Source organism: Saccopteryx leptura, chromosome 5 (genome assembly GCF_036850995.1).
Source record: "Saccopteryx leptura isolate mSacLep1 chromosome 5, mSacLep1_pri_phased_curated, whole genome shotgun sequence".
NCBI lineage: Eukaryota > Metazoa > Chordata > Mammalia > Chiroptera > Emballonuridae > Saccopteryx > Saccopteryx leptura.
Window position 1 is genome coordinate 121,171,549 of NC_089507.1, and position 576,716 is coordinate 121,748,264.

General features: G+C 41.7%; 5 protein-coding genes, 1 non-coding gene and 3 pseudogenes across 20 annotated transcripts in view; 3 read left to right on the forward strand and 6 right to left on the reverse strand.

Moving 5' to 3' along the window:
* Window positions 1–18,192: 18,192 nt before the first annotated feature.
* ABI1 (abl interactor 1) lies at window positions 18,193–142,488 on the forward strand. Of its 12 annotated transcripts, XM_066387253.1 has the most exons (12): window positions 18,196–18,448; window positions 69,057–69,224; window positions 108,843–109,019; window positions 119,123–119,137; window positions 119,856–119,956; window positions 120,840–120,980; window positions 125,117–125,217; window positions 126,329–126,409; window positions 130,567–130,743; window positions 134,597–134,683; window positions 139,611–139,796; window positions 141,557–142,488. In XM_066387253.1, the coding sequence occupies exons 1-12, from the start codon at window positions 18,332–18,334 to the stop codon at window positions 141,730–141,732; spliced, it is 1,527 nt and encodes a 508-aa protein (XP_066243350.1). In that variant the 5' UTR covers window positions 18,196–18,331; the 3' UTR covers window positions 141,733–142,488. The 12 variants fall into 12 exon arrangements, with proteins under 12 accessions (XP_066243356.1, XP_066243362.1, XP_066243350.1 ...); XM_066387259.1 differs by lacking the exon at window positions 69,057–69,224 and having other exon boundaries at window positions 18,193–18,448; XM_066387256.1 differs by lacking the exon at window positions 134,597–134,683.
* LOC136405611 (large ribosomal subunit protein uL1-like) lies at window positions 77,975–80,238 on the reverse strand (annotated as a pseudogene).
* PDSS1 (decaprenyl diphosphate synthase subunit 1) lies at window positions 142,165–179,474 on the reverse strand. 3 transcript variants are annotated; one of them, XM_066387267.1, is made up of 11 exons: window positions 179,289–179,474; window positions 172,112–172,176; window positions 171,161–171,281; window positions 168,360–168,490; window positions 163,645–163,786; window positions 160,560–160,671; window positions 160,359–160,468; window positions 152,613–152,693; window positions 152,400–152,513; window positions 146,993–147,073; window positions 142,165–143,879 (listed from the first exon to the last, which is right to left on the reverse strand). In XM_066387267.1, exons 1-11 carry the CDS (start codon window positions 179,418–179,420, stop codon window positions 143,739–143,741), a joined length of 1,230 nt encoding a protein of 409 aa, XP_066243364.1. In that variant the 5' UTR covers window positions 179,421–179,474; the 3' UTR covers window positions 142,165–143,738. The 3 variants fall into 3 exon arrangements, with proteins under 3 accessions (XP_066243364.1, XP_066243363.1, XP_066243365.1); XM_066387266.1 differs by lacking the exon at window positions 179,289–179,474 and adding an exon at window positions 179,070–179,278; XM_066387268.1 differs by lacking the exon at window positions 179,289–179,474 and adding an exon at window positions 175,944–176,475.
* TRNAA-AGC (transfer RNA alanine (anticodon AGC)) lies at window positions 164,463–164,538 on the reverse strand. The gene has a single exon. It is a non-coding gene; the product is annotated as a tRNA-Ala (tRNA).
* Window positions 179,475–179,850: 376 nt separating the features above from the next.
* LOC136406552 (protein adenylyltransferase SelO-like) lies at window positions 179,851–212,723 on the forward strand (annotated as a pseudogene).
* Window positions 212,724–216,680: 3,957 nt separating this feature from the next.
* APBB1IP (amyloid beta precursor protein binding family B member 1 interacting protein) lies at window positions 216,681–325,319 on the reverse strand. Of its 2 annotated transcripts, none has more exons than XM_066385537.1 (15): window positions 325,012–325,319; window positions 324,615–324,813; window positions 265,226–265,297; window positions 263,324–263,411; window positions 260,953–261,245; window positions 258,513–258,590; window positions 252,393–252,552; window positions 250,776–250,897; window positions 243,963–244,049; window positions 240,949–241,092; window positions 236,900–237,010; window positions 228,526–228,624; window positions 226,867–226,981; window positions 222,069–222,172; window positions 216,681–217,576 (listed from the first exon to the last, which is right to left on the reverse strand). In XM_066385537.1, exons 3-15 carry the CDS (start codon window positions 265,295–265,297, stop codon window positions 217,058–217,060), a joined length of 1,992 nt encoding a protein of 663 aa, XP_066241634.1. In that variant the 5' UTR covers window positions 324,615–324,813; window positions 325,012–325,319; the 3' UTR covers window positions 216,681–217,057. The 2 variants fall into 2 exon arrangements, with proteins under 2 accessions (XP_066241634.1, XP_066241633.1); XM_066385536.1 differs by having other exon boundaries at window positions 325,007–325,319.
* Window positions 325,320–432,396: 107,077 nt separating this feature from the next.
* Window positions 432,397–528,765, reverse strand: GAD2 (glutamate decarboxylase 2). The gene is made up of 16 exons (XM_066385614.1): window positions 528,318–528,765; window positions 527,570–527,629; window positions 527,254–527,403; window positions 526,045–526,278; window positions 521,373–521,463; window positions 520,709–520,821; window positions 516,329–516,444; window positions 504,779–504,858; window positions 470,705–470,759; window positions 469,157–469,273; window positions 465,375–465,439; window positions 458,737–458,815; window positions 447,861–448,010; window positions 440,857–440,964; window positions 440,432–440,521; window positions 432,397–434,287 (listed from the first exon to the last, which is right to left on the reverse strand). Exons 1-16 carry the CDS (start codon window positions 528,391–528,393, stop codon window positions 434,114–434,116), a joined length of 1,758 nt encoding a protein of 585 aa, XP_066241711.1. The 5' UTR covers window positions 528,394–528,765; the 3' UTR covers window positions 432,397–434,113.
* Window positions 478,166–480,566, forward strand: LOC136405953 (fidgetin-like protein 1; annotated as a pseudogene).
* Window positions 528,766–533,479: 4,714 nt separating the features above from the next.
* The window catches only part of MYO3A (myosin IIIA), a 250,823-nt gene continuing 207,586 nt past the window's right edge, over window positions 533,480–576,716 (reverse strand). Inside the window, exons 31-35 of the mRNA XM_066384881.1 lie at window positions 575,116–575,260; window positions 547,673–547,779; window positions 542,358–542,398; window positions 540,882–541,025; window positions 533,480–533,600 (exon numbers count right to left, since the gene is read on the reverse strand). Coding sequence (XP_066240978.1) covers window positions 533,480–533,600; window positions 540,882–541,025; window positions 542,358–542,398; window positions 547,673–547,779; window positions 575,116–575,260 — 558 coding nt within the window. The remainder of the gene's footprint in view (window positions 533,601–540,881; window positions 541,026–542,357; window positions 542,399–547,672; window positions 547,780–575,115; window positions 575,261–576,716) is intronic.

Genomic DNA, 576,716 nt, shown 5'->3' on the forward strand with positions numbered 1-576,716 from the left:
ATAAAACTCATGAAAGAAAAAATAAATATTTCATTATTTGCAGATGATATTTTATTCACATAGAAAATTTAAGAGAAGCTACAATCATTACAAATAAGAAAGCATTCAGCAGGTTGTTGAACATAAGATCAATCCTTTTTTATTTTTTTTTAATTTTTATTTTTTTAAAGATTTTATTTATTCATTATAGAGAGGGGAGAGAGAGAGAGAGAGAAAGAGAGAAGGGGGGAGGAGCAGAAATCATCAACTCCCATATGTGCCTTGACCAGGCAAGCCCAGGGTTTCGAACCGGCAACCTCAGCATTTCCAGGTTGGCGCGTTATCCACTGCACCACCACAGGTCAGGCAAGATCAATCCTTTAGCCTGACCTGTGGTGGCGCAGTGGATAAAGCGTCGACCTGGAATGCTGAGGTCGCCGGTTCAAAACTCTGGGCTTGCCTGGTCAAGGCACATATGGGAGTTGATGCTTCCTGCTCCTCCCTCCTCCTTCTCTCTCTCTCTCTCTCTCTCTCTCTCTCTCTCATTCTCTCTCCTTTCTAAAAATTAATAAAATAAAAAAAATTAAAGCAAAGAATTAAAAAAGATCAATCCTTTAAAGTAAAAGTACTAAATTAGATAATGTAATTGGAAAATCATATTCATAGGAGTGATCAATTCCAAAGTATTAACAGTAAATTTCACTAGAAACAAAAGATTTATAATACCTTAAAAGAGAAAAATCATACAATTAATCAATGGGTATAAAAGACCTGAATAAAAGGACATATAATAGTTATATCCAAAATCATAAAAATGAAAATTCTTCCCATATTGATCCACAAATACAATATAATTCCAATTATAATTCCCACAGGACTGTGATAAACTTTATAAACTGACTGAAAACCCCAAAGAAAGGCCCGGAACAGACAAGATGAATCAAACAAGAACATGCAGGAAAGTTAGAATTAGAAAGGCTAACTGCTACAATCAATACCTGCGGTAGCACAGAAGTTTAACCCAATAAAGTTCATTTTTCTCACGTGTCACACAGTGCAATCCTGGTTGGTGGAAAAAGAGCAAAAGGGAGGGTGGACTCTGCTCCATTTAGTCATCTGGGAATGCAGGATCTAGTGGCCCCATCACCCAGTAGGACCTCAGAGTCTTCCACTGGGTCTGCTGCATCCAGCCAGAAGGAGAGATTAGAGAGAGAAGGCATAGAGAATATCAAGGGATTTTTTTTTAGATTTTATTTATTCATTTTTAGAGAAAGGAGAGAAAGGAGAGGAGCAGGAAGTATCAACTCCCATATGTACCTTGACCAGGCAAGCCCAGGGTTTTGAACCACTGACCTCAGTGTTCCATATCAATGCTCTATCCACTGCACCACCACAGGTCAGGTTCAAGGGATATTTTTACATTTTGTTTTTGTTTTTGATAGAGACAGAGAGTCAGAGAGAGGGATAGATAGGGACAGACAGACAGGAAGGGAGAGAGATGAGAAGCATCAATTCTCTGTTGTGGCACCTTAGTTGTTCATTAATTGCTTTCTCATAAGTGCCTTAACCAAGTACTACAGTAGAGCGAGTGACCCCCTTACTCAAGCCAGTAACCTTGGGCTCAAGCCAGCAACCTTTGACTTCAAGCCATCAACCTTTGGGCTCCAGCCAGTGACCAAGGGGTCTTGTCTATAATCCAGTGCTCAAGCCAGATGAGCCTGTGCTCAAGCTGACAACCTTGGTGTTTTGAACCTGCGTTCTCTGCATCCCAGTCTAATGCTCTATCCACTGAGCCACTGCCTAGTCAGGCAAGGGATATTTTTAGATGCCAGGTCTGGAAGTGGTGAATAGCACTTTCCACCAGCATTCCATTGATCCCACTTAACTTCAAGCAATTCTGAAAATTTTTGGTCTATATAGATGTGTAGACAGAAAAAAAACAAAACCCTGGACTTGGTGAACAAATAACAATCTTTACCACAAAGAGTATAATCAGTGGTAAATAATAAAAGTGTGATAATGATTGTAGAAAAACTATTTGGAACCTCGCTGGGTAGCTCAGGTGGTTAGAGCATCATCCTGATACGCCAATGTTGCAAATTGGATTCCTGATCAGGGCACACACAGGAATCAACCAGTGGATGCATCAATAAGTGAAACTACAAATTGATGTTACTCCCTCTCTCCCTTCCTCTCTCTCTCTAAAATCAATCAATTAATCAAAAAAATTTTTAAGAAAATCAATCAGGCAGTGGCGCAGTGGATAGAGCGTCAAACTGGGATGTAGAGCAGTGATCTCCAACCCCCGGGCCATGGACCAGTACCAGTCCGCAGAGAAAGAATAAATAACTTACATTATTTCCTTTTTATTTATATTTAAGTCTGAACGATGTTTTATTTTTTAAAAATGACCAGATTCTCTGTTATATCCGTCTAAGACTTACTCTTGACGCTTGTCTTGGTCACATGATACATTTATACGTCCCACTCTAAAGGCCGGTCCGTGAAAATATTTTCTGACATTAAACCGATCCGTGGCCCAAAAATGGTTGGGGACCACTAACGCAGAGGACCCAGGTTTGAGACCCTGAGGTTGCCAGCTTTAGCACAGGTTCATCTGGTTTGAGCAAGGCTCACCAGCTTGGACCCAAGGTCACTTAAGCAAGGGGTCACTCGGTCTGCTGTAGCCCCCTGGTCAAGGCTTATATGAGAAAGCAATGAACAACTAAGGAGCTGTAATGAAAAATTGATGTTTCTCATCTCTCTCCCTTCCTGTCTGTATGTCCCTATCTGTCCTTCTCTCTGTCTCTCTGACTCTGTCACACACACAAAAAAGAATAATAACTGAATCTCAGAATAACAAGCTTTGTGTTATTTATTGTTAAACATTCTATTTATTGATGAGTTTAGAAAGACAGTGATGGGGGCGGGAGAGAAAGAAGGAAGCATTCCTTTGTTGCTCCACTTAGTTGTGCACTCACTGGTCACTTCCCGTAAGTGCCCTGACCAGGGATCAAAGCAGCAACTTTGATGTTGGGACAACACTCGAACAGACTGAGCTAACTGGCCAGGGCCAGACTTCACGATATTTTAACTTGCCCCATTTTCATCTCTCTTTCCCTAGTTCTACAATTGCCTTGAAAACATCTCTCTTTCCCTAGTTCTACAATAGCCTGGAAATGATGGTGCTACGAAAAGCAACAGCTAGCAGCCACTTGAGGGGGAAGATCAGGTGTGGAGTGTCCCTAAAGTTCTATCCCTAGAGAATTGTCACTATTTGACCTTGCTGGCAGTTCCGTGAAAAAGATCCATTTTCAGAGGGTTTTATTTTATTTTATTTTATTGGGGTGATAATTGGTTAATGACATTATATAAGTTACAGATGTACAATTCTATATTATTTGCATATTGCATTGTATGTTCACCACTCAAAAGTCTAGTCTCCAGCCCTGGCCGGTTGGCTCAGCGGTAGAGCGTCGGCCTAGCGTGCGGAGGACCCGGGTTCGATTCCTGGCCAGGGCACACAGGAGAAGCGCCCATTTGCTTCTCCACCCCTCCGCTGCGCTTTCCTCTCTCTCTCTCTTCCCCTCCCGCAGCCAAGGCTCCATTGGAGCAAAGATGGCCCGGGCGCTGGGGATGGCTCTGTGGCCTTTGCCTCAGGCGCTAGAGTGGCTCTGGTCGCAACATGGCAACGCCCAGGATGGGCAGAGCATCGCCCCTTGGTGGGCAGAGCGTCGCCCCATGGTGGGCGTGCCGGGTGGATCTCGGTCGGGAGCATGCGGGAATCTGACTGTCTCTCCCTGTTTCCAGCCTCAGAAAAATTAAAAGAAAAAAAAAAAAGTCTAGTCTCCTTTTATCACCATACTGTATATTTGACCTCCTTTACCCTCATGATCCTCCCTCTACTCCAGCTTCCCCTCTGGTAACCACCACACTGTTGTCTGTGTCTAGGACTTTGTTTCTGACTTGACTCAGAACTCACTCAGTGCCAATAGCTCTATCCTCAGAGCATTTATCAAAACCAATCAGTTGCAGTTGCTTACCATTACAATCGCTATAGCAGCAATAACTGTTGGGATAAGTAAAGGCTGAATCAAAAATTTAAAATGGCCCTGGCCGGTTGGCTCAGTGGTAGAGCATCGGCCTGGCGTGCAGGAGTCCAGGTTCGATTCCCGGCCAGGGCACACAGGAAAAGCGCCCATCTGCTTCTCCATCTCTCCCCCTCTCCTTCCTCTCTGTCTCTCTCTTCCCCTCCCGCAGCCAAGGCTCCATTGGAACAAAGTTGGCCCAGGCGCTGAGGATGGCTCCCTGGCCTCTGCCTCAGGCGCTAGAATGGCTCTGGTTGCAACAGAGCAATGCCCCAGATGGGCAGAGCATCGCCCCCTGGTAGGCACGCGGGTTGGGCGCATGCGGGAGTTTGTCTGACTGCCTCCCCGTTTCCAGCTTCAGAAAAATACAAAAAAAAACCCAACAAAACTTAAAAGGGCCTGAACAGGCGGAGGCGCAGTGGATAGAACGTCGGACTGGGATGCGGAGGACCCAGGTTCGAGACCCCGAGGTTGCCAGCTTGAGCACCAGCTCACCTGGTTTAAACAAATCTCACCAGCTTGGACCCGAGGTCGCTGGCTGGAGCAAGGGGTTATTCAGTCTGCTGAAGGCCCACGGTCAAGGCACATATGAGAAAGCAATCAATGAACAACTAAGGTGTCGCAACGAAAAACTGATGATTGATGCTTCTCATCTTTCTCTGTTCCTGTCTCTCTGTTCCTGTCTATCCTTTCTCTTTGTCTCTGTAATTAAATAAATAATTAATTAATTAAAAAAATAAAAAAAAAACTTAAAAGGAAAATCTGGAGAAAGCAGCAACATATTTTTGAAAATCTGGAAGGCCTCTCATATATGCAGGATTGTGCATATGCCAGCAGACACCAAGAAGGCTCTAATGGCTTACCTCTGGCTTAATTTGAGGCTCTACAGAAACAGGATGTAAAGGCTAAGGCAGAGTTAAACCTCCTGCTAGAGAATTGAAGGCATGGCCCAGTACACAAAGAGCTACTCCACAAAGGCTAGGACACTACTTTTTGATTGAAAGAATTAAAGGAAATCTCTGTTCCGATTATTTGCTGACCATTAAAGTAACCAGGAGATATTTTAGGGGTTACACATGACAAAGAATACAGATATTATAGAAACAGCACAGAAAGCTCTTATACAAACAAATGACCACAAACAAACAGCAACAGCAGTAAACTCTGAGGGAGGATAGGGAGAAATCTGATTTGCAGAGTCTTCACTTGTCTAGTATTAATTACAATGTTCTGTTTCCAATAACACCAACAAAAAATGAGACGTACAAAGAGACAGGAAAGTATGGATCATATTAAGAAAAAGAGAACAACCAATAGAAACTGTCCCTAATAAAATTCAGACATTGGCCTGACCAGGCGGTGGCGCAGTGGATAGAGCGTTGGACTGGGATGCCAAGGACCCAGGTTCGAGACCCTGAGGTCGCCAGCTTGAGCGCGGGCTCATCTGGCTTGAGCAAAATAAAAAATGCTCACCAGCTTGGACCCAAGGTTGCTGGCTCAAGTAGGGGGTTACTCGGTCTGCTGAAGGCCCACAGTCATGGCACATATGAGAAGGCAATCATGGAACAACTAAGGTGTTGCAACAAAAAACTGATGATTGATGCTTCTCATCTCTCTCTGTTCCTGTCTGTCTGTCCCTATCTATCCCTTTCTCTGACTCTCTCTCTGTCCCTGTAAAGAAGAAGAAGAAAAAAATCCAGACATTGGACTTGTGGGATTTTATCCCCTATTTAACCCTCAGCCACATGCTGGCACAATTGTACAAGATAGACCTGGACAGCACCCAATCCATGTGTATATGTATGGCAAAAATCTTCCCAGTTGTAGTGGAAACCTGCTACTTGCTTTCTTTGATTATCTACTCTTTCTGGAAAATTTCCACACCAGTCTCAACGTGGATCAAGCAGCTCTGCTACTTGCTGTTTGAACATGTCTCCACTATCAGAGCCATGCTTGGGAAGAAGAGAAATTCAAATTGGACTAATCAGATTTTCTTTGTGAGGAATTTGGATATAAAAATGAGCCTAGGCCCTGGCCGGTTGGCTCAGCGGTAGAGCGTCGGCCTAGCGTGCGGAGGACCCAGGTTCGATTCCCGGCCAGGGCACATAGGAGAAGCGCTCATTTGCTTCTCCACCCCTCCGCCGCGCCTTCCTCTCTGTCTCTCTCTTCCCCTCCCGCAGCCAGGCTCCATTGGAGCAAAGATGGCCCGGGCGCTGGGGATGGCTCTGTGGCCTCTGCCCCAGGCGCTAGAGTGGCTCTGGTCGCAATATGGCGACGCCCAGGATGGTCGCAACATGGCGACGCCCAGGATGGGCAGAGCATCGCCCCCTGGTGGGCAGAGCGTCGCCCCATGGTGGGCGTGCCGGGTGGATCCCGGTCGGGGCATGCGGGAGTCTGTCTGACTATCTCTCCCTGTTTCCAGCTTCAGAAAAAAGAAAATGAAAAAAAAAAAAAAAAAAAAATGAGCCTGCCCTGTGGTGGCGCAGTGGATAAAGTGTCAACCTGGAATGCTGAGGTTGCCAGTTTGGAAACCCTGGGCTTGCCTGGCCAAGGCACATATGGGAAGCAACTACTACAAGTTGATGCTTCCTGCTTCTCCCCACCGCCTTCTCTCTCTTCTATCTAAAAATAAATAAATAAATATTTTTAAAATGAGAGATTTTTGAACTCAGGATAGGGTTTTTGAATGGTAAAGATGAAAAACTTGGGAGCCAAATTTGCCATGCTATCTCCACCATTTAGCAAGGATAGCAAAACAAAAACAACAAAAAACCCCACTTTTTTCACCAAGAAACAAGACACTAAATGGGAATACTGGCTTAGTTCCTGCAAGTCTGCCAAATTATTTGTACTAGTCCTCTCTTGGGACTGAATGCATTTCTGTTTTTGAGTTTTAGGAGTAACACTGAATTATTATAATCATCTTCTTCTTCTTCTCATTCTTCTATTTTTCTTTTTTTTTTTTCTTTTTTTTTCTTTTTTTTAAGAGAGAGAGAGAGAGAGAAAGAGAGAGAGAGAAGGGAGGAGGAACAGGAAGCATCAACTCCCATATGTGCCTTGACCAGGCAAGCCCAGGGTTTTGAACCAGCGACCTCAGCGTTTCAAGTTGATCCTCTATCCACTGCGCCACCACAGGTCAGGCACATTCTTCTATTTTTCTTATGCTATCTTGAATTATTTTCTGTAATTTTGTGTGTGTGTCGGGGGGCAGACAGGAACAGATAGACAGGAAGGGAGAGAGATAAGAAGCATCAACTCATAGTTGTGGCACCTTAGATGTTCATTGATAGTTTTTTCATATGTGCCTTGACCATGGGGCTCCAGCTGAGCCAGTGACCCCTTGCTCAAGCCAGTAACCTTGGGCTTCAAGGCAGCGAACCATGAGGTCATATCTATGATCCCACACTCATACCAGTGAGCCGTGCTCCAGCTTGTGAGCCTGTGCTCAAGCCGGCAACCTTGGGGTTTTGAACCTGGGTCCTCAGCATCCCAGACCAACACTCTATCCAGTGCATCACCACCTGGTCAGGTTGCAACTTTTAACTGAAGAAATTCTAACTTTACATGGATTATCATTTGTCTTTAGAGCTTTTAAAAGTTATTCTGTTCAGTTGTTTAGTCAGGAAAAGAGAAATTACTATAGATATTGCCAACAGTAAGAAATTTATAAGTGTTGGAAGGCTCGGAGGGACAAAATTCAGGGAAAAACCATCTCTAGCTCCCAGCTTATCACTAGGCTGAAAGAAGGAGATATTTGTAATTGCTGGCAAGGTCAACTGCTCCAGAGATGCTCTGATTGTCATAGACACCTACTACATCTTACTGAAGTTGAGAAAGGGAAGTGGCCAAGGATGTGTTGACTCAGTAACTTTCAAAATTAACAAGTGATTAATTCACTCAAACCATAATGGAAATATTGCAGCTTCTGAAAAAGAATAAAAACACAGTATGAGATTTCACTTAAAGGTTGTATTTTTACCCCAGGACTCCAGGCACCTGGCATTTTTAGCCATTGCTAATTTTTAATTATTTCATGGTAACAGCTTGCTCTATGCTAAAACAACTCTGGCATTCTGCATTGGTTTAGCTTAATGTGTCTAAGAAAAGATATCCCCCACTGTGTTAAATAAAAAATAATCAGACCTGCCTGAAAAGAGGCCTTTGGATTTGCCATACAAATGTCATGACTCTCCACCATCAATTATAATAAAAATTGAAGGAAGGTTCACAATTCATTCCATCCTCTGAACTCCTCTTGTTATGTGCGGCTTGCTAAACTCTTGAAAAGAGTATTCCATTATCCCTCCTTTTTTTTTTTTTTACAGGAATCCCTGGCTGGTATTGTTAATTCAAAAAGGAGCAAGGGGAGGTAATAACAGAGGGTTGTAGAACCCTCGAGTGTCAGTTAACTCCATGTAATGGACTGAATTGTTTCCTCCACTCCTACTGCCCAAATTCATGTGTTGAAAGCCTAACCTTGTGTTCCTTAGAAAGTGAATATATTTGGAAATAAGGCCCTGAAAGATGTAATTAAGATTACCTGAGGTCATAGGGTATGACACTAACCCAATATGAATGATATCATATTATATGTATATCATAACCCAAAGAGAGATTAAGACACATAGACACCAGGAGTAAGGCCCTTGAGGATACAGTGAGAAGATAACCATCTTTGAGCCAAGGATTAGAGGCTTCAGCAGAAACCAAATCTGCTGACAACTTAATCTTGGACTTCCATCCTCCAGGACTGTGAGAAAATTAATTTCAGTTGTTTAAGCACCTGGTCTGGTCTGTAGAATTTTGTTATGGCAACCTGAGCATACTAATACACTATTCCTCCCTTTTTTCGATAAAGAATGTGATTATGTGATATAGTTCTGGTGGATGGGAACAGCACGGGTTGGGGGAAATCCTGGTTGCTTGTTTCCTGGTTTCTTTCCACTGTACCACATTAGTACTCCACTTTCTGGTTTGTTGATCACCTACTTCCAATTTAGTATCCTGGGATAGAATATAATTAATTAACTCTGCAGAAGTCTGAAGTTCATTTAGTGTACAGTATCACTCCTTGTGTTCTAGATAACAAAATAGCAATTATATACCAAGATAGTCTAAATTATGATTTGTCTAGCACATCTCTTAATTCCTCCGAAGTAAGATATTTATGATTGTCAGCAATCTTCTCTTTCCAAGTGGAATACATGAAATTTCACTTTTTTTTATTTTACAGAGACAGAGAGAGAGTCAGAGAGAGGGATAGATAGGGACAGACAGACAGGAATGGAGAGAGATGAGAAGCATCAATCATCAGTTTTTTGTTGCGACACTTTAGTTGTCCATTGATTGCTTTCTCATATGTGCCTTGACCGCAGGCCTTCAGCAGACTAAATAACCCCTTGCTCGAGCCAGCGACCTTGGGTCCAAGCTGGTGAGCTTTGCTCAAACCAGATGAGCCCGCGCTCAAGCTGGCGACCTTGGGGTCTCAAACCTGGGTTCTCGACATCCCAGTCCGATGCTCTATCCACTGTGCCACCGCCTGGTCAGGCAAAATTTCACTTTCTAATTTCACATGTGCAGGGTTTGGAGTTACAAACTGTTTTTCATGACCAAATTGATTAGCTTGACTAGACATCCATGAAGAGAACGTACAAGGTCTGATTTGCAGCTTGAGCCCAAGGAATACATCATTAAGTTTTATACACAAACACTGATATTATTTATTCTGTTGAGATTTCTTTGAAAAGCATTTCATTATAATTTATTTGAACAAAAGCCACAGGAATATACTAAACCAATAAACAGTATAAAAGTATACAATATGGGTGAAGAGTTGGACTCTGAAAAGTTAGTGGGCTTCAAGCCAGCTACCTTTGGGCTCAAGTCAGCAACCATGAGGTCAAGTCTATGATACCATGCTCATACTAGTGACCAAATGCTCAAGCCAGTGACCTCAGGGTTTTGAACCTGGGTCCTTTGCATCCCAGTCCAATGCTCTATCTACTGCACCACTGTGTGGTCAGGCCCATTTAGTCACTTTTATTACTTAGAAAATCATGTTGTCTCCTACGTCTTTGGATTGTATAATTTCTTTATATGTCAAAGAAATCAAAAATACATATATTTTCTGTTCTCTAATATTCAAATCAAAATAATTTTTTCCAGCCAGTATTTTTTTTTTTGGTCAACTTCAGTTAGATATAATTTAGTTACAATAAAATCCACAGATTTCAAATGTGCAATTCAAAGAGTTTTGTTTTTTGTTTTTTTTTTGTATTTTTCTGAAGCTGGAAACGGGGAGATACAGTCAGACAGACTCCCGCATGCGCCCGACCTGGATCCACCCGGCACGCCCACCAGGGGCGACGCTCTGCCCACCAGGGGGCGATGCTCTGCCCCTCCGGGGCGTCGCTCTGCCGGGACTGGGGCAGAGGCCAAGGAGCCATCCCCAGCGCCCGGGCCATCTTTGCTCCCATGGAGCCTCGGCTGCGGGAGGGGAAGAGAGAGACAGAGAGGAAGGGGGGGTGTGGAGAAGCAAAACGGCACTTCTCCTATGTGCCCTGGCCGGGAATCGAACCCGGGTCCCCCACACGCCAGGCCAACGCTCTACCGCTGAGCCAACCGTCCAGGGCCCAATTCAAAGAGTTTTAACAAATGTACATAGTCATATAATTCCGACAGTCATGATCCATAACATTTCCATTATCTCTAAAAGTTGACTTATGTCTCTTTGGTGTCACTTCCCATTCCCCATTCTGGCCTCTGATAAAGTCTGGTCTGATTTCTATTTAGTTTTGCCTTTTCTAAAGCTTTATATAAATGTAATCATACAATATGTAGTCTTTTGTGTGTTTGTCTTTCACTATGCACACTGCTTTTGCCATTCAGTCATTAGTTGCATGTATTGGTTTATTCCTTTTTAGTGCTCAGTAATTCCATTATACAGATATACTAAATTAGTTTATCCACAAGGACATTTGGTTCTTTGCAAGTTTTAACTGTTTCAGACATTTGTTTTTAAGTTTTTCTGTTGACATATGTTTTAATTTTTCTTGTGTAAATTCCTAAGAGTAAAATTGTGAGATCACAAGGTGTGTTTTACCTTTATGAGAAACTACATAAATGTGTTCTCAAGTAATCTTACCATTTTGCATTTTCATCAGTAGTGTATGAGAATTGCAGTTGCTCCATATTATTGACAGCACTTGCATTATCAATCTTTTAAATTTTAGTGATCCTGTTGGTTGTGTAATAGCTAATGTAATTGAGGCTCTTTTTGTGTTTATTTGTTGTCATAGATCTTCTTTAGTGAAGTGTCTGTACAAACCTTTTGGACCTTGGCTGGATAGCTTGCTTGTTTAGAGCATAGTGCTAAGGCGCAGAGGTTGCCAGTTTGAGTCCCAGTCAGGATATTTACAGGAACAGCTCAAAGTTCCTTTCTCTCTCCCTCTCCTTTTCTCACTGAAATCAATAAAAACCAAAACCAAAAAACAATATGCTGTTTAAAAAAAATCTCTTGGCCCTGGCTGGTTGGCTTAGTGGTAGAGCGTCGGCCTGGCATGCAGGAGTACCAGGTTCGATTCCCGGCCAGGGCACACAGGAGAAGTACCCATCTGCTTCTACACCCCTCCCCCTCTCCTTCCTCTCTGTCTCTCTCTTCCCCTCCCGCAGCCAAGGCTCCATTGGAGCAAAGTTGGCCTGGGCGCTGGGGATGGCTCTGTGGCCTCTGCCTCAGGCGCTAGAATGGCTCTGGTTGCAACAGAGCAACGCCCCAGATGGGCAGAGCATCGCCCCCTGGTGGGCATGCCGGGTGGATCCCGGTCGGGCGCATGCGGGAGTCTGTCTGACTGCCTCCCTGTTTCCAACTTTAGAAAAATACAAAAAAAAAAAAAAAATCTCTTAGTTTTTTAAGAAATTGGTTTGTCATCTTTGATCAAGTGCCTATTCAAATCTTTTGGTCATTTTAAGGAATCGATTGTCATCCTATTATTGAGGTGTAACAGTTCTTTATACTATAGATACAACTCTCATATTAGATATTTCTTTTGCAAATATTTTCTCACAGCCTGTGGTTTGCCTTTTCATTTTTACAGGGTGTCTTTTTTCCCTTGATTTTATTTATTGATTTGAGGGAGAGAGAGAGAGAGAAAGAAAGAGAAAGGCGGGGTGTGGGGAAGGAGTGGGAAGCATCAACTTGTAGTTGCTTCCTGTATGGGCCTTGACTGGGCAAGCCCAGGGTTTCAAACTGGCGACCTCAGCATCCCAGGTGGATGCTCTATCCACTGCGCCACCACAGGTCAGACAAATGGTATCTTTTGAAGGGCAAATATATATATATATATATTTTTTTACAGAGACAGAGGAATAGACAGGGACAGACAGACAGGAACGGATAGATGAGAAGCATCAATCATAGTTTTTTGTTGCGCATTGTGACACCTTAGTTGTTCATTGATTGTTTTCTCATATGTGCCTTGACTGTGTGGCTACAGGAGACCGAGTAACCCCTTGCTCGAGCCAGTGACCTTGGGCCCAAGCTGGTGAGCCTTGCTCAAACCAGAAGAGTCCGTGCTCAAGCTGGTGACCTTGGGGTCTTGAACCTGGATCCTCGGCATCGCTGTCCAACGCTCTATCCACTGTGCCACTGCCTGGTCAGGCTGAAGGGCAAATGTTTTAAATTTTTATGAAATCTAATTCATTATTTTTTATTTCAAGTTTAAATGCATTTTTTAGTTTTTGGTTAATCCAAGCGCACTAAGGTTTTTCTCTTTTTTTATTATGGAAATTTTGTAGTTTTATCTCTTTCATTTAGATCTATGACTCCTTTTAATTAAACAAGGGATTTTTGAATCTCAAATTAAAATGTCTTCTATAATAGAGGTTGAAACTGATACCATTGCACAAAGAACCGTAACTGGTGCACAAACTTGTCTCTACCCTCTTCCTCCAAACTGGTTACCCTAAAGGAGATACAGGTAGATATTTATTTATTTATTTATTTATTGAAACTGTAGATTTGATTTTTGGCAATAAAGTGATAGAGAAGTCTCATTAATATAGAATTGCTATTCATTGTTCAATCAAGTCTCTCCTGGAAGTCTGAAAATTTCTTAGTTTTTAAAAAAAAAATTTTATTTACTTTTTTAGATTTTATTTATTCATTTTTATTAGAGAGAGAGGGGAGAGAGAGAGAGAGGGAGAGGTAGAGAGAGAACAGGGGGAGGAGCAGGAAGCATCAACTCCCATATGTGCCTTGACCAGGCAAGCCCAGGGTTTTGAACCGGCGACCTCAGCATTCCAGGTCGACGCTTTATCCACTGTGCCACCACAGGTCAGGCTGAAAATTTCTTAGTTTTAATTATTGTAATTTGTGTTATGCTCTTGTTTTCATTTCTAATATTGGTTATTTGTGCTTTTGTTAATTTTATTGTTCAATTATTTTATATCAACTTTTCTGTTTGCTTCTTTGGTCTTTGGTGGAGAAGTGTTAAAATCTTTCATTTATGAGCCCTGGCCGGTTGGCTCAGCGGTAGAGCGTCGGCCTAGCGTGCGGAGGACCCGGGTTCGATTCCCGGCCAGGGCACACAGGAGAAGCGCCCATTTGCTTCTCCACCCCTCCGCCGCGCCTTCCTCTCTGTCTCTCTCTTCCCCTCCCGCAGCCAAGGCTCCATTGGAGCAAAGATGGCCCGGGCGCTGGGGATGGCCCTGTGGCCTCTGCCTCAGGCGCTAGAGTGGCTCTGGTCGCAACATGGCAACGCCCAGGATGGGCAGAGCATCGCCCCATGGTAGGCGTGCCGGGTGGATCCTGGTCGGGCGCACGCGGGAGTCTGTCTGACTGTCTCTCCCTGTTTCCAGCTTCAGAAAAATGAAAAAAAAAATAAATCTTTCATTTATGAAAAAATAGCCCTGGCTGGATGGCTCAGTTGGTTAGAGCAGTGGTCCCCAACCCCCGGGCCACGGACTGGTACCGGTCCGTGGGCCATTTGGTACCGGTCCGCAGAGAAAGAATAAATAACTTACATTATTTGTTTTATTTATATTTAAGTCTGAACAATGTTTTATTTTTAAAAAATGACCAGATTCCCCCTATTACATCCGTCTAAGACTCACTCTTGATGCTTGTCTTGGTCACGTGATACATTTATCCATCCCACCCTAAAGGCCGGTCCGTGAAAATATTTTCTAACATTAAACCAGTCCGTGGTCCAAAAAAGGTTGGGGACTACTGGGTTAGAACATTGTCCTGAAGCACAGAGGTTGCCTGTTAGATCCCCCTGTGGGGCACATACAGGAGCAGATAAATGTTCCTGTCTCTCTCCTGCTCTCTCACTTTCTCTCTCTAAAATCAATAAAATAAACACTTTAAAAAAGCCTTATAAAAAAAGAAAGAAAATAAAAATAAATCTTCCACTTATGATTGTTGATATGTTAGTTTTTCTTTGTAAAGGTTTTGCTTTATGTGTTAGTAGGCTGTGATGTTGGCTGCTAAGAAGTTATGATTAATACATCTTCTTAACGAGTCACTCCTTTTATTATTATCTATGTCTTCCTTATCTGTTGTAATTTTATTTTGGCCTTGATGTAATTACTTGGACATTATTACTGCTGTAACAGTGTTGATCATAAATAAATGCCAGATATTTCTCCAGCAAAACGGGTTTATTTGAGAACAACAAAGAACTGCAATTTGGAACATGTGAGCTAATAGTGAACCACCTGCAAGTCCCCAGATACAAAGGGAGGAAACACTTTTTAAAAAAATATTTTCATTTATTTATTTATTTATTTTACAGAGACAGAGAGAGAGAGAGAGTAAGAGGGAGGGATAGACAGGGACAGACAGACAGGAACAGAGAGATGAGACGCATCAATCATTAGTTTTTCGTTGTGGCACCTTAGTTGTTCATTGATTGCTTTCTCATATGTGCCTTGACCGCGGGTCTTCAGAAGACCGAGTAACCCCTTGCTCAAGCCAGCAACCTTGGGTCGAAGCTGGTGAGCTTTTGCTCAAACCAAAGGCGTCCACGAAAAAGCTGGCGACCTCGGGGTCTTGAACCTGGGTCCTTCTGCATCCCAATCTGATGCTCTATCCACTGAACCACTGCCTGGTCAGGCCAAAGGGAGGAAACTCTTTTAAGAGGAAAAGAGGAAGTGAGGGGAGCTATTATAAAGAGAACCCAGGACTTCTGCACGCCAGGCCAATGCTCTACTTTTTTTTTTTTTACAGACAGAGAGAGAGTCAGAGAGAGGGACAGACAGGGACAGACAGACAGGAACAGAGAGATGAGAAGCATCAATCATTAGTTTTTCGTTGCGCATTGCGACACCTTAGTTGTTTATTGATTTCTTTCTCATATGTGCCTTGACCGCGGGCCTTCAGCAGACCGAGTAACCCCTTGCTCCAGCCAGCGACCTTGGGTCCAAGCTGGTGAGCTTTTGCTCAAACTAGATGAGCCCACGCTCAAGCTGGCGACCTCGGGGTCTCGAACCTGGGCCCTCGGTATCCCAGTCCGACGCCCTATCTACTGTGCAACCGCCTGGTCAGGGTCGTGACTTCATTTTAAATAAGGTTTCTGTTTCTTAATATTTACAAGTTTTTTTTGTTTTTGTTTTTTTTGACTGAGATAGAGTCAGAGAGAGGGACAGACAGAGAGGAAGGTAGACAGATGAGAAGTATCAATTCTTTGTTGGGGCTCCTTAGTTGTTCGTTGATTATGTTCTCATCTGTGCCCTGATGGGGGTGGGGTAGGGGAGCTACAGCAGAGCAAGCGACCCCTTGCTAAAGCCAGCAACCTTTGGGTTCAAGCCAGTGACTATGAGGTCATGTCTACACAAGCCAGCGACCCTGCGCTCAAGCTGGTGAGCCTGTGTTCAATCTGGATGAGCCCGTGCTAAAGCCAGCAACCTTGGGGTTTTGAATCTGTGTCCTCTGCATCCTAGTCCGACGCTCTATCCACTGTACCACCGCCTGGTTAGGCTATAAGTTTCTTTAGGTTAATATTGGCTTGTTAAATATGTATTTACCCATCCCTTTATTTCAATACAGCTTTGTTTTACAGGTGTCTCTTGTAAGCACTACATAGCTGGATTTTTCCTTTTAAAATACCATATGAAAAATCTCAGATATTTATTACTTTTTTTAAATTCATCACCCATTTATTTTTTTATTTTTATTTTTTGTGACAGAGATAGATACAGAGAGAGGGATAGATAGGGACAGATAGGAAGGGAGAAAGATGAGAAGCATCAATTATTTGTTGCAGCTCTTTAGTTGTTCATTGATTGCTTTCTCACATGTGCCTTGATGAGGGTGGGTGGGTGGGGTCCCTACAGCAGAGCAAGTAACCCCTTGCTCAAGTCAGTGACCTTGGGCTCAAGCCAGCGACCTTTGGACTTGAGCCAGTAACCATGGGGTCATGTCTATGATTGCATGCTCAAGCCAGCTACCCTGCACTCAAGCTGTTGAGCCAGCGCTCAAGCCAGTGACCTCAGGGTTTTGAACCTGGTTCCTCTGTGTCCCAGTCCGACTCTCTATTCACTGAGCCACCGCCTGGTCAGGCTCAGATATTTACTACTTGAAAAAAAATTATTTTGTTAGCCATTGGTAATTGAATTCACCAGTGCATTTCATTTTCATTGTTTCTTTTATTCAACCCTTTTCTTTTGCTTGCTTTCGTTCTTTCTTTCTTTTTTAAAAAGATTTTATTGATTTTTCATTCTATCCTTGATTATAATAACCAGTTATTTTATTAATCGAATTCAGACTTTGATGTTTAATTATATTTAACTTTACATTTAGATCTTTTCATCTTCCACACTAAATAATCAGAGTCTCATTAATTTCATTTCAGTATTTTATAAGCATTCCATTGTTTCTTGACCTCTGTTGCAGAGGAAAAGGTCTGCCTGGTATTTTTTCTATTGAAAGTAACCTGTTTTTTCTATAGAAGATGCCTTTAATTTTATCTTTAAAGTTCAATAAATTTGCTAATATATGTAGTTTTATTTTTGATTTTTAAAAGAGACTTTATATTTTAGAGAGAGGAGAGAGAGAAAGATGGGTTGGTGGGAGCAGGAAGCGTCAACTCCTAGTTGTTTCTTGTACCTTATCTGCCCTGACCTGGAACGTCCTCCTGGATTCTAGGCTGACCCTTTATCCACTGCATCACCATAGGTCAAGTATATCTTTACATTTTATTAAAAAGCAATTTATCAGTGTGTCTTTTTTCATGTGCACTTATAATATTCTATAGTTAAGAAACTTTGGGGCCCTGGCTGGTTGGCTCAGAGGTCCAGTGTTGGACTGGCATGTGGAAGTCCTGGGTTTGATTCCCGGGCCAAGGCACACAGGAGAGGCACACATCTGCTTCTCCACCTCTCCCCCTCTCCTTCCTCTCTGTCTCTCTCTTCCCCTCCTGCAGCCAAGGCTCCATTGAAGCAAAGCTGGCCCGGGCGCTGAGGATGGCTCCATGGCCTCAGCCTCAGGTGCTAGAATGGCAATGACCCAGATGAGCAGAGCATCCCCCCCCCTGGTGGGCATGCAGGGTGAATCAAGGTCCCGAGTATATGGGAGTCTGTCTCTCTGCCTGCCCGCTTCTCACTTCAGAAAAATACAAAAAGAAAAAAAAGAAAAGAAAGAAACTGACTACTCCAAGACTGTAGAATTACTGTATTTTCGTGCAGAAAGTTTTTCGCGTTACCTTTTTCTTTTAGATATATGAAGAAATATCCTGAATAAAGTTTGGAGTATGCTGTGAGGTCGGTTCCATGTGTTAAGTTCTGCCAAGTTTCACAGCCTTGTCCGAACGGTTTCATTCTTGGAATATCCCTGCCGCACCTTCTGGAGCTTTTGGGAAATTCCACACTCCACTTCCGCCCCTCAAATCCATCGTCTTTGATTATGCTCCTCTCGGTTCGCTTTCTGAGTCTTCCTAGACGCATGCGCTTTTGATAGGAAGCCTGGCTTGTTGAGAAACTACAATTCCCAGAAGACCATGTCAAAAAAAAAAAAAGATCCCGTGTGGTGGTGGGGAGCGGAGGGCCGGGCTGAAGGCTCGCGAGATAAGGCGGTTGAGGCGGCTGCGTGAAGTGGGTGGAGAGGGGTGGGGAGAGCGAGGAGGAAGAGGAGGAGGTGCCGTCCCACAATACCAGGCGGGAGGGCGGGTAGGCGGTTTGTATCCGGGCTGTGAGGTGCTCGGAACCTCCGCGGACCTTGCTGCCTCTGTCTCTTTAACGCGAGAGGAAGCGATGCGGAGGGGGGGAAAATGGCAGAGCTGCAGATGTTACTAGAGGAGGAGATTCCATCTGGCAAGAGGGCGCTGATAGAGAGTTACCAGAACCTGACCCGGGTGGCGGACTACTGTGAGAACAACTACATACAGGTGAGGAGCGCGGGCGGGCCGAAGACCCGCGCTGGCCGCCCGGTGACCAGCTCGCCGGGCGGGGTGGGGAGCTGCCCGCACCTAAGCGGCCGCCTCGCTCCCAGCCCCGAGCCCCGAGCGCCAGCCGGGGACAGAGCGAGTGGCCGGGCTCGGAGAGTCGTGCTGCGATACAGGAAGTGGAGAGAAAATGGGCGAGGGAGCCGGGAACCCGTCGCGGCCCGGAGCCCCCCGCAGGTTCGGCCCCCGGATGGCGCTGCCCGCCGGCAGCCCCCGTCCGCCGGGCTTCTGCCCGGAGAGCCGGCTGCCCCCGTGCCTCCGCGCGGAGAAGGTCCGGGACGGGAGGGAGAGGAAGGGGCAGGGACGAGGCGCAGGGAGGAGCAGCCGCTGGGGCGAGAGGAAAAGCGGGGTGTATGTCGGGGGAGGGGAGAGTGGGGGCGATTATGTCAGTTCTACCCAGAGGGTGTGTCTCTTATTTATTTATTTAAAAAAATTTTGTCATGAGTCACATTACACAGACCTCCCCGAGGACAGGAGGAAGCGAGTGGGGAGGAGGGGAGGGCATCTAAAACAAGTTAAGCTCAAGATTCCTTTAATTGGAGGTTTGTGTATCTGCCTGCCCGTCCGTGTTCAGGTTGGGTGTTTTCCCTCGTCGTTCTCACTTCCGCCCCACCGTAATGTATGTAATGGGTGTGTATAGGTGCTTAGGGCTATCGTTACGACAAAAGCACAAATGACTTTTAACTACTTGGAAAAATGTCTTAAATACGCTCTTTCCCCGAAGTTCTTGAACTATTGGGCTTCCATAAGTAACTTAAAATAGAATAGTGGAATCGCCGGTTGTTGCTTTTCTGAACGTTTCCGTCTTTCCAGCTGAAGTAAAGGTATAGAATAGGACTCCAGATCGATTACTGAACATGTTTACTCAGAACTGTACGTAAAATATGTTCTTGTAGATTTATTAGAAAATTTTTGAGGCCTTAACTCTGATGGACACTTGTTTGTTTTTATTTTAAGGATTGAAAGTGAATTATGGTGTGGTAGCTTGGTTTGTAGATCTTTGCGTAAACCAAAAGTTTGCGATAGAAGAAAGAAAAAAAAAAAAGCAGTAGTCCTTTGTATCAATAGAATGGCTCCAAAAATTTGCTTGTTTGTATAAGGCATGATCAAAACATGCTTTGAAAGATTAGGGTTATTGCAATTCAGAACTACAGTATTTATAGAAAGCCTCCCATGTGATTATCATTTTTAAGAACTAATAGTTTCTGTGTTGGCAAATGCTTTACCTCCTTATTTTTAGAAGGAGATTCTGTTTTCAGAATATTTGGAATATTTCTCAATTTCCATCTTAGTAACATTGTATCTTCAGTAGCACTACCAGGAATTTATCTCAAATTATTTCAAGCTTTTACTTTAGGAATTTTATTGATAAACTTGTTGAATGTCTGCCACATCTACTGTATTTCTTGTTTTTGCAAACTTTAGATTTAGCCTTTTAAAAATATTCTGAAATAGAAGTGTGAATATAGTTTTCAAATAGAAAAGTGATCTTATAGTTAATTGATATTACATATATACAACTTTTATTCAACTTAACATGAAAAGCCTTAAAATTGAGGTGAATCTCAATTTGCTGAAGGTTTTAAGGGTTTCGAAAGTCAAAGGGAGAGTGTAGTAAGTTAAATTGCCCCCATTTCAGAAAGGTGGCTTCTTTTTGTTTTGCATGTTGGGAAATCTGACTAATACATGGTGTGGTAACTACTAAGTATTGGCAAATGGAAACATGTTTTAACCTGTCTGGTGACTTTCTTTTTCAGGTAGTTGTCTGCTGTAAAGCTTTTTTTTTTTGTTTTTTTTTCCCTCCCTTCCCTGACCCCTTTCCTTTTTCCCTTCTGCTACCATTGTGGAGCTTTGAAGCACTTTTAGATTTACTGGTACCCTTATTAAGTCTTGTTATTTCTCATGTACGTAGTCTCTTTTAATTTTAAACATATTAGAACCGCTAGTACGGTGCCAAGAGCCACCATCAGTGGCTCCAATTATTTTATTCTTTATTTTCTTTTGGTGGTCTTAAACTTGACACCAGTGAAATATTCTGATCTCACTGGGGGGGAATAGATGTTTATCTTAGTAACCTTTAAACTTTGGACTGCGTGATGCACTAGGTGTCTTCCTGAAGCTTACGCAAGTGTAGAAGATGATGAAGACTGTGGAAGTTGATGTGGTAGCTGACTTTGTTGTGAGTTGTGCTGCTAACTTACTTGGGTACAGTGAATAGGGAACCTAGAGTACTAGCAATACCCGTTTGAAGGTCTTAAGAGGCCCTCTGTATCCCTTCTATGGCCCTGATTGGGTTATAAGCAACACCTTACTTAAATGTATCTCCTCTCAGGGAAATTATGTAGTTACTTGTGTTTTGAGAATTTTTTTTATTCCCAAGGTTGATTTTTATCCTGAGAATTCAATTTTCATTTTATTGTTTTCCTACAGTTTGGAAATACAGTCTGGTTAGGCTAAGGTGTTCAGTTGACAAGTTCTTTTGGCTGTAGTGCATTAGGATCCTCAAGTACTTCATTAGCTCTTTGGGTCCTATAGACTTTAATTACTAAATTGTATTTTTTTTTTTGTTTGTTTTAAATTTATTTATTTTTTACAGAGACAGAGTGAGTCAGAGAGAGGGATAGACAGGACTGACAGACAGGAACAGAGAGTGATGAGAAGCATCAATCATTAGTTTTTCGTTGCGCGTTGCAACACCTTAGTTGTTCATTGATTGCTTTCTCATACGTGCCTTGACCGTGGGCCTTCAGCAGACCAAGTGACCCCTTGCTGGAGCCAGCGATCTTGGGTTCAAGCTGGTGGGCCTCTGCTCAAACCAGATGAGCCCGTGCTCAAGCTGGCGACCTCAGGGTCTCGAACCTGGGTCCTCTGCATCCCAGTCCGACGCTCTATCCACTGCGCCACTGCCTGGTCTGGCTAAATTGTATTATTAATTGCAGAACTTCTCCAGAAAAGTACTCTCTTAATAGGACAGGGTTTTTGAAATCATTATGGGGAAATAATATTTAAAATAGAAAGTTATTTTAAAAAAATTTTATTTATTAATTTTAGAGAGGGGAGAGAGAGAGAGAGAACAGAAGAGAAGAGAAGAGAGGAGGAGCAGGAGGCATCAACTCCCATATGTGTTTTGACCAGGCGAGCCCAGGATTTCGAACCAGAGACCTAGTGTTCTAGGTCGATGCTTTATCCACTGCACCACCATGGGTCAGGCTGATAAGTGTTTTTTATATAACAAAAAATCTTTGTGCCGGACCAGCCGGTGGCGCAGTGGATAGAGCATCAACCTGGGACACTGAGGACCCAGGTACGAAACTCAGTGGTCCCTGGCTTTAGCTTGGGCTCATCTAGCTTAAGTGTAGGCTCACTAGCTTGAGCGTGGGATCGCCGGCTTGAATGTGGGATTTTAGACATGACCCATGGTCGCTGGCTTGAGCAAGGGGTCACTGGCTCAGCTGGGGCTCCCTAGTCTCAGCATGTATGAGAAATCAATCAGTGAACAACTAAAGTGCCACAACGACGAGCTTCTCATCTTTTTCCCTCCCTGTCTGTTCCTCTCTCTGTCTCTGTCTCTCAGTATTAAAAAAAAAAATTTGCCTTCTTCTATCTTTTGGTTGATATGACTAATTTGAAAAAAAAATTTTTTTTTTTAGTAGATTATGTCAAGGAAAGTCACTCCTCAACTTGAACATACTTATTCATCTAACCCAGTGGTAGTCAACCTGCTCCCTACCACCTATTGGTGGGCGTTCCAGCTTTCAGGGTGGGCGGTAGCGGAGCAACCGAAGTATAAATAAAAAGATAGATTTAACAATTGTAAGTTGTTTTATAAAGATTTATTCTGCCAAACTTAGCAAAAATTCAACATAAAGTACTTGATAAGTAATTATTATTGTATGCTTTAACTTGCTGTAACTCTGCTTTATAAATTTTATAAAGTAAAGTTACTTCCCTACTTTATAAATCACCATTACTGTGGAACTGGTGGGCAGTTAGAAAATTTTACTACTAACAGAGATACAAAAGTGGGTGGTAGGTATAAAAAGGTTGACTACCCCTGACAGTACTTTTTACTCTATTTTAGAGTCCACACTGCCTTTATCATAGGAACTATTTTGGGGAATAGGAAGTGAGCTAAGCTAAAAAAAGTAGAAACTGCTTAAGAAAGGTTTCTCAGCATGCAAATTGCTAGGTTGGGTAAGGACAGAAACGTTTTCCATACAGCTAAACTTTTAAATTTAATTTAAAGTTTTGGCCTGGAATTTCTCCATTAAGAGCATATTTGGGTTAGCAAGTATATTCTAAAGTTTAACGAGTATAAAGGGGATCTAACCAGTGAGCTACTTAGTTTATTTAGCTTGTTTTCTTCTGTGATGCTAGCTTATGTGCATTTGCTCATTGGAGGGCAGGTAATTTTTGAGCAGGAGCCCTTTGGAATAGGTAAAAGCTAACATTTCTTGTACTATACAATTTATGCCAATTTATAAATTAAGTCAATTATTAGAATTCTTGTTTTATTTATAAACTTATTCATTTATTTAACATGAGCAATTTAGAGTTTAGAGACATTAAATTTCTAGGTTAAAGTTTCATATCTTATAAGATAATGCCTGGAGTCAAATTCAGTTTTTCTGATTCTATATTCGAAGTTTTATTTAATGAATAATGAGTAGAATGTTCGCTGCAGGATAGGCAATTAAAAAGATGGTACAAAGGGTAATAGACAAGGTTAAGAGGGTAATATATGTAATTACTACTATTTATTGATTATCTATTTTGTCACATTCTCTGCTGGTTGATTGTATTATATTTAATCCTTACCGAAACTCTCCATGAGAGGCAAGATTCTCTTACAGATCAGAAAGATAGGTTTCAGAAAAGAATGAATTTTGTTTGATCATATAGTTAGTAATTGGCGCTCAGAATTTCTGCCCAACTCTGATAGGTTCCAGAGCTATGCTATTATTTCCTTGCCACACTGTCTGCAGCAGCGCATGAATCTAGAACTTAGACTAGTTTAGAAATGTCGTGAAATAAATATACTCTTGTTGAGCATGTCTGGGAACCTAACAACTATTTTATCGTTTCTTCTTCTGAGCCCTAAGTTACAAACATGATATAAGAACAGTTCTGCTCTGTCATTTGAAGTGTTGAATTATAGGAATCAGAGGCTAGTTTTTCATTGAGCTCAGTAGATCCTTTTCCTTTCTGTGCATCCTTGCCTGTTTTTTGTGTTCTGACTCATCTTTGCAATTGTGATAATAAAATTTATAAAAGAATTAGTAGATGTTAACAAGACAAAATGTTTTGCTACATTTTGATTTCTACACAAACTAGATTCAGGAAAAGATAGTCAAAATGATTGAGGAGATTAAAATAGTATGAAAATGGTAGGATTTTTAAAAAAATTTTAATTTTATTGATTTTAGAGAGAGAGGAAAGGAAACAGAGACGACAAGAACATTGGTCTGTGCCTGTATCTGCCCTGACCGGGGATCGAACTGCCAACCTCTGCCAACCTAGCTAACCAAGCTAGCCAGTCAGGGCAGAATTTCTTTTTTTTAAAAAAGATTTTATTTATTCATTTTAGAGATGAGAGAGAGAAAAGCAGGTGAGGAGTGGGAAGCATCAACCCGCAGTTTTGGAATTTCAAACTGGTGACCTCAGCATTCCTGGTAAACACTATCCACTGTACCATCACAGGTCAGGCTGAAAATTGTAGTATACTACTCACAAAAATTAGGAGATATTTTATCACTTCATATTCATTTTGAAATATCTCCTAATTTTTGTGAGTAGTATTTTTAATTGTACTTTGAAGTGAGTAAAACAATGGCTAGCAAAATTAGAGATATAGATTGGAAATCTAATGAATTAAGCAGTGTTATACAGTGTGTCCATAAAGTCATGGTGCACTTTTGACCAGTCACAGGAAAACAACAAAAGATGATAGAAATGTGAAATCTGCACCAAATAAAAAGAAAACTCTCCCAGTTTCATACCTATTCAGTGCAGTTCAATGTGGGCTCACGCACAGATTTTTTAGGGCTCCTTAGGTAGCTATCCCGTATAGCCTCTACAGACTCATCACTGACTGATGGCCTACCAGAACGCGGTTTCTCCACCAAACTGCCGGTTTCCTTCAACTGCTTATCCCACCGAGTAATGTTATTCCTATGTGGTGGCGCTTCTTTATAAATGCGCTGATATTCACGTTGCACTTTGGTCACGGATTCGAATTTAGCGAGCCATAGAACACACTGTGGTATTTTCCTCTGTACCGTCCACATCTCGACTGGCATGGCTGTGGGCTGCTCTGCTGTATATAAGGTGTTACATTATCATCTGCGCATGCGCATATGCTGCCACATCATCCTACAGAAACTGGGAGGGTTTTCCTTTTATTTGGTGCAGATTTCACATTTCTGTCGTCTTTTGTTGCTTTCCTGTGACCAGTCAAAAGTGCACCATGACTTTACAGACACACTGTAGTAATGTATAGCATGGTGACTATCGTTAATGATACCATAGAAAAAAATGTAACTGTGTTGTGATAGCTGTTAAGTTAGACTTACTGTGATCATTTTGCAATATATACAAATATCAAATCATTATGTTGTATACCTTAAACATCTGAGATATAGCATGTCAAGACAAAAAAAAACAAGACAGGGCTTAAGATAATTTTTTGGAAGGTCTTAGGTAGTTGTTAGATTGACCCCATACCATGTTGCAACTGCCTTATTAATGCTGCTTTCAGGCAGGATCTGACTTTGCATACATATATATATATATATATTTTTGTATTTTTTTCTGAAGTTGGAAACGGAGGCAGACAGACTCCCTCATGCGCCTGACCGGGATCCACCTGGCATGCCCACAAAGGGGCGACGCTCTGCCCATCTGGGGTGTTGCTCTGTTGCACCCAGAGCCATTCTAGCGCTTGAGGCAGAGGCCATAGAGCCATCCTCAGCGCCCAGGCCAACTTTGCTCCAATGGAGCCTTGGCTGCTGGAGGGGAAGAGAGAAACAGAGAGGAAGGAGAGGGGGAGGGGTAGAGAAGCAGATGGGCGCTTCTACTGTGTGCCCTGGCTGGGAATCGAACCCGGGACTCCTGTACGCCAGGCCTACGCTCTACCACTGAGCCAACTGGCCAGGGCTTTTGCATACATATTAAATCTTATGAAAGTCCATTCGTAAAGATGGAATATTATGTCAGTTCTTACTAATAATACTCTCAAGATTGTCTAATATTCCTCTGACCAGGTAGTTCATTTGATTTGAGCATCATCCTGACATGATGAAGTTGTGGGTTGGATCCTTGGTCAAGGCACATACAAGAATCAACCAGTAATGGTGTGAATGAGTGGAGCAACAGGTTAATGTTTTTTTCTCTCTTTTTTTTTTTGGTATTTTTTCTAAAGTGAGAAATGGGGAGGAAGACATGCAGATTCCTGCATGCTCCCTACTGGGATGACCCTGTATGCCCACCAGGGGGCGATGCTCTGTTGCAGCTGGAGCCATTTCAGCACCTGAGTCGGAGGCCATGGAGCCATCCTCAGCGCCTGGGCCAGCACTGCTTTGGAACCTTGGGTGCGGGAGGGGAAGAGAAAGATAGAGAGAAAGAAGAGAGTGAAGGGTATAGAAGCAGATGAGCACATCTCATGTGTGCCCTGGCCGGTAATCGAACCTTGGACTTCCAATCACTGGGCCAACACTCTACCACTGAGCCAACTGGTCAGGGCCTCTCTGTCTCTCTACCTTCCTCTCTCTAAAAATCAACTTTAAAAAGTACTGAATATTCTTTAGGATTGTGTGTCATTTGGAAATTTGTTTTAAAACTAATTAAACCTGGCTAGTGGTGGCACCGTGGATAAAGCATGGACTTGGAATGCTGAGGTCGCAGGTTTGAAACCCTGGGCTTGCCTGGCCAAAGCACATACGACAATCAGTGAACAACTAAAGTAAACCAACTATGAGTTGTTACTTCTCACTTCACCTCCTTTTTTCTCTCCCCTCTCTGAAAACTCAATAAAATCTTAAACACTTAATTAAAACTCTCTTTTTTTTGTACCTTTAATCTTAATAAGAGCTTTATATGTGGTACTTCAATCCAGTCCTAGTATGTTTAGAGCCTCAATTACAGCAAGTTTGTCTTTTGGAGGGGTTCTTTTTAGAAAATTGTTGAAATAATCTCTTAGAGTAAGTACACTTTCCTTATTCCGCTTATATTATGCTTTCTGTAGCTGGTTCTGTTAACTGAAGAAAGCTAACATGCCTTGTAGTAGAAAAGAGGTGTTGGCACTGGGTGTCTGATCTATGGCCATTTAGAAGAACCTATTTATTTCGGGTGAAATTTTGTTATAGGAATTAGATATTTGTGCGTTAACAGACAGGAATATATTAGCTAGAAAGGAAGAGTGCTAATATTGGAAGAGGTTGAATCAAGTATTAGCAGATTATGTAGATGTAACTTTATGAAAATAGTGTTGGTATGAAAAGTAATTTAACAATGACTAAATGCTAATTTGGGGGCATTTAAAACTTTGAATTTGGAGGAGCTGTATATATATATATATTTTTTTTTATTCATTTTTAGAGAGGAGAGGGAGAGACAGAGAGAGAGAGAGAGAGAGAGAGGAGAGACAGAGAGAGAGAAGGGGGAGGAGCAGGAAGCATCAACTCCCATATGTGCCTTGACCGGGCAAGCCCAGGGTTTCAAACCAGCGATCTCAGCATTTCCAGGTCGACGCTTTATCCACTGCGCCACCACAGGTCAGGCGAAATTATGATTTTATTTTATTTTATTTATTTTTTTGTATTTTTCTGAAGCTGGAAACGGGGAGAGACAGTCAGACAGACTCCCCCGCATGCGCCCGACCGGGATCCACAGGCACGCCCACCAGGGGGCGATGCTCTGCCCCTCTGGGGCTTCGCTCTGCTGCGACCAGAGCCACTCTAGCGCCTGGGGCAGAGGCCAAGGAGCCATCCCCAGCGCCCAGGCCATCTTTGCTCCAATGGAGCCTCACTGCGGGAGGGGAAGAGAGAGACAGAGAGGAAGGAGAGGGGGAGGGGTGGAGAGGCAGATGGGCGCCTCTCCTGTGTGCCCTGGCCGAGAATCGAACCCAGGACCTTTGCACGCCAGGCTGACGCTCTACCACTGAGCCAACCGGCGAGGGCCGAAGTTATGTTTTTAGAAGACATAGTCAAACCCCAGAAGATCAAACTTTATAGATTTTAACATTTGATAGGACACTATACTAAAACAAATGGAATTTTTATTTATTTTTATTTTATTTTATTTTATTTACATTTTTCTGAAGCTGGAAATGAGGAGGCAGTCAGACAGACTCCCACATGCGCCCAACCGGGATCCACCGGCATGCCCACCAGGGGGCGATGCTTTACCCCTCTGGGGCGTCGCTCTGTTGCGTCCAGAGCCATTCTAGCGCCTGAGGCAGAGGCCACAGAGCCATCCCCAGCGCCCCGGCCATCTTTGCTCCAATGGAGCCTTGGCTGCCGGAGGAGAAGAGAGAGACAGAGAGGAAGGAGAGGGGGAGGGGTGGAGAAGCAGATGGGCGCTTTTCCTGTGTGCCCTGGCCGGGAATCGAACCCGGGACTCCTGCACGCCAGCCCGAAGCTTTACCACTGAGCCAACCGGCCAGGGCCTGTTCGATGATTTTAAAGGAAACATTGATTGTTTAGAAAGGAGTCTGAACTTTTTAATATTACTATTGCTTGTCAACCCAAATAACTGTAGTTAACCTTGGATCTGCTAACTTACTCCATTTACAACATAAAATTTTCTCATAAATACCTGGTAGTGAATTAATGTTTGTGAAGAAAATCTGAATGCAAAACAAAACATCCTAAGGAAAAGAATATGTATTTGTTATCAAGTAGATTCTAATTTAATATGCATTTGTCCTCAGGAAGTTCAACAAATGTTTGTGCAATTGTAATTTATGTCAACTAAAAAATATTGTTAGGTCCTTCGCAAGTATAGTTTGAAGTATAAGGAAACTAACTTTAAGTCTTATTTTACTAATTGTTATCATGATGATTCATAACTTGTTATGGAAAATTTCCAAACACATTCAGAACTGGAGAGAATAATATAATGAATCCCCATATGTTTATCACCTAGCTTTAGCAATTGTCTACTTAGGGCTAATCTGCTTTCACCGATATTTCTCTCCTCCCTGCCATTATTGTAAAGTTCATCTTTGACATATCATTTCATCCATAAATATTTTAATACATATCTCTAAAAGATGAAGGCTTATTAAATCCATTGCATAATTTCTATATGTGGGGAAAAAAGAGATAATGTTACTATAATTGTGACCAAAAAGGGTAGAAAGCTTTAAAAGTTAATATATTTTTAATTTATAGTAATTTTATTAGTGATTCTTGCAACAGGTTGATAAGAATATAGCTGTATTATTTGCTTCATAGTGGAATTTTTTAAATTGAGTTATAATTCATATAATATAAAACCAACCATTAAAGAGTTAATAGTCCAATGGTATTTAGTATATTCACAGTGCTTTGTGACCACCTTGGTCTAGTTCTAAAACATTTTTATCACTCCTCAGAAAATCCCTACCCATTAATTTAGCAGTTTGTCTCCATCCCTACCAACCAGCACCTGACATCCACCAGGTTGCTTTCATATACAATATATGGCCTTTCTGTCTGGTGATTTTCACTTACATTAAGCATATTCTACTGATGTATATGACACATTTTATTTATCAATTCATTTATTGATGGACATGTGGGTTGTTTCTACCTTTTGGCTATTGTAAGTAGTACAGCTGTGAATAATTCACGTTTAACACGTTTGCCTATTTTCAGTTGTTTTGTGTATATACATATAGGAGTGGTTCGTGATGGTATTTTGTTGTGAAACGTATAATTATGTAAGTTTGCACTTAGATAATTTTGAATTTCTGTCACTGTACTGTACTGTACTGTAAGTAATCCCCAAAATGGACAGACTCAGAATTTCAGTGTAGATTTTAATTTTTCACTTTATTTATTTAGTGACAGAGACAGAGACAGAGATGCAGAGAGAGGGTCAGATAGGGAGAGACAGACAGGAAAGGAGAGAGATGAGAAGCATCAATTCTTGTGGCACCTTAGTTGTTCATTGACTGCTTTCTCATATGTGCCTTGACCGGGGGGCTACAGCAGACCAAGTGACCCCTTGCTCAAGCCAGTGACCTTGGGCTCAAGCTGGTGAGCCTTGCTCAAACCAGATGAGTCCATGCTCAAGCCGGCGACATCAGGATTTCAAATCTGGGTCCTTCTGCATCCCAGTTGAACACTCTGTCCACTGTGCCACCACCTTGTTAGGCTTAATTTTTCATTTTATATATGTACAAACCTTAATTTTCCCCGATTACTAGAGTAGTATAAAATATGATAGCATAGCATAAATTTTAAACTTCTTAGAAGCTTATATTTCTTAGGGCAAGTCCCTTGTAATATCACAACCACATACAGCCTTTAAAGAATGTTTTCGGACTTTAATGCTGTATAGTTGGTAAGCTCATACTATTTATTCTAAGGCAGAAAGTGTTTCAGTCTTAGCATATTTAAAAAAAAACTAACAGTTTTATGAGATTATCTAATTACTAAATCAAATGTGAACTATATTCTTAGAGTTTAAATGAAGCATAATATGCAAGTTTTGGCATTGAATCTTCCACCCCCTCCCTTTTTTTTGTATTTTTTCTAAAGCGAGAAGCTGGGAGGCAGAGAGACAGACTCCCGCATGCGCCCAACTGGGATCCACCTGCAAGACTGGAAGGGGGCGATGCTCTGCCCATTTGGGGCGTTGATCTGTTGCAACTTGAACCATTCTAGTGCCTGAGGCAGAGGCCATGGAGCCATCCTCAGTGCCTGGGCTAACTTTGCTCCAGTGGAGCCTTGGCTGCGGGAGGGGAAGAGAGAGACAGAGAGGAAGGAGAGGAGGGGGAGGGGTGGAGAAGCAGATGAGCACTTCTCCTGTGTGCCCTGACTGGGAATTGAACCCTGGACTTCCACACGCTGGACTGACGCTCTACCACCAGCCAGGGCCCTTTCTTTTAATGGGAGTAAGCTTTTTCTTTCTTTTTTTTTTTTTTTAAGAGACTCTACTTTTTTTTTTTAATTTTAAGATTTAATTTATTGATTTGAGAGAGAGAAGAGCAGGTATGTGCCTTGACAGGGCAAGCCCAGGGTTTCAAACTGGCAACCTCAGCATTCCAGGTCAATGCTTTATCCAGAGTGCCACCACAGGCCAGGCTGGAGTAAACTTTTATTATTTATTCCCTTGAAACTTAAAAGGGAACAAAATACTATGTTGATGAAAAAGTTTGTTACTGGAAAACTTCAATTTATCATTAAAGTCATTCATTTCCTGAATGCTTTATATTTAATTCCTATTAGTAATTTCTACATGCTATGATAAATTGCATTTGGTAAATATGTCTTTTTTTTTTTTTTTTTCTTGTATTTTTCTGAAGTTGGAAATGGGGAGGCATTCAGACAGACTCCCACATGCTGCAGACCGGGATCCACCCGGCATGCCCACCAGGGGGCGATGCTCTGCCCATCTTGGGGCGTGGCTCTGCTGCAATCAGAGCCATTCTAGCGCCTGAGGCAGAGGCCACAAAGCCATCCTCAGCGCCTTGCTCCATGGAGCCTTGGCTGCAGGAGGGGAAGAGAGAGACAGAGAAGAAGGAGAGAGGGAGGGGTGGAGAAGCAGATGGGCGCTTCTCCTGTGTGCCCTGGCCGGGAATCGAACCCGGGACTCCTGCACGCCAGGCCAACGCTCTACCACTGAGCCAAACGGCTGGTAAATATTTTATTTTGTGGAAAGGCAAGTATGGCACTTTTTGAGAAATCTTTCGTTTGGGCCATGTTAATTGATAACTTCTACCTAAGCACCAGAAATGTATATAATGTATCATATGGAAGAAGATACTTCTTACTTCAAATATTGACAATCTAAGACTTACAGTAACAAATATATATTTTTTTAGATTTTATTGATTTTACAGAGATGGAGGACTGAAGGAGGGAATGATGAGAATGTTGGTTGATGACAGTAATAAGGAGGTTACTTCTCTGGAGACCGCTACCCTATCCCACTAGGTCAGTTTATACCCTCTTAAAGGCTCCCATGGAATCCTGTATATTTCTGTGGAATACTCATTATAGCTGTTTGATATTTGATGCTGGTCTCCAAGAATGCAGGTGTACATTTGTCTCTTTTATTCCTGTATCCCCAGTGCCTGCCTGATGCCTGGTGCATAAAGCTCTCAATTACATGAACCTGGCTTGTGGTGGCACAGTGGATAGAGCATTGACCTGGACCACTGAGGTCGCTGTTTTGAAACCCTGGGCTGGCCTGGTCAAGAACATAGAACAAGCAACTAGCAAGTAATGAACAACTATTTGAACTAAATTATGTATATCCAAGTTGACAATTTTAATGGGTTCAGTAGAGTTTGTTTCTAGCCTTGCAATTCTGATGTTTTTATTAGTTAGTTCTTCAATTTCCTTTAAATAATCTGACTTACTTTTACCTATTCCTTTCATTTTGTTAGCAAATATTACGTTTAAATATTAACTTTGTTGTAATTAAGAAATCAAGACACTGAATTAGTAGGTTGTTTAGGAAATGATTTAATTCAAATTGTTATGAACCATGATTCCTCCTAAATATTTAAAAAATTTTTATTTTACTTTTCCAAGTGAGAGGAGGAGAGATAGACAGACTCAAGTATGTGCCCCAATGAAATCTACCTGGCAACCCCCATCTGGACTTGATGCTCTGCCCATCTGGGACCATGTCCCAACCAAGCTGTTTTTAGTGCCTGAGGCGGAGGCTCCTGGAAGCCATCCTCAGCGCCTGGGGCCTACGTGCTCAAACCAATTGAGCCATGGGTGCTGGAAGAGAAGAAAGAGAGAAGAGAGAGAGAGAGAGAGAGAGAGAGAGAGAGAAGCGGGAGAGGAGGGGTGGAGAAGCAGATGGTTACTTCTCCTCAGTGTCCTGACTGGGAATCGTACCCAGGACATCCACACTCCAGGTTGATGATCTACCACTGAGCCAACTGGCTAGGGCCTAAAATCTTTATATTAAAATAAACTTTTCTAAGTTTTACTTAGAGAAGATATAGGTGAGGGTATGTTAAACTGGAATGTTTGTGTCTTTATCCCTTGAGTAATTTTCTGCAGTATATAGATCAATGGTACTGAAGCTTATGGTCTCAGGAATCTTGCATACCCTTAAACAGAATTGAAGATGCCAGATAATTTTTCTTTAGGTGGGTTATATCTATAAGGATTAACTGTATCAAAAGTTAAAATGGGGAAGTTTAAAACATGTATTAGTTCATTTAAAGTAACATGTAATGGGTTTATTGTTAACAAAAATGATATATTTTTTGAGAAATAACCATAGTTTTCCAAAACAAAGTTTAATGAGAAGAGTGGCATTGTTTTACATTATTGTAAATTTCTTTTGTGACTGGCTAGAAAGAAAGCTAGATTCTCATATCTGCTTCTGCATTTAACCTCTTGTGATACAGTATTTTGGATGAGGTATTTGAGAAAATTTGGTTTCATACAGTTAGGTTTTTAGAAAGGAAGGAATATTTTCATAGCCGTGCCTTAAATTGTGGATAATTTTCTTTGACACTACAACAAAACTCAGCAGATAGTAATTTTTTTAAGATCGGTTGCATTGTGAACTCTGAAACCATATCAATGAACATTTTATGTTCCGGTATATTAAAAGTTGTTGCATGGGCCATTCAGAAAGTATTTGTTCACTGAGTGATACCGATCTTTTGAATGTCGGCACATTTCATTATACGATATGAAAAAAATCATTCATTAACCCTTGGAGTAGTGGTTTTTGTTTTCATGCTTGCTAACCCCTGGGAGTGAGTTTTTTTTTCTCAAAAAAATGAAATTAGTGGCCTGACCTGTGGTGGCGCAGTGATAAAGTGTCGACCTGAAATGCTGAGGTTGCTGATTTGAAACCCTGCACTTGTCTGGTCAAGGCACATATGGGAGTTGATGCTTTCTGCTCCCCCTCCCCCTCTCACTCTCTTGCCCCTCTAAAATAAATTTTTAAAAAAAGGAAATTAGTTCCAGTTACAGTTTTATTAACTTAAAATCATGTTTATTTGATAACCAAATTTTGGAAACAAGAAGAACATACATTTGCCTTTTTTTAATGTTGCCTTACACTTTTTTAAAATAAATCGATCGTACTCTGGATGGTCAGGTGGCACGAGGATGTACATAAACGTTCGTACTACTCAAAGAGTTAGTATCACCACAGATCTTCTGAGATGAGTTTTAAAAGTGTTGTACTCATTTTATTAAAAATTTTTTTATTGAATTTATTGGAGTGACATTGGTTAATAAAATTATACAGGTTTCAGGTGCACAGTTCTAGGGTACATCATCTATATATTGTATTGTGTGCTCACCACCCCAAGTTAAACCTCCTTTCATCACCGTCTAGTCTTTCCCTACCCTCTTTCCTTCCTGCAGTCCCCACACTGTTGTCTGTATCTATGTTGTTTTTCTTTAAAAAAAAAGTGATTTTACTTACTGATTTTAGAGAGAGGAGAGAGAGAGAAAGGGATGGAGGAGGAGCAGGAAACATTAACTAGTTTAGTAGCTTCTCATATGTGCCTTGACCAGGCAAGCCAAGGGTTTTGAACCGGCCACCTCAGCATTCCAGGTCGATGCTTTACCCACTGCACCACCACAGGTTAGGCTCTGTAAGTTATTTTTCTATGCTCAATCCCTTCACTGTTTTCACCCAGTCTTCCAACCCCTGTCCTCTCTGACAGCTGTCAGTCTGTTCTCTGACTGTGAGTCTGTGTCTATTTTGTTGGTTTATTTTGTTCATTAAATTCCACATATAAGTGAAATCATATGGTACTTGTCTTTCTCTGACTGGCTTATTTCATTTAGCATAATAATTCCAGGTCCATTCATGCTGTTGGAAAAGATAAGATTTTTTTCTTTTTAGTGGTCAAGTAGTATTCTATTGTGTTAATGTACAGTACCACACTTTTTTTATTCACTCATCTACGGATGGGCACTTGGGCTGCTTCCAAATCTTGGCTATCGTAAATAATACTGCGATGAACATAGGGGTGCAATACAGTCTTTTGAATTAGTGTTTCAAGTTTCTTTGGACATTCCCAAAAGTGGAATTGCTGGGTCATAAGAGTCATTTTAAGAAAAAAATTTTTATTGATTAATTTTAGAGAAAGAGAGGAAAACACCAAGTTGTTGTTCCATTCATTGGTTGATTCCTGTATATGCCCTCACTGGGATTGAACCCGCAAACTTGTCGTATCAGGACAATGCTCCTCTAACAAATAAAGCTGCCTAGCCAGGCCTGAGATGAGCCTTTAAGTATTGAAAAGCTTCGAAGTTTGTGTTGATGAATACAAGTTTTTCAAAGTTCTAATTTTTCTTGAAAGTGCAAACTTTGCCCTGGCCGGTTGGCTCAGCGGTAGAGCGTCGGCCTGGCGTGCGGGGGACCCGGGTTCGATTCCCGGCCAGGGCACATAGGAGAAGCGCCCATTTGCTTCTCCACCCCCCCTCCTTCCTCTCTGTCTCTCTCTTCCCCTCCCGCAGCTGAGGCTCCATTGGAGCAAAGATGGCCCGGGCGCTGGGGATGGCTCCTTGGCCTTGGCCCCAGGCGCTAGAGTGGCTCTGGTCTCGGCAGAGCGACGCCCCGGAGGGGCAGAGCATCGCCCCCTGGTGGGCAGAGCGTCGCCCCTGGTGGGCGTGCCGGGTGGATCCCAGTCGGGTGCATGCGGGAGTCTGTCTGACTGTCTCTCCCCGTTTCCAGCTTCAGAAAAATAATAAAAAAAAAAAAAAAAAAAAAGAAAGTGCAAACTTTAGTCTTGGCAACAAATACTTCCAATTATATATATATATATATATATATATATATATTTTTTTTTTTTTTTTTTTTTCCTTGAAGTGATAGGCTCACTTTGTTACACTTTGTTAATTTTTAGGAAAATGTCTGCCAAATACCCAATCTGAATAATAATAGTTTGTCATTTGTTTCTTAAAAGTATCAGTGAAGTCTTTTTTTTTTTTGTAGCAGAGACAGAGAGAGTCAGAGAGAGGGACAGATAGGGACAGACAGACAGGAAGGAAGAGAGATGAGGAACATCAGTTCTTCGTTGTAGCTCCTTAGTTGTTCATTGATTGATTTCTCATGTGCCTTGACATGGGGGGGGGGGCTATAGCAGACCGAGTGACCTTTTGCTCGAGCCAGAGATCTTGGGCTTAAGCTGGTGAGCCTTGCTCAAACCAGATGAGCTTGCGCTCAAGCTGGGGACCTCGGGGTCTTGAACCTGGGTCCTCCACATCCCAGTCCAGTGCTCTATCCACTGCGCCACTGCCTGGTCAGCGCCACCGCCTGGTCAGGCTCAATGAAGTCAGTTTTTGAAATTCCTTGGTAAAGTGGCTTATTTTGTTTTCAAATAAATTGTACAAGTGGTGGGATAAATGGTGATGGAAAAACACTACTGGTGTTGAACACACAATATACAATATACAGATGATGTCTTACAGAATTGTATGCCTGAAAGCTATATAATTTTATTAACCAATATTACCCCAGTAGAATTCAATAGGAAAAAAATGTAATGTTGGCCAGCAGCAAAAGGTGCTAGTGTACCATCCAGCGATGCTGATCATCAGTACAGTAGGTGCATGGACTAGATCGTAGCAGAGGAGTGGCTGTGGCTGTCCTGAGAAGGTAATGCCCCTCTGTGTCATGTGTCTCTTCATACTGATTGGTTTTTATGAATGTTAGAAACCCTCCTGGGGAATGATGTTCATGATTGGGGCTCAGAAGTACACTGACATGTCATCTGTGCAGTGATACCAGGTCAGAGGATGTAGAGTAGGGCTAGAGATAGAGACAGAAAGATACAGATATAGTATCTGGATATATAGAGATACAAACAAATATACAGATTCATATCAAAAAGACTCAACATGAAGAGCAGTCTTGATCTAGTGGATGTAGAGAAAAACAGAGACTATACTTCTCATACAGACATATAGAACATTTATCAAAATTTATCATTCACTAGGTCAGTGGTTGGCAAACTGTGGCTCATGAGCCACATGTGGCTCTTTGGCCCCTTGACTGTGGCTCTTCCACAAAATACCACGTGCGGGTGCTACCTCAATAAGGAATGTACCTACCTATATAGTTTAAGTTTAAAAAATATGGCTCTCAAAAGAAATTTCAATCATTGTACTGTTGATATTTGGCTCTGTTGACTAATGAGTTTGCCGAGCACTGCACTAGATCATAAAACAAGATGCAAAAAAACTGGAAAAGAATCAGTATCACATGGACCATGTTCTTTGACCAGAATGCAGTTGCATATGTCAGTAACAAAATGATAAATAAAACATTCCTATACAGTTGATAAAACTACACTTCATGAGCCAAAGTTGAGATGAATACAGGTGTTTAAAAATAATTAGAAATGTTAAATATACAACATATGGGAGACTATGAAAGCATAGTTAAAGATAAATTTAAAGTCTTAAAAGTTCTTTTTTTAAAAAAAATTTTAATTTTTTTCTGAAGTTGGAAACGGGGAGGCAGTTAGACTCCTGCATGCACCCGACTGGGATCCACCCGGCATGCCCACCATGGGGCGATGCTCTGCCCATCTGGGGCATTGCTCTGTTGCAACCAGAGCCATTCTAGCGCCTGAGGCAGAGGCCATAGAGCCATCCTCAGTGCCCAATGGAGCCCCAGCTGCAGGAGGGGAAGAGAGAGACAGAGGAAGGAGAGGAGGAGGGGTAGTGAAGCAGATGGGCGCTTCTCCTGTGTGCCCTGGCTGGGAATCGAACCCGGGACTCCTGCACGCCAGGCTGACGCTCTACCACTGAGCCAACCGGCCAGGGCAAAGTCTTAAGTTCTTATATTAGTAAATAACAAGGCAGGAAATTAAGGAAGTAGATAAATATTAGAGAAAAAATAAACAAAATAGAAAACAAAGCTCCAGTAGAAAGAAATACACACATCAGTAGTCAATAAAGTCAAAAGCATTTTTTGGAAGAAGTTAATGAAATTGATAATATTTGGCCAGAGTAGTTAAAGATAAGGAGAGAAGGCACTTTTTCAGTGTCTGAAAAAGTTATATATCTATCATATAACCCAGCCATCCCACTTGTAGGTATTTGTCCAAGAAAATGACTACAAAAGGCTTACATAAATTTCCATAGCAGCTTTAGTTGCAATAACTAAAAATAGAAAACAGCCATATGTCCATGAAGAGATGAATAAACAAATTGTGGTATATTTGTATAATGGGATACTACTCAATAATAGTAAGGAATTTTGTAAATAGCCAGACAAAACAAAAATACCTGTTGTACAGTTTCACTTATGTAAACTGCTGTGTAAATCTGTAGTTACAGGGAAAATAGAGCACAGGTACGCTTTCCTAAAGGAAACCATCCTACTTAGAATGCAATGGAAGTACTTTATGAAGACTTCCCATTCTGTCCTACAGAACATTAAAAGGCATCTTAAGAGTCAAGATTTAATAAAATTAGTACTTTTTTCTTCTGCTTCATTAAGACCCCTTTTTTAAAAATTGATTTGAGAGAGAGAGAAGCATCAATTTGGGGTTTCACTTAGTTGTGCATTCATTGGTTGCTTCTTGTAAGTGCTTTATCTGGGGATCAACCCTGTACTCTTGGCATGTTAGGACGATACTCTAACCGTCTGAGGTACCCGGCCAGGGCCAAGAACATTTTTAAGGGAATCTGGCTTTTTTTCCATGAGTGATTGGCAGTAAAGAACACAATGATTATTAGTTCAGTTGGTGATTCTGCCTTAATTTATGCTAAGAGGCTAGTAGTTTAGTCAACTTTGCTTTGCATTATTAACGCAAATGTCAACACAGAAAAGAAGACAAATGCAAGGCAGGATATAGTAGAAAAGTTAAAAAAAGAAGTATTTTTACAAACACATAGAGCATCTATCCACTGCGCCACCACCGGTCACACAGTTGTACACATAGAGCATCTAAAGGAAGCTCAGAGCAGTTTGTGCCTGACCAGGTGGCGGCACAGTGGATAGAGCGTCGGCCTGAGACACTGAGGATCCAGGTTGAAACCCTGAGGTCATTGGCTTAAGTATGGACTCACCTGGCATGAGTGTGGTATCATAGACATGACCCAGTGGTTACTGGCTTGAAGTCCAAGGTTGCTGGGTTGAGCAAGGGGGCCACTGGATCTGTTGGAGCTCCAGGTCAAGACTCATATGAGAAAAAGCAATCAATGACCAACTAAGGTGCTACAGCTATGAGTTGATGCTTCTCATCTCTCTCACCCTTCCTGTCTCTCTGTCCTTGTTTTCTGTCTTTGTCTCTCGCTTAAAACCGGTAGAAGAAGAAGAAGAAGAAGAAAAGATGACTCATGTTTAGAGTAGAGAACAGATTGGAAGTAAGTAGGCTTTAGTGTGGATTGGAAGGAGCTCAAGAAGGCCATGGCTGATTCGCTCAGTGGTAGATTGTCGGCCCTGTGTATAGATGTCCTGGGTTTGATTCCCAGTCAGGGCACACAGGAAAAGCGACCGTCTGCTTCTCCACTCCTCCCCTTCTCTCTCTCTCTTTCTCTCTCTTTCTCTCTCTCCCCCCCCCCCCCCCTTCTTCCTGCAGTCATGGCTCAATTGGAGCAAGGTGGCCCTGGGCACTGAGGATGGCTCCATGGCCTCCACCTCAGATGCTAAGAAGAGCTGGGTAGCTAAGCAACAGAGCAACACCCCAGATGGGCAGAGCATCGCCCCCTAGGGGGTTTGCTGGGTGAATCCCAGTTGGGCGCATGCAGGAATCTGTCTCTGCCTTCCCTCCTCTCACTGAATTTAAAAAATAAAGAAGGAGCTCAAGAAGAGATTGAGGCGAAGCTAGTCTGGAGGTGATGGTGCTGAATGGTGGTGAATTATCTAAAATCCTTGGTGCCTGGAATTATCATGGGGTAGGCTCCATGGAATAGGCTGTGATTACCTTTACCTGTTTTTGTTTTCTGGAAAGAGGAGTGTTTGAGGATATAGGGATGTTAGAAGTAGTTCAACAAATAGCTATTTTATATTCAACAGTTATTAATTACCTGCTATGTGAAAGACTGTTCTAGGTACTGTGATGTGATGTGATGTTATGACATTGGTATTATATAATATAGTTATGTATAAATCATTGAATGAGAGATGATTATAAAGCCTTAAATTTAGGAAAGAGAAGATCAATCTATAATACTTACTTAACTGAGGAAATGTTCTGTATTGTAGAAAATAATTGTTATTTTTGAAAGGTTTTTAATTTAGTTTTGGCAGTCAGTAGAATTTTGCTTTAGGGAAAGGAAAAACTGTCAAGCAGCATTTTTTAAAAAAGATCAGTGGCCCTGGCCGGTTGGCTCAGCGGTAGAGCGTCGGCCTGGCGTGTGGGGGACCCGGGTTCGATTCCCGGCCAGGGCACATAGGAGAAGCGCCCATTTGCTTCTCCACCCCTCCCCCTCTCCTTCCTCTCTGTCTCTCTCTTCCCCTCCCGCAGCCAAGGCTCCATTGGAGCAGGGATGGCCCGGGTGCTGGGGATGGCTCCTTGGCCTCTGCTCCAGGCGCTAGAGTGGCTCTGGTCGCGGCAGAGCGACGCCCCGGAGGGGCAGAGCATCGCCCCTGGTGGGCATGCCGGGTGGATCCCGGTCGGGCGCATGCGGGAGTCTGTCTGACTGTCTCTCCCTGTTTCCAGCTTCAGAAAAATACAAAAAAAAAAAAAAATCAGTTAAGGGGAAAAAAGAGCATTTAGATAATGCAATCCTATAAAAAGACTCAAATAATACAGTTGTATTAAAAGCAAAACCTATGGTACTCTGCTGTTCACTCTCTAATCCTACTCCTACCTTACCCAAAACTATTTTCAAGTTTCTTTCATATCTTTTTACTTTTTGTCCAAAGGATGAGTGTTTTAGGAAGGTTCATCTGACATTCGTTCTAGAGGACTATATTGTATCTCCTAGATATAAAGAGTATTTTCTTCAGTTGACAAAGCTGCAGTTAAGATTAAAAAAGGAAGGAATAGGTGCAAGTGTAGTACATAGTTGGTTCTGACACTTTTCAGCTTGTACTCCTCTGCAATTGAATTGATTGGCAGAGCAGTGGGTTGGAAAAGAGGAATAGGCTTGACTGTTAGCTGGCTGTGTGGGCAGAAGCAGGGAGAGGGAGGAGAAGAAAGGGACTCCAAGGTCTCTGACTGCAGATATACTATTGGGGCGTGAAGTCGGGAAGGGAATTTCCTCCTTCTAATATTAATATTGATGTTCTGTTATAATCTTCTATATTATAGGCCTTGGCATTTTTATTTTTGTTGATTTTTAGAAGAGGGGAGAGAGAAAGAAAGAGAAAGGATGGGGGAGGGGAGGAACAGGATGCGTCACTACATGCCTTGTTACTACGTGCCTTGATGGGGCAAGCCCAGGGTCTTGAACCGGCAATCTTAGCACCTTGGCATTTTTAGATGCTTAGAATCTCTCTTTCTCTTTTTTTTTTTTTACAGGGATAGAGAGAGAGTCAGAGAGAGGGACAGATAGGGACAGACAGACAGGAATGGAGAGAGATGAGAAGCATCAATCATCAGTTTTTCATTGCAACACCTTAATTGTTCATTGATTGCTTTCTCATATGTGCCTTGACCGTGGGGCTACAGCAGACCAAGTAACCCCTTGCTCAACCCAGCGACCTTGGGTCCAAGCTGGTGAGCTTTGCTCAAACCAGATGAGCCCGCACTCAAGCTGGTGACCTCGGGGTCTCGAACCTGGGTCCTCCGCATCCCAGTGTGATGCTCTATCCACTGCGCCACTGCCTGGTCAGGCATAGAATCTCTTCCTAAATACTTCTGTGTGATGATAGCTCGGTTAGTGGGAGCACTGTTCTGATGTGCAGAGGTTGCACATCTGCAAGACAGACATAGATTGATGTTTTGTCAGTCTGTCTCTTTAAAGTAAATCAATCAATAAAAAATACTTTTATGTATGACATATGTGGGTTGAGAACTGTTCCTTTTAAAAAGGTACTTTTAGAGATTTTTAAAAAAAATTTATTCATTTTAGAGAGGAGAGTGAGAGAAGGGGCAGGAAGCATCAACTCCCATATGTGCCTTGACCAGGCAAGCCTAAGGGTTTCGAACAGGCAACCTCAGTGTTCCAGGCTGACACTTTATCTACTATGCCACCACAGGCCAGGCGAGATATTTCTAAGGAACAGTGCCCTATTTGGGATTTTCAGGGAAAGTTTCTCAAGCTAAGTTATGAGTTCAGAGTTAAGAGGAGCCCTGGCTGGGTTAGCTTAGTTAGAGCGTTGTCCTGATATACTAAGGTTGCAGTTTGATCTCCCAAACCGCACATTTGCCTCCCAAACACAGGTCGGGGCACATACAAGAAGAAACCAATGAATGCACGACTAAGTGGAACAACAAATTGATGTTTTTCTCATTCTCTCTCCCTCCCCCTTTTTTTCCCTCTCTTTCTAAAAGAAAATAAAAGAAAAAAGTTGAGAGGGAATTGGGGTTAGAAGGGAAGAAGAGATATAGGTAATAGGAACAGCATGTGTACCGAGGCATGCCTGAGAGAGCTACAAGTAGTTTCCTTTTGACAGTGTCAGATGGCAAGGGAGAGAGTAGTGAATGAGATGATGTCTCAGTAAAAAATACCGGGTGGGACAAAAGTAGGTGTACAGTCTTCATATGGAAAATAAATATTTTCCATAAACAATAAATAAACATCGTTTAAAATAATTTCAAATATGTACACATTCATAAAAATTTAGGGAATTTTTAACAATATATGTAATTATTATTCACTGAGAAACAATAAAACATTACTGAAAAAAATAAAGGATACTTAAATGAATAAAGAGATATACCATGGTAACGGGGCAGATGCTTCAAGTTATTAATTATTACTCCATTCAAATTGCAAGCATGTTTATTTTCCAATAGACAAGCCTTTTCTAAAATATATTAAAATGTAAAGGTCCTAGAAAAGTCAAAATACTTTTTAAAAAGAAAAACTTAGAAGACTTGAACTACTTGATTTTAAGATGACAGTGTTACAGTAATCAAAACAGTATAAAATGATGCAAGAATGACATTAAAAACAAATGCAAAACAAGAGAGTTCAGAAATGCATCCACACCTGTATCATCAGTTAATTTTCAGCAACGGTATGAAGGTAAATGTGTAAAACAATTGTTTTCAACAAATGATAATGGACTAAGTGGGTTTCCAAATGACAAATATTGAACCACAACCCTTATCTGAAACTATATACAAAAATGTGTACTGAGTAGATTACAGACCTATACATTGAAACATAAATATAAAAATTATTTTAGGAATTCATAGAATATCTTTGCAACTTCAGTGTTGGCAAAAACTTGTAAAATTAGATAAGCCCTTAGCATATGACTGAGCAATTTCATTTCTAGATTTTTATTTAAAAGAATAGGAGATCCTGTATTTTACACAGGATTTGAACCCAGATGTTTATAAAAGCTTTTTTTTTTTTTTTTTTTTTTAAACTTTATTTATTCATTTTAAAGAGGAGAGAGAGAGAGAGAGAGAGAGAGAGAAGGGAGGAGCAGAAGCATCAACTCCCATATGTGCCTTGACCAGGCAAGCCCAGGGTTTTGAACCAACGACCTCAGCATTCCAGGTCGAAGCTTTATCCACTACCACCACAGGTCAGGCCCTATAAAAGCTTTTATAATAGAAATGAATAGATTTAAAAAGTGTAATACGCCAATAAAATGAAATATATTTACCAATATTGAAGAATTAACTTCTGATAGACAACATGGCTGAGACACAGTAATGTTACGCTGAGTGAAAGAAGTCAGACACAACAATGTGATTCCATTCATGTGAAACTCAAGGAAAGAAAAACCAAATTCAGAGTAGCAGAAAGTAGATCGGTGTTTACCTGGGGAAAGGATGGAGATATATATATATATATATATATATATATATATATATATATATATATTTTAGTGTAGAAATCCAAACCTTTAATCCAATATACAAAATAGGGAAGTCTCTAATACAAAGTCACTTATCTGGGGCATGATAGGATTGTACCACCCCACATCAAAAAGGGTGGGATAGCCTTAGTCCTAAAACCAAGCCCCAGGCTTCAAGGATCCTGCCTGCTCACAGCCCGCCCCCAACACACATTAATATCACCTGGGCGAAGGCTTCTCTGTGGGCAGCACCATCTTTAACAAAGTGAGCATAATATATTTTATCTGCCCAACAATCCACCCCTATGCTCACTTTACTACCCACAATCTACATCACCGGCATCCCTGTGCAAGGAAATTAGGCACATTACACAAATTACAACAACACAAATCATACAGTTTCAACAATCACAAAGGTACACTTAACGAGTCTCTGAGCACTTTGCCAAAAGTGCAAAATGTCCTCTGCCTTCTTTCTAGCCATGTGAAAAACTTCCCGGGGCAGGGGAGTGCTTCCAGCAAAACCACCCCCCACCGCCATCAGAGTATTTTACATTGTCCAAAATCCGTAATCCGTAAGTCCATCCAACAAAGGAGCCAATGCCCACTCCGATTGTAGTCCAGGAAATCAGTCCACGCACATAGGGCGTCAGCCACCCCCCTCATCCCTGCCATCCTGGCAGGTCTTACACTGTCCCAAAGAGGAGCACATGGCAATGGCAGTCAGCATTTCCATCTCTGCTCCGGAGAGTATGTCCAGCCCTATGTCCCAAAATCGCAGACCTACCAGGGCCGTAGTAGGTGCTCCTTCCAGCTGGGCTCTCATCTTTTGGAGACTGCAGATTGCAACTCCAGCCCAATTCTCCTCATCCTCCAAAGAGGAACTGAAAACACCAGCTCCCGTTGCCTGTCTTGAGCCCTGGGATGCTGCAGCCTTCTGCTCCGCAGACCTTGCAGGTCCGGACCCAGCCTCAGCCTCAGCCCCGGCCTCCCGCCGCTGCTGGCTCTCCACAACGTCCAGGGCAGTCTGCAACTCACGAACCTTTGAGTCCTCCTCCAGCAGCTGCTCCTTTTCCAGGCGAATCTCGCAAACCTGGTCAGGCTTCTCCTCCTCCAGCACTTCCTTCAGCTCCAGGGTCAGCATCTCTTTCTCTCCCACGTTTGCTCCAGCTCCTTCCACTGCTCGGTTTGCAGGTCCCGGGCAGCCTCTTCCACAGAGCTCTTGGTTTCCTCACTCATGGCTGTAAAAGTCAGCCAGCCTACGGTCCCCAAAAGGACAGCCATGGGGAACCATGACAGCAGCCAGTCCTCTACTATGCACATCAAAGGTGGCAGCTCCATACCTATCTCCGAATCCTGCCACAGACTACGCCAAATGTAAAGCCAGTAGCCAGGGCTACTATCACAGCAGCCTGGCCCATGTAGGTTCGCATTGGATTCGGACAGTCGGTAAAGAAACAATGGAGCCAAAAACTGATGGGCCATCTTCTTTAATCCTAGCTTGCTCCCGGCGGGCAAGTAAAACACACACTGGGCTCCAAGTTTCCCAGAATCAAAGGTTTCTAGCTCACCAGACTTATTCACCTCTGTTCCCCATCTCCTTTCTTCTCCCTGCACAAACTCTGCACAGCACAAACTCTGCACAAACTGGCTTCTCACTCAACACTCCACCATCTTTGCTGCTTCTCCTGACCTACTGCACGTGGCCTCCTTCTGCTCTCTCGAAAGGATGGATATTAAAGAATGACCATTGAACCTGACCAGGTGGTGGTGCAGTGGATTTGAGAGTGTCAACATGGGACGTGGAGGACCCAGTTTCGAAGTCCTGAGGTCGACTGCTAGAGCGCGGGCTCACCAGCTTGAGCGCAGGGTCATCAGCTTGAGCGTGGGGATTGTAGACATGACCCCAGGATCACTGGTTTGAAGCCCAAAGTTGCTGGCTGGAGCAAGGAGGCCCCCTCATCAAGTCATATATGGAAAAGCAATCTGAACAACTAAGTGCTGCAGCTACAAGTTGTTGCTTCTCATCTCTCTCCCTTTCTGTCTCTCCTCCAACCCCCTCCACCCCCCTCCCCCACAAAAGGAAAGCTAAAAGAATAACTTGATTAGAAAGGAGCAAAAGGAAAACTTCTATTGATGGAAATATCCTATATCTTTTTTTTTTATTTATTCATTTTTAGAGAAGAGAGAGAGGGCGAGAGAGAGACAGAGAGGAGAGAGAGACAGAGAGAGAAGTGGGGAGGAGCTGGAAGCATCAACTCCCATATGTGCCTTGACCAGGCAAGCCCAGGGTTTCGAACCGGTGACCTCAGCATTTCCAGGTCGACGCTTTATCCACTGCGCCACCACAGGTCAGGCAGAAAATATCCTATATCTTGATTGTGGTGGTTATATGGATTTATATATTTGTTAAAACTTATTAAATATATACTTTATTTTATTGTATCTAATTATGTATCAGTACATTTTAATTAAAAATGTTACTAGAAAAAAGAAAAGGTATAATAGCTAATAAGTAATAATACAAGAATAAACTCTGTTTTGTGTACTCACAACTGTAAATGTACTTTTGCTTCACCCTGTATGTACCCAAACTGCTTCATTAAACCAGAATGAAGAAAACCAGTTCAGTGTTTCTCCCACATTTGAAAACAAACAATGTTTTAAATTTAACACCGGTAAGATATGCTTCTGCTATGTCCTGAAATATATTTTGTTCATTTGTCTGGATATTTTTGGCATAATCACAGAGACCATTGAATAAGTGGGTAAATGCAGGAGAAATTAATTATAGGTCTGAATAAATCACATTTGTATGAACTAAGTGTCATAACGTGGGAACTGTTTGCATTAGTGGATTTATTATTAATGTTTATTAATAGTTTCTGCAATACAGGGTTATTTGTCTCAAAAACAGTTGTGCATTTCTTCTACCCATCATTATGTCCTCCAAAAATAAGAGGTGGGAAGGCAGCGTGTACCATCTACGTATATGAAAATCTTGCCATTTTGGGGGTATTTATTTTGTTTTGTGTTTGAGGAAGTAAGATGTTGTGAGAGGAGTAAATGATAATTTTTATCACTGAGAAGAATTAGACTAAAACATTCCCTTTACAGTCAGAAGTTTTAGAAAAATGTTTGCTTCCACCAAAAAGTTTTGACCTGGGGAGAAGGGGGGAGGGGAGGGGCACAAAGAAAACCAGATATAAGGTGACGGAAGACAATTTGACTTTGAGTGATGGGTATGCAACATAATCAAATGTCAAAATAACCTGGAGATGTTTTCTCTGAACATATGTACGCTGATTTATCAATGTCACCCATTGAAATTAATAAAAAAAAGTTTTGACCTCACAGATACTATAAATTATATAATGACCTTGGTTTTATTTTTGTTTTATTTTTTTTAATCTTTGTGGATTCATGGAGATCAGAGCGAAACTTATGGCTTCAATTAATTATATAGTACTTTGTGGTTTCTGTGATGGACTGTGTATTAACATCTTGCCTTTATCTTTAATATTACTGGATCCTGATTTTTATCTTTTTTTTTTTTTTTTTCCTTTCATTTTTTCTGAAGCTGGAAACAGGGAGAGACAGTCAGACAGACTCCTGCATGCGCCCGACCGGGATCCACCCAGCACGCCCACCAGGGGCGATGCTCTGCCCACCAGGGGCGATGCTCTGCCCATCCTGGGCGTCGCCATGTTGCGACCAGAGCCACTCTAGCGCCTGAGGCAGAGGCCACAGAGCCATCCTCAGCGCCCGGGCCATCTTTGCTCCAATGGAGCCTTGGCTGCGGGAGGGGAAGAGAGAGACAGAGAGGAAAGCGCGGCGGAAGGGTGGAGAAGCAAATGGGCGCTTCTCCTGTGTGCCCTGGCCGGGAATTGAACCCGGGTCCTCCGCATGCTAGGCCGACGCTCTACCGCTGAGCCAACCGGCCAGGGCGATTTTTATTTTATTTATTTTCCAGTTTTATAGTAGATTTTTGTACTGATAAATAATGGCCCTATCCTAGACCAATGTAATTATAATATTTTTAGGGGGAGCTGACAGGTCTGGTCCAGGGCTCTGGATTCTTTTTAAAGCTCAAGTGGGTTGGGGGCACCTAGGGTTGGGAATCACTGTTCTAAACATGAGTAGGCAGATGTTTCCAGCAAAGGGCTAGATTTGTAATTATTTTAGGCTTTGCAGGCGATGGTCTGTCACTACTATTCAGCTTTGCCACTGTAGTCAGGAAGCCATAGATGACTTATAAATTAATAGGTGTGACTGTGTTTTAATAAAACTTTGTTTGCAATAACAGGAAGTTTTTGGCCTGAGGGTCATAGTTTTTAAGATTTTTTTTTTTTTTTTTTTTTTTTTACAGGGACAGAGAGAGAGAGAGAGAGTCAAAGAGAGGGATAGCTAGGGACAGACAGGAACGGAGAGAGATGAGAAGCATCAATCATCAGTTTTTCGTGGCGACACCTTAGTTGTTCATTGATTGCTTTTTCATATGTGCCGTGATTGCGGGCCTTCAGCAGATCGAGTAACCCCTTGCTCGAGCCAGCGACCTTGGGTCCAAGCTGGTGAGCTTTTTGCTTAAACCAGATGAGCATGCGCTCAAACTGGCAACCTCGGGGTCTCGAACCTGGGTCCTTCCGCATCCCAGTCCAATGCTCTATCCACTGCGCCACTGCCTGGTCAGGCCTGAGGGTCATAGTTTGTTGATCCCTGTCCCACAGTCTGAACTGATGGACCAAAACTTTGTTATTTGGATGTGGGAATGCAGATATATCTGAGACCCTGATTTCATTTCTGTTAGCTATATACCCAGAAATGGGATTTCTGGATTGTATGGTAGTTTTATGAGGAACCTCCATATTGTTTTTTTTTAGTGGGTGTACTAATACACATCCACCAATAGGACACAAATATTCCCATTTCTCCATATCCTTGCCATTGTTTATTTAACAGTTGTGAAGTTTTTTGGTGTTTTTTTTTTTGCTTTATTTTATGTATTTTTCCAAAGTTGGAAACAGACTCCCGCATGCGCCCAACCGGGGTCTGCCCGACATGCCCACCAGGGAGCGATGCTCCACCCATCTGGGGCGTCGCTCTGCCGCAACCAGAGCCATTCTAGCGCCTGAGGCAGAGGCCACAGAGCCATCCTCAGCACCCAGGCCAACCTTGCTCCAATGGAGCCTTGGCTGTGGGAGGGGAAGAGAGAGACAGAGAGAAAGGAGAGGGGGAGGGGTGGAGAAGCAGATGGACACTTCTCCTATGTGCCCTGGCCGGGAATCAAACCCGGGACTCCTGCACGCCAGGCCGAAGCTCTACCACCAAGCCAACCGGCCAGGGCCCAAAACGCCTTTATTAAACAACTAAAAACATGTAAATGAAAGGAAATAATTATTCAGTGTGTAGATCATTCAAGATACAGATTATTGTGCAGAGAATGACAGGAATTCCATTTAGAATCATTGATGTCTGCTTCTTCTAAAATATGCAGACATGGCAAACATAATATAACACCACTCAATATAACACCATCTACACCCCTCATCATGCCCTCTGCCTGTGCAGTCATTTTCCACTCTCATTTCTCCCCCTTTGCCTCCCTACCTCCACTGCCTTCTTAATTCTGGCTTTTGATTGCTGCCATGTTGTCTATCTATGTGTTATGTATATGTGTTTTTTGGCTAATCCCTTCACCTTCTTTGATCCCATCCCCCTTTCCCATTCCCTCTGAGAGCTTTTTGTCTGTTCTTTGTGACCCTACCTCTGTTTCTGTTTTGTTCCTCAGTTTATTGTGCTCAATAGAATCCACATGTAAGTGAGATCATATGGTATTTGTATTTTTCTGCCTAGCTTATTTCAGTTAGCATAATAATCTCCAGATCCATCTATGCTGTTGCAGAAGGCAATATTTCCTTCTTTTTCATGGCAATGTAGTATTCCATTGTGTATATGTACCACTGCTTTTTAATCCACTCGTCCATTGATGGACACTGGGCTGTTTCCAGATCTTGGCTATTGTAGACAATGCTGCAGTGAACATGGGGGTGCATATTTTCTTTTGAATTGGTATTTTGGGATTCTTAGGATATATTCCTAAAAGTGGGATAGCTGGGTCATAAGGCAATTGTATTTTTAATTTTTTGAGGAAATGCCACACTGTTTTACATAGTGGCTGCATGAGTCTGCATTCCCACCAGCAGTGCAGGAAGGTTCCTTTTTCTCCACAGTTTCGCCAGCACTTATGTGTTGTTTTGTTGATGAGTGCCATTCTGACAAGTGTGAGGTGATATCTCCTTGTGGTTTTAATTTGCATTTCTCTGATGATTAGTGATGCTGAGCATTTTTTCATATGCCTGTTGGCCATTTGTATGTCCTCTTTGGAGAAGTGTCTGTTCAGGTCCTTGCCCATTTTAGTAATTGGAATGTTTGTTTTCCTAGTGTTGAGGGCTTTTAAAAATATATTTTTAAAGACTCTATTCAGTTTCGAGGGGGAGAGAGAGAGAGAGAGAGAAGAGGAGGAGCAGGAAGCATCAACTCCCATATGTGCCTTGATTGGGCAAGCCCAGGGTTTCAAACCATCGACCTCAGCATGCTAGGTTGATGCTTTTATTCACTGTGTCACCAGAGGTCAGGCGGGTATTTATTTATTTATCTTTTTTTAAGTGAGAGAAGAGATAGTGAGGCAGATTTCCTGCATGTGCCCCAACCAGGATCCAGCTCGCAACCTCTGTCTGTGGCCGATGCTTGAATCAACCGAGCCATCCTCAGTGCCTGAGGCTGACTCACTAGGACCAACTAACTATCTTTAGTGCCTGGGCATATGCTCAAACCAGTCCAGCGCCACTGGCTGCAGGAGGGGAAGAGAGTGAGAAGGAGGAGAGGGATAGAGAAGCAGATGGTCACTTCTCTTGTGTGTCCTGATTGGGGATTGAACCTAGAATGTCCATATGCTGGGCCCATGCTCTATCCACTGAACCAACTGGCTAGGATTTTATCTAGTCGTTGTTGTGTTTTTTTTTTAGTGAGAGAAAAGGAGGCAGAGACTGACACCAGCATGCACCCCAACCGAGATTCACTGGGCATGCCCATCAGGGGCCCTTGCTCAGTTGCAACTGGAGCCATTTTAGCGTCTGAGGTGGAGGCCATGGAGCCATCCTGAGTGCACAGGCTAACTCTAATTCAGCTTTGGCTGCAGGAGGGGAAGAAGAGAGAGGGGGAGAGAGAGAGAGAGAGAGAAGCAAGAGGGGGAGGGGTGAAGAAGCAGATGGGTGCTTCTCCTTTGTGCCCGGACCAGGAATCAAACCTAGGACATCCACACGCCGGGCTGATGCTCTACCCTGCAACCAACTGCCCAGGGCTCATTTAGTGTTGAGTTGATTTTCCAGGGTGGTTTTTTTTTTAATTTTAGTGAGAGGGGAGACTCCCGCATGTGCCTCAACCAGGTTCAACCCGGCAAGCCCACTTGGGGTATGCTCTGCCCATCTGGGGCCCTTGCTCTGTTACATCTGGAGTCATTTATTAGCATCTGAGGTGGGGGGCTATGAAGCCATCTTTAGCACTCAGGGCCAGCTCGCTATAATGGAGCCATGGCTGCAGGAGGAGAGGAGGAGAGAGAGACAGACAGACAGACAGACAGGCGAGAGGGAGTAGTGATGGAGAAGGGATGGAGAAGTAGATGGGTGTTTCTCTTGTGTGCCCTGACCGGAATTGAACCCAGGGCTTCTACACCCAGGCTGAGGTTCTACCACTGAGCCAAACAGCCTGGGCTCAGGATGATTGTTTTTAAATTTAGTTACAATTCCAGTTTGGTCCTGGGAGGAGGCAAGTGGAACATCTGCCTACTCCGTTGGCATCTTGGACCTTCTCAGAGTCTTAATGTTAGAGAAATTACAACAAGGAGAATGGGCAACTAACAGTTACTGCCATAATTATTAAGCTATTAAAAATTGCTTTAAAAAAATATGCTAGGGAAGAACAGCACATGCTTATTATTCAAGAAAAGAAACGGCATATAGCTGTGGCACTGTGATGTCAGTTTTTTCATTCATTCATTTTTTTGTTGTGTGTGTGAGAGAAACAGAGAGACAGGAAGGGAGAGAGATGAGAAGCATCAACTCATAATTGTGGCACCTTAGTTCATTGCTTGCTTCTCATGCATTCCTTGACATGGGGGGTGGTGTGCGGGGGCTCCAGCTGAGCCAGTGACCTCTTGCTCAAAGCAGCAACCTTTGGGCTCAAGCCAGGGACCATCGGGTCATGTCGATGATCCCATACTCAATCTGATGACCCCTTGTTCAAGCTGGTGAACCTGCTTTCAAGCCAGATGAGCCCATGCTCAATCTGGCAACCTCAGGGCTTTGAACCTGGGACCTCAGCATCCCAGGTTGACACTGTATCCACTGTGCCACCACCAGTCAGGTAATGTTTATATTCTTGTATACTTACATATACTAAAGAGACTTGGAGAAAATACACTATAATGTTAACATGGTCTATTTAAATGATAGGTCCATAATGAATAATTTTTTTTCATTTTTTCTCTCTCTTTCTGTTAAAAAGTTCTACTTAAGTGAGAAAGAAAGTAAATACTTTGCCTGTATAGTGTGACCTTGAGGGATAAGAAAAGGACTTATAGGAGTTGATATTATTTGAAAATTCTTGACTCCATCACTCCTGACAGCAGGTCCTGGCTCACTCAGTAAAGCTTGGTTTCCCCAGGTAGATAAGAGAGGAAGAAGAGAGTTGATTTTATGTATGCGCTTTTCATAAAATTGAATTATCTATGGAATTTCCTGTTTAGTTCTTGGCTAGATTGTTTGTTTTGAGTGTAGTTCCTTTAAATAGTTAACAATTTTCTTTTAAAGCTGAGTATGTTTATTTACATTATAAGCAAACTTCATCAGTGGCATAAGACACGGCTGGCAAATGGGTTTCATATCACATATCACCTCCTAGAGTGATTAAAGAATATTTAGACTTTGCTGGGAAGACTGCTATAGTTGATTAACAATATCTGTTTTAGCTGCTTGGACAAATTCTGGCTATTTGTCTTCTAGTTCATAATCTATTTTGTATAATTCTTGGACCATACTAAGGCTGGTTGGTAGTTTATCCAGTAAAAGTATTAAAGAGTGAAGGGGACCGAGTATTGGATACTAAACTTAACCTGAAATAAGTGACCACAAACATTTCTATGCAGAATAATTTTTTAGAAAATCATTGTTTATTTTCAATTACATTTGATACACAATATTTTATTAATTTTACATTTACAACTCAGTGATTAGACATTAAATCTTGTATTTGACATCATACATAGTTATTACAGTATTACTGACTTTTCCATATACTGTACTTTATATCCCTGTAACCAACTATTCTATAACTAATAATCTGTACTTCTTAATCCCGTCATGTGACTTTTTCACCCATGACCACAACTCTCCCTCTTATCTGGCAGCTGTCAAAATGTTCTCTGTATCTCTGAGTCTGTTTCTGTTCTGCTTGTTTATTTTGTTCTTTAGATTCAATTGTAGATAGCTATGTATTTATTGCCATTTTATGTTCATATTTTCTATCTTTATTTTTTTTCTTCTTAAGGAAGACCCTTTAATATTTCATATAATACTTGTTTGGTGGTGGTGAACTCCTTTGGCTTTTTCTTGTCTGGGAAGCTCTTTATCTGTTCTTTAATTCTAAATAATCGCTTTTCTGGGTAATGTTGGTTGTAGATCCTTGCTCTTCATCACTTTGAATAATAATTTTTGCCAGTCCCTTGATGACCTGCAAAGTTTCTGTTGAGAAATTAGCTGACAGTCTTATGGAACTTCCCTTGTAGGGTAACTAACTGCTTTTCTTTTGTTGCTTTTAAGATTTTTTTGTCTTTAACCTTTTGCATTTTAATTATAATGTGTGTTGGTGTGGGCCTCTTTGGGTTCATCTTGTTTGGGACTCTGTGCTTCCTGGACTTGTATGTCTGTTTCCTTCACCAGGTTAGGGAAGTTTTCTGTCATTTTTTCAAGTAGGTTTTCAATTTCTTGCTCTATTCTCCTTCTGGCACCCCCATGATGTTCATGTCAGTATGCCTAAAGTTATTCCAGAGGATCCTTACACTGTCTTCCTTTTTTTGGATTCTTTTCTCTTTTTTTTTTCTGTTCTGATTGGGTGTTTTTTGCTTCCTTTTACTCCAAATGGCTGGTTGGCTTCTCGGCTTGATGCTCTGTGCTGTTGGTTCCCTGTATGTTATTCTTCATTTCAGTTAGTGTGCTCTTCTTTTCTGACTGGCTCTTTTTAATGCTTTCTGTGTCCTTTTTTAAGCTTATTAATTCCTTGTTGAAGTTTTTACTAAGTGCCTTGAGCATCCTTATAACCATTATTTTGAACTCTGTAACTAGTAGCTGGTTTGCTTCCATTTTGTTTAGTTCTTTTCTGGAGATTTCTCCTGTTCTTTCATTTGGAACATGTTTCTTTGTCTCTGCTTTTAGGCACTTTCCTGTGTTTGTTTCTGTGTATTAGGTAGAGCTGCTATGTCTTCCAGACTTGGTAGGGTGGCCTTGTGTAGTAGGTGTCCTGTGTGGCCCAGTGGCACAGCCTCCCCAGTCACCCTAGCTGGATGCTCCAGGTGTGCTCCTATGTGGGCTGTGTGCACTGTCCTGTCATAGTTGAGCCTTGAGTGCTGTTGGTGGCACTGGTAGGGATTGACCTCCAGGCCGATCGGCTACAAGGACCAGCTGCAGCTACAGCAGAAGTTCTTCCATGCAGGAATTGAATTGACCCTGCGGAACTGGTAGGGTTGTACTCTGGTGTCATCTGAAGCTGTCCAATAGGTGTACTGGCTCTGGGACTCCTGGGAGGTGCAAGGTCAACCACTGCCTGTGCCCTGCCTGAGGCCACCCAGCAGGATCTACAGAGCAGTGTGCAAATGACTGCTACTTGTGCTGGGCTTGAAGGTGCCCAGGAGAGGCCAGCTGTGAACCAAGGCTGGCAGCTACTAGAGTGAGGCCTGAGGCCACTAAGGAAGAAGTATGGGGTATGCAGGGCCAGATGCTGCTTGTTGAGAGATTTTAAGAAGGTACAAAGTATGAGCCAAGACAGGTCATTTGTATCGAAAAGCCACTGAAAATGACTTGGGTGGGCCCCTGCAAGCTGGGTGGGACAGGGTATCGGAATTACCTGGGCGGGGTAAAAGTGTGAGCCAAGTTGATGGAGACTCAGATATAGCACCTGCTTGCCAGCTCTGTAAGGCGAGGGTATCTCAGAAAAGGAACAAGGGCCCCTGCCAGCACTTTTGTCTGACAGAAAGCTGCCCCTCCTGCTGTTGCTCTGATGCCCAGCAATCCAGTTTCTCCATGTCTGTCCCTGGTTCCTTTTATGCTGCTGCTCCATGGCTGGAGATCAGAAGGAGTGAGTCCAAGTAAGTCTGTGCGTGGACTCTCGAAGACAGGGGTCGGGAACCTATGGCTTGTGAGCCAGATGTGGCTCTTTTGATGGCTGCATCTGGCTCGCAGACAAATCTTTAATAAAAAAAATAATAACATTAAAAATATAAAACATTCTCATGTATTAAAATCCATTCATTTCCTACCACTCATGTTCTTGGTTGCGGATGGCTGGAGCCAATCACAGCTGTCCTCTGGGACAACATCAAATTTCTATTGGATAATGTGTAATGTACAGGGGTCATTGTATGGCTCTCATAGAATTACATTTTAAAATATGTGGCGTTCATGGCTCTCTCAGCCAAAAAGGTTCCCGACCCCTGCTCTAAGAGGAACACCTGGGTCTCCACCCCCTTGTTTCACTCAGCCACAATCCTCTCTGGTGTTTAGAGTCACAAGTTATGGGAACTTCTCTTCCTGACACTGGAGCCCTGTTTATTTTTTTCCTTTTTATTGAACTTATTATTATTATTTTTTTGTATTTTTCTGAAGCTGGAAACGGGGAGGCAGTCCGACAGACTCCCGCATGCGCCCGACTGGGATCCACCCAGCACGCCCACCAGGGGGCGATGTTGTGCCCATCTGGGGCATCGCTCTGTTGCAACCAGAGCCATTCTAGCGCCTGAGGCAGAGGCCATGAAGCCATCCCCAGCGCCTGGGCAAACTTTGCTCCAATGGAGCCTTGGCTGCGGGAGGGGAAGAGAGAGACAGAGAGGAAGGAGAGGGGGAGGGGTGGAGAAGCAGATGGGCGCTTTTCCTATGTGCCCTGGTTGGGAATCGAACCCGGGACTTCCGCACGCAAGGCCAACGCTCTACCACTGAGCCAACCAGCCAGGGCTTTATTGAACTTATTGGGTTGACATTAGTTAATGAGCTGGTTTGGGGCTACGATCCTTTGCTCTTCAGGGGGACCCTCTGCAGCTAAGATATCCCTCCCAGTTTTAAACTGCCACATGTAGGTGTGGGACCAGCCTGTGTCTGTCCCGCCTACCACTCTTTTATTTATTTTGGCAGAGACAGAGAGAGTCAGAGAGAGGGACAGACAGGAATGGAAAGAGATGAGAAGCATCAATCATTAGTTTTTCATTGCACATTGCAACACCTTAGTTGTTCATTGATTGCTTTCTCATATGTGCCTTGACCGTGTGCCTTCAGCAGACCGAGTTACCCCTTGCTGGAGCCAGCAACCTTGGGTTCAAGCTGGTGGGCTTTTTGCTCAAACCAGATGAGCCCGTGCTCAATCTGGTGACCTCGGGGTCTTGAACCTGGGTCCTCTGCATCCCAGTCCAGTGCTCTATCCACTGCGCCACCGCCTGGTCAGGCTATTTCTTTCTTTTTTGAGAGAGAGAGTTAGAGAGATAGATAGATATAGGAAGGGAGAGAGATGAGAAGCATCAACTCATAATACATCACTTTAGTTGTTCAGTGATTGCTTCTCGTATATGCCTTGACCTGAGGCTCTAGCCGAGCCAGTGATCTTTGCCTAAGCCAGCAACCCTGAGATCATGTTGATGACCCTTTGCGCAAGCCGGATGAGTCCATGCTCAAGCTGGTGACCTCGCGGTTTTGGACTTGAGACCTCAGTGTACCAGTTTGATGCTCTATCCACTATACCACGACTGGTCAGGTGGGACGTTTTTATTTCTAGGCCTGGAAGTAGCACCTATTTTTGCTATTATTGCATTGACATTCTTTACAAATTTTATTTTATATTATTTCTTTTTATTGAACTTAGTGGGTTGATACTAGTTAACAAGATTATACAGGTTTCTAGTGCACACAATTCTACAACACATCATCTGTAAACTGTATTGTGTGTTCACCACCTCAAGTCAAGTCTCTGTTCTTCACCACTTATTATTCCCATACCCCCACCTGTGCTGTCACCCCCACTTGCTGGTAGTCACCACACTACCACACTAGTGTCTGTGTCCATTGACAATACTTAGTTATATGACCAAGCACTTAAGGAAACTGGGAGATAAAGTGTAATTTTATGTTGTGGAGGAAGAGAGAATATATTTTGATATAAATCTACCAGTCTCTCCTCCTCTCATGAAAGCAAAAAAGTATGCAGTGTGCTGCCTGTACACTGCAGACAAGAAAGAGACCAGCCTGACTGGGCGGTGGCGCAGTGGATAGAACGTTGGACTGGGATGCGGAAGATCCAGGTTCGAGACCCTGAGGTCGCCAGCTTGAGCACGGGCTCATCTGGTTTGAGCAAAAGCTCACCAGCTTGAGCCCAAGGTCGCTGGCTCCAGCAAGGGGTTACTCGGTCTGCTGAAGGCCCACGGTCAAGGCACGTATGAGAAAGCAATCAATGAACAATTAAGGTGTCGCAATGCACAACAAAAAACTAATGATTGATGCTTCTCATCTCTCTGTCCCTGTCTATCCCTCTCCCTGACTCTCTCTCTGTAAAAAAAAAAAAAAAAAAGAGACCAGTGAAACTCTAGAATACAGTGGATGACTGAAAATAACCAAGTCTCACTCAACATTAAATCTGTCTATTTTGCTAAACAAACACTAGATGGTAGTTTCTTAGCCTCATAAACGGCATCTGCAGAAAAACCTGCTTATATTTTTTAATGATAAAAGATTGAATGTATCCCTTCTAATGTTAGGAACAACTACTTCTATTCAGTATTGAACTGGAGTTTCTAGGCAGTGTGACAGAAAGAAAAAGAAACAGACCTACAGATTGAAAAGGCAGAAGTAAAATTAAAATTGTCTTTATTTACAAAGAGCATGACTTTTTAATTTTTAATTTTTTTTTTTTTACAGGGACATTGAGTCAGAGAGAGGGATAGATAGGGACAGATAGACAGGAACACAGAGAGAGATGAGAAGCATCAATCATCAGTTTTTCGTTGCGACACCTCAGTTGTTCATTGATTGCTTTCTCATATGTGCCTTGACCGTGGGGCTACAGCAGACCGAGTAACCCCTTGCTTGAGCCAGTGACCTTGGGTCCAAGCTGGTGAGCTTTGCTCAAACCAGATGAGCCCGCGCTCAAGCTGGCGACCTCAGGGTCACGAACCTGGGTCTTCTTGCATCCCAGTCCGACGCTTTTTCCACTGCGCCACCGCCTGGTCAGGCAAGCATGACTTTTTAGAGAAGACTGCTATAATAGATTTAACTACTAATTGTCTATGTAGACTATCCTAAGGAACCTACAAAAAAAGCAACTGCAGTCATAAATGATTTTAGCAGTCTTGTAGGATTGAAAGGTCAATATTCAAACATTAATAATTGGCAATTGATATAAAAAACAATTCCTTTCATGGTACAATCTAAAAATCTGAAATATAGGGATAACATTTATTTATTTATTTATTTATTTAAAGTGAGATGCAGGGAGGCCATGAGACAGGCTCCTGCATGTGCTCCGACCAGGATCCACATGGCAAGTCCCTACCAGGGGATGCTCTGCCCATCTGGGGGCAGTTGCTCTGTTGCTTGGCAACCAAGCTGTTTTAGCTCCTGAGGAGAGGCCATGGAGCCATCCCCAGCATTCGGGGCCAAATTGCTCTAACCATTTGAGCCTTGGCTGCAGGAGAGGAAGAGAGAGAGAGAGAGAGAAGGGGGAAGGGGAGGTGTGGAGAAGCAGATGGTTGCTTTTCCTGTGTGCCCTGACCAGTAATCGAACCTGGGACTTCTACACACCAGGCTGATGCTCTACCTCTGAGCCAATTGGCCAGGGCTGGGATTAATTTGTCAATATGTCTGTAGCTGGTACATGAAAACTAAAAAGCTTGTACTAAGAAAATTTAAAAGACTATGAAAATCATGAAAAGACAGGCTACAGACTCAGAAATATTTGCAAAACCTCTGACAAAAGATTTTTGTAAGGAACTCAATAAGAAGGCAAACAACTTTAAAAAATCGGCAGAAGATTCGAACATTTTATAGAAGAAGCATTTGGATGATACTTATGCCCTTGAAAAGATGCTCAAAGTAATGATTTGATGGGAAAGGGAAATGAAAACCACAATAGGATATCACTGTATACCTAATAGAATAGTTAAAATGAAAAAGACTGACCAGGTGTTACCAAGGATGTGGAGAAGCTAGAACTTGCATACATTGCTGGTGGGAATGCCAAATGGTACCACTATTTTGGAAAATAGTTTGGCCGTTTCTTACAGTGTTAAAACATGCACAGTAAGTACTTGATTTACCATGGATGTAGCAGCTCTACTCCTAGATAATTACCTAGATTATTATCAAGAGAAATGAAAACATATTCCCAACAAAGACTTGGACTCAAATATTCATAGTAGCTTTATTTGTAGTAGCACTAGCTAACTTGGAAGCAGCTCAGATGTTTTATCAGCTGATGAGTGGATGAACAGATTATGGTAAACTCATACAGTGGAATAGCGCTCAGCCATAACAAGGATGAATTTCAAGAGCAGTACGCTAAGTGAAAGAAGCCAGACACAGAAGACTATACTTTTAATTCCATTTAGGTGAACCTCTAGAAAAGGCAAAACTGTAGTGTGGAAAGGAACTCAGTGGTTTTCCCAGGGTTCAGAGAATGGGGAGGGAGTTGACTGTAAAGGACATGAAGGAAAAGTTTTTTATGATGCTTATGCTAGTGGTTACACTACTTGATATATTTATTAAATTGAATGCATACTTAAATTTTCTTTTTAAGTATTAAGTATATATTTTTGTATAAATCTCCTACTTCTATAGTACATGTGGGTGAAGTTATTTTTCCCAAGTAATCAATACTTCATGTCTTTGTTTAGAACATTTAAATAATAAATATGAAGTCACTTACTATAGAAATGATTTAATGTGCAAATAATATATAGACATTCTACCTATAAATTAGCTTTTCCAAAAACAATTAGCTTTTTAAAAGAAAAACACACCACAAATTTTAAAAGGCTTTGGATTCCTCTGCTTTTAAATCATTGTTGAACTGGAAAAATAAAGCTTGTTCTACCAGGAATCTCAAGTTAGCATTTTCTTCAAATGAAATATGGCACCATTTCAGTAACAAACTGTTCTGCTCTCAACCCCAACATCCACAACTGCTTATCCAGTTAAACCAGGTCACAATAGTCCAATAGAATTAGTAATCTTCAGTATATGAGGTCATGATGTTCTTCTAAGATGTTAATAAACCAGAATATGAAATACTAAAATCAAAACAAAGGATATTAGTACCTAAGGCTGATTATCATACAAACAGTTAGTTCCTTGTATCACTTCTTCTCTACATTAGTAAAGGGAATTCTTTTACTGCCGAGAAAATTTTATATACAGGCAGTCCCCAGGTTACAAATGAGATAAGTTCTATAGGTTTGTTCTTAAGTTGGATTAGTAAGAAAGTTGGGACACGTCATTGACCTTTTAAATGCAACTTAGATGTCTGTCTTAACATACTATTTATTCTTTTTTCTTTCTGTGCATATAAACAGTTTTAAGTACAACCTTAAACAATCTTGGATGATGCAGAAGGTGATGGACTTGATGGAAAACATGAGATTGGTGCTACAGAGTCAGAGTTTGATTCTGCTGCTGGAGTCAGTTTCTTGAAGTAGGCACCAGGAAAATTTGTACAGAGGTTTTCCGTTTCTCATCACAAATGACCCTGTAGCATCTCAGGCCTTTGGTAACTGTACAGTAAACTTTGATGAACCTTTCTGTATCAGGATATTGCTCCTTTAACTTTGCCATTCCTGCTTCAATGAGATGAAAAGCATCATCTCACTTTTTTGTAGAAAACTTTTTCAGTTCTGGAGTTTCTAGGTCCCTATTTTCTTCCCTAAATGCTGTCATCTGCTGCTCTAGTTCCCATAAGGCAGCAGTTCTCAACCTGTGGGTCGCGACCCACAGGTTGAGAACTGCTGCCATAAGGTCCTCATTGGTAAGTTCTTTGCCAGAGAGTTGAGTAACTCTGTGATATCATTTTTACTGATGTCCAGCTACAGTTGATTACCAGTAGCTCTTTGGGCATTTTATTTGTAAGCGTGAGTTGTATGTAATTGGGGTGTTTGTAATTTGTAGACTTACTGAATTACTAGCCATAGCTTTCATCATTAGTTATTACATAAGTGATATCTAGTGCCATTATTCAAGTGGCATAATTATTTTATGTCCACAATTCACTTCCTATTTATAGAAATTTCATGATTTACATAAGTATATATATGAGTGAAGGTTTAACATTGAGATACAATTTAGCATCTGTTTTTTTTGTTTGTTTGTTTTGTTTTTTGTATTTTTCTGAAGCTGGAAACAGGGAGAGACAGTCAGACTCCCGCATGCGCCCGACCGGGATCCACCCGGCACGCCCACCAGGGGCGATGCTCTGCCCCTCCAGGGCGTCGCTCTGCCGCGACCAGAGCCACTCTAGCGCCTGGGGCAGAGGCCAAGGAGCCATCCCCAGCGCCCGGGCCATCTTTGCTCCAATGGAGCCTTGGCTGCGGGAGGGGAAGAGAGAGAGAGGAAGGAGGGGGTGGGGGTGGCGAAGCAAATGGGCGCTTCTCCTATGTGCCCTGGCCGGGGATCGAACCCGGGTCCCCCGCACACCAGGCCAACGCTCTACCGCTGAGCCAACCAGCCAGGGCCTAGCATCTGTTTTATCTGATGTTTTGCAGATAGGAGTATAGAAGAGGAGATGTATTTTTTTTTCTGTATATTTCTGAATTGAGAAGCAGGGAGGCAGAGAGACAGACTCCTGCATGTGCCCGACCGGGATCCACCTGGCAAGCCCACTAGGGGGCGGTGCTCTTCCCACCTGGGGTGTTGCTGTGTTGCAACCTGAGCCATTCCAGTGCCTGAGGTGGAGGTCATGGAGCCATTTTCAGTCCCAGGCCAACCTTGCTCTAATAGATTATTGGCTGCAGGAGGGGAAGAGAGACTGAGAGAAAGGAGAGGGAAAGGGGTGGAGAAACCGATTGGCACCTCTTTTGTGTGCTCTGGCTGGGAATCAAACCTGGGACTTCCATATGCTGGGCCGATGCTCTACCACTGAGCCAACCGGCCAGGGCCTAGAAGAGATGTATTTTTAATCATCTTTCCATTTGAGTCACCATATGTAAAAAAATATCAATAATTTAGATGTTCTAAGTCTCTAAGGAAGATTTTCCAATATGCTTATAGAACTGGTTAGATAATAAGATGATCAGAAACAACTTCCAAGTCCACATCCTCTTGTAATTTCTATGTCATTTCGTCTTTCAGAGTTGCTTTCCTTGTAGACAAAAGGGATTTGGATGAGACAAATGTTTTGCTTGACTTCTTTGATGTCTAGAACTTTCTGTAGTTCTTTATTTTTCTTCAGCCTGTTATAAGTTTAGTTTGTTATCTCTGATCTCTTCAACTCTTTCTTGTTAGAGAGAGAAAGAGAAAATTTAAGAGAGAGCCTGAGAGAGGGAGAGAGATGAGAAGCATCAACTTGTAGTTCCATCACGTTAGTTGTTCATTGATTGCTTCTCATATGTACCTTGTTGGGTGGGATGGATTGCTGAAGCCAGCAACTTTGGGGTTATGTAGACCAGTGGTCCCCAACCACCCCCCCGGGCTGTGGACCGGTACCGGTCCGTGGGCCATTTGGTACCGGTCTGCAGAGAAAGAATAACTAACTTACATTATTTCCATTTTATTTATATTTAAGTCTGAACGATGTTTTATTTTAAAAAAATGACCAGATTCCCTCTGTTACAATCCGTCTAAGACTCACTCTTGACGCTTGTCTTGGTCACGTGATACATTTATCCGTCCCACCCTAAAGGCCGGGTTGTGAAAATATTTTCTGACATTAAACAGTGGCCCCAAAAAAGTTGGGGACCACTGATGTAGAAAATCCGGTGCTCAACCCAGTTAACCTGCGCTCAAGCCGATCAGCCTGCGCTGGCAACCCCAGGGTTTAGAATCAGGGACCTCAGCGTCCCAGGTCAATGCTCTAACCACTGCGTGACCACTGGTCAGACGTCAGTTATTTCATTCCACAGATCTCAGTGGTATTTGACAGGTTTATTTCTACGTTTTTCAAATTCAAATGAATTATTCACTGTAAGCTCTTTACCAGCTGCTTTATGGAATGCTTCAGTTGAACTGACCTTTTGAGGCTTGTGCTTCCTTTGTCAAGTTTTTATGACATTTGGATTTATAAACCTGAACACCTGCCTGACCTGTGGTGGCGCAGTGGATAAAGCGTTGACCTGGAACGCTGAGGTCACCGGTTCGAAACCCTGGGCTTGTCCGGTCAAGGCACATATGGGAGTTGATGCTTTCTGCTCCTCCCCCACTTCTCTCTCTCCCTCTCCCTCTCCCTCTCCCTCTCCCTCTCCCTCTCCCTCTCTCTCTCTCCTCTAAAATGAATAAATAAATAAATAGATAATTAAACAAAACAAAACAAAACCCTGAACACCTTGCAGTAATTGTGGATCAACATTATTCCATGGACCCTGAACAGAGGTATACACTTTTTTTTTTTTTTTTGTATTTTTCTGAAGCTGGAAACAGGGAGGCAGTCAGACAGCCTCCCGCAAGCACCCCACCAGGATCCACCCGGCACGCCCACCAAGGGGCGATGCTCTGCACATCCGGGGCATCGCTCTGTTGCGACCAGAGCTACTCTAGCGCCTGAGGCAGAGGCCAAGGAGCCATCCCCAGTGCCCGGGCCATCTTTTGCTTCAATGGAGCCTCGGCTGCGGGAGGGGAAGAGAGAGACAGAGAGGAAAGAGAAGGGGAGGGGTGGAGAAGCAGATGGGCGCCTCTCCTGTGTGCCCTGGCCGGGAATCGAACCCAGGACTTCCGCACGCCAGGCCGACGCTCTACCACTGAGCCAACCGGCCAGGGCCCGGAAGTATACACTTCTTAATGCACATGTTGAACTCACATGGATACCCATCACCTAAATGCCTAGCTTGAAAAGAAGCTAAAGTTAAATTTTTTGTATTGTATGTATTTTATACTTTAATAAAGCTGTCCCTTTCCTTCCCCAAATGAGATGGTTCCTAGCATCCTCCAAAACTGGCCAGTGATACATATTTTTCATATATTGTTACAAATTCTTAGAAATATTTTATGTATTATCCCATTACAGTATACCCATTGATGTTTGCATTGCCCGGTCTTTGGACTGTAGCAGCTTATTCTAGTTGATACCTGAGTCCTTGTTACATGACCCTTTATAGAGTAAGTAGCCCTTGGTCCTTTCACATTCTTTGTGATATTCATGTTCCATGTGCAGCTTCTACATTTTCTGTCCTAGACCTGTAATTGTCTAGAAGTCCTGGTTCCTTGCTTTGGAAAGTGGTATGAAAAATCACAATTTGAATAATGAGTGGTGCTACATGGCTGCTTAACAGTAATTGTTACTAGGCCTTTTTTTTTCTCCCCTCCCTCCAGCTTTACTGAGGTATAAATGACAAAATTGTAAGACATTTAAAGTCTACATCGTGATAATTTGATAATTTGTGGAAGATTTCTCCCATCTAGTTAATTAATACTGCCCTGGCCGGTTGGCTCAGTGGTAGAGTGTTGGCCTGGCGTACAGAAGTCCCAGGTTCGATTCCCAGCCAGGGCACACAGGAGAAGCGCCCATCTGCTTCTCCACCCCTCCCCCTTTCCTTCCTCTCTGTCTCTTACTTCCCCTCCCGCAGCCGAGGCTCCATTGGAGCAAAAATGGCCTGGGCGCTGGGGATGGCTCCTTGGCCTCTGCCCCAGGCGCTAAAGTGGCTGTGGTAGCAGCAGAGCGTCGCCCCCTGGTGGGCAGACCTTCACCCCCTGGTGGGCGTGCTGGGTGGATCCCTGTTGGGCGCATGCTGGAGTCTGTCTGACTGTCTCTCCCCGTGTCTAGCTTCAGAAAAATACAAATAAATAAATAAATAAATAAATAAATAAATAAATAAATAGAAAAAGTCATGCTTTCTGTTCCATTTAAAAAAAAATTAATACTATATATTTGTCACTACACATATTTATCTTTTGTGTGACAACAGTTAAGTTCTACTCTCTTAGAAAATTTCAGTTTTATAATACAGTGTTATTAACTATAGTCCTCATGTTTTATATGTTTAGGCCTTTTCATTGGATAGAGCTAGGATATTGATATATATGATATGATATGATAAAATAGAGTTCAAACCGATGTATTCAGTTTAAATCTACAGCTACAGGTTTTTTCATTTTTTTTTTTAACCGGGTTTTTCTTTTTTTTTTTTTCTTTTTTGTATTTTTTTTCCGAAGCTGGAAACGGGGAGAGACAGTCAGACAGACTCCCACATGCGCCCGACTGGGATCCACCCGGCACGCTCACCAGGGGCGAAGCTCTGCCCACCAGGGGGCGATGCTCTGCCCCTCCGGGGCCTCGCTCTGCCGCGACCAGAGCCACTCTAGCGCCTGGTAGCGCCTGGGGCAGAGGCCAAGGAGCCATCCCTAGCGCCCGGGCCATCTTTGCTCCAATGGAGCCTTGGCTGCGGGAGGGGAAGAGAGAGACAGAGAGGAAGGAGGGTGGGGGTGGAGAAGCAAATGGGCGCCTCTCCTATGTGCCCTGGCCGGGAATCGAACCCGGGTCCCCCGCACACCAGGCCGACGCTCTACCGCTGAGCCAACCGGCCAGGGCATAACCAGGTTTTTCTTAAGTTTGTCATACATCAAAACTTCTTTTGATCCATGCCAAAAATCTCAGTGCTCAATGACAAACATAACTAATGACTTCCTTTATCCCACATTACACAAACAGTCTCAGGATAATAATTCCAAGACTACAATCAGTAATAAGGTGATTGAAAACAGTTTGTTTTTTTTCTCTTTCAGTTATTTTTATCCTAGGGATAAATCCAATTAAGATTATACAATCAAATTACTGTACTTTGAAGTCACTTTTAGGATATTTCCTCTCTGGTTTAGCCACTAATTAGATGCAAAATTAGTCATGTTGATTAATTTTGCATTTAATTTTGTGGCATTCCTTTTTAAAATTTAACTTTGTTTCATAATTGTGTAAATTATTTACATAGTTCCTAAAACAAATGTATAAAACAAGGTAATATTTAAAGAATTTTATTCATGTTTCAACTTACATGCCCTCCTTCATATGTAATTAAAAAAAAAATTATAGCTTGACTAGGCGGTGGCGCATTGGATAGAGTGTCGGACTGGGACTCATAGGACCCACATTCGAAACCCCGAGGTTGCTGATTTGAGCGCTGGCTCATCTGGTTTGAGCAGAGCTCACCAGCTTGGACCCAACGTCGCTGGCTTGAGCAAGGGGTCTCTCGTCTGCTATAGCCCCCCAGTCAAGGCACATATGAGAAAGCAATCAAGGAACAACTAAGGTACCACAACGAAGAATTGATTTTTCTCATCTCTCTCCCTTCCTGTCTGTCTGTCCCTATCTGTCTCTCTCTCTGTCTCTCTGTCTCTGTCACAGACAAAACAAAACAAAACAAAAAAATAACATAAAAACATTCTGGTTTCTTTTTCTTCTTCAAAAATATAACCTTATATTTTTCTCTCTTTTTCCTTTTTAGTTATATAGTAGCCTTCTATAAACATTTTTTTCATCATCTTTTTTCACCTTAGCAATATTCTAAAGATTATGGTGTAGTAGTAATAACAGTATTCCTCAACATTACTTATTATAGTAGCCTCCCCTTAACTATGGGAGATACGCTCCACCATCCCCAGTGGCTACCCGAAACTGGGATAGTACCAAACCCTGTGTATACTGTGTTTTTTCCTATTCTACATTTATACCTATGATAACGTTTAATTTATAAATTAGTTATGAGATTAACAATAACTAATAAAACAATATAACAATATACTGTAAAAAAAGTTATGTCAGTATGATCTTTGTTCATGTCTTCCACCCACAAATTTAATGCCTTTTCCATCTTAACTAAGCACTTATGTAGTGTGGCCATAAATTTTACATTTTGAAGTGCTATAGCAAAACTAACAATTTATTTTTTCTTCTTTACAATTTTACGGATAGAAAATTCATTCTTACCATAGATCTGGCAGCCTTAGCATGCAATTTTTTTTCTTAAGTCACAAACTTTGACGTTTTCACTTATAGGAAGCACTTTACTACTTTGGCCTATCAATTGACAGCATCACTGTTGCGTTTTGGGGCCCTTATTAAGTAAAAATAGGATTGTAGGCTTACTTGAATACAAGCATTGCTTGTGTAGATCTGTGTTCCTTTTTTCTTTTCTATTGATGCTTGGCATTTCTTTATATTTAGATTATATATTAATGATATTTACCGTTTGTGTTGTAAGTTGCTGCCTCCCACTCCCACATTTTTTCACTTGTCTTTGAACTTCACTCTCCTTTTGCTTTGAATGTTGCTCACCACCTTACTCTAAGTTAAGTATAGGAGTTTGGGAAGAACAGGTGGGTAGAGGATTGGGTGATAAGATAGTTTTTGTGGTGATTAGAGGCTTGAATCATAGTGGATAACAGGAAGGATAGATTTCTGATGGTGATTAATGTGAACAGAGATATAAGGTAGAGTGGATTTAGTCCATATCATTGTTAGTGGGTGTCCTGATTTTAAAAAAATGGATTGATTTTAGAGAGAGGAGAGAAAGGGGTCAAGGAGGAGCATAAAGCATCAACTCATAATAGTTGTTTCTCGTATGTGCCTTGACCCGGTGTAAGGGCGGGAGCCACAGTCATGCAGGTTCACATAGGATTCTGGCAGAAGGTAAAGGAACTATGGAGCCAGAAAATGGTGGGCCATTCCGTTTATTAGTCTCGTAACGGCGGATGAGCAAACAGGCAGGGAAGACTGCTTCCCTCTCAGTCAGGGCTCCCAAGCCCTGACTCATTCTCCATCTTTACCCAGTCATAGCCCCCCCCCCCCCCCCCCCAAGCCTCAGCAGGGCTCCCAAACCCCTCAGAACTCTCCAGCAAAACAGTCAGGTAGAAATACTCCTCTGGCAAACAATTTGCAGTCTTCCACCCTGAGGGCAAGCACCTACAGCCTTCCACAGACTACACACACATGGTGCTGCCCCACCCTAATGCAAAATATAAGCAAGCAAACACTTGAAACACATTGGTTTGCCCAACACTGGGCAAGCCCCACCAAGTTTCGAACCAGCGACCTCAGCATTCCACAGGTCAGGCAGTGTTGTAATTTTTTGTTAATGTTTGATAAGTAACCAGATAGGTGGTGAGCCAAGATTCAGCAAAGGACTGAAGAGAGAGTGAAATAGAGAAGTTGATTACTCATAGATCCTGGAGGAGATAGATACACAGTATGCTTTGAGGATACACATGGGTGGGGGGTCAATGCAAGGCGTGCCTAGAGAGTGAGCAGCAGGACCTGGGGTAGATGCCTTTATTGGGGTCTGTGGGTGCAGTGCTTTGGAGTTCCTGGGCTAAGTCTGGATTGGTCATTTAAAACCCCAAACAGCAGGTTTTTGATAATCTCCAATGGCTGGTTTTATCTAAGAGGAACAAAAGGGAAAGGTAGTGAGAGGCAGGAGAGACTGTTTATTGCAAGGGGCCTTGGGGGAGTCTTATCAGGAACATATATTTACTTGTGATCCTTGAGAGCTGTTATCTAGGGCATATGCTTGCTGGAAGAGCTAGTGTCGGTTCAAGAACCCTGCAGGCCACTTAGCTATCAAAATAGATGGCAAGGCAGCAATATTACCAAATAGTTTAGCTAAATTCTCAACAGTGGATTAGGAGCTTGGGTTGACATAAGGTTCTAAAGATGTAATGCTATAAATTGGTGGTTGAGGGACTTTAACTTAGTACCAACTATTACAATTTGCTTCTGATGTCACTTGCTTGGTGGCTCTTTTACTGGATATCTTAGTGGATGGACTACTCAGAAGGGAGTAGTTTACATCTGGCTGACAGGAAATTCTGCCATGCCTTTATAGGTGTCTCAGGTGTATTTAGATTAGTCTGATAAGATTTTTTTATTCAGTTGGGTTTTCTGTTTAAAAATATAATTATAACTCTGCCTTTCTATAAAATATATGTTTAATGAACGTTAACCTAAATATTGGTTGTTTTTGTTCTTATCTCAGGCTACAGACAAGAGAAAAGCTTTAGAAGAGACCAAAGCCTATACAACCCAATCCCTAGCTAGTGTTGCTTATCAAATAAATGCATTGGCCAACAATGTACTCCAGTTGTTGGACATCCAAGCCTCTCAGCTTCGGAGAATGGAGTCTTCCATCAATCACATCTCACAGGTAACAGCTTGTAAATGACTTTAAATTCACATCTTAGCAATTGGTAGCATATGTCAGAGGAGTAGGAGATAGCTTGATCTATGAATTCCTTACTCATTTTCTTACTGACTGACTATAGTTTATTATCACTTTCAGCTTTAGCTTTGAGTTTAGTAAACTTACTCTTTTTTTTAAAGTTTTTTATGATAAATATACTCACTATAAAATTTACCATTTTAACCATTTTTAAATGTGTAGTTCATTGGCATTAAATATATTTACATTGTTATGCAACCATCACCACTATCTTATTCCTCTTTTAAGATCTTTATTGAGCCTGACCAGGCAGTGGCACAGTGGATAGAGCATCGGACTGAGATGCAAAGGACCCAGATTTAAAACTTAGAGGTCGCCAGCTTGAGCTTGGGGTTGCTGGCTTAAGCGTGGGATCATAGCCATGACCTCATGGTCGCTGGCTTGAGCCCAAAGGTCACTGGTTTGAAGCCTAAGGTCGCTGGCTTGAGCAAGTGGTAACTTGCTCTGCTGTAGTCGCCCTCTCAGTCAAAGCACATATGAAAAAACAATCAATGAACAACTAAGGTGCTGCAACGAAGAATTGATGGTTCTAATCTCTCTTCCTTCCTGTCTTTCCCTCTCTCTGACACTTTTTTTTTTTTCTCTGACACTTTTGATTAATTCAGATTAATGAAGACTTCTTGCTTAAATAATAATGATTAAAAAGATAAGTGAGCCCTGGCTGGTTGGTTCAGTGGTAGAGCGTCGGCCTGGCGTGCAGAAGTCCTGGGTTCGATTCCCGGCCAGGGCACACAGGAGAAGTGCCCATTTGCTTCTCCACCCCCCCCCCTTCCTCTCTGTCTCTCTCTTCCCCTCCCGCATCGAGGCTTCATTGGAGCAAAGATGGCCGGGGCGCTGGGGATGGCTCCTTGACCTCTGCCCCAGGCACTGGAGTGGTTCTGGTCACAACAGAGCAACACCCCGGAGGGGCAGAGCATCGCCCCCTGGTAGGCAGAGCGTCGCCCCTTGGTGGGCGTGCTGGGTGGATCCCAGTCGGGTGCATGCGGGAGTCTGTCTGACTGTCTCTCCCCGTTTCTAGCTTCAGAAAAAATACAAAAAATATATATATTTAAGTGATAGAGGAACAAGTATTAGTAAAGGTGTACTAATACAGAATATAGATTTTTCCTGGATTTAAATACATGCTACAGAACATATAAATGTTTATTTGGGGAGCTGAGGAATTAAACCTTGTCTTGACACTAAACCATATCTGTTATTATCTAAAAGAAACTTCTGTAGCTGTATAGCTAAACACTTGTTTCATCATTAGTTATTCTGCCAGAAGCTCACAGCACCTAGCACGGTTCCTGGTGTTTTCATGTTAGCTGAGGGAAGTTTTAAATTTTAATGTTTTAAACATCGGAAAATTTTGAAGATAGATGAAAATACTCTAAAGTATAACTAGATTTTTGGTGTAGCTTTGGTTCTCTCTTTTCCTGTTTTCTTCCTATAATTGAAATATACATATATTAGCTAATATATAATGTATATCATTTAAAAATATGTATTAGCTAACATAAACTGTGTATCATTAAAAATATATTGACTGGCCCTGGCCGGTTGGCTCAGTGGTAGAGCGTCGGCCCGGCGTGCAGAGGTCCTGGGTTCGTATTCCCGGCCAGGGCACACAGGAGAAGCGCCCATCGCTTCTCCACCCCTCCCCCTCTCCTTCCTCTCTGTCTCTCTCTTCCCCTCCCGCAGCTGAGGCTCCATTAGAGCAGTGATGGCCGGGCGCTGGGGATGGCTCCTTGGCCTCTGCCCCAGGTGCTGGGATGGCTCTGGTCGCAATGGGGCGACGCCCCGGAGGGGCAGAGCATCGCCCCCTGGTGGGCAGAGAGTCGCCCCCTGGTGGGCGTTTTGGGTGGATCCCGGTTGGGCGCATGCGGGAGTCTGACTGTCTCTCCGTTTCCAGCTTCAGAAAAATACAAAAATACAAAAAAAAAAAAAATATATATATATATATATATATATATTGACTAACATGATTTGTCTCATTAAAATATGTATCAGTTAACATGATTTGGACCATTAAAATATACATATATATATTTACTTTAAATTCAGTTTTTTAAAAATATTAATCTTGTCTGTAAGGCTTTTAGTTATTAGTATGTTCATAGCATCAGATGACTTACATAGTTTATGTTTATTTGAATAATTAATCTTGTGCAGGGCCCAGTGAACTGTGGTTTGGGTGGGTTAAACGCAGTTCCCTCTTCCCCATTTTTGCAAAACAATTTTGACTGGACTAGAGCACGGTTCCTTTGTTTCCATAGCGCTGTTGCTGCTTTCTCCACTGCAGTGATCTAGTTCAGTTATGACAGAGACCATATGGTCTGCAAAGCCTAAAAGATTTTACTCTCTGGCTCTGTCCAGAACAAGTTTGCCAGCACTTCATGTAGTGTTTTACAAACATTTATTTCAAAAAAATAAGTTGGGATTTAATACCAACTTATCCAATTACTTGTAGTAAATAACTTTTTTTTTTTTTGAAGATAATTTTGTGGAGCTTGATCAGCTACATTTCTGAAGAAGCCAGAAATTGTGAGGAATGGAGCATGTGTAGATTGTGTGATGATCCAAATTCTGCAAGTTTATGGCTTTATTCCTTCTGTATCCTCAGCAGATAGAGGTTAGCATGTGTAAGGAATGATGAAGAAGCTCCACTGGTGGTTTGGTGTGCTGCAGTCCTGTTTTGGCACTAACCACCTGCAGTTAAGACTGCCTTCACTTCAGATGATGGTGGCTAGTTGGGTTCTTGTTCTCACTCACTCATCTGGGGTGTCCCCATATCCTCCTCATACTTGATAATTTATTGGAATGACACAATTCAGGGAAACACTGTCCTTATGATTATAGTTTCATTTTAAAGGATACAGATCTGGACCAGCCAAATGAAGAGATGCATTGGGTAAAGTCTATGATGGACCTGAGCACAGAAGTTTTTGTGCCTTCTTTCTGTGAAATCAGGGCACATCACCCTCCCAGCACATCACTATGTTCACCAACCAGGAAGCATCACTGAACTTGGGTGTCCAGACTTTATCAGTTATAGGCATGACTGATCAAGTCATTGGCCACTTCATTAAACTCCGTGTCTATAGCCCTCCTCCCTCATCCAGAGGTTGTGCCGACTCAAAGCCTGGGCTCTTTATTACATGGTTGGTCTTTCTGGTGACCAGCTCCCATCCTGAGCCATCTTATTAGCATAAAAGACACCCCTGTTACTGGAGAAATTCCAAAGGTTGAAAGCTTTCTCCTAAGAACCAGGGACAGAGTTCAGTCAATTTTTTTTTAGTATACAACAGATACCAATTTTGAGGTTTCTATGGCATGAAAGAAAGAAAAACCAAGGGAGTCCTTGGCTGGGTAGCTCAGTTGGTTAGTGTCATCTGATACACCAGGGATGCGGGTTCAAGGAATCTGCAAGTCAACCAGTGAATGCATAAATAAATAGAAAACAAAGAGATGTTTCTCTCTCTCTCTCTCCTGTTTCCCCCCTCCTCCTTCCCTTCTTTCCTTTCTCTCTCTCTCTCTAAAATAAATTAAAGAAAAAAAAAAAAAGAGATAATGTATATATTTTGTGGTTGAGTCTGCGATTTAATTCTGTTTATATTGAAGTTTGTATAAAAGTCATAATGGAGAATTACTTTGTCAGCTTGTTTTATAAGCAGTTTTGACGCCGTAGAACACTAGATCAAAGATGTAGTTTCTGGAAAGTTTTAAATTGCTTTTCTTATACTGATACTTGAAGTGCTATGTATTTATATAAATAGATTTCTCAAATTGATAATTCCGAAGAAGACTATTTAGTGTTTTAGATAACTGAAATTTTCTATTTTAATCATATTAATAGAAATCTAACATATGTGCCTTGTTTTATGTTTATCGTTAGATTGTAGGCAATCCCATTTCTCCTCGCTCCCACCCCATGACAGAATTTGCAGGTTTTCTATTCATAAAAGAATCTCTGGGATCTGCAGATCTGGGTTAGTAAGAGAGGTGAATAACCTCAAAATATGTTTTCTGCTCATAGTTCTATTCTTACTTTTTAGGGCTGATTAGATTGGAGTCTACAGTAATAGAATGATTTGGGAAAGATGAGTATTAAATCTTTGAAGTTTTTTTTTTTTTAATTTTGAATTTAAATTTAATGGGGTGACTTTGATCAATAAGAGTACATAGGTTTCAGGTAAATATCTTCATAGCATTTGAACTGTTGATTGTGTTGTATGCCCATCACCCAAAGTAAAATCATTTTTCATCACCATATATTTGTCCCTCTTTACTCATCTCCCCAATCCCCCAAGTAACTATAATACTTCACTTCACTTTTATCTATGTCCATGACTTGACTTTCAGTTTTATATCCCACCTATGTGTGAAATCATACAGTTCCTAGTTTTTTTTTTGTTTTGTTTTTAATTTATTCATTTTTAGAGAGGAGAGTGAGAGGTAGGGGGAGGAGCAGGAAGCATCAACTCCTATATGTTCCTTGACCAGGCAAGCCCAGGGTTTCGAACCAGTGACCTCAGTGTTCCAGGTCAACGCTTTATCCACTGTGCCACCATAGATCAGGCCCTAGTTTTTTTTTGATTTACTTATTTCACTAAGTATAATGTTATCAAGGGTCCATCCATGTTGTTGTAAATGATCCGATGTCATCATTTCTTATGGCTGAGTAGTATTCCATAGTGTATATGTACCACATCTTCTTTATCCAATCCTCTGTCGGGGGGCACTTTGAAATCTTGGAGGTTTCTATATTCCATTTTTCTTTCTTTCTGCATCTAGCACCGCTTATACTCCAGAATGGTTTTATTTGTAGATTACTTTAGTCTAGATGTAGTTCCAAGACCAGTACTGTTTTTTCACAATTGTTTCTGGTTTGTAAAGAAATAAAAGATAAATCTAGGGTTCATGTATATTATGCAAGATGATGAAATATTGTCAGGTAGGTTTATATTGATTCTCTGATTTCCTTTTTATTTTTTAAATGATAGTCGATGGTAGTATTTTTTTCTTTTTTTTTTGAGAGAGAGAGAAAGACAGATAGGAAGGGAGAGAGATGAGAAGAAGCATCAACCCATAGTTGCAGCACCTTAGTTGTTCAGTGATTGCTTTCCCACATGTGCCTTGCTTGACCTGAGGTGGTGGGGGGCTTCAGCCAATCCAGTGACCCCATGCTCAAGCCAACCACCTTGGGCTCAAGCCAGCGACCTTGAGTTTCAAGCCAGTGACCATGGGATCATGTCTATGATTCCATGCTCTAAGTGGTGACTCTGTGCTCAAGCTGGTGACCTCAGGGGCTTGATCTTGGGTCTTCAGTGTCCCAGGCTGACGATCTATATCCTGTGCCACTGCCTGGTCAGGCTGTTTTTTTTTTTAAATGTTGTCACTGGCCAGTAACATCGATAACAGTACTTCTTCTCCCTCTTAACCTGTCTTTTTATCTTTTTTTATCTTTAATTCTCTATTTTCCCCTCCCCTCCTCTCCCCCCATTCCCCAGTATTTACTGATCTGTGAAATTCACAGTTAATGAATAATCTATGCTGTTTTATATCCCAGTAATCTTCTTTTGAGCACATTCATACAACCAACTCCCATTCTCCTCTGATTGAACAAAGAATGAAAGAGACTTGGACCATTGACCTTAGAGGACCAGAAAAATTATCAATTTTTTAAGGCTAATAAGAATAGGGATAAAACTTTGTATTTATTTTTATTCCAGAGTAAACCAACTAAGCATTCTTCCTCTGGTAATGGTATAGAGTATTTTCTATCAAGCCAACGTTCCTAGAGATAATTTAAACTCTGAACAAAGAAAAGTAAAAGACAAAAAATAAAAGACAAAGACTATTTCAAGAGCAACTAATAGGCACAAGTTTCAAGGAACTGGGTGTTTAGTCTATGCTTGGAAAAAGGAACCAGGCAGTTGTGGGCTTGCCATTTCTATAGCCAGCTGACACCATGCTGGGCATCTAAAGCTCAGACAGAAAAGTACATACTGCATGATGAACCAGAGGGCAGATTTCATGGTGACCACAGCAGTTAGAAAATGAGAGGATGGATGGCCTGGAGAGAGAGAGTCCACCCTTTTGCAGGTAATGGTGAGTGACTGGGATCCCAGGCTGACTCTGAACTATGCACATGGGAATAGACTGCAAGCAAAGCAGCCTAGTGAAGGGATTCTAGCTGCCGCCCATCTTACAGGAGACAGTTTGGAGTTCACGTTTAGCTTTGTTTACTTTCAGCACTTTTCAGAGGACTAGAACAAGATTTAGAGTTTCTGGAGGGTATCATTCACATGTACAGGATATTTATAATTACCAGACCTATGAAGAAGTGGAAAGACATGACCAAAATTTAAAATAAAAGGCAGTCAGTAGAGATCAACCTTCAGATGATGTACATGTTAGACACATAACTGTTTCTTTTTTTGACCAATCCTGAATTCAGCAACTTAAAACTTTATGGTTAAAGGACATATCAAGATACTGATTCTAGTTCATTCTTCAGTACTTTTTCTCATATGTGCAGAGGTCTAACCCCACACTAAACAGTTTGCTGGTCTCTTGCACTAGTACCTCTCACTTTCCCTCCTTCCTGGTTGGTGTGCTTCCTCCCCTGGAAGGCATTCCTTGTTCACATATGGATCAAGATCAAGGAAACAGAAACTACTCTTGGTATTTTAGGTAGAAATTTGGTCTCCATGGATAACTCCCAGAACTGACTCACTAGGGAGCTGTAATTTCTGATGATAGCATTGGAATTATTGAGTTTAAAAACCTGGGTTAGAAAGCTGCTGCCGCTGTTGCTGCCTCAGCTGCCTGTTGACACTGCACAGCAGATGAATGGGCATTGAAACTTGGGGTCCAGCTGTTGTGTCCACTGCAGTTGCCTCCCAATCACCAAAGAATTAGAGAATGGATACTGGAATACCACTTTGTTGGGGAGGACTTATTTCTCAACCTGCTTACCAGCAGAAAGTAATGTAAAGGGCTAGTAAGTGATCTTTACTTCACTTTCAATTTTCATATCCCATGAAAGTGCATTTCACTGGCAGATCTGAAATTGTATCCAGGAGCCCAGCTGTAAGAACAATTGGGCAGTGGTGTTTTAGCTTCTGCTGAGCAAGAAGGTAATCTTGGGGTTGAAGCGGGAAGGGTGAAACGAAGATTGAGTGAGCTAGGTTCACAGCAGTGATCCACATTATCTCTGCTGTTGTGGCACTTTAAACACTTAGTAAATGCTGCATTAACTGTGTAACGTTATGTTTTCATTGTAGTTGGGGAGCTTTTGGAAGGCAGCAGGTTGTATTATTATTCAATTTTTAAAATGCTAGAATCTAGCCCTAAACCTGCCATGGACTAAGCATTCATTGTTAAAAAAAATTTTCATTTGGGATGTTTTCATATGTATACTAAAATACAATAAGTAGAAGTATTTAATAAACACTTTATACAAAGCAAAAAGTTCTGTGGGCATACAGTTTGAGTGACATTGAAGGACTGACATTGCAGTTGGGATCTGAGGGAAGCCTGTACATGTATCATGTTAATGTGGAGTGAAATGAGTTCCAGTCAGGTGGTGGCATTAGACAAAGATACAGGTGGCTTGTTCAGGGTGAGTAGGATTTTGGGTGTCATGTTTGGAATGGAGAATGTGTCTGGAGGTTAGTTTGGAAAAATAAATCTAAAGTTTTAAGTTACAATTTATTTCCCCTTGATTTGGTTTCACTGATAAGGATGAATGATGGCTTGTGTTGTGTTAGGGGGAGTAGATGGTTATTCTTTTGCTTTCTCTCTGCCTCTGATATCTGCGTGGTGTTGGAACTATACAGCTCCTGAATAGAGCACAGACTTAGAAGAAATATCATCAGTCTTTCTAAACTGTCGTCAGATGGCAAGGTGACACTGACACGGTTAAACCCTGAGGCAAAGGAAGGAGTATTTTTTGGGGGGAATTGGAGGCTTTGTTCTCTTCTTTCAAAGTACTGTAAACAACATGCCTGACCAGGAGGTGGCACAGTGCATAGAGCGTAGGTCTGGGACACGGAGGACCCAGGTTTGAAACCCTGAGGTCGCCAGCTTGAGTGTTGGCTCACTGGCTTGAGTGCAGGCTCACTGGCTTCAATGTGGGATCATAGACATGACCCCATGGTCGCTGCCTTAAGCCCCAAAATTGCTGGCTTGAAGCCCAAGGTCACTGGCTTAAGCAAGGGGTCACTTGCTCTGCTGAAGCCCTCCCACCACCCAACCCTGCCACCCTTTGAAGGCACATATGAGAAAGCAATGGACAACTAAGGTGCGCAGGGAAGGATTGATGATTCTCTTTTCTCTCCCTCCCTCTCTGTCCGTTTCTGTCCCTCTCTCTGTCTCTCTGTCAAAATAAAATAAAATAAAATAAAACAAATAACAGGCTATCCTGCCTCTGTTTAAATACACTTTTTGGAGAAAAAAATCACCCAAGTGCACACTCTGCCTCAAATAGTCCAATTATGGTGTGGAGGAAGCAAACCCATTCTTCCTGTTATTCACAAAGTCTGGGCTAAACCAGTTTTTAGTTCTATCCCAATTAATAGTATAATATGGAACTGTTCTCATCTTACTTAAAGACTGCCTTTTCCAGAAGGGGACTATGGACCTCCCCATTTTTTAATGGTAGCGCCCTGGTTTATTAAAGCTTTGCCTTAGTACAGACGCTGGGGTTTGCCCATGATGCTCTTGATGTACAGAGCCTGGATATTCTGCCAATTCTTTTTTTCTTTTTTGTATTTTTCTGAAGTGAGAAGCGGGGGTAGGGGGGTGGGGGGAGTTAGACAGATTCCTGCGTGTGCCTGACCAGGACCCACCCAGTATGCCCACCAGGGGGCGATGCTCAGCCCCTCTGGGGCGTGGCTTATTTGCAATCGGAGCCATTCTAGCACCTAAGGCTTAGCCTTGGCTGCAGGAGGGGAAGAGAGAGAGAGAAAGGAGAGGGGGAGGGGCGGAGGAGTAGATGGGCACTTCTCCTGTGTGCCCTGACTGGGACTCGAACCTGGGACTTCCATATACCAGGCTGACGCCCAACTGCTGAGCCAACCGGCCAGGGCCTGCCAGTTCTTTTTGAGCAGTGACACCAGAGAATTAACAGCCAAGTGGATGTTATACACAAGCTCATCATCTGTCATCTTCACATGGCCAACAGCCAGAGCCAGACACAGCAACTTCTTCATCTGGAACTTGATTGTGGATTTCACTTCATCAACTTTGGCCACCATGTTCTCATTGTGGGTCAGCAAGGAGGGGAACTTGCCAGCCTTATTCAAGCCTGGACCCAGGATTCTCAGCATCTGCTTGATCAAATACTCTGAAGCCAAAACGGTGCCATACTTCTTGGCCAGCTTCTTGATCAGTTTCTTATTCTTGTTGAGTTTCTTCAGCGCCTTGATGTCCATGTGGTGGATGTCCATGGCCTTGGCCTCATCACAGTGCTGCTGGTCCCCCAGAACACACATGGGGAACTTGGGGCGGGGAGTGGACTTAAGCCTGATGGTGCCTGAGAAGCATTTGTCCTTCTGAAGATCATAGTTCTTCAGACTGATCTGCAGCTCCACCGTCTCCAAAAACTTAAGGTGCTTGCTCTGGTTCCCATGCAGAACTTCCCGCACCGCCTTGTGTCGTGGGAGACTTTGCTGCTCGTAATTCCTCACGCTGCAAAAATGAGAAAAGAGCAGGACCCCCTCCCCCCCCATAGCTTCATTGTATAAAGAGCTAGTTTGGGACTCTCTCAGATTGTGTGTTTGAATCTCTGTAAGCCATTCACCAGCCTACAGCTTGAAGCTCCTAATCAGTTTCTGAATCTTTACAGTAGGCTAATTTTGTTTGAAAACCTGGAAGTGGTTTTTTACTTTCTATAGTTTAAACCTCAGATTCCTTAGTATATCATAAAAAGCTCTTTGACCTCATTTCTTCCAGCTCTTATTGCATTCCTGCCATGCCCAAAATGCCTAACTTCTCGAAGGTTCCAAACTTAGTATGTAAATCTGTGCCTCTTTGCTTTTGCATTATCTCTTTGTCTTGGAATTGATTTTGTCTGGTCTCTGTTCTGCTTAGCATCAGGGCCATCTGAAATCTTCACTGATTAACTCAGGGTAGAATTACTGTCTCTCTCTGTGCTCTGCCATCTGACTTGTTTCTACTTTTATCAGTGACTTGAGGTATGTGTTTGTTTCTCCTTCCTCACTCTTTAAAGGTAAAGAATATGTTTAATCTCTGTATCCTCAAAACAGTAACTGGCACTTAAGAAGTAGTTTGAAAGGTATTTGTTTAATAAGTAAGGCAGTGTGGCCTGGTGTGATTTAGAGTCATAAATACCTGGGTTTGAATTCCAGTTATGCCTCCATGTGATTTGCTCACGTTATACCTAACTTCTTATTTTTTTTTGTGTGTGACAGATACAGAGAGAGAGACTTGATAGGACAGACAGACAGAAAGGGAGAAAGATGAGAAGCATCAATTCTTCATTGTGGCACCTTAGTTGTCCATTGATTGCCTTCTTATATGTGCTTTGGGGGGCTACAGCAGAGTGAGTGATCCTTTGCTCAAGCCAGTGACAATGGGGTCATGTTTATGATCCCACACTCAAGCCAGTGACACCATGGTCAAGCTGGTGAGCCAGCGCTCAAGCTGGCAACCTCGGGATTTTGAACCTGGGTCCTCTGTGTCCCAGTCTGATGCTCTATCCACTGTGTCACCACCTGGTCAGGCACTAACTTCTTTGAGTTTAGTTTTCTCAGGTACAAGATAGGGACATTAGTGGTAAGCTTAGAGATAAAATAAAGAATTACAAATAAAACATTTAGCCTAACACCTGAAAATAAGATGTTGGCATTATTAGTTATTGAATCTATCACCTGTTCTTTCTCTTACATTCAACCCCTTTTGCCTTCCTCTTCCAGTTGACATGAAGCATGATTGTTTTTTCATTTTAAAAAAAGCTTTCTTTACCATACCCTTTGAGATACTATCTTTTTTTTGTTGACATTTCACAACCTAAGTTGTTGAATCTCATCTCTTAGCGTCTTCTTCCTTCAAACATCTGTACACTTCTCATTGTGATTTGATTTTGTCTCTTCTACACCATGGATGTTGCTTTTGCAAAGATTTGTTCTGAATCTAGTAGCATATTTTTTTCCACCTTATCCATGTTGCTTTTAATTGTAGCATATAACAAACTTGTAATTGTTTATTTGTATGTTTACTTCCTTAATGCCAGTTTCTTCTTCAATTAGAGGTAAATTAAATGATGATGGGGCCTCTTCTGTTTTGTGCATCATTGTATCCCTGTCCTGTAAGGCCTAGCAAGGAGTAGATTCTGAATCTTTCTATTATCATTGTGGTACTATTGAAAATCTGTGTTCCTTTGCAAATAGGACAGAGGTGTCAATGTTGTTTTGAGGAAGTTCTCCATTTCAAAGCAAAATCAGCCTGGCCTGTGGTGGCGCAGTGAATAAAGCATCAACCTGGAATGCTGAGGTTTCATATTTGAGACCCTGGGCTTGCCTGGTCAAGGTACATATGAGAAGCAAGTTGATGCTTCCTGTTCCCTATTCCATCCTTTCTCTATCACACACACTCTCTCTCTCTCTCTCCTCTCTAAAATCAGTAAGAAAATTAAAGTAAAATAAATGTGCCCAGGTGTAAATTTTATATTATTGGTGATTTGTTTCAGAATCTTAAATAGATTACTTAATGTGGTCACTGACAATATCTTTGCTTGCTTTTACTTGAAAAAGTCTAACTGTGAACATTTTTTTTTAAAGGCTGAAGTGGATTAAAACTTGTAATTAGGTTTTTTTGTGTTTTTTTTTGTATGTGACAGAAACAGAGGGAGACAGAAAGAGGGACAGATAGGGATAGGTAGACAGGAAGGGGGGAGAGATGAGAAGCATCCGTTCTTGTGGCACCTTAGTTGTTCAGTGATTGCTTTCTCATATGTGCCTTGACCAGGGGACTACAGCAGAATGAGTGACCCCTTGCTCGAGCCAGTGACCTTGCGCTCAAGTTGGTGAACCTTGCTCAAACCAGATGGGCCCGCGCTCAAGCTGGCAACCTTGGGGTTTTGAACCTGGGTCCTCTGTGTCCCAGTTTAATATTCTATCTATTGCGCCACCTAGTCAGGCTGAAATTAGGTTATTAATTAGTATTTGCATTCTTCTCTGTACTCCCACTCTGCCATGCAGTTTTTGTAAAATGACCAAGCAAGAAATAAGAGAATTGACTCCTTACACATTAAAAAAATCCCCCAAAATCTGTGTCCATTACTTTGATTAAAAATCCACACCTACTTCTATCAGATAATATCATATCAGTCCTTAAATTAAACTTTGGGATAAAGGCTAGATTGTTAGTGTGGTACTGATATAAGCATGCATCTTGTCTAAGTTTTGCCTCTCTAGCTTCATTCCATTTCCTCCCTCCCTCCTTTCTTTCTTTCATTCCTCCCTTTCTCTCTTTCTTAAAATTTATGGATTGATTTTAGAGACACACACATACACACAAAGAGAAAGAGAGAGAGAAAACATCAGTTTGTTGTTTCACTTAGTTGTGCATTCATTGGTTGTTCCCTGTATGTGCCCTGACTGGAAATTGAACCAGTTTTTTGGGATGATGCTCTTAACCAACTAAGGTACCTGGCCAGGATTCCATTCCTTTTCTTGCTTCATATTCTGTACTTCAAATATCCTAATTCACTTACTGTTCTAAAAGTATACCTTTGTAGTGGCTAGTCCCATTGTTTAGACCAGGGGTCGGGAACCTATGGTTCGCAAGCCAGATATGGCTCTTTTGATGGCTGCATCTGGCTCGCAGACAAATCTTTAATTAAAAAAAATAATAACGTTAAAAATATAAAACATTCTCATGTATTACAATCCATTCATTTCCTACCGCTCATGTTCATGGTTGCAGGTGGCTGGAGCCAATCACAGCTGTCCTCTGGGACAACACCAAAGTTTTATTGGATAATGCGTAATGTACACGGGTTGTTGTATGGCTCTCACGGAATTACATTTTAAAATATGTGGCATTCATGGCTCTCTCAGCCAAAGAGGTTCCTGACCCTTGGTTTAGACTTTGTCTACCCTCTTTTCTCTGCCTGGGTAACTCATGCTCATTTTTAGGTTTCAGTTTAAGTGTACCCGCTCAGTGAAACCTTTTCCTTGGTCCCAGAAGTTCATGTTTGATCTCTCCTAGTATTTCTGTGCATACTTCTACTACATGTCAGGCAACTTCTGTTTGATCCTGATCCACTGTCTCACACCTGGTCTCTTCTGTGGGAAGCTTATCTGTATGGATTATGTCAGTGGTCACCTGTGACTTTTGGCTTCAGATAGCGTGCAGCCATTGTGGAACACAGGCAGATCAACACAGTGAGGAAGGTAAGCTTAGAATATTTACTTCCCTGGTTTCTTTCTTGTGGCTTGGCTGTTATTTTTTTTTTTTTCCCCTGAAGCTGGAAACAGGGAGAGACAGTCAGACAGACTCCCGCATGCGCCCGACCGGGATCCACCCGGCACGCCCACCATGGGGCGATGCTCTGCCCATCCTGGGCGTTGCCATGTTGCGACCAGAGCCACTCTAGCGCCTGAGGCAGAGGCCACAGAGTCATCCCCAGCGCCCGGGCCATCTTTGCTCCAATGGAGCCTTGGCTGCGGGAGGGGAAGAGAGAGACAGAGAGGAAAGTGCGGCGGAGGGGTGGAGAAGCAAATGGGCGCTTCTCCTGTGTGCCCTGGCCGGGAATCGAACCCGGGTCCTCTGCACGCTAGGGCTTGGCTGTTATTTATTTATTTTTTTTTTTTTCATTTTTCTGAAGCTGGAAACGGGGATAGACAGTCAGACAGACTCCCGCATGCGCCCGACCGGGATCCACCCGGCACGCCCACCAGGGGCGGTGCTCTGCCCACCAGGGGGCGATGCTCTGCCCATCCTGGGCGTCGCCATATTGCGACCAGAGCCACTCTAGCTCCTGAGGCAGAGGCCACAGAGCCATCCCCAGCGCCCGGGCCATCTTTGCTCCAATGGAGCCTTGGCTGCGGGAGGGGAAGAGAGAGACAGAGAGGAAAGCGCGGCGGAGGGGTGGAGAAGCAAATGGGCGCTTCTCCTATGTGCCCTGGCCGGGAATCGAACCCGGGTCCTCCGCACGCTAGGCCGACGCTCTACCACTGAGCCAACCGGCCAGGGCGGCTTGGCTGTTATTAACACCCCTCAAGGTAGCCTTTTCTGTGACTTTCTCGTCTAAGTTTCGGTAATCTCTCCCGCCCCATATCATTTTTGGGTTTACTGCTTCTGCTGCTAATACTAGAGTCTGTACCTTTCATTGTGTCCCCTCTCACCATTCCTTTGGGGTTAGTTCCTTTTATATAAATGCTGTTTGAATTATTCTAATTAGACTATTTTATCACTTTCTGATTAGAAGTCTGGCTAATAGGATCCTCCATACATTATTTCTGGTAGTGCCTTCTCTCTTTTCAGTAGTTGCCTGTGTTTGCTTTTGCCCTCACCTAGGGAAATAGGCTTCAGTTGAAGTTCTAAAGCACCTTCCTTCCACTTGAGGCAGGACAGTGCTATTTTTGTTTATACTTTATATTGAGATTCTGTGTAAGAGCTGCTAGAAATTAGGATTGAACAAGTAAAAAAGGTTTGAAAATCAGTGACCATAAGGGAAACAAAATCTTAAAGTCTTTTTTACTGGCACTTAAGGCTCTTAAAAGGCCTGGTATCTACTTTTATTTTTAGTCTCATCCTTTAAGTATTAACCCTCTTGGACTTTTACACTCAAGGATTTAATCAGTGCTCTCTGCTATGTTAGTGTCCTGGCCTGTATAGTTATAGACATGCTTCACCCAGCCGACTCCCCATTCATCCTTGAGGTCTTCCATAGACTGTATGTTTTTTTGATGTATTTTATTTTATTTTTATTTATTTATTCATTTTAGAGAGGAGGGAGGGAGAGAGAGAGAGAAAGGGGGGGAGGAGTAGGAAGCATCAACTCCCATATATGCCTTGACCAGACAAGTGCAGGGTTTTGAACTGGCAACCTCAGTGTTTCCAGGTCGACGCTTTATCCACTGCGCCACCAGAAGTCAGGCCATAGAGTGTATTTTAAGGGAGGGTTTCCCTAATGTTCTTTTCTGTCCTTCCTTTCACCTACACACATACTATTACGATTCTCTATTAACTGCTTTTATAGCATCTTATACTTTCCCTTTATGGCAGTTATTATTGGACTTACATAGTTATTTGTCCTTTCATTTAATATCTGCCTTCCACAGGGGTCTGTTGTGATCATTGCTATATTTCCAGTGCCTAGTAGTGTGCATGCGTCCATTTATTCAACATATAATACAGGAAAGAAACTTAGAGTGTAAAGTCAAGAAGCTCTTTAGAAGAGTGTGATTCAGAAAATTTAGGGCCATTTGAATTTATAACTTTTTTTTTTTTCTCCTGAAGTGAGTAGCAGGGAGGCAGAGAGACAGATTCCCGCATGCGCCTGACCGGGATCCACCCGGCATTCCCACCAGGGGGCGATGCTCTGCCCATCTGGGCCATTGTTCCCTTGCATCTGGAGCCATTTTAGTGCCTGAGGCAGAGGCTATGGAGCCATCCTCAGTGCCGGGGCCAGCTTTTCTCCAGTGGAGCCTTGGCTGCAGGAGGGAAAGAGAGAGATAGAGAGAAAGGAAAGGGGGAAGGGTAGAAAAGCAGATAGGTGCTTCTCCTGTGTGCCCTGGCTGGGAATCGAACCCAGGACTTCCACACACTGGGCCAATGCTCTACCGCTGAGCCAACTGGCTAGGGCCTGTCACTATTTGTTTTGAATGGGACCATCCCTTTTTGATTTCACTTGATGAAAACATCAGTATATTCTCTTTTTAGAGAAATTTTATTATATTGTGTTCTTCTGTAGAACACTGATCACTTCCTCTGAAGCAGTGGACTAAAAGTCCTATTCCATTTTTATGACTAAGTAATAAAGATGACCTAAAACATTTTTGGGTGAACAGTTTAAAACTTACAGAAAAGTTGCAGAACAGGACACAGAACTTGCCATTACGATGCCTTGTTATTCCTGAATACTTTGATGTGTATTTTCTAGACACAAGTGTGTTATACTGCATAACCATAACAGTCATCAAAATCAGGCAATTAATATTTATACATTGTGACCATTCAGTCTTAAAATTTCATTTATATTTGACAGTTGTTACAAAAGCTTTAGGAGTAAAGGGTGCAGTTCAGAAGCACTTAACTACTATTAGGTCTCCTTAGTGTTCTTCAATCTGGAGCAGATCCTTAGTCTTTCCTTGACTTTACCTGACCTTGCCACTTTTGAGAATTATAGGCCGGTTAATTTGTAGAATGTCACCATAAGCATGTTTAATGTTTGGCCATGATTATATTAGGTGATAGAGATGACTTTGGAGGTAATAATAGATTTCCATTTAAAAGCTACTCCATTGTCTTATTTTTTGAAAGCTACTTTTTTGTTATTTACACTTTAAGTCTTTTTCTAAATATTTTTAGTCTTGGGCTTGTAAATCCACAATAATCTTTAAATACATATTGAGGAAATCTATAAAGAACCTGATATGTACATCAAGACACAGAATCCCTAAAAGTATTTTGTTAAGAGAACAAAAATTTTTGTCATCTTGTCATAGCAATTTTTATTTTGACAGAGGAATAATTTACAGGTGTGTGCAAAAGTAGGTTTACAGTTCATATGGAAAATAATACAATAATTAATAAATAGTAATACAAGAGTAAACTGTGTCATATACTCACAACTGTCAACCTACTTTTGCCCACCTCTCCTTATATTTTGTTATTAAGATTATTTATGATTTAAAAATTCTTTGGTTTCCCCTGGCCGGTTGGCTCAGCAGTAGAGCGTCGGCCTAGCGTGCGGAGAACCCAGGTTCGATTCCTGGCCAGGGCACACAGGAGAAGCGCCCATTTGCTTCTCCACCCCTCCGCCGCGCTTTCCTCTCTGTCTCTCCCCCTCCCGCAGCCAAGACTCCATTGGAGCAGAGATGGCCCAGGCTCTGGGGATGGCTCTGTGGCCTCTGCCTCAGGCGCTAGAGTGGCTCTGGTCTCAACATGGCGACGCCCAGGATGGACAGAGCATCGCCCCCTGGTGGGCAGAGCTTCGCTCCATGGCGGGCGTGCCGGGTGGATCCCGGTCGGGCGCATGCGGGAGTCTGTCTGACTGTCTCTCCCTGTTTCCAGCTTCAGAAAAAATGGGGGAAAAAAAAAAATTCTTTGGTTTCTGAATTACAAGTGGTACTTGAGAACTCATGACATAAGTATATTTAATTATGGCAGAATTTCTAAAATAATCTGCTTGGTTAAAAACAAATTGTACACATTTTAACTTTTTTTAGCTATGAAATAATTTGAAAATCCAGTTGAAGGCAGGCAGAATCACTGTTCTAAGCCTATTTTTAGATTTTTTCCCCCCTTTTTGTTGGTTTCCTTTCTATCCACCTGTTGGTGTTCCTATTTATTTAGTTAGTTAGTTAGTTTTCTGAAGCTGGAAACAGGGAGAGACAGTCAGACAGGCTCCCGCATGCGCCCGACCGGGATCCACCACCATGGGGCGATGCTCTGCCCCTCCGGGGCGTCGCCATGTTGCAACGAGAGCCACTCTAGCGCCTGAGGCAGAGGCCACAGAGCCATCCCCAGCGCCTGGGCCATCTTTGCTCCAATGGAGCCTTGGCTGCAGGAGGGGAAGAGAGAGACAGAGAGGAAGGAGAGGGGGAGGGGTGGAGAAGCAGATGGGCGCTTCTCCTGTGTGCCCTGGCCGGGAATCGAACCCGGGACTTCTGCACGCCAGGCCAACGCTCTACCACTGAGCCAACCGGCCAGGGCCTGAACCACCTGCAGTTTTACGTTTAGTCACATGAGTTTATTTTTTCAATAACTGTCCCCTGTGCCCAGCTTGGCATGTAAGTTGCTTCTTTAATGCTTTTGCTTTGTTCTTTTTAAAGATTGAAGTGAAATTATAAAACCTTCATTGAGTATTTAAGTTTATTTAAAAATACTTTAAATACGCACACTATATACTACATATTTATATATAGAATATATCTTTTATATTTTTTTACTTTCAGCTTTTTCTGTTTTTAACAATTAGTCTCTTTTAGGGATAATTGGATTTAAAAACAGTTTGATAGTTCTCTTAATTGGGATATTTATTGCATTTACACTTAATATAATTAATAATATATTTGGATTCAAATGATCCACCATTATATAGGGTGGGGCAAAAGTAGGTTTACAGTTGTGAATACATTCACAAAACAGTTTATTCTTGAATTATTATTTAATTATTGCATTTTTTTTGTTTGTTTGTTTTGTTTTTTTTCATTTTTCTGAAGCTGGAAACAGGGAGAGACAGTCAGACAGACTCCTGCATGCGCCCGACCGGGGTCCACCCGGCACGCCCACCAGGGGCCGATGCTCTGCCCATCCTGGGCGTCGCCATGTTGCGACCAGAGCCACTCTAGCGCATGGGGCAGAGGCCACAGAGCCATCCCCAGCGCCCGGGCCATCTTTGCTCCAATGGAGCCTTGGCTGCGCAGGGGAAGAGAGAGACAGAGAGGAAAGTGCGGCGGAGGGGTGGAGAAGCAAATGGGCGCTTCTCCTGTGTGCCCTGGCCGGAATCGAACCCGGGTCCTCCGCACGCTAGGCCGACACTCTACCACTGAGCCAACCGGCCAGGGCAATTATTGCATTTTTTATACAAACAACTGTAAACCTATTTTTGCTTCACCCTGTATTGTACCTTTTTTTTTTATGTCATCTATTTCTTTTATCTTCTTTCTTTGTTCTGAATTAATTTTCTGTTTTGAATTAACATTCTTGGAGGCCTCATTGTGTTTGTGTGTGTGTGTTCATGTGTATGTGCACTACCTTTTGCTTATGGTGAATTCTTTCCTTATGCATTTTGTATACTTTGTGAGCTCATCTTAAGACCTCATCTTTGAGATCTCTGTGCAACTTAAGTGGAATACTATTGATAAGATAAACTGAGGGCATATTCCCTGACAGTTTTATTCTGCCAAAGGCACTAGGGATAACCATAAGTCCAGGGCTATTTAGAGGTTTTTTAATTTTTCATTTTTTTTTTCTTAAGTGAGAAACCAAGAGGCTGAGAGACTCCCGTGTGCGCCCAACTAGGATCCACCTGGCAAGCCCAATAGGGGGCGATGCTCTGCCCATCTGGGGCATTGCTTGGTTGCAAGCAGAGCCGTTCTAGCGCCTGAGGTGAGGCCATAGAGCCATCCTCAGCGCTCAGGCCAACTTGCTTCAATGTAGCCTTGGCTGTGGGGGAGAGAGAGAGATAGAAAGAAGGGAGGGGGGAAGGGTGGAGAAGTAGATGGGCGTTTCTCCTGTGTGCCCTGACTGGGGAATTAGACCTGGGACTTCCACATGCTGGGCCGTCACTCTACTGCTGAACCAACCAGCCGGTGCCTAGAGTTTTGAATCTGAAAGCTTCATGGTAACATGTTACACTTTTTAGAACAAATGCTGCTCCCCCCTGACCCCCCCATGTGTGTGTGTGCGCGCGTGCCTGTGCACATGTGTGTGTATTAATTTCCTATAGCTGCTGTAACAAGTTACCATAAATTTAGTGGCTGAAAAACCACAACTGTAGTTCCAAAGGTCAGAAGTGTGATAAGGGTTTCACTGATCCAAAATTAAGATGTGGCAGGGCTGTGTTTCTTTTGGGACATTCTATGGAAAAATCTATTCTTACTTTTTTTCACTTCTAGAGGCCTGCATTTCTTGGCTGGTGGCCTCTTCCTTCATTCTCAGGCTGGCAGTGGCATACCTCTGATGAGCACTAACTGCTGCCTTATTCTTTCCCTTACAAAGACTGAGCTCACCTCAATAACCTCAGATAACCCTTCGCCTCAAGATACTTAATTTCATCACCTGTTGTTTTTTTCTTTCTTAATGATAATTGATTGTTGAGAAAGAGAAAGAGAGCTATGAAGGGGATGGGGAGAGATCAGTTTGTTGTTCCATTTATTCATGCCCTCATTGGTTGATTCTTGTTATCTTTTTTTTTTTTTTTTTTGTATTTTTCTGAAGCTGGAAACGGGGAGAGACAGTCAGACAGACTCCCACATGCGCCGACCAGGATCCACCCGGCACGCCCACCAGGGGGCGACGCTCTGCCCACCAGGGGGCGATGCTCTGCCCCTCTGGGGCGTCGCTCTGCCGCGACCAGAGCCACTCTAGCGCCTGGGGCAGAGGCCAAGGAGCCATCCCCAGCGCCCGGGCCATCTCTGCTCCAATGGAGCCTTGGCTGCGGGAGGGGAAGAGAGAGGCAGAGAGGAAGGAGGGGGTGGGGGTGGAGAAGCAAATGGGAGCTTCTCCTATGTGCCCTGACCGGGAATTGAACCCGGGTCCCCCGCACGCCAGGCCGACGCTCTACCGCTGAGCCAACCGGCCAGGGCCTCTTGTTATGTTTTGACCGGGGGTTGAACCTGCAACCTTTGCATATCGGAATGATGCTCTAACCAACTAGTTTCTTGTGCCGTGTCAGTTCCTTTCCCACCTTCAGCAAACTTTTTTTTTTTTTTAATTATTATTATTTTTATTTTTGTATTTTTCCGAAGCTGGAAACGGGGAGGCAGTCAGACTCCCATATGTGCCCGACCAGGATCCACCCGGTACGCCCACCAGGGGGCGATGTTGTGCCATTCCGGGGCGTCACTCTGTTGCAACCAGAGCCACTGTAGCGCCTGAGGCAAAGGCCATGAAGCCATCCCCAGTGCCCAGGCAAACTTTGCTCCAATGGAGCTTCGGCTGTGGGAGGGGAAGAGAGAGACAGAGAGGAAGGAGAGGGGGAGGGGTGGAGAAGCAGATGGGCACTTCTCCTGTGTGCCCTGGCTGGGAATCGAACCCAGGACTTCCACACGCCAGGCCAACACTCTACCACTGAGCAAACCGGCCAGGGCCAGCAAACCAAACTAAGTTCTTATATTTTGTTCTTATTTGGGATAAAGGACCAGCCAGCTTTTTTGTTAGTGGCCAGCAAGTTCCTCGAGAGTGCTTCTTTCATATTTTGTTTTCTGGGTTTTTTTTTTTTTTTTCTGTATTTTTCTGAAGCCGGAAATGGGGAGAGACAGTCAGACAGACTCCTGCATGCGCCCGACCGGGATTCACCTGGCACGCCCACCAGGGGGCGACACTCTGCCCACCAGGGGGCGACGCTCTGCCCCTCCGGGGCGTTGCTCTGTTGCGACCAGAGCCACTCTAGTGCCTGGGGCAGAGGCCGAAGAGCCATCCCCAGCTGCGGGAGGGGAAGAGAGAGACAGAGAGGAAGGAGAGGGGGAGGGGTGGAGAAGCAGATGGGCGCTTCTCCTGTGTGCCATGGCCAGGAATTGAACCCGGGACTTCTGCACGCCAGGCCGACGCTCTACCACTGAGCCAACCGGCCAGGGCCTGTTTTCTGTTTTTTGTTTTGTTTGTTTGTTTGTTTGTTTTTACATAGGCAGAGATAGACAGGAACGGAGAGAGAGATGAGAAGCATCAATCATTAGTTTTTTGTTGCACGTTGCTATTTCTTAGTTGTTCATTGATTGCTTTCTCACATGTGCCTTGATCGCGGGCCTTCAGCAGACCGAGTAACCCCTTGCTGGAGCCAGCGACCTTGGGTCCAAGCTGGTGAGCTTTTTGCTCAAGCCAGATGAGCCCGCGCTCAAGCTGGCGACCTCGGGGTCTCGAACCTGGGTCCTTCCGCATCCCAATCCGACGCTCTATCCACTGTGCCACCACCTGGTCAGGCTGTTTTCTGGGTTTTGATTGTCCCTGCTGCCTACTCCAGATGGATTTTCTTTATACTTTTAATATTGGACTATAAATTGTATGTGTATGAGACAGAGAGACAGAGAGAAGGACAGACAGACAAGAAGGGAGAGAGATGAGATGCTTCAGTGATTGCTCTCTCATATGTGCCTTAATGGGGAGGGGGAGCTACTGCAGAGCAAATGACCCCTTACTCAAATCAGCGACCTTTGTGTTCAAGCCAGTGACCATGGGGTCATGTCTATGATCTCACGCTCAAGCTGGTGAGCATGTGCTCAAACTGGATGAGCCCGCGCTCAATCCGGCACCTTCGGGATTTCGTACCTGGTTCCTTTGCATTCCAGTTCGACTATCCACTGCGCCATTGCCAGGTCAGGCTGGACTGTAAATTTTAAAAAGATGCTATCACAGTCTACCAAACATGTTTAGATAGTTTGTAGTGGGAGAGTTTTCAGGTTATCTAATCTGCCATATTTTCCAAGTTGGCATTCCTTGCATTAGCAAAGTGTTAATGAGTTTTAATAAGACATTTTTATTTTCCTATTATACTTTAATTTAAAGTGCTTTTAATTAGCTTCAATCAAAAAGCATACCTCAGTGAATCTCATCTTTCAGAAAGTTTGTCAGTTAGCTGTGATTAAAATCTTTTTCTCTATTTGAACACTATTACTCTTAATAAACTGTATCTTTTTTCTTTAATCTGATCCAGCCTGTCCCGGTTTACTCTGATTCTGCTACGCAACCAGACCATGAATCTCTCTTACCACATCCTGCCTTCCTTCTTGACTATCTGGTCAGGTGGTTCTCTTTTAATTAAAATGTTTATTTTCTGTTTTTCTGTCTGCCTTATTTGAGCTAAAGGCACATAGTAGATATTATTCTGTACCCAGCTCTTAGCATTGATCTTCATTTCACAATTTCCTTCCTCCCTTCATTAATATGAGAATGTGGTTAAAAATCAGTCCGATACTGCCTGGACTGTGGTGGCGTAGCGGATAAAGTCTCAATGTGGAACGCTGAGGTCGCCAGTTTGAAACCTTGTGCTTGCCTGGTCAAGGCATATATGGGAGTTGATTCTTCCTCCTCCTCCCTCCTCCTTTCTCCCTCTCTTCTAAAAAAAAATGAATAAATAAGATTAATTTTTTTGCCTTATCTAGATGTTTTATTCAGATATTAGACCTTTTGTATTAATATTTTAGTACTGTTTTTCTCAGTTTCTGCCTCTTCGGGAGACTTCTTGTTATTTTCTTTTTTAGACACTGAATTCTTACTTGTGAATAGGTTATCTTATTCTTCTGCATATACTGTAAATTTTTAAAAATTGTAGTTTTCTAGTCTCTGCAAAATCCTTTTTTCTTTATGTTTTTATCTGTTTTATTTGTTTTAGGTGCCATCCCACCCCTATGAATTGTTCTCAAATAATGTGGTGATCCTTGACTGTGTGCTTCTATTTAGGGGACTAAAATGCTTAAGTAGAAACTATAAATATGTGACAGAGATGTCACTGGTAGGGTGATTGGGCTGTGAGCAGGGATACCCCAACTTTTTAATAGGTAGAAGTCTTTTCTTGTGCTATTCTATTTCTGCATTGGAGAATTTTGTGATTTCTTTCATGGGAACTGTATTTCTGAGGGAATGCTGGCATTCTGAGAACATGGTAAATGGAAAGGCTGGGAACACTGCTGTTCATATGTAGACAATAATTCTCCAACTGTGAGATCTGTTCTTCACTTAACAAAAACAGCAGTTTTAAAGGGATAAATACACATATCATACAGTTTACCCACTTAAAGTGTACAATATTTATGAAGTTATGCATCTGCCACCACAAGCAATTTTAGAGCATTATTTTTACCCCAAAAAGAAACCTTATGTACACCTTTGCTATTAATCCCCAGTCCATTAATATAATGTATGGTCCTTAATGATGGCTTCTTTTACTTAGCATAATGTTTTCCAGGTTCATCCATGATGTGTAGCAGTACTTAAACCTTTTTATTGCCAAACCTGTTCTGTGGATCTGTCATGTTGTACTTATCCATTTATCAATTAGTAAACATTTGGGTTGTTTTCACTTTGTGGCTATTAGGAATAATGATGCAGTGAACATTAGTGTACAAGTTTCTGTGTGGACATATCTTTTCAGTTAAATTGGTTCTGTACTTAGGAGTGAAATTGCTGGATCACATGGTTGCTCTATGTTAACTATTGAAGGAGCTGCCCACTGTTTTCCAACGTGGCTGCACCATTTTGCATTTCCAGCAGTAGTCTATGAAGGTTTCAATTTTTCCATATCTTCGCAAACCATTCATTCATTCATTCTTATTGCCATCTTACCAGGTGTCAAGTGGTATTTCATTGTGATATTGAATCTTTTCCTACCTTTTGTAGTCTGTAGAACCTGTCACTTTGAAATTCTGAACCTCTCAAGGTTTTTTTTTTACTTAAATTTTGTTGAGGTTCTGGTCGGTTGGCTCAGTGGTAGAGCATCGACCCGGCGTTTGGATGTCCCAGATTTGATTCCTGGCCAGGGCACACAGGAGAAGCACTCTGCTTCTCCACTCCTTCCCCTCTCCTTTCTCTATCTCTCTCTTCCCCTCCTGCAGCCAAGGCTCCAGGAGTAGTGTTTGCCCAGGCGCTGAGGATGGCTCCATGGCCTCCACCTCAGGTGCTAGAATGGCTCCAGTTGCAATGGAGTAATGCCCCAGATGGGCAGAGCAGCGCGCCCCCTAGTGGACATGCTGGGTGGATCCCAGTCTGGCGCATGTGGGAATCTGCCTACCTGCTTCTCACTTCAGAAAAATACGAAAAAAAATTATTGAAATACAGTTTATAATACTATTTTAGTTTCAGTTGTACAATGTAGTAATTTTTTTTTTCCTGTAAAACTTGAATGTATTGGCCTGACCTGTGGTGGCGCAGTGGATAAAGCATCGACCTGGAAATGCTGAGGTTGCTGGTTCAAAACCCTGGGCTTGCCTGGTCAAGGCACATATGGGAGTTGATGCTTCCAGCTCCTCCCCCCTTCTCTCTTTCTGTCTCTCTCTCTCCCTCTCTCTCTCCTCTCTAAAAACGAATAAATAAAAATGAATAAATAAAATAAAAAAAATTAAACAAAAAAGAACAAAAAAAAAACCAATGTGTAAAAAAAAACAAAAAAACTTGAATATATTAGGATGAGATTGGTTTGCAAAACCACACAGGTTTCAAGTGTACAACTCAAATACACCATCTGCACACTGCGTTGTGCACCTTTTGCCCCAGGCAGTCTCTTTCCACCCTCATTTTTACCCCCAATATAGTAATTTGTTATTTACATCCATTGTGAAATGTTTATCACAGTAGATCTAGTAACTATCTGTCACCATACAAAATTACTAGAAGTTTCTCAATTATGTTTCTTGTGCTGTAGATTACATCTTGACTTACTTATTTTATAACTGGAGGTTTGTACCTCTTAATCTCCTTTACCTATTTTGCCCACCCTCCACCTACTTTATTTATTTATTTATTATTTTTTCTGAAGTGAGAAGGGGGAGGCAGAGAGACAGGCTCCCGCATGAGCCTGACCGGGATCCACCCAGCAAACCTACCAGGGGGCGATGCTCCATTGCAACCAAAGCCATTCTAATGCCTGAGGCAGAAGCCATGGAGCTATCCTCAGCGCCCGGGCCAACTTTGCTCCAGTGGAGCCTTGGCTGCTAGAGGGGAAGAGAGAGACTAAAAGGAGAGGAGAAGGGTGAAGAAGCAGATGGTCACTTCTCCTGTATGCCTTTACTGGGACTCAAACCTGGGACATCCACACACTGGGCCGACACTCTATCACTGAGCCAACCAGCTAGGACCAGTAAATGATAGTCTTAAATTTCTGCAGTCTGGATCCTAAGCCGGTGCTCTTTGTTATTAGATTATAATGCCTGACATTTCTACAGAATGTTTAATATATTATCTTTTTAAGAAGGGAGAGACATGGGCTGACCTGTGGTGGCACAGTGGATAAAGCATCGACCTGGAACACTGAGGTTGCTGGTTCAAGACCCTGGGCTTGCCTGGTCAAGGCACATATGGGAGTTGATGCTTCTTGCTCCTCCTCCCTTTTCTGTCTCTCTCTGTCTTCCCACACTCTAAAATGAGGAAATTAATAAATTATTTTAAAATAAAAAGAAAATAGATGAGAAAGACTTTTGTGAAGTATTAGAACAAAAGTTAATTCCTAGTGAGGAGTAGGATACTTGGGACCAAATACAAATTTATGACTTGATATTTAGAAAATAAATTGTGGTTTAATGTTCTCTCTCTCTCTCTCTCTCTCTCTCTTTTTTTTTTTTACAGAGTCAGAGAGAGGGCTAGATAGGGACAGACAGACAGGAACAGAGAGAGATGAGAATCATCAATCATTAGTTTTTCGTTGCGACACCTTAGTTGTTCATTGATTGCTTTCTCATATGTGCCCTGTGGGCCTTCAGCAGACTGAGTAACGCCTTGCTCCAGCCAGTGACCTTGGGTCCAAGCTGGTGAGCTTTTGCTCAAACCAGATGAGCTCACGCTCAAGCTGGCAACCTCGGGGTCTTGAACCTGGGTCCTCTGCATCCCAGTCTGATGCTCTATCCACTGCGCCACCACCTGGTCAGGCTGGTTTAATGTTCTCTTAAAAGTTCTTATTTACCTTAGATCCTAGTTTGGATCAAAAGTGGCTATCATTAAATTAAGTACAAAACATTTTTGAGGGGCTATATATAAAGTTCACAAAAATTAGGGGATATTTTATAGCTTCATATTCATTTTGTAATATCCCCTAAATTTTGTGAGCGGTGTAGTTACTATGTGGAGTGTTATATAGTAAGAAGAGAGGAAAATGTCATTGGGTGGTACTGAAAAATTGTGTATGGGCCACAGTGTTAATGACAGATCCAGTTTGTCCCAGGTTTAAATATTTCATAATAATTCTGATGCAAGTGTTTTATATTTTGTTTTCTACCAGAGTCTTATTTTGTAGCTCATCTTTTCTAAATAGAACTATTTTATAGTGTGTATGTAGGTCATGCTGAATCAAGTTAACTTCACAATTGATTGGGACCTTGTTTCAAGCTTATTAAACAAAGCTCTGTAACTCAGAATTTTGGGCCGAGGGCCATTTCCAGAGCCTGGTCCAATTAAGCAGTAACAGACAAAGGTTGTCTCTTTCTTGGCAGAAGGATTTCTCTGTTTGGCTTGTCTCAGAACTCTTACACTTTCTCTACCCCTTTCATACTCTTCTTTTTCTATTCAGGGCAGAAGTGTTTCAATTTTTATTCTGTAGTTATTCTTTAAGCAAAAATTCATTGTGCTTTGTAACTTACGTGTACAAGGTTCTTTGCTTGAAACTTATAGTTCCCTCCCTGTATTGTTGGAGGCAGTTGTGAGGCTAGTCAGTCTTTATTGTGATATAATAGAAAATATGTGAAATATTAAGTAGTTCTTGCTATGGCATACTTCTTTCCTGCCTGCCTTTCTGTCTTTTGATAATTAGAAAGAATTTCACTGGAGGATCTTTAAAAGAAGAATGTTTTCTTCCCCCCGTCCCCCAAATTGGTAAAGAAAGGAAAGAGAATATAATTAAAATAACATTTCTGTACAATAGGTTTAAATAATCATATCTTAAGAGCTAACTTGAAAATCTTTTCTATGAATTTAACCTTTTATTTTAACATTAGTTTAAAATTCTTTTCCCCTTCTAAGTACAATCGCTTGGAATGTTTTAATCATTCCTAGAACCTTTGCTTTCCACAAAATTTATTTTGTCTATTCATTTTCTAATCTCGTATCATGAAGGGCTGCTTGGTCCTTAGAGAACTTTGTGAGATATGGTTTTTCATTTTTCTTAATCTTTCTTTAATACCTTGTTTCTTTTTTTATTTATTGATTTTACAGAGAGAAGACAGGGGGAAATGAAAAGAATCAACTCATTGTTGCTTCACTTGAATTGTTTATTGATTTTTTGTCATATGAGCGTTGACTGGGCAAGCCCAGGGTTTTGAACCGTCAACCTCGGTGTTCAGGTCAATGGTCTATCCACTGTGCCAGGCTCTTTAGTTCTCAAGAGCAGAGTTCAGCTTATTTTATTCAGGCTATTTTAAATTTTCTCTCATCTCTAAGCAGTTGTTGTATTTTCATGCCTCTTTGACTTTGCTTATGCTATTCCCTCTGCTTGAATTTTCCTCTGCCCCCTTCTTCCTTTCTTTTATTTTGATATATCTACTACAGCTGGTTAACGTGAGGTTTCGTCTTGGAGTCTTTTGATGTTATGCCAGGGATATTAATTAGTTTTTCAAAAGGCTTCTTTTTAAAAAGTTTTATTTATTTATTTATTTATTTATTTGTGGCAGAAAGAGTCAGAGAGAAGGACAGGCAGGAAGGGAGAGAGATGAGAAGCATTAATTCTTCATTGTGGCATCTTAGTTGTTCATTGATTGCTTTCTCATATGTACCTTGACCAGGGGGCTACAGCAGACTGAGTGACCCTTTCGCTTGAGCCAGCGACCTTGGGTTCAGGCTGGTGAGTGAGCCTTGCTCAAACCAGATGAGCCCGCGCTCAAGCTGGTGACCTTGGGGTCTCGAACCTGGGTCCTCTGTATCCTAGTCCGACGCTCTATCCACTGCGCCACCACCTGGTCAGGCTTAATTAGTTTTTTTCTCTGTGCTCTGTTTGTACTTTGTGTATAATTAAAGACTTTTGAAAAATTATTCTTGATACATTCAAAAGAAGAAATATAATGTGTTATAAAATTTGTAATAAAACTGTTATCTGTGAATCTACTACCAAAATTAACTAGAAAATGATCAGTTTTGTTTCTTCTACCTATGTGTTTAAATCATAAATGCCCATGGAAGTGTTTATTTTAAATATTTAAAAAGTGTTTATTACATATATATGTGTCCCTAAATAATTGTTGTTTAATCTTGTCTGTGTTGGGTTTAATAAAAATAGTTTCATGCTTTGTATAGCCTAGAATGGTTGGTTTTTTTTCTCTCATTCAGTGATTCAGTGTTATGTAGGATTTTTCTGTATTTCATATATAGTTCATTCGTTTTCATTAATGTGTAATATTTCAGTTATAAATGTCACTTATTTGCATTTACATTTAATGGATCTGAAGTTGTTTTTTCCCCCTGTGGTGTGAGGTGTGGATTCATATCTCGAGTGCAGCCTTTATCACCCGATTTGAATAATGCATTCTTTTGTGGCGTCATGATAAGATCAAGTTTGTTTTTGAGTCCTCTTTTCTGTTGAATTGGTCCATTTATTTTACTCTGAGAACCCTGCTGTCTCATTTACTATGGCTTTATAATAGATGTCAATGAGCAAGACCTGCGCTCCCTTTCTAATTTGTTTATTCATGTATGGGTCATTCTTTCCCAATTGCCCTTCCATGTATATTTTGAAACTGAAAAATCCTGTTGAAGGTTTTATTGGGAGGCATTGAGATCAGTTTGGGAAAATTTGGCATCAGTAATACTACATTGGATGGGAGTGGTGCAATGAGAGATGTATGGTAGTGAGTAGGTGGGAGTGTTATACCTCGCTTTGAAGGCCACAGAATTTTTTTTTTTAGGTTAATCTTTCAAACTCATTTGTTTCCATATTTCTTTTATTTTTAACTGGGTGGGGATAGAGCTTTTTAAAAATTTCAGTTTAAAAAAAATTATTTTATTTATTTATGTATTATTTAGAGAAGAGAGAAAGAGAGAGAGAAAGAGAAGGGGGAACAGCAGGAAGCATCAACTCCCATATGTGCCTTGACCAGGCAAGCCCAGGGTTTTGAACCGGCAACCTCAGCATTCCAGGTCGATGCTTGATCCACTGTGCCACCACAGGTCAGGCTAATTTTTTTTTATTTGCAGAGACAGAGAGAGAGAGTCAGAGAGAGGGATAGACAGGGACAGACAGACAGGAACGGAGAGAGATGAGAAACATCAATCATTAGTTTTTCGTTGTGACACGTTAGTTGTTCATTGATTGCTTTCTCACATGTGCCTTGACCACAGGCCTTCAGCAGAGTGAGTAACCCCTTGCTCGAGCCAGCAACCTTGGGTCCAAGCTGGTGAGCTCTGCTCAAACCAGATGAGCCCGCGCTCTAGCTGGTGACCTCAGAGTCTCGAACCTGGGTCCTACGCATCCCAGTCCAGTGCTCTATCCACTGCGCCACCGCCTGGTCAGGCTAAAAATTTCAGTTTTGCCTTTACTTTCTTTTGTTTTAAGAGAGAAGAGAGAGAGAGAGACAGAGAGAAAGAAAAAGTGGGGGTAGGGGGAGAAGTGGGAAGCATCAACTCGTAGTAGTTGCTTCTTGTATGGGCCTTGACCAGGCAAGCCCAGGGTTTCAAACTGTGACCTCAGCATTCCAGGTTGACGCTTTATTCACTGTACCATCGCTTTTATATTTTATTTTTTCCTTTTTATTGAGTTTCTTGGTGTGATACCTGTTAGCATTATACAGATTTCAGGTGCACATTTCTGCAATACATCATCTATATACTGTATTGTGTGTTCACTATCCATCCCAAGTCAGGTCTCTGTCCATTATCATTTATCCCCCCATTACTCTCAGACACACACACGCACACACATACGCACACACGTGATTTTATTCAGAGTTGTTTTTTTTTAGCGAGAGAGAGAAAGGGACAGACAGACAGAAAGGGAGAGAGATGAGAAGCATCAGTTCTTTGTTGCAGCTCCTTAGTTGTTCATTGATTGCTTTCTCAAATATGCCATGACCGAGGGGCTCCAACCAAGCCAGTGACCCCTTGCTCAAGCAGTCGACCTTTGCTTCAAGCCAGCAACCTTGGGGTTTTGAACCTGGGTCCCAGTCTAATGCTCTATCCACTGCACCACCGCCTGGTCAGGCTAAACTTTTTTAGATTTCCTATTTCCCCCACCTCTCCACTGCTGGTAACCACCTTTTACTCTCCTTCTGTGTATTTTGCTTCTTTAGATTCCATGTAAGTGTGGGATTATGAAGGTTTTTTTTTCTTTTCTTTTTTTTTCTTTCTCTGTATTTTTCTGAAGTTGGAAACGGGGAGGCAGTCAGACTCCTGCATGCGTCCGACCGGGATCCACCCGGCATGCCCACCAGGGGGCGATGCTCTGCCCATCTGGGGGCAATGCTCTGCCCATCTGGGGCGTCGCTCTGTTGCGACCAGAACCACTCTAGCGCCTGGGGCAGAGGCCATAGAGCCATCCCCAGTGCCCAGGCCAACTTTGCTCCAATGGAGCCTTGGCTGCGGGAGGGGAAGAGAGAGACAGAAAGGAAGGAGAGGAGGAGGGGTGGAGAAGCAAATGGGCGCTTCTCCTGTGTGCCCTGGCCGGGAATCGAACCTGGGACTCCTGCACGCCAGGCCGATGCTCTACCACTGAGCCATCTGGCCAGGGCCTTTTTTTTCTTTTTGTGTCTGGCTTTGTTCACTTAGCAAAATGCCCTCCAGATTCAACATTCATTATATTTTTCTTTCCTTCTTCTTCCTTCTTCTTCCTTCCTCCTTTCTCCTTCCTCCTTGTTCCTCTTTCCTCCTTTCTTCTTCTTCCTCCTTCCTCCTGCATCCTCCTCCTCCTTTCTCCTTGCTCCTCTTTCCTCCTTCTCTTCCTTTCTCCTCCTTCCTCCTCCTCCCTCCTCCTTCCTTCTTCTTCTTCTAAAATTTATTTATTTTAGAGAGGAGAGACAAAGAGAGAGAAGGGGGAGAAGAGCAGGAAGCATCAACTCCCATATGGGCCTTGACCAGGCAAGCCCAGGGTTTTAAACTGGAGACCTCAGCATTCCAGGTTGATGCTTTATCCCCTGCTCCATCACACATTATACTTTAATACATAATGTGTTATGTCTGTGCTTCCATATTAACATTGAGAAATACTTTACCTTAATTGCCTGTTGGAGATTGATAGTTTGAAATAAGATTTAGACTTGGTTAATTTTTTTAGTATTTTTTTAATCAAACAATATTACAGTTTTTAATAGTCTTCTATCCTCATGGGCAAAATGGGATATTAGTGAGTTTAAAAGCTTGTGTAGGCCCTGGCTGGTTGGCTCAATGGTAGAGCGTCAGTCCGGTGTGTGGGAGTCCCAGGTTTGATTCCCAGCCAGGGCACACAGGAGAAGCACCAATCTGCTTCTCCACCCTTCCCCTTCTCCTAACTTGCTATCTCTCTCTTCTCCTCCAGCAGCCCAGGCTCCAGGAGCAAAGTTGGCTCGGGGACTGAGGATGGCTCCATGGTCTCCTCCTCAGGTGCTAGAATGCCTCTAGTTGCAATGGGAGCAATGCCCCAGATGGGCAGAGCATCACCCCCTAGTGGGCATGCCAGGTGGATCCTGGTCGGCTGCATGTGGGAGTCTGTCGCTTTGCCTACCCACTTTTTACTTCAGAAAAATACCAAAAAAAAAAAAAAAAAAGAAAGAAAGCTAGTATAAAATTTCACAACTAGTAAGTGAAAGAGCCTAGGTTTTCTGATTTCACATTTGTGCACTACTTTGTTTTTTTATTTTTTACTATCAGTTTTCAGCTGTTCTTCATAGGTTCAGGCGTTGCTACAGGATGATCACCTGGGTCTTCTAGTCCCTTTTAACTAGGGTAACTCTTAAATTATACGTCCAGTATATTAGAATTGAAAACTAATTTTCTTTATATTAAACTGCTTCTTTTGCTACCTAAAGATGAAGAAAAACATGTGAAAGTAAGGGATTTCAAGTATGTGAAAGAATCATCTCCCTGAGAAAGCTAACTTTATTTTGGTGAACATATGCATGCTGTTATACAAATGTTCCAAGCCTGTCCCCTCCTCCTACCTGCTTTATTCACTCACTCTGCCATATGGAGGGTTGTACTTAGCTGGATGGATTGTGATTTGGACTTTCATGATTCCTAATTGGGAGACTGGAGAGAGAGTAGACTTAGAAAAATTTTGAAGTAATTTGAAGTAGTGTGCTGAATAGCTCTATAATGTGTGAAGGAGGTAGGAAGGATGAAAAAAGATGATTTTAAGGAGATACAATGATGTATGAGAAAAATACAGAACAAACTTGAGCCATTTTGAATTTGTATTTCCCATGAAGACTGGGAAATATGTGGGATATTATTTTAATAGGATTTAACAGGTGAGATATCTTTCAGGTTTTTTTTTTCATTTTGTTTTCTCAAGTTTACTTTTTTTTTTTTAAATTAAATTTGTTGGGATGACTTGGTTAGTAAGATCATATAGGTTTCAAGTGTACATTTTTGTGATACGTAGTCTGTATATTGCATTGTGTGCCCACCACCCAGAGTCAAATCTTCTTTCATCACCATATATTTGACCTCCTTCACTACCCCTCACCCCCTTTTCTCTGGTAACCACCCTACTCTTTTCTGTTTTTTCTTGTTTTTTTTCTTGTTGTTTTCAGTTTTATATCCCACATGTAAGTGAGATCATATGGTTCTTAACTTTTTCTGTCTGACTTATTTTGCTTAGCATGATATACTCAAGGCCCAACCATATTGTTGTAAATGGCAATATTTCTTTTTTTTTGGTATTTCACTGAAGCTTTGAGAAGTGGGGAGGCAGAGAGACAGACTCCCACATGCGCCTAACCGGGATCCACCCAGCAAACCCACTAGGGGGCGATGCTCTTCCCACCTGGGGCGTTGCTTTGTTGCAACTGGAGCCATTTTAGCGCCCGAGGCGGAGACCATGGAACCATCCTAAGCACCCTGGCCAACTTTGCCCCAATGGAGCTTTGGCTGTGGAAGGGGAAGAGAGAGATAAGAGAGAAAGGAGAGGGGGAGGGGTGGAGAAACAGATGGGCACTTCTCTTGTGTGCCCTGGCCGGAAATCAAACCCAGGACATCTACACACTGGGCCAACACTCTACCACTGAGCCAACTGGCTAGGGCTGGCAGTATTTCTTTTTTGAAAAAAAATTTATTTATTAATTTTAGAGAGGAAGGAAAGGAGAGAGAGAGACAGGACATTGATCTGTTCCTGTATGTGCCCTGACTAGGGACTGAACTGGCAACCTCTACACTTCAGGATGAAGTTCTAACCAACAGAACTTTCCAGCTAGGGCATAAATGGCAGTGTTTTATCTTTTCTTATGGCTGAGTAGTATTCCATTGTGAATATGTGCTATATCTTTATCCAGTCATCTACTCAAGGACATCTAGGTTTCCATTTCTTGTCCACCTTGAATAACATAGGGGTGCATATATCTTTGGGAACTGTTTTTGTAAAGATCACCATGGATACACCATGGAGAACAGATTGGAAAGAGGTTATATTGGATACAACTGAATCAGAATGCTATTGCAACAGCCAGGTTCAGTGCTGGTAGTGAATTGGACTGAGATTAAAGTGTTGGAAGCAGAAAGAAAGACATTTCTGTTAATTTATGTATGTATATTTTTATATAGAGGTATAATAGACATAAATGATGTTAGTTTCAGGTGTGCAACATGATAATTTAATATTTGTATATATTGTGAAGTGATCACCATCATAAGTCTAGTTAATATCTGTCCCATATATAATTATAAAATTTCTTTTTTTTGTGATGACAACTCTTAGGATTTACTCTCTTAGCAACTTTCAAATATGTAATACAGTATTATTAAATAATAGTTGTTATGTTATACATTATATTCTAATGACTTACTTATTTTATAACAACTTATTTTATAACTTGTTCCTTTTGACCTCCTTAACCCGTTTTGACCACCTCCTCCCTTCTGGCAACCACCAGCCTTGTCTATTTATGAGCCTATATTTGTTCTTGTTTGTTTTTTAAATTCCAGGTATAACTGAGATCTTATAGTATTTGTCTTCCTCTGTCTGACTTATTTCATTTAGCATAATGTCCTCAAGGTCCCTGTATGGTATTACGAATGACATGATTTCATTCTTTACTATGGCTGAATAGTATTCCATCGTGCATATATTTATACACACCCACCCACACACCCACCCACCACAGTTTCTTTATCAGTTCATCCATTGATGGACAGTTAGGTTTTTTCTATATCCTGGGTATTGTAAATAGTGCTGCAGAAAACATGGGTGTATGGCTAGGGCCCGCCATCGTGGCCATTCTTATACAGGTTCTCATTGAATTCGAGCAAGACGGTAAAGAAATGGCAGTCAGAGGATCGTGGGCCATTCTGTTTATTGGTGTCTCGCCAAGACCAGGTAAGCCACCAGAAAAGCTAAGGGAAAAGCAGAAAACCTACTTTTCCCATAGAGGACAAGAGGTCAGGGAGGCCTCTGCAGTGCTGATAGCAGGATGAGAGAGCGAGAGCCCCTGGTCTGCTTCATTTGATAGTGTAGTAGAAAATTAAAGCCTTTAAGCCAATATACAAATAAGGAAGTCTCTGATACAACGCCACTTATCTGAGGCATAAAGGGGATTCCTCGTAAGAGTGTACCACCCCACATCATGCAACAGTCAAGGGTGTGGGGAAAAGCTTAGTTTTGAGAAGACCTTAGTATTAGAAGGGAGGGAAAGGCTTAGTCTGAAAACTAAGCCTTAGGCTATAATGACTTTGCCAGCTCACAGCCTGTCCCCCACACCCAAAGCGAGCAAACATATACATCATATTTACAAACTTATTTGACCAACAGTGGGCGTGCATTTATATATTTTGTATATTTTTGAATTAGTGTTTTCATTCTTTTCTGATAAATACCCAGAGATGGGTATCTTACAGAGGTCCTGGATTCTGCTTGAGACTGAGAGAGCTCGACCCAACTCTTATCCATCTTTCTTTTAAAAGCAGCAGAGGTTGGGGTGTAGGGAATGGTTGGCAGAGAGCTGTTTTACACCAGCAAATGAGGTTCATTGACTTTCATGCTGTGTGGTGCTGTGGCCACATGCTGATAAATCAATAACCTGTGTTGTTTTTGGTCTGCCCAAAGCCCTGTAATGTGCAGCAGGTCATCATTACTGATGTCATTCATTTATTCAACATCTGCAGCCACATTGCTTTCTGGTGGGGTCATGAGTTTGTATCCTTTGCCTGACTTGGCCTTGCTCAGCAGTAGCATCATTGTTTTTAGGAACTCACCTAATTTGGGCTCTTTGCTGCTCCATTGTCAAGATAACATCTCTTGAATTCTTACTTGATTTCAGCATAAGGATTAGGGAAGTTTTCTAAGGCTTGCATGGCTGATAGCAAGAATTTATCTAGATTTCTTTGGGTGAGTTTCTCATTCTATAGTGAAACACTTGCATCATCATTTTCAACCGAAATCAGTACAGGAAGTGTGTCCCTGGGAAATTTCTTTAAGGAGGCCAAAACTCTTCTATAGCAGACAAGACTCACTGCCAGAAAATGCTAAGGCCTTTTGCTCATCCAATGGATCCAGTGTTGACACAATAGACTGCAGGAGGGGCTGAGCAATAAGATAAGCAGAGGTTACCATTCTTCATTAACAAGCATTATGTGCCCTGCCCCAGTTCTCCCAAACAGTTGTTCTAAAGATTCTGTGATTCTGATCACAGTGGTTGCAGTTGACCTCCTTTTGCAGCCAATGTGGACATGTTTCTCTGTACAGGGGGTAGAACCTTATGTTCCCTTCTCCCCCCACCAGACAAATCTTAGTACTAGTTGTTCATAGGGCAAATCTGCTGAGGCTTATTGTTGGCTTGGTGTAGAGAGTTGTCAGTAAGTGGGGCATTATTCATACTGCTGCCTATGAACCTACTATTTACTGGTCCTCAGCCTGAAACTACCGTATTTAACCATGTGTAAGATACACCTTTTTCCAAAAAATTTGGGATCTAAAAAACCAGATGCGTCTTATACATATAGTGGCTGTAAGTTCCTTTATTTTCTGCTTTTTTGTGCTTGTTTTTGTGCTCATTGTTGAAGACAGTGATTTGTCATCAGACACAGATGAGGACAAGCTAATGGATGGTAGTTTTGACAGTGATGAGTGTATGAATTTTATGATGAATAAAACTTGAGTTCAATAACTTTATGTAATACTTTTTTCTTCTTCAAATTTCAGGCCCCTAAAATTAAGGTGCGTGTTGTACATGGGGAAATACGGTACTTCCTCTATTCAGCCCCATTAATAGGCAATAAAGTGGAGGATCATTCATTGCTTGATTGACCATACAGTTTGATCAAAGCGTTGACTCACAATCATGGACTTCTCTTAATTCCTACTATTAACTAGACCCTCATTGCCAAAACTACAGAAAACTATGAAGGATTTGAGATTTCACCCTTCCTTCAAGCTATCCAGTATCATGGCTTACTATTGGAAGACATGAGACTCTTGGGTTACAAAAGGAGGTCATTATTCATGTCAGTAGCAGTAGCCAAAGTGTCGTCATATGTGCCAGATTGCCAGCCCCAATTTTTATAGAATTCTGCAAAGAGAGCTGAGTGATGCCTGCACTCTGAATTGGGTGTATTAAAAGAAAGGAACTCCCAGCTTGGAGCAGATCTTTTATAACAGGCAGTAAGCCTTCTTTACCTTTGCCTTGGAAGGGTGACATAATCTTTATTATACTGAACAGTAAATAAACCTGCATTTTGCTTTATAAGGAGACACTATGCCCTCTAAGCCTATTTACTATATATAAATACCCAGAGCAAAGGGAATCAAGTGGCTTTTCTTGCAATATGTGCAGAAGTGCTGGACACCCAAGGAGAATTGTCTCCCTGTACCTTGTTTTGAAATTGGGAAAACATCTTTTTGTTACAGGTTTTTTCCCAATCGGTTTTTATAATTCTGGTGAAATAGAATCTTAAACAAGCATTAATATTAAATTTATCTTTTTCTCACAAAACCCCCAGCCCACTTTCTTCAGTTTAGTTCTCAGCCTTGCCTTTTCTCACCCAGACTACCATAATTACCAATCTAGTCTCCCTGCCAGTAATCTTGTTCTATATACCCCCAACACCTCAGCCACAGGGATTTTTTTTAAACAAGTAAATGTTTATTTAGAAAGTTACAGAGGTAGAAGAAGTGAGCTATGAAAGAATGAGCCAGCTGGGCTGTGTGGGCTCAGGAACAACGTTACAGAGGCAGAGGGGCCCTAGGAGCTTGGGAGAGAAATAGACACACCTAAAGGAAGGAAGGCAGGCATGGGCCTCTAGAGGGAGGCCCAGATCTTTTAAAATGCAAATCTGATGATGTCATCATTTACATTTGTTATTGATTCCCCATTACTATTGGGATAAAGTTTAAATTGTTGGGCAGTTGTGTAATTATTTCTCTGTGCTAACTACTAGCTCATTTTTAAATGTTGACAAGTAAATTAAAAAACAACAATGTTTTTAAGCCATGAAGACCAGTATTAGGTAGGCTGTGACCTTTGCTCTTATGTTTTCTCTTACACTGTTGTCTGCAACGTGCAGCTCTCTCTGCCTTGAATAATTTTATATTTGCCTTTTCTATTCATACTTAAAAACCTACCTACTCTATAAAGCCTTTAGGTGAAGCCTTCTCAACTCAGTTTGGTATCTTGCTCTGAACACCTTTCTAATAAACTGTGCATGTGTCACCAATACACTTACCTTACTGTTTTATTTATTTCTTTGCTGGTTTTTATGCTCACTACATAAAGTGTAAGCTGCTCAGAGTATGACCTCCCCCCCCCCCCCCCGTCTTCCCACAAACACCAGATCTTTAGTAAATAAAATTACAAAATATTTTCATGGACAGGCCTTTAGGGTGGGATGGATAAATGTATCACATGACCAAGACAAGCGTCAAGAGTGAGTCTTAGACGGATGTAACAGGGAATCTGGTCATTTTTCAAAAATAAAACGTTCAGACTTAAATATAAATAAAATGGAAATAATGTAAGTTATTTATTCTTTCTCTGTGGACCGGTACCAAATGGCCCATGGACCGGACCGGTCCAGTCTGCGGCCCGGGGATTGGGGACCACTGCTTTAAGGTATTCCCTGTTTTGAACCTTAAGGATATTAATTTGCTTAATTTTGAAGGGAAAGAGTATTCACTGGGAAACAGACATGTGATACAGTTGTATGGTCCAACCTATGTATAGATGATCCAATATATATGGACATCATGTACGGTGTGTCTGTAAAGTCATGGTGCACTTTTGACCGGTCACAGGAAAGCAACAAAAGACGACAGAAATGTGAAATCTGCACCAAATAAAAGGAAAACTCTCCCAGTTTCATACCTATTCAGTGCAGTTCGATGTGGGCTCACGCACAGATTTTTTAGGGCTCCTTAGGTAGCTATCCTGTATAGCCTCTACAGACTCGTCACTGACCGATAGCCTACCAGAACGCGGTTTCTCCACCAAACTGCCGGTTTCCTTCAACTGCTTATCCCACCGAGTAATGTTATTCCTATGTGGTGGCGCTTCTGTATAAATGCGCCGATATTCACGTTGCACTTTGGTCACGGATTCGAATTTAGCAAGCCACAGAACACTGAATTTTCCTCTGTACCGTCCACATCTTGACTGGCATGGCCGTGGGCTGCTCTGCTGTATACACAGTGTTGCGTCATCTGCGCATGCGCACATGCTGCCACATCATCCTACAGAAACTGGGAGGGTTTTCCTTTTATTTGGTGCAGATTTCACATTTCTATCGTCTTTTGTTGCTTTCCTGTGACCAGTCAAAAGTGCACCATGACTTTACGGACACACTGTATTATTGACTATGCCTGATAATATTTTTTGTATTGTTTATATTAAAATATAGACCGTGGACATCCATAAAGAGAAAGTGGCTCGAAGAGAGATCGGTATTTTAACAACAAATAAGAATACATCAAGAAGTCACAAAATAATAGCACCAGCAAACATGGAGCGACCTGTAAGGTATATTCGAAAACCTATTGACTATACAGTTTTGGATGATGTGGGCCATGGTGTCAAGGTAAGCGTTTTTATGTTACATTAACTTAAAATGACTTATTTATCTGGTAAATATTTTGGATAGCAAAATGCTGATAAAAATAATTTTCTTCAAGAATTAATAGATTTTCTTAGCTAGTAACTTGAATACAATTTTCATAAAATATTTATTTAATATTAGTTATACATTATACCAAAATGGAACAGAATTTTACCTGTGGAAAAGGCTATATTCAAGAAGCTATTAAAACTTGAAATGGCTATTCATTAATTGAGCCATTTGAATCCTAGACTAACATTATAAATTTGTGTTTTGAATACCATGTCTTGCTTTAACTACTGAATGAATATTTAAAAATAAAAAAATTACAAGCTTTTTATAATTGACTTAGAAAGTACTTTATAAATACTTTAAACTTTTATTCCTATATATGTATATATATCATATTAGTGCATCTATGTGGATGTAATTCTAGCACTCTAGGAAAAATAAAATTTATGTAATTTTGTTCTGTATACTCTCCCCCACTCCCCACCCCCCACCCTAATAAGCTTTTTGGGAAGAGATTATTTGCTGCCCATGTACATTTCTTGCATAGCAGAATTGCTTTTGGTGGATGTGTGTAGCCTACTATTTTAGTATTTATGGGTCATTTTGCAAGCATCTGGAATGACTTGAATTCTCTAGTCATATCTGCTCAGGATAAACTATTCTTCTGAAATTTTACAGTCCCTTTTTTAGAGGACCATTATTTGATCTTGTTTCTGGTGTTTAGAATATTTATAATCATTTTTAGGAGTCTGCCAGAATCTTGAAGCTTTTCTTAGCTGGTTGATCTGACTGGTTCTTTGCTGGATCTGTTGCATTTTGAATTATCTGGGGTTCCTGATCAAGAGGGGAGTTCAAGCTAATGACATTGACCTTTAACCCTTCTCTGAGAATAGTAGACTTTCCCCTTTGCTGTTTTGCTTGTTAGTTATATGTAAAGTTGGAACACTTTACAAATGTAGAGGAGGCTACTTGTTTGTTTCTTGTATTTTTAGCCAAGGATGTGGCTAGGGTTGTGTAAGAACTTAAATAAAATTTTAAGATATTTTAGACTAGATTGATCTATATGATTTGAATTTAGAGAGTCTGGAAGAACTTATTTTTGTAATATTATGTGTCTTTGGATTAAAAATGATATGTATACTTTACTCATGTATATGCCCATATATACGCATATTCACTTAACTCTTACTTCTTTCATGTTTGTCTACTCTTGATTTTTCTTCCTACCAAAGCAATATGTACCCATGAAAAAAATTACGTCACTATCCTAGAAGTGAATATTCTCTATTGTGCCTTCACTAGTAATTGTTTAATACATAGTACTTAAGGTATACAATGAAACCACATTTTACAAGGAAATTTTGGGTGGGAGTATTCAACTACTCATTATATTATATATATGTATAAATGGGAAGTGTAAATACAGCATGATATATACTGAAAAGTATACAGATGTTAGTTTTGACAATCTACTTTTTTTTTTCTTCTCTTTTTTTTTCTTTTTAATTTTTTTTTTGTTTTTACAGAGACAGAGAGAGGGATAGAGAGACAGGAACGGAGAGATGAGAAGCATCAATCATTAGTTTTTCATTGCGCATTGCGACACCTTAGTTGTTCATTGATTGCTTTCTCATATGTGCCTTGACCGCGGGCCTTCAGCAGACCGAGTAACCCCTTACTTGAGCCAGCAACCTTGGGTCCAAGCTGGTGAACTTTTGCTCAAACCATATGAGCCCGTGCTCAAGCTGGAGACCTTGGGGTCTTGAACCTGGGTCCTTCCGCATCCCAGTCCGATGCTCTATCCACTGCGCCACCGCCTGGTCAGGCGGCAATCTATTTTTTGTATGGATATTAGACTTGTTTTTTTTATTTTTTAACTTTAAAAATTGTGGTAAAATATAACCATGTAAAATTTAATATTTAATCATTTTAAATGAACAGTTCTGTAGCATTAAGTACATTCATGTTGTTATATAGGCTGTTTTAAAGTGTATTTTAAGAATTTTTTCAATTGCAGTTAACATACAACATTATATTAGTTTTAACTGTATATTATATACTTTACTATATATTATATCAGTGGTCTCCAACCCCTAGGCTGCGGACCAGTACCAGTCCATGGGCCATTTGGTACCGGTCCACAGAGAAAGAATAAATAACTTACATTATTTCCATTTTATTTATATTTAAGTCTGAATGATGTTTTATTTTTAAAAAATGACCAGATTCCCTCTGTTACATCCATCTAAGACTCACTCTTGACGCTTGTCTCGGTTACATGATACATTTATCCGTCCCACCCTAAAGGCCGGTCTGTGAAAATATTTTCTGACATTAAACCGGTCCGTGGCCGAAAAAAGGTTGGGGACCACTGTATTATATAACTTACTAAGCAATCAGGCCAATAAATTTTGTACTCATCTGATACCATACATAGATACTAGAATATTATTTTATTTATTTATTTATTTTTTGACAGAGACAGAGAGTCAAAGAGGGACAGATAGGAACATATTGACAGGAAGGGAGAGAGATGAGAAGTATCAATTCTTCGTTGTGGCACCTTAGTTGTTTCATTGATTGCTTTCTTATATGTGCCTTGACAAGGGTATGGGGGGTTTATAGCAGGGCAAGCGACCCTTTGCTCAAGCCAGTGACCTTTGGGCTTGAACCAGCGACCATGGCATCATGTCTATGATCCCACGCTCAAGCCAGTGACCCTACGCTCAACCTGGTGAGCCCACACTCAAACCGGATGAGCACTTGCTCAAGCTGGTGACCTCGGGGTTTCAGACCTGGGTCCTCTGTGTCCCAGGCCGACGCTGTGTCCACTGTGTCCGCTGTGTCCACTATTCTAGCTTTGTCAGGCTAGAATATTATTGACTGTATTCCCTATATCAGGGGTCGGGAAACTTTTTGGCTGAGAGAGTCATGAACACCACATATTTTAAAATGTAATTCCATGAGAGCCATACAACGACCCCTGTACATTATGCATTGTCCAATAAAAATTTGGTGTTGTCCTGGAGGACAGCTGTGATTGGCTCCAGCCACCTGCAACCATGAACGTGAGCGGTAGGAAATGAATGGATTGTAATACATGAGAATGTTTTATATTTTTAACATTATTATTTTTTTATTAAAAATTTGCGAGCCAGATGCAGCCATCAAAAGAGCCACATCTGGCTTGCGAGCCATAGGTTCCCGACTCCTGCCCTATATTGTACTTTACATTCCCATGACTATTCTGTAATTACCAATCTGTACTTCTTAATCCCTTCATTTTTCTCACCCATCGCCCTAAACCCCCTCCCATCTGGCAACCGTCAAAATGTTATCTGTATCTATGAGTCTGTTTCTGTTCTCTTTGTTCATTTATTTTGACTTTTAGATTCAATTTTTGGTAGATACGTATTTATTGCCATTTAGTTCATATTTTTTATCTTTCTCCCCCTTCTTCCTCCTCCCCCTTTTCCTTCCCCTCTCTCTCCTCCCTCTCCTCCCCTTTTCTTCTTCCTCCTCTTTCTCCTCCTCCCCTTCCTTCTCCCCTTCCTTCTTTCCTTCCTTCTCCCTCCTTCTCCTCCCTTTTCTTTTTCTCTTCTTCCTATTCCTCCTCGTCCTTTTAAAGAAGATCCTTTAACAATTTCATATACAGGGGTTCATCGAGTTAGGACACAGTTCTGTTGCTATGACAGTGATGTAATCTGAATTTTGGTGTAATTCGAAACACACTGTGGCCTAAGTCACTTACCTATCCTAACACAGTTGTAAAATCATAATCTAGAACATAAAAACACAAGCCACAGGAAAAGGACATAAATATACTGTACCGTACACTGTACTGAGTATTCTTCCACCACATGCAACCAAACTAGTTCACCTATGTAGTCCATAGTATGATGCTGACAGTGTAAGCTGAAACACTCACGTCTCAATTATTTTGAGTTTTTATGGGAGTGTCACAAACTTGAAACATTGTATGTTGAGACTGTTGTAACCTGAGGACCCCCTGTAATACTGATTTGGTCTTGATGAACTCCTTTAGCATTTTCTTGTCTGGTAAGCTCCTTATTTCTCCTTCAGTTTTAAATGATAGCGCCTTGCTGGGTTGAATAATCTTGGTTGTAAGTCCTTGCTTTTCATCGCTTTGAATATTTCTTGCCAATCCCTTCTGGCCTTCAAAGTTTCTATTGAGAAATCAGCTGACAGCCTTACGGGAACTTCCTTGTAGATAACTACAAATATTGATCGACTTACGACCTATGCAACTTATGACTATTCGACTTTATAACCGCAGTCAGTAGCCACAACTGCTCCGCGTCTGGCAGCGCAAGTGTTGCCCAGCTGGGTGTACGACAGTGCGGACCAGCTTCCGGCAGCACTACCATCTCCGCCTGCACCATTTTAACTGTTATCCCAGACTCAGTACAGCAATTTGTGTTTTGTGTCTTGGATATTTTTCATCAAATCCCTCCCAAGATGTCTACCAAGAGGAAATAGTCTTTGGAAATATTAAACCAGTTGTACTAGTAATGCAGTGTTTTATTTAAACCTGACGAATGTAAAAATAAGAAACAAAATGGTGTAGATATAATAAATGGCATAAAATGAACAAAGAAAATTATGATATATAACAATAGTGAAAGAAAATTATGATAAAATATGACTTAAAGATTTTTATAACATCATTTCACAGTACTGTACATACAGCCTACTCAACTTACGACCAAATTGTGTTACGACCGGTCTGTTGGAACCAATCGTGGTCGTAAGTTAAGCACTAGCTGTAACTGCTTTTCTCTTGCTGCTTTTAAGATTCTCTGTCTTTAGCTGGACCAGTGGAGGCACGTTGGGATAGTGTTGACCTGGGATGCTGAGGTCCCTGGTTTGAAACCCTAAGGTCATCAGCTTGTATGTGGGCTCATCCAGCTTGAGTATGGGCTCACCAGGCTAAGCATGGGTCATTGGCTTGAGCGTGGAATCATCAACATGATCTCATGGTCACTGGCTTGAGCCCAAGGTTGCTGACTTGAGCAAGGGGTCACTCCGTCAGGGCATGTATAGAAACAATCAATGAACAAACTAAAGTGCCACAACTACAAGCTGCTGTTTCTCATCTCTCTCCTTTTATGTCTGTCTGTCTGTCTGCTTGCCTGTCTCTCCTGCAAGGAGCAAAAAAAAAAAAAAAAAAGATTCTCTGTCTTTAACCTTTTGTATTTAAATTATGATGTGTCTTGGTGTGGGCCTCTTTAGGTTCATCTTGTTTGAGACTCTGTGCTTCCTGGACTTGTATGTCTATTTTCTTCTCCAGGTTAGGGAAGGTTTCTGTCATTATTAGTTGAAATAGGTTTTTTTTTTTGGTATTTTTCTGAAGCTGGAAACAGGGAGAGACAGTCAGACAGACTCCCGCATGCGCCCGACCTGGATCCACCCGGCACGCCCACCAGGGGCAACGCTCTGCCTAGCAGGGGGCGATGCTCTGCCCCTCCGGGGCTTCGCTCTGCCGAGACCAGAGCCACTCTAGCGCCTGGGGCAGAGGCCAAGGAGCCATCCCCAGCGCCCGGGCCATCTTTGCTCCAATGGAGCCTTGGCTGCGGGAGGGGAAGAGAGAGACAGAGAGGAAGGAGGGGTAGGGGTGGAGAAGCAAATGGGCGCTTCTCCTGTGTGCCCTGGCCGGGAATCGAACCCGGGTCCCCCGCACGCTAGGCCGACGCTCTACCGCTGAGCCAACTGGCCAGGGCTGAAATAGGTTTTTAATTTCTTGCTCTCTCTCTTCTCTGGTACCATATAATCCGAATGTCGGTATGCCAAAAGTTGTCCCAGGCACTCCTTAAACTATCCTTTAATTTTTTATATTCTTTTCATCTTTTTGCTGTTTTGTTCAATTGATTTTTGTTTCCTTATATTCCAAATTGCTGTTTTGATTCTACTCAACTGTTGATTCCCTTTAAATTATTATTCATTTCAGTTAGTGTAGCCATCATTTCTGATTGATTTTTAAAATGGTTTTCCTGTCCTTTTGTTTGTTTGTTTGTTTTAATCTTATTTTTATTAATTTTAATGCAGTGACATTGATAAATCAGGGTACATATGTTCCGAGAAAACATCTCCAGATTATTTTGACCTTTGATTATGCTGCATACCCCTCACTCAAAGTCAAATCGTCCTCCATCACCTTCTATCTGGTTTTCTTTGTGCCCCTACCCTCCTCCCACCCCCTCCCTCTCTTTCCTCGCCCCCTCCCCACCCCTCCACCCCACTCCCTGTTACCATCATATCATGTCCAGTAGTTTTTCGACTGAGACTTTAGGATTTTCTATATACAATATCATATCATCTGCAAATAATGATAGCTTTACTTCTTCTTTTCCAACTTGAATGCCTTTTATTTCTTCTTCTTGTCTGATTGCTGTGGCTAGAACTTCCAGGACTATGTTGAATAAGAGTGGTGAAAGGGGGCACCCCTGCCTTGTTCCTGATCTTAAGGGGATTGCTTTTAATTTTTGCCCATTGAGTATGATGTTGGCTGTGGGTTTGTCATAGATGGCTTTTATCATGTTGAGGTATGTTCCCTGTATTCCCACTTTGCTGAGAGTTTTGATCATGAATGGGTGCTGGATTTTATCAAATGCTTTTTCTGCATCTATTGAAATTATCATGTGGTTTTTCTCCTTCTTTTTGTTTATGTGATGAATAACATTGATAGATTTGTAAATATTGTACCAGCCTTGCCTCCCCAGAATAAATCCCACTTGATCATTCTCTGTCCTTTTTTATGCTGTTGAAGTTCTAAGTTCACCTACTCTTCCCTTAAGTTCATTGACCATCCTTTTTTTTTAAAAAAGACTTTATTTACTGATTTTATAGGGAGTGGGGATGAGAAGTAGTTGCTTCACTCTAGCTGTTCATTGGTTGCTTGTAGTATGTGCCTTGACCTGGCAAGCCTGGCAAGCCCAGCATTCCAGGCTAGTGCTCTATCCACTGCGCCATCACAGGCAAGGCTCATTGACCAGTCTTATAATCATTGTTTTGAACTCTGCATCTAGTGGATTGCTTGTCTCCATTTTTTTTAGTTTTTGTTTGGAGTTTATTTCTGTTCTTTCATTTGGGATGTTTTTTTGTCTTATTTTGGTTGCCTCTTTGTTTGTTCTTGTGTATTAGGTAGAACTGCTCTGTTTTCCTGTCTTAGTAGAGCGCTATAGTGTAGTAAGTGTTCTGTCGGGTCCAGTAGTGTAGCCTCCCCATTCAACTAGCTGGGTGTATCCTTGGTGTGGGCTCTGTATACCCTCCTGTTGTAGTTGAGCCTTGATTACTGTTGGCATATCAATGGGAGGAAATACTGGCTGCAACCCCCAACCACCATGGAGGATCAGCTGTGCAGGGCCCACCCCATAGAGCAGGACTTACTTCAGTGGGGCTCTGGTGCCTGCTGAGTCTGCCCCTTGAATGTGTTGCTTGTGGAGATGGTTCCATGGTGCTTTGACATGTCTGAAGCTGTCTACTGAGTGTGTTGGCTTTGGGGCCTCCTAGGAGGTACAGGCCAAGGTCAGTTGCAGCCTGTGTTCTACCCAGAAACACCCGGCATGAGATACAAATCAATCTGCAGATGGCTCTACTTGTGTTGGGCTTGACAGTGCCCAAGTGTGAACAAAGGCCAGCTGCTGTTAATGTGGGGCTTGGTACAGGTCATGCTAAGGCCAGATGCTGCTTTTTTGAGGGATTTTAGGAAAGTCTGAAGCATGAGCCAAGATAGGCCATTTGTATGGAAATGCCTCTGGAAACAGCGTGGGTTGGCTGGCAAGTTAGATGGATCGGAGGTCTCAAGGAATCACCAGGGCATGGCATAGTTGTTAGCCAGGTTGATGGAGACTCAGATATGGTACCTACCTGATGGCTCTTGGGGATGAGGGAGGGGAGGGTTCAGCAAAGGAACAATAAATAGTTTCTGCTAGTACTTTTGTCTGGAAGAAAGTTGCAACCCCACCCAAGCTCTTACCCTGATGCCTGAGAGTTCACTTCCTCCCTTGAAGTCCCTGGTGCCTTTCAAGCCCCAGTGCTGGAGCTCAGAGGGTTGTAAGTTCCAGTAAGTCCACGTAGGGGCCCTTTAACAGGAGCTGCCTGGGATTCCAGTAGCCCTCCATTTCCCTCAGCCTCAATTCCAGCTGGTTTTTACAGTAAGAAGTCATGGGGACTTCTCTTCCTGGCACAGGAACCTTGGGACAGAGGCCTGGTGTGGGGCTGGGACCCCTCCCTCCTCCACAGCTAAGGTATCCCCTTCTAATTTTTAACTGCCACACGTGGATATGGGGCCAACCTGTTTCGTGTTTCCTACCAATCTCAATGTGGCTTCCATTTAGCTAGATTTTAGGCAATTCCAAATGATGGCTGTACTGTAGTTTAGTTTTAATTTTGATGTGATTGTGGGAAGATTCGAGTACTGCATTTACCTGCACTACCATCTTGATCAGAAGCTTTAAAATGTATTTTGACTGGTGTAGGAGGGAGGTTGGTCTGTCAGAATAGTGTATGTTAGAAGCTGTAATATGGCGTATTTCTCCATATTTTGTTTGTGTTATACAAATGCAAACACGATTGTTTTTTTCCTAATAGTCTCATTGCTGCTTTATTTCCCATTTTTCTGATTTTTTGTAAAGATCATTGCTGGTGTCCTGGTGGGTTGGCTCAGGTGGTTGGAGTGTTGTCCCAGTACACTGGGGCTGCAGGTTTGATTCCCAGTCAGAGCACATACAGCAATCAGCTGGTGAATGTGTGAATGCGTGGAACAACACATTGATGCTTTTCTCTCTCTAAAATCAATCAGCTAAAAAAAAAATTGCTGGCTTAATTATTTTTAGTATATCTTATTTCCAAGGATAAAAAATGGTATTTAATTTCTAAATCCAGGCATGAAATATAGTGGCTTGTCAGAATTCCAACATTGTTTCTAGATAAAAACAAGCAATCTTATTCTAAGCAGACATTAAAGAATACCAAACTTCTGGCAGTTTCTAAAAATGATATATCTAAGACAAAGTACATTCCTCCTTTGATTGATGTCCTTAATGTCTTTCCGATCACCTGAAAAATGATAGCTATATATTTAGAACAGTGCATAGGGAAAGAACTTGAAACCCAAAACATCTATAAAAAGTTAGATTCTATAACCTGACAATGTTTTTTCTTAAGTGGCATAGTACGAGTAGTGATGCTTTAGTACTGAACACTTTTCATATTACTCAAATATGTACTTGTATGTTTATATTATTTCATATGTACATGTTATTATATATACACTAGTCATATTTCATAAGAGTAGCCTTTACGATCAAAGCAGCTGCTTTTCAGTTTTGAATTTGGGCTAAGCAGTTTCAGAAGAAAACTTAGAACTAAACCTATAACTTTCTGTAAGTGTTGGTGTGCTCAGATTTGGATTCATAAGTTACAAATGAGGGTTTCCAGACTCTGTTTATTCTGTAGTTAAAATCTGCCTAAGCTATTACTATGCATAGTGGTTTTGTTTTTAAAATATTGAGGTGTTAGGTTATTTTCTGAATTTGAAGCAACCTGTTATTTTGAATTTAATTATTTGCAGTTTACCACTTTTAAAAATACTATATTACTGTTCAGATAATGAATACTTATACTCAGGTGTTTATTATCCAATCTTAGGTCTTGTACACTGATGTATTCCAGCTTTACATATCATTTGTTATGGTATTTGTTTTAAAATCAAAGTTTGTTTATCATCCGTGATTCAGTTGAATTAGTTCTATAGGATAAAAGATGAAATTAAGATATTATCGGGCCTGTCTGATATCAACAGAAATATAAGTGGCAGTTCCCTTTTGAATATATTCTATCGAAAAGTATGTGATACATGGGAACATTTCCTTACTGCTTATGGATCTTTTCTTTCTTCTTTTCTTTTTTTTAAATTACAAAATATTTGAAATAATGGCTGGGCAAAAACTCATTAACATGAATTCAATAACTGTAAATGTAAACCTGTCCTATTAGGTATAACATATAGAATTAATTTCTACTTTTTCCCCCCTTTTTTTGCCAACGTAAAGTGGCTAAAAGCCAAGGTAAGAGATACTACTTATCATTTGATCCACAGTTTTACCTCTATATTGATAGAGGCTGCAGAGCCACTAAAATTTGAAAACTCTTCCTCTGTCTGTCTGCTTTTTCCCCATAGGATTTATGTAGATTAAATATACTCAAACTCAGTACAAATCAGCTACATTTAACTTGGATGTGTTAATATATCAAAGATATATTGACATCTGCATTTATATAGGAACATTAATTTTGCTAACATATATTGCTTTGCTTATTTTTTGATAGTTGCCTTGCTTTTATTGACTTAGAGTTAGGTTTCCCAGACATCATATATGACTTTGTTGCTCAGTTGTTAGGAGAAAGATGATTTTTTTTCAGATGAATATTTTAGCAAATTGACACTGGGATCTGTAGTTTATTTTCAGTTGTGCACATGTTTCAAAATTTGGAAAACTTGGTGTTTGAATGCAGATAAGTTTTATCTCAGTGAACATATTTACCAATAAAATAACATAAAATTCAATAATTTTATCTGTATTTTGCCATACATTGGTATGAATAATAGGAAAAGCCAAGTGCAAGTGGTTTTTTGACTTTTTAAATTGTAGAAACAAAGTCTGTTGTTAAAACTGTCTGGGAATCCTTACTTCACATTCTGATATTAAAAAATAATAATACATGGTATCAAACACCAAGAGAACAATTTGATATAAAAATAAACGCATTCTTTCTACATTTTAGCATGGAAATAATCAGCCCGCAAGAACTGGCACACTGTCGAGAACAAATCCTCCTACTCAGAAACCGCCCAGTCCTCCCATGTCAGGCCGAGGGACGCTGGGGTAAGAACTCAGCTACATTTTACAAGGAAATTCATTTGCTAAAGGAAAAAATGATTCTGTGTACGGATCCTTGCTATGGGACCATCTCAATGTGATACTCACTACCTTTTACAAAATCATTTTCATTATTTCCTTTTTCTTTTTTTGAATTTTTCCATTGATTTGTGATAGAGGGGGGAAGGGAGGAGGGTGGGAGGAAGTATCAGCTTGTTGTTTACTTAGTTGTTCCATTTTATTGTGTACTCATTGATTGCTTCTTCTTAGTGCCCTGACTGGGGCTTGAACTCCCAACCTCGGTGTGCTAGGATAACACTTGATCCACTGAGCCACCCTGCCAGGGCCTGCTTTTATTTTTATTCTATAAACCTCTTGCCCCTACCAAAAATGTATATGAATTTATTAAATATAAAAGTTAAAAACTATTGGAAATTAATGACATTATATCTAGGATCAGAATGTACTATACTTGTCCATTGTCCATGTATTTTTATATTGAGGTAGGAATGAATTGCAGATGAGATGTTTAGCTTTCATAATGTACAAGGACAGCTACTTGGATTATTGAATTGGGAATAATGTGTATTTCAAAGTATGATATTTCTGAGCATTTCAAATATTATAACCATTATTTTTAGAAATAAAGTTAGAACTTTTAAATTACCTTTCCTATGGTTTTCCAAGAAAAGATAACAAATTTTAGTTTTTGCACAAAGTGACAAAATTTATATACTCTAATTTAAAAAAATTTTAAACTTTATTAAAAACTTTAAAAAAAAACTTGGGTTCTACCTGGTTACAAAGGGACAATCACAAATTTGGGGAAAGGGAGAAATATCTTTTTGCCTTTTCTTTTTCATTATTCCTTTCTCTAACGTTTCTTTAGACGAAATACTCCTTACAAAACTCTGGAACCTGTTAAACCCCCAACAGTTCCTAATGACTATATGACAAGCCCTGCTAGGCTTGGAAGTCAGCATAGCCCAGGAAGGACAGCTTCTTTGAATCAGAGGCCGAGGACACACAGGTAACCCTTCAGGCTGGGCCTTTGAACATTTGAGAGTGGGGTATTGATTGTTCTGTAGTTGCTGAGTCAAGTACTATAATTTAACACAGAGTATAAAAGTTGAGGTAATAATATTATATATGTTCATGTAAATCTGTTATAACTTCTGTTTTTTAGATTTTTAAATACATATATAAATAGATTGCTACTATATCTTCCCTTTATTTTGTGACAGAGAGGGACAGATAGGGACAGACAGACAGGAAAGAAGAGAGATGAGAAGTTTCAGTTCTTCATTGCGGCACCTTAGTTGTTCATTGATTGCTTTCTCATATGTGCCTTGACTGAGGGCTACAGCAGACTGAGTGACCCCTTGCTCAAGCCACCAACGTTGGGCTTAAGCTGGTGAGCCTTGCTGAAACCAGATGAGCCCATGCTCAAGCTGGCGACCTCGGGGTCTTGAACCTGGGTCCTCAGTATCCCAGTACAACGCTCTATCCACTGTGCCACCGCTTAGTCAGGCTATGTCTTCCTTTTGACAGAGATATTTGGATCTAGGCTAAAGAATTTTTTAAAACAGTCTTTAAAAAGATCAAGGTAACCACTCTGAAATATTTTTGGATAAAAGGTTAAATATCAGAAATTATACAACATGATTTAAACTGTAAGAGTTTGGAAGAAAGACCTGGCTTAGATCTGAAGAAGAATACCCTAGAATATGTTATGTATAAATTCTTTTAAGCATTCTAGAAATCAGCGACCGATTGGATTTTTAAAAACTTGGTTTTGGGGCATAACATACATACATACATACATTTATTTATTTTCAAAGTGAGAGTGGGGGAGATAGTGAGACAGACTCCCGCCTGTGCCCCGACCAGGATCCACCCAGCAACCCCTTTCTGGGGCTGATACTCGATTCAGTTAAGCTATTTTTAGCACCTGAGGCTGATGCTGGGACCAACTGGGCTAGTCTCAGCACCTGGGACAGATGCTCAAACCAGTTGAGCCACTGGCTGCAGGAGGAGAAGAGGGAGAGGGGGAGAGGAAGGAGGAAAGAAGCAGATGGTCACTTCTCTTGTATGCTCTGACTGGGAATTGAACCTCGGATGTCCATATCTGGGCCGGGGCTCTATCCACTGAGCAAACCAGGCAGGGATATAACACATTTAGAGAAGTATACATGTTATTAAATATATAACTTAATGGATTAATACAAATTAAACACACTCATGTAACTGTCACCCAGGTCAGAAAATGGATCATTACTAGCAACCCAGAAGTTCCCCTCAGGCCTTTTCTTAGTTGTTGTTGTTATTATTATTATTTTGACATAGACACAGAGTTAGAGACAGAGAGAGGTACAGATAGGGACAGATAGACAGGAAAGGAGAGAGATGAGAAACATCAATTCTTCGTTGTGGTTCCTTAGTTCATTGATTGCTTTCTCATATGTGCCTTGAAGGGGGGACGGCGGGCTCCAGCAGAGCAAGTGACCCCTTGCTCAAGCCAGTGACCTTGGGCTTCAAGCCAGCAACCGTGTGGTCATGTCTATAATCCCACACTCAAGCTGGTGACCTCGGGGTTTGAACCTGGGTCCTCTGCGTCCCAGTCCCACACTCTATTCACTGCACCACCACCTGGTCAGACCCTGTCCCAATTATTACCTCTACCTTTTCTCCCAAAGAGTCAACACTCCATTTGGGCATTTTTATAAAGCCAGACAAATTTATTGTATAACTTAATTTGTTTTTATTTTTCAGTTTTCTCTCTCATATAATAACTTGGGCAAGAACCTCTCCTTGTCTTGAATTTTGGGTTGGTTTATAAGAGATACAGCTTAGCAGAATGATTTTGACTTTCAACTAAATAATTAACAGGCCCTTAGTTGCTATGTAATTGGCACTTGTTATTGCTGCTGTTAGTAAATTCTTTTTTTTTTTTTTTTTTGTATTTTTCTGAAGTTGGAAACAGGGAGGCAGTCAGACTCCTGCATGCACCCGACCGGGATCCACCTGGCATGCCCACCAGGGGGCGATGCTCTGCCCATCCAGGGCATCGCTCTGTTGTAACCAGAGCCACTCTAGTGCCTGAGGCAGAGGCCACAGAGCCATCCCCAGCGGCCTGGGCCAACTTTGCTCCAGTGGAGCCTTGGCTGCGGGAGGGGAAGAGAGAGACAGGGAGGAAGGAAAGGGGGAGGGGTGGAGAGGCAGATGGGCGCTTCTCCTGTGTGTCCTGGCCAGGATAAAACCTTGGACTCCTGCACGCCAGGCTGACACTCTACCACTGAGCCAACTGGCCAGGGCAGTAAATTCTTATGTTGATATCTGCAGTTACTTTATCAGGTTAAGTACACTTAGGACCAAATTGTTCTTTTTTATGTTTGTTTTTAAATTATTATACTATTGAATTTCTTTATTATTTAATCTTATTGAACAACTAGTTATTAAGAGTTACTTCATAGCGCTGGCCGGATAGTTCGGTTGGTTAGACTTAGAGCATTGTCCTGAAGCACAGTGGTTGCTGGTTTGATCCACAGCCAAGGCACATACAGGAATAGATTGATGTTCCTGTCTCTCTCTTGCTCTTTTCCTTTCTATCTCTAAAATCAGTAAATTAAACATTAAAAAAAGAATTACTTTATTAGATACTTAGGGGTATACCAAAGATAGAGTTATTTTTTTTTAGGAGCCCATTCTGTTAGAACAGTGATCAATCACCTTTTATAAAGGGCCAGATTGTCAATATTTTAAGGATTTGTGGGCCATGTGGTCTCTGTTGCAATTACTCAGCTCCTCATCATAGAATGAATGCAGCCATGGACAATATGTAAATGATCAAGTGAGCCTGTGCTCCAGTAATATTTTATAAATGGTAGTTCAATTTGACTTTCATGTAATTTTAATGTGTCATAATAAAATATTCCTCTTTTGATTTTTTTTTAAGTACGTAAAGATGTAAAAAACGTTCTTAGCTCACAGGTCATAAAAAATCAAATTGAGTCAGATTGGACTTATGTGCTGTGGTTTCCCAACTCCCATGTTAGAAAAAAAGCCAATCATTGTGGAAGAGGATGATAATGCAGAAATATTCATGTGTGTGATGCATCGGTGGCACAAAGAATATTGATCACCTGGCTTCAAGAAATTAAGGGAGGCCTTCACATCGAAGCTATTTTTGTAACATAAACATCTTTGTTTTTCTTTCATTAACATGTGATTATGTAATTATAGAATGATCACTTTGGAGAAAAACTCTTTTAAATAAGCAATGCAAGTCTTTGTTTTGATTTTTTTCTGGGCCTACACATGTATTAAAAATAGAACATGGAGCCCAGGCTACACATGCACATAGGAACATTTGCATATGTGTACATGCACACAGTACTTGTTGAAAACAACTATATAGTGTGAATTCTTATTCCAATAGGGATAGTAAATCCATAGGAATTCCAACAGTATGGAATTGGTTCAAGTTGAACAATAATGACTATTCTGCAATGCTTCACACTGGACCTTTCTTGACTACTGCCTTTTCAGTTTTTTGTTTTGCTCATTTTGGAGGACATTTTCTGTTTTATCACCATTCTTTGATGAGTAGAGGTTTTTATACTAATTCTAGACTAAAATTGGTTAAACTTTTAGTTAATTTCCGTAGAATCTTGTACATTTTCTTTGGTGGCATCCATTACACTGTTGTTTTTTTTTAATGTCTATTTTTTCATTCTTGACTGGGAGCTCATGGTTCATGTCTGCCTCATTCCTTGCTGTTCATAGCAGGTTTTAAATAAACTTCAGTTTACTCATTGTACTATAAGATTTTATTGGTCATTCATTTCTCAGTAGGATGATCTCCTCTGATAGTTCAGAGTACTGTTAAGATTAGATTGATTTCCAATAGATTGAATAGAGTGAAACACAAGAACCACTTTAAGAATTAGGATTAAAATTTGTATTGAACAGATTTTAAAATTTCTTTGTGTGTATATATATATATATATATATATATATATATATTAGTAAATAAATTTCTTTATATATTTAATGTATAAATAAATATATAAACAGTAAAAAAGAGTTGTTTGTGCCTTTGAATTATAATTTTTTTGGATAAATTACTAGGATTGCTTTTTTCCGCATTGTTTTATTTCTTTGCAGTGGAAGTAGTGGTGGAAGTGGAAGTCGAGAAAACAGTGGCAGCAGCAGTATTGGCATTCCCATTGCCGTGCCTACGCCTTCACCACCCACCATTGGACCAGGTATATTACTTACTAATCTAGTTAATATGTGGTAGTATTAATGAGCTTGATTTTGGAAGCTTGATAATTTAGCTGTTAGATCAAATTATTTATTAAATTTATGTGGTTGTTGCTATAACATAAATGCTAACAACAAATTCAAAAACATTTTTAGGTTGGTTTTCAGTCTTGAAGGTTTTTTTCCTTTTTATTTTTTACCAGCTATTTCTTCTTAAGTATGAAGCATATTGAGTAACTTATTTATTTATTAAATAACTTTTGACCATTTGCTTTAGAAATATTTGCTTTAGGCATAGTCAAGAATGATTGTTTATTATTTTAAGAGCAAACCAATATTGCTGATACTCCAACCAAGGATTAGTGTCTGTGGTGTGAATTATGTATCAGTGAGTTTTGATGTTGCCCTATAGCAGCGGTTCTCAACCTGTGGGTCGCGACCCCGGTGGGGGTCGAACGACCAAAACACAGGGAAAATACATATTTATTATACAATAAAATATGTATTTCCGATGGCTTTAGGCGACCCCTGTGTTTTGGTCGTTCGACCCCCGCCAGGGTCGCGACCCACAGGTTGAGAACCGCTGCTCTATAGGCTAGTATCACAGCTTGTGTTTGTTTGTTCTGTGACTTGACTATATTTATGTATGATATTCAGTACTTATTTCAGTAAAATACCATGAATATAAAATGGAATTTAAAAAGGAAAAGTTCTTTTACTTTTTAGATTATATGAAAACTTATGAAGTTATTGCAGAGCATTAAATTAGTCCCTTGAGTTTTAATAAATGAGATGAAAACTTTGTAAGGTTAAAAATAATGCATTTTAAAAGTAAGAAGGATAATTAGTACTGTTAGGGGAAATTTATTAGCTGCTCAGGGATGTTGAAAAAAAGAAAAACCTACTTATAAAAACAGGCATTTTATAGTTAATGCAGGTATAATCTCAATGACCTCTCTACCTAGTAAAATTCTTATTTATTTGAACATGCTTTACATATGCGTGTCTCTCTCTCTCTTTTTCTTCTTTCCAAAACATTGTACTTTCTTACTGTTTCAGAATGTTTAGTTCTCTTTCTTGCACTCTGACCTGAATTATAAACTATTTTATTAGAAAACATTTCTGTCCCTCCTCCTTCTGGAGCTCCACCAGCACCACCTCCTCCACCACTTCTCCCAGTGAACACTGTGATAGGTGAGACTACATAACCATTGGAGTGATTTACCTTACTTTGCATAATTTATAGTAAACTCCTCTGTTAGACTGCTAGTTTTTATAGTTACTAGGTTGTAAGTGGTAATACAAAGGTTAAAGTGTTAAATCTAATTTACACTAATTTCTTCTGGTGAAAGGCCTCTGAAGTTACACAGAAAACGAATCTAAAGTGACTTTATAATATGAAATGTTTCTATGCTTAGTTTATAACCAATTTAATGTGATTTGTATTTGTTTAGATTTTTCTAGGAAAAATTATAGCAGTGATTGTTCAAACATTTTTTAAAAATTAGTAATGTAATCTTTTTAAAAAACGAAACTTGATTTGGAACTCCCTGGTATATACAACAGTCAAAATATTGGAGTGTAGGTTGGGGTCAGGGGTAGGAAACTGGGAAAGAAAACGGTGTGTGGTGTGGGGTGCTTGAGGCTCTCCTGTTGGTCACGATTTGAAAAACAGCAGTACGCAGTACTTAAGGCATCTGACAATGCCATGGAACATTTTTTTTTCTTCAGTAAAATGCATTTAAATTGTTTTCAAGGGAGGGTGACTGGATTGAGTATATTAAGCAATTCTAAATACAGACTCCATATAAAACTATTCAGACTAAAAATACATGATATCAATAATTTACATATAAATGATAATGAGGTATTTCAAATAAGGAAAGTGGGGTTTAATTATTGTGAAATGAAGCTGTCTAGCAACATCTTTTCTAAACACTTTTACTTGTACTCAAAGGAAAAGGGTCAAAAGGAGGTAATAAAAAGTTCCTAATAATAAAAATTGTTGACAGAAAGTCTGTGTGAAAAAAAAATTCCCTCAACCTAATTGGTAATCTGGAAAAAGAAAATAAAAAATCACAATGACAAATTAGATTTTATTCACCAGACAGTAAAAAATGAAAAAGTCTCCTAGTTTCAAATGTTGATGAGGATGTGCAGTAGTAACGGGAAAGTAATTGCTGGTCAGTGTTTATAAGTATACACTAACTTTGGAAAGTAATTTGTTATAGTCAAGTTGAATAGATTTTTACCATAGACTTATTAATTTGATATCTAGATATTTACCCTAGAATACTGATTCTCAAAATATGGTTATGGGACTTCTGGGAGTTGCCAAGATCTTTTCATGGAGTTTTTGAGGTCAGAACTATAGTCATAAATTTTTTTGCCTTTCCTGTTCTCATTCTGGTATCGTGGAATTTTCCGGAGGCTATATGACATATGATAAAGTCAATGCTTTGTTAGCTAATGGAATGCATATTTATGCATTCATGTGCTTTAAAGATACAGTCAGTTTTAAATTCTATTACCTATTATTATAATCTACCTCAACAAAATACTTTTGAGGTTCTCTAATTAAAAAAAAATTTTTGTTGATTGATTTTAGAGAGAGAGAGGAAGGGAGAAACATTTGTTTCCATTGAAACATTTATTGTTCCATTGAGGTTCTCCAATAAACTGAACCCTAAAACCACAAAGTTTAAAACCCAGTGTCCTAGAGTGGTGACTTTTGGAGTGTGACCCTCAAAACAATAACATCGTCATTGTGGGGGAATTAGTTAGAATTCTCAGGTCTCATTCTAGACTTACTCAGTTAGAGACCTCTGAGAAATGGAGCTTGGCAATCTGTTGAATTGCTCTCAAGGTGCAATTCTGATCAGAGCTGAAGTTTGAGAACCACTGTTCTAGAGAAACTCAAGAACCATATTTAGGAATGTTCATTTATAGTAGTAGTATTGATAATAGCAAAACTCTGGAGGTAACCGAAATGTCTAATAGAGTGGATAAATTTGTGGCATGTTTCCATGTAACTGTAGCAATAAAAATGAATGATCTACTGATATACTTATCAACATGGGTGAATCTTAAAAAATAAATAATACTAAAGGAAAAGCACAAGTCAACAGAATACATAATCATTATTATAAATATTTATAAATTTATAAAATCTCTGCATTAAGATTATATATATGTGATTTTTATAAAGCTATATATAGTAACGAAAGAAAATGTTTAACACATACCTTTTGGGGTTTGTGATCCAGAAGGAGGCATACAGGAAGCTTCAATGATACTGGTAATATTCTATTTCTTGGAGCAGGTATTTAGCTTATCTTATTTTTTAAAAATTATCTATATTTATATACATAAGTTATAATCATTACATACAGTTATATATTAGCATATATCCATGCACACACATATATGTATATGTATAATTTATATATATGTTACATGTATCAATTATATACTCTGGTATTATGGTTTATTTTATAATAAAATATTAAAATAAATTCTAAAATAGGCTTAGTTTGGAACTGCCAAATGATTGGTTGGTTATTTATTTATTAATTAATTAATTTATATTTTTGTGAAGTGAGAAGCAGGGAGGCAGAGAGACAGACTCCCACATGCGCCCTACCGGGATCCACCTGGCAAACACACTAGAGGGCGATGCTCTGTCCATCTGGGACGTTGCTTCGTTGCAACCAGAGCCATTTTTAGCAGCTGAGGCAGAGGCCATGAAGCCATCCTCAGCACCCGGGCCAACTTTGCTCCAGTGGAGCCTTAGCTGCAGGAGGGGAAATGAGAGAGAAAAGAAGAGGGGGAGGGGTGGAAAAGCAGATGGGCGCTTCTTCTGTGTGCCTTGGCCGGGAATCAAACCCAGGACATCCACATGCTGGGTTGACGCTCTACCACTGAACGAGGACCATTGGTTTTTTTATTTTAAATCACCAAGAAAAATAATTTGGATTTCATACACTTTTTATACAAGTCAGAGGAATATAAAAATTATTTGAGAGATTTCTGTTAAAAATGGTTATATAATTACTTCTTAGCTTTCTATCTAGAAAGCCTAGCTGTCTGAAGTTACTCATGAAAACTTCTCAGTAGACTATTAGTTTAAAAATGTGTTTCTATTTAGAAAATGAGTGTGTGGATGATTCAAATAATTAGTGACTGCCTATGGCTTGGGAGCTCCAAAATGTTAAATATTAGTACTTCTTTGAATGAACAACCTCTGCTGTATGCTTTATCTAATAACTTTTATGACCTCTAGGGGAAGTTATATTAAACAACTGAATGAAAATAAACTAGGATGCTGTCTTTTTATTGAGTCATGGTTAGATGTTTTGGTTGGGCAAAGATGATAATATTAATCCCAAAGTAACCATTGGAAAGTATAGTTAACTTTAGAGGCTTTGAACTTTATTAACCTTTTTAAGTATTAAACTTGTGAAATGTTGATAAAGATGACTTTGAATAAAGCTTTAAGTATTATGAATACTTCAGTCAGTGTATGATATGCATGATAGTTTTTTTTTAAAAGATTGCTTTGGGTATATACATAGTATGGGGGGAAATCCTCCAAGTATGGAGGAAGAAAATGAATTTTCTACACAAACTTGCCTGAAAATGTCCATATTTATCAGAATCTAAATTTTTTTCTAGTTTTGACAGTTATAGAAATTTAAGTGATGGGAAATGTTATTGGAGATACACAAAAAATTTGACATTATATATAAGAGCTTTGAAACTAGAAGTTGTACTCTCAAAGATGATTCTACTGTAGTATGTATTAATAACTGCTAATACAATAAACGTTCACATAAATATAGTACAATATGTGGAAAATATACTTGACTGTTTAAATTATGCTTGACTGGATAGATTCTTATACTGAGCTTCTGAAGATTTGGTGTTGGAAAAGGAAGAAGTTTGCAAGCCAGATATTAATACATTCACATTTAAACTGATGCTTTCCACTTCAGACTGTCTTTTGGTACTTGCTTTGTTGGAGAGATACAATTTACATATAAAAACTGTGTTCTGAAATGATAGGAAAAAATTTATACGTAATATTAGCAAAATACTTAGGATTATGCTGAACTAAAAGGCTTAAGAATTTTATTTACTTTTGCAGCTTTCCAAGGTATCAGTTTTTTCGTGTTTGTAACTTCAGAGATAGAGCTATTTGCATTTTACCTTTACTTTTCTCTTTATTTTGTTCTGTGGGCTTTAAAAAATATATACTTCTTACTGAGAGTCCTCCTCTCTTTGTTCTGCTGTTGGAGGTGATATTCGGTGCTCAAATTCTTTGTTGGTTGCCTTTAACTAATGCTTTTCAGCGGCCCCGGGCTCAGCTCCTGGTTCCCAGTATGGCACAATGACCAGGCAGATTTCTCGACACAACTCTACCACTTCCTCGACATCTTCTGGTGGATACAGACGAACTCCCTCTGTGACTGCTCAGTTTTCTGCTCAGCCTCATGTTAATGGAGGTCCACTTTATTCTCAGAATTCAAGTAAGCTTGTGCTTTGCAGGCGTACAACACCAGTGGAGCTCCTCTTGAAGGAAATTATTTGAAACTTATTTTTGCCAGTGATAGACAACAATTGAAACCATGTTATTTCATTCTTATTTTTGCTTTAGAAGTTGTTTCTTGAATCATACCATTTTAAAAATAATTGCTTATCACTTCTTAAATAATTCAGGCTTAGTGTACTTCTATACTGAAATTAAACTGATGCTTTAATATGATATTTTTATTACTGTAAACAGAACTAGAGAAGAGAAACACTGAAATTAATTAAACTGAATTTATTTTTATCAGCATATTAGAGGCTGTTCAATAACAGTAAAATTTAAAACACTGATGTTTTCATTTAAAATAACGTAAAATTGCTGGCTATCACTTTTAAGTTTGTTAACTTATACTGAAATGAGTTCAAAACCATTAAAACATTTGTGATATTACTTATTCTGTCTCTGAATAATTACAACAGTGGGGAGGATTTTCTTTTGATTTCTTCTTGTTCACCTCAATTGCACATCTTAACACTAACTGCATCAGTGTTTAAAAGCTGATAAGATTAGAAAATAGTTTGGACCATGTAGTGTCAGGAAATTTGAATTGCTATGGCAGTCATTCATTTCACTTTTCATATCAAGATGCTTACTCCAAAAAGGAAAAGCAGATAAAGAGATCTGAAATGAGCCTATCATCCAGAATCTGTTACTGGCTTGGATGGTGATCTCGAGGACTAGTCTGAAACATGCTTTTCCCACATAGCTTTTGTAGCTACTTCTAGAGCAAGAAGTTTTATTAGTTGGCTTAAAAGAACACTGAATAAAATTGATAGTTACAGAATAGTCATGTAAAGTACAGCATAGGGAATATAGTCAATATTTTTTATTTTTATTTTTTTAGGTGAGAGGAGGGCATACTACCACATGCGCCCCAACTGCTATCTACCTGGCCACCCCATCTGGGGCTGGAGCTGATGCTCTATTGAGCTATTTTTAGTGCCTGAGGCTAATGCACTCTAATGAGCTGTCCTCAGCACCCAGCCATACTTGAACCAATTGAGTCACTGGCTGTGGAAGAGGAAGAGGGTGAGAATGGGGAGAGGGAGGGAGAAGCAAATGTGTGTGCCCTGACCAGGAATCATTCATAGACTGGGCTGATGCTTTATCCATTGAGCCACTGTCCCCTTAAGTGAGAAGTGGGGAGGCAGAGAAACAGAAACAGACTCCTGCATGTAGCTGACTGGGATTTACCCAGCAAGCCCACTAGGGAGCAATGCTCTGCCCATCTGGGGTGTTGTTCTGTTACACCGGAGCCATTCTAGCACCTGAGGTGAGGCCATGGAGTCATCCTCAGTGCCCAGGCCAACTTTGCTCCAGTGGAGCCTTGGCTGCAGGAGGGGAAAGAGAGAGAGACAGAGAGGAAGGAGAGAGGAAAGGGTGGAGAAGCAGATGGTTGCTTCTCCTGTGTGCCCTGGCGGAGAATCAAACCCGGGACATCCATACGCCAGGCCAGTGCTCTACCACTGAGCCAACCAGCCAGGGCCTAGGGCCAGTAATATTTTAATAACTGTATGGTGCCAGGTGAGTACTAAATTTATCAGGGTAATTACTTCTTAAAAGTTATATAAATATGTAATTACGGGGTTGTAAACCTAAAACTAATATTATATGTCAATTGTAATTTCAAAATTAAAAAAAGTATTAAAACTAAAAAACACTGAACACTCCATGTTTACATTGGAAGTTGGTTTAAGTTGTTTTTATGTTCTGAACATATGTATATATTTTAAAGTAGAGCTGTGGGAAGTTACTTGTTTTTGTTTTTTTTTTAATTTTCAAGTTAAAGATTGTGTTATAGCAAAACAAACAAAAAACCTCCAAAGAATAGAAAACCGCATTAGCAGAAATGTCCAAATTCACAGATAATCCTAAAATTTATACAATTCTTTTTCCTCAACTAAAATTTTCTTCCAAACTACTAAGACACTTTACCAATTAGAATTTTACCTCACATTTTTTCTTGTCTCCTTTGGTTGTGAAAGGTAGCTAGCTAGGGTCTGAATATTCCAGATTATCTTATTATTAGGCTCACTAGTTTTATGAATTTTTTTCGTACTAGACTGTTTTTTAGATCCTATCTTTATGTTCATTTTTTCTTTCTTTTTCTCGCTTGGACATTTAATTTCCTCTGCAAATAGGGTTTTTGGTGACTCTTCACCTACCTAATTCATTGTATAGTGGTTTTTTTTTTTTTTAACATTACTTTGGTGGATTATTTAGAGACAAGACATTTTCATTACTAAATGTCTGTCTTTTGGATATTGTAAAACATTTAGCATCAAATTTTAAATATATTATTACGTGTTGTAAAATTATCCTTCAATCTGAGTTACTGTTGGTGTTGTAAATGTTTTTAGTGTTTTGATGTGCATATTTCCTCTTTTGTCTAAATGGTGGTAAAAATTATCTTCACAGTGAAGCTTTTTCATTATGTACTAACCAGCATGGCTAGTTACTAAGGGTTATTTCTAGAAAAAACTTTTGGGTTTGTGGGAGTTTTAAATATCTAAACTGTAACATTTTATTCATTTAAGAGCCTTCTATGTACAAAGTATCAGAATGAACAAGGACCAACTTCATAGGGAATTGAATGTTATTTTTAGCCATAAAATGAATATTAATTGCTTCAAGTTAGTGCTTCTTTGAATACTAAACCTCTTTCACATTTTTATGCATTCCAACAAAATTTGTTAATTGGAATAATTGAAGCAGTCTTTTGATTGCTTGACCCTTGGGAACCAATAAATTGTTTTTCTCTGTCAATTTCATGTCCCTTCTCGTGACTACCAGTAAACGGAATTTTGTGATCCATTCCTATTGACTTTTTTGAGCAATCTTTAGCAATTACTGTCTTGGTAAAGTGAGACAGAGTGGTAACCATATATATATTTGTTTTTAGTGGGTTAATCTTTTAATCCATATCCTGCCCACATAAATTATTGATATGTCCTCTCCAGAAAGAATTTGGAATATATTTCCATCTACTCAATGATTTGATAGAAATTACTTAAATGCAAGTAATTGCATATTTTAAACTATTGTTAGATCAGGTTTCCTTTATGAGAATAGTGATAAAAAGAAAGGTCACTTTTGAGATATCTTATTCCCTAAAACTCAACAATATTAACATGGTATGTGGAGCACTCTTATTCTCTAGTATATTTAGGAGTGATGTCTTTAAAATTATCAACTTTAAAGAGTAATAATAACCTTGTTTTACAAACAAAGTTTTTTCCTGGAGAACTGTGTGTAAATTTATATATAGAATTGTTTTTAAAGGAAACCTGTGATTAATGTAATTGTTTATATATGGAGTAAGTAGCTTTTTAAAAACATTTATTTATTTGGGTTCTAATTTACATTACCCTAAACTAGACCAACCTGTAAATAAGGCAAAGATACAATATCCTATAAACCTCTATCAGCATTTCACTGCTATTTTTTTAAAATCTTAGAATTTGAAATTTTCATTGCATAAAGGTCAACGTGAGGGTAAATTTAACTCTTTCCCAAACAACATAATATTTAGTATAAAATTAAATGTATTTTTTAATAAAATTAACTAGTTGGCTATGCACAACTCAGCTTTAGGTTTTCTAGTATGTAATGAACTTGAACTTTCTGCAGGGTTTTGTTTTGTTTTGTTTTTGTTTTGTTTTGTTTCATTTGCAGACTGTTCTTTGCATACTTATGTTTGTGGTCCTTGTAACTGACTTCTGCTTTTTTGTTTGTTTCCTTTTCTTTCCTTTATCTGTCGTACTTCCCCCATACTGTATTGTTGCTATCAGTTTCTATTGCTCCACCCCCTCCACCTATGCCTCAGTTGACTCCACAGATACCTCTCACAGGCTTCGTGGCCAGGGTGCAGGAAAACAGTAAGTTTGGAAAAACTGAGCTATCCAAGGGTAGAGGCTGTCTCCTTATATATAGCATGCATGGCTGATGAGTCATCATTTTCCTTACTCTTATTGAGAAGCTAATCTTATCTTGAAAGTAGGTGCAGATATGTTATTGAAACTGAAGAGCACGGTCTTCAGTTTTTTTCTCTTGTGTGCATGATTACTGACCTATATAAATTTCAAAACTGCAACTTTCTTATGTATTTACATGATATAAAACATGAAATCTGGATATTTGCGGATGTTAAAAAAGAATCAAACAAAAATTTTAATTAGGTGGAAACCACTAGCTTCAAATAATTATTAGGGGAATTAGAAGCATTTTGTATTCATTTGTCCCCAAATTCATCAAGATAATGATTGTTACACTGTAAGGCTAAATTTATTATGTAATTGGGACAGTTCCCCCCCTCCCTTTAGTTACAAAAAGTTTTTCAGAGAAAACTTTGTAGCCTTAGATTTTGATACATGAATAATTTTTAACCTAGATATTTATTGTTAGACTAACAATGATTCTGCAAGAATAAGTAAGTTACATCTATGATATACACTTGTATGAGTGATAATCATAGAGCCCACCTCATGGTTTGGCTAGCTACATGCAGACCCATGAGGATGGTTTAGGAGTATGCAAACCTGTTATATTTCTTAGGTCTGCTTGAAGGAAGATCAGAGAGTTTTTGAAATTCTTTCAAATAAGTGGATTTAATTAGGATAGCAAGTTTATATTGCTGCCTGATTAAGGTTCTAGATATATAATCCTAGTTACATGATCATAGTGAATGTTACTTGGCAAAATGAAGAATACCACTATCACAGAACTTTATTATGCCAAAGTAGTTGTTGAGATTAAGATGGTAAGGTGGTCTAGAAGTAATTTATTTGGGACCATCACCATCCAAATAAATCTCAGAATGGTTTGAACAAATGGGTAACCGCCTTGATCAACCAATCTTCCAGGAGAATACATTATGGCCAATTAATTCCATTTAGCTTTTGCTGACCCTTTTGTATTATTCTACCTGTTTCCTGCCTTCTTCCAAATATTTGTTCATTTAGTGTTATGTGCTAGTCTTTGGGAAGAATACAAATAGTCTAGGAGAAAGAAGTGCTACCTGTAAGAAGTGTATGATTTAACGGATTTTTTATAAAACATTATAGTTCCAAAATACTGAAATTTCTGAGTGTAAACCAGCCTTGAAATCTGTTTGAAAACTCTGTGTTTAAACATGTAAAAATAAATGAATCTTTTTAAAAATAAGAGTAAATTGCTGGTCTTTAATGTTGTAATTGTTTTAAAACTAAGCCAGTTAAACTTTTTGAACTACCGTACAACTAAGAATTTTTCGAAACTATTTAAAAATAACCTAAATGAACATCCATTTAGTGGGTCCAAAGCTCATTGAATAGTTCTTTGGTAACTTTAAATAGAAATTCATAATTAATGTCCATCATTTTAGGCATGCCTGATTTTTGCTAAAGATGCCCATAATACTATTTAGTTCTTTTCACCAAATAGATAAACTTGAGTCAGTTGTAATTATTCTGGTACTGCAGAATGTCCAGCTTTATTTGCTATGTATACTAGTCATAAAACTTAGGGGATATTTTATCGCTTCATATTCATTTTTGAAATATCCTCTAATTTTTGTGAGCAGTGTATTTTCTTTGAAAGCATATTAAGAAAATTGATGAGAAACTGTGTATCATCAGTATCTTAAATGTTTTATGAAGTACAAATTTTTTTGTGTTCTTCCCTTACTTAGTTTCTTAAATAGAGTTCCACCATCTCAAAGTTTATGATAATGAATGCATGTAGCAGTTAACTTACTAATAAATGTGTTTCAAGTTTAAGACATGAGCCTCTAAAAAAGTTACTTGTGTGTTTAGGATTAACATCAGAAAGCATTTTTGAAATCACACAGGGTACTAGATAAAGTATTACACATAGTTAAATTGAGCAGACTCCTGCCCCTGTGTGTATAGTTTGAAGATAAGCCAATGTAGATTCACAGTAGTGTGTCATAAAGACAATTGAATGAAAACATTAAACTAGTAAGTTATGTATAAATCTAGAGTATATGCAGTTTAGGGATTCAGGCAAACTATAATTTATACATTAAGCCAAATTAAGGATGGGAGCTATGGCTCTTGGACATTGGGATTGATTCCTACCCATTTTCTTTTCTCAATAATAATGGAAAGCTTTAAGAGTTACTTATAGGCAAAAATAAAATAGATCCCAGCATTCAAAGAAAAAATAAATTGCAAACCTATCAGAGTGAGCATCACTACAGGACTTTTTTTTTTTTTTTTCATTTTCCCGAAGCTGGAAACAGGGAGGCAGTCAGACAGACTCCCGCATGCGCCGGACCGGGATCCACCCGGCACGCCCACCAGGGGGTGATGCTTTGCCCCTCTGGGGCGTTGCTCTGTTGCGTCCAGAGCCATTCTAGCGCCTGAGGCAGAGGCCACAGACCCATCCCCAGCGCCCGGGCCATCTTTGCTCCAATGGAGCGTCGCTGCGGGAGGGGAAGAGAGAGACAGAGAGGAAGGAGAGGGGAAGGGGTGGAGAAGCAAATGGGCGCCTCTCCTGTGTGCCCTGGCCGGGAATCGAACCCGGGACTCCTGCACGCCAGGCCGACGCTCTACCGCTGAGCCAACCGGCCAGGGCTCAGGACTTTCTTTTATAATAGCCTTTTTTATTTCTCAGGAGGATAAAATAGAAATTCACAGAATTGAAGTGGAAATAGGGCTATTATCTGCAAATGTTTTAAATTTTGATCCCCTCCATCTATTCTCAGCCCAATATTCCAAATAGGTTGGGGAAAAGTTTGAAACGTGTATTACAGATTATGACTGCTTTTTAAAAAATTCTTTTTTTTTTTTTTTTGGTATTTTTCTGAAGCTAGAAACGGGGAGAGACAGACTCCCGCATGCGCCCGACCGGGATCCACCCGGCACGCCCACCAGGGGGCGTCGCTCTGTTGCGACCAGAGCCACTCTAGCGCCTGGGGCAGAGGCCAAGGAGCCATCCCCAGCACCCGGGCCATCTTTGCTCCAATGGAGCCTTGGCTGCGGGAGGGGAAGAGAGAGACAGAGAGGAAGGAGAGGGGGAGGGGTGGAGAAGCAGACGGGCGCTTCTCCTGTGTGCCCTGGCCGGGAATTGAACCCAGGACTTCTGCATGCCAGGCCGACACTCTACCACTGAGCCAACCGGCCAGGGCCAAAAAATTCTTATTTTTAAATTTTTATTTTTTTATTTACAGAGACAGAGAGAGAGAGTGGGATAGATAGGGACAGACAGACAGCAACGGAGAGAGATGAGAAGCATCAATCATCAGTTTTTTGTTGCGACACCTTTAGTTGTTCATTGATTGCTTTCTCATATGTGCCTTGACCACGGGCCTTTAGCAGACCAAATAACCCCTTGCTCGAGCCATTGACCTTGGGTCCAAGCTGGTGAGCTCTGTTCAAACCAGATGAGCCCGCGCTCAAGCTGGCGACCTCGGGGTCTTGAACCTGGGTCCTTCGTATTCCAGTCCGACGCTCTATCCACTGCGCCACCGCCTGGTCAGGCTAAAAATTTCTGGATTTGAGAGAAACATCATTAATTTGTTCTACTTTATTTATGCATTCATTGGTTGAGTCTTCCATGTGCCCTGACTTAGGATTGAACCCACTAGTACCTTGGTGTATTGAAATGACGCTCTAACCAAGTGAGCGTCTGGCCTGGGCCTTATGACTTATTTTTGTAATCACATAAAATTTGTCTTAGAAAGTGGCATTTGAGTTAGTATATCAGTGTTCTGAATTTCTAACCTGCACACATGATATAACTCCTGTATCAATTTGTATTAAAATTTTTTTCACATTTTTAACTTTTAAAGAAATTTAAATTAGTAGTGTTCCAGCTTTGACTTTCTTAATGTTTGGAGCATGTGTTACCTGGTGGCATAATAGTTCAGTGAACACAGTCCTAGCCTGACATTTTCCCATTGACACTTTTGATTATTTAAATCACACATAGACATGTAGCACAGCCACCTAGAATTGGAGGTATGAGTTGTTTTTATTGTTTTGCATGATATGAGTTACTTTCGGTGTATGTTTTTTTTTTTTCTTTTAATTACCACAATACTTTATTTTTAAATCTTTGTTGTGGATGTATTCTTAGAATGGATCTTTAGCATCTAGTCTTTCCCTCATCCCATACTAACAATAAGGCAAAGATTTTAGTTTGCTTTCCACATTAATACAGACATTGAAAAAAGTGTTCAGTGACAATTTTCTACTAGTTTGGAATTATTTAATTTTTAATTGAATTTTCTTTTGTTAAAATTTACATAGAATAGAAAACATATATATAGAAGCAGGCCTAAAACCACCACTTTTTTTTTTCTATATTAACTACAAAAATAAATGTCCATCTACTGGAGACTTATTTCTGGGGAACTAAAGATATTAAAAGCTAAAATCAGGGACATGAATGTGCACAGTGACTGGTAATCAAACCATTAATGTTATTCATAATGTTTACTGGAGTCCAAATGACAAAAGTGACATAAGGCTTATTTAAGGAGCTAAAGAGTGACATTTGTTCTGCCTGAGCCTTCGAATAAGGAAACTTCTTTACTCCTATAGTCCTTACAAAAAGAAATATTGTCTCCTAACCTCTTGCATTCATTAATTTGTCGTACTTATCTTTATTTTTACCTTATTATAGCAAAATTATTCTTAAGAGTAGTAGAAGCTTTAACACACCATGCTTTTATTTCTAACCATTGCATGCTTTATTATAGTGCATGCTGTATATGAATTAAAGCTTCCTTAAATTCTTTTAATTTATGAATTTCCATTTAGTCTAGTTTCTGATTCAAATTAATTATCTGAATTTTTTTAGTTGCTGATAGTCCAACTCCACCACCACCACCTCCACCAGATGACATGCCCATGTTTGACGACTCCCCACCTCCACCACCACCGCCTCCGGTGGATTATGAAGATGAGGAGGCTGCAGTAGTTCAGTATAATGACCCATATGCAGATGGGGATCCTGCTTGGGCCCCCAAGAATTATATTGAGAAAGGTAAGGTACACTCATCATTGAATTGGAATAAAAGAGCTATGAAGACCACCTAATCCAGTGTTTCTCAACTCTTTGAATAACTTTACCAGTCAAGATGATTTAGTTAAACCTGATTTCTTATACAGTCCCAGTATAAAGAGAGGATTCTTTATATTTTAAATTATGTTAGGTGTGTTTTTCAAATGATATAATGCTTCTTAGCTGGAGATTAACTTGCCTCTCTGCATTTTACAGATGAAACAACTAAAACACAAAAAGGAAGTGAAATGGTTTGCTAGTCATATAATTAGTAAAGATAGAAAACACAATTTGTAAACTCATAATAAAAATAGAAAGCTTTCATATCCAAATATTTTAAAATCTTGGGATTATCATGAGAAAAAAGCATCAGTTAAGGTTTTTAGTTGATCTTATAAAAGAGAAGATAATCACTAGATTTTATTTCATGAAATTATGTATAACTCTTCATGTCAAAATTTACCTAACTTACCTGACAACTGCTATAATTATTAAGAAACTCTGGGAACAAATCATGTATTTAGAGTTTGCTTTTTTCATCCTATTATATGCTATGTAAAAACCTGTATTTGTATAGAGTTCTGAAAAATGCTTGTAATTTGTTGATCACATTTGATTGTATTTGAAATATAATGTATTCCCTTCCATTGTTTTTCCTCAATTAACTGACCTTAAGCAGGTAACTGTAGCTCTTGAGACCTGTTCCATTCTCTCCTAAGATTTTAATACATGGCTAAAAGTAAATTTGCTATTTTCTTTTTATTATTTATTTATTTTTAATGACAGACAGAGATATAGAGAGAAGGATAGGGACATACAGTAAGGGAGAGAGATGACAAGCATCAGTTCTTTGTTGTGGCACTTTAGTTGTTCATTGACTGCTTTCTCATATGTGTCTTCACTGGGGAGGGCTACAGCAGAGCGAGTGACCCCTTTCTCAAGCCAGAGACCTTGGGCTTCAAGCCAGCAACAATGGGGTCATGTCTATGATCCCATGCTCAAGCTGGTGAGCCTGTTTTAATTTGGCAGATGATACTATGGATTAGTACATCAGGTCTCTTCCTTACTGTAATTCCTTAATTCAGAATAATTATGTTAAGTAGCCCTCTTTGTTAGGGGAAAAGCAAGTTCCAGAACATCTTAAGTGTCTTAAGAACTCTAGATTTTAAGAAGAACTACAGGATGGCAAATCAGTGAAAAAATAATCCCTATCACATACCACTTCACATTTACTAGAAAATTGCATATAAGTTCAGAATTTTTATGCTATGAAGGCAGAGTGAAGGAATAAGTAATTTACAAACCTTGGGTGAAGTAGGCTAAACTACCTCCAGGTATGTATATTTTCAAATTAGATAGCTGGTTAACTGATTGGCTGTGCAGCTTTGCCCAATAGTTATTTTGAAAAATGGTGCTTTACATATGGTTAGTACTTAGTAGATATTTGAACAAATTAATTGAAATATCTAATAAAACCTAAAATTCATAGATCTTTCCTAAATAGATCCGACTAGAGAAATCAATGGTTTCTACAAATCTAATTGTCAATTTGGCCCTAAGATCAAGCTCTTGATTTAGGTACATGGTTGGCTACAGTATACCTATAATTACAGATGGAAGAGCTAAGAATATTTACAAAAATAGTTGGTTTTGCTATGCTATAAATTTAATTGGCATTACATTTTAAAATTCAGTTAAATGTTGGGTATAGCTCACTCTTATTTCAACTCTTTTCTCCATAGTTGTGGCAATATATGATTATACAAAAGACAAGGATGACGAGCTATCATTTATGGAGGGTGCAATCATTTATGTGATAAAGAAGAATGACGACGGCTGGTATGAAGGAGTCTGCAATCGAGTGACTGGTCTGTTCCCTGGAAACTATGTTGAATCAATCATGCACTATACTGATTAACTTGTTTTGCTTTTAAAGTAGGTTCTTATTATTACTCAGTCATACTGTGGGACTATTAATGGTTAACAAAATTGTCTTAAAATATGCCCATATTTTCAGGACATGCGGTTTTATTGGTATAATTGAATGTCTACCTGTAAGCATAAATCTTTGAGGCAGTTTGTATATTGCTAAACAGCAATTTATACAAGAGCCTGTCCATAACTGATTATGCTTATATACTTACTTAACACAATGTTAACTTTATGACCAGCTTAAATATTCTCGGGGTATGGGGTATATTATTTAACAAATCATGATTCAGATTGTACCATTACATGTTTCAGTGCAGCATGGTTACTAATGCTATGTCAGATTAATATTAAAATCAGAAACTTAAATTCTGGTGCTGGTCATACATTTTGTTTAGACTCTCATTTTTGAAATATAGTGTAACTATTTGTTTAAAGCATGCATACAAATTTATGTATTGAAATATACTTTAAAAAATCCAAAATGCTTCCAATTTGTGTAATACTTTCTTGGAGCACTCGTTACTTAAATCTCTTGAAAATGAATTGAGTCTCTAAGGTTTCCATGTGCAAGAAAACAAACAAAAGGGTTATCTGTAATGTTGTAATTTGTACCTAAGTTTTTTAATGCGTGAATTTGCATTATAAATTTTTCCATTCATAAATACATAAGTGAACCAAAGGTTTTGTCCTTTACTTCACTGATTTGCTTTTAAAAAATAAAATATACTGATTTATTGCAGAATTATGGTTCTGTTTTCTTAGTATATTAACTTGGAAAAAAATTCTAGCCTTATCTCATCCTCTCCCAGGATCAAAAGTAACTGATTTTTGCAGATTAAAAATCTTAGATGGTTATTTACAAGTCAATGTACTTATTGCTTTTCTAAAATAATTTTTTTTTCAGAGCTAAGAAAATGTGTAAAAGTATACACATTATGTAGGTAAAATTCTTAAGGATTGCTGTTATCAGTCCTCCAGTTTTCCAGTGGACTGTTGTTCAATGAAAGGAAATTTAAGTATCTTTTACGTACTGTTTTGTAGATGTGGCTGCCATTGACTTTTGAATAGGTACTATTTAATCCATTACTTGGCACTAGCAACATAAAAAGATTTTTAAAATTGAGGAAAAGGTGGGTCACATATTAATCAGTGAACAGGGATATACCTGTATTGTCTTTTGACAAAATTGAAATGCAACACGTGCACTTTGTGTGTCTCTTAATTTAAGGGAGGTTTAAAGGGACGTTTTCTCTTGTATAGAATTCTGTATTGCCTAGCACATTAACGTAGAGCACTCAAGTGTGGGTTTCTTTGTATTGAGGAATTGTTTGGAATTTCAAGTAACAGTATATACTGGGCATTACAGACTTTTAACAGCATAGTAAATGGTAAGACAGACACTTATTTCTGAGAATTAAAGACCATTGCTACCATAGCAGTGTGACTGTTGCATATGCATATAGCCTTGTTAATTTTAAACATGATTTCAGTGTCACTAGTGATCAGCTTTCATTTCATTTTTTCAACTGGAATGTTCTGTATATAACTCGTCTAAATTTTATGTACAGTCTTTTATAATAAACCATTCTTCTATATGAAATTTTGGATACTGTTAAAATCTAGTGCTGATTGAAAATATAGACTTGACAATTCTGACATTTACTCCTACAGTGAAATAAGATAAACCCTTTGAATTTTAACATTATTTATTTGTGTAATGGCTTTACATGTAAATATTAACATTGTAAACAATACCACATAGAACCATCAAGATACCTCAATTAGAATTGACAGGACCAGAATGACAGTTTCAGATGATTTAATTATTTTACAACTTTTCTGAAAAATTTTGCCAATAAAAAGAACTGCCCATTATGAAGGTTGAAATGTTTTAAAGTGATTTTTGGTTATCTGCACATGAAGCAAAGTATATCCAACAAAATTCTTTAGGCACAGTCTGGTAAAATAGCTGCCAGATATAACAAAGACTTGTCATTTGTCTCTTGTGAGTACAATTTCTGAGAGATGTATGAGGGCATCTCTCTCTGGGGATGGTCGAAGCTTGCTGATCTCTCGGACTGCTTCCTGGCAGTATCGCTGGGCGAGGTAGGTTGTCTGTTGCACCCCATCACTCTGAGATACAAAACACAGATCAGATGCATGTTACCTACTGGGTCAGCTCGCAATTTTGTTACAATAACTAAAACATTTTTGAGATTAGTTAACAGCTAAGTCATGTTTCTAATGTTTCTCTAGCTTCCTCTACCAACTTATCTTTAGGCTACTTTTCATTGTTTAAAGATGCTATCCTGTTCTTGTTTTATGAGTGCAGTTAGCTTTGAATCCCCCTAATTATATTTTTCCTCTTTGTTTCTCTTTATCTTAGTTTCTTCCATTCCACAAACATTAATCAGCTATTTAATCAGCTTATTTAATCCTACTAAATAAGCCCTAGTTGTCCATTCATATTTAATGAGGGGCTAGTGATTAGGAGCTCTAGGGTAAAAAGGGAGCTAGAATTTAGAGGTCTTTGGATAAAATGTTTAGAGACAGTCCTGAGGATTTCTTTCTAAGTGTGTTTGTGCTGAGCTTGCTGGAACCTCAGTGTTTTGCATAAGAGCTACAATTGATTTCTCTCTTTGGTTCCACTACTCCAGGGGTCCCCAAACTACGGCCCGCGGGCCGCATGCGGCCCCGAGGCCATTTATCCGGCCCCCACGGCACTTCTGGAAGGGGCACCTCTTTCATTGGTGGTCGGTGAGAGGAGCATAGTTCCCATTGAAATACTGGTCAGTTTGTTGATTTAAATTTACTTGTTCTTTATTTTAAATATTGTATTTGTTCTCATTTTGTTTTACTTTAAAATAAGATATGTGCAGTGTGCATAGGGATTTGTTCATAGTTTTTTTTATAGTCCGGCCCTCCAACGGTCTAAGGGACAGTGAACTGGCCCCCTGTGTAAAAAGTTTGGGGACCCCTGCACTCAGTAGTACTGCTATTTCTGAAGCCAGAATCTCTCCCAGGCCTGGCAACTTCTTTATGGCTCCCTTTCATATGGAGTTTTTACTCCTACTGCCAAATTACCCCCCAAAAAGGTGGTAACCCATAGCAAACTGTGATGCTTAACAGAGAATCCTTTGGAGGGGTTTTGTTTTTTTTGGAAATTAAAAAAATATCTGAGCCCTGGCCAGTTGGCTCAGCGGTAGAGCGTTGGCCTAGCGTGAGGAGGACCCGGGTTCGATTCCCGGCCAGGGCACACAGGAGAAGCGCCCATTTGCTTCTCCACCCCTCCGCCGCGCCTTCCTCTCTGTCTCTCTCTTCCCCTCCCGCAGCCAGGCTCCATTGGAGCAAAGATGGCCCGGGCGCTGGGGATGGCTCTGTGGCCTCTGCCTCAGGCGCTAGAGTGGCTCTGGTCGCAACATGGCGACGCCCAGGATGGGCAGAGCGTTGCCCCCTGGTGGGCAGACCCGGTCGGGCGCATGCGGGAGTCTGTCTGACTGTCTCTCCCTGTTTCCAGCTTCAGAAAAATGAAAAAAAAAAAAAAATCTGAAAGGTAATTATTTGGAATTCTTTCAAGTACTGCACTGATTATAGATCTCGGATCATATATGCTTACTAAAAAATTGTTTGCTCGCTCCATGTCATTAACTAGGTCTATTGGTTCCAAATAACTGGATTTGGATCTTACAAACAGCTCATTCTCAAAAGATGCCCATCAAAACTGATAATATACAAAACAATCTGGCTTCAACAGGAAAGTTCTAAGGATATGTGGCAATATATTTGAAATAAGCTTATACTTCCAATGGTTAAACAGTTTAGTTTGCCTATGTTGGTTTAATTTTTTAAGTTAACATATCTTTAGTTACACTTTATGGCAGTTATATAAGATGGACTAGGAAAAAGACCAGTTCTGAGTAGATTGCTGTAATAGTCTATCCGTGTGGCAAGGGTGAGGGCCTGGACTAGGTTGGAGCAAGTCTGGGTGATTGGGAGAAGTGTCATGCTACTGAAGGATGTGGGGAGACTGAGACCAAATCAGTGGGTGTCAACCCTGTGTGCACATAGAATATTAATGTCCAGTCCCTATCCAAAGGCCAATTTAATTAGAATCAGTGGAAAGAATTCTAGAAGAAAAATTATATATACAAGTTTTTCTTTTTCAGTTTTTGTCAAATCAAGAATGCGCTAGCCCTAGCTGATTGGCTCAGTGGTAGAGCATCGGCTCAGCGTGTGGAGATCCCGGGTTCGATTCCCGGACAGGCTACACAGGAGAAGCATCCATCTGCTTCCCACCCCCTCCTCTTCTCCTTTCTCTCTATGTCTCTCTTCCCCCTCCCCTGCAGCAAGGCTCCAATGGAGCAAAGTTGGCCCGAGTGTTGAGGATGGCGCCATGGCCTCTGCCTCAGGCGCTAGAATGGCTCTGGTTGCAATGGAGCAATGCCCCAGAGGGGCAAAGCATCGTCCCCTGGTGGGCATGCTGGGTGTATCCTGGTCAGATGCATGCGGGAGTCTCTCTCTGCCTCCCCCACTTCTTACTTCAGAAAAATATGAAGAAAAAAAAAAAAAAAAAGAATGGGCTAAACTTGGTCTTGTAGTTGAAATTTACTGTTACTGTTATTTGTTTAGTTAAAAAAACCTTTCCCACATTGGACCTGCTGTTGCCTTTTTTCCTCCCCCCCCCCCTTTTTTTTAAGGTGAGGGGAAGACAGGCAGAATCCTGCATGTGCCCAACCAAGACCCATCTGTCAACCCCATCTGGGGCCAATGGTCGAGTACCAAACTATTTTTAGTGCCTGAGGTTGATGCTCTCCAACAGAGCTATCCTCAGCACCCTGGGCCACCTTTGAACCAACCAATCAACTACAGGGGGTTAGAAGTCCATGGCCACCTTTTTTCTTTTTAAAACAATCTCACTGGCCTTGGCTGGATGGCTCAGAGGTAGAGCATCAACCTGGCGTGTGGGAGTCCCAGGTTTGATTCCTGGTCAGGGTGCACAGGAGAAATGACCATTTGCTCCCCCCCAACTCCCCTCCTCCTGCAGCCATGGCTTGATTGATTCAAGCACATTGGCCTCAGGCACTGAGGATGGCTCTGTGGAGCGTGGGCCTCAGGTGCCAAAAATAGCTGGTTGCGAGCATGGCCCCAGCCAGTGGACCCCGGTCTGGGCACTTGTGTGGAAGTCTGTCTCTGTATCTCCCCTCCTCTCACTTAAAATAACCAAATAAATAATAAAACAATCTTACCTGTAGGACGTATTGCCGAGCTCTGTCCACGTCTCCTGGCAAACTGAACCGCCTCATTATCATAGCATTCATTTCTGGGAACTAACCGTAAAGACAGAAAATCTATTTATTGCTCCTAATACTAGTTTGTAAAACTAGGAAGCAATAGGAAAAACAAAAAGGTGATTAGATGATGTAGAGGCAGTAAATTGTAGCAATTAAGAAGCAGAGCTAGGACATGCATCTTCCATGCCCAGGGACTGGACTGCAGTGCTCACTCTGGTGTTCTGTCCTGTCCTTGCTCCAGTGCTGAGTAGGGGAGACGGAAGAGAGCATACCTCTGTACTCTCCTCCTCTATGGTTCTCTGAACTTGTGATTGCACCACGAGCTACAGTTTTTAGTTCAGTGTGTGGTGGGGGAGCGGGAAGGGGGGCTGAGCATGCATATATCTAACAAGTTCCCAGTGCTGCTGGTGTGCCTGGTGTCAGCTAGGACTCTGAGAACCACTGGCCCAGGCTGAGGGTGGGCATTGGGCATTCTACCTTTACTACTGAACTGAGGGACACTTCAGAGCCGTAGAGGTTTCTGCACAGCAGGTATTCTGAGCAGAGCTCCATCTCAGCTCGTGGGGTGGACGGCAGCAGAGCAGCGGTGGGTCTCGGTGCTGACTGCACACCAGATGGGGAGGTTTAGAACACAGTTGCCTGGATCTGCTCCCCAAATCTCTTGACTATATTGGCTTGGTTTGGGGTTTGGCCCCAGCATCAGGATTTTAAAACCTCTCCAGGTGTTTTTACTGTGCAGCCAAGGTTGAAAACCATTGAATTAGAGGAGAGACAGGTAAAAATACTAGTCAGTTTACTGTAGTAAATTACAAAGAAGACCCGAGTTGAGCTGATGGTAATACGTAAGAGGAAAAAAGAAAACGGGCACAAAAGGCATTGAAGAGAAAAATCTATTCTGAGATACTTGGGGATAATTAGGAAAATTGTCACCACTAACAGATTAAGGAAGCCAGGACACCCAATGACTTCATTTTCCAGACCAAGCTCTAGGGTGGGTGCTGCCACAGCTAGGTGAGTTCCTGTATCTCTGGGCCCAGCCAAGCCATGTGTCACGGAGGAGCTGAACTCCAGCGCCTGGGGTCCGGCATCTCTATTTATGGTGCCAGGAGGTAAGAGGAAGCTGATGTGTTTGGTTTTGCACATCTCAGTGCTGACAGCAGCTGCTAGTTTTCCCCTGGCAGTGAGCATGAAGGGTGAAATAAGTTGTTATCCTGTGACCACCACCAAGGCATTAGTAATCAAGAAGAAAAAACAGGACACATGGAAAAACCTCAACCAAATGATGGCAGATGAGGAATTAAGACGGCCGGTTTCAGAGCAGAATCTGTGTCAGAACAAAGTTCTCAACATAGAGGCTGCTAACATGCTCATAACATTTAAAGAGCCAGCAACTGGTTAGGTCTTAAATGAAAACCAGTGAGTTGCTTTAGTTACTGGTCTTTCTTTTAAGAATAAGTTTCACAGGAAACAAATCAGGAGAGCCCAAATAAATCAATTTTAGTGGTGGAAAAGTCAAATCAAGTAGGCATCTGCCTTAATACTGCATTCTAAAACTAGATTTTTAGAAGTTTGTATCCTCAAAGCTGGTGTGATACTGTCCTCGGCATCTGGTGAAATCCCCTTGTTTATGTTATATGAGCTTTTCCTGCAATACTAACCCGTGTGGTAAAATGCGCTCACTGGATGGGTTTTGATTCCTTTTAACTATAAAAAAGCACTGAGAAAGCAAAACTTCAAAAAAAATGTTTGCATTGAATGTGAATGCATCCCTCCTTTGAAACATGTACTGTGTGCAGCACTACTATGCAAATAGCAGTTTCTTCCCCTAGGCACTCCTCTGTCCCCTCCACGTGTCTGCAGAGAAGACAGGAGACACAGGGCAGGAAGAACAGTTGCCTGCCTGCAGATTTAAGGAAAGAGGAAAAGTTTTGTTGGCTCAGTCTGTTTTTAAGAGTAGGAGAACCAGCTGTAAATGAATCAGATTTTAAGTCTGTGAAATCTAAACCAGTGATTTTCAACTTTTTTTGCATGGCACACATATATTAATTACTAAAGTCAAAGAGGAGCACTGACCTCTTCTCCCTTAGTATTTGTGTGCCATGAGAAGGAAAAGGTTGAACACCTCCAATCTAAACTATACCATAAAGTAAACTACGAAGGTGGCCAATAAGTCTGAGTGGGCTTAAATAAACTTGGGCTCTCTTTAAGGTACCAACCAGTCACAATGGCAGAAGCCCGTGCAGCTGGTGCAGGGGCTGGTGATGGTGGTGGCAGTTGGAAGCACAGTCACAGGTTGACATTTAGGTCTGAAAACTTAGCAAGTAAGGAAGAGAAGCAGAAGAGGAAAGGAAAAGACCTCTTGAAGGTTATTTGAGAACTCACTACTGTAGTCTCACAAAACAACCCCCCCAACCCACTTTTATTTTGTTTCTAAAGATTTGAAAATCTGAGACCCATATCCTCTTTGAAGATTTAACAAGAGGTTCTGTTCTTGAAGAAAATATGTCCACACAGAATCCTGAGAGGGCTCTGTTATCACTGGGATGTCTCTAGAAATCCTAAAATTTTTATTAAACCCCTGTATCAACTGTTGTCAAGAAACCCTTTTAGACAGATGCCAAAAACAGTGAATTTCAGAAAGGAAGTTTCTATCAAGTTGCTGGGTTCAACCAAGGCCAAGTTGCCTGTGCTAAATTAAAAAGGAGCAGTTTCCCAGGGTCGACTGTCTTGGTCCAGTGGGACGCAGTGGTCACAGATGGAAAAGTTCAAACATGGATTTTTCTAATCTGCAAACCTCACCTGCCTGTGGAGAACAACACATCTTAAAACGAACGGCTCCACTAAAGGGGCAGGCCAGTCACAAACAGTGGAAGCTGTCACACCCATGCCTACTCTGAGGGAGACCTCCTGGGGACCAGTGTGCATGGCAGTGACACTGCAGGAAGATGAACTCTGGTTAGAAGGCTCAGTGGGTTATATTGCCCGCTGTGCTAGGTACTGCTTCATTTTGGCCAAGTCTGAGCATCACTTTCTTACTTGCAGAATGGATATACTACCTGCCACCGAAGAGGGTTTGTGAGATTAGATATAACATATAAAAGAATCCTTTGCACACTATGAAAACAATGGATTTTCATAAAGTAGAGATCCTGCACGTTCTGCGTCATTTTTGGAACTTGTTTTACCCCAAATTACTGGCAGAGTCCGCTTTTGACAGTAATCCTCAATAGAGCCTATGTGTGATGTTTTCTTTTGAAAACAACTTATAAATACATATTTGACTCACTTCTGGCCCATGTGCCACAAGACAGAACAATAAGTCTACTTAGGAAATGAGCCCTGAACAGTCACTTCCTGCCTGGCCTCATTCCGTGTTCCCTTTTCTGAGGCTTCAAAGTGCCCTTGAATGGCTCGCCCACTGCTCAATGGGCAGATGGGAAAGTGCTGTCTGCTGAGGGTGAGTGTGCGCCTCGTGACATGGGTTTCCCCGCGAGACACACAGAACATGGGTTTGGGGCACTGGGAGTTTTGTTCTTTTCTTTGCCACCCCCCTTTTATAAAACTAGCATTTTTTCAACCTCTTGTAGATCACTAATAAATCAGTGTGCAGGTGTCGCCCATTTTTCTGCTGCCTTCGCCCCACTAAACATGAAGGCAGGATTACTCATCACTCCTTTGTGTGACACATGTTCACAGTAAAATAGCAAGAAAAGGAGTCCCTTAGTCTCCTGAAGGTCTAGGTAGGACTTGGCTGTTAACACTATGGAGCCCATGACATTACTTGTAATTAAGATTACTTTTTAGTGGATGCTAGGGCGCTGTAGGGAAGGGCCTGTTCCTCAGCCCTGTGGGTGCCTCGGAGCCTGGCCGAATCAGCGTTGCTCAGGGGCAGGTCCTGGTGTGCTCTGTCCAGCTTGTCCTTTGCTCACATTGACTAGCGAGGCTCTGAGGAGCAGATTCGTTTCTTTAGTTGTATAAATAGTGGCCAGCGACTGATCTTTCTAACCTCAGCCATGCCTTTACATGGCCCATGAATCTAGTTTTGGGGGGTTAATGGTAAAGAAAATGTTCCTCACTTATGCTTTAAGGGGATTTTATACATTTTTGTCAGAACTTGGCATGTCTGTTGACATTCTTGAGTTCTGGGCTGGCGAGTTTGTCTCATTAGGGGAGGAGCCCTTTCACTTCTCCCTGCTGCCTCAGTGTCCAGAGGATGGAGGCTCGGTCCCCACAGGATGCTCCCACCTCTCAGCCTTGTTCCTCACCGACTGTGTCCCCTGGGTGCTGCCCAAGGTAACCTGGCCCAGCCCCTAAGTCATCAGCCTTCTCTGAGAAGAACTGCCCTGGTTACAGCTTGACTAGATACAGGAAAAAAGATGACCTCTCCTTTTCTGGTCAAAAGCAAGGTCACTGGTTTCTGTAATATCCAAATGGAACCAACCATTGAGTTCTATGGAAGGCATGACTTATCTTTGTAAATTTTTGAGAATGATAGAGGCAAAAATCTCTGAATTACTAAAATTTCAGATCAGAGAGCTAATTTTTAATTACATGGCATGGTGATGAACCATCTTCCTGCTTTGTTAAATAATGACTTAAATGCTAAAATGAAATTTATGAAAAAGGTGTCCAAATACCAGCCACTTAATTCCAAATGACAGTTGGCACGGCCAAAGCCGTGTGGCCAGGGTCCCGGGCAGGCTCCGAATGTCTGCCTTGCAAGTCACTGCAGTATCTTTGAAGCTTCCTAAGCTTCTCATCCATATTAAGAATATGAAGGCAGCTTTATTTACTTCCTTAATTTGACAGCCCCTCAGTCTGCAGAAAGAAGGAACTAGGAGCTCTGGCAGTGGGCTCCACTGACTTCTCGACAGTCTGAAGCAGTGGCTGAGACTCTCTGAGAGCAGCAAACAGTCCCATTAAACTTCTAGAACTGGAGAATTTCTCCAAATTCTTACGCTCGGAGGCCCTTCCTGTGCCTCTTGATCAGGCACACACAAAGTCTAGTCCTATAATCAACATGTGGAAACTGCCTTGTCAGCGCTTTGAATGCATGGACACAATCAATGCTACCATAAATGCACACGGCACTTAATTTACAAAGCATCTCCACGAATATTGAGTTCAATCTTCACAACCCTCTAGGAAAGTTGGTCTTCTCAACTGTACAGATCAAGAAACAGATAAAGCTTAGAGGTGAAATGCCTGGCCCTGATATCGCAGTCATGGAACAAGATCCAGACCTGAGTTCTTTGACCTAAATGCTTTCCTAACTACTTCTTATTTAAACATTCCCACCAGCTGTTCTGGAAGATACTGGCTCTGCAGGGCTGCACGCAGTGCGTCAAATTGTGAAACCTACCTGCTGACAAGCAAACAAGACAGGGCCAGTGGCTAACCCAAGCTTCAGATCAGCTGATGTTGGCTTGCCCAGTTGGTCAGAACATGACGTGAAGTCCAGTACGTCATCAATTAGCTAGTGAAAAGACAGGGATGTCGTAAGCACCAGCATCCCCACATCACAGCCACCATTCCCACTGTATGAAGAGGCCAGAGTCTTACGAAGCAGACCAACCTGAAAAGCTATCCCCACATTTTTTCCATACTGATAGGCAATCTCATGCACCATGGGGTCCGGGCATCCCAGGACAGAGACCTGAAAAAGAGAATTCGAAAATCAGTGGCTGTCACAGCCACTGCGTGCAAGGAGTCAGACATCTCCCTTTGGGTGACAGGCAGTGAGGCTGGATTACGTACAACCAGGAAATACTACTGTCAGGAGACCAAACACGACAAGTACAGCTGACCTTTGAACAATGTGGGGTTGAGGGTGCTGACCCCATGACAGTCAGAAATGCATATATAACTGTAAAAAAACCTTTTTTTTCTCCATTGATTTGAGTCAAGCATCAACTTGTTTCAATTAGTTCCATTTAGAGTTGTGCACTCATCAATTGCCTCTTGTATATGCCCTGACAGGGGTCGAACCTGTAACGTCTGGCATGTCGGGTCGACACTTGATCCACTTAGCCACCTGGCCAGGGCTGCAAGTACAACTTTTTTTTGTATTTTTCTGAAGCTGGAAACAGGGAGAGACAGTCAGACAGACTCCAGCATGCAGCCGACAGGGATCCACCCGGCACGCTCACCAGGGGGCGACGCTCTGCCCACCAGGGGGCGATGCTCTGCCCCTCTGGGGCGTCGCTCTGTTGCGACCAGAGCCACTCTAGCACCTGGGGCAGAGGCCAAGGAGCCATCCCTAGCGCCCGGGCCATCCTCGCTCCAATGGAGCCTCGGCTGCGGGAGGAGAAGAGAGAGACAGAGAGGAAGAAGGGGAGGGGTGGAGAAGCAAATGGGCGCTTCTCCTGTGTGCCCTGGCCGAGAATCGAACCTGGGACTTCTGCACGCCAGGCCGACGCTCCACCACTGAGCCAACTGGCCAGGGCCTGCAAGTACAACTTTTAACTCCCCAAAACTTAACTAATAGTCTACCGTTGACTGAAGCCTTGCCAATCACAGTCAATTAACACATATTTTGCATGTTATATGTATTATGTATATTATATATACTGTTTTCTTAGAATAGAGTCAACTAGAGAAAAGTGTTAAGACAGTCATAAGAATACATTTACAGTACTTCTTGGAAAAAATTCCCGTATAAGTGGACCCGCACTGTTCAAATCTGTGTTCAATGGTAAACTATACCTGTGCTTTTAATGAAAGATTTCAGTCTCAGATTGTTTCCTTAAGTTCTAAGAAAACAATCCCTTTCTCCCTTCTTTCACAGGATGAACCCTCTTTCCTGCTCAGGAAAAATCGATCTATTCCAGACCAGTTCTGCTGGTTAACCTTTTTGACATGCAAAAGAAACGGACCCAATCTGTGAAATGCTGGCTTCTAGCTCTAGGTAGTTGTCACAGATGTTGGCTTTGTTTGTATTTTTCTATTGATGTGGTTTTTGTTTTAGGGATAGGTATCTAATGTAATCATATACACAATGTTTCCATAAAACATCGTGTTGCTCACAAAAATTAGGAGATCAGGGAACGTGCAGATATTCCAGTACTTTCGGCCTTTTGCATAGTGCATTTTCACCAATGAAATAAAAGTTGGTTTTGCATCTTATTTGCATAATCAAACAACTTTCTTTGTAGTTTGCTTTTCTGATGTTTAATAAAAAAAAATCAAATGCTTCTTTTTTTATCACTTCATATTCATTTTGAAATATCCCCTAATTTTTGTGAGCAGTGTGTGTGTGTGTATTTCCCCATTTGCAGTCTTTTTTTTTTAGTAAGTTGTTAGTAATTTTACTGATTTCTAAAATGCGGTTATTTCTTTTTCTTTGTATATTTTTGAAGTGTGAAGCAGGGAGGCAGAAAGACAAACTCCCACATGTGCCCAATCAGGATCCTCCTGGAAAGCCCACGAGGGGGCAATGCTCTGCCCATCAGGGGCCTTGCTCCATTGCAACCGGAGCCATTCTAGCGCCTGAGGCTGAGGCCATGGAGCCATCCTCAGTTCCTGGGCCAACTTTGCTCCAGTGGAGCCTCGGCTGCGGGAGGGGAAGAGAGAGATAGAGAGAAAGGAGAGGGGGAAGGGTGGAGAAGCAGATGGGTGCTTCTCTTGTGTGCTATGTCCAGGAATCAATCCCAGAACTTCCACACACCAGGCCGACGTTCTATCGCTGAGCCAACTGGCCAGGGCCTAAAATGCAGTTATTTCTTGATAAGTCTGTGATATAGTCTCCAGTCTCCTGCTTTAGACACAGATATTGTTCTTTCATTATCAAAGGATCCTCTCTGGTCCTAAGTCTTCTGTTTTTTGCCATTTTCAGAGGGCAGCTTTGCCTCCCATCTTGGAAGGATGGTTTTTGCTCAGATTTTAACTACTGCGGTGCAGAGACCACTCCTCACCCAGTAAGGGCAGTCTGGATCTGCCAAACAGGATCAGGGAAGTTGGAGGCAATGCAAAACCAGGAGGGAGGTGTGCTGATGTCCGAGGGACGGGCTCATTCCTGGCACAAGAGGAGAGGTGCTGCACTCCTTTCTGGAAGTGGGTGGGATGAAGAAAGTGGAGCTCAGCAAACTGTTGTTTGAAGCAGGTCTGCAGCCAGGCTGTGGTGTGCACATGGTGTGCATGCGGGCACCTTTTTGGGGAAGGGCCACATCTCTCAGAAGGTGCTCCTGAGCCTGGTCTCACAGACTAGTGCTGTTTGCATTAGCAGGGCCACAGCCACAGATATTTCTCAAGCATCTCTATCTTTGAAGTGTTTAGGTTATGAGCTATATTCTGATAGATACATATATGTATTGTGGGCTTTTTAGAAATAGTGGAGATTATTGTAGCTCTATCATTGCATAAAAAAATACCAAAACAGGTTGTGAAAAACCAATGGAAAATATCGGGAGAAAACATATGCAATATAACATCACAGATAAAGAGCTTATATTCTTAATATATAAAGTACTCTTTAAACTGGGGTGGAGGGGGAAGACCAAACACACATCAGAAAATGGGCAAAAGGCATGAACTGACAATTCATAAAACTGAAGATGTAAAAATGGCCCTTAGACATCTGAAAAGGTTCAACTTCACCCAGAAATGAAAGATGCAAATTAAAACTCCACTGTAATACCATTTCTCATCTATCATCAGACTGACAAAAAATTAAGTCCTCTGACACATCTACTACCTGTAGGGAAATAGGCTAGGGGCTTTCTCGCCAACTGCTGGTAGAAACATGAAGGGATAGCCCTTATGGAGGGGACTTTTCTCTAACAAAACAACATCTACAATCACCTTAAAATATACCACCCTAAAGGGATACCTCCAATAACACAAAAACACGTTTACACAAGGTTTGTCATTGCAGTGTTATTTGTAATCGGAAACCTAAACGCCTGGTGGCTGAGTAAACCCTGCCATGTCCACACAATGGGAGGCATTATAGCTGTTTAAAAAATAAGGAAGAGTCTACAAGTCAGCATGGAATCATTTCCATAAGATATTGTTAACTGAAGAAAGCATGGTGCAAAAGCTAAACAAACCACCAAACAAGGGCTTGGCTGGTTGGCTCAGTGGTAGAGCATTGGCCTGGCATGTGGATGTCCTGGGTTCAATTCCCTGTCAGGGCACACAGGAGAAGTGACCATCTGCTTCTCCACCCCTCCCCCTCTTCTCTTTCTCTCTCTCTCTCCTCCTTCCACAGCCATGGCTCAACTGGAGTGAGTTGGCCCTGGGTGCTGAGGATGGCTCCATGGCCTCCACCTGCTGCAGAGCAATGGAGCAATGCCCCAGATGGGCAGAGCATAGTCTCTAGTGGGCTTGCCGGGTGGATCCCAGTTCAGGCACATGTGGGAGTCTGTCTCCCCTCCTCTCACTGAAAAAAAGGGGAATAAGAACAAAAGAAATTAAAACCACCTACCCACAGTACTACTTTCTGTTGTAAGAAAGAAGGGAAAAGAACATATGCTTGGGTACGTATTGTGTAAGAAAGAACCACAGCTAATGAGACGGGCTCCTCACAGGTGTGTAGGCGTGGTGGGGAGTGGGGACAGGACTTCAGGGATGAGAGGGCAGGGCACCTGTTGTACAGTTCTGACTTCTGGAGCTATGTTAATGTTCCACCCTCACAACAACGATAACCTTGATGCCAAAAAACAATATCAGTTAAGAATCTGGAGGGAACCTTTAACATGGAATAAAAGAAAGCACCTAGCTTACATTTCAAATAACATAACCACTGAAATGAGAGAAAGATAACTTTTAAACACAGAATTTTGACTATATTTTCCTCCAGCTAAAGACAGAAGACACTGAACAAATGCTGAACTTGAGCTACTCAGTTTGTTTTTCAGAGATGAGAGTTAATCTGTTTTTAAGTGCCTGTGGATATATTCTAGGAGAGAATGTGGATACGGTACTGTGGAATTGGAGCTGGGTTCCTCTCTGCGGGGGAAGGGAGTTACAGATATGGGAAGATGGACTGCTGGAATAAGTCATGAGCCCTGTGGTGTTCAGTGGATTTGGAGCAATCAATATGATTTTGAGTAAATGAACTCAGAAAGACAAATATCTACCTATCTACAGACATGTATTTTCTAGCTCTGCCCACTGGGAGTGCCTGGAAATAGCGACCTAGTACCCAGATCCTGGTTTCTAAATACCATTTTCCACCAGAAGCAACCAGGGCTCCCTGGAAATGATGGGTCAGGATGAGCTCCCAAAATTGAAGGAAAAGCTGAAGGAGTGATGGACATGTTAATCCCATACAAGGAGCCAGGTTAAAGGGCCTCCCCCAAGGCCAAATATGGGGCAATCAAGCATTCAAATAAATAACAATAAAGGGGTATAAGGTTATAATCCAAAGACTAAGAATCCAAGAGTCCATATACACAAAATCTTTAAAATAAAATACCAGCTCAACTGCAGAAACGTGATGTAGCAGAATAGTGGAATTAAAACGCCATGTGGCAATAAGCACAGTGGTAACTGCCTCAGGAAACAAGTATAAGGAGATGCTAAAATCAGAGAGTGGGAGTTTGAACTTGACAGTGAAGAAACTGGCAGACACGACCCTAATCGGGTGACCGAAGTCAACATCACTGGCAGCAGGATTAAAGAACTGTTCCAGAATACAAGAGACTGAAGATTCATGACAACTAAATACAACATGAAATCATGGGTTGGATCCTGGGCCAGAAAAAAATGGTTTCTATTTGTTTTAACAGTATTAGTACAATTGGTATAATCTGCACATTAGATAACAAGATCGTAACCAAACAGAGTGCTCTGCAAACTCGACCAACGTCAAGTTCTGTGCTGTCTTTGGAAACAAAGTAACAGGAAGTCAGCTTGCTGATTCCAGGCCACATGCACCTATATCAATTCAGGAAAAAACAAAACAAAAAAACAAAGAGGAAAACAAATGCAGAATTATCATATCCAGTTCTCAGTTCAAAGCCCAGCTTAGCCCCTGTCAGACTGAGTAGCACTAGATAGCAACCAGCCCTCTCAGGTCTCATTCCCATCAGTCTCTGGGAAACTAGTCCCAGCCTTCACTGGTAAGCTACAGAATGTACTCGGTTGACTATGTATATAAATAAACAGCCAACCATTTAAGATTACTTCTATTTAATATCAGTGTCACAAACAATGCGGGACAGCCCTCTCTTAGATTTCAATACTATATATCTCCACTAAAATACAATGAGTGATTACAAACGGGAACGGGGGAAGAAATGGTTCTGGCAGAATGAATTATGCTCAATTTCCTTCACACTGCATAACATCATAGAATTCCATTAGTTCTTCTGGAATAACCTGATGTTTAAATTCTCTTTGTCCCTGCTTGGCATCTCTAATCTGCCTTGCATGCATTCTTCTGTAGCTCGCATACACGTTAAAAACCAGGGCTATATAAAAACAGCATTTTGAAAACACCACCTCTGGAATATTTCTACCCGTAGGCACTTAGATATAAAAAAACTTTTATTTGGAGAGCTCACACTGATTTTGCTTTATTTTTGCAATAGCACTGGAGTTCAGGAATAAACCCCGCACAAGCGGGTAGTGCTGGGATGATGCCAGCATGCCCCCTAGTGGACAGCATAAAACATTTCCTTTGTCCATCAGGCTGAGCCATGTTCACGTTCACATCAACTGTTTACCTGCTAACCTGTGAAGAACAAGGTGCTCTTTATAAACCCCTACATGTGCCAGAATGTCTTTGGCTTCCTAAACAGAAGACGGTGACCATAATTAGGCCTTTCTCTGATGACTCATGCCGGCACCTTGGCTCCTTTATAGGACTTGATCACTGAGTGCATCAGTTCCTGTTCTGCCTACGAGTGGCGCCGCTGCCTGTGCCTATTGGGATGCCCGCTTTGTGTGGACAGCAATTCCAAGTGTTCTGGTTCCAAGAGCCGCTCTACCTGCGTGTGCTCCTCACCGCAGCCGCCAGCTGTGGAAATCCTCAGTGAGCTTCACTGAAAGCACGGGTGCCTTATGGACGCTTGACCTCGGATATTCTGGCCATCAAGGTTATGAGAACTTACAGCACCCATCTTAAACAGGTCATTCTTTTAGTTGGTTTTCTACCAGTGCTTACCATATTTTTACCCATCTCTCTTTTGAAAAAAAAATTGCAATTTCTTGGAAACAAACAAACAAAAAAATAGCCCCTTCAATAAAGACCAAAGTAGCTGAAACTTGCCAGCATGGTCTACATGATTCACACTCCTTAGGAATTCAATTAGGCTTTTTTTAGGAAGAAAATGTTCTCATTCTTTGCTGGCTCACCATTATCCATTTCTTAACACTTCTCAAAATAGAGACATTATTGGCGAGGGACGCCTGCACCTGAGAGGCTGGAGGAAAAGCTCTTTAACTGTAATTATGCTGAGTGTATCCTGAGAGCAGCCAGCTGACACCTGTCCCTTACTTACAGGTCGTCTTTCCTGTCGCTTTAATTACAGGAGCTGGTACTTGCCCAGCTTTCACCTGTCAGCCTGTTGGGCTGAGACACGGCACAGGGTCGCTCTATGGAAAGAGCTCATTGATGGGCCAGCACTGAACACCACACACTTCAGGCTACAGATTAAGGATAAGGCTGAGTTTTTTTAAAAAAAGAAAAGTACGTGAAGAGTAGAGGGAAGGCCAGGGAGAATGCTAAGGAAAGAAAAAGTTATGGTTAACAATTTATAACCTAAAGAAAAAAAAAATAGCTTGTTTATATTTCATGAAAAAAAAGGGGAAGATCTCCTATTCATAAACAAGGACACAGAACACCAGTATAATCTGATAATATATAAAATATATTTTCTGATGGCTTTAGGCGACCCCTGTGTTTTGGTCGTTCGACCCCCGCCGGGGTCGCAACCCACAGGTTGAGAACTGCTATATAGCTAAGACATTTCCTCCTGGGTAAATATTATATTTAATAAGACAGCAATGTCATAACTTTTTAAAGGTAAAATGTCAGAAATAGTGTGTGGGACAACAGTCAGGAGAAGAATTATTCATAAGTTGTCCAAAAGGTAACATGGTTTGGAAACTAGATGTAAACTAGACTTAGTGACTAATGCGTGTTCTGATTACACTCCTGGTGGGAAGGATGCAACGTGCACAGCAATGGCAGGGAGAGACGGGAAAGCCACGTCGTTCTCTGCTGTTTGGGGACTCATTCTTTTCTCAATGACTCTTGGGAGCTTGGTTACTAATTTAAGGTTCTCCAGTGACTTTTTTTTAGGAGAATTAGCTCCCAGGAAAGAGCTATCAGGCTTCTTTTTTTAAAACGTAAAAAAAGACAGAACGTACATACTGCTTTACAACTGTTGGCGATCAGACTTGCAGTCTTCTTGAAGGTCTTTTCCAGGTAGTGTGCGAATCTTTCATTCTCATTCTCTTTGGACCCTAGCTGAAGAAATTCACCTATAAAGAAGGAAAGGGGTCATTTGAGACATGTTTTTATTGCCTGGCTAGATATTAACATGGAAGAAAAAAGAAGTCAGAATTAACCTACCACGCACCAGATCTTCGATAACTTGGGTCAAAATAGATATAACAGTTGTATTTCCAATTCGTGCCAGAGCTATTGATGCTGCAGAAAGAATTAAATCTCCAGCAAGAACGGCCTAGAAAAGAAAAAAATAAGAATCCTTTCAGAGAGAAGAGTCAGAGCAATGGTGCCAATAACAAAGTCAATTTCTCAGAAGATACAAACAGAATGTGAGGGAGAGATCGTCATCTTGGATGTTAAGTTTTCTCCTTCCTCTTGCTCAGTAGGACTTTGTAAACACCAGTTGTAGCCTTGGGACACTGTTTGGACCAGAGGGGCTCTCAGAGCTCACCTAGTCCAGCTCCCCCCTTCTGAGCTGCAGCTATGAGGCCAATAGTCTTACCCTCTGGCTTCAGCCCCCTGCCCTGCCAAGAGCAGCAGCCTGTAGTTAGTTATGCTGGACCACTGGTGCTTCCCTCGCCATCTTCTTGGGCCTTTGCCCTTACTGTTTCTTCTGCCCTCAGTCCTTCCCTCTTCACCTAGCACTCACCTGCATAATTAGCTCAGATGCCACCTCCAGGAAGTCCACTCAGATGCCCCACCCCTCACACATGCTGTGTGTGCCTGGTCTTCCATATCAGTGATCTATCCCCCAGGCTCCCTGACAGCTCGGACTGGGGATTATCGCAGCTGGGACTCAGCCTGCCCTGATGTGGGGCACACCTGCTTTTCTCAATGGAACTAAAGCAAGGAACTGGGCTCCAAGTTCGGTGCTCTCTGCACTTTATAGTACGCTGCCCCTCATTCCTGCCCAAAATGTGTTTTCCACTGAATACTAGATAATCAATATTTTTCCAATCTTCTTCAGATGGATGTCTGTACTGTATTTGCAACTTCTTTAGATGTCTGTACTGTATTTACAACTAATTATAAATTAGACATAATTGAATTTTATGCTGTAATCAAATACACTAACTTTGCATACTGGAAGATGCACCTAAGTGTTATGTTATAGAGAGTGACTAGTTATAAATGCTAGCGTTCCTAGAAATTTTAATTCATAGACTTTTCAACAAACCACATATTTTTATTCTCTGTTGGCTCTCCAGTATCTATAATTAGTGATGTTCACTGTTGACCAGTTAACCACCATTTTATGTAACATATATCTTGACACAAATTTGGATTTATGAAGCCACTGTATAATTATGACACATGTACACAGAGACCCATCCATCCACACTACAACGTTAGCAGTGGAAGGCCCAGATCTCCAGACCGTTGCCTCTCTCCTCTCCTGGCCCCGGTCCGCGAGGCCAAGTTCCAGCGTATGGAGCTGGAGCTGGGGCTGCTGGCCGGGGCTGGCCGGGCTGGTAGCTGTGGCTGGGTGTTGGGGCTCATGGAAGAGGCATTGTGTGAATGTTTTTTTTGTGGGTTTTTTTATTGGTATCATAGTAGTTTTGATTGAGAGGCAGGAGAGCAGCCCAACAGCTGGCCCTGTGTGGGGCAGACCGGTTTCACAGCTCCAGGAGGCAGATGGCAGCGGGAAGCACGTTCTTTCACCTACACTCAGAAAGAGGCCCCCCAACAGCAGAGGCAGTCACTGGGGGGGCCTGGTCAAGGAGAAAGCCTGAATTTGTTTTCTTTATCCTCCTGCCTGACCAAGAGCTCAAATGAGGCTTTAGGACAGGCCCTCAACACAGACAGTTGTCTGTAGGGACACATCATGAAGTTACTCACTCATGACCTTTCCAAAGCAAAACACGAATCTCTCTTTAACAATGTCCTGATGTATGGAATTCCGTCAATGGGACACCAAACCTTTCTATCTAAAATTTGAAATAAAAACCTTACAAATGAAATTGCAGGACTAATCACACAACAAAGCCGGGGACGTTAGAGTAAAACCAGCATGTGAAGATAACGATCAGAGAAGAGCAGGACCCAGGCACCGTTGCTACGTGAGCGAGGGGAAAGCTTTCACATTCGGGTCTGGTTCGTGCTCACATGCCCAGGTGGCCAGCAGAGCTGCAGGAGCAGGTGCAGAGGAGACAGGTGCTCCCACCAGGCTGCCGTCTGCACCTGTATTTGTTCGGCTGTACCGCCATTCTTCAGCTCGTGATTTAAGCATCCTCAAACAAAACCCTCCATTCCGTACATCCCTGCCAAGAATTAATCAAGTAATATGAAAATATGTTTTAAAATATACATATCTAGCCTGATCAGGTAGGTGGTGGTGCAATGGATAAAGCGCCTGTCTGCCTGGGATGCTGAGGACCCAGGCTCAAAACCCTGAGGTTGCTGGCTTCTCATCTGGATTGAGTGCAGGGTCACCAGCTTGAGTGTGGGGTCACAGACATGACCCCATGGTTGCTGGCTAGAGCCCAAGGTCACTGGCTTGAAGTCCAAGATTGCTGGCTTGAAGCCCAAGGTCACTGGCTTGAGCCCCTCTGGTCAAGGCACATATGAGAGAGCAATCAGTGAACAACTAAGGTGCCGTAACTATGAGTTGATGCTTCTCATCTCTCTCCTTTCCTGTCTGTCTCTCTCTTCCTTAAAATCTCTCTCTCTCTCTCTCTCTCTCACACACACACACACACACACACACACACACACACACACACACACACGGACCAATCCCAATTATAGAGCCTGTTTCAAAAGGTAAAATTTTCATTGTAAAAGAATAACTTGGGTGTATATTTTTTAATTTTGCTATTCTTAAAGCTTTATTTTCTTAAGTTTTTAAAAAGTTTTGACATTCTTACAAAGGACAGTCAATAATGATTAAGGAATTAAACCCAATCTGAGTAATCTGAGTCCAAAAGTATAATGTATAATTCCTTATGAAATACGCTTTTTGGATAACTACGGAAATCCCTTTCCTTATAATCAAAAGGAATTCTATAAAAAAACTGAGAAATATTATTTTTCTATGGTATTATCTATCATCAAATATCTATATAAAGATAAGACATGAATATTACTCTGAAAGCTGAAAGACTACATTTGAGGAAACATTTTTTTCATGAAACAAATCTGGAAAATAGATATAATCTAAAGAGTATGTGATTTGATAAGATAAAAGACAAAAAGGAGAAGAACGTACCTTCTTTTCACCCCAGATCTTATTAACCGTGTGCTTTCCTCTCCGAGAACTTGCATCATCAATAACGTCGTCGTGAACCAGACTAGCAGTGTGGATCATTTCTGCAATTAAGGCTATGGCGCGCTGGCTGGCTTGCACATCTCTAGATAACAGAAAGTAATGCTTTTTAACAGGGATGCCACCTGTAACCTCCTCAGGTGTGCAACCTGGACACCAGATCTAGCACAAAGAATTTTACCTCTCTATGAAAAACTACAGAAAAACTTTGGCTTCTCTACAGAGACATTTCTATCACCTGAAGAACATTTCAAATATGCGTGAGATATTGTTGTATGCCATGATTCTGTTTTATGGACACTGTATTAAGAAGTAGAATTTGTATTAATTCACAACAAAAAGATGATAAACACGGCAGAAATCTGGTCATCAGCCTGCATCCTCTTTATGTCACACCGGTGAGGTTGTGGTGTGATTCACACCATCAGGACATTTATTTTTCCTTCATTAGATTTATTTTATTATTATTATTATTTTTTTTTTCATTTTTCTGAAGCTGGAAATAGGGAGAGACAGACAGACTCCCGCATGCGCCCGACCGGGATCCACCTGGCACGCCCACCAGGGGCGACGCTCTGCCCATCCTGGGCGTCGCCATGTTGCGACCAGAGCCACTCTAGCGCCTGAGGCAGAGGCCACAGAGCCATCCCCAGCGCCCGGGCCATCTTTACTCCAATGGAGCCTTGGCTGCGGGAGGGGAAGAGAGAGACAGAGGAAAGCGCGGCAGAAGGGTGGAGAAGCAAATGGGCGCTTCTCCTGTGTGCCCTGGCCGGGAATCGAACCCGGGTCCTCGGCACGCTAGGCCGACGCTCTACCGCTGAGCCAACCGGCCAGGGCTAGATTTATTTTTTTATTTTATTTTTTTGTGACAGAGACAGAGGAACAGATAGAGACACATAAACAGGAAGGGGGAGAGATGAGAAGCATTAATTTTTTGTTGCAGCACCTTAGTTGTTCACACTGACTGCCTTCTCATATGTGCCTTGACAGGGTGGGGGGGCTACCACAGAGGGAATGACCTCTTGCTCAAGCCAGCAACCATGGGGTCGTGTCTATGATCCCACACTCAAGCCAGATGAGCCCGCACTCAAGCTGGCGACCTTGGGATTTTGAACCTGGGTCCTCAGCATCCCAGTCCCATGCTCTATCCACTGTACCACCGCCTGGTCAGGCTTATGTTCCTTAGATTTAAAACAGAATTTTTATAATGAATAATTTTAAGCATAGACAGAAACAGATGTAATGATATAATGACCTCCCACATATACTTCATTCAGCTTTCATGTGATTAAAAAACAAACAATTTCTTTTTCTTTTCATACTCAGACATCTGAAATACATGGAAATCTGCTATGAGGACAAATTGTCTACAGAAAGAAAACCGAGTCTCAGCAATGTATTGTGTTGGTTCGGAACAAAGGAGGGAAGCAAATAAAATAGTAAATCTGGTTTCATTTTAACAGCAGATCGAGAAGCCTCTATCCCCATATCTAGAGATTATGTATGAACAGAGATCTCAGGTCATATAAGAGGCTCTATTTCTATTTAAAAATGTTCCTCTGTTTGTCTTTTCTGACAGTTCTAAACTAAGTGTTTCACTTTGCTTGTTAGCACTCTGACAAGCCCGGGGTTTCTTAAGCAGATATCCCGCGTCCACCATATCAGGATCAACACTCTCTAAGTGCAGACTGAGGCCTTGGCTCGCTGAATCCAAACCTCCACCGTGGGTCTCAGGAACCTGCGTCGTGAAGAAGCACACCAGGTGATCTTGATGCACAAAGTCTGGGGAACACAGCTCTGTCCAGTGAGAGTACTCATTTAATTTACTGTAAGTCAATGGAAGCTTTTCTTAAGGAGGGTTTTGGTCCAGGCTCAGCCTTCGGTGACCCACTGGCGCCCCACCTATATACCGCAGGAAAATGGAATGAGAGGCTGCTTGATCCGAAAGGGGCCCTGAAACTAGCGGCATCAGTTCAGAGGTCCTGTGCTAAGGACTCTCCCAAGTCTCTTCATAACGTAAGAACAGAGAGGCTCACCGGCTCTGAGTAACACAGCTATGGGAGGGAGACCTCTCTCCTCCTGTCCTCTGCATTGCTACGAGTTTTACAGAATGTGACTTAAGCCTGACCCATGGTGGCACAGTGGATAGAGCCTTGGCCTGGAATGTTGAGGTTGCCAGTTTGAAACCCTGGGCTTCCCCGGTCGAGGCATATGTGAGAAGCAACTACTATGAGTTTTTCTCTCTCTGCTTTCTAAAATCAATAAATAAAATATATTATTTTTTAGAAAAGAAAAAAAGTATGACTAGAACTGCATCAGGTTGATTGTGAAGAAACTTACGACTTAAAATGCAAATGAGGTCTCTTTGCCTTTATACAAGTCTCAAGAGGTGAGTTGCATTTCCTAATTGTTCCCTGACAAAGGTACACACATTCACATCTTCAGTGTGCTCAATGATGCATCCATATAGGTGAAGGTAGCTGTTATTGTTATCTGCCACTGAACTGACTTGCTACCGGTCTGGGTCCTTGTACTACTGAGCCCACAGAAGGTGATCTTCACCTGCCGGTCTGCTGTCCTGCTGTTGGAGCTGTGCTATCTCCGCCTCTCTCAGAAGCAAAATCATGCTCGGCCCAGCCCTCGGCTCCCCACCCGTCCTGCTTTCAGTGGCATGGAACTCACAGCTAGATATTTAGCTCTTTAAGAGCCTAATCCAAAGGGTTCCTTGGGAGAGATCTTAGGAAGGACCCCTACTCTCAAGAAATTGGGGCTTGGGGAGTAACATAGCTGGGACACTGCACCAGCCACACGCCTGCCCCCGTCAGGACTCACGCCGCGGCCGACACTGCGTCTGCAGCGTGGCTTCAGCAAGCCTTGCCGTGGGCACGCAGGGGAGAGTGGCACTGCAGCCGCCACCTTCCTGGAGAGGGCAGTCTTGAACTTACTGTTTGAACTAGCAGTGCCTTTTCTGTGTTATATTCTCCCATGTTTTCTGCAACCAACAGCTTATACAGTTCAGTATAAACTGAAAAAACTTTCACCTATGGGGATAACAGCTGACAGGAGTTAGAGCACGTTTACTCTGAGGACAAAAAATGTATTAAGGATTAATCTGAGAAATTAAAAATATAAACTCCAGCCTGACCTGTGGTGGCGCAGTGGATAAAGGGTCAACCTGCAACACTGATGTCGCCAGTTTGAGACCCTGGGCTTGCCTGGTCAAGGCACATATGGGAGTTGATGCTTCCTGCTCCTCCCCCCTTCTCTCTGTCTCTAAAATGAAAAAACAAAGTCTTAAAAAATAAAAATATTAACTCCATTCTCCTAAACATGTTGTTTTCAAGCAAGGACGATTGTGTTCCCCAGGAGACTCTTGGCAATGTCTGGAGACAGTTTTGGTTATCATTCATTGGGGTGGGGCACTACTGGCATACAGAGGGAGAGGCCGAGTGCCGCTACGTCCTACACCCTGTGTCAGTGCTTATGACAACCCACCCGCCACAAATAATGATGGGGCCCAAAATGTCAGTCGTGCCAGTGCTGAGAATCCCTGCTCTAGACCACATGAGCTGTACTTCAAGTTTGGCTCAGAGGCTGAGGGAGCATTTCTGTTGCTCTGCCTTCTATGTGAATTGAAAACGGGCCTGATGATGGTTAAATGGTCACTGCCAGAGATTTCCCAGCTTGTGCAGACTATACTGGGAGCTCTTTGCAAGTCGCAGGGTGCCTGGGAGGCAGCGCTGGGCACGGTGCGCTAGGCTGGGGCAGCAGTGTGTCAAGGGCGCAGCCACTACGAGGCAGTGTCTGACGCTCGCTCCTAGAGCATCTTTAAATCAGTGCTGATGAAGACATTCCTGAAACTATCGCCTGCTCAAAACATGGAATGCAGTACAAATGTTCGGGGCTGGGGGAATGTTTAGGTACATTATGGTCTATTGGAATTTCCATCAATAGATTACATGATGTAAAAGTAACAACTATGAAGACAAGAGAAATATGGCAATATGGCAAAGACTTTAAAGAATATTGGGAAGTAACGAAGCAGAACTAAGTTATTTACAGACTGTATGACTGAGCACAAGGGGGAATGACACAGATAGCTGCATGAGGCCACATAGGTGCATCCTTTCCTCTTAAGACTTCGTTTAATATGAAATGTTGCAGTTGTTTTTAATATTTAAATATTTCAAATATATTCAAAACACAAAAGTTGAGGACCCACAGTCAAAACACCTTCTTGAAAGATCTCGGTTCAGCATGTTTCCGGAAGCTACAGGAAGGCGGGACCTGCGGGGGGAGCGGTAACTAGAATCATGAAAAGTTTATCACTTTCTAACCGGCAACCTTTGCACTAACTAGCCGTGCAGAAAATGATTACGTGTATGCATACATCCTGGAAGTCTTTACTCCTGAAAAAGAAAACCAATTTGGCTTTCAGACTTCGTTCTGAAATGCTTATTTGCAGTTGAAGTTGTTCTTCCATGGACTGGACTTGAACCAGATTCCAGAGTGACTGAGTGACTCAAAGTCAGAGTCCACTCATCACAAAGTAAATTCTTAGATACATGCTACTCCCTAAACAGGACACTAAAAGGTAACCTTGGGAAGGAGGACCTGCCAAATACAAGATGACAGAGAAGCAAAAGAGAACGACTCACCGGGAGTTGTTATAATGAATATTACATGCTCGGGCCATCAGCACCACGATAATTGGTCGAAAGGCTTTTCCTTTTCCATCGAAATAGTATTCAGACATTTCCTTAAGTTCTGTTGGAGATATGAGTAGTTCCTGGAATGAAGTTTCTGTGTGTCAATATAGCATGATCATTGCATAAAAACTTAACAGGATTTCTTTTACAAAACTTGGGCCTGATTTCAGTGTATTTATTTTAATTGAGAAATTCAACACTCAGTTGGAAAAGGTTCTTACACGGTGTGGCCAAACACCTGGCTGCCGGGTGACGAGGCCACAAGCAAGGGCTGCCTCGACTCCAAGCGATGGCAGTGCCCAAGTAGGCGCCGTGGCCCCACTGACGCCAAAGGAGCCAGCCAGCTAGCAGCGTGGGGGGTGGAGGGAGGGAAGGGACTGGAGCCTGTGAAGCAGGAGGTCAGGCTGTCCGGGCGGGGGCGGGCAGAGCTGCACCCTGGGCTGGAGAGGGGACCTGGGCCATCTTAAATTCATAAAGGAAATGTAAGACGTGGCTTGTCTGATGGCCAGGAGCTTACAATTGAACTGGGGAGACAAAACTGTTCTAAAAACAAAATATTCGGTGAACAATGCAGTTGTAGTTTGCACAATGCTTTATGTTACATACATTGTAAGTTCAAAGAGGGGAGACGGCAGTGTGGGCAGAAAACCAAACATCTCCTGGAAGAGCTAAGCTCTGACCTGGGATTAAAGGAGAAGCAGGACTTTGATTTGTGAAGAGGAGGGGGGCCTTCCAGGTGGTGGAGGTGAGCCTGCTTTACCTGCCACGCATGGACTTGCTGGAGTGGACCAGAGCTAGTCCCTAGCAGTAGCGGCAGCCGAGAATGGACCCAGGGACCCCCATCCAGCGGGCTGGTCACTAACTCACTACATTATCGACTCAGTGCCAAGCACGGTAATAAATGCAGAGGTTACCAAGATGAATAAGACAGCCCCTTGCCCACCTGGAACTCAGAGTCTCGGCTGGGAGAAGCAATAATAGTGTGACTGGCACTGTCCTTGCCACAAGCACAGTTACCCCAGGATCAGACAGGAGGCACCTCTGGCTCAGGGTGAAAGAGGACAGGGGACAGCAAGGATGACAGCAACAGAAATGGAGTGGCCTAACCTAAGGCAGTGGGACCAGAGGCAAGACAGACTAGGGGATGTGGACAGGGAAGGGGGGTAAGTGGAGGAGCCTTCTGGGGTTGCTGGGAAAAACAGGAGAACAGACAATTAGTAGGGAGAAATTCAGATACGTTAAGTATGAGATAGTCATGGACACTTCATGGAGTGGCCAGTAAGCAGTTACATATATTGGTTTAGAAGCATGATTCAATCTGGAATAGAGAGATTATTTGGGAGTTGTAGGAATGGGAACGGACAAACTTGAGGACATAGAGGCAGGGTCAATAGAACCCCGGGGAATGGCAAAATTTAAAGGGGTGAGGTGGAAGGGTGAGGTGGAGGGGTGAAGAGGGAGCCAGAAAGCGGACTGAAGGACGGCCTCAGAACCAGGACAGGAGAGTGCAGAGCAGGCCAGGGAGTCATGAGACGGGAGACCCGTAGTCTCCAGTGTGCAGATACATCAAGGAGGACAGAAACGGAGGTGTCCACTGGGTTTGTTAGCAGGAAGCGATGGAAGACGAGGCAGAGGCAGGCCCAGAGCAGAGGCTGGAGGAAAGGAATGCTGTGCAAGAGCAACATGGAGGCACACGCAGAGACACTGTGATGGAGGGAAGGGGTGGGGCCCCGTTCAAAGGACCACCCTTTATAAGACAAATAGGAACAAACTGGAGCACCTAGAAGGGACAGGAGAGAGACATGAAGAGAGTCTGCAGATAAAGGATAGCCCGCTGTGGAAGTCTCCAAGGCCCCGGGGGTGGAGCTTAACTAGGACCGCCCTGGAGAGGGAGAGACACTTAAGGACTCCACGCAGGCGGGCACAGATGAGCTTGTACGCGAGACAGAGCAGGCCCTGAGGGTCGTCCTCCTTCCAGGCCTCTACCTGGTCTACCACACAGGAGGTGGGGCTGTGACAACAGCTCAGTGGGGGGAGTCCTGAGGAAGAAAGTGAGAACCTCGTAAGGGGGGGGGAAGCCAATGAGGGCCTGGGAGCATTTCTGGGCAGCATGCGAGATTCCACCGAGGCTGGGAACCACTGAAACTTTTTGGGAAAAAAGCCCTATTTAATGAAGAAAGCCCTATTCGGGGCAGTCTGGTGCTGACATTCAGAATTTGATCAGGAAGACAAAAGCAAGAGTCATGATGGCTTAGGTGTTCCTAAAGTTTCTAAAGTTATATAGAGTGGGTGATTAAATGGGAGAGAGAATGTTACATAAGCTACTGGACAGGTAGCTGCTGCTTGTACCATTTTTTTCAGTTGCCCAACTCCGCCACAACCTCCTTCTGGACGGTCATGTGTCCTGTATTCCACACTGCCCCATTGTTGTTGCTCAATAAGTTTCTCAAACTCGACATTCATGACTCCTGCTGCAGTGGTTCTGTACGTATCTGAAACCTGCACTGTGTTTTCATAAATTCTAAAAGCTCAACATTACTTCACAGCATCATCAAAACTATCTTACCTTCCTGTCTGACCTGTGGTGGCGCAGTGGGTAAAGCGTCGACCTGGAACACTGGGTTTACCAGTTCCAAACTCTGGGCTTGCCCGGTCAACTTACATATGGGAGTTGATGCTTCCTACTCCCCCCCTCTAAAAACGAATAAATAAAGTATTTAAAAAAGTTATAAAAAAAACCCCAATCTTACCTTCCTAATGTCCTCATACAGACCTTTCAAGTACCTCCTACCGAGTTGAAAAGGATCAGTATACTTCTCACCGCTCTGTGTTTTACTACAACAACATGTGGCCGATGTTGTGAGATGGAGCCTGGGACAAGCACAGATGCACAAAATGGGAGTTTGAGTGTTATTTCACAAGTAAGACTTATACACACATGAGTATACAGATACATATAGTAGACAGATGACAGAAAAATGAAGCCTAGATACTTGCTGGAAATTAAGCATTCATCCAAAAGGGCCATTATAATTTAGAAAAACCATACAGAATCCTGTTCCTGCTAAACAATAATTTACTATTCTAAAAATAAATATAAACAATTTATTTTAATAACCAGGACCTCAAGAACGCACCAAATCAAAGAAAGACTAAACTATGTTTATTATGTTCTGAGTTGAGTTTAAGTTTTATCATATTCCCATTTTTTATTTTTATTTTTAGAAAAGGTAGTTTGGCCCTGGCCAGTTGGCTCAGTGGTAGAGCACTGTCCCAGCATGTGGATGTCCTGGGTTCAATTTCCGGTCAGGGCACGTAGGAGAGACCATCTGCTTCTCTACTTGTCTTCCTCTCTCTCATAGTGATAGCTCAATTTATTTGAGAGTTGGACTGAGGATGGCTTCGTGGCTTCTGCCCCAGGTGCTAAAAGAATGGCTTCATTGCTAAGCAATGGCCCCAGATGGGCAGAGCATTGCCTCCTAGTGGGCTTGCTGAGTGAATCCCAGTTGGGGTGTATGCAGGAGTCTGTCTCTCCTCTCATTAAAAAAAAAAGAGAAAAGGTAGAGCTCATACAGAGCAGATATTGCAGCACTTACTTAACATATTCAATTTGCTGAACTAACCCACCACAGTTGAGAATAGAGACATACTGGCAGTACGGCTAACAATGTTGGTATTGGAGATACAGATTGTAAACTTACCGTGATATACTATACATTTTTGGACAGGCAGATGTTAAACTCTTCACAAGATGAAAGTAGGACATCTATAAAATAAAAATATGAATGAAAAAACGTGTAAGAATAGTCATGAAAAACCTGTTTATTACACTAAATAAAAACCCTTGTAGAAGAGACTGACGGTGGCCAGAGGGGAGTGGGGAGTGGACGGGATGAAGGAAGTGAGGGGACTGAGAAGTGCAAACTGGCAGTTACAGAGTAGTCAGGGATGTGAACTGCAGCATAGGGGATGTAGTCAATAATATTGCAATAACTAGGTATGGTGCCAGGTGGGTACTAGAAATATCAGGGGGGATACCTTGTAAAGTGTATGATTGTCTAACCATATGCTGTACACCTGAAACTAATACAGAATAATATTGAATGTAAACTGTAACTGAAAAAAATGTTTTATAAACCCATCAAAAAAATAAAAACTCCCATAATTTATAATAAATATAATCTTTATCTTTTAGTTGTCCATTTATAGAGTGCAAACTTTAGAAAAATGATGTTTCCCTTCCTTATTACATAGGCAATATTTGTCATTACAGAAAATATAAATAAGAAAAAAGCAGAAAATTTAAAAAATCTAAAATCTATCTTTTTCCCCAAAGAAAGCTACAGTTTCCAGCTTAATATCTATCTTTCCAGATCTGAAAAGTAGTTTTAAAACAATTTCTTTCCATTTAACTAAGGTTGGTTAGAGAATAGTAAAGACTAGTGTTATTTGCATTCTCTTAAAATCTTACATTGATTTAAAACAAAGAATAATCAAGATGCCAAAAGTATCAGCCCAGGTGGTGAAAAGGAATACAATTTCCACGTTAGGAAGAGAACTGACACTTGCCGAAACACTGCCTATGTTAAGTAACATTGCCTCTCATACACTTGGAAATGCTGCTTCTTGATAAGTAATGGTCTGACAAGCTCAGTAGCACATTCTAATCATGTTAACCTAATTAGAGATGAGGGACAACAGAACTTCTAGAAGATTCAGTGGTGGTGACAAATATTAGTTCTGACACTTAGTAAGCACAATTATGGGTCAGGAATTGTAACAGGCTGCCAATCTCAAAGAATTCAAGGACACAGGCATTTCAAAAATTACTAATCTAATGTGGTAAGGGCTCTTATAGAGGACCCGAAGAAAGCATTTTGACAAAAAGGACAAAATTAGTGCAAGACAAATAAAATGAATTCACTCTATTAGTAATAAAACTTTACAATGTGCTTTTACACTATTTGACCCCCCTCAATTACTTTTATATACAACTGGAGAACTTGAAGTTGAGAAGTGAAGTCTAAAAACTGGTATACAGATGCTCCTTGACTTATGATGGGTTATGTCTAAATAAATCCACCATAAGTTGAAAATATCGGAAGCTGGAGAGGCATTTACTACACCTAACCTATTGAGCATCACACTTTAGCCTAGCTGGTTTCTACTGCATGTGTATGACTTTGGCACCACTGTAAAGTTGAAAAATCTTAAGTTGAACCATCGTAATTCATCTATAATGATGTTTACAATAAGGATGGTCATGTGCCACATATCTGATGGTGGTCCTATAAGATTATAATGGAGCTGAAAAATTCCTATTACCATATGCTACCTAGCAAAACACATTACTCACATACTTGTGATACTGCTGGTATAAACAACACTACATTGTCAGTCATATAAAAACCTAGCATGGTTGCAGGGTATAGTATCTAGGTTTGTGTAAGTATACTCTGATGTTCATACAACAATATCATCTAGCAATGCATATCTAAGAACATACCCCAGTGGCACAGGCCTGCCTGCATATTAAAGGGAGCAGAGTTTGCTCAGCCCAAAATATGACTCTTTGGGATACGGATTATTATGAACATTTTTTAGAGAAAGAGAGAGACAGGCAGACAGACAGGAAGGGTGAGAGATGAGAAGCACCGACTCATAGTTGAGGAATTTGGTTGTTTATTGACTGCTTCCTATATGTGCCTTGACTGAGAGCTCAAGCCCAGCCAGTGACCTTTGGGCTCATGTTGATGAGCCTACGCTCAAGCTGGTAACCCAGCACTCAAGCTGGGAAGTCTGCGCTCTAGCCTGCGACCTTGGAGGTTTTGAACTGGGCCCCCAGTGGGTATCAATTATTTTTAAGAATCAAAGACCTGGGAAGAACCTTTGACCTTCCCCTAACTGCATAAAGAATTTAGACAGAGAAGTGCATCAGGAAGAGAGCAATCTTCATAGATAACGATAGTGTAATTCGAACTAGGTGTCACAGGGAGGCACCTAGCAAGACCCATTTGACCCAAGTCCTCCTGGTGTTCCACTGTTAAAGATGGCCCAGCAAACATTTGTTTGTCAAACAATTGCTTTTCCATCTCCATAGGAATTGCATTCATCCTCCTTGAAGTCCCAAACCACTCCCCTCCCTTTCTCCTTAGGTCTTCTGTCCCCTATTTTTATGGAATGCCTTATGTACATAAGTAATTAAATTGGGCTATCTTCTCCTCTTAATTTGTTTTATGTGATTTTAATTACTTGACCAGCTGAAAGAAATAAGAGGGGAAGTACCAAAAGAAAAAACACCTAGAGAACTGTGCACATTATGCAATTCCACTAGAAATTCACACACATACACAATACACAGAAGACAGGGTTTGAGAACATATACAACAGGGTATTAAAATAGTTATTTTGGAATAATTAGGGTTGGGTTTCTTTTTGCTTCATTCCTTTTGTTGTTTCTATTGTCTGATTTTTCTCTAGTAAACACACAATGCTTGAAACATATTAAAATGACAATGAACTTTGACTTTTGCCAGGCAGGCCTGGCCAAATAAGAGGACTGAGCTCCCCTCTGTCCACCATAGCACTACAGACTCACTGAACCGGTAAGAACATTTATGGTGTCCCAAGAAAATGAAGTGATAATCTTCCTTTCACTTTACCATTATATGAAACTTAACCTACTTTTGTCAGTCTTCATGGGTAATCATTCATATGAATTCAGTATTTTATCATATTTACTCAGTTCAAGACCTAAGTTTTACCTTGGGGTGAAGAGTTGAAAGGACACAGATAACAAAGAGTTCTCTTAACCAATAGGCAGTGTGACAGCTGTTAAAAGCTGGGTCTCCCTGACCGGGCGGTGGGGCAGTGGATAGAGTGTCAGACTGGGATGCCGAGGACCCAGGTTCGAGACCTCCAGGTCGCCAGCTTGAGCGTGGGCTCATCTGGTTTGAGCAAAGCTCACCAGCTTGGGACCCAAGGTCTGCTGTAGCCCCAGGGTCAAGGCACATATGAGAAAGCAATCAATGAACAACTAAAGTGCCACAACGAAAAACTGATGATTGATTCTTCTCATCTCTCTGCATTCCTGTCTGTCTGTCCCTATCTATCCCTTTTTCTGACTCTCGCTCTGTCTCTGTAAAAAACAACAACAAAAAATAAACCCAAAACAAAACAAAAAAAAGCTGGGTCTATGGAAGATGGACCTTGCTTCAAATCCCAGCATTTCCTGGTTGTGTTACCGTGTGATATCTTTCTGGTAATACCTACTACCTGGAGAGGTGCTGAGATTGAGAGGGTATATGTAAAGCTCTGAGCTCAGAGCTTAATACACTGTATACATTTAATATAGTGTCTATTTAATCAAGCTATTTTCTGCTTTAAGAGAATCTTAGGGCAATGATTTCCAAAGTAGGTTTAGATTATAGTAGCCCCTCTTTATCTGCAGGGGATACATCCAAGACCCCTAGTGGGTGCCTGAAACCGCAGATAACAAACCCTGTATGTGTCCCCCCCCTTTTATAGACATACCTTTTTGCATAAAGGAAGCACTTCACAGCTTCTCTCTGGCACACCTGAATTGCCAGCATAACTACTCCTGTATGTTGGGCTCATCATTAAGTAAAATAAAGATTACTGAACCCAATCACTGTGATACCATGACAGTCTGGTAACCGAGGGGTCTACTCAGAGGTGACTCAGGGGTGAGTAGTAAACACAGCGTGGATACTCTGCACAAAGGGACGGTTTACACCCTCGGAAGGACAGAGCAGGACCGTGAGATTTCATCCCACTACTCAGGGCAGTGTGCAATTTAAAACTTATAAATTGTTTATTCCTGGAATTTTCTACCTAATATTTTTGGAGCAGAGGTAACTGAGATTGGAAAGCAAAGTCACAGGTCGCTGGGCCTACTATAAGTAGCAAAAGAAAGTGTGAAACTAGAGCTGTGTTGCTGGGTGTGCCTAAGCTAGCACCAGCAATGATTTCCCTCTGACCTAGGAGTACATCACATACTGTCCCTGAAAACCTACCTTGCCTTCTATGAATTTACTTTATTAAAAAAGAAAAAATGTTGGGCCCTGGCCAGCTAGCTCAGCGATAGAGCTTTGGCCTGGTATGTGGAAGTCCCAGGTTCGATTCCCGGCCAGAGAACACAGAAGCGCCCATCTGCTTCTCCACCCCTCACCCTCTCCTTTCTCTGTCTCTCTCCCTCCCACAGCCAAGGCTCCATTGGAGCAAAGTTGGCCCCAGTGCTGAGGATGGCTCTATGGCCTCCAACTCAGGCGCTAGAATGGCTCCAGTTGCAACAGAGCAACGCCCCAGATGGGCAGAACATCACCACCTGTTGGGCATGCTGGGTGGGCCCTGGTTGGGCGCATGCAGGAGACTGTCTCTCTGTCTCCCGGCTTCTCACTTCAGAAAAATACAAAACATAAATAAATAAATAAGAAAAAATGTGCCCTGGCCAGATAGCTGAGGGTTAGAACTTCATCCCAAAGTGCAGAGGTTGCTGGTTCAATCTTGGGTCAGGTCACACACAGGCAACAGCTCGATGTTCCTCTCTCTCTAAAATCAATCAATAAAAAATTTTAAATAATAATAAAAAAATACACAAGAGAAAATGCTGAGTAAAAACGATACATTGACAAGTGATTTGGCTTGATCTAATGCACACTGGTTTTGTATGATTACAAGACTTTTTTTTTTTTTTTTAACAGACACAGAGAGAGCGAGTCAGAGAGAGGGATAGACAGACAGGAAGGGAGAGAGACCAGAAGCTTCATTCATCAGTTTTTCATTGCGACACCTTAGTTGTTCATTGATTGCTTTCTCATATGTGCATTGACCGTGGGGCTACAGCAGACCGAGTAACCCCTTGCTCAAGCCAGCGACCTTGGGTCCAAGCTGGTGAGCTTTGCTCAAACCAGATGAGCCTATGCTCAAGCTGGTGACCTCGGGGTCTCGAACCTGGGTCCTCCACATCCCAGTCCGATGCTCTATCCACTGCGCCACCGCCTGGTCAGGCTGATTACAAGGCTTGTTACCACACTGCCTGACCCATGGTGGCACAGTGGATAAAGCATTGCACTGGGAATGCTGAGGCCATAGGTGCCAGTTCAAAACCCTGAGCTTGCCTGGTTAAGGCACATATGAGAAGCAACTATGAGTTGACGCTTCCCGCTTCTCTTAACCCCTGTCTTTCTCTCTCTAGAATCAATAAATAAAATCTTTAAAAAAAAAAGACTTGTTACCACCACCAGTAGAGAAGTGGGGGGGGAGGGGGGGGAGGAATGTACGAACATCAGGAAGTAGCAGTGCTGTGTTGGAGAGCTGGGGGTGGTTTTATTATTGTTGCCCTTTGTCCCCAAGGACTATTAGCTCCTAGAAGACTTGAATTAACCAAAACACAAACCCAGGCAAACCAACCAGAAGGCTAATGAATTAATTTAGTGAAAAACACCACAGACATACAAATCAGAAACACACAGCATTGGCATCCTCAGTGCTGTCCGTCCACTAAAGCACAGCCTCTCCAGGAAAGCCTCCTTTCTGCTGCCAAGACAGTCACTTGGCAGGCACAGAATAAAAAAAAAGAGCATCAAAGAAAGGTATCCAGTGGCATCAGAGGGTGGGTGCATCCATCTCTCTAAATGATGTTCGCATCTGTGTAGTAGAGACATCTGAAGTCTGGCTAGAACAGTGTCAAAGTGGGTCCCAGCAGAGTCCTGAGGCTCTCTTCTCCCATGTTCTCCCCTTACTGTGGAGTCTATCTTCCAGCCCCGCTGCCATCCTCTCGTCAAATGTCCATCTTGGATAAGTTGTGATATGCATTCACTTTGGTACAAAGTAGACTACATTGATATATAACAGCTATTTCATATTGGTAAATGGTGTTTGATGGACAGATGGGAATATAAAGTGTACCAAATCTGACTTTAACATAAGAGTACTAAATTTAAATAAACTTAGAAAAATAAGCCTTGGGAATACGAGGTGAACACATACAATTACTACGTGACTAGTCTGTAAAAAGGACAGTGAGTCCACAGATCATCTGGGCAGTTATGTTAAACAGCATGGGCCTGCAGCAGGTTGAGAATCAATCACTACAAAGTGCAGAGAGGACTCAGAGCTGTAGAAACATATTCATTTACAAGGGCTAAACAGACCGAAGGGAGAAAAACGAGACTGGGTCCATAGGCATCAGGGGCAGAATCAAAGAACCATGGTTAGTGCTGAGATTCTCACTCTACTTCATGAAGTCACAAGTCAAGTTAAAGATGACCCTAAGGTGTCTCTACCTGACATTCTCAGGGCTTTTAACCTTTCAGTGCCCTTCCACCCCGTCCAGGTAAGCTCTTCCTCCGAAGCAATCACCATACCTACGGCTGAAATTCTGTCCACTCTTAGCATCAGCCTTATATCCTCCGCGAGATCTCCGCCTACCGTAAGACCACTGGGATTGCCCGGCTCTCAGAGGGCTCAGAGCACCTCCTGCTCTGAAATATCTTAAGATCTGTCCTCCCGAAGCTCTGGCTGTGTAACTAGAAAGGAAATAGCTGCACACCGTCTCCAGGTTTATATATAAATCTGACCGATGCTCCTGCGTTTCCCGAGGGACCCGGTTTCTCACCGCCCCTTCCCGATCCCCACCTTCTCTCGGGTCCCCCGGACGCTGTTCTGCAGTCCGGCGCGGGGCGCCCACCCCTTCGTCCCTCGGCGGCTGGCCCCATCCCGGGGGCCCCTCCCCGGCGGCCCCGCGCGCGGTGCCCCGCACGAAGCACGTGCCGCTCGCTCCCATTCATTCCGCCGCACCGCTGTCATTGCGCGGTGACCTCTGTGCCCGCCGTGGCGCGCTCTCCCCGGCCTCACCTGCGGACAGGCGGCGGCGGGGCGAGGCCCGCACGGTCCCACGCGGCCAGGGGAGCCGGGCCCGGGGCTCTGCGCCGCCGGCCTCCAGGAGCAGCCTGGCCGCCACCGCCACCGCCACCAGCACGAGCCCATGGTCCGAGTCTGAAAGTCGCGGCGGCGGCGGCTCCGCCTATGGACCGACGGCCCTCCTCCGGGACCCGGAGCCGGAAACCTGGCCCAGGAAGAGCTTCGCGGGCCCGCCCTCCTCCCGCCTCTCCGGGGCGGTGCCGCGGTCGCGCTGGTGCGGCGGCCCCTGGGCGCGGGAGCCCGGCTGGCGGGGAGGTGGCGCACCCACAGCGGCGGCGGCAGGCCCTTTCGCCCCTGCCTGTTGTCCGCCCGCCCGGGAGGCTCTAAGCGCGACCTCGCGCCCTGCGAACCCCCCTCCTGAGCCTTCCCTGCGCTTCGCGGGAAGCCCATAGCGCCATAGCATTGTGTGCCTTCGCGTGGCCAGCCGTCAGCAAGCAGTGCCACCGAGCGCCAGACTTGGTCACTTAACTTTTGTTCTGCACGTGCAGGCAGAAATATGTCTCAAAGAACCGGGTTTCCGTTTTGCTGCTTAGTCCGCAGGCAGCAGATTCCGCGGCTGCTTCTTCTGTGTGCGACCTGCCACGTTGTCCTCCGCTCTTTATTACCACCTGGCCTGAAAGAAGTGCCAACCTTTTCATCTTCTCAGGAAGGAGTCAAACCAGGGTCAGGGCTATTGTGAAAGAGAAGCTAGATTAGCCTGGTCTCTTGACTTTTGTACCCTCTCCTCTGAAAGTCTTGTGATAAAGTGCCAAGGAATTGTTAAAATTAGTATTTTATTTTTATTTATTTATTTTTTTATAGAGAGAATTAGAGGGATAGATAGGGACAGAGAGGAACAGAAAGAGATGAGAAGCATCAATTATTTTTCGTTGTGACACCTTAGTTGTTCATTGATTGCTTTCTCATATGTGCCTTGACCTCAGGCCTTCAGCAAACCGAGTAACCCCTTGCTGGAGCCAAGTGACCTTGGGTCCAAGCTGGTGAGCTTTTGCTCAAACCAGATGAGCCCGTGCTCAAGCTGGTGACCTCAGGGTCTCGAACCTGGGTCCTCCGCATCCCAGCCCGACGCTCCACTGCACCACCGCCTGGTCAGACTAAAATTAGTATTTTAAGAAGAAAAAGTCAGGCCCCCTTACCCTTCCTTTCTGTAGAGACTGGAAAGAATGTAGAAGCTTCTTGGCTTACAAGGACAACTGGGTCACCTAGCCATAGTTTAGCTAATTCCTAGAATTTTCTGAAAGGGTGCCTGGGGCCACTTGCCACACAGAGCAAAGAAGATGGAACTTATCTGAAAACCTTAGAAAACAATATTTATGTACCTTAATCAAGAATTCCTATACTGGACTCACCCTCCCATCCTAAAGTCATAAGAGTGACTTACACCTCTGGACAAAGGGATCACAAGTCCCTCCTTACCTACCCCAACCAGTACTTGATTTTGTATAAAAGCAGGCTCAGAGCTGTATGAGGCCTTACATGATTTGGGATTGTGCCCTGTGTAGCTAGCCGGCTAATTAATAAACTCCTCAAAAATTTCTTCTGTAACCTGCCTTGGTGTCTCTATGTAACCCGTGTATTAAAGTACACTACAACAGTCTTATAGGTAGATGGTGGCATAGTTGGGCTGTCTTCCTCACACCTGGATGCATGAGCTCCGCTCGTGGGCGTACTGCGCTGTGGGAGATTGTGGAATAATTAGTAATGTTGAACCTACCTGTAGCCAGCCCGGGGGATGCTGGAGAATCTCTTCCCATGGTCAGGAGAGAGCATATTTGTAATAAATCCATGATAGAATTAATCAATCAATGCATGCATACTAACACACAGAGTCAGACAGAAAGTGTAAGCTTTTGGAAAGAAACTTACTCTGTCCTGAAAAAATTCACTTTGAGGACAGGCAACTGCAGTCCTGGTATTTTTCCTTGTTCTCTGAACCATGCTTTTTGCACCAGAGTTTAAGTATCCGATTAGCTGAGCACATTATATTATATTTATCTTGAAAGTATTGTTTTTTTACTGAATAAAAGTGTAGGATAAAGAAATTTCTTAATCCGATTTTATGAGTTCTCCTCTCCCCCATCTCGAAGAATATTACGTAAAAAAAGGAAGGTCTCAGGTGCTTTACAAATGAAGGTGATTAATACATACCCGTGGCTGATCCTGATAAAGCTTTATGTTAAATACACTACAGGTAGAATTTGCCAGAGTAGAATGTAGCAATAAACACCTGTGCCTGCAACAATTTTATGACTTATATACTATCATTTGCCCTTTTATACAGATCAGGAAACTGAGCTACAGGGATTAAGTGTCTTACCCAAGCTCAGGTAGTTGACAGATATAGCACAACACAATTCTATCAGGTCAGTTTTATTTAGAAATTGTTTTTCCAGATTAAAACAAAATACTTGGTTCTTAAAAAGGTATAATATGGCAAGACTAAGTAGGGAGGGAAGATGAAATTCATGAGGGCTTCCAACATTATAATATTGCTAAACCCCTGGTGAACAGTAACCTACCAGTAGTACATGCAGAATACCAACTAATTGTTCTTTTGACCCAGTGAGGCCAAGCATGAGTCTAGGAAGCTGAAAACATAGACTGAGCTGGGCAAGTAACTGCCAAACAACTCCCTTTCCACATGCTCAAAACGACCTTTTTGACTGCACTGATACAAATGGAACAACCAATATTGACTGATAAAAATGGAATGAGTGTAATTGAAAACATTTTCAAAGTAGTTATTTCAATGTTGGGGGCTTGGCTACACAGTAAGACATTTACTTTCTGTAATGATGATACTGTTCAAAACATTATAGGTCCAGGTTTTACAGATTATATACATTTTACAGATTATATACATACTTATTAATAAGTCTCCATTCCTAGTATTGATCTCATCCTGTGGTTATAAGAAATAATCAATGAATTATCAAGGTAACTATGAGAAGAATGTTCAATGAGAGAAGAGGTTCAAGTATGGTTGCACTGAAAGATTGGCAGTTTGGGGGGATTTCCTATTCTTAAGCAAAACTGAATTCTAAAGAATTTTGGAATTACTGATTTCTCTGAGATGTCAAAGGGTAAACATACATTTGGAATTTTTGCCGGTGCTATTAGGCTATGACGATTGGTTGATTAAATCATAACAAGGGTGGGGATTGGGTCCTCTGAAGCAGTTAGCCTTTTTTTGTTCTGTGGCCAGTGATCACAGGTAGCGTGATCAACTACCTCGCCAAATGTGCATCTGTGTAAAATCATAAGTACTATGGGAAATTATATACTGCCATGTTCCGCTAAAATGTTAGAGCATCATGAAAGAAAACATGTTAATTCTATAACAGTCTCTTGCCACACAGAGGCTCTCCTAAAAGGAGAAAACATGCTGGTGGGTTTTCCAATTGTCGGGTTTTCTATGGTGGATACTAAAATTATCTGTTTTTTGTTTGACCGCTTTTCCCATGGTGCTGCTTTATTCACCCTGTACTTAGAAGAAAGTATAAAGGGTTGAAGGTGGCCCTCAGATGCCTGTTTTTTTTTGTGTGTTTTTTTTTCACAGATGCCTGTTTTTATACTAATATGGAAAGATACAAGATTACTCTTATTTCTGTTGTAACTGACATTTAGTTTACCTGGCCTTTGGTGGAATGAATTAGTTTAAATAGTTGAATAAATTGTCTTAATGTTACCTTTTGCTACTTATTAAAAAGGGAATTTTTATTATCTAGGGAATTCTTATATTATTTTGGGCAGTTTCTTTACTTTTTATTGAGTCCTATTGATCATTACATCTTTTGAGTAACAATATTTTTAATGTGATAAGGAAACTCATTTCTCTTACTTAAAAAAATATTAGTCTTTATTTTTCCAGATTTACACTTTAAGTTTATATGTTTCTTCAAAAAATTCTACTAGGTTTTTGATTGGATTTCCATTATGCTTATTAAATAACGGTGACACTGACATCTTGACAACATAATCTCTATTCAGTGACATAGGCTTTTCTGTCCCTTTATTTTGTAGTTTCAATAATACACCTACGCCTGACCTGTGGTGGCGCAGTGGATAAAGCGTCGACCTGGAAATGCTGAGGTTGCCGGTTCGAAACCCTGGGCTTGCCTGGTCAAGGCACATATGGGAGTTGATGCTTCTGGCTCCTCCCCCTTCTCTCTCTTCTCTCTCTCTCTTTCTCTCTCTCCTCTCTAAAATGAATAAATAAAATAAAATATAAAAAAAACCTTTAAAAAAATAATACACCTACATTTTCTATTTTTTTGATTGCTTTGAATTAGGAAAAGCCATTAATTTAATTAAGATTTTAAGAATTGTACTTAAAAGTAAGTATGTTTTGTGGATCTAAAGCATATGCAAAGCTCTTGCTCTCTTTTTCTCTACAACTTTTAAAATCAAGCACTTGTGCTTTAGTGCCTAGACTTCATGAAACATACTTCATCTCTCTAGAGGCAGTTACATGTCTAGCCTTGCGACAGGCATGTATCACGTGTTTTGAGTTTCTGATGGGATTGAAAGTGTTTTGGTACATTTAAAACAACTCTGTATGTAAAACAACTGTGTATGTACCTGTTTCCTTCAGTTAATTATGATTTTCTGAAAAGGCAGAAAGAATGTGATTAAGTGCCTAATATTTTTTGGTTGGATTCCATGGAATTGGCTAGTACTATAATTCTAATACTATAATGCAACTCCTACCATTTTATTTATACACTCTTATTTACAAATATGTTGCACATTCTATTGATCTGCCATGAGTGAAAATCTTTGAAGGCAGATATGTGTCTTGTTTTAAACTTTTTTCTTCTCCCATCTTCTTGGACAGTTCCATTGCACATATTCATATAGTGATAAATTCATATAGTGGTTGAAAGTGATAAAATAGCCTTTAAATAACAAAATATGAAGAAAGTAGTGTTTTAAGTTGATTTTCTTGAAGAACTATAGACTTTCTAAAAAATATTAATGCTGTAAATGCAACAAATGAGAACATTAAGGTTGTCCTTTTTTTCTTTTTTTTTTTTTTTTTTTTTTTTTTTTTTTTCTTTTTTTATTTTTTCCATTTTTCTGAAGCTGGAAACGGGGAGAGACAGTCAGACAGACTCCCGCATGCGCCCGACCGGGATCCACCCGGCACGCCCACCATGGGGCGACGCTCTGCCCACCAGGGGGCGATGCTCTGCCCATCCTGGGCGTCGCCATATTGCGACCAGAGCCACTCTAGCGCCTGGGGCAGAGGCCACAGAGCCATCCCCAGCGCCCGGGCCATCTTTGCTCCAATGGAGCCTTGGCTGCGGGAGGGGAAGAGAGAGACAGAGAGGAAAGTGCGGCGGAGGGGTGGAGAAGCAAATGGGCGCTTCTCCTGTGTGCCCTGGCCGGGAATCGAACCCGGGTCCTCCGCACGCTAGGCCGACGCTCTACCGCTGAGCCAACCGGCCAGGGCCCTTTTTTTCTTTTTAATCAGCTGTGTTGCCAATTGACCCTGTTAGAGAAAATTATGTTCGTAAAGTGAAAAACTGTATTTTCTCAATTGTCTTCCCTACTCCTTTTGAATCAAGAGTACATCTTGTAGCAGTTTCTAAGGTTAGGCTTTATTTTCTTACAACACAAATGCTTAACTCATTGTATAACTTTTGTCTAAAAAGATATTAATATTTTTTCAGGTTAAATTATTAGTCTGTTGATAAATAACCATCTTCATGTTTAAAATTTAGACACTTTGGAGAATGTCATTCTTGGAAAACACTTTTTGATACGTCTTCCTAGAACCCAGTACTCAGATTCATATGACATTTCTGTGACTTACTGCTAGAGAACTCATTCAGTGACATTTTGACAAGAGATTTAGGCAAAGTCAAGTAGCACAACGAGTCAATATAAAAGGCCTTGGAAGGACAATCGATTATCATTTTGCCAGGATACCTGTAGAGCAGAGTTTTAGAGTGGCTAGGAATTAAATCAGGATTAGTTGAGGGTGTTATATGTTTTGAAGCCATTAAGAAGGCATGTTCTAGAAATAAAGCAAGATATTGAAGTGAGTTCAGGTGTGGTATCTGACTAATTTAAAAGAAAAAAGGGAAAGAAACACAGGACCAATTGTTGATATTGCTGTGACCTTCCGACGAACTAGAGATTAATTAAACACTGGTTGTTAGGGGGCTAGTTTACTCAGGAATAGTTTTTAGGACAAGTAGCAAAGTATAATAGGATTGGAGTAAGGATTAAGTTAGGAAATATATAAAAAGTGCTTTCATGATAGCTGTTATTTGTTACATCTCGGCGAGACAGGCTACAGCAGACACAAAGTGAATTTTATAAGTTTTATTGCAGACCTGCACAGGGACTGCAGGCAACCCATGCAAGGGAGCACTGCAGCCCCCCAAACCTGCACAGGGATGCAGGTAACCCACACAAGGGAACACTGCAGCCCCCCAAACCTGCGCAGGGACTGCAGGCAACCCACGCCTCCGAAGAGACTGGAGCATTGCAGCCAACCAAACCTGCGCAGCCAACAAACTGCGCAGGGACTGCAGCCCCCCAAACCTGCACAGGGACTGCAGCTCCGAGCTTCTAAAATGGCTCCTTTTTATAGGGTGGCTGTCTAGGATGAGCAAGCATCATACAGAAGCTGATGTGGCTGTTAGTCATTGGCTAGGGAGGTCGTGCGCAGTTACGGGGGGGGGTATTACTCAGTGGAGAATTTCAAACATAAACTTCTGATAAGGGTCTCTGACTCAATGCAGAATGTTGCTGAACTCTTTGTTCTCAGCGTCACAGGGACCTTGTACACTCTTGGCAGCCCCAGCATATCAGTACTCCTTGAATCTAACATTCCCGCATCTCTTTTGGGCATAAATCAAATCCTTGATTCTTCATCAGTGGGGAGAATGGTATAAGGCTGGGGCTCATGAGAATTTTCTACTTTAGCTGTAGTTATAAGCTAATTGGGTCAGGGGTCCTCCCTAGTATGTGCTGGCACGCTGATAGTGTGCCCTTAGTACTACAAGCTTTACGGACTAATTTCTTTCTGCCTTGTATTTTTCTTCTCTGTACTAACTTCTTACAACTTGCACAAACCTTCTGCAACTTACACAAACCTTCTGCAACTTACACAAACCTTCTGCAACTTACATAAACCTTCAACTTTTATGCACTTTCTTATCCAGAAATAACTGGCCTTCATAACAACTTGCTTTTTCCTTTCCTTTTCAAAAGTACCTCTACACCTTATACCTTCTATTATCAAAACCATACAATTCCTTTCTAATTTATCAGAATTCTTAATTCCTCAAAACCTTAACCTTCAGCAAAGACTAAGTTAGTACTAAGTAATCCTCTTTTAAAGATTGCTTTTGGAGGTGTCCTTTTCATAAGCAGCCTATTGGACACATGACCAATATTCACAGATTATTCTATAGTGGTAGCTATGAGCACATATATAACTTTCATTTACCTTGTAGCTTCTCTCTCAGCCAAGGGACTTACACTCCCTTTCTGTATGACTCATAGCAGTGCATGCATCAAACCTTAAGATGACTTACTTGGCTTTCCTTTACCTTAGTTTCCCTCCCTCCCCAAAGTCTCCACGCGTGGACCAGTTAAATTCTGGTTTGTGGCTGAAGCAGGGCATGCGGTCCTTCTCAGGGTCAGCTTACAAGGGTTGGCAGGGTCAGTCTTCGCTGTCCACAAAGGTGTCTCTGCTGGGACTGCAAGCTTCAGCCGGCTGCGGTCGACCCAGGCGGGTATGCCTTCTATCTTGGCAGTAGTGGGAGTTGTCAGGATCATGGTGTCTGGACCCGTCTAGGTGGGAGTCAGTCCTTGGGTGGTGTACTGCTAGAAGTGCCTCTTGGACAGTCTTTGAACAGTTTGCTGAGTAACCTATAAAACCTTCTCATGTCCCTCTTTCCACAGCACAGACGTGTCCCTTGATGGGGCCGAGAAGCCTGGCAGGCTTCAGTTCAATGACCTTTCTTTCCACTCTGGAGCAGGGCCTTGATGAAAGCCCCTTAGGGCGCTGGAGCCAAAAGTTGGTATTTCCTGACTTCTTTTGGGCCTTATTTGCCTTTTCTGTTACTTCCTTGGTCATTATAGACCTTAAAAGCCATGCTCAGAAGATCTCACTGAGGGGCTTGACTAAGAGAGCAAAACTGGGTATCCTGTATTTAAAGAAGCCTAAAGCAGTGGGTTTAGATGGGGCCGTATTCCCTAAATCTTCTCCTCGGGTCTGGCTCCAGATAGGAGGCAGGGATTCCCCGGAGCCAAAGCAGAGGAGGGCAGGGGCTGTAGCAAGGTGATGATAACCTCTAGCTTACTGCACTGTTATCTTTTGCCTGACTAAGCAGTGGCTCAGCCCTTGAGCTGGTGCCCAAGGGGGAGAGGCAAGTGCCTGAAACTTTGAAGGGAGCCTGCCACTTCTCCTGCAGCCAGCTGTAGCCTGGCTGCCTTTTCTTTCTCTACCTCTGCTACTATGCTGGCTGCATACTGACCATGCCACCTGCCTGCAGGTGGGTGCTGGTGATAGTACGCTAGACTCTCTATGTTTTCTATGGATCTAGCAATCCTTGGTTTGGCCAGTCTGCTCTTAAGTTGGCCATTCTAGTAGCAGACAAACAAACCAAATATGCACACAAAACAAACAAAACTTCTAAACCAAAACCAAAGGGAGAAGGCAGCGTCCTGCGTTCCCCGACTGGGTGAGGAGAAATCAGGTGGCGTCCCGCCTGCTCCACTACACCCTTTTCTAACCAGAGCTCTGTTTCCAAATATTCAAAGAGGAAGCTTATTTACTAAACAGTCTCAAGACTCCAAAGATTTCAAATCAGCCAAATTCAGTTTCCAAATGGCAACTGCCGGAGGCTGGCCAGCTACCAACGTCTGCTGCAGCCCACTCCGTGAGGAGGGGTCTTACATGGCCTATCTCGCTGGGGCCTCCATCTGTTACATCCTGGTGAGACAGGCTACAGCAGACACAAAGTGAATTTTATAAGTTTTATTGCAGACCTGCACAGGGATTGCAGGCAACCCATGCAAGGGAGCACTGCAGCCCCCCAAACCTGCACAGGGATGCAGGTAACCCACACAAGGGAACACTGCAGCCCCCCAAACCTGCGCAGGGACTGCAGGCAACCCACGCCTCCGAAGAGACTGGAGCATTGCAGCCAACCAAACCTGCGCAGCCAACAAACTGCGCAGGGACTGCAGCCCCCCAAACCTGCACAGGGACTGCAGCTCCGAGCTTCTAAAATGGCTCCTTTTTATAGGGTGGCTGTCTAGGATGAGCAAGCATCATACAGAAGCTGATGTGGCTGTTAGTCATTGGCTAGGGAGGTCGTGCGCAGTTACGGGGGGTGGGTATTACTCAGTGGAGAATTTCAAACATAAACTTCTGATAAGGGTCTCTGACTCAATGCAGGATGTTGCTGAACTCTTTGTTCTCAGCGTCACAGGGACCTTGTACACTCTTGGCAGCCCCAGCATGTCAGTACTCCTTGAATCTAACATTATTATGATTAGTATCAAGCCCTGGTTGTTGTGGTAGTTCATGCTTTTTTTATTTTTACTGCTTGCATTTTTCGATTTCCTAAGAAGCGAAAGTAACAGAGAAGCTAAGAATCTAAACTAACATCAGTTAGGCCCTGGCCGGTTGGCTCAGCGGTAGAGCATCGGCCTGGCGTGCAGGCGACCCGGGTTCGATTCCCGGCCAGGGCACACAGGAGAAGCGCCCATTTGCTTCTCCACCCACCCCCTTCCTCTCTGTCTCTCTCTTCCCCTCCCGCAGCCGAGGCTCCATTGGAGCAAAGATGGCCCAGGCGCTGGGGATGGCTCCTTGGCCTCTGCCCCAGGCACTAGAGTGGCTCTGGTCGTTGCAGAGTGACCCCCCGGAGGGGCAGAGCTTCGCTCCTGGTGGGCGTGCTGGGTGGAGCCCGGTCGGGCGCATGCGGGAGTCTGTCTGACTGTCTCTCCCAGTTTCCAGCTTCAGAAAAATACAAAAAAAAAAAAAAGTGACGTGACCCTAAGAATTGAAAAGGACCCTATGGGTCGTCTGGGACAAACAGGAACCTTAGTGTCTTGATTTGTAATGTGTGAGTATTGACCAGGTTCACTCCAGCCTTGTGAGAAGTGCTGTGAGAAAGAAATCTGCTTAATTTTATATGACACACCATTTCCTTAACATATTTGACTACAGGGCTTTGTGGTGGTTTTGTTTTTAAGAAGTAACTAACTATTCATATTTTGTTGCACTATGTTTCTCAGTTTAGAAACTTGTAGACTAGATTATCTATTTTTTATTTCTAGCTCCTAAATACAGGACTCCATGGTTCAAAAAGCCATTCCCATATAGGATAAATTTATCAGCATTTTATGCTGGTACTTACATGTGTGTTAAAGTACAAATGCAACCTTAAGCCCTGATGACTTTTGTTAAGCTATTCTTTTTTATACTTTTTTTTGGGTAGTAAATTAGATTAAGCTTTTATCAATTTTACCTTTCTTTCTGATTCAAAATTACGTTATGAATATTTGTTTATAAGGATGGCTTTGCCCTTTTGAACTTACAGAGCAGTAAATGCTTTCTCTTTTATCCTGTTTTCTGGTTTCACTCCAAGCTCTGGATTCACCCTCCTTCCTACTTACCTTTCATGGTGTGGGATTTAGCTAATGTATCGTCAACTTTAGAACTTCGCAGAATATGCTGAGAGCACCTATCACACTTCTGCTTTTAGATGTAGTCCACAGCTAAAATTAATTAATAGTGGTCCATTTCTAGTTAAGATGAAAAATTAATATATTGAATAAATTTTTTTCAATTTCATGATTTTCTTCCAGAATTGTAAATATTGTTTAAATATTTACCCAGCGGTTTATAGAACTCCTTTTAAATGCCAGGAACTGTAATGATGAGACCTATCTCCTTCAATGAGATTGCTAATACTTTGGGGAGGGGATAGATAAATAAATTCAAATAACATTAGGTTGTAATAGGGATAAATAGAGAAGTTATGGAAATTTATAAGACCTTCCTTCTACTCCCAGAAATTTAGAGAAAGCTTTCTGGTAGAAGTAACATTTATGTGGAGTGATGTCTAAGTTAGCAAATAACTGTTGGCAATAATAATAATTACCATCTTTTGAGCACTTGATAATATCAGACATAGGACATGGCATTTTGCATATATGTGTTAGCATTCATTCTTACAACAACTTGGCAAGGGTTATACCATTTTACAGAAATGAAAGGTCAAGCTCAGTGAGATCAAACTCAAACAAATTTCCACAGTAAGTGGCATAACTGGGAGTTGAACAACCACAAACAAATTTTAACAGAAAAGTTTGAAAACAGTTATTCATGCAAGTTCAAAAGCAATTTTTTCAGGCACAAGTATTTTCCTGGTTTTATGTTGTGTGTGTATAATCAGAAAATTTTTCTAATAGTAAATTGTTCTTACTTCATATTCTGAAGTTAAATAGATCACTTCTAAGTTTTCTATACCTAAGAAACTTATGCTCAATTATAAGATAAGAAGAAATTAATTATGTGTCTTAAATTTATATTTTAAAAATGTATTGTACTTCTGTTTTTTATTGAACTTTATTTTCACCTTTATTAGAGTTGTTGATTATTACAGTCCCCAAAATGCAATACCTCATTCTCAATTTTGATAAAATAATCTTAGCTATAAAATTACTATAAAAGCTAATAAGCATGAATAAACATGACTAATTTTCTTTTTCTCTTTTAGTTTGGGATATGGGCAGATCAGCCTGGGGATGGTAGAGCCCATCTATTGGGAATTTACATGAACAGGTACCCCGTGTTTTCTTGTGGCATTCCTCTTCTGCTAAATATTCATATGCATCTCTAATACTTGGATATTTTTTGGAAGGTGGGGTGAAAAGTGTGAACTTCAGTTAAAAGGCTCAGGAAAGACCCTGTATGATTTTTTTTTAAGTTTTTAAAATGAAAACTCATGTTGTCTTTCCCCTTGAACATGTTTTCATCCTATTTCCGGCAGAAACGGTGCTGGCAGCTGCCTGCGTTCCTCAGTGAGAGAATTCTTCTGCAGTGAGGCTATGCACTTCCTTGGAGAGCTGCAAGGTGACCCCTTCTTTGGAGCTAACTTTCAAGGCTCAGTCCTGTTATCTCCAGAAACATGGCAGTAAATTGAGCAGACGCGCTTCAGCTTATCTTTTCTTACAAGTTTTAGGTGCTTCTTAACAGCTTGCTTGCAGTTACAGTGTAACTTTGATTCTCATGTTCCAGTCTGGTTGTAAGTGAGGATGAAGTGTGGAGAGATCAGTTCTACAATGGAAATACTGTGAAAGAACAAGGTAATAACAGTTTTTAGATTACCTACATAAAATGAGACTAAGTTTTAATATTTTACTTTTTTATTAAATTTATTGGGGTGACATTGGTTAATGAAATTATATAGATTTCAGTGTACACTTCTATAGTACATCATCTGTATAGTGTACAGGGTGTGTTCACCACCCAAAGTCAAGTGTCATTCCATCACCATTTATTTACCCTTTCCCTTCTAGTAATTATTGTATTATGCTGTTGTTTGTGTATATGAGTTTTGTTTTGCTAAATCTCTTCACCTTTTTTACAGCCTCCCAAACCTCCTCCCCCGACAGCTTCCACTCTGCTCTCTGTGTTTATGAGTCTGCTTCTATTCTGTTTATTTTATTCATTAGATTCCACATATGAGTGAAGTCATACAGTGCTTGTCTTCCTCTGATTGGCTTATTTCTCTTAGTGTAGTAATCTCCAGGTCCATCCATACTGTTGCAAAAGTTAAGAGTTCCTTCTTTATAATGGACAAGTAGTATTCCATTGTGTAAATGTACCACAGCTTTTCTATCCATTCTTCTGCCGATGAGCACTTTGGTTGCTTTTAGATCTTGGCTGTTGTAAATAAAACTGCAGTGACCATAGGGGTACAAGACTAAGTTCTTAAATAGCAACAGATAATCAACAAGTTTTAAATCCTGAAGAATGATCCGCGGTTTTTCTACATATTTCAGTGTTATGATATTATAATAGAATTTCCCTTCTATCTAGTTCTCTCCATGTCCCTCCCCTCCCCCTCCCCCTCTCTCCCTCCTTCGGGAGGAGGGAGGGAGGGAGAGGGGGAGGGGTGGGGGAGGGGCACAAAGAAAACTGGATGGAGGGTGACGGAGGACAATCTGACTTTGGGTGATGGGTATGCAACAGAATTGAATGACAGGATAAGCTGGACATGTTTTCTTTGAATATATATACCCTGATTTATTGATGTCACCCCATTAAAATAAAAATTTATTTATAATAAAAAAAAATGATCCCACCATTTTGTTGTAAATGATCCGATGTCATCATCTCTTATGGCTGAATAGTATACCATGGTGTATATGTGCCACATCTTCTTTATCCAGTCCTCCATTTTTTTACAGTGATTAAAGCCTTTAAGCAAACTCTTGGCCAATACAGCAAGAATCCATAAAAGAGTAGTGTCCTTAACATGTTCACCAAGTCCAAGTTGGCACCATCACCATTCCAAATCCCTGAAAATGCAACCCAACCCCAGTTCAGTCTGTTAGGAGCTGTCACAAGGAGCTGCCCAGATATCTTGTATTAGGCTGGTGTGTCCGTGGCTTCCTCTGACCTCGCATTCTACCCCCACCCATGAGCCCTCTCCTGGGAGAGCACTGCACACACTGCTAGTAGTCCGCAGCTCATTTTATGTCATGGAGGTACATGTCCATATTTTCATCTTCTCTTCTTTTCACAGCCTTTGAAAATTAATTTTATTCCTTTACCAGTCTCAACTCCATTAAAATAACATGTTTTAAACAAATGCTAGAAATTGAGGATAATAAGAGGAAGTTTCATTTCTTTGGGCTTTTGTTCCTTAAAGTATTTGAAATCTTTGGAGACAGGGCGAATATAAAACAAGAGGATGGTTTGATTTTAAAATATAGTTTTAATATATATTAAGCCATTTGTCTTTACTAGTTAAACTTTCAATTGATATTCTAATTTTGTTTAATTTATTTCATAAAACAAATGCATTTCCATGACCTTTTCTATTTTGGATAATTTTATACAGTTCAAATGCTTTATTATTATTATTATTAAAACTGTTTATTGTATTGATTTGAGAGAGAGAAAGAGAGGGAAGAAAGAAGAGAGACCGAAACAGTGACTGGGGATTGAACCAGCAACCTGTGTGCTCTGCAACTGAGCTATGCAGTCAAGCCTGCTTTATTATTTTATTATCATGTTCTTGGAATTTTTTGTTGTTTTAGGTGTATGCAATACTGATAACTTCAGTTTGTTATTCATTATAATTGACTATGGGCCATTTGGTTTTATGAAGGCCTATTACCCAGGTAGGTATGATTTATATGTATATACAAAAATGCCTTATTTCACAAATTTATTTTAGATAAACTGTTATGGTTAATACAGTGATAGGGTAGTAAAAGAACTGGGATCATTCATAGAACCACACTCATTTTTTGTGGTACTCAGTCTTCCAGGTGCCATAGGTGTACCAAGATGAGTTCTGTGCACCCTCTGCCCTCATGGACTTCGTATCAGAGAAGATGACATGAGGGCTCGAGGGAATATGTAGTCAGACAAACGTGGGTTTGACTCCTGCCATGGCTCTGTGCCCTAGGACAAGTTCTTGACCCTTTCCTTTCCTAACCTACCCAATGGAGTGAGCAGTGATGTAATTCTCAACACTGGAAGGCTCAGAGTGTATGAATGGGAGCATGTTCCTTGAGTTGGAGTTTGACTTGTGATGACCTGGAAATCCTTGCAGGTTAGAGGTGTCTTCTTCTCCTAGGCAAATACTCAAATATTCATATTGCAAAATATTTTCATGTGTATGGATATTAAAAGTATTTCTATTACTTTTGAGTTAAATGTTCAATGTCAGAAAAGTTTTTTTCTAGTAAATATAAATTTATTAATTTTAAATAGTAACTTAAAATGAGGAAACAAGCTATTTGTTCCAATTATCCTCACTGTATTAAGGATAGTGTTTTTGTGTTAAACAGATTTTGTATCAAACACATCTGATGATGAAAGAAGATATAAAATAGAAAATCAGGCCAATATTGGGATGTTTAATTTGAACAAGGTGTTACAAGCTCTAAGCCCATTACAGGGTTCAGGACAGAAGCAGCTGTGAGTACATCTTAAATCTGCTAATTAAGACTGTGTGAAAATATACAGTGTGTCCATAAAGTTATGGTGCACTTTTGACCGGTCACAGGAAACCAACAAAAGACGATAGAAATGTGAAATCTGCACCAAATAAAAGGAAAACTCTCCCAGTTCCATACCTATTCAGTGCAGTTCGATGTGGGCTCACGCACAGAGTTTTTAGGGCTCCTTAGGTAGCTATCCCATATAGCCTCTACAGACTCGTCCCTGACTGATGGCCTACCAGAATGGAGTTTCTCCACCAAACTGCCGGTTTCCTTCAACTGCTTATCCCACCGAGTAATGTTATTCCTATGTGGTGGCATTTCGTTATAAATGTGCCGATATTCACGTTGCACTTTGGTCATGGATTCGAATTTAGCAAGCCACAGAACACACTGAACTTTCCTCTGTACCGTCCACATCTCGACTGGCATGGCTGTGGGCTGCTCAGCTGTATATAAGGTGTTACATCATCATCTGCACATGCGCACATGCTGCCACATCATCCTACAGAAACTGGGAGGGTTTTCCTTTTATTTGGTGCAGATTTCACATTTCTAATGTCTTTTGTTGCTTTCCTGTTACTGGTCAAAAGTACGCCATGACTTTATGGACACACTGTATTTGTTTAACACTCATTTTTTGAAAATCAAGAGAGTGAGATGTTCTTTCCAGCTTATTATTGATACTTAGTCTTTCATAATGACAGCATTTTGAACTGTATGTATTTCTCTAGTGCAGTTTTAGCTTTTTCCCATAGTTATCAGGATAAGTTATGTTCCTATTTATTACTTTTCATGTGTGAAATTTTAGTTTGTTTCTTCTCTGATCCAAGGGTTATTTGTCACTGTTTCTTAATTTCTAGGTAGTTACACTTCTTATATTCACAGTTTTGTGATCAAGGAGTGTGTTTGGTAACATCTGCTACTCAGCTGTGTTAAGCTTCTTTGTGGGATAGCCATGCTTTCCCTCAAGTGCCTTGCGCTGACCCCTCGGTCCTTCCCGCATCCTCCACACCCCGGCAGCTATGAGGCCCAGCATTATGTTAAGATATTTATTGATCTAACCACTGGACACTGAACTTTTTGAGGGCATGGACCACATTTTATTCATTTCTTTGTCTCCAATGTATTTGTTAGGAGATAAAACATTTCTCTTCACACTCTTCTCCATCCTCTCCAACCTAAAATTTAACAGTTCCAGTCCAAGACCCCAAATGGAAGACAAGGCATATAGTCACTTTATTAATCCCAGGCAGCAAAAAAATTATTATAGTAAAGAAAAAGTTTTATATCCCATTTATGGTTTTCTTAATTAATTAATTTAAAGCTGTATTGGTAATACAGTCACATAGTTCAAAATCAAAATTATATAAAATATTCATTAAGCAGTTTTTATTCCACCCTTGTGTCCATTAATTTTACATCCCTTTTGTCCTGCAGAGTTCATTTATTCATTCAACAAATATTTATTGAGGTGCTCAGTATGTGCCAGACATTGTTCTAAGTGCTAAGGTGATAGCACCAAATAAAACAGCAATATAGCCTGACCTGTGGTGGCGCAGTGGATAAAGCGTCGACCTGGAAATGCTGAGGTTGCCGGTTCGAAACCCTGGCTTGCCTGGTCAAGGCACATATGGAAGTTGATGCTTCCAGCTCCTCCCCACCTTCTCTCTCTGTCTCTCTTTCTCCCTTTCTCTCTCCTCTCTAAAATGAATAAATAAAATAAAAAAAAAAACAACAAAACCCCCCAGCAATATAACTGTGCCCTCATAGTGCTAACTTCTTGTGGGAGAGACAGTCAATAAAAAGAATAAATAAGTTATATAACTTATTAGAAGGAGATAAGTATATGGAGAAAAAGCAATGGGTAGGGAGGGACGGAGGGCTTGCGGTTTTAAAAGCATGGTCGGCAAAGAACTTGAGCAAAGGCTTAAAGGAATCATAGGAGCAAACTATGCAGATATCTGGGTAAAGAGCACTATAGGCAAGGAAACAGCCTGTGCAAAGGTCCTGAGGTGGGAGTGTGTGTGGGTATTTAAGAAACATCAAGATAGTTGCAGCAGAATGAGCAAGAATAATTGTAGGAGGATGAGGTCAGGAAGGTAAAGGGAGTTGAGCTTTTTGTGTAAGTGAAAATACACTTAAGAATATTAAGAAATGAAACTGTATTTGTTTAAAAATTGGTTTAAGGTTAAAAACTTTAATTTTTATATTTTCATGAAATATTTCACTATATGGTCATACTTTCAGACAAGTAAAATATTGTGTTGGGTGAGCTACTTGCAATGCATTATTTTGGGTCTAAGATGATTTTTAAAATACACCAAAAAAACCCATTTATATAACTCTAGTATATCCACATTTATCTTATAAGCTAATTTATATACTAATGTCTCTGGAGTGACATGGTATGATTTGTACTGTATCCAAATCTTTGAGGCCTTGACAGTTGGCTCAGTGGACAGAGCATTGGCCCGTTGTGCGGACATCCTGGGTTCAATAACTGGTCAGGGCACACATGAGAAGTGACCATCTGATTCTCTCCCTCTACCCTCCCACTTCTTTTTTTTTTTCTCTCTCTCTTTTTTTTTTTTCTTCCATTTTTCTGAAGCTGGAAACGGGGAGAGACAGTCAGACAGACTCCCGCATGCGCCCGACCGGGATCCACCCGGCACGCCCACCAGGGGTGATGCTCTGCCCACCAGGGGGCGATGCTCTGCCCATCCTGGGCGTCGCCATGTTGCGACCAGAGCCACTCTAGCGCCTGAGGCAGAGGCCACAGAGCCATCCCCAGCGCCCGGGCCATCTTTGCTCCAATGGAGCCTCGGCTGCAGGAGGGGAAGAGAGAGACAGAGAGGAAAGCGCGGCGGAGGGGTGGAGAAGCAAATGGGCGCTTCTCCTGTGTGCCCTGGCCGGGAATCGAACCCGGGTCCTCCGCACGCTAGGCCGACGCTCTACCGCTGAGCCAACCGGCCAGGGCTCTACCCTCCCACTTCTTTCTCTCTTGCTGTCCTGCAGCCAGTGGCTTGTTTCTAGTATGGAGACTGGGCTCTGAGGGTAGTGTGGTTGGTCAGAGCGTTGGCCTCAGGTGCTGAGGGTAGCTCAGTACTTGAGCATCGCTCCAGACAGGGCTGCGGGGTGGATCCTTGTTGGGGCGCATCAGAGTCTGTCTCACTATCTCCCCTCCTCTCACTTAAGATAAAATCTTTGAGACAATAAATTTGTATTGATAATTTTCTCTAAGATATGCTATATAATTAAATCAATAAACCAGAATCAGCAGCACACAATCTAATGTTATTTAATACACTAGAAAGTTCACTTTGTTCTTGTAAACTGTAATTCAAGAATGTTGATTCTGAATCAAGGCTTAACTGTTCTTCCTTTTTTCTTCCAGCAGCGCTGCTCAGATCCTTGAAGCCTATCCTGTGCTTTATTACACAAGATTTGTTATTTTTGAATACAGATGTTAGAGTATTGTGGTTGGTTTGAGGATAATTCTTAAGATAGTGAGAATAATTATTATTATTTTTTGTATTTTTCTGAAGTGAGAAGTGGGAAAGCAGAGAGACAGACTCCCGCATGCACCCGACCAGGATCCACCCAGCATGCCCACCAGGGGACCAATGCTCTGCCCATCTGGGGCATTGCTCCATTGCAACTGGAGCCATTCAAGTGCCTGAGGCAGAGGCCATGGAGCCATCCTTAGCGCCGGGGCCAACTTTGCTCCTAATGGAGCAAAGGCCAATGGAGCCTTGGCTGTGGGAGGGGAAGAGAGAGATAGATAGGACGTAAAGGGGGAGGGGTGGAGAAGCAGATGGGCACTTTTCCTGTGTGCCCTGGCCGGGAATCGAACCCGGGACTTTCACATGCCAGGCCAACACTGTACCGCTGAGCCAACCTGCCAGGGCTGAGAATTTTAATAACAAATTAAATTGGCATTTCTTCTTTTAGATTTAGAGAATTGTTCAAAGCCAAATTGGGATTACTTGGAGAAAGGAAAGGTGATGATGATTTAATTGCATTTTTCTTACATGTGAGTTTATCATTTTATCTTTTTTCCTTTATTAGTATTTGAATTACTAATCATCATCTTCTCAAAGAACTGAGGTTGATAAACATACTTGTTTTCATTAGCTCATGGAAGAAACAGAAACCGATTTTATAGTGACCTTTTGGTAGCTCAGTGAGATCACTCCAAACCAGTTACAGGAACTCAGCATTCCTCAGTATTAATTTGTGACATTTGGCTTTTTTCTTAATTCTATTTTCTTTTTAATAGTTTTATTGAAGTATAATTTACATACAATAAAATCTCACTCTCCTTAAGTATACAATTTAGTGATTTTTTTTTTAATAATTTACAAATCCTGGCAGTTACCACAATTCTGTTTGAAACAATTCCATCACGTGCCTTTTGCAGACAATCTCTGTTTCTACTCCCAACCTCCAGCAGTGACTGATCGACTTCCCTCTCTCAAGCTTTTCATTCTCTAGGCAGGGGTCCCCAAACTTTTTACACAAGGGGCCAGTTCACTGTCCCTCAGATGGTTGGAGGGCCACCACATACAGTGCTCCTCTCACTGACCACCAATGAAAGAGGTGCCCTTCTGGAAGTGCGGCGGGGGGCCGGATAAATGGCCTCAGGGGGCCACATGCGGCCCACGGGCCTGTAGTTTGGGGATGCCTGCTAGAGTCTAGACATTCTCTGTAAATAGAATTACACGATCTGCGGCCTTGCAGGTCTGGCTTCTTCGCTTCTCCTGTGCTGTGTCTGTTCATGTCATAAGCTGCATCCGTAGTTCTTTCCTGTTTCCGAGTGGCACTCATTGTATGGCTGTACCACATTTTTCTGATCCGTTTACCAGTTTATGGACATTTGGGTCATTTCCACTTTTTGGCTATTGTGAATAAATACTGCTCTGAACATTTGTGTACAGGTTTTTGTGTGAACATATGTTTATTTCTTTTATGTGTCTCCTAGAAGTGGAATTACTGGATGGGTTAGTAAATTTAATTTTTTAAAGGAACTGCCAAACTGTTTCCAATGTGGCTGCACTTAATTCACTTTTAAGAATATGTGTTGCCTATTTATTTATTGAAGTGAAAGTGGTAGGGAGATAGAGGGACAGACTCCGGTGTGCACCCTGACCGGAATCCACTCAGCAACACTCGTCTGCGGCTGTGCTCAGACCAGCTTTCCCTTTGGTAGTCACTATACTGTTGTCTGTCTATGAGGGTTTTTATTATTTTTTGCTTAATCCCTTCACCTTTTCTACTCAGACCCCCAACCCCCTCTCCTTTGACAGCTGTCAGTCTGTTCTCTGTATCTATGAGTCAGCCTCTGTTTTGCTTGTTAATTTTGATCATTAGATTTCAATATAAGTGAGATCATATGAAATTTGTCTTTCTCTAACTGGCTTTTTTCACTTAACATAATGTTCTTCAGGTCCATCCAGCTGTTGCAAAGAGTAAGGTTTCCTTCTTTTTTATGGCCGTGTAGTTTTCCATTGTGTAAATGTACCACAGCTTTTATATCTGCTCATCAATTGTTGGGCACTTAGGCTACTTCCAAATCTTGGCTATTGTAAATAATACTAGAATGAACATGAGGTGTATATATTCTTTCAAATTAGTGTTTCAGGTTTCTTTGGATACATTCCCAGAAGTGGAATCACTTGGTCATAAGGTAGGTCCATTTTGAATTTTTTGATATTAACTCCATACTACTTTCTCCAGTGGCTGCACCAACCTGCATTCCCAGCACCAGTGCACAACAGTTCCCTTTTCTTCACAGCCTCATCAGCTCTTATTTTTTGTTGATTTATTGACAATAGCCACTCTGAAAGATGTGAGATGGTATCTCATTGTGGTTTTAATTTGCATGTCTCTGATGATTAGTGACGTTGAGCATCTTTTCTTATGTTTATTGGCTATCTCTATGTCTTCTTTGGAGAAATGTCTACTCAGGTCCTTTGCCATTTTTTAATTTGATTTCTTGTTTTTTGGTGATTTTTAGAATTGATTTAAATTTATTGTGTTTACATAGATTCTAGTGTTGCCCCGAATGCATGCCCCCTCCCCAATATTCCCTTCAACATCTCCTTTTCCCCCTCCCCATAGCGCCCTCCCCCCTTCCCTTCAGGTTTATCCCATCCTATCATCCCCTTTCCCTCTGTCCTCTTTTCCTCTGGTTCCTTTAATCCCTCCTCTGTCTCAATTCCATTCCTCGGTTCACATTGTTCATTGGATTCCTCAAATGAGTAAGCTCATACAATATTTTTCTTTTTCTGCCTGGCTTATTTCACTTAACATAATAGTTTCCATGTCCATCCATGTTGTCGCAAAAGGTAAGATTTCCGTCTTTTTTATGGCCCTGTAGTATTCCATTGTGTATATGTACCAAAGTTTTTTAATCCACTTGTCTACTGATGGACACTTGGGCTGTGTCCAGATCTTTGCTATTGTGAACAATGCTGCCATAAACATGGGGGTGCATTTCTTCTTTTGAAACAGTTCTATGGTGTTCTTGGGGTATATTCCTAAAAGTGGGATAGCTGGGTCAAAAGGCAGTTCAATTTTTAATTTGTTGAGGAATCTCCATACTGTTTTCCACAGTGGCTGCACCAGTCTGCATTCCCACCAGCAGTGCAGGAGGGTTCCCTTTTCTCCATATCCTCGCCAGCACTTATTCTGTGTTGTTTTGTTGATGAGCGCCATTCTGACTGGTGTGAGGTGATATCTCATTGTGGTTTTAATTTGCATTTCTCTAATGATTAGTGATGTTGAACATTTCTTCATATGCCTATTGGCCATCTGTATGTCCTCTTTGGAGAAGTGTCAATTCATTTCTTTTGCCCATTTTTGATTGGATTATTTATCTTCCTGGTATTGAGTTTTACAAGTTCTTTATAAATTTTGGTTATTAACCCCATATCAGACGTATTGTCAAATATGTTCTCCCATTGTTTAGTTTATCTTTTTATTCTGTTCTTATTGTCTTTGGCTGTGCAAAACCTTTTTAGTTTGATAGAGTCCCATTTGTTCATCCTGTCCTTTATTTCTCTTGCTCATGGAGATAAATCAGCAAATATATTGCTGCGACAGATATCGGAGAGCTTACTGCCTATGTTTTCTTCTAAGATGCTTATGGTTTCATGGCTTACATTTAAGTCTTTTATCCATTTTGAGTTTATATTTGTGAATGGTGTAAGTTGGTAGTCTAGTTTCATTTTTTTGTAGGGGTGTTGAGTTTTACAAGTTCTTTATAAATTTTGGATATTAAGCCCTTATCAGAGTTGTCATTGGCATATGTGTTCTCCCTTTCAGTGGGTTCTTTTTTCATTTTGTTGATGATTTCCTTTGCTGTGCAAAAACTTTTTCATCTAAATGTAGTTCCATTTATTTATTTTTTATTTTTTCCCCTTGCCTGAGGAGATATATAAGAACAAATATTGCTATGAGAAATGTCTGAGATTTTACTGCCTGTTTTCTAGAATTTTTATGGTTTTGAATCTAATATTTAAGTCTTTAATTCATTTTGAGTTTATTCTTATATATGGTGCAAAAATGTGGTCTAGTTTCATTATTTTGCATATTATCTGTCCAATTTTTCCAAAACCATTTATTGAATAGATTATCTTTACCCCATTTTATGTTCTTGCCTCATTAATTAGAATTTTAGAGTTGAATGTTATATAAAGAAAAGGAAAATGTTTCTTTTTACTCTTACTTCTACTTGAAATACTATACTTTAAAAAATCTGGCTATTATAACTTATTAAAGAATACTAGCTGTACTTGGCCAGGCATTGCTGTGGCTCAGACTGGTTAAATGGAAAAGAAAGTAAAGAGAAAGCACACGTTTCTAATATGTTTAATTTCACAATACTTGTGGGTATACAGTATTTTTTGTTGTTTCATTATCTGTGCAGATACAGAGATTGTCTGGTTTGCTGAGTCTAGAACACGCAACATATAATTGTTCATGTGAGAAGCAATTCGTGTGTAGATCTAATTCTAAAGATTGGCCCTGGCCCTGGCCGGTTGACTCAGCGGTAGAGCGTCAGCCTGGCGTGCGGGGGACCCGGGTTCGATTCCCGGCCAGGGCACATAGGAGAAGCACCCATTTACTTCTCCACCCCCTCCCCTCCTTCCTCTCTGTCTCTCTCTTCCCCTCCCGCAGCCGAGGCTCCATTGGAGCAAAGATGGCCCGGGCGCTGGGGATGGCTCCTTGGCCTCTGCCCCAGGCGCTAGAGAGGCTCTGGTCACAACAGAGCGACGCCCCGGAGGGGCAGAGCATCGCCCCCTGGTGGGCAGAGCGTCGCCCCTGGTGGGCGTGCCGGGTGGATCCCGGTCGGGCGCATGCGGGAGTCTATCTGACTGTCTCTCCCCGTTTCCAGCTTTCTAAGAAAAAAAAAAAAAAAAAAAAAAAAAGATTGGCCCTGAGCTTTGTTGATGGTGATTGCAAATGCCAATTGAATTGGGAATTGCAGTCTCTTAAATTGAAATGGTACATCCATTGGAATCATAGGAATGCAAGGAATGAGGACATCTTCACCTTTGAAAGGTCCTGTCAAGATTGTTGCTTCTATGACGTTGCTCATTAATTTTTTACAGTGCACAGACCCAAACATTTCATGTTTTACCATGAAATCCACCAGCGATTTCAGCTTCTGTCTGAAAACACGTGCTATGATGTCATGCTTATCCACCGGCCATTGGCCAGGAAGTAAGAGCTGTTGTATATCATCCCAAGCTGGATTGCATGTGAATGTAATGAATAGGTCTGGACGCCTGTACCATACGCAATTGCATCTTGAGCATACTCATGGATATGACATGGACTGCCTGTATATGAAGATGGAGAAATTGTTAGTCTTCCAACGTTAGTTGTATTACTGTCATTTACAACTGCATCTTGCAAATGAATGTATTCTTCAGAGTGAAGCTTGGTCTGATTCAAATAGATGAATATTAAACATTCCGTTTTGATTTTTGCATACATATCTACAATGTATTGGTGAAACAATTGACGGCATTTCAAAATGTGATTGTCTTCATTCTCTCGAATCATTAATTGGTATGAATAATAGTTCATTGCGCTGCATTTCATATTTGTTTCTTTGCCACTCACTGGATTTGTCATCTTAACGTTGAAGTGATATCCATCGGCACCACCCCCCAAAATGATTGGATATTGCAGGGCATTATAGCATTGATGAGTTTCTGCAATTTTTGTCAATTGATTGTTTCTCCGATGAAGAACAATATCTCTAGGTCGGAATTGATCTCCAACTATAACAATTGCCACTTTGTCTATAGTTGGAGCATTGAATCTTCGCACATGTTCTCCAGCAGCCATTTTGTCAGCATGAATAACAATCTTGTGTGTATCAGATGGCATCATGTCAATTGCTGTTTTGAACAAACACACTAAATTGTTTTTTTTTGTGAAGAAGCTCTTGCAGTTGGGAAACGATGGGACCTCTTTATGCAGGTAGAAATTCCGCAGCATGCATTCAGTTCATCATTGCCATCACTGATGAAATACATTCATAGGTATTTATGTTGACCATCCGGGAATGGAAGCAGGGAGCCGGCTTTATGATACATTTGTCCTTTCACTTTGAAAGTTGGCATGAATTGAGCTGTTACGATTTCTGCGCCGAACGACATCATTTGGAAGCATGAGTTCTACTTCCTGATGTTAGATAGGAAATGCTTTGATTCGGCGGTATATCCAGCAAGCAAAGTTTTTAATGGCTCTGTCGGTTCTCCAAGTTGAGGCAGTTTAATTTTTCCAGCGGCATAACACATTCCTTTTGTTTCTCTATTAAATTTCAGAGCCTTGCAATAAGGACATGCTTTAGTCATAGTGCTGATGAGAACATGCCAGCTCAAACTATAATCATCAGCTAGGTTATACTGGAATGCAAGGCGATTGTAATCGTGTGATTGCTGAGCATGGAGTCGTGTTTGACGCTGATCTGCTGTTTCTCGTTGACATCTTTCAGTCACTCTCAGCCTGTCACATTCATTCTGTTGAGAATGAAGCAGATCTGAAGCTGCAGAACGTGATCGCCATGCTTGCAACCCTACCGTCTCAAGTCTGGCTGCACATAAATGAATCATAAATCAGAAACATTGAAATGGAATCATAAAATATTTAGTATAGCATGTGTTGCTTTTATGTCCAACAGATGACGCTATTTTTCAAAAAAATGTTTTTACCTGTCACAGGTGTGACATCTATATCTATATAATAATAGGTATATAAAAAAGAGCATGTATTCGAATGCAACATTGTGTCAAAATTTCAAAGCAATTGATAAAGAACTTTCGGAGATTTAAGATTTTGAACAAACAAACATTTACATTTTTATTTATATAGATAAAGGAATGCTGAGTTAAATCAAACAAATATTAATAGAATAAGCAGTCTGTTAACTATAGTTTCATTTAGCAATTCTGGGCACTGAAGGTAATTTCAAAGCATAAACTCTTTCCTGCCTGGGTTTCCAGTACCTTTTGAGACTGAAGAGGTAAGGCAACCTAATCCTTTACAAAAAGTATGGGATGCATAACTTTAGCATAGCCAGTCCATCAGATCCTTCCTTTCTTCTTTATTTTTTACCATTCCCTTTTCACTCTTGGTTGCTTTGCCCTGGTGGAGGCATCTCAGGAACACCTCCCCCTGGAGAGAGTACTCACCTGCTCATCTCGACTCCCCCCAGTGCAGATCCCCAGGCTTCCCAAGCCCTGCAGTGGTGCAGGTTGGTCCTTGGCGCTCATCCAGTGTTTGCTTGGTGGAACATTTTGTTCAATTGTAGAAGTTACTTTGTTTCATAACTCAAAGTGAATTAAAAGCAACAAACATGAAAGAGTAAAGGAGTTGTGGGTGGAGGCAGCTGGGGGAGACACAGGAAGACCACAAGGCACACAGGCACCAATAGGCTTGCACAGCTTCAAGGCTGCTGAGGGCGGTTTGTACAGATGACCCTGAGCAAACAGAAAAAGATCAAAATAGTTTCAGAAAATTATGTTTAAGGTAAAGAAAACTGTTAAGCAGTAGAGACTATTTTTAGACAAAAATATTTTTCAATTTGCAAAAATAAAAAGAGGTTTGGTATTAGCTAAAATAACTAAACAAGGTAATATTTTACATTACTTAATTAACTCAATATTTCCTATATTCCTTTTTTTTTTTTAAAGTTAGAGGTGGGGAGATAAACTGACAGACTCCCACAGGCATCTCAGCCAGGATTCACCTGGCAAGCCCCTACTGCCCATCTAGGACCATTGCTCGGCAACTGAGCTATTTTTAGCTCCCGAGATGGAGGCACTAGGAGCCATCCTCAGCCCCTGGAGCTGACTCCCTCAAGCCAATCAAACCATGGCTGTGTGAGGGGAAGAAAGAGAGAGGGAGGGAGAGAGAGAGAGAGAGAGAGAGAGAGAGAGAGAGACAGAGAGAGAAGGGTAAGGGGTGGAGAAGCAGATGGTCGCTTCTCCTGTGTGTCCTGATCAGGAATCAAACCCAGGACATCCACACACTGAACTGATGTTCTACCACTGAGCCAACTGGCCAGGGCTTCTGTGTTCCTTTCAGATACTAATTCAATGTGATTTAAAGATATTTTGTCAATATTTGTATTGTGAAATAATTCTCACCCTTTTGAAAAAAAAAGATAATTTGGAGAGACAGCAGATAATTTTGTCTTCTGTTTTATTCACTTTTAGTAACAAAAATGATTCAGATACTGAAGAAGAAAAAGAATTACAAGTAAGTAATCATTTTGATTTTTAAAAATTTTAAATAATCACATAAAAGAAACATTTTGAAAACCAGAAGTAAGTACTTGAGGGAACTGAGTTTTTTTTTTAAACTAGAGAATTCTAGATGAATAAATTTTAGTTGAGTTGAAGTATCATACATAAACTTTTCTAATTTCAGTGGATGATTTTTAACTTAGAGTGTGATAGCCCTGTGTTCAGTAAATTTGCATACTGATGTTAAAGAAAAATAGTCTTTAAAGATGATGAAGAGACAGGAAGGTGGTTTGAGTTACGGTGGAAAGAACATGAGTTTTGTAATCTGGCAGATGAAGCACATCATGCCACTTTTTGGATGTCTACTCTGAAAGATACTTAACCCTCCAAGTTTTAAGGCCTTAGCTATGGTAAAATGGGGATATTTTGGAGAGATACTGTAATGCTGAGCAATAATATATGTAAAGTATCTTGTTACTTACAGTGCCTGGGATATAATACACATTTAATAAGTGATCACTCTAAAAATTAATCATCTTTATATACTGATTTCAATTTACTATATGACACTTGGCTTGGAGAAAGAAAAAAATAGTTCTTTTTTGCAATGTGAATTCCAGTAAGATGAAAGAAGTTGGGACAGAAGATCCTAAGTCCTTAAGAAGCCTTACGTACTTAGGGCTTATACAGATTGCTGCTGGTGACCCCAGTGCACCTGGTTCATCTTGATGGAAAAGAATGACACTGCTAAATGAGGTTACTCTAGATAGCTCCAGCATTATATGATTGGGTTTATATTACTAAGGAGATTTTTTTAAGCTCTAAAATTTCTGCATCGGCAATAAAAATGAGGTTGGTTGTAATTTAACAACTCATCAGTGTAATTCTGCTTTTCTTCATGTCCAGTAGTGAATTTGTGGCACATGCTCAGAAGAATCTTTGTGTTTTTGTTCAGCTGATTAGAACTCAGGTATAAGACCAACGAAGTTGAAATCCTGGGGTTTGAGCCTCATTATAGAATATAACCCCAGGCCTAGTCCACTGACCTCCCATCCGCCACCTGCAAATGGCATACCACTGATCACAGGGAAATGAACTGGCCCAAACTGGGGCTGGCTCAACACAAACTTACTGCTTTTGGAAGATAACACAAAGAGAATGCTGGAAGTCAGAGACATTTCCTGGTGTGCTGAGAGCCTGCAGTGGAGAAACTAAACAAGATAATTTGGGAATCATTGTGAAAGGGCTGTCAGTATACTGTCAGTTTAAATAGTGACCTCAAGTAGATTTTGCAGACCTAGCCTTTTGTAGGTAATAGAATAAAAGAGAAATTTTCTACTTAATTCCTCCTCTGGGGCATCAAAAAAAAAAAAAAAAAAAAAAAGAAAGGAAGAAAAAGTTGAATATGTTATATTTGAATAATTTTTCTATTATTTAATAACTAATATTTATGACTGGTTTATTTAATTTATACATATTTCATTGAGTTAAATAATAAATGATAAATAAACCACCATTCTTGCCCTGGCTGGTTGGCTCAGTGGTAGAGCGTCGGCCTGGCATGCAGAAGTCCTGGGTTCTATTCCCGGCCAGGGCACACAGGAGAAGTGCCCATCTGCTTCTCCACCCCTCCTCCTCTCCTTCCTCTCTGTCTCTCTCTTCCCCTCCCGCAGCGAGGCTCCATTGGAGCAAAGATGGCCCGGGCACTGGGGATGGCTCCTTGGCCTCTGCCCCAGGCGCTAAAGTGGCTCTGGTCGCAACAGAGCGATGCCCCGGAGGGGCAGAGCATCGCCCCCTGGTGGGCAGAGCGTCGCCCCCTGGTGGGCGTGCTGGGTGGATCCCAGTTGGGCGCATGAGGGAGTCTGTCTGACTGTCTCTCCCCGTTTTCAGCTTCAGAAAAATTAAAAAAAAAAAAAAAATAAACCACTATTCTTCAATTTCAGTTATTATTGAACCTAATAATTTGAAATGCTCAGCTTTTTTTTATGGTCATTGAGTCTGCTGAATTTCTGACATATTGATGATTTCCACTGGATGGTAGCATTGGCACATGTTAAGATTATGTTGTAGTCATAAAGCATAGTTTTATGCCTCTTTTCCCAGCACTAAATTTACATATTCAACACATATACTGAGTTTCCCCGAAAATAAGATCTTTGCTCTTAAAGACGCGCTAGGTCTTATTTTCAGGGGAGGCCTTATATTTCTAAGCTTGAAAAAAATTGCACCAGGTCTTATTTCCAGGGGATGTCTTATTTTCGGGGAAACAGGGTATTAGACCCCTACTATGTGCCCCCCCCTTTTTAGCACAGTCACATTGTTTAAAGCTGAAACTACAAAGATAAATTAGATACTTGCCCTTAAGTAGTTTGTATTCTGGTCAATCAGTGATTATCAAATTATATGGAACTCTGGTTGGGTTTTTAAAAAAAAAATATAATCCTCCTTACCCTGCTGCTTAAAATTTTAGTGCCTGAAGAAATAACTCACAAACAAAAAGTTATAAACCAGGAAAAATGTATGGAATTAGATAACTCCTCAAACAATCTTATAAACAAATCTATACTTTTCTTATTTTCGAGTAGTTTGTATATCTATAATATGGTGCAAAGTACTTAAAGCTGAAATTACTAATATATTTCACGTTATTTTGTTGGCAGGTTTCTAGAAAATGTTTGTCAAATTTGTCAAGCTTTTAATTGAATGACTCCATTCACCCTCTGCCTAAGCTGAGTGTTCCACAATTTTTATTGCATTTTATTTTTATTTTTGTTTAAAGATGATATATATATATATATATATATATATATATATATATATATATATATATATATATATATTTGTGTGTGTGTGTGTGTGTGTGTGTATACAAGGGTTTTTATTTTTTTCTTAAATGAGAAGTGGGGAGGCAGAGAGACAGACTCCTGCATGCGCCCAGACTGGGATCTACCTAGCAAACCCCCTACTTGGCAAAGCTCTGCCGATCTGGGCCATTGCTCCGTTGCTTGGCAATGGAACTATTTTAGCACCTGAGGCAAGGCCATGGGGCCATTTTCAGTGCCCAGGGCCAACTTGCTCCAACCGAGCCATGGGAGTGAAAAGGGAAGAGAGAGATAGAGAGAGAAGGGAGGGGAGGAGGGTGGAGAAGCAGATGGTTGCTTTTTCTGTGTTCCCTGACTGGAAATTAAACCCAGGATATTCACATGCGAGGCTGACGCTCTAGAGACAAGAAGGGAGAGAGATGAGAAGCATCAACTTGTAGTTGCTTCACTTTAGTTGTTCATTGATTGTTTCTCATATGTGCCTTGACCAGGGGGGCTCCAGCCAGGCCAGTGACCCCTTGCTCAAGCCAGCAACCTTGGACTCAAGCCAGAGACCTTTGGGTTCTAGCCGGTGACCTTGGGATCATATTGATGATCCCATGCTCGAGCTGGCGACTCCTCACTCAAGGCGGTGACTTCGGGGTTTCGAACCTGGGACCTCTATATCCCAGGCTGACATTCTATCCACTACACCAATACCAGTCAGGCAGAACTTGCATTAATTTTTATTTCAGTAGTTTAATTAGCCTGACAACTCTAGGCTTTCATTTTAGAAAATAAAATATTCTTAAATATGATCATTTTATAGTACTAAGGAAAAACAGAAGGGAGATAACCCAGCACTTATCTTTGGGTAAAGCAATCCAAGCTGCTTTGTTTAGTAAATTTGTTGGCTTGTTTCTCCTTTTCTTTCCTCCTTTTTGTTTCTTCCCTTTCTCAGAAGTATATTTGAGTAATGATGCAGTGCCCTCTCTGGGTGGGGGGGTGTCTTCCTAAGTTCAACTAAACATGCAGGCTCACAACACTATCACAGGCTGCTCTTGGCCCCACTCGACTCAGAAGGGTAGACAGAGACATGGCTTATGACCAGGGCAGCGTCAGGCTCCTCGTTGGCAGGAGCTCTGGCAGCAGTCCACACCAGCAGGAGGGCGTGGTGGTACAGCGCCGGCGTGAGGGATGAGAGCCACTCTGTGAAGATGCAGGGACAGCCCAGGTGTAAGAGGCTCATATTCCAAATCTTGGCTATTGTAAATAACACTGCAGTGAACATAGGGGTGCACATATTCTCTTGAATCAGTGTTTTGGGTTTCTTTGGATATATTCCCAAAGTGGAATTTCTGGGTCAAAAGGCAGTTTCATTTTTAATTTCTTGAGGAATCTCCATACTGTTTTCCACAGTGGCTGCACCAGTCTGCATTCCCACCAGCAGTGCACGAGTGTTCCCTTTTCTCCACATCCTCGCCAGCACTTGTTGATTTATTGATGACAGTCAAGATCTGGATACAGCCCAAGTGCCCATCAGTGGATGAGTGTATAAAAGAAGTTGTGGTACATATACACAATGGAATACTACTTGGCCTAAAAAGAAAGAAATCTAACCTGTTGCAACAGCATGGATGGATCTAGAGATTATTATGCTAAGTGAAGTAAGCCAGAGAAAGACAAGTACCATATGATCTTAGTTATGTATAGACTCTAACTGAGAAAAAAAAAGAAAAAAAGAAACAGATTCATAGAGACAGAACAGACTGACAGCTGTCAGAGTGCAGGGTGTTAGTGTCTGGGTGAAAAAAGTGAAGAGATTAAGAAAAATAAAAACAACTCATAGACACAGAACAATATGGTGATTACCAGAGGGAAATGGGATTTTGGGGAGGTAGAAGAGAGTAAAGGGGGATAAATGGTGGTGGAAGGAGACTTGACTTTGGATGAACACACAATCCAATATATAGATGATGTGTGATAGAACTGTACTCTTGAAAGCTATATAATTTTATGAACTAATGTCACCCCAATAAACTCAATAACGATTTAAAAAAAAGCTTCACGTTCCACAGAAACTAATACCTCTTGTAACAAGGCCATAGGTGTGGTTTCCAATGTCCCCACAAGAGACCTGCCTGGAGAGTCACCACCCTTAGGACAGCCCGAGTCATCTGTCAGGCATCTACAGGGCTCCCCGGGCCTGAGGCTGCTTCTCAGTCAGAAGCAGTGCTGTGTGGGGATACAGTTGACACACCATCTCATCAGGCTACCAGGGAAAAGACCTAGAATGTTACCTAAGGGCTTTGTTCTCAGGCAGGGAAGATTTTGTTGAACCTTTTACATGAAGCCCTTTACATATACAACTTGTGTTTACCTTCTTGCTTCAAAGGTTTCTTGAGAATCTACTGTATGTGAGGCACTGTGGAGAAGTATAAAAATTGGTTCAGGGAGCTTGTAAACTAGTAGGTGGGATTAGATAGGTCTAAAACTGACTTTAATAAAAGGATGTGTAAAGAAAGTGCCCGAGAAGGTAAGAGCGGTTCTAAGATTGATGATGGTGCAATCTTCTTATTTAGAGTATTGGTAATATAGTAATGTACTCTGTTTGATCTCTTGGCTTTACTCTCTTATTATAGATAATTATGTAATCTTTTATATCAGAACTAGGCATTTCCTAAATAATATCTAAGTAAGTGATAGAACCACTGGAAAAATGTTTTAATTGAAATAGAGTTGACATATAACAATATATTAGTTTCAAGTGTACAACATAATGATTTGACATTTATACATATCATAAACTGATCACTACAATAAGTCTAGTTAATATCTATCACCATACATGATTTCAAAAACCCATTTCTTTCTTGGGATGAGGACTTTTAAGATTTACTCTCTAACAACTTTCAAATTTGCAATACAGTATTATTAACTAGAGTCACCATTCTGTGAATTACATCCTCATGACTTAGTTCTTTTGTAACTGGATAAAAATAGACATTTTAATCCTGGAATTATTTATTAAAGAGGTGTGTTTTTTGATGTCTGAGTTTATTACCATGGGGCAAAATTGCAAATGAGGAGGCAGCATAAGCTGGAATCAATCCCCTTGATTTGGAAAGACTGCAAATTATTGACATTATTTTATTTTTTTGTAAATATTTTAGAAAATTACAATCCTCTTAATGCTGTGAATCTTAAAATTGTCAGATACATATGTAGTCTTTGTGACACATATTCACTCTCCTGTGTTAGCACAAAACTAGCACTTAAGAAACTTTCTGTGGAAGAATAGAAATTTTAAGTAACAGCTATAGTTGAAGTTTTAGTACAATGTAAAATGTGTGAACATTTTCAAGCAAATTTAAAACTTTCCTTGTTGTTTTAGAAAATTAGAAAAGTAATAATGATCCTGAGGAAGAAAGTCTGTATTTATCTACTGAAATCGTTCACCAGGTCCGTCTTCTCCAGCAATTCTGCGGCGTCCTTTCCAGAAGCATTCCGCTGTCGAGAAAGCAGGCTGTGCCTCTCCTACTCCTCCCTGGGCTAGAGAGCTCAGAGTGAGCTGCTCGTCTTAATTTGGAAAAAATACATGAAAGATTACTTCTCTCATTTAACTTGACATAAAATAATCAGTTTGATAAATTCTAAAGTTTCTGTAAATCTAGAGCTTGATTCAGGTCATCTACATTTTGATGACAACACTGAATCTCATAATAATGATTATATATAAAAATACCTTTAGCTAAATAAACTGGACCTATTCTTTAGAACATTGGTGTGATCATTTTTGTTCTAATTAATAACTTTAATAGAATAATAACATGTTTTTGGTAAACTATAAGTTATTCTCAAGAACTAAAAAATTTTTTTTTAAATTAAGTGAGAGGTAGGAAGGCAGAGACAGACTCCCACATGCACCCCAACCAGGATCCACCCGGCAAGCCCCTACCAGGCGATGCTCTGCCTGTCAAGCTGCTGCTCCGTTGCTCTGCAACCAAGCTATTTTAGAACCTGAGGCGAGACCATGGAGCCATCTTCAGGACCCAGGGTCAACTTTGCTTGAACCATTTGACCCATGGTTGTGGGAGGGAAAGAAAGAGAGAGATAGAGAGGTGGGAGGAGGGGTGGAGAAGCAGATGGTTGTTTCTTCTGTGTGCCCTGATCAGGAATCGAATCTGGGACTTCCACATGCCAGGCCAACACTCTACCACTGAGCCAATCAGCCAGGGTTTAAAAAATCTTGACAATGTTTTAATAACTTGTAATTCATCTTGTACTTACTATGTACCAAGTACCTTGGGGGCGCATCTAATAAGAATAATAATTTTGCCCTGGCCGGTTGGCTCAGCGGTAGAGCGTCGGCCTAGCGTGCGGAGGACCCGGGTTCGATTCCCGGCCAGGGCAAATAGGAGAAGCGCCCATTTGCTTCTCCACCCCTCCGCCGCGCTTTCCTCTCTGTCTCTCTCTTCCCCTCCCGCAGCCAAGGCTCCATTGGAGCAAAGATGGCCCGGGCGCTGGGCATGGCTCTGTGGCCTCTGCCTCAGGCGCTAGAGTGGCTCTGGTCGCAATATGGCGACGCCCAGGATGGGCAGAGCATCGCCCCCTGGGGGGCAGAGCACCGCCCCTGGTGGGCGTGCCGGGTGGATCCCGGTTGGGCGCATGCGGGAGTCTGTCTGACTGTCACTCCCTGTTTCCAGCTTCAGAAAAATGAAAAAGAAAAAAAAAGAAAAAAAAAAAAAAAAAAGAATAATAATTTAATTGTACTCCTACAGCTTTTTTGTGTATTATACTAATTCTTATTTACCAAAGAGCATATAGTTTAATGAATCTTGTTTATCATTCAACTAGCTTACTATCAATGCATGTCCAATCTTGCTTCATCTACACTCCTATACACTCCCCCCTTGTCCCTAGTTAGTTCTTTTTTTGTGTGATAGAGACAGAGAGAGAGACAGAAAGAGGGAGAGATAGGGACAGACAGACAGGAAGGGAGAGATATGAGAAGCATCAATTCTTCGTTGCGGCACCTTAGTTGTTCATTGATTGCTTTCTCATATGTGCCTTGACTAGGGGGGAGGGAGGAGCCCAGCCAAACCAGTGACCCCTTGCTCAAGCCAGCAACCTTAAGCTCAAGCTGGCGAGCCTTGCTCAAACCAGATGAGCCTGCGCTTAAGCTGGCGACCTCGGGGTTTCACACCTGGGTCCTTCGAGTCCCAGTCCGACGCTCTATCCACTGTGTTACTGCCTAGTCAGGTTTAGTTACTGTTTTAATTGAGGTATAATTTGTATATCTCAAAGTATTTTAAAATTCCCATCGTTTCATTTATATTTCTGTATGCATCTCCAAACATTAATGATTTAAAACACATGTACACAATACCATCATCACCTTAACAAAATTAACAACTAACTCCCTCATGCATGAAATGGAATAGCCAGTTTTTAAATTCTCCCTATTGTTTTATGTTATTGCCACCCTTATTGTTTTTTAGTTGTTTATTTGCATTGGGATCCAAATAAGTCTGTACATTAGAATTAGATGATAAAAATTACTTTTGATATCTGGCTACAGTCACCTATGTCTTCTTTTCTTGCAATTTTGTGATTTGTTTTGGTGAAAACCAGGTACTATATTTTGTGGTGTTCCCCAGTCTGCATCTTGCTGGTGACATCTCTGTGGTGTATCGTGTTGCTATGTCCCCAGTGTTTCTGCAAATCTAGAGCTTGATTCAGATTCAGATTTGATTTATTTGGTAGAAATATTTGGCATTAAGAAGCAAATGTTGTGCATCTCCACTAGGTCTCTTTTAGTAAAGTATCAATAGCCATTGGCAAGCAGCACCTTAACCCACTGACTCAATACAGTTGCAATTGATGATCATCTGATCCTATCAGTCAGTTATTAGGGAATCTAGAGAGGAACACTTTCTGTCGTTGGTTATTTGGTTATCCTGAGATACAGAAAGGCAAATGAGTGGGTTCCCAGGCAGGCCTCCCAAAGACAAGCGCTGGGCCTGATTGTTAGTGTCAGTATGAACTTTTGAGTTTCAGCATATTTTATATGTTATATAAGTGCATTTATTATCCTTACAGAGGTATAAAGTACCCCGTGTTTGGCCAGTGAGGTTCTATTCATATTGGCTGCTTTGGATATGCTTCTAGAAGTTTTTGCTAACTTCCTTGTTTTCCTGTGTGATAAGAGGTTCCAGGTTCATCCTATTTCTTACCTTATCCCTGGAATCAATGACTAGCAAAGTAAAACAAAAAAACTATTATTGATGTGCTAAAAAAGGAAAGAAAATAGAATCACATAAAATGTTCACTCAAAACCACTAAAGGCAGAAAAAGAGCAGAGGACAAATATAGGAACAAGGAACAAGGGCAAACTAGTAGAAAACAGTAACAAATACGGCAGATATTAATCCAGTGATACCAATGACCCCTTTAAACATCAGTGGTCTAAACACACTGTTGGGCAAATAAGTTTGTAAAATTTGTGTTATTTGGTTTTGCTCACTTTTGCTTTTAAAAATGGTGGCCACTGACCATGTGATTGTGTTGCCCAGGTGATACTGTTAATTACCTTCCTGCTTGGGAAGGGGCTTGGTTATGCTAATGTGTGCTGGAGGAGAGGTTTCCCACCAAAAGGTTTTAAGAAGAAGGAAGAGGGAGGAGCTAGGAGGTCAGTTTTTGAAGAGACCACATTGTTGCAGAGGAAGCAGCCATGATGGCCAGGTGCTGAAGGGGAACAGAGGTGAGGGGCTTTGTGAGCTCTGCTGAGAACTGCTGGGAGCCCTTGATTCCAGGAAAAACCGGAAAGATTCTCTTGGTTGTGGAACCAGAGAACATGTGAGTGGGTTTTGGTGCCCTGTGTATTTGTTTTTACTCGCCTGCCAGTTGCAAGGCTAGAATAAAAGCTATGACCCACCATATCTTGGCTCTGCAGTTTCATTACCATCTATCTGAATCAAATGAGAACCTGCACATGCCAGGTGGCGGCTGTGATAGCCGAGACTACTGGCCTTACACACACCGATTAAGAGACAAATGATCAGAATGGATCAAAACCCAATACTATTTCTAGTTTGTCCCCTGAAAAGGAAGGCTGTGTTGTGAAGAGAAGTTAGACGTGGCTGCCATCAGCTCTGTGGGGTCTAGGTCAAACACAGTCAGACACGATTTCTTCTCTAAGTTGGAAATATGTTTGAAGTGACACTTTTTGGGTCTTCGTGGAAGCCTGTGACAACCACCTGTCCCTCTCCCCATCCCAATGCTCAGGTCCTATTCCTCTTGAGTCTTCCTGATCCACAGGGAGGGTCCCAGTACCTCTTTTGTCAGGGTTCTGCGATGAAAGACTGGACAAGGAATGACCCTTTACTCACCAGGGGCCAATGTTCTCTTTTAGAGAATTTTCCTCTTTGCTTTTTCTGAAAATTCTGAAAGTCATGGAGTTTAAGATGGAAACTACATGCAAGACTTTAGAAGGCAGAGGGTTTTGAAAAGATCAAGTGTATTATAAAAAGTATGGACATTGCATTAGAATTGCACACTGATAGTTCTAGAAACAACATCTTCAGGAAACAATTTCAAATTTTTATTAATTTGATGCTTCTGAACATCATAAATGAACATAAAATGTCATTTTGGTTAACTTGGCAGGCCAGAGAAATTCCACTTAGTGGCAATCACAGGAAAGATATGTACATTTAGGCAGATACTCTAAATTCTGTTAGGTGTAATGGTTGTGAATGTACTTAAGCAGCAGTGAAACGTTTTTACATCACTCCCTGTCTGAATACTTCGGTATGTTATCCCAAATGACCCAGATGTTGCAGAAACAAAGTAGCAAAAATGCACCTGAGGTTAGGAAGGTTTCTACCTATCACATAAAGATGCCTGTGTGTCTCCCTCAGGACGCGTTGCCTCTCTTCTTCTGCAAAGCTTTCATGAGATCTGACATGAAATCCTGCTCCCCGCCCCCACCCCCTCCCCCGCTGGGTGGTCCTAGGTTCTCTTGCCTCTTTGGGGGAATGGGACGTCTTTTGACGGCAATGGGCGGTGGCCTTGCGCATTCGGATTCGGATTCTGGGGCAAGGGCAGGTGGGGGTGGAGGCGGGGGTGGCAAGTACCCCAAATCCCCAGCGACCGAAGGCGGAGGGGGAGGCACGAAGTCGGGCGGCTCTTCGTTAAAATCCAGGGGTGGTGGTGGGAGCTCTTCGTCCTCCAGAGGAGGGGGTGGCGGGGGTGGTGGCAGAAAGTCATCTGGTGGGGCTGGGAAGGCGGTGCCCTTGGCCTTGGGCGGGATCACTGGGCTGCCGCTAGTGTCTGAGGACCGCCGCACGGGTGGGGGTGGAGGCAGGCTGGACTTCGCAGGGTGATGGGCCCTGGGCGCTCCTGAGTCGTGGTTCACAAGGGCTGGCTTCCCGTCCTTCAACAGAGCCACAGCAGCATTATTTACACAGCCACATAGATGACATTCCCAATCCCACCTTGTGAGATCTGGCGGACTGAGGCACAGTCTGCCCCTATCTCCCCCCCTTCCCTACCCCCCCCCCCCCAGTCCCTGAGCCCCGGAGGTGGCTGACGAGCTCATAGCTGCTCTGGGATTGAAGAATGACTCCAAGAGGCCTTTGCCATTATTCCCCGGGGCACTAACATACCAGGACCCATGTAAATGGAAGACTGCACTATTCAAGGATTTGTATGGTATATTTAGACTCTATGCGAATCTCCTCAGGACCACTGTTACCTTTAAAAGCGCTTTAGTGGGACAGGGGTTACCTAGTAGAGAAGTTGCTTAAGGAACTCAGGATGGAAGCAAACCTGTTCTCCTGCAAGTCCCACTTATGCCTTGGTTTCCCAAAAAGCCCCCAGGTCGCCAGCATATGCACCCATAACATTTCTTTCCATCTGAATTGAGCTGGTTGTGCTCGGTAGTCAGGAGCAGGTGTCTATACAATTACACTGCTCACAAAAATTAGGGGATATTTAAAAATGAATATGAAGCAATAAAAAGAAGCATTTGATTTTTTTTAATTAAAGAAGAACATCAGAAAAGCAAACGACAAGTCAAAGAAAGTTATTTGATTATGCAAATGAGATGCAACCTTAGTTATCGTGATTGAGTAGCAAGTGACATATCGGTGGGGTGAACAGAAGCATGTCAGAATGGACCAGAGTGCCACATATTGACTGTTCAGTAGGGTGTATGGTCACCCAAGACTGCCAAAACACACTGACAGCCATGGGGCAGGACAGGATCAGACTGTCCAGCAGTTCCTGTGGGATCCTCTGCCACTCTTGCTCCAGCGCAACTTTCAGCTCAAGAAGTGTTGTGGGAGGCATTGGACGGTTTGCCAGACGTGTTCCCAGTGCCTCCCAGCACGTTCAATGGGATTCAGGTCTGGAGAACGTGAAGGCCAGTCCATGCGTTCGATTCCTGCCTCCTGAAGCACGTTGTTGACAAGATAAACACGGTGGGGTCTGGCATTATTGTCCATGAAAAGAAAGTTGTCTCCAACAGCTCCAGCACAGGGTACCACTATAGGGTGCAGGACCTCATCTCGATATCTGACAGCAGTCAGCAATCTGTTTCTGATGACGTGGTTGGTACGACCATCAGTGCTGATGCCAGCCCACACCATGATTTCACCACCACTGAAGCAGTCCCTTTATCGCGTGAAATGTAGATTCTCCCATGTTCCTTGTTCGCACCAGATCAGAACACGATGATTGTCAGGCTGCAGACTGAACCGTGACTCATCAGAGAAGAGGACAGTTGACCACTCATCACAGGTCCAACGACGATGCTCATCAGCCCACCCTCTGTGGGTTCTACGGTGTTCAGCAGATAACAGAATGCCTACCATTGGTCGCCCAGCCTGCAGTCCAACATGATGGAGCTGATTTCGGACTGTCTGGGTGCATATCCATCATCTAGTGGCAGCAAGAAACTGTCCCCGCAGCTCTGTTGCATTGCTGGGCCTGTTCCTTCTTGCCAATAAGGTCAAGTCTCAGTCATCTCTTGCTGTTGTGGCAGATGGGTGAACCTGCCCTTGTCTTCTTCGTACTGTGCCAGTCTCTTGAAAGCGATTCCACAGTTTGCTAATCACACTTTGGAATGTTCCAAGTGCTGTTGCCACTGTCTGTGTTTAATCAGCTTCAAGACATCCTATGACTCTCCAGGCTTTGCATTCAGGCAAATCGTGTTGCAGGGGCATTGCAAGGGCTGGGAAATGGCAGGATGTGCACTTTCAAGATCAGGGACATGCAGATACTCTGGTACTTTCAGCCTTTTGTACAGTGAAAGGCTGTATTCATTTTCACCAATGAAATAAAAGTTGGTTTTGCATCTCATCTGCATATTTGAACAACTTTCTTCAACTTGTCGTTTGCTTTTCTGATGTACTTGTTTAATAAAAAAAGTCAAATGCTTTTTTTAATCGCTTCATATTCATTTTGAAATATCCCCTAATTTTTGTGAGCAGTATATTTTGCCCTTGTACCCATACCTCAGTGGCAGAGAGGTGGTTAAGGAGCGTCCCGAAATCTTCCTCAAATCACAAATGTCCTATGTTGATAAGCACCAAGAAGGTGGACGGGGAAAAGAAAGGCTAGCTCTCTCTGGGCTGCAGTAACCTCTGCGTGAACCTCAGCAGAAAGCCTGTCTCTCCTGACAGAGAACGTTTCCTTCAGCACGTGTTTCCTTTCCCCAGGACTGGGTTTTGAGGGAGGAGACAATGAAATGCTTGTTCCCTCCTACAAAAGCTTCAGGAGATGTGGTGGTGGGTGGAGCAGGAATGTGCACACCTGTTCTATAGTTTCAAGAATTTACCTTTTCTTGGCTGTGTTGAAAGCCAGCTGGCTAATTAATATCCCTTATTATTAACTGTCTCATGGCTATGATGAGATCAGATGAAATAAATGTGACAGGTTCTGAACAGAAAAATCGGGATGCATGTGCCATTGGTAGGAACCAGAACATCACACTGGGCCAAAGGCTAAAAAAAGCATAGTCCTTCATCTGTCAATGGGTAGAATAAAAAATAATAAATTGTATTTATATAATGCAAATTTCCCGCAAATTTCAGGCAGCTGAACCGAATCCTTCTGCTTTAGGGACAATTATCATAGCAATTTACATTAAATCAGGCTTTCATTTTCTTTCTTTCTTTGCTTAATAACCTCTTACCACTAAAAAATTCATTTAGAAGGATTTTTGTTTTTCCCTAAGAAAGTGCCTTATGATAGAGTTTCTGCTTTATTTTCTTTATTTGCTTAATGTGATACGCTAATTGGTGATGTATTTTTTAAAAACTTGTGAACAAGCAGCTGGGCAAATCGGTGTGCCCACGTAGTTAAGTGATTCTATCCTGTGATCCTTTTTATTGCTTTCAGCATTTTAAAACGTGTGCTTCCAGCTGGCATCATAGGAACCATGAAAATAGTAGCTGAGAGCACACTGCATGGTGAGACTGTCAAAACAACTTTCAAGTCTACAATGGTTTGCAAAATTTATAAGAAGTTTAATAAATACAAGATTTAGTTGTTTCCTCCACTGGCTGATGGACAGAATAAAAGGCAGAAATGAAATGAAAACTTTCTGAAGGTGCAATTATTTGAGGTTGTTTTGAATCACACATGGCAGGTATTCAAGGAAATTTCTATAGTAAACTAACATGTGAGCAATTGGGCTAGTAACTAAATTCCAGCTTTTAGTTGTTTTTAGATAGATTTGAATGAATCTTCATTAGGCCCTGGCCAGTTGGCTCAGTGGTAGAGCATTGGCCCGGTGTTTGGATGTCCCAGGTTTGATTCCCAGTCAGTGCACACAGGAGAAGTGCCCATCTGCTTCTCCACCACCCCCCTTCTCTCTCTCTCTCTCTCTCTCTTTTTCTTCTCCTCCTGCAGCCATGGCTGGATTGGTTCCAGTCCCTCGGCTGGGTGCTGAGGATGGCTCCATGCAGAAGGATTCGGAAGCGTGCCTCAGCTGCTAAAAATAGCTCGGTTGTGAGCATGGTACCAGACAGGCAGAACATCGGCCCCAGATGGCGGTTGCTGGGCAGGTCCCGGTCAGGGCGCATGCGTGAGTCTGTCTATCTCCCCTCCTATCACTTGGAAAAGAATTTTAATGAATCTCTATAATCTTTTTTACCAAAAACAACAACAAAAAGAGTTATAGAGAATGTTACACCAATTTGGATATTATTTTTAAATGTGTTTTTTTCTCCACCACCCTGAGGATGTATGTAGAGCAGTAAGAGAAAAATAGAAAATGCACATTTTATAGTGAAATCCTTTCAGTAGTAGTCTTCCAATCTGGGTTTGGGGCTCTGTAAGCATTTAATCTAGGGCTTCTGACTAACTGGTTGCTCTAATTTGTCCAGAAAAAATAAGTAGAAAATTCCAAAGGCTAAAATTCAGGAGCCACTTAGAGAGTGCTAAAGGCACTTGTCTCAACCCAGAAAATCACTTCAGTCAAATAAATGTAGCCAAATTAAAAATAGTTACCAATTCTCAGCACTAAAATAAACATCTTATATTTTCCCAAAGCAGTATGGCAATAGTTGGTTTTAACTTCCTATTCTAGCCTGTATAATTTTAAGATAAAAAAAAAAGTAATAAGGCAATTACCTAAATGAAGTTATAGTGATGGAAAGTTAAATTTAACAGGGTGACGATGATCAACAAGAGTACACAGGTTTCAGATAAACATTTATATAGCATCTGAACAGTTGATTATGTTGTACAGTATACCCATCACCCAAAGACCAATCATTTTCTGTCACTGTATTTGTCTCTCTTCCCCCCACCCTGATTTTCTCTTTTTAAAAGAGCCATTGTGAGAACACCGCTGATGGTTTAGGACATGGGTTTCCAGGTGACTTTGGTAGAACTGTGCCAGTTACTTGCTGGCCTACCTTAGTTGTGTCACCGTGTCTCTGGGCCTCTCCGAGAACGGCACTCACGGAGCGTGCAGCTTGCGGGATCTGACCGTTGGCCTGGGCGGTGCCTGATGTAAGTCCTGAGAAGACAAGAAGAGTGGGGAAGACATTTCAACATTCTTGAAAGCTCATCTGAAACTATAGAGCAGTTTATATCTCCAGTGCAAAAGAGGGGTTCATGGGTATGGTCTGGTTAACTAGAGCCTTGCGCAAAATCTGAGGTTTTAGGTCAGCACTTTGTGAGATTCAGTGAATGGTTCAGGAAAGTGTAGCCAGGAGAACAAAAGTGTAGGTGGCCTGGGGACTCCTGAAGTATGGTTGGCATCTGAAGAAGGGCAGCCTTGGTGGGGACTGTGTCCTTAGCCTGTGGGGTCAGAGTTGTACCACAGTACACCTGTTGGTGTAAGAATAGGGGACCAGAGCATGCATGGAAGAGGTGGCCCTTGTCAGGAGGTGCCGTAACCAACACGGCAGGATCGGTGCAGGTGACTTGTTGGGGTTGGTGGTGGGAAGTTAAAGAAGTTCCCTTCTGATGGCTCCATTTCTTCTGATGAGACTAAAGGAGTTGGGGGTTGGGAGCTTGAGGAGAGTGAAGAACACCTAAAACAATTAGGAAAACTAAAACGCTATATATATATATATATATATTTTTTTTTTTTGTATTTTTCTGAAGCTGGAAACGGGGAGAGACAGACTCCCGCATGCGCCCGACCGGGATCCACCCGGCACGCCCACCAGGGGCGACGCTCTGTCCACCAGGGGGTGATGCTCTGCCCCCCCGGGGTGTCGCTCTGCTGCAACCAGAGCCACTCTAGCGCCTGGGGCAGAGGCCAAGGAGCCATCCCCAGCGCCCGGGCCATCTTTGCTCCAATGGAGCCTTGGCTGTGGGAGGGGAAGAGAGAGACAGAGAGGAAGGAGGGGGGGGGGGTGGAGAAGCAAATGGGCGCTTCTCCTATGTGCCCTGGCCGGGAATCGAACCCGGGTCCCCCCGCACACCAGGTCGACGCTCTACCGCTGAGCCAACCGGCCAGGGCCAACACTATATTGACTGGAACAGGATTCTTCAACATGATTGACATTTGGGACTAGAAAGCTCTTTGTGTATGTGGGCTGTCCCGTGCATTGTAGTAGAGGCAGCATCCCTACCCTCTCCACGTTAGATGACAAAGTATGACATCCAGAAATGCTATTAGATGTTGCCAGTGTTTTCTGGGAGTCACAGTCTAGAGAAACTGGTCTAGAGAAATGTAGTAAGATTGACAGGCAGTATTAGGGCCCATCTGTGGTTGATGGCCACTAATGTGTGGAATCAATGTCTACTGTGTGGACAGCCCTCTAGGAGGAAAAGATGTTCCAGCCCCTCTCCCCATCCTAGAGTCTCGTTCCTCCTTCCCTCTCCCCTCCTTCCCCTCCATATTTACTAGCGGGCAGCATCTCTGTGGGGTATGGGCAGCCACTTTTGTCCTCTTCCTTTCTCCCTTCATCCTATCCTCCTCCGTTACTCCCCTTTTTCTCTTCCTCTTCCTCTTTAAATGACTGGCATTGTAGTTGCCTTTGGCTGAGGCTGGTGTTAAGACTGAGACTTGGGAAAGAGGGATGTCCGTTTCAGGCTTTGTATTTAGAGCACGAGCTCTAGTTTATCCCACCAGAGAGACTTGAGTTAGGAATTATGTATGCTAGCCCAGCTAACCAAGAGGTAGAATTCTATTTTTGTGTTCCTGTGTATATAACTCTTTTTCTTGGGAACTCCCCAGAGGGATGCCTATAGCTGGATATGGGCTCTGTGGGTACCCTACTATAACAGCACCTCACAACATCCCCACCCCCCATGACCTCTGGCAAATACACAGAATGAAGGCCCTGGCAGGGAGAGTACAGTGTTCCATTTCCACCCCAAGTGGAACTTGGGTGAAATTCAAAAGTAGATGGAAATTCAATTCTGCAGGACCACCCAGAGTCAGCATCAGACGGCACAGGTCTGAGGGCTCAACCCTCACAAGATGTCCCTCATGTCAGTGTCTGTCACCCGAACTTGTTCTTTTTTTTAGTGTGTGCATGAAAAAAAGACAGACAGGAAGGGAGGTCAGACAGCAAAAGGTTTTAACCCTCTAATCAGGTGCTTTTTTTTTTCCAGTGACCAGCCCTCATTCTATAGCCCACCCTGAGTCACCTCTTAGCATAACAAAGACACCTCCATCACTCAGGAAATTCCACGGGCTACTGAAGCTGTGTCAGAAACTGAGGCTGGAGACCAGACACAGCCTTCATTGAACCACAGAAGATGGTTTGTGAGCTGAACGTATACAACTTATGCCAAAAGCAACTCTGCTGAGGCCGGACGTGAGTGTGGCTCTTCCTCGTGGACGGACCTGCACTTCCTGACAGAGCCACGGAACCTGTCTGGGCACCAGTATGGTTGAACAACACACTAGCGGCTTAATTCTGGGAAATGGCTGATATCCTCAAGGTGTCCCAATTGTTGTAAAGCAGCTCAGCACATAATTAAATAGGTGATGAATCAGCTTCATAAGAGGTAGAGTGATACTTGTGGGAGATAACTAGGAAAGTTACAAGACTTGGTAAGAAATACAACCGTTTACTAAAGCAAGTGATCCTAATTTCAGAGAAAAAGACTCAAGAGAAAAAGGGTTTTTTTTTGGCTGTCTGGGAAGGAAAGGGATCCTAGAGTTCCCTCAATGCCAAAGAACTTAGAATCTATGGCTCACCCTCAGTGAGTGTGAGTCCAGGCCAGTGGTGGGATTCAGCTGGTTTGCACCAGTTGAGCAGAACCGATACCTAATTTTTTGTTGACTTTGGCGAATCAGTTGTTAAAATGGCACTTGTAATCAGGGTTCTCTCTAAGGTGGGTGCCTGGGCAGTCGTCCAATGTGGAAACCACAAATTTACATTCCTTACTCTTTTTTTTTTTTTTTTTTTTTTTTTTAAATTTTATTTTATTTATTCATTTTAGAGAGGAGAGAGAGGGGAAGAGAGAGAGAGAGACAGAGAGACAGAGAGAGAGGAGAGAGAGACAGGGGGGAGGAGCTGGAAGCATCAACTCCCATATGCCCCTTGACCAGGCAAGCCCAGGGTTTCGAACCGGCGACCTCAGCATTTCCAGGTCGACGCTTTATCCACTGTGCCACCACAGGTCAGGCTCCTTACTCTTTTTTAATGTTCATCTGTGCGACAGCATATTCTAAGTGCCCGTAGTAATGCTCATTCCGTCCATCGGGGAGAAAATTTGCAAATGAGGACGCCGATCAAGGAGCAATATGGAAATATCTTAAATACAGTTTTATTGTTTTTTGTCAGGTATTATTTCATATTTTTTTAATATTTTAAACTCTTTCTCATAATCTAGTTTTGTGTACCTGTTGTTCTTATTTAAGTATTAAGTGTATGAAATAATTAACTACCTTTTGGTATATCTTTTTTTATACTAAGACAGTCATTAGGGCAGAGGATCAGTTAGTGAATTATTTGAAACCCTCCACTGTTTCAGGCTACAGTATCTGCCCTAGACAGGGACGGCAGTCTCCACTGGAAAGGGGGCCAGTGCCCTGAGAGAAATGCCCCAGGATACCTCACCCCAGAGAGTGACGCCATCTTGGGAAAGAGAAACTTGACAGTCATGTTTCACCCTCCACATCGAAGGTTGATAAAATTAGACTCCTTCTACGGTCACTGAAACCCAGAACCCAGTCAGTCTCAGCAACCTTTCACTCACTAACTCAACAAATACTTACTATATGCCAGGCTTGTAAACCCTGGGAACACAAAACAAAACAGCAGAAAATGTTTTTGTCCGTTTGAGACTGGCAGCCTGGTGGAGGACAGAGGCACGGAACACACGAATGACAACTGAGAATTGCAAACTGTGGTAAGTGCTCTGCAGAGAACAGCTTGGCATCAACACTTCTAGGAAACTCACCGTTCGTAGAGTGGCCAGATTGGACACTGCTAGTAAAAGTATCTTTAAATGTTGGGTCAAATTGACCTCCCCGCAACTTCCACATTCAAGCTGCTTTTAGCCTTTGAAGCAGCAAAGAACATAAATGTTGGCATTCAATATGACCACCTAAATGACCAGAACTCTACTGCCACGAATGGTTGGTTCCAGTTCTTTCAACCATTATTTTCTTATAAAGAGAAATGTGTTTGAATTACAGCTCAGCCAGGGAGAAGAGACTAGATACTAGTTTGTTCCAGCATCGGTTTTCTCCATGTGGTGTGGGGATAATAACTTATAGCTGCAGGGCTCTTGTGATGTGGCACATGGCACCTACCTACCTCATCCCTCAATGTCCTGTCCTCCTTAAACATGCAAACAAGTAGCCAAAATGCTACCCTTAAAATGTGATGTCTAGGATTGGGTACAAGCTATGATGTCACTAGCTATGATGTCACTGAGGCAAAACGTCAGAGAATGATCTTGTCCTCAGTGTGGGCAGTCTGTTGGGGACTAATGATGCTTGGACAAATATAACATTTGTACTCTGATGAGACACAGCTCCCTTCCAGCTCACCCTAGAGTGGTGATCACTGTCTTATCCACAAGCACATCATTAAAAAAGGGTCAAAATCTTGCAAAAAGTCACTTACAAAGGAACAGATACAGGTATGTATGTGTGTAGATCTTGGGTCCTGACCATCAGAAGAGAAATGCATTCTGTACTGTCTACCAAATTCTGTTTTTATAAAATGTGTTGGGTAAGTTGGAACAGGAGCTTGGAGCTTGAGCAGGTGTCAGAATTTCTGCTCTGCGTGGTACCTGTGGGAGGCGGAGCTGTGGGAGCCGCGTTGACAGAGCCCAGGTTCATCCACCGAGAGGCCAGCCTGGCCCTGGCCACAGCCCGCTGGTAGTTATCATAGAGAGTCTTTCCATACTAGGGAGGAAACACGACAGAAGCAACAAAGTCACCCATTTATCCCAAATTCTTCACTCCATTGCAATATATATATTCATGACTACTCTTTATTTTTTTCCCAAGTTTTTTTAATATAGTTGACCCTTGAACAAGGGTTTGAACTGCACAGGTTCACTTATATACAGATTTTTTTCTATAAATACTGTAAATGTATTTTTTCTTCCTTATGATTTTATTTTATATTTTTTCAGGTAAACATTTCTATAGCATTTGAACTATTGATTGCGTTGTGTGCTCATCACCTAAAGTCAAATCACTTTCCGTCACCACATATTTGTCCCCCTTTACTCCCCTCCCCTCTCCCCCTCCCTCCACACCACTTCAGTTTTATCTATGTCCATGAGTGGCAGTTTTAGATCCCACCTATATGTAAGGTCATATAGTTCTTAGTTTTTTCTCTTCTTTTTAGTGAGGGGAAGAGAAACAGAGAGAGACAGACAGCAAGGGAGAGAGATGAGAAGCATCAACTTGTAGTTGCAGCACTTTTGTTGTTCAATGATTGCATTCTCACATGTGCCTTAAATGGGGGGGCTCCAGCTGAGCCAGTGACCCCTTGATCAAGCCAGTGACCATGGGGTCACGTTTATGATCCCGCGCTCAAGCCAGCGACCTTGCGCTCAAGCTGGTGAGCCTGCACTGAAGCCAGAGGAGCCTGCGCTCAAGCCTGCGACCTTGGGGTTTCGAACCTGGGTCCTCAGCATCCAAGGCTGACACTTTATCCATTGTGCAACTGTCTGGTCAGGCAGCTTTTTCTGATTTACTTATTTCACTTAGCATAATGTTCTCCAGGTCCATCTATATTGTTGGAAGTGATTTTCTTAATACAGTACCATTTTTCTCTAGCTTTATGGTATGAATCAGTATATAATACATATAATATATAAAACACATGTTAATGGGTTGTTTATGTTAGTGATGATTCTGGTCACCAGGCAGGCTATTAGTAAAGTTTTGGTGAAGTCAAAATTTACACTCGAGGTTTTCAGCTGTGCTAGGGTTGGCTCTTCTAAGCCCTGGGTTTTTCCAGGGTCAATGGTATCAGTATTTTAATAACAAATTCACAAATTGTTTTTTCATGTGTTAAATAACTTTCCAGATTTGTAGAGACAGTTAATACCTCTACCTAGACATCAGAGGAGAGTGTTAGCCACTCACTTCTGATTACAGAGGTCTTTATGTAATTCTACACCTTGTGTATGTAATTACACCTCATGTTTCTTCATTACACATTACACTTGCAATGCTCTCCACGAGTAAATAAAGATCTGAAAAGTCTCATGTCAAAGTGAACCCTTGATTCTTCAGTCCCTGGAGAGGTCCATGTTTCTATCCTTCATGCCTATTTAAAAAACCCAACAGGCAAATAAATACAATAATGTCGGTGGCACTGACTCATTAATGGCATTGACCTATTAAGAAGGAGCACAAAGACTGGACCCGGGCCAGGAACCCAGCTGGCAAATTTAAATTCAAGGTAGGGTGGAGTCCAAATGCTCACTCACCTTTGCGATCCTTATTCCCGTGACCCACTGGTCTAGAGTTCTTTCGTCATCACAGCAGAGGTATTTGATGTACTGGGACTCCTTCTGAATTTGGGGATGCTAGAAAAAGGTCAAGTCAGAGACCATTTATAAATTCCTCATTCGTGAGTGCCTTTCCAAACCATTTTAAAAACATTTTTATTGAATTTATTGGAGTGACATTGGTTAATAAAATATAGGTTTCAGGTATACAGTTCTATAATATTTAAAAATATTTAAAACTCTAACTATGCATGTGATTTCCTGAGGTAGTTACAAAAATTACTGGGAACTATTTTAGGATTAGGAAAGAGGGATACTTATAAAATGTGCTAAATTTGGAAAGGGTTTATGAAATCTGGGACATTTCTCCATTTATCAGATTAGAGAACTTACCCAATGTAATTCTTACATCAGAGAATTAGTAATGTTTTTTTGACTTCCAGTCAATCCTAGCATTATTTCTGTTACTGGGAATTATCCTTTCTTAACTGTCATCTCCCACCTAAAATAAGCCCTTTGGCCTCTGGATGGATGGCCCAGAGAAGGGACAATTCTATTCTCAAATGGAGCGATGTTGGGTGTTGCACTAAGTCAGTGAGGACAATGACATGGGCAGGCATGAAGGGAGAGAGGGACACAGTCCCTGGTCACACAGATCACCTCATATTTGTGTTTCCAAATCTTCAGTGCTTTTGTAAGGACTGCCTTGTGTCTCTGTGTCTGGATCCATGTCTGTCATTCACTGCTGAAGACCACCCTCTGCCCGGCCAGTACTAACCCGAAGGCTGGTGCCTGGTCAGTATTCCAGTTCAGAGGTGGAAATAATTGTTAAAAAATAAACAAGTGCAAGAATTCCTGTTCAGCCAGAAGTCTTATGGCCATAAGGCAAGAGGCAGGCAATCAAATCTAGGTTCTACGATGTGTACCACGTGAATTTCCATGGGTCATTATAATTTTTCATAAGCTTTATGATGCAGAGGAATAATTTCCCACCGTAATCATTTTGTGTGTGCACACACATGCTACCACCTCCCCCCTCATTTCCCAGGTGAGTTCCTTAATCCTGCAAGGATAAGTACAGAACTCCTGGTGGCACTGAGTGCGACATGGAATGCCAGCAGAGCTGGCGGCCCCCTCAGAAGGTAGCAACAAGTGAAGCCAGCCCTGTCTCTCGGAGGGTATTGCACTGACCTCCCCGCTTCACTTGTGCTTCTGGCTTTATCACCGACCTTCAAAGAAATGGCTATTTTCAAAGTTGATCTAAGCCAAGGACATTGTACCTTGAACCTAAGTTCAAATCTGAGAAGCGCCATCTGGACCAGTCACCTTGCTGATCTTTCCAATGACCCAGCCGGCAAGAGTAGGTGGTGTTGGCTGTGCCCAGAACAGATAACAAGACCCATGGAGACTCTGAGAGCTGGGTGAGAGGTTAGTAATTTTTGGTTTCACAAATGAGAAAACTGAGCTCAGAGAAGTTACTATATATTTTACCCCATGATTCACTAGAACCTTGCAATCTCTTATCCCACCCAGAGAATTTATACATTTGTATCAAGTTATGAAGCCAAAATTCCAGACTCTAAAGATGCCTCAGAAAAATGCAGAAATTATAAAGAATTCCTCCTTTTGGCCTTTGAGCCAATTGAAGAAAGTCTACTTTTATATTTTTATCTTGATATAAACTGTTTCCTTTATTGAGGTCCCACAGCCCTCAGACTTGGAAGAACCATCAGTTCTTATTTATTTCAGTACCAAGGCTCCCCTCTCTGCTGAGCTCCATGTTAGGCTCCTGCATGTGACCTGTAGCTTTCCATGCTGGCCGGCAGATGGCAGCGCACACTTTTGAATGTGTTTTGACTGGGTAACAACATTGTGTTATTGGGGTATGGGGTCCAACGCTTCCTCATTAATTCTGAACGTTAGATTTTATTTTTGCAAATGTTACCCAAACTAAGTATCCTCTTTGGAGTCCCTAAAAATTGAAACTGTCTATCAACTCAGATATTGTGGCCCAAGAGCACAAAAGGATTTGTTATATTAATTAATCAGAAGGTCATATTTTGATGAAAAGTACACTAAGTGGAGGACTCATTCCCTAGATGGACTGTAACATTCCACAAACGCCTGAAGTACTCTCGTCAGTAATGAAGCTCACAAAGCCAAACCAAAGTCCTCTTTCAGCACCAGATACACAGCTCCTCAACTGACAACAACGTTTTTGCTCTGTCACGTAACAGGGTAAACATGGGTCTCTTCAGCAATTGCCTGTTCATAATTGTTCTTAGAAAGCAGCTATTATTATTATTATTATCTTTGAGGAATTAAAAAGTTCGACATATATTAAAAATTTGGGATTATTTGTGTGTTTATGTTTTTGGTGCCTGTCATGTGAGAGCCCAGGAGCAGACTGTAACTTGCGTTGTGTTTGCAATGAAATGTACGAAGAAACTATCTGTGTAGAGGTGGCCACGTAAACAGCACAATAAACAATTTCATCCAAACAGTGAAACGTGGTCATTCCCTTAAACATTTGGCTTTTGAGCATAAGTAAGGGGCAAGAACTCTTGAACTTGAGTTCTAACAGTGGCTCCTATGATGAGGCAACAATTATACAGGTCTTGGTTCATCCTCTCCAACATGAATGGGGTGGGTCTCACTGATTTCCTTACACCACGTGTACACTAGGAACAAATATTGCACAATTAAGCATCAGATGACCTTGAAAGTCTCTTGCAATCCTCAGATTTTATGTTCCTAATATGAGCTACCTTGTGCGCACCAGGCTCCTTCCTGGCTCCCTTGTTAACACAGAAAACCCCTTAGCTCCCAAGACACATATAGCAAGTCACTGTGCTGTTTCTCAAGTCATGTTATGGGGCCTTGCTAAGGGGTTTACTGCCTAGTGGAACCTTTTGTTGAAAACTTATTTGCAAAGCAGTTAAAGAAAAATGCTGGTTCAGTGCCACGGGCCAGATTCTGCCACAGTTATTTTGATTGTTTCTGACCATAAAAAGAGAGAAGCTCAGCACAGAACACGGGGTCGGGCAATTGCAGAACATGACTCTACAAGGGAACTCACAGATCCCCTAAACTGACACATGAGGAAAGCAAGTGCCAGAGAGGGTCAGCCATTTGTCCAAGTCTAAAGAGAGTGGCAGAACCAAGGCCCCACGATTCAACAAACACCTCTGGGTGCTAGGAAATCTACCAACCTCTAGGCAAATAAAGTGATGAGTAAGAGAGTCACACACCATAGTTAGGAAGGAGCGCCTGGGGTTGTTGCTGGGCAGACACATGGTTACTCTATGACATGGTAACTTTCATAGTAAAAGTTTGAAAACAAAGGCTGAGAAAAGCTCTTTGGAAGAAGTGATAGACTACTGAAATATATTTAATGATCATCTAGAAATTCTGAGTGGCTAAGACCTGGAGCCAAGGAAAGAAGAGGCAGAAAATAAATTGGATCGAAGTCAGAGTCCAGGGCTTTGCGGCAGCCTAGCATCTGGACGTGTCCTCTGGGCAGTGGGTCATCAGACACTATAAAATGGTAGAGTGACACAGGCTGGACTGGTGGCCACATGGAAGGTGGGCGTGGGAGCGGAGGAGGAACAAACAGGAGAGGGCGGGATGAGAGCTCTCTCTGAGGGGACGCCAGGACTCGGTGACAGGACTGGGCGGGGAAAGAGAAGGGGGCCTGCAGGGCCGATTTCTCTTCCTAGTTGGGAAAGCTGCTGGGCATTATGGGTTCATTTGTGTTCCCTCCAAAGATCTGTTGAGATTGAAACAGAATCTTTGTTGACTGGTGGCCTTGTAAGAAGAGGAGGCCAAACACAGGCACACGGAAAGAAAATGGCTCGGTGACGATGACGGCAGAGAGAGCACCGTGCAGCTGTCAGCCCGGGACACAAGGACGGCATCCGAGAGCGCCATGCAGCTGTCAGCCCGGGACACAAGGACGGCGTCCGAGTGCGTGTGCAGCTATCAGCCCGGGACACAAGGACGGCGTCCGAGTGCGTGTGCAGCTGTCAGCCCGGGACACAAGGACGGCGTCCGAGTGCGTGTGCAGCTATCAGCCCGGGACACAAGGACGGCGTCCGAGTGCGTGTGCAGCTGTCAGCCCAGGACACAAGGACGGCGTCCGAGTGCGTGTGCAGCTATCAGCCCGGGACACAAGGACGGCGTCCGAGAGCGCCGTGCAGCTATCAGCCCGGGACACAAGGACGGCCGCGAATGCCACAGCCAGGGGACAGGCACGGTCAGATCGCTCCCCCAGGAGGATCCCTTTCAGAAGGAACCAACCCTGCTGACATCTTGATTTTGAACTTGTGGCTTTCTGAACTGTGAGAGGAAACATTTCTGCTCTTTAAAAATCACTTAGTTTGTTGTACTTCATTAAGTCAACCCCTAGAGACTAATTCAGTGCTGAGGGTACCACTCACCTTGGGAGGGACTGCAGAAAGGAGGAGTTTGTGAGGGAAGAGAGGGGGTGACCACCTGACAGGTTATGGTCACAAGGTCAGACTCAAGTTCTAGTCTTTCTGAGAGCACCTCCGTGGACTGACACAATCATGAAGGTCATACTAAATAAAACCTTCTGGTGGGACTTATCTGTCAGTGCTGTCCACGAAGTCTGCAATCTCTTAGCATGCTTCTCCATATCTTCAATTCCCTTTGAAAGATATGTATGCATTTTCTGGATTCTGTAAACCACCCTGGCCAGTGGCTCAGTGGAGAGAGCATTGGCCCTGTGTATAGGTGTCCTGGGTTTGTTTCCCGGTCAGGGCACACAGGGGAAGCGACCATCTGTTTCTCTCCCCTTCCTTCCACCCATTCTCTTCTTCTTCCCCTCCCGCAGCCAGTGGCCCAATTGGTTTGAGCATGGCTCTGGGCACTGAGGATAGCTCAGTTAGAGTACATCAGCCTCAGGTGCTAAAAATAGCTTGGTACTTGAACATCGGCCAAGATGGGGTTGCTGCGTAGATCTTGGTCAGGGTGTATGTGGGAGTCTGTCTCACTGTCTCCCTTACTCTCACACACACAAAAAGAGAATTCTGTAAATCTGCGTATCTTAATTAAATATTTATTTATTTATTTATTTATTTATTTTAGAGATGAGAGGGAGGGAGGGGGAGAGAGAGAGAGAGAGAGAGAGAGAGAGAGAGAGGAGAGACAGAGAGAGAGAAGGGGGGGAGGAGCTGGAAGCATCAACTCCCATATGTGCCTTGACCAGGCAAGCCCAGGGTTTCGAACTGGCGACCTCAGCATTTCCAGGTCGACGCTTTATCCACTGTGCCACCATGGGTCAGGCTTAAATATTTCAATAGCAAGATTTTTTCCCCCATAGTGGACAGAAAGCAAAATAAGTGACCAAAGTGTTCATAAACAAGTTAAGTTCTCTAAACTGTGATAGAGCCTTATATTCAGCAAATTAATAAAAATTCCCAACACTTTTGGAAGGAACTGAGAAGCATACTTCAGAGCAGAACGAGCAGGGTGACTGTACAGGAAGAAGTTGGCTGGAGGACAGAACTGTCCGCCCTGAGAAAAAAGGAAATGCATGTTCTGCTAGGGTTGCTCCGGGAGGCTGGCTGCCTCTCCTCTGAGCTTTCTTCCCCATGGGGAGGCCCCAACTCTCTCCTAAAGGAAAGAGGCTTTGGGGAGGAGCGTGTTTAAAGTTCTAGCCCAGTGTGCTGGGTCTCAGCATTGCCGTGTGCAGTGAAGCCCAGGAAAACCTGTGTCCCGGTCTGATAATTCAACTCAAGCTATGACTCTAGGACCTGGTCCCAAATATGGGAGTCAGCTCCAGAAACTGAGTCTACTCACTGTGCCTAAAGTCCCATCTTGGGACATCTAGGTCTGCAATCTTGTCTTTCTCCTGCTGGACATCTGTGCCCTAGCCTCTGGCCCTGCCCTGGGGTTTGGACCCTGTGTCCTGTTTGTCTCTACTCAGAAGGGGATTTCATCATCAGCTAAGCCCTGACTGTCAATGTTTAGAGTTAGGACACTTTCTAATGCCCTGAGCACAAAACTTGACTGCACTTAGGAAAAACAGAGATTCCCAGGATCCATCCTTATACATTTTTGTTCACTGGGTCCCCAGCCCTGGAACCTGTATTTCTAAATAAGCCTCCCCTAACTGGGATTCAGCCAGTTTACTGACCAGCATTTCAAAGCCTCCCACCAGAACCTTCTCTCTACTTGAGAGAGGGGGGCAGTGCTTCAGAGCTGAAGTGCATAGAAATTTGGTGATTCTCAGAGTCTCAGGATTCCAAACAAGAGCCACGAGGTCAGACTGGATTGCAGTGAGGACAGGGTTCAAGGGCGCTGGCGCTGGGGGTAGAGTGGGTAAGAGAAGCTATTTCGTTTCCTAGCACACAGTGTCTGAGATGGTGGCGGCCGCTGAGCCCCCACCTGGCTTCGCATCCTGGCCCAGGTTCCACATCTGTAGACCAGGGAGAATCATGGCTCTCATGCCATAAAGTGGACAAAAGGATTAACCGAGTTAGTATATGTAACATGCTTAAAACACCACATTCTGGATGCACTGTACATGTTGGCCACCATCCTCATGGCTTTTTCCAGGCGGGGACAGAGAAGGAAGTGCAGGAGCCTGAGGCAGGCAGGGCATCCCCCCATCACTCTCTGCTCCACACCCACAGGCCCCACTTTGGGGCCTCAGCACTGGCTATTCTTGTCCCTGCAGTGGGCCCCTCCAGGCAATTCTTATTCACTTACTTCACTCACATCTTTTAGCCAAAGGTCACTGACCTGGAGAGCCATCCCCCATTACTTCGTTCAAAGAGTTCCATACCCTATTTCAGACCCACAGCCTTATCGTCTTCTGACATCACATCACATATTTTTTTGCTTACTGCCATTTCTCTCACACTAGATGTAAACTCCATGAGGATGCTGGGACTAGCACATGCTCCATTCACTTCTGTATTCCCAGCCCCTGGGGCGGGACCTGGCAGACAGCCAGCATTCAACAAATGCTGAGTTAGTGAAGGAATGAATGACTCTTGCTCTCTTTTCCCCCAGCCCCTTTACGGTCATTATCGGGGACTGCCCTGGGTCATTATCGGGGACTGCCCTGTCGAGAGCAGGTTTCTGCACAGCAGCACGACTGACATTTGTGGCCAGCCAATCCTTTGTTGTGGGGGTTGCCTTGCACATTGTAGGATACTTAGCAATGTCCCTGGACACGACCCATCCCATGTGAATAGTAAGAGCCCTTATCCCAAGTCACAACAAACAAAAATGTCTCTAGATCTTGCTAAAGTTCCTCTGGGGTGCAGAATGCCCCCTGGGTGAGCAATACTGTGCGAGTGTCAGGCTGACTGAGCTAGTCTCGTGGATGTCTACATGGAAACCACACATCACCCTGAGTCCTCAATGAAGCCAATCACTTCAACCAATTATTGATAATGATAATAATAAATAAGAGTAAATGGACAGGGAGGGGTCACTTAGAAGTCAAAATTATCAAATAAAATTAAGTTCAATTATTGTATTTGACTAAGAAAAAACCCAAAAATTATCCAGGAAAAATAGTTTTTGTATTTTCTGTATTTTTCTTGAGAAGTTCCTAATTTATAAAATCTTCTTATAATGGAGTAGGAACACAAGAAATAAAGAACTGAAAAATTTATTCAGTATTATCAATATAGATCATAAAATTCAAAATGCAGAGCTTTCATTTTTGTATGTGATGAAGAAACCTGGACAGATTCACTTTACTTCCCCTCCCCCTGTTTTTGAAATTGAATCTATTGGGGTGATATTGGTTAATAAAATCATGCAGGTTTCACAATTCTATAGCACATCATCTGTACTCTGTACTGTGTGGTCACCCCCAAGTCAGGTCTCCTTCTGTCACCACTGACCCCTCACTGTCCCCACCTCCCCCAGCCCTTCTCCCTCTGGTGATCACCATGCTGTCAGACAGAGTCACTTCAATGTTTTAGAGTCAGGAAATTATTCAGATTGGTAGAAATGTTTCCTCCTTTCCTATTTTGGTTTAAAATAAAATGCTTAATATATCATAGTTTTCGCTCCATAAGACACACTTGAACATAAGACACACCTAGGGTTTTAAGGAGGAAAATAAGGAAAAAAAATATTCTGAACCAAATAGTGTGTTAAAATATTTAATAAAATACTGTATTTTTCATTCCATAAGATGCACAGGCATTTTCCCCTCCACTTTTGGAAGAAAATGTGCGTCTTATGGAGCAAAAAATACGGTATTATACTTGTGGTTAACTATATAACATTTAACATTATTTTTCTTAAAAGGAAATATTAACTCAAATTGCTTACAGACATAAAGGAAGGACTTCTTACAACATACCTTAAAAACAAAGCAGTAGTCAGTAGGGGCTTTATATTTCATTTTACACTGAATCCCATAGTAAATGTTAACATTTTCAAACTGTATAAAACATGCCAGATCTCGAGATGTCTGAAAAAGAAGGAAAAATATAACCTTAATATGGTTGGCAGTTAATAGCTTTCCAAGGTGCCCTGACCTGAGATCAAATACACAACCACTGTCCATCATCAGTACGACGCTCTGACCAACTAAGCAACCCAGCCAGGGACCAAGGCTGTTCTTGATAGCACAACTAAGGATGATATTTCAGTAGAATAATATTGAATTTTAGGTAATTTGTTGAAGCACCTACTATGTTTATTTTTTTTTAATTTTTTTAATTTTTATTTATTTATTTATTTATTTATTTATTTTTTGTATTTTTTTGAAGCTGGAAACGGGAGACAGCCAGACAGACTCTTGCATGCGCCTGACCGGGATCCACCCGGCACGCCCACCAGGGGGCGACGCTCTGCCCACCAGGGGGCGATGCTCTGCCCCTCGGGGGCATCACTCTGTTGCAACCAGAGCCACTCCAGGGCCTGGGGCAGAGGCCAAGGAGCCATCCCCAGCGCCCGGGCCATCTTTGCTCCAATGGAGCCTCGGCTGCGGGAGGGGAAGAGAGAGACAGAGAGGAAGGAGAGGGGGAGGGGTGGAGAAGCAGATGGGTGCTTCTCCTGTGTGCCCTGGCCGGGAAATCAAACCCGGGACTTCTGCACGCCAGGCCGACGCTCTACCACTGAGCCAACCGGCCAGGGCCTACTATGTTTAGTTTTCTAAAGGCCAAAGCATGCCACAGCCCCAGAAGTGGAAGGAGAGATTCCACAACTGTGCTGGCACCTGCACACAGACTCCCAGGGTCAGAGCTGACTGGTTGACCTGAGGACATCATTATTGATTCAGTCAAGACACGGTGATCAGTCACCTTGTCAGAAATTTCATTTTGGCTTTCGCCATTCTAAGTAAGTGATGGATTTTGTGATTGAACATTTTTTAAAAAAGTGTCTTTCAGGAGGAACAGTGAGAGGTAATTTGATGCTCAGTAAATTAGCACACAACTCATGCACTTCCTCCTGAGGAAAAAAGATTCCGTTTATGCTTTCTCTTTAGGGCTGAGGGTGTTGCCATGGAAACAGAAACCTCTCCTCCATGTATAACAGGCATTGTGAAGACTGCAACCTCTAATCTGCATATTTGGTTACACTTCAATTACAAATTCGTTCTATTATTTTTCCCCATCACATTCTGTAATTCTTTACCTAGTTAGTGAATATAAAATGAAGGGCAAAATGGCGATGCCTCAGTGTACAATGATTCCTTTATTTCTGATTGTTCATTTTTTTGGTATATTTTCTTCCAGATTTACAAAGTTTTAATTTTTTAATTAGAAAACTAAAACATATTATAATTTCAAGAACAATGCATATATACAATATATATATAATAAAATGAAAATCTTCCCTCATCACTCCTTTTTCTAATTCTACTCTTTTCTCCATACGTACTATTGTTAATAGCTGAGTAGTATTTTTCCAAATGTTTTTGGGTAAGCATTTATATACATATCTATGTCTAGACAGATCCACATACATACATATGCTTACATGTATACAATTTTTTAAAGCATGAGTGAGATTTTACTGTAGTTTCATACCAATTTATATTCAAACCTTATGCAAGAGAGCACCCATTTTTCTTAACCGCTCCTGCTGCAATTTAGATATTATCAATATTAATTTTATCAATCTCATGGGAGGAAATATTTCACTATTTAATTTATATTTCCCTGATTTTAGTAAGATAGAGCAACTTTTTAATTATTCGGTGGCTACTGATATTTCTCTTTCTGCCAATTCTCACTAAATAAGCTTTACCTTTTTTATGAGTATGTTTATCTTTTTCATTTTGATTTGCTGAAGTCTTTATATTTTATGGATCTTTATACTTGGTTATACTTGCTGTACATGTACTCTCTGACTCTATAGATAGTCTTTAGTTTCTTGTTTGAATCTTTGGCCATGAGGAATTAAAAACCACTATATACAGTCAAATTTGTCAATTTTCTCCTTATAACTTTGAGTTTTTAGTCTTGTGCAAGAAGGCTTCCTTAATCCCAAATATATGGAAATTAATATGCATTGTCTTCTAAGATTTTATATTCTTTTTTCCCCCAACTATGTTTAATTAATCTAGGATTTAATTTGGAACATGGCACAGGGCAGGAAATTATTTTTTCCGAGTGGATATATCTTTATTTCAATGCTATTTATTGACTATCACATTCTTTTCCCACTGCTTTAAAATGCTTAGTTGAATTTTCTATATATTAGATGACTCTCTGTTCATTGGTCTCTACCTATCCCGTTTTTACCTAATGTTTTTGGAGGAGGAGTTAGTTCTATATCAACGTTCTTCACAATTTTGCTGGAGTATAATCTTTCTGATTAATTTTAGAATCAATCTGTGAACTTCAACTAAAAAGAATTCAATTGAAATTTTTCTTGGGATTGAATATGTAGAAAATCGGGGGGGGGGGGAATTGATGTTTTCATCTAGTAACACATTAATTTCTATTTATTCAGTTATTTCACTTCCTTTATCAAATTTTATACTTTACTCCATAGCAGTCTCCAACATTTCCTGTTGACTGTGAGGTGCTTTGTATATTTTGTTCCTGTGATGCATGAAACCTTTTTCATTATATTTTAATTTATATATTGTTTGTGCAAAGGAAAATGATTTCTTATTTGGCAAATTTATTTTGTCCTACTAGTGTTTCAGTTTAGTGTTGTATATTGCTTGGTAGACAGGCATGTCAACTGAGAAAAAAGAGAATTTCTGCCTCTTCTTTTCCAATAATTATATTTCTTATTCTTTTTTCTTGCCTTACTGGCTAATTCCTCCACTGTAGTGTTAATAGCAGCTGTGAGAGAACGTACCCTTGTCCTTTTCCAATGTGAACACGTCTAATTTTATCACTAAGGGTGTCGTTTGTGGCAGGTTTATGTATGTCTCATCTATATGTAAATGCCAAAGACATTTCTAAAATAAAACAAGTTATATGTGGGTCAACAGTTATGTGGGACTGGACTGCAGGTGGCACAGACAGAACCGTATCAGCGCCCTGGCTGAGACTAGCAGGAGCAGGAGCTGCCCTGAGCGAGCATTACCGCTAGTGCCTCTCTACTCTCCCACAGAGATGCAGAGTCTGCTTCCAGTTTCTGAGAGCACACCTGGGCGTTCACCATGACTTTGCCTGCATGGGGTTGTGGGTCCAGTCTGTGAGGAGAAAGAAGTCTGCAATTTGTAAATATGCCATTTGGTGGTGCCCTGGATTAGACAGCGACGGCAAAATGTTCTGGCTTAGTCTAGAGATAGATGAGAGAGATATTCTCAACTTTAAGAAAGGTAAACAAAGAAAGGAAATGCCCCAGACCTCTAAAAAGGTCTTTGAAAAAGCTAAGGGTCTGAATGAGAGTCAGAATTAAATTTCATAGAAGAATTTACTGCATGCTTGCAGATTTGAAGCACTAATCCTAAATCACCAAGACGTTAAATGATGTCTAAGGAACTCTGCTAAATTAGGACACTTCAGAGAATAACTTAAATGTTCAGAGTATAAGGGCTAAAATCTAAATGAAGATCTATCAAGACATCTAATGCCTCTATGGTTCCAGATAAAAGAAGTTTTACTATAATGACTATAGAACAAGAAGGTAAATACAGGGGAAAGAAGTCCTCAGGAATAGATACATAAAGTAACAAATTAACTGCCAGAAAAACACTTTGGCTCTCAATTTTGAAACCTGGCTTTAAAATAGTAAAATTCTTCACCTTCAACAGAGGGTTATGAGAAAGATTACAAAAGGATTTCTGTAGTCCACACAGGGTTCATATTTGTATAAACATTGTAATAACATTACTCCCACAGCAAAAGGGAGTGTATTTAAGTCGCCATCTGAGGATTTCTTTAGTTTCGCTTCCATGAAAACCTGTCTTTTGCTATCTATCCCCCCTCCTCTTCTGACCTTAGTTTTTCCTTTGGGTACATAATAAATTCCAGAAGCTCGTAAAAGAAAATAGCGTCTTTTCCAGGATTTCTTTCCATCTTCTTTCAAATAAAGAGCTCCTTCCAGTTCTGGCACAATGACAGATGTTCCGCAGAAACTTTCCTGAAATGGAGATTCCAATCACACACACACACACACACGAAAAGGTAAAACACATTTTGTTCACATTTAAACAAACTGTGGTAAACTAGCCTGTAAGCTACAAGTCCCTTTGTCTACAACTCAGATGGAGAGAGCATGTGTTTCTATTGCGTGTTATTTGCTGGAAAAAAGGGAGAATTCCACGGTGCTTTTGAGTCCCGGCTCCTGAGTTAAGACTGCAGGCTTCTTGACCACCTAGCTCTGTGACAGTGGGCAAGTCGCTAGACTTTAGTTTCTTTACCTGCAAAAATGGAGTGATAATAGCCCCGACTTCACAAGGAAGGTTGTGAGGACAATTTTGGTATATTGTAAAAGTAAGTGTTAGAAGGTATTACTGTTATAAGTTGGTAAATTAAAAAAATTATCTTTCCTGCAAGCAAAAAAGATTACTATTTCACTGCCAAGAAATAGAAAAATTACAACATATAATTCTATATATAAAATATGTGCAAGTTAATAACTTTTTCTTGGAATGGTTTTCTTACCCAAGAATAGAGGAGGGATTAATTAAAACTATTGTCTTTGAAAGGATGGTGCTTAAAGTACATTTTCTAGGTGAAGATTTTCCAATGTCAAAACCTGCACAGATTTAGAATTCTTAGTAAATTTCTTTTAAAAAGCAATGTAGTAACATTGCATATTATTCCATCTTCCACTCAGACTTAGTTTTTGCTTCCTATTTTATAACTTTCAACCTTTCATTCAGTCTCATAGAGGTAGAATAACTTTTAATTTTGCATCCTTCAAGTAAATTTATACCCGGCGCTGGGATGCATTTTTTGTCGTTGGTCACATTTCTCCCAATTTTCTCCAAATTTAGCTAGGATTAGTTGTCTTGTCAATCTTTTTAAAATGCAATCAGATTTTGGGGCCAAATAAAAAAGATGGACATTGCTGATTTTTCACAGCATAACATGCTTTGTATCAGTGTTCACATCTAAGCTTTTAAAACGTGGCTGAAGTCCCAGAACAAGAACTTCTTAGGCGATTATACCGACCGAGGCATAACCAGGCTCTGACTGACAGCAGCTGATGCTCAGTATTGACTGGTACCAGTGGCTGTGTGGCAACACGGCTCATAGCCCTGCCATGGCTGTTGGTCTCCACCACTACTAGGTGTGTATGCTCAGGACCTCAATGTCCTTGCTGCTGGGGACACCTGGTATCTTCCTTCTTCAACTCAACTTGGAGTCTGTTCGGCAAATGCAGAAAGAATGTCCCCATTCCCACTGTTGGACCTCCCTGGGAAATGCCCACTGTGATCTCGGTCTCAGGAACCAGACCTCGTTACGTGTTTCAGGGCCCTGGACATGGCAGTGGGTTCTGGTGCCCGAGGCACTGGTACAGAGCTGGGTGGGCCTGCAGGGAGCAGAAGCAGGTGCGGGAACCCGGGATAGACCCTGGCGACTGGGAGAAGGTGCTCCTTAGTGGCAGCAAACTGACACCAGGTGGGACTATGGGCCCCAACTCCTGCCCGCCCCCAGGTCTGCTGTTTTATCAAGAGAAACCCTGTTGGTCAAATAAGTTTGTAAATTGATATATATGTTTGCACGCTTATAGTTTGCATTGAGTGTGGGGGACAGGCTGTAAGCAGGCTGGGTCGTTATAGCCTGAGGCTTAGTTTTAAGACTAAGCTTTTCCCCACACCCTTGACTGTTGCATGATGTGGGGTGGTGCACTCCTATGAGGAATTCCATTATGCCTCAGATAAGTGACTTTGTATCAGAGACTTCCTTGTTTGTATATTGGATTAAAAGGTTTTGATTTCAATACTATAAAGTGGGGCAGACCGGGAGCTTGCTCTCTCTCAGTTCCTGCCATCACAACTGCAGGGGCTTCCCTGATCCCTTGCCCTTCATGGGAAAAGCAGGTTTTCTGCTTCTCCCTTGTTTTCTCCTGTGACTTGCCTGTCTTGGTGAGACATCAATAAACAGAATGGCCCACCATCCTCCGACTCCGCCATTTCTTTACCGTCTGCCCGAGTCCAATGGGAACCTGCATGTGAATGGCCACGATGGCAGCTCCTGGCCTTACAACTGGCGCAGTTGGCCATTCAAACCCCAACTCTGCTAACTCGGGAGAAAGTTATCAAGGGCAAAGAAAACCTGTGTGGCTCCAGTGTGCCTGCCCACTGGGGCCGAGCCCTGGCGTTCATCGATACTCCATGGTGAACAGAGCCTGGATCTGGGGCACAGCTACTACGTGAGAACTCATTAGGAGTTTCAAAAAATATCTACCATTTTCTGGAAGACACCCGGATGATGAGAATCACAGGCGTCTGCAGTAACCAACACACTGCTTCCACGGTCTCCCTGGTCTCCGTACTAATCCGGCAAGGTTCTGGAGCCAGGGTTTGTGGCCTTGCCCGGTAACACAGGGACATCAACAGGCAGAGCCAAGCTTGTCTCAGACGTCTAAGTTCAAGTCTCTGAGTGTTTAGCACACCTGGTTGTGCAAGGGCACCTGCCACCTCAGTGGGAAGCGGGCGTGGACAGCCTCGCGTCTGACTTCCGTGCAGCCCGAAGCCATGAGTCACAAGGAGTGTTAGGAGGTGAGTTTCTTGCAGATTCCTAACTCTCCCAGTTAAGAATTACTGCCCTATCTTCACAAAGAGTAACATATGTTGTCTAAAGCCATACTTTTAAACAACTGGCTCAAAGAACCAATTTAATGATCTAAATAGCTTACGTAATTTAGTAATAATGTAATTCTAACATCCCAAGTTAAAATTTCACCATGTCTCAGAATCACCCATTGGTCCAAGAATAATGTAAGAATAGATACAATTAACATTGGCTTATTTTCTTCTTTTCCACAAAATTAAAACTTACCTCAAGTAAGCATTCCTTATTCTTCGCATTCATTTTCTCATTGGTTTCCTTGCTTTCTTTTTTTCCTTTGTTATCCAAGTAAAAATTCTACGTAAAACATTAAAAGATGAGATCGGTTAGACTCCACCGCCACGCTAACTGCTGCAGGGGTGCACGGTCTGCGGGAGACGCACCTACAGGAAACAGGGCGGGAACTGCAGCGCATGCTGTCTGTCACCAACTGCTTCCCGAGGGGGTCATGAGTGCTGACGACCACACAACTGGGCAGAAGGAAAGTCTTCTTTTTCTCCCATAGTGCACCATCAATAGGAGGAAACAAACATGAGACCGAAAACACTAGCGAAGGATCCGACCTCATTGGACCGTTAGATTCCGTGATCTAGAACACGTGGCAACGGCTGGAAGTGGGGAAGCCCAATGCACTGGGGGGTGCCTAGGCTGGAGGGGAGAGGGGCATGCCCCAAAGGGAACCCCCTCCGGCTGGTGCTCGCCACGGAGCCTGAGGTTCTGACTTACCAAGAGAAGCTTGACATCTGTCTTTCTATAAATGTTGGCAAGTAATTTTAATTTTTAAAAAATGGTGTGTTGATGACAATGCAAAGTGGGCTGCCCAGCCATTCCTCAGGACACACAGAAGCAGAAAGGGTGTTTTACAGCAAGGTGGGGAAGTCCGTGGTCACAGAGCACCCCCAAACGGGCACTGTCTCTGTATATGTATGGGCCATATTGTGTTAATTCTGAACATCAATGAGGTGCATGAAACTAAATGTTAAATGTCTAAATTTCAAAAAAAAAAAAAAATCATGAGCATTGAAGGCCTAAATTTTACATCATCAGTCCAGCTGAAGTATCAATGCACAAAGTGATTATTATGAGTGACCACTGTCATGGGTGAGGACTTCTAGGTGAATTTTGTAAAATAATGAATGGAAAATGTATCGAAGGGGAACATACGCCTCTGGGGCACAGTGAATAAATGAGGGACCCTCCTGAATACAGACACAAATGTTTATTTGTACCATAGGAGTGCTTCTCCATGTGCACCCACCAGATCACATTGATGCCCAATAAAATTCATGGTCCTGGGTTCCCAACACACTGAAGTGAACCCCCTGAGTCAGAGCCTGGGAACCTGCATTCCAACGGTCTTCCTGGATGGCTTTTTATTCATACTGAATAAAGTTTAAAAACAGTATGCTGGACAGAGAGTTGGGAAGCATACTGCAAGCAAATAAAATTTGCAGAATTAGGGCATCTCCTAAAAACAATGCATTATTTAACACAGTGACTTGCTAACTTACACAAAGTGGGAAAGTCAAGTAGAATTCCTTCGATAATTCTTATTGAACTATCTTTTAATTATGTTTTCAAGGCTTTTAACTTTTACTTGTTGTTTGCAAGAATAGTTATCATATTGCAATTAGTGTGATTTTATATAAACTATTTTAATTTTACCTGATTGGCTGGAAGACTATGACAAGCCATGACAGCTAACATATATACACTGCCTGCCAGAACTCTGCATAGGAGCCTTGCATGTCCACTTTCCATTTGGTCCATTCGAGAACCCTAACACAGGTGTAACTGCTATTTCATCGGTCAGGAAACAGAAGGATCAAGTGATTGGCCCAAGGACAGTCTGTGCCAGAGCTTTGAGTTTTTCGTAATTTTTCTCAGTTCTAAATCCCACGGGAGAGAACCCAACGTGACCATGTGGATGTGTTGAATGCCACTGAACTGTACACTTAAAAATGATTTAAAATGGTAAATCCAATGTTATGTATATTTTACCACAATAAAAAGAAAATGAGATGACCTAGTCTTAAGGGGACGCAGAGAAGGCTGCAGCAAGCATACCTTGCTTGAGAGTCCCAGAAACATGAGTCACGAGGGAGTTGAAAGTATGAAAAGAACACAAGGAAGACTCCATGCACATGCTTTTCCTTTTTCCTTTTTTTTTTTTTTTTCAGGTGAGAGGGGGAGAGATAGGGAGATAGACTCCTGCATGTGCCCCAACCAGGATCTACCTGGTAACCCCTGTCTTGGGCCAGGGCTCGGATCAACCAAACTATTTTTAGTGCTTAAGGCCAATGCTAGAACCAGTCAAGCAACCAGCTGCAGGAGGGGAAGAGAAGAGAAGGGGGAGAGGAAAGAGAAGAGTAGCAGATGGGCATTTCTGTGTGCCCTGACCAGGGATTGAACCTGGGGTGTCCACATGCTGGGCTGGCACTCGATCCACTGAGCCAACTGGCCAGGGTCACATGTGCTTTACATTATCATCTGAAAAAAGTAGAGGATGGGTCCCCCAGGTAAGGGCCTTTTTATACTGTGAATGCCCCCATTTAATGAGGGTCCCTACAGGGTCAGGTTCTCAGCCATGTCTTTTTTCTCTGAGATCCGTCTTTTCAGCTTCTGAATAACTTTTTTTTTTTTTTGAGTGAAAATGCTTACACTGTGGTTTTGTTCTACTGAAAATGCAACAATATAAAGTAAGTCTGAGCTTCAGATGGGGGAGGGTGGTCCTTGGAAAGGACTGATCACCCTTGGGCCCGAACTTTCACCTGCCATGTGGTCAGCCAACTCACTTTGAGCTGCTGTGTAGCAATCAGCAGAAGTTAGAAGTTATTTCATTATCTGTGGCAAAAGCAACTGAGGACAATTTGAGCTGAATATGAGAACTTTAAAATAGGAAACGAGACTTTCAGTCACAGCTTGATCCCTTTTCTTATAGCTTCTGAAAATGCAAGATTTGGAGCTGTCGGACAGGAAAGAAACAGAGCAAGTACATTACTTATTTAATTATCACTTTCTTGGCCTTGGCCATGTACTCAGTTGGTTAGAGCATTGTCTTGATATGCCAAGGTTGTGGTTTCCATCCCCGGTCAGGGCACATACAAGAATCAACCAATAAAGGCGTAAACAAGTGGAACAACAAATCCATGTTTCCCCACCTCCACAGTCTCTCCCCACCTCCCCTCCTCTCCTCTCTAAAAAACTCACCTTCTTGGAATAAAGAGTAAATCGAGTAAACAGTTATCAGTCCAAAAATAAATATTTGTGAGTACCCTTTACATGTAAAATATGTCTGCTTTTAAGAAGCTTTCTGCCAGCCCTGGCCAGTTGGCTCAGTGGTAGAGTGTTGGCCTGGTGTGTGGAAGTCCGGGTTCAATTCCCAGCCAGGGCACACAGGAGAAGCACCCATCTGCTTCTCCACCCTTCCCCCTCTCCTTCCTCTCTGTCTCTCTCTTCCCCTCCTGCACCAAGGCTCCATTGGAGCAAAGTTGGCCTGGGTGCTGAGGATGGCTCCATGGCCTCCACCTCAAATGCTAGAATGGCTCTGTTGCAGCGGAGCAATGGCCCAGATGGGCCAAGCATCGCCCCCTAGCAGGCTTGCCAGGTGGATCCTGATTGGGCGCATGTGGAAGTCTCTCGGCTCCCCTGCTTCTCACTTCAGAAAAATATTAAAAAAAATAAATAAAAATAAAGAAAGAAGCTTTCTACCACATTGAGAAGATAAATACTAATAAATGACTGACAGATGACAGATGACTCATGCAGGGGTGGGCAAAGGAGGCTTACAGTCATGAGTATACAAAACACAAGAGTTTATTTTTGTATAATTATTTAGTAATTATGGTATTATTATTATTAACCTGCTGTTGCCCATCCTCTGCATATTTATATAGGGGGAGCTGTGGAAGATAGTGCTCTAATTCAAAAAGAGCTAGGTGCTACAGGTGCTCAGAGAGGAAGAAATCACTGTGGGCAAGGGTGGGTAAAGGAGACTTTAGAGAAGAGGTCAAAATCTGAACTAGGTCTCAAAAGATGTTCAATGCTCAACTAGGAGTAAAGGAATAAGGGAGCATGTGAGGCAAGAGAAGCATGGACAAAGGCCCAGAGGAAGTTAGGTGTCTGGACCACCTGTGCACAGCCGCCGGCTGGAGCTATGACTGACCCTGCACACCCGTGTAGACCAGACCAGGACTCCTGATGCTTCTCTTCCCTCCCTCTCCCAGAACAGCAGTGCTTAGTTCCCTGTCCCACTTAGGTTGGGTTTGGCCAATAGCATGTGGGGGGAAGGAACAGCGAATAGACAGTGAGCAGAGGACCTGAGAGGTGGTGGCATGTTTCCACTCACTCCCCTGCACCCCTGCCATTCACCATGTGAAGACTGTGTCACGAGTAGCTGCTGGGCTGAGGACAAAGAGATACATATGGAACCACCTGAATCTGACCCACAATCTGGAGCCAAGGACAGCTCACCTGCAGGCACAGGAGAGAGGAAGTATCTGCTGCCAGAAGCCACTGAGATTCTGAGGATGTCTGTGCACCAAACACTGACCACTACACACACCCACTCGGGCTGGTGGAAGGATCTGTGTACTGAAGCTGCGGGTAGACTCTCCTTAAAAACAGGAGCCCGTCCTGGGGACCGTAAATATGATTACTGACTTCCCGACCCTTCCAGCTGGGCCTGGGCCTGAGTGGTCAAGATGAATGTTGATGGGAGGGGAGGCCACATCTCTCACAGTGGCTGGCACCTCCTGGTCCTGAGAGGAAGGACGGAGTTGTGATTCTCCCTGTGCTCCTCACTTGAGCAGCCAGCAGTAAACCACAGCCACCACCAAATTCAGACAGTAAACTGAGCAACTGAAGGAATGGAAATTGCCTAAAATATCAATAGCGATGATTGTTGGAGGGTGGGGTTGTGGATGATTTAAATTTCCTCTCTCATCTTTCAACTTTTTATTTATTTTTTTTATTATTATTTTTTTCATTTTTCTGAAGCTGGAAACAGGGAGAGACAGTCAGACAGACTCCCGCATGCGCCCGACCGGGATCCACCCGGCACGCCCACCATGGGGCGACGCTCTGCTCACCAGGGGGCGATGCTCTGCCCATCCTGGGCGTCGCCATGTTGCGACCAGAGCCACTCTAGCGCCTGAGGCAGAGGCCACAGAGCCATCCCCAGCGCCCGGGCCATCTTTGCTCCAATGGAGCCTTGGCTGCGGGAGGGGAAGAGAGAGAGAGGAAAGCGTGGCGGAGGGGTGGAGAAGCAAATGGGCGCTTCTCCTGTGTGCCCTGGCCGGGAATCGAACCCGGGTCCTCCGCTCATCTTTCAACTTTTTAAAACAATAAATTGATATTATTTTTGAACTCAGAAAAAAAAAAGATGTTAAAAAGATAATAAGCAATACCGTGAGCAAGCAATCTTATGTTAACTGATTTTCCTAATACCTTCTCTGATCAAAAGGATTCTTCTGGCTTTGAGTAAGAAGATTGACCCTGTGAGTTCTGCAGTGCTTCTTCCTTTCCTGACACGCTCCTCAGAGCTCAGGACCCTTTTTGTTTTAGGCAGGCTCCTGGTCTTTGCGTAGTAGGGCTACAAGCTGGCATGACCCAGAGAACGAGGCCCTTGGGCCATAGCTGACTTCCCTTTGAACATCTGGCCCTTCCTGAGGAGGAGCACAACGCCTGTGGCTGCTCTCAACTGGGAAGAACTTTCCTAATGCCAGCAAGACTCAGAAACAAAGCCGCTTCATGAACAAAGTTGCTGTGATTAGGATAGCAAGGTCCTACCGCTCCAACACCCTTTACCCAGCAGAGGCAGTGCCACCGGTAAGAGGGGCGCCTCTTACTCACTATTCTTAGAGACTCGATGTGGAGGAAATGGGCAGTGGTGGTCCTGATTGTGACTTCCCAGTTTCAGCTGTGTGTGTGGTTGTTCAAATAGAGACCACATTTCTCAGCTTATCTTGTAGCATGAAATCCTCATGTAACTAAGCTCTCTGGCCAGCGGGACATAACAAGGTGAAAGGGCCACTTCCAGGTCTGTCCAGGAAGAAGCTGGGATGTGTACTCCCCTGGCTCTCGCCTCTCCTACTGCGACTGGCAAGTGGCCAGGTGGGAACTGCCGTGGACCCAGAGATGCAGGCTGCATGCCGAGGAGGGCAGGGCCATCCTACGAGATCTTCAACCTATGTCTGCACTGGTATGTGAGGGAGAGAGAGCTTCTAGCTCAGACAGCACCCTGATTAATATAGGGATTGAAGGTAGTTATTGTTTGAGAACTTTGTACTTTTATTATTTGGTATTTGTCACAAACAACAGCATTTAACTCCTTTGTTGTCAGACCTGCCACCATACAACCCAGAGAAGACTCTAGAGAAAACCACAGCACAGGGGAAAGAGCATTTTCTCATGAGGAAGGTGCTCCTTCTGACTCTAGTAAATCAGACTTCATGTCTGTGTTTAATATTCGTTGACTTTCCTAAAAAAAAACAAACAAACCCCAAAACCTGACTTAATGACCCCCATGTAATTACAGTTGTCTGGAGGCCACAGTGTAAAAAAGGCTCATACTTCTGTGACATCCTTTACACAAGACAGGAGGGAGCTTTTCGAACACGGGGAACGGTGCTGTGTATTATGTGGACTGCGGAACTGAAGCACAGTAGCCATGAACAACAAAGCAAAGAGCATCTTCAAAATATGAAGTGCTCATGGCTCAGAATGCATTGCGCTGCCCTGGGCTGATGCAGCCAGAGAGATAAGGATGCAAGAAGATTCGTCAGCAGACTGATATGCTTTGGCCAGTGAAACAAAAGAAAACAAAATGGATTTTTAATTTTCTTTCTGGATCTTTCAAGGGGTTTTTGTTTTCCATGTGGTCTAAGAGTTGAGCTTGTGTTTCTTTGAAAGGGATACATCTTTGGTATTTTATGAGATAATGAATGATGTGGTTAGTCCACATGTGACAATAAGAAAAGCCTCCACTCTTTACGTGGTTTAACAAGATACAATTTATCTTACCTGAGGGTCTTTAAATACAGCATATTTTCCCTTTTTCTGCAAAAATACCACTTTATTTTCAGTGTCCCTTGTCCAGTCTGATAAGACTTCAACAACATTTTCATGGTCTTCGAAAAACCTTTCTGAAAAAATAAGAAAACACGCTAGTCTTGAGTTAAGCACATGCCTACCTCTTCACACAGGTGTTTAGAGGCTCCTAACTCTTACGAGAGGTGACACGGGAACATCCCCGTCACTGATTTTCAGTGTCAGGTCTTCAACTTATTTTCCATAAAAAACACGGCCCATGAACTACACTATAGATATACACTCTAGCTATATCTACCAATATAGATAATGGTCAGCCACTGCCTTTCTCCATTTTAGCAGTTTTTTGTTTTTGTTTTTGTTTTTGTATTTTTCCGAAGCTGGAAACGGGAGAGACAGTCAGACAGACTCCCACATGCGCCCGACCGGGATCCACCCAGCACGCCCACCAGGGGGCAATGCTCTGCCCCTCCGGGGCGTCGCTCTGTAGCGACCAGAGCCACTCTAGTGCCTGGGGCAGAGGCCAAGGAGCTATCCCCAGCGCCCGGGCCATCTTTGCTCCAATGGAGCCTTGGTTGCAGGAGGGGAAGAGAGAGACAGAGAGGAAGGAGAGGGGGAGGGGTGCAGAAGCAGATGGGTGCTTCTCCTGTGTGCCCTGGCTGGGAATCGAACCCGGGACCCCTTGCACGCCAGGCCGACGCTCTACCACTGAGCCAACCGGCCAGGGTGATTTTAGCAGTTTTTACTGTAAATAGTTCCAGGTGGAGGTAAACATCTTATCTGTAAGGTGGTCCATGAGGCAATAATTGGTTTACACTGTGAATGAAATTGAGACATGCGATAAGCACACTAAAGACATTCCTCAAACTCTAACAAGTGAATGTCGGAACCAAGTCTAAACATAAATGAAGGCTTTCATTTTTCTATTTGACTTAGAATTGAAGAAAACTTCAAGAGGTTTGTTCAGTGTAGGGCACTTCCTCCAGAAAAACATTTCACCGAAAGCTTCTAAAATAGGCAATTCTACCAAGCTCTCCTGGGAGATCATTGTTCTGTGGGTGGTATTGAGAATGAGGAGTAACAGTACTTCTTGCTTTGTTTCTTTTTTTATTAGATCAGTTTCTATCAACAGAGAAGAAGAGGCTCTTTGAGGCAGAGCCTCTTCAGCTAGACAAAGCAGACCTCAGGTGATTGGGAGGGAGAAACTGGAAATGGACAGTGATGTGAGGCAGAGTTTAAAAAGTGAACTCTAAAAAGAGGCATTAGCTGAGGTATACCCTCCCACAATCTTCTCAGCTTGCTAAACTTGCAGTAAGAAGTATCACCTTGTCTCTTTCTTTCCCTTAGGAACCACTGGAGAAGTGACAATAATAACACTTGCATACCCCAAGGCCTGGCCACCTGCTATAACCTGAGTCTCCTCCCCACAAAGAAATGCAGAGGCATGAACTTAATCTGACAGAAGAGGAGTGATGTCTGGGAAGTCTTGATGGCCTTGGGCCAAACTTTTCTGAAAAATAGACCAAAACCCCAAATAAAGCAAACCCACAGCTTTTTAGAGTATAGCCTTTAGCTGAGGATGGAACTTACCAATTTGTAGCTCTGGGTATATTTCATAAAGACACCAGTCTACACTGCAGTCACAATGGGTTTTCTCAAAAAGGTTGTCTAGAACGTCTCGGGCCAACTGGCGCTCATCCAGCATCAGCGACTTCGTGCTGTTATCATTCATGTGCACCTTGACAACCAGCTGAGGATAAAGCCACAGAGCAACCACTAAATTATAGCAACTGAAGAAGGCCACCAAAATTTGGGGTTTCAAAGTTGCTATTGCTTTTGCTAATTTAAGTAAGAATGTGTCCCACGAACAAACTCAACATGAAGTCACACTCTGAACACTTATTTAAGGTGCTGGAAATATAAAGGTGGAGAAATCAGTTCACAAAAACAGAAAAATATACAATAAACAAAGTCCTTGCCTAGCTGTCAGAAACTAGGTGAGGGAGGCAGAAGACAAACAGAACCAAAGAAGCACTGACTTCCTGTTTTCCTTGTATCTATCTGTTACTTATTCAGGTTCACCCAGAGCCTAGAAGCATTTCTTGATTACAAGCCACACTTGTATCTTTGTAATCTATTCTTCTCTTTTGCTTAGCTGGAGTGGGGTCCCTTTTCATTGCTATCCAAGAGTTCTAAGACACTAGTAAGACTTTGTTGGTTAGAATACAATTATTATTATTATTATTATTATTATTTTTTTTGACAGAGACAGAGAGGGACAGATAGGGACAGACAGACAGGAAGGGAAGAGAGATGAGAAGCATCAATTCTTCGTTGTGGCACCTTAGTTGTTCACTGATTGCTTTCTTATATGTGCCTTGACCAAGGAGCTACAGCAGACCAAGTGATCCCTTGTTCAAGCCAGAGACCATGGGGTCAGGTCTATGATCTCATGCTCAAGCCAGCGACCCTGTGCTCATGCTAGTGAGTCCATGCTCAAGCTGGCGACCTTGGAGTTTTGAACCTGGGTTCCCGCGTCTCAGTCTGACACTCTATCCACTGCGCCACCGCCTGGTCAATCTAGCCTACAATTCTTTGCAGGCAGGCAGTGCACAGCAACAGGGAGTCTTCCTGAGAGCCAGGTTGTGTATCACAGCAGAACACGGTAGAGATTAGAGGTGAAATAAGGCGGACTGAGAAATAAGCGATGGCGGCTTATAGGCAGATCAGTGATCTAACTCAGTGGTCCCCAACCTTTTTTTGGCCATGGACAGGTTTAATGTCAGAAAATATTTTCATGGACCGGCCTTTAGGGTGGGACGGATAAATGTATCATGTGACTGAGACAAGCGTCAAGAGTGAGTCTTAGACGGATGTAACAGAGGGAATCTGGTCATTTTTTAAAAATAAAACATCGTTCAGACTTAAATATAAATAAAACGGAAATAATGTAAGTTATTTATTCTTTCTCTGTGGACTGGTACCAAATGGCCCACGGTACCAGTCTGCAGCCCAGGGGTTGGGGACCACTGATCTAATTGACTTTTCATTCTGTCTGTAAAAATTCTACTGCACTGAATTGGTAGCCAAGTTGGTAGTTATTTCACTCCAAATCAGGAGGGTTTTGTGGGAGCAGCATTTATTCAACTCCAATACAGACATAAAATTTTGATGGCTTTTCCCACACAACCTGTAAAAGTTATTAACATTTTTCATCCTCAAGAGAGACTATAATTCTGATGCAATACAACAAAATTAATTCATGAAGGAATGCAGCTAGGGTCTGGGTTTTCTTTGACACGTGTGTATTTGTAGCATATTTTTTAATTAGAGTAGTTTGTTATCTATGAGTGCTACAGGTTATAATAGTGGTATATATTCAGTCTTCAGAAGGAGCAGTGGAAATGTGCTTACTACACTGATCCTACCTAATTAAGTGGGAATTAGTCTAGCTGGTCAATCAGGTTAGGGTCTATCTTCGAGTGCGGAGGGGGAAGGAGAGGCTACTCTCTCCTTCCAGATAGTCACGGCACGGCGCGCACCTGCAGCCTGCGGTTGTGCCCCAATACTCCCACACAAAGGTGGTAGAGAAAACCTGGAAACATCATCAACCACAGCCATCTCTTACTTGCTTACATCTCCATCCTAACTTGAAAAGAGAAGTGTGAAATATAGCTCAGGACAAGTTCTGCCTGTTCTGTTTGCCTAGGGTGGGTCACGGTACTTCACAAATGAAACTTAACATTATTTGAAAAGTGATTATATGGAATGGAGAGAGAGGCCCAACAATTGGTAACATATCTTCCTCTCCACAAGTCTGGGTTAATTCTGAGCAGCTGGGAGACTGCTCCACCTAGTCTGATCGTCAGAACAGTATGTTGTTCACAGAGTGGAGGGGCAGTTCCTGTGGACTGTTATGCAGAGTTACTAATAGCAACCGAAGGCGTGGGTGGTGACAGAAGTCTGGGTTAGCCACAGTAAAGATCACAAGGTGAAGCTTCATGTAACGGTGCCCTCTCTTCCCAAGAGTCAAAATGTAGAGATCAGGCAGTAAAAGTGCATTTCCCATTCCTGGGACCATGCAAATGCAGGCTTGCCTGAGAACACTTTATTCCCCTTGAAAACCTGTAGCCCAGAAATCTCTAGTTGGATAGCTGCTTTTTTTCCACGTTTGTTTTTTGATGGATTTAAAATCATGGGTCCAGTGTCAAAGACACATTCACCGGACGTGAGAAGTGAGGCCTGGAGGGCTGCATGGAAAACCAGATATTCCTAAATCAGTGTTCTTTACGAGGATTTATTTTCGTGGAAGGCATACCTGCTGCTCTCTGCTGAGAATTATTGGTATAAAGCAGCGATTTTCAACTTTTTATCTCATAGCACACATAAACTAATTAACTAAAATTAATTTTCTTAAATTAATTTTTGGTGTGGTTGCAGCACAACAAAAATATATACAGTATTTTGCCAATCTGATGAAAAACTCGGTATAATTTTGATTCATTCATGCCCAATAGCTATTGTTTTGGCTGTTGTGATTTTCTTTTTTTAAATTGACAATTGAAGGGGAAAGAGGTTAGTGCCCTGACTAAACAGTTAGGGATTGCATGGTTTAAAATTTTTTGTGGCACACCACTTAAAAATTGCTGCAATGAAGTAGCTGCACGTCCTAGGAAATTCTGCCAATGTGAGGGCTGAGAAGCCACCATCTTCCCGATAGAAAAATGATGTTTGACCACATTTCATTCTTTTTTTTTTTTTTGTATTTTTCTGAAGCTGGAAACGGGGAGAGACAGTCAGACAGACTCCCGCATGCGCCTGACGGGGATCCACCCGGCATGCCCACCAGGGGTGATGCTCTGCCCACCAGGGGGCGTCGCTCTGCGGCGACCAGAGCCACTCTAACCCCTGGGGCAGAGGCCAAGGAGCCATCCCCAGCGCCCGGGCCATCTTTGCTCCAATGGAGCCTTGGCTGCGGGAGGGGAAGAGAGAGACAGAGAGGAAGGAGGGGGTGGGGGTGGAGAAGCAAATGGGCGCTTCTCCTATGTGCCCTGGCCGGGAATCGAACCCGGGTCCTCCGCACGCCAGGCTGACGCTCTACTGCTGAGCCAACCGGCCAGGGCCTGACTACATTTCATTCTTACTTGAGAAAATAAAACATGTTGGTGTTTTCTTTCACTTTTATATATACAGAAAAAATAAACAACATAATTTGATGACGAAAGGTTTTTTTTTGGCAGAAACTGCAAACTAAGTTTCATCCACATGTAGTTATGAATGTCCACAATAATAAAACTTAGAGAAAAAAGAATGAAGAGAAGGCTGGTGACTTTTAGCAAGAAGAATGACATTTATTATTTTTCACAGCTTCCACCTCATTTGCAAGCTGAAGTGTCTACACTAACACACAACACCGCTAAATCACAGTTACGTGACTTAACAAACTAAGTACATTTCATATTCACACCATGTGATAGAAGGTAAAATGATTTAAGAATGAAAAAGCTTCCCTTTTCTAATCCATTACAGCTGCCATTTTCAACTGGTGTGCCAAAAACAAGAATTTTTAAACATGCAATACCTGACTATTTAGTCAGGGGCACTGACCTCTTCTCCTTCTTCACTATGTGCGATGGGGCCACTGGAGGCCTTGGAGCAGGGGGACAGAAGATAGGGTGGGGATGGGAGCACACAAGGAGAGGCTGATTGCAGCAACAGGACAGTTCACCAGAGTCACAGGAAAGACCATGGACTCTATGTTACAGGTTCGTGCAGGCAGGCAGGGAAGTGCAATGGGCAGTAGTGCCACCAGGTGGGAGAACGTGGATGAGGAAGGAGGTATTGGTTTTAAAAGAGGACGAGGGAGACACAGTCTCCTGGGTGAGTGGAAGAGTGACTGGACTGGGGAAGCTCCAGCCACACTGAGGGCCCAGGCTGGGGGGGAGCCCAGGGGAGCTGGATGGAACCTCCGGTCACAGAATGAGTCCGAGGGGAGGGAGGGCCAGGCAGCCGAGGATGCAGATTTTCAGTTGATCATGGAATTTTAACCACAGGTAGAGAACAGGTAAGAATAATGGTAAGTTCATGCATGTTTGGAATGAATAGAAGCAGGTTGATGAGAGAAGACTCATAGATGAACTTTGAAAGACTGGATCCAGGGACAGTCATGGAACATTTATTGACTATCAATCAACATATATTAAACACCTTTACTTAAAAGACCATGAACGTAAAGTCTAACGCCCGACATGAAAAGCACCAATTCACCCAACTGCATGTGAAAAGCTCTTAGTGAGTCTCAGGGATGCCATATGCTTCAGAAGTTGAAATAAGACAAAGACTCTTTTATCTTTCTCTTAATTAGCTATTATTAACTTAAATTAGGTATATGCTTCTACTAAAGTTAAATAGAGGTGTTTCTATTATGATACAATGTACGTACTTTTGAAAAACCCAAGCTTTACAAAAATGCACAATACAATTGTAGGCTTATTGGAAAGTAGGTTAGGGACAGGTTTCTCAAACCTGGGCAGCTCTGAAACCAGAGCACTGGCAAATCATTATTTGGCACATGGGGAGGTATCTCAGGCATCCAGGGCAGGCAGCGAGGCTAGAGGCTGCTTCAGGGAACATGAAAAATGCACAAAAGCAATCACTGAAATGCTGAGATGGAGGCAAGGCCAACAGAAGCGGAACCTGAGTAAGGCAGGCCCGGAAGGTGGTGGGCCCGGAAGGTGGCGCCACCTACTGGTAGCGAGTGGCTGAGCAGAACCAGAGAGGGCTTCCTGGGGGTGAGGGTGCCCTGGGTCTAGAGACTTGAAAACTTCCACATTTATATTAAGATAAGTCTCCTATTTATCTATCACAAATGAGCTAACTGATGTCATAGAAAGATTATCTAAATTTATCTTTGTCCTTAAAGTTTTAAAAAATTACAATTATTTGGAAAACACCACTTGAAATTTAAGTATAATGACCCAGCGATTCCACTTTTAGAAATCTATTCAAAAAAACCAGAAACACTAATTTGAAAGAATATATTTACCCCTATGTTCACTGCAGTGTTGTCTGCAATAGGCAAGATCTGGAACTAGCCCCAGTGCCATCAGCAGACGAGTGGATAAGAAAGCTGTGGTGCATTCACACAAGGGAGTACTTACAGCCAGAAGAAGAAGGAACTCTTACCTTTTTCGACAGTATGGATGGCCCTAAACGGTATTATGCTAAGTGAAATATGCCAGTTAGAGGAAGACAAATACTATATGATGATTTCATGTATATGTGGATTGCAATAAACAAAATAAACTAACAAGCAAAATAGAAACAGGTTCATAGATAAAGAGCAGGCTGACGACAGTTCTTGGGTGGGGGGGGGGTGAAGGGATTGAGCAAAAAAGAAAAAAGTAGAAAGAACCCATGGACACAGACAACAGTGTGATACTTGATGGGAGTGGGTGTGAGGGAGGTGGAGGAGGGTAGAGGGGATCAGTGGTGGTGGAGAGAGACCTGACTTGCGGTGGTGACCACATAATACAGTGTAAAGATGATGTGTTCTGGAATTGTACACCTAAAATCCATATAATTTTGTTAACCAGTGTCACCCCAATAAATACAATGAAAAGGATAAATTGTTCAAAAATAAAATAAATAATTAAGTATAATAAAATGTCATCAATATAACTGCCCCATGCAAAAATGATTCAGATTTACCTTCTTGACCTTGGCCTCTTTCAGCTTTTCCAGCGCCAGCTTAATTTTATCAGCCTTCACCTGGGCTTCTTCTTCCTCCTGGAAAATGGCAGGACAGTCAACACAGTCCACTCAAGAGCAGCAGCGAGTAGATACCTGTGCCATCGCTAGTGTCTTGCTTACTATGTTATGAAAGGCTGTGTGATAGGCACCAAATTTTGCATGACCGATTTTCAGAATTAAGTGATTATGACAGCAACTTCCAGCCCAGAAACATAGAAGGCGGTCACCCTTTATATCAAGGAATATTGACTGAAAAGATGAAATAATAATGCTAACAGAACTTGACACATTTGGTTCACAAAAATTTCTGCCTGGCTCAAAGCTGGGGTCCAACTGAGGAATCTATAGGTGGAGTTCAAGGGATTTCAGCACTTTCAGAAATTTTATTTACACACACACACACACACCATTTTAGCCATTTTAAGTGTGCATTTCAGTGGCATTAAATAATTCATTGTTGTGCAATCATTAGCACCATTCATCTCCAAAACTCTTTCCATATGAGGTGCTTAGAGCAGTTACTTTCATAGAGTTAGAAGGTAGGCTAGTAATTGCCAAGGGCTTCAGGAACGGGAATCGGGAGTTATCATTTATAGTAGGTACAGAGTTTCAGTTTTGCAAGTTGAAATTATATGCATTCTTTTGGATCAATATGTACTTTCTAAAATTTCTAGTTTTCATTAGATTCCTAAAGGAGTCCTCGATTACCCCAAAGTTAAGACTTAGGTTCAAACTTAAACTTGTAATTCATCAAAAAACACTGACAACCACACATGAGCAGACAGAATTAAATATGTTATGAGTCCCTAACCCTTTGACTGTTGCAAGTTCATATTCTGAGAATAGGATTATTGATGCTCTCCTACTTGTATTTATAATGATGAAGAAATGAGCTGCTCTGGTTACATTCTAATTGCTTGAAAGTAGATATATATCTTTTTCCACTAGTGCAGCGGTTCTCAACCTTTGGCTTTAGGCGACCCCTGTGTTTTGGTCGTTCGACCCCTGCCAGGGTCGTGACCCACAGGTTGAGAACCGCTGCACTAGTGGCTCTTATTTATTTATTTATTTATTGAGCCACAAACCCCTTTTGAGAATATGTTGAAAAAGATGAAGTCCAAAAAGCTTCACATATGCATTCAACTTTGTATATACTTTTAGGGAATCATGGCCTCCCTGGCATCTTCACGAACCCTATATAGTAAGAGAATGCCTGTTAGGATGGCTATTATAAAAAGAACTAGCGAAAAGTGTTGGTGAGGATGTGGAGCAAAGGGACACTTGTGCACTGTTGGTTGGAATGTAAGTTAATGCAGCCACTGTGGAAACCAGGATGGAGGTTCTTCAAAAAATTAAAAATAGCTCTACCAGATGACCCACCAATTTCACTTCTGGTGTTTATCCAAAAGAAATAATATCACTGTTTTGAAGAGATTGGCACTCCCATGCTCATTGCAGCATTAGTTACAATAGCCAAAACTTGGAAACAACCTAAGTGTTCTTTAATGGATGAGTGCATAAAGAAAGCAGGTATATATTTATAAAAAGCTGTATATATAAGCACAATAGAATATTATTCAGCCATAAGAAAGAAGAAAATCCTGTCATTTATGACAGTATAGATGAACCTTGAAGGCATTACACTGAGCTACATCAGGCAGGAAAGACAAATACTGTATGATTTCACTTGTATGTGGAATCTAAAACAGCTGAACAATTAGAAACAGAGAGTACAGGGATGGCTGCTAGGGCACGGGGGGTGAGGGAAATAGTGAGATGTTGGTCAGAGGGTACAAACTTCCAGATATAAGGTAAATAAGTTTGGGCACCTAATGCACAGCATGGTGACTATAGCAAAAAATACTGTGTTACATACACAAAAAAGGTAACTATGGGAGGTGATGGGGGTGTTGACTAACTTTATTGTGGTGATCATTTCACAACATGATGTGTACACTTACAGACTATTATGTCAGTTATAGTTCAATAAAACTGAAAAAATAAGTCTCTATGTGGATCATTAACTTTTAAATAGCTTTTCTACAATAAATTCTACAAATAAATATAATAGAGAGAGAATATGATTTAATATTTGTTCATTCAAAAGGCATTGTAGGAGATTTCAGGGTTACGAGGGTCATATCATGCAGTTCAACAAATGGAGAAGTCAACCCATAATAATTCCCATTATGACCTCCATGTTCTTTCTAGACACTGATGCATCATATATACTTTTGGAGGGCTCTGCCTTTGCAATGAACATCTCAGTACCCTCGTGTCTTAGTATCTCAGGGCTTTCCGAGTACAAATGTATGACTGTAACCCTCACTTGAAAATAGTCAAAGGTGATTGGTCGCAGAGGTCAAGGGTTCTGCCTGCTCTGGACCCAGGCACTTACCCGAGAGAGAGGTTCGGGAGGCGGTGGCGGCAGAGGAAGGTCTAACATGGGGTCTGTTTGTGGAAGTGGTAAATCCTCATCATATTGGCTCAAATTAGTTGCAGCGACATTTGTTCCATGACCCAGAGAGGCTGCGCCACTGAAATCTGATGCTTCCAGAGGTGCTGAATGATGCTGATTCTGAGAAGACTCTTTCTGTGCCTGGATTGTCCTCTGTTCAGCCTCACTTATATCTGCTACCAGATCTGCCATGAGCGCATCTAAATCTTGGTCTTCCAGTGCATTTAAGGATTCTGATAGGGAAAATCACGTTAATAATTAGAACAAAGATTTGTGCTTGGAAAAACTGATAGACGGTCATTTTAAGAGTAACATTTGACCGGGTGCAGTAGACTGAGAATTGGCCCAGGATGCTGAGGGCCCTGGTTGGAAACCCTGAGGTTGCCAGCTAGAGCATAGGCTCCTCAACTTGAACGCAGAGTTGGGATCATCTACATAATCCCAAGGTCTCTGGTTAGAACCCAAAGGTTACTGGCTAGAGCACAAAGGTTGCTGACTTGAGCCCAAAGGTTGTTGGCTTGAGCAAGGGGTCACTGGCTCAGCATGAGACACCCTCCCCACCTCAAGGCACATATAAGAAGTAATCAATAAATAACTCAAATGAAGCAACTACAAGTTGATGCTTCTCATCTCTCTCCTCCCCCCTTCCTGTCTCACTCTCTCTCTAAAAAATAATAATAATTAAAATAAAGAGTAATATTTGAGTACTGGTTGTCAGGGGTTGAGGGTAGAGGTGAGGGGTGAGGAGAAAGGGAGAGGCTGTTAAAAGGGTACAACTTTCAGTTATAGGATGAATAAGGTCTGAGGATCAAATGGTGACCACAGCTGATAACACTGTACTATATAACTGAAATTTGCAGGGAGAGTAAAATGTTCTTCTAAAAAAACAGAAAAGGATACATATGTGAATGTAAAGGGACAAATCTCCATTGCTCATATGTGAATGTAAAGGGACAAATCTCCATTGCTCAAAAACAGAAAAGGATACATATGTGAATGTAAAGGGACAAATCTCCATTGCATTATATGCTATCTATTAATGTTATAATTTTAGAAAATTGTATTGCTCTTCTGAAACTTCATGACTGTTACCCATGCAAAAGTGATTCAGTTTACCTTCTTTCAGTCAATGTTATGATGGAAATGACAGACAGGAATAATAAATTTATATAGAAAATAGTAAAAAAGAGAATGGTAAAAAAAGAAAATTGGAAGAGCTATATTATAATTTATTAAAATACAAGCATTAGCATTTATCAAAAAATAACTGAAAATATCAGAAAGAAACCCAGTGAATGTCAAAAATAAAACTTGGAACTCTGACTTTATGTAACTGGATTTCTCTATTATTTTGCTTTTCATTATTTTGGTAGGTGCTGCCAGTCTTTAGAAAGTCTTTTAAGACTTGGAATAAATTCTCATTCTCTTGGAGGCAATTACTTCAAGATTCATTGTAATTTGAATAGTACATGCACTAAAGATTGTCTCTGCACTAAGTAAGAACAAAGATTTTTGTTAATAACATAACATGAGGATTTCAGGGAGAATTAAAACTGTCAAACAGAGAAAATATATCATATTATATATCAAATATAGAAATAAAAAAATATATTTGGAAGCATCCATTTCTATATTATCAATCATTATGAAACAAATAGTTCAACATTTTTTTTTTGACAGAGAGAGAGAGAGAGTCAGAGAGAGGGACACATAGGGACAGACAGGAATGGAGAGAGATGAGAAGCATCAAGTTTTCATTGTGGCTCCTTAGTTGTTCATTGATTGCTTTCTCATATGTGCCTTGACGGCAGGAGGCTACAGCAGAGTGAGTGACCCCTTGCTCAAGCCAGTGACCTTGGTCTTCAAGCCAGTGACCTTGGGCTTCAAACCTGGGTCCTCTATGTCCTAGTCTGATGCCCTATCCACTGCACTACCATCTGGTCAGGCTCAACATTATCCTTGAAGAAACATTTGCTTATTAGTATTTTCTTATACTACTGTACCTTATTACTCTAAAGGCTTAGAAATAAGAAATTCCCTTTACTCTTTTGAAAAAAATAAGATAGTTTTGAGACTGTATGCAAATGCAGGATAGCATTCTCATTCATTACAGGCAAAACTGTCTTCTTACCTTCTCAATTCAATGCATCAATGCAGACACACAAAAAATGCAATCTGAAATCCACAACTGTAAAAATTAGACTTATCATGATGTCCAGGTTCCTTAAATTTTGTTTTCAAATTGTAGTTTCACACAGATTTTAGTCCTTATGATTTCAAATTACTTAAGGAAAAAAATTACTTTGCTTACCATTTAAATCCTTAAAACCCACACTGTAGTTGAATTCAGCTCTGGGAGGTTTAGGGTCTGAAGGAGGAAGAGTGTCCACTCCTAAACTCTGTGGAAACAGATTCCCGCCCCTATGTCAATCATGATACTAACATTTTTGCAGCATATTTAATCATTAGGTCAAAAGTCATTTATTGTTTACACATTTTCTCTCTAAATATGTTCTTTAAAAATAGAGTACCTATTTGAAAATGTTACGTGATTTTTTTCTCCCCCTACATAAGATTACAACTTAAAAATCATTAGAAAGTAGATCTTGAAACAAAACAGGTCATCTGGGAATGATGATAGTTACTCTTTATAAACAACAGAAAAATTTTCCTGTAATGATTCATTTGTGACATATATACCATACAGCATTCTCAAAAAACATACACTACTCTTGGCCCTGGCCAGTTGGCTCAGCAGTGTGGAAGTCTCGGGTTCGATTCCCGGTCAGAGCACACAGGAGAAATGTCCATCTGCTTCTCCACCCCTCTTCCGCTCCTTCCTCTCTGTCTCTCTCTTCCTCTCCTGCAGCCAAGGCTCCATTGGAGCAAAGTTGGCCCCGGGCACTGAGGATGGCTCCATGGCCTCTGCCACAGAAAATAGAATGGCTCTGACCACAGCAGAGCAATGTCCCAGATGGGCAGAGCATCGCTCCCTGGTGGGTGTGCCGGGTGGATTCCGGTCGGGTGCTTGTGGGAGTCTGTCTGTCTGCCTCCCTGCTTCTAACTTTCGAAAAATAAAAGAAAGAAAGAAAGAAAAAAGAAACCTCCATACATTACTCTTCATATACTATGTAGAGAAATTTAAGATCCCCACCTTATTTAGGAATATTGGGTTATTTTTACTTCACTGTTTCATGCAGGGAGTGATGGGCTAACCATGCTCTGAATCTGTGAGAACATATAAGAGACACTAGCTCATGGGACTCTGTATTCTGGGCCAGTGGTTCTCGGGTCAGCAGCCTCTGGGCTCCAGTCTGCCTGACAGTGGCCAACCTCTCAGTTAGTCTGGGCTTTCTTAGGCCCTGGAGCCAACGGCTAAGTGGCTTTCATGCTACTTAGAGGGGATGAAGTTCTTACAGTGTAAGGAGGCACAGCAACTCCCTTTATTAATCTTTTAAAATGTAGCATTTCCTCAAAAATTTGTCAAGAATATTTACTAAAGATTGTGTAATTTTCTTAGCTAGTCATTCTATAAAGGTAAGTGCAGGGCAAATTCTTCGTGGGAGGGATTCATATGGAGAAATTCCTTGACTGGCTAAATGTTTGGCCATGATGAGCAGGAACTGCTGCCACAGAACGCATCTGTGACCAATGTACTCAATCAACTGAACTCAGCTGCATTCAGGAAAAAGCTTTATTTTTTCCCCAACACTGTCACAGTTATATCAGCAATATAAAATACCGTCAACCTGCAGTATTTTAAAAAAGATACTCTTGGCTCTGGCTGGTTGGCTCAGTGGTAGAGTGTTGGTCTGGTGTGTGGATGTCCTGGGTCCGATTCTTAAGGCACACAGGGTATGCAACCATCTGATTCTCCACCTCTCCCTCTCCCCCTTCTCTCTCTCTTCCTCTCCTGCAGCCATGGTTCGATTGGTTTGAGTGAATTGGCCCTAGGCACTGAGAACTGCTCCAATGAGCCTCTGCCTCAGGTGCTAAAAATAGTTGCGAGCATGGCCCTGGGTGGGCAGAACACTGGGCCCAGATGGGGCTTGCCGGGTGGGTCCCGGTTAAGGCACATGTGGGAATCTGTCTATCTCACCTCTTCTCAATTGGAAAAAGAAGAAGAAGAAAAAAGATACTCTCTTTTAATAATAAAATCAAATTCTGAAATCCTATTTTTTTCTAATTTAAAAGTTAAAAAAGGGTGGTTTACCTGAGTCAAAAGGTCCATCTCTCCCAGCAAATTGCTGAACATTTGGTCGATGTCATCATTTGACTCACCCATCTGAAACAGAAAGAAACCCAGAGATATGTAATCTAATTAAAAGCCTGATCTCTGGATAATTGTCCCATGTATTTTTTTTCCTCCCAGGTGCCCTGTCCATGGATTAATCAAGAAGAGAAGGGCATATGGACAGGAAGGTTCATTTCAGTCTGAATTCCATGACTGATTCTGTTCCAATTTGTTCGGTCCAAGATTGAACCATACCTTGGGAAACTGCCTCAAAGCAACAATCAGACTTTGTTTCTCCAGACTTAACCTAGTCTCTTGGGGCTAAGCAGACAAGGTGGACATTGTTTAGGAATTCACCTCACCACAGGACACCCTTATTAGAAGAGGAGACAGACTCATGCCACAAGTGGTTATGAAAGAGAAAGATGTGAAATTTCACCTCCATTTGTAAATTTACACAGAAATGTGCCAGGAGTGGGTAAGCACCTTTACCAAGTGACTCCCTCCTTTACAGAAGGCTGTCTGAAATACCAGCTTTTGGAACATTTATCTGCAAGTATTGGGATGATAAACACTGAGAACTAAAACGGTCATACAATCAAGTGATAAGAGACAGAAATAAATCACACTGTATCTTGCATCGGAACATTACTTTGCCTAAGACAAATGAAGCAATGGCCCACTAGAGGAAAAGTGTTTCCACACGATGGGGCGGGAACACCCTGTGGGTTGAAACTGCAGTGGCAGCTCGGCATGAGCAGAGCAGAACGATGGGCCAGGTGCAGAGGGTCTCCAGGGCCAAGAGCCCCAGCTGCCCAGCAACTGGCCAAACTACAAGCCCTTGCATGACCACTCCCTTAAGCGCTAACTCCCCCACCCCCACTCCCACCCCCACCCCAGACAACATCTATGCCTCAGCTGAGTTTCAGATCCAGGACCAGAGAAGCTGCAAATCAGGCAGGGCGCAGCAATGGCTGACTGACAGCTGATGGCTGACGTCAGGACCAGCTGCAATGACTAATGATCCCATGGTGCCCACCAATCAGTGGAGACCACGACCCTGCAACAATACATCCAGAAAGCTGATGAATATTCTATTGACTTTCTGAATACACTTTCTCTTATAATTTGAGCCTTGGCTCTTCTCTTAGCCAGAACTCAAGAACTGAGGGTAACAACTGGTGCCATTTTTCCGCTGCTAACAAAACTAGCTGCCCTCCTTTGAGCATTTTTGGTAAGTCTGGATTAGGAAATTAGGAGACATGATTACTAGGCCTCCTTCAGCTACTAATTAGTAGTATGCTGTTTGGCAAAGGAAATGAACTACCTCACCTGTAACATGAAGAGTTTGCTGGAGATAATTTCTCAGGTTCCTAAATGCTCTAAAACAGGGGTCCCCAAACTTTTTAGACAGGGGGCCAGTTCACTGTCCCTCAGACCATTGGAGGGCCAGACTATAAAAAAAACTATGAACAAATCCCTATGCACATTGCACATATCTTATTTTAAAGTAAAAAAACAAAAAGAGAACAAATACAATATTTAAAATAAAGAACAAGTAAATTTAAATCAACAAACTGACCAGTATTTCAATGGGAACTATGCTCCTCTCACTGACCACCAATGAAAGAGGTGCCCCTTCCAGAAGTGCAGCGGGGGGCCGGGTAAATGGCCTCAGGGGGCCGCATGTGGCCCGTGGGCCGTAGTTTGGGGACCCCTGCTCTAAAACATTAAAAGATTAATGCTGATTCCAGTTCAAACTCGGACGTCTGGTGAGAGTAGGGGATCAGCATGGATTATTTAAGCCAAACAAAACTGATGTGTGAGTAAGGGTGGGTTTATATTTTAATCATTTTGTGTGTTAACGTAAATGGATATAAAATAGAAAAAATAATATCATGATTTTCATATACCCAATGTCTAATTTTATCACAATTATCAACTCACGACTAATCTTTTAAATTTAAATATTGTCTCTATATCTTCTCCCAATAATTATTTTGAAGCAAATATTATTTTTGCAGAAACATTTCCATATGTAGCTCTAAAAGATTTTTTAAAAGCCGTAAATCATCCTGTTATCACCTCTGTGATGATTGCTAGATAGTTGTCCAGAGCGCCCTGTCTGCCTCCAGTGGAGGAGGTACCTTGTGGGAGCCTGGGCAGCCACCAAACTGGGCCGGCCCGGCATGGGCCGGGAAGAGCAGGGAAGGCCAGGAAGGGGGCTTCAGTTAAAACGAGAGAGGACCGTGATGCCAGGGGACAAGCATGTTCCTTAGGAGCAGTCACCTCTGAGAGTCAGGTGTGCACACACACAGGACAGGGAGGAATCCAAGGAGTCACTGAGTGCACGCTCAGGGCCGTCTCACACAAGTGGACAGGTGAGCACTCAGGCAGGGATGTGACAGGCAAGGCGGACACTGGGGGTGTGAGTCTGTGTGTGAAGGTCCAGGAGGTCAGGGAGGGCTCAGACAGTGCCAGCAAAGAGACATGGAAGATGTTCACGCAATTTTATGTAGGTCGTTGGGCTTAGGGTAATCGCCAGAGAGCTGCAGGTGGGGGGGGGGGGAGTCAAAGCTGGGTCCGTTCACCTGCTGTTTTATCCCCTCCCACTTGCTTACAAAGTTCCTGAATTGTGGCCCCCCTCTTCAAATTATCTCCAAAAGGGAGGAAAGGAAGTAATTCAGACAACAAAGTCCCCATGGTTTCACAACTGTCCCTTCAAAAATTAATCTGGTATTCAAAATCGTATCACGGATGACTCATTCATTATTTTAATAAGAAGAAATTAACAGAATAAACAATAAAATTTCAGAACTGCCCATTTATTTTCATTACAATGTTATGTAGCACAACAATGTGACAAAATAGAGGAATCCTTCAGATGAATTATTATTAACAGGAAAGGTGGACAGAGTTAACATATTTCAAATTTTTCACGAGAGAAAAGTAATCTATTCAAAGTGGAAAAAAACAGAGTTGTGTTCTGACCTCAAAACTGCCAGCCAGCATTACAACAAACTCAGAGGAACCAAAGATAATGCTATTAAGAATTCTGCTGTTGATGTTTTCTGTTAAATCATTAAATTGGGAAAAGCACTAAAATGATGAAGAATAAAATCTTGAAAGGAAACATGGCGTCCATGAATCAGAAAACCGCACTGAGCCTAAAGCCCTAGTCTCTCAGCCGGTACATACCACTGACACAGCGGGGTCAAGGACACGCCGGGGTGAGTCACACACCCGAGATGGAAATAACTCAAAGCAGCACATTCTCACGACTCCAGCTGAAACTCTTCCTATGTTCATTTGGTAAAAATCCCCCCCCCCCCCGCCCTTTTATTCCTTTCTCCCAGGATCTTGGTAGGAAATGAATAAAAGCAGTCAACATCAAAAATGCGCTATAAATCTAGTCATAAGTAAATCTGCTACTGAATGAGCCAGAGGTTAAAAATGTTGCATCTTTGGTGGAAGTACCAAGACATTCATTTGAGTTAAGGGCTATTAAAATAAATTCAACATGTGTCAGAAAATAGGGATGTGTCTATTTGTATGTGAGGTATTTTCCAAATCTCATAATCAAGATGTGTGTGTGTGTGTGTGTGTGTGTGTGTGTGTGTGTGAGAGAGAGAGAGAGAGAGAGAGAGAGAGAGAGAGAGAGAGGGAGAGAGAGGGAGAGAGAGGGAAGCCACCCAGCCCGAGAGCTGGAAGTGTTACTGGGGTTCACAGCAGGGTGGAGCAGACTTAGTGAAGTAATGGATTGCAAAACAAGCAATGTGCACATCCTGTTGGGTGCAATTAACATCTTTTTGTGAGTATGTCATTTCTGAGTTCCTTCTGTGTCCTGGGAAGGACAATAAACTGTTGAGTAAAAAAAAAAAACTAGAACAGTACTTTATCAGATTTTGTCAGATTTTTTTTTTTTTGATAGGAGAGAGGCTGAAATCCTGCCTTAGACTGAATTTCCAAGGGAATTTCCCCCAATGTTCAATGTTTCCCTAAGGCTCAAATATCTAAGCCTCAGTTTTCATCCTTAAATAGTTTCTCTTCTCCACATAGTATATCAATTTCATAGGTATATGCTTCATATATACATATTTTAAAAAGTCTATCCACACCACAAAATGATAACCATAACCATGTGAGGTGATGAGAGTGAGAGCTGAACCTCTTGTGGTGATCATTTCACAATATATACATGTATCACATCATTATACGGGACACTGGAAACTTATACAGTGTTATATTACAATTATATCTTAAGAAAGCAGGAAAAAATCTATCCTACGTACTCTGATATACGTGTGCAAGAGGACATATATTGTATTTATATCTACAGTAAAGTTAACCTCATATATTTAATTCAGTAAATGCAGGAGTCATTGCTATTGGGTTAGAATTTCAGACATGATTTTAAACCTTGATCAGGTCCCTTCCACGCTCTTATTTTATCTGTCAGGGTGGCTTTGCCCAAAATGAGCCCATTCAATATGTAACAGGCATTTTCATCTCCCTCTGGTGCCCTCTCCTCCCACACACCCTTATTTGGCAATGTTCATTATTCACTTATCCGTTCAGTCTAGAAACCTCATGTAATCCTTGGCTCCTCCCATTTTTCCATCTGCTGGTTTTTCCCGTTGTCTCCTCTCTGTCAAGCCATAGCTTAGACCCCTTCCAGCTCATCCAGCCTCCACCCTCCCAAGTCCCCCATCAGCCTCACCACCATCACTGGGAATTTGAAATACAAATCTGAACATGTGACTCTCCTGTTGAAAACACTTCCATGGCTGATCAAGGTGAAGGGGAGAGAGTTCAAGCCTTAGTATGTCTTTCAAGTCCTTTGTAATTTACCCCAACTTACTCGTCAGGGCCATTCAGGGCCCTTGAATTTAAAAAATTCTCTTTGCCTCTGTGTATACTATTCCCTATAAATAATACACCCCTCTGTCCACTTCTCCTTCATAAAATCCTATTCATCATTCAAAAGCCAGCTCCTGTTTTAATACTCCAAGGGTATTTTCATCAGCAGCATAGAGACTTGCCAGACATTACATCTGGGAACCACATCAGTAAATCCTGGTCCCTACTACAACCGCAATAAGGTATTGAACCTCCCTGGGCTTGTTTCTTTGTCTGTAACATGAGGAGAATAAGATTGTTGTGACATTTAAAGAAAATAGCATATGGCCCTTGGCATAAACAATAACAGCATGTACCATACTGAATCATGCTCTTTCGTTACCATGTTAGAACCTCTTTCCAGACTGCAAGCTGTTGTTAAGTAAGGATCAAATCTGGTTCATCTTTGTGTTAAAAGATGCTTTGCTGAGAGCCTAAGTAACCTCCTAGAGTCCTACACTAATAGGCTAGAGCCCAGGTCCCAGGTTGCATCAAGCTCTGTCATTGTCCCTCTGGCGCCTTAGACAGGGACCATGCTGACTGTACACAGAAGCATCACACTCACTGCATTCTAGGGCTGGACAGTTCTTAGAAGTCGCCAAATTCCATGTTTCCCATGACGATCAGGGCAATTAAACAAAGAGTCTGTTTCTAAGCTGCTGTGGCAGCTCTGGGTTTGCGGGATGTCACGGTCCCAGGAGTGGTTTCCTTTCTGCAGCGCTTTCCACGGGATAAACACTGATGTTGATACAGATATGTTTTGTTGGTAAATACAAAGGTTTCTTTGGAACTTACACCTATTTAGGCTTGAATCAGTTTTCAAACGTGAAATTGTTTAGCAAAATCTAATAGTTACCTGGCTTGAGTGACATAATCAATGGCTTTCCTTCTTAGCTAATTCCATCTAAAATCAGTGAATTTTCAAGTAGTAGTTTATTATTATTATTATTATTTATTTATTTCAGAGACAGAGGGAGAGTCAGAGAGAGGGATAGATAGGGACAGACAGACAGGAACAGAAAGAGCTGAGAAGCATCAATCATCAGTTTTTCGTTGCAACACCTTAATTGTTCATTGATTGCTTTCTCATATGTGCTTGATCGCGGGCCTTCAGCAGACTGAACAACCCCCTGCTCGCGACCTTAGGTCCAAGTTGGTGAGCTTTTTGCTCACACCAGGTGAGCCCTCGCTCAAGCTGGCAACCTCTGGGTCTCGAACCTGGGTCCTTCCGCATCCCAGTCCGACACTTTATCCACTGTGCCACCACCTGGTCAGGCAAGTAGTAGTTTAACCATTATTTAATACATAAAACAAGTTATATCTACCTTAATTATTCCTTTATTCACATCATATATCTAATTAATTTCAACCCCATAAACATAGATTTATACCTCACTTTAGAACACCTTAATTATACAGTAATATATCAGATTATTTGTGTCAGTTTAATATGTAATTTATAATATAGTTATGTTTTTTGGCTATTGACTTAGAATATATGCCTCTGCCTTGTATTGGGTTTCAAAACAGAGAATAAGTTATATGTGCATGTGTGTACTTGCTGATACCACATTTTGGTTTTTCATGTGCTTTTATGTATTTGTTTGTTTGTTTAGTTTTTGACAACTGTACTTTTCAAATTCTCTTCAAGGTGTAGATTTGACTATATAGTTAGGATGTTGTGAAAACCATTATTTATTAATATTTTTAATCTTTTTTACTTTTAAATGGATTTATTGGAGTTAGATTGGTTGATAAAATTATACAGGTTTCAAGTGTACAATTCTCTAATGTATCATCGGTACTTTGTATGGTGTGCTTGCTACTCAAAATCTAGTCTCCTTCAGTCACCATCTATCCCGTTATCCTCTTCTACCTCCCCTCACCTCCCCCTGCCCCTCTGGTCACCATACTGCTGTCTGTGTCTATGAGTTTTTTACTTTTGCTTAATATCTTCACCTATTTCACATACCCTTCAGCCCTCCTTCCCTCTGACAGCTGTCAGGCTGTTCTGTGTAACTATGAGTCTGTTTCTATTTTGTTTATTTGTTATATGTAGTTTCCACATATAAATGAAATCATATGGTATTTATCTTTCTCTGACTGGCATATTTCATTTAGCATAATTTCCTTGAGGTCCATCCATGCTGTCACAAAAGGTAAGGTTTCCTTTTTTTTTCTTTTTTATTTTCTTTTTATATTTTTCTGAAGTGAGAAGCGGGGAGGCAGAGAGATAGACTCCAGCATGCACCTGACTGGGATCCACCTGGAAAGCCCACTAGGGGCCAATGCTCTGCCCATCTGGGGTATTGCTCTGTTGCACCGAAGCCATTTTTAACGCCCGGGTCAACTTTGCGCCAGCGGAGACTTGGCTGTGGGAGGGGAAGAGAGAGAGAGAGAGAGGAAGGAGATAGGGAGGGGTGGAGAAGCAGATGGACGCTTCTTTTGTGTGCCCTGGCTGGGAATTGAACCCAGGACTTCCACACACCGGGCCGATGCTCTCCCACTGAGCCAGCCAACCAGGGCCTTCCTTTTCTTTTGAACAGCCGAGTGGTACTCCATTGTGTAAATGTACCACAGCTTTCTTTTTTTTTCCCCCCCACAGTTTTCTTATCTACTCATCTACTGATGAACACTGGGGTTGTTTCCAAATCTTGGCTATTGTAAATAAATCTTCAATGGAAATAGGGGTGCATATATTCTTCTGAATCAGTGTTTCAGGTTTCTTTGTATATATATATTCTCAGAAATGAAACTGCTGGGTTTCATTTCAGAAGGCAAGTTCTATTTTTAATTTTTTGAGGTAACTCCATACTGTTTTCCACAGTGGCTGCACCAGTCTGCATTCAGGACACTTGTTTGTTGATTTATTGATAATAGCTGTTCTGACAGTTGTGAAGTGGTATCTCATTGTGGTTTTAATTTGCATTTCTCTGATGATTAGTTATGTTGAGCATCTTTTCATAAGTCTATTGGCCATCTGAGTATCCTCTTTGAAGAAGTGTCTATTCAGGTCCATTTTTTAATTGGATTGTTCATCTTCCTGGCGTTGAGATTTATTAAGTTCTTTATAAATTTTGGATATTAAGCCCTTATCAGATGTGTCATTGGCGAATATGTTCTCCTATTCAGTGGGCTGTCCTTTCATTTTGTTGATGGTTTCCGTTGCTCTGCAAAAGCTTTTCAGTTTGTTGTAGTCCCAACTGTTTATCCTTTTTTCCTTTCCCTTGCCTGAGGAGATATATCAGAAAAAATACTGCTACGAGGAGTATCTGAGATTTTACTGCCTATGTTTTCTTCTAGGTTTTTATGTTTTCAAGTTTTACATTTAAGTCTTTAATCCATTTTGAGTTTATTCTTGTGTTTGGTGTAAGAAGGTAGTTTACATTCATTTTTTTGCATGTATCTGTCCAATTTTCCCCAACACTATTTATTGAATCATGTTTTTATATTTAAATTTGTCAATTTGTAAAAAAATGAACACACATGTGAACATGTTCAAATCTTGCTCTCATATATATGTTATACTTTCTTGCTATGAACTGAATTTTGAGCATAATAGTATGATATTAAGGGTTTAATGCATTTAAAACTAAAATATTTATTCATAAAACATACAAGTTTGTATATTTATAGGTAATAATAAAATTATAAGAATTTTTCATAATACAAAAACAATTAAGAAGACTACTCTTTTAGCCCTAGCCAGTTGGCTCAGTGGTAGAACATCTGCTCGGCATGTGGATGTTCTGGTTTCGATTCCTGGTCAGGCACACAGGTACCCATCAGCTTCTCTACCCCTCCCCCTCTTGCTTCTCTCTCTCTCTCTCTCTCTCCTTCTCCTATAACCATGACTCAATTGGAGTGAGTTGGCCCCAGGCACTCCATGGCCTCTGCCTCAGGTGCTAAAAAGAGCTCGGCTGCTGAGCAACAGATAAATACCCCAGATGGGCAGAGCATAGCCCCCTAGTGGGCTTGCTGGGTGGATCCTGGTTGAGGCTCATGCAGGAGTCTGTCTGTGTCTCCCCTCCTCTCACTGAATAAGAAAAAAAAGAAAAAAGGAAGAAAGGAGTCTACTTTTCATACAGATTTTATAGAGTGTGCCTAATAACTTCTGCATAAAATCAAAAGGTTAAATTTTTCTCTTGTGATTGTCAATTCTTGGCTTTACAAAAATGATACATTGAGTGGCAGCCAGCATCAATGCAATAAAGAGCCTCATGTTATTCAATTTTTATAAGGAGTTTATTTGTCAAAAGTCTACTTTATTGTGGTGCCTAATTAGATATAAGAAACTTATAGACGGTGTAATTTGAATGGCTGCAAAACTCACATTTTCAGCTATGCCCTTAGTTATGCATAATACTTACTTGGATTGAGGAACTGATACCAATGAACAGAATAAAAATTTTAGAGTTGTAAGAATTAAAGAAAAAGACAGGATACTTGTTAGTAAAAAAACAACAAAAAACAAGGGATATAAAGGCCCTGGCCGGTTGGCTCAGTGGTAGAGCATCGGCCTGGCGTGCAGGAGTCCTGCGTTCGATTCCCGGCCAGGGCACACAGGAGAAGCACCCATCTGCTTCTCCATCCCTCCCCCTCTCCTTCCTCTCTGTCTCTCTCTTCCCCTCCCGCAGCCAAGGCTCCATTGGAGCAAAGTTGGCCCCGGGCACTGAGGATGGCTCTGTGGCCTCTGCCTTAGGTGCTAGAATGGCTCTGATTGCGGCAGAGCAATGCCCCAGATGGGCAGAGCATTGCCCCCTGGTGGGCGTGCCGGGTGGATCCTGGTCGGGCGCATGCGGGAGTCTGTCTGACTGCCTCCCTGTTTCCAACTTCGGAAAAATACAAAAACAAACAAACAAACAAACAAACAAAACAAGGGATATATAAGAATGACTTTCTGATCAATAAAATGATCAATTAAGTTCAAACATATTAGAACTGATCTTCAAAATTCTAGCAGAACAGTTGTTATGTATCCACCAAAGAGAAAAAAGCTCTCTCTGTTGCTTGTGAACATGGATGTGGTTTGAGAGAGAGAGAATAAACTCTCTCACTCCCTCTTTCTGCCTGAGAATAAAAATAACTAATAACTAGGAGGTGTTCTCACTGTGTGCCAGGCCCTGTCCTTGTGCTATCCATGGACTGCTGGTGAAATCCATCCTCACAACCATCCTAGATAGGGCACTTATTTCCCCTATCTCCCAGAGGAGGACACTAAGACACTCAGAGATTGAGTAACTTGCCTAAAGTTACACAATTTAAGTCAGTCAACAAATGTTTATTAAGCCCAGATACTGTTCTTGCCCTAAACAAACCCTGGAAGTTTTCTCTCTGTGGGTCTTCCACAACTGTACTTCTTCATCAATGTGCCAAGGACTATCTAGCTATGAGACTTTATCTGCATACCATACACCTTTCCATCTGAAAGATTGATTAAATAAAAATGTTTGCATCCTTGCATTGAGACTGTTAATTTATGTTACCCTAAATCCTATTATGTACTTCTTAGTGCAGGTGAACAGTGTTTTCAGTCTATAGCTAGATTGCTAGAGCTAAAATACAGTGTGTTCGTAAAGTCATGGTGCACTTTTAACTGGTCACAGGAAAGCAACAAAAGACGATAGAAATGTGAAATCTGCACCAAATAAAAGGAAAACTCTCCCAGTTCCATACCTATTCAGTGCAGTTTGATGTGGGCTCACGCACAGATTTTTTTAGGGCTTCTTAGGTAGCTATCCCATATAATATCCTCTACAGACTCGTCACTGACTGATGGCCTACCAGAACAGGGTTTCTCCATTAAACTGCCGGTTTTCTTCAACTGCTTATCCCACCGAGTAATGTTATTTCTATGTGGTGGCGCTTTGTTATAAATGCACTGATATTCACGTTGCACTATGGTCACAGATTCAAATTTGGCGAGCCACAGAACACACTGAACTTTCCTCTGTACTGTCCACATCTCGATTGGCATGGCCGTGGGCTGCTCCGCTATATACATGGTGTTACGTCATCATCTGCGCATGCGCACATGCTGCCACATCATCCTACAGAAACTGGGAGGGTTTTCCTTTTATTTGGTGCAGATTTCACATTTCTATTGTCTTTGTTGCTTTCCTGTGACCAGTCAAAAGTGCACCATGACTTTATGGACACACTGTATAACTAAAATGAGGAAAAAAAGGTTGAAAACGCTAAGGTTCTGTCAGTATCAATTTGCTATTTTAATTATTTTTAAATGAAAAAAGTCATGTTTATTAAAAAGAAGTCAAACATCTGTGGGGAGTGACGTCAGAGAAATGGCACCGTGAGGAGTGCTCCTGATACCTCTCCCCAAAATTTCAACAAGTTCTACAACCAGTGACAGAAAAAAAATCTATCCTTGGAGTGTCTGGAAGTCCCACACACTGAACACAAAGGTATGATTGAGCGAAAAATTGACTAAATATATAATCAACCCTGTAGGATATAAGACAGAGAACGGACCACTCCGCCTTCCCCACTAACCTGAGCAAGGGCTGCTTTCACATGGAACTGAGAGAGAGTGGCAGCTGGGGGTGTGGAGGGAACCAGGCTGGGGCACAGACGTCCAAGCCAAGGAAAGAGTGTGCCTGTGGCGACTCAGCCCATGCGAGCTAATGCCTGCACTGACCCCGGCAAAGACTGGCGAGCAGTAGCCTCCATTATCCCCGATTTCCTGGTCAGAGAGCACGGATAGTGTGCGAGAGGTTCCTCTTAGTGCCCCAGGCGTGGGTGCCCATGTTCCCGGACAGAGGGGCAGGTTCAGAGGCCTCTGCATGGGCTGTGACCAGAGTCTTGGGGTGGTCCCTGATCCCCCAACAGTGCGCAGGGAGTGCACAAAAGCGAACTTCCCTACTCCCAAACTTCTCCAGGTGGGTAGGGCACCTCCGCCAGGCTAACAAAGCACATCCCCTGGGAAGAAAAAATACGGAAGCGCTAGGGGGCTGGGCATGCAAGCAGCTTGCAGTCTGTCTCTGGAGCAGATCTGCAGATCCAATTGCTGAAATTAGCTTAACCCACAGTCTGCTCACCTCCCAACTGACTTACGTGGCTCTAATTGACAAGGTCTCTCAGATCAGCGATCTAAGAGATGTGATATTTTTTAGTGCCTCTTGCTCTGCACGTAGTGGCTGGGGCAACTTCCTGTCAGTGGATACAGGGTGAAAAACACATTCCTATGGAGCAAACCTTAGAGAACACTGCAGAAGTTAGACAGGATAGGCTGTAGGCTTTTTTTTATTTTATTTTTATTTTATTTTTTTATTTTTCTGAAGCTGGAAACGGGGAGAGACAGTCAGACAGACTCCCGCATGCACCCGACTGGGATCCACCCGGCATGCCCACCATGGGGCGACGCTCTGCCCACCAGGGGGCGATGCTCTGCCCATCCTGGGCGTCGCCATATTGCGACCAGAGCCACTCTAGCGCCTGGGGCAGAGGCCACAGAGCCATCCCCAGTGCCCGGGCCATCTTTGCTCCAATGGAGCCTTGGCTGCGGGAGGGGAAGAGAGAGACAGAGGGGAAAGTGCGGCGGAGGGGTGGAGAAGCAAATGGGCGCTTCTCCTGTGTGCCCTGGCCGGGAATCGAACCCGGGTCCTCCGCACGCTAGGCCGACGCTCTACCGCTGAGCCAACCGGCCAGGGCAGGCTGTAGGCTTTTTAACAAGGGAGAAGCCTGCAGGAAACAATCCCATGGAACACTAAGGCAAATTTAACTAGATATACCTGGGGAACTGGGCAGAAGTCAACATGCCCCCCTACCTGCTTAAGCTGGTGGCTCAGATTGGCAGAGCTTTCATACTCAGGGCTGTGCATTAAAAAGAGGGGTTTGGCAGCTTTTAAGACCTCCTGTTCTGCAGGCAGCGACTAAGGCATCTTCTTCCCAGCCAAAACAGGTTACAAAGTGCAAAAAGCCAGGGGAGAGTGGTCCCACAGAGTGCTGAGGCATACTGGACACGTCTGGAGGCTCATAGAAAGGCACCTTTGAGAGCAATTGGCTCCCAGCCCTGCCTGATTACGCTGGCGGCTCTAACTGACAGAGCCTTACCCAGAGCCCTGCGTTGAGTGGGAACAGAGTGGGGATCTGCCAGCTCTTTGAGCCTCTTGCTCTCCAGGCAGAGGCAGGGGCAACCTCATAGCTGGATTATCAGGCTGCTAATAATGGAAGGAGAGACGAGGAGAGAGGCTCTGGGAAAATGGACTCTTCCATTGTTGGAGCCTGCAAATGCTAACAAGCCGCAATTACCAACGAGACTGAAGCTGAGTATATGAAATCGTCATAGAGACTCATCAACTGCAAATCTCTACCTAAGCATGCCACAGGGGCAGAGCCTGGGGTACAGAGTCACTGACCAGGAAGAGGGAGAGAAAAGAAAAAGGAAGAAGATAACCTTTCAAAATCAAGAAAAATCCAGACTTTATAACTTCTTCCACTTTTTTTTGTTTCCTCCATCTTCTTGTCTTTATTATTAATTTTTCTTCCACCTGAGTCCTTTTATTCTCTGCTCATCTTATTCTTTTCTCTTCATCTTGAACTATATTACCCATAAGTGTTACATTTCCCATTTTTTTTCTTTTCTTCTTTCTCTCTATGAGGGTTACACTCCAAAACCCTTAACTCTCTTTTCTTTTTTCTCTTCTTTTCCTTTTTCCCTTTTTCTCTTTTTTCTCCCTCTCTTAGTTTCTTCTTTTCTCCTTTACTTTTCCTCTCATTCAATTCTCATGAACAAATTATTTTATTTGGGACTCAAATTTTTTCTTTGCGGCATTTTGGGTGCTTTTTACTTCACTTTTTAACTCATTAGCATTCCCTTCAACCCCAGCTCTCCATTCTATCTAGTTTTTGTTCAATTTAATACAATAGTATTTTTTTCTTTTTCTTGTTTCCCTCTTATCCCTTTCATTATATCTCTCAGTTGACCATCATTTACAAGCAAATCATATTATTCTTGATCCAAATTTTTTTCTTTTTTGCATTTTGTGAGACCCTACCTTCTTTTTTGCCCCTTTATCACTTCTCCCCAACTCAGGCCCTCTGTTATAGATAGTTTTAGCTCCATTTAGCACAATATAATTCACAGTTTTTCATGGTATTTTCTCAAAGAGGTAGAGGAAAAAGGAAAAAAGAAATAAATTTTACTATATGTATTTTTTTACTTTTTATACTTTATTAATTCTCATTAGTGTTATTAACCATACCACCCTCATATGCCATTAAGGAAAAGAAAATTGAATATCATGGATACAAAAGACAATGTTATAGCACAGATAGATGAGGAAAAAAATCTATGGAAAAATATTTAATAGATTGGAAACCTTGGAGTTAAATGACAGAGAATTTAAAATAGAAATCCTAAAAATACTCAGAGATATACAAGAAAACACAGAAAGACAATTTAGGTAGCTCAAAAAACAACTCAACAAACACAAAGAATATATTACCAAGGAAGCTGAAATTATGAAAACAAATAAAAAACAGAAGAAAAACTCAATTCATGAACTGAAAAATGAGGTAACAAACTTAGCTAATAGAACAGGCCAGATAAAGATAGGATTAGTGACATAGAAGACAAGCAACTTGAGGCACAACAGAGAGAAGAAGAGAGAGACTAAAAAATTAAAAAAAATGAGAAAGCCCTACAGGAATTGTCTGACTCCATCAAAAAGATTAACATAAGAATAATAGGTATATCAGAAGGAGAAGAGAGAGAAAATGGAATGGAAAACACATTCAAACAAATAATAGATGAGAACTTCCCAAGCCTGCGGAAAGAACTAAGGCCTCAAATTCAAGAAGCAAACAGAACACCGAGTTTTCTTAACCCCAACAAACCTACTCCAAGGCACATCATAATGAAATTGGCACAAACCAATGACAAAGAAAAAATTCTCAAGGCAGCCAGGGAAAAGAAGGATACAACATATAAAGGAATGCTTATTATTGATTATCATCGAATTTCTCAGCAGAAACTCTACAAGCTAGAAGAGAGTAGACCCCAATATTCCCAATATTTAAAGTTTTGAAAGAGTAACTTCCAGCCAAGAATATTATACCCATCAAAGCTATCCTTCAAATACAATGGAGAAATAAAAACATTCACAGATACAGAAAAGATGAGGAAATTTATCATCAGAAAACTTTGGGAAATACTAAAGGGGGTTTTCCAACCAGATACAAAGAACAAAATGAAACAAAACCACAAGTAAAAGCTCTACCAAGGACACAAAACCAAATTTAAACTGTGACAACAACAACAACAAAAAAAAGGGGGGAGAGGACGGAGATTAACAGTAGCAAAGGACAATGGAGTACAGAAACACTCATAAGATAGGGTTCTACAATGAATATGGTAGGTACCCTTTTCATTACTTAATGGTAACCACCCCTGAAAAAACCACGACAGAAGCACATGACTTAAAAAAGATAGTAACAGAGGAAAGAAGTATGGATTAAAACCAAACAAAAACAAATGATAGAAAAACAAAAGAGAAGAATCAAACAAGATACAAAACTAACAGAAAGCAATTTATAAAATGGCAATAGGAAACTCTCGTGTCAATAATCACACTAAATGTAAATGGATTAAACTCACCAATAAAAAGACACAGAATAGCAGAATGGATTAAAAAAAATCCAACTGTATGCTGCCTACAAGAAACACATCTAAGCAACAAGGATAAAAACAAATTCAAAGTGAAAGGCTGGAAAACAATACTCCAAGCAAATAACATCCAAAAAAAGCAGGTGTAGCAATACTCATATCTAATAATGCTGAATACAAGGCAGCAAAAGTACTCAGAGACAAAAATGGTCATTTCATAATGATTAAGGGGACACTGAATCAAGAAGACATAACAATTCTTAATATATACGCAGTCAACCAAGGAGCACCAAAATATATAAGACAGCTACTGATTGACCTTAAAACAAAAACTGACAAAAATACAATCATACTTGGAGACCTCAATTACACCACTGATGGCTCTAGATTGTTCATCCAAACAGAAAATCAATAAACGAAACACTAGATCAATTGGATATGATAGACATCTACAGGACATTTCATCCCAAAGTGATAGAATATACATTTTTCTCTAGTGTACATGAAACATTCTCAAGAACTGACCATATGTTGGGCCATAAAAATAACATCAGCAAATTCAGAAAAATTGAAATTGTACCAAGCATATTTTCTGATCATAAAGCCTTGAAACTAAAATTCAACTGCAAAAAAGAGGGAAAAAACCCCAGAAAAATGTGGAAACTAAACAACATACTTTTAAAAAATGAGTGGGTCAAAGAAGAAATAAGCACAGAGATCAAAAGATATACACAGACAAATGAAAATGACAAGACGACATATCAGAATCTCTGGGATGCAGCAAAAGCAGTAATAAGAGGGAAGGTCATATCACTTCAGGCCTATATGAACATTCAAGAGATAGCCCAAGTAAACCACTTAACTTCACACCTTAAGGAACTAGAAAAAGAAGAACAAAGACAACCCAAAACCAGCCAACGAAAGGAAATAATAAAAATCAGAGCAGAAATAAATGAAATAGAGAACAGAAAGACTATAGAAAAAATTAATAAAACAAGGAGCTGGTTCTTTGAAAATATCAACAAAATTGACAGACCCTTGGCAAGACTCACCAAGGAAAAAAGAGAAAGGACTCATATAAACAAAATCCAAAATGAAAGAGGAGAGATCACCACAGACATCATAGATATACAAAGAATTATTGTAGAATACTATGAAAAACTATTCACCGAATTCAACAATCTAGAGGAAATGGATAAATTCCTAGAACAATACAACCTTCCTAGACTGAGTCATGGAGAAGCAGAAAGCCTAAACAGACCAATTAGCAGGGAGGAAATAGAAAAAACTATTAAAAACCTCCCCCAAAATAAAAGTCCAGGCAAGACAGTTATACTAGTGAATTCAATCAAACATTCAAAGACTTGGTTCCTATTCTACTCCAAGTCTTCCAAAAAATTGAAGAAGAAGCAATACTTCCAAACACATTTTATGAGGCCAACATAACCCTCATACCGAAACCTGGCAAGGACAACACAAAAAAAGAAAACTACAGACCAATATCTCTAATGAATACAGATGCTAAAATACTAAACAAAATACTATCAAATCGAATACAACAACATATTAAAAAAATAATATATTACGATCAAGTGGGATTTATCCCAGAATCTCAAGGATGGTTCAACATACATAAAATGGTTAACGTAATACACCGTATCAACAAAACAAAGAACAAAGACCACATGATCTTATCAATAGATGCAGAAAAGGCATTTGATGAAATAAAACACAACTTTATGTTTAAAACACTCAACAAAATGGGTATAGAAGGAAAATATTTCAACATGATGGAGGCCATATATATGATAAACAATCAGCTAACATCATATTCAATGGCATAAAACTGAGGACTTTCCCCCTTAAATCAGGAACAAGACAGAGTTGTCCACTCTCTCCACTCTTATTTAATGTGGTGCTAGAAGTTCTAGCCAGAGTAATCAGACAAGATAAAGAAATAAAAGGCATCCATATCAGAAAAGAAGAAGTAAAGGTATCACTTTTTGCAGATGATATGATCCTGTACATTGAAAACCCCAAAGACTCCACAAAAAGATTACTAGAAACAATAAACCAATACATTAAGGTCACAGGATACAAAATTAATATACAAAAGTCCATAGCCTTTCTATATGCCAACAACGAAACATTAGAAAATGAACTAAAAAAAATAATCCCCTTCACGATTGCAACAGAAAAATAAAATTCCTAGGAATAAGTATAACAAAGAATGTAAAGGACCTATATAATGAAAACTACAAAGCATTGTTAAGGGAAATCGAAGAAGATACAACGAAATGGAAAAATATTCCTTGTTCTTGGATAGGAAGAATAAATATAATCAAAATGACCATTACCCAAAGCAATATACAAATTTAATGCAATTCCTTTTCAAAATTCCAATGACATTTTTTTAAAGAAATGGAACAAAAAAACCATCAGATTTATATGGAACTATAAAAAATCCCGAATAGCCAAAGCAATCCTAAGGAAAAAGAACAAAGCTGGGGGCATTACAATACCTGACTTCAAATTATATTATAGAGCCATGACAATCAAAACAGCCTGGTATTGGCAGAAAAATAGACACTCAGACCAATGGAACAGAATAGAAAGTCCAGAAATAAAACCACATATATATGGTCAAATAATTTTCGATAAAGGAGCCAACAACACACAGTGGAGAAAAGAATGCCTCTTCAACAAATGGTGCTGGGAAAACTAGAAAGTCACATTCAAAAGAATGAAACTTGACTACAGTTTGTCCCCTTGTACTAAAATTAATGCAAAATGGATCAAAGACCTAAATATAAGACCTTAAACAATCAAGTACATAGAAGAAAACATAGGTACTAAACTCATGGACCTTGGTTTTAAGGAGCATTTTATGAATTTGACTCCAAAGGCAAGAGAAGTGAAGGCAAAGATAAATGAATGGGACTACATCAGACTAAGAAGTTTTTGCTCAGCAAGAGAAACTGACAACAAAACAAACAGCTAACTAAATGGGAAATGATATTTTCAAACAACAGCTCAGATAAGGGCCTAATATCCAAAATATACAAAGAACTCATAAATCTCAACAACAAACAAACAAACAATTTAATAAAAAATTGGGAAGAGGACATGAACAGACACTTCTCCCAGGAAGAAATACAAATGGCCAACAGATATATGAAAAGATGCTCATCTCCATTAGTTATTAGAGAAATGTAAATCAAAACTACAATGAGATACCACCTCATACCTGTTAGATTAGTTATTATCAACAAGACAGGTAATAGTAAGTGTTGGAGAGGTTGTGGAGAAAAAGGAACTCTCATCTACTATTGGTGGGAATGTAAAGTAGTACAACCATTATGGAAGAAAGTATGGTTGTTCCTCAAAAAACTGAAAATGGAACTACCATATGACCCAGCAATCCCTCTACTGGGTATGTACCCCCAAAACTCAGAAACACTGATACATAAAGACACATGTGAGCCCCATGTTCATTGCAGCATTGTTCACAGTGGCCAAGACATGGAAACAATCAAAAAGCCCTTCAATAGATGACTGGATAAAAAAGATGTGGCACATATACACTATGGAATACTACTCAGCCATAAGAAATGATGACATGGGATCATTTACAAGAAAATAGATGGATCTTGATTACATTATACGGAGTGAAATAAGTAAATCAGAAAAAAATAAGAACTGCATGATTCCATACATAGGTGAGACATAAAAATGAGACTAAGAGACATTGACAAGAGTGTGGTGGTTACGGGGGGTGGGGTGGAGGGGGAGGGAGAGGGGGAGGGGAAGGAGGAGGGGCACAAAGAAAACCAGATAGAAGGTGACGGAGGACAATCTGACTTTGGGTGATGGGTATGCAACATAATTGAATGACAAGATAACCTGGAGATGTTTTCTTTGAACGTACATACCCTGATTTATTGATGGCACCCCATTAATATTAATAAAACTTTATATTAAAAAAAAGAAGTCAACCCACACATTACAACTACAGATATAAAGGGAGAGAAAAATTTTAAAAATCTGTTCCTGATAGGGATCACACATACTGTAAAATATGTTGTGAAGAATCTGGTCAATCACAAATGCTGGTGGAAACTTGGAAACTATGAAGTAGCTAGAATACAGGACAATTGGAAAGTAACTGACATACTGGATTTTACCAGATTCCTTCCGTGCAGTTTTTTTTTTTTTTAATTACCAAGAGGAAGTGGTTCACAGAACAACTCAGCACATGGTTAAAGGTTCTTGCAATGCTTGGGGGAGGAGGGGAAGCCAGAGCTTTTGTGAACCATAAAACAGGAAATAGAAGCATCTCTGAAATTACACATAATATAAAATAATACTTAACAAAGAACTAAGATGAAGAAATCTCTTCGGCCAACTTAACTGACTTCGTCCAATACACCTTAGACCAGTGAAAAATTTTAAGAAATAAACAAACAGTTATTAAGGTAAAAGGATAATCACTATGGTCATATGAACTATTCAGACCAACACAAGAATCAGTCATAAAGGAAATCTGTGTGGACATGGTGGATATGTATGTGTATGGTCACGCCAAAGGAGTGGCCAACGCAATATGGCTCTTTGTTAAGCAATATTATGACAGCAAAAGTTATATGGAAAAACATTTTTACAATGATTAACCACAGAATGACATGATTTATTTCAATAATTTGAAAACCACTAAGGGGTGCTTTGAAGAGCCTTAGAATTTGTCTCAGTGTGAGAACAAACACACACACACACACACACACACACACACACACACACAGAATGTGAGATGGGCTACCAAATTTTTTAAAAGTCTGATGTGATTTTTAAATTCCCTTATTTCCAAATTGCTTTGCTTTTGAGTGAATGCAGGGTGGAGTGGGGCAGAGTCACACACTGACTTAAGCTCCAGGGCAGGTGAAAAGGCGTGTGGTGGTGGAAGATCCAAAAGTGTTCAATGGGACTCAGAAGTGAACAGCATGTAACACAGGGAAACAAAGGACAATGCATGCGAACATGGCATTCTCACTTCCATCTGTCCAGGTGCTTTTCTATGTCTCTGGGAGACACGTGTAGGCCAGTTTCATTTGGATATACATGGGCTGAAAAGAGACGAGATTTTAAGTTCCCTTTTTATTGTTTTGAGCATCTATATAAGAAATGGGGAACTGCTTTTGTATTTAGGATCTCCTGTGAGATGAAACCAAAGTGACAACATAATTTAGGGTTTTATTGAAAAGATGAAAATAGAAAAACAGTATTCAATAATTTGTAAATAAAAATTGCAGATGTTAATTTTTATAATGCAAATGCCTGGGAATAGTTATCTGTATTCATTGTTTCCTATTCGTCTCTATTTTCTCTTGAATTTACCCTGTTGTGGCTTATTGTTTGTGTCTCCTCCACCCCAAATGTATATGTTGAAACCTCAATATCCAATGTGATAGTATTTGCAGATGGAGCATTTGGGAGCTAGTTAGGTCATGAGCGTGGAGCCTTCATGTTGGGATTAGTATCCTTATTCGAAGAGACATGGGAGATCCTGCTTCTCTTTCTTCAGGTGAGTATACAAGACAGCCTTCTGCAAACCAGGAACCAGGGCGTCACCAGACACAGGATCTTCCTGCACCTTGATCCTGAACTTCACTATTCCAGAACCATGAAAAATATATGTTGTTTAATCTACCCAATTTATGGTGTTTTTGTAATAGCATCCCAAACTGACTAAGACATATCCCATTAGAATTGTGTTCCCATCATGTCACCAAACTATGTGAAGGTTACCCATGGCCTTCAGGTTGCTAAGTTAATGGTTGATTTTAGCATCTTAAACAGCACTTAACACTATTCACAGATCACTTGCTGTTGGGAATAGTTTGTTCACTTGGCTTCCATGAAAGCTTTCTTTCCTTCTTTTCCCCCTAACAGAGGCCAGCTGACCTTGAAGCTATAGGGCCCCTCATTTGCAGCCTCTTCTCAGACTGCATTTCTCCTCTGGCCCCAGCAGCAGCAGCAGCCCGGGTCACTGTTCCCTCCTGGGACATCATCCTGGTGAGGGCCCTAGAACTTGGAGCGAGGCCAGTGGGCGGCCAGTACTACCTCCATCCACCAGGCCTCCACGGTGGGTCTCACAGACTATGAACCCCTCTTTTACTCCAGGGAGAGGTCTGAGAGACACTGCTGTGTTTTGCCCCTTGCAGGGGGTCACCTTGACCCAGGCTTCATTCTGACTACCATACATCACCCCCAGGGCCCGCCGAGCAGTCGGGCGAGGGCAGGACCTGAAGACTGTGTGGTCCTGGCTGAGCTGGACCAGCTACTTTCTGGGCCCTGAGAAGCCTAGGGTGTCATGCCATCTCTAGTGCAAGCAAGTGTTCGAGTTCTCTGAGGTCTTGATCCTGGGCAAGACGCAGACGCAGCTCCGGAGAAAGGAACCACAGAGGAAGCCACAGAGGAGGCATGGCCATGGGGGATGTGTGACTGAAGTCAACCTTTCTGCACTGCCAATAATCAAAGTAATCATGAGCAACTGCGCCAGAGGAAAGACTAAAGGATCTTCCTCTATAGAAAACTATATTTCCAACTCCTCAAATGGAGAGTTGTTCAAAGAATATGCAGCCAAAAATGTAGGGAAAAAAAATGATCAGGCAGTGAAATGGTAATACTAAAAACGTGTTTCTTTCTGAATTGTGTGATGTTTGTATACGTAGTATAAAGAATCAGTAATTTGCTGCAATTTCCTTTCTCACTCTACATAAATATTTACCTTTGTTCTTAATTATTTTATTCATACTTTTCATTTCTTAGAAGGAAGTCTCTCCAAATCATGTAAGGTTTGGGCCCCAGGGATCTGGACCGGTCCCTCCTCACCCCATAGACTTCCTTGTGGGCTCTATCTATACTCACTCCCCCAGTGACTCAAGCGTTAAGTGCACAGACATGCTCCCAGCTCCCAGGTGTTTCTCTAACCCACTTCTCTCCGACCTCTCATGTTCCACAGCTGCCAACCGCTGGCCCTGTGCTCTGACTCCACTCACGCCGGCTCCCCTGCTGCTCCATGAACCCTATCCACGTGCGTTTGCACATAGTTTTCTCTTCTCATCTGAAACACCTGTTCCCCACTTCCCTAAACGGCTGGCTCTCTAACTGCCTTCAGGTTTTGGCTTAAATGTTTCCTCAGTCCTGGGGCCTTTCCTGGCCTATTTCAAAAGGAGCTTTCCTACAACCCCATCTTTACCAAAGTGAGCGGGAGCCCCTCGGGGCAGGGGCTGGGCTGCTTACTGCTGCATTCCCAGAAAGCAGAGCCATGTGCATACAGGACAGAAATGGACTGAATGGATGAATAAAAAATCTGCATTCTGTTCGCCTCAGCCTCATGAAGACTGGGACACCTTTGTATTCCTAGTGCTGAGCATGGTGCCTGCCTTGGTTAAAGAAGACCTTCCAAAGTATCTGAATACTTCTGTATTTTGAATACATGAGTGCCTCACAGCAGAGCAATGGAGGAGAAATGAAAGAGGAGGAGAGAGATTAAAAAAAAATAGAAAGGAATGATTCTATAACCACTGCAGCAGGGGACAAGAACAAACGATGGATGTTTCACCACTGGGTGAAAGCCAGCTGGAGAATGTTACTCACTCAAAGCATCACCCCCATCTGCTAAGTCAAACTCCCGGGTGAGAGGTGAGATGGTTGAATACAACCCAAAATGCTCAACAGAACTCAGACTGTGACACAGAGAAATGTATTACTTAACACTGCTAAAGGGAATATCTTTAAATGGAAAACTCTGGTGGATACACCTCAACCAAACGATCAAACTCAGAATTGTCACTGATGAGACACTCTGACACCATGTGTCCTTGATGCGATAAACCGAGGACAAGGCAGCACCTCTGTAAGGCTACTGTGAAGTGTTGAGCCTGAGTCTAGGAAGTCAAGACAAATCGAAAAGACAATTCCAAAATGAGGGAAACAAACAAAATAACTGGTCTAGACTCTTTAAAAAAGACATTTTGGGGATATTTGGAAAATTTATAGACTATATATCAGAATATGTCTTAAATCAATTACATTTCCTCCTGATTGTGGTTGTGTAAGAGAATGTTTGTCCTTAACAGATAAATGGTGAAAAAAATAGAGCAAATGTGATAAAATAGAAACAATTAGTAAATCTGGGTGAAGGCAATATGGATGTCCACTGCACTATTCTGACTTTTGTTGTTGTTTTGAAACTTCAAAATAAAAAGTCGAGGAAAAAAGAACTAATCTTTTAAGTCAGAGAGACCTGAGTTTTAAAAAGCAAAGCAAAGCAAACAAAACAACACGAAAATGAAAGAGGAAGAGGAAAGAATGAAAAGTAAAGGCGGGCAAAGACAATGTAAAAAAAAATCTATCCTGTGCACGGTTCATATGTCATCTTATCTAATTCTCGTAAAATCCATGTAAGGTCTGTATCTGGTCACAACCCCTAGAGCCACCCCTTGTCAAGGTGGAAAGGAGAAGAAAGCACATGCCTGAGTCTAGGTGTCTTCCTTGTCTTCCAAACAAGTTGAAATGGAAATTATCTGGTGATCATAAGATTCTTTTTTTTTTTTTAATTCAGTGAGAGGTAGGGAGGCAGAGAGACACACTCCCGCTTGTGCCCCAGCCAGGATCTACCCGGCAGACCCCAGCTGCTCTGCCTGGCTGGGCCACAGCTCTGTTGCTTGGCAACAGAACTATTTTAGCACTGGAGGCCGAGGCAGTGGAGCCATCCTCAACACTCCGGTCCAATTTTGCTCGAACCATTCGAGCCATGGCTGTGGGGGGGGGGGGGGAGAGAAAGAGAGAAAGAGACAAGGGGGGGGTGTAGAAGCAGATGGTGGCTTCTCCTGTGTGCCCTGACCAGGAATTGAACCCAGGAGTTCCACACATGGAGCAGACGCTCTGCTGAGCCAACTGGCCATGGCTGTAATCATAAGATTCTGATGGCTGATTAAAAAAAAATTAGTCTTTTCCTCTCTTCCTCCAAACTTCCAGTTGAAGGTGGGAAAGGATAAACAGTAGGAGGCTAAAACTGTTTGGCTTTCATTTTTCACTTTGTTTTGGCAGTGAAGTCCAATGTGTTCTGGTGCAAGGAGGATTTCCCTCTGTGATTGCCAAAATTCTTAAAAATCCAAGCATGGGAATATTAGTGTCGAAGGGCTTTTTAACTTCCAAGAGTGTAGTGAGATGTTTGCTAAAGATTCTGAAGAATTAACAGTCATGATCTTGCTCTGCCCTGTTGGCTCAGTGGTAGAGTGTCAGCCCAGCATGTGGATGTCCCAGGTTCAATTCCTGGTCAGGGCTCCCAGGAGAGGCACCCATTTGCTTCTCTACTGCTCCCCTTCTTGCTTCTCTCTCTCTCTCTCTCCCTTTCTCTCTCCCCCTCCCTCCTGCAGCCATGGCTCTATTGATTCAAGCACACTGGCCCTAGGCACTGAGGATGGCTTCATGGCCTCCACCTCAGGGGTTAGGAAGACCTCGGTTGCTGAGTGACTGAGCAAGGCTCCAGATGGGCAGAGGATCACCCACTGGTGGGTTTGCCAGGTGTATCTCGATCAGGGTGCATGCGGGAGTCTGTCTCTCTACCTCCCCTCCTCTCACTGAGTTAAACAAAAACAAAACAGTCATGATCTTGGCTATCACTGGAGTAATGTGAACCAGGCATGTCCACTGAGGCCTGGGAGTGAGCACTAGGTACACCACTTACTCCAGGCTTTGCTTGGAAAGCTTAGCCACCGGGGAGCTGAATCTACCACAAGCAGCAGCCACTAAGATGCCGCATCTACTGTAACCCTACTCCAGGACTCCTGGTCTGTTCTGAGTTGTTTCTAATCACAAAATATGTAAATCTATAAGTTGCTGCAGAACATCAAAACAAAATAAAACAAAAACAAACAAAGCTGAAACCAAAAGGATAAAACAAAGCCAATCTATTTCTTCAACTCAAAACATTTTTTTATTTTATTTTTTACATTTTAATGCTTCTGAAGTCAGGATTCAGTCAATACAATATGAAATTTGGCTGCCACCAGCAGGAAGCAGCAATGACATAGTTGTTATGCACAGACTGAGGAGAGCAGAAAGGTGTGCACTCATGTAAATGTCATTAGGTTATCAGTATTGGTAGTAGAATACACAGCTCAACTTAATTTAAATCTGGATCCCAGCTCATCATGTAAAACACTTTCAAAAAGATTCACAATGGTGCAGCATTGTCCAAAGAAGACTGCCATTCATAGACCAGGACATGCAATTAGCGGCACCAGAAATTGCCGAAGCTCTAACTGTAATGTTCAAAGTCAAAAGGAGGTCCTGGCTGGTTGGCTCAGCGGTAGAGTGTCAGTACTGTATGTAGAAGTTCTGGGTTTGATTCCCGGCCAGGGCACACAGGAGAAGAGCCCATCTGCATCTCCACCCCTTCCCTCTCTCCTTCCTCTCTATCTCTTTCTTCCCCTCCCACAACCAAGGCTCCATTAGAGCAAAGTTGGCCCGGGCACTGAGGATGGCTCCATGGCTTCCGTCTCAGGGCCTAGAACGGCTCCATTTGCAATGGAGCAGCGCCCCAGATGGGCAGAGTACTGCTGTGTAGTGGGCATGCCGGTGGATCCCGGGTTGGGTGCAAATGGGAGTCTGACTGCCTCTCCGCTTCTAACTTTGGAAAAATACAACCCCTCCTCCCAAAACAACAAAAAAACCCACAAAACAAAGTCAAAAGAAAATGACATGGGCAGATTTATGCATTGCGACGAATTATCTGTTAGGAACCTACTTGTCGAATGCTTTTAGTTGGAATTCAAGAAGTTGTTTAACTTCCATCGATACTTAAGACAACAAAGAAAAATAAGTGTTTAAGGCAAACAAGAAATATTAAAAAGTTCATAGTTTTCCTTGATAAGCCTAAAAATTATATTGCAAACTCCAAAGGCTATAAGGATCAAGACTCTGTATGGTCAAGTGTCCCAGCATCCTCTGTACATCTTAAGATTCTTACTTTAGAATCTTTAGATTCTCGATTTGGAGAAGTGAAGACTCACATTTTATCTCTAATACTTAAGGCAGCACCCCATCCCACTCCAAAAAGAAAATGTTCATGAATTGATCAATGATATATAATAACAATGCTGACCATTCTCAAGGTGAAACTGAAAAATGACCCCTGCCTTTAACCACACAGAAGTTACTGGTTCTCTCTGGAGCAGGGGTCCCCAAACTTTTTACACAGGGGGCCAGTTTACTGTCCCTCAGACCATTGGAGGGCTGGACTATAACAAAAACTATGAACAAATCCCTATGCACACTGCACAACCTTATTTTAAAGTAAAAAAAAAAAAAAGGGAACAAATACAATATTTAAAGTAAAGAACAAGTAAATTTAAATCAACAAACTGGCCAGTATTTCAATGGGAACTATGGGCCTGCTTTTGGCTAATGATGGTCAATGTGCTCCTCTCACTGACCACCAATGAAAGAGGTGCCCCTTTCGGAAGTGCGGCGGGGGCCGGATAAATGGCCTCAGGGGGCCGCATGCAGCCTGTGGGCCGTAGTTTGGGGACCCCTGCTCTGGAAGGACACTGACAGTGGAAGCCACACAGAGCATCCTCAGAAGTGAGTGGAACATGGCGAGGAGAGCACAGACAGTGTTTCTAGGAGGGTGAGGTCTGGGGCTATTGTAAGATGCTTTCCTCTTTATCAGTTGGAATTCTTCCAAAGTCATTTGCATGACTCCCAACCATCTTTCACGTGGATGTGCTGCACATCATTTCATCCGTTCTCTATTATTGGAAATTTATAATTTGTTTTTCCTTTCAAGACATGATGCCAGGAGCCAGATGTTTTCATGTGCAGAAAAATTATAGGCAGCATGGCTTTGGACAGAGCTGGAACTATCAACCAATTCTTGCCTTTCTGCGGGCGCAGCATGCTGTTTCTGCATCTTGGTCAATGTTCTGAACCTGGCACTAAACACCCATGAGGACTGGGGCTATTGGTCACTATAACAGTCAAGTGTGACAAAGACTGCATTAATGAGCTCCAGCAGTGTCCAAAATCTACAGGGGGAAACATGCCATGCAAAAAATTTACATCAGGAAGATCTGAGGTACATTTAAAATTTCTCAGTGGCAACCCAGTTTTAATTCTTTCTCTAAGTCTTTTAGTAAATTTTCTCTCTTCTCTCTCAAGATCTTACTGACAATACTTTTCACTCTTTTCTTTTACAGCAACAAAGGAACTGAACTTTTACTTCCCTACATTCAGGATGATCCATCCCTTAAAACAAAACAAAAAACATCGAATACTGTCCTCCCAAATCGTCTTCCATGAGTAGCTGAGGGGCAGCCTGGTGGGCTTCGCTATTGTGTGCAGTGCACAGATGACATGTGGCCCATGTAGGTGGCCCTCAGGCTGGGGCCCACTGAGCCACACTGAGCAGACAAGACCTTCCCACAGGGACACAAAGTCTACAACAGAGTCTAGTGCCAGTTGTTTGCTGTGTAACCTTGGGCAAGTTGCTTACCCTCTCTGTTTCCTCCTTTCATCTTTGAAAAAGGTGTGATAATGAGCTCCAGTAAGCTACCTCATGGGGTCAAAGTGAGAACTCTAGAATAATACATGCAGAGTGCACAGAGCTGAGAGCTCAGTGAGCACGGGTCCTAATACCATGGAGCAATGGGAACTGCAGCTGCTTTTCCAGCCTCAGTGGAGCCTGGAAAGGCCATGCGCCAGGCCCCCAGGCTGAGGGTGGACACTCCCACCATGGTTGCAGAGAGAAGCACGATGGTGACTGTAGGCTGCCACAGATTAGAGTCTTCTGACCTGGATCCTCCCTCTGTCCCCGTCCCTTCCCGACCAGGAAGATCACCTGGCTACAGAGATGTTCTTGGTTGTAGCTGGTGGGGTGGGGAGGTCATGAATTGAAAAAAAGGGAGGAAAAAAAAGACTATTTTTGGAGACCCCAAAGGAAACCACCAGCACAGGCTTGTTTTGTGGGTTACACTGGAACTGTCCAGAGTCACTGCACTGCGATCAAAAGAGGAAGGCGGAGCGGCCACCTCAGGAAGGCTGAAAATGAGGCCACAACAGGAACAACACGCAGCCTGCAGGGGGAGCAACCAGTGCAGCAGCAGGATAGTCCCAGACAGTACAACGGGAACAAGTGCGGTCCCTGGCACAGGATAGTCATGTCCGAGGGCTCAGGGGGAGCAGCCAGTGCGGCAGCAGGATAGTCCCAGACAGTACAACGGGAACAAGTGTGACCCCTGGCACAGGACAGTCATGTCCGAGGGCTCATGTGAGACGTGTCCAGGACTCCAGAAACCAGCCAGGGAGAGCCTCTGAGCGGGGGCTGCAGACACAGCGTTGAAGGTGGCTACAGAGTAACGGTACTGCCCTTAGGCTGGCATAACCTAGAGAGATGGGTGACACACAAACATCCACATAAAACGACCACTGGTTTACCTTCATCTAAAGTCATTTGCGTATACAATGACAGTGTTTTACCGTGATATTCCACTTGGGAATTCATTCACTCATTAGCTCAAGAAGCATTTGTGGAGTGCAGACTCTCTGCCAAACCCTGCAGTAATTGCTAGAGACCATATTTTGAATATTTGTTAAATAAATGAAGTTCACATTCTAAAGAGGATGACCGCCATGGAAGTAATACTATATAACAATAATACAAAGACATAAATAATAGGGTATCAGAGAAGAGAGTCTATTCATTCCCTCTGGGAGAACTGTTGTTCTGGCAGCCTGAGGAGGCGTGGCTCTAGGGCAGGGGAGCACCAGGCCACACCCTCTGCTTTCCATTCGGGCCAGCCCCACACTCACTATGCTGCGGTGCAAGGAAACTAATGTAGCCGTCATTGCTTCAGTGGTAATATTTCACTGGGCCTTCGTAAGGATTATATGGTAATGTGTACAAAGGGCTTATCAGATGTCTGATACATGTTAAATGTTCAGTAAGTGGTAAGAGTGGCCGTATTGTCGTTCCTTTTGTTGAGTCAGTACATGCATCTGGTGAGAAGACTATCAGAGGCTTGACAGCACGTGGCTGACTGATATAGCTAGTAAACCAGTGAGGCCAAAACGACCCTTGGATTTGATTCTGCAAGGTCTCTGCCCCAGTGTGGATCCGTGGAGTAGCATGCCGGCTGTCTTCCAGACACCTCTGACCATGCAATCTCCTGAGCCCCACTCCAAAATCACTGAATCAGAAACTCTGAGGGTGGGGACCAATAATCTGTGTTTTACCAAGCCTTCCACATGATTCTTTTGTTTGAGAGCCACTGCTTTATAAGTAGATGGCAAAGTCCAATAATAATAATAATAATAATAAGTCACAGGCAAATGCAGAAAGTAGAGAGATTACGAGAATCTAAACTTTTAGCCAAGACAAAATAGGCTTATGACAAACACAAGGAAACAGGCACTTGCCATACCCTGCATTATCTCGATGCTTAAACCATATTAGAAATGAGCATATCTTTTTACTGTCTAAAGGGACAGAATGAAAAAGAATCTGGTGTTTAACCTTAGCTAATGAGAATCAAGCTCATTTTTACCATCACTGCTCCTGTCCTGGGCACTGCACAGCCTCTTTAAACTATTTAATATTCACTCAATTCCTGTAAGATTATGAGGTACTTCCTTTCCTTATTCATTAAAAAAAGCCTAGTCACAGTATAACAATAATAGTGACCATGATTATTGGTGGTTTTAAATATGGCCTCCAGTTCTGTGACACTTCTCCAATTAAGACATGGGGTCTGTGTCCCCTCCCTTGAATCTGAGCAGGCTGTGACTTCTTTCATGGAGGCAGTATGATGGAAGTGACACTGTGTGGCTTTGGAGGGTAGACCATTAAAGACCCCCTGACCTCTAGGCCTTTCAGAACACCCTCCAGAATTCTTTCTAAGAGTCCAGCTGCTACCTGTGAGAAGCCTGAGCCACCTGGAGAGGTTATAGGAGGCACTTCAGTCACCAGTCCCCACCCAGCCCAGGCGGCAAGCAGGTGAAAGAAAAACTCTCCAGATGAGGCTAGTCACCCTCAGCTGTTCAAATCTTCCCAGCTGAGATCACAGACATAATGGAGCTCAGACAGGCTAGTGCTATTGTAGCTGGTCCGAATTTCTGACGCACAAGATCCGTGACCACTGCGTTTTGTGTGGTTTGTTATACAGCAGTAATAAAGTGCAACACATAATCATAGTACCATTTCTAAAGTACCTTCTACATGTCAAGCACTACACCATGCTTTATATGCTATATCTCTCCTCCTTTCAACTGCTCTACAATAGAGATATATGTTTTCCCCATTTGTAAATGAAGAAATAGTCTCTGAGTTAAGTATCCGGTAAGGGCACATATCCGGGAAATGACAAGTTTATGTCAAAATTAAGTGCATAAAAATGGCCAAATGTCAGTCTTTAGCCACCCAAGGATGAGAATCAGGAGATGGCAAAAACTAAAAATTAATAATGACACAATTATACTTTTTATTTTAAATTTAAAAAGGTTGTTTTTTTCAATGGAGAATTCAAACATTATATCTACTCATCAGAATTAAAAATAATCAGTTTATTAATTATAATTAGTTCTATCATTATAATATATGATATATAATGTCAGAATCAATAACTTAATTTCCTTGGTCATAATTATGAGATATTCATAATGAAATCACAGAAATTTGTGTTCTTAAATAAGCCAACTAGATAGAAATTAACCTGTCTACAGAGCATCACTAACAGCAAACTAGTAAAGATCTGAGCATGTTTATGAAGCAAAATAAGGGCACTTATCACCCTGGCTGGGTAGCTCAGTTGGTTAGAACATAGTCCTGATATGCCAAGTTTGCAGGTTTAATCCCTGGTCAGGGGATACACAAGAATCAACCAATGAATACATAAATAAATAGAACAACAAATCAATGTTTCTCCCTCTCTCTCTAAAACCAATCAATTAATAAAAAATTTTATAAAGGAACATATCAGCTCAGTAGACATCTGATAATATTGAATGGCTCTACATGAATTTCTTCAATTTCCTTGTAAAGGATATTTACACAATTTCTTATGGGTATTATTTTCATATGTGGCAAATGAGAGCTTTTTAATTTGATTCATTTTTTCCCACACCGTCTACATGTAATCACAACCAGTCTACAGCTATGCATTTGAAATTTCTTCCAGCTATGAGAAAGCACTAGTCTAGACTGGAAATGATGCCCTTGAAAATCCAGAATGCTCCTGAGTTCCCTGTCAGTTATATTTAGACTCTTAAATCAATTCTCTGTTTAATTCATGCATCAATAAAATAAAAACAGTGAGTAAAGAATTTGGAATTACCCTTGATCATCATTCAAACAGTACTTATTGGCTCCCTGCTCTATCATCAGAACTTACTAGGTATGAATGTGATAACTGGATGAGTCAAACCTGAGCTCATTGCTAACCACTGCATGACCTTGAGCAACTTAGTCAACCTTATTGAGCTTTAGTTTTTTCATCTGTAAAATGAGGATAAGAAAACCTTATTCATAAAATTGTTGTGAAAACTAACTTAGCCTAGCTAGGTCCTTGCACCCTGAATGGCAATAGTGGTGCTTGCATGTAGGTAGATATATTTTAAATGCACTGAAAATCTCTGGTTCCAGAAACTGGTTGGTGAGTATACACTCACTCTTAAAATGTCAATGAAATGACTTTATAACAGTCTAGAAAGCAGAAAAGATGGCATTATTAGACTGAAATTTTGAGGAATTTCTGGGAGATGTTAAGGAGAATGGATTCTATAGAGTGAATAATTATAGCTAAGAAAGCAGTAGTCCAATATAGGTCTATAGGGGGGCTGCAGAAGATTTAACCAAGAAAAACACCTAAGGTCAGGGTCAGCAAAGATGGCAATGTGGGGACACCCAATTGGAGGAGGAATTATTTAAAAGATCGACTGCTATAGGCCATTGACTTTTCTGTTACAAGGTGCAATGTGATGCCACAATTGCCCCCAGTCTAAAATCAGCAATAATGGTTGCCTTAATAAACGTGGTCTTGCTGGTTCCTAAGGTGGATCTTGAGCCCTCCCCCCAATACAAGTAGAGCAGTGCCTATTAAGTCTGGAGCACCACAATAGGCAGATCCTCCAATCCAACCAGCCAACTTGCAATCAATCAATCATAAGGGTGTGGGAAGAGAAACATCCACAGTAAGAACTCTCAAGTGCTTCACCTCCAGCACAAAGCTTTGCTGGTCTCAGCAAGTAGCATTCAAGCAGGGCTGAAACTTACATGTCTGACTGCTATCCAAACCAAAGGGGAAAGCTGCTTATCAAGCCCCACATTCACCTATGGAACCCTACAGTTAGGCTCCCAGTCAAGAAAGAGGCTTGTTACAGCTGCTAAGTAAACAAATACCACATTTCTACATTATTCTAGTCTTTCAATTAAAATGATGAATCAATTACCAAGGGTCATGAAATAGTAGAGCAAAAACTAGAGCATGGGAACCTCAAGACTAAGAACTGGAGTACTGACAAACTGAAACAGAGTTGATGAAAGAAACAGAAAAAGGATTTAAAAAAATTTTCAACTGATATCTTCAGAGAAATTTAAGATGACATAATGAGAATATGTTGCTATTTAAAAAGCAACCAGAAAGAAAACTAGTTAATATCACTTACAGCTATAGATGCAAAAATCGCCCCCCACAAATTTTAGAAAATTCCAGAAGTGTATTAAAAGAATAATATAAAATAACTAAGAATAGGCACTCATTAACAAAACAACACACAATAAGTGCTGGTGAGGGTGTGGAGAAAAGGGAACCCTCTTGCATTGCTGGTGGGAATGCAGACTGGTGCAGCCACTTGAGGAGAACTGTATGGGGTTTCCTCAAAAAAATTAAAAATGGATCTGCCTTTTGACCCAGCTATCCCACTTTTAGGAATATATCTTAAGAATACCAAATCACTGATTCAAAAGAAGATATGTACCCCCATGTTTATTGCAGAATTGTTTACAATAGCCAAGATCTGGAAACAGCCCAAGTGTCTTTCAGTGGACAAGTGGATTAAAAAGCCGTGATACATATACACAATGGAATACTACACAGCCATGAAAAAGAAGAAAACCTTACCTTTTGTGACAGCATGGATAGACCTGGAGATTATTATGCTAAGTAAAATAAACTAGGCAGAGAAAGAAAATGATCATATGATCTCACTTACATGTGGAATCTAATGAACAAAGTGAACTGAGGAATAGAATAGAGGCAGAGGCGGGGTCACAGGGACCAGAGGGACAGCTGTCAGAGGGAGGAGGGTGAGGGGATGGGATCAGAGAAGGTAAAGTGACTAGTGAAATTATGTATACATAACACAGAGATATAGATAACAGGACATCAAATTCTAGAGGGAAAGGGGAGGAAGTAAGGGGGTGGGGGTAAAGAGGATATAATGGGGGACACAGCGGTGGAGGGTGAGGGTGTTATATTCAGTGGGACACTTGAATCCATGTAAACACAATAAATTAAAATTAATAATAAAAAAGTAAAATAAAATAACTAAGAATATAAGAATAGCTCACTAGTAGCAAACAATAATTCACTACATTAAATATTAAATGATATACCATAAATCATCTCAAGATATGGAGAATAGGTAGCTGGTAAAATCCAATATCCATTCTAGTAGGTTGAAATGGTTGATACTTTCCTTAACTTGATAATAGGTATCTACCAGAAACCAATGGCAACCATTATTCTAATTGTAAAACACAGAGGATTTTCCTATTAAACTCAGACACAAGCCAGAGAGTCTCATCATAATTGATGTTATTTACGTTTGTTCAGATGATCTTAGAAAATAAAAGTCCAGCAGGATTTGGCAAACTTTTTCTATAAAGAGCCAGATAGTAAATATTTTAGGTGTAGCAGGTCAAATGGTCTCCATCACAGCTACTCTAGTCTGTTGTTGTAGAGAAATAATTGCTGTAGATACTTTGTGCACAAGCATGGCTGTTATCAATAAAACTTTATTTACAAAAGCACCACAATGTATTTGGCACATGGCAATAGGGAAAAGACAAAGTTAGCATAACATGTAGGTGATATAATTGTCTACACAGAAAATGTAAGAGAATGAAATGAGAAGTAGAATTAATAAGATAGCTGATGTAAATATGTATACTCAAAACAATCACATTCTTATACATCCAGCAATGTTAGAAAATGACATGGCAAAAAGATCAAATTTATGACAGCAACAAAAGATGTGAAAAATACAGAAGTAATAAAGAGCAATTTGCCAATTCTAGACAAAGAGAGCTAGATGGTATAAAAGTAGACTTAACAAATGGAGAGACTACCACGTGATTAGAAGGACATGTTCAATATGGTAAAGAGGTCACTTCTTCCTAAATGAAGATAAAACTTTTGCAATTTCAATTAAATTCCCAAATGGGTGAAACAATCAAAGAAAAGCTAACAAAAGAAATTCTAAACTTCATCGAGAAAAAAACTTATTCTTAAATAATAACAAAGAAGTATTTTAAAAAAATTCTGGTGCTTTACAATTTACACAAACTAGTGGAAAAGAACAGAGATGGCAGATTTAAAATATGAAAAAGTTGGCAGTTAATAATCAGTAGAAAAATAATAGATTATTTAATAAATGATATTGAGATAACTGGCTATCTATTTGGGAAAAATGAAATCAGAACCCCATCATACACAAAATAAATTCAAGGCCCTGGCCAGTTGGCTCAGTGGTAGAGCATTGACCTGGCATGTGGATGTCCCAGGATGGATTCCTGGTAAGGACACAGAGGAGAAGTGCCCATTTGTTTCTCCACCCCTTCACCTCTCGCTTCTCTCTATCTTTCTTCTTCTCTTGCAGCTATGGCTCAATTGGAGCGAGTTGACTGCAGGTACTGAAGATGGCTCCATGGCCTCCACCTCAGGTGCTAAGAAGAACTCAGTTGCTGAACAATGGAACAACGTCCCAGATGGGCAGAGCATTACTCTCTAGTGGGCTTGCCAGGTGGTGCCCGGTTGGGGTACCTGCCAGAGTTTGTCTCTGCCTCCCTTCTTCCCACTGAATAAAATACATACATATATACATACATACATATTGTAAATACATAAATAAATAAAATAAATTCAAGTTGGGGTAAGAATTTAAATGTAACAGTAAAACTTTAAGAATAATAGACGTCGGCCTAGTGTGCGGAGGACCCGGGTTCGATTCCCGGTCAGGGCACATAGGAGAAGCGCCCATTTGCTTCTCCACCCCTCCGCCGCGCCTTCCTCTCTGTCTCTCTCTTCCCCTCCCGCAGCCAAGGCTCCATTGGAGCAAAGATGGTCCGGGCGCTGGGGATGGCTCTGTGGCCTCTGCCCCAGGCGCTAGAGTGGCTCTGGTCGCAACATGGTGATGCCCAGGATGGGCAGAGCATCGCCCCCTGGTGGGCAGAGCATCGCTCCATGGTGGGCGTGCCAGGTGGATCCCGGTCGGGCGCATGCGGGAGTCTGTCTGACTGTCTCTCCCTGTTTCCAGCTTCAGAAAAATGCAAAAAAAAAAAAAAAAAAAAAAAAGAAAAAAAAAAAAAGAATAATAGAAAAAAGAGTGAGAGGGAAAATGGTGATGGAGTAGGCGGATGTTACAACTTCCACCTCCCAGAACCAAAGTGTATTACAACTTAACTTAGGAACAATCATCTTGAAAAACCAACTTTGGACTAAACTAAGAGGAATCTATAACCAAGCATCACCGAAGGAACCATGCTGGTGAAAAAGGCAGAGACACAGAATTGGCTGCCACACTCTGAGGAGTGAGTGGCAGCCTGGAGGGTCTCCCATGGTGGGGTGGGTTTCTAGGAGAGTTGTGGACCTTTAGCCCTAGGACTGGAGCCCTAGCCTGGAGCCCAAGAGACTAGAGGAGGCTTACAGACACAGTAGTTAGCTGAAAGAAGAGCCAGGTTACCATTTGTGAGAGGGAGACAGAACTCTCAGACCCGGGTTCTGTCTCAAAGGGACCGAGCAGAAAATCTTGTTCACAGCCAATACCTGGGGCTCCAGAAGCGGGAAGTGCTGAGAGGACTGGAGTTGCAAGAGGAGAGTGTAGACTTGGGGGTACAGGGAGAGACTGTGGGGGACAGCCACCTGACCCCTGTACTGGGTCACTCCCCAAACCTGAAGTGCCCATTCTTCCTGGGAGAACCAAGCCAGCAAAAGGAAGCAATTACCCCACCCACAAGAGGTTCTCCAGCTCCAATCAGTGCAGAGAGACATTTAGAAGCAGGGGGCACATCAGGGACACAGGATTTGAGTGCTGAGGTCTGGGCTACACTGCCACCCCAAACTGCTGAGCACCCTCCAAAGGGTGGGAGGGCCAGGCTGCAGTCGTGGTGTGTAGCCCGTGCGGTGGCCTGGGGAGGAGACCAGCGAGGCAGCCCATGCAATGATGGCAGAGGGTGGAGCCCAGAGAGGCCTCCTGCATGCCCATGAGGCCCATCCCCTGCATCCCCTGTGCTGGCATGGGGCAGACCCTAGCAGGGTGAGGCATCCCACATGCCCGTGGGAGGTGGAACCTGCGAGGAGTGCTGCACATGTGGAAGGCGGAGCCAGGCAGCAAGCATGAATATGGCTAGGGGTGGACCCCGGAGAGGCTTCCCACACACTTGCAGGGGAGGGGGGGTGGAGCCCAGAGAGGCAAGAAGTCCTCCGTGCCCACGGAGCAGCCCGAGCTGTGGCCTGCAAGCCCATGCTGGTGACCAAGTTCCTGAGGAGGCAGAGGCAGAAGGGGGTCAGAAGAAAGCCCTCACATCAGGAATAGAGAGGCCACAAACACTGGCCAAGAGTAGGTTCAGCCTAGGAGTGAACCTGATAGTTAAAATGACATCAAGGCCCAGCAGAGGCAGCCACAAATTCTGGATTGCCTGTAGCTGAAAAAGGTTGCTAAAAACCTGTCAAAAGCAGTGACCCCACTGGTCAGTGCCAGGTTCCAGCCAGGGAGATCCAAGGCTGGTACATCCAGTGACCAAATATGGAGAGCATCAGCTCAGGAACTAACAACCATAGCTAGAGTGGTATCTAATCTATACAGAGACAAAATGAGAAGGCAAAGAGGTGCAATTCAAATGAATCAACAAGAGAAATCCCGAGAAAAATAACTGAATAAAATGGAAATAAATAACATACTGAATGCAGAGTTTAGAATAATGATTTTTAGGAGCAACAACAGATGGACAAAATGAGCACCTAAACAAAGAGATAACTGGTATCAAAAAGGACATTAAAATCATAAAAAAGAATCAGACAGAAATGACAAACACAATATCAGAAATGAAGACTACACTAGAAGGAATTAAAAACAGGCTGGACAAAGCAGAGGATCGAATCAGTGATTTAGAGAACAAGATAAGTGAAAGTATGAAAGCAGAACAGCAAAAAAAAAAAAAAAAAAAAAAAAAAAAAAGAGGATCAAAAAGTCTGAGGAAACTCTAAGAGAGCTCTGTGATAACATGAAGAGAAAACATCTGCATCATAGGGGTTCCTGAAGGAGAAGAGAAAGAACAAGGAATAGGGAATCTGATTGAAGAAATCACAGCTGAAAACTTCCCTAAATTGATGCAGGAAAAAGTAATACAGGTTCAAGAAGTACATTAAAATGGAACCCAAAGAAACCTACACCAAGACACATCATAATTAAAATACCAAAGCTAAAAAATAAAGAAAAATGCTAAAAGCTGCAAGAGAAAAGCAGTCAATCACCTACAAAGGAACCCACATATGGATGACATCTTACTTCCCAACAAAACACTTGAGGCCAGAAGGAAATGGCAAGAAATATTCAAAGTAATGTAGAACAAGAACCTACAACCAAGACTTCTTTATCCAGCAAGGCTATCTTTTAAAATTGAAAAAGAAATAGAAATCTTCCCAGACCAAAAAACCCCCCAAAACCCTCAAGGAATCCATTACAACCGAAGCAATGCTGCAAGAAATGCTAAGGGGCCTGTAGTAAACAGAACAAAGAGGGGGTTCTAGTAAAAGAGAAATGTAGCTTTAAAGAATAAAATGGCAATAAACAACTACATATCAATAATAATCTTACATGTAAATACATTAAGTGCTCCAATCAAAAGACATAGGGTAGCCTTGGCCGGTTGGCTCAGTGGTAGAGCGTTGGCCTGGTGTGGGGGGGACCCGGGTTCGATTCCCGGCCAGGGCACATAGGAGAAGCGCCCATTTGCTTCTCCACCCCCCTCCTTCCTCTCTGTCTCTCTCTTCCCCTCCCGCAGCCAAGGCTCCATTGGAGCAAAGATGGCCCAGGCACTGGGGATGGCTCCTTGGCCTCTGCCCCAGGCGCTAGAGTGGCTTTGGTCACGGCTGAGCGATGCTCCGGAGGGGCAGAGCATCGCCTCCTGGTGGGTAGAGCCTCGCCCCTGGTGGGCGTGCCGGGTGGATCCCGGTCGGGCGCATGTGGGAGTCTGTCTGACTGTCTCTCCTGGATTCCAGCTTCAGAAAAATACAAAAAAAAAAAAAAAAAAAAAGACATAGGTTAGGCCCTGGCCAGTTGGCTCAGTGGTAGAGCGTCGGCCTGGCATGCAGGAGTCCCGGGCTCGATTCCCAGCCAGGGCACACAGGAGAAGCGCCCATCTGCTTCTCCACCCCTCCCCCTCTCCTTCCTCTCTGTCTCTCTCATCGCCTCCCGCAGCCAAGGCTCCATTGGAGCAAAGTTGGCCCGGGTGCTGAGGATGGCTTTGTGGCCTCTGCCTCAGGTGCTAGAATGGCTCTGGTTGCAACAGAGCAATGCCCCAGATGGGCAGAGCATCGCCCCCTGGTGGGCATGCTGGGTGGATCCCGGTCAGGCACATGCAGGAGTCTGTCTGACTGCCTCCCTGTTTCCAACTTCAAAAAAATACAAAAAAAAAAAAAAAAAGAAAAAAAGAAAAAAAAGACATAGGGTAGCTGTGTAGATAAAAAAACAGGACCCATACATATACTGTCTACAATGGACTCACCTAAAAACAAAAGATAAACAGACTGAAAGTAAAGGGTTGGAAAAAAATATTTAATGAAAATGGAATGAAAAAAAAAGTTGGGTTAGCAATACTTATATCTCACAAAATAGACTTTAAAACAAAGGCTATAGTAAGGGATAAAGAAGGTCACTACATAATGATAAAGGGAGCAATTCAACAGGAAGATAAAACCATTATAAATATTTATGCACCTAATATAGGAGCACCTAAATATATAAAGCAGATTTTGATGGACATAAAGGGCAAGATCAACAGCAGTACTATAATAGTAGGGGATTTCAATACCCCACTAACAGCACTGGCTAGATCTTCAAGCAAGAAAATTAACAAAGAAACAGCAGACTTAAAGGACACACTAGATCAACTGGATTTAATAGATATTTTCAGAACCTTTTTCACTAAAGCAGCAGAATATACATTCTTTTCAAGTGGTCATGGTATATTCTCTAGGATAAATCACATGTTAGGATACAAAACAAGTCTCAATAAATCTAAGAAGATTGAAATCACATCAAGGATTTTCTCAGATCACAATAGCATGAAACTAGAAATCAACTACAATAGAAAAACTGAAAAACATTCAAACACTTGGAAACTAAATAGCATGTTATTAAATAACAAATGGGTTAACAATGAGATCAAGGAAAAAGAAATCTCCATGAAACAAATGCAATTAAACATACAACAACTCAAAATTTATGGGACACAGCAAAAGCAGTCCTGAGAGGGAAGTTCATAGCACTATAAGCATACCTTAAGAAGCAAGAAAAAGATCAAATAAACTATTTCACCTTGCCTCTAAAAGAACTGGAAAAAGAAGAGCAAGTAAAGCCCAGAGGAAGTAGAAGGAAGGAAATAATAAAGATCAGAGCAAAAATAAATGACATAGAAGCTAAAAAAACAATACAGAGGATCAATGAAACCAAGAGCTGGTTCTTTGAAAAGGTAAACAAGATTGATGAACCTTTAACCAGACTCACCAAGAAAAAAGAGAGAGGACTCAAATAAATAAAATTGGAAATGAGAGTGGAGAAGTAACAACTGACACAGCAGAAATACAAAGGATTCTAAGAAAATACTATAAAGAACTATACGCCAAAAAATTAGACAACCTAGGTGAAATGGACAAATTCCTTGAAACATATAATCTTTCAAAATTCAATCTTGAAAACAAAAAACTTTTCTAAACAAACTGATTACAACAAATGAGATTGAAACAGTTATGAAAAAAATTCCCAACTCCTAACCAGGCAGTGGTGCAGTGGATAGAGCATCGGACTGGGATGCAGAGGACCCAGGTTCAAGACCCTGAGGTAGCCAGCTTGAGCTGGCTCATTGGGTTTGAACAAAGGCTCACCAGCGTGGACCCAAAGTCGCTGACTTGAGCAAGGGGTTACTTGGTCTGCTGAAGGCCCAAGGTCAAGGCACATATGAGAAAGCTATCAATGAACAACTAAGGTGTGGCAACGAAAAACTAATGATTAATGCTTCTCATCTCTCTCCGTTCCTGTCTGTCTGTCCCTATCTATCCATCTCTCTGACCCTTGCTGTCTCTGTAACAAAACAAAACAAAACAAAAAACTCCCAACAAACAAAAGCCCTGGGCCAGATGGCTTCACAGGAGAATTCTCCAAATATTCAAAGAAGAACTAACTCCTATCCTTCTCAAGCTATTTCAAAAAATTTGAGAGGAGGGAAAACTTCCAAGCTCCTTTTATGAGACGAGCATAATTCTCATTCCAAAACCAGGCAAAGACAATACAAAGAAAGCAAACTATAGGCCAATATCCCTAAAGAATATAGATGCTAAAATTCTCAACAAAATATTAGCGAACCGGATCCAGCAATACATGAAAAAAATCATACACCATGATCAAGTGGGATTTATTTTGGGGAGGCAAGGCTGGTACAATATTTACAAATCAATCAATGTGATTCATCACATAAACAAAAGGAAGGATAAAAATCACATGATAATATAAATAGATTCAGAAAAAGCATTTGATAAAATCCAGCACCCATTTATGATCAAAACTCTCAGCAAAGTGGGAATACAGGGAACATACCTCAACATGATAAAGGCCATCTATGACAAACCCACAGCCAACATCATACTCAATGGGCAAAAATTAAAAGCAATCCCATTAAGATCAGGAACAAGGCAAAGGTGCCCCCTTTCACCACTCTTATTCAACATAGTTCTGAAAGTCCTAGCCACAGCAATCAGACAAGAAGAAGAAATAAAAGGAATCCAAATTGGAAAAGAAGAAGTAAAACTATCATTATTTTCTGATGACATGATACTGTACCTAGAAAACCCTAAAGTCGCAGTAAAAAAACTACTGAATCTGATAAATGAATTCAGCAAGGTGTCAGGATATAAAATTAATACTCAGAAATCAGAGGCATTTTTATATACCAACAATGATCTGTCTGAATGTGAAATTAAGAAAACAATCCCTTTCACTATTACAACAAAAGAAATAAAATACCTAGGAGTAAATTTAACTAAGGAGATTAAAGACTTGTACTCAGAAAATTATAAAACATTGATTAAAGAAATCAAGGAAGATACAAACAAGTGGAAGCATATACTGTGTTCATGGCTGGAAAAATAAACATCATTAAAATGTCAATATTACCCAAAGCAATTTATAAATTCAATGCAATTCCTATAGAAATACCAAGGACATACTTCAAAGATATAGAACAAATATTCCCAAAATTCATATGAAATCAAAAAAGAACATGAATAGCCTCAATAATCTTGAAAAAGAAGAATAAAGTGGGTGGTATCACACTTCTGTACATGAAGTTATACTATAAGGCCATTGTACTCAAAACAGCTTGGTAGTGGAATAAGAACAGGCATATAGATCAATGGATCGGAACAGAGAACCCAGAAATAAACCTGTACCTTTATGAACAATTGATATTTGACAAAGGAGGTAAGAGCATACAATAGAGTAAAGACAGTCTCTTTAACAAATGGTGTTGGGAAAATTGGACAGCTACCTACAAAAAAATGAAACTAGACCACCAACTTACCATTCATAAAAATAAACTCAAAATGGATAAAAGACTTAAATGTAAGCCATAAAACCATAAGCATCTTAGAAGAAAACATAGGCAGTAAGCTCTCCAATATCTCTCGCAGCAATATATTTGCTGAGTTAACTCCACGGGCAAGTGAAATAAAGGACAGGATAAACAAATGGGACTATATCAAACTAAAAAGCTTTTGCACAGCTAAAGACAACAAGAACAGAATAAAAAGACAAACTACACAATGGGAGAACATATTTGACAATATGTTTGATAAGGGGTTAATAACCAAAATTTATAAAGAACTTGTAAAACTCAACACCAGGAAGATAAACAATCCAATAAAAAAATGGACAAAAGAAATGAATAGACACTTCTCCAAAGAGGACATACAGATGGCCAATAGGCAGATAAAAAAATGTTCAACATCACTAATCATTAGAGAAATGAAAATTAAAACTACAATGAGATATCACCTCACACCAGTCAGAATGGCGCTTATTAACAAAACAACACATAATAAGTGCTGACGAGGATGTGGAGAAAAGGGAACCCTTTTGCATGGCTGGTGGGAATGCAGACTGGTGCAGCCTCTGTGGAAAACAGTATGGAGATTCCTCAAAAAATTAAAAATGGAATTGTCTTTTTATCAAGCCATCCTACTCTTAGGAATATATCCCAGTAACACCACATCATTGATTCAAAAGAAAAAATGTATACATGTCAATTTTATGGCAGCATTGTTCACAATAGCAAAGATGTGGAAACAACCCCAGTGTCCATCAGTGGATGAGTGGATTAAAAACAGTGGTACATATACACAATGGAATGCTACGCGGCCATGAAAAAGAAGAAAATCTTACCTTTTGCGACAACATGAATGGACCTGGAAACTATTATGTTAAATGAAATAAGCCAGGCAGAGAAAGAAAAATATCATATGACCTCATTCATTTGAGGAATCCAATGAACAATGTGAACTGAGGAACAGAATAGAGACAGAAGTGGGATCAAAGGGACCAGAGGGAAAGAGAACAGAGGGAAAGGGGATGAGAGGATAGGATCTGAAAAGGGAGAGATTCGTGAAATTATATACACATAACACAGCATTATCGAGAGCAGAAAAGCAAATCCTGGAGGGAAGGGGAGAGGGCGTTGGGAATAAGGTGACAAGGGGGATGTTGAGGAAAACACGGGGGAGGGGGGATGCATTCAGGGGTACATCAGAGTCTATGTAAACACAATAAATTAAAATCAATTAAAAAAATAAAGCACACTAGAAAAGTTTTTCTTCCTTCCCTCCCTCCCTTTCCTTCATTATAAATTTGTGGCAGGTACTAGTAGCTGGCCTTTTGAACACTCTCTCCAAGTGCCTTTTATAATGTGTTCCCATAATACTGAGCTGAAAATCCAGAAATGATGTTGCCCACATTTCTTGCAGTTAGGGTTCTACCTGTAATGCAGCAAAGCAGACATACTGATGTGAGACCTATGGCAACGTGACGTGAAAGCCACATGCAGAGAAGCAGAATCTTCTGGGGGAAGTTGTCCTGTCCCTATCATCTTAGAGTGAATAGTGGGAGTTGGCAGCACTGAGGCTTTGCCAGAATAGTCCTGAATGTATGGTTGGGCATTTCTCTTGGCTGTGTTATTCCTGACTGTAACATAATATACATATTTTAAATTGAGATAATTGACATCTAACATTGTGTATAATGAAGGTGTACAATGCATTGATTTGTTACATTTATATGCTGCAATTGTAGTGCTAGCTAACATCTCTATGGTGTCACATAATTATCATTTCTTTTTTTGTGGTGAAGACAATAAGGATGTCTCTCAGCAACTTTTTTTTTTTTTTTTCTGAAGCTGGAAACGGGGAGAGACAGTCAGACAGACTCCCGCATGCGCCCGACCGGGATCCACCCAGCACGCCCACCAGGGGCGACGCTCTGCCCACCAGGGGGCGATGCTCTGCCCCTCCGGGGGGTCGCTCTGCCACGACCAGAGCCACTCTAGTGCCTGGGGCAGAGGCCAAGGAGCCATCCCCAGCGCCCGGGCCATCTTTGCTCCAATGGAGCCTTGGCTGCGGGAGGAGAAGAGAGGGACAGAGAGGAAGGAGGGGGTGGAGAAGCAAATGGGCGCTTCTCCTATGTGCCCTGGCCGGGAATCGAACCCAGGTCCCCCGCACGCCAGGCCAATGCTCTACCGCTGAGCCAACCAGCCAGGGCTCTCTCAGCAACTTTGAAGTTTATAATCAGGCATTGCTGGCTAGAGTCATTATGCTGTGTGCTAGAGCTCAGGAGAGTTATTTATCTACTAGTTGCAAGTTTGTGCCTTAAGTAACATCTTCCTACTCCCCCACCCTCCAGCCCCTGGTAACCACCACTCTACTCTCTGTTTTCATGAGTTCGGTTTGTGTGTGTGTGTTTTAGATTCTAAATATAAGTTACATCATACATTATTTGTCTTTCTCTGACTTATCTCACTTAGCATGATGTCCTCAAGGTCCATCCATGTTGTCACAAATGGGAAGATTTCTTTCTTTCTTGTAATTGTGTAATATTTCACTGTGTATATACATTGCATCATTTTTTTACAGTGTAATTTTTCTATTTAGAATTAGCCAGCTGGACTCAGTATAGATGATTCCAATTTTGTTGGCAATATCCAAAGCAACACAGTCCAGAGCCAGTCAAACATATGCCTCCTTCTCTCCATCAGGCCTGGTTAGTGTGTTGACCTTGATCACATCAATGTCACAGAGCTTCATCACAGCCTGTTTGATCTGGTGTTTGTTGGCTTTGACATCCACAATGAACACAGCTGCATTTATTGTCTTCTATCTTCTTCATGGCTGACTGGGTGGCAGGGGGAACTAGAGGTCAAGCTTGTTTCTCCTCGGGGTGCTCTTCCGAGGACATTTAGGCTGCCTTCAATGTTGCAGTGTTTTCAGCCATAGGAAGGTGGATAACTGCAGATCTTTTTTTTTTTTAATTGATTGATTTGAGAAAGACAGAAAGAAGAAGGGAAAGGGAGGGATGGAAGGTGGAAAGGAGAAGGGGAGAGGGATAGAGAGAGAAGCATTTATCTGTTTCACTTAGCTGTGTGTTCATACAGTCACTTCCCATATGGGCCCTGACTAGGAATCAAACCCACAACTTTGGTGTTTTGGGCCAATGCTCTAACTGAGCTAAATGGCCAGGGTCGGATTTTCTTTTTCTTTATTGTGGCTGTGGATGCCTTTCAGCACTGCCTTCTTTGCCTTCAAAGCCTTTGCCTTGGCTTCGGCTTAGGGAGGGGCAGAGGCTTCCTTCTTTGCTTTTGGCACTGACTTTGTGAAAAGTCACATCTTTATCCATTCATCTGCTGACAGACATTCAGGTTGTTTTCACATCCTGGCTACTGTGAATAATGCTGCAATGAAAATGGGAGCACAGGTATCTCTTTGCGATCTTTTCATCTCCTTTGAATGTATACCCAGAATTGGAATTGCTGGATCATTTGGCAGCTTTATTTTTAAAATTTGAGGAACCTCCATACTGTTTTCCAGAGTGGCTGAACTAATTTACATTGTGACCAACAGTGCACAAGGATTTCTTTTTCTCTACTACCTGTCAACACTTGTTTGCTCGTCTTGATGACAGCTTTTTAATACATGTGAAGCAAGATCTCATCGTGGTTTTAATTTGCACTTCCCTCATGCTTAGTGGCGTAGGGCACCTTTTCCCATACCTGTTGGCCATTTGGATGTCTAATTTGGAAAAATCTCTATTCAGATCCTCTGTGCGTTTTTTAATTGAATTTTTCTTTTGTTATTGAGTTGGATAAGTTCTTTATATATTATGGATATTAATTCTTTAAATGATATATGATTTGCAAGTATTTTCTCCCATTCCATAAGTTGCCTTTTTATTAAATTCTACTGTGAGGGCTGCTTATGAAAAAAGGAAAAGAGACTCTTCTCTTCTCCACCTCATTCAATTGTGACGTTAGTTCCAAAACATTGCTGGAGATCAATTTTAAATGGAGGACAATTTTAAGTGCAAGTGCATTGCAACAACTCTAGTCTTTCTTGAATAGACTTTAAAAATTCTCAGTGAAAAGAAAATGTAAACTAAAATATCCTTCACGTGTTGTTCCTGATTGGCAAATTTTATGATGACTATATTATTTGTAAAATTGGTAATCTATTTGTTTCTTTTTTGTTATTATGCTCACTAACTTTCTAGGGAGAGTTCTTCTTACCATCAGCTAATTATTTTTTTACTTTCTGGAAGCAATAACTACACAGGCCCTGTGCTCCATTTTTAAAAAACACAGCTTTATAAGATATGACTCACATACCATATAACTCACCCACTAAAAGCATATAATTCAATGGTTTTTGGTAAATTCATTCACAGGGTTGTGCAAACATCACCATAATCTAATTGTAGAACATTTTCTTCTTCCCTAAAAGGAACCCTACACCCTTTACCAGTCACTTGCCATTCACCCCACACCTCCCAGGACCAAGAAATTATACTCTACTTTTCTTTTTATATAGATTTTCCTATTCTGGATAGCTCATATAATGGAATCTATAATATGTGGTCTTTTGGAGCTGGCTTCTTTCACTTAGCATAATGTTTTCAAAGCCCATCCACCTGTAATATGTGTGAGCATGTCATTTCTTTTTATTGCTGAATATTTCATTGTATTGAAACATTACATTTTGGTTATTCATTCATCAGCTGATGGACATTGGGGTTGCTTCCACTTTCCAGGATGTATGAATTGTGCTGTTACAAATACTTTTATACAAGACTTTGCATGGGTATGTTTTCATTTCTCTTGGGATTCCTAGGAGTGGAACTGCTGGGCTATGCAGCAAGACTTTTTTTCAAAGCAATAGAATTATTTTATATTCTACCAATAGTATGTGAAGGTTCAAATTTCTCCACAGCCTCAAGCATATCTGTGTCTGTCTTTTTGATGATAGCCATTCTAGGGAGTGTAAAGTTCTCGCTGTGGTTTTGATTAGCATTTGTCTTATGTCTAATGATGTTGAGTGTCTTTTGATGTGCTTATTGGTCATTTCTATATCTTCTTCAGAGAGAAATCTACTCAGATCCTTTCCCCAGTTGTAAAAGGGATTATATATCTTATATATAATTATATATTATTATTATTATTTGTGACAGAGACAGAGAGAGACAGAGAGAGGGACTGACAGGAAGGGAGAGAGATGAGAAGCATCATTTTTTTGTTGTGGCACCTTAGTTGTTCATTGATTGCTTTCTCATATGTGCCTTGACCGGGGCAGGGGGAGGCAACAGCAGAGCAAGTGACCCTTTGCTCAAGCCAGCAACCTTGGGCTTTTGAACCTGGGTCCTCTGCGTCCCGGTCCGATGATCCACCTGGTCAGGCTAATTATATATTATATCTTTAAAATACAGTATTATTATGTTGTTGCTACCAGACAGCTCTTTCAATATTCTGGATACAAGTCCCTTACCAGATAGATGCTTTGTAAATTAAATACTTTTTCCCATTCTGTGTACTGTTTTCAGTCTTTACACTTTCTTGAGGACACTGTTTACAGCACAAGTTTTAAAGTTAGATGTAGTCCAATTTATTTATTTTTATTGTGCTTTTGGTATTATATCTAAGAAACCACTGCTTCATCCAAGGTCATAAAGATCTACTCCTATGCTTTCTTCTAACAGTTTTATAATTTTAGCTTCTACATTTAGGTCTATGATGCATTGGGAGTTCGTTGTGTAGTATGAGTCATTATTTTTTAATGGATGCTATTGAGAGCAGAGTTTTTTTAAACCTAGAACACTTCCTCCTTGCCTCCAAAAATGCATAATCAAAATATACTCACTGAATCATTCATGCAAATGTATGTAGCAGTGAACCAGGCACTATGATAAAAATAAAAAGAAACTATAGCAGCAAGTACTATACTGCTGTAATCCAGGGGCAATCTAAATGGATTTTGTGTAAATTTATGATTGCTTCTTGCAAATAACTGACTCCACCAAACTGGTTTAGAGCCATAGAAAGGTTATTTATTAGCCTGTCATAGAAATTAATCCTTAACTTAAAACTCACAGACACCAATACAAAACAAAACAAACAACAAAACCTCAAGAATGCCAAAGAGCCCAATCACCAGACCCAGAGTGAACTTCACCTTCTAGAAGCTTATGTGTTTTGTTTCACTTAATTGTCATTAGGAATGTCTGTTGCACTTCTGTGTACATGGACAGTGAGTTAGATTGCCTTTTTTTTGTAGCCAGGCACTTTTTTTTTTTTTTACAGATGTAGCCAGGGGGAAGGACATCTGTAAGTAGTATTTCTAGGATAGAGATTCTTAACCACTCTGAACAAGAGAGTAAAAGTCTCAGGGCATTAGAATGTCCCTGAGACTGCTCATATGCATGGCACCTTCAACTCCACATTCTAACCCTTATTTCTAGCCCCTCCCCTGAAAGGGAGGTGTGTTTCTGGAGAAGAGAACCACTGCAAAGAGTTACTGGTGGAGAGGGTGTGCTATTTTTCTGAACTAGCAGGTGGAACCAGAAAAAAAAAACAGAAAAAAACTTGGCAACCACTGTTGCCTAGGGCAACTGATCACATTTTGCCGGATGTGGGTTTATGACATATAGCTCCACCTTTCATTTCCCTTCTTTTTCAGTCTTTCTTATTATTCGGTAGAATCCAACAATTAGGGCAAGGGGAGAAAGAATTTAAAAGAAAGTGAGCAATGACCACTTGAGGTTGTTTTTTTTTTTGTTTTTGTTTTTTTTGTTGTTTGTTTTTTGTATTTTTCCGAAGCTGGAAACAGGGAGGCAGTCAGACAGACTCCCGCATGTGCCTGACCGGGATCCACCCGGCATGCCCACCAGGGGGCGATGCTCTGCCCATCCGGGGCATCGCTCTGTTGCAACCAGAGCCATTCTAGTGCCTGAGGCAGAGGCCATGGAGCCATCCTCAGTGCCTGGGTCAACCTTGCTCCAATGGAGCCCTGGCTGCGGGAGGGGAAGAGAGAGACAGAGAGAAAGGAGAGGGGGAAGGGTGAAGAAGCAGATGGGCGCCTCTCCTGTGTGCCCTGGCTGGGAATCGAACCCAGGATTCCTGCACGCCAGGCCAACGCTCTACCACTGAGCCAACCGGCCAGGGCCGAGGTTGTTTGTTTTTGTTGCTAGAGGGTTAATAAAGTATTCTGGGTGTAGGTTTAAATATGAATTAAAATCGGGTTCCAGCAACAGGTCCCATACTAATAGAAAATGCTGTCTCCTTCAGCTTACTTCATAATTCATCAAATATCCTCCATGCAGCTGAATAGACAACACACAGTTGGAACACAATATTTGTGCAATTATGAAGAGCTGTGTTGTCCACTTAGCTAGCTATGTGTGGCTACCGAGTCCTTGAACTGTGGCTAGTCTAAACTGAGATGCGCTGGGAGTATGAAACACATTGCATTTGGAAAACTTAGTCCAAAAAATAAATAAAAGAGGTCATCATCATCAACAATTTTAATATTATGTAAATGTAATATAATTTACTATAATATTAATAAAATGACTATTTTGGATATATATCAAATAAAATTTATTACTAAAATTAATGTCACTTTTTTCTTTTCAGTGTTTCTAATGTGGCGTCTTGAAAATTTAAAGTTGCCATTGTGGTGTGCATTACATTCCTATTGGAGAGTGCTGGGCTAGGGTGCTACAGTTCCGTTATTACAATGCCTAAGCATTTGACTCAAAGATGCTAGATTGTGGTGACTGTACTATATGAATGGAATCTGAATATTACTAACCAAGTGTTAAATCAGAATCTCCCCATTTCCTTTCCCACTGTACTTTGTGCTCCAGTACTGCTGAACTATTTCACACATGTGGCACCTAGGGTGGCCTTCCACCAGGCCACCTGACAAGTCCTTTATCTTTCAAAGCTCTTCCTGTACATGCCCACACGATGCCTTCCCTATGGCCACTCTCTCCACGATACTACTACTGTGCCTGTCCCTGCACATGCCACCGTGTCGTGTGTTCACAGGCTCCTCTCTCCCACTAGCCTAGAAGCTTCTTGAGGTTAGGAGCTGTGTGCGGGCAATGGTTGGCCCTTAATAGATACATGTCGAGCAAAAGAAAAAAAAAGGTTCCAATTACATTATACTGAGCAGAGTTTCACTCAACCACAGTGTAGAACACACTTACTTGCCTACACCCCCGGTCAGCCTCCCCAGCGGCAGGCATGCTTCTCGGCTTGGACAGCTGGCATGGTGAGCTACCTGGGAGTTTCAGTTGCCCTGTTCATGATGTCTATAAGTGCTTAATCATCATGCTGTACACCTGAAACTAATACACTATTATATGTCATCTGTGATTGAAAAGTAAAATTTTAAAAATTTCATAAGAAAACAAAAGTTAGCACTCTTATGAGCCATCTGTTGACTGCATTTCACTGTGTTTACCCACATTCACGGCTCACGCAACTTCCTTTCTGTTTGTTGCTAACAATAGGGGGAAATAAAGTGACACAGCATTAGTAAACTTAAGAAATTGTCTTTGTTGGCTAAGCCACACCATTTATGAAATTTAATCAGAAATGAATTTATTATCCTAAAAAAAAAGGGCAGAACAAACCAACCAATACTAAGTCCCACACCTAATAGGTTCCTTGAACTGTCAGTTATGAATTGGATATTATCAGCACAGGTGAAAGTTCGTTAATGCTATAAATATAGCGACCTTAGATAAATTTCCTTAGTTAGAAACTTAATTAATACACTGCAAATCACTTGAAAAAGATTTGTGGTATTTTTTTCTGCTATATAACTAATTTTTTCTTTTCTTTATGTGATGAAATCCTAATATCCTTAATTGAAAAGTGGACTTTTGCCCTGTGAAAAACATAGACTATTAAATGATAATCAATGACTTAAAAAGCATTCTATTAAACACAACTATTTCATAATTACATTGCATTGAAAACTACTGTAACTAAAACAAATAAAGTATCAGTTATGATATTTTGATCTCAGTAACTACTTTTTTTTTTTTAACAGAGACAGAGAGATGGATAGATAGGGACAGACAGACAGGAACAGAGAGAGATGAGAAGCATCAATCATCAGTTTTTCGTTGTTCATTGATTGCTTTCTCATATGTGCCTTGACCATAAGTCTTCAGCAGACTGAGTAACCCTTTGCTCGAGCCAGCGACCTTGGGTCTAAGCTGGTGAGCTTTGCTCAAACCAGATGAACCCGCACTCAAGCTGGTGACCTCAGGGTCTCGAACCTGGGTCCTCGCTATCCCAGTCCGACGCTCTATCCACTGCGCCACAGCCTGGTCAGGCAGTAACTACTTTCTAATAACCACTTTCATGTTTCCAAATATCATAATGTCATCTAACATTCTTAGCAGCTACTTGTGAACCTTTTGCCCTGCTCTGACACTTGCATTCATTTGAAATCCAGCTATGCAGTGAGGAAGCTCCCCTCTCTTCCAAATCTGGTCTTAGGTTTTGAAAATATAAATATCTTAAACTCTAGACACAAAAAGCTCCTTTGTGGAAAATGTCTTTTCCCGCCATCCCTTAGAACCTTGTTTTTAAACTCATAATCATAGAAAACTTGACTTGCATAATGTCCATGCTACTGGTTATAAATTTATGTAAGAATATGGGACTTCTTCCTAGTCATTTCTTGTTTTTCCATGGATTAAAAATAATTTTTATTTTCTTGAGTCTCACAGAGGTGGACTATTACAGTTTAGCTGACTATAGAGCTTCCCAAAAGTTGGCTTTATGTCCTATGTCTTAAACTGTGTGATCTTAGGTGAATTTCTTAAACTTTAAACAGTCATTTCTAATTTTGTTATCCAGGAAGGACTCAGTGCCTGACATACATAGAAGCCAATACCATGACATTGGCTTTTAAGAAAACAAAGCTTTTACTTGTGAGTTGTCAGGCAAGAAGATGGGAGGCTAACCTCACATCTGTCTCCCCCATCCAGGGGCAAGACTGAAGAGGTATCAGCACCAGACTATCCTGGACAACATACCCTTTGCTTCTGAAAGGCTTCCAGGGTTCAAGTTCTGGTCACGTCAGTCCTTTGGTTCTATGGGGGTGGGAGCAGTTAAGGGTACACAAGTGTGACTCATGAGTGGTGTTCACAAGTGTTACTTATATCCAAGGTTTAAACTTTGGTTCTGAATCTAGTTAGAGAGAGGATAGGACCAGTTTAAGCTGGTTCTGTGGTTATAATTTTGTAAAAATGAGAGTAACAACAGCATCTTCTCAAATTGTTACTTGGCTTGACCACCTTATAGTATAAGCAAATAGTTATTACCAATGGATACTTCATATCTATATTCAAAAGTAAACTTCTTATTGGTGCCCCTCCAAGCTTCCCACCTTGGTGACAATGCCCTCATTCCAGATGTTTAGGCCAAAAGCTTTCACTTTTCAGTCCCTCACACTCACACCCACTCTGTCTGGAAGCTGTGTTGGTTCTTCCTTCAAGATACACGGCGACTTCCAAAGCTTCCTGGTGAGCTCCTTGCTCTCAGCCTTGCTCCTTCCTGTTTATTCTCAAGCAGTCAGAGTGAGCCTCTAGATCACGCTTCTTCCTCTCCTCAGAACCCCACAATGGACCCTCAGTTTCACTCAGAGTGAAAGCTACAGATATTTAAGTGGCTGGCCCTGGCCGGCTGGCTCAGCGGTAGAGTATTAGTTAGGCACGTGGATGTCCTAAGTTCAAATCCTGGTCAGGGCACACAGAAGAAGCACCCATCTGCTTCTCCACCCGTCTCCTCCTCTCCCCCTCTCCCCCCCTCCCACAGTCATGGCTTGATTGGCTCTAGTGAGTTGGCACTGGGAAATGAGGATGGCTCATGGTCTCCACCTCAGGTACTAAAAATAGCTTGGTTGTCCAGCAACGGAGCAACTCCCTAGATGGGTAGAGCGTTGTCCCATAGGGGATCCTGGTTGGGGCGCATGTGAGAATCTGTCTCTCTGCCTCTCCTGCTCTCACTTAATTAAAAAAAAAAATTTAAGTGGCCTACAAGACCCTATGTGATGCCACCTCTTCACCCTCCTCTTACCTCTCCAGCCACAGCTCCTGTTCTTCACTCCCTGCTCACTTACCTCTAGCCCAGAAATTTTCAACCGGTGTGCTACACGAGTTTTAAAAACATACAATACCTGACTATTTAGTCAGGGACACTGACCTCTTTTCCCTTGGATTGTCAAATTAAAAAAATGTCAACAGCCCTGGCCTTTTGGCTCAGTGGTAGAGTGTCAGTCTAGCGTGTGGAAGTCCTGGGTTTGATTCCTGGTCAGGGCACACAGGAGAAGCACCCAACTGCTTTTCTAACCCTCCCCCTCTCACTTTTCTCTCTCTCTCTCTCTCCTCCTCCCCTCCTGCAGCCATGGCTCAATTAGAGCGAGTTGGCCCAGGCTGCTGCAGATGGCTCCAAGGCCTCCACCTCAGGCGCTAAAATATGTGTCTGGTTGCAACAGAGCAAGGGTTCCAGATGGGCAGAGCATTGCCCTGTAGTGGGCTTGCCAGGTGGATCCCCATCAGGGCACATGCAGGAGTCTGTCTCTGCCTCCCTTCCTGTCACTAAAAAAAAAAAAGACAACAAACAATACAAGAATAACTGTCCAGTGTAAATGAATCAAAATTATACCTATTTTTTTGTGTCAAATCGGCAAAATATATATTTTTGGGGTGTGCTACAGAATTTTAGTAATAATTTCTGTGTGCCATGAGATAAAAAGTTTGAAAATTGCTGTTCTAGCCACATGGGACTTTGTGTTCCTCAAATGTATCAGGCATACCCCTGCCTTGCAGCCTTGGCACTGGCTGCTCCCTTTGCTTTGAACACTGTTCCCTAAGATAGCCTCTTAACTCCTTGAAACCTTTGCTCAAATCCTACCTTCGCCATAAGGTCAAGCCTTACTCCCCCTGCTGTGATATGATAACTTTAGTTCGCTCAACTTTGTCTTTGTCTTTATAGTACTTTCCACTTACTAATATTTACATTCTTTTATTTATTTATTATGGTTATTGATTATTGTCTGTGTCTCCTCACTAGAATATAAGCTCCAAAACTGCAGAGATCTTTGTCTCTTCTGATCATCAACACATCCCAAGCATCTGGAATAGTACCTGGTAAAATACCTTTGGAATAATCAAACTGTATTTAAAGGAGAAATCTAAGTAATATGGAAAAATTAGCAGTTCCTAAACCCCATATTCATGATTACACTTAAAAAGTTATGCAGTGACGAATCTTGGTCACTTCATTAATGACTAAGATACTACTAAATATTTCTATGGTACTTACCTTTAACCACTTATAATCCACTTTGTTTTTATGTGATTTAAGTTAAAAATAACTTGTCATTTCATAATAGGACACTGTACTTATGATCCTGTCTAGAGTAGGTAGAGACTCCAGCTTCCCAAGTGCCCATGTGCTCTAATTTCCAGTTTGACTTCTTTGCAAATGTATGTGCATAGTTTTCTAAAACACCAGTGTTCAGAGTGATGCTTATGTCTAGAAAAGAAGGGTAATGCTATTGAGAGGAAGTCAGAGATATCCTGGTGATATTTTACTTCTTAAGCTGGGTGGTAAATAAACATACTGGATGTTGGCTTCATTATTTGTTATAATTTTCATATATTGCACACTATTTTTTATGTATAAAATATGTCTTAATGATAAAGGAAGGAAAAATAAAATCTAGTCTAGTATTTACTTGTTCTACTAGCAGTTTTTATTTTCTCTTCAGTCTGATAGAACTCTGCACATAAATCTTCCAGTTAGTTTGTGGAAACACAATTGCTATATGATTGATCATTTATGCCTCCTCCCTTCCCACAACCAACTCACTGATGAGTTCGTGATAGGAGATCAAATCAGGAAGATCCCCGGTATAATTAGAAAAAAATATACTCACTGCTTTGTTATTTAATCAACCTTGCAAGTTATTAAGGTTTAGAATACAACAAAGATAAAAATGAAAATATGATTGCTGCCTAAGAAGATTGTTTTTTTCAAATAACACAGATGAACATAACAACCTCACAACTGACTGTACTATCTTGTCTTCCACTGAGAAGAACCTAACTAAACTAAAGAACTAAGGCGACAAGTTCTTTGCTCAGTTACCTCCCTGCAAGCCTCCCTTGCCTGACCCCAGAATGCCAGGGGGATCTGATGTGCGCTCGCACAACACCTGCCTCTGCTCACGTGCAGGGCTGCAACATGGGGAGTGTGCTGAGGAAGGTCCCACATTTTTCACTATTTACTGTTAAGTCCTTGTCCCTGGTGCAGCAACTTGAGAGCTGGTATCAGACTGGCTTGGTTCAAAGGTCAACTGTGCTTCTGACTTTCCATGTGATCTTCTTAACCTCTCTGTGCTTTCATTTCCTCCGTGATGAAAGGCGGACAATAATAGCGCAAGTCCAGAGTGTGAAGATTAATGGAATGACACATCTAAATTAGTTGGCACAGGGTCTGGTACAGAATATAAGCTACGATTATTATTTCCTATTACCATTTGGTGATAAAGAGGAAATCGAGCTGACAAAGAAGAAAGAAAGCAGCTCTTATGAGTCTTAATGATGTTCATCAAATGTTTGGAAACTGAGTCAGGAATTCCAGCTTCAGAATACGTACTGAGAAGGTGTGAAGCTTTGGAGTGGTGTTGGTACCAACAAGGCCAGCTGGGCTTCCGACATTTTAGTGGTTCAGCCCAGAGGTGGGACCAACACGGTATCTGTACATTTAGCAAGCACATTCGGAGTCCTACCTATGGTGCCAGAAATTTGGCTAGGCAATAAGGATGCAGTGATGGCGGGTCATATCCTCTAGTCCCTAGAAACTGTCCTCAGGCCTGACTTGTCACATCTTATGTACAATCTAGCCCCCTAAACTGTTTCTAGGTTATTGAATGCCATACCTTGGTGCTGCTTTTCTTTCTTCTCGAGAGAGATCTAATTGCTATTTTCCCAAATATATAGCAGTTTCTTTTAAAGGTCATGTTTCTCGTAATAATGATAACTCAGATACATATAAACATTACTATATAACTAGGGTATCAATGCCTTAAATCTGGCATTTATCATGTACTTGAATTTATAATAAATGCTTAAAATTTTAAGTCACTTGCCAGTTAGAAAGACAGGACTGATATAAAATATATACATATTTTCCACACTAAAATATCAATTATGTTACTAAGAATTGTTTTATTTTGAGGTAAGGATTACTAAGATTATCCTATTGCCTATAAAATAAACTCATGAGGTTCTATAAATTGACTTTAGTGTGATAGATTTTAAAATGCAAACCTAATTTATTAATAAGATTTGTGGAATTAACTAAAAGGTGTTAGGTATAAAAATAATTAAAATAAGATTGAGAAGGATTAGAAGTAAGTGAGAATAATAGTGCCTTTTAAAAGAAGGCTGGTATAGAGAAATTCAGAGTGCCATATTAAACACAGTCATTTATAGCAATGAATATTATAAATATCTCATTCGAAGAATAATATGAAACTATCTCAGACTTTTTATTTATAAGTGAAAAAAGGCAAATAAAAGGGTGGGTAGTTAGTATACATTCTTAGGATATATAAATACAAAAATACTTAATGGGCATTACATCACTAAGTATTGTGTTTAAGATTTAAAGTAGGCCCTGGCTGGTTGCCACAGTGGATAGAGAGTCAGCCTGGTGTGCAAACACCCCAGGTTGGACTCCTGGTCAGGGAACACATGAGAAATGACCATCTGTTTCTCCTCCCCTCCTTCTTTCCCTCCCACAGCCAGTGGCTCGATTGGTTCGAGCATCAGTCCCTGGCATTGAGGATAGCTCAGCTGATTCAAGCATTGGCCCCAGAAGCGGGGTGTGTGTGTGTAAAAGCTTTAATGGGGGGTGCACGGCAGGGTGGGTAAATATGGCAACAGAAAAGGATTCGACTTTGGGTGATGTGCACACAACTCAATCAACGGTTCAAATGCTACAGAAATGTTCACCTGAAACCTATGTACTCTTATTGATCCATGTTACCCCATTAAATTTAATTTCTTTAAAAAATTAAAGTAACTAAAACATAAGTAATCTATATTACAAAGTTATACTTCTTGAGAAATAACAATTGAAGAATTTTGCAATCTAATACTGACCTGCCCAAACTTGGGCACATCAACTCAGTTTTCAACAGGATGGAAACTTGCCATTTACAGGCCAGAAATTGACTCTGTTTTTAGGGAAGTAACAGACCTCAAAAGTGCTGATGTTTCAAGAATCTAACAAAATCTATCATTATTTTCTCCATTCTGTTTGCTTAGTGATCAGTAGTTCTAACTTTGTTCGCGTTCCTGACAGAACAAATTCAAAGAATTATATTAATTCCTTAATTGATATTTTAATGACAGACATACTATAGTCCAATAATCTTACTTTACTGGTCAATTATCTCGAGTCTAGAGAGGTTAAAGCAACGTAATCAAGGTCATCCTTGTTCGAGTTAACGGCAGGCAGGGCAGGGACTCAAGTCTCTCAAATAACCAGAAAAGACACAAATATTATAACATTGTGAAAATTATTAAGTACTGAAAGTTTGAAGATGGCATTAAATTTCTTAGACCTTTCACAACACATTGAGCAGACAGGAAATACCATCTGGAAAACATGTCAGATTTCTTAGCAGACCCTCTGTTAATTTTGCCAGCTAGCATTACTGCCCATGTGCCAGTATTTCAGCCAGGCCAAAGGGAAATTGCCACTGGAGGTTTATGCAAGCAGGCAAAGGCTCTCTTTCTGAAATTTCCTTTCAAAGGCCTCACATTTAAAATTAGTAATAGCTAGTGCCCCTGCCTTTGTTTAAACCACATTATACCACCAGAAACAATATCCTGGGGTGTGTACCTTCTCCCCCTATGTTACTTTCTCTTTCTCTCGTTAAACGTTATTTTTGAACTGCTTTGCTGTGAATTGATAGGAAATAACACATTTAGCCTTCCCACAAGGTATGAAGAGTAAATATTTAGTACACTAGGCAGAGTCTTTAGTGGGATCCCTGTGCTGGATGCACGCCGTCTACATATTCCCTTCATGCTATAAAACCACACTCTGGACGTTAATATCAAAGCCAAATTATCAAACTTCTGTATGGTGTCCACATTTTCCTTCTATCTTATTTTAAAAAGAAAAGGACAATAATTCGGAGTAAAAGTTATTTTAAAAAGAAGAAACAGTTGTGTGAAAGTTTTAAAGGAAGGAAATTTAAATTCTCATACGACTTGTATTTAAAGTACAGTGCCTTGAAACGCCCCGGAATCCCTTCGAAGTTGGCCGGACCCGGCGGACAGAACAGTTCATACCAGTTCCTCATTAGACCTTGTAGCAATTTTCTGGGCAGGAAATCAGTCAAATTTGATGGAACCGAGCGCGGGGAAAGCGGGAAGGCGAGCGCCAGCCTCAACCTCCCGCGGAGCTGGGCCAAGTGCGGACATCCGCGGCGGGGTCCCCGGGAGCGGGGTCCACGCGGGGGTGGAGGCCGCGCGTCAACCTGGGAACGATGGGTCGGACCTGGGACCCCAAGGGCTTGACATAAAGTGCGGTGACAGCTCCAAGGGTCCCGGCTGCAGCTCCCAGCGTTCCCAGGCCGGCCGGCCCGCACTGCTTACCTTGACGGCTCTGTGGGGACTCGGCGGAGGCGCGGGCAGGGCGAGGTCCGCGTCGGGCAGCGGCGGGGAGGGTGGCGCGGCCCGCTGCGGTTCAGGCTCAGGTCGGCACCCGGCTCAGGTCGGCGGCCTCGCGGAGGAAGTGGTGTCAGCCCTGCCCTCCCGCGCGGCGCGCTGCAGCGCAGCGAGGTCCAGGGGGCGCCTGGTTGGAGACACACACGGAGAAACACACATGGAGAACGGCTGCGAAAAATCGGGGCTGCTCTGGCCAGCTCATCGGGTTTGTGCTTCCTCTCCTCGTGCTTGACCCCTCTACACTAAAATCTTGAAGAAAAAAGTTTTTGTTTGTTTTTTTTAATTCTGGGAGAAGTTGTACCTTCCTGTCTCATCCTTACCTTACCTGCGCCCAGCGCCCCCTTCTCTCAGGAGCCGGTCCTGGAGAATTGACCCTCCTTTGTCGCCACGATATGTTAGTGGCTAAGGGATTTGGGGCCAGACGACGGTCCCACAAAAGCCCGAGAACCCAATTTCTTTCAAAACTGTCTTCCTAAGTGTTTATTTCAGCCCTTTCTGTGCTTCCTCTTTTCGGCCGGTTGTGCAAGGGCTTCTTCCCCGCCGCGCGCAGGAGTGGAGAGGGGAGCGCCCCGCGTGTTCGCCGGCGCGCTGGGTGGGGACGCCCCGCTGCTCCGAGGTCAACTGCATCTGCGGGAGCGCAGGGAGTGGGTGGAGGGATTGGGGCAGGGGTGGTGATCCGCGTGCTCCGCAGAGGCCGTTTCTCAACGGTCTGATTGGCAACCTTCCCACCCCCATTGCTTAACCACCCACAGATGGCGGGCGAGGCTGTGGCCTCTCACACATTGCTGGTGGAAATCCAAAAGGGTAATGGTATGAGCCCCGGGGGCTGGGCAGAGGGGTAGTATTGGGCAATAGCTATTAATTTACATATGCAATTACCCATTGACCGAGAGATCACACTTCCAAGAATGTACAAAATTCAGTGATGCCTAGGCGCCAGCCCTCCTGTTTGTAAGAGCCAAAGACTGACTGGAAATAGCCGTGACTCGGGAGTCTCCTGAGAGAAAGTGGAGATATCTGAAAATACAGAAGTTGAAATCAGTTAGGATTTGTAAATAAGGTTGGATGAAGCTCCTTTTCCCTTGGACAACTGCCTTAGAGTGGGTCCACGTGGAGAGGTGGTGGAGACCTAAAGATATAAATTAGACATATACCAGGTAATTTCAGATAGTTAAGTATTTATTTAATGAGAAACCATTAAGCTCTACTCTTATAGGAACAATAAAAATAAATAGTAAAGAAAATAATTCCTTCTCTCACGGATGGCACATTCCAGTTGAAAGAAAACAGGCAATAAACAGATATTTAACAGGTCAAGTGTGGATGAAAATGTTGAACATGTACTAAACCTGAAAAACTCAGGGGAGGCCTGCTACGAACTCAGAGACCTAAAGTAACCACATAAGGTGGTCTGAATTTTACCTATAAGTGAGCTGCTTTGGCTCTCTAGAAATGTTGTAGATAAGAAATGATAATTAATGTGGATTTGAGGATGCGAATATTCCAGATAGAACAAACAGCACATTCAAAATTTGGGTCCTGAGTTAGGAGGGCACTTGAGATATTGGAAAAACACCAAGGAAGGGACTATTCTGGTTATGGAAGGGACTTTACTGTGAGTAATGGGAAGCCATTGGAAAGTTCTGGATAGAGTCATAGTGCGATATAGATTGTAGAGTCAAGTAGTGACTTTCATGAGAAAGGAAAAGATGTCAGGGAGCAAAGTAGTGAGAAGGGGAAGCCATGCATGGACTTAGAAAAACATTCCAAGAGAAAGAAGGGCAAGAAAGTCTTGAGATAGGAATATAGAAGGTTAGAAAGAAGGCCAGTGTGAGAAGAGGGCTGTGGCCTTATAGTCTTGAGATAGGAATATAGAAGGTTAGAAAGAAGGCCATGCCCTGGCCGGTTGGCTCAGTGGTAGAGCGTCGGCCTGGCGTGCAAGGGGTCCTGGGTTCGATTCCCAGCCAGGGCACACAGGAGAAGCGCCCATCTGCTTCTCCACCCCTCCCCCTCTCCTTCCTCTCTGTCTCTCTCTTCCCCTCCCGCAGCGAGGCTCCATTGGAGCAAAGATGGCCCGGGCGCTGGGGATGGCTCCTTGACCTCTGCCCCAGGTGCTAGAGTGGCTCTGGTCGCAATAGAGCGACGCCTCGGAGGGGCAGAGCATCGCCCCCTGGTGGGCAGAGTGTCGCCCCCTGGTGGGCGAGCCGGGTGGATCCCGGTCGGCGCATGTGGGAGTCTGTCTGACTGTCTCTCCCCATTTCCAGCTTCGGAAAAATAAAAAATAAAAAAATAAAAAAATAAAAAAAGAAAGAAAGCCAGTGTGAGAAGAGGGCTGTGGCCTTATAGTCTTGAGATAGGAATATAGAAGGTTAGAAAGAAGGCCAGTATGCCTGGAATATAGCTAGAGAATAGGGCTGTGGTAGAGGATGGTGACAGAGAGGTAGCAGGAACCAGATCAAGCAGGGCCTTGGGATCAGCCTTGAGTATTTTGGCTTTTATTTTAATTGCAATGGGAGATATTGGCAGATTTTTAGCAATGAGGGCATGATTTGATTTCTGCTGTGTGATATCATGTTGGCTGTTGATTGGAAAAATCAATTGAATGGGCAAGGGTAAAAGCAGTGAGATATTACTGAGTAGGCTGTGCAGTACTCCAGGGGAAAGATGATGTGGCTTTGATTAGGATTCTAACAGTGGGGATGGTGAGGAGAGTTTGAATTCAAGATACAATTTCAAAGCAGAACCAACAGTGTTTGCTGATAGACCAAGGCAGGGGTGAGGGCATAGCAGAAGGAATTAGGAATTTAATAAACCAGTGTGACTGGAGATCTAGAAACTCTCCTGTAAGGCAAGGCTAGATAGAGAAAGGCCAGTAGAGACAAACCCTGCAGGACCATGTGGACCATGCCAAGGATTGTTTTCTCATCCCACAGGCAATGAGTGTGTTTAATAATATTTCAAGCTTGCAGGTGGTGGGATTTATGTTTTAGAAAAATCTCTCTGGCTCTAGATTTGGGAATTGACCACATGAGAAAAAGAATGGATGCAAAAAGTTTTGTGAGCTAGGCTGGGTAAGGGATTACGTTGAGTTGGATTAGGTTGGTGGCAGTAGAAATGGAAGGAAATAGATGGACCTGAGATATTTAGAAAGTAGTGACATTGTGATGACTGGATATGGCCAGAGTGAACCCTGACAATCAGATTTGGCTAATTGTGCACGGCACTGCTGTTCATTGAGATGAAGAACCCTGGAAGAGAAATGTTTGGGGAGAGAAAGATAATGAGTTTTCTTTTGAGTAAGTTGATTTCGATAACCTTGGAGACATACAGTTGGAGACTTCAAGTATAGAGCTGTGTATAAGAGTCTGGTGCTGAAAGAGAAAACAACTCATGGATAAGACAACAGGGTGGGGATTGCCAGGGGGAAAGGGAGTGGGGTGGGGTGGGCGTAGAGGACATAAATGGTGATGGGGGGGACTTGACATGGGGTGGTGAACACATAATACAGCAGCGGTTCTCAACCTGTGGGTCGCGACCCTGGCGGGGGTCGAATGACCAAAACACGGGGGTCGCCTAAAGCCATCGGAAATACATATTTTATTTAAAAATGTATCGTATAATAAATATGTATTGTATAATAAATAGGTATTGTATAATAAATATGTATATGTATTTTCCGATGGCTTTAGGCGACCCCTGTGTTTTGGTCGTTCGACCCCCGCCGGGGTCATGACCCACAGGTTGAGAACCGCTGTAATACAGTGTACAGATGATACGTTGTGGAATTGTGCACCTGAAACTTGAATAATTTTGTTAATCAGTGTTACCCCACTAAATTCAATAAAAAGAGAAAAATATAATCTGGACTCAGAGAGTGAGGTTTAGAGCTGAAGATAGATAGTTTGACCAATCTACCTTTAGGTGGCCAGAATGGCTATTGACGAAATTGCTTAGAGAGGAATGAGATGAGAAAACAGGTTAAGTCTAAATTTAAGGAACGCCATCATTAAAAGGAAGATGAGCCTGTGAGGGAGACAGGGGAAGAGCTTTCAAGGGGTAGGAGGTGAACCCAGAGAAGGCAGAATTATGGAATGACAGGAGTGGGAGGGAGTGATCAGCCGTGTCCTGTCTGGAGGTGCTGAAGGGAACATGCTAACCCTCTGCTTCCACACCGGAGCCCCAGGCCAGACTGGGTTGAGGAGTGAACGGGGTCATAAGGAAGTGAACAAAGAAAGCAAAATAACCCTTTTGAGCAGTTTGCCTGTGAAGAGGAGGAGAGAGGTAGGGAGGCAGCGAGAAGGACATGTGAAATTGAGGGATTTCACTTATTTTAAAAATGAAGTTTTCAAATAGGAAGAATCCAGATCGAGAATGAGGATTTGAATATTAAAGAGAAAGTAGAGATTATTGATGGGTGAAAAGTTCTTGAGAATGAAGAAACGGATAGGGTCCAAAGCACAAATTAATGAATGGGTCCTTAGCTAAGAGAAATGAGACCTCTTCTATTTTATCAGAAAGGAAGGCTGGAGAGTTTAGAGTGGGTGAGGATTTCCTTCGTTTTGAGAGCTGTGAGATAAGGAAGTTCTAATGCTTCCATTTTCTTTGCAAAGTAAGAAAAGAAGTAGGGACATCTGCTGACTGAAGTGGGAGGTAGATTTGGATACCTGGAGGAAGCTTGACAAGGTCATTACAGAGAATGGAAGAGTGATTTGAATAAAAAAAGAAAAAGCAATAGGTTTTCCAGGCAGCCTGAAAATCTGCTTGAAATTGGTGAACATGGTGATATAGTAAGGTACCAAAAAGCTGAAAAATTAATATTGATATTTTAGGAGGAAAGGTCAGGCTTTCCTGTCCCATCCTTCCTTTGGTGAGGGGAAGGAGAAGAATGTAGAAGTTTCTGGCTTGCAAGAGCAGTAGGTCATTTAGTTTTAAATCTAAGCAACTTCTTCTCTTTCAATGGAAGACAGAATTTACATACCACCCTACATTGATTGAAGTTCCTCCTCCTTTCCTGGACTCTTGAGAGTAAGATACCTCTAGGCAAAGGAGGGAAGATGAACCCTAAAAGATTTGTAAATATCTTTGATTGTGTTACCTTGAAAGTCTTAATGTTTCTGTGTTTCGCCCAAACAAATACTGTAAGCTTGTGCCATGATGTCATGCTCTCCACCTCCCGTGTGTGAGCAAGGGTATATAACCAGCTCCTGAGATATATTTGGTGCACATGATTTGGGTTTGCAATTGCCCCTTGTCAGCCATATGTGGCTGGCATATTTAATAAATCTCCTCCTTTAATAAAACCCTTCAAAATTCATCTGGACTTGGTGTCTCTAAGCAAACCCCAGGAATTGAGGTACGGTACTTTACAACAGTGGAAGCAGTTTGCTCAGTTGTGTGACTCCCTGCAGGGCTGGGTTATCTGGGGTTGGAGAACAGTTAGCCATGATAGAAGTGGTCAAACTAGCCAGCCGGGAAGATGGGTTACGTTGTCAGAGGATAGGCAGATTAAATTTTGCTTCTGGAGGTAGCAAGATTATGAGTTCTGATATTGACCAGGGTGTGACCATGGGCCTGGGTGGATGAGCTGATCAAGGAAATGAGAGGGCAGGGGGTTGTGTGGATTCTCTAAGTACTTGTTTAAATCATTCAGGATTAGGGTGACCACCTAAGTTCTTGTTGAGACTGGGTTACGGGCAGGGTAAGCAGCAAGCAGATGGTGGCAGTAACTACACAGGTGACTGCACACCTGTACCCATCCAACTTTGGTAAGGGTCCAGTGGTGTCTATTTGCCACCATGTCAGTGAAACTGTGATAAGGTGCCGAAGAATTGCAAAACTTAACATTAGTATTTTAAAAGGAAGAGTCAGGCCCCCCTTATCCCTCCTTTCTGAAAAGAAAAAAAATCCAGAGAAGGAGATCAAAGGGGCAAAAGTTAGTATCTAAAAACTTCCTCTTCCCCTTCAATAAGATCCTTTAGGAGACAATGTTTACATATCCTACACTGATTCTAACTTCCTCCCCTCCTGGAATCCTGAGAGTGATGTATACCTCTAGACAAAGGGATCACAAGACCATTCCCCTTGCCTGAAAAACCTGCATTCTGTATCATTTTATATGCTTTCTAATAATCATCCCTCTTGAAATTCTTTATTCTTTATATGTATAAAACTTGTAAAATAAAGTTAGCCCCAACACTTTTAGCAAAGGTAATTTCCTTATCCTAAGCTAAAACTTTTCACTGTTGTGGCAACAACCCTAGAAGATTTAGGAATGTCTTTGATATGTAAAACATTTATCACTACTGTGTTATCTTCTAGTTAATGTGTAGGAATGTTTTTTCCTTTTAATAGATCCTATAGATAAATGTTGTAAGCTTGTTAATGGCTGACTATTGTGTCATGCTCCCCCTCCTTTTCCCCCAACCTGTATGTGATCAAGTCTATATAACTAGCCTCAGAGCTATATTCAAGGCTGCACGATTTGGGTTAGCTATACCCCGTGTAAGACATATGTAGCTGGCTTATTAATAAATCTCCTCATAAAATTTGTTCTGTATCCTGCCTTGGTGTCTATTGGGCAGATAAAATATATTATGCTCACTTTGTTAAAGATGGTGCTGCCCACGTGGAGGCCTGTTGCCCAGGTGATGGTATTGGTTGCCTTTCTTGCTTCGGATGGGTGTGATTATATTAATGTGTATTGGGGCAGGCTGTGGGCAGGCAGGATCCTTGTAGCCTGGGGCTTGGTCTTGGGACTAAGCCTTTGCCACCCTTTTTGATGTGGGGTGGTGCATTCTCATGAGGAATCCCATCATGCCTCAGATAAGTGACTTTGTATCAGAGACTTCCTTGTTTGTATATTGGATTAAAGGTTTTGGTTTCTACATTATAAAGTGGGGCAGATAGGGAGCTTGCTCTCTCTCGATTCCTGAGATTAGCATTAGAGGAGAGAGCAGAGAGAGAGGAGAGCAGAGAAAGGCCACGTGGAGGAGGCCAGGAGAAGCAGCCAAGATGATGGAATGCTGAAAGAGAAGCCAGTTTGTGCAGAGTTTGTGCAGAGAGAAGGAGATGGGAAACAGAGGTGAATAAGATTCTAGGAAACTCAGATAAGTCAGTAGCTTTGTGAGCACTGAATGTGAGTGGGTTTTGGAGCCCAGTGTGTGTTTTTATTTGCCCTTCGGGTACAAGCTAGGATTAAAGATAATGACTCACCAGTTCGTGGCTCTGTTGTTTCATTACTGTCTATCCGAATCTAATGCGAACCTGCATAGGCCAGGCGGCTGTGATAGTGGCCATGGATACTGGCTTGACAGTGTCTCTATGTAACCCGTGGATTAAGGTAATATACTTTATAACAGAACACGACCTATTTGGATCTGTTCAAGTGACACCAGTTCTTTTAGAGGATGCTACTTGGAACACACTGCACATTGCTCACAGGCTGAAAGTATCTCTGCATAGGGCACAGGCAAGTTCCACACCTTAACCATAGCCCACATAGTTTTTTGTTCTGCATGGAGCAGACACTGGTAGAGCCACTGCGCCATGTCACCTGCAGACACAGTCTCCAACCATCACACCTTCTCCAAGGTGTCTGTCTCATCATTCCCAGGATGGGCTAAAGGGGCATGCCCCATGACATGGTATACTGTCACCTGCTTCTGGTGTCCTATTTCCTATAAGTCCTGCCACATGGCCTGACCCCATAGCAGATGGTGCATTATCTTCCACTGGTTAATATGCAAGTAGCAATCCAAAGGGTCAGTCAATGAAAGACAGCCCAGCTGTCAGTGCAAATCACCAGAGGTGAAGGTTCATTATGGGCAACTAGCCATATGTGTCTTAATTCTGCCCATTGGCTGCTTGTGTCCATCCAAATAGTCTCAGTGGCCGGATGGAAGGCTATGGCTGTTCACTTGGCAGGTTGGCCCCTGCTGGAACCATCAGTATACCAGGCACCCTCAGGGATGGGCGTTTGCCCCTCCTGGTAGGGACTGACTTCAGGTTCTGCCTCCTGAGCCCCAGCTGCATCTGACTCTAAGGTTGCATATATGACTGGACCCAAGACTTCCTGCAGTTCTGCTCTCAATGGGCCGGTGCTAAGAGCACAACCTTGTTGCAAGAATGCACCTCACTTGCCCAGGGTGGAGGTTTGGGCTATACCACTACGAGGTTTGGTTGCCCAAACTCTCACCCATCTTGCAATAGGATATGTGGTCTTGACCATAACTGGAGTTGTGGTCATAACACTTTCAGTGGCCAGGAGGGCAGCATATACAGCTGCCAACTGTTTCTCCACTAATGAGTAACGGACTTCAGCGCCTTTCCACAATTGGGACCAAACCCCAATAGGTTGCCATAGGCGCTCTGTCCGTTGCCACAAGCCCCATCCAGACTCCTCAGGGGTTACATGGACATCAAGCTTACAGGGCCTGGCAGGATCAAACACATTCAAGGCCTGTGCCACCTTGACAGCTCTCTTAGCTGCTGCACATGCACCTTGTGCCTGCTCAGTCCAATCCCATCAAACCCCCTTCTGAATAAGGTGATATAAGGGGCGTAGTAACTGAGCTAAATGGGGTATGAATGCTCGCCCATACCCCAACAGACCTAGGAATCCCTGTAACTGCTTTACTGTGGTGGGCACAGGGTATGCTTGGATCTTATCTATAACTATGTCAGGGATAACTTTTGTCTTACCCGACCAGATAATCCCCAGGAATTTAACAGATAACCCAGGTCCTTGTAATTTGTCCTCATTGACTGCCCAGCCACACGCTTTTATGTGGGATAGCAGGGTAGGGACTGCTTGCTCCAATTCTGGAAGAGAGTCACTGGTTAGCATAATATCATCAATATAATGATACATACAAAGTGCCTCTGGCTGTTTCCATTTATCCAGGTCAGCAGCCACCAGCCCATGGCACAAGGTGGGGCTCTGCAGATAGCCCTGTGGTAACACTGTAAAGGTCCATTGCTGCCCTTCCCAAGTGAAAGCAAATTGGTCTTGACTCTCTGTAGCTTTGTCAATAGAAAAAAAGGAGTTAGCCAAATCTGCCACAAAGTGGTATGTCCCCAACTCATGGCTTAACCAATCCATCAGGGTAGCTATGGAGAGTACAGCAGCACACAAAGGGGGAACAACTTTATTCAGTTCCCGTAATCCACTGTCATTCGCCAGGTTCCGTCTGGTTTGCCCACAGGCCACACTGGGGTATTGTAAGGTCTGTGTGCTGGCCGGATGATCCCCACCTTTTCTAGTTCAAGGATTGTCCCAGTGATTTCTTCATAGCCACCTGGCAGGTGGTACTGCTTAGTGCTAGTTCACATGCTGGGGAATGGATAATTGCAAGGGGGAATGTGATGCGTGTCCCTGCAACACTGCCTTCACGACCCTAACTCTCGTAGGCAGAACTCCCGGCTGTAGTTTCCAACCACAGTCTAGTCCTTCTATGGACTATGTATGGACTAGCCCTTGTATGGACACCCAAATATATTCAGGAATAGGAGATACATATACCTTATATGGCTTAAAAGGCAGTCTTCCTATCCCCAATGGAATAGTTATTGGCTTCACTTGAACAGTTTGGCCCTCATACCCATCAATGGTCACTGGGGTCCCAGCAAACTGTTCTGGGTTCCCATAGAGAAGGGAACATTCTGCACCTGTATCCACCAAAGCCAATACCTGTTGTACATTAGAAGGGGACCAGTGGATAGTCAGTTCCACATGGGGCTTCCAGTCCCTGCCTGTCCCTGTTAGACGGGTCCCTTGGCCTCCCCCCTATTCAAACTGAAACAGTGGGTCTTGGGGGGGTCCTCCTCTTCCTCAGTGGTCTCCATCCTATAATCTTGTAACCATGCCAACTGCACACCAACCATTTTATTGGTAGCTGCTGGGACCATTCATCCCAGTGGCTGGAACCTCTGTCCTGGTTTAAGCTGCTTCACAGCTCCAAAAGAACTTTATTAGGTTTGCCATCCAATTTCTCCCTATCTGCCCCAGCCGCAATGAAATCTACCCACATCTGTGTCGGGTAACTTTCACAGGCCCGTTCCTCTTGCTGGTGGGAGGGGCAGCACAGGCAGCAGCCCTCACAGCTTTGTGATTCCATGCTACCTCCAGCTCCCCCAAATCTGCTACCATCTGTGTAACCACGTTGATGGCTGTCCCACATAGGGGCCCAGGATAGCCACTAGTGACCCAAAAAGGGCTGATGGGGTGCTGCAGAGGACAAGATCCCACATCCCAGCCATAAACACTTCCTCTTCTGGTCCACGAGCCCTAGGTTGAAATAGTATTCTTCATACCTAGTTCCCAAAGGACCCGAGACAGTTCACTATAGCACTGCCACCAACTCACTGCCCCAGGCAAGTGTCTAGCATTCTACCAGACCTTACAAATACCAGCCATCACCCATTCTAATAGGGTGTGGTTTCCTGGGTTGTCATGGCAGTTCTGAAGATGCTGCCTCAAAGAGGAGTGTGTGGTAATGGTGGCCAATTTCTCCATCTCTGTTCCAGAGAGCATGATGCCATCCGCCCCTATGTCCCACAACCTCAGTAGCCAGGCTGCCAGGGTCTTGGTGGGTTTCTGCCTGAATTGTGCCCCCTGCTCTATCAGCTCTGCCTGGGTGTAGGGCCAGACCAAAGAGTGCTCCACTACCTGAGGAGGTGGATTTAACGGTGCGCACATTGGGCATGCTTCTTGGGCCCCACAAAACCCCAACTATACACTTTTTCCCAATGATACCAAGTTTGGTTTCACATGTGTAATTTTAACATTAATAGTACATAATATTTTTTATTTATTTAAAAATATGGTTAACATGTGTTTTTATTTTCCCTGTCTCTCTCTCTCTCTCTCTCTTTTTTAAATAGGCCTAATATTTTCTTCTGCACCCAGGGCCTCAATCAACCTTAATTCATCTCTGGGGGTGTGCCTGTCCCTGAGGGACTCTTGACTGCTGGGTCTTTACCTTCTTGGCAACCACCAGCCAGGCTCTGAGTCTGCAGATGGCAGTTTCAGCCTGAGCCTCCCTGACAGAAGAGGAGGAGCTAGAAATGCTGCTCCTCCTGACTCAGAGCCCCTCACTCTGCTGGCAAGAATGCAGCTCTGTCTTCTGTGCCTGCTTTGGCTCCTGCAGCTGCTGGCTGTCAGTCTGAAGCTGCGACTCGAGCTCCTGAACCTGCAGTTGTTTCTCCAACAGCTGTTGCTGCCAACATTCAGCTTCTGGGGCAAACTGCAACTGCCAAACCCTCAATTCCTTTTCCAGAAACTGTTCCAGTTCCAGGTACCATTGGTGCTCAGCCTGCATCTCACACTACAGCTCTCAAACCTGGTTGACCTCCCTCTCCAGCACTCACTCCAATTCATGCTGTCAGTGGTTCTCAGCCTGAAGTTCTTGGACCTAGAGCTCTTTCTCCAATGACTCTTCCAGCTCATGGTGTTGTTGTCAGTTGGTCTGCAGCTAATTCTGGTGCTTTTGACCTCAGGCAGCCTCTCTCACAGAGCTCTCAGCTTCCTCTCACAGGGCTGTAAAACAGACTCAGTCCACTGCCCCCAAAAGGACAGTCACAGGGAACCATATGCTGGAGAACAATGACCACTCCTCTATCCAACCCTTCAAGGGAGTTGCTGACTCCATACCAATTTGCTCCAAATCCTGCCCACTATGCCAGATGTAATGCTGGTGGTTGAGGCCAGGCAGGTTTTCACTGAACTTGGGCGGACAGTAGAGGAACTGTGAAGTCAGAAAGTGTCACGCCATACTCGTTTATTGGAGGCTCACAAAGACAGGCAAGCGAATAAACAGCAAAAGGAAAAGAGCTAGTAAACAAAGGAAAATCGCTTTTTGCAGTGAAAGTCAAGGGAGCAGGGAAAACCGAACCTCATGGTGGTGGGAGAGCAATCTGGGAGAATCGCCCCTCAGGTAAAGCACCTGCAGCCTCACAGAGACCACACACACATGGCACTGCCACATGCCAACACAACATTCAGGCAAAGTGCTTACAGCTGGTAAACCCGTGAGCAAGCCTAACAGCCATTTCCCCCACAAACAGTATCAGGAGGAGGAAGGTGGGAAAGAAAAGAGTCCAAGAAAGCTTAGGAGAAGACTTTTGGTGGTGAGATGAGAGCAAAGCAGGGAGAAAAGTGTTGGGAACACTGCGGGACATGACAGAGGTAGGGTGTGAGAAGAAGGGAGGAAGGGGGTTTTAAGAAATATGGACTTGGTTAAAATTAAACGTGGTTGACGGCTTCTTTGCATTGACACTGTGCTGAGGCTATGCCCATGGGAGTTAAGTTACTTTATAAGCATTAACATCTGTGAAATACTGTGAGGGAAAACAGCTGGGTTAGGCTTGCTTGCTGGTTTACCAGCTGCAAGCACTTTTCCTAATTGGTGCTTGAGCACATGGCAGCACCATGTGGGTATAGACTATGTAAGGCTGTGCATGCTTGCAGTCAGGGAGACTGTGGATAGCAGCTGTAGATTGACTGCCCACTGCTGTGAGGGTCCATTTTTGTTGTTTGTTTGCCTAAGAAGAGATTTTTCCCTTCCATGTTTGCTCATTGGCCGTTGTAAGACTTTATTAAACAAAATGGCTCAAAGCTTTCTGGCTCCACGTTTCTCGACCATCTGGCCCAATCCGGTGTGGACTTGCTTGGCCTCGGCCACTGATATTACAAATACTAACACATATGCATACACAGTATCTCCCCAGGAATGTGTCTATATAGCAGTTATTGTTGTTACCCAATATCATTGACTAAAACGATGAAACAAGCAGGCATTGTTTTATTCACAAGAAACACAATCCATTCAAACTGGCTCAGGTTGAAAGTCCTGGAAGAGAAGCTTCAACAGCTCACTGAAGTCAAGCAGGAAGTGCAGTTGGGCCTCTTGAGGGACTGCGTGGAGAACGAGAGGGCCGTCAGGAGCTCTCTTCGTCTCTCTTTCTCTTTTCTTTTTCCAGATTTTTAAATTGTGGTAAAATATACATGACAGAAAATTGATCATCTGAACCATTCTCAAGGGTTCAGTGCAATGGTATTAAGTACATTTAGAATGTTGTATAGCCTCACCACCATCCATCTCCATAACTCCCTCTTCAGCTTGTAGAACTGAAACTAGACCTATTGATGCTACTTTCCATTCTCTCCTCCCCCAGATCCTGGCAGCTGCCACTCTGCCTTCTGTTTCTATTATTTTGACTAAGTATCTCAAATAAGTAGAATTAAACAGTATTTGTCTTTTTGAAATTGGCTTCCTTTTTTATTTTTTTCACTTAGCATAATATCCTTCAGTTTTATATGGGTTGCAGCTTAAGTCAGAGTTTTCTTTCTTTTTAAGGCTGAACAGTATTCCAATGCATGTATATACACATACTGCTTATCCATTCTTTCATTTCTTTCCTCAGTGGGCACTTGAGTTGCTTCCACATTTTAGCTATTGTGAATGTTTTGAACATGGGCGTACAAATACCTCTTTTAGTTCCTGATTTTGATTCATTTGGGTATCTACCCAGAAGTGGAATTGCTGGATCATATGTTACTTTTATTTTTAAGTTTTTGAGGAATTGACGTACTGTTTTGTTTTTTTTTTCTGTATTTTTCTGAAGCTGGAAATGGGGAGAGACAGTCAAACAGACTCCCGCATGCGCCCGACCGGGATCCACCCGGCACGCCCACCAGGGGCGAAGCTCTGCCCACCAGGGGGCGATGCTGTCCCTCTGGGGCGTTGCTCTGCCTCGACCAGAACCACTCTAGTGCCTGGGGCAGAGGCCAAGGAGCCATCCCCAGTGCCCGGGCCATCTTTGCTCCAATGGAGCCTTGGCTGTGGGAAGGGAAGAGAGAGACAGAGAGGAAGGAGGGGGGGGGTGGAGAAGCAAATGGGTGCTTCTCCTATGTGCCCTGGCCGGGAATCGAACCTGGGTCCCCCGCACGCCAGGCCAACGCTCTACCGCTGAGCCAACCGGCCAGGGCCTAGGAATTGACGTACTGTTTTACACAGTGGCTGTACCGTTTTACATTCCCATCAGCAGTGCACAAGGGTCCAATTTCTTCACATCTTTGCCAACACTTATTTTCTGTTTTCCTTTTTTGATACTAGCCATCTTAATGAGTATGAGGTGATATCTCATTGTGGTTTTGATTGTATTCTCTGATTTAGTGATGTTGAACATCATCCCATATGCTCATTGGCCATTTGTGTATCTTCTTTGAAGAAATGTTTTGTTTTTTTTTTTTTTAAATAAATTTTTATTAATGGTAATGGGATGACATTAATAAATCAGGGTACATATATTCAAAGAAAACATGTCTAGGTTATTTTGTCATTAGATTATGTTGCATACCCCTCGCCCAAAGTCAGATTGTCCTTCGCCATCCTCTATCTAGTTCTCTGTGCCCCTCCCCCTCCCCCTAACTCTCCCCCTGTCCTCCCTCCCCCCACCCCTGGTAACCACCACACTCTTGTCCATGTCTCTTAGTCTCATTTTTATGTTCCACCAATGTATGGAATCATGTAGTTCTTGTTTTTTTCTGATTTACTTATTTCACTCCTTATAATGTTATCAAGATCCCACCATTTTGCTGTAAATGATCTGATGTCATCAGAGAAATGTTTTTTGAACTCCTTTGCCCCCTTTTAAAGTTGGTTTATTTGGTTTTCTTAGTGTTGAACTTTAGAAGTTCTCTTTATATCCTGGATATCAATCCCTTAACAGATATATGATTTGAAAATATTCTCCTATATGTGGGCTGCCTATTTACTCTATGGATATTATTGTTAATGAACAAAATCTAAAAATTTTTATGAAGTTCAGTGTATTTATTTTTTCTTTGGTTGCACATAGTTTTGGTGTCATATTAAGAAATCACTGCTAAATTCATCATCATGCAGCATTGCTCTAAAGTTTCTTCTAAGGTTTCATAGTTTTAAGTCTTACATTTAAGTTTTTGATACATTTTGAGTTAATTTTTTGTTGAAAAGACTGTCCTTTCCCCATTGAATGGTCTTTGCACCCTTGTCCAAAATCATTGGACCATATATGTGAGGATTTATTTCTGTGTTATCTATTTTATTCCATTGATTTTTATGTTTGTCTTTATGCTAGTACCACACATTTTTGACCACTATAGCTTGGTAGTAAGTTCTGAAATCAGGAAGTGTAGGTCCTCCAGCATTGTTCCTCTTTTTCAGGATTGTGTTGGCTATTCAGGGTTCTTTGGGATTCTCTCTGAACTTTAAGATAGAGTTTTCTATTTCTGCAAAAAACATCATTGGGATTTTGAAAGGGATTGCATTGAATCTGTAGATTGCTTTGGGTAACATTGACATCTCAACATTAAGTCTTCCAATCTATGAACATGGGATGTTCATTTCCATTTACTTATGTCTCTTTAAATTTCTTTAAGCAATATTTTTAAATTTTTATTAATTTTAATTTATTGTGTTAACATAGATTCAAGTGTCCTAATCAATATAACACCCTCACCCCCATCCTCATGTCCCCTATTACACCCCTTGGCCCCCTCTTGCTGACTCCTTCCCCCCTTCCCTCTGGGTTTTGCTGTCCTGTTATCTGTATCTATGTGTTATGTATATATTTTCACTAATCCCTTCACCTTCTCTGATCCCATCTCTTCATCCCCCTTCCCTCTGACAGCTGTCCCTCTGCTCCCTGTGACCCTGCCTCTGCCTCTGTTCCATTCCTCAGTTCACTTTGTTCATTAGATTTCACATATAAGTGAGATCATATGATATTTGTCTTTCTCTGTCTTGTTTATTTCACTTAGCATAACAGTGGTACCTTGAGATACGGACAGACCAACATACGAATTTTTTAAGATATGAGCTGTGACTTGGTCTGTATTTTTGTTTGAGATCCAAGTGAAATTCTGAGATATGACGAGTTGTGATTTGGGAAGCTGCCGCTAGTTGGCACATTGGTGCACAGGTTCAGTATCGGCAGTTTGATATACGAGTTGACTGACTTACAAGCTCGGTTACAGAACAAATTAAATTTGTATCTCAAGGCACATATGGGAGTTGATGCTTCCTGCTCCTCCCCCCTTCTCTCTCTCTCTCTCTCTCTCTCTCTCTCTCCCTTCTCTATAATGAATAAATAAAATCTTTAAAACACTGTCCTCCAAAATCACCATACCATTCTGCATACTCATCATTAATAAGTGAGAATTCCTCTTGCTCTGCTTAGACAATTGCTGTTTTCAGTGTTTTAGGTTTCAGCCCATTCAAATATGTATGTAGTGGTACCTCATTGTCATTTTGATTTGCATTTCTCTAATGACAAAAGATGTTGAGCATCTCTTAATATGGTTATTTATTTATTTATTTTGGTGAGGTGTTCAGTCAGATAGTTTGTCCATATTTATTTGGCTTTGTTGTATTATTGTTGAACTGTAAGAGTTCTATATTTATTTTGAGAATGCTAAATTTTTAATATTCAGTTTATGCTCACTCAGTATTAGCCCTAGCAAGGCCGAAATATCTCCTCTTCCACCCCATTTTCTTTCACACAGTGGTGGCCAATGGCAGTTATTGCCAGTCAGCTTTTATATGAAAGATCAAGTTTGGTGAAAGGTGGTTTAGGGCTGTCAGTATAACATGTTTGAAAATGAAGGCTATAAAATCAATAGTTAATATCTTTTCTCTGTTAAAAAAAGGTTATCTGTTTCATCCAGTGTGATTCTTTGTTTTTGGTGCTCATTGGAACGACTAGGGAAGCCATAAAAATACTGATGTCTTGAGAGTTCCAGATGGCAATGGAATAGGTGGATGTTCCAACTGCCACCTCCCAGGACCAAACTGGATTACAACTAAGTTAAGAACAATCATCTTGAAAAACCAACTTTGGACTAAACGAAGAGGACTCTATAACCAAGGATCACAGGAGAAGCCACACTGAGACTGGTAGGAAGGGTGGAGACGTGGAAAGAGCTGCCCTGCTCCCAGGAGTGAGTGGTGGCAGAGGGTCTGGAGGGTCTCTCACTGAGGGGAGGGTCGCCCTGAGAAGTGTGGGTGCTCAGTCCCAGGCCTGAAGCCCCAGTCTAGATCCCCAGAGCCTAGAAGAGGCACCCACACAGCATTTGGAGGTGAAAAGAGCCAGGTTTCTGTCTGTGAGAAAGAGACAGCATTCTCATAGAAGCAGGCTTCATCTTAAAGGGCCAGCACAGAAAAATCTCATTCACAGCCACTTACCTGGGACTCTAGCTGGGGAGGGTTGAGAGGACTAGAGTTGTGTGAAGAGACTGTAAAGTTGGAGGCCCAAGGAGAGAGACACTGTGGTGGATAGCCACCGAAACCCTTGTGCTGAATCATTCTCTAATACTGCAAGAGAAAGGGGCCCCCATAAAAATGACATCTGACTTCTCAACAGAAGCACTTGAGGTCAGAAGAGATGGGAAAAAATACTCAAAGTAATGCAGAACAAAAACCTACAACCAAGACTACTTTATTCAGCAAGGCTATAGTTTAAAACTGAAGGAGAAATAAAAAGCTTCCCAGACAAAGCATGTGCGTATGTGCACAGGTGCGTGCACACGCGCGCTTGCACACACACACACACACACACACATACACCAAAAAAACCCAAAACAAAACAAAAGGAAATTATTACAACCAAACCAGCACTGCAAGAAAAATGTTAGAAGCTGGCTATAAAAAGTGCAAAATAAATAAATAAATAAGGAAATCAAGAAAAAATAGATTGTAGATTTAAAGAATAAAATGGAAATAAATAAGTACATATCAATAATAACCTTAAATATAAATGAATTAAATGCTCTAATCAAAAGACATAGGGTAGCTGCATAGATAAAATACAGGACCCGTATATATGCTGTACATATGCTGTTCTGAGATGGGTCTCTTATAGAATGAAGTGATGAAATAAAGTATTTCATGCAAATGGAAACAAAGAAAAGCTGGGGTAGCAATACTTATATCTGACAAACTAGCCTTTAAAACAAAGGCTATATAGTAAGGGATTAAGAAGGCCACTACATAATGATAAAGGGAGCAACCCAACAGGAGAATATAATTGTAAATATTTATGTGCCTACTATAGAAGCACCTAAATATATAAAGCAGATTTTGATGGACATAAAGGGCAAGATTGACAGCAATACCATAATAGTAGGTTATTTTAATACCCCACTAACATCAATGGATAGATCCTCCAGACAGAAAATTAACAAAGAAACAATGGCTTTAAATGACAAACTAAATCAACTGGATTTAATTGATATCATCAGTACCTTTTGCCCCAAAGCAGCAGAATATACATTCATTTCAAGTGCTTATGGTACATTCTCTAGGACTGACCATATGTTAGGACACAAAACATATCTCAATAAACTTAAGAAGTTTGAAATCACATCAAGTATCTTTTCTGATCACAATAGCATGAAACTATAAATCAACTATAATAGAAAAACTGAAAAACATTCAAACACTTGGAAGCTAAATAGCATACTATTAAGTAACGAAAGGGTTAACAATGAGATCAAGGAAAAAATAAAAAATTTCCTTGAAATAAATGAAAATGAATATACAACTCAAAATCTATGGGACACAGCAAAAGCAGTCCTGTGAGGGAAGTTCATAGCATTATGGGCATATCATAAGAAGCAAGAAAATGCTCAAATAAAGAACTTAACACTGCATCTAAAAGAACTAGAGAAAGAACAGCAAATAATGTCCAGAGGAAGTAGAAGGAAGAAAATAATAAAGATCAGAGTGGAAACAAATGACATAGAGGCTAAAAAATATATATAAAAAATCAATGAAACCAGAAGCAGGTGCTTTAAAAAGGTAAACAAAATTGATGAACCTTTAACCAGACTCATCAAGAAAAAAAGAGAGAGGACTTAAATAAATAAAATTAGAAATGAGAATGGAGAAGTAACAACTGACACAGTAGAAATACAAAGAATTGTATATAAATACTATGAAGAACTGTATGCCAAAAAATTAGACAACCTAGGTGAAATGGACAAATTCCTAGAAACATACAGTCTTCCAAATCTCAATCTGAAAAAATCAGAAAACCTAAACAGTTCGATTACAGCAAATGAAGTTGAAACAGTTATCACAAAACTCCCAACAAACAAAAGTCCTGGGCCAGATGGCTTCACAGGTGAATTCTACCAAACATTCAAAGAAGAACTAACACCAATTCTTCTCAAGCTATTCCAAAAAATTCAATAGGAGGGAAGATTTCCAAGCTCTTTTTATGAGCAAAGCATTGTCCTCATTCCAAAGCCAGGTAAAGACACTACACAGAAAGAAAACTATAGGCCAATATTCTTGATGAATATAAATACTGAAATTCTAAACAAAATATTAGCAAACCGGATCCAGCAATACATCAAAAAGATCATACATCATGATCATGTGGGATTTATTCTGGGGAGGCAAGGCTGATACAATATTTTCAAATCAATCAATGTGATTCATCATATAAACAAAAGAATAAAAATTACATGATTATATCAACAGATGCAGAAAAAGCATTTGATAAAATCCAGCACCCATTTATGATCAAAACTCTAGGTAAAGTGGAAATACAGGGAACATATCTCAACATAATAAAGGCCATCTATGACAAACTGACAACTAACATCATACTCATTGGGCAAAAATTAAGAGCAATCCCCTTAAGATCAGGAACCAGGCAGAGGTGCTCCTGTTCACCAATCTTATTCATCATAGTTCTGGAAGCCCTAGCCACAGCAATCAGACAAGAAGAAAAAATAAAAGGCATCCAAATAGGAAAAAAAGAAGTAAAACTATCATTATTTTCTTATGACATGATACTGTACCTAGAAAACCCTAGTCTCAGTCAAAAAACTATTAGACCTGATAAATGAATTTGGCAAGGTGGCAGGATATAAAATTAATATTCAGAAATCAGTGGCATTTTTATACACCAATAATAAACTGTCTGAAAGAGAAATTAAGGGAACAATCCCCTTCACTATTGCAACAAAAAAAATAAAGTACCTAGGGGTAAATTTATCCATGGAGGTAAAAGACTTGCACTCAGAAAATTATAATACATTAAAAAAAGAAATCAAGGAAGATCAAATAAGTGGAGCATATACCATGTTCATGGATAGAAAATAAACATCATTAAAATGTCTATACTACCCAAAGCCATCTATAAATTTAATGCAATTCCTATTAAAATCCCAATGGTATACTTCAAAAATATAGAACAGATATTCCAACAATTTATATGGAACCAAAAAAAGAACATCAATAGCCTCAGCAATTTTGAAAATGAAGAATAAAGTGGGAGGTATCACACTTCCTGATATCAAGTTATACTATAATGCCATTGTAGTCAAATCAGTTTGGTACTGGCATCAACAAAAGTGTACAGATCAATGGAAAAGAACAGAGAATCCAGAAATAAACCCACTTCTTTGTAGTCAATTGATATTTGACAAAGGAGGTAAGAGCATACAATGGAGTAAAGACAGTCTCTTTAATAAATGGTGTTGGGAAAACTGGACAGGTACATGCGAAAAACTGAAACTAGACCACCAACTTACACCATTCACAAAAATAAACTCAACATGGATAAAAGACTTAAATGTAAGTCGCAAAACCATATGAATTTTCGAAGAAAACATAGGCAGTAAACTCTCTGATATCTCCTGTAACAATATTTTTGTTGCTTTATCTTCCTGGGAAAATTAAATAAAGGACAAAATAAACAAATGGGACTATATCAAACTAAAAAGATTTTGCACAGCAAAAGACACCATTAACAAAATAAAAAGACAACTCACAGAATGAGAGAACATATTTGCCCATATGTCTGATAGGAGTTAATAACCAACATTTATAAAGAACTTGTAAAACTCAACACCAGAAAGGTAAACAATCCAATTAAAAAATGGGCAAAAGAACTGAACAGACACTTCTCCAAAGAGTACATACACATGGCCAATAGGCATATGAAAAGATGTTCAATGTCAGTAATCATCAGAGAAATGCAAATTAAAACCACAATGAAATATCACCTCACACCAGTCAAAATGGCACTCATTAACAAATCAACACACAGTAAGTGTTGGCGAGGGTGTGGAGAAAAGGGAACCCTCCTGCACTGCTGGTGGGAATGCAGACTGGTGCAGCTAATGTGAAAAACAGTATAGAATTTCTTCAAAAAATAAAAAATGGAACTGCCTTTTGACCCAGCTCTCCCACTTTTAGGAATATATCCTAAGAATACCAAATCAGTGATTCAGAAGAAGATATGCACCCCCATGTTTATGGTAGCATTGTTTACAATAGCCAAGATCTGGAAACAGCCCAAGTGTCCATCAGTGGATGAGTGCATTAAAAAGCTTTGATATATATACACAATGAAATACTATGTGGCCATGAAAAAGAAGGAAAGCTTACATTTTGCGATGCATGAATGGACCTGGAGATTATTATGCTAAGTGTAATAACCCAGGCAAAGAAAGAAAAATATCATATGATTTCACATATATGTGGAATCTAATGAACAAATTAAACTGAGAAATGAAATAGAGGCAGAGGAGGGGTCACAGGGAGCAGAGGGACAGCTGTCAGACGGAAGGGGGACAGAGAATGGGATCAGAGAAGATGAAGGGATTAGTGAAATTATATATACATAACACATAGATACAGATAACAGGACAGGAAATCCCAGAGGGAAGGAGAGGAGGGTGTTAGGGGGAGGGGAGCTAAGGGGGTGTAATGGGAGACATGGGAGTGGGGTGTGAGGGCATTATATTGAGTGAGACACTTGAATCCATGTTAACACAATAAATTAAAATGAATAAAAATTAAAGAATATATTCATGAAAAATATTAACTAATACCTGAAAAAATGAAACTGTTATTTAAAATATTTAAAAATACTGATTTTTTAGCCAAAATCTTAAAATAATTATTGAAATGAAAATTTATGGACCTACTAAAATAAAACTAATTTGAAAAGATACGTTTACCCCTATGTTCACTGCTGCATTATTTACAAGAGCCATGATATGGAAGCAATCTAGGTGTCCATCAATAGATGAGTGGATAAAGAAGAGTGTGTGTGTGTGTATGTGTGTGTGTGTGTGTGTGTGTGTGTGTCTGTGTGGCACAGATGAAGGGATATTATTCAGCCATGAATGAAATCTTACCATTTGCAAGAACATGGATAGACCTGGAGGGTAAGTCGTCAGAGAAAGACAAATACTAGATCATTTCACTTATATGTAGAATCTGAAAATAAAACAAACAAACAGGCTCATATATACAGAAAAAAAACCCTGATCGTTGCCAGAGGGTTGGGCAGTGGAGGGGATGGCAAAATGGTGAAGGGTATTAAGAGGTACAAACTTATAATAACATATGTAAGTCATGGAGATATAATGTACAGCATAGGGAATATAGTCAGTAATATTTCAATAACTATACTCGACTTTTTTTTTTGTTACTAGACTCCTGGTGATCACTTTTTAAAGTATATAAATGTCAAACAACTTGAAACTAACATGATATTGTATGTCAATTATACTTTAATTAGAAAGAGATTTACATTCCATAATGCAAAAAAGAAAAAAGACTTCTGTACTAATTAAAACTGTATGAGACACTACTATATATCCACTAGAATGGTTAAAATTAAAAAGATTGATCATACCAAGTGTTGGCAAGGGTGTGGAGGAAATAGAACTCTCATACGATACAGGTGGGAGTGGAAATGGTACAGACTTAGAAAACATTTTAGCAGTTAGTTCGTCAAAAAGTTAAACATACTCTCATTGTGACTTGGTCATTCCACTTCTAAGTATCTATCTAAGAGAAAGAAAGGTGTATGTTCATCCTAAAGCTTATTATGTGAATGTTTACAGCAGCCTCAAATTGGAAACAACCCAAATGTCCATCATGGGTGATTGGATAAACAAATTGTGTAATAATTACACCATGGAATACTACATTGCAACAAAAAAGAATAAACTGGTACAACAATGTGGATGAAACTCAAAATATTTATGCTGAGTGGAAAAGGCCAGATTAAGAAAAGAATACATGTAATATGATCACATCTATATAAAGTTCTTGAAAATTCAAACTAATCTAAAGCGAGAGAAAATACTGGGAGGAGAAGAAGGGAGGATCACAGGGGGCATGGCACGAGGAAACTTCCAGGAGTGGTAAACATACTCATTGTCTCCAGGAGTGGTAAACATACTCATTGTCTCCAGGAGTGATAAACATACTCATTGTCTTGACTTTGGTGATGGTTTCCACAGGTGTGTCCTTATGTCAAAACTGATCAAATAGTACACTTTAAATATGTGCAGTTTACATTGTGTCAATTGTATCTCAGTAGAACTACAAAAATACTTTGCCTTTGGACTGTTATTCAATTTGTGATTTCAAAAATATAACTTAAAAATCTATATATTAAATTTCAATTAAAATCTCAACAACAGTAGGGAAACTTTAGATATTTGTAATAATTATAATACATATGGATAAACAGGCAAGAATCACTGCTTTACCTTTTTTTATAGCTGAACATTCTGTTGTTGGAAGCTTTAATCTAAAATATAAATGAGAGAGTGAGAGAGAGAGAATACACAAAATTGTATGGGAAGAAATATGAAATCAAATACTAGAAAGTTTCCAGCAGCTCTGTCCAAAGTCATCGGCTCCAATGGCCTATGGGGGTGCACAGTATTACATGCAGTGTAGGGAGGTGATGCAATAACAGGTGTGTTTCTACAGCAAAGAGGGTTTTGTACCAAGACTGAACACACCGAGAAAAAGCATAGCATTTTAGAAATGGTAGTGGTACATATGTTAGAACACAAACGTTACTATGGTCTTTTTAAATTCAAATTAAGTTCTTTTATCTTCATTTTTACTAAATCCATATGACTTCTAGTAATAGAGGCCAAAACACAGGCTCCTCAGTCTGTCTGGTGACATTCCATTAAGAGAAGAGAAGAATTCCAACTGCTTGCAATTTAAATAATTACTTTTCTGTATGTGTGTTTGCATGGCAGGATTATAACTGATTTAGAAAATTGTGCATGAGGATTTATTGCAGTTGATGTTGTTAAGTCTTTTAGAACCTCAATTTGAGATTTGGCAGATTTTAATGGGCACAGAGTTGCATTTAAATGCTGGCCATAAACATTGCCCAGCTGGACACAAAGTCAATACAAATTATTCCCCTAGGCATTTTGATTACAAAAATGGTCTTATTCAATAGAAACATTTAAATTACAGTTTGTGTTATAGTTTTCTTTTTTTTTTATTAATTTTAATGGGTGACAATAAATCAGGGTACATATGTTCAGAGAAAACATCTTCAGGTTATTTTGACATTTAATTATGTTGCATACCCATCACCCAACAGTTTGCATTATATTAATAATTTTACTTGTCTTTCTCAGAAATGAAAAAAAGCTATTTTGACAGAATTCCTGCACTTAAAAATAAATCTCAAATTTAATGACAGATACGTGTTGTAAATTTATGATATGATATTTGGGTTTCACTTATAATAGTAGTAACTATTGTTTATTTTTGTTTTCTACTGTGAAAATTAGCTTTTATGCTCTATGATTAATTTCTTTTCACTTTTATGACACATCTTTTTCTTAGTTGAGGTATAATTTACATATAGAAAAATGCACATATTTTAAGTGTACAACTTTATGAGGCTTCTCCCTTTGATGGTGTAAAATTTTTTTTTTTTTCCCTAAAGCTGGAAACGGGGAGAGACAGTCAGACAGACTCCCGCATGTGCCCGACCGGGATCCACCCGGCACGCCCACCAGGGGCGATGCTCTGCCCACCAGGGGGCGATGCTCTGCCTCTCCGGGGCGTCGCTCTGCCGCGACTAGAGCCACTCTAGCGCCTGGGGCAGAGGCCAAGGAGCCATCCCCAGCGCCCGGGCCATCTTTGCTTCAATGGAGCCTTGGCTGCGGGAGGGGAAGAGAGAGACAGAGAGGAAGGAGGGGGTGGGGGTGGAGAAGCAAATGGGCGCTTCTCCTATGTGCCCTGGCCGGGAATCGAACCTAGGTCCCCCGCACGCCAGGTTGATGCTCTACCGCTGAGCCAACCGGCCAGCGCCCGATGGTGTAAATTTTTAAAAAAACATTTATTGATTTTTAGAGAGAGAGGAAAGGAGAGTAAAACAGGAACATCAATGTGTTTCTGTATGTACCCTGACCAGGGATGGAACCTGCAAACTCTGCACTTTGGGAAGATGCTCTAAGCAACTGAGCAATCCGTCCAGGGTGATGTAAATTTCAATGAAGTGTAATATATCAACTATTTCTTTTAAGATAAGTCTTTTTATGTTCTATCTAAAAATCTTTGCCTACCATGATCATAAATATTTTCTTCTATAAGTTTTACAGTTTTTGCCTATGCAAATGATCAATCCTGAATTAATTTTTATGAGTGGTGTGAGGTAGGGTTTGAGATTCATTCTAATTTCAGGCATTTACCCAGTTGTCCCGCCATCATATGTTGAAAAGATTTTCCTGCTTCAGCTGTTCCATAATGTGAGTGATTGGTCTAATTCTCAGGTTCAGCAACAGAAAGCCCATTTGGCTTTCCTACTAAGTTACAGTTCTCCTTGTATAGTCTTTGTCATCACGAAGGTGATATTTTGGTTTCCGATAATTCTTCACTTGTCTCACATTCAGTATGTTCAAAAATCAGGTAGGGGAGAGAGGTGCTATTTATAAATTCTTTCCATTGGGAGCTCCTTCCAAGCTCCCAGTGAAGGATCCAAATTCAAATCCAGTGACTGGCTTGGCCCAGGTTCAGGCTGCATGAACATTTCTACCCTCTTCTTCCTCCCGAGATATTGAGTTACGTGGGAGCCATAACCCAGCACTGGTTGGTTGAGGAATTTTTTTTTTCATCTTTTCTTTTTACTAGAAAACGCCTTGGCCTCTCATACAGTATAATTTATTAAAGAGATGAAAATCATGATTCTCATACAAATATAATATTCACAGTTGTCAAGGATTTAATTTAATTTATTAATTATTGAGGAAATCTGGAAGATGTTACAACTGTTTCAAAAGAGAATTTAAAGAGGCCCATGTTTATATGCAATAAAGGAAAGCTGAAATAAATTTACAAGTAGATAAAAAAAAACTAGTCTACCCCCAAGGAAGTTGTCAATTATCAATATATTTCACCAGACACAGTAATTTGCATTTCTGTGGTCAAGAATCATTTGTATTAATACCAGTATTCTACAATTTACAGAGTTGCAAAACAGCTCACTGATAAAGAAAGACGGTGGTAATTAAAATGATTAAGCTGGACAAGACACCTGCTAATCTTTTTACCTGTTTGTGGTGAGCCTGGTTCTGTTGTCTGACACAAGATTCTAACCAGCGTTAGCTACATTTAGCTGGTTTTCTCTAACTGCCTTCCTGACCTTTCCACTTGGGTATCCAACATGTACCTTAAACTTGACATGAATAAAACAGAATTTTTTATTTTCCCTTAATTCTATTCTCCTCCCAACCTTTTTTTTTATCTCATTAAAGGGATCCCCTTTTTCCTGGGACCTCAATCCAAAATTCAGGAGACATCACTGATTCTATTTTGTATTTCTTCCCCTTGTCGAATGCATTAGTTAGCATGTCCTTTTGGCTCTACTTCCCAAATACATATCTTTCTCTTTATCTCTCTCCTCACCTACTAGGTCCAAGCCCCACCTCAGTAATTGGTCCTAGAACCACCTTAGTAATTTCCCAACTGGATTGGTTGCTTATCCCCTTTCTCTCAACCTATTCTCTAATAAAAGTCAGAATTATTATTTTAAATAAAATAAGTAATGTTTAGCAATGTCTACTGTACACCAGGCACCATTCTACATATTTCACAATGAATCATTTCAATATGGCCCTATGCTGTGCTATTGTTATCTGTATTTAATAAATGAGGAAACTGACATGTGAATATTAAGTAGCATGTCTTCATTCATACATTTAAGAAATGGTATTTGAACCTAGATGATCTGATTCTAGAGCTCACACTTATTTTTTTTTTAATCAGAGAGAGAGAGAGAGAGAGACAGGGACAGACCAACAGAAAGGGAGAGAGATGAGAAGCATCAATTCTTTGTTGCGGCACTTTAGTTGTTTATTGATTGCTTTCTTATATGTGCCTTGATGGGGGGGCACTCCAGCTGAGCCAGTGACTCCTTGCTCAAGCCAGTGATGCTGGACTCAAGCCATCAACCCTGGGCTCAAGCCGGCAACCATGTGATCATGTCTATAATCTCACGTTTAAGCCAGCTACCCCGAGCTCAAGTTGGTGAGTCCGTGCTCAAGCTGGATGAGCCTGCACTCAAGCTGGTGACCTTGAGGTTTCAAACCTGCATCCACAGAATCCCAGGCCAGCACTCTGTCCACTGTACTATCACCTGGTCCTGGTCAGGCTAGAGATTACACTTTTAACTACTATATGTCCTGCTGCTCTGAACATGATCAGATTTGTCATTCCTTGTTCACATTTCAAATAAAATATAAACTTGCTTTTTGTTCGCAGGATAAAATTAAAAATTTTGTCTTGATCTCCAAGGTTTTATAAGATCTGATGCCAACTGCACCTCTCCAAACTCATCTCATACTTGTCTTTACAAAGCAAACAAAGTTCCATCCATACTGGTGTCTTCCCTTCTGTTCCTTAATATTGGAGAGCTCTCTACTGTCGAGAATGCACATCTTCCTGATCTTTGCTTGAGGGACATCTTCTTATCCTGTTAGTCACAGGTTAAAAATTACCTTTGTCCCTGTTAGGTAAGCTCCATGAAGCCATGCAGGTGTAGCTACAGTAGTGGGATAAGGGGTGGATTGTAGGGAGGGGGCTGAGAGAACTCAGAGAGCTTTCATTTCTCCAAGCACTTTGTCCTAAATTGGTAATTTTTCTAAGAGAAGTTGTGTGAAATATTCAGTTTAAACACTCTTGATCAAGGTGTGAAACATAGGAGGTCAGAAAATGGCATTTTTTAAAGTTCTCACCCCACCCTCAAGTGTAAAATGAGGTCAATAATAATGTCTTCCTGCCCGAATAACAGGGTTGTTGTGCAGATCACGTATGCAAGATTACTCTGAAAACTGTAAACAGGAACGGATGTTAGCAACTTCAGGCTAATGTGGTCTTCACACTATAGTGGGGCCTTCCTTTGTGAATTCTGCCAAGGATGAAGCAGTGAGCTCCAAGTGCTTAGAGAAGTCCTTGGAGGCATTGCATTGCCTCCTCTGGGGACCCCAGGGGGTTCTGCACCTCATTGCTGCTCATGCACCCATCTTCAGACACTAAGTAATAGTGTGCTTATTTTATTCTTTCAATGAACACAGTAAAGAAAAAAATTTAAATGGGAAACTTTTCTCTAGTTCACTTTAGTCCAGAATCTCCTCCTTCTTAGCCTTTCTCCCTCCTTTACCTTCTTTCTCCATTATCCTTCCTTCCTTCCTTTCTTCATTCCTTCTTCCCTCCCCCCCCTTTCCTCCCTTCCCTCGTTTGCCAAGATTAAAGAAGGAATCTGCTCAAGGTGGAAAACTCCATGTGAACAAATGAATTTCAAGCATAGTAAAGCGTATAGCAGTAGGTTTTTTTCAGTGTTAGCCATTAATGACACTAAGACGCTGGTGTAATTAAGTGACCAAGCAGAGTGGCTAGGACCCCACAGACGCTACCTCAACTACTTTTCGTTTGCTTTGCTTTGTTCACTTTTCTATCCTATGATTTGAGGTAAAAGTATAAAATAAATCATTGCTGGACATTTAAATTTCTAATGAGGACCACATTAAAAACATTTTTCCCTTTTCAATCGTAATTTATTCTTGATAAGGGACAAATACTAGAAAAGTACCATATAGTTTTTCTTCCCTGGAGCCATGCTTGCAGTCAGTCAATGAGATGGTATTTGGTAAAATCACTGTTTGGTTGACAGTTCTATTTCAGTTCCCATCCTTATTTCTACTGATTCTAAGTTATTATATGATTATTTTGAGTCTTACTTGAGTATTTTCCCATGATATCTTTCATAATGATGTGATTCTCTTTCATGAGAATCTGGTGAAGCTGACTCTAACAAACTCCCAGTGCAGGGTCACACAGTGCCTGGCCCTCTCCTCATTCAGTCTATGGACCCTCATGTGGGTTCGTGATGAAATCAATGTGATAATGCAGTTTCCTGATATGTGCTACTTTTTTTGTTGTTGTTGTTGTTTTTTTTTTTTTTAGACAGAGAGTCAGAGAGAAGGATAGACAGGGACAGACAGACAGGAATGGAGAGATGAGAAGCATCAATCATTAGTTTTTCATTGCACATTGCTACACCTTAGTTGTTCATTGATTGCTTTCTCATATGTGCCTTGACTGTGGGCCTTCAGCAGATGGAGTAACCCCTTGCTCGAGCCAGCAACCTTGGGTCCAAGCTGGTGATCTTTTGCTCAAACCAGATGAGCCCGTGCTCAAGCTGGTGACCTCGGGGGTCTCGAACCTGGGTCCTGGGCATCCCAGTTCGACGCTCTATCCACTGTGCCACCGCCTGGTAAGGCTGTGCTACTTTTTTATCTAAGCAGAACTTCTTAAATTATTTGTTACTGAAAGATTTTAATTGAAATAATTTAATACTGTGGAAAATAAAGGATAAGTCACTAAATAGAAGCAATATACAGCTTATATTCGAGTGTTATACTATTATTTACAGTTGAATATATTATTATGATGATGATTAGTTATATTGCATATATAAAGCACTTCAGAGGTACCCAAATAGTTACTAACAGCCCCTCATCTCATACAAAATTGTTTTTTTTAAACTGATTTTAGAGAGAGAGAGAGGAAGGGAGAGAGAGAGAGAGAGAGAGAGAAACATTGATTTGTTATCCCACTTATTTATGCATTCATTGGTTGATTCTTGTATGTGCCCTGATTGGGGATTGAACCTTTAACATTTGAGTATCAAGAGGATGCTCTAACCAACTAAGCTACTCAATCAGGAGCCAATTAAGTCTTTTCCAAAAGGAAGAGCTGTTTATTTACAACACATTTTTTCCACCACTGTTACTTTAACACATCCTTCTCCCTCTTTTTTTTTTTTTTTAAGAATTTTAAATTTTATTTATTCATTTTTTTTTAGAGAGGAGAGAGAGACAGAGAGAAGTGGGAAGGAGCAGGAAGCATCAACTCCCATATGTGCCTTGATCAGGCAAGCCCAGGGTTTCGAACCGGCAACCTCAGCATTTCCAGGTCGACGCTTTATCCACTGCGCCACCACAGGTCAGGCTCTCCCTCTAATCTTGCACTCTCTTCTCCCAGAAATCCTTAGTTGCTCTTATTCAATGACTATAATAATCCAGAGCAGTGATTTTTAACTGTTGTGCCACAAAAAATTTTAAAACATGCAATATGCAACTATTTAGTCAGGAACACTGACTTCTTTTCCCTTAGATTTTCGTACAACAAAAATGACAACAGCCTACACAACATACACCATGAAGCATGACAGGCAATTCTAATGCTGTATCTTAATATTTTATTTTTAGATAACATGATTTGTAATTCAGGCAACACACTGCTTGAAACACGTTTTTATTTTATTTTTCAATTACAATTACATTTAATATTATTCTGTATTAGTTCCAGGTGTACAGCAAAGTGGTTAGACAATCACATCCTTTACAAAATGTTCCCCCTGTATTTCCAATACCTCCCTGGCACCATATATAATTATTATATTATTGACTATATTCCCTATGCTGTACTTTACATCCTATGACTATTTAGTAACTACCAATCTGTACTTAATTCCTTCACCGTTCTCACCCAGTTCCTAAACCAGCTGCCAGTTCCCTCTGGCAACCATCAATCTGTTCTCTGTATCTATCTATGAAATTCATATTTTGATTTCTCATTCCAGTTGCTGCACATGTTATTTGAGGAAGCAAATAATACATGGATGAAGAGGAAAATATTTAAATATTACTGGGCTAGATAATCAAGACTACTACAAAGAATACAAATAACAAATTAATAACATATTACAACCCAAATAAGTGGCATTTTTAGTATAAAATTGCATTTGCATGAAGAAGCTATTTGGGTGATGGGTATACAACATAATTGAATGTCAAAACGATCTGGAGATCTTTTCCCTAAATTTATGTGCTGTAGTTGACCAATGTCACCCTTTTAAAATTAATTGTCTAAATAAAATTATTAAAGAAAAAAAGAAAAAAATCTGCAGGGGCTTGTGGTGGCTCTGGCTTCTTTAGTGGTGAAAGCTGCTGGTTTGTGCCCAGAGCAGGTGACTGAGAAACCGTGATCACACCTGCTGTGTAGCTGCTGTTTAAAGCCTGGCATTTCTCTCTTGTTCCCAGCCATCTCTTTTCATCTCAGCTCTGCCTGTCTCTGGGCGGGTGAAACTGAAGTGAGGCCTTTGTGAGGTACCCCAGACAGGCTGGGGAAGTGGGTCCTGCCACTCATTTACTTCCTGTGAGGGAACTTTTTCTATCAGGGAGTTTCCTCTGCTGCGCCACCGTGCCAGCGTGGGGGATGGGCTGCTGCAGAGAAATGAAGCAGCCCTCCTTCCCGTTTTGTATGGTTATTCAAGTTTTTCGTTCTGCTGTGTTACTAAAGTTTCTTTTCCTTTTTTTTTTTTACGGTCACAGTAGTCAAAGATATGATTTATTTCTATAAGTGCTGTTGACACACCCATAAATTGATTCTAAACCAGTGGGAAAAATGGAAACCATTAACAGAGGTACAGGGCTAAGTTTGTTAAAACCCAGCCTCGCCTGACCTGTGGTGGCGCAGTGGATAAAGCGTTGACCTGGAAATGCTGAGGTCGCCGGTTCAAAACCCTGGGCTTGCCTGGTCAAGGCACATATGGGAGTTGATGCTTCCAGCTCCTCCCCCCTTCTCTCTCTCTGTCTCTCTCTCCTCTCTCTCTCTCTGTCACTCTCTCCCGGAAGGGGAGGCTGCAGGACCGTCTGCGGCTCTTGCACAGGGGTAGAAGTTAGACCAGCTGTTCTGTGCTGGTTACTAGAACTCTGATTCTGACTCTCTAATGCCTTAGCACATTTTAACTGCAAACTAAGCAGAAAGTGCCACCTGTTCCAGACTGGTTTCTTGGAATGTTTCTGTGAGATCTTAAAAGCAATCAGAGAAAGTAGAGTTCCTGGGTCAAAGGTGTTTGGGAACACTGGGTTAAACAGAGCAGAACTTTTGTTGTTTTTATCTCTTTCTTGTTCCTCTTCTTCCCTTTTCATCGCTCTAAAGTGTCTTTACAACATTTACTTCCTCTTTAAGATGCCGAAGCCCAACGTGGACATTCACAAAGACGATAATGGTACATAGTACTCCCAACCCTACCTGGTCATAGAACACATCCTTCATCAGACACAATTAAAAATCTTATGGGATACTAATGGTCAACAAAATATAGTTTGGGAAATTATATGAAACCATTTCCTTTGATTTTCCTATGAGTTTAGTAGACAGACTCTGTTACTTAATAGAGATATAATAATATGAATTATTATTTTTATCTACTTCACTGCTTGCAAAGAGCTTTCATACATGTTGTTGAGGGCAATATTGAGAGCTCACTTTGTTCAGGATTATTATTATTATTGATAGATACACGAATTACAACTACCCTTTTGCTGTTCTGCTTGGCTGCCTGACCCCACCCTTAATTACGGACAATCGCCCCTGGGACAAAGGAATTCCAGGAAGCTGGTCAATCACCCCAAGGAGGAGTATTCCAGAAGGCTGAAAATACCAGCACACCCTTGCTCGAGGCTATCCCCAACCCTATAAAATTTTGCCTCAGTCTGTTTTTGGGGCCCTTCTTCCCCGGAGAAGTGCCTGGCAGGTCTTTCTCCTCTAATAAAGCCTGCACACCTGGAATTCGAGTGCCATCTCATTCTTATATCTGATGCTGAAACCCAGGACAGGGGACTGCCTGGATGATCCCTCTTTGCTGTCCAAACGAAGCCTGGACAAGCAATTGTAGGTTGATTGGCCAGCAGTCTAACCCTGTCCTGAACCCCTGCTGGATCAGAAAGGTAAGGAGTTTCTCCCTTTCCTCTCCTGGTTGGCTTTAATTCGACCCATAAATCCCTAATCCATCGTTAGACGGTTTTCTCGGTCAGCCTCACATTTTGAGGGGTTTGTCATTTTTCTGTCCCAGGGACAGCACATTCCAAAAGTCTAAGCGCTTAGCCAAATCCCCCCACATTCTCTTTGAGCTACTTCTTAGGTGGTGACGACCCCTAAGTAGGACGACTCCACATTCCCAGGAGAGCTTTCTCCTTTGAGATTGTGATTGGAGTTGGGGATGCCCTGTCTAGATCACTAATCTCCACATTGGGCTCTTTGGAGTCAAAGCCACCTGACCAAACCCCGTTGGGCTGTCTTCTACTCATTTTCTTTTGGCGTACTGCCTGGCCACAATATAAACTAGACAATGACTCCCATTGGCCTGAAAATGGGACATTCGATTACAATATTCTGAGAGATCTTGATTGACAACTTTTTCCATCGGACTGGGAAAGCTTCTGAAATTCCTTACGTGCAGGCTTCCTTCTACCTTCACTCCTGTCCTTAATTTCTGTACTGCTTGTTCTACACGCAGGCCATTTTTGGCCAAGGAAACCTCACCTAAAACCTCCGCTCCTAATCTTTCCTTCTCTGCAGACTCTCAACTCTCTCTCCCTCCTGCCTGACCCCTGGGGGTACCCCTTTCTTGGGACCCCTCTCTGGTCCCTCTGCAAATCTCTTCGCTCCAGTCTCTTCCCTCGTAGGATTCTGTTTCTCATTCACCTGCAAATACCATTCTCTCTTTCTCCTACTTTGCTGGCCAGGGCCCCCCTCCCTTCTCCACTGTGTTCTTAAATCCCTCCTCCCCCCTTAAAAGCTGTGGCTCCAGCTGCGGTGCCTGTCTCTCTTCTTCGACCCCTCCCACTGGCTTCAACTACAGCTATGCCCTCCTCCCCCTCCTCCTGCAGATTCTGACCCTCCTTCTTTCCATCTAGCTGTTCACACTATCCATCCATCTGCTTTCTCTCTTCCTCCCCTCTACGCTGGCAACTCCCTGCCATCTCAAAAAACTTAAAAAAGCAGAATTGTATATTAAGCTATGTGAGTAAGTAATCCATCTTCTCTTTATTTGTCAGAAAATATCTCTAGTATAATTTGAATTGAAACAAGTAAAGCGCTCTCATTTAAATTCCTTAATTCATAACTTGTAAAATCTTTGTTTACTGTGTAACTGTGTCTATTTCTAAGGCCTTAAACCAATAATTACCCACCTCTTAAATGAAGCCTTACTCATCCCCACAAACTCTCCCTGCAAAACCCCCACCCTTCCTGTTCAAAAACCTTCAGGGGATTATCGCCTCGTACAAGCCTTACATCTAATCCATAAGGCAATAGTTCCCCTCCATCCAGTAGTCCCTAATCTCTACAGGTTACTGTCACACATTCCCTCAAACACCACTTGCTACATGGTCCTCGACCTCAAGAATGCCTACTTTACCATTCCTCTATACCCTGACTCTTACTTTCTGTTTACCTTTATTTAAACTGACCCAGACACTAATGCAGCCCAGCAACTTACACGGGCTGTCTTACCCCAGGGGATCAAAAACAGCCCACACCTGTTTTGGCAAGCACTAGCTCAGGATTTAGCAACATGCAATCTCAAAACTAGTACTCTCTTACCATATGTAAATAACCTACTCCTCTGCAGCCCCTCCCTGCCTGCCTCAAGGAGACACACCACCACCCTTATTAACTTCCTTGCTATAAAGGGATATTGTGTCTTCTCTACTAAGGCTCAACTTCACTCCTAGTTTGTAGTCTATCTAGGCATTGCCTTAACCCCCACCACCTGAAGTCTCACCCTAGATCGAACTCAGACCCTTCGTAGTGTCCAACCACCTACCACTACAGATCAAATCTTTTCTTTCCTAGGTCTAATAGGCTTCTTTAAACACTGAATTCCCCATTTTGCTCTCACCTTTAATGCTTCTCAGTCCTTTTACCCTTCACATAGTAAGGGGATAAGATTGCTGGGTCTTCCTGGCTGAAGAAGAGCCTACAAATGGACATGAAACATTTCTTTTAGCTCAAGCTAACTGCTCTCTCCAGGGCTGCCAGGAAAAAATATCTCTAACTTTACCATGAAAGAACTTTCACCCCCTGCTATACAACCCTCCTTATCCAAATACTTGCCCCCTTCTTTATCAAGTTTCTACAGGCCAGGATGAGAGAAATCTCTAGAATTACCTACAATCAGATGCTCCTATTCCCCAATACCCCAAGGAGAACCTCATGAGGGAAATATCAAATAGGTAGGGATGACAGCAGGAAGAAGCCGCCCCTCAGCCTGAGAAGTTCCCTCCTGAATGTTCTCCAAACCCCCTTCCTTTTAAACCACACATATTCAGTCCTTCTAAAACTTACACCAACAGATTCCCTATCTCTAAAAATCTCCACATGTCCTCCCAGACCAGCACATCTCATGAGGCTCATCCAGGAGACCATGTATCACCATGTCACTCTGTCCACTTGGCACTCGCAGCAAACAATTCACAATTATTACCTCGCAAAATTTTTTTACTTCCTCACTCAGGTTTTCGAAGACATCTCCTGGTTCAGACCTCACAGCACAGAAATTGATGAACTCCTTAACTGGATGGGGGACTTGGCTTGGCAAGGTTCTTTTCTTGAGTTCTCTCCAGAAGAAACAATAATTTTCTAAAATTTTCTCCTCTTTCTTCTCATCACCCTTCACTGTATATTATAAAATTAATAACTGCCTTTCTTGTATATATAACCACAGAGTTGAGAAATGATAGATACATGAATTACAGCTGCCCTTTTGCTGTTCTGCTTGGCTGCCTGACCCCACCCTTAATTATCAGACAATTGCTCGTGGGACAAAGGAATACCAGGAAGCTGGTCAATCACCCCAAAGAGGAGTATTCCAGAAAGCCGAACAGACCAGCACACCCTTGCTCGAGGCTATCCCCAACCCTATAAAGTTTTACCTCAGTCTGTTTTTGGGGCCCTTCCTCCTGAAGAAGTGCCTGGCAGGTCTTTCTCCTCTAATAAAGCCTGCACATCTGATGTTCAAGTGCTGTCTCATTCTTACAATTATTATTTTTGATTTTTTTTAAAATTTATGACTTTAATTTGTGTTTACATAGATTTAAGTGTCCCACTGAATATATCTACCTCCCCCCACCCTCTTATTCCTCCTCGGCCCCCCATGCCCCCTCCCCTCAGTGCCTTCCCCCCCTTGCCTCCAGGATTTGCTGTCCTGTTCTCTATAATGCTGTGTTATGTATATATAATTTCATTAATCTCTTTCCCTTCTCTGATCCCATCTTCTCTTCTACTTTCCCTCTGACTGTTTTCCCTCTGGTCCCTTTGATCCCGGCTCTGCCTCTGTTTCGTTGCTGAGTTCACATTGTTCATTGGATTCCTCAAATGAATGAGGTTATATTGCATTTTTATTTTTCTGCCTGGCTTATTTGACTTAGCATAATAGTTTTCAGGTGCATCCATGTTGTCGCGAGAGGTAAGATTTCCTTCTTCCTCACAGCCGCGTAGTATTCCATTGTATATATGTACCACTGTTTTTTAATCCACTCGTCCACTGACAGACACTTGGGCTGTTTCCAGATTTTGGCTATTATAAACAATACTGCCATAAACATGGGGGTGCATTTCTTCTTTTGAATCAGTGATTTGGACTCTAAGGATATATTCCTAAAAGTAGGATGGCTGGGTCAAAAGGCAGTTCTATTATTAATTTTTTGAGGAATCTTCATACTGTTTTCCACAGTGGCTGCACCAGTCTGCATTCCCACCAGCAGTGCAGGAGGGTTCTCTTTTCTTCACATCCTCGCCAGTACTTATGTGTTGTTTGTTGATGAGCGCCATTCTTTTTTTTTTTTTTTTTTTTTAATAAATTTTTATTAATGATAATGGGATGACATTAATAAATCAGGGTACATATATTCAAAGAAAACATGTCTAGGTTATTTTGTCATTAAATTATGTTGCATACCCCTCGCCCAAAGTCAGATTGTCCTCCGCCTCCCTCTATCTAGTTCTCTGTGCCCCTCCCCCTCCCCCTAACTCTCTCCCTCCCTCCCTCCCATGTCCTCCCTCCCCCCACCCCTGGTAACCACCACACTTGTCCATGTCTCTTAGTCTCGTTTTTATGTTCCACCAATGTATGGAATCATGTAGTTCTTGTTTTTTTCTGATTTACTTATTTCACTCCGTATAATGTTATCAAGATCCCACCATTTTGCTGTAAATGATCTGATGTCATCATTTCTTATGGATGAGCGCCATTCTGACTGGTGTGAGGTGATATCTCATTGTGGGTTTTTTTTTTTTTTTTTTTTTTTTTTTTTTTTACAGAGGCAGAGATAGACAGGGACAGACAGACAGGAACAGAGAGAGATGAGAAGCATCAATCATCAGTTTCTCGTTGCGCGTTGCGACTTCTTAGTTGTTCATTGATTGCTTTCTCACATGTGCCTTGACCATGGGCCTTCAGCAGACCAAGTAACCCCCTGCTGGAGCCAGCGACCTTGGGTCCAAGCTGGTGAGCTGTTTGCTCAAGCCAGATGAGCCCGCGCTCAAACTGGCGACCTCGGGGTCTCAAACCTGGGTCCTTCTGCATCCCAGTCCGACGCTCTATCCACTGCGCCACCACCTGGTCAGGCTCATTGTGGTTTTAATTTGCATTTCTCTAATGATTAGTGATGTTGAACATTTTTTCATCTGCTTATTGGCCATCTGTATGTCCTCTTTGAAGAAGTGTCTATTCATTTCTTTTGCCCACTTTTTGATTGGATTGTTTATCATCCTGGTGTTGAGTTTTACAAGTTCTTTATAAATTTTGGTTATTAACCCCTTATTCAGACGTATTGGCGAATATATTCTCCCATTGTGTGGGTTTTCTTTTTATTTTGTTAATGGTGTCTTTTGCTGTGCAAAAGCTTTTTTAGTTTCATATAATCCCATTTGTTCATCCTGTCCTTTATTTCACTTGCCCGTGGAGATAAATCAGCAAAAATATTGGTACGAGAGATTTGGAGAGTTTACTGCCTGTGTTTTCTTCCAAGATGTTTATGGTTTCACGACTTAAATTTAAGTCTTTTATCCATTTTGAGTTTACTTTTGTGAATGGTGTAAGTTGGTGATCCAGTTTCAATTTTTTGCAAATACCTGTTCAATTTTTTTAACACCATTTGTTAAAGAGACTGTCTTTACTCCGTTTTATGCTCTTACCTCCTTTGTCAAATATCAATTGTCCATATAGGTGTGGTTTATTTCTCAGTTCTCTGTTCTGTTCCATTGATCTATATGCCTGTTCTTATGCCAGTACCAAGCTGTTCTGAGTACGATAGCTTTGTAGAATAACTTGATATCAGGAAGTGTGATACCCCCCCACTTTATTCTTCTTTTTCAGGATTGCTGAGGCTATTCAGCAATTCTGAAAAGTGTTCTTTTTCGGTTCCATATGAATTTTTGGAATATTTGTTCTATATCTTTGAAGTATGTTATTGGTATTTTAATAGGAACTGCATTGAATTTATAGATTGCTTTGGGTAATATAAACATTTTAATGATGTTTATTTTTCCTAACCATAAGCATGGTATATGCTTCCATTTGTTGTATCTTTCTTGATTTCCTTTAACAATGTTTTATAATTTTCTGAGTACAAGTCTTTAACCTCTTCTGTTAAATTTACTTCTAGGTACTTTATTATTTTTTTTGTTGCAATAGTGAAGGGGATTGTTTTCTTAATTTTTTTTCAGACAGATCATTGCTGGTGTATAAAAATGCCACTGATTTCTGAATATTGATTCTATATCCTGCCACCTTGCTAATTCATTTATCAGGTCCAGTAGTTTTTCCACTGAGACTTTAGGGTTTTCTATGTACAGTAGCATATCACCGGCAAATAATGATAGTTTTACTTCTTCTTTTCCAAGTTGGATGCCTTTTATCCCATCTTCTTGTCTGATGGCTGTGGCTAGGACTTCCAGAACTATGTTCAATAAGAGTGGTGAAAGGGGCACCCCTGCCTTGTTGCTGATCTTAAGGGGATTTCTTTTAATATTTGCCCATTGATTATGATATTGGCTTTGGGTTTGTCATAGATGGCCTTTATCATGTTGAGGTATGATCCTTGTATCTCCACTTTGCTAATATTTTTGACCATAAATGAGTGCTGGATTTTATCAAATGCTTTTTCTGCATCTATTTTTATTATCATGTGATTTTTATCCTTTCTTTTGTTTATGTGTTGAATTAAATTGATTGATTTGTGGATATTGTACCAGCCTTGTCTCCCTAGAATAACTCTCACCTGATCATGATGTTTGAATTTTTTCATGTATTGCTGGATCCAGTTTGCTAATATTTTGTTGAGAATTTTAGCATCTAAGTTCATCAGGAATATTGGTCTATGGTTTTCTTTGTAGTGTCTTTGCCTGGTTTTGGAATCAGTATTATGCTTGCCTCATAAAAGGAGTTTGGAAGTCTTCCCTCCTCTTGAACATTTTGAAATAGCTTGAGAAGGATAGGAGTTAGTTCTTCTTGGAATAGTTGGTAAAATTCACCAGTGAAGCCATCTGGACGAGGACTTTTGTTTTTTGGGAGCTTTTTGATAACTGTTTCAATCTCATTTGATGAAATCGGTCTGTTTAGGTTTTCTGGTTCTTCTATATTGGTTTTTGAAAGATTATATGTTTTGAGGAATCTGTCCATTTCACCTAGGTTGTCTAATTTTATGGCATAGAGTTCTTCATAGTATTTTCTTACAATCCTTTGTATTTCTGCTGTGTCAGTTGTTTCTTCTCCTCTCCCTTTTCTAATTTTATTTATTTGAGTCCTCTCTCTTTTTTTCTTGATGAGTCTGGTTAAAGGTTCATCAATCTTGTTTACCTTTTCAAAGAACCAGCTCTTGGTTTTATTAATTCTGTGTATTCATTTTTTTTGCCTCTATGTCATTTATTTTCTCTCTGATCTTTATTATTTTCTTCCTTCTACTTCCTCTGGGTTTTACTTGCTGTTCTTTTTCTAGTTCTTTTAGATGCAGGGTTAAATTGTTTATCTGAGCTTTCTCTAGCTTCTTAAGATATGCCTGTAGTGCTATGAACTTCTCTCTCAGGACTGCTTTTGCTGTGTCCCATAGATTTTGAGTTGTTGTATGTTCATTTTCTTTTGTTTCAAGGAAATTTTTTATTTCATCCTTAATCTCATTGTTAACTCATTTGTTATTTAATAACATGCTATTTTGTTTCCAAGTGTTTGAGTGTTTTTCATTTTTTCTGTTGTAGTTGATTTATAGTTTCATGCCATTATGATCTTGATGTGATTTCAATCTTCTTAAATTTGTTGAGACTCATTTTCTGTCCTAGCATTTGGTTTATCCTAGAGAATGTACCATGAGTACTTGAAAAGAATGTATATTCTGCAGCTTTAGGGTTAATGGTTCTGAAGATATCTTTTAAATCCAGTTGATCTGGTGTGATCTTTAAGGCTGCTATTTCCTTGTTAATTTTCTTTCTTGAGGATCTATCTAGTGATGTTAGTGAGGTATTAAAATTCTCTACTATTACAGTATCACTGTTGATCTCACCCTTTATGTCCATCAAAATTTGTTTTATGTATTTAGGTGCTCCTATGTTAGGTGCATAGATATTTATAATGGTTATATCTTCCTGTTGAATTGCTCCCTTTATCATTATGTAGTGACCATCTGTATCCCTTCTTATAACCTTTGTTTTAAAGTCTGTTTTGTCAGATATAAGTAAGTATTGCTACCCCAGCTTTTTTTTTCATTTTTATTTGCATGAAATATTTTTTTCCATCCCTTTACTTTCTGTCTATGTGTATGTTTTGTTTTGAGTTGTGTCTCTTTTAGACAGCATATGTTTGGGTCCTGTTTTCTTTTTTCACAGCTACTCTATGTTTTTTGATTGGAGCATTTAATCCATTTACATTTAAGGTTATTATTGATATTTAGTTGTTTAGTTTTTTTATTTAAAACTTTATTTATTCATTTTAGAGAGGAGAGAGAGAGAGAGAGAGAGAAAGAGAGAGAGAAAGGAGGAGCAGAAAGCATCAACTCCCATATGTGCCTTGACCAGGCAAGCCCAGGGTTTTGAACCAGTGACCTCAGCATTCCAGGTCAAAACTTTATCCATTGCGCCACCACAGGTCAGGCTATATTTAGTTGTTTATTGACATTTTATTCTTTAAATCTACATTCCTCTTTTAGTAGATTTTTATCCCCCCCCCTTTGTTCTGTTAACATTTCTGGTAGCATTGGTTTGGTTGTAATGAATTCCTTGAATTTTTTTTTGTCTGGGAAGCTTTTTATTTCTCCTTCAATTTTAAATGATAGCCTTGTTGGATAGAGAAGTCTTAGTTGTAGGCTCTTGTTTAGCATTACTTTGAATATTTCTTGCCATTCTTTTCTGGCCTCTAATGTTTCTGTTGAGAAGTCAGATGTCATCCTTATGGGGGCTCCTCTGTAGGTAATAGACTGCTTTTATAGCTTTTAGTATTCTTTTTTTATCTCTTAAATTTTGTATTTTAATTATAATGTGTCTTGGTGTTGGCCTTTTTGGGTTCACCTTTAATGGAACTCTCTGTGCTTCTTGAACTTGTGTGACTTTTTCCTTCCTCAATTTTGGGAAGTTGTCAGCTATGATTTCTTCAGTCAGATTCTCTATCCCTTGCTCTTTCACTTCTCCTTCAGGAACCCCTATGGTGCAGATATTATTTCTTTTCATGTTATCACAGAGCTCTGTTAGAGTTTCCTCAGACATTTTGAGCCTCTTTTCTCTTTGCTGCTCTGCTTCCGTGCTTTTATTTATCTTGTCCTCTAACTTGCTGATTCGATGCTCAGCTTCATCCATCCTGCTTTTAAATTTCTTCCATTGTGGTCTTCATTTCTGATATTGTATTTGTCATTTCTGACTGATTCTTTTTTATTATTTCAATGTCCTTTTTTATACTTGCTATCTCTTTAGGTGCTCATTATGTCCATCCATTGTTGCTCTAAGATTTTGAGCATCCTAACAATCATTATTTTAAACTCTGCATCCGGTAATTTGGTTATATCTGACTCATTCAGGTCCTTCTTTGGGGATTTTGCTTGATTCATTTGGGTTGCATTTCTCTGCCTTCTCATTTTGCCTGTGTACTAGAAGGGTGTGGCCACAGGAGTCCAATGGGTGTGGCCTCTGTGTTCCCTAGGTGTGGTCCGTCTGCATGCCTACCACCCCCTCTGCCACTGCCTTGGGCATTCGGGCACAGGCATTGCCACGCTGGCCTGCTGTGGAAGTCATTGCGGTTTCCGCCTCTCCTCTGTGGCTGGGACTGTGTTCACGTGCCCAGGCTACAAGGCCTGGCTGGTCCTAGCCTTTACCCTGCTCCTGCAGGTGGGATGGTGGGACTGTGCTCCTGCGTCTGGACTACAAGACTTGGCTAGCCTCGGCCTTGGCCCGCCTCCATGGGCGTGACTTCACTCTTATGCTCAGCTTCAGGTCTCAGCTGGTTCCCCAGCTTTCGCCTTGCCCTTTCAGGCCGAACTACAGGCGGGACCACTCTCACCCAGCCCACAGCCATGGGTCAAACCACTTTTGTGCACCCCTCCTGCTACCACGGCTGCCCTCTGCCTCCGCCCCCGTGGGCAGGATTGTGCTTGAGCCAGGCTTCAGTCGCGGCTAGCTTTGGCTTCCGCCCCTGTTTGCAGGACTGTGCTCACACCCTGGCTGCAGCTGCGGCCAGCCCCCGGCTTCTGCCCCTGCCGATGGGACCGCGCTTCCGCGTCCCGCTGCCACCTGCCCTCCGGTGAGCATTCAGCAGTTTGGGGGTGGTGATGCAGCTCAGACCTAAGCACTCAATACTGTATTCCTGAAGGTTCTCCCCTTCTAAGTGACTCTGCTCTGAGTGCCATGGGAGAGCTTCTGTTTGGCTGGTGTCCTGCTTCCCTTTGCTGGTATTGCTGGTTCCGGGAAAAATATTCACTTCAGATTTGGGGAGTGACTCAGCCCAGGGGTTAGAGTGGTTGTCCCTTAAAGTGTTTCTCCCTATGCCTCCTAGATTACACTCTCTTCCTGCTACTCTGGTCCTCTCATCTCTCCCCATCCCCCAAAGACCCAGGTGAGTGGTTGTGAAAGAGGTTTTCTGCGTGGTCCCTTTAAGACAAATCCTGGGTTTGAGAAATCTGTCTCTTTCTTGAAAACAGTATTCTGGCTTGTTTTTCAGCTAAATACTGTCTGTAGGCCTCTTCTAGGCTCTGGGGCTGCAGGCTGGGCTTCATTCCTGGGGCCTCATTCCTGGGGCCCAGGACCTTCCCTTCTCTGCTAAACTCACTTCCCGCTGCTCAAGTCCCTTCAGGCTGCTATTTACTCCCAGAAACCAGACAGCCCTCTCCACGTTTCCACTTTTCCTATCAGTCTCAATGTAGCTTCTTCAGTGTTCCTTGGTTAAAGAGTCCTCCTAGTTTAGTCTAAAGTTGCTTTGTTCAGATGATTGTTCTTAAAATTAAGTTGTAATCCACTTTGGTTTTGGGAGGTAGAAGTTGGTACATCTGCCTGCTCCATCACCATCTTGCCGCCCCAGGACCTAAAGTTTCTTAAGTGAACTCCAGAGCTCTCCCAGAGCTGTTTTAATTTGTGGATAGCTGTGTAATCATTGATCTTTGCTGTGGGACAGAGACTAGTGTCCCCTATTCCATCATCTTGGTTATGTCACTCTCCCTGTGTAATGCTGGTGGCCAAGGCCAGGCAGGTTCACATTGGATTCATGCAGATGGTAGAAAAACTGTGGAGCCAGAAAGCATTGGGCCAATTAATTTAATAAAGTCTCACAATGACAGACAAGCACACAGGCAGGGGAAACCGCCTCTCAGACAAACAAACAACAAAATGACCCCTCACAGTGATGGGCAGGCAATCCACCATCACAATTCCCCTAAACACAAGCCCCCATAGCCTTATATAGGCTATACACATGTGGCCTTATGTACCAATCAGGCAAAGTGCTTGCAGCTGGAAACCCCACAAGCAAGCATAACACAGTTGCCCCAAACCAGTAATGCAGTCATTCATCACTATTATCAAGGAGTATGTACATCATTTTATGTGCTATTCTTTTATATGACTGGCTGCACAGTAGGTTGGTTTATACCAGCATCACCACAAACATGTGAGTAATGCATTGTGCCACAATGTTGCGATAGCTATGACACCACTAGGCCATAGAAATTTTTGGCTCCATTATCATCTTAGGCACTGCTGCTGTATACGCAGTCTGACATTAACTGAACCATCATTATGAGTGATGCGACTATACTCACACACACATTTATATGTATATTTAAATAACAACAATGAAAACCACACAAAGCTAGACCCCTTTCTTACACTATATACAGAAATGTAAAGGCCCTGGTGGGGAAGTTGCTCAGTAGGTTAGAGCGTTGTCTTGAAACATCAAGTTTGATCCCGAGTCAGGGCACATACAAGAAACAACCAATGAATGCACAACTAAGAGAAACAACAACAACAAAAATGAATGCATTTTCCCCTCTCTCTCTCCATTTCTCTCTCTCCATCTCTCTAAACAATCAATAAAAAAAGAAATAGTAAAAATTTAATATTAGAAAACAATGAACAACTAGAATAAAATTTTGGAGAGCAAATTTTGGAATAGGAAAATCCTCCAAACCAAGAAATTTAGTAAGCAGAAAGACAGATAGGTTTTTTTACACATATATTTTTAGAAGTTCATGGAAAAAATAATTATACACTAAATAAAAAGGCCCAATGGGTATGACAGAAAAAACTATTAAAATCAATAATAACAATTTCTGTGAATTAATAAGAACTAGAAAACACATAAGAAAGGGGAAAAGTGATTCATAGAAGATAACATTTAAATGACCAGTAAATATATAAAAGGACACTCAAACTTGCTAGAAGACAGGTTGGTAAACTTGAATGAGGTGGAGGTAGTACTCAGACTTGTGTTTATCAGAATGGGAGCTTTAAGGATGTTGATTTGTTATCCAAATGCTATTACATAATTTCTTTGAACATTTCAGTGCTGGCTAAAGAAATTAATAAATAGATATGTAGAAAACTTATGTAGAGAAGTCCTCAAATAAAGTTTTTATTTTTAAAAAATCTGTGTGGGATAATGAGATTTTTATCAGGAAAATATTTAGCAAGATCCCACATTTTTCTTCTCCACTAAAAGGCTCATTTAAAACCATAAAATTAGGTTAGCAGTTAGGCCCACTTAGTTATTGATTTTTCTGTACAATTGGTTAGCAAGTGGAGTTAACAATTATTTTACATCTCTAGACATTAGATAACATTTCTCACACTCTTCTCTGAAATTTTGTGATTTCTTTTGGCAAGAATTGTTGGCATGTTAGCAGTCAAATGTCCAGCCATGTCATTTACACAAATGAATTTTGTGACTGCAAGTAGAAAAAGGGAAGAAATGTTAGCATTATGGTTACCATATTAAATTAGTCTTCCTAATTTAGCTTCCCAACTTCCTTTTAGGCTGTTTGTTTTTGCCATCCACTAGCTGTATGTGTGTTTCCCTTTTTCCTCTTTTTTTTATAAACAAGTTTTTCATTTATAAATATAAACAGAGTCTGTTTCTAATCAGATTAGTCACTCTCTGGAAAAGACTGCACATGAAAACACACAGACACACACTCATACATATGCACAAACCCTGTCCACTCACAGGCACACAAATAAACACATAAAAAAAGTTATGATCTCATTTTCCTAACCCTGTCAAGAGCACAATTAACTGCCAAGTTAGCATTTTCTGCATAATGATATTCTCTCTTATGGTTAATTCAATTCTGTGTATAGATTTGGGTAACCACAGGCTATGTGGCATTGTGCTTTAAGCTATAGTTGTGTGTGGGATTAATAAACCTCATAGGTTTTATATTAACTCCTAGTACTTTTGATTTTCAGAAGCATCTATTAAATTTTGATGTTATAGGGTCTTATGTCAGAGTAATAGCGGGGTAGGAAGCGATACCGATAAATCTCCCCCAAAACTCAACAAGATCTTCAACCAGAAACAGAAAAACCTATCCTTGGAGGCTCCAGATGTTTTGCAATACACCCGAAGGTATGATCGAGCAAAAAATTGGCTAAATATATAACCAAACCCTGAAGGAAATAGGGAGTAAGAAATGCTCTGCCTTCCTCACTAACCTAAACAGGGCGGCTTTCACTGGAAACTGAGAATATAGAAACTAAGGCGGGCAAAGGGGGTGAATAGATCCAGGCCGCGGCACAAACAGCCGAACCAGGCTGTGGCATGGAGATCCAAGCCGAGGAAAAACTGTTTCTGTGGCAACCCAGGCAATACAGCTAACACTCGTGCCAAACCCAGACAAAGAAAGACAAGCGGGGCAGCCATTTTACCCGATCTCCTGGTCGGCACGTGCAGATAGTGGGCGAGAGATTCCTTCCAAAGCCCCAGGAGTGTGCGCCCATGTTGTCCCACAGAGAGGCAGAGTCAGAGGCATTTGTGTGGGCTGAAAGTGGAATCTCCTGGCTGCCCCAGCGCCCTGGGGGAGCCGCGCACGGAGAGGGAGCGAGAACTAATTCCAACACTGGAACTTTTCCGTGCAGGAGAAGGTTTCACTTAGAGGGTGAGGCTGCTGGTCTGATATCCTGGTCTGCGTGTGCAGATAGTGAGCGAGAGATTCCTCCGAGTGCCTCGGCAGTGCCTGCCCGTGTTATCCCACAGAGGGGCAGAGTCAGGGGCCTTTGTGTGGGCCAAAGGCAGAATCTCAGGCTGCCCCAGCGCCCTGAGGGAGCCGCACATGGGAAGGGAGCGAGAACTAATTCCAACACTGGAACTTGTCCGTGCAGGAGGGGTTTCACTCAGAGGGTGAGACTTCCGGCCTGACATCCTGGTCTGCGTGCATGGAAAGTGGGCAAGAGACTCCTCCCAGCACCTCAGGAGTGGGAGTCTGTGTTATCCCACAGAGGGGCAGAGTCACGGGCCTTTGTGTGGGCTGAAAGCAGAATCTCAGGCTGCCCCATCGCCTTGAAAAAACCGCACACGGGGACGGAGCGAGAGCCAATTCAAACACTGCAACTTTTCAGTATGGGCGGGGGGTTTCACTCAGAGGGTGACACTTCTGGCCTGGCATCCTGGTCTGCGCGCTCAGATAGTGAGCAAGAGTTTCCTCCAAGCGCCCCGGGAGTGGGTGCCCGCCTGTGTTACCAGACAGAGTGGCAGAGCCAGAGGTCTTTGAGTGGGCGGAAGCCCCAGCTGATTATGATAGCAGCTCTGACTGACTGAGCCTTACCCAGAGCCCTGTGCTGAGTGGGAATAGAGTGGGGAGTGCCCAGCTATTTGAGCCTCTTACTATCCAGGCAGAGGCAGCAGCAACCCCATAACTGGATTATCAAGCTACTAATTGAGGAAGGAAAGACTAGGAGAGAGGCTCCAGGAACACGGACTCTCTCACTGGCGGAGCCTATAAATGCTAATGAGCTTCGACTGCCAACGTGACTAAAGCACAATACATGACATCGCCATAGAGACTTATCAACTGCAAACCTCTACCTGAGCGTGCCAAAGGGGCAGAACCCGGGGTACAGAGTCACCGACCAGGAAGAGGGAGAGAAAAAAAAAAAAAGCAAGAAGATAACCTCTCAAAATCAAGAATAATCCGCAAACTTTATAACCTATCCCATTTTATTATATTTGTTCGTTTGTTTCTCTTATCTTCATCCTTGATGTTTTTTTTCTCTCTTCCAATTTGGTCGTTTAACTCTCTACCGGTCTTACTCTCTCCTCTCCTTGAACTACACTACCCATAAGTGTTACATCTCCCATTATCTTTTCTTTCCTCTTCCTTTCTCTTTATGAGGGTTGCACTCCAAAACCCTTAACTCTCTCTCTCTCTCTCTTCTTTTTTTTCTTTTTTCTTCTTTTAGTGGTTCCCTCTTTTTTTTTCTCTCTCTCTTTCTTTCTTTTCTCCCTCTATATTAGTTTCTTCCTTTCTCCTTTATGTCTCCTCTCATTCAAACCTCAATAACAAACAAATTATCTTATCTGGGACTCAAACTTATGTTTGTGGCATTTTGGGGGGTTTTTACTTCACCTTTTTAACTCACTAGCAGTGCTCCCATCCCTGGCTCTCCATTTTACCAAGCTCTTATTCCACTAAATACAATAGTAATTTTTTAATTTGTCCCCCCATTTTCCTGTTTCCCTCTTATTCCTCTCATCATAACTCTTAGTCAACCAACACCTAAACGCAAATCATTTTATTCTTGATCCAAATTTTTTCATTATTTGCTTTTTGTGGGTCCATACCCCCCTTTTTTATTTTTTATTTTATTTATTTATTTATTTATTTTCTTTTTTGCCCCTTTATTACTTGTCCCCAATTCAGGCCCTCCATTACAGGCATTGTTTGTTCTATTAAATACAATATAATTCACAGTTCACCATAAGATTTTCTCAAGAAAGAGGGGAGAGATGACGTCAGAGTAATGGTGGGGTAGGAAGCGATTCCGATAAATTTCCCCCAAAACTCAACGAGATCTTCAACCAGAAACAGAAAAACCTATACTTGGAGCCTCCAGATGCTTCGCAATACACCCAAAGGTATGGTCGAGTGAAAAATTGGCTAAATATATAACCAAACCCTGAAGGAAATAGGGAGTAAGAAAAGCTCCGCCTTCCTCACTAACCTAAACAGGGTGGCTTTCTCTGGTAACTGTGAATATAGAAACTGAGGCGGGCAAAGGGGGTGAATAGATCCAGGCCGCGGCACAAACGGCCAAACCAGGTTGTGGCACGGAGATTCAAGCCGAGGAAAAACTGATCCTGTGGCAACCCGGGCAATACAAGCTAACACTCGCGCCAAACCCAAACAAAGAAAGACAAGCGGGGCGGCCATTTTACCCGGTCTCCTGGTCAGTGCGCAGTTAGTGGGCGAGAGATTTCTTCCTAGGCCCCGAGAGTGGGTGCCCGTGTTGCCCCACGGAGAGGCAAGGTCAGAGGCCTTTCTGTGGGCCGAGGGCAGAGTCTCTGGGCAGCCCCAGCGCCCTGGGAAAGCCAAGCACGGGAGGGAGTGAGAACTAATTCCAACGGTGGAGATTTTCCATGCTGGAGGGGGTTTCACTCAGAGGAAAACACGGCCGGCCTCATATCCTGGTTTGTGCACGCAGATAGTCAATGAGAGATTCCTCCGAGTGCCTCGGCAGTGCGCGCCCATGTTATCGCACAGAGGGGCAGAGTCAGGGGCCTTTGTGTGGGCCAAAGCGGAATCTCGGGCCGCCCCAGCACCTTGCAAAAGCCGCGCACGGGGACGGAGCAAGACTCAATTCCAACGCTGCAACTTTTCCATGCGGTTGGGGGTTTCACTCAGAGCGTGAGACTGCTGGCCGGATATCCTGGTCTGCGCGCGCAGCCAGTGAGTGAGAGTTTCCTCCAAGCGCCCCGGAAGTGGGCGCCCGCCTGTGTTACCGGACAGGGTGGCAGACAGAGCCAGAGGTCTTTGAGTGGGCGGAAAGCCCGCCTGACTATGCTAGCAGCTCTGACTGACTGAGCCTTACCCAGAGCCCTGTGCTGAGTGGAAATAGAGTGGGGAGTTGCCAGCTCTTTGAGCCTCTTACTATCCAGGCAGAGGCAGCAGCAACCCCATAGCTGGATTATCAGGCTACTAATTGAGGAAGGAAAGACTAGGAGAAAGGCTCCAGGAACACGGACTCTCTCACTGTCGGAGCCTATAAATGCTAATGAGCCTTGACTGCCAATGAGACTAAAGCACAATACATGACATCGCCATAGAGACTTATCAACTGCAAACCTCTACCTGAGCGTGCCAAAGGGGCAGAACCCGGGGTACAGAGTCACTGACCAGGAAGAGGGAGAGAAAAGAAAAAGCAAGAAGATAACCTCTCAAAATCAAGAATAATCTGCAGACTTTATAACCTATCCCATTTTATTATATTTGTTCATTTGTTTCTCTTATCTTCATTCTTGATACTTTTTTCTCTCCTCCAATTTGGTCGTTTAACTCTCTACCGGTCTTACTCTCTCCTCTCCTTGAACTACACTACCCATAAGTGTTACATCTCCCATTATCTTTTCTTTCCTCTTCCTTTCTCTCTATGAGGGTTGCACTCCAAAACCCTTAACTCTCTCTCTCTCTCTCTTCTTTTTTTTCTTTTTTCTTCTTTTAGTGGTTCCCTCTTTTTTTTCTCTCTCTCTCTCTCTTTCTTTTCTCCCTCTATATTAGTTTCTTCCTTTCTCCTTTACGTCTCCTCTCATTCAAACCTCAATAACAAACAAATTATCTTATCTGGGACTCAAACTTATGTTTGTGGCATTTTGGGGGGTTTTTACTTCACCTTTTTAACTCACTAGCAGTGCTCCCATCCCTGGCTCTCCATTTTATCAAGCTCTTGTTCCACTAAATACAATAGTAATTTTTTAATTTGTCCCCCCATTTTTCCGTTTTCCTCTTATTCCTCTCATCATAACTCTTAGACAACCAACACCTAAAAGCAAATCATTTTATTCTTGACCCAAATGTTTTCCTTATTTGCTTTTTGTGGGTCCATACTCTCTCTCTCTTTTTTTTTTTTTTTTGCCCCTTTATTACTTTTCCCCAATTCAGGCCCTCCATCACAGGCATTGTTTGTTATAATTCACAATTCTCCACAAGATTTTCTCAAGAAAGAGGGGAGAGGAGAGGAGAGGAAAAAAGGAGGGGGGGAATAATTTCCTTTTTTAAAATTTTTTATTTTATTTTATTTTTCTTTATTTCATTATTAATTTTTTTTTAAAAAAACAACTCTTTTTGATTTTTTATTTTTTTTATTTTTTTTAACTTTTTATTCTTTATTAAATCTCATTAATACTATCAACAAAACCACCCTCAGATGCCATTAAGGAAGAGAAAATCGAATATCATGGATAGAAAAGAAAGAGAGGTAACACAGCTAGATGAGGAAAAATCTATGGAGAAAAAATTTAATATATTGGAAACCTTGGAGCTAAATGACAGAGAATTCAAGATAGAAATCCTAAAAATCCTCCGAGATATACAAGAAAACACAGAAAGGCAATTTAGGGAGCTCAGAAAACAACTCAATGAACACAAAGAATATATGTCCAAGGAAATTGAAACTATAAAAACAAATCAAACAGAGATGAAAAACTCCATTCACGAGCTGAAAAACGAAGTAACAAGCTTAGCTAATAGAACAGGTCAGATAGAAGATAGGATTAGTGAAATAGAAAACAAGCAACTTGAGGCACAACAGAGAGAAGAAGAAAGAGACTCAAAAATTAAAAAAAATGAGATAGCCCTATAAGAATTATCTGACTCCATCAAAAAGAATAACATAAGAATAATAGGTATATCAGAGGGAGAAGAGAGAGAAAATGGAATGGAGAACATACTCAAACAAATAATAGATGAGAACTTCCCAAGCCTGTGGAAAGAACTAAAGCCTCAAGTTCAAGAAGCAAACAGAACTCCAAGTTTTCTTAACCCCAACAAACCTACTCCAAGGCACATCATAATGAAATTGGCACAAACCAACGGCAAAGAAAAAATTCTCAAGGCAGTCAGGGCAAAGAAGAATACAACATATAAAGGAAGGCCCATTAGATTATCATCAGATTTCTCAGCAGAAACTCTACAAGCTAGAAGAGAGTGGACCCCAATATTTAAAGTCCTGAAAAAGAGGAACTTTCAGCCACGAATACTATACCCATCAAAGCTATCCTTCAAATATGAAGGAGAAATAAAAACATTCACAAATACAGAAAAGATGAGGAAATTTATCATCAGAAAACCCCCCACTCCAGGAATTACTAAAGGGGGTTCTCCAATCAGATACAAAGAACAAAACAAAAAAAAAAAAAACAAAGCCACAAGTAGAAGCTCCACCAAGAACACAATAAAACCAAATTTAAAATGTGACAACAACAAAAAGAAAGGGGGAAGAGGATGGAGATTAACAGTAGCAAAGGACAATGGAGTGCAAAAGTACTCACAAAATAGTGCACTACAATGAACAGGGTAGGAACCCTTTTCATTACTTAAAGGTAACCACCATTGAAAAAACCACCACAGAAGCACATGAGATACAAAAGATAGCAACAGAGGAAAGATGTATGGAATACAACCAAATAAAAACAAAAGATAGAAAAACGAAAGAGAAGGATCAAACAAGACACAAAACTAACAGAAAGCAAGATATAAAATGGCAATAGGGAACTCACAAGTGTCAATAATTACACTAAATGTAAACGGATTAAACTCACCAATAAAAAGACACAGAGTAGCAGAATGGATTAAAAAAGAAAATCCAACTGTATGCTGCCTACAGGAAACTCATCTAAGTAACAAGGATAAAAACAAATTCAAAGTGAAAGGCTGGAAAACAATACTCCAAGCAAATAACATCCAAAAAAAAGCAGGTGTAGCAATACTCATATCGGATAATGCTGACTACAAGACAACAAAAGTACTCCGAGACAAAAATGGCCATTTCATAATGGCTAAGGGGACACTGAATCAAGAAGACATAACAATTCTTAATATATATGCACCAAACCAAGGAGCACCAAAATATATAAGACAGCTACTTATTGACCTTAAAACAAAAACTGACAAAAATACAATCATACTTGGAGACCTCAATACACCACTGACGGCTCTAGATCGGTCATCCAAACAGAGAATCAACAAAGATATAATGGCCTTAAACAAAACACTAGATCACTTGGATATGATAGACATCTACAGGACATTTCTCCCAAAGTGACTGAGTATACATTTTTCTCCAGTGTACATGGATCATTCTCAAGAATTGACCATATGTTGGGCCACAAAAACAACATCAGCAAATTCAGAAAAATCAACGTTGTACCAAGCATAATTTCTGATCATAAAGCCTTGAAACTAGAATTCAACTGCAAAAAAGAGAAAAAAAATCCCACAAAAATGTGGAAACTAAACAACATACTTTTATAAAATGAATGGGTCAAAGAAGAAATAAGTGCAGAGATCAAAAGATATATACAGACTAATGAAAATGACAAGATGACATATCAGAATCTATGGGATGCAGCAAAAGCAGTGATAAGAGGGAAGTTCATATCACTACAGGCATATATGAACAAATAAGAGAGAGCCCAAGTGAACCACTTAACTTCACACCTTAAGGAACTAGAAAAAGAAGAAGAAAGACAACCCAAAACCAGCCAAAGAAAGGAGATAATAAAAATCAGAGCAGAAATAAATGAAATAGAGAACAGTAAAACTGTAGAAAAAATTAATAGAACAAAGAGCTGGTTCTTTGAAAAGATCAACAAAATTGACAAACCCTTGGCAAGACTTACCAAGGAAAAAAGAGAAAGAACTCATATAAACAAAATCCAAAATGAAAGAGGAGAAATCACCACGGACACCATAGATATACAAAGAATTATTGTAGAATACTATGAAAAACTTTATGCCACTAAATTCAACAACCTAGAGAAATGGATAAATTCCTAGAACAATACAACCTTCCTAGACTGAGTCACGAAGAAGCAGAAAGCCTAAACAGACCTATTAATAGAGAAGAAATAGAAAAAACCATTAAAAACCTCCCCAAAAATAAAAGTTCAGGCCCTGACCGCTACACCAGCGAATTTTATCAAACATTCAAAGAAGACTTGGTTCCTATTCTACTCAAAGTCTTCCAAAAAATTGAAGAAGAAGCAATACTTCCAAACACATTTTATGAGGCCAACATAACCCTCATACCAAAATCAGGCAAGGATGGCACAAAAAAAGAAAACTACAGACCAATATCTCTAATGAATACAGATGCTAAAATACTAAACAAAATACTAGCAAATCGAATACAACAACATATTAAAAAAATAATACATCATGATCAAGTGGGATTCATCCCAGAATCTCAAGGATAGTTTAACATATGTAAAATCGTTAACGTAATACACCATATCAACAAAACAAAGAACAAAAACCATATGATCTTATCAATAGACGCAGAAAAGGCTTTCGATAAAATACAACACAATTTTATGTTTAAGACTCTCAACAAAATGGGTATAGAAGAAAAATATCTCAACATGATAAAGGCCATATATGATAAACCATCAGCTAACATCATATTAAATGGCACTAAACTGAAGGCTTTCCCCCTTAAATCAGGAACAAGACAGGGTTGTCCACTCTCTCCACTCTTATTTAATGTGGTACTAGAGGTTCTAGCCAGAGCAATCAGACAAGACAAAGAAATAAAAGGCATCCATATCGGAAAAGAAGAAGTAAAGGTATCAGTTTGTGCATATGATATGATCCTATACATCGAAAACCCCAAAGAATCCACAAAAAGACTACTAGAAACAATAAGCCAATATAGTAAGGTCGCAGGATACAAAATTAACATACAGAAGTCAATAGCCTTTCTATATGCCAACAATGAAACAACTGAGAACGAACTCAAAAGAATAATCCCCTTCACAATTGCAACAAAAAAAAATAAAATACTTAGGAATAAACATAACAAAGAATGTAAAGGACTTATATAATGAAAACTATAAACCATTGTTAAGAGAAATCGAAAAAGATATAATGAGATGAAAGAACATTCCTTGTTCTTGGTTAGGAAGAATAAATATAATCAAGATGGCCATATTACCCAAAGCAATATACAAATTTAATGCAATTCCCATCAAAATTCCAATGACATTTTTTAAAGAAATAGAGCCAAAAATCGTCAGATATATATGGAACTAAAAAAAACCCCAAATAGCCAAAGCAATCCTAAAGAAAAAGAATGAAGCTGGGGGCATTACAATACCTGACTTTAAACTATATTATAGGGCCACGACAATCAAAACAGCATGGTATTGGCAGAAAAATAGACACTCAGACCAATGGAACAGAATAGAAAGTCCAGAAATAAAACCACATATATATAGTCAAATAATTTTTGATAAAGGGGCCAAGAACACACAATGGAGAAAAGAAAGCCTCTTCAATAAATGGTGCTGGGAAAACTGGAAAGCCACATGCAAAAGAATGAAACTGGACTACAGTTTGTCCCCCTGTACTAAAATTAACTCAAAATGGATCAAAGATCTAAACATAAGACTTGAAACAATAAAGTACATAGAAGAAGACATAGGTACTAAACTCATGGACCTGGGTTTTAAAGAGCATTTTTTGAATTTGACTCCAATGGCAAGAGAAGTGAAGGCAAAAATTAATGAATGGGACTACATAAGACTAAGAAGTTTTTGCTCAGCAAGAGAAACTGATAACAAAATAAACAGAAAGCCAACTAAATGGGAAATGATATTTTCAAACAACAGCTCAGATAAGGGCCTAATATCCAAAATATACAAAGAACTCATAAAACTCAACAACAAACAAACAAACAATCCAATAAAAAAATGGGAAGAGGACATGAACAGACACTTCTCCCAGGAGGAAGTACAAATGGCCAACAGATATATGAAAAGATGCTCATCTTCTTTAGTTATTAGAGAAATGCAAATCAAAACTGCAATGAGATACCACCTCACACCTGTTAGATTAGCTATTATTAACAAGACAGGTAATAGCAAATGTTGGAGAGGCTGTGGAGAAAAAGGAACCCTCATACACTGTTGTGGGAATGTAAAGTAGTACAACCATTATGGAAGAAAGTATGGTGGTTCCTCAAAAAACTGAAAATAGAACTACCTTATGACCCAGCAATCCCTCTACTGGGTATATACCCCAAAGACTCAGAAACATTGATACGTAAAGACACATGCAGCCCCATGTTCATTGCAGCATTGTTCACAGTGGCCAGGACATGGAAACAACCAAAAAGCCCGTCAATAGATGACTGGATAAAGAAGATGTGGCACATATACACTATGGAATACTACTCAGCCATAAGAAATGATGACATCAGATCATTTACAGCAAAGTGGTGGGATCTTGATAACATTATACGAAGTGAAATAAGTAAATCAGAAAAAACCAGGAACTGCATTATTCCATACGTAGGTGGGACATAAAAGTGAAACTAAGAGACATTGATAAGAGTGTGGTGGTTACGGAGGGAGGGGGAAAAGGGAGAGGGAAAGGGGGAGGGGGAGGGGCACAAAGAAAACAAGATAGAAGATGACAGAGGACAATCTGACTTTGGGTGATGGGTATGCAACATAATTGAAAGACAAGATAACCTGGACTTGTTATCTTTGAATATATGTATCCTGATTTATTGATGTTGCCCCATTAAAAAATAAAATTATTATAAAAAAATTTTGCCTGACCAGGCGGTGGCGCAGTGGACAGAGCATCGGACTGGGATGCGGAAGACCCAGGTTCAAGACCCCGAGGTCGCCAGCTTGAGCGTGGGCTCATCTGGTTTGAGCAAAAATTCACCAGCTTGGACCCCAGGTCCTTGGCTCAAGCAAGGGGTTACTCGGTCCGCTGAAGGCCCATGGTCAAGGCACATATGAGAAAGCAATCAATGAACAACTAAGGTGTTGCAATGCGCAACGAAAAACTAATGATTGATGCTTCTCATCTCTCTGTTCCTGTCTGTCTGTCCCTGTCTATCCCTCACTCTGACTCTCTCTCTGTCTCTGTAAAAAAAAAAAAAAAAAAAAAAAAAGTTTTTGCGGAAAAAAATTTTGATGTTATAAATAAAGTCAGGTAATTTAAGGTTTTTCTACATGCAAATAAGTGAAGGGTCTAGAACTTCATGTTGGAGCATAGGTAGAATGTTTGGAAGACTGAGCATTTCCTCAAATTTAAAGTTTCCAAAATAAGAAGCTATATTATTAAAATTGCCATTTAAAATTCAACATCTAGCCTTTTCGCAGCGCTTAACTGGAATGAAAAGTGGCAATCAGTTACGCAGAAACGTCATTGCTGTTCTTACCCTGACATGAGGGAAGGAAGTCCCAGCTGAGGACGCACTAGTGCTCCAACTGGAGTTCACAAAGGGTGAGAAAAGAGAGTCTAAGAGCCAGCACACAGGAGTTGCTGGTTTGCCACAGAAACTCACAGAACAACAGCAAGTATGGATTAGCCAGCAATGAGCTACTCTAGCCGACAAAAGTGTAGGCGCACGCTGATTTGAGCAGCACCGTGTACTTTCTCATGCTGCGAGGCAGATGTCTTTCCATAGCATGCTGGAAGGCATCGGTGTTATTTTCAAACTCATTGTCAGGGACTACAGACCATGCCCGTGGTCATCTTCACCTGTCATAATCTCTGCAGACAGCTGATACTAAGGTGATTGATGTTGAGGAAAGCTCCCTAGACTGTGACATTTGAGACAGTGATAAATTTCACAGTTTTTAAGAGACTATCACAATGTGAAAAATAAGCTCTATACCAGGGGTCCCCAAACTACGGCCCGTGGGCCTCATGCAACCCCCTGAGGCCATTTATCCGGCCTGCCACACTTCCGGAAGGGGTACCTCTTTCATTGGTGGTCAATGAGAGGAGTATATTGACCATTTCATTAGCCAAAAGCAGGCCCATAGTTCCCATTGAAATACTGGTCAGTTTTTGATTTAAATTTATGTGTTCTTTATTTTAAATATTGTATTTGTTCCTGTTTTGTTTTTTTACTTTAAAATAAGTTATGTGCAGTGTGCACAGGGATTTGTTCATAGTTTGTTTTATAGTCCGGCCCTCCAACGGTCTGAGGGACAGTGAACTGGCCCCCTGTGTAAAAAGTTTGGGGACCCCTGATCTATACCATGCTTATTATTTCCAATGTCTGAATGTTCCACAAACATGGATCAGTTCTTGTAGGTGAACTATTATAACTATTGATTTAAAATTATTTCTTCAAATAAAGCGGTGAGCAGAATTACCTAAAGTTGTTGAAACAACTACATCTTTTAAATTCAGTTTTACTTAGGTAATTGTACATAGGTTAATGTAAAATATTTCAAGCTGAGTCTTAAATGGTAAATAATGAGCAATCTGAAAACTTTTGGCAAAAAGTATATTGCTAAAAATAATGTAACCTAAATAAACCCTTACTTGCAAACAGAAGATATCTAAACTCAGTATTTCCAGTTCCAAGTTTCTTTATTTTTCCATAATTTATGAGAAAAGTATGCCATTTCCTCAAAACAACATTATATAAAACATCATCTCTGTTTTTGTGACTCACAATGTGGTTCTTATACTTTTCAGGATAGCAATGAATGCATTGATCCTCCAAATACAATATATGTGGTGAAAGGATAAAATGTCTGAATACCTCAGGTAATCTATTTTGATGAAGTGTTTGTTTTTCGTAACAATGTAAGAATGGGTAATAGTAGGCCCGGATTTGATCACCTGAGGCTTTTCCAACCATATATACTCTCAGAAACTCAAACACACAGGCTGTGAATTCTTGTTCACCTGTACACGAGTTAGCACATTTCTGGACTTTTGAGGGGAAAGTCTACTTCCTCATTGCCTTCTTTTCACCTCTCAGTGTGCTTTTGGGAATTCCTCAATGTCTGCATGTGAGTTCTTAGGAACACAATGATAGTCCCAAAGGCAGGGTGTAATTGAGAAGGCCAACTGGATGCAAAGGAATTAAACAATACCTTTCAAAGTCCAAATGACTTGAGTTAGATAGTTTGGGTTTCCTGGATGCTTCCTTTAATTCATACAAGTAACTGACCCCACTCAAAAAATGTTAGGACCAGTTCTCTGATTAAACAGAAACTCTCTCCAGGTTGATGACAGGAATTCATTATCAGGGTTAAATTCCATCTTATTTTTTACCTTTGGAGCAGTCATTCTTCAGTGATAGAAAGGGGGGGTGGTGTAGTCCCAGAGCATTTCCATCTGTGGGATGAGATCTCTGGGCTGATGGAAGAGCTGATGAAAAGCCCCTGCTTTTTCATCATTTGTCCCAATATTAGTTGCTAGGAAGGAAGATGATGATTCAGGGTGGACAGCTGCCAGTGTGAGGGAGGAGTGTGTTTTGATAGAAATGACAAGGCTGAGAGAGGACTTGATTACTATCCTTGAGTTTCTGAGAATTTTTAATAAGATATTGGAAAAGTTGTTGATCAAAGATAGAAATTTGAAAATGTGAGTGTACAGTGACTGATGCTTTGAGGTTACTTGTCTCATTTATCAACAAAGGACCTGTGAGTTATTGAGCAAGTCCTTTCTGGGAGTGGACAGCTATTATTGGTAAAGCCTGTCAACTGATTAGGTTAGGTTGTCCAGTGGGCCATGTCTATAGTTTTTGGAGTCCTGCCTGAACTTGGATATATATTTAGTTTGAATTATAATACATTTAGGAGAGTTCATTGGAATTTATAGTATGGTTAGCTGACACACAAATTTTTGCATAAAAAAGATTGGTGTTTGTGGTTCAGAATTTTTTTGGTTTTGCTTTTGTTCTTTTCCTCTCCCCTTGAGTTAATCATTTCTTGGGGTAGTTAATAGCGTTAGTATCTTTTGGTTAAAAAAAAATAAACTAACAATAGCAAAAAATTAAAAAGAATGAAGATAGTTTAAGGGACTTCTAGGGCAACAATCCCAGCAGTTCAAAAGAGAGAGAAATGGGCAGAAAGCTTATTCAAACAAATAATGTCTTAAAACTTTTCTAATCTGGGTAAAGAAACAGATATCAGATTCAGGAAACCCAAAATGTACCAAAAAAAGATAAATCTAAAAAGGTCCACACTGAGACATATTATAATTAAATTTTCAGAAGTTAAAGACAAGGAAAGAACCTTAAAAGCAGTAAGAGAAAATCAACCTGTTATGTATAAGGGATCCTTACAAGAATATCAGTAGGTTTTTCAGAATGCACCTTGAAGACTAGAAGGGAGTGAGATGAAATATTCAAAATGCTAGAAGAATAAAACTGCCAATCAAAAATTCTCTATTCAGCAAAATTGTTCTTAAGAATTGAAGAAGGCCCTGGCCGGTTGGCTCAGCGGTAGAGCGTCGGCCTGGCATGCGGGGGACCAGGGTTCGATTCCCGGCCAGGGCACATAAGGGAAGCGCCCATTTGCTTCTCCACCCCACCCCCTCCTTCCTCTCTGTCTCTCTCTTCCCCTCCCGCAGCCAAGGCTCCATTGGAGCAAAGATGGCCCGGGCGCTGGGGATGGCTCCTTGGCCTCTGCCCCAGGTGCTAGAGTGGCTCTGGTCGCGACAGAGCGACGCCTCAGAGGGGCAGAACATCGCCCCCTGGTGGGCAGAGCGTCGCCCCTGGTGGGCGTGCCGGGTGGATCCCAGTCGGGCGCATGCGGGAGTCTGTCTGTCTCTCCCCGTTTCCAGCTTTAGAAAAATACAAAAAAAAAAAAAAAAAAAAAAAAAAAGAATTGAAGAAGAAATAAAGAGTTTTCCAGATAAACAAAGGCTAAGGGTAGACTGATCTTACAAGAAATCTTAATGGGACTTCTTTAGGCTGAAACCAAATGGAATATTACTTATTTAATTGAAACTCATTTAGAATTGCAGAAGCTATGAAGATTATTTCCTTTCTAAACAGGTGGTTTCAGGTGTCTGGGCATTGCTGAGAAAGGTGCCACTCTGGATCATGTGGTCGCAGCTATGTCTGCAGCCAAGAAGTGTGACAGTGTCAGTGCCTAGAAAATGGCACTGTTTCTTTTTTAAAATTATTACAAAACCCACAAAGTATGGGAAGGACTAAGTTTGGAGAAAGTAGTATCAGGCTTAGACAGGTCCAGGATCAAACTGGTTGGACAACGTGGTGACTTTTTTAGTGACATCTTCTGCAGTCATTAGGGAGTTCTCTTGTTGGCACCTACAGAATCTGACTTGTTTGCTCTTGTGTGGTGCTTATGAGATCAACAAAATGCCTCTTTTCTAATCTCTAACTTAGCTAGAGATGAGCAAAGAAAGGCAGACTTCATATCCAGAGAATAATCAAAGGAGCTTTATGTGGTAGAATGAAATGTTCAGTACAAAACCCAAGTTAAAAATTCTTCATTGTTTCAGCTATGAATAATTCAGATCTCAATATTACTCAGTGACACTGGGCTGAATAACTTGGATGACTAATAAAGACGCTTGTGTATTTGACACAGCTGTGAAATAAAGCTTTGATATGGAGTTGAAGGGCTGATAAGGCAAAGTCTTCAACCTATGAGCCTGTGATTTTTAAGCCTGCTGCAGATGATGCACTTGGTTCAGGCATAGGAAGTGGCAGGGTGCCTGCCAATCATATCTGCCATCAGCTAGCAGTGTGGGAACACACACAGTCCATGAACAATAAAGTCACTGAAACTATAAGTTGTTTAAAATATCAAAGATTGAAATATAAGAAGTGGCTTAGTTATTTTATCCTCAGATAATGTTTATTCAAAAGACATTATCATTATCTTTGTTAGTTATTTAAATTCTGATGTGCAAATATTTCTTAATGCTTTTAATACAATATTTCCTATTCATTATTTAATTCTGTAAAAGCTAGTTTGCAATCAAGTGGGGTTTTTTTGTTTTTTGTTTGTTTGTTTTCAGAGACAGAGAGAGAGTCAGAGAGAGGGATAGACAGGGACAGACAGACAGGAACGGAGAGATGAGAAGCTTCAATCATTAGTTTTTTGTTGCATATTGCAACACCTTAATTGTTCATTGATTGCTTTCTCATATGTGCCTTGACCGCGGGCCTTCAGCAGACTGAGTAACCGCTTGCTTGAGCCAGAGACCTTGGGCTCAAGCTGGTGAACTTTTGCTCAAACCAGATGAGCCCGCGCTCAAGCTGGCGACCTCGGGGTTTCGAACCTGGGTCTTCTGCATCCCAGTTCAACACTCTATCCACTGTGCCACCACCTGGTCAGGCTCAAGTGGTTTTTGATTGAATGCATTTCAATATTTCTAGCTTTTTAGTATTGTGAGGCATCTATTATGGGTGCTAACTGTAAGTTCTATACATTAAATTATCTGTTGAAACATCAGGGATGCTAAGTTATGCATGTTATGCATTTTAGTGAGCTCAACAGCTAGCTAGATATAAGAATTAAAGTAATTTTAGGAGTAATATTTTTCCCCTGAGGATTATAGTTCCTTCAAGTACACTTTAGTAGTTGACTGGTGTCTTAGCTTGGGCCACCATAACAAAGTATCAAAGGCTGGGTGGCTTAAACAACAGAAATTTATTTCCTTACAGTTCTGGAGGCTGGAATTTAAAGATGAAGGTCCTGGCTGATTTGGTTTCTGGTGAGCATCTGTGTCCTCACACGGTCTTTCTTCAGTGCAGGTACCTAAGGTGTGGGGTGTGGGAGAATTTGGTGGATTTTGTGACGGACAGAGAGCTCTCTGGTGTCTCTACTTATAAGGACACTAATCCTATCAGATCACAGCCTCATCCTTATGACCTCATTTAACCTTAATTATTTCCTTACAGACCTCATCTTCAAATACAGTCTCGCTGGAAGTTAGGGCTTCAACATATGCATGGGGGGGGGGACACAGAAGACAAGCTACCCTTTATGGCAGCTGGATGGAACTTTCACATAGTTGGGAGAACTGACTTATGAGACAGTGTTGTAATTGATATTGGAATAACAGAGACTACTGTGAAGTGGCTTTCATTGTTTTTAGCTGATTACACCTAATGGAGTATTATTAATACCATCTTTTCATTGTGTGTAAAAGTTAAAATGCATTTTAACTCTGTTTGGCTATCTTAAAACTTGTGCCTTCTTCTTACATCACTTTATCTCATAAGAAGGAGGTAATGTACTGAGATTTCTCGACCTTGGGATTCTGGGCTGTTTCATCTTGTTACTGTTAACTGGGCATTTTAACCATAAGCAGCAATAGCATAATTAGAAAGGATCATCAAGAGCAAGGATGTGTCATTAGAGACCAAGGCTAAGATCATCCATACCCTCATATTCCTGATAACTAGGAACAGATGCAAGAGTTGGACAGTGAAGAAGGTTGATAGGGAAAAAATGGATTCATTTGAGGTATGGTGTAGGAGGAGACCTCTATGGATACCCTGGACTGCCAGAAGGATGAACAAGTGGTAACTCTTTGTTTAACCATTTCGGAAACTGCCAGATTGATCCAAAGCAGCTGCACCACGTTCCTTTCCTATCAAGAGTGTATAAGAATTGCAATTGCTCCACACTCTGAATGCCCATGTTGGTGTAGGTGAACCCCTATTACAAGCCTGCTCCTTCCTTTGGATTCTCTCCCTTACCCCTGAGGTAACAGCTACCTTTGCTATTGTTGCATTATTTGCAATTTTGTTTTACCTCTTTCAGTAATACCCACTCTTTTCAGGTTAATAATTTCTCCAGTCTGAATGTTTGTTTCCTCCCCCAATTCCTATGTTGAATCCTAATGCTCAATGGCAGAGCCGTCATGAATGAGATTAGTGCCCCTTATAAAAGACACTCCCAAGAGCTCCTCCTCCCCTTCCATCATGCAAGGGTACAATGAGAGATCTGAGACCCAGAAAGAGGCCCTCACTTGACTGTGCTGACACCCTAATTTTGGACTTCCAGTCTCAAAAGAAATAAATTTCTGCTGCTTATAAGATACCTGGTCTATAGTATTTTGTTATAGCAGTCAGAATTGATGAAGACAACCTTTTTATTAAATTTGCCTTGTTTAAATTACTAGTGTGGTTTTGTCTCCTTACTGGATCCTTACTGTTATAAGATTTGCCATCTTTTAATGCAGTTGGACATAGTGACCATTTTAAAATTAAATTTGTTGGGAAGATACTGGTTAAAAACATTATATAAGTTTCAAACATATAATTCTTTAATATGTCGCCTCTATATTGCATTGTGTGCTCACCACCCCAAATCTAGTCTCCTTCCATCACCATCTATTCAGCTCCTTTACTCTCTTCATCCTCTCACCCCCTTCCAAGCTGGTAGCCACCATACTGTTTGTGCCTATAGTTTGTTTACTGTGTTTATTTATAAACACTTTCTTTTTAAATTAGTTATATCAACAACACACTGAAATAGAGTTCAGTTATTTTTATAACCGTTGGTGTGTTAAACTATCATTGTAGTGATATCTAAATTCACTTTTGCAAGTTTAATACAGTATTAAAATGTTAAAATCTCTAGTAAACAATTATAAAAAGAAAACTATAAAGGGAAATTCTAAAACTGCTAAATAACTATTGTTACAATGAAAGAACTGTAACTTTATGTAAGAGTTTACTTTCAAATTTTAATCATCATTTTAAATAAATGCAAAATCATGTGTCCAACTCAGCATAAAATAAAATTCAAATGAGAAGCTTTATGCATTTGCAAGATATGTATCCCTTCAGCAACTACTTCCTACCATGTTTGAGTATAACGTTATGATCTGTCTCCAAATTGCAGGTGAAATGAAAGAAGTACGCTATGAAACAAAAGGAAATGGACTCAGGAGACCTTTCCTGACCCAGCTGATTTTAATGGAAACCAAGGAAGTGGGACCGCACTGTCTTCAATTAATATAGCCATGTTCACAGACAGCCAGCCTGGGGAAAGTCAAGAGCTGGATGAAGCTCTATTAGTCCTTCTCTAATTTATTTTTATCTCCCCACTTCCTTAAAGCTGTCCTAAATCATGTCAGAAGTCTACATTCAAGCCCAGTGGCCAGCATTTGCTCTGGCACCTGCTGACTTCATGTTTTATGAAGTGCATTTGACACTTCCTGTGTCATAGGTAACTGTTGGTAAACCCTGATGTGAATTCCCACACTACAGTTTTGAAGCACTGAAACACTCTCAGGTATCAGAAGGAACAATCTTAAAATTTTAAGATGCCATTAACCCATACTACACAAGTGAAAAATAAAGCACCAAAATTTTCCAGTCGGGTTTACTTGAATGTAACTAGCAAGATGTTAAGGCTAAGCTCCAGACTGCCCTGCAGAGATGCAATCTAACTGGAGTTATTTGATAACACCGATGAAGGTGTGCTCGGCCCCAGCTCTCATGGGGGTCCCCTGAACATATTTGTGATGATGATTGCACACTGTGTGGCTACTTTAAAACAATTGAATTGTATACTTTAAGTGGGAATATGTGAATTATATCTCAATAAAATATTACATTTAAAAAAAATTTTTAAAGGGTATATTTGGAACTGAGGCAATAAATTGGTAACTTACACAATTCTCAAAAGACTTTGAGCAAAAATGTAGCCATTTTACTATATTAAATTCCAAAGCATTTATTTTTTACAGGAAGCTGATAAAAATATCTGAAGGCTGGAGAGGTTAGGTGAGTCGCTCAGAACATGGTTTTCCTGACTTCCAGGCTATTTTTTGTTGTACAAGACAATATATTTCAAGAGAGTCTTTAGAAAAGCACTCTAACAACTCCTGTATTTCCCAGAGAGAGGTGCTCTCTGTGAAGATTTATCTCTGATTTAGAGGTGTTAGAGGCACAATGTATCAGAGTTTATTAAGGGAGAAAAGAAAGGTCTGGATGTGAAGAGGGCTTCAAATCCAGCCCTGGAAAACAACTGGTTGGATAATATGTTGCCAGTCCTAAGATGAAAGACTGATGATGGTGTATGGCCAGTTGCTGTGGCCACCATCACAGTCACCTGGCCTATGCAGGTTCGCATTGGATTCAGACAGATAATAATGAAAAAACAGAGCCAATAGTTGGTGGGCTTTAATCCTAGCTTTCAGCCGGCAGGCAAGTAAAAACACACACTGGGCTCCAAAACCCACTCATTTAGTGCTCACAAAGCTACTGATTTATACGAGTTTCCTAGAATCAAAGGTTTCTAGTTCACCAGATTTATTCACCTCTGTTCCCATCTCCTTCCTTCTCCCTGCACAAACTCTGCACAAACTTCTCACTCAGCATTCCACCATCTTGGCTGCTTCTCCTGGCCTCCTCCACGTGGCCTTTCTCAGCTCTCCTGTCTATTGTTAATCTCAGGAACCAAGAGAGAGCAAGCTCCCGGTCTGTCCCACTTTATAGTGTGGAAACCAAAACCTTTAATCCAATAAGGAAGTCTCTGATACAAAGTCACTTATCTAAGGTGTAATGGGATTCCTTATGAGAATGCACCACCTCACATCAAAAAGGGTGGCAAAGGCTTAGTCCCAAAACCAACCCTAGGCTACAAGGATCCTGCCTGCCCACAGCCCACCCCCAACACATATTAATATAATCACGCCCATCCCAAGCAAGAAAGGCAACCAATACCATCACCTGGGCGACGGGCTTCCACGTGGGCAACACCATCTTTAACAAAATGAGCTTAATATATTTTATCTGCCCAACAGATGAATTAAATTATCAAGTTTTTAAGTTTTGATAAATATAGATTCCTTACTTAATGCAAGAGAAAAAACATATCTTTTTTGAATTGTATACTTTAATGGGTGCATTATAGAGTATGTGAATTACATTTTAATACAGCTATTACAAAGATCCAATTTTTTATTTTTTAATTTTAAAATTACAGTTGACATACAATATTATATTAGTTTCAGGTGTACAACCCCACGATTAGACATTTATATAACTTACAAAGTGATCACCCTGATAAATCTAGTACCTGTCTGACACCATACACTGTTTCTGCAGTATTATTGATTATATTTTCTTTGTTGTATTTTACATCCCCATAACTATTCTGTAACTACCAATTTGTACTTCTTAATCTTTAACCATGTTTTATCCCTCTTTCATCTGCCACCACCCCTATCTGGTGACTCTCAAAATGTTCTCTGTATCTATGAGTCTGTTTCTGTTCTGCTTGTTCATTTATTTTGTTTTTTAAATTCCACATATAAGTGAAATCAAATGACATTTGTCCTCTATCTGACCTATTTCACCCAGAATTATACCAAAATTTAATTCTTTATTTTGGCTGAGTCATATTGCATTGTACATATGCACCACTTCTTTACCCATTCACCCACTCATCTATTGATGGACACTTAGTTTACTCCCATATCTTGGCTGTTGTAAATAATGCTGCAATGAACATATGGATGAATATGTCTTTTCAGTTTAGTATTTGGGGTTTCTTTGAACAACCAGAAATAACTTTGCTGGGTTCATTTTCTTCTCTTGTTGTATAACCTTTGTTTTAAAGTTTATTTTTCTGGTGTAAGTATTGGTACTCCAGGTTTTCTGTTTTATTTTTTCCACTTTCATGAAATATATTTTTCTGTACCTTTACTTTCAGTCTGTGGGTGTCTTTCAATCTGAAGTGAATCTCTTGTAGACAACATATGTAAGGGTCTTGTTTTGTCATCCATTGAATTACTGTATATCTTTAGATTGGAGCACTTAATTTATTTACATTTAAAATAATTGTTGATAGAGAAGAATTTATTGCCATTTCATTATTCATAGTTTTGATTATTATTTTCTTCTTCTTTAGGAAGACCTTTAAACCTTTCTTGTAATACTGGTTTGGTGGTGATGAACTCTTTTAGCTTTTTCTTGTCTGGGAAGCTCTTTATCTGTCCTTGGATTCTAAATGATAGTTTTGCTGCTGAGAGTAATTTTGTTTGTAGGTTGCTGGTTTTTATACTAGTCCCTTCTGGCCTGCAAAGTTTCTGTTGAGAAAGCAGCTGACAGTCTTATGGGAGCTCCCTTGTAGGTACTAACTGCTTTCCTTTTGCTGCTTTTAAGATTCTTTGTCTTTAACCTTTGGCATTTTAAGTATGATGTATCTTGGTGTGTGGGCCTCTGGGTTCATCTTGTTTGAGACTCTGTATGTTCAGACTTGTGTCTATTTCCTTTACCAGGTTAAGGAAGTTTTCTGTCACTTTTTTCAAATCGGTTTTCAATTCAGTTCCTTGCTCTCTCTCTTCTTCTTCTAGCATCCCCATGATGCAAATGTTACTATGCTTGAAGTTGTACCAGTGACTCCTTACACTATCCTCATTTTTTGGATTCTTTTTTCCTTTTGCCGTTCTGACTGGATGTTTTTTGCTTCCTTATATTCCAAACGGCTGATTTAATTCTTGGCTTCATCTACTCCACTGTTCATTTCTTGTTATTTAGTCTCATCTCAGTTACTGTATCCTTCTTTAATGACTGGCTTTTTAAATTTATTTTATTTTATTTTTATTTTTTACAGAGACAGAGAGAGAGTCAGAGAGAAGGATAGATAGAAACAGACAGGAAGGGAGAGAGATGAGAAGCATCAATCATCAGTTTTTTGTTGCAAGACCTTAGTTGTTCATTGATTGCTTTCTCATATGTGCCTTGACCGCGGGTCTTCAGCAGACCGAGTAACCCCTTGCTCAAGCCAGCGACCTTGGGTCCAAGCTGGTGAGGCTTGCTCAAACCAGATGAGCCTGCACTCAAGCTGATGACCTTGGGGTCTCGAACCTGGGTTCTCTGCTTCCCAGTCCAATGCTCTATCCACTGCACCACTACCTGGTCAGGCAATGACTGGTTCTTTTTTATGGTTTTCATGTTGTTTTTTATGCTGTTGAAGTTCTCATTAAGTTCCTTGAACATCATTATAACCAGTATTTTGAACTCTGTATCTGGTAGTTTGCCTGCCTTTCTTTTAGTTATTTTTCTAGAAGTTTCTTCTGTTTTTTCTTTGGGATCTTTTTCTTTGTCCTCTCATTTTGGCTGCTCCCTTATGTTTGTTTCTGTGTCAGATGGAACAGTTGTATCTCCTTGTCTTGGTAGAGTGGCCTTGTGTAGGAGGTGTTCTGTAGGGCTCAGTGCACAGCCTCCCAGTCACCAGATTGGGCGCTCCAGGTGTGCTCCCCATACACACACCCTGCCCTGTGCGGGCTGTGTGCACTGTTTTGTTAGAGCTGAGCCTTGACTGCTGTTGGCATGACACTGGGAGAGGCTGGCCCTCAGGTTGATTGGCTGTGAGAACTGCCTGCAACTACAGTGATGGATCTGTTTTGCAGGGGCCAACTCCACAGACTCCACAGAGAAGGACTTGCTGCAGTGGGGTTTTGGTGCCCACCAAATCTGCCCATTGAGTGTGTTGTTCATGGAAGTGGTTGGATTGTAATCTGGTGTGGTCTGAAGCCGGGCCTCCCTGGGAGGTTCAAGGTTAACCATTGTCTGTGCCCTGCCTGGGGCCACCTGGCATAACCTACAGAGTGATCTGAGTAAGCTGCAGATGGCTGCTACTTGTGCTGGGCTTGGAGGTGTTTATGAGAGGCCAAGTTGAGGCTGGTTGCCACTACTGCCAGGCCTGAGGCCACTTAGCAAGAGGTCTGGGGCACACTGAGGCAAGATACTGCTTGTTTGAGGGATGAGCCAAGTCTGAAGCATGAGCCAAGATAGGTCATTTGTGTGGAAAAGCCACTGAAAACAGCTTGGGTGGGCCTGCAAGTTGGGTGGGGTGGGGCCTCAGGGGATCACCAAGGTGGAGCAAACTGTGTGAGCCAGGATGATGGAGACTTAGATATGGTGACTTCCTGCAGGAAGTGTGTGTGGGGGGGGACAGTGGGTGGTGCAAGAGGTTGCTTAGCAAAGGAATAATGGCCTCTGCCAGTACTTTTGTCTTGGAGTAAATTGCCTCTTCAGCTCTCACTCTGATGCCAGATAACTCAGTTCTTCCTCATGTGTCCCTAGTACCTTTCAAGCTGCTGCACCAGTGCTAGAGCTCAGAGGAAGTGAATCCATCTGAGTGAGTCCGTGTGTGGACCCTTTTAGAAGAATGCCTGGGATTCCAGCAGCCCTCAGTCTCACTCAGCCACAGTCCTCACTGGTCTTCACAGCCAGAGGTTTGGGAACTTCTCTTCCAGCACTGGAACCCTCTCTCCTTAGGGGGACCTCAGCAGCTGAAATATGTCTCCCAATTTTATCCACCACACGTGGGTGTGGGACCAGCTTGTTTGGCATCCCTGCCCCTCTTTACCAGTCTTAATGTACCTTCTTCTGTATTTTCTTAGTTACAGGATTCCTGTTCAGCTAGATTTCAGGCAGATCTCCATGACAGTTATTGTTTAGATTAGTTGTAATTTTGATGTGGTTTTGGGAGGTTCCAGGTATGATGTTTACCTGTGCCACTGTTTTTCACCAAAAGTCCTCAAAACATTTCTTAAATGCTCAACTTTTGTAGTACCTTCTATTTTAAACTTCCAAGACATAAAACAGACAAAATTCTGAATCATGCTTCAAATAACTTTTTTCTGTGTGATAATTCACATACAAGAGTGTTCAGTTATAAAGTTTATGTTTATCTGTAGATGGTTTTAATGGTTTTCTCATTTTTGTTGTAACTTTAGCAGTTTCTCTTTCTTCTATCATTTATATTTTGACAAACTAGGAAATAGAAGCCATGTGACACATACTGGAGTAATATTACTGTAAGTACATTGATTTTAGTTGTACTTAAAGAGAGCATTTCTTTCCTTGAACAACAGAAATACTAAAATTAACAAAGTTTTTGTTATATTTTGGAAGTTAACCTTTCTGAAAAGATCAGAAATGTAAAAAATTCATTTTTACTTTTAAAGAAAAAAATTTATATTTACTATTAACTGGATGAGCTATATTTTATATTATTCTAAATCATTTCAAATACAATAAGGAGTTCAGTATATCATCTAGTGCTATCTTTTAAAGCTGATTATAATGTTTAGAGTTTGAATATTCTCCCATAATGTAACAAATATCACACCATATTAATAAAAGATTTAGAAATATTAAAACTCAAGTTTTAAATAATATCACAGCTAATAAATCAAGGAGTTTTAAAATTCATTTAGGCCTTGTTATCTTGTCATGTGAATTGTTTTTTGATCAGAAGAGTTATGTCATAAAAGTCAGGAAGATCCTAGGTTAGGGGGAAGAGTGATGAAGAGGATGGACAAAGCCTCCACTCATATCATTTGAGGCCAGCCCTGCATCCTGTAACCAGACCATACACTACTTGTAAGAAGAATGGTCAACTGCCATAATGGTTAATGTAATGAGAGTGTGTAGCACTCACATTTTGATGAGAAATTTTTGCAGCTAGTTCTAGAAAGATAACCTGAAAGGTGGAGTTTTCTAAAAGAAAGAAAATCAAAAGCTGAAACAGATTTTCTCTCATTTTCCTTGTGCTGTTTTTAGCATTTTTTTGCTTCTGTAGTGGAAGCAGAGGTGACCTGCCCTGTGCTACTGGCACCAGCTGGGAAGTGAAATGTATCTGAGGACTGTAAGCTTGCTGGTTGCAGATAGGAAGGAGAGGACCTGAAAGAATAACTTTGCTGGCACTATCACACCAGAGTGGGAGCCCAGCGGATGTCAGCATAAAGACAGTTTCTGCTGATTTCCTTTTAACCTAGCTGAAAAAATTGGGTCTTATAAAAAGATGGCTCTTATGAACAGAGCTGGAGCGTCCTCCCTCCCAGTTGCCTAATTTCCCCTGTAGGCTAGTGGCACTTAAAGCTATATGTAGAAAAATTATTTCATGCCCTTGGAAATCACCTGTCCGCCAATCCCTTACACAGCCCACACCTCCACTCACAAGATTCGTATTCTGAATTTCTGGAGAAATATATTAGATTTTACATTTTTAATAATCTCTAAAGACCATCCTAATGAATAGCCAGGGTTGAGAACTGATGTCTGAAGGACAAATAACAAATATATGACTTGCTTCCTTGCATATCTTTTTTTAAATCTAAGTGTGTCCTCAGATTTTACTCTTTATTTTTCTAAAATTTGTTTATTTATTGAGTCACTGATTCACTTATTAATTCAGGCATAATTTACTGAGTCTACTATGTCCCAGGAATTGTGCTAAGTGAGGTTAATAAGTTATCCTTAGATGTGGTAGGGAAGATAAATAAGAAACAAGTAATTTCAATATAAAATGACAGCTATGATAGAGATATATACATGTGATAGAGATAAATTCAGCAATTAAGGGGGACTCTCATCCTAAGGAACACGGCCATGGCATGACTGAAATATATTGATGGGAAAGAGGACGGAGAACCAGTTTGGACGGGCAGAGTGTCCCTGTCCTTGGTGCTGAACCATCGGAAATTTCCCCAAACACCTGGCTTTTGATGCTTTTTTCTGCTACTTCACCCTCTAATTCTGAACCAGCTGAGGACAGGAATATAAAAAAATTTAAGAACATAAATATAAGAAGATTAAAATGGAAGCAGAAGGAACAGTCACTAAGTCATTGACTCAGTGATGTGGAAATTTGGGGAAGTGTAGGAAGTAGAGATTTCAAATTTCTTATTTCCAAGAAGAAATTTCTCCTTTGGGAAGGTAAGCTCTCCAGTACATCCTGCAATGCTGTACTTATAAAATCATAGGTTTTTGGGGAGTACTAACAATCTGAAATTAGTCCTGGAGTAACACTCTATGTGAAGCGATTCTGAGAGGCATTTGGGAGAGAAAGCATATTTTTTTAAAATTTTTTTTATTTATTCACTTTAGAGAGGAGAGGGAGAGACAGAGGGAGAGAGAGAGAAAGAGGAGAGACAGAGAGAGAGAAGGCGGAGAGGAGCTGGAAGCATCAACTCCCATATGTGCCTTGACCAGGCAAGCCCAGGGTTTTGAACCGGCGACCTCAGCATTTCCAGGTCGACGCTTTATCCACTGCGCCACCACAGGTCAGGCCGAAAGCGTATATTTTAATGTATTTACTTTTATTAAATTTATTGAGGTTACAGTGGTTAATAAAATTATATAGGTTTCAGGTGCACAATTCTAAAATACATCATCTGTATATTGTACTGTGTGGTCACTACCCCAAGTCAGGTCTCCTTCCATCACCACTGATTCCCCTTTCACTTTCCTCTACCTCTCCCCACCCCCTCCCTCTGGCAAACACCATGCTGTTGTCTGACGTGTCCCTGAGTCTTTCTTTCTTTTTCTTCTTCTTTATCCTTTCACCCTTCGCACCCCTACATCCTCCCCTCTGACAGCTGTCAGTCTGTTCTCCATATCCATGAGTCTGTCTCTACTTTGTTTTACTCATTAGATTCCACCTATAAGTGAAATCATATAGCACTCATTAATTTAAATAAAAAAGACTTTTTCAAGGACATACATATAATTTAATATAGCAAAAACATACCCTGTGATGATACACTATAATGGTAAAGATGTAGCTGGGAGTTGTGTCATTTTATCAGTGTCTTGCAAGGAGAAGAGTGCAGTCATCACTTAGATGCAGGCCAAACCCTCAGGTGGCAGCTGGGAGTGTGTGTAGTTAAGTCCCTTCCAGGGAGAAACTAAGAGATGGGAATTTTTGCCTGCTCAGTCTGTGTCTCGATGTACAGCTGCAAGGTGCTGCCCCTGCACCCATTAACTGTTTCTTTGTTTGCTGTGGTCCTGTGGGACTCAAGTGCAATCCCTGTTGAGTACTGTGCTAAAGCCAGGCAATCTGGAGCTTTTCCCTTGGTGGGTGGCTGAAAATGCCGGAGTGCCAGATGTACAAATTTCTTCTGTAGGGATACTGGTGAATTGGGGTGGGTTAGTGGGAGAAGGCAAAAGGGGTATCCTCTGGCTTTCCTAGTCTCTTTTCCTGGTCCCTAGTGCCTGTGACTTAGAAGCCTGGCCCTCAGCAGCAGCTTTGAAAGTGGTCAGACAAACTGCTTCCAAGGAGGACAGGGAGATGGGTCAGGTTGCCTGTGCCCTCTGGATGAAGGCCTGGAGGGGCAGCAGCAGTGAGCGCTCTGCATCATTAAGAAGAGCTTCTTTGTTTGCTCTAGTCTTGTGGGCCTCCTGGGCACAAGCCTGTTGGCTTTCAGAGCTAGGATTTTTGGGAGTCCATTTCTCTAGTGGGATTCTTAAAAGTTGTCATGCTAGATGTGGAGTCCAAATTCTTCATTCCTTAGTGAAGTTAGGAGTTGGGAGTTCCCTCCCAATTGTATGGTACTGTGCTGCTGCTGGTGGTGGGGTTATGGTGAAAGAGTATCTCAGCTTTTCCTCTATGTTTCCTTGTGGGTATTCTCATTTGTTTGATGTGTAGGGGTCACTCAGCTTCTGGATTTCTTTTACAGAATTGCTCTGTCTGCAGTTGTATACTCAAGTGCCCTGTGGGAGGAGAGGCACTCAGGAGCCACTTGTCACCATCCTGGCTGGCTCTTCAGTCCCCAGTTGTCTTTTAAATGTTTTTTTTTTATGTTTACTTGTTAGGTTGCTTATTTTAGTATTGTCACCAGGAAGGAATTGGGCTGAGGTAGGTCAGCCCCAGCATGGGCTGGAATGTGTGGTTTCATGAGAAAAGAAGTGAAGCCCAGATGATTTTGAAAGTATGTTTATTAAATCTTAGGACAGTACAATAAAAGAGGGGCTTAGACTAGAAGAGACAAGGTCACAGCAACAAGAGTGAGCCTAGGTGGAATTGCTTTGGGTTCTTTTAGATAGAAAGTCACATGGCCTTGGCTGATTGGCTCAGTGGTAGAGTGTTAAGCCAGTGTGTGGATTTCCCAGATTCAATTCCAGTCAGGGCATACAGGAGAGATGACCATCTGCTTCTCTATCCCCTCCCCCTCCTGCAGCCATGGCTCAATTGATTTGAGTGCATTGGTCCCAGGTGCTGAGGATACCTCTATGGAGCTTTTGCCTCAGGTGCTAAAAGTAGTTCAGTTGTGAGCATGGCCCCAGATGGGCCAAGCATCATCCTCAGACAGGGGTTGCCAGGTGGATTTCTGTTGGGGCACATGTGGGAGTCTGTCTCACTATCTCCCCTCTCTCACTTAAAAAAGAAAAGAAAGTCACATAGGCAGAAGAAGTGATCCATGCTAGGCTGACTGGATGCAGGAAACAAGTCAGAAGCAAAAGGAGGGCCCTTGGAGGCAGCCCCTCCCATTTTCCATTCCTCTGCATAATAAAAAGCCTGAACTCTGTACTTTTTTTTTTTTAATAAATAAATTTTTATTTTAATGGGGTGACATCAATAAATCAGGGTACATACATTCAAAGAAAACATTTCCAGGTTATCTTGTCATTTAGTTCTGTTGCATACCCATCACCCGAAGAGAGATCGTCCTCCGCCACCCTCCATCCAGTTCTGTCTGTACCTCTCCCCCTCCCCCTCTCCCTCCTTCCCTCCCCCCACCCCCCATAACCACCACACTCCTGTCTATGCCTCTTAGTCTCGCTTTTATGTCCCACCAATGTATGGAATCCTACAGTTCCTGTTTTTTTCTGATTCGCTTATTTCATCCCGCACAATGCTACCAAGACTCCACCATTCTGCTTTAAGTGATCTAATGTCATCATTTCTCCTAGCTGAATAGTATACCATGGTGTATATGTGCCCCATGATCTTCATCCAGTCCTCTATTTTTTTTTACAGTGATTAAAAGCCTTTAAGTAAACTCTTGGCCAATACAGCAAGAATCCATAAAAGAGTAGTGTCCACCAAGTCCAAGTTGGCCCCATCACCATGCCAAATCCCTGAAAAATGCAACCCAACCACAGTTCAGTCTGTTAGGAGCTGTCACAGGGAGCAGGAGTCCAGGAAAGTTCCCCACAGGAAAAGTTCTCATGGTACTGGAATTGTTGTCACCATTCTATACTTTGCAGCTCATGTCCAAGTCACAATGACCGCTGCTTCTAGCTGGTAATGATTCAGGTAGACTGGAAAAAGCCATTTGCAGCATGCGTGGATATGGAGCTTCTGTTCTCCTCTGCCTGGAGAGTTGAGACCAGGTTGCTTTTCCCTGGAGCTCTGTGACTGTGGCATGGTAAAGAGAACCTTGGGATACACTAAGCTGGGTGGCAAAGGTAAATTCATAATACAAGTTGGCAAAAGGAGGAAAGAGAGCTCTAAATTAGGAGTAGGTCCCAGCCTGAAATATTAGTGGGGCATTGAGGTAGGAGGGATAAAGGAAACACTATATATTAAGCAAAGCAGCAGAAAATAGGACTATCAACACCCACAACAGAGATCTTTGAGGGAAGAATAAAAAACCTGACTATTCAGGCAAAACATAGTTAAGTGGCCCTTGTGCAAATGAGATCAGTTTACCTGCTTCTTGGAAGAAATACCCTAGGCTCGTCCACACCACAGTGTTGTAGATGGGGCCTACGGCCCTGGGCACCTTCAGCTTTCAGTGGCAAACCCCAGATTTCTGGGCAAGGTTAGGTCATAGGTGGCTGGAGCAGGGCTGGAAGAGACTGAACCCTCCCTTAGAGGAGTGAGGGGGAAGCCCACCTTCCAGTGTCCCTGTTTCCTCACAGCAGAGGCGTGTAAGCCTGGCAGGCTTTAGCTCAATGACCTTCCTTTCCACTATTGAAGCAGGACCCAGATGGCATCCTATGAGACCCCTTTGGGGCGTTGGAGCCTTTAAGGGTGTATCCTAAAAGCTGGTAGTTCCCCTGATCTCTATTGGGCTTTTTCTGCCTCTAGGTATCTTAAAAGCCATTCTCAGAAGATCTCACTGAGGGGTTTGAGGATCCCCATCCGCCTATATAAATCTTTTCCATATATCTGGAGCTGTTTGGAAAAAGACAAAACAGTGTTATTAGCTAGATCTAATAAAGAAGGTAGTAATTTGCAGGCGAAAAAGATTTGGTGTCTCCTGTTCATCAGCATTCAAAAGAAATGTAATTTTTTTTTTTTAAGTAAAGAGCATGATATGGTAGACCCGTCAGAGTCATTGGCCTGGTGTGCAGGATTCCCGGGTTCGATTCCTGGTCAGAGCATACAGGAGAAGTGCCCATCTACCTCTCCACCCCTCCCCCTCTCCTTCCTCTTCATCTCTCTCCTCCCACCCGCAGCCAAGGCTCCACCAGAGCAAAGCCACCCCGGGCACTAAGGATGGCCCCATGGCCTCCGCCCCAGTCGCTAGAATGGCTCTGGTTGTAACAGAGCAACACCCCAGATGGGCAGAGCATTCCCCCCTGGTAGGCATGCCAGGTGGATCCCAGTCAGGCGCATGCAGGAGTCTGTCTGACTGCCTCCCCATCTCCATCCTCAGAAAAATACAAAAAATAAATAACTAAAAGAAAAAATACTAAAAAAAAAAAAAAAAAAAGGAAAGAAAATAAAAGGGGGGGGGGAATTCCCTTGTGCTAAAGCTCCAGGGAGCATGGAGTGAGCTTGAGTATGTCCTATGCAACATGGAGCTCTATGTTGACATATAAGTCTTTGAAAAAGGAGGAACTGCTGAAATAGTTTATCAGCATTTGTCCCTAAGACAGCAGTTTTTATAGTGGGAACACCATACGTAAATATTTGCTGTCTGTCTATAGATTAAGGGGGGAATATGGCAAATGCTGAAAAGCCATGATCTTTGTGCCCCCCCCAACCCCTTCCCTCTCCTCCCCCCACCCTGTAACCCCAACACTGTTGTTCATGTCTCTGAGTCTCATCTTTATATCCCACCTATGTATGGAATCATATTGTTCTTAGTTTTTTCTGATTTACTTCTTTCACTCAGTATAATGTTATCAAGGCCCATCCATGTTGTTGTAAAAGATCCTACGTCATCATTTCTTATGGCTGAGTAGTATTCCATAGTATATATATACCAAAGCTTTTTAATCCACTTGTCCTCTGATGGACACTTGGGCTGTTTCCAAATCTTTTCTATTGTGAACAATGTTGCCATAAACATGGGGGTGCATTTCTTTTTTTCAAACAGTGCTATGGTGTTCTTGGGGAATATTCCTTACAGTGGTATAGCTGGGTCAAAAGGCAGTTCGATTTTTAATTTCTTGAGGAATCTCCATACTGTTTTCCACAGTGGCTGCACCAGTCTGCATTCCCACCAGCAGTGCAGGAGGGTTCCCTTTTCTCCACATCCTCGCCAGCACTTATTCTGTGTTGTTTTATTGATGAGCGCCATTCTGACTGCTGTGAGGTGATATGTCATTGTGGTTTTAATTTGCATTTCTCTAATCATTAGTGATGTTGAACATTTTTTCATATGCCTGTTGGCCATCTGTGTGTCCTCTTTGGAGAAGTGTCTATTCATTTCTTTTGCCCATTTTTGGATTGGATTGTTTGTCTTCCTGGTATTAAGTTTTAAAAGTTCTTTATAAATTTTGGTTATTAACCCCTTATCAGACGCTATGTCAAATATATTCTCCCATTGTGTAGTTTGTCTTTTTATTCTGTTCTTATTGTCTTTAGCTGTGCAGAAGCTTTTTAGTTTGATAAAGTCCCATTTGTTTATCCTGTCTTTTATTTCACTTGCCTGTGGAGACAAATCAGCAAATATATTGCTGCGAGAGATGTCAGAGAGCTTACTGCCTATGTTTTCTTCTAAGATGCTTATGGTTTCACGGCTTACATTCAAGTCTTTTATCCATTTTGAGTTTATTTTTGTGAGTGGTGTAAGTTGGTGGTCTAGTTTCATTTTTTTGCAGGTAGCTGTCCAGTTTTCCCAACACCATTTGTTGAAGAGGCTGTCTTTACTCCATTGTATTGTCTTACCTCCTTTGTCAAATATCAGTTGTCCATAGAGCTGTGGGTTTATTTCTGGGTTCTCTGTTCTGTTCCATTGATCTATGTGCCTGTTTTTATGCCAGTACCATGCTGTTTTGAGTACAATGGCCTTATAATATAACTTAATATCTGGAAGTGTGATACCTCCCGCTTTTTTCTTCCTTTTCAATATTGCTGAGGCTATTCGTGTTCTTTTTTGGTTCCATATAAATTTTTGGAATATGTGTTCTATGTCTTTGAAGTAAGTCATTGGTATTTTAATTGGTATTGCATTGAATTTATAAATTACTTTGGGTAATATAGACATTTTAATGATGTTTATTCTTCCTAACCATGAGCACGGTATATGCCTCCACTTATTCGTATCTTCCCTGATTTCTTTTATCAATGTTTTATAATTTTCCAAGTACAAGTCTTTAATCTCCTTGGTTAGATTTATTCCTAGGTACTTTATTTTATTGGTTGCAATGGTAAAGGGGACTGATTCCTTGATTTCTCTTTCTAACAGTTCATTATTAGTGTATAAAAATGCCTCTGATTTCTGAGTATTGATTTTATATCCTGCCACCTTGCCAAATTCATTTATCAGGTCTAGTAGTTTTTTGACTGAGACTTTAGGGTTTTTCTATATACAATATCATGTCATCTGCAAATAATGATAGTTTTACTTCTTCTTTTCCAATTTGGATGCCTTTTATTTCTTTTTCTTTTCTGATTGCTGTGGCTAGGACTTCCAGAACTATGTTGAATAAGAGTAGTGAAAGGGGGCACCCCTGCCTTGTTCCTGAACTTAAGGGGATTGCTTTTAATTTTTGCCCATTGAGTATGATGTTGGCTGTGGGTTTGTCATAGATGGCCTTTATCATGTTGAGGTATGTTCCCTGTATTCCCACTTTGCTGATAGTTTTGATCATGAATGGGTACTGGACTTTATCAAATGCTTTTTCTGCATCTATTAAAATTATCATGTGGTTTTTCTCCTTTCTTTTGTTTATGTGATGAATCACATTGATTGATTTGCAAATATTGTACCAGCCTTGCCTCCCAAGAATAAATCCTACTTGATCATGGTGTATGATTTTTTCCATATATTGCTGGATCCGGTTTGCTAATATTTTGTTGAGGATTTTTGCATCTAAGTTCATCAGGGGTGATGTCACGGAAATGGCGCCGTGAGCAGTGCGTCTGACAAATCTCCCCAAAATCTCAACAAATTTATCAACTAGAAACAGAAAAATTTATCCTGGGAGCATTCCGGAGTTCCACACACACTGAAAGTGAAAGGACTGTTATCACTTGAATCTGAGAGACGGGTCAGCTGAGGGTGTGAAGGAAGCTAACTACCGCACGGACGTTCATTCAAGCCGAGGAGGGAGTACGCCTGTGGTGAGTCAACCCACGCGTGCAACTGCCCGCGCACACTCGGGAGCGGCAGCCTGGGCGCTGGTGGCCTCCCGCGTACCCTGAGAAATCATGCACGTGCCCTGGGCCGCGGTCAGGTCGCAGAGCGAGCTCCCTCACACCACCAGCGTCCCCAGCGGCCCGCGCACTGCGAGTGAGGGTCTCCATCCACCGGTGTGCCCTGAGAGACCACGCGTGTACCCCATGCCGCGGTCCGGGAGGGGCGCCAAGGCTGTCTTGCCCATTCCGGAGATTCTCTCCGTGGGCAGGGCACCTCACCCAGCCATTCAAGCTAACAATCAAGCGTTGGGGGAGGGGCGCGCAGGCAGCCTGAAATACTTTCTGGAGCATAGCTCCGGATCCAATCACTGAAATTAGCTTAACCCATGAAATCTGCGCACCCATGGGGCTCTAATTGATAGGATCTCTCTCAGTTCAGCCATCCAAGACAAGAGACGTGATATTTTTCAGTGCCTCTCACTAAAGGGACTGGGGCAACTTCTGATTGACAGAGCCTCCATATTCAGGGATATACGCTAACACGAGGTACTTGCAACGACTAGTGCCTCTTCTTCCCAGCCAAAATAGATTACAAAGTGTGGAAAGCCTGGGTTGAGTGGTCCACTGAATGCTAGGCGCTGAACAGTCACCTTGACAACAATTGACTCCCAGCCCCACCTGATTACGCTGGAGGCTCTGACTGCCAGAGCCTTACCCAGAGCCTTGCGCTGAGTGGGGATAGAGTGGGGATTTCCCAGCTCTTTGAGCCTCTTACTCCCCAGACAGAAGCAGTGGCAGCCTCATAACTGGATCACCAGGCTGCTAATTCAGGAAGGGGAGACTAGGAGAGAGACTCCAGGAAAGCAAACTCTCTCATTGTTGGACCTTGCAAACGCCAACAAGCCTTGACTACCAGTGAGACTAAAGCCAATTATATGACATTGCCATAGAATCCCATCAACTCCAAATCCCTACCTAAGCGTGATACAGGGGCAGAGCCTTGGGTACAGAGTCACCGACCAGGAAGAGGAAGAGAAAAGAAAAAGGAAGAAGTTAACCTCTCAAAATCAAGAAAAATCCACAGACTTTATAACTTGTTCCACTAATTCTTCGTTGTTGTTGTTTCTTTCTTCTATCTTATTGCCTTTATTATTATTTCTATTTCCTCACCTCGGTCCTTTTATTCTCTGCCCATCTTATGCTTCCCTTTTCTTGAACTACAATACCCATGAGTGTTACATTTTATTTCTTTTCTTCATCATTACTCTCCTTTAAGGTTACACTCCAATACCCTTAACTCTCACTCTCTCCCCTTTTGTCTTTTTTTTCTCTTCCTTTTTTTTCTTCCTTTGTTTCTCTCTTTTTCTTATTTTTTCCTTTCTATTCATTTCTTCTTTTCTCCTTTTACTTTTCCTCCCATTCAATCCTCAATCATGAACAAATTATTTAATTTGGGACTCAAGTTTTTTTTTCTTTTTTTTTTCTTCTCTTTTTGCTTTTGTTTTTGGTTTTCCTTTGTTTGTTTGTTTTTGTGGCATTTTGGGTACTTTTTACATTGCTTTTTAACTCACTAGCATTCCTCCCAACCCAAGGTCTCCGTTGTAGTTAGTCTTCACTCCACTTAATACAACAGATTTTTACTTATTATTTTTATTTTTTTCTTTTTAATTATTATTATTTTTTCTCTACTTTTTTCTGTTTCCCTCTTACCCCTCTCATTATATCTCTTAGTCGACCATCACTTACAAGCAAATCATTTTACACTTGTCTAAGATTTTCTCCTCTTTTTTTTTTTTTTTTTTTTGCATTTAGTAGGTCCCTACTCCCTTTTTTGCCCCTTGAACTTTTCACCCCAAATCAGGCCCTCCGTTATAGGCAGTTTTTGTTCCATTTAGCATAATATAATTCACAGGTCATCACGATATTGTCCTAAGGAGGGGAGAGGAGGGGAAGAGAAGAAAGAAAAAAGGGGGAAATAATAAATTATTACTGTTTTTTTTTTTTTGTGGGGTGTTTTCCTTTTTTTTGTTTTTTTTCCTTTTTATTCTTTATTAATTCTAATTAATACTATCAACAAGACCACCCTCAGATGCCAATAAGAAAAAGGAAATCGAATATTATGGATACAAAAGATAGAGAGGTAACACAAATAGATGTCAAAAAATCTATGGACAAAAGATTTAACATATTGGAAGCCTTGGAGCCAAATGACAGAGAATTTAAAATAGAAATCTTAAAAATACTCAGAGATATACAAGAAAACACAGAAAGGCAATTTAGGGAGATCAGAAAACAACTCAATGATCACAAAGAATATATTACCAAGGAAATTGAAACTATAAAAACAAATCAAACAGAAATAAAAAACTCAATTCACGAGCTGAAAAACGAGGTAACAAGCTTAGCTAATAGAACAGCACAGATAGAAGATAGGATTAGTGAAATAGAAGACAAGCAACTTGAGGCACAACAGAGAGAAGAAGAAAGAGACTCAAAAATAATAAAAAACAAGAAAGCCCTACAGGAATTGTCTGACTCCATCAGAAAGAATAACATAAGAATAATAGGTATATCAGAGGGAGAAGAGAAAGAAAATGGAATGGAGAATATACTCAAACAAATAATAGACGAGAACTTCCCAAGCCTGTGGAAAGAACTAAAGCCTCAAATTCAAGAAGCAAACAGAACACCGAGTTTTCTTAACCCCAACAAACCCACTCCAAGGCACATCATAATGAAGATGACACAAACCAATGACAAAGAAAAAATTCTCAAGGCAGCCAGGTAAAAGAAGAGTACAACATATAAAGGAAGGCCTATTAGATTATCATCAGATTTCTCAGCAGAAACTCTACAAGCTAGAAGAGAGTGGACCCCAATATTTAAAGCCCTGAAAGAGAGGAACTTTCAGCCAAGAATACTATACCCATCAAAGCTATCCTTCAAGTATGAAGGAGATATAAAAACATTCACAAATACAGAAAAGATGAGGGAATTTATCATCAGAAAGCCCCCACACCAGGAAATACTAAAGGGGGTTTTCCAACCAGAGTCAAAGAACAAAAGAAAACAAAACCACAAGTAACAGCTCCACCAAGAAAACAATAAAACCAAACTTAAACTGTGGCAACAAAAGAAAAAAAGGGGGGAAAGGATGAAGATTAACAGTAGCAAAGGATGATGAAGCGCAGAAATACTCATAAGATAGGGTACTACAATGAATATGGTAGGTACCCTTTTCATTACATAATGGTAACCACCCTTGAAAAAACCACCACAAAAACACTTGACTTAAAAAAGGTAGCAACAGAGGAAAGAAGTATGGAATACAAACAAACAAAAACAAATGATAGAAAAACAAAAGAGAAGAATCAAACAAGATACAAAATTAACAGAAAGCAATTTATAAAATGGCAATAGGGAACCCACAAGTGTCAATAATTACACTAAATTTAAATGGATTAAACTTACCAATAAAAAGACACAGAGTAGCAGAATGGATTTAAAAATAAAATCCAACTGTATGCTGCCTACAAGAAACACATCTCAGCAACAAGGATAAAAACAAATTCAAAGTGAAAGGCTGGAAAACAATACTCCAAGCAAACAACACCCCAAAAAAAGCAGGTGTAGCAATACTCATATCTAATAATGCTGACTACAAGACAGAAAAAGTACTCAGAGACAAAAATGGTCATTTCTTAATGATTAAGGGGACACTGAATCAAGAAGACATAACAATCCTTAATATATATGCAACAAACCAAGGAGCACCAAAATATATAAGACAGCTACTTATTGACCTAAAAACAAAAACTGACAAAAATACAATCATACTTGGAGACCTCAATACACCGCTGATGACTCTAGATCAGTCATCCAAACAGAGAATCAATAAAGATATAGTGGCCTTAAACGAAATACTAGAACACCTGGATATGATAGACATCTACAAGACACTTCATCCCAAAGCGACAGAGTATACATTTTTCTTTAGTGTACATGGAACATTCTCAAGAATTGACCATATGTTGGGCCACAAAGACAATATCAGAAAATTTAGAAAAATTGAAATTGTACCAAGCATATTCTCTGATCATAAAGCCTTGAAACTAGAATTCAACTGTAAAAAAGAGGGGGAAAAACCCACAAAATTGTGGAAACTAAACAACATACTTCTAAAGAATGAATGGGTCAAAGAAGAAATAAGCGCAGACATCAAAAGATATATACAGACAAATGAAAATGAAAATACGACATATCAGAATCTATGGGATGCAGCAAAAGCAGTAATAAAAGGAAAATTCATATCACTTCAGGCCTATATGAACAAACAAGAGAGAGCCCAAGTAAACCACTTAACTTCACACCTTAAGGAACTAGAAAAAGAAGAACAAAGACAACCCAAAACCAGCCGAAGAAAGGAGATAATAAAAATCAGAGCAGAAATAAATGAAATAGAGAACAGAAAAACTATAGAAAAAATCAATAAAACAAGGAGCTGGTTCTTTGAAAAGATCAACAAAATTGACAAACCCTTGGCAAGACTCACCAAGGAAAAAAGGCACAGGACTCAAATAAATAAAATCCAAAATGAAAGAGGAGAGATCACCACAGACATTATAGATATACAAAGAATTATTGTAGAATACTATGAAAAACTATATGGCAACAAATACAACAATCTAGAAGAAATGGATAAATTTCTAGAACAATACAACCTTCCTAGACTGTGTCATGAAGAAGCAGAAAGCCTAAACAGACCAATCAGCAGGGAGGAAATAGAAAAAACTATTAAAAACCTCCCAAAAAATAAAAGTCCAGGCCCAGATGGTTATACTAGTGAATTCTATCAAACATTCAAAGAAGACTTGGTTCCTATTCTACTCAAAGTCTTCCAAAAAATTGAAGAAGAAGCCATACTTCCAAACACATTTTATGAGGCCAACATAACCCTCATACCAAAACCTGGCAAGGATGGCACAAAAAAAGAAAACTACAGACCAATATCTCTAATGAATACAGATGCTAAAATACTAAACAAAATACTGGCAAATCGAATACAACAACATATTAAAAAATAATACATCATGATCAAGTGGGATTCATCCCAGAATCTCAAGCATGGTTCAACATACGTAAAACAGTTAACGTAATACACCATATCAACAAAACAAAAACCAAAAACCACATGATCTTATCAATAGATGCAGAAAAGGCTTTCAATAAAATACAACACAATTTTATGTTTAAGACTCTCAACAAAATGGGTATAGAAGGAAAATATCTCAACATGATAAAGGCCATATATGATAAACCATCAGCCAACATCATATTAAATGGCATAAAACTGAGGACTTTCCACCTTAAATCAGGAACAAGACAGGGTTGTCCACTCTCTCCACTCTGATTTAACGTGGTGCTAGAAGTTCTGGCCAGAGCAATCAGGCAAGACAAAGAAATAAAAGGCATCCATATCAGAAAAGAAGAAGTAAAGGTATCACTTTTTGCTGATGATATGATCCTATACATCGAAAAACCAAAGGACTCCACAAAAAGATTACTAGAAACAATAAATCAATACAGTAAGGTCGCAGGATACAAAATTAACATACAAAAGTCCATAGCCTTTCTATATGCCAACAATGAAATATTAGAAAACGAACTCAAAAAAATAATCCCCTTCACGATTGCAACAACAACAACAAAATACCTAGGAATAAACATAACAAAGAATGTAAAGGACCTATATAAAGAAAACTACAAGGCATTGCTAAGAGAAATAGAAAAAGACACAATGAGATGGAAAAATATTCCTTGTTCTTGGATAGGAAGAATAAATATAATTAAAATGGCCATATTACCCAAAGCAATATATAAATTTAATGCAATTCCCATCAAAATTCCTATGACAGTTTTTAAGAAATGGAACAAAAAATCATCAGATTTATATGGAACTATAATAAACCCCGAATAGCCAAAGCAATCCTAAGGAAAAAGAATGAAGCTTGGGGCATTACAATACCTGACTTTAAACTATATTATAGGGCCACGATAATCAAAACAGCATGAATTGGCAGAAAAATAGACACTCAGACCAATGGAACAGAATAGAAAGCCCAGAAATAAAACCACATATATATAGTCAAATAATCTTTGATAAAGGGGCCAAGAACACACAATGGAGAAAAGAAAGCCTCTTCAACAAATGGTGTTGGGAAAACTGGAAAGCCACATGCAAAAGAATGAAACTCGACTACAGCTTGTTCCTGTGTTCTAAAATTAATTCAAAATGGATCAAAGACCTAAATATAAGACTTGAAACAATAAAGTACATAGAAGAAGACATAGGCACTAAACTCATGGACCTGGGTTTTAAAAAACATTTTATGAACCTGACTCCAATGGCAAGAGAAGTGAAGGCAAAGATAAATGAATGGGACTACATCAGAATTAAAAGTTTTTGCTCAGCAAGAGAAACTGATATCAAAATAAACAGACAGCCAACTAAATGGGAAATGATATTTTCAAACAACAGCTCAGATAAGGGCCTAATATCCAAAATTTAAAAAGAACTCATAAAACTAAACAACAAACAAACAAACAATCTAATAAAAAAATGGGAAGAGGACATGAACAGACACTTCTCCCAGGAAGAAATACAAATGGCCAACAGATATATGAAAAGATGCTCATCTTCTTTAGTTATTAGAGAAATGCAAATCAAAACTACAATGAGATACCACCTCACCCCTGTTAGATTAGCTATTGTCAACAAGACGGGTAATAGCAAATGTTGGAGAAGCTGCGGAGAAAAGGGAACTCTCATCCACTGTTGGTGGGACTGTAAAGTAGTACAACCATTATGGAGGAAAGTATGGTGGTTCCTCAAAAAACTGCAAATAGAACTACCTTATGACCCAGCAATCCCTCTACTGGGTATATACCCCAAAACCTCAGAAACATTGATACGTAAAGACACATACAGCCCCATGTTCATTGCAGCATTGTTCACAGTGGCCAAGACATGGAAACAACCAAAAAGCCCTTCAATAGAAGACTGGATAAAGAAGATGTGGCACATATACACTATGGAATACTACTCAGCCATAAGAAATGATGACATCAGATCATTTACAGCAAAATGGTGGGATCTTGATAACATTATACGGAGTGAAATAAGTAAATCAGAAAAAAAACAAGAACTACATGCTTCCATACATTGGTGGAACATAAGAATGAGACTAAGAGACATGGACAAGAGTGTGGTGGTTACCAGGGGTGGGGGGAGGGAGGACGCAGGAGGGAGGGAGGGAGAGAGTTAGGGGGAGGGGGAGGGGCACAGAAAAAAAAAACTAGATAGAGGGTGACGGAGGACAATCTGACTCTGGGCGAGGGGTATGCAACATAATTTAATGACAAGATAACCTAGACATGTTTTCTTTGAATATATGTACCCTGATTTATTAATATCATCCCATTAATATTAATAAAAATTTATTTAAAAAAAAAGTTCATAAGGGATATTGGCCTATAATTTTCTTTTTTTGTGTTGTCTTTGCCTGGTTTTGGAATCAGAATTATGCTTGCCTCATAAAAGGAGTTTGGAAGTCTTCCTTCCTCTTGAATTTTTTGAAATAGCTTGAGAAGGATAAGAGTTAGTTCTTCTTTGAATATTTGGTAGAATTCACTTGTGAAGCCATCAGGCCCAGGACTTTTCTTTTTTGCGAGTTTTTTGATAGTTGTTTCAATTTCATTTGTTGTAATTGGTCTGTTTAGGTTTTCTGATTCTTCCAGATTGATTTTTGGAAGATTATATGATTCAAGGAATTTGTCCATTTCATCTAGGTTGTCTAGTTTTTTGGTGTACAGTTCTTCATAGTATTTTCTTACAATATTTTGTATCTCTGTTGTGTCAGTTGTTATTTCTCCACTCTCATTTCTAATTTTATTTATTTGAGTCCTCTCTCTTTTTTTCTTGGTGAGTCTTGTTAAAGGTTCATCGATCTTGTTTACCTTTTCAAAGAACCAGCTCCTGGTTTCATTGATCCTCTGTATTGTTTCTTTAGCCTCTATGTCATTTATGTCTGCTCTGATCTTTATTATTTCCTTCCTTCTACTAGCTCTGGGCTTTACTTGCTGTTCTTTTTCTAGTTCTTTTAGATGCAGGGTTAAGTTGTTTATTTGAGCTTTTTCTAGCTTCTTGAGGTATGCCTGTAATGCTATAAACTTCCCTCTCAGGACTGCTTTTGCTGTGTCCCATAAATTTTGAGTTGATGTATGCTCATTATTGTTTGTTTCTAGGAATTTTTTAATTTCTTTTTTGATCTCAATGTTAACCCATTCATTGTTTAATAATGTGCTATTTAGTTTCCAAGTGTTTGAATGTTTTTCAATTTTTCTATTGTTGTTGATTTCTAGTTTAATGCCATTGTGATCAGAGAAAGTGCTCGATATGATTTCAATCTTCTTAAATTTGTTGAGCCCACTTTTGTGTTCTAACATGTGGTCTATTCTAGAAAATGTACCATGAGCGCTTGAAAAGAATGTATATTCTGCTGTTTTAGGATGAAAGTTTCTGAAGATATCTATTAAATCGAGTTGATCTAATATGTCCTTTAAGTCTGCTATTTCTTTGTTAATTTTCTTTCTTGAGGATCTATCTAATGATGTTAATGGGGTATTGAAATCCCTTACTATTATAGTATTGCTGTTGATCTCGCCCTTCAAGTCCATCAAAGTCTGCTTTATATATTTAGGTGCTCCTATATTAGGTGCGTAGATATTTATAATGGTTATATCTTCCTTTTGGATTGCTCCCTTTATCATTATGTAGTGACCTTCTTTATCTCTAACTATGGTCTTTGTTTTAAAGTCCATTTTGTCTGATATAAGTATTGCTACCCCAGCTTTTTTTTCATTTCCATTTGCGTGAAATATTTTTTTCCATCCTTTTATCTTCAGCCTGTGTGCATCTTTTGATTTAAGGTGTGTCTCTTGTAGACAGCATATGTATGGGTCCTGTTTTCTTATCCACGCAGCTACCCTATGTCTCTTGATTGGATCATTTAATCCATTAACATTTAAGGTTATTACTGATATGTAATTGTTTATTGCCATTCTTTTTATTTAAAACTGTTTTTCTCTTTTGCTATATTCTTTTTTTCCTTTGATCTGTTTATAACAGGTCCCTTAGCATTTTTTGCAGCCTTGGTTTGGTTGCAGTGAAATCCTTGAGTTTTTTTTTGTCTGTAAAGCTTTTTATTTCTCCTTCAATTTTAAATGATAGCCTTGCAGGATAAAGTAGTCTTGATTGTAGGTTCTTGTTCTGCATTACTTTGAATATTTCTTGCCATTCCCTTCTGGCCTCAAGTGTTTCTGTTGAGAAGTCAAAAGTCATCCTTACGGGGGCTCCTTTGTAGGTGATAGTCTTTTTTTCTCTAGCAGCTTTTAATATTTTCTCTTTATCATTTAGCTTTGGTAATTTAATTATGATGTGTCTTGGTATTGGTTTCTTTGGGTTTCTCCTTAAAGGAGTTTTCTGTGCTTCCTGAACATGTGTAATGTTTTCCTGCCTTATTTGGGGGAAGTTTTCCGCTATAATATGTTTGAACAAAGTCTCTATCCCTTGTTCTTTCTCTTTTTCTTCAGGAACCCCTATGATGCAGATGTTATTTCTCTTCATGTTGTCACAGAGCTCTCTTAGAGTTTCCTCAGACTTTTTGAGTCTCTTTTCTTTTTTCTGCTCTGCTTCTGTGCCTTTATTTATTGTGTCCTCTAACTCACTGATTCAATTCTCTGCTTCATCCGTCCTGCTTTTAATTCCTTCCATTGTATTCTTTATTTCAGATATTGTATTTGTCATTTATGTCTGATTCTTTTTTATTATTTCAATGTCTTTTTTTATATTTGTTATCTCTTTATTTAGGTTTTCGTAATGGCCATCTATGGTTGTTCTAATATCTTTGAGCATCCTAACAATCGTTATTTTAAACTCTGCATCTGGTAATTTGGTTATATCTGATTCACTTAGGTCCTTTTCTGGGGATTTCTCTTGGTTTATTTGTGTTGTATTTCTCTGCCTCCGCATTTTCTCTTCACGGGAGTGGCTGTGATCACGTGCTCGGGTGCACAAGCGTTGGTGGCCTTGGCCTTTGCCCCGCCCCCGTGTGTGACGTTATGCTCGGTCCTGAGGGCACTGGCGAGCACCTTTGCTCAGCTGCGGGTCTCCGCCTGTTTCCAAGCTATCGCCCTGCCCTTGCAGGAGGATCCCACTCAAAGAACAGCTGCTAGCCTTGGCTCTACCGCCGGGCAGGGCTGCGTGCCCAAGCTCAGCTCTATAGCGGAACTCCGCCTCTTCTGGGTTTTTGGCTCCACCCCCGCGGGAGGAGGCAGCTACCAAGTCAGACTGCAAGCCTGGGTTGCATGGGCAGGGCAGGGCTATGCTCCTCTGCCCTTGCTCCGGGGCTGGTTTCCACCCTTTCCGGGGTTCCCGCCCTTCTCCCAGAGGCTGGATTACAGGCTGCCGGTAGCTGAGCTTGATGGCTTTTTCACGCCCCCTTCTCCCCAGCTGAGCAAGATTGAGCTCACACCTGAGCCCAGTGGTGGCCAGCCGGCTTCCGCCCCTGCCAGCAGAACCGCACTTTTGTCTCCCGCTGCCGCCTGCTCTCCAGTGCGCCCTCAGCCGCGTGGGTGGGGGCATTGCAGCTCGGACCCTAAGACTCACTACTGTAGACCTGAAAGTTCCCCCCTTCTATCTGACTCTGCTCTGAGTGCCGTGGGGGAGCTTGTTTGGCTGCTCTCCTGCTTCCCTTTGCTGGTATTGCTGTTTCCGGGGGAAATATTCACTTCAGCTTTGGGGAGTGACTTGTCCCAGGGGTTAGGGTGGCTATCTCCCAAAATGTTTCTCCCTATGCCTCCTAGATTACACTCTCTTCCTGTTACTGGGGTCCTCTCCTCTCTCTCCCCGTCCCCAGGAACCCCAAGTGATTGTTTTTGAGAGAGATGTTCTGCGCGGTCCCTTTAAGAAGGATCCTGGGTCTGAGAAATCAGACTCTCTCACAAACAGTATCCTGACTTGTTTCCAGCTAAATACTGTCCTTACGCCTCTTCTGGGCTCTGGGGCTGCAGGCTGGGGCTTTGTTCCTGGGGCTCAGGATCCTTTCCCCTCTGCTAAACTCATTTCCCACCACGCGAGTCTCTCCTTGCTGCCGTTCGCTCCGAGGAGCTGGGCAGCCCTCTCCGCGTTTCTGCTTTTCCTACCAGTCTCAGTGTGGCTTCTTCAGTGTTCCTTGGTTGAAGAGTCCTTTTAGTTTAGTCCAAAGTTGGTTTTTCCAGATGATAGTTCATAAAATTAGTTTGTAATCCACTTTGGTTCTGGGAGGTAGATGCTGGTACATCCGCCTACTCCCTCTGTACTTTCTTAAGATGGATTTGAGGAATAACCCTTTTTTTACTCCAAACTCTGACATGTGAAATTTGGCTTTTTGAAGTGTTAGGTGCATGGGCTTTAAACTGTAACACCAACAGATAATCCTTAATGTATTTTACAGTTTACCCTATAAAAGTTAAAATGAGAGTATGTGTATTCCATGTTCATGTATCAGAAAAATCAACATAGTCAAAATGGCCATATTACTCAAAATAATATACAAATTTAATGCAATCCCCATTAAAATCCCAATGTCATTATTTATTTATTTATTATTATTTTTTAATTTTAAAAAACTTTATTGATTTTAGAGAGAGAAGGGGAAAGGCAGAAACTTTGATTTGTTCTTGTATGTACTCTGACCAGGGATTGAACCCTCAACCTTCGCATTTTGGGATAATGTTTTAACCAACCAAGCTATCTGGCCAGGGCCCAATGTCATGTTTTTAAGTGTATGGAATCATAAAAGACTCTGAATAGCCAAAGCAATCTTAAGAAAAAAGAATAGAATGGGAGGTATCACACTACCATACTTCAAATTATACTACAGAGCCACAATAATGACAACAGCACAGCAGAAAAACAGACATACAGACCAGTGAACAGAATTGAGAGCCCATAAATAAAACCACCTATATATGGACAAATAATTTTTGACAAAGGAGTCAAACACACAATGAAGAAAAGAAAGCCTCTTTAATAAATGGTGCTGGGAAAATTGGAAAGCCACATGCAAAAGAATGAAACTCGACTACAGTTTGTCCCTGTGCACAAAAAAATTAATTCAAAATGGATCAAATACCTAAATATAAGATCTGAAACAATACATTGCTAGAAGAAAACATAGGTACTAAATTTATGGACATTGACTATAAAGTTATTTTATGAATTTTACCCCAAAGGTAAGGGAAGTAAAGGTAAAAATAAAAGAATGAGACTATATCAAACTGAAAGGCTTCTGCACAGTAAAAGAAACTGACAACAAAACAAAAAGGCAGCCAACCAAATAGGAGTTGATATCCACAAATAACAGCTCTGACATAGGGTTAATATCTAAAATACATAAAGAACTCACAAAGCTCAGAAACAAACAAGCAAACAATCCAATATAAAAATGGGAAGAGGACCTAAACAGACACTTCTCCCAAGAGGACATGCAAATGGCCAACAGATATGTGAAAAGATGCTCATCTTTGCTAACTATTACAAAAATGCAAATCGAAATTGCAATGAGATACCACCTACACCTGTTAGATTGGCTATTATCAACAAGACAGGTAATAACAAGTGTTGGAGAGGCTGTGGAGAAAAAGGAATCCTCATTCACTGCTGGTGGGAATGTAACTGGTACAGCTATTATGGAAGAAAGTATGGTGGTTCCTCAAAAAGTTAAGAATAGAGCTACCAGCAATCCCTTTATTGTGTAGCTATCCCCAAAACTCAAAAACACTGGTATGCAAAGACACATGCTCTCCCATGTTCATCACAGCATTGTTCACAGTGGCCAAGACATGGAAACAATCAAGATCTCCCTAGATAGAGGGATAAAAAAGAAGTGGTACATATATACAATGGAATACTACTCAGCCATAAGAAACGACATATTGCCATTTACGACAACATGGATGGACCTTGACTGATAACGTTATACTGAGTGAAATAAGTAACTCAGAAAAAGCTGAGAACTATATGATTTCACACATAGGTGGGACATAAAACTGAGACTCATGTATATAGATAAAAGTGAAGTGGTTACCAGGGGGAGGTGGGTGGGAGGTAAGGGAGTAAAGAGGGACAGATATATGGTGACAGAAAATGATTTGACTTTGGGTGATGGGCACACAACGCAATCAACAGTTCAAATGCTGTAGAGATGTTCACCTGAAACCTTGTCCTCAAATTGTTCAATGTCACCCTATTAAATATAATTTCTAAATTAAAAAAGAAACATATAAATAACAGGAAGAAGGATCAGAAGATTGAGATAATAGAGAATGGGTGAGAGGAAGGAACTGAAGCCAAGGACATTGTTTTTAAGGAAGAATATGAAAGAAGAGTGGGTTAAAAAAAGCAAAAACTAAGAAGTGATAGCTGTGTGAGTTCAGTGAAGCTATTGAGCCGATGCAGTGGCTTGATTGTTTCCAGTGTTGGCCCCAGATGGAGGTGGATCCTGGTTGGGGTGCATGCAGAAGTGTGTCTCATTATCTCCCTTCCTCTCATTAAAAAAAAAAAAGGATATAAAATCACAGAGGTGCTAAAAGAAAATATGCAAAAATTGTTTTTATAATCAATGGTGTAGAAGGCCTTTATAAGGAGGCATAAAACCAGAATCCATAAAGAAACTGTCAATAAATTTACTTCGCTAGAAACTAAATCTTTTATTTTTATTTTTATTTTTTTTATTCATTTTAGAGAGGAGAGGGAGAGACAGAGAGGAGAGACAGAGAGAGAGAAGGGGGGGAGGAGCTGGAAGCATCAACTCCCATATGTGCCTTGACCAGGCAAGTCCAGGGTTTTGAACCGGCAACCTCAGCATTTCCAGGTCGACGCTTTATCCACTGCGCCACCACAGGTCAGGCGAAACTAAATCTTTATGGTCAAAGGAAAACCAACAATCAAAACAAAAATGAAAACAAAAACAAAAATTTCCCTCCTTCCTTTCAAAAAGTACATTGACAAAAGTCAAGGAAAAGATTCACTAAGTTTCTGTGCCTGAAAAAAATGAGCAGAATTTGCAGAATTTGGTTTTGCTCAAGGGGAGAGGGCATAGAAAAAAAAAAAAGAAATGTGGACATAGAAAGATGGGCTGCTGGGCTGCCCTACTGTCTTTGCACCTCATTTAGTACTCCGTGGGCAGCCTCCCTCTCCCCATCCTTTGCTACCACTTCCTCCCCCAAGACCTCCCTCCCTCCCACCCCATGGTAGAAGCAAATTTTGTTCATGTACTTCTGTGGGATTGTTTAGTTATGCTAAACCCACACCTGATGTATAGTAGATGTACAATAATTGTCAGCCATAACAGAGAGAATAATGCTTTTTGAAATTCATCTCTTGCGTTACTTTGCTGCAAATATCCATGTCTTTAGTGTTTTACCTCCTATCCCAAAGAATTTTCTTATACAAATAAAATTGCCATTCTGAGAGGAATTATGGTGCTAGGGACAAGGGAGAAGTGTGTAAAAGAATTACATATATTATCAGTTATACATGTATACACACACACATTCACACAAACACATATATACCTAGATATATAGCTTCCCCTATCCAAGCACTTCTCAAATTTTGTCCTATATATATTTTCTTCTATGTTCAATAATACACATAAATACAGAAATACACCCATACACCTCAACTTTGTTTCATTATAGGTATTCATACAACTTTTATTCTAGATATATACACATCTATATGTCAACATATCTATGCATTTGCAGATATATAAAAAAGCACCCGTGTGATATGGCTAAATCTCCTCACAGAGGTTCTCTCTAGGGTTTGTAAAATGTCAACACAATAAATTAAAAATTTAAATAAAAAAATTAAGGTAATTGATCATAAAATTACACTTCTTTCTTCACAGTAACCATGCTGCTTTGAGCCCTCTTCCAAATCACCTAAAACCTACAAATATCTTCTGGAAATTCTCCAAAGTCCCCAATAATGGGTGTTCTTTCTCATTGCAATGAGTCAACAAATATAAATTTGTTCAAGTGTAATAGTGTTCCTTGTGGTCTTTGGCTGCAGAGCATTGACATTTTATGATAAATATGTATTTTGGAAAACAAAATAAAATAATACTTTTGTTATTTAAAAAAAGAAGCTTTTAGCTTCTTCCTTTTTTAAAAATTTTTTTTTTACCTTTCTGTGTTGGTTGGATTTTCCACATATTTTATTATTCTGGAAAAGAAAAATGACCTTAAAAATGAAATAGTGTTTGGAAGGACTGTAAAAGGTAAAATGAAGACAAAATATTCCCAGGTTTTAAATTGTCAACAAAATATTTGAAGTCATTTTACCATCACCATATTCTAAATGAATGAAGAATGGCTTCTTGAATTTAGGCTCTGTACTTAAAGATTAAAAAGAAAGACAAAAAGGAAGCAACCAGTTGAGAAGTGGCCAGCAACCCTTCCTCCTCAGCATCCTGAGCCCCGCAGTGGGGTTTTGTGCCACATGGAGACACATGTAGCCGGCTCCTCTATCCCTGGGGAGCCCATTCTGGTTTGTAGTCTCTTGACTCCTCCCCTGTTCTTACTATTTGTTGCCATAATTTTGTGTGTCGGGGGTAGGGGAAGAGAGAAATGGAAAGAGAAAGAATATAGAGCCCAATATATTCATTCATTTACTCATTCACACATTCATTCATTTATTCACTCATTCATTTTCTCTCTCTCTCAACCCCCAACCCTGTGTGTGTGTGTACACATTTTTCCTAATTGTAAGTTACTGTTAGGAGTTTTTATAGTAGAATTTCACAGAAGCAATGGGTTAGCCAACTGCAAACTTGAACCCTGGGGAGTAATAAAATGCGTCACATATAGCATTTAGAGATTACAGACCATTTTACTTAATTTTTTAAAAAAATTATTGATTTGAGAGAGAGAAAGAGATAAACATTTATTTGCTTGTTCCACTTATTTATGCATTCATTGGTTAATTCTTGTATGTCCCTTGACTGGAGATTGAACCTACAACTTTGGTGTATTGGAAAAATGCTCTAACCAACTGAGCTACCTGACCAGGGCCTCATACCATTTTACTTTTTAAAAGAACTATTAATTTGGCCCTGGCTGGTTGGCTCAGTGGTAGAGCATTGGCCTGGCGTGTGTAAGTCCCAGGTTTGATTCCTGGCCAGGGCACGCAGGAGAAGCACCCATCTGCTTCTTTACCCTCCCCCTCTCTTTTCTCTCTGTCTCTCTCTTCTTCTCCCACAGTCAAAGCTCCATTGGAACAAAGTTGGCTTGGGCACCGAGTATGGCTCTATGGCTTCTGTCTCAGGGACTAGAATGGCTCCAGTTGCAATAGAGCAACGCCCCAGATGGGCAGAGCATTGCCGTGTAGTGGGCATGCTGGTGGATCCCAGGTTAGGTGCATGTGGGAGTCTGTCTCTCTACCTCCCTGCTTCTCACTTCAGAAAAATACAAAAACCAAACAAAACTAAAAACCAAACAAAAAAATCTGTTAATTATTATTTGCCAGCCTCACTGATAGTATTCATCATGGTCAGCCACATGATGACCATGTGGCTATATAAATAGTATCAGAATACTATCTCTCTTGATTTAACTCTACTCAGTTCCACTCTGCTTATGAAAGGAAATTGAAGGGTCTAATTATATATGAAGAATAGATAAATGGCAGAAGAAAAGATTTGCTTTCCAAGAACCACGATAGAGAACTAGGAATGGAAGATGAGAAAATGGCAAGAATATCAAATCATTATTTTCTGCATGTCCCTAGAAATCAAGGTGAAAGAGTGCACAAGTGAGAACTTCATGATGATGCCAGAGATCACCAGAGCTGCTGGTTATTGACAGAAGACTACACAATTGGAAAACAAAAATGTCAGTTTGTTCCTTGTGTCCTACAGTATAAAAAGAGCAGAAGAAAATAAAAATGAGGATCCAGAAAACGTAGTTTTCCTCAGAATGAGCTCTGAAACACCCAACTGAGTCCATTCTTTTTAAGTGAACATTCAAGGGAGGACAATGCTAATGTGGATGCCATCTGAATGAAAAGGCACATGCAAAATGGGGGAAAACAATATGAATTCTTTGAGGAGGATACTGCTACTTCCTGGCACTACCATTTTAACAGATTGTAATTATGGAGGTGACAGTACAACAGTAGATTCCAGGACATACTCCCTGAGATAATAATACTAGTATTGGTTTCTAAGTATCAAATAAGTGCCAGACATGAGCCATAAAGATGCTGATGGAAAAGTCAAACTCAAGTGACTTCATCTCACATTAAAGGGTGAGTGTGTGGAGAACTATTGGGACTACTGTATGTGGATGTGGAATTTTTATAAGCTGATTATGGGGTGGAAGAAAGGATAAAGGGTGAAACGTATTGGGAAGGAACATTCAGATATTTAGGCGTCCAGTTCAGTGTTGGGTTCATCCATCTCCCTGAACTTTCTACTGGTTTTAGGTGCAGTCCAAGTGTTCCGTAGTTTTTCACTTTATGTTACACTGATCACTTGGGTAACTAAGTTCACTGGGATGGGCTGAGTGATTTAAGTCCAACTTTGTCCATATAGTTTATCCTTCCTCTTTATTTATTTATGAGAGAGAGAGGAAGTGTAGGGGGGAGAATGAAGAGAGAGAGAGAGAGAGAGAGAGAGAGAGAGAGAGAGAAAGCATCAACTTGTTCCACTTTAGTGAGTGGTGTACTCATTGATTGCTTTTCATAAGTGCCCTGAGGCTTGAACTGGTGCCCTTGGCATCAAACTGGCAACCTTGGGATGGAGCAGCGATCTCAGTGCTCCAGAATGACACTCTATCCACTGTCCCTCTGGCCAGAGTCTTCCCTCTTTTTTTTTTTTTTTCTGAAGTGAGAAGCAGGGAGGCAGAGAGACTCCCACATGTGCCCAACTGGGATCTACCAGGCATGCCCACTAGGAGGCAATGCTCTGCCCATCTGGATCATTTCTTGGTTGCAACCAAAGCCACTCTAGCACCTGAGGCAGAGGCCATGGAGCCATCCTCAGCACCCTGGCCAACTTTGCTCCAATGGAGCTTTGGCTGTGGGAGGGGAAGAGAGAGACAGAGAGGAAGGAGAGGGGGAGGGGTGGAGAAGCAGATAGGCGCTTCTCCTATGTGCCCTGACTGGGGATTGAACCTGGGACTTCCACACACTGGGCTGACGCTTTACCACTGAGCCAACCAGCCAGGGCCCAGAGCCTCCCCTCTTTAATTTCTGACTAAATGTAGCCATGTCTTCTAATCACAGCATTTTTGTATGAAGTATTGGTAGCTATGTGAAAGGCTACAGGGATTAACTAAATTATAGTTGATATTTTAAAAGTCTTGGTGAGAACTTTCTATAGGAAAAAGATGGTGCTTTTCTTAAAATGTTATATTCTGAAAAAAGCTAATGAGGCTATTTGAAATTTCCTTATAAGATTTTAGCGAGCTGTCATAGCATTTTCTGCATGGGGGGTGAGACTTAAATATACTTTAAAATGATGCAAGTCTCAAGTTATTAATGATAATTATAAGGTTTCAGGAACATCTCGAATGCTTGAGTTTTATTTCATATACAGTAATACTGTTTTCCCAATGTAAAGCTGTGGTATCTCTCTCAGATTCACAGTCCCGGGAAAAATGAGGTTTTAGTTCTTGCTTCAGTCAGCATGTACTACGGACCTGCCAAGGTGGCGTTTAGATTTTGCAGATCCTGCTAGAAAGACTGGCCCTCCAGTCTGTCGTGGCTTTTCCCAAGCCAGTTGGGGCTGTTGCTTTCTCTGCAGTTTAGTCTCTCTGCTCGCTGCTCCTTTTTTTTTTTTTTTATAATATATTTGAATTCTGGCCCATTCATGATACCCTTCTCCTGTTAAGACAATTGTGAATTAATTCCTTTTTTTTTCTTCTCCTTTCAATAGAATTTGGTTAAAATAGAACAGGAAATATAAATGATCAATCCACATCTCATACTATAACTTGAATTAGAAAGTTCTTTTCCATTAAAAAATTTATATTATTTTTCCTTCATCTTCTTTAGTCTTTCCTGTAATTGATAAAGGAAGCGTTGGTGGTGCTTACACGTACAGGCCAGAGGTTGAAGAATTGGGAGAGCAGGGAGAGGATTAGAGCAGAAACGTTCGGTGGAGGTCGAAGGCTCGGCGGGGCACAGAGGGCCTGTGGCATCCCATCTGCAGTCACCGCTGCCGGGGTTCTGCCGCGCCGCTCTGCGTATTGTAATGGCCTCCCAGCCAGGACAGCTTCCCCGGACCCTCTACATTGCTTCCTATTTTAAACAGTTCTCTTTTCAAATGCAAATCTACCAGCTTTCTCTTCTTTCTTTTAGGACATAGACACAAGTCCTCGATGTGCCCTTCAAGGCCCTGCAGGGCCTGGTCTGACTTCTCCTTCCAGCTCTGCCAGGGCCCGGTCTCCTTGTCCGTTGCTCCTCTGGTGGGCCTGGCAGCGAGCTGTGATTCTTCCTGATCCTGGAGAGGACGCGGTGACCCGCACAGGCATGGCTCTGACTCTAGTTGGAGAGCCCAACAAAAACCAAGCATTTGAGAGGTGTCTTTGCGAGTCGTGCTCCTGTCCTCACAGGTGCTCACATGTGCGGTTTCCTCTGCTATGGGCAGAACTCAGTGACCACTGGGTATGGTTGAGTGTGGTTCTTGGAGTGGGAGTGGATGATTTTAATATGTGCTGTGGGAGAGGAACCCAGGGCGTAGGTCATGTGCTTAAACATTTCATTGCGTCCAAACCTAACAGATTCTGTCACCTGAAATCTATTTCATTAGATTTTTTTCTTCCTTGGAGCACAGTGAATTGGTAAGGTTTTCTTTTCCTCTATTAAACGAGGCTGGACATTTCTCAAGTTCCTGGCACCGAAGGATTACTGAGCCCATGGCTACATCTAAAACCGCATTTGTTCTGACGTCATCTGTTGGTAAAAAAAAAAAAAAAAAGGGTGATTTCTGGAGAACCAGAATTGTCTGCGGGAACTTCTCTTTGAGTGGACCTGTAGGACCAGTCTTCCTGCCATCGCAGCGCGGTAGGGCGCGGGCTCTGCTCTGGCCCCGCTCTTCCTTATAGATGCTTCCAGAACAGTGACTATCTCAGCTTTGATTTTTTCGTGTGTTCGCAAACAGTATGCCTGAAGTTTTCACTGTGACTTTGGAAAGTATCCTTCAGGATCCAGCCTTCTCTGACCTCCCGCGGAGGCATCCTCTGGCGATTCTGACAAGGTCTCGTATTGATTACCTCTCTGCCTTTCCTGCCACACTTGACTCCGGAGACTCTGATCTTTCAGCTTTGTCTGCCAGCAGCTAAGGTGTCGCTGACCAGCTCCCTTCGGTGGGGAGGCCACAGCTCCTGGGAGGCAAGTGGCGGGTGAATGGAAGGGAGCTATGGGCTTAGGAAGTTTAGACTTTTTAAAAAATTAATTTTAATGGGGTGACATTGATAAATCAGGGTACATATGTTCAGAGAAAACATCTCTAGGTTTAGACTTTTAGATATTACATAGTTGGTTGGTTATGTTATATACTCTTCAACACAGAAGTTATATATGTATTTTAGGGAGTCCTGTGGTCACCCCTCATTTCTGAAGCAAACTGTTGTTATTTAATGTTATTTAACCTCAAAAATGAATGACTAAAATCTTTTTCATTTCTCCCATCTCTTTTTTCCTGGAGAAACCCTTGATTGGGCACAAGGAGACTGAGCTGATATGGCTCCAGTGTCTAACGGAACCTGGAAGTGCTCTCAGCGGGTCGGGTCCTTGGCTCTGGTGACAGACCTGGGGAGGAGGGCAGAGCAGCTGCCTCCAGCCTGTGCCGGACGTGCCGAGGCAGGGTGGCATTCCTCCTCAGTGCCGCACTCGTGGTATGGGTGTCCCTTCGCAGCCTTGTTGATCCTGTGCCTTGTGTACTAGGCCTTCCATGGCCCCACACAAATCATCTCTTTGCCACAAAGGCAGTGGCACTGGCGTTTGTCAACCTGGGGTCCTCTGTCTCAGGTGGTCGCTACTCACCAGCTAATAGGTGATTATCTAGTCTGTCCCTTGTGGGGCGCAGTCTTAATAGAATCTAATAAAGGCTTTGTGAATGAGTTTACTGGAATAAAACCTGCTCCCGGGGTGCTCAAGCCCGCTCCTCTCTGGAAGTGTATGGTCTCAGTTGATGTTTTGTTTAAGCGAACAAACCAAAAAACAAAGCCCTTTTAGTTTATATGGAAAGCTACCCAGGCTAGCAATCACATTCCTAGTGAGTGCATGTTCTGGTTGACGCCCCAGCACAGCACCTGTCCGTCAGGAGGTGACTCCTGTCCCAGGAAGGCAGGGCAGTCCCAGAACAGAGCTGGGGCAGCTTGCTATTGCCCCGGGCCTTAAAGGCTTTTCCTCTGCAATCGGTACCAGTAACCCAATTTTGCAGAAGAGAAAGAAACATTCAGAACTGATAAAGAGATGAGACAATGTATTATTGAGTAAGGAATGTTATCATTATTCCAGAAATTGCTGAAGGGTTTCTGGAATTTCACAATAGCTGCTTCAGATTGAAGGCAGGTATTAGGGAAAAGAATCAGGCCCAGCCTTTGACTGTTTCTCCCTCGCTCGATCCCCTCATTGCCTCTTCCTGAATATCATTGTAAGTGTTAGATTAATGGTGTCACTGGGTTGGGGTCCTTCATGCATTGAATTTATTCCTAGGCTAAATTAACTCTTATAGTACATTATTATAGCTCGTTATGGCAGGAGCAGAGAGAATCACTCAATGTCAGGATTTAACTTCCCACCCAGGGCTAACTATAGATAGTTAATTCTCGATAGATCTTTTACCTGAAATTCCATCCACCTTTTCTAAAAAGTGAAGTGAGCAGATGCTTTGTTTTTGCCACTCACTCTATCTATCATCTATCTATCTATCTATCTATCTATCTATCTATCTATCTATCTATCTATCTATCTATCTATCTATCTATCTAAAGTGAGAAGAGGGGAGATAGTGAGACAGACTCTTGCATGCACCCCAGCTGGGATTCACCTTGCAGCACCCATCTGGGGCTGACGCTGGAACCAATTGAGCCACTGGCTGGAGGAGGAGAAGAGGAAGAGAAGAGGAAGAAGTAAAGGAAGAGAAGCAACTGGTTCTGACCAGGAATCAAACCCAGGATGTTGATAGTCTGGGCCGATGTTCTATCCATTGGGCAAACTGGCCAGGGCCATGTTTTTGCCACTTTTAAAAAAAGGAAATTCTTTCTTTACCTTTTGATTTCTAGGTAAGAATTGGAACCATATGCTCTTCCATGAGCATAAACTAGCCTAGGCTCAGCCTCCTGTGGACACACAGTGGTTTCTCCCTCTAGAAAGTCCCCATGGTACAGAGGGAACATATGCAATGATTCAAGAGAATTAATACTAAAGAAAATTCCCATTCTTCACTCTCTTAAGCTCCACAGTCCCAAAACAGACATATAAGGAAATAAAGAGAAGGTGAAAGATTTAGCAGCAAGATTTCCTTTTGACTAAAATCTGAATTTAAAGAAATTCTTTGGCGCTCTCCTTTTCACCAGTTTTTATCATTGAAGCTTCTTGGAATTTACAAAGTGACCATGTTTAAATAAAAATTCTTTTTATCTTGAAAGTTCTTTTCTTGCTAACTGTAATAAGCTTTTTGGTAGACTGAAAAGAAGACTGGCAACCGAAAGGTCTAGAGAATCAGGTTTTATTAGAAAGAAAACCTGCCGGGCTGTCTCGAAAAATGAGAGCAGCCCCGGCTACAGTCTTAGGCCACGTTTTAAGGGTTAGGTTAGGGAAGTAGGAAGGGTGGCGGGGCATGTGCTGATTGGCTGCCACTGTTGCTGGGCGCAGGGGTGCTTTCCACTAATTACGGATGTTGGTGCATTATCAACCATCAGCAGTTTCAACCGTCCGTGACTGCTTGGAATTGTGACATCGGACATTCCTTTGTGGTTGGTCACCTGCCACAAGTCCTGAAACAAAACTCATGCTGGCAGTGTTAAAGAAATGAAACCTAAGACTTTTAATTAGTTTTCCTTAGCTAGAAGCCTCAGTTCTGACATGTCCCAGTAGAGCCTGAGTTCTACATCATTCAAGTGTCCCTGATTCAACTTCCCCATACAGTGGGACACTCCTGCTTAAGAGCAGGGCTGGAAGCCTCTTTAAGAGTACTCTTGAGGCAGCTATGAGGATTCTACTTATTGGTACTGAGACCAATCACCACTGGAGGATAGGTGCAATCAAAATACAAGTTAGTTGCAAGAATCACACAGGCAGTTTATTACTTACAGATCCTATGGTGTGCCTGGGTATAGTAATTGGGCTCCGTCGGCATGCTCCTCTTGGCTGTCCTGGTCAGAGCAGAGTGGAGACAGTCCACATTCAACATTGGAGTCTGGATGACTAACTGCAGCTGGGGCCCCTCTGCTTTAGTACCCTTTCTGACATATGCCTTCTAACAGATGGTAATCTATGGTATTATCACATCAAGCCTCTTTTAGGGTGTTCCTCACAGAGAGAGCTCTTTTTATCCATATATAATTTCACACACACACTGACTGGGCTCTATGCAGAGGGCATGGTCTTGCCTGTCACATCTCTACACACCAGATTAGCTCCCACCCAGAGGGCATAGCCTTATTCACTTGCCTTCATGGCTCTTAATATTATATCCTAATTTATTTCTATATATCTTCTATATTTTTCTATATGTAATTACTATAACATTATATTACTGTAACATGACACTTGAATAGAGACCACAGACATTGTTTTCCAAGAGTGGGAAGCTGGGTTCTGAGAAGTATCCGTGCAGCCACCTGGCTGTGTGGTCTGTTTGTGTGTCCCAGGCATGGCTGCAGGGCCAGTACTAATGGCAGCTGGTGCTGGGAAGGGATGACATTCATTTTAGAGACTTCAGAGTTTCTTTGCTACTTGTTATTTTAGGTATTAGAAACTCTTTCATGACTTGGGGGAGACCCAGTCACTCCTACTTCTTGTGGTGTGCCCCCTATGATTCAGTCTCACTATATAAATGGAAGCTGTGAGCCTCAGGTAAGGGACCATATGAGCAATTCCAATGAAGCCAAAGCTATGTCACTAGATTGTTTTGTTCTAACTCTGATGGCTGCCTGTCTGAGGCAACGGTGTGCCCTGGGGCAGGGGTTCAGAACAAGTACTACAGAATTCACCCAAACAGCAGTAGCTTTCTTCCTCCTGCACTTCCTTTCAGTAGGTATCCTGCCCAGCCCTCTGAGTCTCCACCCATTCCCTACTAAAGTGAAGGGCGAGGCTGTGAGTGAGGCTGCCCAGGCCACAGCCTGCTATCCTCAGGGATAATTCCCAGGGTTGCTTTTTACAGGGAAATGCTGCTGTCCCAGGCTTTATGTGTTCAGCACAATCTTCTGTAGGTGCATGAAGTGGGGTGCAGCGCTTGCATCTGAAGCCTGCTTCTTATAGGCAGCAGCACAGAATAAAACTACAATTAACATGTAGTGAGCATTCACTATGCTGCTGGCATTGGGTTTTCTTTTCATTTCAATCTTCGCTCTCACCCTTCTGAGGTAAGTGCTATTTTTGTCCTCATTTAACAGATTAGTTAACTGAGGTTCAGAGAGCTTAAGTGAGTTGCTGAAGGTCACAGAGCAAATAAACAGCAGAACTGGCACCTGAGACCAGGCAGTATGACTCCAGCAGCTGATCCAGGAGTGGCTGCGTTGGAAGAATGAAAATGTGGGCACATGGCTTCTACCTCTCCCAGCAGGAGACTGGGTTTCCAGGCTGCCAAAAACCCAGTCTTTCCGGGTACTTCCTTACCAAGACATGGTAGCACTTGTAAGCACTCAGAACACATACTAAACCTAATTTATATTTATTTGGCCATGGAAGTTCCCTGTGTGCATATCGGAAATGCTCCACCAATTACGTCCCAATGACATTCTACTTTTTTTTTTTTTTTTTTTTTTGGTATTTTTCCGAGGCTGGAAACGAGGAGGCAGTCAGACAGACTCCCGCATGCGCCCGACCAGGATCTACCTGGCATGCGCACCAGGGGGCGATGCTCTGCCCATCTGGGGCGTTGCTCTGTTGCAACCAGAGCCATTCTAGCGCCTGAGGCAGAGGCCGCAGAGCCATCCCCAGCACCCAGGCAAACTTTGCTCCAGTGGAGCCTTGGCTGCGGGAAGGGAAAAGAGAGACAGAGAGGAAGGAGAGAGAGAGGGGTGGAGAAGCAGATGGGTGCTTCTCCTGTGTGCCCTGGCCGGGAATCGAACCCGGGACTCCTGCACGCCAGGCTGACGCTCTACCACTGAGCCAACTGGCCAGGGCACATTCTACTTTTTAACTTGCTCACATATCAATAGCCAGTGTACACAGAGCTGTATTGTGTGCCTGACCTGCCTAGGTCCCAGCTGCTCTGAAAGGAACGTGGGGCATCACGGAGTTTCCTGAGCCCAAGGCTTTGCTGTAGAATTGAGAATCAGGGAAATGAGAACACTGACTGAATTTTTGATGATATTATGGCAATATTACTATTATAATTTTAATTCTGATAGTGGTATTGAGGCCTTTTGGGGGGAATTCTTCTCTTTTGCAGATTCATATAAAAATAATTGGTGTTGCCTGACCAGGCAGTGGCGCAGTGGATAGAGCATTAGACTAGGATGTAGAGGACCCAGGTTCGAGACCCTGAGGTCGCCAGCTTGAGTACGGGCTCATCTGGTTTGAACAAAAGCTTACCAGCTTGGACCCAAGGTCGCTGGCTCAAGCAAGGGGTTACTTGGGTTTGCTGAAGGCCCATGGTCAAGGCACATATGAGAAAGCAATCAATGAACAACTAAGGTGTCGCAATGAAAAACTAATGATTGATGCTTCTCATCCCTCTTCATTCCTGTCTGTCTGTCCCTATCTATCCCTCTCTCTGACTCTCTCTCTGTGTCTGTAAAAAAATAAAAAAAATAATTGGTGTTGGAGAGGCTTTGAGATGGGGGAATAGATGAAATGAAATTCAGGCTCAGAATCAGCCAATGTTGAAGCCAGGTGAGGCTTTCATGGGAATTCATTATACTGTTTTCTCCACTTTGTGTATGTACACAGAATTTTTAATAATAATATTTTTAAAAAGGATTGGCTCTGGCCTAACCTCTGGTGGCACAGTGGATAAAATGTTGACCTGGAACATTGAGGTCACTGGTTCAAATCCCGGGCTTGTCTGGTCAAGGCACATATGGGAGTTGATACTTCCTGCTCCTCCCCCTTCTCTCTCTCTCCCCTTTCTAAAATGAATAAATAAAATCTTAAAAAAAATAAAAAGAATTGGCTCTGATTGAGAGACACCAGAGTGCTATGCAGGATCCATCCAAGCCTGCAGAAGGGCGGCCACAGCAGTAAGAGCTCTTTTCCCAACAAAGACCCGAAGGCACTGAGCTCTCTGACAAGTGCAGAGCCTTTGATTCAGGCAATTCATGAACAGTTAGCTCCACAATGTGGCAAGGTCCGAAATAACTCTCCGAAGCCTGAGATGTGGCCACATTTACACATTTATTTGGGTTTAGAGAGACAACACAGATAAAATACCTTGATCATATACACAAGTTTATATTTGGTAAGAACAGACTGCCACATATTTATATTTTTTTAATCTTTTTGTGTCTTTAGTAATTGAACAATGTCAGGGAGATGGTGATGTCTTTCAAAAACATCAACTGGGAACAGTATTTTGGCACACATAACTAATAAATATACAGTGTTTGTACTTAGCATTTGAAAACAGGACAGCACGTGCAAAATGATCTCCACTGTTGGGGTCCTGGACTCCTTGTCCCGCTCTGTATTTACACCTGTGCTTCCTTTGTCCACATTCCGAGGAACAATACCTACCCCACAGCCTGGCAGGGACGGTCCCTGCAATTCTGGTAGTTGTGACATTCCATAATTGGTCTCTTCTGTCCTCAGAGCTGCAGTAGCGTTCATCTTGTGTGTTTTGAAATTGCACAGTTCTCAAAGGAGATTTCTCAGCAGGAGCTCAGCCGAGGGCATGTGCTGTGTACGAGCGGACGTGGGAGGGGGTGCAGTGTAGCAGCGCGGGAGAAGGAGAGTACAGGAATGGATGCGAATGTAGTTCTCAGAATTTCAACATAACTACCACACAGAGAAAGACATATCAATAATGTACTGTACAAGCTTTTACAGCAACACATGTTGATTGACAACACTGTACAGCTCGAGCTAAAGTGCACAACCACAATCTGAGGTGACGAGACGGTACTATCAGCATAGTCAAGGCGATACAGTCACACACATAGCTGATGTCATTTTCCTTCCTCACAGCCTGGTGATGGGACATGAAGTCAACGCCATTTATACATCTCAGAGGAACACACACCACACTTTTTTTCAAGTATTGAAAAATAATAAACACAATATTGCAGTATAAGTAAAAAGGGCCATGCCAATTCTGACTAAAGCTACAACCAAACTTTTCTCAAGTCTGTAAAGAATGGTCCCACATATAAGCCTCTGGCACTGGGCATTTTGGCTAACGTTCAAAACAATCTCCCTCTGTCAGTCCTTCCCTCCTGAGGGGATTACAGATCTGCTTTACAGATTTATGGAACCGCTGAGACCTAGGAGGCTCTCCTTTGCCCCCTTCCCTGGGCTCTGCTTGGTAAGGGTTTTACCGCATTCGGTGAGCAAGGCTCCCAGCAAACTTGGGGAAGGACTTGGAACAAGGGGTTGGGAAAACAGCCTATTTGTGAAAACAATTTCTGGTCTTTAGAGAAGGGAGAAATGTTTCTAAATTTGTGTCTGCAGTGTCATAGATGAGCCTGCAGTCCCCTCTGCGAGCACTCGGCCTCTGGGAATTGGCGGCCCCATAAATACCTGTGAGGACTCTTTTTAGCTCATGCCTCTCCATCAGGTTCACAGGGGCAGAGGATGCTTTTAAAATATTATTTTGAATTCTAAGGATCTTATTATCTCTGCATATACTCTGGTCACTTTGGACCTTGATGGGAGACAGAGAAAAGGTTTTAAGATGCTGTCTCAAAATCTTGGGTGAGGACCTGTTTTCATGAGAGAAAAAAATAACCACCCATGGAGTAGAAATTAATTGTTTGGGACCCCAGTGATGGGGAACCTAGCAGGGGAGACTTCTGTGGGTACAAATGGGAGGGAATGGGACTAAGCAGTTACCCAGGTGGTAAACGACTCCTCCCTGGACAGTGGCAGTATGGCGTCTGGGGTGCTGCCATTAGTCTCACACAGAGATCTCTTCTCCTGAGGCTGACTTTAATTTTCTGGGCTCACCATGTCCTGGAGTGTGCTTCGCCTCCCTTTGCTCAGGCTGATTAGATTTTATTTGTATTTTTCCTTAATTAACCCAAATGACCTAATAAAAGAATATTATTTGGGAAGATGCCTCAAGAACCAGCATCCACCTTCTGTTCAGAACAGGCTGAACTGAAAAGTCGATTAGAGACAATTACCCTAATTTGGCCCACAATGAAGCTGGGCTGGTCATGCCCACTGAGTGGGTCTGCAAAGGGTCACCTGGGTGGAAAACAGTTTTAAATGGGAAGAGAGTCTTATTGTTGATCTCATCAATTATATTAAGGGACTTGCAGTATTCTTTTGTATTAGTTTTATAATACTGACTTTAGAGATGTGATAAGCCATAACAATGAATAGAAAGAAGGCATCCTACCTTTGAAAGAATTTTGTGGGTCTATGTTTCAAAATAACATTGCTAAGTGTTTTGTTGTGCCTCCATTAAAAGAAAGAGAGATAAAAAAAATTCGGCTTAATTTTTTATATCTGCCCCATATAAAATAAAAATCTATATGTTACAAAATAGGATTTCTTTTTTAATATATATTTTTTCCTTTTGTAAAATTATATGTATTTAAATACATTTGAAATGCTGCTATAGGTAAATTAGAAATTTTTTTTCTAATACTATGAAAAAGACAGGAGTTTTTATTGTCAACATACATTTTATATTTACTTTCTCCTTTCCGCTGCACCCCAGATAAACTTTTATGATTCAGGGGCAATTTGGCACTATTCAATCCTACTACTCCAACATGAAAATAAAATTGGATTTGCACACTATATTAAAAGTAAAGGAAGTATTTATAACAATTTTAAGCTTTTCCTTATTGATTAGAACACAGCCTTTTGTCACTAATTATTAGAGGTATTCTAAACTTAAAGGATTTTTAAAAGGAGCAATGTTTTGTTTTGTTTTTAAATTTTAAACTGTACTCTACTTTGACACCACAATATAGAAATAGGTTTACTTTGGAACAAACTACAAATACAATCACACAGGTTGTGACAACTTATATTGTCTACCTAGAGAATTGAGACAGCTTAGTGAGCTAGTTTATTATAAATCTTGTCCAAGGCGTTCTATTTCTTCAATCAGGAAGTCAATGTCTTGGTGAGTTGCTGCGGGATTTGAAATGACCATGCGGAAGAAATTGACCTTGTCTCCCAAGGGCTGGTAGCTGACCATGGTGGTCCCGTATTCCATCATTCTGGCTTTAATTACTGGAGCCACCTGCGGGAGAGACCAGATCAATATGGTGACTGCTTCTCCTGGGGCTCTCCCCCGAATCCCCACTATCAGGTAGCATTTTCAATTTTTAACTGAACCATTAGAATCATATTTGTTTTTCCGTGAAGAAATTGCCTCAAGTTTTCTTGGGGTTAGAGCACTGGCTCAGTTCAGCACATCCAAGATATCAAAGGTGATAAGAGAAATAACCGGTAGCTATCAAGTGCTTGCCAACTTTTTCTTGACTTTCTAATTAGTGTTTTGGGAGAATGAAAAGAAACCGGTGTTGGCCCAAGGCTAAACAGTTCAGCAATTCAGCATTTGAGTAAGGGCATGTCCCCCCCCCCCCCCCCCCCCAGTACAATGTAGAAACACTGGAAACAAAACATTTCTCCAAGAATAGTTACTAGGAAGTAAGCTTCAATTTCAAGTGATGTATGAAAACAAGTAGACCCTAAAGCAATTTTTTCCTTGAGCCCCTAATTCTTTCTAGTTCCTTTGCGTCCTCCTTTGAGTGACCTCAATTTATAAGGTGTTGGGAAATATTTTCCATAATAATAAAGAAGAACGAGCTGAAGCAAAAAGCTGAGCCCGACAGAAGCGGATTACAGACGAGGTGATCACAGCACATGCGCGCCAGGCGCATGGAGCCGGTGCCACAATCTTCTATTGTGTCTGAGATTCAAGTCACTCTTACACTCAGCACAAAGACCTCCGTCACCCAGCTCTGAGGACTCGTCTTCCAGTGCTCACCAAAATAAACCTCAACTCTGACAGGGGCTAGCTATTTAATCCCTCTTGACTGTACACACGTATTTTTTATCCCTTTACGCTTGTTCTCAGATTTGCCATGTCACATCTGTTCTCTTTGCTTAGACACCTCCCCCCCTTTTCTCTTACAGTTCACGTTCTACACACGCACGAAGACCCCACTGCGGTCCTACACCTGTTATGGACCCCTTCCTGATTCCTCTATTCCACTAGCATCTTCTCTCATTTGAGTGGTAAATACGTGATCCTTACCCATAGATTATGACCAGATTCTATTTTCCAATTGTTCTATTAAGAGAAAATACATTTTATCCCTTTCCCACAAGCTCCTGGAGGTCAGGCACAGTGTCTCTCATTTCTTTTGATTACCGGTGGCACTAGGTCCCTATTGAGGTGTCCCTGAGTCCTTATTGACTGTAAAGATATACATTTAAATTAGGTCTAGTTGTATATATAATCTGTCTAATCACATTTTATCATTGGAATCTATAAATATAACCTCTGATCTTTTAAGTTCATTGCTGCAAATACAGTTACCAGGTAAAGACACGCTTCGCCTTCACCTTCATTTTCCCTCCGGCTCACATTCTTTTTTTTTTTTTCTTTTTCTGAAGCTGGAAACGAGGAGAGACAGTCAGACAGACTCCCGCATGCGCCCGACCGGGATCCACCCGGCACGCCCACCAGGGGCGACGCTCTGCCCACCAGGGGGCGATGCTCTGCCCCTCCGGGGGGGTCGCTCTACCGCGACCAGAGCCACTCTAGCGCCTGGGGCAGAGGCCAAGGAGCCATCCCCAGCGCCCGGGCCATCTTTGCTCCAATGGAGCCTTAGCTGCGGGAGGGGAAGAGAGAGACAGAGAGGAAGGGGGGGTGGGTGGAAATGGGCGCTTCTCCTATGTGCCCTGGCCGGGAATCGAACCCGGGTCCCCCTGCACACCAGGCTGACGCTCTACCGCTGAGCCAACTGGCCAGGGCCCAGCTCACATTCTGAACCTAATTTTCTCATTTAAAAATGAGGATGGTTCCAGCACTCGGTTTTCTGATTCTATACGGCTCAAAAAAATTAGGGCATATTTCAAAATAAATATGAAGCGATAAAAAATAGAAGCATTTGATTTTTTAAAATTAAATAAGAACATCAGAAAAGGAAATGACAAGTCAAAAGAAAGTTGTTTGGTTATGCAAATGAGATGCAAAACCAACTTTTATTTCATTGGTGAAAATGCACTATGCAAAAGGCTGAAAGTACCGGAGTATCTGCACGTTCCCTGATCCCCTAATTTTTGTGAGCAGTGTATGTTAACAAATTTTTCAGTCCCTTCCTGCCCGTTCCTTATTCCATGAGGAGGTGATACAATTAGGGATGTTTCTGTTGGGCTAATCCTTCTTTTGCCCAAAGGATTAAGGATGTGTTAGAGCATTGGGTTTATCCCAGGGAATAAATATAAATAAGAATTTAAATATCTAAAGTCTGTGATTAAGTTCTAAAAATGGATCTACTATAATATTCTAGCCTAATGACATGAACTTTATCACTTTGTGCTAGAGGCAGGGCAAGTCAATGTGTTTCTGGGAAGATAAATCCCAAATTAGAAAAGAAATTCCAACTCCATGCATCTGCAGGCACTTAGGGAAAGATCACACAAGTATTCCTTAGTTTAACCTGGGCAACAAAGTATGCTTGCTCTGCTCTTTAGAACTGGTAAAACAATGACTGTGCTTTATTCAGTGAATTAAACCCTGCTTTAGTTTTCATGGGCAATCCAAGAAAAACATACAGGAATGGCACTAATCATTAAGAATTAATCACTTCTGGCCCTGTTCAGTTGGCCAGTTGACTCAGTGGATAGAGCATCAGTTGGCGTGTGGATGTATCGAGTTCAATCCCTGGTCAGGGCACACATAAGAAGCGACCATCTGCTTCTCTTCCCTTCTCTCTCCCTCTTCTTTTTCTCTTCCCCTCTTGCAGCCAATGGCTTGATTGGTTCAAGCATCAGCCCCAGGTGCTAAGGATAGCACTGTTAATTTGAGCATCAGCCCCAGCTGGGGGTTGCCAGGTGGATCTCGGTCAGGGCACATGTGGGAGTCTGTCTCTCTATCTCTCCTCCTCTCACTTAAAACAAACAAACAAAAAAGAACAACCATCTCTAACTTTTCAGGTAAATGCAAATGAAAGGTCAGAAGATTAATGGTCTCAGCCATCCTCTCAAACAGAATTTGGCATCAAGTGAGATTGACTCTCTCAAGTTTCTGAAGTGAGTTGAGTTGGCAGAAATCACAGCTATCTAACTATGTATGACTTTTGGTTGTTTCCAGAAAATGCTGATGAACTAAAATTAGCAGGAACATGGAACATCTACTTCATTACATAATCACTAATTGCAAGTTAAGAAGGAAAATAAAATTCTGACAATTCTGATGAATACATAGAGTTTCACTTATTTCTAGGGTTTTTTTGTTTGTTTTTTGTTTTTTTGGAAGGGGATAACACTCTTGGGTTTGCTAAGTAAAGTCACTTAAGAAAGAGAGGAGCCAAATGCTAAACTCATGCAGGGCCTAATAACCAGCAGGAGCTCTTTGGCGCTGCCTTGCAGGTTTTCGGGTATTATTTTCTCCCTTGTGCCATTAGCTTTTTCATCTTTTAAAACACAATAACCAGGGGACTCCTTTATAATTTGAACCCACATTTTTTCTTCCTCTAAAGAGAGCTCAGATTAAAGCATTAGGAAATAGTATTACAAGGTATCACAGAAATGTATTTTTCACTGTGTATTACAAACCCTCTTTGTTTTTAAATCTTGGAAGTGTGACAGAAATTTTGAAAACTGAAATAGCAGAATAACTATAAATAAAACATTTTATACTGTTAAAAAAATCTCACAAACTAATTACATTTAATAACAGAAGAGTCATATGTAATATAAGGCCAAAATACTTCTTTACAAATTTACTTTTAAATCTATAGATAACCTTTTGAAAGTCCACCAATCAGTACAGGACTATCAAAGCTAATAGAAGAGATGTAGGTCATGATCAAATATTATGAAAACTAAAATAGGAAAAGAAGAACCGGAAACACAAGAGGTGATCAATATACTGCCTTTAGGTTCTTTTTTGTGTGTGTGACAGACAGAGAGAGACAGAGAGAGGGACAGATAGGGACAGACAGGAAGGGAGAGAGATGAGAAGCATCAATTCTTCGTTGCAGCATCTTAGTTGTTCATTATTAGCTTTCTCATATGTGCCTTGATGGGGGGGGGGGATTATAGCAGAGCGAGTGACCCCTTGCTCCAGCCAGTGACCGACCTTGGGCTCAAACTGGTGATCCTTGCTCAAACCAGATCAGCCTGCACTCAAGCTGGTGACCTCAGAATTTTGAATCTGGGTCCTCTGTGTCCCAGTCCAATGCTCTATCCACTGCACCACCACCTAGTCAGGCTACCTTTGGGTTCTTATCTGATACTTACCCGCATATGGAGTCTACCTGCTGCCCCTTGTCTGTGTCTAAGCATGTGGCCATATTCCCTTAGCACCTAGGTCCTCATGTCCACTCTGCCTCAGTGACAATGTGCCACCTGCACAATCACAGTCCTGATTGGGCAGCAGGAAGTGCACCAGCCAGATTTTTGTAACCTCCCTCGTGAAGCTGTGATGATGCCTGTTTTAGTAGTAACCAGGTGTTGCCTAGTGATCTATCCCCAAGCCAGTGTGGACAGAAAAAAGGCCTATAATTCACTAGTAGGCTTCCTAAGAGTTATTTCTCTTACCTATTTTGGAGATGCAAAGGAACTTTAGCTCAACACTTTTGAGTGCCTACTGTACAAAAAGCCAAGTAATTTAACTTAATTCTCTTGTTTGCCACTTATCACAGAGTGGTCTTCATACTTCTCCCCATTTTGGGTCTATATCAGCACTGACTATGAACACTTTATGTTATAATGATGAAGATGTTTGCTATCTGAACCAGCCGACATAATAGCCACTAGTCACAAATTGAGCACTTGACATGTGGCTAGTGTGACTGAATAAGTGAATTTCTAGTTGAACTTTATTTTAATTGATTTAAATTTAAATAGCCACACGTGGCTATTACTATCGTGCTGGACAGACAGTGCAGATGATTTATTTTGCCTCAGCTCTTTTCCTTTTGAAATTGTGTATGTTGTGTGTGTGTGTGGTATGTGTGTCTGAAGATTTTATTGGTCCCTGGACATTCTAGTTTAAGGGCTTTGTACTTAGTAAAAAACTTTTCTGAAACTCTGAACAATTATTAAAATATACAAACAAAACTTAACCTTGATATTTTATGTGGTGCTATTTTGGTTTCCAGTTCTGAATTGCTGAATTCTCTCTATTACAGTTAGAAAAATGGAGTACAGGAGGGGGAAAATTACAATTCATTTTGCAATTCCTAGAGATCTTCAAATTTGACTTACCAACAGTACAAAAACAATTTACTAATATTCTAATGGCTGTCCCCAAGAAATCATCTCCATCCTCATCATAGTTTATGTGACGTGCTAAAATCTAAGAGGTAGTTGAAGAGAGATGCATTTAACTGGGGGAACTCAGAGTTGACATTTGCTCAGAAAATGGTGAATAACGCATTCTGTGTTTAATTCCCATCCTGCCCCATCCCTCAGCGATAATGAACCAATTTAACAAATGAGATCAGCCAAACTACTCTATGCTTTCTCTGTCTGGTCAGAGAATTAAAGAAGTGAAAGCGAATAAAAATGAAAATATCTAATTTCTAACTTGTTAAATACAATCAGTTATTCTTAAGATAATATATACCGTGGAGAAGCCACCATGAAAATTACAGGAAAAAAAAAAAGGAATTCTTGCTTCTCAAACAACAGCAGGGACAGACCACAGTCAGTGGCCGCTATTATTACTGCTCCCTGCTCTATTACCTTCTGGGAGTCACCACAGATCAGACACCATGGGGCAGCCTTGACCTTGGCATCTCAAGAGGATCAGCAGCAGCTTTATTATTTTCTAATAATTTCTGGCACCTGAAGTATCTCTTCAGTGCTTGTAACTGAGCACCAGTTTCACTTGGCCGGTCAGTCGATGCCTGCGAGGGTTCTTGCTGTGTTGTGAAGGCCAGTACATGTTGTCACCACATTGCTTATTATAAGACATCTTGAACTGACTCTCAGAAAACAGAAGCAAGTATGATAGTTAAAAGTCTGGATATATCAGCTTTGCATGTCCTGGCTCTGGAGGAGCCCACAGAGGGGAGTGGGTCCATGCACCAAGATTAAGGATGGATTTCTCCTAAAGATCTATGAATATGTCATAAAGCTTATGCACATGTGAATGGCCCAACATACCCACCAATGTCCATATCAAGGCGCTCGTATCACTGACCTTTGAGAGGCGGCTCATTCTCTCCTCCTTGTCTTCCAGGGCACGCAAACTCGGAGGGACATACCAGAAGCAGACATTTGTGTGCTGAGGCTGCAAAGAAGAATGTAAGATTCAAACTTAGCCCAAACTGGATATTTTGAAAATTCTAAGGATTTTTCTAATCTATTTAATCTGTAGCTTCTGATTACAATTCCTACTTTTACATCTGTAATCACCTTTGAAGTGGCTGACGTTCACAACATCATACAGAGTTGTATTTTTTGACTTTGATGTTTTTTTACCCTAGCTCAGAATAGTTACTCTGTCATTCCTACTTATGTATTGGTTCACTTAGCTGGACAGTACATTATTAACATTAAAAAATATCAGGGATAAGGATGGCATTTGACTAACCATTTTGGGATCATTGACATCAGAAGACATACCTTTCCATCAAGCACCATTTCATATCCTTCTCGGTTTTTTATGATATTGTATAAATACTCCGCCAGCTCCAAACACTGGTCAATATGTGCTTCAAACCCAGTGGTTCCCTAGTAAGAGAAGAAGAAGGCGTCTCAGGCAGGCTGAGGAAAGTGGGTGAGCACCCAGGCTGAGATGCAAGACAAGGGATTTCTCGAGACAGATGGTCTTTTGGCCGTATCTGACTCGGCTCTGGCTCTGCTCCCACACTTCCCTAACATAGGCAGTGTTTCTAGAAGCTTTCCTGGCAACCGTTTCTCCTTTCATGCTCTCCTTGCTCCCTTTCACGCCTGTCATTCCTGCTCTCCCGGAGACTCCCTTTCTTTCCAGAGCCTCTACTCCCCAGGCAATTACTTTGATTACTCAAGGGGAAAATTCACCTCTGCCATTCATAGGGGTGATTATGAAAGTAGGTAATGGCAGGAGGGCTGGGCTGTTCTCTCCCTGTGGATGAACCACCTCATCTGAGGCCACACCTCCTGACCCTGCAGGAGACCTGCTTAGCTCCTGCCCATCATGTGAGCCTGTCAGTTCCAGGCCCCTCTTTTGTTCACCAAGTACACCCCCACCATAGAACAGATAGGGTCGGTCTCAGTGAGCATTTGCTGCACACATGAAGGAATGAATCTTGAGGGGCATGCAGATGCGCTGCTAGCCTGTCACTCTGCAGAGCTCACTAGAGTTCTCCTCTGGGGAGAAATCACTGATGTGTGTGTGTGATGGGAAAACATTAGCACAGAAGTCTTTCAGCTTCCAGCTCTGGAAGCCCAGGGTCTGGACTTAGGGAAGACAACACAACAGCCTTGGGCTGGGACTGTTTTACTGACATCAGCGCACACTAGGGAATTACTTTTCAAAATGGCTTTCCTGCAGTGTTTGCAGTATGCTAATGGAAAACTTAGAAAAATGGCAAATGCTCATTCCAGAAGCTCTGAGGACTGGCCTACCTGTGACTAACCCATCATGGAAACTAGAGTGAGCAATTGTAACAGATAAGAAGAGCCCCCTTTCCCATTTACACAGAGTCTGGTCAACCCAACGAAAAGGGGTCCAGCATGGCCAGTGACATTCAATATCGAAAGCAAATTTAAGAACAAGCTGCATTAAAAGAATCTCATGTGGTTACACATCTATTTCCTTGAGATGGACCCCCTCACTGATTGGTTCCAGGAGGCTGACTAGTTCCTGATGAGCCCAAGGGAGGGTTTGGCCGCCGCCTGAACGCTCAGGCCAGCACCTAGGCCACGTGCTCCATCAGTCTGTGGGTGCCGAAGAAGTTAGGATTGGTTTGCACCAACTTAGAGGTTTGGCTCCCCTGGGATGGACTCTAAGTAGGAGGGACAGAGGTTAATTGTTCTCCACACCTGACCCTCTGGATCACTCTGGAGCTGAATTTAAACTTGCACACACCTGATCCAGGATATGGCCGGGACCAGTGTGACTCTGACCCCGCCCAGAATAGGACCTTGGGGAATCTCTTTGGTTACATGGGAAAAATGGTGCCTGTGTGATCCCCCACACAGAGGCATAGTAAGGAACAATAAATGCCCTGAAAATGCTCTTGATTGCATTGCAAAGGGAGTAGGATTGCCGCAGACCGAAGCGGAAGTCCTCCGGCTTCGCTAGTCCAGAAGTTCACTCCGGAGATGAGCAGGAGTCTGACAGCCTCTTTGGTCGATGACTAAACATGTATAAGGGGAGTGACGTAGGAAACTCTAGTGTGATCTTTGAAGCCTGGGGCCACTCCTTTCATATTGGATATTTATGGAAATAAGATCTATATTTTATTTTCAAGGTTCTGAAGCTTTTTAGGAGATTGTCTAAAAATCATTTATTTATCAACCTCTCACTGAGTAGCTATCACCCGCCACCCAGCTCAGACTGCGAGAACGACTAAGGCACATGTAAAACTTTATTAGCATTGAACCATTGTGACCCGAGTCACTGGGCAGGACGCTGAAGACTCAGAAGGGGGTTCCTGAGTGGAAGGCAGGGCTTTGCTGAGGGAGCTTGGGGACAGACAGCTTTATTTACTACCTCACTCCCCACACGTAGGATTGGTCTGGACTAACCTGGCTCAAACATGCTCCACAAGGGCACACATTTATGTTCCTTCTATTCGTTGTATCATTCATGCCAGCAGTGCTGGACACATATTAGGTGCTCAATGTATATTTTTTGAATGAATGGATGAGTGAATGGAAATGTAACTTCTAATCCCAGGGGCAGTGTTTTTACAAAGTGCATTCTCAAGAACCATCTGTATCAGAACCAGATTAGCTGTTAAAAATGTGGATTCTCAGGCCCAGCCCAACTCTTAAATCAGCACTTCAGGGAGATAAATACAGCTTATATGTTCTCCAGTGATCTCACGGTCTCCCACTGTTCATCTGTGGCCCGGTGTCTTTGGGGGGTCTTACACCCGAGTGCTGCCCATGGCTCCTCCCTGCTTCTTAAAGCCCCCATCTAATGCTCTCAGGTCCCAGGGCTGCTGCTTCTGAAATAAAGACTGATTCCCTTGTTGTGAGCTCCACTGTTACTGCCGCCACCCGGACAATGGCTCCCTAAGCACCCTCTGTCCTCTAGACTCTTCATGAGGCTTAGAATATCATGCACGTTGTCCCCTGCTAGAACTTTTCCCTAGAATGACCTTGTCCCAGCTCTGCTGGTTCATGTCCTACTACTCTGCCTCTCTTGCTCAACACCCATCTCAATCAAAGGCCATCTCTTGATAAGCCACTCTCGACTCAGCTAGGAATGAGCTCTCCGTCCCTTAACATCTCCAGATGTGTCTGCGCTTCTCTTATGGCCATTTACATCCTGTCTCAGGTGCTGGTTATCTGAGCATTTATCTTTTCCTGTCTGGAACACTGCAGCTCCTGATCTCATTCAGCACTGGGTACAACAGCAGCTGCTTGATATCTACTTATTAAAACAAATTTATATTGTAGAGAGAAAGTGAACATTCAGTCACTCAGCAAAGGATACTACCAGTCATCAGTGTCCTCTTAATAGTTTTCTACTGTTATTTTCTTTGGCGCTAGCCATTTACCAGTCCTTTTATTATCTATTATCTATTATCTATGTTTAAATTAGGGGGGCAATCAGAGAAAACAAAAAGGAAACCTACCAATTTGTATAAAGATACAAACAGATTAACTGTGAAAACTCATTAATCACATATGAAGCCATCCCTGCAGGCCTGAAAAAGGGGAACTATATTTTAAAGTTATTTTTTTCTACCACCAAGTTTTTATCATTGAAGAAATCTGGCTGGATGGAAACTACTCGTCAAGTGCTAATGAAATACAGACAAAATAAACGTTCCACTCAATAAGAACCGAGCCGAGGGCAGGCACGGTGCCTGTGTAGACAGGACTGTAAGTCAGACCGCGATCTGGAACACCCCAGCATCCTACAGCAGGAGGCTCATTTGGGGGGGAGGGGATAAATTTACTTTAATCAAGTTATCTTGGACTGAATATGATGGCTGTTATTGGTGCACTTAGCTCCAGTAGTCACTAACAAGTTGAGGAATAGTAATTTATACTTAGGGTCCTATATTTTATGGGGTTTATCTTGGGAGAAAACGTAGATTCATTTGAACGTTGCATTTTCCAGGAGTATCTGAGAGCAGGGGGTTTACGGATCATTGATTAGTCAGATTGCCTCCTAATTCCTGAGAGCAAGGGGGCATGTAGGACAGAACGTCATGGCTCTCTCTTTCATGGTTCTTCTGGAGAGATAATCTCTCCTTCCATGGCTGGTATCACCAGACAACTTTTTTTTATTTTTTTTATTTTTCTGAAGCTGGAAACAGGGAGAGACAGTCAGACTCCCGCATGCGCCCGACCGGGATCCACCCGGCACGCCCTCCAGGGGCGACGCTCTGCCCACCAGGGGGCGATGCTCTGCCCCTGGAGGGGGGTCGCTCTGCCGTGACCAGAGCCACTCTAGCGCCTGGGGCAGAGGCCAAGGAGCCATCCCCAGTGCCCGGGCCATCTTTGCTCCAATGGAGCCTTGGCTGCGGGAGGGGAAGAGAGAGACAGAGAGGAAGGGGGGAGGGGTGGAGAAGCAAATGGGCACTTCTCCTATGTGCCCTGGCCGGGAATCGAACCCAGGTCCCCCGCACTCCAGGCCGACGTTCTACCGCTGAGCCAACCAGCCAGGGCCAGATAACTTTTGATGTAAGAAGGTAATTATCCTCACCTCTGATCCTGAGCGTAGGACTACACTTATTACTTTAATAATTATTATTAATTCATTTAGTAAAAAAAAAAAAAAAATGCAGCTCTAAGTTGAAAGCCAAATGGGAGTTTCTGCTCTTTGGATGCCTAGATACTCAAGGTTTTGCACAAGGAATGAAGAGGATATGTGCGCATAAGTTATGTGGCTGCTCTGCTTTCTCTTCTTATCCCCTTCCCTGGGCCTTCACATCAGCACTTTAGAAACTGGGTCCTTTGCCTTTATTTCAGCTTCCTTGTTCCTACTGTTTAATTCCCGCCGATGTCCTCCAAGCCATTCCTCTCAGAACCAAGCGGCTGCCCCCTGCTGGTGAGGAGGCTTCAGATGACAAAGGGACAGCAGCAACTGACAAACCATGAGAGAAACACTTCTATGGAAACATGGCTAAAGACTATCGCCTTAATGAAAACACCCAGGAAAAGGGGACAAAAGGGATGGTACTGAATAACAATTAGAGATCAAGCTGCTGATGTTTTGTAATTCCCACCAATTGATGAAATGACAAGCCCACTCTTTTTAATAGCTTGAGAGTCCATCAATAATTCATATTCTTGATTTACTTACTTTTCTCAAATGAAAGTGTCATTGACAACTGAACGAGTGTCATCCTGGGTGATGAGGACCAGGTATGTGTCCTTGTTAGGCTTTAACTTTCAAAAGAGGAAGAGGTCCCCTGCCCTGCTCAAGAGATGGGAACTCACCCATCACATCACCTTTACGGGGCAACAGCTTACCTGAGGCCCCACCCAATCCAGGTAGCTGCCCAATATTTAGCAGCACTTAGAGAAAATTCAGCTAGGATAAATGGTATGATGGAGTCTTACCTGTGAATCCATGGTCCAGCCAGTGGTGCGATTCAGCTGGTTCGCACCGGTTCGGCAGAACTGATACCTAATTTTTTAAGTTTGGTGAACCGATTGTTAAAATGGCACTTGTAATCAGGGTTCTCTCTAAGGTGGGCATCTGCCCAATGTAAAAATCACAAATTTACATTCCTTACATTTGTTTTTAATGTTCATCTGTGCAACAGTGTATTCTAAGCGCTCATAATAATGTTCATTCTGTTCATAGGTGAAAAAAATTTGATGGAACTATGCTTGTAATATTTATTTACTCATTTCATAAAACTCATTATACCTTTGCTGAAATACTACATTTTAATTCCCTTGTGTTTGTTAGTTCAGTAAACAAACATATAACCTAAAGAGAAAAAGTGCCAAACAACCAGGGGGTGACAAGCTGTCATTTGTTTCAGATTTGTGTTATGCCCAAAATTCCCCCGAGATATTATGAGTGTGCTGGTGTTTCTCAAACGGTGAAACCAATAGGAAGCTAGGACACAATGAACCAACAGAAATATAGATTTCAAGGGTTATCTTATCGCCCATGAAATAATAAACAACCTTTTGGTATATCAGTTTTTTACACTTAAAACGGTCATTAGGGCAGAGAATCAGCTGTTAAATTATTTGAATTCCACCACTGGGTCCAGCCATCCCTGGAGACCATGAAAGAGTTATTTCTACAGGAAGCTTCTTTCTATTTAACCTGCTGTTTTTCAAGATGGATTTAAAGAAGAGTCCATACAAACATTGTGGACTATATTGTTCGATTCTGTAATCAATCTCTCCTCCGTAAACTGCCGAAGGCAATTCAGTTTACTTTGAAAAATATTATGAACAACAGCATATGGAACTGGTGGTTGTGGATATGGGTCACACGTCTTTACACAGACCCGAGGAAGAACCCATTCTGTGGACTCATCCTGGCACATCTCACCCCTGTTGACCAGGCTACCTGCTTGTTCCTGTGGGACTGTGCCTGTCACATGTTCCTGTGGACTACTCAAAAAGCTTAGAGCCAAATCTGTGTGACCTTTCTTACACAGGTAGGACCTCAGGGCATGACGACTTCCTTTTAACTGTTTCCTTCCCCGCCACCTTGGTCAGCTTTCCCCCACAACTCTTTCAGCAGCTGGGTTTTTCTAGCATGTCCAGCTGGCTCTGGGCATTGCCTCCTGTGGGAGGTAAATGAAACCAGGTGGTGAGTCACCAGCTTGTGACACTTAAGTGAGGAGTCTGGTCCAGATGGAAAGTAAAAACTTTGTTCTTCCCAGCCTGCTTACTGGTTAAACATACACGAGGCTCTGTGAAGGCTTCATGAGATCCAGCCAGTACCGTACACCCTTAGTCACAGCATTTGCGTTTCTGAGAGAGGAGTGATTATCTGTAGTTCAATTCTCAATGGAGAAACTGGGTAAAGGAGGTCACTAGGTACTTCTGGAGTTTTTACAAAAGCTCTCTAACTAGAGGTTACCCCTTTGCAATGTCAAAAATAAGCTATCATGATGGGTTTTTCATTTTTCCATTTTTGTTGCCCAAATATATGCCATTAGATTGCATTAATTTGCCCAGTGATTGATCAGTGGTAAAAACAAAAGAGTCGGGAGACAGAAACAACAGCAAAACATTTCTTAAATTCCAGATGGCCTGCCATACAAAGTGACATGGATTTGTCTTCCCGCTGAGTGAAGATTCAAAGAAAATTGGTTTACAAGACAAAAAAAAAAATTCAATGGGTTTTATTGTATTCTTGCCCCTGGCAGAGTGTAGATAAAGAATTAAAGAAACTTAACCTTGAGTAAGTACTTTTCAACTTGGAAATCAATGACTAACATTTTACACTAAGGCTCAGCAGATATAGCTGATGTGCATGTGCTCACCTTTGCTCTCCACATTAGCCATAACTTGAAGACATCCACATGGCGCCCGCACTGTAAAGCCTTGTCTCCGGTGTCGTAAGACAGGTCGTAGTGTTTATCTTGCTGGAAGAGGTAGGAGGCATGCATCTGGTTGCAACTCTGCATCAATCCCTAGAAGATAAGAGAAAATTAGGAAACTGTAACAACTGTCTAAGATGGTCTATTAGATTTACATCATGATGGAAATTATTAAGCAAAAATAATAATAAAAGGAAGAGACATTGAATATCATAGAGAAAGAAAACAGTAAGAATCAAATGAAAAAAAAAATCATGTGATAGGTAAACTCTGTGGGATAAATGGCTCAGGGTCCGATGTTACCAGAGTTCCGCTAGAGCAGGCATTTGCAAAAAAATAAAGAAATAAAATAAAATAAAAATCACATTCAGAGTGTAATGTTCATTCTTTGGGAGAACATCCTGATGGTCTGGTTTTATTGCAATATTAATATTTTGGAAACTCTATAGTTCTGTAAAATATTATCAGTGTGATTCTTCTAGGGTTTCATTCATGTTTAATTCAAGTACTTTATCGGTCGAATTATGTTTGGAAATAAAGCTTTTAAGATAGTTCATTACTATCACTTATAATGAAATCTAAAAAAATAAAGACATTGCTAGCACCCAATGGGTGTCTTAAACACCCAATATATCAACTGTCATGTTCCTCATTCGAGAGTGGTTAGAGCGCCTCTACTGAGCTTTCATACTCAGTGGAAAGTTTCATTGTCGGGACTATGATGGCTCCTTGGCACCGCAGCTTACTCTGGAAAACGGGGGACAAAATGACTGAGGTTTTCCAAAGGACAATAAATGAATCATGCTCTCTGACTAAAGCAGCACTGTCAGTCTCCTCATTAGAAACCCCACCATGTTTCAATTTGTCACGAACCACAGGAATCCTTTGACTCTTGCACTATATAATCGTGATTTTACAGAGGCTTTGGCATTCTCTTTTTCCTCTTGTGACTCATGATCAGAGAAGAAAAGACTGAAATGTGATTACTTAAGTTGAAGTTAGTAGTCATAACCCTTTTAAAAAATTATTCAAACTAAAAAAAAATGCAGCTTAGTTAAGATTTTTAACTAGGACTCAGCCTTGTGGTTTAGGCTTTATAGTCAGTGGAATTCGGTCAGTTAATAGTTAAATTTTTGAGACTAAAGGAAATTACACTATATATAATTGAAATAGGGCAGTAGAGAGACATAGAATCTGAAAAAAAAAAATCACTTCATCAAGAAAGTCGAAAAACTTTGTACCAACCTTCCCAGCCATGCAAACTTGCAAATAGGGGCCACCCCCGGGTGTGGACTGGTGGACAGACTGGGCCAGCTTCTACTGGGATAGGAAAAGGCACTCAAAGCACATGACCTCTAAAAGTTTGGAGGACACCAGTCTCATTGTGCAAAGGGATAAGTACAAGTGATGTTGTTTTTCTCATAAAGGGCCTTGGTGAGATAATATCCTGGTTCTGGGCCATTAAAAGGTTATAAAATAGTATGTCCCAAACTATGGTGACTACAGGAATAGGTGCTGTGCAGTAAGATAGTAGCCATGAAAGAGTTCCCACAATCAAATGTGAGAAATTCTGTATCATAAATTCCTTCCTTCCAGATATTTGCAATGTATGTCAGCATATTAAAGGCTCTGATATGCCCAGAAATAATTAAACTAGTTTTTAACTCTTTAATCGGATGTGCCACACACTTTTTAAAAAACAGAATTCTCTCATCAAACAATACGTAATATAATCTCATAGAATGATATTATTCCTTGGTTCCCAATAACGAAAATGCAGTCAGAGCTGGCTGCTAATCTGTGACCTCCCAATGAGGGAATTCCTTTTATCCTCTTACCTAATAAGTGATTGTCCAATCTTCATTCAATCACCTACCCTGATGAGGAATTTATTTCTACATAAAGCACTCATTACTTTTTGAGCAACTTAATTTTTGGAAAAGTGCTCCTTTTATTGACCTCCAACTTAGACCTAAAATCACGGTGAATTCAGATTTTATCGTGAGTCTGTATCACCCAGTGTTACTAACCCGGTTCCCTGAAACATCAAGAAAAAACCGAAATCTCTTCCACTTGAGTCATTTAAACTGCAAAGCCTGGCTAGCCTCTCAGCCCTTTCTTCCTCTCTTTTTAGACTAAGCATCTTTAGTTCTTTCAACCCCCTCTCTCACTGTTTACCAAGTGTTCTCCGCTGTGCACACTCCCCCTTGATGAGGTCCCATACTCTGTTTGGCACCGACCTAAGCAAACCACAGCAGGTGTGGTTTAACTCAGTGGTCCCCAACCTTTTTTGGGCCACGGATCGGTTTAATGTCAGAAAATATTTTCACGGACCGGCCTTTAGAGTGGGATGAATAAATGTATCATGTGACCGAGACAAGCATCAAGAGTGAGTCTTAGACGGATGTAACAGAGGGAATCTGGTCATTTTTAAAAAATAAAACATCATTCAGACTTAAATATAAATAAAACAGAAATAATGTGAGTTATTTATTCTTTCTCTGCGGAAGATACCAAATGGCCTACGGACTGGTACCGGTCCACGGCCCGGGGTTTGGGGACCACTGGTTTAACCAAAGGAAGTGGAGGACTACCACCTCCTTATCCCGAAACTCCACTCTTTCATCCCATTAATGTTTTGTAAATAGTAATTCTCTTTTAACCCTTTGTTGACCCCACAGGCTACAAGCACTATCCCGATGTGCTATGCTTTTTCACAAGTAGAACAATTTAGCCATGTGTGAAACATGACCTTCTTGTCTAGTCAAATTGTTTTTTTTTTTTTTTTTTTTTTTTTTTATATAATTTTATTTTTTTAATGGGGTGACATCAATAAATCAGGATACATATATTCAAAGATAACAAGTTCAGGTTATCTTGTCGTTCAATTATGTTGCATACCCACCACCCAAAGTCAGATTGTCCTCTGTCACCTTCTATCTTGTTTTCTTTGTGCCCCTCCCCACCCCCTATCCCTCTCTCATTCCCCCCTCCCCCCCGTAACCACCACACTCTTATAAATGTCTCTTAGTTTCACTATTATGTCCCACCTACGTATGGAATAATACAGTTCCTTTTTTTTCTGATTTACTTATTTCGCTTCGTATCATGTTATCAAGATCCCACCATTTTGCTGTAAATGTTCCGATGTCATCATTTCTTATGGCTGAGTAGTATTCCATAGTGTATATGTGCCACATCTTCTTTATCCAGTCGTCTATTGATGGGCTTTTTGGTTGTTTCCATGTCCTGGCCACTGTGAACAATGCTGCAATAAACATGGGGCTGCATGTGTCTTTACGTATCAATGTTTCTGAGTTTTTGGGATATATACCCAGTAGAGGGATTGCTGGGTCATAAGGTAGTTCTATTTTCAGTTTTTTGAGGAACCACCATACTTTCTTCCATAATGGTTGTACTACTTTACATTCCCACCAACAGTGTATGAGGGTTCCTTTTTCTCCACAGCCTCTCCAACATTTGTTGTTACCTGACTTGCTAATAACAGCTAATCGAACAGGTGTGAGGTGGTATCTCATTGCCGTTTTGATTTGCATTTCTCTAATAGCTAAAGAAGATGAGCATCTTCTCATATATCTGTTGGCCATTTGTATTTCTTCCTGGGAGAAGTGTCTATTCATATCCTCTTCCCATTTTTTTATTGGATTGTTTGTTTGTTTGTTGTTGAGTTTTATGAGTTCTTTGTATATTTTGGATATTAGGCCCTTATCTGAGCTGTCGTTTGAAAAAATCATTTCCCATTTAGTTGGCTTTCTGTTTATTTTGTTATCAGTTTCTCTTGCTGAGCAAAAACTTCTTAGTCTGATGTAGTCCCATTCATTAATTTTTGCCTTCACTTCTCTTGCCATTGGAGTCAAATTCATAAAATGCTCTTTAAAACCCAGGTCCCTGAGTTGAGTACCTATGTCTTCTTCTATGTACTTAATTGTTTCAGGTCTTATGTTTAGATCTTTGATCCATTTTGAGTTAATTTTTGTACAGGGGGAGAGACTGTAGTCCAGTTTCATTCTTTTGCATGTGGCTTTCCAGTTTTCCCAGCACCATTTATTGAAGAGGCTTTCTTTTCTCCATTGTGTGTTGTTGGCCCCTTTATCAAAAATTATTTGACTATATATATGTGGTTTTATTTCTGGACTTTCTATTCTGTTCCATTGGTCTGAGTGTCTATTTTTCTGCCAATACCATGCTGTTTTGATTGTCGTGGCCCTATAATAGAGTTTGAAGTCAGGTATTGAAATGCCCCCAGCTTCATTCTTTTTCTTTAGGATTGCTTTGGCTATTCGGGGTTTTTTATAGTTCCATATAAATCTGATGATTTTTTGCTCTATTTCTTTAAAAAATGTCATTGGAAGTTTGATGGGAATTGCATTAAATTTGTATATTGCTTTGGGTAAAATAGCCATCTTGATTATATTTATTCTTCCTAGCCAAGAACAAGGTATATTCTTCCATCTCATTATATCTTTTTCGATTTCCCTTAACAATGGTTTATAGTTTTCATTATATAAGTCCTTTACATTCTTTGTTATGTTTATTCCTAAGTATTTTATTTTTTTTGTTGCAATCATGAAGGGGATTATTCTTTTGAGTTCCTTCTCAGTTGTTTCATTGTTGGCATATAGAAAGGCTATTGACTTCTGTATGTTAATTTTGTATCCTGCGACCTTACTGTATTGGCTTATTGTTTCTAGTAGTCTTTTTGTGGATTCTTTGGGGTTTTCGATGTATAGTATCATATCATCTGCAAAAAGTGATACCTTTACTTCTTCTTTTCCGATATGGATGCCTTTTATTTCTTTGTCTTGTCTGATTGCTATGGCTAGAACCTCTAGTACCACATTAAATAAGAGTGGAGAGAGTGGACAACCCTGTCTTGTTCCTGATTTAAGGGGGAAAGCCTTCAGTTTAGTGCCATTTAATATGATGTTAGCTGATGGTTTATCATATATGGCCTTTATCATGTTGAGATATTTTCCTTCTATACCCATTTTGTTGAGAGTCTTAAACATAAAATTGTGTTGTATTTTATCGAAAGCCTTTTCTGCGTCTATTGATAAGATCATGTGGTTTTTGTTCTTTGTTTGGTTGATATGGTGTATTACATTAACCGTTTTACGTATGTTGAACCATCCTTGAGATTCTGGGATGAATCCCACTTGATCATGATGTATTATTTTTTTAATATGTTGTTGTATTCGATTTGCTAGTATTTTGTTTAGTATTTTAGCATCTGTATTCATTAGAGATATTGGTCTGTAGTTTTCTTTTTTTGTGCCATCCTTGCCTGGTTTTGGTATGAGGGTTATGTTGGCTTCGTAAAATGTGTTTGGAAGTATTGCTTCTTCTTCAATTTTTTGGAAGACTTTGAGTAGAATAGGAACCAAGTCTTCTTTGAATGTTTGATAAAATTCGCTGGTATAGCCGTCAGGGCCTGGACTTTTATTTTTGGGGAGGTTTTTAATGGTTTTTTCTATTTCTTCTCTACTGATAGGTCTGTTTAGGCTTTCTGCTTCTTCTTGACTCAGTCTAGGAAGGTTGTATTTTTCTAGGAATTTATCCATTTCTTCTAGGTTGTTGAATTTAGTGGCATAAAGTTTTTCATAGTATTCTACAATAATTCTTTGTATATCTACGGTGTCCGTGGTGATTTCTCCTCTTTCATTTTGGATTTTGTTTATATGAGTTCTTTCTCTTTTTTCCTTGGTAAGTCTTGCCAAGGGTTTGTCAATTTTGTTGATCTTTTCAAAGAACCAGCTCCTTGTTCTATTAATTTTTTCTATAGTTTTTCTGTTCTCTAATTCATTTATTTCTGCTCTGATTTTTGTTATCTCCTTTCTTCGGCTGGTTTTGGGTTGTCTTTGTTCTTCTTTTTCTAGTTCCTTAAGGTGAGAAGTTAAGTGGTTCACTTGGGCTCTCTCTTGTTTGTTCATATATGCCTGAAGTGATATGAACTTCCCTCTTATCACTGCTTTTGCTGCATCCCATAGATTCTGATATGTCGTATTGTCATTTTCATTAGTCTGTATATATCTTTTGATCTCTGCACTTATTTCTTCTTTGACCCATTCATTTTTTAAAAGTATGTTGTTTAGTTTCCACATTTTTGTGGGATTTTTTTCCTCTTTTTTGCAGTTGAATTCTAGTTTCAAGGCTTTATGATCAGAAAATATGCTTGGTACAACTTCAATTTTTCTGAATTTGCTGATGTTGTTTTTGTGGCCCAACATATGGTCAATTCTTGAGAATGATCCATGTACACTGGAGAAAAATGTATACTCAGTCACTTTGGGATGAAATGTCCTGTAGATGTCTATCATATCCAGGTGCTCTAGTGTTTTGTTTAAGGCCACTATGTCTTTGTTGATTCTCTGTTTGGATGACCGATCTAGAGCCGTCAGCGGTGTATTGAGGTCTCCAAGTATGATTGTATTTTTGTCAGTTTTTGTTTTAAGATCAATAAGTAGCTGTCTTATATATTTTGGTGCTCCTTGGTTTGGTGCATATATATTAAGAATTGTCATGTCTTCTTGATTCAGTGTCCCCTTAGCCATTATGAAATGGCCATTTTTGTCTCTGAGTACTTTTCCTGTCTTGTAGTCAGCATTATCCGATATGAGTATTGCTACACCTGCTTTTTTTTGGATGTTATTTGCTTGGAGTATTGTTTTCCAGCCTTTCACTTTGAATTTGTTTTTATCCTTGTTACTTAGATGAGTTTCCTGTAGGCAGCATACAGTTGGATTTTCTTTTTTAATCCATTCTGCTACTCTGTGCCTTTTTATTGGTGAGTTTAATCCGTTTACATTTAGTGTAATTATTGATACTTGTGAGTTCCCTATTGCCATTTTATATCTTGCTTTCTGTTAGTTTTGTGTCTTGTTTGATTCTTCTCTTTTGTTTTTCTTTCTTTTGTTTTTATTTGGTTGTATTCCATACATCTTTCCACTGTTGCTATCTTTTTTATCTCATGTGCTTCTGTGGTGGTTTTTTCAATGGTGGTTACCTTTGAATAATGAAAAGGGTCCCTACCCTGTTCATTGTAGCGAACTATTTTGTGAGTACTTTTGCACTCCATCGTCCTTTGCTACTGTTAATCTCCATCTTCTCCCCCTCTTTCTTTTTGTTGTTGTCACAGTTTAAATTTGGTTTTATTGTGTTCTTCTTGGAGCTTTTACTTGTGGCTCTGTTTTTTTTTGTTCTTTGTATCTGATTGGAGAACCCCCTTTAGTAATTCCTGGAGTGGGGGTTTTCTGATGATAAACTCCCTCATCTTTTCTGTATCTGTGAATGTTTTTATTTCTCCTTCATATTTGAAGGATAGCTTTGATGGGTATAGTATCCGTGGCTGAAAGTTCCTCTCTTTCAGGACTTTAAATATTGGGGTCCACTCTCTTCTAGCTTGTAGAGTTTCTGCTGAGAAATCTGATGATAATCTAATGGGCCTTCCTTTATATGTTGTATTCTTCTTTTCCCTGGCTGCCTTGAGAATTTTTTCTTTGCTGTTGGTTTGTGTCAATTTCATTATGATATGCCTTGGAGTAGGTTTGTTGGGGTTAAGAAAACTCGGAGTTCTGTTTGCTTCTTGAACTTGAGGCTTTAGTTCTTTCCACAGGCTTGGGAAGTTCTCATCTATTATTTGTTTGAGTATGTTCTCCATTCCATTTTCTCTCTCTTCTCCCTCTGATATACCTATTATTCTTATGTTATTCTTTTTGATGGAGTCAGATAATTCTTGTAGGGCTATCTCATTTTTTTTAATTTTTGAGTCTCTTTCTTCTTCTCTCTGTTGTGCCTCAAGTTGCTTGTTTTCTATTTCACTAATCCTCTCTTCTATCTGACCTGTTCTATTAGCTAAGCTTGTTACTTCGTTTTTCAGCTCGTGAATTGAGTTTTTCATCTCTGTTTGATTTGTTTTTATAGTTTCAATTTCCTTGGACATATATTCTTTGTGTTCATTGAGTTGTTTTCTAAGCTCCCTAAATTGCCTTTCTGTGTTTTCTTGTATATCTCGGAGGATTTTTAGGATTTCTATCTTGAATTCTCTGTCATTTAGCTCCAAGGTTTCCAATATATTAAATTTTTTCTCCATAGATTTTTCCTCATCTAGCTGTGTTACCTCTCTTTCTTTTGTATCCATGATATTCGATTTTCTCTTCCTTAATGGCATCTGAGGGTGGTTTTGTTGATAGTATTAATGAGATTTAATAAAAAATAAAAAGTTTAAAAAAAATCGAAAAGAGTTGTTTTTTTTTAAAAAAAAATTAATAATGAAATAAAGAAAAATAAAATAAAATAAAAATTTAAAAAAAAAAAAAAAAAAAAAAAAAAAAGGGAAATTATTCCCCCCCTCCTTTTTTCCTCTCCTCTCCTCTCCCCTCTTTCTTGATAAAATCTTGTGGTGGACTGTGAATTATAACAAACAATGCCTGTAATGGAGGGCCTGAATTGGGGAAAAGTAATAAAGGGGCAAAAAAAAAAAAAAAAAAAAAAAAAAAAGAATAAAGAAAAAAAAGAGCGTATGGACCCACAAAAAGCAAATAAGGAAAAAATTTGGGTCAAGAATAAAATGATTTGCTTTTAGGTGTTGGTTGTCTAAGAGTTATGATGAGAGGATTAAGAGGAAAATGGAAAAATGGGGGGACAAATTAAAAAATTACTATTGTATTTAGTGGAACAAGAACTAGATAATATGGAGAGCCAGGGATGGGAGCACTGCTAGTGAGTTAAAAAGGTGAAGTAAAAACCCCCCAAAATGCCACAAACATAAGTTTGAGTCCCAGATAAGATAATTTGTTTGTTATTGAGGTTTGAATGAGAGGAGATGTAAAGGAGAAAGGAAGAAACTAATATAGAGGGAGAAAAGAAAGAGAGAGAGAGAGAAAAAAAAGAGGGAACCACTAAAAGAAGAAAAAAGAAAGGAGAGAGAGAGAGAGTTAAGGGTTTTGGAGTGCAACCCTCATAGAGAGAAAGGAAGAGAAGAGAAAAGATAATGGGAGATGTAACACTTATGGGTAGTGTAGTTCAAGGAGAGGAGAGAGTAAGACCGGTAGAGAGTTAATCGTCCAAATTGGAGGAGGAAAAAAAAAAATATCAAGAATGAAGATAAGAGAAACAAACGAACAAATATAATAAAATGGGATAGGTTATAAAGTCTGCAGATTATTCTTGATTTTGAGAGGTTATCTTCTTGCTTTTTCTTTTGTCTCCCTCTTCCTGTTCGGTGACTCTGTACCCCGGGTTTTGCCCCTTTGCCTCGCTCAGGTGGAGGTTTGCAGTTGATAAGTCTCTATGGCAATGTCATGTATTGTGCTTTAGTCTCGTTGGCAGTCGAGGCTATTAGCATTTATAGGCTCCGACAGTGAGAGAGTCCGTGTTCCTGGAGCCTTTCTCCTAGTCTTTCCTTCCTCAATTAGTAGCCTGATAATCCAGCTATGGGGTTGCTGCTGCCTCTGCCTGGATAGTAAGAGGCTCAAAGAGCTGGCAACTCCCCACTCTATTTCCACTCAGCACAGGGCTCTGGGTAAGGCTCAGTCAGTCAGAGCTGCTAGCATAATCAGGCGGGCTTTCCGGCCATTCAAAGACCTCTGGCTCTGCCACTCTGTCCGGTAACACAAGCGGGCGCCCACTTCTGGGGCGTTTGGAGGAAACGCTCACTCACTGGCTGCGCGCGCAGACCAGGATATCCGGCCAGCAGTCTCACGCTCTGAGTGAAACCCCCAACCGCAGGGAAAAGTTGCAGCGTTGGAATTGAGTCTCGCTCCGTCCCTGTGCGCGGCTTTTGCAAGGCGCTGGGGCGGCCCGAGATTCCGCTTTGGCCCACACAAAGGCCCCTGACTCTGCCCCTCTGCGCGATAACACGGGCGCGCACCGCCGAGGCACTCGGAGGAATCGCTCACTCCTTATCTGCGCGCGCAAACCAGGATATGAGGCCGGCCGCGATTCCCTCTGAGTGAAACCCCCAGCAGCACGGAAAATCTCCACCGTTGGAATTAGTTCTCACTCCCTCCCGTGCGTGGCTTTCCCAGGGCGCTGGGGCTGCCCAGAGACTCTGCCCTCGGCCCACAGAAAGGCCTCTGACCCTGCCTCTCCGTGAGGCAACACGGGCACCCACTCTCGGGGCCTAGGAAGAAATCTCTCGCCCACTAACTGCGCACCGACCAGGAGACCGGGTAAAATGGCCGCGCCGCTTGTCTTTCTTTGTTTGGGTTTGGCGCGAGTGTTAGCTTGAATTGCCCGGATTGCCACAGGATCAGATTTTCCTTGGCTTGGATCTCCGTGCCACAGCCTGGTTCGGCCGTCTGTGTCGCGGCCTGGATGTATTCACCCCCTTTGCCCGCCTCAGTTTCTATATTCACAGTTACCAGAGAAAGCCGCCCTGTTTAGGTTAGTGAGGAAGGCGGAGCATTTCTTACTCCCTATTTCCTTCGGGGTTTGGTTATATATTTAGCCAATTTTTCACTCAATCATACCTTTGGGTGTATTGCGAAGCATCTGGAAGCTCCAAGTATAGGTTTTTCTGTTTCTGGTTGAAGATCTTGTTGAGTTTTGGGGGAGATTTATTGGTATCGCTTCCTACCCCGCCATTACTCTGACGTCATCTCCTGTCTAGTCAAATTGTAACCAGACTATGCTAGGATATAAGAGCAGGAGTTGACGATTATCCTCATTAACAATTTCCCCCTTTTGGTAGTTCAGTGTTCCAGCCTGTGAAATCGTCCCATATTCTGATTCCATCACTACACATATCTACTCTGTCCAATCCCACAGGTGGCCTGGGCCGCAGCCAGGAGAGACGTACCTCTTCCCTGACCAGGAGGGCGGAGCACTGCAGAGGGACGCCCATCATCTTGTGTGGATTCCAGGTCACGGAGTTGGCCCTGAGGGAAACCAATCGTGTTAAGAGGTGGCACCCATGACAAGCTCATTCCTCAGGCCCTGTGCACGGGCAGCAGAGCTCCAAGGTTCTTGGCACAGTTTTCAGACTCCAGGAGGACACTTAATTTGCAAAACCACAGTGGGTCTACAACCTTTTCCCTTTCCCATGGAGGCTTCCAAAGTGGTCTGAGAGCCCCTTCAGATGACTGGGATCATCCAGTCTGGGGTCCCGCCTTTAGCCACCAAGGAGCAGAGCACCAGGCACGTGAAGGCGCTGTTCTCGTGTGTGTCCTCTGCTTCTGACACAGGAGTGGCCTGGAGCTCAGAGCCAGAGCTCACTCCATCCACTGCTTCATTTTGGTTTTTCCCAACCCAGTTTCTCCTTCTTCTGCTTTCAATGGATTACCAAATTTCTTACATGCCTCATTTCATAATAGCTTCTAGCTCATCCCCTGCTTCCATTTCTTCTCAAATCTAGAGTTATGCTTCTAGACTGCAGGTGAAATATGCTGTGGCTCCTGTAGCAGTTTCCAATTGCTTTGGTTTCAACAAACTGGAAAAAGAGAATGCTCTTCTTTCAGTACTAGCAAGTCTAAGCTCAGGGGTTTATGCTATTTGAAAACTCTACACCATAGCCCTTATTCAGATTCCTTAATAATAATAATTGTTGTTATTTTAATCCAGACACAGCAATCATGTCTTAACTGACTACTGGTTTCCATTTTATCTTCCCCCAGCTCCACAGTCATCTCCTCACTCTGCTTATGGCTCTTTCTTCTTTCTAAATTGTTGATGCCTTCCTTTGACCTCCAGCCTACATTCAAGTGACAGGGTGTGGCCCACTGGGGAGAGCCCCAGCTGTGTGTTCAATCTTGTGTCCTTTGCACTTTCTTGTACCCATTTCCATCACACCAGACTATTTCTGTTCCCAGAAAATTCTATGCTCACGCTCCTAGGTCACCTTAATGCTATTTCCTCTTCCTGGGATGTCACCTCCCTTTGCCTCACTTGGCTAAATCCTACTTATTCTTTATGGTCCAGATCAAGTCTTATCTCTGCAGCTTCCTTTGACAGCATTCAACTTCTCTCCCTACGCTGTACTGTGCCCCTCCCCTCACTCCAGTTCCCCGGAAAGCAGCTGTCCCTCCTTGAGTTCCTCTCACTCACTCTACATGCTTAGCATGCAGGCGTGCCCCTGTGCCCCTCTTCTGAGAACCTGAATGTGTCCTTGATATAAACAGACTCACAAGAGGAGGAAGGTAAGTAGCTGCACCACGACAGTTGCCGTGATTGCTGCCCCTCTGAACAACACACTCAGGTTCAGCCTGCTCCCAGCACCTGAGGGGTGAAAGCCTTGAGGAGAAATGAGAATCTGGGAAGAACCTGGTCAGGTCAGCTATGTGAGGAGTGGAGGCTCAGGCGGCCAGTCAGAGAGAGCCCTTACTGGCCTGAAAAATCTTATCTGGGTCAGCGAGTAGTCCAGCTCTTCTTCTGGGCTGGTAACGAGGCAAGGAGCATAGGCAGTTTGAAGCCCGGTGGATACTACCCTAGAAAGAGGACTAAATGACTTTAGGACCAGTGACCTAGGCTCTAAGCAGTAGACAACAGTGGGCCAGGGAGGCAAGGGGGGAGCCAGACAGCCTGTTTGCACCTAGTGCAATCACTCCCTAGCTGTGTGATCTGAGCAAGTTACTAGATTTCCTTACCTATGAATAGAATACAGTACCTCATGTTAGGACACAGTTCTGTTCCTACAACAGTGTTGTAACCCAAATTTTGGTGTAAGTCAAAACACACCCTAGCCTAACACAAAGGGAACACTTGTCCAAAATGGCATGGGTACTGGGGATGCCAACCTCTTCACTCATACCAGGTTACTGTATATTCTTCTGTTCTGCGCAACCAAACTAGTTTACCCACATAGTCCATAAGTACCACACTAACGGTGTAAACCAAAACATTCGCATCTCAATTTTTAAGTTTTTATGGGAGTGAGCATCGTAAACTCCAAACGTTGTATGTCCAGACTGTTGTAACCAAGGACCCCCTGTAATAGTAAAGAGTTTGGGCAAAGTGCTTATAACTGTGTCTGACACACCATAAACATGAAATGAGGTTGGCTTTCACCATTGATTTCAACTCCATCATTTTTGAGCTCCCTGACGCTGGGTCCACCGACACTGCCATTCCACAATGTCCTGTAGCTCTGCCCCTCATCCTGATGGAGCACAGCTGTGTCAGCAACGATGCCAATGGAGAAGAAAACAGCTGTTCTCCATGTCTCTTACTGGAGGTGCTTATTTCTACGCTGTGGCCAATGTGTCTTTTTAGACTAGCAAGTGCCCAGGTCCACCAGTGACTGCCTGTTATTGTCCTGCCTCTTCTCAGCGGGCCACCTCATAGAGGTGAAAAAAGCTGAGCAGACTGATTCAATGACACAGGCTTAATTTGTTTGAAAAATGTTGGCAATTTATAAACAGCAGCCTCAGGTTTATTTCAGAATGTTTTGCCATGGGATTCAGACAAGGTGTCGCCTGTGACTTTCCACTAGAGAGCACGGAGTCCCCAGGGGCTGTTTTCAGACAGAGCCTGTGCCCTCATCTGCACCAGGAACTCAGCAGATCCCGAAGGAACGCAGTCACTTGCCCCTCCTCGCCTTCCAGGCTTCTCTTCCTCCTGAATTTCTGTGCCTTAGTTCCTTGCATCTTTTCTTCCTGCATCCAGCCCCCAAACCCGTGCTGCTTGGGGCATTCTCTCCGCCATCCCTGACCCCTGACAGGGCCCCGCGCGGTGTCTTCCTGCCTCCTGGGCTCTCTGCTCACTGTCCTCCCTGCCCTCAGCTCCTCTCCCCTCCACCGCCCCCTTTCCCCCCCCCCCCCCCCAATAGCCATCTGCCCAATAGCTCTGCTCAGTTCTGCCTTCCCTCTCCTCTTGAATCCAGAGTTATCTTTCCAAAGCACAGGTGACAACAGCACTCCTGGCTCACACCCCTTCTAAGGCCCCTAGGGCAGGGCTCTCCCAGCTTTCCCCAACCCGAGCACTACAGTGCTATCCATGCCCAACAGTGGCCCACACGGGGCAGGCGTGATTCCCAGCCCTGGGCCAGGGGTGGGGGGTGGGGGCTGCCTGCGCTCTGGACTGTGGCTCCTCACTGGCTTCCTGGGCACTGCCACGACTCCATCTCCACCTGCATGCAAACTCATCTTTCTCCAAGGACCCTTTCAAACCTGCAGGTCCCTGCTTGCCACCTTAAGTCCCTTCTCCTTCCAGGTCTGCCTGACAGAGCTCTGCTGCCACCCCCCTGTTTCCGAGGAGGAATCATTGCTTCCCTGGAGCCCTCTAAAGAGCTTGCCCGCTGGTCTCTGGGCCTCACTCCCTGGCCTTGTGTTTCAACCCACTGCCGATTGCCAGTCTTCCCTGATAGCCTCAGCCCTTTGAAGAAAGGATTCATAACAAGTGTGTCTTGGTGCCCTCACTGAACCCAGTGACTGGGCTTGCATGGCAGAAGTTCTGCCATTACTGACTTGAATTTTGGAACCTCCGGCTCTGAGAGGGCAGTAATTGGTAATGGGTCAGAAGCTGCCCTGGGACCTTCTGCTGGGCCAGAAACCTTGCAAGTGGCCCACAGCCCACTTGGGAGGACCAAAGGAGTCAGCTTCCAGTGCACAGAACAGGCTGCAAGCTTCGGGGCCTCTGGAACGCCCTCGTGACATTTGGACAGTGTCATGAGGAAGGAAGTGGCTTTCTGAGAAGTTGGTTGGTTTTCAATGGGAATGCCAGGCAGGGCTCTGGGAACTGTGCCATTCTGCAATGAGAACAGCACACAGGGATCCCTGTGACTACTGGGGAACGTGTGCACTTGGGGACAAGAACAACTATAGATTTCCTCCACTTTTGGGTGGATCCTAATGCTTGGGTAAATGTGATACCTCAAGTGAGGCCAATTTCCTTCCCACATTTGTGCCCATGCATATTATGCCCAGGGGTTTCCATGGGCCCCATAATCTTTTCACCAAAGAAAGTGTGCCTTTTGCTGATGATAAGTGAGCAAGACGGGTACTCTCCGGTAAATGGTGGCTACAGGGATACTGCTCAATGCAGAACACTACAGTACCTCCCTCATTTTTAGGACATCTCTGACTATTCCATTTAGTTGAGTTTGTTACAATACAGTTGTAAGAACTGTGGCAATTACAGAGGACTCTGTGTTCCATGGTGAGTGTTCTAAGCTTTGCTCTCAAATAATAGTCTTTAGTACCAAAGCGTGTGGGTGTGTATTTTTCCAAGGCTCAGGGTAGGTAATTTAGCGAGCTTTCAAGTGATCACCAGTGTAGGATGCTGCGTAGCACTTGGTGTTCCAGGTGGCATTAAAGGTAGAATAACAGATGCTCACTTTCTGTGCCCGTCAAAGAGAACCATAATGAAGGGAAGGTCCTGTGCACCGCACACCTCTCTCAAAAGTACACAAATTTATTTCCTGTTTTGATCAACTAAACAGGCACCTTCTAAATTGTTCTCTTTTGTTCATAGCTTCTCCTTGTTTACTTTCTTGCCTCCTCCTTAAGCTTCAGGCTCCCTGCAGCGCTTCGTGACTAAAGGAATGTGCCTGTGAGAAGGCCTGGAGGACCAGAAGCAGACACTAGAGCAGGGGGCCCCAAACTACGGCCCACGGCCCCCTGAGGCCATTTATCTGCCCCCGCCGCACTTCTGGAAGGGCACCTCTTTCATTGGTGGTGAGAGGAGCATAGTTCCCATTGAAATATTGGTCAGTTTGTTGATTTAAATTTACTTGTTCTTTATTTTAAATATTGTATTTGTTCCCGTTTTGTTTTTTTACTTTAAAATAAGATATGTGCAGTGTGCATAGGAATTTGTTCATAGTTTTTTTTTATAGTCCGGCCCTCCAACGGTCTGAGGGACAGTGAACTGGCCCCCTGTGTAAAAAGTTTGGGGACCCCTGCACTAGAGTTAGCTCAGTGCAGGAAGGGAACAGGTCTGTCCTCACCCGTTCACACCGACAGAGGCACCTGCAGTCATCATCAGGGTGGCTGCCTCGGGGCCAGCATCCTGCAGCACCGCGGAGCGGGCCCAGCTGCTGTCTCCCCAGCCTTCTTCTCTCTAATGAGGCAGCCTGCCCCTGACGGTCTCAGTAGCCCTGTCTTCCTGCACTCACGGGTTCTCCGGGTGTGAGTGGGCCTGGGCGTCTCACTGCATACCCTGTCTGTTTATTCTGGCCTGGCTGCTCTGCGTGCCCAGTGCTGACACATGCTGCCAAGTGCCATTGGCCTCCCTCCTCATCCTGGATCAGAAACTATGCCAAACTGTCTAGGGGCAGAGCCCGTGGGAAGCTTTTCCTGGGCAGCATCTGGCTATTTGGCAGGGCACGCTGGGAACTTGGCAGCCTTGGACAAATTTGGGCTTTCTCAGTTGCCTGAAGGGTCAGAGCCCACAACTACAGTTGGCCCGCTGTGTTGTGGTGGAGAACAGGGAACCCTGAGCTCTCTCTGCACATGGTCCGAAGCCCGCCCAAGGCTGGTTTTGTATTCTGTAATTTTTTTTCATTTTTCTTTGGATCTGAATATGCTTTATACTAACCAAATATTATCTCTTTTGTTTTTTACAGCTTTTCTCAATAATTTACTGCTTGGTTTCTGAATAAAGGGTGCTTTGCAGGACTCATCAGAGTTATAGCTGAAAAAAATCTATTATAGAGTGAGAACATGTTCCACTTTAAGTAAACTGGCCGTGTTAAGCCCAAGCCCAACATAAATTACAAGGTGCTTATTTGTTTTGCTAAATTATTTACTGGTTTATTTAAAGCAGTAGATATCTTCCTTTATGGAACCCAAAACAATAGGTCTTTTCCCTAGAAAACTATGGACTGCCTATAGTTTAAACCAGTGGTAGTCAACCTGGTCCCTATCGCCCACTAGTGGGCATTCCAGCTTTCATGGTGGGCAGTAGCGGAACAACCAAAGTATAAATTAAAAGATAGATTTAACTATAGTAAGTTGTTTTATAAAGATTTATTCTGCCAAACTTAGCGAAAATCAGACATAAAGTACTTGGTAAGTAATTATTACTATGTGCTTTAACTTGCTGTAACTTTGCTTTATAAAGTTTATAAAGTAAAGTTACTTCCCTACTTTATAAATCACCATTACTGTGGAACGGGTGGGCAGTTAGAAAATTTTACTACTAACAGAGATACAAAAGTGGGCAGTAGGTACAAAAAGGTTGACTACCCCTGGTTTAAACAGTTTTGGTGCTAGGTACAGAGACTCCAGGCAGGCCATTCCTGATTCTTTTGGAGAACCACGGGTCCCAGTTAGGAATCCATATACTTCAGAGACCTTCTCCTTGGGTCACTTGCTATGGGCTTTGGTTTCTTTCTGTTGATCACACATGTGAGTCACACGAATATGATCACATGAGGCAAGGTGCACGAGCACTGCACAGAGCGGTTTTACCTGCGTGCTGACAGTTCTTAGAAATGGGGTGAGACTTGCTTCCACCTTTAGCTTTCCCACTTTACATTATGAACAAGAAAAATGTGTGTACCTCTCCACGCCGCTCAGTTTCCACTTGTGTTTCCGGGACATCAGCAATCCCCCACCCCAAGCAGCCTGAAAGAGGAAGATCACACAAGGAAAAAGGGAGTGGTTTTCATTGCTGAGATTTCTGTGACTGGGTGTGTTTCACAACAGGGAGATTCTCCTTGACCCCAGGCAGTGTGGGGCTGGCCACCTTCCTCTAGCATTAGAATATCAAAGTTTAAATTGGGGGGCTAAGCCCTGGCTGGTTGGCTCAGTGGTAGAGCGTCGGCCTGGCGTGCAGGAGTCCCGGGTTCGATTCCCGGCCAGGGCACACAGGAGAAGCGCCCATCTGCTTCTCCACCCCTCCCCCTCTCCTTCCTCTCTGTCTCTCTCTTCCCCTCCTGCAGCCAAGGCTCCATTGGAGCAAAGTTTGCCCGGGCGCTGAGGATGGCTCTGTGACCTCTGCCTCAGGCGCTAGAATGGCTCTGGTTGCATAGAGCAACACCCCAGATGGGCAGAGCATCGCCCCCTGGTGGGCATGCAAGGTGGATGCCGGTCAGGCGCATGCGGGAGTCTGACTGCCTCCCCGTTTCCAACTTCAGAAAAATACAAAAAAAAAAAAAAATCCTAAAAAAAAAAGAAAAGTAATTGGGGGGCTATTCTAAGTCTCAGACTCTACCCCACATTTCTATGGTGTAACAGCCAAATCAGGGCCCTGTTCCCTCAGTCTGCATGAGAAAGAGGCGGGTTCTCCCTGCAGCCCAATCACCAGCTCTCTTAACCCTGGGAGGCTCATCATGGGATGGGGACGCTTTAAACATCTTCCAAATTGCAAGGAAAACTGTTTTGACAAGTCTGAACAATTCCAGAGGGAAGAAGCAGCTTCTCAACCCAATTTTACTGCTGTGTAATTTTGGATAAGCTAATTTCTCTACCAAAAACAAACAAACAACAACAATAGCAATTAAAACATGTCCCTTAAATTGCAATAGCAATCTTTAAAAATAAGATGTTAAGGTGGAGATTCATTGGGAAATATTAACATTTCTTGTGGTTAAAAATATTCCTGGAATAATTTTAAAGAAAAAAACCCTGTTAGGGTATAATTGCTTCCCCCCTCCCCTTTGTTGTAATTTTAGTTCTTTTACACATTTAAAAATTACCCAATATTCTAAAATGTGTAATCTTTTCAGATTTTTCTAGCTTAATTGTATAAACATTAAAGAGCATGAGTACATGGTAAACTTGACATGTTCTGAAGAAAGCTAATGCAATCAGTTAAAAGGTCTCCCGGCTATTGTAATCAGAAACCCTGAAGGAGAGGCCACAGCTTCTGCCGGCTTAGGGCACACAGTCATTGCTGTTTTTAAAATCGTCAGGGTCATTCTCTTTCTGAATCAGCCAGCAAGAGTTAATGGGCTCCCCAGTTCTGAGTCCAGGTCACTGATGGTACTCAAGTTGTTCAGCTGTTCCCCAGGGTCTTTGAGTATAAAACAAAGTGATGTCTGTTAGCCTAATGCGCAACTCACATTGTGAAGCAAGGAAGGAAAAGGAGATCAGTAACTGCTATGCAGGACACCTCTGGAATAAGAGAAATTTACCTAGCTTAGCTTGCAGACATTTTCTGCTCCTAAGAAAGGGGAATCAATTTGCTCTGAATACTCATCATAAAGCCAAAATGATCTGAAGCTGTGCTACTCACCAACATTCTTGCACCAGAATGTAAGTCAACCTGCGCTTCCTTCCCCGAGGAAGACTTGCGATCAAAAGCCGCCAGACAGCTCTAGCAAACTCTTAGCTTAGTGATGATCTGCTCCAGCTCCTTCTCTCCTCAGAGATCGTTAGCAGTTAGCAGATAGCTGCTAATCTTTGAACGTTCTTTGAGAAATATTGGCCTAAATTTAAATCTCTAAAAGTAGTCCTTCTAAAAATGGACTGTTTTTCATTTGAAAATGTTTTCATTGGCCCATCTCCATTTTTTTCTTTCTTTCTTTTTTTTAATTTGTCTAAGCCTGGAGTCAAAAGTCTCACATATAGTTTATCTTCTCAGCTGACCAAGCCAAGGCATCGGAAACTTGGTGGTAGGTATTTCTTAACAAGTTGTCAAACCTTCTTTCCTCCAGATGTATACAGATAATCTGACTTGAGTTTTTTACCCTTTGGGTTTCCTATATAAATGCAACTCCTAGTTACCCTCTTGATCATTCTTGCAGGGAAGTAAGCTCTGCATGTGTGTGAGTGCATGTATGTACGTGGGAGGCTGTGACTCAATGAATTTAGAATGAGCTCTAAGCCTGAGTCCTGGTCAAAGAAATAAGAATATTATCATGTCAGGAACATTAAAGCATAATTGCTCTCAGACTGCTTCCTATAAGTGTTGCATATTATGTGAGTTGTGTGCTATTTTGTCTTTGCAGCCTTAATAAACTGAATTTACTCTGGCTGGTTGGCTCAGTAGTAGAGTGTCAGCCTGGTGTGTGGATGTCCTGGGTTCCATTCCTGGTCAGGGCACACAGGAGATGTGACTATCTGCTTCTCTAGCCCCCTCCCATCTCTCTCTCCCTCTCTTTCTTTCTTTTCCCCTCTGTAGCCATGGGGCTCAATTGGTTCAAGTAAGTTGGCTCCTGGCACTGAAGATAGCTCCATGCACTCGCCTCAGGCGCTAAAGCAGCTCAGTTGCCAAGCAGTGGAGCAAGGCCCCCATGGGCAGAGCAATGCTGGTAGGAGGCTTGTCCGGTGGATATCAGTCAGGGTGCATGTGAGAGTCTGTCTCTCTGCCTCCCCACCTTTCACTTCTTTGTTATATGCGGCTTAAGTGTCTGTCGCCGATAACTTATTGGTTGCTTGCTTAACTGTACTAGCTAATGGGGTGAAGTTGCCACGGTATTCAACTATCCCGCCTTCTGGCATGCCACCTCACAAATTGAGGTTAAAGATTGGAGCAATTATTATGCTGTTAAGAAATCTTAACACCAGAAGGGGTCTTTGCAATGGTACAAGACTAGAGGTTCTCCAATTGAAAAATAATGTCGTAATAGCTAAGTCTTTGACTGGCTCCTCTAAAGGTGAAATACATGTCATTCCAAGAATTGATTTGGCTTCATCTCAAACAGGGTTGCCGTTTCAATTGAGACATAGACAATTTCCTGTAAAACTTGCCTTTGCTATGACCATCAATAAGTCTCAGGGCCAAACGCTTAAGCGTGTTGGCATTTTTTTACCTGAGCCTGCATTTGGACACGGTCAACTTTATGTTGCCTGTTCAAGAGTTCGTGAAAGAACGGATGTAAAATTAAAAATAATTGATGGTCCTCTGCAAGGCAAGCTTAAAAATTATGGAAAGATCTACACAAGAAATGTTGTGTACAAAGAGATCTTTGACATGTGAATTAACATTTTATTATTTAAATCACCTTTATTTATTGAGCTAGCGGTGGCTCTTAAGAAATGTACTGCCAGTGGTTTCCTTCATTGCACTCTACTTTAAGCAATTAAGCAAGTAGAAGGGGGAAACCCCGTGGGGCAGTAAGCAAAGGGGCGTCCTCGCCGCCTGCCCTGGGTAATTCAGTTTGAATTAGCAGACACCTTTGCACAAATCATTTAAATTACAATTTATAATATCTAGAACAGTGGTCATTTCGTATGACCGCTGGGCTTTCTAGTTATATATATATGGAGCTGAAATGTTACCATTTGAAAATAAGCTCCTAAAGTAAAAGAGAGAGACAGAAAACAAATTTTATCCCATGAGCCCCAGGGGAAAAACATGCAAGGATATTTTAGTAGCAGGCCCGACCAGATACTTACATCCACATGCATCCAGATCTTATACTTTTTGCAGATATCAGCGACAGCTAGGAGGGGATCAAACGCTCCATACACGGTGGTCCCAGCTGTGGCACTCACAAGAAAAGGAACAAATCCCTATGCAAACGAGAAAGCCCCAGGTCATGTAAGACAGGGGTTCAAGGATTCTTTAAAGTTGCTGACATAATTTCCCTCTATGATGCACACATGTGCACTTTTGGAGCCATGGGAAGGGTGGTTGAAAACTTGGAGCCGGGTAGGAACAGCGTTCACATTCCACGAACCGAGTTCTCCAGGCCATGGTGTTGGACCTACCATTGCCTTTTGAAAAGACATTCTGGTTCTCAGAAGAGGCTATACTGGACCTCGAGGTGAATGAGTTTTGCGATTCCCACAAGTCATTTATATGTTCTGGGGGAGATTTTATGCCCCCTACCCCCATTGCTGATTTTCTAGTTTTTTGTTTGTTTGTTTGTTTTTTCCATAACAGGGCCTCAGAACTTAATTTAAAAAAGCAGAAAAGAGAACGAAGCGAAGCCACTCCAACCAGCCTTTTACTCCTATTTGAAAGATCCTCAGATAATTTACCTGGAGTCTTAGAGAAGAGAATTCCTATGGGGCTAAACAGTAAGTTATTGTTCTTATCTTAGTAGTTCTCTGTGTAGCCCTGGCCACATGAAATTTACTGAAATAATAGGTAGCCGCTGAGAGAAAACAAAAGAATGCTCCAAACAGGACTAACATGTTGCCCCACATGATGAAACATGATGTTACAGGGTCAGTCTGTAGGGGCAGCAAAGGTGATTTATGTTACAAGTTACAAGAAGTAGTTCTAGAACAAGAACAAGGAGTACCCCTTGCTGCCAATTTGTAGCGTGGCGTTTGGGGAGAAGGCATATAAAAATAAATAATTATTCCTGATTTCACAGTACTCAAATGCACGTGCTAGCATTGCACTAGGAACCAGTGAAAGTTACACTGAAAGAGTTCTGAAAACAAGCTCTCTGGCTTGTGAACCACCCAGGGGATGTAAATGACTTTCCAGAGCTTTGTGGGAATCTTTAGCAGGTCTTCTGTTACTTCTAAAAAAGAGCTCTAAATTGCTTCTAGAAAAATAAGACATTTGGAGAGCCAATCATACCAGTATGTGTCCAGGCAGGGCAAATCGGTCCCTTTCAAATAACCTCACAACAATAACTCACAGGCGGCATTAACATCCTGATATTTTCCACTTGTGAAAACAGTCTTTCAAACATGTCTGCTTAATGCCAAACTTCATCTTGTAAGAAGACAAATTGCTTTGGAAACTCTTACAATAGTATGTGAATGTTATTCACTCAACAACGTAGACATTTCAAAAGCAGGAGCCGACAACTCAGAGAAATAAATCATGACTGGATGCAAAATCTCATGTTCTCATTTAAGCTGGGATGTGAGGCTAGGGTCCTCTTTTTAAAAATAAAACCGAAGTGTTTTCTCCACTGAGTAGACATATCAATTTGCCCTTAGCTGGTTATGGGCTGGATAAAGCTACCTACAAACACTTACTTTTTGTTTGGCTTCAAGGATCCTTCTTTCAAGATCAGATGGGATCATTTTTCCCCTGAAAGGAAAAATAAATGTGTTATAGATTTATTTTGAATAGTTCACTTCTTTTTATTTGATAAGTGGCCACATGAGGATAAAAGTACAACCCTAAACTGTTGATAATAATGGTCAGTTTTAAAAACAACTCCTTGCCTCTTTTCAGAAAGAAATGCATTTCCTCCCTGAATGAAGCACGGTTGTGATTTCTGGCACATTTTGAGGACTCCTGACAACACGGTGCTGTTAGAACAGCCACGCGTCCTGAGCTCTGAACACAGCCTACTTTTAGGTCACCTCTTCATTTGGTTAAAATGAGGCTGCTTTGGAGCAAGACATGTTGCAATAGGGAGTGAGTGCAGAAAACGATTTGTATTCCAAATCTTCTGATGAATGGACATGCAATTGCACACATAGACGAAAGACCAAGAAGAGAAAATCCAGTCTGATGTATTTGAGTGAAACATTAAGCCAAAAAACTACCTAATTACATTTGTAGTGCTAAAAACACAGAGCGCACCAGAGCTCATGGGCTAAAAGTTCAAACAGTTAATAGACAGAACCGGAGAAAGAAGCATCCTTTCAGCCCCGTAATGTTTCTTTCCTAAAATAAAAATCCAGACATTGCTCACTGTAAAACTCATTATTATAATAACCAGAGGAGTTGATTTCTCCAAGAAGCCATATGTGGCTAGAAATATGATCTTGGTCGAGTTTCTTAATCATTATCCCTAGAACATAATGATATTACTTAGGGAGTTATGAGTTAATAAATAACATTTAAAAAGTGTTTGGTGTGGAAGCATTATTAGCTTTTATTGTTGGGATTGTTGCTTTGTCTTGTGACATTCCTATCTTAAGACATTCAGAAAAACAGACAAAGTACAGAGTGGCCTCACAGCATGGGAGGCAGTGAAACAGTCTTCAAACCAACATAGCTCTCTTGAGGTTGCTAAACTGCCTAAACTTTTCCCATCAAGGTCCTTGATCTAGTTTTCTTTTCTTTCTTTTTTTTTAAAAGGCAATTTGGAAAAATAAATTATGGGGAGGAGGCTGTAACAATAAATGGTGGGGGGTGCGACTAGCAGTCAGTGAGCAACAAGAGGGGCGTCAGCGTGCGGCCGGCGCAGGGGTCCAGCTGTGGCTGTTCCCGCTTCCGAGACAGAGCGGAGGAACCGGCTGCTGCGCTTCACCTCCGGGTGTGGGCTTGCCTGGGCTTTTCATTGAAATGTTATTATTGTTAATTACTTTGATCACACTTCTCCATTTAAAAACATAGTTTGCGCACTCTACAGTGAGCAACTAAGTTATATATTTTCTACAATTTCCATTTCAGGCTAATACAGGAAGTGTTACAAAATGGCCTGAATATAAAGCAGACAGGAGGCCCGAAGGCATTGAGAACTGCTGATTTATGTGACGCTGTTTTCCGAAGAAAGGCAGTTAAAATGCAATTACCTGGCGACAGTGACAGACAGCTAGCAGTGATTAGTTAGTTAGGGAGGTAGGGAACAAAGGACATTTATGTACCTTTGGTGCAAAGGCTATTCCCCGACTCAGAGCTGCCTGTGATGGGGACAGGAGGAGGGACAGAGGGAACGCAAAGGCTGGGTGGTGGGGCGGGCACCTCACTCCCTACATTTGTCTCTCCACGTCATAGCTTGGCCTGGGAGCCATCCTCTCTCAGTGTGGTGACTTGCACCTTGCTCCAGCCCCACTGTAAACAAAATGTTCACATTTCAGAAGAAATTCGGATGTTTATTTTTTATATAAATCTCTAAGCACATTAAAATCACCCTGGCACTTTGGTAGTATATGGAAATTGAGAACAAGAATTCACAGAAACTGTTGGCAAATCCCAAATTTTACTAATCACCTCTGCCTTGGAAGGTTTGAGAAGAACTAGCTGACCATTGCTGCCTGCTCATCTCATCACATCCAGATGCTTTGTTGCGCGTAAGGCAGTGGGTGTCACAGATTAGGGTGCATTAGGATTGGAAGGGGCTCAAGACCTAATTCTAATTTAATTGTCTCTCTCTCTTTTTTTTATTTTTATTTTTTTACAGAGACAGAGAGAGAGAGTCAGAGAGAGGGATAGATAGAGACAGACAGACAGGAATGGAGAGAGATGAGAAGCATCAATCATCAGTTTTTCGTTGCGACACCTTAGTTGTTCATTGATTGCTTTCTCATATGTGCCTTGACTGTGGGCCTTCAGCAGACAGAGTAACCCCTTGCTCGAGCCAGCGACCTTGGGTCCAAGCTGATGAGCTTTGGTCAAACCAGATGAGCCCAGGCTCAAGCTTGCGACCTCGGGGTCTCGAACCTGGGTCCTCCGCACCCCAGTCCGACGCTCTATCCACTGCGCCACCACCTGATCAGGCTAATTGTCTCATTTTTCAAATGAGAAAGAAGGCCAAGGGAGGTGAAGTGACTGCCCAAGATGAAAAGCTGGTAAAAGGCTGGTTGTATCTAGAAATAAAATGCCAAGCTTCCAGTACGGACTCAAAGGGCCACACTTACGGCAAACCTATTTGGAAAGATTGGAGTTCTTCAGGATAAGATAAATCCTTTAAGATAATATCTGATTTTCAGGGATCAGGGCTATCATTCCAGCCTTCTGGGAGAGCAGAATGACCATTTCTGTGCCATGGTTGGTTGTAAACAGTGACACTGTGGGTAGGGGGGCCACTGCATCCAGTGCATGCATAGGTTTGCTCCTTGCAGAGTGGACAGTGACAGTGTGGCTCACGGCAGGCAGGCTCCTGCCTTTCCTAGGTGCTCTGCTTTCCAAGCCCATACTTGTTTTGTCTTCCTAGAACCCCCCCCCCCCCCAAGCCTGGCACACCACAGGTGGCAGACTAACATCCGTTGGATGTGTGTGACCAGAGGCAAGAGTCGAGCCAAGGATGATATTAGTACGTTCACGTCACCTCATTCTCTTACCAGGCAGCTAGTATGGGGGCCTCTGGAGACAAAACTTTTCATCTTTCTTTTTATTTTAGAACTGGCTCAATTGCTTTAGAACAATGGTTCTTAAAATTTAACATGCATAAAAATCACCAGCATACATCTTTAGACTGCAGATGCTTTAGCTCCATTCTTAGGAATTTTGATTCAGTAGGTCAGTTATAGGACCCAGGAATTAATTCATCCCACAAGTATTTACTGAGCACTTACTATGTGCTAAACTCTGTCAGGGGTGCTGGGGTGTCCAGGTAAGCAGACCAGTTCCTACTCTCTGGGGCCTGTGTGCCAACAGGGGAGACAAACACTAACATAGTTAACAGACATGCCTAGGAATCTGCATTCCTAACAAGCACCCTGGTGATTCTGAGAGGTGGGTAGACTTAGCTTCAAGAAATATCGCTTTAGAAACGGAAGTTTTAATACAGTAAGCATTTGAATAATTGTGCAACATACTAGCCAATTTTCATGTGACCCATGGCTTTAAGCCATTGTGGCTTAGGGCAGCAAGCAGAAGGCGCTCCAGATGTGGCAATAGGCACCCCCTGCCTATGTGCTGTGGGGTGAGCACACTGGGTGATAGCCCCCAGGCTCGTCTGAAGATGAGGGGCTGTCTGGCCAATCCAGGCTTCTCCAGCCAAGCCTCCCACAGGGCAGGGTAGCACCAGATGGCAGCCATTGCATCCTCTATGTCTGGTCTAAAAGCATTTCCGTAGCAAAAATTTATCTTTAATGTTTACACATCCAGCCTTCAGGCTCACAATTAAGTGGCGACTGATGCTTTGCAGTGCTGCTCTCTGTTGGTTGCCAGTGTTTAAGACAGCACTGCCCTAAAGGGAAGGCTCTTGAACCAGACTGCTGCTTTGAATGTTGCTGTTTTGCATTAAGATTTCTGACTGGCCATAGCCTTTCAAAATTCATGTGACGTTACAGGGTCAGATAATGTCACAAAGTTGCCTGGGAAAATCCCACAATGCCAACTAGGGTTGCCAGCAGGAAACATCTTCTCTTTATGGGAAGGGCAAACCCCACAGGTTACCCTGTGTGTATGGCCTTTTGACCCAGATTCATGGCTGTCTTCCATGGCTCTGAAGGCAAGAGCCACCTGTCTTACTAAAAGAAGCACGTTCCTGGAGAGTGTGTACCTCTAGGCCGGCATCCAAATAGTCGTGTGGCTGGTGCTTGAGTCATCAGTGACCCTGTTCATTGGCCCTGCTGAACCTGTAGTAGTTCTTCTAGCCTTTCCAAGGTAAGCAGAGCATGGCTCTGTTCACACAGATATGAGTGCAAAGAAGAAAGGATGCGTGAACCCTTCCTGTTAGAAATCAACCATGTTGCAATTGCTATTAATAGCAACACCACTGGCAGCATAACAAATTACCAGTTTTAGAAAGAGTCACTGCACTCTATCTTAGATAAGAAAACTGAGGCTCTGAGAGGCATCTGAATGTGGCTAAAGGTTTGCAATGTGGAGACAGAATAGCAGGGCTCCTGCTGCAGATCTCTGCTAAGATCCTATGCTAACTGTGTGTACTTGAAGAATTTAGTTCTTCCTTTTACCACTTATGGATGATGGTAATAGTATCTGCTTCACAAGGTTTACCCGAGGATTAAATGAAATGGTAAATCTAAAACACTGTAGAGCACTAAGTATAAAATTCACCTAGCATATAGTAACCACCCAATGCATATTAGATAATCTCGTTGTTGTTTTTAGTAGCAATAGCACTGGCACTATGTAACTTGCAGGATGTCACACAGCTACTAGGAGGCAGATTTCAAACCTAAGAGCCCTGTGACATCAGAACCAAGCTTCTTACCACTGTACAACAAATGTCCAGAGCATTTATGTGGTTTAAATAAAATACCTACTACCTTGACTTAACATGAACCTTTTCTGGCTGAGTTCTAGGATAGTAATGATGTATGTAATATTTCCACTATGATTGTCTGGAAGTCCCTTGAATTGCATAATCCCTTGGTCCCAGTTCTTACTGCTATTAGCATTGATTAGTAAAATACAGAAAACATATAAGGTCCTACTAAAACAAATCGCTCTCTTGTTCTTTGATGATACGTTCTTTCCAGTGTAGCACCCAAACATTATAGGAGTAACAGAACCCTATTAGCTTTTTATTTGTTTTTGTCTCTAGTCAGTGGCAAGCAAAATGATTTCTTTAACATACAGATAACAAGAGGAGTTCATGGACCCAAGTGAGTTTCAAATTGCCCAGACTGTATCGTGCTTGAAAAACTGCAAGGGTTTGGAAAAAAATTTGTTGCAGGAATTTACAGAGCAGCAATAAAACTTACTAGAGAGATTCCTTTAGGGAAAGAACTCCATGTGTCCCCATATGGCCACTGCTGACGTGGCTGACCTATCCTAAGGAAGGCCCATGAGATAAACTAACAAACAGAAGTCATAACAGATCAGCCAGGAAGCACTTGTATTATGAAAACAATTTCTGTGTAAAAACATTATTATTATTATTATTATTATTATTATTATTTTAGGTAAGAGGAGGGGAGATAGTGAGGCACACTCCTGCATATGCCCTGACTGGAATCAACCTGACAACTCCATCTGGGGTCAATGCTTGAGGACCTAACTATTTTTAGTGCCTGAGGCTGATGCGCTCCCATGGAGCTATCCTCAGCCCCTGCTGCCATACTTGAACTAGTTGGGCCACTGGCTGCAGTAGGGAAAGAGGGAGAGAAGGGGAGAGGGAATGGGGGGAGAAGCAGATGGTCCTTTCTCCTGTGTGCCCTGACAGGAATCGAACCTGGGACATCAATATGCTAGACCAACACTCTAACCACCGAGCCACTGGCCAGGGCCACCATAGTTATAAACGGTGGACTTCCTTGGTCCTTTTGACATGCAGTTTGATTTGGATAAATAACTTTAACTGTAACAACCATATTTTCTCTTAAGATTTGTTTTTCAATATGCACAATGGGATCCCTTAGCCTATGATTGAATATGGAAGCAAGCTATTTTTGGTGATTTTTATATCTAATTATATTTGTATATATATTATTTTTTATTTAACTTCTCCAAAAAGCATTTACATATTTACATATGCTGCATAACAATCCAAGTGATATGTAACTGGGGACTCCAAGTGGTAAGGATCTATTCCTTTTTTATACGAAACCTTCTCATTGCTGCCATTGGGGGCTAGGAGAGCCTGGCAGGGGCAGGCAGGGGAGGTAAGGTGTCTGTGTGCTCAGAGAGGTGTGCTGATGGCCAGGGAGGTGTGCTGACGGCCTCGTGTCACTCTGCCCACCCCCAATCTACCACCCCTCTTCCATGACCTTGTTGGTAGAGAGAAGAGAAGGATTATTATAAGGAGTCCAGTTTATCTTGTAAGAAACAATTGCTTGGCTATTGTAAATAACTTTTGTGACAAGGAGGAAATCAAAACTGCTATTACAAAAACCTTAAAAATTAATGACGCGGGATTACAACAAATAGAAATATGAGAGGCATCCTAAATCATTCCCAGAGGAAAATGTATAGCCTGAAGTGCTTTTGAAACTAAATAACAGAGGATCAAAGTAACTAAAGTAAATATTTAATCCAACAATAAACAATGTGGACAGAAAGACTGATTTTTTTTCAATAAATTGGAAACCTAAGTACACTTTAATTCAAAAGCTGGAAGGTTGGAAAGATCAATGAATTTACAAATATCTGACTAGTCCAATAAAAAAAGAGAGGAAATGTAAATGTAACATTTGAAATAAGAAAGAAGGTATGGGTATATATATTTTTTTAATATTATAAAATAATTTTATGGAGAGCCTTTGCCTGGTCTTAAAAATTTTGTGGATATAGACAATCTCCCCCCCCCCCCCAAGAAAATGTAAATTAAAAAGAATTGATTCAAGAATATATAGAAAGTTTGAAAAAATTAATAACCAAATAATATGTGGGGAAAATATTTCTGAAAAATTGTCCCTCAAAATGCCAGGCCCCGATGTTTCTAGTAGTGATTTTTAACACGTCTACTCTTGGCAAATAATGCTTGTTCAGCTTTCATAGAGAAGACAATGTAAAGCTACTGAGTTTATTTCCTGAAATTAGTTAACTATGAAATCTGTCAAATATAGCCTCCAAAACCTATAGATATGTCTTAGAGTATAGCTACAAAAATCTTAAATATAATATTAAAAATATAATCCAGAAGCAAGTTAAGGATCAACACAGAACTAAGTAGGATTTGTTGCAAGAATGCAAAGAATGAAAGGGAGGTAAAGTAATAATTAGTATCTGAAACTATGTAAGTGTGTAAGCAGAAACTAATCTATAAGGAGAAACATATAAGCAGGCATACAAATATATGGAGGTCCCAGATAAAACTGAAGACTAGGCGATATTAAGAAGCTTGCTTAAGGTCATTCATCTACCTCTTCTTGGAGACCAGACTTAAACCTCAGGCTTGACTGTCTCAAATGCAGGCCTCGGGCTCTAAGCATGTGCACCTGCATGGGAGGCAGAAGGACTCCTTTGCAGTTATACCCAGCATGTGGACAGAAGGCAGATGTCTACTGAAGACAGATACTAGCATTCAGTCTTCATGGGCAAGCTCTGAGGTTTCCCAGGTCTGCGCTAACAAACTGTTCAAAATATAGGCAAAGAAATATTCTGCAAGTATTGAGTCTGACAATGTTGAAACTGGCTTGAATAACTATGTGGAAAACAGATTAACTTTAGCAAGATCTCAGCAAACTGACCGTGACAAGAGGCAGTCTGGATTATCAATAAATAATGATTTCAAAATGAGTGATTTAGGCTGGCAAAAAGTTCAGAGCCTCCCTGTTGGCATCTGCTGATACATCAGTAGTAATCCTTCAGGAGGCCATTGTCTTCGATCCTCCTACATTTAGTGTCTGTGGTGGTTCTGAAGAGAGTGATCTATTAACGAACCCAGCTCATGGTGCTGACAGGACCCAAGACATCCCAGAGAGCAGGCCTTTGAAAGGTCCTTAGAACAGCCAGCCACTGTGCTGACAAATACCCTGAACATGTGTCCTATATTCTCAACACCCTTTGGCAAATTAGTCACTGCAAAATTCTGCCCCTCATCGTTATTTGTAAATGTCAGAGAGGAAAGTAATGGCTTTCCAAAAGCCAGCACAGGGCCGAATGTGTGCTTACCCAACCAGTCTCCCTTCCTCCTGGCAGTGAACATCCCCGGAAAGGCTTTCTCCACAGTCGGGCACCCCTGGGGCATTGTCCACCCCAATGCTGGGTAAGGCTTTCAGTAAAACAAGATAATGGCCGGCCCTGGCCGGTTGGCTCAGTGGTAGAGCATCGGCCTGGCGTGCGGAAGTCCCGGGTTCGATTCCCAGCCAGGGCACACAGGAGAAGTGCCCATCTGCTTCTCCACCCCTCCCCCTCTCCTTCCTCTCTGTCTCTTTCTTCCCCTCCCGCAGCTGAGGCTCCATTGGAGCAAAGACGGCCCGGGAGCTGGAGATGGCTCCTTGGCCTCTGCCCCAGGCGCTAGAGTGGCTCTGGTCGCGACAGAGCGACGCCCCGGAGGGGCAGAGCATCGCCCCCTGGTGGGCATGCCGGGTGGATCCCGGTTGGGCGCATGCGGGAGTCTGTCTGACTGTCTCTCCCCATTTCCTGCTTCAGAAAAAATACAAAAACAAACAAACAAACAAAAAAACAAAACAAACAAACAAAAAAAACAAGATAATGGCCAAAGAGAGGAACGCAGCCTGGCAACTTTAAAATTGCAAAAATCAACTGTGGGAAGATCAAAAAAAATATATATCACGTACCCCTTGTGTGTCAGAGTCTTCATGTGGTAGTGTAAAAAAGTCTCTGGGAGCCAGCAGATCCTGAGAGATACTTGGGAAATTTGTCCCTCCTGTGCCTAAGCCAGACAGGGTGGGAGGATCTGAACGGGGGTGCCGTGTAAGCCCGACAGCACTGGACCCACAGAACCAGCACATCCCGTTGATGAGCATCTGAAGAACTTGGAGTCAAAAATGATTAAAATGATTATGAATAAAATTATGGACCACGGGCTCCCAGGAATCTGGGAAGATGTCGTAAGGGTACAGTCTGCCAAAACCACAACAAAGGAGAGAGCTGTGTGGCCCATGATGAGGCCACACATCTTGACTGGTTTATGAGGACCCTTGGAAGGAAGTCTGCTCTCTGGTCCTTCTGGGACTGGGAAAACCCTGATTGGCAAGCGCATTGCTGGTCAGTCTGGGGCAACCTTCTTCCACATCTCTCCCTCCTCCTTGACCTCTAAGTGGGTGGGTGAGGGGGAGAAAATGGTCTCTGCGCTGTTTGCTGTGCAGGTGTTAGCAGCCAGCTAACATGATGGAAATGATTCCCGTTATCTCAGTGGGAAGATGGTGAGCATGAGTCTTCTCGGCCTGGGGATAAAAACCGAGTTTCCAGTTCAGTTAGTTAGACCAACCATGTCTCCTGAAGATCGTATGCTAATGGTGGGAGTAAGCAATCGGCCTCAAGGAATCAATGAAGCTGCTGAAGGAGGTTGGTGAAAAGGCTCTACATTCTCCCTCCAGAGCATCAGCCTGGAAACAGCAATTAATTTGACATCCAGGGTGCAGCTGCCTTTGTGAGGAGAGAACTGAGCTGGTTGTATAGCCATCAGAAGGCTTCTTGGGCACTGACAGACCCAGCTATGCAGAGACATGTCCCTTGGTCCCATTCTCAGGGACCGACATCGCCACAGTACATCAGATAAGGTTCCACCAATAACTTACACTGATTTTGAAAATGCGTTTAGAACTGTGCCAACCCAGTGTGTCTCCAAAAGGTTTAGAGTTTTATGAAAACTGGAACAAAACTTTTGACTGTGGAAAGTAAACGGGACACTTAACATTGAAAGATGGCATCTCTGTAGTAGTTTTTCCATTCGTTAACATAGGAAACTAGGGATTTATTAACTGTACTTCTAGTGTGTATTCTAAATCTGACACTTCAAAAAAAATCAAATAGTGGTAGCTCAGATTCTACAGTTGACTGACAGCCTATATTAAGAGAAACTTGATTTTGCTTCCAGTTATTATCTGATGTGTATACCTAGTCATACAAAATGCAAAGGAACTTTTTTCTTTTATTTCTAATAGGGCTTTTTCAAGATGTGTAAAAGGACTAACAGTGAGCTCAAATAAAAACTTTACACCTTATTTGTACATAAGGATGCATGATTTATATACATCTTTTATAGGAGAAAAAATTTCTTCCTAAGGCCACATAATTCTTAGCGTTGGCTGATACAGTGATTTACATTTGAAACTGATCTTTTTTTACTGTTGTTTAACAGATTTAAGATCTCACCAAAATGTTGGCGAGGATGTGGAGAAAAGGGAAGCCTTGTACCCTGTTGTGGGAATGCAGACTGGTGCAGCCCCTGTGGAAAGCAGGATGGAGTTACCTCAAAAATTAAAAATGGAACTGCCTCATGACCCAGCGATTCCACTCCTGGAAATTTATCAACAGAAACCTGAAACAGTAATTTGAAAGAATTCAGGGTAAGGCAAAAGTAAGTTTACAGTTGTTTGTATGGAAAATAATACAATAATTAATAAGTAATACTACAAGAATAAACTCAGTGTTTCACATAGTCACAACTGTAAACCTCGTTTTGCTCAGCCCTGCACATGCACCCCTATAGTCACTGCAGTGTATTTACAAGAGCCAGGATCCAGAAGCAGCCCAAGTGCCCATCAGTAGGTGAGTGGATAAAAATGCTGTGGCACATTTATACAGAGGAATACTACTTGGCTATAAGAAAAGAAGGAAATCTTACCTTGTGTGACAGTGTGGATAGACCAGGAGAGCACTATGCTAAGTGAAATAAGCCAGTCGGAGAAAAACAAGTACCATATGATCTAACTCATTTGTAGAATCTAATGAACAAAATGAAGTAACAAGCAAAATAGAGGCAGATTCACAGATAGAGGCACGCTGACAGCTGTTGGAGGTGAGGCAGGGTTGGTAGAGGGATGGAGCAAAAAAGAAAAAAAAAGAGGAAAAGCTCATGGACACAGACAACAGTTTGGTGACTTCTGGGGGGAGGGAAGCAGGGAAAGGGAGGAGGAGAGAATGGGGGATAAGTAGTGATGGACGGAGGCTTAGGGTGTGAGCCCACAGAACAGTGTATAAATGACGGGAGTAGGACTGTACCCCTGAAACCTGTGTAATTTTGTTAAACAGTGTCACCCCCTAACTTCAATAAATAGAAAAAAAAGAGACCTCACCAAAAGCTGGGTAAAGCGCCAGCTTTTCCTTTATCTGGTTTGTAACCCGATGCTATTTTCTTCCCTTAACAGGACTAACTGATAAAGCATGTTCAGAAATTAAAAAAAAAAGTGGAAGAAAAACACAGATCTTTACCAAAGGATGCAAAAAAAGAGATTTGGATAAATGGAGAGATACATTATGTTTTTGGTAAGAGAAGTCAGCATGGTGAATACATACATTCAATCTCTAAACACAATTCCAGGGGGAACCTGGGAAAATAATGTTAAAGCACAACTAACTGGGAAATGTAACTAAGGATATGCAATTTTTAAAAAGTAGCTCACAAACAAAAGAATAGGCAGGGGATGAATTTTTCTCTACCAGAATGTAGAACACATTATAAAACTAGTGTGACTAAAGAATATTCTAATAAAGGCAAATAAGCCACTCGGTGGAACAAAACTAAAAGACTAGAAATGGGCTTAGTATGAATTTTGTATATGGATTAGTGATTAAAGTGTTTTTTAAAAATTTCATATGTTGTTGGAATATGTGGCAAAAATAAATTTAAAAAATTACATACCTCTCAAACATCATAGATTGAAATAAATTTCAGTTAGATCAACTATTAAAATAATAAAATAAAGGTTGTGTTAGATCAACTATTAAAATAATAATATAAAGGTTGTAGTGGAAAAAAAGATGAATGTTAACATGTGCTAAGAATAGGGGATACTTTCTACAGAAGGCACTAAAGGTGAAAAATCAATAACTAATGATAGCTCTGACTGCCAAAAAATGGAACATTTTTATAAATACTACAAATAAAATTTAAAAGCAGATGATACATTTTGGAAAACATTTACAGCACACATGACAAAAGAGGGTTTTGTTTTCTTTTTTCAATTATAAATAACTGATAAGCATAAAATGCTTGACTTTACTAATTATCAAAAGTACAAATGAGAAAATGAATACAGAAAGTTCTGCCTGACCAGGTGGTGGCACAGTGGATAGAGCATTGAACTGGGATGTGGAGGACCCAGGTTCGAGACCCCGAGGTCACCAGCTTAAGCGCGGGCTCATCTGGTTTGAGCAAGTCTCACCAGATTGAGCCCAAGGTCGCTGTTTCGAGCAAGGGATCATTCGGTCTGCTGTAGCCCCCCCCCCCCCCCCCCCCCCCCGTCAAAGTATATATGAGAAAGCAATCAATGAAAAAAACCCAAAAAACTAAGGAGCCGCAATGAAGAATTGATGTTTCTCTTCTTTCTTCCTTTCTATCTGTCTGTCCCTATCTGTCCCTCTCTCTGATTCTCTCTGTCTCTGCCACCACACACACAAAAACGAAAGTTCCCATGCACCAAATTCATATAAGTCACTTAAGGTTGAAGGCCTAGGTTTAGTGAGGACATGGTGAGCAGCCACACCTATATACACCTTGGGTTGAATGTAAATTGGCAGTTTCTATTCTGGTGGGCAACATGCCAGTTAGAACAATAACTCTAAAAATAAGCCCAGTCTTGGGCTCAGAAATTCTATTTTTAGGAACTTATCCTAGAAAAATAATATAAGAATATATGTAAATATTTGGCAACAATTATGTTTATGTTAGCATTTCTATTTTTTTAAGTTTTTAAACTTTTTTTTAAAGGACTTTTTTTTATTTTTTTTTATGTTTTATTATTTTTTTTAATAATTTTATTTTTTTAATGGGGTGACATCAATAAATCAGGATACATATATTCAAAGATAACAAGTCCAGGTTATCTTGTCATTCAATTATGTTGCATACCCATCACCCAAAGTCAGATTGTCCTCTGTCACCTTCTATCTTGTTTTCTTTGTGCCCCTCCCCCTCCCCCTTTCCCTCTACCATTCCCCCCTCCCCCCCATAACCACCACACTCTTATCAATGTCTCTTAGTTTCACTTTTATGTCCCACCTACGTATGGAATAATGCAGTTCCTGGTTTTTTCTGATTTACTTATTTCGCTTCGTATCATGTTATCAAGATCCCACCATTTTGCTGTAAATGTTCCGATGTCATCATTTCTTATGGCTGAGTAGTATTCCATAGTGTATATGTGCCACATCTTCTTTATCCAGTCATCTATTGACGGGCTTTTTGATTGTTTCCATGTCCTGGCCACTGTGAACAATGCTGCAATAAACATGGGGCTGCATGTGTCTTTACGTATCAATGTTTCTGAGTTTTTGGGATATATACCCAGTAGAGGGATTGCTGGGTCATAAGGTAGTTCTATTTTCAGTTTTTTGAGGAACCACCATACTTTCTTCCATAATGATTGTACTACTTTACATTCCCACCAACAGTGTATGAGGGTTCCTTTTTCTCCACAGCCTCTCTAACATTTGCAATTACCTGTCTTGCTAATAATAGCTAATCAAACAGGTGTGAGGTGGTATCTCATTGCCGTTTTGATTTGCATTTCTCTAATAGCTAAAGAAGATGAGCATCTTTTCATATATCTGTTGGCCATTTGTATTTCTTCCTGGGAGAAGTGTCTGTTCATATCCTCTTCCCATTTTTTTATTGGATTGGTTGTTTGTTTGTTGTTGAGTTTTATGAGTTCTTTGTATATTTTGGATATTAGGCCCTTATCTGAGCTGTTGTTTGAAAATATCATTTCCCATTTAGTTGGCTTTCTGTTTATTTTGTTATCAGTTTCTCTTGCTGAGCAAAAACTTCTTAGTCTGATGTAGTCCCATTCATTAATTTTTGCCTTCACTTCTCTTGCCTGTGGAGTCAAATTCATAAAATGCTCTTTAAAACCCAGGTCCTTGAGTTGAGTACCTATGTCTTCTTCTATGTACTTAATTGTTTCAGGTCTTATGTTTAGATCTTTGATCCATTTTGAGTTAATTTTTGTACAGGGGGAGAGACTGTAGTCCAGTTTCATTCTTTTGCATGTGGCTTTCCAGTTTTCCCAGCACCATTTATTGAAGAGGCTTTCTTTTCTCCATTGTGTGTTATTGGCCCCTTTATCAAAAATTATTTGACTATATATATGTGGTTTTATTTCTGGACTTTCTATTCTGTTCCATTGGTCTGAGTGTCTATTTTTCTGCCAATACCATGCTGTTTTGATTGTCGTGGCCCTATAATATAGTTTGAAGTCAGGTATTGTAATGCCCCCAGCTTCATTCTTTTTCTTTAGGATTGCTTTGGCTATTCGGGGTTTTTTATAGTTCCATATAAATCTGATAATTTTTTGCTCTATTTCTTTAAAAAAGTCATTGGAAGTTTGATGGGAATTGCATTAAATTTGTTTATTGCTTTGGGTAATATAGCCATCTTGATTATATTTATTCTTCCTAGCCAAGAACAAGGTATATTCTTCCATCTCATTATATCTTTTTCGATTTCCCTTAACAATGGTTTATAGTTTTCATTATATAAGTCCTTTACATTCTTTGTTATGTTTATTCCTAAGTATTATATTTTTTTTTGTTGCAATCGTGAATGGGATTATTCTTTTGAGTTCGTTCTCAATTGTTTCATTGTTGCCATATAAAAAGGCTGTTGACTTCTGTATGTTAATTTTGTATCCTGCGATCTTACTGTATTGGCTTATTGTTTCTAGTAGTCTTTTTGTGGATTCTTTGGGGTTTTCGATGTATAGGATCATATCATCTGCAAAAAGTGATACCTTTACTTCTTCTTTTCCGATATGGATGCCTTTTATTTCTTTGTCTTGTCTGATTGCTCTGGCTAGAACCTCTAGTACCACATTAAATAAGAGTGGAGAGAGTGGACAACCCTGTCTTGTTCCTGATTTAAGGGGGAAAGCTTTCAGTTTAGTGCCATTTAATATGATGTTACCTGATGGTTTATCATATATGGCCTTTATCATGTTGAGATATTTTCCTTCTATACCCATTTTGTTGAGAGTCTTAAACATAAAATTGTGTTGTATTTTATTGAAAGCCTTTTCTGCGTCTATTGATAAGATCATGTGGTTTTTGTTCTTTGTTTGGTTGATATGGTGTATTACGTTAAACGTTTTACGTATGTTGAACCATCCTTGAGATTCTGGGATGAATCCCACTTGATTATGATGTATTATTTTTTTAGTATGTTGTTGTATTCGATTTGCTAGTATTTTGTTTAGTATTTTAGCATCTGTATTCATTAGAGATATTGGTCTGTAGTTTTCTTTTTTTGTGCCATCCTTGCCAGGTTTTGGTATGAGGGTTATGTTGGCCTCATAAAATGTGTTTGGAAGTATTGCTTCTTCTTCAATTTTTTGGAAGACTTTGAGTAGAATAGGAACCAAGTCTTCTTTGAATGTTTGATAAAATTCGCTGGTATAGCCGTCAGGGCCTGGACTTTTATTTTTGGGGAGGTTTTTAATGGTTTTTTCTATTTCTTCTCTACTGATAGGTCTGTTTAGGCTTTCTGCTTCTTCTTGACTCAGTCTAGGAAGGTTGTATTGTTCTAGGAATTTATCCATTTCTTCTAGGTTGTTGAATTTAGTGGCATAAAGTTTTTCATAGTATTCTACAATAATTCTTTGTATATCTACGGTGTCTGTGGTGATTTCTCCTCTTTCATTTTGGATTTTGTTTATATGAGTTCTTTCTCTTTTTTCCTTGGTAAGTCTTGCCAAGGGTTTGTCAATTTTGTTGATCTTTTCAAAGAACCAGCTCCTTGTTCTATTACTTTTTTCTATAGTTTTTCTGTTCTCTAATTCATTTATTTCTGCTCTGATTTTTATTATTTCCTTTCTTCAGCTGGTTTTGGGTTGTCTTTGTTCTTCTTTTTCTAGTTCCTTAAGGTGGGAAGTTAAGTGGTTCACTTGGGCTCTCTCTTATTTTTCATATATGCCTGAAGTAATATGAACTTCCCTCTTATCACTGCTTTTGCTGCATCCCATAGATTCTGATATGTCGTCTTGTCATTTTCATTAGTCTGTATATATCTTTTGATCTCTGCACTTATTTCTTCTTTGACCCATTCATTTTTTAAAAGTATGTTGTTTAGTTTCCCCATTTTTGTGGGATTTTTTTCCTCCTTTTTGCAGTTGAATTCTAGTTTCAAGGCTTTATGATCAGAAAATATGCTTGGTACAACTTCAATTTTTCTGAATTTGCTGATGTTGTTTTTGTGGCCCAACATATGGTCAATTCTTGAGAATGATCCATGTACACTGGAGAAAAATGTATACTCAGTCACTTTGGGATGAAATGTCCTGTAGATGTCTATCATATCCAGGTGCTCTAGTGTTTTGTTTAAGGCCATTATGTCTGTGTTGATTCTCTGTTTGGATGACCGATCTAGAGCCGTCAGCGGTGTATTGAGGTCTCCAAGTATGATTGTATTTTTGTCAGTTTTTGTTTTAAGATCAATAAGTAGCTGTCTTATATATTTTGGTGCTCCTTGGTTTGGTGCATATATATTAAGAATTGTTATGTCTTCTTGATTCAGTGTCCCCTTAGCCATTATGAAATGGCCATTTTTGTCTCTGAGTACTTTTCCTGTCTTGTAGTCAGCATTATCCGATATGAGTATTGCTACACCTGCTTTTTTTTGGATGTTATTTGCTTGGAGTATTGTTTTCCAGCCTTTCACTTTGAATTTGTTTTTATCCTTGTTACTTAGATGAGTTTCCTGTAGGCAGCATACAGTTGGATTTTCTTTATTAATCCATTCTGCTACTCTGTGCCTTTTTATTGGTGAGTTTAATCCGTTTACATTTAGTGTAATTATTGATACTTGTGAGTTCCCTATTGCCATTTTATATCTTGCTTTCTGTTAGTTTTGTGTCTTGCTTGATCCTTCTCTTTCGTTTTTCTATCTTTTGTTTTTGTTTGTTTGTATTCCATACATTTTTCCTCTGTTGCTATCTTTTTTATCTCATGTGCTTCTGTGGTGGTTTTTTCAATGGTGGTTACCTTTGAGTAATGAAAAGGGTCCCTACCCTGTTCATTGTAGCAAAGTATTTTGTGAGTACTTTTGCACTCCATCGTCCTTTGCTACTGTTAATCTCCATCTTTTCCCCCTCTTTCTTTTTGTTGTTGTTTTCACAGTTTAAATTTGGTTTTATTGTGTTCTTCTTGGAGCTTTTACTTGTGGCTCTGTTTTTTTTTGTTCTTTGTATCTGATTGGAGAACCCCCTTTAGTAATTCCTGGAGTGGGGGTTTTCTGATGATAAATTCCCTCATCTTTTCTGTATCTGTGAATGTTTTTATTTCTCCTTCATATTTGAAGGATAGCTTTGATGGGTATAGTATTCGTGGCTGAAAGTTCCTCTCTTTCAGGACTTTAAATATTGGGGTCCACTCTCTTCTAGCTTGTAGAGTTTCTGCTGAGAAATCTGATGATAATCTAATGGGCCTTCCTTTATATGTTGTATTCTTCTTTTCCCTGGCTGCCTTGAGAATTTTTTCTTTGCTGTTGGTTTGTGTCAATTTCATTATGATATGCCTTGGAGTAGGTTTGCTGGGGTTAAGAAAACTCGGAGTTCTGTTTGCTTCTTGAACTTGAGGCTTTAGTTCTTTCCACAGGCTTGGGAAGTTCTCATCTATTATTTGTTTGAGTATGTTCTCCATTCCATTTTCTCTCTCTTCTCCCTCTGATATACCTATTATTCTTATGTTATTCTTTTTGATGGAGTCAGATAATTCTTATAGGGCTATCTCATTTTTTTAAATTTTTGAGTCTCTTTCTTCTTCTCTCTGTTGTGCCTCAAGTTGCTTGTCTTCTATTTCACTAATCCTCTCTTTTATCTGACCTGTTTTATTAGCTAAGCTTGTTACTTCGTTTTTCAGCTCGTGAATTGAGTTTTTCATCTCTGTTTGATTTGTTTTTATAGTTTCAATTTCCTTGGACATATATTCTTTGTGTTCATTAAGTTGTTTTCTGAGCTCCCGAAATTGCCTTTCTGTGTTTTCTTGTATATTTCGGAGGTTTTTTAGGATTTCTATCTTGAATTCTCTGTCATTTAGCTCTAAGGTTTCCATTATATTAAATTTTTTCTCCATAGATTTTTCCTCATCTATCTGTGTTACCTCTCTTTCTTTTGTATCCATGATATTCGATTTTCTCTTCCTTAATGGCATCTGAGGGTGGTTTTGTTGATAGTATTAATGAGATTTAATAAAAAATAAAAAGTTTAAAAAAAATCGAAAAGAGTTGTTTTTTTTTTTAAAAAAATTAATAATGAAATAAAGAAAAATAAAATAAAATAAAAATTTAAAAAAAAGGAAATTATTCCCCCCCTCCTTTTTTCCTCTCCTCTCCTCTCCCCTCTTTCTTGAGAAAATCTTGTGGTGAACTGTGAATTATAACAAACAATGCCTGTGATGGAGGGCCTGAATTGAGGAAAATTAATAAAGGGGCAAAAAAAAAAAAAGAAAAAAAAAGAAAAGAAAAGGGGGGGTATGGACCCACAAAAAGCAAATAAGGAAAAAATTTGGTTCAAGAATAAAATGATTTGCTTTTAGGTGTTGGTTGTCTAAGAGTTATGATGAGAGGAATAAGAGGAAAACAGGAAAATGGGGGGACAAATTAAAAAATTACTATTGTATTTAGTGGAACAAGAACTAGATAAAATGGAGAGCCAGGGATGGGAGAACTGCTTGTGAGTTAAAAAGGTGAAGTAAAAATCCCCCCAAATGCCACAAACATAAGTTTGAGTCCCAGATAAGATAATTTTTTTGTTATTGAGGTTTGAATGAGAGGAGATGTAAAGGAGAAAGGAAGAAACTAATATAGAGGGAGAAAAGAAAGAGAGAGAGAGAAAAAAAGAGGGAACCACTAAAAGAAGAAAAAAGAAAGGAGAGAGAGAGAGAGAGAGAGAGAGAGAGTTAAGGGTTTTGGAGTGCAACCCTCATAGAGAGAAAGGAAGAGGAGAGAAAAGAAAATGGGAGATGTAACACTTATGGGTAGTATAGTTCAAGGAGAGGAGAGAGTAAGACCGGCAGAGAGTTAATCGGCCAAATTGGAGGAGGAAAAAAAGTATCAAGAATGAAGATAAGAGAAACAAACGAACAAATATAATAAAATGGGATAGGTTATAAAGTCTGCAGATTATTCTTGATTTTGAGAGGTTATCTTCTTGCTTTTTCTTTTCTCTCCCTCTTCCTGGTCGGTGACTCTGTACCCCGGGTTCTGCCCTTTTGGCACGCTCAGGTAGAGGTTTGCAGTTGATAAGTCTCTATGACAATGTCATGTATTGTGCTTTAGTCTCGTTGGCAGTCGAGGTTCATTAGCATTTATAGGCTCCGACAGTGAGAGAGTCCGTGTTCCTGGAGCCTTTCTCCTAGTCTTTCCTTCCTCAATTAGTAGCCTGATAATCCAGCTATGGGGTTGCTGCTGCCTCTGCCTGGATAGTAAGAGGCTCAAAGAGCTGGCAACTCCCCACTCTATTTCCACTCAGCACAGGGTTCTGGGTAAGGCTCAGTCAGTCAGAGCTGCTAGCATAATCAGGCAGGCTTTCCGCCCACTCAAAGACCTCTGGCTCTGCCACTCTGTCCGGTAACACAGGTGGGCTCCACTTCCGGGGCACTTGGAGGAAACTCTCACTCACTGGCTGCGCGCGCAGACCAGGATATCCGGCCAGCAGTCTCATGCTCTGAGTGAAACCCCCAACCGCATGGAAAAGTTGCAGCGTTGGAATTGGCTCTCGCTCCGTCCCCGTGCGCGGCTTTTGCAAGGCGCTGGGGCGGCCCGAGATTCCGATTTGGCCCACACAAAGGCCCCTGACTCTGCCCCTCTGTGCGATAACACGGGCGCGCACTGCCGAGGTACTCGGAGGAATCTCTCACTCACTATCTGCGCGCGCAGACCAGGATATGAGGCCGGCCGCGTTTCCCTGAGTGAAACCCCCACCAGCACGGAAAATTTCCACCGTTGGAATTAGTTCTCGCTCCCTCCCGTGCGCGGCTTTCCCAGGGCGCTGGGGCTGCCCAGAGATTCTGCTTTCGGCCCACAGAAAGGCCTCTGACTCTGCCTCTCTGTGAGGTAACACGAGCACCCACCCACTCCTGGGGCTTAGGAAGAAATCTCTCGCCCACTAACTGCGCACCGACCAGGAGATCGGGTAAAATGGCTGCCCCGCTTGTCTTTCTTTGTTTGGGTTTGGCGCGAGTGTTAGCTTGTATTGCCCGGGTTGCCACAGGATCAGTTTTTCCTCGGCTTGGATCTCCGTGCCACAGCCTGGTTCGGCCGTTTGTGCTGCGGCCTGGATCTATTCACCCCTTTGCCTGCCTCAGTTTCTATATTCACAGTTACCAGAGAAAGCCGCCTTGTTTAGGTTAGTGAGGAAGGTGGAGCATTTCTTACTCCCTAATTCTTTCGGGGTTTGGTTATATATTTAGCCAATTTTTCACTCGACCATACCTTCGGGTGTATTGCGAAGCATCTGGAGGCTCCAAGTATAGGTTTTTCTGTTTCTGGTTGAAGATCTTGTTGAGTTTTGGGGGAGATTTATCGGTATCGCTTCCTACCCCGCCATTACTCTGACGTCATCTTTTAAAGGACTTTTATTAATTTTTCAGAGAGAGAGAGGGAAAGAGGAAGAGAGAGCAAGAGAGAGAAGGGGGAGGAGCAGGAAGCATCAACTCTCATATGTGCCTTGACCAGGCAAGCCCAGGGTTTTGAACCGGTGACCTCAGTGTTCCAGGTCGACGCTTTATCCACTGCGCCACCACAGGTCAGGCTATATTAGCATTTTTTTTTATATTAGCATTTTTAAAATGCAAAAATTTTAAATAACTAACAACAGAAGGTTTGTTAAATTACTTAACAATAAGTAACAGTAATAAATTCTAAACAATAAATTATTAAATATAATTAAGCATTATATTGAAAAATTTCTAATGACATGAAAGTTGCCCATAATATTTTAATTATGTAAATAATAAATTTCTAATCAGTAAGTTTTATGTTTAAATATATATATAATTATATGCACCAAAATACTACACGAGATTTTGTCTAGATCTTTCTATTCTCTTATTTTTCTACAATGTCTCTGTGCCACTTCTGAAATAAGGAAAAATAATACTCTTTTTTTTTAAAGAAGGGGCTATTCCTTACATAACACCATATATAAAAATTAACTCAAAATAAATCAGAGACCTGAATGTAAGAGATAAAACCATAAAACTCTTAGAAGATATACCTGAAACTAATATATAATAATACTAAAACTATAACTGAAAAAATTTTATTAAAAAGTATCTGGAAGAAAGCATAAGATTAAGCTTCATAACATTGGATTTTGCAATGGATGTATGCACGGATATGGCAATAAAAGCATCAGCAACAAAAGAAGAAGTAATAGACAAATTGAACCTCATGAAAATTAAGAACTCTTGTGCATCAAAGACAATACCAACAAAATAAAAAGGCAACCCATAAAATGGGGAAATATTTACAAATCCTATCTCTGTAGAGAATTAATATTCAGAATATATAGAGAACTCCTTAAACTCAACAACAAGAAAAACAACCCAATTAAAAAATGGCTGAATGACCTTAAGAGACACATATAGAACACTCCATCTAACAGCAGCAGAATACATATTCTTCCCAAGTGCACATGGAATAGATCATATGTTAAATCACAAAACAAGTCTTAACAAATTTAGCAAGACTGAAATCATATTAATTATCTTTTCTGGCCATAACAGTATGAAATCAATAATAGGAGAAAAATTAAAAGAATTATATACAGTGTGTCCGTAAAGTCATGGTGCACTTTTGACTGGTCACAGGAAAGCAACAAAAGATGATAGAAATGTGAAATCTGCACCAAATAAAAGGAAAACCCTCCCACTTCCTTGCTGCATGGGCAGCATGTGCGCATGCGCAGATGATGATGTAACACTATGTATACAGCGGAGCAGCCCATGGCCATGCCAGTCAAGATGTGGATGGTACAGAGGAAAGTTCAGTGTGTTCTGTGGCTCGCTAAATTTGAATCCGTGACCAAAGTGCAACGTGAATATCAGCGTGTTTATAACGAAGCGCCACCACATAGGAATAACATTACGTGGTGGGATAAGCAGTTGAAGGAAACTGGCAGTTTGGTGGAGAAACCCCATTCTGGTAGGCCATCAGTCAGTGACGAGTCTGTAGAGGCTATACGAGATAGCTACCTAAGGAGCCCTAAAAAATCTGTGCGTGAGCCCACATTGAACTGCACTGAATAGGTATGAAACTGGGAAAGTTTTCCTTTTATTTGGTGCAGATTTCACATTTCTATCGTCTTTTGTTGCTTTCCTGTGACCGGTCGAAAGTGCACCATGACTTTATGGACACACTGTATATGTGGAAACCAGACGACACACTCCTAAACAACCAATGGGTCAAGAAGAAATCAAAATAAAAATCAAGTCTATCTTCAGAGAAATAAAAATGGGAACATAACATACTAAAATTATAGTATGCAGCAAAGCAGTTCTAAGAAAGAAGTTTATTGTGATAAATACCTACATTAAGAAGAAAGCTCTCAAATAAACAATTTAACTTTACATCTCAAGGAACTAGAAAAAGAACAAACAAAGCCCCAAATTACCATAAGAAAAAAATAAAAAAGAACAAAATAAAAGTAAATGAGAGAGACAATAGAAAAGATGGACAAAACTAATAGCTTTTTTGAAAAAAATAAACAAAATTGGCAAACCTTTACCTAGACTTACCAAGGAAAAAAAAGGACTCAAAGTAAAATTAAAAATGAAAAAGAAGACATTACAACTGATACCACAGAAATGTAGAGAGATCATCAAAGACTACTATGAAAATTTATATGCCAACAAACTGGATAATGTAGAAAATGGATAATTCCTAGAAACTGAAAACCTACCAAGACTGAATCATGACGATATAGAATTTCTGAACAAACCAATAACAAGTAAGAGATTTAAGCAGAAATGAACAACCTTCAGCCTTGACCAGATTGCTCAGTTGGTTAGAGCATCGTCCCGAAGCACAAAAATGGCCGGTTAGATTCCCAGTCAGGGCACATACAGGAACAGACTGATGTTCCTCTCTATCTCTCTCTCCCTCTCCTCTCTCGCTAAAATCAATAAATAAAATTTTTTTTAAAAAGCAACCTTCAACAAAGAAAAGCCCAGGGCCAGATGGCTTCAAAGATAAATAAATGCTAGCAAACACTTAAGGAAGAATAAAAGTAATACTTCTCAAATTAAAAAAAAAAAATGAAGTGGAAGGAATGTTTCTTTACTTATTTTATGAGGCCAGTATTACCTCATACCAAAACTAGATACAAACACTACAAGAAAAGAAAAATACAGGTCAATATTGCTCATGAACATAAATCCTCAACAAAATACTAGCAAATTGAATTCAGTACATAAAAGGATCATACTCTATAATCATGTGGAACTTATCTCTGGGATGTGAGGGTTTTAAAAACTCTCAACAAACTGGGTATAAAGGGAATATACTTCAACATAATAAAGGTCATATATAACAAGTCCACAACTAAATTACACTCAATAGTGAAAAATGAAAACATTTTCTCTAACATCAGGAACAAGGCAAAAGTGCTCACTCTCACCATTTCTAGTCAACACAGTACTGTAAGTCCCAGCCAGAATACATAGACAAGAAAAAGCAAAATATGGCATTCAAATTGGAAAAGAAGGTTATATAGTCTATGGTTGCTGAAGACACAATCTAGAAAACCCTCAAGATTAATAAAAAACTATTAGAACTAATATATTCAGTAAAGTTGCAGGATACAAAATCAAGATACAGAAATCAATCCCATTTACAATAACATCAAAGAGAATAAAATACTTAGTAACAAACTTAAGCAAGGAGGTAAGGAATCTGTACACTGAAAACTACAAGATATCAATGAAAGAAAACACACAAATAAATGAAAAGTTGTCCTATGTTTATGGATTAAATGATTTAATATTGTTAAAATACCCATACTACTTATCCAAAACAATCTAAAGATTCAATGCAATCTCTATTAAGATTCCAATGGCATTTTCTACAGAAATAGAAAAGAAGCTATCTCAAAATTTGTATGGAACTACAAAAGAACCTAAGTAGCCAAAGCAATCTTTATAAGGAAGAACAAAACTTGAGGCATTGCACTGTCTGATTCCAAACCATGTTATAAAGTTATAGTAATCAAAACAGTATGGTACTGGCCCTGGCTGGTTGGCGCAGCGGTAGAGTATCACCTGGTATGTGGAAGTCCCAGGTTTGATTCCTGGCCAGGGCACACAGGAAAGCACCCATCTGCTTCTCCACCCCTTCCCCCTCCTTTCTCTCTATCTCTCTCTTCCTCTTCTGCAGCTAAGGTTCCATTGGAGCAAAGTTGACCTGGGTGCTGAGAATGGCTCCAGTTGCAATGGAGCAACAGCCCAGATGGGCAGACCATCATCCCCTAGTGGGCATGCTGGGTGGATCCCTGTCAGGTGCATGTGGGAGTCTGTTTCTCTGCCTCCCGCTTCTCACTTCAGAAAAACAACAAAATAAAACTGTATGGTACTGTATAAAACAGACATATAGATCAATTGAACAGAACAAAGTCCAAAAATAAAACCATGCATATACAGTCAACTAATCTTTGACAACAGTGCCAGGAATACACCATGGAGAAAGAAGGGTTTTTATCAATAAATGACATTGGGGGAACTGGACAGCCGCATGCAGAAAAGTCAAAGTGGACCACTATCTTACACTATAAGCAAAAATTAACACAAAATAAAGACTTGAACGTAAGACCTGAAATCATAAAACTCCCAGAAGAAAACATAGGGGCATTTATCTTGATCTAAGGGACATACTTTTACGGTTGGTGTTAGCAATGATTTTTTTGGATGTGGCATCAAAGCAAAAGTTACAAACCAAAATAGAAAGTGTCTACACACAAAACAATCAGCAAAATGAAAAGGCAACATTTGGAGTGAGAGAAAATACTTGTAAACCACATATCTGATAATGGTTTAATCTCCAAAATATATAAGGGACTTCTATAATTCAGTAACAAAAACAAAATAACCCAATTTAAAAACTGCAAAGAACTTGAATAGGCAAATTTTCAAAGAAGGCATAACAAATCACTAACAGGTATATGAAAAGGTGTTCAACCTCACTAATTATCAAGGAAATGCACTTCAAAGTCACATGAGATATTACTCCACAGCTGTTAGAATGGCTATTATTAAAAAGACAAGAAATAAGTATTGGCAAGGGAGTGAAGAAAAGGGAGCCTTAATATATCTTGGTGGGAATGTAAATTGGTACAGCCATTATGAAAACAGTTTGGAGGTTCCTCAAAAATTAAATAATCAGAAATAAAGAAGGAATGGCATTAACTGTTGAACACTAGGAGTTCTTCTGAGTTCAAGCCCTGATTCTTCACTTACCAGCTATGTGACCTTGGACATATCACACCTCTGCCGGGGTTGTGAGTCAAACGGAGAAAGGAGAATTCACTGTGCTGTAGGACTGCTGTGTATATAGAAACCCCTCACAAACTATGCCACACCAGGGAAATGTGAGGAAATATAATTCCTTTTGTCTCCAATGAAATAAATGAGTTAGATCAATTTTGTAAGGTGCTTGAGGTTGTGCCTGACATATAATAAATTAAATAAGTGTCAGCTATTATTATTTTATAATCCTTCCCTGTACAGGACATAATGAAGCACACACACCATGAGCCCCTCTAAGTTCTCTGCACAGGAAAGGTGACACGCAGAGGGCTCACACAGCCCTGCTCAGGCTCTGTGAATTTATCCTATGCCAGTCCACTCAACAGTCCCCACGGACCTGCAAGAGTTAATTAGCTTCCCTAACTGCCTCAGGCACTGACCACAATTCAGCTAATTTCATAAAAAAGCATAATGACCCCAGATTATTTATACTTTCAATTGTTTATATCAATTGTATGGTAAAGCGAGGTGCTTAACAAGCACAAGGGAAATGCAGTCTAGCTGTAATTTATATAGCTGAGTGACATGCTAAAAGGAAAAATGAAAATGCATACAACAACACCGGTGGTTGAGTTTTGTGATATGAAAGTATTGATCAAAATAGCTAACAGAATTCTCGTGTTCCACCTGAGCTAGAAAGGCCAATGAGTCTTCTCGTCCTACGCCAACCAGAGATCATATATATTGGCCAGAGTTGTCTTTTGTAAGGTTTTCCAGCAGTTTACTAGTAATTTAGATAATTTAAAGGAAGGTCTGAAAAGAGGAGTAGAGATGGAAAATTGGAATAGATGGGAAGAGAGTAAGAGAAAATGCCAAAGATAATTAATTTCTAAAAGTACTTAAGAGTCCATACTGATCACAAATGAGAGACAGAGAGAGAGAGAGAGAGAGAGAGAGAGAGAGAGAAGAGCTTTCTTAAAGCAGAATGAAAGGAACTAATAATGCAGAAGAAATAATGGAGTTAGAAAATCACTGTTTTGCAACCATCATAATAATTTAGGCAAGAACCAGATGCTAAAGTAGTGAGTGCTGTTTTGGGAGGATCAGAATATTTATAGTCTGAAAATACCCTCTAGTAGATACTTATTAACTACAAGGGAAAGAATAGTCATGTTGCAGTGGAGAAGCCTGGCCGACACCACCTTACCTGAATGGTCCACCCTGACATTAGCAATAAAGTGACAACCTGCTGCTGAGGTGCCTGGAGAGAAGCAAGCGCCCCCTGCCTGGGACTGCTGTCCCAAACCCATCACCTGACTCTGATCATGAGAGAATACCAGACAGATGTATATTAAGAAAGAGTCTACAAAATAAATGGTCTTCAAAAAGATCAATGTCATGAGGACAAAGGAAGGCTGAGAAAATTTTCCTGATTAAAGGAGCCCAAAGAGGCATGACAACTAAGTGCAGTGTCCACCCTGGACTGGAAGGACAGCTCTGAAGGACATTATTAGGACAATGAATGAAATTTGGATAAAGTGCATAGATTAAATAATAGTCTCGTGTCAATGTCAGATGTCCTGATTTTGCTCCTGTGCTGTGATTACGTAAGTGAACATCCTTGTTCTGAGGAAACACACACTGAAGGGTTAATGGGAAGAGGGGCACGATGTTGCAAGGAATTCTCTAATGGTTCCGAACAAATTATATGTCCAATATACATACAATTTACACATGTAATATTGTAATAGTCATTACATCCCATGTGCACTTTTGAAATAGATGGAGAGAGAAAGAGAACAACAAAGTAAATGTGTCAGAATGCTAACAACTGGTGAATTTGGGTGTAGGGAATATGGCAGTTTTTGCTACTAGCCATGCAAAATTTGTTAAGTCTAAAATTACTTGCAAAAATACAAAGTAAAATTAAAAAAACAAAAGGATTGAATGAGTTCATGTCCAAGAACCTTTCCACCTCGAGGGGTTTCTGAACTGAAATCCATTATCAGCTTGTCAGCACTGTGTAAGTCGAGGGCTCTGGCCCGCCCTCCTCCTGGCCTCCACAGACCTTCCTGCTACTCCATCACCACTCCTGTGGTTTCTCCCCTTCATTTCCTTCCAATTTTATAACGTGAAATAACTGCAGGCTCCTGTGAGATCCTCAGGGAAAGATCCTACACAATTTCAACAAAAGTAAAAAAACTCACAAGGCGAATGAAACCTCTGCTATTTTATCACCTTTTGAGAAAGATTTTTATTTACTGATTTGAGAGAGAAGGAGAGAGAGAGATATCAATGTGTTTTTCCACTTATTTATGCATTCATCAGATGATTCTTGTATGAACCCACAACCTTGGTGCATCAGAAGGTTCGGCTGAGCTGCCCAGCCAGGGACACCCCTTCTTTTTTTCCATGTCATCCACATTCATCCTCTAGCCAGTTCTTCACTTCATCTCACAGTTGAATATACCTTAAAACAACAAAACCAAACACTATCTTGGACTCAACGTCTCCTCCAGCTTCTGTCCCAGCTCTTCCCCTCAGTTCAGCCTCTGGAAACACTGACTGTATCTGATCTCCCTTCCCTTCCTCACCCTTCAGTCTCCTGCACACGACCTTCTGCCCTCACCCCTTTATTGAAGCTGCTTTTGCTAAACTCACCAGCCACTTCTTTATAAGCAGAGCCGACGGGCAGCTGTGGACCCGCGTTTCATCGATTGGTAGCATTTGATACTATCAACCACTCCTTCCTTTAGAAATACTCCCATGGGCTTCATGGCCCCCGTTCCTGATTCCCTCCAACTCTCTGGCTGCTCCTTCTCCGGCTCTGCTGCAGGCTGTCTGCCTCTTCCTGCCTCTGCCACCTGACGCTCCTTGGAGTTCTCTCCCCCAACTCTACACGACTTCCACTGTGCACCGTCATACTTTCATTGCCTGCCTGACACCCTCACTCAGAAGTCTCATAAGCTTTTCAAATTCAACATCTCCAAATAAGAACATTCCACCTTGGCCAAGGTTCCTTATCATGGAGAATAACACCACATGAACCTTGCTGGCAAGCCAGAAGCCTGCCATTCATCCTAGCTCCTCCCTCAACCTGCACACCAACTGATTAGTATTCCCATGAATTTCCTCACTCCATCTCCACTGCTGTATGTTGGGTCAGCCACCACTATCATCCTCTGCCCATCCCTCTACCCCAACCACCAACTTCCAACCTCTAACCCACCCTTCACTCTGTGTTTAAAATGATTGTTCCAACATAAAATAGGAAGTCGCTCCTCTGCTCAGAATTCTTAAGTGATGTTCCATGTCTTTAGCCTTACGTCCAAACAACTAACATAACTTGCAAGATTCTTCATGACAAGGACATTCTGACCTCTTGCCCCAGAACTTCTTCTCAGTTCCTTGGACTAGCCAACTTCTCTCACATCCATGGCTTACAACGTGCCATGACCTCCACTTGTTCTGAAGTCTGCCTCACACCATCAGACCAAGTTTTGCAGCATCGGTGACTATGTCCATGTTCTCTGCCACTGCGTTCCCAACCAAGGCCACTGTGTACAGCCAAAAGAAGTGCTCTCACTTCCATCATATGGAAACTTTAAATTCTTCCAAATTATCATCTATAGAACAGAAGGCTTCTCTCCTCGGCCCCCGTCTAAACCTCTCAGAAAGATCTTTCTGGTCAGCAGCCTAACCCAATTCTGAAACAGCACTCAGTTTTCTTCCACAAATACTTACATACTAACTCAGACTTTTCACTCTATCCTTAGACATATCAGTGCATCATTACTTTAGATTTCACTAATTCAAATTTTACAAATATTAAAACCCAATGACTCTTGAATTAAAGTTCATTAATCCCATCACTGGAAATATTCAACTTTTTTCTAACAAGGAAAAATAATTCAAGTTAAAACTTAGGGAATGAAAGATTCATTTAACATATTTTCCTCTTTTGAATTTAATTAATTTTTACAAAATGGAATACTCTTTTTAGTTATAATACTCCCATTAAAATATAAACCATGCTAAATTGAGGTTTTTCATTACCTTATCTTATTTTACTTATTTGAGTACTTATAATAAAATTAAAATGTTTTTTGATGTTCAACTCTGAGAGAACCTATTCCAAACAAATGATTTATATACATTTTGGAGAACCATGTTTTAACTGAGAACCACGTTTCACTTTGAGTGGATCATCAAACTGAGCCCCTATAACTGCTAATTCAGGGCAGTGTCGTTCTGGGATCTTCTTCCACATGTGGCTTTGAGCTTGTTGTTAGAAGGTCACAGGTTTTCCTCCTTCACTGAGACATTTCCCTTTGTGCGCTTCCTGCTAAGTCAACTGTCTGCAGACCACGGCAAAAGCGGTCACCACAGTCACTGACAGACTAATGAGCAGAGTTGGAGAGAGTAACTGTACGATGTGCAAGCCTGCCCTGGCCGGGTGCTCATCCTGGTGCACTGAGGTCATCGGTTTCACCCTTTAGACAGGTCACATATGGGAAACAACCAATGAGTGCACAGCTAAAGGAAACAACTAAGTGGAACAACGAGTTGATGCTCTCTCTCTTTTCATTCTCCTACTCTCCCCTCCTCTCTCTCTCTTTCCCTTCTCTTCTTTCCCCCCTCCTCTCTCTCTCTCTGTCCCTCAACTCAATGGAAAAAAAAAAAGTGGAAACCTTAGTAAGCATGTCCAGGTTCATGTTTTGCAAAGTCTGGATGAACTTTGTAAAACCTATTAGGAGAAACAAGAATGTAGGTACATACTTTGTCAGCCCCAAGTGATTTTCTGAACTGCATGTCTACTTCCATGAGGACTTGATAATAAAAACAAAATGGCAGCCCTGGTGGGGTAGCTCAGCTGGTTAGAGCATCCTCCCAATATGCCAAGGTTGCGGGTTCAATCCTGTCAGGGCACGTACAAGAATCTACCAATGAGTGCATAAATAGTGGAACAATAAGTCTATGTTTCTTTCTGTGTGTCTCTCTCTCCCTTCCTCTCTCTATAAAATCACTTAATAACAAAAACCCAAATGGTTGCCAAGAGTGTTTTAATAGGTTTTGACTGGCATGGTGGCTACAAATGACTATTCAAGGGCTTCTCCTTGACTCCTGACCCTGAACACTTCAATTCTACTTACTCCATTAAAGCCAGCTCTCAATCTGAAATGCATGCTATACAGATGGTATGAATTATGAGAATGAAAGACTGCCTGTCGCTGCAAACATAGCTTTAATTTTCTTTTCGGAAATGTCCTCATACAATACTCCTGGGAGTGAAATGATGAAACCTTCTGAAAGGCAGTTTGGCCTGATGCCTCACTTTACTTAAGAATGTTCATAGAGTTTAAGTTGGCAAATATATTGAGAAATAACCATGGATGGGGAAGCCCTGGGCACATATGGATATTCACTGAAAGATGCAAGGGTTATTTATTAACAGCAATACCAGAATTAGGGAAATAAAAAGTAGGAGACCAATATTTTGTGCTTGCTCTGATCTAGCTGTTGTTTTTAGCATTTGATATTCGTTGATGCATTTAATCTGCGCAACCACCCTATGACGCAGGTGCCATGGCTGTTTCCTTCCCCAGCTGAGGAGACAGGCACGGAGCAGCATTAGCCCGGCTGGAGCTGAGCTGAGCTGAGCTGAGCTTCAACAGCCCCGCCCCAGAGCAGCCCTTCAAAGTCCTGCCATGTTTTTCAACTGTCACACCTCAAAAATAATGTAGTTAAGTATGTTTAGTTTGTAATAATGTAGAAAAATATTTATGTGATCATGTTCAGTTAGAAAAAAAAACCATAATCACAACTGTAAATTTTGTTCAAAAGAGAGAGAAAAAAAGAATAAAACTCTATGCTTAAAAGAAACTCAGGTGTTTAGACACCAATGTAGTGTTAGTGATGACATTTTGGTGGTAGAACTATATTTCCCCATTATTTTCTATTTTTTAAAAAGCAAGCATATATTGCTTTTTACATGATGAAAATGGTAATTTATTCCTTTTAAAGTGCGCATGGGTTTCCTGCCCCCCACATCCTCTCCGCCTCCCGCCTCCTTACCCATTTTAAATGTTCACCACCAGGTTTTCACTTGCATCTTTTATTTCTTATGCCTTTTCTCCTTCCTATTTTCTTTCTTCTCCCTTCTGTATTGCTCCCTCCTCCCTTCCCCATCCACAACTCCTATGAGCAGAAGACACAGCCCCCCTCGTCCTGCTGTTAATGAAAGACAGACACCTTTGGCCCCCTCAGGCCTATGGTCTGTGGTTCCTTTCCCTGTGACACTTTTGCTTTTTCTTCTTTCTTTTCCTTTTTCCAGTACTTCTCTCTGGAGCACAAGGCTGCCCCCAGCAGCCCGATGTCCTCAGGCCAGCCTTTGCTCCTGTGAACACCAAGCTGGCAGGCTTGGTGGACCCATTCCAAGGCCATTACATTACATTGGTCACAACCTGAGTTTCACATGAGTCACAGCAGCAATACTGGGCCACAAGGAGTAGAGGCAAGAGCCCCCTCTGTCCTCCTGGGTCATCTGTTCTCCTACTGGCATGCCACTCAAGAACACCTCTGGAGAAGCTCAGGAGGAACGTTAGTGACACAGAAAAACCAGGCTCTGTCAGCCCATTTCCCCCGGAATTCTAGGCTCATTACTTATAACCGTTTGGCCAGACGTTAAGAAAATATATAGGCCCTGGCCGGTTGGCTCAGTGGTAGAGTGTCGGCCTGGCGTGTAGAAGTCCCGGGTTCGATTCCCAGCCAGGGCACACAGGAGAAGCGCCCATCTGCTTCTCCACCCCTCCCCTTCTCCTTCCTCTCTGTCTCTCTCTTCCCCTCCCGCAGCCGAGGCTCCATTGGAGCAAAGATGGCCCGGGCGCTGGGGATGGCTCCTTGGCCTCTGCCCCAGGCACTAAAGTGGCTCTGGTCGCCGCAGAGCGATGCCCCGGAGGGGCAGAGCATCGCCCCCTGGTGGGCAGAGCTTCGCCCCTGGTGGGCGTGCCGGGTGGATCCCGGTCGGGCGCATGCGGGAGTCTGTCTGACTGTCTCTCCCCGTTTCCAGCTTCAGAAAAAAATACAAAAAAAAAAAAAAAAAAAAAAAGAAAAGAAAATATGTATTTTGTTATTTAAACCTTTATCCCCCAACTGGCCAGTAAGCTTACTTGGTTAGAGTATAGTGCTAATTAACCTTTATCCCCAGTTAGCAATTTGTGTATGTGCCAGTTCTCTCTTCAAATCTTAATTCTAAAGTACCCGATAGTGAGGATCACTAGTAGTCTTAGAAATACAAGACAGTTCTTTTTCAAAATGTGTTCCTCACAAACACAAAATCAGGCAATATATCAGGTGCGAAAAAAAAAAGCAGCAGTCTCTTGTGATTTTATCTCCCAGAGGGAGACAGGGTCATTGATCAGTTTGGCCAATCACATCCACCAAGGCCATCCCCTGCCCCACTGGGTCAGGTCCTGTGCCTCCACCCCAAACGCTCACTCCTACCTCTGGGGCTCTGCTTGCGGTGTTCAGTCCTCTGCATTGCCCCTGCCTTTCCCTCCACCCGTCCAACTCCCCTGCAGGTTCAAAATGCAGCTCAAGCTCTGCTGCTACCTGAAGCTGTCCAAGCCGTACCGACTCATAGACTATGTACTCTGAGCCACACAGTTCAACCACACCAATGTCTCCCCTGATGCCTCCTCCCACCTGCGTCACATACTGTCAGGGCACTGGCACCATGCTTATCTTTTTCCAGAGCTTAGTGATACGGTGGGCAATCATAAATATCTGTCCTCTGTCCAATAAATTCATATGAATAAGTGGTTAATTGGGCAGCTTACTTTTAATTTAGTGAAATTCCTCACTCAACACATTTAACAATTTAAAGGTTCCAGGCCTACAGGCCAGTGATATTTACATGAATATCTTGAAAATGCTTTTCAGTCTCCCCCACACCTGTTCAAAGAGTACCTATGAGGTATAGATGTCAATTATAACAGGGATTCCCCTTTGGTTCCAGCACAAAGCTGGTGAATGGCGAAGGCATTTACTCCCTGCTCACTAAAACATCCTTCCTTCTGTAATTACTCCCCAGCTCCACACCATCCATGGTGCCTAGAGGATGATGCCACCACGAATCAGTGCTCAAGCTGCTGGTCGTTCCTAAAGGGCCCAGTTGATGACTGTTCTGTGCACTGTCTTGGTGCAGTATATTTTGATGGATTTAACAAAGGTTCTGATTCAGGCAAGGGCCATGGAAGACCCCATGGCATTGAGGGACACATCCCAGAACTCCAAGTGAGAGCCACATGAAAAAGAAAGTGAACAACAGTGGCCAAGATGGAGGCGGGTTTGCTGCACCACGTCGCCTGTTTTCAGACTAAAAGATACATGTGTGAGATTTGCAAATTGCTAACTGACAAGGGTTGCATATTCAGGCTCACCTCTCATCACATTTAATAAGAATCACGCTGTCTGTTCCAATGCCCAAGGCTGCAGCTCCCTTCTTGAGAGAAAAATGACTCTGTAAAAAAAAATATTTGCAATTAGTTGCATATACAATAATGTCAAGATCCACTCTCTGAGTTTTTTCTTTCCTTTCTCTTCCTCCTAATCTGTCCCTCCAAAGCCTGGGTTGCTGAGTAAAGACATCCTTCACTTGGGCTTTAGAAAAAAATCGTGGTGAAATAAACATAACAAAATTTACCATCTTAACCATTTAAAATGCATAATTCACTTGCTTTAAGTATGTTAATATGGTTGTGCCATCATCACCACCATCCATCTCCAGGATGCTTGTCATCTTGCAAAACTCTGTTCCCAGGAAACAACTCCTCGTTCCTCCTTGCCTCTCTAACAGCCCCTAGTGGCTGCCACTCTACTTTGTCTCTGGGAATTTGACTATTCTAGGAACCTCACGGAAGTGGTACACTATTTAGCCTTTTGTGACTGGCTAATTTCACAGAGCATAACGTCATTAAGTGTCATCCATGTTGTAGGTGATGTCAGAATTTTCTTCCTTTTCAATGTTGAATCATATTCATTGTATGTATACATCACATTTTGTTTTTCCATTCATCCATCAATGAACATGTGGGTTACTTCCTCCTTTTGGTCATGTGGATAGATAATGGCATTGTGAGCACAGGTATACAGAAATCTCTTTGAGCCCCACCTTTAATGAATTGGGAATACTCAGAAGTGAATTGCTTAATCACATGGTAATTTTATTTCTGAGGAACTGTCATACCGGTTTCCATAGCAACTACACCATTTTTCACTCCCCCCAGCACTGCCCAGCAGTTCCAGTTTCTCTATATCTCAACAACAGTTATTTTCTGTTTTTTGAAAACAGTCATCCTAATGGGTGTGGAGGGATACCTCAGTATGGATTCACTTTGTATTCCCACAGTGATTAGTGACACTGAGCATATTTTTATGTGCTTACTGGCCATTTGCACATGTTCTTTGGAGAAATGTCTGTACAAGTCCTTTGCCTATTTTTGAATTGAATTTTTGGCTTGTTTGTTGTTGTTATGAAATTCAGTTGGACTTTTAAGTGAGAATAATAAGACACCAGGAATTGTAAAAGAATCTGCTGCCCCAACACATAGTACTCCAAGCCCATTTTATATACAAGGAGGAAGAACACGTCAGCTGCCCCCAGCAGCTTGTATGTGTGGCTCCCAAAATTCTGTTTTGCTACTGAGAGATTACACTCCGTTTCTCTCAAGTTCAGTGAAATTGTGTGCACTCGAGAGAAAACATAGGCTTTAAATTCAGCACTTTTCATCTCATGCTTGTTGGAGGGGTTATTCATCGTGCAGGTGACAGTCCAGCCTGGGGTGGGCTGGGGAGAAGGCATCAGTTCCCAGTAGAGCACCGAGTGGATAAAGGCCACGTGACAAGGCACCACCCCATCTTTGTGCTCTTGCTTATTGATTCCGGGTGGGAATCTGAATCTTAAAGGCTGCATCTCTGGGCCATTGGAAAGCTGAGAGGCTCACCCAAGCCCAGCTGTAGTGCATCTGCTCAGCAGCCTCTTACTATTAACTATAGGTCATTAAGCTGTCCACAAGGGGAGACGCTGCCTCGATTTACATCCCCAAAGGCTGCTGACTGGAATGTTAAGTTTCGATTCCAGAGTGTACTCTCCCTTCCAATGACAACTTCTGACTCATTCGAATTCTTAAATACACTCCATAGAAACTGCTAGCACACATATTTCTAGGGGGTGTGTCTCGTAAGCAAGAGGAAATCAGGTTTAAAACAGCAAATAATGTAAACCCAGTAAACGAGGCAGGAATGGAGGAGTTTAAAAAGCCCAGTGTAGCTGAGAAATAATGAGAAATGTTAATCCTAATCCTAATCCAGAGGGACCCAAAACATTGAAGACATGAACAAGGTCCATCGATTACACACCAAAGCTTTATTGTCTAGCTTGGCCAAGCGGTGGGAACTCCAACAGGAATCTGAGAGAGAGCGCGCCGGCCCTTTGTTCTACTTAGTTTTTATAGTTTTGTAAGTGGGAAGTACAGAAGCAAATATTGTAATTAGGAGCCCCTTACCACTATTGGTTATAGTCATATGTCCTTTAACATGATAGGACCATGTTCAATTTGCAAGCCATACATCCTTTTGGAGAAAACAAAATTTACAAGTCAACACAATGGTAGAAAGATGTCTCTTTACATATTAAAAGGCTTTCCTATATTATCTAGTGTTTATCTGCTATTTCTCTGTCTAGAGTCACACGTGTTAACCACACGCATTTACATAGGAGAGGTAGTTTCTGTGGGGACAACTGTCCGCAAATGGCTCATTGCTATAAGAAAAGGTTTATTTTGGCTTTTCTCTTTCTGCACCTGGCTAGCCATTCACCCCTTTCCCCACAGGTGTGGTGGAATGTCTGGGGATCCATGTTTTCCTCCCCTTTGCATTTACAATACAATGCCAAGGGCCATCCTGGTTATGCCAATCACATAGTACAGAGACTATTCTCACAATTTCTCTGCACACCTTAACCCAAATTAATAAAATGTTCTCCAAGCCTCTTAAAATATTAATATTAATTCTGTAGCTTTTGGTACTTTACAACACCTGCGGGTGAAGTGGCTCAGTGGCTCCTCAAGAAAGAGCTATTTTACAATCTCAGGAAGACAAAGCAGATGTTTGTTACCAAGATACCTGGGAACTAAAAGAGAAAGCTTAATTGTTGTAAAGGTGCCTGTCTTCCCCACTAGAAAAAAAAGTGCTCTCTCTTGCTTACTTAGTATATCTCTGGGTGACTCCAGAAAAGAAGGAAACAGTGCTAAATCTCACTGCAGGAGGCCACAGAACAGCGGAAACAGCTGCCCCACTGAGCAGCACAAGCTACTCAAATTAGGCCCCTCAATGAATGAGCTTTGAGCAGGAAACTGCCAAATGGCAAATTGGGGATAAGAGATCGGATGCACCTGGTCAATGAGAGGAAGTTGTCTTGTCTGGTCTTTAATGAGAAAGAATAGGGATTCTCAAAAGAGGAGCAATTAACCAGGATAATTGATCACTGTACCCAATGGCACACACTTTAAACACATGCCCAAATAGAAAGCTTCATGACAGGGAACAAAGGTGGTATGAGGCATGAAAAAAAGAAAATTAGGTACTCAGCACTGTTTATATTTTTAGGGAAGGGGGCAGGGAAATAGCTAAATATTGTTCACGAATAGTAAGGAACCCATAGAGGAAGGAACTTGAGAGGGGAAAACAAAGATGCTGCCTAATGAGGAAGAAGCAGCGAGGACAGCTCACATGGCCCATCTATTGGGCAAATAAGTTTGTAAAATGTGATTTTTATGTTTGCCCACTTTGTTAAAAATGGCCGCTGCTCATGTGAATGGCGCTGCCCAGGTGATACTGCTAATTAACTTCCTGCTTGGGAAGGGGCTTTGTTATGCTAATGTTGCTGGAAGAGGGGTCTTTGTGGACACAGGTCATGTTTTAGAAGGAGGAAGAAGGAGAGGAAGGAGGACGAAACCAAGATGTCAGGGTGCTGAAAGAGAAGCCAGTTTGTGCAGAGAGGAGTAAAAAGCCATGTTGGCAGACGGGGAACCAGATGTGACTGGGACGGGCGGGGACCTTTGATTCTAGGAAAACCCAGATGTGTCAGTGGCTTTGGGAGCCCTGAATGGAAAGGGAAGTGTTTTCCCACTGTGTCTTTCTCGCCAGCTGGATGCGAGGCTAGAATAAAGAAATGGCCCACCAGTTTTTGGCTCCACAGTTTCTTTACTGTCTGCCCAAATCTAATGGGAACCTGCATGTGAATGGCTGCCACAACCGCAACTACTGGCCATACACCATCCTTCCGTGCTGGTGGGACAACATGTGGAGAATCACTTTTAGTGCATGTTTCATGGAACCACATGTTGATGAACCAGAGCACAGGACATCCTGGACACCACCGAGCCTGGAAACCAAGGGTCTAGAGAGCTCAGAGGAAGCTTGGTCATGAGCAGAGGACATGAGGGACATGTGGTGTGTGTGGCCTCACCATCTGAAGGGCTGTGCAAAGGCAGAAGGAGAGGAATAGATTAACTGTTCTGAAAGCAAAACTCTGAACAAAAACTAGAAGCTCTGAGAATTCAGAGGTGTCCCATAAATCATCAAGACTGTTATGATAATCAGCTCACCCACAAAGTAGCCGGACAACGAGCTGATGAATGCCCCTCTTGCCTCCCTCTCCCTGATTTTGGAAAAATAACAACAAGCCCCTCTGATAGATTCTAGTACTTATTTAGAACTAAATCATATTTTGATTCCAGGATAAAAGATGTTAAAACCCATATGGCTTTTAATTTATATTCAATAAAGATTAATTTCTCTTATCTTTTCAAATATATTGTAAATAATCTAGATACAGGCTACATGATTCAAGTGACATTTAAAACATGCACGAATAAGCATGGGATTTTATAGTTATAAAACAATTGCAAGTTAAGACATAAGCAGGCTTTCTGGGTTTGAGTGGGGTGAGGTTGTCCAAAGTGAGAACAAGGGAACCCACAGGCATGAGCCCCTCCCTTCATCCAGCCCTGGGACTGAAGAGTGCAGATCAGTCCCTTCCTTCTTTTTTTTTTTTTTTTTCTGAAGCTGGAAATGGGGAGAGACAGTCAGACAGACTCCAGCATGCGCCCGACCGGGATCCACCTGGCACGCCCACCAGGGGCGATGCTCTGCCCACCAGGGGGCGATGCTCTGCCCCTCCGGGGCGTCGCTCTGCCACGACCAGAGCCACTCTAGCGCCTGGGGCAGAGGCCAAGGAGCCATCCCCAGCGCCCGGGCCATCTTTGCTCCAATGGAGCCTTGGCTGCGGGAGGGGAAGAGAGAGACAGAGAGGAAGGAGGGGGCGGGGGTTGAGAAGCAAATGGGCACTTCTCCTGTGTGCCCTGGCCGGGAATCGAACCCGGGTCCCCCACACGCCAGGCCGATGCTCTACCACTGAGCCAACCAGCCAGGGCCAATCCCTTCCTTCTTTAATGGGGACAATAAATCTGATTTGTCCTTAGGGATGGTGAGGAGTGAAGGGTATGGTGAAAAGTTCTCAGACAAATCACTTCAGTCTCTTGACATGCTGGTTTCTCTTCCTCTATTGCAATTTAGATAAGCTGTTGGGTAAATAAGTTTGTAAAATGTGATTTTTATGCTCACTTTGTTAAAAATGGCCGCTGCTCATGTGATGCTGCTGCCACATGATAGTGCTGATTGCCTTTCTGCTTGGGAAGAGGCTTGATTATGCTAATGTGTGCTGGAGAAGGGCTTTTGTGCCAAAAAGTTCTAAAAGGAGGAGCTAGGATGCCATTTTAGAGAGAGACCATGTTGTTTCAGGGGAGAGAGGCCACGTGGTTGTAGAGGAGGCAGGAAGCAAGATGGCAGGGAGCTGAAGGGGAACAGAGGTGAGACCTTTGATTCTAGGAAAACTCAGATGTGTCAGTGGCTTTATGAGCACTAAATGAGTGGGTTTTGGAGCCTAGTGTGTTTGTGTTTACTCGCTTGCCGAATATGAGCTAGGAATAAAGGTAATGGCCCACCAGTTCTTGGCTCCGTTGTTTCATTACGATCTATTCAAATCAAATGCGAACCTACACAGGCCAGGTGGCTGTGACGGTGGCAGTGGTTACTGGCCATACATAAGTGGTTTGGAAAACTGCAGTAATTCTTTCAAGCCATTGTTAGTCACATCCAGATATTTAACTGAGGCTCAGAATCAATCATCTCTGGGATCACAGGGCTTCAGAGACATCGTCTTCCAGGCTCATGGAACATACAGATTACTAAGGTGGCCCTGGGTATCTAGTTACCTTCACCTGCGCATCTCCCCCACCTGTGTCCTTGAGTATCATTCTGGTATTTTGGGAGAGGGGCCATATCCATTGTAAGGCAATAATTTGCTCCCAGATACATTCCCAGACATATCACTGCTCTCCCTGCTGCCTCCATCTTGCCTCCTGGATGGGCTGGACTCTCCCCCACATGGGGCACAGTAGGGGCCTGGTTAGAGAAGCAATGTTACTGCCATTTGTGGAGGGCTTACCAAGGGCCGGGCACCGTGCTCTACCTGTTGGCATGTATTATCTCATGCCACCCTCCCAACAACTACGTGAGCTGGGTATCATAATTCTCATTTTAAAGACAAGGAAGAAAATAAAGTAGCTAACTTGGGGTCATGTCCTGGGAGTTAGCAGAGCCTGCCATCATTTCTAGTCACTTCCAAAGCTTATGGGCTTTATCCACTAACCCAGTGGTCGGCAAAATCATTAGTTAACAGAGCCAAATATCAACAGTACAATGAGTGAAATTTCTTTTGAGAGCCAAATTTTTTAAACTTAAACTATATAGGTAGGTACATTCCTTAACGAGGTAGCGCCCGTATGTGGTATTTTGTAGAAGAGCCACACTCAAGGGGCCAAAGAGCTGCATATGGCTCGTGAGCCACAGTTTGCCGACCAGGGTACTAACCTAAAGAAAAAGAAGTCTGTCCAATTACTCCTGACCTGGCACTCAGGGCAAGGGAGTCAGTCACCCAATGTGGAATGTGACCTCGGGGCACTGGGAAGGGAGATCGTCCCCTCCCTGTCCTCCTCTTCTCCCCCAGTACAATCTATGCTCCTTGAATGCAGGCACTGAGTCCGTTCTGTGCACTGTTGTTGCCCTGGCACCTGGGGCAAAGCCTGGCATACACATCCTTGAGTGAATGAGGGAAGGGAAAGAGAACCGCCTCATTGGCCAGTGGCTGTACTTGGGCCTGTGGCCTCATTCCTTTGTCTCCTATTGCAGTGAAAACTACCCCCCCCCCCCAAACATTTGGGTTTTATAGTCATTTTCTTGGCTCTCAGGTTCTTTCTGGACAGTAGGTTTTGACAGGTTTGGGTGGAGTAGAAAATAACTCAGAAGTGATGAGAGCCTGAGAGCAAAAGTAGGCAGAGCAGGGAGTGCCAAAGGGGACTGAACTTGGCTCACAATTTCACTCATGGACAGTTCTGTCAGTCTAAGCTTCTGTCTAATGGGAATCATTACATGGGAGATATCCTTTTCCAAGCTGCCTGGATTGCTGTTCATTTTGCTTTGTTTTGTTTTTCATCAAACACAACTATTTTTGGAATTGAAACCCTTTCAGATAGTGTTGTGATATGAAAAACATCTTTCCAAAGCAATTAAGAAAATCACTTCCCCAAAGAAGTGGGCTGAGGCCATGCGGGGCCCAGGCAGAAAGTTGGTGGCTGGCTCAGGGGACCTGGATGGGGCTGGGCCTGGCTAGTGAAGACCGGAGTGTGTGAGTTCCATGACTGGTCTGAAGGAGGCCAGCATCTCTTATGATTGTGAAGAGCATTTTTCCTACGCAAGTATGCTATTTCACTGAAGCTATTTCTGGAAGATCTTGTGTCACATGAAGAAATAAGAGGAATTTGGAATTAAGTTCGTGGTTGGGGCTTTCAAAGGATTCAGAGAGAGAGAGAGAGAGAGAGAGAGAGAGAGAAAGAATGAGAGAGAGAGAGAGAAATTATCAAGCTGGGATCATAGCTTATTTCTAAACCTACTCTCAATAAAGGACCTTAAATGCAGATTAACTTTTGCCTTTTTTTTTTGTCACTGAAGATTTTTGAAGGTGGTAAGATTCTAGCAAAGGATGAGTACTGAAGATGATTTTTAAGGTCCTGCCCGAGTCTGAGATTTTGTGATTCTATATTTTGGAGGAAAATAATCTTGGAGCTCTTTGCTCAGAGCTTTCATGCTTTCTCTTGTTTTAACTCAGTGATTTATTTACTTCTATTTATTTTTAATGTTCGTCACAGCAATCCTATTTAATTTAGTTCCAGTAAAAATTTCACGAAGGCAGTTTGATAGGAACAAATAGGAAACTCTTTTGGTGGAGTGTGAGAGGGAGAGAGAGAGAGAGAGAGATAGGGAGATGGGTCATTTAGAAAATAAAGAATGACCCCTCCCTTCCTATATGTGAGAATTTTTTTAAATGTTTATTTTATTGATTTTAGAGAGAGGAAGGGTGAGAGTCAAAGAGAGACAGAAACACCAACCTGCTCTGGCATGTGCCCTGACTGGGGGACCAAACCTGCAGCCTCTGTGCTTCAGGATGATGCTCTAACCGAGTTGCCTGGCTAGGACTGTGTGAAGTTTTGGTTGGATGCTGGAAGATGACAGTTTCTCAATACCATTTCCATCTTGATGGCTCTAAACATGTCAAGTTATTAACTCAGTGCTCAGAACAGAAGAAAGGACCGTTACTTGACCAGGCTCAACAGATCAGGAAATTACATGAGCTCTAGAATAACGAACACAGGGAAAATAAGGTTTGAGAAAAAGCGCTACAAGTGAGGACAGAGCAGCCAGCTAGAGAACGGTGCTCAGGTCGTCCCATCCTGCAGGCGAACGGCAGTGTTGGGGCTGTTGGGAAACTGAGGCTCTAACTCTGACTCTGCCAATGTGGCTGTGACACCTTGGGCAAAGCATCTTCCACCTCTGGGGCTTGGTTTCTTCATTTATAAGACAAAGGTACTTTATGTTTATTTTCATTTTAAGTTATCTCATGTTTATGAGATTTCCTATCTCCCAGCACTGACACAAGTGTTTTATGAGGCTCTCATCTGATTTCTCAAAAGTTGTGAGCCTTGGAAATGCTCGAAGTACGTGAAGTGAGACAAGACCGGGTGCAGCCTCCGCCTCCTCACGGGGCCCTCTCAGAAGCCCCCCACAACCCCTTCTCCAGAAGAGCAATCTCTACACAAAGATGGAAATTGTTTTGCCTGGAGAAAAAGCATTTGAGACATATCCCAGTAATTTTTTTTCTTTAGCCTGTGGAGAACTATTTCTGGGGCTCATGGAGACACAGGGGTAGTGAAATCGGAAAGAACTAGAATATACGGCTTGGCTTGAAGTGGGAAGGAGCTCCACCCAGTGATAGTGGAATGGAATCGCCCAGAGAGAGGAGCCCAAAAGGTTAGGGTTAGGGTTAGGGTTAGGGTTAGGGTTAATTAGACCTTGGGGGTCGAGTTACCTAGAGCTTCAAGGGCAGGGCTTACTTTTAAGGGCTCACCTGTCCAGAATGATTTGGATGAAGTGTTCAGAGATATAGGAGTGTTTTCAATAAACTCTGAAAACCCCCTCCAGCCTAGCCCTATGTGATAATGAGGAGGTTTTATTTGGGGGAGGTAACAACTTAGCATCACTTCCACAAAAAAAAAAAAAAAAAAAAAGCTCTTGGTGGAAATGCGATTGGGAAGGTAGAAAATGTTGTGTCAATAGCTGAACCGTGGTGTACAAAATTTTGTTGTTGAATCTTTTAATCTGGTTTCTACATTGGTAGTCAAGGCAGGATCTCACTGGCCTGGGAGTCAGGAAATCCATTTAACCCTGGCTCTGTCTCATAGGTACCTGTAGCCTCTTCATTTTAAAAATAGTGATAGCAATCTCTGTCCTGCCAGTTCCACAAGATTGTAGTGAGAATCAAAAGCTAATGTATATTGGAAGTGTGTTGGAAATGGTCAAATAATTATCAGGTATAAATATTATTACACATTAAAAAACAGGTCGTTTCTCAAAAATAAACTTGCAGTTAAAACCAGTCAATATCTTAGGGAAGGTTTATAATTCAAATGTTCTTTCATAATTATGCGGATGGCTAGAGATAGAGGAAAGAAGAGAGAGTGTCAAACTACCTTTCTTTCCCTTAGAAATGAAGACTTTGACTTCAAGTTGGCAATATCAAGAAAATAAGCAAAATTACTCCTAGGCTGTGTGAGCTGACTTTCTGGGCAAGGTTAAGTCAGTTGTGTGAAGGTTGTGCCCAAGAACCTCATGCAGAAGCCAGAGTGAGTGCAGGACAGTGTGGTGGCGGCCAACCTCGTTTCAAGTTGTACAATTAGCACAGAAGTCAAAAGAAAAAGATCCCCAATATGACATCATGTGGAATTTTTGAGACTGAGAATATAAGAACATTGAACTAATCCACTGCAAGGGTCCAAATCCACTGCAGGAAAATACTAATTAGAAAAAAACAACTACGTAACGTTTTTCTTCCCTTGGAGAAGCTGAGTAATGAGAAGCAGCTGCTGTTGGGCTGCCAGGCCTAGTAAGGTGAACAGTGCCTTCCTCCCCAACGTGGTCTCTATCCTAATTCCTGAAACCTGGGAGTACATTCCTGAATTTGTGTTGTTTTAAGTCACCAAATTTGTAGTAAATGTGACTAAAAACAATATGCTACAGATAACTGGATAACATGCATTACTGATTCCTTTGATTTCATGGCGACTGCTGTGATTAAGAATTGTACTCACTGTTTTCCAACCTATACTTGCCCTTTGTTTCCTTATTATAAACAAGCGCGCGTGCGCACACACACACACACACACACACACACACCACTTAAAAAATACACAGAAAAGTTCCGCAGTAGATGAGGCCCATTGCGGTTCCCTGCTTCTCCTGACTGACATCTTTCAGGAGTTTCTAGTTTCCCCACAGACCCCTTGCTTCCCTCTCCATTACCCATTTCCCCGACCATCAAAGGGTTTCTTGAACTTCAAGGCAGTTGTTTCCCAGACCCTAGGATACTTTGAGGCAAAGTTGTGAAGGAATGATCTCAGAAATCACACAGTTTAGCTAACACCGTAAGAACATCCTCGGTCCGTGGCAGGGCCGTGTGGTGGGACAGAGCGTGCCGGGATGCTGCTCACACAGCCTCAGTGTGGCTTTGGGCCTGATGCCCTTCACTGTGCTGTATGAGAGCATGGCAGCCCAGCAGAGCTGTGAGCTCCGGGTATGTGGACGGGACGAACCATGGTTTCAATGCCTCGTGGCAGTGGGGAGAACGGCTACTTGCAAGGCCATGGAAAGAATATGGAACACTATGCCCTAGCATTCAAGAAGGGAGGCCTGAGCTCTCAGCATCCTGCAGGCCAGCAGCCTGATGGTGAGTAGCAGCCTGTGACTGACTGAGACAGATCTGGCCCAGAGATCAGCTATGACAGATCACTAGGCCATTTCTCCACAGTGATAAAACCTCTGGTTAAGTCCACCAAAGGTTAGCATTAAGTGGTTCAGTTACCAGGAGGCTAGACTATCTGATCAGAATTATTAAACACAGAGACTGTATTAACAAGGTATTTTGAGTTTTGTGTTATGTAGGCAGAGTATCGATAGTCCAAATGAGTTCATAGTCTGCTTTCTCTCCTCCTACCCTCCCCCCAACACACAATGTTATTACTAAAAAGTGAAGTGTAGGGACTGCAGATAAAAACATCCTCCTTTCTCTTTGAGAGTTATCTGACTTTCAAAGAGGAAGAGTTCACCCCATTGTACCACTCAGCTGTACTCTCTTTTCTTTTCCAAGAAGTATCTTCTGGAAAGAAAACCTCTGGGGATAAAGCATTTCCAAATAGCATTCCTTCAACCTGGGGTTTACGGAATAGAATCTTAAACTTGGAAAGAACTAAACCACGTACATGCTCAGATGTGAAGGCAATGAGCCTGGGAACAGCGGCCATTCCTTTCTCCTTGACTTCTGGGAACATCTTGAAGCGTGCGATCAGCATGGCATACATGTTAGAAATGGCTCCACCTAGAGTAACAGCAGCACAATTATCTCTTCTAGTCTGTCACCACTGTACACACAAGCCACATCCCTACTCCCACTAGCTTAACGTCCTCCTCGGACACAGGGAGAAGACCTTTTTGGCTCACCTTAAACTGAATCCTCAGAGTCAAGCACTAGTTGAGTGTCCAGAGAAGGAGCATTGGGCCCAACCATAAGATGGATGCTCCTTCTCCACACCCATCTCTGTCACTAAGAGTAACTGTAATTGGTTCTTCTCTTGGGAGCTCTCTGAAGAAGCGTTTGAGAACTGAGAAATGGCTGCCTTCCTTCCCAGCTTGTGAGTGTGGTCATTCTGCACGAGGCTTAGGAAAATCTTATATTCTCATATAGAAGACTCATTTCTTCTCCCTTCAGTTTATATAGTACCTTGCACTTGAACTGAGACAAACCAATTGCTGTTAATGATGTGGACTGGTTTAACAATTCTTACAGAATGGGAAGAAGCACCCAAGCCCATCTCGTTGTACTCATTTGTTAATTTTGCTAAACAGTTCTTCTCTCTTAAAGATATTATTAAAATATAATCGTAATAGATAACAAAATCTTGTTTAATAAGACATGCAACTAAGGGAATTTTAAGTTTATATTGAATTACCTTTACTTTGTCATCCTAAAACTGTCAAGGATTTCATTCGATAAAATTTGTATCTCATAGGTTGAGTTTTATTTGCTAAGCAAGCAAGTAAGCTTTCCTCCAGGATTGTTGGAAAGGCTAGGATTTTTGCTATCCAGGAAAAAGACAATATTGTGCATGCAAATGAACGTGTTGGCATGGAAGCTGTGAGATCATGAGGCAGATAAAGGTACCATCCCCCCTCTCACCCAAAGGAGGCCATGCCCTGGCCCTGCTGTTATGTGAATACTTTGAGTTCCCTTCCCTCCACGTGGTTGAGGAGTAGCAGGGCTCTCTGTACTTGGTTGAGTGGCTCACTCAGGGTACGATCTTTGCCTCATGAGCCCTGGGCTCTGACTCAAGCAGGCAGCCGCCACAGAGCGGTCGCCAACCAGATCTTGGCTCTGTCATCAATCAGAATGAGGACGATTCCTACTTCTGGACCCCAGAGACATGTGACAAGCAGAATCTAGGTCAGACCTGTTCTGAGCAGACACCTTGTCTAAAAGTCTGACTGTGAGGATGCTGGTGGGAAATAGAGCAGCTTTTTTTTTTTTTTTTTTTTTCATTTTTCAATAGAGCAGCTTTTAAAGGAGCTGGCACTCTAGCTGTGGCTTCTCGATCCCGCACTTACTGATATTTCGGGCTGAATAATTACATGTGGAGCACTGTCCTGTGCATTGTGGGATGGTAGGGTGTTTAGCAGCATCCCTGGCCTCTACCCACCAGATGCCAGCAGCACTATGCTCCCTAGAGTGACAACCAAAAATGTCTCCAGACATTGCCAAATGTCCCCTGGGAGTGTATTAGGGGCAGAATTCCTCACTCTCCGGCTAAGAGTTTAGCAACCTGAGAGGGACGAAGAGGCTTCCGGCCTCCAGACAGAGCAGGCTGCTCTGTGCAGCACGGGCAGGAGGATGGAGGCAGAAGCCCTGCATGCTCTTATTGCCCACGCGCCTTCCAGAGACAGGCTTCACAAGCAAGGCCCGAATCACTCGGAGAAACCTGGAGACAGGAAAAGGTTTGTGACTAAGCCTTTCCTCTCCCCCCTCAGCCTCTCATGACTTGCTGAGCAGTGACGAGTGCTCAGTTCTCTCTGGCTGTTAGGCATAAGTGACTTCACATAAACAGATTTCTTTGAGAAGTCCCAAAGGACTTTCCATGAAGCACGAAGCCTCTGGATGTGATAGATGGAGGCATAAGGCAAACAGCCACAGATTCAACTCTTCATGCTTAGTCCCAGACAAAGGGATTTTCAGACCTCAGGCACATAATATGTGTGATTTCCCCTTATCCCCACCTCTTAAATAGTAAGACCCTTTACTCTAAGAACAAGGCTGACTGCTACCTAGAAAGGCATCCATTAGTGATGAAGGATGCTATCCACCTTTCCTCTGTACTGCCTATAGAGGGCAGAGAAGAAACAGGTTGCCAATGGCCTTCCCTTCTGTCCCCTTCCCACTTTACAGTGTCTACATTACATTGTAGCATGACATCTACAGGTTCCATTTTGGGTCTTTAGGGTCCAAGGAAGGAGCCCCATGATCAAGCTTAAGTCTTGTCTGCCTCTTCTCTTGATCATTGCCTGTCACTGACGAGGGTGGTGGGGAGCCTAAGCCCATGCTGGCTTAACAGAACTGCCAGAAAGAGTCCATTTTCTGGGGCAGGTGGGTTTCAAGACCAGCCAGGTAAATTAGGCCTTGCCCAAGCCGCGTTAGTCAACATTTTTGGGTCCACAGGAGCAGATGTTCTCTCCTACTTCTTGAAAATCATTAAAACAGAGCCCAGGATGCTCCTGGCTGCCTCAGGGACAACTCAATCATGTCTCCAACCTTGTAAGAGGAGGAAAAATAAAGTTAGAAGTAATGTTGATCTCAAATCCTACTTAATTGCTCCTGAAAATGCCTTAAATGTTAAGAGTTTCAGCTCCAACCTGACCAAGTGGTGACACAGTAGATAGGGCGTCATCCTGGGACACTGAGGACCCCGAGGTTGCTGGCTTTAGCACAGGCTCATCTGACTTGAGCATGGGATTATAGATATGACCCCATGGTCACTGATTAGAGCCCAAATGTTGCTGGCTTGCATCACTGGCTTGAGCAAGGGGTCCCTGGCTCAGCTGGAGTTCCCCTCCTGCCCTCCCCCAATTAAGGCACATGTGACAGAGCAATCAACGAACAGCTAAGGTGTGGCAGCAAGTTGATGCTTCTCATCTGTCTCCCTTCCTGTTTGTCCCTGTCTCTCTCTTGCTAAAAAGAAAGAAGGAAAGAAAGAAAGAAAGAAAGAAAGAAAGAAAGAAAGAAGAAAGAAAGAAAGAAAGAGAGAAAGAGAGAAAGAGAGAGAGAGAGAAAGAAAAGATCATCAGTTTCAGGCATGGTGACAAAATTCCCCTAATAAGGAATAATTTTTCCAGAGAACAACTAAGTACTAAGTTTCAAAATTCATCACAGCTGGTGTTCAATGACTTAAAAAGAAAAGGCTAATTTTCCCTGCAATTTCACTAACAGGCTTTTTTTCAGCACCTGAAAAAAAAAATGCTATGTCTTTAAAAACATAAAATAAATGAGCCAATCTGAGCCTGTCAGTAGAGCTGCTGGATTTCAGCCCCGTCCTCGAGGCCACTGCTGCTCATTCATCATTTCTTCTTTCCACCTGGTTTTATTCTCTCTCCCTCAGCAGCCCTTGTCTTTGCAGATCTGCTGGAGAGAGAGCACACTGTGGCCTTGCGAGGCCTGGCACAGCAGCAGGAGTGGTGCTGGCTTGTGCACTGTGCCCTAGGGGAGCTCCCAGCCCATTATGATGACCTCCTCCCTGCCACTGATTAGGTGATGATCTGCACGCCAGGTGTCTTTTCCCTGGGTCAGTGACTCTTTCCCCACTGTCTTCCTAAATTCTGGCTCTTCTCTTCATCAAACCAAAGCCACAAACACACCTGGGTACCCAAGAGCAGGGTTTCGCCTCAAGCTGATTCCCTTGTCTGGGAGAGGTGTAAATAATGGAGGGGGACACAATGGCAGGTGATAAAAGGCAGGATGGGAAAGACTGAGCGGTGTGATAAAGAAGAGAAGGGATGAGAAAATTCTTGAAGAAATCATCACTCTTTTAGCTCTAACAAACTGTCTCCCTAGGCACTCCTCTGCCCTTATTGAAATTAATGTAAATCAGCTTCTCTGCTTGTTGTTTGAAAGGGACAAGGTACTTAGGATCTATTAAGTAGCTCTGCCTGTCATGCCCTCTTAAACAGAGAATGCTTTATGAAATGAAACTACCCTTTTCCTTTCTCTTATTCTGGGAAGAGCATCGGAGAGTGAATTCTCTTTCTAGGAATCTTTATTCTTTTATTCCACATGATGAATACATCATGTGTGGGGGGCCCCAGTAGAAGTACTGGGTAAGTGTCACCCTTGTTTATGCTGTTTTTGAATACAAATAACTAATGTTCCAGCATGGGGTAGTTGGCTTGGAAGTATGGTCAATGATCACGGGCACTTAACAACACTCATGCTTTGATTGCCTATTTAAGCAGAAATACAGACTAAACATTAAGATTTCCTAGGTTCATATAGGGCATTGAATACCAGAAGAATAAAAAAGAAAAGTTGAAATATCATTTACCAGGAGAAAATATCCCATCGCCAGAGCCCCCAGGCCAGCCAATGATTTCTCTCATTTTCTTTAGCGTGACATATTCCAAAAGCACAAATACTGGAGCAATTTCATAGGTGAACCTGAAATGTAGTAATGGCCACATTTTATGTATGTAACTCAGAAATAATTCACCATTACAATACTCACAGAACCAGTTCCTTTCTCAAACCCCACATTTACAAATGTTATGATTATACATTAATCAGAGAGAAAATTATGTCTTCTAAAAGGTTTGATCATTTTTTTTTACATTCTTAAAGTTAAGGGCATCAATTATTGGCTTAGTGCACAAGGGTCATTTATCATATTGAATAAAAAACATTGCCGTATAAGACTATTCGAATGACAACATCTGGTCTCATTTCTATTTTACAGTGTACATAACTAAAAACCCAAAATGCAAAGAAGGTCTCTTTTGTGTTTAAAAGTGTTGTATAGCTTTGCACAAAGTTATATCAGGACTCTATTCTATCAAGCTAGAGTGAACAGCGATGTACATCTGATGTTCCTATCACTATTTTAGGGGCTACTTAATAAAAGAGATTTTCACATGAGAGGTAGGATAAAGACCATGGATTCACTAATAATTATTCTGGATTACACAAAGACACAGTTAACTACTTATACTTACATGTTAGTGTTTGCTGTTGATGTCAGCCAGTCTGCTGCTAATCCAACCATATCCAGTCCAGTGGAGAGTTGATTGAAATATCTGGGATGCCCTGAGTAAAATGAAATACTGGACTCAGGACTGCACTCAGAGCAAATAAATGCCTCTCAAACACACAATTTCTTTGCTAAAGAACCTTGAAAAATCCTTCAGTGAAAGAAAGTCTGTATTCAGAAAACCAACAGGCACACACACATTCCTCAAAGGAATATTTTATCTAACAAGTGAGGCTTATTTTGGATGTTTGGTATCCTTAAAACACACACTAAGAATCATTCTTTAAATATTCCCTATTAAAAATAACAAATGAGAAAAAATAATGATAACAGCAGATGTAGTCTGCAATGTGGACGCTAGCTTATTTCCTAGCATTCTTTCAATGTCCTAGCAGATGAAATGCTAGTGCAGTCCAAAGCTGCTCAAAGGCAGCCTTTTCTTATTTACACTCGTGCTGCTAAAAATCCTTATTTGTTGAAGCTGTTTTGAATCAGTCGTACCATGTCATCCGCCAGGCATGCCAACATTCATAATAATATTAGTGACAAATGGCTGATGATTACAAAAGACAAGGCAAAAGTGAGAAAATAGGACATTCAGTTGAGTGATTTGCCCTGGATTCCAAAGGTGATGACTGTCTAAAGATGGCATGAACACACCTAATTCTTGTCAATTCTTTTCTGTCCAAATATTTAATTATGAACAACAGAACTCCTCCATAGCTGCAGTTTAAAGTCAAGCTGAATCGACTCCACATGGCTGTCTTGTCAACAAGATACATGAAGATATAGTCAATGGACTGATCAGTCCATTAGCAAGGCTTATCTAATTAATTTCTGGATCTCTCTAAGACTCTCCAAAGGGTTGACATGCAAATACTCCTGAGGCTGGTATTTTAAATGTGATGGTAAGTATCTCATTAGCATTCAATTTCCTTGTCTTGCCCCATAAAAGACTATCTATAAATCTGATTTGTTTAGCAGGAAAAATTTGGGTAGATGAACAATTATGGAAATAGCATCTGATAAAAAGGCACCTGCCACTTACTGGACAACTGTCTGAAGTCTGGGGATGTGATAGTCTCTCGTGCCAGCATGGGCAAAACAAGATAAAGAAAGCAATGGGGAAAACAGGGACAAAAGTCAACACAGAGCTTATCTCTCAGACTGGAGTGCTCTCTTATCAGCCTCTGGCATGTGGCTAGACAATTAGACACAGGGAAAAGATAGGAACTGGGAAAGAAAAGAGCACATTTGCAAAAGATTGGGTTTTGTGCAGCTCTCAACCTGGTCTCCGTCATTGTTTTCCCTCCCTGCTGCCGCGTACAGTGCCCTACCATCTTTCCGGCTCTTTTCCAGGCCCTCTGACGCTGACCCTGTCACTCTGTGCATCCACAGAAAGCGACAAAGCCTGCTTTGCTGCCCCTGCTGAGGCCCACCGTCTGGAACAACCCTCACTCCTCTCTGCCTCATTGACTCGCCATTTCATTAGAGTTCACTGCTGAAATCATAGCCCTCTTTCCCCTCCTGGTGTCCCTACATTTCTGTCCTTTAAGCCATTTCTTTAAAGCAAGGAAATGAATAAGGACGAACAAATCTATCCGTTAATCTACTCTCTCGATTCATATGCATTATCTGTGAAGCTGGGGTCTGTTATCACACACTATTTAACTCTATGGAAACTTTGGCATGAAATTGGCTGCATAAAATGGAAAGGGAATCCAAGAAGTGTGTTGTGGCCCAGGGTGTTAGAAGGCCATCTTCCTGATGTCTGCCTTTGGGAAACTGTGGAAACAAGTCTGGTGGTTCAATGGCCATTTCCCTTTTATATATATTTTTATCTTGGTCTCCCATTTCACCTTCCCTCAAATTTTGCATTCCCTGATGAGGATGTAACAATACACAGGGAGATAGTTTGACAGGCCGGAACAACATGATCTCTCGATTTCTGTAGAAATATTTTGCAGAAATGTTATTTCTGCTCCCTTTGCATGACCCTTACAAACTGCAGGCGAATCCAGGCAGGGCTCTGTGAGTGGAAGGGTGTGAGAGACCTGCCTAGGAGCTTCCCGCCTCTGGGCAGCCCCGCACCTGGCTGTTACCACTGCTGCTGCTGCTGCTGCTGCGCACACCTGGGCCCTGGTTCGCCAGGCTCTGCGCCAGCAATCTGGTGGCCACCAGAGCCTGCGCAGCCAGGGTCACCACGAGTTTGAAAGGTGAGACTAGAGCCGCTCCCAGCTCTGGAATGCTTCCCACAGATCAAGTAAATGGACCAGGAAGGATGCACAGACTACTTGTCCACAGTCAGCTGGGGAGGAGCCCAGAGTTGCCAAACTGCTCTATGTCCTGGTAACAGGCTCCCAAGGACAGCCTCCCTTAATGACACTTCAATTCCTTTGTCTGATGGTTTACTGAGAAGATTCAAGACAATATTTAACCACTCAACCACCCAACTACCACCACCACCAAATATAAAGACCCCCCAACCCCACATATGCCAATTATTCCAGGATTCTATTATTCTTGGCAGCTTTCAGTCCTGACATTTCTTACAAAGGTAGTATTAACAAAATGCAGCGGCATCATTTAAGAGTATTTCCCCATTGCCTCTACTCCTCTCTAAGCTTGGAGCCCAGGTGGAAATCAGGTTAAGGACTCTTAGTAGAAAGCAGGTGATAAGATGCATTTTATAAAAATATCTACTGAGAGGTATGAAAATGCTTAATGGGAGCAGGGTAGTAACGACTTTATAGACCCTAAATAGGACCAGTTGTCAAGTTGCAGCATAAAATCCTATAAACCTGCTAGTTAGAAAGAGAAGATGACAGCTATTAATTCTTTAAAATGCTATTTGAGGGTAGGAGGAAAGACCAGATGACTATGTATGTCATGCATCATATTGATATTGAATTAACATTGATATGACATGTTAGAAATCCAACTTAATCATATTTTTTTTCTGAACTTTAAATAACATGCATCAGAGCTACACTTGACCAAAAGTTTTACAAGCATTTTGGTAAAAATCAAAGTATTAAATTGATTCATGTTTTCCTGACACTAAGTGAAACATTGACAGACAGAATTACTTTCATTGACTTTCAATTCCCATTATCTTAATTCTTTAAATTGTATTTCAGACACTATCAGCTTTAAAGGATGAAGAAGTAAAAGTTTGTATGGATTCTTTTTGATTTGGTAGCAAAACAACAATAAGAAGCATTTTACTAATAACAGTTAAATATTAGGTTGGTGTAATGGGTCAAACAAAAATGAATTAAAAGCATTGTTCAGTTTTGTTCTTATAGACAGAGAGGAAAGAAATCTTTAATGCCCAGTATATATATATACATTATGTGGATTTTCCGTGACCATAATTGAGAATGATATCCAATAAGCCTTCAAAAAACATACTGCACAGACTGAGTTTAATAGAAATCACCAAGCTAAATTCCTTTCCCTATGTGTCTAGCTCTAAATCTACAGTCTCACAAAGGTGGATATTAATAATTCAGTAAATCAGTTTCCCAAGGTTTTTTCTATGCATACCTTTCCTCTCCATTGGTATAAAGAATGTGCAAAAAGCCCCCCCCCCCCCCACACACACAAAGAGCTAAAATCACACAGCAAACATTTTAAAAATGTTTGTTGATTAGAATGATACAGATCAAATTCAGCTTCAAATCAATTAGCCACAGATGAATTTAGATCCATAAGATCTCTCCCTTTCCCTTCCCCCAGAAAAATTCAGTCATACTTATTTTTACTGCTTTAATGAAGTGTTGTGCCACCACGTAGCAGGATGTTCAGAGACGATGTAGAACAGAAAGGAGTAATCATGACCCGGGAGAGAAACAGCTGACTTTATGTGGACAAAATGAAAACTTAGACTGCATTCAAGCAAATGGTACACCTGGCACTATACCAGAGTATGAAGAGTACTGTGAAAAAGCGATACATTTGCCCCTAGAGCTATCTGACTTTCTTCAGCCCCTTTCCTTTTTTATCTTATATGCAGAGTGTGTGTGTGAAGCACACATCCTTGTATAATATGGCTGAATTGTTAAGGCATTTTGAATTGTGTTTTCTTTTGTGTCGGTTTCTTTAAAAAATAAAGACAACCTGGAGTTCAAATATAAAGTGTTGGCCATTTGAGACAATGCCAAAATATTATCTTTCTGGTTCAATAATTGCATAGGATGGTTTGTCTAGTTCCTGACCATTTCTATGCCAAGGAAATTACCAATTAGTATTTCGGCTTTTGTTTGGATCATGTTTTTTTTTGAATGTTCATTTCCACATTCCCCCTTTTCCTGCATTTTGGGTCCCTTCTACTGGCTTCTGCTGGCAAATGATTGTTTTTAAGTCAGTGGTTAATCCCCATGGCCAAATAGGTACAATATAAAATATGATGATTTATAATTAATGTTTCTGAAATTATCATCCACAGAAGCATTAACAGTAATAGTAAAGGGTGCTTTTGCTTTGAATCATTTTAATAGTTACTATTTTTTTAATGATGAAAATAATTTTGTAAACTTGAACATATCCATAACTCCATAAAACAGAAACTATTTTATAGTAAAAATAAAGATTGTGAAAGAAAAAGAGCTTTATTATTTCTGATGAGACAATACCTGTTTTAATTGCATATTTTAGAGTTGTTTGGCAATGCATCAAAATTTCCTCCAAATTTTGTGGCTGGTCTGCCAATTCCCAATTATACTCTTGAAGAAGCTCATTAGGATAATGGAAATCAATCACTTTGGTTGTTCTGTCGAAACTTTTCACCACATACTGAAGCAAAATATCCATAACGTCCTGCAGAAAGGCCAGGGTGGGTCCTTCTCCATCGCAGGCCGGCAGCAGGTCTACGGGATGGAATTAAAAGGCCACATTGTAGTTTTGCTAAAGAAATAACCCATGCAAGATCTTGATCCAGTAATTTCTCTGTGAACGGAGGAATTGTACGTTTTAAAAATAATCTTCTGGAAATGCAGAGTTAGCTTTAAAAGGGAGGCATTTTTCAAAGACGAAGGAATGAAAGAAATTAAGATTTCTCCTCCTCACCTTAAATGAATTCTTGCATTTCAAAACTTGTTTACTTTTCTTTTTTTAAAGAGTGTGTTCCTCTTTACAGGGGTTCGTCCTAAAATGTTACTTCTCAGGGAATCGTCCTAAACTATTATGAAAATTCTTCATGTCAGAAATGTTTCAGGAATGCCTTTGGGCAAACCAGGCAGAACGGGACATGCAGAAAGTTAGGATCTCCGATTTATTAGGAAGGGCTGCTGTTTTCCAAAGCCTGTGTGTGTGCGTGTGCGTGCGTGTGCGTGTGTGTGTGTGTGTGTGTGTGTGTGTGTCGCGTGCGTGTTTGGATGACTAGACGTGTAAAGACAAGGGAACAAAACCGCGTGCAGGTCTCACGTGAACAGAATCGTTCTTCTGTGAATTGCAGCTATAGATTAATTATTCTTGTGAGCTCAAGACCTAGAAAGTCTTTACAATTCTGGACTGGAAACCGAGTCCCACCTGAAGGTTCAGCGGCACCAAAAAGCCGACCAGGAGCTCGGCGCGCGCAGGCACCTCGGCCGCCCGCAGCCCCGGGGGTGGCGCCGGAGCAAGAACGCCGCGGCCCCGGAGCCCCCTGGCTACGCGGGCGCCCAGCGCCAAGCCGGGTCTCGGACCCAGGGAGCAGGCCTCCGCTGTGTCTCCCTTTCAGCCGAAGGTTCTCTCCTACGGTCCGCCTCCGCGCTCCACCTGGAAGCCTGGGGCTGGGCTCCCGGCAGCGGGGGGCGCGGCAGAGCGGGGACGGGGGCTCCCGGGGCCCCGCGAGGCGCCCTCACCTGTTGCGCGCAGACACGCGTAGTTGACGCCCGCGTGGGGACAGCTGCAGGGCTTCTGGCTGCAGGCGCAGGCGGCCTTGCGGGAGGCGGCGCGCGGGGGCTCGCTCCCGCCGCTCTCCGCCGGCCTCTCGGCGTCTCCGTAGAGCAGAGCTGGTCAAGGACACGGGCGCGGACCTCGGTCAGCCGCCCGCCCGCCCGGACCCCCGGCCCCAGCCCGCCCCGGGCCCGGGTGACCCCGGCTGCGCTGCTGGCGGAGCAGAGCGGAGCAGTGGCTTCCCCGGCCCGGCCCGCCCCGCCCCGGGGCGCCCGCACTCACCGCACAGCTTGTTTCCGATGCCGCCCGTGAACTTCTGGGCCACCTGGCACCAGGCTCTCGCTGCCGGGAAAGACAAGCAGGAGGTCGACGAGGCAGAAAGAGCAGAACGGACAGACGGACGTGCGAAATTTTGTTCTACGTGAGCGACGTCAATCAACCGCGTTTCGGGAAGGCGCCGCCCAGGATTCGGCACCGAGGGCAGGTGCGGGAGGCGCGCGGGCCCCAGCCGACCCCGCCCGGCCCTCTGTCCCCAGGAGAAGCCCGCACCGCGACCCCTTCCTCACACCGGCTTCCCAGGTGCAGTCGGATCCGACCAACCGCCTCCTCTTCCTGTCGCGCTCGAGCGCGTTTCCCGGACACTGAGCCCGTCCCTTTCTTTGCGGGCTCTCCTTCCAGACCAAGAGCCTTTCCCCTTCCCCACGGCGACTCTGTCCCTTCTAAAGCAGGTCCAGACGCTTAGGATGGTGGCAGTGTCCCCGGCCCACGGAATTGAGGGTCAAAGACCTGCCTCTGATGGGAAGGCTCGCCCAGACCTGGGCGAACTGGGCCCAGGCTTCTAGCGCGTGTCTTCCTAGGGGAAAGGGACCCGTGGGGGCTGTGGTCTCGTGGGCCCGGAGGGACCTACTCAAGAGCAGTGCGAGACCGCCGAAGTTTCCTGCTCTAGGTGAAAAACCCGCTTCGTCTCCCCAGCCCCGCAAACCGCAGTCCCCCCCCAAAGCGCGCCTGCTACAGGTCCCGGCCCTCCTACCTGTGCCGGGGTTCTCAGGGTCCCCGGCGCCGTCTTCAGACCCGAAGGACCAAAAGCCAGAGCCGGGAGACGCCATCGGCGCTGCGCGACTGGAGCAGGTCGCCTCCGAGTGCGAAGTGCCTGCGAGCTGCCCTCGGCTCGGTCCCGCACGCGCGTGCACGTGGGTGGCGGGAGGGGGGCGTCGCCGGGGGCCGCGCGACCGCGCGGCGGAGGGTGAGTGTCACCCAGGGACAGGAGTCGTGCGTGTCTGCCTGTGCCTGAGCTGGTGTGAGTGTGTGAGTGTGTGTGTGTGTGTTGGAGTTGGGGCTTTGAGACGTGGGGACTCTGTGAAAGCTGTGGAGGTTAAATAAGGAAGGGGACCCAAGGGTCCCCGAGCCAGGAGATGGGAAAGCGCTGAGGGCCCGAAGGATTTTGAAGGCGAGGGAGCCCAATACGGATTGACAAGGGGGCGGCGGAAGGAAAAAAGTGGGCGAGGAGGTGGCCGAATCGTGAGGGTGAGAGACAGACAGTGCCCACTGGCTGGAGTCCAAGCGGGTGGGAGAATGCGGACGAGCTCCCTCCGAGGGCCAGGCCGGGGGCTGCTGGCGTCCCCACCGGCCCGGAGGCGCTGTCCAGGGTGCTGACGCCTCTGGCTGCGTGAGCACCTCCGGGGAAGGGGGGACAGAGACCTGGGCGAGGAGGGAAGGGGGGACAGAGACCTGGGCGAGGAGGGAAGGGGGGACAGAGACCTGGGCGAGGAGGGAAGGGGGGACAGAGAGACCTGGGCGAGGAGGGAAGGGGGGACAGAGAGACCTGGGCGAGGAGGGAAGGGGGGACAGAGACCTGGGCGAGGAGGGAAGGGGGGACAGAGACCTGGGCGAGGAGGGAAGGGGGGACAGAGAGACCTGGGCGAGGAGGGAAGGGGGGACAGAGACCTGGGCGAGGAGGGAAGGGGGGACAGAGAGACCTGGGCGAGGAGGGAAGGGGGGACAGAGACCTGGGCGAGGAGGGAAGGGGGGACAGAGACCTGGGCGAGGAGGGAAGGGGGCCTCGAGGAGGCTGATCCACGCCACGGTAGGCGTATTGTTTGAGGTCTGTCTCCCGCTGCCGAGAAGCAGGAGCGGTTTCCGGGCCACCTTCCTTCAAGAGGGTGCTGAGGTCGCTGTGACCTCGAGAGCCGTTGCGGCTGGCCGGGAATCCCGAGCGGTTCTCGAGCTTGGGGAGGGGGTGGTGGGTAAGGGTGCACGCGCGGATGGGCGCATTTTAGCTCCTTAGTAGCGCGGAATGCCTGCCTACCGCGGTGCACAGGTCCTGCGCTTCCGAGAGCGCAGTCGCCGGACCCACCGTCCAGATTCTGACTGACGGCTGGGGAGCAAGACTGCCGATTGAGGCAATTAAATCCATGCTGGGGTCTACCACTGAGGACCTCGGGCTGGAGAAAAAATAAAACAAATGGGAACTTCCTGGAAGAGGGGCGAGGAAGAGCAGCGGTGGAGAGCAGCTAGAGTCAGCAGAATTGACGACTGATGGGGGTGGGGTCAGGTCATTTGGCGACTTTGGCCCGCGGAGGCGTGAAAGGGTCAAGGGTCGCTTCTTACGTGTGACAGGCATCGATGTGTGCGTGGGAGGCGTGCACAATTTCCAACTAAGCAATTTGAGCTTTTCAAATCCGAGGCGGAAAGCGGGCATCTCTTGCTAGGCCATCTTTTTTTTAGCGGATCTCACATCAATGACCCCCCCCCTCCTGAGAATCTTTAGGATAGCGTGTGTGTGTGTGTGTGTGTGTGTGTGTGTGAGAGAGAGAGAGAGAGAGAGAGAGAGAGAGAGAGAGAGAGGATTAGCTATTTCCGTGGTCTGTTGGAAAGGGCCTTCCCGTTTCTTGAGAAAGTTAGTGTTTCTTTCTTACAATTTTCTTTCTTTAAAAGCTGTTAAACAAAGAGAGGGCGCCCCTAGAATTCGGAGCCCCTGGATTTCAGTCGGTTAGCAGTGGCGACACCCCGAGCGGCTGCTGGGCAGGTCGAGAGCGCGGGGCGGTCCGGGCGGGAAGGGGCTGGTCCGGCCGCTCCCGGGCTCACTCGGGCATATCGCTCCCCTCGGGCAGACGCTTTCATTTCCATTGTGTTCCAGTCACTCTTTCTCGAGCCTCCTAACCAAGTCACCAAAGCTGCTGCCAAAGTACAGATGCAGATCCTAAATCTTGGCTAGCCCCTCAACCCGCCTTAGGACGGGCGTCGTGGGTCCAGGACGGTCGCGTGCAAGTGTTCAAGACGGGTGTCCCTCGGCACGTGGAGGCCTGGTCATTCTCTCCACAGAGCTCTGTCTTCTCTCCACGGGCCAGAACCCAAGGAGTCGTCCAGTCGGTACCGCGGCCGCCAGGCCTACTGTGGGAGTGGGGGCAGGGAAGGGGGCAGACCCGACTGTGTTCAGAGGCCTGCACGAGGCTGAGGACACGCGGGGGGCTCCGCGCCAGCCCTCAGCTCGGCCCCTCTTTCCCGAGCCCCCGGGTTCAGTGCTTCAGTGGACAGGTAACCTCAGGGATGTCATGTCCGCAGCTCTTGCTTCAGCAGTGCAGATGCGCGTCGGAGAGACCAGTTTCCTGTTGAAGTCCACACAAAACCCTGCAGATGTTCCGCTTCCCGCCAGCAGGCTGAGGCTCCGTGGTGGAAGACAGACGGGTTCTCCGGAACAGGCGTTGGAACACACACACACAAAGGCCCGAAATAAGAAGCCGATTAAAACTCTAGGAAGGTAGAAATCACATCTGGATTTCACTGATTTTTAAAAACGCAGTGACTTACAATTCTACTCCATTAAATCCCGCAGCTCCGGAGTACTTTGAATCAAAGGGTACTATTTGCATTTTTTATTTAACACCCGAGCGCATTAATCAGATGCACTCAGGATCTGATTTGTTCTTCCTTAAGCGTCCCTCCCTAGACGGCGATTTGCTTTCTAAAGACTTATTTCGCAAAACAGCCCACTCCCGCCTTCGGAGGCTCGGGTTTGGAGATAACAAAAGAGCTCAGGGAGGTGATAATTACAGTCGTTAGTCCACAAAGGAGGCCGCCGCCGAAGGGGAGGGGAGGAGGCCAGCGCCGAAGCTTTCCGAGGCCCTCTCCCCGACAAGGGCGGGGAGACCCGCTCCCGCCGCCCCCGGCCGGCTGCCTGGGTGACCTATGTTTTTGGGGGGTGGTTTCCCCATATTCGCGTTGCAGGCCAGCTAAGGAAAAGTGTGTGGCACATCTTTCCCTTGTGTCCACTGCTCACATGTCAAAGGACAGAGAAAGGGGATGGTAAGAAAAAGGAGAGAAAACGAAGAACTATTAAACAAACAAGCAAACACAAGAACACTGAACCCTTTCCCCAAAGGTTGGCATTCTCTTTAACGGCCCCGCTCTGAAAGGGAGGAGGGGTTTTAGGGAAAGGGCCAGTTGCTTCCCTTCCCAGCACGGAAGGGCCAGCCTGCTAGGGCTCTGCTCTGCGGGGCCCCTCGGGACACTGGGCTGAAGGGGGCCGGCAGGGAGCTCGGCTTCACCCCGAACCCCCTCGGAGTGGTCGGAAGGCTGGGGGGGGGGAGGGGCCGGGCCACCTCGGGTTACAGAGACCCTCCCTGCCCAGACTCGCCGGGAACCGGACCCTGCGGCACAGGGTCGTGGGTGCCGGGCCCGGCCGGGCCCTGCCGCCTCCACAGCCAGGGGTGGCCTCCTCCTCCGGGTCACAGCAGCGGGGGGGGGGGGGGGGCGGCGGCGCGAACCCGGGGAAGAGCAGGACCCAGAGCGCAGCGCAGCCGGCCTTGCAGCGCAACCCTGAACGCTGGGAGGTTTCCCGTCCATGCTGCTGACTTGTAAGATGAGGAATGTGCACGTGTCATCTCAGAGGACCTCTCTGTGCCAACCCTTTGGGTTGGAGAAAACCCGAAGCCCTGCGGCAGAGCGGCACACAGACATCATCAGCGGGCACTTCGGCCTCAGCATCCTTCCCAGTATTTCACCAGTCTCCCCGGCTCTGGGCTCTGGTGTTGGAGCCGGTACACTGGCAGAAGGGACAGTTTCTGTCCCAGCTAGAATTCCCCCTCCCAACTGAGCCGTCGATGAAGCCACCTCGCCATCCTTTCTCTCCCTCCAGGTCGCGTAGACACGGAGGGGGTCCGTCTCATAGAAGGGCGCAACCCGGACTTTAAAAAATGCGTCAACCGAGGAATGCAAACCCCTGTCAACCCACTGCTCTCCCCTCTATCTGAAATTCACCAGAATTCAGAGCAGCGGCGATTGCCCAGATCTGCAGGTGGAGGGAAGCTAAACACCCGACAGTTCACTCGGTAGTGGGTCAACACTTTATAGGTGGGGCCAAAGGAAGCCATTGTTTGGGAAGGGTGTGTGTGTGTGTGTGTGTGTGTGTGTGTGTGTGTGTGTGTGTGTGTGTTCGGGGATTTGGAGATTTGTCTTTGTCCGGAGGTCACATTTATGTCGCCAAGTACGGGTTGTAACTTCGTGTGTGCGTGTGGGGTGACGGTGGCGGGATTGTTCCCGGGAGAGAGAAAGCACCACACCCGCTTCCTTTGTGGCTCCAACCTGCACAGCAGGACCGCAGGAGCGCGGCCCGACGGGAACACCGCGGACCAGCTCTGAAAGCCACGGCTCTCAAAGGCTTTTCCTTTATTTAGTAACCTTAATAACCAAGGGCGGGAAAAGCGCGGGTTTAAGATGAAGTTCATTATCAAAACTTTCCTAACTTCCCCGCGCATCTCCTCCCACCCAGGCTGTATTCCGTTTTCACAGATGCAACCGGTCCGTGAGTGTCCTGGGACGCGGAGAGGGTTTCCATGAAATAAATCTTTTAAGTCAACCAAAATGAATGAGGAGGAATCAGCGAGAGCTCAGGGGTCATTGGGATCTTAGCAAGAGTCGCAAACAAGTGAACAAAAACACAGGGAGCCGGGGACGAGGATGCCCCAGCTGGTGGGCTGGCGGAAGTGGGGCGTGGGGACGCTCCCAGTCGGCGTCCGAGCGCCCAGGGTCTCCGTCCTCCGAGCGCCAGAGGCGGGCCTGAGCGCTCGCCCAGGAAGCGCGCAGTGGGCAGCCCCCGGCAAGGTCAGGGCCGCGACTTCATGCTCGAGGGCCCCCCCGCACTGGCGCCTGCACTCCGCAGTCCCGCACAGTCTGACCGCCACTGTGGCCGCTGCGCTACACTTGCTGGAGCAGGCGCCGGCGCTGGGACGTTTTGCGCAGGAGCCTCCTGTAGTCGTAGGGGTTGCTGGCGGGCCCTCTCTCCTCCTCTTCCTCCGGGTTCTCCACCGCCCAGCACCTGCAAGCGAGACCCGGCCGAGCGTCAGTACCAACACCTCCCTCCCACGCGCGCTCACCCAGAGCGAGGCGGGTCCTGTCTCTGCACCGCCTACCCGTCTGTGGACGTTTGAAAACCGCACATTCCACATTCGATCCTGATGTTTTGAATGTACGGTTTTCAAGTGCCCGCTGACGGTGGAGGGTGTGGAGAAGAAGGCCTGTTTAATTGCAAGTCGATCTCTTTCTCTCTCTCTCTCTCTCAAAATCAATTTAACTGCCTTTCTCTCTAAAAATCAATTTAACCCCCCCCCCCACCACACACACACATATCAGGATGGTGGTCAAAACGATCTGAGATAATTTTTCTCATCAGGTTTTCAAAACTGAGCCGAGAAGCAGAATGGCTGGTGAATCTGGTGGCTTTGTGTTTGAATGACAGCTAAGAAAAGTGTCAAAATGTGTAGTTCAGAAAGGTGAGCTTCTTCTGTCTTAAAATAGCACACAGCCAATGAACAAACACCTATTTTAGTTGCGTAATAGACAACTGTTATTTTGCATTTTTACACTGCTCAAATGTTTCTTAAAAACGCTCCCTCCAAATCTAACCAGCCACACAGGTATCAGTAGCAAGCGACACAGTTGCTGTCAGCCCTGTGGGCTTTTTTCAATGTTTTCAATGAGGCTGTTGGGCCAAATTTCCTAAACCTACTGCTGGAAAATCCTGGACTTTCTTAAATCTTTACACCCCAACCCCATCCATCAGCAAACTCTTTCAGTTCTACCTGCCAAGTATGAACAGAATCCGATCAATTCTTACCTCCTCCTGTCAATGTTTACCTTTGGATTCTGCAGCTTTTTGGGGGAAGCTGGTGCTACCTAAAAGGTAGCTACAAAGATTCACTTGTTTTACCCATGGAGCATCCATTAAGCATCAGCCACCAGTGCAGGTGATGTGTGAACAGAAGTCCCTGTTCCCATGGAGTTTATAGTCTAATTTGGGAGACAGCCATAGATAGACAGTGTTTAATACCAGATGGTAAGAGGTGTTAGACAAATAAAGCAGACCAGTGGGGAAAGAGTGATGGGGTGTGTGTCTGTGTGTACAAGCCATTCACAGAGGGTGGTAGGTGACAGGTGAACACTGGCCTGAAGGAAGGGGAGGAGTGAGCCAGGTAGATCTCTGATGGAAGGACTGTCATTCCAGGATGACAGTCAATGTATAGGGTCCAAGACTATACTGTTTATATGGTGTTCAGGGAACAACAAGGAGGCTACTGTGGTTTAAATAGAGCAAGCCAGAAGAATAATAGCAAGGAATGAGAGCAGGAGGAATGAGGTGATAGCATAGTAGATAACTTAGTGCTTTGAGACCACATCAAAGGCTTGACTTTTACTTAGAGTGAGACGGACATTGGAGAGTTCTGAGTGGAGGAATGATTCATAACAAAAGTGGCAGTAGGGAGGCCAATAGGAGATGCTGCAATAGTTCAAGCAAGACTGACAACAGCTTGTTCTAGGCTTATAGAGGAGGTAAAGAATTGATCGGATTCTGTTCATACTTGGCAGGTAGAACTGAAAGAGTTTGCTGATGGATGGGGTTGGGGTGTAAAGATTTAAGAAAGTCCAAAGGTTTTTGGCTTAAACAACTGAAAGAATGGGGCTGCCATTTGAGATGGGGAAGGCTTCAGGGCAGCATTTTTTGGGGGGGTGGTTTAAAGATTTTGGTTTTTGTTATGCTAAGTTTACTTACTATTGATAGATATCCAAGAGGAGACACTGACTAGGCAGTTGGATATGTAAGTCCTGATCTAGGCTACAGATTTCAGTTCAGGAATTTTAAGTAAATAGATGATGCGTAAGGCCATGAGAGTGTATGTTAAGTGAAGGACTGAGACACTCCGATGTTGAGAGGCCAGTGAAATGAGGAAGACTCAGCAAAGGAGAAGAAGGAGGAGGAGCCAGGGAGGTAGGAGGCAAAGTAAGAGAAGTTCTATCCAGAGACAGATGAAAAAAATGTTTAAAGAAAAAAATGAGTAAATGTAAAGAAAAAAATGTTAAATGTCAATAGGGCAAGATAAGGATTGAGGATAGATAATGGCATATGGCAAAATAGAGGTCCCTGGTGGCTGTGGCAGGGGCAGTTTCAGTGGAGTGGTGGGAAAGAGAGCCTGAGTGAAGTGGCTCGAGAGAGACTGGGAAGAGAGGACGTGGAGGAGGTCGGGTCATTCTTCCCTGTCACTCTTGCTATAGGAAGAGCAGGTAAGACTATACTTTCAGGGATCATTTCTAAAGTCTGTGAAGAGCAGGAAAGGTGGTCTGGGAGGGGGATTGATGAGACAAGGGTGTTTTTTTATGATGGGTCTAATTGCATCATGTACACAGATTGTCAAAAATGACGATGTAAAGAGAACAAATGTTCAAGTTGCAGAGGAGAGAGGAGACACTTGCGGGGCAACGTTCTTGAGTAGAGGACCCAGCTGGATTCAGCGCACAAAAGGAAGGTTTGGCTTTAGCCAGGGGACATTCATGCTAAACTGAGGGAGGTTTATGGGTAAGTGACAAATTTGGCAGAGGAAGCATATGCCTCTTCTCTGTCATATTGTTTTCTCAGTAAAACAGGAGAAAAGATTGTCTGGTGAGAGTGAGGAAGTTTTGCGGTTTTGAAGAGAGGAGCAAGTCTGAAAGAGTGAACTGGGAAGTGGGATTATGGATTTTTAGGGAACTGTAGTACTGCAAAATAACTCTAGGGGCCTGCCTAAAGTATGTGGTTATAAGTTTTAATTGATGATAGACTTTTTTCTAGCCATGTTCAGTTACATGGGTGCAGATATACATTGGGTAAGAATTCCTGCATTGGGGTTTGCCAGTTAATATAAATGAGGGAGAAAGGGACAAGGTCATTGGAGGTGTAAGCAAATAAGTGAAAATAATGAGAGGATAGAAAGGAAAGACTAGCATTTGTCTGCAGATGGAATATGCCTTTATTTTGGTCCATTCTGAATAGAAAATTTCCAAAAAGAAACCTGTGGGATTTTGCACAGCAAAGGAAACTATCAACAAAACAAAAAGACAACCTACTGAATGGGAGAACACATTAGCCAATGATATATCTGGTAATGGATTAATATTCCAAATTTATAAAGAACTCACACAACTCAACACACACACAAAAAAACAACCCCCAAACAAAACATAATACAATGAAAAATAGAGGACCTGAATACCACTTCTCCATAGAGGACATACAGATGGCCAGTAGTGATATGAAAAGATGCTAATCATCAGAGAAATGCAAATTAAAACCACAATGAGATATCACCTCACACCTGTCAGAATGGTGCTCATTAACAAAACAATACATAATAAATGCTGGCAAGGGTGTGGAGAAAAGGGAACCCACCTGCACTGCTGGTGGGAATGCAGACTGTGTAGTCACTGTGGAAAACAGTATGAAGTCCTCAAAAATATTACAAAATGGAACTGCCTTATGTTCCAGTGATTCCACTTCTGGCTATATATCCAAAGAAACCCAAAACACTAATTTGAAAGAATATATGAACTCCTATGCACATTGCAGCACTATTTACAATGGCCAAGATAAGGAAGCAGCCCAAGTGCCCATCAGTAGATGATTAGCTATAGAAGATGTGGGACAGATACACAATGGAATATTACTCGGCCATAAAAAGAAGGAAATCTGACTATTTGTGACAGCATGGATTGACCCAGAGGGTATTATGCTAAGTGAGATAAGTCAGAGAAAGACAAATCATATGATTTTATTTATATGTAGAATCTGAAAAACAAAATAAACAAACAAAATAGAAACAGACACAGAGAACAAACTGATGGTTGCCATATGGGAGGGGGCTGGGGGCCGGGTGAAAAAGGTGAAGGGATTAAGAACAGATTGGTAGTTACCAAATAATCACAGGGATGTCAAGTAGAGCACAGGGAATATAGTCAATAATACTGTAATGCCAACGTATGGCGCCAGGTGGGTACTGGAAGTATTGGGGGAATACTTTGTAAAGTGTATGATTGTCTGAGCAGCATGCTGTACACCAGAAACTAATACAAAATAATATAGAATATAAACTGTAATTTAAAAATTAAAAAAAAGAAACCTTTGGGAAGGTCTTTCAGGGCAATCCTGAGCTCAACTGATGCTTGCTAGGGAAGACCCCTGGCTAGTGTCTATGGAAAGGATCTTGGGTGACTGGCTTGAATTCTCATACCTGATCATCTCATTTCTAGTTTAAGAATAATGAGGATCAACTCTCTGCCAGGCACCTCACACACATCATCTTCAGTATATGTGCTGCCAAAGTGAGCATAAACGTGATCTTTAGTTCCAAGGACAGCATGGCCGGGCTGTAGTTTTTCTTATCCTTGGTCTTCAGATGAGAAGATTACAGTCGACATGACTAGTGAGGAGTGAGTGGGGATTCAAACCCTGTCTAGAGCTCATACCTTCCCATTTCCCTTTGCCTCTTTTCTTTCATGACTCTTCTATCCCTAGACTTGCTCCATTTTATTCCACCTTTGCCCTTCCATCTTTCTTATTTCTTCTTGTCCTAATTAAAACCTGGTTATGCTTAACTCCACATCACTCTCTGTTGCTCAACAGAGACCCCACCAAGTTCCATCTTAGGAGGAGACAGAAGACAATGGTTCTCCTGAGCAACTCCATTGCTCTCTAATGCTATACTCTAATCACTGCCCACCTGCCACCACTTTTATTCCTTATGAGATACTTAACTCATCACTGCTATTGTCCCTGGTTCCTGGATCTAGTCACACCTTCCTGGGTGAAATCAGTGCTTGGTATAGGTGTGTGTGTGTGCATATATATATATAAAATACATATAATATATTGTCAGAATATATTACACTTATTACATATAATAGAAATATATTGTATGAAATGTTATATTATTTACATTTTATAAATGTATAATATAAAATATATTTATTATGTAATAATTTAATATATAATAAGATATATATTCTTTCTATAGTAGTGATATCATCCAATTTATTGTTTAGCCCCTTTTTCTCTAACTTTAGAGCTGTTTTTCTGTGTTGCTTTTGTTTTCTGTTTTAAATTCAGGATCTTATCAACAAGGTATACCTATTGCATTTGAGTGTTCTGTCTCTTTAAGCTTTCTTAGTTTAGAAAAAGTCATTCTCAGAGCTATCTTGTTCAGCTTTGTGAGATCAATATACATTCTCTGTAGAGCCAAGGCCCTTGGATGGATAGAAGGTCACATCCCAGACATCAATGTATATACCCTTTCCTCACAAACCCAGCACGGGGCATAGCTTAGGGAGGTGATACAGATCTGTGGTTAAAGTCTTACTTAAAACTCAAAAAGGGCCATCTTCAGATGCTGGCTCCATCAGTTATTATCTAGGTGAGTATTTGTAGTCACTAAACTTTGTAGACTTATCCTTCACATCTATAGAATGGGGCAATAATAGTAATGGCCTCAGAGGTTACTGGGGATTAAATGAGATATTAGCATAGTGCTTAGTACAAGGTTCTTATTCTAGTGATCACTAACTACACATCCATAGGCACTACTAGAACACCAGGCAGTACTTCCGAGATGCAATGCTTGTATAGCCTGTGTGTGTCTGCCATAGGGCAGAGGAGGCAGCCTGGGCTGCTACCATGGGAAGCAGGTAAGTCAGTGAAAAGCAATTTCAGCAGGAGTGAAAAAGCTTGGATTTTGGTTCACTAATACAACTGTGACTTTGGGCAAGTCACTCAATCTTTCTGGAATTTGGTATTCTCCTGTTTAGAACTCTGTGGTTAGACAGGAGAATCTCTAAGTGCTAACATGTTATAGTTCTTGATCCCAAGATGGAAAAAATACATCTTCTTTGAGGTACAAGGGGAAAAAATCATAGTTCAGGTAGATTACGGAAAAGCAAACAGCCATCTTCATGGACCACCTAGCCAATGCCACAGCTGGTGTTAAGTACTTTGCACACATCATTTTGCTAATTTCTACTACAACATAGTGAGGCAGTTATTAGTAAATCCCTTTGCAGACCTGGTTGTGGAAGCTTAGAGAGGTCTTGTAACATGAACAAAGTCACCCAACTAAGTGGCAGAATCGGGATCCAAATCAGAGATCATCTGACTAAAGCCTTTTCTCGTAACCACCGTCTCACACTGTAGAAGAGGGGAGCGAGGGGGGCGAGGGAGGCGGGTGCCCTAGACTGATAGGATGTTCATTTAGGATTTCAGAAAAAACAGGTTTTCAGGGTCTGCCACTGCTCCCACTTCCATACCCCATGTTCCTATCTTATTATGTGCCCTCAATTTCAAATCTTCAATAAGAATTTCTAGGGAAAGGAAAAGAACTGCCAAGGTAGTAAGTTACAAATGGTTAGTTACTTGTTATGAAAGTCAGTGGCAAAGTGAGAAATTAAATCCAAAATACCTATTTCTATATTAATATTTGCCCAAACACTTTCCTGATCTGATATCACTAGTTTTAGGAAATAACAGCATAACTGAGGAATCAATAGCTGATAAAAATTACATTGGTTAGTGCTTAACCACAGTTTTGAATATGGTTTATTGCTTATAATTAGTAAAACCATAAATTTATCATCCCAACTGAGGTACTTTTAAAGGGAGGGATGCTATTAATGAATACGCCAAGAAAACAGCTACAAACTGGGCTTGTGCTAGAAAAACTGGGATGTCTGATTATTCAGCATAATATTTAGGGGTTTATTTTTTTTTTATTTTTATTTTTGTATTTTTTATTTTTTTCTGAAGCTGGAAACGGGGAGAGACAGTCAGACAGACTCCCGCATGCGCCCGACCGGGATCTGCCTGGCACGTCCACCAGGGGCGACGCTCTGCCCACCAGGGGGCGATGCTCTGCCCCTCCGAGGCGTCGCTCTGCGGCGACCAGAGCCACTCTAGCGCCTGGGGCAGAGGCCAAGGAGCCATCCCCAGCGCCCGGGCCATTTTTGCTCCAATGGAGCCTTGGCTGCGGGAGGGGAAGAGAGAGACAGAGAGGAAGGGGGGGGGGGGTGGAGAAGCAAATGGGCGCCTCTCTATGTGCCCTGGTCGGAAATCGAACCCAGGTCCCCCACACGCCAGGCCGACGCTCTACCGCTGAGCCAACCGGCCAGGGCTTAGGGGTTTATTTTTAAATAACATATCAATCATAAATGCAGCACTCAGTAAGGGCTTTGTCATACATAAAATGCTTAGAAATGGAGTTGTGAGTATGAACCTGAAAATGCTGTACTTTAATATGAAGTTTATTACCTTTCTTCATCTTTAAAACATTGATTCTGGAGTTCTCTCTGTGGTCTTCGTTCTCTTAAACTTGGGTTGAGTTCTTTTGGTCCAGAACAACTGGGCAAAAATTCCTTATAATAGAAATCTTCCAAATCTAGTAATTTTCCCTGACTGTAAATGAGCACATAAACACACTACAGTATCAATTGAATTTTCTATTCATTTAAACATACAGGACACTTGCTTTCTTCTATTAAAGTATTTACTGTAATTTAGGAGTAACACATATATGTCAATAGAAATAGGAGTAGTCTTGAAATGTGCAAAAATAGCATATACCATAAATTAAAAAGAAAAAACAAAACCCTTATCTCTTACCTTTATGAGAACATTAGCTGTTGGAGGGGCTTTTCCTGGTTGTGTTGCATTCAACTTGGCACAACATCAGTAATTACTAGATAGCCAGTGATCACAACGTTCCAGTTTGGCCAGTCTAGGTCAGGGTTCACAACAGACCTTGGGCCACTTTATTTAATAACTCGTAGCATTTTCCAATTTTATCAATCACTAATACATTGATATATACAATGTTTCATGATCTTGCCTTACTTCCTTTACAGGTAACCTTCTGTCTTCCCTCTACCCATTGTCTTAGGGAATTCTTTTCAGTGCTAGTTTTTAGTTCCTGCACATGACATACACATGGGGTGTGTCCTTAAACATTTTGGCTCTTGGATCTACTCTATGGTTCTGGTGCCTGAGTGTTCAGTATCTGTAGTCCAATGGGACTTCACATGAGTTAACCGGGGGCAGGTTTGGATGACTCTGAGATAATACAGTACTTCAGTGCTTCTGGGAAAAAGTGCTTTTCAAGTTGCAGATACCAATTTATGAATGAACTTCCAGAATGCCATTGATTCATAAATTAGGAACTCTGTATCCACTCATGCTTAACAGAAGAACTCTCAATTGCTATTAGCACTGTCTGCACATTAGATGATTGAAATAGTTGCAATATATTAAAATAAGTATTGGTCAGCTGAAATATTATCGGAGAAGGAAACTGTGAATTTAAGTGTGTCACACCTGCAGGTGACACAGACCTTGTCTTCTAACAAATCTGTAAAAGTGAGATTTAGTATGTCTTGTCTTCAAGAATTAAAAGCAAAAAGGAGTTTGGGGAAAGAAAGTTCATGGACATGGGCATGTTCAGATTGCCCAATCATAATCATATCAACGGACCAAGAAAAGCAAATTCTGTATTGGGACAGTACAATTTTTTCAAAATGACTGAGTTTTTAATGTACAATTTACACTGTGCTAACTCAGTGCATTTCCTGTAGACAAGATCTAAACCATATACAGGTATTGATAATATAAATGCATATAGAGCACACTACTTTCCAAATCTATTCAAATAAAAACTGTTCATTATTAACTTAATTTGAACATATAGATTTATATTTTGGTTTGATAACATTGAAATCTAGAAAAAATAATTACCTATCTTTCCTTGGTCTTCGTTTTTCTTCTTGGATTGACTTCTGAAGGGAATAGAATAATTAAAAAAAACTATAAATATGATCTTAATGTAATGTAATATAATGTAATATAATTATATTATACTATAATCTTAATATATAAATGCATTTGTTCCTATAAAGCTGTTAGAAATAAACAAGTGGATACAATATTTTTTAAATCTGAGGAAATGTAATTTATTCAGATTTTACTAATTATGAATTTCTGATTATTTTTTACCAGGACTGTACTGAAATTAATCTTTGTATTCCATATAACAAACAGAGTTTACCACAGTGACCACTATATACAAGATTACATAAGGTCTATCTACCTACAAATGGGGAAAAAATGTCAGAATTTCTGGAAAATCCATCTCTCTTCACAAATGCTGTTGTGACTTAGGCAGATAATGAGGCTGATCTGATGTCTTGTTTCTGTGTCATCCTTGTCTGCAGGTAAAGCAGGTGGGTGGATAGTGAGAGCAGCTGCAGCAGTTCACAAAACAAAGAAATTGACTTCACTAACCACAGGAGCCCATTTATGGCATAAAAGTAGCAGCACAGATGATACATATGTTCATTTGTGAAATGTTTTCATAGTTGAGACTTTCATGCATTAAGACACAAATTAGTATATTTTTTTTCTTCATTGCCAAGTGAGAGGAGGGGAGGCAGAGGGACAGATTCCTGCATGTGCCCTGACTGAGATCTCCTCGCAACCTCCCACCCCCGTCTGGGGCTGATGCTCTGCCCATCTTGGGTCATGCTCACAACCAAGCTATTTTTAACACCTGAGTTGGAGGCTCCACAGAGCCATGCTCAGCACCTGGAGCTGACACACTTGAACCAATTGAGCCATGGCTACAGTAGAGGAAGAGAGAGAGAGACAGACAGAGAAGGGGGAGGTATGGAGAAGCAGATAGTTGCTTCTCCTGTGTGCCCTGACTGGGAATCACAACTGGGACATCCACATGCTGGGCTGATGCTCTACCACAGAGCCAACCAGCCAGGGTCACAAATTAGAATATTTAAGTATAGACATGATTATATATATATTTTTGTATTTTTCTGAAGTTGGAAACAGGGAGGCAGTCAGACAGACTCCTGCATGTGCCCGACAGGGATCCACCTGGCACGCCCACCAAGGGGCGAGGCTCTGCCCATCCGGGGCATTGCTCTGTTGCATCCAGAGCCATCCCCAGCGCCCGGGCCAACTTTGCTCCAATGGAGCCTTGGCTGCGGAAAGGGAAGAGAGAGACAGAGAGAAAGGAGAGAGGAAAGGGTGGAGAAGCAGATAGGTGCTTCTCCTGTGTGCCCTGGCTGAGAATCAAACCCGGGACTCCTGCACACCAGGCGGATGCTCTACCACTGAGCCAACTGGCCAGGGCCAACATGATTATATTTTAATCAATACTTTAATTTGAACACTAACAAAATGGTACTTTACATACAAACAATATTCTCTTTGGTAGTGTAACACCAGTGATTTGTTTCATTGTGTGCTAGCTCAATATATTTGAGCCTACATATTTACATGTTACATGAGCACACATGTCTCTTCAGCTGAGGAAACAAACACCACACTCACCTTGAACAAGCTGAAGGATTATAATAGGGAAACCCTACTGCAGATATCAAGTTGGCTGGCACTATAAAAGTGCAAGATAATAACAATGGCAATTAATAGCAATTTGTAAGGATGAAGGGTTTTCTCTATTTTTTGACAATCATTTTTTCCTCATGATTTAACACTTGTAATACACTAAAATCTTAGATGAGCCAAACAGTTCATAGTTTCTTTAATTTTTATTGGTTATTGTTTTAGTGGGTGGATGAGCTGGAAGTGAATGCTTAAATGTATCACATCTGGGAGAGGATCCATTAGGAAATAACAATATAAGGGGCAGGACTCCAATTACATTCTTGTCCTCCTTCCCATTTTCTATTCCTTCACGTTCTTGACCCAATGCCCGGGACTGGGAGGTGCTTGCAGATAATTACACTACCAGCAGAGGTACAATGGCCCCTAGTGGTCCAGTTAATGATTCCTGGGACCAGGGTGGTGTTTGTTGTGGTTGTTGTTGTTTTAACATGAGAGGTCCTATACCTTTGATCTATTGTCTGAAAAAAAATGTTTTTTTTAAAGTAATAGTTTTCTGTAATCCAAAATTATGCTGAAATGATGGCATGATATTGAACCGCAGAAATCCCCTTTATACAACCAAGAATCAAATACCGTTGTGCCCTTGAACTCTAAGCTGGTCAGGACCCCTGTGTCTGGGCCAGCCTCTCCCCAGGGAGGTGGTGTGGATAAGCTAGTTCTCAGTTACAAAAATTTTCAGAAGAGGAAATACTGTCCAGGCTTTATTTCACTCTTGCATGTGCTAGAATAGTCTAATGAAATACAATTTAATAATAACATTTTCTAAACATTATTTAAGACAGTTTATAAGTCCAAAAGGGGGGGCATGAAAATGCATTTTTTATCATAAAGAAGGAAGCATATTGAACCTCACAGGGAGGATTTAATTCAATTTTAACCCATGAGACTTTAGGGAAATTTATTGCTAAGACAAACAGTATTTTCAATGGTAGCTTTGAAATGACAAATTACCAAATTGAAATTTGAAATGAAAATAAAGAAGCAAACGTCCTAAGGCAGTTCCTTTTGGGACTAGAGCATAGAAGAGGGAAAGACAAGGAGACAAAGACCACCTCAGGAGGAGACAGTCTGGTGAGGGAGTCTCCTGAGGAGGCCTTGGAAAGAGCAGAGATTTCAGCTCAGGGGACTCTGAAGACCCAGCCACATCCCCCCACCACCGTTACCGAACATAAAGGAACACATTTTATAGCAAAACTTCAAATTTTACATCCATTGCAGCATGGTGGACACAGTTGTACACTCCTTTTGGAAATATACCAACAATTCATTTAGAGGTCTCCATAAAGATGAAGAAAGTAGCCAAGACACAGGAAAACTACCTACTTCGGTAGCCAGGGAAGGTATGGGAGAAGATAATAACACCAGAAGGCCTTTGAAATGATGTGTCCAGTTACTCTTTCTGAGGAAGCTGTTGGCCCTGAGTCGTTCTTGCTGATGGCTGCCCGCGTCTGAGTGGGAGGGCAGCCCACACGTGTTACAGCTAACGTCCTCCCCTCCGTGGGACATTTCTTAGCTCAGCCTACTCTTATTTTGGACACAACTCTGATGACATTTCCCAGGTGTAAGAGATTAAGAGCATCAAATCATAGACGAGAGCTGGGAGTGATGTTAAGGCAGTCAGAACATCTATAGTAAGAAGTGACATTTAAGGAGAAACAAAAGCTGTAAGAATGGATAAAACAAACGAAAGCACAGCTGTCTGGGATGAGCAGGTTCAAGGCGTCATTCCCCCAGCTCAGCAGCACCCCCCCCCCCCCCAGCACTGTGCTACAGGAGTGTGTTATTCACCAAAGTCTTCTGTTTATGAGCCACACACACATTCCAGCAACAAGGGGCAGTCACAGTGAGCAGAACCCTGCCTTCATAGAGCTAATCATCCCTGGAAAAGTCAGACAAGAAACAAGTAGAGAAGTAAAGATTTATAAATGGAAACACATGGAGCAGAGCTGGGGGGTACACAGGGACGGAGCGGGCCTCAGACGTGGGGGTCAGGAGCCTCTCTGGCAGCACAGGTCTAAATCAAGTACAAACACTTTCGTTCAGATAGTGACTTTGGGTCCTCAGGACAAGGTTTAGAATGTGCAGCATGTTTTAGAAAGATTTTCGTAAAGCCACTTAAAATTACAGTGTTTTGATGGGGAAATGGGTTGGGGCTGTGTCATTTCTGTAAATTTCACTCATGCGTAGCACTTGAACCCAGCTGAGGGCAGATAAATGTGAACACGTGGTATGTTTTCACTTATAGTAATAATAGATTAGTTTTCTGTGTTTTGTTTTTCACTGAAGTCTCAAATTTAAAGACTCGGGGTTATAAAAAGGATTCTAGTTAATAATAACTTAAGATGAAATAAAACACTTTATATTCATTAAAAAGAAATAGTTCAATGGCAAGACAGCCTTCCTGTGGGCAAGGACTCACCTGGGAGACTCAGCCCGCTGCAGTGTCAGCCGCTGGCTGGTTGTGAGTCATAAACATCTCCCTTACTTCAAAGTCTCTCACAATTCCTCACACTGAGAACAGTGTCTGTTGCTGAAGCCACAGCAGCCACTTGTCATTTCAGGGACAATTAAGAAAGGTTACCGAGTAAGATTTACTACTTACATTATTCAAGGCTAACAGGAAATGTTTGGTGCTTCCTACTCTCATTGTCTTCTGTTCGGCCTGGAGGAGTCTGGGCTTTATGCTGGGGGAGCTGCTGAGTTACGAAGGGACTATCAAGGGAGAGACATGACCAGATTGATGGTTTACAGAAATTTTCTAGTTCGGGCTGGAGAACCTGAGACTGGTAGCGCCTGGCTGGGACCTGAAGGGCTCCAAGGGAGGGATGAGGACAGTCAGAAGCAGGGCAGCTGCTGTGAGATTACAGGGGGAAGACGGGGCGGGGGGGGGCAGGGGGAGAGGTCTTGGTGGTAGAAGCCATACTTCAGAGTGAATAGGTAGATGTCAGGTATGGGAGAGAGGGTCAGGTCCAGGACGACACCAGGTTCTTGGCTTAGGTAACCCAGTGGATGGTGGTGGCAGCCATGGAGAACAGGAGCATGAGAGGAAGGGCAAGCTGGCAGGGTGACACCACTGAGCTCGCACGCTGCCTGTGGTGAGAGGTCCTCAGTATAACTAGTGACCCTGACAGCTGAGATGTGCTGGGTCTGTGACTCAGAGTCCGATCTGTGAGGTGGGAATGCCCCTTTGGGGCTATTTCTAGGATCAGATGTCCCAGCATATGTGAACACACCTTATTTCAGGCCTGGAATTTAAAAGGTGTTCAATAAATGTTTCTTTTTCCTCTTTCTTCCTTTCTTCTACTTGCACCATAACTCACCCATTCACATTCAGGTCCCTCTCTGGAGAGCTCCTGCCATGACACAGTGAGCATTTGCATATCAGCTCAAATGAACAGACCAGCAGAGGAGACTGCTGGGAGGACACGGAGGTTACAAGACTGTGGCGAGGCCCGGGTGGCGAGGAAGATGGGCTGGAAGGCAGCTGGGTGCCCGCATCTCAGCCAGGGCCGGGCAGGGAAGCAGAGACAGGGGCATCTCCCTTTCACGGGCCCTCCCTTCGGACAGGCCTAGTGTGGCTGCAGTTTCATAGACGCTATGGCTCCCATCTGAAAATAAGAGCGAGCACTTACATGTAGCAGATAATAGTATGTGCAGTCTTCAGGGTTATTTAATGTTTTGGGTTTCCGGGGCCGTCTTGGGGGCCTCAATATTTTTGGCTCCTCTCCTTTAGAGATACCTACAAGAAAGGTGATCATAAACAAGTGTTCAATTGCAAAGACTATCATCAAACAATCCACTGGGTTACCTAACCAAGAACCTGGTGTCGTCCTGGACCTGACCCTCTCTCCCATACCTGACATCTAACCATTCACTCTGAAGTACGGCTTCTACCACCAAGACCTGCTCTCCCCCCGCCCCCGTCTCCCCCCTGTAATCTCACAGCCGCTGCCCTGTTTCTGACTATCCTCATCCCTCACTTGGAGCCCCTCAGGTCCCAGCTGGGGGTAAATAAATTATATGCACACCCCTGGGGCTGAAGTTGGGAGAAAGAGGAAATCCTTTGTTTCCCCAAACCAACCCTTATCATACTCCTCACCATGTGCTTTCCCCCAATCCTCTGGTGGTCTACAACTGTGAGGGGTAAGGGGGAGAAGACGAGGGGAAGAAAAGAGACGAATAGTTTGGGGATGAGCAACAGGTACAGCAGTTCAGAGGGTGGACGCGGAGAGCAGACAGAGCTGCCAAAAAGTCTTTAAAAGGGGTATTGTGCCCATAGAATCTTGCTGTCTCCTCTGTCCTGTCCCCTTACTGCCAACCTAACATGCCCACCTGTCCAAGCACTGCCTGATCTTCAGTCTGAGTACCACCTCATGTTGCGGCCCAAACAAAAATCATCTGCAAGCTTTACTCTTTTCCAAAAAGCCTAATCTGATTTTTTTTGCCAAAATATAGAACCTCATGCTATTAGAATGTTCAGATCTGCCTTGAAAAACCTTGATCAAGAAAGAACAAAGTCTGTCATCTTTTACTGCCCTTTCTTCCCGTATCACCACAGTCTTAAAGCTGGAGAGCGTGGTCAGAGTGTGCCTGGTTGCAGTGATCACTGTGACTGGCTTTATAGTTACAGAGCTAATAGGCCTCTCATGAAGTATTTTTATTTTTCATAATTCTTGACACCACAGCCACTGAAATTTCTCATGGCCCTTTACACCCCATCCACTGACTGCATTTGTGCAGGAATGTCTGCTCAATAGATACATAAGACTTGGGGAGGAAGAAGGCTGTGGGGGTGATGGGAGAACAGCCTATGTTTGAGATACTTGAGCATATTGTTTCTTAGCGGAATTTTAAGGGTAATAATACTTAGATCCTTACTATGTATAGTAAAGGGGTAATAATGATCCCTAATTCTTAGAAGTAGAATAACAGAGACTGAATTTCTCCAAACCAAAGAAATAGAACCAAATCAAAGAGTGTTTAATTACTGTGTATAAAGAGCTGTGGCTGGCAGTACACGTCGGCTTCAACCACGAGGCAGCAGACACAGCCATGCCTAACTTTCTGGCCCCCCATCTAACATCATCCGGCTCATTCACTTCAAAACATAGGAAATTGCTGGATGACAAAAATACATCGAGTAGTTGGGAACACTTCCCAGAGTGTGACGCAAGGAACAATGCTAACCAGAGAGAACCACAACAATCATACATTACCACCCTTTATTGAACAAAACAAAAGAAAATGAGATCTTGGCTAATGAGACCATGTTACATAGAGATTAGTTATAGACTAATTACTAATCAGGAAGAGTGAAAGCACTTTTCCAACCAATCCCTGGAAGTTCATCGCCCCTGCTCTCTCTTTTCTCCACAGGGGCAGACAGTGGAGGGAGTTTAAATACTGTATTTCCCATTTATAAGATGCCTCCATGTGTAAGATGCACCTTAATTCTGAGGCCTGAAATTTGAAAAAAAATGTATTACATAAAGTTATGAACTCAAGTTTTATTCATCATAAAATTCATACAACTCCTCATCACTGTCAAAACTCCCATTCATTAGCTTGTCCTTTTCTGTGTCTGATGACAAATCACTGTCTTCATATATTGACTCATCCTCAGTTCCATCTATGGCATTTGAAATGCCACAACCACTGTATAAGACACACCCAGTTTTTAGACCCCAAATTTTTTGAGGAAGTGTGCGTCTTATACATGGGGAATGTGGCAGCAAGCCCTGTCATTGTTGTGCCTGGGACTGTTACAGGCACAAGGAGAGACGGCAAAACCTGAATTCTTGCCACAACCATAAACTGTTCTTTAAAATTATTTTCTTTCTCTTTGCTTATCGTCTGTCCCAGTGCTGATTCATAAACAGCTTCTATTGGCTCTTGCAAGGTTTAATCATCTTAAAATGTATCAGTCATATTCATTTATATTGTTCCTTTGAATCTGAATGGAAAGAAACATAAAAATATAGTATCGAGTTTTATGCTTTAGAAACATGAAAGTGACCTGTAATTAAATTTTAACTTGACTATTAATATTATTTAAAGTCTGAATTAAAATATCAGAACATTACTATGTCTAACAAAAATTGAATTGAAAATGGCAAAGAATTTGAACAAATGCCAGGGGAGTGAAAAAATAAGTCAGATTCTGGGAATAAAAGAAGTCTTGCTCTTACCTCCATTTTCTCATCAAATTTCCCCCATTCAATCTGATTTCTATTACCAAGACTCTACTGAAGCTGCCTTCTAGAAGGTCAAGGGTGACCACTTTATTGATAAACCAAAGACCCTTTATTTGTCTTTATTATTATCCCTGACTTCATCATTCCTCATTGTTGACTATTACTTGCCTTCATGACCAGGGATTAGGTTTTTGAGGACAGACACGTTATCTTATTTGCTTTGTATCCCGGCACTTAAGGGAATGCTGGACACAGAGTACATGCCTGATAAAAGTTCACTGAATAAGTCAGTACTCCTTTTGCCTTCTAGACTGAATCACTCTCCCTACCCCTGCCAGGTCCTTGCACTTTCCACAGTGTATGCCACACTGACAACGCCCTAATGCACACCCCAGGTTTGACCTTCTCAGTCCCTCAGAGTTCCTGCCCTAATTTCTTTTTCTTTTCTTTCTTTCTTTTTGTTTTATTTTGAGAAAGAGAGGAGAGCAAAGAGAAAGAGTAAGAAGCATCAACTCGTAGTTGCTTTCACTTTAGTTGTACACTGAGCTTCTCATACATCCAGTGTCTCTGAGCCTGACCTGTGCTGGCACAGTGGGTCAAGTGTTGACCTGAAACACATACAGTGTCCCCTTCCTCAAGCCAGTGACCTTGGGCTTTTCATGCCAGCAACCTTTGGGATCATGTGGATGATTCCTCTGCTCAAGCCAGTGACCCATGCTGACAAGCCGAGTCGAAGCTTTACCCACTGCGCCACCACTGGCCAGGCCCTGCCCTAATTTCTTATGGAATACTTTCATCTCAAACTCTCAAAGGGACCAGTGGTCGCCTTTCCTCTGCATCTAGAATTCTGCATGCTACAGTCTTAATGGCACCTTTATTTCTGTCCTTCAGGTTAAAAAAATACTGCTGTCCCCTTGTCTTATCCCTCTCCTTCATTTCCTGTCAATGGGCAATTGTCAACTTGTGTCGATACTGAAGTGGTATTTCAGGGAGAAACATCTTGTTTTCATTTGCCAAAAATTTCATTTTTTAAAAAGTGTACGAAGCTTCTTTTTCCTTCTTCATTATGCCTAAACTTCCAAGTCCAGATTACTTACAATCAGCAGCTTCAACTTTATCTTCCTCTTCCCCCAAAATGAACTATGTCCCCTGGTCAGCTGAGTTATTGCACAGGAACCGCACATGCCATGTTTGTAGCTATAACCTTGTTTATGCTCATCTTTCCCATGCCAATGCTCTCCATTTCCTCTCTGAGACCTCAGCCACCCTTCAGTGCCAGTCTCCAGGCCTGACTCCTCCAGGAAGCATTCACCAACTGCCCAGTGATTTCCCTCTCGTGTGAACACCAACAGTATGTACAGGCTGTGCAAATCATTTGAAACGTGTTATGGGCTGAGTTATGTTTCCTCAAAATCTCTATGTTAAAAATCCTAAGCACCAGTACCTCAGAATGTGACCATATTTAGAGAAAGGGTCTTCCAAGTGAGGCTGTATGGGATGGCCCGGATCCCACATGACTGGAGTCCTTATGAGAGGAGAGATGAGGACGTGGACACACATGGCAGAAAGAGGGTGTGAAGACACATGGAGAAGATGGCCATCTACGAGCCAAGGAGAGAGGCCTTGGAAGAAACCAACCTTGCTTAGACCATGATCTTGAACTTCTAGCCTCCAGAACCATGAGGAAATCAATCAACTTCTATTGTTTAAGTCACCTAGTCTGTGGAACATTATTATGGAAGCCCTGGAAAAATACATAACACCTTACTATTTTTACCTGTGATTTGTTTTTCTAAATAATGAGACCTTATGTTTTGGGATGGTGGTGATGATGACTTAGTTTGCTATGCCCTCCTGCCTTAGCATGGGTGGTCTGTCTGCATGCGCTCATGTCTGGGGACGAGAAGTTTGATCGACTCCCTCTTCACTTAGAGACGTGGTGGTAAGTGAATAGTGGAGATTCAGTGCACTTTTGTTAACTGGATCGCTATTGTCACCAGATACAAAAATCAATTCCTAATGCTTTAAAGAAAAACATAAAAATAACAACAATAGCAACAACAAAACTCTTGAAAGAGAACTCAGAGGCTTCATGAACAATCTAGGGGTATAAATGTCTTATCCAAAACTCATAAGTTATAAAAAGGTAGATATATCTGCCTATCTAAAAATAGATGAAAACCTTAATATGGCAATGAAATCAAAAGACACACATAGATTTGAAAAACAATATTCACAACACAGATGCCACAGAAAAGGTTGATATTCCTAATGTACTAGAGTGCAAGCAAATGACCACAAAAACATGGGGCAACAGGAACACAGACAAACGACATATAAACAGGAGAGTCAAGATAAGCAAATCCAAAAGGCCAGCAAGCATGGAAGGCCCCTGAACTTCCTAAGCAGACAAAAAATATAAAATAAAAACAATGAAATATCACTTTACTTCAGATATATTAGCAACGATTAAAAAGACAAGTAAACCTGTTAGGATGTCAGATAAAGTGTATTCTCACACATTGTCGAAGAAAATGTCAATTGCTAGGGCCTTTTAATAAAGCAATCTAACAAAACCAAAAATACTGCCCTGATTGGGTGGCTCAGTGAGTAAAGGGTCAGCCTGAGGACGCAGGTTCGACATCTGGTCAGGGCATGTATGGGAAGCAATCAATGAGTGCACAACTAAGTGGAACTAAGTGAAACTGAGTTGAAGCATCTCTCTCTTTCTCTTTTTCTCCTTCTCTCCCTTCCCCTCACCTTCTTCTTCTTCCTCTCTCTCTCTTTCTCCCCCCTGCAAATCAATACCCCCCCCCAAAAAAAAATCCCCAAAATACTTTTCAACTCAAAAACCACTCTTGGTGACTTTCTCCATAAAATTAAAATCCTAGGATACAAGGAAAATTTCAAAGATATTTACTGTAACATTTTCTATAGTGGCGTAAAACTTAAAAAGTGAATATTTAACAATAGATAAAAGTTTATATAAATTATTGTGTTCTACACATGGACTAATATATAGCAAGTAAAAATAATAAACTATAGCAATTCCAGTTAATGTGCAGGAATTCCTGCTGAAGTATTGAGGGAGAAAAGCAAGATAAAAATTTATATTATGATCTTATTTATATAAAAGAATGACAAATTCTTTGTGTAAGTACATGTATGCGCATCTGCAAAAACTATGAAAGAATGCATATTTTATAATAAGGGTTCCCTTAGGGGGAGTAATGTGGGCTGTGGAGGGAGAACAGAGGAGTGGGGAAGAAGGAAATAGGAAAAAAAGGAGAAATGAAAAAAATACTGCATAAAAAAGAATCCTGGGGCCCTGACCAGGCTCAGTGGATAGGGCGGAATCCTGGCATATGGATGTCGCGGGTTCAATTCCCAGTCAGGGCACACAGGAGAGGCAATCATCTGCTTCTCCTTCCCTCCCTCTTCACCTTCTCTCCCTCTTCACCTTCTCTCCCTCTTTCCTTCCCTCAGTCAGTGGCTCCATTGGGTCTAGTGTGACCTCAGGCATTGAGGATAGCTCAGTTGGTCTGAGTCTCATCCTAGGAGCTAAAAATAGATCAGCCCCAGATGGGGTTGCCTGTGGATCCGGCTGGGGCACATTCAGGAGTCTGCCTATCTCCCCTCCTCTCACCTAAAAAAAAAAAAAAAGAATCTTGGAATGTGTGGTATAGTCACATTTATGTAAAGTTATAAATTTACATGCTGGTATGTGGATATTATAGAGATTAAAAAAAGTCAAAATGCTTTAAATCTTCAGAATTTGTTTAATTCTTGTATTTTGCAGGATCTGCTTTAGTGTTAATTTGCTGACTTCTTCCCTTCACCAAGACAATCTGAAGGTTGAATATTCTTAAAGGGTGTCTCATTTAAGATACTGCCATGCAATGTGGGCAGCCAGCAAAGAAAAATTATGATGAGTCTATTCAACGGGGACTGGTTATGCAGATTAAATTTACCCGGACTATTTTGTATTTTTGAAGAGCTAACTTCCCATAAACTCATCAGCATACAAATGTTTTGGAAAGGCACAAGTTTATTTTGCCCTCTAAATTCTTGTTTCTTTGGGGGAGTACAAATACTGTCTACTAAAATCACTCTAATCTTTTAATTACAAAAGTGACATAAACATTTATAATCACAAATGGTCAGCAGCATATCAATCTTGGCAGTAGCAAAATTAGTTTTGTGATTATTTTGTGTGAAGGGAATGATAAACCTTAGACGGTAAGGGGTACTGCTTATTAAATATTCAGAGGATAAAATACTTATTTATATTGTAGTGCATTAAGTGTCTTAGTTTACCAAGAATAAATATTTTAAAAATAATGAATGGGACAAACATCACAGCATTTTGCATCCAAAGAAAAAAGACAGATTTAAAAATTGTTGTGAATAGCTGCTTTAGAAAATTAAATTTCAGTATTACTCTCATTTTAATAATTATACTATTTTACTTAAGTATACATGCAGAGTATAATTTGCCTAAATCAGTCATGAGAACAGAAATGCACTTCTGTTATTGTAATTTCTTCTTTAAGAAATCAGTCTTTTAGTTTTTCTTTTTTACAATTTTTTTTAAAATTAATTTTAATGGGGTGACATTGATAAATCAGGGTACATATGTTCAGAGAAAATATCTCTAGGTTATTTTGACATTTGATTATGCTGCATTCCCATCATCTAAAGTCCAATTGTCTTCTGTCATATTCTAACTGGTTTTCTTTGTGCCCCTCCCCTCACCCAACCCCCTCCCTCTCCTCCCCCCACTCCATAACCCCCACACTCTTGTCCATGTCTCTGAGACTCATTTTTATGTCCCACCTATGTATGGTATCATATAGTTCTTAGTTTTTTCTCATTTACTTATTTCGCTCAGTATAATGTTATCAAGGTCCATCCATGTTGTTGTAAATGATCCGATGTCATCATTTCTTATGGCTGAGTAGTGTTCCATAGTATATATGTACCACAGCTTTTTAATCCATTCGTCCACTGATGGACACTTGGGCTGTTTCCAGATCTTTGCTATTGTGAACAATGCTGCCATAAACATGGGGGTGCATGTTTCAAACAGTGCTATGTTGTTCTTGGGGTATATTCCTAAAAGTGGTACAGCTGGGTCAAAAGGCAGTTTGATTTTCAATTTTTTGAGGAATCTCCATACTGTTTTCCACAGAGGCTGCACCAGTCTGCATTCCCGCCAGCAATGCAGGAGGGTTCCCTTTTCTCCACATCCTCGCCAGCACTTATTCTGTGTTGTTTTGTTGATGAGTGCCATTCTGACTGGTGTGAGGTGATATCTCATTGTGGTTTTAATTTGCATTTCTCTAATGATTAGTGATGTTGAGCATTTTTTCATGTGCCTATTGGCCATCTGTATGTCCTCTTTGGAGAAGTGTCTATTCATTTCTTTCGCCCATTTTTTGATTGGATTGTTTGTCTTCTTGGTATTGAGTTTTACAAGTTCTTTATAAATTTTGGTTATTAACCCCTTATCAGACGTATTGTCAAATATATTCTCCCATTGTGTAGTATGTCTTTTTATTCTGTTCTTATTGTCTTTAGCTGTGCAAAAGCTTTTTAGTTGGATATAGTCCCATTTGTTTATCCTGTCATTGATTTCACTTGCCTGTGGAGATAAACCAGCAAATATATTGCCGCGAGAGATGTTGGAGAGTTTACTTCCTATGTTTTCTTCCAAGATGCTTATGGTTTCACAACTTACATTTAAGTCTTTTATCCATTTTGAGTTTATTTTTGTGACTGGTGTAAGTTGGTGTTCTAGTTTCATTTTTTTGCAGGTAGCTGTCCAATTTTCCCAACACCATTTGTTGAAGAAGCTGTCTTTACTCCAATGTATGCTCTTACCTCCTTTGTCAAATATCAGTTGTCCATAAAAGTGTGGGTTTATTTCTGGGTTCTCAGTTATGTTACATTGATCTATATGCCTGTTTTTATGCCAGTACTAGGCTGTTTTGAGTACAATGGCCTTATAGCTTGATATCTGGAAGTGTGATACCTCCCACTTTATTCTTTCTTTTCAAGATTGCTGAGGCTATTTGTGTTCTCTTTTGGTTCCATATAAATTTTTGGAATATGTGTTCTATATCTTTGAAGTAAGTCATTGGTATTTTAATTGGTATTGCATTGAATTTATAAATTGCTTTGGGTATAGACATTTTAATGATGTTTATTCTTCCTAACCATGAGCACGGTATATGCTTCCATTTGTTTGTATCTCTCCTGATTTCTTTTATCAATGTTTTATAATTTTCCGAGTACAAGTCTTTAATCTCCCTGGTTAAATTTATTCCTAGGTACTTTATTTTTTTGGCTGCAATGGTAAAGGGGATTGCTTCCTTAATTTCTCTTTCCGACAGTTCATTGTTAGTGTATAAAAATGCCTCTGATTTTTTAGTATAAATTTTATATCCTGTCACCTTGCTGAATTCATTTATCAGGTCCAGTAGTTTTTTGACTGAGATTTTAGGGTTTTCTATATACAATATCATATCATCTGCAAATAATGACAGTTTTACTTCCTCTTTTCCAATTTGGATGCCTTTTATTTCTTTTTTCTGATTGCTGTGGCTAGGACTTCCAGAACTATGTTGAATAAGAGTGGTGAAAGGGGGCACCCCTGCCTTGTTCCTGATCTTAAGGGAATTGCTTTTAATTTTTGCCCATTGAGTATATGATGTTGGCTGTGGGTTTGTCATAGATGGCCTTTATCATGTTGAGGTATGTTCCCTGTATTCCCACTTGGCTGAGAATTTTGATAATGAATGGGTGCTGGATTTTGTCAAATGCTTTTTCTGCATCTATTGAAATTATCATGTGGTTTTTCTCCTTCTTTTTGTTTGTGATGAATCACATTGACTGATTTGCGAATATTGTACCAGCCTTGCCTCCCAAGAATAAATCCCACTTGATCATGGTGTATAATTTTTTTCATATATTGCTGGATCCGGTTTGCTAATATTTTGTTGAGAATTTTAGCATCTAAATTGATCAGGGATATTGGCCTATAATTTTCTTTCTTTTTGTTGTTTTTGCCTGGTTTTGGAATCAAAATTATACTCGCCTCATAAAAGGAGCTTGTAAGTCTTCCTTCCTCTTGAATTGTCCCATAAATTTTGAGTTGGTGTAAGCTTGTTATAGTTTGTTTCTAAGAATTTTTAAATTTCTTCTTTGATCTCATTGTTAACTCATTCATTATTTAATAACATGCTATTTAGTTTCCAAGTGTTTGAGTATTTTTCAGTTTTTCTGTTGTGGTTGATTTCTAGTTTCATGCCATTGTGATAAGAGAAAGTGCTTGATATAATTTCAATCTTTTTAAATTTGTTGAGACCACTTTTGTGCCCTAACATATGGTCTATCCTAGAGAATGTACCATGAGCACTTGAAAAGAATGTATATTCTGCTGCTTTAGGGTTAAAGGTTCTGAAGATATCTATTAAATTGAGTTGATCTAGTATGTCCTTTAAGTCTGCTGTTTATTTGTTAATTTTCTTTCTTGAGGCTCTATCTAGTGATGTTAGTGGGGTATTGAAATCCCCTACTATTATAGTATTGCTGTTAATCTCACCCTTTAAATCCATCAAAGTCTGCTTTAGCACTGGCCGGTTGGCTCAGTGGTATAGCATTGGCCTGGCGTGCGCATGTCCCGGGTGCGATTCCCGGCCAGGGCACACAAGAGAGGGGCCTATCTGCTTCTCCACCCCTCCCCCTCTCCCTCCTCTCTGTCTCTCTCTTTCCCTCCCGCAGTCGAGGCTCCATTGGAGCAAAAGATGGCCTGGGCGCTGGGGATGGCTCCATGGCCTCTGCCCCGGCACTAGAGTGGCTCTGGTCGCGACAGAGCGACGCCCTGGATGGGCAGAGCATCGCCCCCTAGTGGGCGTGCCGGGTGGATTCCGGTCGGGCGCATGTGGGAGTCTGTCTGACTGCCTCCCCGTTTCCAGCTTCAGAAAAATACCAAAAAAAAAAAAAAGTCTGCTTTATATATTTAGGTGCATAGATATTTATAATGGTTATATCTTCCTGTTGGATTGCTCCCTTTATTATTATGTAGTGACCTTCTTTATCTCTTACTATAGCCTTTGTTTTAAAGTCCATTTTATCTGATATAAGTATTACTACCCCAGCTTTTTTTTCATTTCCATTTGCGTGAAATATTTTTTTCCATCCTTTTACCTTCATTCTCTGTGCATCTTTTGTTTTAAGGTGTGTCTCTTATAAATAGCATATGTATGGGTCCTGTTTTCTTATTCATGCAGCTACTCTATGTCTTTTGATTGGACCATTTAATCCATTTACATTTAAGGTTATTATTGATATGTAGTTGTTTATTGCCATTTTGCTATATTCTTTTTCTCCTTTGATCTGCTTACAACAGGCCCCTTAGCATTTCTTGCAGCATTGGTTTGGTTGTAGTGCATTCCTTGAGTTTTTTTTGTCTGGAAAGTTTTTTATTTCTCCTTCAATTTTAAACGATAGCCTTGCTGGATAAAGTAGTCTTGGTTGTAGGTTCTTGTTGTGCATTACTTTGAATATTTCTTGCTATTCCCTTCTGGCCTCAAGTGTTTCTGTTGAGAAGTTTGAAGTCATCCTTATGGGAGCTTCTTTGTAGGTGATAATCTTTTTTTTCTCTAGCAGCTTTTAATATTTTCTTTTTATCACTTAGCTTTGGTATTTTAATTATTATGTGTCTTGGTGTAGATCTCTTTGGGTTTCTCTTTAATGGAGTTCTCTGTGCTTCTTGAACTTGTGAGAGGTTTTCCTGCCTTAATTGAGGGAAGTTTTCAGCTATGATATGTTTGAACAAAGTTACTATCCCTTGTTCTTTCTCTTCTTCTTCAAGAACCCCTATGATGCGGATGTTATTTCTCTTCATGTTGTCACAGAGCTCTCTTAGAGTTTCCTCAGACTTTTTGAGTCTCTTTTCTTTTTTCTGCTCAGCTTCCATGCCTTCATTTATCTTGTCCTCTAATTCGCTGATTTGATTCTCAGCTTCATCCATCCTGCTTTTTATTCCTTCCATTGTGTTCTTGATTTCTGATATTGTATTTGTCATTTCTGACTCTTTTTTATCATTTCAATGTCCTTTTTTTATATTTGCTATCTCTTTATTTAGGTGTTTGTAATGACCATCTATTGTTGTTCTAATATCTTTGAGCATGCTAGCAATCGTTATTTTAAACTCTGCATCTGGTAATTTGGTTTTATCTGCCTCATGTGGGTCCTATCCTGGGGATTTCTCTTGATTCATTTGTGTTGCATTTCTTTGACTTCTCATTTTGTCTGTGTAAAAGAAGGTTTGGCCACTGGAGTCCACTGGGTGTGGCCTCTGTGTTCCCTAGGTGTGGTCTGTCTGCAGGCCCATCACTCCCTCTGCTGTTGCTGCCTAGGGCATTCGGGTATGGGCGTTGCCGGTGCTAGCCCACTGGGGCTGTTGCTGTGGTTTCTGCCTCTCCTTCATGAGAGTGGCTGTGATCACGTGCTCGAGTATACAAGCCTCGGTGGCTTCGGCCTTCACCCCGCCCCTGTGGGTGGTGTTATGCTTGGCCCTGAGGGCAGGGGTGAGCACCTTTGCTCATCTGCAGGTCTCCACCTGATTCCGGGATTTCGCCTTGCCCCTGCAGGAGGAGCCTGCTCATGGGACTGCTGCAAGCCTTGGCTCCACAGGCCGGGTGGGACTGCATGCCCACGCTGTGTAGTGGGGCTCTGCCTGTTCTGGGCTTTTGGCTCCAACCCCACGGGAGGAGCCGGCTCCCAAGTCAGGTCACAAGCCTTGGTTCCATGGGCGAGGCGAGGCTGTGCTCCTGCACTCTTGCTCAAGGGCCTGTCTCCACCCCTTCTGGTGTTCCCGCCCTTCCCCTGCAGGCTGGATTGCAGGCGGTCTGCAGCTGGGCTTGACCACTTTTGCACATCACCTCCTCCCCAGCTGGGCAAGACTGAGCTCACACCTGGGCCTCAGTGGTGGCCAGCTGGCTTCCGCCCTTGCCAACAGAACCCTGTTTCCGCATCCCGCCGCTGCCTGCCCTTGGGTGAGCCCTCAGCCATGTGGGTGGGGGCACTGCAGCTCAGACCCTAAGACTCACTACTGTAGCCCCGAAAGCTCCCTCCTTCTAAGTGACTCTGCTCTGAGTGCCACGGGAGAGCTTGTTTGGCTGGTGTCCTGCTTCCTTTTGCTGGTATTGCTGTTCCCAGGGGAAATATTCAGTTTAGATTTGGGGAATGATTCGTCCCAGGGGTTAGGGTGGCTGTCTCTCAAAATGTTTCTCCCTATGCCTCCTAGATCTGGTCCTCTCCTCTCTCACTGTCCCCTGGAGCCCCGGGTGAGTGGTTGTGAGAGAGGTGTTCTGTGCGGTCCCTTTAAGAAGAATCCTGGGTCTGAGAAATCAGTCTCTTTCTCACAAACAGTATCCTGTCTTGTTTCTAGCTAAATATTGTCCTTACGCCTCCTCTAGGCATTGGGGCTGCAGGCTGGGGCTTTGTTCCTGGGACTCAGGACCCTCCCCTCTCTGCTAAACTCATTTCTCACCATGCGAGTCTCTCTGGGCTGCTGTCATTCCAGGGGGCTGGGCAGCCCTCTCCACGTTTCCGCTTTTCCTACCAGTCTCGGTGTGGCTTCTTCAGTGTTCCTTGCTTGGCGAGTCCTCTAGTTTAGTCCAAAGTTGGTTTTTCCAGATGATGGTTCTTAAAATTAGTTTGTAATCCATTTTGGTTCTGGGAGGTGGAAGTTGGTACGTCTGCCTACTCCATCACCATCTTGTCTTCTCAGAATGCTGGTGTTGAAAGTGATTTTCTACCAGCTCCCTCACTAAAGAGTGAGTTGTGTTGCCCACACTAGAAGCTAGCCTGATGCCTCCTTTGCAAAGCCCAGTAAACAGTACTTCCTAAGTCTAGTCTTTTAGTTTTTATAAATTTCCATTTACCCCTGACAGTCTGTGAACTTTAAGCAAGGCAGTGACCTACAGGGAATCTTAGAAGGGAGGGATGATCATTGCTGTGTGTCCAAGGAAGGGCTCACCCTAGTCACGGCTGCAACCTGCCTTTCAGGAGCAGCTGCCTTTCACCTCTGCTCTTCAGCCAGGTGAGCCACTCTCAAAGGAACGGGATACAGGCTCTGAGCATGTGTGGGCATTGCTCCTCATGCTCTGAGCTCCTGGCGGTCATGGTTGCCTTGGATTTGACTACTAACTTTACTCTGTAGTCTGTGTTCCTTTGACTCTGCCTGAGGTTTTGTAAGGGTCCTTTGAGTGTCCTTACTGTTTCGAGTGTTTACCTTACTGTTCAGTGGGTCTGACTCACTGGCTCCCTCTGACCTTCTCAACAGGCAGCTACCAGCCCCCACCCCATTCAGAACTTGTCAAGCGATTCCCTGTTTTCCCTTCCAACCAGGAACAGCAATTTCTTAGACCCGGCTTCCACCGTACCCATCCTGTAGGGCATGGGCTGTAAGCTTTTGTCATTTTCTGATTTAGGTATGTTGCACTAATACCCAGAATCTTGAAAATGGAGCATTTAGTTTTTTAATTACATTATCAGACTTAGATAAGGTGCTTACCCCAGCCTGTCACTCATGTGTGTTCTACTTACATCACAGGAGGAACAGGGGAGAATAAAGCAGCTCTGTGTGTGGGGTGGTGTCTTGGACATGATCGCTACATACATTGTGTCTTCTCCATTGGGCTGAGGTCATAGATTACAGTCCTCAAAGGCTAGTTTGTTTTTCCCAGTCCCCGGGTTAGGTCACACCCTCACCCTGCTATCTTGTGTTCATGTGCATTGTTATCAGAGGAGAGTGCCTAGCAGAGGCCTGTGAGAATCACAGTGAGGGCAACAGGGTCCTGACAGTACCATCTTTGCTGGGGACAGTGAGCTGTCATGCTGACCCATGGGCACGCAAACTGTGTATGTCCATCTGTGGGGTCATGCATACAGTCAAACGACAAAATACATCCTTCCTTGCTTGAAGGATGAGGAAACTCAGGGTGGTATTTAAGGTCCCCTAATAACCTCTTGGTTATTTTCAAGATCATACTGAGCTTAATCTCTCTGAAATAATAATTGCATGTATAGCCTGAGGTGAAAGCCTAATGTTAATTTTTCCCAAAGAGCCAAATTTTAGAAAATTATTTATTGACTATTTCATGGTCATTTTCTCACATTGGCCTTTGAAAAACACAGGCTAGAAGAACATTGCCTGATTTTAAACCAAAAACATTTAGATTTTTCTTGCCCCATGCTCATGCTTTATAACACAAAGATAGGCAGTTCCTCTCAAGGTAAAATAAAATATACTGGCCTTTACAACAAGCTGTTAACCCATATTAGAGCATGTCTGATCACACGCATGGCCAGAGGAGGTACCAAGCAAGCTTTTAGTGGCTCAAGACAGCCTGGCACCAAAGGTGACATGTCTGGAGACAACACTCTGGTCTGTCGCACATGGCTGTGCAAGCTCAGTTCCAGGTGGCAGTGACAGTATTCAGATTATTAATTTTATACAGATGCGAGGGTGGAGGACGTCTGCTGTGTTGGTGAGTGAGCACTTTCTTCTTATTCAACCAGTTATGGGGATTTCTAGAGCTCTCTACACAGATGTTCTTGTTAATGAGCCACCTCGCATGAGGAAAGATTAAGCTGATTTATTTACTGTGTTCCAATCCCAAGTCTGCCATATTTTATCCTGTAGTTGGGTTAGCTAGCAGTTTGCCAAGGTTATTCTTTGAAAAATGAATTTAAGGGCTGTTAATATTCTACCTATGAATGTATTATTACTTATTAATCACTTCCTTATTGTCTTATTTTATATTTTGCCATGTATATAAATTTTTATTTTTCAGCTCTGATTATTTCCTTAGGCTATGTTATCATAAGTGGTTTCACTGGGTCAATGATATAATCTATTTTTTCTTTTCCAAGTGAGAGAACTGGAGACAGACACTCCCGCACGTGCCCTGACTGTGATTGACCTGGCAACCCCCATCTGGGGCTGATGCTCTGCCCATCTTGGGCCATGCTCTCAATCAAGTTATTTTAGTGCCTGAGATGGAGCTTCATGGAGACATCTTCAGCACCCCAGGGTCGATGCGCTCAAACTAATTGAGCCATGGCTGCAGGGGGGGGGGGGGAGAGAGAGAGAGAGAGAGAGAGAGAGAGAGAGAGAGAGAGTGAGAGAGGTGGGAGGGGGAGGGGTAGAGAAGCAGATGGTTGCTTCTCCTGTGTGCCCTGGCTGGAGATTGAACCTGGGACATCCACACACCAGGCCAATGCTCTACCACTGAGCAAACTGGCCAAGGACAATATAATCTATTGCAATGTTGTTGTTTTTTAATTTTACATATTGTCAGATGACTTCAAAATGTTCACCTTTTAATGTCTCACCATTACTGTTTGAGAATAATTAAATTAGCATATTCTAATTTTAACCACTGTTAAAATTTTTTCTTCCTTGACATCTTGATAAGTAAAAAACAGTAATGTATTTTTATTGTATTTTTTAGTTCATATATATGCTTATTTACTATTTGCATTTTCTTTTTTTTATAAATCCATTCTTGTTCCCATTTTTCCACTGGGGAGTGTTAATGTTTTCTAATGATTTGTAAGAGGTCTTTCTACATTATGTATATTAACCTTTTTTCTATTTGTTTTAAGTATTTTATCCAGTTTGTCTTTAGCCCTTTAACTTTTTAAAACAATTTTTATTTATTAATTTTAGAGAGGAGAGAGAGAGAGAGAAAGAGAGTGAGAGAGGAGAGAAGGGGGGAGTAGCAGGAAGCATCACTCCCGTATATGCCTTGACCAGACAAGCCGCGGGCTTCGAGACGGTGACCTCAGTGTTCCAGGTTGACACTTTATCCACTGTGCCACCACAGGGTCAGGCTAGCCCTTTAACTTTTAATGATGCTTTCTAATTTCTAGAAGATTTGATTGTGAAGTTTGATGTCCAACTCTATCACAATTTTGCTTTGTAATTCTTTTGTTGCTTCTTAGGCTTTGTCCTTTCCAAAGAAGAGAGTGTGAAATACTCAGTTCATATCATCTGGTTTCTTTTGGTTTATTTCTTACATTTAAATCATTAATATATCTGTGAAATATTTTAGTAGTTAGCATAAAGTAGGACTTTTGTGTCTTCTCCCCATATAAGAAAAGTTTTAAGCATTATATATCTGTTTGTTTTTTTAAAATGGTTTGCAGTGTACCTTTTAGTTTTTCAGAAATACTAGACAGGTTTTCAGAGTCCATTTTGGGGCTATTTTGTTCCAATAATCTGTGGCTGATTTTTATAACAGACATGTGGTTTTTAATTATTATAGCTTTATATTATTCATTCTAGTATTTATTAAGAAAAATCCTCACTTACAATTATTATTTTTTTCTAAAATTGACAAATAATCTTTAGGGACATTTTCTTAAGTTCTAAGAAAAATTTCATAGAGATTGAGTGCAATATTTTTAAACTTAGAAATTAAATTAATTTTAGAATAGTCATGCTTACAATATCTTATCTTCCAATTCATACACACAATGTAATATCATTCCATTATCCATCCCGTTTGTCTCTTTATCGTTTTCTTGCTGGCTTTATTTCAGTGTATTAATTTTTTTTTTTTTGCTGTTATTTCCAATGAGCTCTTTATCCATTATAAATTTTTATAATGAATGGAAAGAACATCTGTGTACCTATATATCCTTGCTGAAGTCTATTGCTAGTACCAGTCATTATTTTGGCTCATTCTTTGTATCTTTAGGGTCAAAATTCATGTTGTATATGAATACTTTTACAATCCTATCTTCCTTCTCCTTTCCAATAGTTAGAAATTTTAGAAATTTCTATTTTCTGTCTTATTGTGTCAGCTAGAAATTTCCCCAAATATAAAAAACTAGCATTGTTAGCATCCTTACCTTAATATTGCCTCCTGAAAGGAACTGTATCCAGTGTTTAAAAGTTAGTTCTGATGTTTAAGAAATACTTTTCATATTGCTAAAGAATCTCCTTCTATTTCTAATTTAGTAAGAATTTTGTTTCTCATCAGGACTGGTAGTTGAGTTTTATTCAAAATTGTTTCAGCATTTATCAAAGTGACTTTTTTCTTTTGACCCTTTGATATTATGTCACATTAATGTGTTATTTGGAGAGTCTCTGAATGTACAGTTATCCAGTGTTGTTCTTAGGAGTTCTACCTCTGAATTTCTGAGATTGATCCCTAGCTTTCTTTCCTTGCCCCCTCCTGCCTTCCACCTTTGCCCATGTTTTCTTCGTTCCTCTGTCTTCTCTACGCCCCTGTTTTTTTCTAAAATAAAATTTATTTGTTAGACTTTGGTTTAAGGGTACACGACTGTCATAAAATATGTAACCTATACTTTTTCTCAGGTTATATAATGTGGGAATTATCTGTTTCATGAACTTTGAATGCAATTGCCAAAAACACTGAGGATGTTTTGTTTGTTTTTCCAAGAGAAAGAGAGAGAAAGAAAGAGAGAGATGAGAAGCATCAACTTGTAGTTGTGGCACTTTAGTTGTTTACTGATTGCTTTTCATATGTACCTTGACCAGGGGGTTCCAGATGAGCCAGTGACCTCTTGCTTAAGCCAGTGACCTTGGGCTTCAAGCCAGTGACATTTGGCTTCAAGCCAGTGGCCTTTGAGCTCAAGCCAGTGACCACGGGTTCATATGTATGATTCCATGTTCAAGCCAGCAACCTGGTGCTCAAGCTGGTGAGCCTGCACCCAAGCTGGATGAGTCCATGCTCAAGCAAACCTTGGGGTTTTGAACCTGGGACCTCTGTGTCACAGGTTGATGCTCTATTCACTGTGCCACTACCAGTTAGGTTGAGTTTTTGTTTTTTCAATTGTACTTTTTAAAAATTAAATTTATTGGGGTGTCACTGTTTCACACAATCATTTACATTTCAAGTGTACAACTCAACAAAACATCATTAGCGCACTTCATTATGTGCTCATTGCCCCAAGCAAAGTCTTTTTCTACTCTCATTTCCAATCCTCTTGTCCACCTCCACTGAGCCCTCACTCTCCATTCCCTCTGGCTATCACCACACTGTTGTTTGCATCTATGCAAACACTGAGTTCTTGGACTTTTTTTTGACAGACATCATGTCACCTTGACTAATTTATAATAGAAAATTTTTGTCAGTCCAAAATTGTTTTTGTAAAACAGATTACATTTATAGCATGCCAAGATTTTAGTGTTATCAATTATAGCTGTTACGATCTTGTCCTTTTTCTAATTTTTTGTACCTTCTTTTTAAAATAGTCATAAATTTTTTGTTGTTTTATTTTCAAAGAACATTATCTTAGCTTCATTTAGATCTTTGGCATATGTCTTTTTCTTTAACTTTTCTTGAATTTATTGTGGTGATATTGGCTAAGCAAATTAGACAGGTTTCAGGTATACAATTCTATAATATGCCATCTGCATATTGAATTGTGTGTTCACCACCCAAAGCCAAGTCTCCTTCCATCACCACTTATCCCCACTCTACTGTCACACCACCATTCTGTTGTCTATGCTTATTTTTTGTTGTTAATCCTTTTACCTACTACACTCAGACTTCTAAAGCTCTCTTCTCTGACAGCTTTCAATCTGTTTTCTGTATCCATGAGCAGTTTCTATTTTGTTTGTTTGTTTATTGTGTTCATTAGATTCCACATATTAGTGAGATCATATGGTATCTGTCTTTCTCTGACTGGCTTATTTCACTTAGCACAATCACTGTCCAGGTCCATTCACACTGTCACAAAAGGTAAGATGTCCTTCTTTTTCAAGACTCAATAGTATTCCACTGTGTAAATGTACCACAGCTTTTTTATCCATTCATCTCCTGATGGGCACTTGGGCTACTTCCAAATCTTGAAAATTGTAAACAGTGCCTCAATGAACACAGGGGTGCAGATGTCTTTTTGAATCAGTGTTTTGGATTTCTTAGGATAAATTCCTAAAAGTGGAATCACTAGTTCATAAAGCAGTTTCATTTTTAATTTTTGAGATAACTCCATGCTGTTTTCCACATTGGCTTTACCAAATCTGTAGTTTCCACCAAGAGTGTACAAGGGTTCCCTTTTCTCCACATTCACACCAACACTTGTTGTTTGTTGATGTATTGATGATTTATTAGTGATCATTCTGACAGGTGTGAGGTAATATCTCATTGTGGTTTTAATTTGCATTTCTCTGATGATTAGTAACATTGAGTATCTTTTCAAATGTTTATTGACCATCTGAATGTCCTTTTTGGAGAAGTGTCTATTCAGGTTGTATTTCTATTTTTTAATTGGATTGTTTGTTTTATTGATGTTGAATGGTATAAATTTTTATAGATTTTGGATTTCACCCTTTATCAAGCATATCATTGGCAAATGTGTTCTCCCATTAAGTGAGTTGTCTTTTCATTTTGTTGATGGTTTCCTTTGCTGTGGAAAACCTTTTTAGTTTGATGAAGTCCAATTTGTTTGTTTTTTTATTTCCCTTGCCCAAGGAGATAAATTAGAAAAAATATTTCTGTGAGGAATGTCAGATTTTACTGCCTATGATCCCTTTATAATTAGTAGTGTCCTTCTTTGTCTTTTACTATACAGGGGGTCCTCAGGTTACAACAGTCTCAACATATGACATTTGGAGTTTACGATGCTCATTCCCATTGAGAGGAGCTGTCTGCTGAGGACCTCATTCAGCTGGAGAAGCAGCTGATCAAAGAGGAAGAGACAAAAATTCCAGAACTCAAAAGATTTACTACCAAGGGTCTGGTAGAAGGCTTTCCTGTGGTAGAAGATGGGTTGGCAAAATTTCAGGCTGAGGACCCCAGCGATGACAGACTCAGTAAGGTCTACAGAGCTGTTGTGGATGCCTTGCAATGCTATAGGCAGATTTTGGAAGAGAAGAAGTCATCAACCTTCCAGACTAGCCTGGAACAATTCTCTAAGAAGATAGAGGGGCCTGCAACAGATCCTATACCCTCTACATCAGCAGCTTCTCGAATGAAACACCTGTAGTGCAGGTAGAATCATCTCTAGCATTCTCCTGTGTGTTCCTTAGGCAATCCTGATTCCCCTGACCCAGTATTTCCAGCACCTTCTGCAGGTTCTCCTGCCTCCCCAGCTTTCTTCTCCCAATAGGTCACTCTCCCACCCTTCAATGCCCCTTCCAGTGTGCAAGCCAACCACAGGAATAAAGGTAAGAAATTTTTTTACACTCATTTTTTGTCATTTTTCTGTTACTATAGTACAGTGTACGGTACAGTATATTTACGTCCTTTTCCTTTTTCTGTGGCTTAATTGTGTCTTTATGTTCTAGATTATGATTTTACAACTGTGTTAGGATAGGTAAGTGACTCGGCTAGGGTGTGTTTCATTTTACACCGAAATTCAGGTTATGTCACTGTTGTAGGAATGAAACTGTTGTAACCTGAGGACCCCCTGTATGTGGTTATGCTCATTTTTATTATATTGAAATAATTCATAACTCTAATTATAACTCCTTCAATTCAGATTACGTTATTAAATTTTAATATGCAGATTTATTTTTCATGTCTATCTTAATTGGTTTGTGGTCAGAAAATGTAACCTGGTACAATTATAATTTTTTGGAAATTTGTGGACTAGTTCAATATGTCTAATTATAAGAACAAAGAAATATACCAGGAGCCCTGGCTGGCTGGCTTAGTGGATAGAGTGTCATCCTGGTATATGGGTGTCCTGGGTTCGATTCCCTGGTCAGGGCAAACAGGAGAAGTGACCATCTGCTTCTCCCCCTTCTTCTTCCCCTTCTCACCCTCTTTCCCTCCTGCAGCCAATGGTTTGACTGGTTTGAGTATTGGCCCCCAGGCCAGGATAGCTTGGTTGGTCTGAGTGCATCAGGCTCAGGTGCTAAAAATAGCTCAGTTGATTTGACCATTGGCCCTAGACAAAGTTTGCCAGGTGGATCCCAGTTGGAGTGCATGTGGGAATCTGTCTCACTATCTTCCCTCCTTTCACTGAAAAAAAAAAATACACACACACATACTAGGATTTAAAAAGAAGGCATTTCCTATATGTGATATGAAATTATGAATTATATATGAATTTACCTTGTTGAATACTCTATTTTATTAAACATGTTTTATTTCTCTTTGAATTGATCTTATGTAGGTAAGTAAAATGGTATCAAAACATTTAAAGAAAAAACTCAGTTTCTAGTGCTGCTGATATTATTGGTCTTTTTTATGCATTATAATAAAAAATTAATGGGAAGATTGGGGGGAGTACATTGTTGGTGACTTCTCTGTTTCCATGTTAGCTCTGTGTCCTCTGTAGTTTAAAGTAAATACCAAGTATGAAATGAGGAACAATAATTTAGATGCAAAAAATTTAGCTCTTTCCATCTAAGGCTTCTAGGTCAAATCTTCTGTCTAAACTAATTCAGTGTGAACTTATCAGAAATCCATACTTCAGAGTGTTAAGTCACATAAAGCAAACTATTTTATATAATTAGCATTTAGTATAAAATACTAGAAGTAAATGATTCTCACTGAATTTTACATTCATACATAAAATCATTTCTTTCTGGATACTACAGGTTGTTGTTTTTAAGAGGTTTGGGGAATTAGTATTACTACTTATGAACAATGAGGAATAGCAAATAAACTTAGGAAGATAAGTGTTCACCAGAGTTATATTGGGTGGGAAGCAATATAACTTCTGTAATTTCTTTCTTTTCTACTCTTAATGAAATAATATTCATATAAAATATATAACCCAACATTATTTGAGCTTCCTGGATTTCATATAAACCTAAGTATGTTTATAGATTGATACACATGGAGATACCTTCTTGGACAGTTTGTAAAACACATTCCTAGGTGCTAGCATTACGATGGTAACTTGATAGGATACCTAAAAATAGAGTGGATTAAATCTGCACTCTAATGACCAAAAATACTAGGGTTATTGCATGATTTTAAAAATTGCTATTTTTCCTGACATTCATGCTGAAAGCAACATAAAAGCATTTTCATTGTATCTACTGTATGTATGTATGGCAAAGGACTGCTGATCTCATCTTGAATTTACTGATGATATTATGTAAACAAAGCCTGGAATTATAATAGCATCCTTATTTGTTAACCTTGCAGCCCATTTAAAAATGGCTGCTTGTTGAATAGTTATAGCTTCTTTGTAACAAGAGACAAGGAGAACATGTTTTTCTGTTGCCAGGGTTTATTTATCCTACAATTAACCTTTTTCTTCTCTTCACAATTGTCAACCCAAATCACCAGGTGTACCATAAGTAAGTAGAAAACATCCCCGAAACTCTGCATGCCCTTCAGGGGCAGATAATGCAATGTCATTGTATACTTATGAATACAACGCATTTATTAGGATCTATACTCAAATGACCATGTTCTAGTTAAATATAGCCTATTTATATATTTATCTCAACAAACATGCAGTGCAGTTAGCCTTGTATCAGTTTCAGTTTATAGCAATTATTATCAAAACAAAGATATAATATAGGCTGTTCATGCACTCATTTTACTTTTAAATTTCATAATTAGCTCCTTGGTTTTCATTTGCGTATTATTTTACTTTTGGCACTTTTGCACTTTTAAACATGTTTCACAGAAAGAGAAACCTTATAAAATAAGGTTACAGCTTGTTAAAATTTGCAAAACTTAATTATCCTCATTTATTATACATGTTTTCTAGGGCTTTATTTAGAGTACATAAGAAGCTTTTCCAGGACACTCTACATAATCTAGCTAAGGCTTACCGAGTTCTTACAACAGAGTTGGGTGCAGCAGTTATTTGAGAATGCCTATAGATTTTGAGAGGAATGATATTACTAAAATTTCAGGTCCTTCTTAGGCTCATTCTTTTAACAAAGGTATCTGTAAATGAGCTTGATTTTGGATCCCCAAATGAAAATTTTCCTGGGGAGGTAGACATAGCCATGAAGGACAGTACTGCATCAGCTACGTCTCCCAATGTCCCTCCTCACTCCTTGGTTGTGGGTTGTCAGGTCCACCCAGATCCCCCTGGGCCTTCGGGCCACTTTAGGTCCTCACTCAGGCAGTTCCTCTGCTACTCTTGGGGGCACAAAATATCCAGAAGTTTGCCAACTTAGCCTCAAAAAAGTTTGTAGAATACACAATTATTCTACACATGCACAGAATAAAAAGTTCCCTCTCTACACCAGAAGAGTTTAAAAAGTCACTGAATTATAATTCTCTCCAGATAACTTAAAAACTGGTTCTGCTAGTCTTTTTAGGTCCACCAAAAATATTGACACAATGAAGAAAAAAGTGAACTAATTTGACTTTCTAGAAAATTCTGCTACAATTAGGCCTATTCAAAGTCCCTGACAAAGCAATCTTGAGAAAAAAGGACAAAGCTGCAGGCATCCTACTTCCTGATTTGAAGCTATATTATAAAGCTATAGTATTCAAAACAGTATGGTACTGACATAAAAATAAACACATAGACCAATGGAACAGAACAGAGAACTCAGAAATAAACCTATGCAGAGCATGTATGGTTGACTAACTTCTGATAAGAGCACCATGTACACAATGGGGAAGGGATCATTTCTTCAATAAATGGTGCTAGAAAAACTAGATATTCACATGCAAAAGAATGAAATTGGACTCTTATATTACATCATACAAATAATTAACTCAAAATGAATTAAAAACTTAACATAGACCTAAAACCATAAAATCCCTAAAAGAAAACAGGGAAAAATTGGCAATGATTTTTTTGGATACGACTCAAAAGTTCAGGCAATAAAAGCAAAAATCAGCAAGGAGGACTAAATCAAACTAAACAGCATCTGCATACTAGACAAAACTATCAAAACATAAAAAGGCAACTGAAAGAATGGGAGAAAAGGCCCTGGCCGGTTGGCTCAGTGGTAGAGCGTCGACCTGGCGTGCAGGAGTCCCGGGTTCGATTCCCGGCCAGGGCACACAGGAGAAGCGCCCATCTACTTCTCCAACCCTCCCCTTCTCCTTCCTCTCTGTCTCTCTCTTCCCCTCCCGCAGCCAAGCCTCCCTTGGAGCAAAACTTGGCCCGGGCGCTGAGGATGGCTCTGTGGCTTCTGCCTCAGGCGCTAGAATGGCTGTGGTTGCAACAGAGCGACGCCCCAGATGGGCAGAGCATCGCCCCCTGGTGGGCGTGCCAGGTGGATCCCGGTTGGTCGCATGTGGGAGTCTGTCTGACTGCCTCCCTGTTTCCAACTTCAGAAAAATACAAAAATACAAAAAAAAAAAAAAAAAAAAAAAAAAAGAATGGAAGAAAATATTCATAAGCCATATACTAGGTAAAGGGTTAATATCTGAAATATATAAGAAACTCATACAATTCAATAGCAAACAAGGAACTTGATTACAAATTTGGCAAATGACCTGATTTGAAATTTTTCCAAGGAAAACATACAATGGCAAACATACAAAATGGTACACCATATCACTAATCTTTAGAACTGTTATCAAAATCACAATGAATCATTTCACATCTGTTAGGTTCTATTATCAAAAAGATGAGAAAAGAATGCTGGTAGGTTGTAGAGAAAAGGGAACCCTAGTGCACTGTTGGTAGGAAGGTAAATTGAGGCTGCCACCATGAAAAACACTTTGAGGTTCCTCAAGAAACTAAAAATAGAATGACTGATCCAGCAGTCCCTCTTCTGGGTATATATCTTAAGGAAAGGAAATCGGGACCTCAAAGAGGTGTCTGTGCTCCCATATTCACTGCTGCATTATTCACAGTAGACAAAACATGGAAATAACCTAAGTGTCTGTCAACAGATGAATGGATAAAAATGTTTGTAAACACACACACACTAAAATATTCAGCCATGGGAAAGAAGGAAATCCTGTCATTGTGATAAGATGAATCTGGAAGACATTATGCTAAGTGAAATAAGGTAGCCACAGACAGAAAAAAATGTCATGATCTTATTTGTACATAGCATCTAAAAAAATCAAATACACAGAAGCAGACTAGAATAGTGATTACGGGGAAGATGAGATGTTGGTCGAAGGGGACGCAGCTTCAGTGAGAGAGGATGAAGCAGTCCGGAGATCGAAGGTTAACATGCTGACCACAGTGAGCAGTCCTGTACTGCACCCTGGAAATGTGCTCAGAATAGGATTCAGATGTTCCTCTCTCCCTCTCTCTCTCTCTCTCTCTCTCTCTCTCTCTCTCTCTCTCTCTCTCTCACACACACACACACACACACACACACACACAGTAATTATGAGGGAAGAAAAGTTAATCAGCTTGACTGTAGTAATCTCTCTCCCTGTAAATATATGGCACATCATCATATCGTACACTTTAAATATATACAACTTTTATTAAGCACACACACAAGTCCCTGAGATGGTCAAAAAGTGTACGTCATAGCAAACCGTCAGTAGCCTCCACTCCCTCCCTAGGGAGCTGCAGGCCCCTCCCCCCCCTCCCCTTCCCCGGAGGCCTGGGCTGCACTGCTGACGGGCCTGCACCGCCTAGCTGCCCTCGTTTCCGGGCTGACCAGCCCCTCACCACTCACACTCAGCAGGGCTGCCAAGGGCACAGCCAAGAGGGAAGCTGGAGCCCCTGCCTATCCCTCTGCTCCCATCTGGGCAGGGGTCATTGGTGGCAGTCCAGCCTCGGACCTCTGGCTCTGAGTTGTCAAACTGCTTCTTTAAAGGAAGAGGTTCTGGACCAGGGCCGAAGAGCAGCCGGGCTGAAAACCCACTTTAAGGGCAAGCTTTTTTTTTTTTTTTTTTTAAAGGTTTCACATTTCTCAACAATGATGTGGCAAGATAACCAATTGAAACACTGAGATAATTTCCCTTCCTCCCATATCAGGCAAACAGCCAGGCTCATCTTAGTATTTCTTGCCTAAGGGATTTTGCAGAAGCTGCACGAGGTTAGCAGCTCTTCCTGTCTTTGGCAACAGCCACACTCATCGCAGAGGTGGTGCCAGGTGTCCTGGACGGGGTGGGCGGGGCGCGGAGGGCCTCTGAGAAAGTGCGGGAGTGGGAGTGGGAAAAGGAACGCAGTTCTCCGCGAGAGGTAGGGAAAGGTCGGCAGAGCGGCAGTGGCTGCCCTGGGGAAGGTGGCAAGGCTGCGGAGAGGATGGCTATCTACACCACGTGTGGATCAGGGGCGCTCCGGACTCACCAGTTTCCCGGCACCTCGTGAGATATGGGAGCAGTAGAGCCTCTCTCCTTGAAGGGCTCATAAGGCGGCTAGGAGACTGGTGTCCCAACAGGAACTGTGTGGACAATGACTAGTCATCACTTGCTCAACCTGATGCTCACCCTGGCGGGTGTATAAGGCTCGAGGCCTTTGCACATCCTTGGGGAGAAGTTGGCCTGATAATTACTGAGGCTGAATGTCCTGCCAGTTTCATAGAATGGGGGCAGAGTGTGATTTAGGTTGATTAGAGGAAAAGTTAATAGTGCATCTGGGTTTGTAGTGGCAGACACTGACAACAGGGATACTGTGTTTTACCTGTTGGCTCTCTCTTACCAAACCTGTACCTTGCCCTGGTCTCCCCAATGCCATCCCTTTTTATTCCCTCTGGTGTCATATGCCAAGTTCTAGTTAAAGTGTATAGAAAGGGAAAAGAAAAGACTAGAAGGAGGAGGAGAATGAAGGCAGAGCTAGTACATGGAACATTCTGAAAAAGCATGCATGTGCTTATAAGACATGGAATGCAAAGAGGGCTCTCCCCAAGACAGTTCGAACACCATGACCTCAGGTCTACCACAGAACAAGTGTGGGAAACTAAGAAGCAAGTCAAGGGAAGGGGGTCTGGTGTTGGCACTGCCTTCCCTGCAGGGAGTTCCAACCCCTGGTTTTACCTGAGAGGTACTGCTGAGAAGAAACTCGTCTATTAATTGGCTTATGAGGATAACCACCCAGATAAAGAGGCTTCAGTTGCTGTGACAAAATCATTTCATTCAGTTTTTTCTGCAGAATAAAATATTCTTCAGATAACTTTGATATCTAAAAAGAAGGTCATGTGTCAGATTAAATCAAGAAATAGAATTCAGAGTGCTCACAGGTATACTAGGGTCTAATGAATTCCTGATCAGCGGCCCCTGGGACTCCCATGAACTTCTTCTTCAGGACCCACCTGAGCCTATACAAGTGCTGATAAAGACCTCACCTGACAATGGCCCATACCCTGGGCTACCTGCCTCATTCACATTTTCCATCAAAAACTGTCAATCAGGTCATGCTACAGGAAGCATTCTATCCCGATCAACTTCTTCCTGGGCTTCCTGAGTTTCTTTCTGGGTTTCTGTCCTTACCGGTCTATTGTGATTGCCTTTGTTCCTCTAGCTGGAGGAACCCCTCTGCTGACTCACAAACCTCCCTCTTTCCCTCCCCTTTCCTTTCCAGTATCCTCAGCCTGACTCAGGGTTACCCTCTCCTGGCCCCTCTCCTTCCACCAGGCCCTTCTCCTCTGTCTCTTCTGTTTACATGGCTGTCCTGCTAGTTTGAAATGGGAATCCTGCTTTTTTGCCTCTAGCACTGTCGCTGTGGAGCACTGAAGCAGCCCCCATTATCAGCCTGCTCTAGGTAGATGACTTGGTCATTCTACATCTCCTCACTGTGTCAGTCACATAGCTGTTCATGGTTCTGACCCTGGCCTTGGACTTTGTGCATCAAGGGAAAGAAGGCCTGCTTAAAAATAGAACAGGAGGAGGGTAGGTAAATTAATCAATGGCATACCTCTACTAATGGCTAGATGTTTGGGCAGCACCTCTAACACTCCAGGTGTCTGAGGGCAGTTACTGTGCTGTCTCATGGGCTCGGCCACCATCAGACAAAAAGGCAGAGTTTAGAGCAGTGGTAGTCAACCTGGTCCCTACCGCCCACTAGTGGGAGTTCCAGCTTTCATGGTGGGAGGTAGTGGAGCAACCAAAGTATAGATAAAAAGATATATTTAACTATAGTAAGTTGTTTCATAAAGATTTATTCTGCCAAACTTAGCGAAAATCCGACATAAAGTACTTGGTAAGTAATTATTATTATATGCTTTAACTTGCTGTAACTCTGCTTTATAAATTTTATAAAGTAAAGTTACTTCCCTACTTTATAAATCACCATTACTGTGGAACCGGTGGACAGTTAGAAAATTTTACTACTAACAGAGATACAAGAGTGAGCAGTAGCTATAAAAAGGTTGACTACCCCTGGTTTAGAGGTTCAGGAGAATTAGCTGATCCTTCTTTGAATTAACCATTATGATACCTATTCTATGATTTCATTCGCTAGTGACTACCCGGGTAGTTCATATTAACTTATAATATGCATTTGAGAGGTCATCTAGATAAAATCCTTCACTTTACAAAAAAAAAAAAAAATACAGTGGCTTTCTTAAGGTTGAACACCTAGAGGGAGCAGGAGCTGGAAATGGACTTTACAGGGGCCAGTCCCTGTGACCTCTTCAGAT

Bases quoted from the DNA above. Each gene is read 5' to 3' on its own strand.
- ABI1 (XM_066387253.1), top strand. From the start codon at position 18,332: ATGGCAGAGCTGCAGATGTTACTAGAGGAGGAGATTCCATCTGGCAAG. The intron at 18,449-69,056 runs GTGAGGAGCGCG...TTCTTATCTCAG, and splicing joins GTGAGAACAACTACATACAG to GCTACAGACAAGAGAAAAGC. The intron at 139,797-141,556 runs GTAAGGTACACT...TTTTCTCCATAG, and splicing joins CAAGAATTATATTGAGAAAG to TTGTGGCAATATATGATTAT.
- PDSS1 (XM_066387266.1), bottom strand. From the start codon at position 179,240: ATGACAGCGGTGCGGCGGAATGAATGGGAGCGAGCGGCACGTGCTTCG. The intron at 168,491-171,160 runs GTAAGATTGGGG...ACTTCATTCCAG, and splicing joins TGTATGAGGACATTAGGAAG to GAACTACTCATATCTCCAAC. The intron at 147,074-152,399 runs GTAGGTTTCACA...CTTTACGGTTAG, and splicing joins TCTTGTTTGCTTGTCAGCAG to TTCCCAGAAATGAATGCTAT.
- APBB1IP (XM_066385537.1), bottom strand. From the start codon at position 265,297: ATGGGTGAGTCAAATGATGACATCGACCAAATGTTCAGCAATTTGCTG. The intron at 261,246-263,323 runs GTAAGCAAAGTA...TTTCCCTATCAG, and splicing joins GGGTTTTAAGGATTTAAATG to AATCCTTAAATGCACTGGAA. The intron at 252,553-258,512 runs GTAAATCTGAAT...CTTTATCCTCAG, and splicing joins AAGAGGCCAAGGTCAAGAAG to CTGGTTGTCAAGGTGCACAT.
- GAD2 (XM_066385614.1), bottom strand. From the start codon at position 528,393: ATGGCGTCTCCCGGCTCTGGCTTTTGGTCCTTCGGGTCTGAAGACGGC. The intron at 516,445-520,708 runs GTAAATGATATT...CTGTTACTCTAG, and splicing joins CGATGGGATATTTTCTCCTG to GTGGAGCCATTTCTAACATG. The intron at 440,522-440,856 runs GTATGTCTTCTG...TCTTCTTTGCAG, and splicing joins AAATGGTGCTTGATGGAAAG to CCTCAGCACACAAATGTCTG.